Below are 576,716 nucleotides of genomic sequence, written 5' to 3'. Positions count from 1 at the left end.
TAATTATATGATTATATTCACTTTCTGCTTCATAACTTTTATTTAGATTTTAAAATCTACGTTTAATTAATACATTTCATTTTCTACATGTTTTAGGCACACAGTAAAATTGAGCAGAAAGTACAGTTTCCACATAACCCATCCCCCAACACACATCCAGCCCTTTCCACCACCAATATGTCACACTATGTTTTGTTACAACTGATGAAGTAATATTGATGCCTCATCTTCAACCAAAGTCCATAGTTTACATTACAGTTCGCTCTTTGTGACCAAAGCTCACAGTTTACATATGGTTCACTCTTTGTGTTGTATAGTCTGTGGGCTTTGACAGATCTATAATGACATGTAGCTACCCTTACAGTGTCATTCAATATAGTTTCATTGGCTTAAAAATCCTGTGTTCCATCTATTAATCCCTCCTTCCGTCTTCCCAAAACCCTGGCAAACACTGATCTTTTTACTGTCTGCATAATTTTACCTCTTCCAGAATGTCTTATAATTGGAATCACACAGTCTGTAGCCTTTTCAAATTAGCTTCTTGCACTTAGTAATATGCCTTTATGCTTCCTCCATGTCTTTTTTGTGGCTTAATAGCTCTTTTTCTTTTTCAAGTGCTCAATACTATTCCACTGTATGAATATACTACAGTTTATTTATCCATTCACCTATTGAAGGACACCCTGGTGGCTTCTAAGTTTTGGCAATGATGAATAAAGCTGCTATAAACTTTTGTGCACAGGTTTTTGTGTGGACCTAAGTTTTCAATTCATTTGGGAAAATATCAAGAATGATTGCAGAACAATATGATAAAAGTGTGTTTAGTTTTGTAAGAAACTGCCAAACTGTTTTCCAAAGTGGCCGAACCATTTTACGTTTTCACCAGCAACGAAGGAGGGTTCCTGTTGCTCTACCATTTGGTACTATCCGTGTTTTGGATATTAACCATCCTAATAGGTATGTAGCCATATCTCCTTGTTGTTTTAATTTGCAATTCCCTAATGATGAATACTGCAGATCAATTCAAATAATCATTCCTTCTTACAATGTTGTGAGGGAAGGTTGGCATTCTTACCACTTCTACTTGGAAGTAGAGGACTAAGAGACTCAGAAAGCTTCCTGATTTGTTTACAACCTTTATAGGTAGGGAATGATAAATCACAATTAGACTTCTCAGCTAATGGAGGCTTCATTGTTGAACTACCAAGGGTTGCTCCCTCTGTTTGATGGGGACAAGAAACTTTCCCAACATTCTGAGTGGTGACTATGTTTGGCTATGCCTGTGTCATACAGAAAAAAAGCGGCATTTGGTAAATTACCACCTGAACCGAAAGTCACCAAGCAGTACACACCGGTTGCCAGAAGCACATCAGTCTGGGCAGAACCACTCTGGCTCATTTTCAGGCAAATCTCGTTTCCCTGATCTGAGAAACGAAAGCAAAAAAGCCTCCAGACGAAAACCAAAAACCAAAACACACAACACACATCACACCAAGTCCCTCCCACAAGAAACACCATTTAGAGCAGACCCTCACAGCATTGCAAACAGCATTTTTCTGGCAGACTTGTTTTCCTCTTATGCATTTCAGCTATGAATGCTAAATTCTTGTCCTCCAGAACAACAGAATTTCCTAAACATTATTTTCAGTACTAAACTCTGAATTCCTTGGTTACTCATCAGCTCTGATCCTGGGCTTTGAGCTCAGGATGGTCGGGTTGAAGGGCACAGCAAACCACCATGGCATACGCGTAGCTGTGTAACAAACTTGCACATTCCGCACATGTATCCCAGAACTTAAAGTATAATAATTTTTTTAAAAATCCAACAGATGTAAAAGAAAAAAGTATCTTCAAATTAGCTAAGTTATAAAATATGACACACATTGTAATTCCCTGCTCACGTATAATGAAAACTCTTCAAGAAGGGAAATTAGGATGGAAACTTTTGAAATAAAGAAATTTTAAAAATGAACGTGTTTCCATAGGGCAGAATTTTTCCTAGACTTTTGAGTTGTACCATTTCCAGTCACTCGATAGGATTGAATTTGCAGTTTAGGATGTACAGACTAGAAGATATGCCAGTCTGGGAAGGTACTTAGTTATCAGAGGATGTGAAATTTAGGCAGTGGTGGTGGGGGAGGGGAGATAGTTAGATTCCTTTGGAGCTTAACAAAATTTCTGCTTATTCAATAAAGCATTTTTCAATAAAGTCCTAACATTCCAAACATACATTTTTGGCACTGCTCTAAGATTATCAGCCAGCTTTCTTTTTATTGCTTTACCATATTGAAGAATTAAGTAACATCAGAATTGGCAAAATGAAAATGTGAAGGAGGTTTTCCAAAGCCAAAGTAAGACACAAAGAAAAGGGTAAGATTGTGGGAAATGAGAACAAGAGGGAAAGAAACCTTGTGTGGAATTTGGAGCAAAATCCTCCTTTTCTTTCTCATGTTGAATTGCAACTTTTAGGATTGCCGCCTCCTTAGTAATGATGAGCATGTTCATGGCCTTAGGCTCTGCCAACATTAGCCAATGAATTCTCCGACAACCATCAAGGAAGTCCTGGTTCGCTATTTTTTCCAAGAGAAATATGTCAGTCTACATCAGGGAATATCAGTGATTCTATATGACCAGAAGTCACAGGCCGTGTGTTTCTTTGGGGTTCTGTGCTCTATTGGAACACATAAGTCACATTTTCACTGGGTGTATTTAACAGTTAGAAGGCTTTGGGTTGTAACAGAATATCCATCTAAAGGTGACTTAAACAAATCAACAGGCTCATGGTCCCAGGGTTGTTGTAGTGGCTCAGTGATGTCATTACAAACTCAAGATTTTTCTCCCCTTCCATCTTGTCAATGCTACCATGGTGCCTTTGATCCTCAAGTTTGTCATCTCATGATCACAAAATAATTGCCACAGTATGAAATATCACACTTTCCCCAGTGTGTCAAAGAGAGAGAAAGGATAGCCAGAAAAACAAACAAGCAAGCAAGGAAACAAACAAACAAACAGAAAACACAACTCTCCTCCCACATTTCTCTCCTTTTATCCTAAAAGGAAAATATTTCCTAGCATCCTCCAAGCCAGAAATGGCCAGAACTGAGTCACGTAGCCAATTCTAGGTGCAAGATAAGGCTGGAAAACTAGATGCCTATTTGGAATTTTAAGTTTTATAGGCCAGGTGCAGTGGTTCATGCCTGTAATTCCAGCACTTTGGGAGGCTGAGGCGGGAGAATGATTTGAGGTCAGGAGTTCAAGACCAGCCTGGCCAACATGGTGAAACCCGTGTCTACTAAAAATACAAAAATTATCTGGGCATGGGGGGCACACACCTGTAATCACAGTTACTTGGGAGGCTGAGGTGGGAGAATCACTTGAAGCTGGGAGGCAGAGGTTGCAGTGAGCCAAGATTGTGCTACTGCACTCCAGCCTGGGCAACAGATCAAGAGCTCATCTCAAAAGTTTTATCATGAGAAGTGGGCTATGCTAGGGAGGAAGGGATAAGAGAATGGAGTAGTCAATGTTGTATAGACAACCACTGCCACAAGTTCAGAAAGACTGCTGAGTACCAACAGGAAAAATCCTTCCTGAAGCAAATGATATTTAGTGTTCATATTGGAATTTAGGACTGTCCCCCAACCGAAGCATTCATAGTTGAAGAAAGGGTCAGCTAAAATCCTATAATGAAAAAAGTCCACAATCTCTGATCTGATTGCTTTTGTAATCTTAATGCAGGAAATCATAGCACTGGTTATACAATGAAAGATTAACTTTTTGTACCATGGGGCTGGTATTGCTATTCCTCTTGTTGCCTGTCTCCCATAGTTCTGTTTCTTAATTCTTCTAGTCCCAGATGGGATTCACTCTATAAAACTTAGCTCCCGTTGATTCCCTGGGGCCCGAATGCTTTTCACTGAACCATTAGAGATGAATATTTTTATGAAATTTCCCATGGAGAGATGGCGGTTGAGAACCCACCCAGCCCAATAAAATCTGCCATCCCTTCTTCCAGGGCCTTCAATCATCACCAAGCTCAGAATACTGCAGCTCAGAAGCACAGTTTATTTGTATGTTTAAGGTAAAAAGAGTATTTTGAAATAGCCAGGACTTCAAGACTGGATTCATCCTTGTTCAAGAGTCTCAACTAATTAAGATGATCTTACTTTACTTGTTCTATTCTTTTTATTTGCTTGAACAATGTGTTTGTTGAGAATTTTAAATGCTAGGAATGCAAATATTCTTAGCTCTCATAAAATGATATTCTCTTAATAAAAGAACAGAGGGATCACCCACAAAACAAAATACTTAGTCTAGGTTCAACTTGAAGAATTGAAAATATTTGTGTTATCTTGGTTTTCAATAGGAGTTGACCTGTGGAATCAAATCGCTATTCGTCAGGGCTAATATCCCCACCTCCTGTTTAGCCAGAATCAGATGTACCAGAGAAAAGGAAAAGGAAAATAAAGAGGGAAAGTCAAGCCTATTGCACCTGGCCCATTGTGTAATATCCCACGCTGGATTGCGAGGTGGGAATTCCTTTTTGCCCCTCCTTCCACATGTGATCAATTTACGTCCTGGAACATGAGACTTCATTTCCTTGTATCTTTTTTGTTCTAGCTCACATATCTTTAAATTTTAGTCACGCTCATAAAATTATCTAATCTTTCCTCAAATCCAACTCTACCCTGCCTCAGCAGCTCCTTGTGGTAGTAAATGTCACAGGTTGACATTGCCGGTGGGTTGAATAGAAGTGGGTTGATTTGCACCTCTCTTTCTTCTATTTATGTTTTCTACCTTCCAGGTGCAATGAACGTGTCCTGTTCTTATTTAGGATAAGTTCAAAAATAAATGCAACTAAAAAAAAAAGCTCCTGGGGCCGGGCATGGTGGCTAACACATGCCTGTAATCCTAGCACTTTGGGAGGCTGAGGTGGGCAGATCATGAGGTCAAGAGATCGAGACCATCATGGCCAACATGGTGAAACCCTGTCTCTACTAAAAATACAAAAAATTAGCTGACTATGGTGGCATGTGCTTGTAATCCCAGCTACTCGGGAGGCTGAGGTGGGAGAATGGTGTGAACTCAGGAGGCAGAGGTTGCAGTGAGCCAAGATCATGCCACTGCACTGCAGCCTGGGTGACAGGGCAGAGACTCTGTCTCAAAAAAAAAAAAAAAAAAAAAATCTCCTGGAAGTCTCATTTGATCTTGGTTACATGAGCTTATTAGAGAATTTTGTTGTTCCCAACATTAGCTGAGAAATGGACTCTAAGAAGTGAATAAACTAAAGTGGAACCAGGGTGCAATGGAGAACGAGAGCTGTTATCTAGAAAACCTTTCTCTGGCATGTTTCAGCATACTGCTCCTGACAATGGCTCCATCATCAAAGCATTCTGTGGTCAGATGTATGGGATATGCTGCGTAGGCTCCCTATGAGCCTCCAAATTTTAAGTTAAAGGCTCTGAGAACTTGGCAGTAAGTAGAAAACTCCTGGTCACATTTGTTTAACCCAGTGGTTCCCAAAGTCATTTGGCCTTGGAACTCTATTTCTTGGGACATTTATTAGCTGCTGGTGAAACCAATGTTCAAAAAAATACTCCCTGGACAATTTAGGCAAAACATCTTTTCTATAAATAATTTAGTCATTAGTCACTCTTATAGTATTTATGCCTAAAGGCAAAGAGTATAGTATTTGGAGTCAGAAAATCTTAGTTCTAGCTTAGGTCAAACAATGTAACAACTCTAAGGCCAGTTTCTTAAATTGTGACACAAAGATAGACTCATCAAGGTTTCTTAGAGAACTGAATAAGGTAGGGAAGCAAATGGTTTGGGAGAACAGTAAAATATTAGGCAAATTTAAAAAATTATATTCTATTTGTTTGACACTTAAAATATGTTATTTTGAATTCTTTTACCATTTGTATAATTTTCTGTTGTTAGTTGGGATAGGGTTACTGTAAGAATAAATAGATCTCAAATCTCAATGCCTTTATGTAATAAGAGTCTTATCTTTCTCACTGACCCTGTTCATTTCAGATGTTTCTCTTCAGATAATTCTCTTGAGTGGTTCCTCTCTAAACAGAAACTCAGGGACCCAGGTTCTTTCCATCTTGTGGCTCTACCATATTGTGGCTTCAAGTTCAACCTGGCACTATCCAGCCAGCAGACAGCAGGGGAAGCAAGAATTGATAGAGGAATATGTAAAACAATTTGGGGCCTGGAAGTGGTGCACACATCTGCTTCCATTTTGCTTGTCAGAACCAGTCATGTAACCCTTCCTCAGGGCAAGAGGCCTTGGTATTCCTATGTTCCAGGAGGAAATGAAATAGCTGCGTAAACACAAAGCATCGCCTCAGGCACAGGGCCTAATTCCCAACCAGTCTATAAGCCCCTCCATTCCTAACATGAGAACCTTAGCTCCCAATTAATGTTAATAATGAAACAAGTTAAGCAAGTTTTTCTTTTTGCATTGTTTACAATGACCTCAATCAGTTAACTTTTGGGAGGAAGAGCTTCCAAGCCACTATGCACAATTACAGAGAAAATATAGGGAAGATACTCCCGTGGAAATGCAGTCTGATGAGGGAGAGAGAACCCACATAAATATATCTAAACACCAACTACAGTCTCTGCCAAATATTTGAAACCAACTGCAGCTGTGCAGAGGAAACATAAATCTGTAGAGAGTGAAAAAGGAAATAAAGGAAGTGGATAAGCTGGAGGTCTGAATTAATTGGAGCCAGAAGGAGATCATCTGAGAAGGCTAAACTTTATCCAGTATTTTTCAACAGCATGTAATTTTCCTAATTATAAAAGGTACAAAATTTAGGATGCACAGAAAAATACAAAACATTTTTAAAATCTTCATAATCCCAGTACCCATCTAAACTCCATATACCTTTCCTCTGTTGAGATAATTATAATCTACTTTTTGATATAGGTTCTTCAAATCTCTTTTCTATGCATATACATTCCCCCCCAAATATGCTGCTCTGCAGGTTTTATTTTTTTTTAATACTCACTAATACAATCTTGATATTTCCCAACATTCAGAACATGACTTTTAATTGGTGGCATAGTCAACCATGGTTGGGCATAAATTGTTTCTTTTTACTTTTATGAAAATGGTATATAAACATCTCTTCACAACCATCTTTGTACATATCTCTGATTTTCTGTGCTCCAAAAGTATTGTAATCATGGAGACTAACATTTGTTGAATATTATAATGTGTTTACTCTGAACTAAGTTCTTCATATGCAATATCTTATTTAGTTCTCAGAACAACTGTTATACCAGTACTATTAATATTGTATTCACATTCTAGGTGAGGAAACAGTGATTTAGGGAGGTTACATAGCTTGCCCAACATGATACAGCTAGTAAATGGAATAAGTGGGATTTGAACCAGAACTGACTGACTTCAGAATCCAAGTTCCATCCACTGTAGAATACTCCACCGCAGGAGCCCACTTAAATTCTCACTAGCAGATTAACCTCCAGGGAAAGTTGACAGAGTAATGGATATGGCTCAAGATGGGGCATGTATAATCAGGAAGAATGGTTTATGTGATACTTAGAGAAGAGAGTGGGTAGAGTTTTATGAGGGATATTAACTTTTGCCAGGTTGAAGTTAAAAAATATGAGCTAGTATGTCTAGAGTGGTAAAATCATTTCAAATGAGGGTCTCCAAGCCAAAGTTCAGGAGTGTTTAAAAATTATTTAAAGAGACAATGGGAGTGCCTGTCCAGTTGTATAAAAGGGAGTGATGTCAAAACAACGCTTGAAAAAGATGTACTTTGTTTCATTCTTTGATTTAGGAAACTGGCCTTTACCTTGTGGAACGAGATAAGATCCAAGTTTCAGAGGCCTTTGGGGAGACCTTTTGTCATAATTTTCCTCCAGCCTGACATGTTCTCTGTGGGAATGCAACTCTCTTTACAGTAGCTGTAGAATTTGAAGAGAGCCTGAAGGGCATGACCTTGGATGCCTCTTCCATTTCTAGTCTCCATGCGCAGCCACTTCCCCAAGTGCATTCCAAATCCCAGATGGAGTCAGGGTATGAGCGATTGCTGACAAGAGATAAGAATGTTGACCAGAGAATGTTAGGGCAGAGTATAGCATGGCTGTTATGAGCCCAAGTTCTATCCCCACACTACCTGGGTTCACATGGTGGCGCCAACACTTAGTAGCCATGTGACTTCGGACAAATTACATATCCTTTCTGTGTCTTAGTTTCCTCATCTACACAATGGGATAATAATAATAATACTAATGCCTAATTTATAGAGTCATTGTGAAGATTAAATGAGTTACAATGAGTCATAAATGCTAGCTATTATTATCTCTGCAGGGTAAAGGGTAATTGCCAGATAATTTTTGCAGTTAGTCCTATATCCCAGCTCTCGAAACACTGTAGGTCTTCCATAGATGTGTATGGATTCAAACTGAGAGTCTAATTCTTAAATCAGGTAACTCATGTCCCTAAGTAACAACCTATGTTTATTACATATCCTAAACATAAGTTCACAGAGTACCTGCTAAAACTTTCCTTTTCTCTTCTGAACTTTCTAGAGGTCATCACTACCACTTTGTGAACAACACAAATAAGTCTCAGAGCAATATCTCTTCCTATCTCCTTTCTTGTGTGTGCCTCAGTTTCCTCATTTCCTCATTGTTCACTGCTAAGTTAATTTCTGCATGCACATACATGCACACAATTTTAACTTCTTTTCTCTTTTCCTTTTTTCCCATTTCTTGCCTTATTTTCCTCATAGTGGTGGAAGTTGAACATGGGCCAAGGCTTTTCTCTCTGTTTCCCCCTTTAGTCATAAGTAAGCAGATGAAATTAAGTATCTATTTTTAGAGTTTCCAAAGTACCTCAAAACCTTCTACAGAAATGACATAAAAGTCTCCAACTGCTATCTCAAGTATCTATAATTGAAGGGTTTTCCTGATGTCAGCATCTAAAACAGTCTCTAAATCAATCAGTTACTTTTGAGCCAGTTAACTAATAATAACAAAATTAAAATAATAATTTTGAAGTCCACAATAGGCTGCTACACTATGGGTTAAATAGCACTTAAATGGAGGCCTGGGAACTAACTCCTATGCGTAGCATTGTTTTTATGGGAAAATACACTCCGAATTCCAGACAACTCATTTATCCACTAACTTTTGGAATATGACCCTTTAGTAAGTTGGAGACTGCTAAAAATACCAAATATTTTGGTGAATTTTTTATCAATGCATCAAAAATACATTCTTATGTTTTATCTTAATAGATTGAAGCAAATTCTAGACTACTTTTCCATAAGAATTGCTTTCCTGACCTCAGAAGCATAATTGAAAGAGGGCTTGTGGATTTTCTGCAAAGAAAGGACCTGGCTATTTTAATTAGCTTAATGTATGTAAGATCAATTATTTTGAGACAGTAGACAAACAAAATCATTCATAAGGTTGGCAGGTTTACGCAAATGATTTCACAAGGGTAAATCATTTTCAGGTTACATAGGACAGATGTGTTCAGTGTATGTGAGAATGTTTGAAAAATATTTTGGACTCTTTTCAAAGGCCTACACTACATGTGGAATTAACTGGAATTGGTTTCTTTAATTATTTCTTTCTTACCCACACAATAATGATGGGTTCCTACTTACAGGGTGATGTGACATTTACATGCCTACAAGTTTCCTTTCCTTTTGACCATTTTTAAAAAGATGCAGTATTTTTCCTTCAACATTAGAAGCTGGGTCCCCTGCAAGGCCTTACGCAAGAGACTGAGAGTTGAGGAAATACGTTTATGGTGGATGGGCTGTTTGAAACTCATTTTAGCTAAAACAGAAAAACTGCAGCTTGTGGAGTGGCAAGGGCCCAGAATTGGCCAGAAGTCATGAGTTTTGGCTCTAACTCCTCAATTGAGGGGCTTTGAGCAAGTCACTCACCTCAGAGCCTCATTATTTTTATCTACACAATCAGGGGTTTGGCATCTATGACTTGAAATTCCTTTCCAGCACTATGTTTTGTTTCTGTGGTTGGTAACAATGTAAGAATTTTGGGGGACGCATTCTTCCAAACTCTTGTCTTTCCACTCACATCATTTCGGTAGAGAGCTGACTGCCAATATCACAATAACTTTTTTTTTTCGATTCACAGCAACTTGAAAATGTGTTTTTAAAAATGGCAAGTTTGGTGTCTGTGAATAACAACTGATATTTTCCAAAGTTTTTCCTTCCTTCCTTCCTACCTTCCTTCCTTCCTTCCTTCCTTCCTTCCTTCCTCCCTCCCTTCCCTTCCCTCCCTCCTTCCCTTCTTTGAAAGCCTTTTAAGAGGTGAACACAACAGTTTTGGCCTGGAACACAGCTCTGTGGGTCAGGATCTAATGAAGGGAAATCCCCGATGTGCTGGAACCTTACAGCTCCAGGAACCGGCCATTTATGAAAACTGAAGTACCGCTGGAGTGAGCAAAGAAGCCACTTGTGATTCCAGCCAATTGTCCCCAGTCCAGACCATTCAGAGGAAAGAGTCCTGCCGGTCTTCCGCATCCAGTTGCCAAAACCCAGGAGGTGCGACACCTGCTTAGGAAACCCATAGTGCATGGGGAAATGACCGCTGAGGGGGCCAAGCTTTCCCTTTTGCATTGGCAAAACTGTTGCTTTCTAACCTTTTAATACCCTTTCTCCGGATTCTGAGAATCTGACTATTTAAAGATTGCTTTCATACATTTAGTTTCTGCCCCACCCCACCACGGCCACTTTAGGTTTCTTAACTTTTAAAACTTATGATAAATGAGGGTGGGACTAGGTGGGGAATGGGGTATATGGGAGGGCTGGGAGGATTGGGAGAGATGGAGTAGGGGATGGAAGATAAGGGTAGGGTGGAGCAGGAAGGGAAGGGTGGAGAGGAAGGAATGAAAAAATGAATAACCCAGTGAAGCAAATGAATGGAGCAGCAGCCAAATAAGCACACAAAACAAGTATTTATTGACCGTCTATCACTTGCTAGGTGTTGTGATAGGCAGCAGGCAAATAGCTATGAGCCACGCAGCCAGGAGGGCGGATATTAAACAAATAATTAAACGAATACTTTAACAGTACACTGTGACACAATTGCCATGAAGAAATATAAGGGGCCCTCGACCTAGTCCAGGAGGTGAGGAGGACGATGTTCAAGCTGGATTATTTCCATGCCATTTTCCAAATTGAAATCTCAAAGTAAATTATATGGCAATATGATGTATGTTTTTTCCAAGTGAAACCCAAGCACACATCCTGCTCTGCCCCACCCTCCACCCCCACACGGGAAGCTCCCTCCCTCGTCTCGGGATCAGCCTGGGTGTTCTGTGGTTCTGACGCCATCCTGAGAGCTCCACTGCCACGCTTCTTCCCCTGCCTCCCAAGTTCGATGTGGAGCGCCACCTAGAGTTTGGCTGACACATTCCCTTAACCGTAGGGTACAAGGATACTTTGAAATCTAGGATATTTGCTAAGTTTTGAAAATTGAATAAATAAATAATCCATTGGAAAAAAAATGAATAACGAGTGAATGAGCAAAGCAGCAGGCAAATATACAAACAGGACAAACACTTACATTCACTGTCATTGGCATCCAGAGCGCATTCAAAAGACTCCAAGTTTTCTAAAAAGAATGGCTTTCTCTAGGCGCTTTCCAAGATTTGTTTTGCAAAGCTGCCAAGGAGAATACTAGACAATGAATCGGAAGTAGCAAGTCTCACGGTGATATCCAAAGTGTTTTTCATCCAAACCTCAGAGCAGGAAGGTTCCAGGAAGATGCCTAAGTCAAATTAAGATGTTAAGTCAAATTTACCTCGTTCTAATAACTACCCAATAATTTATTGAACAGTCTATATTACTGAAATACCTATGGCATTAAGATAGAACCAACTGTTGTGATTTATGGAGTAGGCTAACATTGCAGCTGTTAAGGAAATGAAAAAATGTATGGGATCCGTCATTTTTAAATCACCTTAAAATAAGATATCCAGCTCTGTTACCACATTCCAATTAGTCTTACAAGAAAAGCCAAGCACAGTTACATTTCAAAAATGTTACTGCATATGTAAAGATACAGAAGGAACTTATCTTTCTCTCTTACATTAGACTTATCTTTCTCTACCAAAAACTTGCCCCAGAGAAAAACATATTCAGGTAAAGAAAAGTCATATCCATCCCCTCCATTCATTAATTTCATTTAACCGACATTTATCAATCATCTCCACTGGTACTATAGAGATATTAGGACATCCTGCTTCATGATCTAGTTGGAGTAGATAGCAGATGCCAAAAAAGTGGACATGACAAGACTATGCTATTTCTAAATGCTGTCTAGAAATAAGGAGTAGCACAAGGTGTCAAGAGCACTGCTGAGAGGCTCCTGACCAATTTAGAGCAGTCGGAGAAGGCTTCTCCTGGATTACAGTGCTGTGTCTTCAGGTATCAACTTCCCAGAAGGCTAAGTTAAACAAAAGAAACTTACAAACCCCAAAGGGTGAAGACATCACTTCTACTGAAAACTTTTCCATCTGAGATATAGTTATCTGGGCCAAAAGACAGGAACATAATGAAAATGAATACTTCTGGAATATAAGATCCAGGAGTATTGAAACCATTTTGATCTTGCCTGCCCTGTAGAGCTATCACTTTCCATATTGTCCAGCATAAAATAGGTATTCAATAAAGATTTGTTGAAAGCTGGACAAATGCTGAACAGAAACCCCAATATGCATAGTAAAAAAACAAATCAGTAGATGTAGATTTCAGTCATCTGTAGTTTAGTGACAGATGGTTTATCCACATGTTTTCTGAAAAGTCTTCAATGGTTATTTTATACTCCACCAAATTTCAGTGCGTCTGCCTGTTTTTAAGTTGCTTACCTCAATCCAATTCCTTTCTGTGCCTCCAAATGTGTTTCCTCCTGATCTTCAACATGACCTGCCTTTGCCATTCATGTTGGTTTGTTTATGGTCCCACCAACACTATGTGCATTCCTATTTGCAACAATTCACTGTTTTGATTTCCCTCACCTAGCTGCTTCCTTCTCTCCTCTTCTCCTCCTTCCTTCCCCCAGATATATGGAAATTCTCCCCATTCTTCAAGAACCATCTTGAGCTCAAAATGCTTTCTCTGACTAATCCATTCTCTCTCTCAAATTTGTATAAACTCTACAGTCTATGCCACATTAATGAACCTTCATTACATAACCCTCTTACATCATTCATTTTTAAGGATGTTAGTCTTATTTTCTTAACTAAACCCTAAACTCCTAAAGGTTATGGTTCTTGCCTTATTCTTCATCTATTTCAAATACCCACTTGGCTGGCAAAGAGATTCTGAATGAGGCAGTGGTGGAAGATAAGAGTGGAAGAAAAACTGGGTCTAAATCGTGGAAAACCTTGAATGCTGGATCAAAAGATTGTCATTAGCCTTAAGGCAGAAATAAGATTGTGTTCCTCCATCCATGTCAGTCGAAGAAAGGCAAGCCTTTCCAAAAAACATCCTTCTCCATAGTTACTTCACCATTATGGTCAAGTACCAGTCACCAGTTATAAAGACAAAATATGGAGAAGGAAAAATTTAGTAAATACCTTCTCTGAGTTTTCAGCATCTTGATTTCCATGTTTCATAGAGTTTTCTGAAAGTGACTGTGTGTGTTAGGTAAGTAGTTAACCAAATATTCTGCACTTAATTTCTCTGGTCTCCATTATTTCAAAAGATTGGGTCTGCTGGTCTCCATGAGATTTCAGAGATCTGTGTTCCACCCAAGGTGCGGAGAGAGTTGACAGGGCTGGTGATTCTGCTCTTGACAGAAATGGGCAGAGCAAGTGTCTAGGTCATTTGGGAGAAGTGATAAAATAATTAAAAATAAAATTAAATAATGGGCTAATAGAATTGTTTGTTTAATGAACTGTTCTCAAAGGAGGTGAAAATTTCAGTAAGAACTTAAATAAAAAGGAAATTTTAAAACTTCAAAAGTAAATGCTTTTGGTAAAAACCCTCTTCTGTGTGGAGCAATGCCATAAACCAAAACTGCATCTTTGAATCCAGATAATTTAAATGAGCAAAACCTAAAAAAACATGTATTTACCAATTATCTGGTTTTTGCATTCAATCATTCAGGCTGAAAGAGCAATGTTTCCTTTTTCCTCTAAAATGTGGGATTTTTTTTTCCTAGACTAGCTTAATAACTATGTCAGTAAGCCATCAAACCTCATTATTTATATTATAGATTCTGTAATTACAAATTTACCTACTCACAAAAATGTATTTGTAATTCTAAAATTTTTGCATTTTTGTGTTTTTTATTGATGATTTTACTGTTCTAAATGGCCCCCAAATGTCTGGTATTCCTAAGTGCAAGAAGGCTGTGATGCACTTTATGAAGAAAATATGTGCATTAGATAAGCTATGTTCAGGCATGAGTTATGGTGGTGTGTTGGCCATGAGTTCAATGTTAATGAATCAACAGTATGTATTAAATAAGGTGTCTTTAAACAGAAACACACACAAAGCAAAGTTATGCACTGATTGGCAGAAAAAAATGTGATCAGCATCTTGCAGGAACTTAACCCTGTCTTTTCTGTAGGAGCAGTGGTTCAGTATTCACTAATTCAGCGTTCATGATAACTTTATAGAACACAGCTTCTGTGAATAGCAAAAAGTTGCCTGCATATGAATTAAAAAGTTCCACAATTCATTTCCCATGATCAGGACTAAGCATTTGGCAAACATTCCACACTAATGTAATGTAGTGCCAGCGCCTTCAGTTTTGATGTCAAACAGATTTGGAGTTGAATCTCAGATCATCTAGTCACTAACTGAGAGACTTTATACAAATCTCTTTACCTTTCTAAGGCTACATTTCAAGGTTATTAAGATAATTAAATAGAACGATGTGTATAATGCCTAGCATGTAGTAAGTCCTTGCTAGTGTTGCCACTGATTGTTCTACTTTATCTTTCAAGTAGTACAATCTCCACCTCAATGGCTCATGATATTATAAGGATGAGAATGACTTTTGGTTGACAGTATTCTTCCCTTGCAGTGGGCTCACAGAGTCGTTCTTACATAGAATTGTATGTTGAGAGCCAGACAGGAAGCTGGAAAACCAATTTTCAAGTTTCCTGCTTATGGTTTCAAGCTACTCCCAGGCAATTTTGGCCTCAAAGGGAAATCTCTAAAATTTAATCATGCTTTTATCACTGGGAAAATTCACCTCCAGTTAGCATTTGCCCTTTACCTCGTTATTCTAAAAGAATGATGACTCCTCCCCAGCCTTGAGTTCTATTTGCAAAGCACCTCTTATCTCGTCTTACCTCCATCATGAGTAGTCACCAGGAAAGGAAAGGAAAACCCATCCCACCTCACTTGCTTTTCAGAAAGTTACCATTCTATCATTTTTTAAAACCTTGCATTCTCCTCTCTTACCTTGTACAATGAACTACCATTTCTTGTTGGAGGTGAGGAGAGGAGATTAAGTAGACCCTCAGAACAAGGAGAAATATCACATATAGTCCCAGAATCTTTACTGATTGAACATTACTGGGGATATTAATCATGAGGGCTTATTTTCCAAAGAACATCAGAGCACATCTGGAAATTAAATAAAAATAATAGGAGGGTTCAAATCAACAGACATTTTCCAGAGAACTCCTCAGGACAATTAATAAGATGCTGCCCACAGAGGCACAGAGAAATGTTGATTCTGTTGTGCCTAAGCAAGCCCTAAAAAATAAATATCAAAATCCACCTCAAGTAGTTTGATTTTTATGAACTGTCCTCTCTTGAGGAGCTCCACATACAGAACTGGAATCTGCCTTCTTTGTGTTTGTTTCATTTGATTTGTTTTTGCCCACATTGAATGGATAGGTGGCTATTTCTAAGAGATCTTTTTGACAGTACAAACTTATGACAGCCTAAGTTAGGCTGAGCCCCAAGGAAGGAGACTATTTGTTTGGGGAGGCAAGGAAGTGAAGACCACATCCCTTGTGAGAAATACTCTAATTAGGTGAATCTCGTCAAAGATCCAAAGTCAAAATTGAGTCTGGACTAGGCTTTCCCATGACAAGAGGGAGGAATTTATTTGGAGATCTGCTTTGTTAGCAAGATGTTTGTTAGACAGCACAAAGGCAGAGAAAGGAAGTGACTTCAACCTCTTCCTTATCTGTAAAAAGCAATGATTACTCCCTGTGGTTGGGTACAGCCTGCCTTTCAAGGACCGTGGAGTTGGGCCAAATCAAGGCAAGAGTAGGAAAAGAGCCAAGTCTGGACTCTGTAGCCCCTTTGCTCCTCTCCTCCTCCTTTGCTGTGTGTCCTCATCCTGCTGCCCTCCAGATACCCAAGAACCTCTGACAGCTTACCAAATGCTCTGGGTCCCCCAGCCCTCTTTGAGCAACTTAACCTGGGTCTTATGAGTTGAATTGATTCTCGCAAAATTCCCATGTTGAAGTCTTAACCCCCAGTACCTCAGCATGTCACCTTATTTTGGATATAGGGTTTTTGTAGAGGTCATCAAGTTAAAATGAAATCATTAGGATTGGCCCTAATCCAATATGACTTGTGTCCTTATAAAAATTAGAAGCAGAAACATATACAGGGTTCAGAACACCAATGTAAACACGAAGACAGCTATCAACAAGTCAAGAAGAGAACCTTGGAACAGATATTTCCTTCACTACACTCAGAAGGAACCAACTCTGCTAATACCTTGACTCAGACTTCTAACCTCTAGAACCGTGAAACACTAAATTTCTATTGTGTAAGCCACTCAGTTGGTGGTCCTTTGTTATGGCAACCCTGACCAACTATTATAGTACTGAGCTACATGGCTCTTTTTGCTGTGCATCTTGTTTCCAAAGTGTGAAGTTCCAACTTAAGGGAGCCTTGGAATTCTTGCCAGCTCGCTAAGATTTATATAGTCATGTAATCCTTAATTTAGAGCCATGTAAATATGCCATGAGAATAACACATATAGATTGCTTAATGATTGTCCTTTGCATTGCTTTCTAGATTTAACTCTCTCTCTCTCCTCCTCCTCTCTCTCTCTCTTTCTCTCTCTCTCTCTTTCTCCTCACTCTATTCTAGCTGTACTGAGTACAGATCTGCTCATTTTCTGGAAGGAAACCTGTCCTCTCACCACAGAACCTTTGCATATGCTGTTCTCTCTTCCTTAAAATACCCCCACATATGCCAAGTTCTGGCCAAATGCCACTTATACCTAGTCACAAAGATGTGCTAAGTTGCCACATCTTTGGAGAAGTTGTTGCTGAACTCTGCCAAGATTTAGCTAGACGCCCTTCCTATGTGACCACACAGCACCATGTCTCACTTTTTTTATATCAACCAAGAATCTTTGTTGATCACCTCTTTGCTTGGTTACTTCACCTGTTAGACCAGGGGAGGGGCTATTCTATCTTTAATCTCATGTTTGCAGCACCTGGCTCAGTGGGTATCATGAAATTCATTTTCACACATTACAATAATGCATCGAAACTTTTTGTTCTTATGAATTTTCTTTTCTTTTTTTTTTGTTTTTTTATGGAGTCTCGCTCTGTTGCCCAGGCTGGAGTGCAGTGGCACAATCTCGGCTCACTGCAACCTCCACTTCCCAGGTTCAAGTGATTCTCATGCCTCAGCCTCAAGAGTAACTGGGATTACAGACACCACCACGTCTGTCTAATTTTTGTTTATTTAGTGGAGACGAGGTTTCACCATGTTGGCCTGGCTGGTCTTGAACTCCTGGCGTTAAGTGATCCACCCACCTTGGCCTTCCAAAGTGCTGGGATTACAGCTGTGAGCCACCATGCCCAGCAAATTTTCTTAATCAATGGATATGAAATGACTATATTGGGAAATCTCAGATTTTTTACTTTGAAAAGTGGTCCCCATCCTCAAAGGTTTGGAAACTATTGCTGTAACACAGAAGTCCCATAGATACAGTCTAAGGGCCTAATCCAGCCTGCAGAAGGGTTGGTTTAGCCAGCCCAAGACTGCAGGTGTCTCTGGAGATGATCACCTCTCCCTGGGTGGTGTGGGCTCTGCAGGCACCGCAGGCATCCCATCCCCCCTTTCTTGCACTCACCCCTTTGCTCATCAGTGCTACCTGTCTGGACCCTGAGCACTGGTTCTTTAAAAACCTTTCCCTCTTTGCCCCCGGTTTTTCATCAGAATTTACTTTCCTGATGGTCTCCTTCCCCAAATGTGTTAATCTGATTCTAAACAAAGGTTAAATTGGCTGTCTTTTTTAGAGAAAACTCATGTTTTATCCAGATCTGTGAGGGGGATTATTAGAGGTACATGTGGGCAGGTAATTTGTTTTTCTATAACCCTACAAAACAAAACTCTCAAAGGAAGGTTAACTGGTTACTCTTAGAGTTTCACCTTGTCTTGTAGAAAGTATACAAGGCCTGAAAACAAATACCTAACTTTGACCAATCTTTGCTCTCCTTCCCTGGGACCTGCTGGAGACACTAACAAGCAGAGGAACACTCAAATCCCGGGGAAGCTGAAGGGAGGGAAGTGCGGGGGATGGGGGAGAAGTAGGGAGTGGGGGGAAAGGGGGGAAGTGGGGGGTGGGCGGGAAGTGGGTTGTAGGGGGGCACTGCAGCAAGGGCCATATAATTCCTGGTCAGAATTGTCCATCTCTAGGCAACAGGGCATCAAATCATTGACAGTGACCTATGAAATACTGCTTTATTAATGTTCTTTCTTATCTGTAAACAGCTTCAGAAAGGGAAAAAGGTAGTTTCCTATTGGAACATATTCCGATCACTCTGAGTTCATGCTACGTTAGGGTTTAAATAGATCGAATTGCTTGGTGGATTTATTTTGGAGACTCTCAAGAAAAAAGCAATGTACTATGTAGCTCAGGCTGACAACCAGGACGTGATGATACAGTGCCCTTCCAAGTGGAAGTCCCCACAAGAAGAATCTGTCTGCTTATGGATGAATTCTCTCTTTTGTTCTCCTTACCCCACCCCCCCGCCCCACTCCCCACTCCCCTTCCAGATAAGCTTCCCAGAGGGACACCTTTAGTGTTCTCTGAAAGCTCCAGTTCAAATGCCAAGTACAGCTTCCCTCTCTCTCTTTTTAAAAATATCCTCTCACTTTTTTAAAATCCCTTTTATGATCCTGTTTTCGAGGCTGACACAGCCTGTTTTCTGTCCATAGTTACCCTTTCTTTCCTCCCCTTTTGCCAGTTTTTAGTCCAATATGCCGATTGTCCTACACTTCCATGACTTCAGACCTTAAACATTTCAACCAACAGTGGAGAATTCTGTAGGGCACTTTCTGAAAAACTCAGTCTATAATCTCCTCCCTTCCCCCATCCAGCTCACTGGGGCAGTGATTTCCTCAAAGAATTCCAACAAATTAGTTAGGCACGACTCCCCTTCCTGAAATGATGTTAGCTGTCTTTAATCAAGCTTGCTTTTCCAACTGTTCCCCATTTGATACCTTAAAGTAGTTACAGAGTTTTTCCCTCTAACTAAAGCTACACTGACCAGCTTATCCTGTTACTCCCAGCATACCCACAAATATTGATAATATTTTGAAGAGAGGCTGTGGGTAATGAAGAGGGAAAGACTTCTTTAAGTCTTTTAACTTATCCTATTCTCTTCATAGACAGAGATTTTTTAAGCCCAAAGGTAAATGTTTAAAATCAGAATCCCAGAGAAAGGCATCTTAAAATGAGCCCTGGTGCTTTAAAAAATGTTAGTACTTCTTCTATACATTTGAACAAATGTTTAAAGTAAGACCATCTTAATTGTTTTTAATGCCAATGGCATGAAGTTCCTACACTAATCATGCCTGGTATTTACTTGGTGTTTGCAGTGCCAAATCTCAACTTCTGAAGTCTAGAGGCTGAGTTATAAATACCCACCATTAGATAGCCATAAAATATTTGCCTGAAGGCTTTGATAGTTTAAAGCTTTCCAATATACATATATGCAGATATGTATATTCTTATAGATAAGTATATTTTAAGATACATATGTATCTTCACAACGCCTCATGTGTGGTCATGATATCCATCACATAAACTTCTGCATTTTCCAAACCCTGGGATACAATTTCAAACCATATATAAACTGACTTTATACTGCACACATGCACTGCACTGGGCCCTACCACGCAGATGGCATCATTGTTTCTGTCTGTTTCATGGTCCAAATCCAGGAGAGGGTCTCAAGAAAAAGACCTCTTAGGACCAGGCTTCCAACTTGAAACTCTCCATGGGAATTTCCAGAATAACTCTGATACTTCAAGGGGGAAAAAAGTGAAGAAGGACTGAAAACCAGAACCAAAACCAAACAAAAGGAGCAGCATTAAAATGTTATGTGATGAAGTGGGATGCTGTAAAGTTTTTATTATGACTTGTTTGGAAAGAGCTTGCCTAACAAATGCAGTCATCCTTTATTCAAATGCACAGCAATAAAAATTTTTATAGTCCACTATCACATGCCATAATGTGTACGAAATGGCTAAGCCCAATCAGATCTTGGAAAAGAATGTTTTCTTTGCTCCTCTAGGAAAGTTTGCCTTGTAAAATAAAAAAAGTGAAGGAAGAAAGAAACTTCTACAGAGTTATGGGGATGGGGAATTGTCTGGAAATTATATCAATTGAGGAATGAGTACAGAGATGGGATCCATCTCTTTACCTGGAAAAGAGAAAACTAATGAGGGAAATGAGAACTGTCTTCACATATTTTAAGGGAAATTACATAGAAGAGTTATTAATTATAGAGTTATGATGTGAACTTATAAAGGACAGAACTAGGGCCAACGGGTAAACATTGGGGTGAAGGAACAGAGGTAGACTTGACTCTATAATAAAGAACCTTCTGACATGATAGCTTCTCAACAAAGGAACGATCTGCATTGAAAATTACTGAGTTCTCCATGCCTAGGTCAATTACCATCCAATTGTTACACATGCACGGGATTCTTGCAACAGGTGGACTCTGAATGAGCTGGCCTCTATGATACCACCCATGTCTAGATGTCTATGAGTCTAAGATCTGCTTAAAATTCCAAGTTAGTAATTGGAGACATTTCAGATCTCCTGTGAATCAGTGTGCATCTGAATAGGATTTTCATTAAAAACAAATTAAAATTTAGAAATCCGTTCTTATTGTCTAGTGTTCCTTAAGAAGAAAGGCATTTATTTTTTAAAGTAGGAAATATCAGAAGCAAAAGCTTTTGAAAGTCTCGAGTTTGGAGCACAGGGTTTTTCTGTTGCTTATTCATATAACCCGTGTTGTCAAATGTTTTAAGGTTGGGAGTCACAGTATGTCGAAAGGTTGTGGGGAAATTGCAAAAGGTTTGAAGAAATAAGAGCTCTCAGAATCTGAACAGAAATTTGATGCATTAGTAGATGCTTTTCCTTCCACAGGATCACCTCCGATTCCCATTTTTCCAGATCACAGATCTGCCAAAGGCCCCTTTTTCTTTGACACCAGCCTTTCTTCATGTTCACTTTCTATGCCTCCTAGGTCTGTTCTTGTCTCCCTTACCGTATTCTCCTTCTGAAGTAAAACAAAGGAAAGCTATTCCTACAGCTCTCCCCTTACTGGGAGAGACCAAACAGGCTCTCTGAAGGGATAAAGGGCAAGAAAGTCAGAGAATTACTGAACTAGTCTCATTATCTCACTCTTTATTTATTGTCAAACTTGCCAAAACATTGCCCAGGAACAGATTTCCTGCCCCATTATTTAAGTTGATTCTCTCTTTCTTCTACTCTCTTGCCAGACTTACTTCATGATATGAGAGATGGAAGAGGCAGTGTAATAAGACCAGGATGAATTTCATCCTTATTAAGTACCTCTCATTCCTCAGAGTCCCCAAAGGCCTGGCAATCTATATTTCATGCCCTTCTCCTTCACTGCAGAAAGCTGGCCTCAACGCCGTGAAGGGGATGCCCAATGAAAGAAAAGGTAAGATCTGTTCAAGTCTGACAATCACTTCCATTACGCATGCATGTTTCCATGACACTTGTATATTGGTCAGTGTTACTCGGTTTATAGAGGAGGGAAAGGAGTGTATCAGTAAATGGTATTTCCACACACCTCCCTCTCTTTACTTACCTTCTTTTTGGGTTTCCTTTTCGGGTTCTGAATTTTCCCTCTCACATAGAATTCTTCTTGTTTAGTTCCATCAGAATCCCTTTCAGATGAAAGGGATTGTCTATGAAGACAGCATCCATTTTACAATGCACAAAGCAAGAGGCACACAGTGAAGTTTTCCTTTAAGTTTTTCATTAAATAGAAACACACTATAGAATAAAAATGTTAAATATGAACAGCACATGACCCTACCTTAAAGGAAAATATATCTTATTTACCAAGTGGAGGAAAGAGGGACATAGTAACTACACCAGTCTAACCACTATCCATGAAAACATTAAAATAACTGATACATAAAGTATGTGCTTTATAGGTATCACCTATTTTACATTTATTTTATTTTATTTATTTATTTATTTATTGAGACAGAGTCTCACTCTGTTGCCCAGTCTAGAGTGCAGTGGCATGATCTCAGTTCACTGCAAACTCTGCCTCCCTGGTTCAAGCAATTCTCATGCCTCAGCCTCCTGAGTAGCTGGGATACGGGAGTGTGCCACCATGCCCAGCTACTTTTTTGTATTTTTAGTAGAGACAGGGTTTCACCATGTTGGCCAGGCTGATCTCGAACTCCTGACCTCAGGTGATCTGCCCACCTCTGTCTCCCAAAGTGTTGGGATCACGGGTGTGAGCCACTGCACCCGGCCTGTTTTTTCATTTAATATCTCATTTATTTCTCACGGCCATAGTACTTTTATCATGATAGAGAAAAACAAAACTTAGAGAGATGAAACAATATTTGTCCAAGTTCATGCCAATTCTTTAAGTGATTTGAGTGCACATGATTTTGACTCAAGAATCTATTCTCGGAACCACCATTTCTCGTTCTTTCTCCCATATTTTTTCAAGGGCGAATATGAGAAAGGCCATTTCGACTTTGAGCAGATTCTTCTACCTGTGTCTATCGCAGATTTGGGTAAATGCAACTGTTCTCTCATTCTGGCCCTTGGGTGAACCCCCAGGCATTTGGAGCTCCTCATTACAGGGTGACTCCTGGCCTTCGACATCTTCATCCAAGCTTTACTCCATTTTCACTGCTCTTCTCAGGCCAGACATCTCTGAAGGGTCTGTGATTGAACTTGGGAGTGGTGGGGGTGGGGACAGCACAGTGCAAGCATACACTTCTCACTGAAAGGGCAGCTGTCCACTGAGTTCACACAGTAACTTGAGTAGGTGTGTTACTTAATACGCCACAAGAAAATGCCCACCCTGAGATTCAAAAATTGTGGATTTAATAGGCCTCCTGCTGCTGCTCGGCTGCCTTCCAAAGGCCTGCTGAATTGCTTCCTCTGCAAGCAGGACCTTCTGTCAGAGACTCTGGGGGGACTGTGGTTGTGGATCTGTGGTGAGAGGTGACAGGTGGTCACTCTGCAATTGTGGGATGTTAAATGGATACTAAAATCTTTTTTCCAAAGGGTGACTAGAGACTAGGTAAAGAAAGAATGACTGTTTTTTACTGTGCTCCCAAGTTTCTGTGCCTCTGGAGAAGGTGTGCTGGCTCCTGCCCAGCTTTCCACACTCGGAGACCTAAATCCTCCCAAGACTCATTCTGGGAAGATCTTGGCATGAGGACACACTGGCTATGCTGGGCTTTCCCAGAGGTTTGCTTAGCTGGGGCCGTCACCCAACTAAGCCTCCCCACCAGCGTCAAGGAGGTGGCTCCTAAAAGAGCACAACTACCACTTTTGCAGAGGATCTTGACTTTTTTCCCCCTCAAGAATAGCAAGGAGCTACTACAAATGACCTCAGACATGGTAATTTAAGAGGCAATAGGCCTTTTTATTTTTGACCCAAGGCAGAACAAACTTCATTTAATGACTAGGAGTTTTTTACAGCTTACCAAATAAATTCGTCCCCATTATGGAACAGTGGAAAGTGGGAAGTTCCTCAGTCCACAGGAAGGGCTTGGTACATGAACTCTAAGAATCCAAACGTGCTCTCAAATGGGATGAATTGAATCCAATTCATCTCCTAGAGACAGGGGATGGGCCATTTTTGGAAGCACTGTTTGTTGTAGAGAAGTGAGAAATGTTTTGAGAGTCCAACTAAGATATGTGTCATATGTTTTATATCAATGGCTATGTTTTGTTTTGTTTTGTTCTTTTTAAATCAGGTTTCTGTTGTTGAAACTTTTCTAGAAGTATCTGCTCCTTAGGCCTGAGCTGTATTTCTTTCTTACTTCTCTGGTCTGTCAGGGTATTCCTGGGAGACTGTGCAACTTTTCCTAAAACCAGGAATTCATTGTGTGGATTCTCTTTTTCAAATACTTTTTTTAAAGACTGAAGCCAGGCTCAGCCCCTTATCTTTGGAATTAGCATCTATTAGCACTACTCTGTCACGGTACACAAATGTCACTCTCTTTGGTTGTCCAATAGACATCAGAACTTCTTACCCATATTTGAAGACTTCCATGCTTTAGGATCCTTGGTGGAAGCTCATGTTATCAACTAGTACAGAAGCTAAAAATGCTGCATACATACTTGTTGTTTCCCAAATTTCTCTAGAGCTAGGCACGAGCATGTGACCCAGGTCCCCCAGTAATATGTATCCATTGCAGACTTGGAATCTAGAAGTCATGTTGCAAGAAGCTCGCATTGCAAGGAAGACTCTGGTAGTGGCGGCAGCTGCCCATAGAATCTAGGGATCATAAGCAGCTGTGATGTCCTCATCAGAACAGTTCTGTGATTTGATTCTGAGCATTGTTCCTGGCTATAGAGTTCAGAATCTTCTCTAAGGCACCTGGCAATTCCACAAGCTACTCAAAAGCCTTTTAAGAGCTGGATGTAGTGGCTCATGCCTGTAATCCTAGCACTTTGGGAGGCTGAGGCAGGAGGATTGCTCGAGCCCAAGGGTTCAAGACCAGCCTAAGCAGCATAGTGAGATCCAACTCTACAGTAAATTTAAAAATTAGTGAGGTGTGGGGGTGTGTGCTTGTAGTTCCAGCTACTTGGGAGGCTGAGGAAGGGGGATCACTTGAGCCCAGGAGTTTGAGGCTGCAGTGAGCTATGATTGCACTACTGCATTCCAGCCTGGGTGATGGAATGAGACTGTGTCTCAAAAAAAAGTGGAGGCCTTTTAATAATTTTTTTCTTTAGAATGACTGCTGTTTACAACTAAAAATCTTCACTTAAAATAGTAGAAATAAGTTTTAAATAGGTAGAAGTTCCAATTTTTTAAATAACAAAATCATCTTCAATTCTAAAACTGTACACTAATATGGCTCAGTCTTCGAACTTTATAAAGAGTGCATTATGATTATAAATACACATATATTTACATATTCATGCAGAAATATGTATAGAAACATAAACATGTACACACGTGTATGTGTGTGTGCATGTCCAAGTCACACAATTCAATATGTCACATTAGAATTGGAAGCCAGTGGCCTCCAATGCCAAACTTTAAATTCTCTTCTGTGGTTATTAGGCCACCCGCCTTCTCCATAGTCAATTGCTTTCTGTTCACTCCCTCTTTATTGAAAGAATGTACTTTATTTTTACCAAGCTGAACAGCGTTCTCCTCCTTTCCCAACCAATTTCAGCTGAGCTAATCACTGACACAAAGTGAACTAAGACCAGCACAGGCTATTCACCCACACCAGCCATGGGGTAGCATTCATTTTGAAGCAGAAACACTAAACATTAAGTGAAATGTGCAGTTGTTAAAAGGGAAGTGTGTACCGTATACCCTCAGGAACATGTGCTGTACTTGTTAAGGAAATCTGGAGGCTCTGAAAACCTTGTTCACAAAGCACACATGCTTTTCTGCAACAAGAAGTCTAATAATGCAGAGAAAACTGAAGGAAACTTCCCTGGAATCTCCACGTAACTAAGTGCTTTCCAAAGCTCTTAGCCAAAACATGAGAATGTTTTCAAAGTTTGCCCCCTTATAGATTATAGCATTTAATCTTCACAGTGACTCTGGAGGGCGAACTAAGGCAGGCACTACTACCTCCACCTTAAAGATGGAGAAACCAAGGCCAAGGTCAACAGTAAGCTAATGGCTCAGCCAGGACTAAACCTATGCATTTCTGGGTCCTAATTCATTGCTTTTCCCCCTTCACCATGCCATTTCTCCATGTTTCAGGGTGGTTTTCTTGTTTCCTTCTTTTGGATGGAGCTGTGTGTGAGAGTGTGTGTGTGTGTGTGTGTGTATTTATATTTGTATAAATACATATTTATATTATACATTTTAATATTTTGCTAAAATATATAAATGTACAAAATATATAAAATACTATATGATGAAGGACTGTCAGTCAAAGGTAAAGATCAAGAAATTGCTTATGTGTTCATCTTCAGAAAAGAGTGAGTAACTAGTGGCCTTTAGATGAGCCAATTGCAAGCCTGGGCTCATCTTTGACATCTCCCGCTTCCCTCCATAATGACCGTCCTTGCTCCTCTTGCCCAAGGTATCCCCGTTCATTCTCCATTGTTCAGCTTAAACATATCTCCTCCTGGGAAGCCTCCTCTGATTCCCCTGTTTAGGGCAAGGTCCTTTCATTATATGTGCTCTTAATAGTGTATTCCTTTCTCACTTTTTCATTCATTGCATATGAGTTAGTATAACTATCTCTTTTTTGAAACAAGGTTTTACTCTGTTGCCCAGGCTGGAGTGCAGTGGCACCATCATGGTTCGCTGTTGCATCTACTTCCTGGGCTCAGGTGATTCTCCCATCTCAGCTTCCCAGGCACTGCAGACATGTACCACCACGTCCAGCTACTTTTTTAAAAAATTAATTTTTGTAGAGACAGGGTTTTGGCATGTTGCCCAGGCTGGTCTTGAATTCCTGGGCCTAAGTGATCTGCCTGCCTTAGCTTCCCAAATTGCTGGGATTACAGGCATGAGCCACTGCGCTTGGCTGACTACCTCTTTAGTATCTGTTTTTGCGTATCATTATATCCCAGAACCTAGCCCAGACACAGAGTGGGTTCTCAGTCAATCTTTGCTGACGGATGGCATGAGAGCATAGGAGGAGGCACTCATCCACAGTAGGTGGCTCTCCTCAGTCAGTGCAGTGCAGCAGGTAAGATGGGTTCTGTATTCAGAATACCTGAGTTTGAATCCTGGCTCTGAGACCTCCTGGCTGTGTGACTAAGCAAGTTGCCTAAACTCTCTGTATTCAGTGGCCTCATCCAATAAAATGGTGATAATATAATTACTTACCACACAGAGTTATTTGAGAACCAAATGAGCTTATATATGTAAAGTACTTAGAACATTGCCTGTCATGTAATAGATGTTTACTAAATATTAACAGTGATTACTTTTCATAACTAGGTGGAGAAAATGAGCGAGGTTAAAGGCAGGTTTATAGGTTCAGTGGTGGGAAAGATAGAGACTTCTTTCTTCTGGCCAAATAGGAACAAGATTGACAGAAAGTTTGAGTGTCAGAGAGAAGAGAGTGATTCAATTGAGGCTGCCGCACAGAAATCCTGAATATGTCAGTTCTGTCATGGAACTGCCTCTCGCCACTTTTCCAGGCCTTCAATTTAGGCTCTCAAAGCCAGCTTGCCCCCACACAGGGTGAGCAATCAGAGAAGTTTTGCTAATTCTCAGGAGTTGAAAGGTCAAAAGCCTAATGCATCTAGTACCTCAGAGCAATAACCTAGTCTGCAACATCAAGGCCTGAAAGTTTAATGTGAATTTGGAATGCACCAGATGCACAATTAGGAAATAGCTTTTGTATTCTGGAATCTGTCCCCTTTGCAGTAGTTCTTAGTTTCTTGAAGTTCTGAGATTTTATTGTATCCTTGGAGTGATCAACTCTGTTTCCTTAATGTGTGCGATGGCAGACATCGATCTGTTGGGACAGTTGACCTAACCTGTCACTGGGTGATGGATGTTTTCCTATTGCTCTGCTGAAGAGCATTAAGTTAAAGCCTTTACTTTAGCTCCACAGATAGTTGAGACAACAGATGGCTTTTTTTTTTTTTTTTTTCAATTCTGAGGAATTGCTGCAATAGGAGGTTCAGAAGAGTGGCGTCCATTTGTTGATGGCTTAAAATAGACTAGGCCAATAAAGAACTATTAGTGTTATGTATTCCAGGGAGGATAGTAGCTAATGAGAGTGGAGTTGGAGGAAAGGAGGGAAAACTTGGTCCGGTTGCCTTGCTGACCTCACAGGATGCAGTAAATTTAGGGTGCAATGTAGATGAGGGGAGCTAGAGGAGTTTTGAAGCAGTCAAGTTCTATCTATAATGCTCACACATTTAATCTTTCTGGAGACCAAAGTGTCTCTTAATCAAACAAATACAACTAGAAGACAGACAATGCAAATCCATCCTCGAAAACTACTGGTATACTTCAATGAATACTTTAAAAATACTGGAACCTGTATTTTTTTTAATGACAGTTTGGAGGTATACAGACTAGATTGAAATCATTTGTCCCATTTTATGAGATTTCTATACTCAGATGAGGCCTTCAAATTATCTTGAAGCAAGCAAACTAGGGTATCTTTGATAGATGTATAGTTTGCTTTTGATCATTTAGAGGACTCAAACATTCACCATGAGAAGAAGTATTCTGTTTCAGGTTGGGCATGGTGGCTCATGTCTGTAATCCCAGCACTTTGGTAGGCTGAGGCAGTCAGATCACCTGAGGTCAGGAGTTTGAGACCAGCCTGGCCAACATGCTGAGACCCTGTCTTTACTAAAAATACAAAATTTAACTGGGTGTGGTGGTGCTTGTAATCCCAGCTACTCAGGAGACTGAGGCAGGAGAATTGCTTGAACCCAGGAGGCGGAGGTTGCAATGAGCTGAGATTGTGCCACTGCACTCCAGCCTGGGCAACAGAGACACTCTGTCTCAAAAAAAAAAAAAAAAAAGAAGAATTCTGCTTTACATAATACTAGAATATTAATGAACTCATGAGATTATTGGCCATATGCTGACTAACTGAAAGCAGTCATTGTTCAGAGCTATAACCTCATGGAAGGAATGAAAAGTCTAGTTAGAATTGCATTGTAGAAATCTTGCTGCCATCTTGACAGTTTAGGAACTTCTCAGATGGCAAGTTGCAGAATGGTCTCAAGCAAAATGTGCCCATTGATTGAATGGGATTTGGGATTTCTAATGTCTCATAAAAGACAGTGGAACTAGCTTATGACACATATTAGAAATTAAAGAGACAGCTTCTTACAAAATGCTCTCAACCACATGCACGTAGAGAGCCCTTACTAATCCCCAGGGTAGGAATTGCAGACTGTAATATCTCTAGCCTACCCAGCTGTACCAGCCATCCTCCAGTGGCAGAGAATTACTCTATAATCCGCTCACAGATTAAGGATGTAAAGTGTAAAGGCTTTTAGCAGATGCTTTGGATCTTGAAGGCATATGTTGTTTATACTTCTTTTAAGGAAATCTCCAAAACTACTGTAGAATTTCAAATTATCTGGCATTTGGGAATTTCAGTTATCTTTTTTCATGTGAAAGTAGAACCAAGAGGTGGGTCATAAAAATACAGCCCACTGCAAGATGGTCAGCAGTATACACAGTAGAACTTGAATTCACTTAACATGCATGCAAGGTGAGGCAAGATCATCTGTGGATGACAATAAGGGATGCCAACTCCATGCGTGGTGTCTTAGTAGGCAAAGTAACACTTCACGTCTTTTCTATCAAAGAACTTAGCCTTCAAGATAAAACACCACCATAACAGTGAATGCTGCTGGAAGGATGTGGTGAATGTGTTCTTTGGTTTTATGCCTAGAATGCGGTAGGCACCCTGGTCAACACCTGAGATACAAAAAACTTCATGGAGTGAATGTCCAAAAATTGATTCCCATTTAAACAGCCTGGATTTCGAGAACTACAATACATCCTCCCTCCTAGTCTCCAAAAAATTTAAGGTTCACAAGAGGAAACAATGGTCATTCTATTTAGATTTAGTCATTGTAGTCACTCACCAGAAATCTAGAAATACACCTTTTCTTCTCCTGAGGTAAATGGAAAGATTTGCATATCTATTTAAGCAAAAGGAATCAGTTACATTTTTGGTTGCAATGAGCAGAAAGAGATTCTGGTTAACCTAAGCAGAGGAAGGGATTTAATGGAAAGACATGGGGAAGCTGAATGAATTCAGGAAAGATTTAAACCAGTACTCAGAGGATATGAACCAGGAAGTCTTCAGAGGCCTACACAGCAGGAACAAATGGTGCATATGGTCAGAAGATCTTCAATAGAATATACGTTTTTCTTTTGAGACAGGGTCTCACTTTGCGGCCCAGGCTGGAGTGCAGTGGTGCAAACACAGCTCTGCAGCCTCGACCTCCCAGGCTCAAGCGATTCACCCACCTCAGTCTCCTAAGTAGCTGGGACTACAGGCGTGTGCCACCACACCAGGCTAATTGTTTTTTTTTTTTTTTTTTTTGTAGAGGCAGGGTTTTGCCAAGTTGCCTAAGCTAGTCTCCAACTCCTAGGCTCAAGCGATCCACCCACCCCGTCTCCCAAAGTGCTGGGATTTCAGGTGTGAGCCACTATACCCGGTTGAATAATTTTTTTTTTTTTTTGGTCCAACTCTTTAATACTTGCTTGTAAAACTGAAAAGGAAGATGCTCCCTGAAGATAGCAGATCAAATAATAGAAGTTTTTGTTGGTGGTTGTTTTTTTAATAATGGCCAATCAGCCCCACACTTGATGTAAACTGAAGGCTGGGAGAGAACTTTATTTTCAATGAACGTTCGCATAGACCAAACATGAAAACAAGTCCTCGACTTCAATTTCTGTTAAACCATAAAATAAAGACCAGAATTTTAGGTTCACAAGAGGATTGTAGATTTTTTAAATTATAGATTTTAAAAATCTACAACCATATTTATTTGCAGCTGGGAACTCCTTTCTGGGATGTCTTCCTGCCTAGTTAATGCACTTCTTCCACATGGTAAAGGCCAATGGGAGAACCTATTAGCTCTGCTTGGCTCTTGGAAGTCCAGATTTACTGGAGCCTTTGAGAAAGCTTAATATATAATAACCCTATTCCTTGCTAAGTTTTGAAGCAATTGAGAAATAAGACAAAATAGCAAATGAAGGCAAAAGTTCCTCCCTGTTTCATGACGAAGGTGATTTAGGAGATTGCAGCTTGAATCTGTGGGGGTAAGCTCTTAATATTGAGCAGGGTGTCCTTTCCCCACTTTATTTATTTATTTACTTTTTTGCTTTGTCAAAGATCAGTTGACTTAAGTATTTGGCTTTATTTCTGGGTTCTCTATTCTGCTCCATTGGTCCATATTTCTGTTTTTTTTTTTTTTTTTTTTTTTTTTTTTTTTTTTTTTTTTTTGAGACGGAGTCTAGCTCTGTCTGTCGCCCAGGCTGGAGTGCAGTGGCGCAATCTCGGCTCACTGCAACCTCTGCCTCCCGGGTTCCAGCCATTCTCCTGCCTCAGCTCCCTGAGTAGCTGGGACTACAGGCTCCCACCACTGCACCTGGCTAATTTTTTGTATTTTTAATAGAGACGGAGTTTCACCATGTTAGCCAGGATGGTATATGTCTGTTTTTATATTGGTGCCATGCTGTTTTGGTGATTCTGGCCTTATAGTATAGTTTGAAGTTGGGTAATGTAATGCTTCCAGATTTGTTCTTTCTGCTTAGTCTTGCTTTGGCTATGTGGGCTCCTTTTCAGTTTCATATGAATTTTAGGATTGTTTTATCTAGTTCTGTGAAGAAGTATTTTGATGGAAATTGCATTAAATTTGTAGATTGCTTTTGGCAGTATGGTCATTTTCACAATATTGATTCTACCCATCCATGAGCATGAGATGTGTTTCCATTTGTTTGTTTTGTCTATGATTTCTTTCAGCAGTGTTTGTAGTTTTCTTTGCAGAGGTCTTTCACCTCCTTGCTTAAGTTTACCTTAAAGTAATAAAAGCCATCTATGACAAACTCACAGCCAACATTAATACTGATGGAGAAAAGTTAAAAGTATTCCCCCTGAGAACTGGAACAAGACAAGGATGACCACTTTCACCACTTCAGTTCATCATACTACTGGAAGTCCTAGCCAGAGCAATAAGACAAGAGAAAGAAATAAAGGGCATTCAAATTGGTAAAGAGGAAGTCAAATTGTCACTGTTTGGTGATGACATGATCATATACCCAGAAAACCCTAAAGACTCATCCAAAAAGCTCCTAGAACTGGTAAATGAATTCAGCAAAGTATCAAGATGCAAAATTAATGTACGCAAATCAGTAACCCTGCTATACACTAAGAGCGACCAAGCTGAGAATCAAATCAATAACTCAACCCCTTTTGTAACAACTGAAAAAAAAAAAACCTTTGGTTTTTCTATTTTTAATCTGTCTCAATCCAATTTGCAAGCAACCAACAAGCATTATCTGTCTATATAGGGCTCCTTAATACTTTTTAATAATTTATTTTATTGTTTTTTAAAAACAGCTTTATTGAGATATAAATATGAATGGTAAACTGGTAGAATTTGTACAATTTGACAAATGTGTAAGTCCATGAAACCATTGCCACAACCATGATAGTGAACATCAATTGAAGGATGAATGATCAATATTTCCCCCCTGCCTTTTTGTAATCCCTCCTTCCTATTCTTCCTACCCACTCCTCCCAGGCAATCACTAACCCACTTTCTATTACAATAGATGTATTTACTTAGTACTTTTTTTGGTTTAGCTTCTTTCACTCTGAATAATTATTTTGAGATTTATCTCAAAATCATTGTGGGTAAAAATAATTCATTCCTTTAAATTACTATCATTTCATACAATAGATATAGCACAATATGTTTGTACATTTGCTTATTTATGGACATTTGATTGTCTCAAATAAAGCAGCTATGAACATTCATATATGGGTCCTTGTATGCACGTATGCTTTCTTTTCTCTTGAGTAAATATCTAGGAGTACAATGTTTGGATAATATAGGAGGTTTATATTGAACTTTTAAAGACATTGCCAAACTATTTTCCAAATTGGTAATAACAATAATATATGAGGGTTCCAGTTCCTCCATATCTTCATTACTTGATGTGGTTAGTCTTTTTAAATTTTAGTTTTTCTAACTGGTCAACAGTGGCATCTCACTGTGGTTTTAATGTTCATTTTCTTAACAAAATGTGTCTACTCGCCATTCATATACAGGTTGAATATACCTTATCCAAAATGCTTGGGATCAGAAGTGTTTTGTATTTCAGATTTTTTTAAAAATTCTAGAATATTTGCATATACATAATAAGATACTTTGGGGATGGAACACAAGTCTAAACATGAAATTTATTTATGTTTCATATACACTTTATACACATAGCCCAAAGGTAATTTTATATAATATTTTAAATAATTTCATGCATGCATCACATGAGGTCAGGTGTGGAATAGTTGTACTCAAAAAGTTTCAAATTTAGGAGCATTTCAAATTTCAGACTTTCAGGTTAGGGATGCTTAACCTGGATCTTCTTTGGGGAAGAATCTGCTCAAATATGTCTCCCATTTTTTTAAAGTGAATTTTTAATTGGGTTGTTTGGTTTTTATGATTGAGTTTTGAGAGTTTAAAAAATACATTCTGGAATATAAATCCATTATGAGATAAATGCTTTACAAATATTTTCTCCCATTTGGTGGTTTCTGCCTTAATTAATGTCTTTCAAAGAGCATAGGTTTTAATGTTGATATTTTTAATGGCTCATCATTTCATGTTTTTCTTTTGTGTATCATGCATTTTATGTTGTATCTAAAATACCTTTATGTCTTATATCTTTATAGTATGAGGTTTACATTTAGGTCTATGATCCATTTTGAGTCAATTTCTTTATACAACTATAGGTATTGATCCAAGTTCTCTATTATTTTGCAAAAGTTTTTCAGCATCATTTATTAAAAGATTATTCTTTCTCCCTTGAATTGTCTTTGTACCTTTGTTGAATATTACTTGTCCATATGTGTGGTACCCATATATCCATTGGTTGTCATATGTGTGGATCTGTTTCTGCACTGCCTATTCTGTTCCAATGATTTATTTGTCCATATTTACACTAATGCCAAAGTGTCCTGATTACCTTCATAATAAGTCTATATAAACACTTTATAACAACTCTTTATAATAAAATAGTATAAGTCCTCTGATCTCGTTTTTCTTTATTCAAGATGATTTGGCTATTCTAATTTCTTTGCATTTTGATATGAATTTTAGTATCAGTACCAAAAACAAAGCCTAAGATTTTATTTAGTATTGCACTGAAGCTACAGATAAATTTGGGTAGAATTGGCATCTTAATAATATTAAACCTTAAGGCCCATGAACAGGGTATATCTCTCCATCGTTTAGGTCATAGTTCATTTTCCTCAGCAATATTTTATAATTTTCATGTACAAGTCTTGTCCATCTTTTTTCAGATTTATTCCTAATTATTTTATATTTTAATGCTGTCTCCAATATTGGGTTGGTCCAAAAGTAATTGTGGCTTTTACCATTACTTTTAATGTATTTAATAGTATTTTTTACATTTCCATTTCCAAGTTCTAATATGTAGAAATACAATTGATTTTGGCATTGATCCTGTACTCTTCAAACTTGCTAAATTCACTTATTGGTTCTAGGGGTTATTGTAGATTCCATCAAATTTCCTACATAAACAATCATGCACTCTGCAAATAGAAACAATTTTGCTTTATCTTTCCTAACTTAAGTGCAGTTTTTTGCCTTATTGCTCTAATTAAACCTCTAGCACAGTGTTGAATAGTAGTACATCTTTTTCTTCCCTAATTTAGGAGAAAATCTTTGTATTTTTCACTGTTAAGTATTATGTTTCCTCTAGGTTTTTCTTAGATACCCTTTATCAGATTGAGTGGAAGTTCTATTTCTGGTTCGCTGAGAGTTTTTTTTTTTTTAATTAAGAACACATGTTTGATTTTGTCAAATGCTCTTTCTGCATCTGTCTTAGTCTGTTTTTCTGCTGCTGTAAGAGAATACCACAGACGAGATATTTTGCATAGAAAAAAATGTATTTCTTAAAGTTCTGGAGAGTGAGAATTCCAAGATTAAGGGGCTGCATCTGGTGACAGCCTTCTTGCTCCATAATAATATGGCAAAAAGATCACATGGTGTGAGAAAGTACTGGCTTAGATCTCTCTTCCCTTTCTTATAAAGCCACTAATTATTCCATGGGCATCCCACCCTCATGACCTCATCTAATCCTAATTACCTCACAAAGACTCCACCTCTGAATAGCATTGATATATAAGTTTGGGTGTTAACTTTTCAACACATGAACTTTTGGGGGGGTACATTCACATCGCAGCAGCATCTATTCAGATAATGATATAGTTTTTATTTTTTCATGTGTTAATAGGATATACTACTTTCAATGATTTTTAATAGTAAGCCAAACTTTCATTCCCAAAATAAACCTCACTTGGTCAGGATGTATTATCCTTTTCATATACTCTTGGATTCAATTTTCTAAAATATTGAATTTCTGTGTCTATGTTCATGAGGAATACAGTTCTGTTATTTTCTAATCATATAATGTTTTTGTTTGGTTTTGGTATCAGGATAATAGTAACCTCACAAAATAAGATGGGAAGGATTTCATTCTCTTCAATTTTCTGTAAGAGTTTGTGTAAGATTAGTATTATTTGTTCCCTAAATATTTGGTAGAATTCATTAGTGATGCCATCTAAGCCTGAAATGTTTTATATTAAGGAAATATAAGTTCAATTTTTAATAAGTATAAAGCTAATCAAGCTATCCAGTTCTTCTTTTGTGCACTTTGACAGTTTGTATCTTTTTTATGTCATATACTTCATAGCACATTGCTATAATTTTGTTTAAATAGTCAAATATATTTTAAGAATTTAAATTTAAGAACACAAATCTAGTATAGTTTTCCATAGTTCCCATTTATGGTTCTCCTTGTTTTTATAAGTAGATTCAGATTTTCATCTGGTACCATTTTTCTTCTACTTGAAGGACTTCTTTTAACATTTCTTGTATTGAGGTGCTATTGGTGATCAATTATTTCAGCTTTTGTATGACTGAAAGAGTTTTTATTTCACTGACTATAGATGATAGTTGTTATTTTTCCTTCTAAATATGTTGATCCACTCTCTTTCGCTTGCATAGTTTCAGATGAGAAATTTTCTGGCTTTCATATCTTTGTTCCTCTTATGTAACACATGTTCTTTCTCTGGTTACTTTTAAGATTTTCTATTTATCACTGATTTGGAGAAATTTGATTATTATATTCCTTGGTGTGGTTTTCTTTATATTTCTTGTAATTAGAGTTCTTTGGAGTTGTTGGATCTGTGGGTTTATAGATTTCAGCAAATTTGGAAATTTCCAGCTATATAATGTCAATATTTTTTTGCCTTCCCCCCTACTGTTTTACATGTATATTATTACGTGTATATTAATGATGTAATATAATGTATGATGTAGTGTAATGTATGCTACATGTACATTAATGAGTCTCTTATTACATTATATTAGCCTGATGAAATTTGTCTCACAACTACTGAAGCTCTTATAATTATCTTAAAATACTTTTTTTTCTCTCTGTGTTTTGTCTTGAGTAGCTTCTGCTGATGTTTTCAAGTTTACTAATCTTTTCTTCTGTAACATTTTAACTGCTATAAATGCCATCTAGTGAATTTTTCATCTCAGACATTATAGTTTTTAGCTCTCATTGTTTGATTTGTTTTGTATTTTTATAACATATTCTATATCTTTTTTTAGCTTTTGGAATACTGTTAAATTAACTTTTCAAATGTCTGTGTCTAATAATGCTAACGTCTGTGTCAGTTCTGGGTAGGTTTCAATTGATTGATTATTCTCTTCATTATGGGTCTCATTTTTTCTGCTTCTTAGAATGTCTGGCACTCTTTTATTGGATGCCAGACACTGTGAATTTCACCTTGTTGGGTCCTGGATATTTTTGTGTAGCTATAAATATTCATGAGCTTTGTTCTGGGATATAGTTAAGTTCCCTGGAAACATTTTGATCCTTTTGAGTCTTTTTAAGATTTGTTAGGCTGGACCACGGCAGCACTTAGTCTTGGTAACTTATTCCTTAGTACTGAGACGGGACCTTTCTAACTACTCTGTCCAGCGTTCCATAAATTACGAGATTTTTCAGTCTGGCTATTGAGAACAGACCCCATTCCCAGCCCTTTGTGACTGCAGAATACTTTTTATCTAATAGTTTCTCCAGCTTTGGATCATCTTCTCACATACGTGCTTTAATCAGCACTCTGCTGAATACTCAAAGGGAATCCTCTAAGGATCTCCAGAATTATTCTCTTCTGTATCCCAACTACTCCATCCTACACACTCTAGCTACCTTGGCAGTTGTTTGAGTCAGAGAGCTAAATCTGATCCCTGTTATTCCATCTTGGTCACAAGTAGAAGTCAATCAATTATTATTAAATGAAATTTACAGAAAATTGGCAAGATATGTACAAAAACTCCCATATCTCCTTACCCAAAGTTCCCAATTATTAACATTTTACCCCTTTCCTCCATTTCTCTCTCTCTCGCAACATTTACATTATTCTGTTATAAACCACTTAAGCAGTAATTGCAGACCTGATGATTAATCACTCCCCGTTCCTCCAGTGTGTATTTCTCCAAAACAAATACATTCTCCTACATAACCACCTTACAACCCTCCAAATTAAGAAGTCAACATTGATACAACACTACTATCTAATTAACAGAACACTCTCAAATTTTTCCAACAGTCCCAATAATATCTCTTTATTTTCTTGTGCAGGAGTCTACCCAGGATCATGCATTGCATTTAATTGTCATAGATTTTTAAATCTTCTTCATTCTGGAACAGTTCTTCAATCTTTCTATCTCTTCATTCTGTAGATATTCCTCTACCTAAGTATATCTGATGATTCCTCATGTCCAGAATCAGGCCATTATTACTTTGCAGGAATGCTCTGATGCTGTACTTTACTTGGGCTATCACATCAAAAGACACATGAGGTCAAGCTCTCCCTCCACCAGTGAACAGCAGTTCACTGGATCAAATTGACGTCTAATAAGTTTCTCCATCATAAACTCGATGTTTTTCCTCTTGATAAGTATTTGGCAGGGAAATACTTTGATACTATGCCAATATTCAGTTCCCAATCAAACCTCCACCTTCCACACTCAACATTATTGATGGCTAACATTGAATTTCATGGAACCTGGTTTTAACCCATATGCACTTAGTTTTCCAAAGGCTTCAGCAACTATGATCAGCTGTTCCAGCTGTAACAGTCCTAATCTCCATTGTAGACCAATATTTTTTTAATTCCATATTTTAGAGAAGCAGTTATATCCATCTAACCATCCATCAATCCAACCATTCATCCATATATAATTTGTTCACTCATTCATTCATTAAATAAAAATTGTTGATACATCTGCCATGTGCCGGGCACTGGAAATATAAAAAAAATAAGATGTCTGGGTGTGGTAGCTCACACCTATAATCCCAGAACTTTGGGAGGCCGAGGCTGGCAGATTACCTGAGGTCAGGAGTTCGAGACCAGCCTGGCCAACATGGTGAAACCCTGTCTCTACTAAAAATACAAAAATTAGCCAGGCATGGTGGCAGGCACCTATAATTCCAACTACTCAGGAGTCTGAGGCAGGAGAATCACTTGAACTCGGGGGGTGGAGGTTGTAGTGAGCCAAGATGGTACTCTTCACTCCAGCCTGGGGAAAAAAGCAAGACAAAAAAAAAAAAAAAAAAAAAAAACAACCTTAAGATACACTGATTGTACCTAATGCGGTCCTAGTTTTAGTAAGGAAAAATGGCATGTCAACAAATAATTACAATTTAATGTGATTACCACAATATTATAATGCATTATAAAATATATGGAGTATCAAAAAAAGCTTTATTAGCATATAAAAGGTTTCCTAAAGAGGTAATATTGGAGCTAGGTTCTTTAAGGTAAGTTCTTTGTCTTTGGGTGGAAGTGAGGGGAGGGTAAGGATGTTTGACATGGGAGCAAGAGGGAGGGCAACAAGAAGGTAAGAGAAGAGAGACTGGTGGTGGGGAGGGAGAAACAGAATGGAAAAATGTAGGTGGGCCAGTTTGGTGTGGAACAAATTGTTTTGATCATGCTTAGTAGTCCAGTTTTTATTCACTAGAGGTTCTCACTAAAAGTACAGATTCCTGGGACTCATCCTGAAGTTATTGAGTTAGAATCCCTAAGGAGGATCTGGGAATCTGTATTTTAACAAGCATCTCAAGTTTATGAATCACTGCCATAAGCCAAAGAATATTTCAAATGCTTTAAAACAAAAGTGAAATAATCAGGTTTGTGTTTTTAAAAGCTCACAAAGGGACTTGTGGAGGATGACTTCAAAAGGGAGGCAGGTAGACACAACCATCTGTGTCCTCAGTCCGAGTACTCTACCAGTTACTGGCAACACACAGACTTCCAAATCCTATCTTTTCTGGAGCTTAAGTGATCTTAGCTGAATTTAAGACATTTGTGGAGAGGATTTGATCCAAGCCACCAGCACTGTGTCTTGTGTTTCTGAATTGCTCAGGCTGTAAGGATGATCCAGACCACTAAGATGCTCCAAAGTAGATTGTTAGAAGACACTAGCCATCAAGATCTGCCAAGAGTCTCATTGTTGAACATGTTCAACAGTTGAAGTCTATGTTCAATAAGAGGAATTGTGGTGAATATGGTTGATGGGCACTCAATACCTATTCTACCCTCCTTTTAGTGCAGTGGCTTTTAAACTTTTTAAAGAACTCAACCCACTGTAAGAAAAACATCTGATATTGCAATCCAGTATACACATATGTGTACTACAAAATAATACTTGTGCTTACTGAGTTGATGACTTCTGATATTTTCTATTCTGTTCTATTTTGTTTCTTTTAATGTTCTCATGATCTGCTAATGATGGGTTCTGATCTCAAATTTGAAAGCCATTGCTGTGATATACAATGAAGACTACTTTTTCTCACACACTTCATCTAAAGTCCCATATGTTTTTAGACTTTGCAAACCAAATATCCTCATATTGCTTTTGCCATTTTTGCTGGCAGGTGTGTTATAAGGGTGTTTGGTCTTCTTGGCAATGTCAGCAGAGATTTGATTGCTAGCATAGGTACCTTGCATGGGCATTCAAGAGAAAGGCAATGGACATCCATTTTTGCTAGTGCAGTTTGTGTCAGGAATAGAATGGTTCTGGAGTATGTAGCATTAGTGGCTTCATAATCCTGGTACCTTTTAATCAAGAGGGTCTCTGATTGCAGTGGCTTTGTGATCAAGGCAGTGGCAATATGGTGCTGGAGCCTGAGGAGCCCTGATCCTAGAGTGGCAGCAGCACCCTTGGTGTCCAGTACTGTGTGTAGCTGGGCAGGGCAAAGGAAGGTAAGCAAAAGGTCACTCTATAGGCTGTGTTGTCTCTTCTTCCAAGAATTCTTTATGCCACTTAAAATCTTAAAATCTTAAAATCACTTAAAAGCAGGTAGTAAATTGCTACCTGCCTAAATGAGCTAGAGAGTATTCTGTTCTCTGCAACAGAACCCTACATACAGAATAACCAGTCCTGCTGAATTACCAATGAAGTAACAGCCGAGGGGGCTCAGGACTTGCCTAAGCCTTTATTTATCAGAACTTATCTGGGTCTAGCCACAAAAATGAAGGAAGGACAACTATGTCTAACAGCATGGGTCAATCTTAGAACCATAAGGTAGAACAAAAATAGCAAAACACACAGTATATGGTTCTGTTTATATAAGGTTTTTTCTAAAACATGCAAATTAAACTATATTGATTGCATAGTGATAGATCTAAAAAGAAAAGTTTAACATTGATATGGTTTGGCTGTGTTCCCTACCCACAATCTCATCTTGAATTTTAATCCCCATAATCCCCACATGTCAAGGGAGAGACCAGGTGGAGGTAATTGAATCATGGGGGTGGTTTCCCCCATGTGTTCTTGTAATAGTGAATGAGTCCTCAGGGGATCTGATGGTTTTATGTGTTTGGCAAGTTCCTCCTTTGCCCATTCTTCTCTCTCCTGCTGCCTTGTGAAGAATGACATGCTTGCTTCCCCTTCCACCATGATTTTAAGTTTCCTGAGACCTTCCCAGCCATGAACTGTGCCATTGAACTGTGAGTCCATTAAACCTCTTTCCTTTATAAATTACCCAGTCTCAGGTAGTATCTTTATAACAATGTGAGAATGGACTAATGCAGCCATAAAAGTCAGGATATGGGGCATGAGATTGGTAAGGGTCGTGGAAAGACTTCAGAGATGACTATGTTCTATTCTTGACCTAAATGGTCATTTCACAGTAGCTTGGTTTATGTACTTTTCTGTATGTGATTTCTGTTTTACATTCTCTGTCACACACACAAAAGATTAAAAACTACAACAAAACCTAAAAATTTTAATTTGGATTCATACAACTTTGGAATTAAAAAATAATTTATGATCATCTGGTTCATCTACTCACCAGGTGTTTGACTCTTCCTACAGCCTTTGCATGGATGATTGTCTGTCCTCTGTTGGGCCCCTTCTGAAGAGTTGGAGTTGGGTAAATGTCACTCATGAGAGCAGGAACACAACCAGACAAACCACAACTGAGCCCTGTAGCTTTGTTTTCATGTAACTATGACTGTCCACTCTCTTCTTCCTTCAACCCCCTGCTGTCAGGTCACTGCAGACGGTATTTAAAGAACTCAAAATGATCACAAATCTATTATTAAACCTTAGTACCCTAAGAATATAACTTCTCTCATCCTGAACCTTAGGTTATAGAACTTTTTTTCATTTGGCAGGAGGATATCTATTTGTTATTTTTTGTTGTTTCTTACAAGATGCAAGTAAGAAATGATTAATATCATAGCAGAAAAAGAGATCCAAAACACATGGGTTATCTTCAAATATAAATCACTTTCTTTTTCAAATGGGCTGATAAGGTTTAGGGAAAGGTATTGGGAAAATAGAAATGAGGGGTGGGGTGAAAGAATACCCTACTTTTTGTGTATCCTCCTTTCATGATATTTTAGAGCTCTCCAGAATGACTTGAATTTAGTAAGGGACAAGTGGTCTAGATCTAAAAGTTCATACAACAGAGGAAAATTTGCAAACTGCAGCTCTGCTTCTCCAGTTTTCAAAGAAAGAAAAGGTTGGTTTTTTTCTGGGACTAATGTTGGTAAGATTAAATGTTAATGCTTGGAACATTTTCCGGTAAAATGTGCTGTGTAAACTTCAAATAATACACTTGTTTTGCAGGTTAAACTTTTTGTTTTTAAAGAAACATAGCATTTCAGGAGAACTTTTCCAAAAACTGTTTACTTTTTCCTGATGCTTCTTAATATTTGAAATATTTTTCTGCTAATTAGAGATTCCCAAATAAGTGGCATGATACATAAGGATAATGTATATTGTGTTTGTCCAGTAAATATTTGCTGAATGAATCACAATGAACAAATGAATAAATGCATAAAAGAATAAGTAACCATGTGGAACTAGGTGGTTCTTTTTGAAATATACAAAAGTTACTTATTTTTATGGGGATGATTTCTGAGAATTACAGGTAATGATTTGATTATAACAAAAGACAAAACTAAGTAAGTAGAGCTGACTTTCTACTCCACGCAGAAAAATGAAAGTTGAAAAATGAAGAAATTATCTGGATAGTTCAGACAAAAAACTCACTATAGAGGGAGCGAGGTCCTTTTTCATGGCCCAGATTCATTTGAGCCATCCAATAACATGACCCACTATAGTGGAATTTGGCATTAAGCAGGCTTGTTTTGGCTCCCGTCCAGTGGGGTTTAGTTACTGAATTCCTTAAAGGACATTGTTCAAACATGGTCTCCCATGTAACTCGGTTCTAAGGCGTGAGCTGCAAGAACCCTGACATCACCATGCGACTCCAGGTCATTATTTCATTGGATCAAATTATTCAGAAAAACACTATCATTCCAGTTTACCTTTCTGGGTTAGACAAACATAAAATGAATTGCCCAAGATTTGCTGCATAACAATTACATGAAAATACCTAAAAGCTTTGCCTGCAAGGTATATTAGTAAATATGATCCTGATTCCTGGATTCTGCAAATAGAAGCAAATTGGTATCTGCTAATTCTTCACTCACCACACCTGCCTTCTATAATCTTGGTTTCTCTGAATGTATATTTGGTTACTGAAATAATTGTGTTGATTTGATGAATGATAGAAATCATAACAATTAAATTGCCTACCACTCCAACTGTCATTCATGACTCTAACTTGCTCTCTGAACTCTTGTTTACCAATTCAAGAAAATACAAGGATGTTTTGCAGAGGGTGTAAGCATGTTGCAGAAATAGCAATGACGGTCTTTTTCTTGCTTCCTCAGGACTGCCACAGCTTTGTTGGCCATGCCTGAGCAAAGTTTTTTATAAAATGACCTGGGACTGGGCATTCTGCCCATGCTCACACCTGGCAAATCGTAGCCTCCCCTCCTTGGGAACTCGGATGCACACTGAGTTCCCGTTTTCTTTGACTGCAGAACAGACAAGGACCAGCTGGTTAGTGCTGACAGGGTTCACACTACTGATGGGAACACTACTTAAGTGTTCTGCATTTGCTCATTATTTATCAATGGGGAGATATTTTTCTGGAGAAAAGCAAGTCCTTTGTCTTCTATAGAGTGGAAAGTGTATTATTCCGATGGGAGATGACCTAGGAAGGAAAAGTTGATCATTCATTTCCCATGTGTAAAGTCCCAAGTGTAATTCCCCATGTGTGAGTTTTTATTTTAAAGATTTGAGTTCTAATATAAGAAATGAATTGTGGCCCTAGAAATACCAGATACTTAACTTTTTTCTGTAGCAATATAATTTTTAATAGCCAAGTATGTCATTTTTCATATACCAGGTTGCTTTTATCACCAATTTGAAGCATATATGATTGTTATAAGTATTATTAATTACTTGTATATAACTTTATACTGAAAATAACTTCTGACATCGTTGGCCTCAAGACATCCAATAATGCCATGCCATGTTTAGTGTGTGAGTATAGAGAGAACACGTTCCTGTGTGGGTGTGCAAACCTCATTTGAGTCTGGGGACTCTGAGACATAGAAAAGTGGAGAATCAGGCACTTAGCTGATGAAGGGGTAGGGAAAGAACCTCTAATGCCTGTCCTGTTCTCTCCTCAATATTCCACCTATTTTCCAATATTATGTGGGACAACATAGAAAGAAATTAAAAATAAAAATTTCTACACCTTTACCTGAAATTTGAAATTCCCAAGCTTTTATCCTTTCCTTCCTACAACTCTTCCATTTTTTCTTTACCTCTCCTTCTCTGTCTCCACCTCCTCCTCCTCTTCTCTTCTCCTCTTATTTTGCTCTTTTTAGTCTTGTTAGATCAAATATCAGGTTCTCTTTTGTCTTTATTGCTCTGTTTAACATTGAATATTCATATTCATCCAAGTAAGCTCATTTTTGCATGTTTCCCAACCAAGAAACTAACAGAACATAAAAGAAATGTAACTGATACTAAGCTATTGTCCTTGAAACAGATCTCATTACAATTATATGTAAGAGATATTTAAAAATAGCTCTAAACCAGGAGGCATATTTATGGTCTTCTGAAGATGAATAGACTTATTTATAGGTGAAGAGTCATTCTGTAAGATAAGCTAAAATTAATCATACTGCTGAATTTTCAAAGAGGTTAGAGTCCAAATTAAATATAGAAGGGCAAACCAGTTTCTTCCTCTTATGTATTTTAATGAAGACTAGAGAGGCTGGAGAAATATTTATATTCTTTTATTCATATTTTCAGGATTGCCTCATGTCTCAATTTTCCTCCCCCAAATCTCCCCTTTAAGTGAGGGGACTTCAAAGTGAATATGGAGATTCTCAACTCCTCATATCTTTTTGTTTAAAAGGGAAGAATTAATGGGGCTGAAAATTTAAAACAACAGATGTACTAAAAGTGTGATTACTGCTGTGAATAAGACATATGGGGGAGTCCCACTCCCTGTGGTTGAGGGCTGTGGTGGAGGTCTGATTCCATCCCAGAGGAGCTGAACATCAAGCCGCCACTAGGAAAGGACCGCTGATTTCCCTCAGCGTGAAGAAGATAAGGAGCCATTGCTGTCTAAACGTAGCTATCTAGCTGCTTGTGGTTAACAGGAGACCCTGCTAAGAATTTGGGGTAATTCAGTTAAAAATGACTATTGGAATGTGCTGTGTGGTAAGGGAGAAAATCTACTTCCAAATGACTTGCCACATGACTCTGATGGAATTCAAGGGCAGAGAGGAACCAACTCTTCTAGACTTCTCCGCCGACGGCAACATGGTGAAGTGAGCTGCACTGCAGAATCCGGGGTCACAACAGTTCCAGTTGTGCTTAAATGCTATCTCTTCCATTCTGGCCCCAGATATTTTTTTTCTGTCTCTCGACAGAGCTACATAGCTGAGTCATGACGCCTCGAGTGAGAAAACAGCGTCTTCAGACAGTGGCTGAGATAAGAAAAAAAGTGAAGTAGAGTCCCCAGCACAGTGGTGTGTATGTTGATATCACTGAGTTATGGACTATTTCCTTTTAGCCAGTTTCAAAAGATGACTTTCTCCATATGCAATTAATTCCACATATAACTACAAGAAACTGCATATTTCAGAACAGTTGTGTCATCAGTATGAATGTTTAAACAAGCTCTGTGGTCTCTTTCCCACAAACTGATTTAACATGTATATAAAGAGGCTTTGGAATGAGCACTTTACATTTGCTTCTCAAACTTCAGCGTCTGTTTTCAGTAAATATTGAAGATGAAACTTGCCTCATTCATGCCTGGAGCTCGGGCCGGTTACAACTAAGGAATGCGGTTCCTGGGTTTCTCGTGAATAAAATTCTCCTGTTGTGAACCTAGCCTTTCTCAGGCCATGTCAACAGCAAAACAACAGAATGGATGTGGAATACAGCACTTGTGGTCAATCTGTTGAGCTGGCTACAGATTATCCTAATTAATATCCCAACAGTGGGAGTAACACAGACCCACGTTCAAATTCTGCCTCTATTATTTATAGGTGGAGTGCCCATATATTTGAGTTTGCCCAGGGTGGTTTCAGCTCACTCTTACTGCTCTGGTGTAATTATTGTTAGCAATTCCTTCCTATTTCACATGTGTCCCAGTTTGAGCTATAATACATATGCTCACTCTACTCATAGCAACACCCTGCTGAGGTCTCTGTGTCCTTGCTTTTTACGGGTACAGCAGTATGTGTTGGGGTTCTATTCTAGAGACCAATTTCATATGACAAAGTCATCAAAACTGATTATAAAATAACTTAATTAAAACACAACTACATATGTGGTATAACAATTTATTGAAATATTAAGATATGGTTTTTCTCCCCACACATCTTTTTCCTTCTTTGCTGATTTCAAGTAGGAACCAGTTCCTTGTATGCTCCTTTGCCTCAGGGACTTTTTGCAGGATGGAAGGGGGAACCCCTGAAGTCCTCTGTGACTATTTTTGTCTTTTGTAAAAGCCTCAGACCCTTGAAGAGATAATGTTAAGTGCCCCCTACTCCAAAGAAGAGAGGCAAAGGCACTGGAGGGCAAAGTGAGGAGAGAGAAGCTCTTCTGCCTAACAGGGTAGAGGAGGAAGGCTGCAGACCCCTCTAAGAAAGCAAGCAGAAGAGGTGCTAACTAAACCCATCAGTTTTAGGATCAGCTTTACAATTTGCAAGGCCCAATGCAAAATGAAACTGTGGAACCTTTTGGTCAAATTTCAGGACTTCAACAGAAGAGCACTAAAACAAGCTCAGGGTTTTTCTGAGCAGGGGACCCTGTGAGACTACCTATGTCACTTGTGCATAAAGCTAGCCCTGCCCAGAGGAGATGGTCCTCAGGGCGTCTAGAGGGAGGCACTTTCCTCAAAGCCTTCTAACCACAGACTGGCACCACCAAAATTCAGGGCACACTGTGGGCTTCACAGTGGGATGCCAGTGATACCTTGAAAAATTGGAGGTTAGAGCTCCTTCCTCAATTGTCCTCATCCCGAGCAAGCTTTCCAGGTAGTGGTATGGTTTTGGGAAGGAGAGGGGGCCCCCAAAAGGATGAGGTAGATGTTTTTACCATCTTTGAAGGATGGAGGCTGAGAGTCAGAAAATTAAATTGATTTAAAGAAATGAGGAAATTGATATGTTTTGAACACTTCAGTTTGTAGACTAAAATTTATTCAACGTATGCTTTTATAAATATTTAAGTACATAAAACCAAATGTTTAATATAAGATCCACATTGTAAATATTCCTTTGAGAGTATTTTTCTGCATGGACTGGAATGACTGAACTTCTTAAAATATAAGTGCATGAAAGGGAAGGAAAGATGCCTGCTTTTTCTTCACTGCTGCAAGGACTTTTGATCTCCATTTAAAATTCAGATTGTCACAAACATTTTTCTTGTCCATTTCATGTGCAAAAATGCTCTAAGAGTCATTGAATGGTAGATTCTGTGAGATGAGAAATTTCCATGGCTTTGGTAACTGATTATAAATATGGGCATCTCATTTAGGAAGGAGTAAATGTTTTTTTAAAAGTCACAATTCTCTGTAATAGTATGATATTTGAGCAAGTTCCTTAACCTGCTATATAGCATTATTATCTGTAAAATGAGGATCATACCTCTTGGGTTGTTGTCAGGACTAATGAGGTGACATACACTGTACCTGGCATACTAAATGGTGGATCCAGGACATGACTCTGCCATGTTAGTCATATAATGGGGACCCAATTTCTAGTTTGTGGTTACTTCAGGCTGCTTCTTCTTCTCCCTCTTCTTCTTCCTCTTCCTCCTCCTCTTCCTCCTCCTCTTCTTCTTCTTCCTCCTCCTCCTCCTCCTCCTCCTCCTCTTCGGTTGTAAGAGAACCCCCAACCACCATGAAGTGCTGGATTTTTTTTGTTTTAACATTAAGGTAAATTGCCTTGTCTACAAAAGGACAAGGTAGCGCCAATCTCCTCAGATGCCCATGGACCATGGAACAGATTATTTCATGCTGCTGTCAGTCACTCTTGGCCTTGGGCAGACATTGAATCATTGGGGATTAGAATCAAAAAGGACCAGAGAATCATTGCCTTCACTGGTCTTCGAAGTGCATAGCTGGGAAGGGCTCTGTGGAGGTGATTTAGGGACTTTCTAGGGAGCCCAAGGGGCCCTCTAGCATATGTGGTCCCAGACACCTACTTCCCATTTTGCCAGAGGAAACTCCAACAGTATCTGTTTTATATATTGGCCATCTAAGTCAGATTTTAACAAAAGGGCTCTGCAGCCATGAACATTTGAAAATCATGGATCTGGTCCAACCTTGTAATTTTAGAGTTGACGAAATTTCGAAGTAGAAGACTAAGTGTCTTAACCAACATCACATAACTAGTTAGTGGCAGAGCCAGGAGTAACCCAAGGTCAACTCCCAGTCCTGAACAGTTTTCCTTCTAGCAGGCTGCCTCTTGCTGAAAGATGAAGCTAAAATCGCAGATGTTGCAGGGTCAAGATTAACACCTTGCAAATCAGATGTACAAAAACAGTAGCTTATTTATTTTCTATAACTGATTTAATCTTGCTCTGAAGCTCTCATTTCTACAGATGGTGGAAATAAACTTGCTAAGTTACAGTCTCTTCCAGGGTGAAAAAAAGGGGAAGAGGGCTTACTTTACTCAATTTGATGCTGAAACTCCCTATCAGAGTCTATTCTCTACTTTCTATAGGTCTCCCCTTCCGTCCTTCTTCCCAAAACGATGTCTAGATAATGGAAAAGTTATGGATCTGTTACTGGAAAGGGGTGTCAATCCAGACCCCAAGATAAGGTTCTTGGACCTCTGGGCAAGAGAGAATTCAGGGTGAGTCCATACAGTAAAGTGAAAGCAAGTTTATTAAGAAAGTGAAGGAACAAAAGAATGGCTACTCTATAGCCAGAGCAGTGGTATAAGCGGCTCAATTGAGTATACTTATAGTTATTTCTCGATTATTTGTAAACAAGGGGTGGATTATTCATGAGTTTTCCAGGAAAGGGTCAGAGATTTCCCGAAACTGAAGGTCCCTCCCCTTTTTAGATTATGTAGGATAAATTCCGAATGTTACCATGGCATTCGTAAACTGTCCTGGTGCTGGTGAGAGTGTCTTTTAGCAAGCTAGTGCATTATAATTAATGTATAATGAATAATGAAGATGACCAGAGGTCACTTTCATCGCCATTTTGGTTTTGGTGGGATTTGACTGGCTTCTTTACCACATCCTGTTTTATCAGCAGGGTCTTTGTGACCAGTGTCTTATGCCAACCTCCTATCTCATCCTGTGACTAAGAATGCCTGACCTCCTGTGAATGCAGCCCAGTAGGTCTCAGCCTTATTTTACCCAGCCCCTATTCAAGATGGAGTTACTCTGGTTCAAATGCCTCTGTCATGTTCTCATGGAGGCAGGAGGAGGGCTGTATAAACTTGCAGGTTGTGTTTCTCTGCAGGTTGCTGCTGCTGTGCAGCTGAGGTACAACCCCTCTCGTTCTCTGGATATCAGCCTCTGTTCTCCCTACATGCGCTGTGTAAGTGTCTGCAGCTGGTGTAATTTGTGGTCTGTTCTCTCAGCATGGGCAATCTATGGTGATAGCTCCCATGGAGCTAGGCCATCTCTCCCTGGGAAAATTCTAGCCAGGGTACTGGTGCCATGGGAAGGCCATCTTCAGAACAGAACTGGCTGCTCTTTAGGGAAGCTTCTCTTTATCAGGCACCTAAACGACTGAAAATTAACTAGAATGCTATACATTCTTTCCTTAACATTTTCTTGAAGTAGAAAATTAAAAGCAGACACGTAATTATTTTGAAAAGTAAGTCTTCCTGTTAAAGACAGCAGAGTAAAACCACTTACGCCATTCCCCTTTCCAAAAATCCAATGAAAACAATAAATGGAACAAAAATAGAAGGAAAAAAAATCTCCCCATCATGAATGAAATGAGGAAACAGCTATAATCCCAAACCACAAACTCTGAAGGATACCTGCCACATATTGTGAGCATGGATGAAGATAAGGGAGACCCTTAATGCTGACAAATGCTTCTTTGAATCTCAAACAGGATATATATTTATCTAAAATTAAGTGAAGTAAGCTAGAAAAGTCAAGCCAATTGTTCCTTGATTAGAGAGAAGGGCATGAATAAGACCAGGGGAGAACAGAGACTGTCCTTAGACATATACTGAGTTTGGGATGCTACAGATTATTCTCTTTCTCCTTTGTACTTTTCTGAAATTTTTGAGTTTTTTTTTTCATAAATACTTTTTGCTGAAATAATAGTCATTCTAATAATCAGTAAAAGCTAAACAACCACCCTCCACCCCCACCAAAAAAAATAACAACTGGTTTTGTTAACTCTGCAAAAGGGTTAAAGGATAATAGCTACACTGGAAATCTTAGAGAAGGACAGCCTTTATTATAAAACCCTAATAGGCTATAGAGTATAAAAAGATAAATCAGACCAGATTCTGGAAGAAGGGGGAAGAATAAATTGAAGTCCAAATTGTTCTGCATTTAAATATGGGCTCAAGTAGTAGGACTTGACTGAGTTTATTACTCCCAACAGTCAAACAGAAAGAGAAGGAGCGAGGAAACCGAGAAACAGTGGAATTAGGCTGGGAGTGGAGGAAGTACTAGAACTTGGGTTGGCAGAATTCATCTTTGTAGTTCAAGAAGTCTGAAGTTTTACAGTTATTTGCATCACCTGGATAGAAGACTTTCTTGGCTTTCTAAGCTTTCTGTCACATCCATAAAGATCTTGTTTTAATTTACTTGTTTGTTTACTTTATTTCTTTATTTCATGAGGCTGAATAGAAATGAAGGAAACCAAAGGAATGATACAGTACTTGTGGGTAGGAAATGACAACAGAAGTCTGAGCTCTGAATCAGAGCTAATTAGGGAAGCCATGAGCTCCTCCCATCTTCACCCCCAACCTACCCCTTCCCTGTTCCAAACTCCTTCCCTACACCTGCAAAGGGGTTTGAGCCACTTGAATCTGCACTTCAGCTGACCTCTAGATTAACTGCACTATAAGCTTTAGGTTGGGAAGGAGAAGGACAGAGCTGTTTTGACTGAGTCCAGGTAAAGGTCATTGCAAGGAGCAGGGAAGAAGAGGCAGTGCAGGGAGATCAACATGGCTTCTGTTCACAGGTGACCACTCTCCATTTGAGGCCACCTGTATCCTATCTACCCACCCACTCTCACCATTTCTAGACCACTTCTCTTCGCCCAGTTCATCAATCAGAAGTAAAAACAAACAAACAAATCCAACAGGTGAGAAAGAGGATAACACAATGATTCTTAATGGTATTTGGAGACCTTCAAGGTCTCAGTCCTTGCTAACACACCTGAGCAATGTTTTACGTCCAGAACACACTCCTTCTCATTTTGAGGTCTTTGTTCTGAAAAATCTTCTGTCTTAAATAGTAAGGGTAATGCTAATTGTTAAAAAAAAAAAAAAAAAAAAAAAAAAACTATTGCTACTCAAAGCCCAAAGCTCAAAGACAAGCTGTCTCCCAGTACCCACTCCCAATTATACAAACGTAAAGAAAAAAATGGGATAACCAAGATTTTGTTTTAAACTTTCAGTTTAAAACATAGACTCAGCATTCCTGAATGAGTAGCAAATAGCAAACCTTGCTGAATAGGGATAGCAATGACACTTACTTGGTTGGTGATTCTAGAAGCTGCTCTCTGGGATGATCTTCTTGTTAATGATCCCCTATGGATTCATCTTTGATGGGCAATAAAGAATTGCTTTCTTGAGGGACACACAGCTTCTGCAGACCTCTTCATGCTAGTGTGGGTCTAGAGGCCTGGAATTTGTTTTAAAAATAAAAATTATAGGCTATTTTCAGGCAGGCTTGAGGTGTCTTTGACAATGTGGTTTCCTAAAAATCTTAGTTGGCTTCTGTTCTATTTGCTTCCTATCAATTGTATGTGTGTAGACACAGTCAAAGATGCTGTGTCCACAGTCTTTAAACCTGAAGATTCTTGCCCCTTTACTTCCAACATCACTGATCTATCCTTTTCTAGTTCTTCTTCAACGGCTACTTCTTTGAGACAATTTGAAATCGTAGCTTCTCATGGGGAAACACTCCCCTGAACCGGAACTTTTTTAATAGGTTCAAGGTTTCTTGCAGAGAATCCTTAAATAATGGGAGAAAGTCCAGTGGGCATGCCTTGCAAAATAATAACAATAATGATAACAATAATAATGGGAGAAGGACTTCAGGTCTTTCTGGTTAAGGTTGCTACTTTGAAGTCATTATTTCTGCTGCTTTGGTGCAGATAAAGAAGCAGTTGGCTTTGTCAGTGTTTCAATGCTCCACGTCATGGAGCTTCTCTCCATATTGGGTTGTGGCCACAGTCAAATAGCACCTGCCTTAGGAAGGCAGCACTGGAATGTTGTACCATATGTAGTACTTTGTACATAACAAAATACACTTTGCCTTCTGTCTTCCTGCCTGCATTGAGCCCAATTCTGCATTTTTTATTCTTATAGATTTTAGATTGACCTTACTTTCATGGACCAAATTTATTAGTCTCTTTTCTTTCTTCCTTTTTTCCCCCTTTAGTTGCAAACTATAGAAACCATTTGGGTTGGTTTGAGCATAAAAGGAAATTACTGAGAGTTATTAGGAGCTCGGTGATTCATTGGGAGGTCTGGCAAAAAAAGAAGCTCAAGGCTAAGCTCATAGGAACACAGCCTGGCATCTCACCCAGAAGAGGATTGATGAGGATTCTACTGCCTCCACAGTTCCTGCCATCATCTTCATCTGCACCATAGATGCTCAGAACCCAGTCTGTGTCCACATGTTGCTGACTTCCTAATCAGAGCTTCATGTGGGTGTATTTGGTTGGTAGAACATAGGTCCCAGACCTAATCCCTGGGAGCTGCAAGGGATGCCGGGAATTTCTGCCCTGGAAAAATAAAACTCACAATGTGGGAAACAAAGAAAATGTACAGCAGGGGTTTAACAGAATGACAGGTATCTACTAAAGAGAACATTGATGAAAAAAAATTTTTTTTTAATAATAAAAAGCACAGCAATTTTCCCTTTAGAGCCCCAGAAAGATTCAGGCCTTAGAGGCACTAAGTACTATAGAAAATGAGGCTGAAGCATGGGGCTGAAACTTGGTTTGGCTGAAGGTCTGCAGAAGGTGGAGCAGTTTAACCTCTAGGTTCCCTCATCCACCCCCATGCAGCCAGACAATTATCCCTCCACCCTTCTCTTTTCCTCCCCTCTTCGTTTAGGAAACTAGAAGTTTATTCTCTGGAGAAGTTCCAGGCTCAGTGACACCAGGTCAAGGTGCTGAACCGACAACAATTAGATTAAGTTAAAATCTGCTTGATAAGTGTACAAGTAATCTATTCTCAAAACCTAAGAGATGTCTTCAGTTATCTCTAACTATATGCCAGCAGTAGGCCTTCTAGGAAACTGTACTATGATTCTAGGAAACTTGGTTGTGGGCTGGGGAAGGACAATAAAGAGGATTGTATGATCATCTGCTTCTGTTACTGGAAAGGGGTCCCGATCCAGACCCCAAGAGAGGGTTCTTGGATCTTGTGCAAGAAAGAATTCAGGAGTCCATAAAGTGAAAGCAAGTTTATTAGAGAAGTGAAGAAACAAAAAGATGGCTATTCCATAGACAGAGCAGCACTGAGGGCTGCTGGATGGCCATTTTTATGGTTATTTCTTGATCATATGCTAAACAAGGGGTAGATTATTCATATGCTTTCTGGAAAAGGGGAGGTTCCCAAAACTGAGGGTTCCTCCCCTTTCTAGACCATATAGGGTAACTTGGATGTTGCTATGGCATTTGTAAACTGTCATGGCACTGGTGGGAATGTTTATTAGCCTGCTAATGCATCATAAATAACGTATAATGAGCAATGAGGATGACCAGAGGTCACTTTCGTCACCATCTTGGTTTTGGCCGGCTTCTTTATGGCATCCTGTTTTATCACCAGGGTCTTTATGACATGTATCTTGTGATACCAATCCTGCTGACCTCCTATCTCATCCTGTGACTAAGAATGTCTAACCTCCTGGGAATGCAGCCCAGCAGGTCTCGTTCTCATTTTTACCCAGCCCCTACTCAAGATGGAGTCGCTCTGGTTTGAACGCCTCTGACATTTCCACTCTCAAGGAATGGTGTTTTTATTCTCTTCTCCCCAAAATGTACTTGTGGTCGTTCCCACTGTTCCATTCCACAGCATTTTAGGAGGTTCTCAAGAGTGTCCTAAACAAGCAGAGGAGAATGGTAAGCCTTACCCAGTCCTAGTTTAAGAAATGAGTGAAATGAGGTCTGAGTTATTTCACAGGTGAGCTAGACATCCTCGAAATAAAGAGCCAGAGTATCAGGCAAATCATCTAACAGCTAAAATGAGCGTACTTCTATTCCTAACTAAAGTTTATATTCCCGTGGTACAGTTGGCTTTCCCAGGCTCTCGGCGTCCATGCTGTCTCGGCGCTATCTCGCAGCCTGACGCCACGCGCCATCTGCTGGCCTTGAGCTGTATAGCTCTAGAGTAACTTCAGAGGCCACGAGGGAACAAAGAGCACTCGCCTCCTTCAAGGGAGCTCCCACAGGCCCTCCGTTTGCTTCAAGTGTAGGACTGAGCAAGTCCAGACCACTACCTTAACAGGTATGAGGAAAATGAAGACTCTCCTATTTTGGCACGTATCTCAAAATTGTCATCATTCACTCAAAGTTCATAACCACAGAGACCTTCCTACTTATTTTCTCAGGTGTTTTGAAGTTTTGACATGGGAAGAAAATAGCGCTTCTAAAAACATAAACTAGACTAATTCAGAGTGCTCTAATTTTGACACCGACCCTACTCTCAAAGCACATGGCATCTTCTTTAAGGAGTTGTGAATCTTAGATTCTATACCAGCCTAAGTGTTGCTAGACTGCATTCCATCAACTATCTTACCTGGCTTCCAGTCTTTGTTCCCAATTGTTTATAAACCAACCAACCAACCAATAAAAGATTATCTCACAACGCACACACCCATATTTGATCTAATAATCCAGTAAAATGAGTGCCAGAAAAATAATACAAATATCCTTATATATTAAGAAATACGTTTAAACTAGTCTGGCCACTATTTGCAAGTTGTAGCACCAAATGCAAAAACAAAACCAAAAACGTACAAATAATGTTTTCATGGCTCCTATAGTCAATCTACATGCAAGGGCCTGGAATTCCAAAAGCCAAGCCCATCAGTCTGGAATGGAGAAAATGTCTGAGTCTTGCTCAGTCAAGTCACACGTGCACATTGGCTGCTGTGAAACCAAAATAACCAATTGATTCTTTCTCTTACATTTTGTACAGTGGAATAAGAGCTATTAATTTATTAAGCAATTGGCTTGGAACCTTCCCTGACCACTCTTTGCAAAGAGAGAGAGGTCTGGAAGACTTGTGGGGAGTGAGGAAGTGATGGTACCTGATATTTTCCAATTTTCTGCAGGTCATTGATGGAAACTTTGACCAGTATCTTTGTTCCTCCCTCAACATATGGCCATCCTAAAAGTTAAGGCATAGATTTCAAATTCTCGAGTCAGTTTTTGTATTTAGGTCTCCAAGTACAGAGAGAAACTGGCAGACAGGGTTGGAGAAGTATTGAGAACTAATTCGGATACCCTGAAAGCTGAGTTCTAGACCCAGTGTTGCCAGCAATGAGCCAAGAGACCTTTCATGAGTTAATTTACCTTTCCATGTTTCAATTTTCTCATTTTCTAATTCCTGCCCTTATTCCCTTCTCGCCACTCCGAGCCCCTTCCCCTTTCCTGACTGGGTAATAGGACAGGGAGCCGGAGAGGGTCTGTGAAGCTTCCTCCTTAACGTCCTAGAGTAATGGGTCTCAGTCTTCACTGCACAGTCAAGTCCCATGGTGCGTTTTTCAAACTTACATACCTGGCCCTTCCCTCTGCTGAATTCTGGTCTGCCCATAATTGCTCCCTCCTTTCTCTTTGTTTTCCTTTCTCCCTTCCTTGTTTCCTTTTCTATACCTTTCTGTCTCTGTTAGAACTTCCTTTTCCTGGTATCTAGCCAATCTCCTCATCCTGTTTTACTTTACTGTCCTAAGATGCTGTCTTCTCATGCCTATGTGTACTTTCTTTAAAAAAAAAAAATGTTTAAAAATCATTGTGTGTTTGAGTGGCTGGGCTCACTGAAAAAATGTTGGAATATATTGTAAAGCACATAATGATGATGATGATGATGATGAGCTATGGTTTATTGAGCACTCTCTTTTTGCCAGGCAATGTTGAAAGTCACTTCACATGTATTCGTTCATGTAACACTGTGTCAACCCCATGAGGTAGGGACTATTATTATTTCTATCTTGCAGGTAATGAAACTGAGGCACAGAGAAGTAACATAAAAACAAAAGCTAAAAATTACCGATAATGCCATGCTGAGAATTCAAAACCACCCAGCATCCCTATTTCTGAATGAATGGTATGCCTCTTCCTTCATGCATACATTTATTCATTCAAAAACCACTTATGCCACAACTCTGCATTGCCCTGGGGCCAGTTGTGGGGATCAAAGGACCCTTTCCAATAACTGCATTTGAAATGTGGCCTTTTGTCACTGAAGGCAGAAGGAACTTCTGGTCAGTGGAAGGAGAACTAAGATAAAATTCACCACTATCCTACATCCCTACTCCCATATCCAGCCATATGACAGAAATTCAAAAAAGAACTCAAGCTCTTGCCAAGAATGGGCTGTCCAGTGATGGCAGCAACTGTAACACACACACACACACACACACACACACTGCATGTTTAATATCATGGAAAAATGCTTATGACGTATTAAAGGAGAAAAGAAGTCAACAAGTCAGAAGGTGCAGTATAACAGCAGACATTATAAAAAGGCCCAGGATCAGGGGGTGGGGAAGTGCAGGGGCAAATGTATCGAAAAATAATTTTTTAAAAAAATGAGTGATTCTGCCTAAGGAAAGTTGATAGATTTTCTTTTTTTTTTTTTAAATTACCTGAATTTCTGCAGTGAAGATGCATTACTCATGTGTTTAGGAAAAAATAGTTAATCATGTTATCTTGTAAAAAATGTTGCACAAATTGTTTAAGAGTTAATGTCAACAAATTATATTCAGGTGAAATTCAGAGTTTCTGATTATATTTTAAAAGGGAAGAAAACTAATATTTATTGGCTAAGCTTATTTTTTTTTTTTTTTTTTTTTTTTTTTTTTTTTGAGACAGTCTCACTTAGTCACCCAGGCTGGAATACAGGGGCATGATCTTGGCTCACTGCAACCTCCACCTCCTGGGCTCAAGCGATTCTTCTGCCTCAGCCTCCTGAGTAACTGGGATTACAGGCACCCACCACTAAGATCAGCTAATTTTTTTGTATTAAATATTTTTAGTAGAGACAGCGTTTCCCTATGCTGGCCAGGCTGGTCTCGAAATCGTGACTTCAAGTGATCTGACCACCTGGCCTCCTAAAGTGCTGGAATTACAGGCGTGAGCCACCCCACCCAACCTGACTAAGCATTTTCTCCTGCATTAATTTTATGCAAGTTTCAGGGCAATCTTGTTCAATTGTTTCGGGGACAGCAAGTAATGTGCCCAAGGTCACTTGCCTGAAAAGGGTCAGAATGCCCAATTCCAGCCAACTCCCAAACTCAGACTCTGTTCTCCAGACCAACAGTGTTTCACCATTTTATTTTCTAATCTGAGCATAATATGCTTTCATCTGTAACAGTGGCTTTTTAAAGTAATAATGGAGGCTAAAGGGTGTGGAGGGAGGCAGGAGGTACATCTAAGGGTCAGCCGAAGGCCCCCAGGTGATCCAGATCTGCTTACTCTGCCCCCAGCCTCTCCAAGAGTGTAGTATCATCAGAGTACTGATGGCCTGCAAGTTTGACAACTTGATTTCCAGGGTACTGAGAAGGCCCATCATGCCAGCAAAATACCTCCCCAGAGACACCCTTTGGCTCAAGGTTCTTTGTGCAAATGTGTATGAACATAAAAATGCCTTAAACCACATCACTCCTGAATATAAATAAGTTTGTCAACTTATCTCTCAAGTAGTAAAGAGAATGACTATTGAACATCCAGAGGAAGACAGATACCACGAAAGGCAAGAAGGACATTGAAAAGCTACTAGAATCTACATGTCCTTCTTCACGGTCCTGCCAATGGCTGGACTTGATTATAATATTTAGGTTTCGATGTTTATATCCTGTCAAGGGAAAGTAGAATATCACATTCTATCAAGTCACTTGAAAAGAACCACTGATTTACAACTCCAAGGCACTAACAGTGTGTTTGATTTAAAGGAGTGTGTCTATGTAACTGGAATAAACACACCACACTCCAGAAAGTCTGCAGATAGCTTCTCTCTGAGTAAATGGCAGAGAAGAACTAAGACATGTTTATATTCCTTCCCTTCCCTAAGGGTTATCAGGGCCTTTTTCATCACGTTGGATGGAAAACAAATGATCAAAAGATGGATGACCCCACATCCTTTCCATATCTCCTTCTTGGTATGCCAAAAGTCTTTCCAGCAATGCAGGGCAAGCTAATTATTTTCTTCTAATCAATCAGCTATTTTAATGATGTGTGACACTCCAGATCTATCAGTACCATTAAGATAATGCCTGTTCTGTTAGGCAGCAGCCAGTTTATAGACAACTCACTAGCCAACCTGGACCTTTGAAAACTCTAAACTCATGTTCATCTGGGTATATACTCCAAGGCCTCAAAGGAAAATCAGACCCGCAGGCAGTATCTGGGCGGCTGTGACTCAAGGATTATTACTAAATGCAGGACTGCTCCAAAGGCCTCCCTCAGAATTTGAAGTTCCCACAGGTTCCACTGAATTTTTTCTTGGCCTTCAGGAGAAGTAGTTGTTTTTATTATTTTTTCAATTTATCCCTGAGCATAGGTAGGCGTTGCCTTCCATTCCACAGAACCTCAGAAACTGTTGTCCGAACAGTTGCTTTTCAGCAGCGTGCAAAGAGATAGAAAGATCTGGAATGTTGCTGGGGTATCCCAGTCCTCTCCTTGGGAAGAGGGATGAAATGGACAGGAGAACATGAGGGTCCTTGGGAAGCAGGTCAAGAGAGATAATGTTAAAAAAAAAAAAAAAAAAGTTGGGAAGTCTGGCAGAAATGTGGACCTAAGTTAATTAAAAGACATTCAGTTGTGATGCTCATATTGCCTTCAAAGACGAAGAGCTTTCCTCTTGGACTCTGTGCCTGGCGGGGAACAGTGCCTCATTTTCAAGGGCCCGAGTTCCCAACCATGGGGGAAACAGAATCCAGTGGTGGCCACTGGGGGAAGGAAGCGTGGTGAAAATGGACCTGGCAGGCTGTATGCCGCTGCTGCTCCTCCTTCTCCTCCTCCTCACTTTCTCTGCTGCTTGAGCACCTCTAACTGTCCCATACGATCAGCTGGTGAGCTCACAGGTCTCTGTCTCACTGGCTGACAGTGGCCCTGATGAAATGTTTCACCTGAAGACTTCACATCCCTCTCCCATTAGGCAGTAATTGCACTAGGGCCGTAGGGAGGGGGGCACTGGTCTGCTCGGCCACCACTGGAAGCAGCTTTTGTTCCGGATGGTTTCAGCTTGAAAATCTGCCCGAAGAATGCTTTCCTTTCAAAGGATTGGGAAACCCTATTTCGGCCTGGGTACAAGCTGCCTTCACTTCTGAGTGGGGCAGGCAGTGGGGAGGGAGCATCCCATCCTTCCTGTTCATAGACCATCCTTTGTTCAGCAAGAGGAACCAAGGGCAGACATCGCCGCCAAGGAGTGGCCAGCTTTCCCTGGGCCCTTCTCTATGACATATATAAAATCTGTAGGCTCCCCATGCATGTGTATATCATGTGAATATCATATTCTGCACTAGGGCTAAAGATGGAAAGAGGAATAAGATAAGCTTTTTGTCCTCAGAGAATTCACAATGAAAGGGAAGGAGTACAGGAAGATACACACATAATTACAAAACAGAGGTCTATGTGATAGTGTGAAGACACAAAAAAGAGAATATAAGAGAAGCTTTCACAGAAGGAGAAAGGGTGGTGTTGGTTCTGGAAGTGGAATGAGTAGGAATTTGGAGATCAGCCAAGGGTAAAAGGGAGCCCAGATAGAAGCAACTGCATGTGGAAAAGTAGGGAGGCGTGAGGAAGTTATGCCCTATGCAATCACCCCTGCTCTCTGTAAGAAAAATTAAGGAGAAAGTCAAACTTGTATATATTCCTTTAATATTTCTTTACATCATCCTAAGTTTCAAGTGCAAGGGTGTGGTGAGTAACCATAGATTTATCCTACCTGGATCTTGCAGTTTATTCCAAGAGACAGACAAACAAATAAACAGGTGCATGCATTACAGCTCAGGACAGGTGCTTTGAAGTAGGCAACCGGAGTTCTGTAATAGATAACAGAGGAGGATTTGCCCAAGTCAGGATGCTAGTGAGGCCTCTTGGAGTCGAGGGGAAGAATCAGCCATTGAAGAGCCTTCCAGTCTAAAGAAACAGCCTATGCTATGGTCCTGAGGCAGAAAGAAGTTTGGAAAATTTGAGGGAATAAGAAAAGGCCAGTGTGGATGGAGGTATAGGGAAAGAGGTTACATATAGGAGATGCCTTTGATGAGATGTTAGGGACCAGATCATGAAGGGACTTCTAGGTCAAGGCAAAGGGTCTGGGGTTTCTTCCAAGTGCAAAAAGAAGACATGGAATAGTTTTAAACAGGAAAGAGACATAATCTGAACTTATCTGGAAAAAAAAAAAAAAAAACTGCTGGCTTTTGTATGGAGAATGCATTTGAGGAAACCTAGAGAAAAATTAGATCAATAAAGAGGACTTTGCCTGTACCTCAGGTGGCTCCGCCAAAGGTAGCAGCAGTGGAAATTGAAGAAATGAATGGGTTTATGATATTAATTTGTCATTCTGGTTCTGTTTCTGGTGTCACAATACTTTCTCTTTTTTGGATGTCATAATTTAAACCCCTCAGAGAATAACACATCACTTACCTTTATTCTTCTACAGTAACAAGTACTTGACATGTGTCCTTGGTCTAGAAAAGAAGGAGGAGCCACAGATGGCTGAGGTGAAGGCTCCAGCTCAATGGCCTGTCATTACAAAAGGCTCTTGGAGCTTCTGATCTTCTTTGCCTGTCTCTATGCCCAACTCTGTCTAGAGTGTGCACCTCGGCATGGTTTTAAAAAACAGCATGGAGAAAGAGAAGTTGAGGTCAGTCTTTCTCCTCCAATCACAAAGTATCCATTAAAAGCCATTCCCTCCATAGAACCTTTTCTTGCTTCCTGAGATGGCATAGAGGATTCTCCTGGGACCAGCTTGCTCCAGGCATTTCTGCAGGTGGTCAGAGCTGGACTGGACTGTTACATTGTCTTCTCTCCATCCTTGACCTTGAAGCCTTTCAGATTATCCTCCGAGCACTGCTCCAAAAGCCCAAGAGTGCATACAGAAGGGAATCAAAAACGCTCAGGGTCGTTTATAATGTATAATCTAGCGCCTTCAAAAACTCTCGAGGGAAGCCTCAGTCATCTTCAGGTTCCTAACTCACTCCTAAGAAAGTCTCCACACAACCTCCCCTTTTGATAAATATAAAGATTTAATTTATGTCATGTGCTTTTTGATCCAACTTCATTAATCTTTCATTATACTTTGCAATAAATGGAAGACAATTGTGCGTGTGTATGTATGTGTGATCTTCAGTATACAGAAAACATTAGCGGTTATAAAGCACTTTCCCATACATTTTCTCATTTAGTCCTTGCTACAACCCCATTTTACAGATTAAAAAATGACTCTTAGAGAGACAAAATTATTTGGTTATCGGCATACAACTTATAAATTCCAAGAAAGTAGAGGCTGTGTCTGCATTGTTCTTCATTATATCTCCAGAGTCTGGTACAGTGTCTGACACATAGTAGACATTTGATAAGTATTTGTTGAGATAATTAATTAATGAATTAATGATGCCTGACACATCTGGGATTAAAATTTTTAATTCTAACCTCTCTATCCACCATGTATTTATTCCCTCTGATAAAACAGTGGGTCTACCTACAGAACTCAGAATAAATGAATTATTCAACTCTGTCTTGTTTTTTAGAAACATTTTTGTGTTATACACATCAAATCCATGCCCTGTATTAGTAACTCTACCCATTTAGTAATTTGTAGATTGAACAAGGCCAGGCAGAGAGGAATTCCCAGCCCATGGGTGTCTCACTGTGCTCTGGCTCCATGTCCCTTTGTGGCTCTATACATCCCTTCTCTCAACTCCAAACCGAAAAATATGCCTGTGTGCTCACACAGTTTTCAACACCATTTTATGGAGTGCACAGTCAGACTCCCTGCATAAGTTCAGGATTGTCTTTGGGGGCTTTTATTGCCAAAAGTGGTGTTTTAATGCATAGTAAGAGGCCAGGTTCAGTGGCTTATGTCTATAATCCCAGTGCTTTGGGAGGCCAAGGTGGGAAGATTACTTGAGCCCAGGAGTTTGAGACCAGCTTGGGCAACATAGTGAGACCTGTCTCTACAAAAAAAAAAAAAAAAAATAGCTGGGCATGGTGATGTACACCTACAGTCCCAGCTTCTCGGGAGGCTGAGGCAGGAGGATCACTTGAGCCCAGGAGATCAAGGCTGCAGTGAACTGTGATCACACCACAGCTCTCCAGCCTTAATGACAGAATGAGACTTTGTCTCAAAAAAAAAAAGAAAACATAGTAAGGGCCTCTGATAAACTATATGTCACCATAATGTTCATAGCCATTGCTAGGTTTCCAAAAGGAAGAAAGAAAGGAAGGAGAGACGGATTCACAAAAAGTGGTGCTCTTCATTGCATCAATAGGGGAACAGACAGGTCACCCTTCTACTCAAGAAACCTCAGAGCAGCCTGCTGCTTAGTTGACTAGTTTTTTCATTTATTTCTGTAGAATGAGAGAAGGTTGATTGTACATTAAATCCTTGCTGACCTGTGGCTAGGAGCTGAGTAGGCTGACACATCTCATCAAGTCTTGGTTATTCATGTAAATATGATCTACTTAATGATTGATTTATCCTCAGAGAATTTTGAGTCCCAGGCCATTTTTTTCTTGCCCCTTTCCTCCACTAATATTCTTGGTAAATAAAAATAGAGTGGTTTTATAAACACTCTTTTAATAAACCCCAGAAACTGAGCCAAGACTAGCATCTACAATCCCACTTTCGGGAACAGGCCCCCTTTCCTCAGATCATTATTCCTTGTGAAAATACCACATTCAGTTAAACAGACTTGCTGGTGTGGTCAAATAAAATGGTAAAACACAAAATAAAAAACCTTTTGTATGCAGGAATGAATGAAGTAAAATAATTCTCCTGCCAGCTCAAATACATCTAAACATCTCTGGAGTTCCATGACCTTCAAAATAAAAATGAATTTGTGAAGATTAGCAGTGACAGCCATGGGAAGGAGAGAAGGATAGCAGAGCCCAGCCAAGCCTTTAATGAGGAAAAAAGAATTCAACCATTGAGAAGTCAGAGGCCCCAAATCCTGCATATAGCAACTGAATATAATATAAGCTTCCCATATCCTGCTTGTTACCACTGTGCCCTCACTTTAGAAAGGCCATATTTCTAAAACAGAATGAAAATCTTATGCTATCCATATATAAAACATATTTTTCAAATTATGAAAGAAAATATATGACACATATATAACATAATAAAATACATTTAACAAAATTATGTATATTAAAATATGTGTTAATATATACCTATATATAGGACGCATATATAACCTAATAAAATATATTTAACAAAATTATATCTATTAAAATATATGTTAACATATGCCTATATATATAATATATTAACAAAAAAGTTTAATATGTAGGCAAGCTGAAAGTAAGATTATGATGGCAAACATATATTTAATGCTTGCTATGTGTCAGGCACCATCCTCAGTATTTTGCCTATATTAACTTATTTGATCCCCACAACTCCATGAGAAAGTTATTGTCACAGTTTTATAGCTGAGAAAACTAAGGCATGGAGAGATTCAGCAACTTCCCCAAAGTTATACAGCTAGTAAGTGGCAGAGCTGTTTATTTTAATTCCAAGTGGTCAGAATCTAGATTCTACGCTTTTAATCATTACTCAAAGAGCTCAAAACGGAAGTTGAAAATAAAATTTCTTACAGACATGTTGGAAGTGGAATACTCCTAGGGCTTAGGGAAGTATCAGCTATGCAGGACTTATGTTGAAAGCACTATGTGTGCTGTAAAGCTAGATCCTAAATTCTGCCTAAATCTAGGTGCTGGGAAGTTCTGTCTTGATAAAACACTAGGAAAACTCTATCCACCAGGTCAGGTATGTGGAACTGCAGAAGAGGGGAAAGTCACTTATGAGAAACAGAAACCCCAAGACCACCCTGTCCAATGGCAGGTTCCAAATTAATGCTACCTATATAATACAAGAATGAGAAATTAACATAAAAACTGGTCCACAAGCAAACTTTGTACCTCTTCAAAGAGATGCCCCCTATGAAAAATAACTCTCCCTGAAGATGAGCTCACAAGTACATAATAAACTTCCATGAAAGACTGAGCAAATGCACAAGAATAGAAATAGTTGAGAAATCTGAAAGAGATTTTTAATATGCATTTAAAAAATATTCATGAGAAAAAGAAAGAAATGTGCAAAAGTTCTTGGAAAAAAAAGTGAGAATTTTTTTTTAATGGCAAATATAGGTTCTAGTAATGAAAAATGTAGTCACTAAAAATACTTTAGAGCCTGAATATATGAGTGAAACAGCAAAGTGACCTCCTAACATTTACCTCTAATTTACTAATTTTCCCTCAGGGAAACAATTTTCAAAAAGATAAAGACATTAAGCATATAAAAGAGAAGATAAAAAGACATGGAGATACAATGAACAACCCAACATGTGGGCAAGAGGTATTATTTGACGACAATGGTAGAAATATTTTCAAAATTAAAGAAAATTATAAATCCTTAAGTTGAAAAAGAACATGGAATCCAAAAATGATAATTAAGCACAAATCTGAACCTAAACACATATCATTGAAACTACACTACATGAAAATAAAGATAAATTTATCAGAAAGAAAAGACAAATTACCTTTAAAGCAAAGATAATTAGATTATTAACAGATGACTTCTCATAAGCAACAATGGATTCCAGAAGACAATGGAATAATATCTTCTCTGTGCTTATGGGATACGATTATTATTTTAGCTTTTTATATCCTGTTAAAGTTTCACTCTTAAATGATACAAAAATAAAGATACGTTCAGACTTCCAAAAACTAAAAATGTTTACTACTAAGGCCTTCATGGAAAGAAATACCAAAGGATATACTTTAGCAGGAGCAAAATTTAACCCAGAACCAACAAACGAAGTGCAAGAAGCATTGATGAAAAAAGAAACATATGGAGAAATTTAGGTTAGTATTGTTGGTGGAAATGCAATGCCCTATCGGCAATAATACAGATGAGGGAGAGTCACTTTGGTATTAAGAAGTCCTGAGGTACTTGTCTAATTCAGAGGAAAACTTCACTGACAAACTTCACACTGAAAATTATGTCATAAATGTAATGGTAAAATACACTAATTGAATGCAATAGTATTTTCTAGTCTGTTAACCAATCATTTCTGAATCCCTTGAGATATTTTTTAAAAATATGGATTTCCAGTCCCCCTAGATGGTTCTCATTAAGTGTATTTTGAGTAGGCCTCTGCTTCTGTATTTTTTACTCCACACCCCACACCCACTAATTTTGCTGAACAGTCATTGTTGACAGACGAGGTCAGTGGGGCACACCATCTGGGTTCTTCCTCCTTGGGTCTCCAAGATGGAGGGGCAAGCTGTAAGCCAGAACACACTGTAGAAACCAGTGTGCCATAAGGAGAAGCTCCCTGGGCAAGTGTCCTGAGTTTGAAATGGGGAAGGTCTCTTTATTCTCCCTGGCATGTAATGTTTTTTCAGGTGATAGGTTTAAGGAGGTAATTTAGTAGATCCCAATAATCGGAAACAAATTATTTTGAAGTGACGATTTAAATTGGGTATTGGCAGGAATTAAATATTTAGGCATAATGAGTATAATTGAGTATCAGGAAGTGTTTTTTACAATGATGTAATAACTGTTGGCATTCTGTGTGTAATAGCAGGAAGGTTTAAGTGTTTGAAGTGTTTGAACAGCCACTGCTTGTGAGAAAGTGCTTTTAGAAAACATGTAAAAGTTATTAGCTCCCTTTTTAGCCTTGAAAATACAGCTTGGGTCTGACTAAAATTTGATGTCACTTCCCGGATCCTTGAGTAAAAGTCTCATGACCTATTTATGAAGAATTTCAACTGGTGGGGCCCAACTTCCCCAAACTCAGCAATAGATGCCCTACATATGAAGAGGCATGCAAGGCCTATATGAAAAGCAAATCCACCTCTTTTTTTATACTGGTATACTGAATTTGGGAGATTTTTTTTTTAAGTGTGTAGTGTGTTATATTAAAACCCTCCCTCTTTATTTGAAGACCTCGGAGTATGGAGCAGTTGGGATTTAGAAACCATGACCTTTACCTATAGGGTTGAGCATACCTAGTGTTGGATTAGAGAAGAATGATCCCTCAGTTCTTCCCATTGTAGGCAACCCTAAAAAAGCAAAGTCCTGCCAATTCAACCACAATGTATTGCTATTACTACTGTGAGTGTTTCTGCTCTCATTAGACTCTGAACACCTCAAGAGTGGGAGATTGGTCTTGTTAATCAGAGAAGCTCCAGATCTAGCCTAGTACCTGGCACATGGTGAGTACCCAATAAATTTATGTTTTTGAGTGAGAGTGAATGAATGAAGCCCCGGGGTCAATGTGCTTATTGTTATCTCAGAAAAAAAAAAAAAAATTTATTTCCTCTCCTCTTTAATAATCCTCTGCCCTATGTAGCTTGGGCTAGCTCAGGACTTGGTTCATACAGATCTGTGCTTTCCAATATGGTAGCCATATTTGGCTATTTATATTTAAATGAATTAAAATTAAATAAAATTTCAGTTCCTCATCACACTAAACACAGTTTAACGGCTAATAGCCACATATAACTAATGGCTACTGTATCCAACGGCACAGCTATAGAACTATGCAAAAGGTCTATTAGATAGGGCTAGTAGAACTCCTAACTGAAACCCCTAGAGCTCTTCAGCCATCTCTGAATCTACCAGTTATTAATTTTATGACTGGGTGAACCACTCAATTTCATATGCACAAGCTGTTCCCTCTGCCTGAAGCACTCTTCCCTCCTGTGGTATCCTAGTTAATTACTTATCATCTTTTAAGTCTCAGCCCAATCATTATATCCTCAGCTAGGTCAAGGCCTTTCATAGTACCTTGTCCAATTCCTTGTCAAGGTTGACATTTTATTTATTTTTATGTGACTACTTGATTAATATCTGTCTCTCGGGCCAAATTGTTAGACTTGGAAGGACAGGAGCACGTCTGGTTTTGTCCAGAATGGTATCTCCAGTGCCTAGCAGAGTAAGTGGCATGTAGTGAAGGCACAATATTTATTGTAGAAATCAATGAATAAGCCATCACTGTCTTTACCACAGCCACTGCAAGTGATTGATGCTCTGCTGGACTGATGCTCAGCTGAGACACTCAGGTAAGGCCACATATTTTTCACTGGATCATCCTTTCAATTGCTCTCAATGTTCATTACCTTTCCTTTTTGCTTATGTTAAATATTCCCAACAGCACTCCTGCTGGTTCACCAGCATGGTTAAGACTTTCAAAGTGAATAAATTGACTGTGCCAATTGAACATTCACAAAGTTGGAGATGAGCACAGCATTCCATTTAGGCTTTGAAATAGGCACTATTAACCTTTATATACAGAAGCCACTCATCCAAACTCTTCATCAAGTCAGAAACCTGATACTGATACCTTGAATGGTTTTCTGGAAACTCCCTACTTCCAGGGTTTAACATCCAGCCCCACTCTCAGGATTATGTATGGGAAGTTAGAAAACATATACGTCAATGCTCAAAAATTCTATTAATAGCCACATTTCTTCCAAGTGCCCCAGAGGTTTGCAACTGTCTGAGCATTCCTGAACATCATCCTAAGTCTCTTGTTTTAATGGAAACTAGAGGAAATGGGGATAGTTCCAGCTGAATGTCCCCTGAAGTGCTCAGGTCTGCACATACCACAACCACTGAGTACAGGCAGACCAAAACAGCAACAGAAAGGGCCGCCTACTTGAGCTCCTGTGAGCCTTCACGTCTGAGTTCATGTAGCTCTCACTCAGAAACGGAAGTGGAAAACCAAATAAAGTCAACTCCATGGAGGTCCTGGGGACTTAACACTGAGCAGCCACACGAATACCAGAGTGATGCATCATGATTCATGTTATTACAATAAATGCCTAAGAAAGAAATAAGGATTTGGCACTTAGTATAAAGCATTGGCAAGACAGCTCAAAGTTTTCTGCCTGCTGTAAAGTATAGCCTGGGACATTTTCATTCATTGAGCAATATGCATTAGCAATGTTATCTATGGTAGTAAAGGAGTTACTCATAAAGCTTTATTAAGTGATGTCAAGACTCCTTCCTCCCCGTGTTCTTTTCTTCTCTGGGAGAGGCTTTAGAAAAGACATTAAGTTTTTATTTCTTTTCCCAGTGTGTCTACACCAGCCTGATATTAGAGGATGAAACACATAGCTAAAGGATTAACAATCTAGAAATCACCTTTCCCAAAGTGACTCAGTTTGGGAAAGAAGTGCTGGGAAAAGCAAAACAGGTACTCTCTTGATTTAATTCTGTTCCTATTTACAGAATAGGCTCTATAAAGGACAGAAACAAGTCATATCAGAGAGCATTCTTTACAGCAAACATTTAGGGAATAATGGGGAAAAAAACAGACTCCAGCTGGTTCTCTAGGTCTTCACGAGCATGGGAAAGGGTGTGATGCCTCACCAGAAAAGGGTTTTTTTTTCTCACTTAGAAAAACGAAATAATTAAACTTGCATCTCCATGGTGGCTCAGCTGGCTGGTGGTGGTCCAGCAAACACATCCATGCTGGTTCACTTTGTGATGGACACATCATTGCTGGCAAATCAACTGTGTGATGACTTGTGTCACTCTTCAAGGTGGCTGAAATACATAGGGAAGGTGTAGGCTATTTATCTTATACACAGAGTGAACACCTCTCTGATGGATGGCCTTATGGTATGGATTCTTGGTTTAGAATCAAAGACTTGAAAGGGATCTTGGGAAAAATTCGCCTTCTTTTCTCCCTGCTAATGTGAGAGTTGCCTAGACAGCATCTCCCACAGTTTTGCAGATCTACATTCTCAATCAACAGGAGTCAGAGGAGAGATCAAGGAGAAGAGGAACACATTTGGAGAGCAATGACTGTCCAGAGCAAAGAAAGGCCTTCCACCTTCTCTCCCCAGGGTTCCCCACTTCCTCACTGTCTCGCCTGCCTTTAGGTTTTTGCATATGGGATTCTTTCTAATTAAGACCCACTCCACCTCCAATTCATCAACATCCTTGCCTGGCTAATTCCTACTTTCCTTGTAGGCCATCCCTTCTGCCAAGAAGCCCTCTCTGACTTTGCAAGATTAGTTCAGGCGCTGCCACTCCTCTGGCTCCTCCCACTAGGGTGACCAACTGTCTGTCTGCTTGGGACAGAGGGACTTCCTGGAATGTGGGCTTTTAGTGTTAAAATCAAGATAGTCCTGGACAAATCAGAACAGTCACCCCACCTCCCGTGCTCCCTGTGCTTACCTTCCTCAGACTTAGTATCTGCCAGTTTGCTTTTAGCACTGTAGACTGTCACTTTCCTGAGGGCAAGGATGGTGCCATTCATCTCTGTTATCCTGCTAGCAAAGGTCTAACACATGAACAAGTAACCAAAAGCCACAACTGCAATAGCTCCTCAGTGCTAGATAAATGAATGAGTGAATGTAAAATCCACATCTTTTTTTCCAAGAGGTCTCTCATTCCTGCTTCTTGCCTTTGCGGTCCTTCCTTAAATGCAGGCATGGTTCCTAAGATGTGCTGCGGTACCTCCCCAGCCAGCACCTAGAACAGCTCATGTGTGCTTGCCAGAGGCTCCTGCATACAAATAAGGCACTCTTCTTCCCTGCTCCCACTCATCATTTACCCTTAGTTACTAGTATAAGACTAAGGCCTAGGAAACATTTTTATTATTGCTCATTTCTTTGGCTACCATTAATTGAGAGTGTATGTGTCAAGGACTATGCTAGGTCCTGTCATTCATTTTTAGATATACCATTTTCCAAATAAGGACTCTGTAGCTCAGAGACATTAAACAAGTTGCTTAAGGTCCCAGTGTAATGGAACATACGGTTACAGGTGACCGGGGCTAGAACCCAAGCCAAAAACGTGACTCCAAGCTTATGCTTTTAGCCACTATCCTCTGTGGCCAGATGCTTCCTGTAGCGTTGTGGGGAGTCAGTCTAGGGAAGACTTTGCTGTCCAGTCCACAGCACGGTAAATTGAGGCAAGGGAAACACAGGGCCTGTTTCTTCATCCCTTGCCCATTACTCAGACTGAGCTTGGCCCCTTTTGGTTGAAAGGAAGCATGGTTCAGAAGAGTGTACCGGCCGGGCGCGGTGGCTCACGCCTGTAATCCCAGCACTTTGAGAGGCCGAGGCGAGCGGATCACAAGGTAAGGGATCAAAACCATCCTGGCTAACACGGTGAAACCCCGTCTCTACTAAAAATGCAAAAATATTAGCCGGGCGAGGTGGCGGGCGCCTGTAGTCCCAGCTACTCGGGAGCCTGAGGCAGGAGAATGGCGTGAACCCGGGAGGCGGAGCTTGCAGTGAGCTGAGATCCGGCCACTGCACTCCAGCCTGGGTGACAGAGCGAGACTCCGTCTCAAAAAAAAAAAAAAAAAAAAAAAAGAAGAAGAAGAATGAACTTCAGGGAAGCCTGACACAGAGGTCTTTTGAGAGAACTGAATAAACAGCTGATAAAACAGGAAGGCTCTCAACCCTTTTATCTGATGATAACTGCGAAGCTGTGATGGAGCGAGGGTATTCCTCCTGTTCAAGGTAGCAAAGTCAGACAGTGGCACCGACAGGCCTGCAGCCCTAATCCCCTGACTTCCTGCCCATGTTTTCCCCCTACCTTCTACCCCCATTCTACGACTATAAAAAACACACAAGGCTCTCTTTACCACATTCCTCAGGTTTTAAAGCCACTGCTCCCGCTGTCCTGCCTCTCCACTCCTAATGCTTTTTTCTTTCTTTTTAACATTTGAGGAAGAAAATGTTATGGCTAACTGCATTTGAATTCCACAATGTCACTGTAACATGTAATAAATACCTTTTATTATTTATTACCAAAATGCTTAGGGGCTGTGGAAGACTAAAGGCTATTCTGTTCTTTCTGATGCAGCTCTAACAAGTTTATTCCAGTTACTTGGGGGAGGGGGCACAGCGGGCTCAGTAATTTAATCTTCTCAATGCCACAGGCCATGTCTCCGTGATTTTGCTAGAATTGTATGTGACTGGAAGATTTGTTTTAGCTCCATCTTTGCAGCCTTGAGGATGGCAGATTCTCAAAAACACCCTATCCAGCCCAGCAGCACCACTGAATGAGCAAGGGGGGAACCCAATGAGCAAGAGTCTGGGTCGCTCCAGAATCTACAGCAATCAGACAATTCCGTTTCAGGGTAAGGGCTGCAGAAAGCACTGCACATTCAGAGTTACCCGGGCAAACTAACTTTGGCGATATTTTTGGCACTTTTAAAAACTGTGGCTAAAACGACCCAGAGACTATGAGCCCTCCACATCCCGCTCCCATAGCCTTTCATACCTGCAACCCAGGAATTTTACTTGCACTAAAAAGGCATCTTCCAAGAGGACCTATGAACTTAAAACAAATGCTGTTTAATTTGCCATTCATTAGGGGTGTATCTGGATTGATTTATTGCGCCCTTCTGACCCTATGTCTTTGGAACAGCATTCCTTCACGATTACACAGGGAAAGGACCCAGGCAGGACTTCCAAGGATAAGCGTAGAAGGCCACAATGATACTTCAGATTGCTGTGTATCGGGTAGCCCGAAGGAAATGCTTCGCCCAATTCAACGTAGAATGCACATGAGCCAAAAACTGTTTATAAATTTTTTGACCCAGGTTTCTCGAGCCTTTCCTAAGGGATGTGGCCAGTACAGACCACTATTATCCAGATTATGGGCTTTTGAGTACTTCCACATTCAGGATATTCTGAGAATGTCTAACCACACACAATTGATCACAGAAATTGCAATCCCTTTTGATCCCGAGGAAGGAGGAAGTGAGCTCTTCCTGGTAACTACCCAGCAGCAGCAGAGAGAGGAGGGGGAGGGAAAGAGAGAGAGAATGAGAGAGAGAGAGAGAGAGAGACAGAGAGAGAGAGAGAGAAAGGCGTGGTGGGGGGGTGGTGTGGTGGTGTGGGGAGGGAGAAATGCACCAGGGAGAAAATAAATTTCTACTGGCAGCTCAATAGGCCAGTGGTAATCAGAAAATGAGAAAAACCTTGTAAAGCTCTCAGACGAGCCAGGCTACAACAATTGCCCTTTAGAAATGAGATCAACGGCCTCTCTTGTGGGTGGCACAAGTATAATTACAGCAATTAAGAGAAAAGACTACAGTCTTTTTTTTTTTTTTTTTTTTTTTTTTTTTTTTGCTCTTAATGTATAAACAAGCAATTCCGGCACTTGTAAGCCAAAAAGAATTGGTACATGGCTTAATTCTATCTACTACTGTGACTCTCCTTGCTTTAACTGGCTTCCAGGAAAATTTCATGAGCCTTTGTGGTAGTGGTTTAGTTAAATACACACATTTACCTGGAGGCAGGCTGTGGGAGGAGAGCAGAGTGCTTTCACTGACTATCCAACTCCCTGCAGACCAGTTAGCCCCCAGGCTGCCCAACCAGAGTCCGTGAGGCTGGGAGGAGAGGGACTCTGGCTGAGGGTCTGTGCTCCTATACTTCCCGTGATGCCTTGAATACTGTGTCCCCTTTGGAGCAGCCATAATTTCATGTGACCTCTACTTCCTGCATTCCTCTCCCAGTCTCCCTTCCTCCTACCCCTAAATGGCATGTGTTGGGGTGTCTAGCAAGCATCCAACTCTTGTTCTGTTTTCCCACTGAAGCCCAATGGCCATAGAAGAAGTAAAGAGGAGTCTGAAGCAGTGGATGAGCTGGAAAGTTTCTCATTTTCTGTGGTTGGGGGCTACTAGGAAGCCCCTCTCAGCACCAGCCTCCTCACCCAGTGGCTGACATTCTACTATTTGTGAGTGGCTGGCTTCCCTAAGGACTGCTTAGGATTTATTGGTGCAGTTAAATAAATGAATCCCTGGCTATCCACCATGGAACTCAGCTACATGGAACTGCTGCTGTGAAAAGAGCTTGATTGCAAATCAAGGCCTGCAAATTCTCTAGAGGATGACTTCTGACCTCTCCCTGAAGAATTTGGTGCATGCTTCATATAGCTGTAACTCAGATCATCCTAAACATAGTCTCTGCACATAGTGACAATCCATCCAGCTATTTTCTCATGATGCAATAACAGACCGGCAGACAGAAATTTAATTTTATTGATAGAAATTTGTATCTTTGGTTTAAGAATTGCCTTACATTGCACTTTTGAAATGCAAATGTTTTTGCTTTCCTATTTTGGCACCCATGAAAAATAAGAGGAACTTTTCTCAAGATGAGGCTGATAGGGGAAATGTCACTGGCTAGGTTGGAAGACCTGAGTCCCTCCCATCATCTCTGTAGGGAACCAAGAAGCTGCCTGTGTGGGCTTTCTCACCATCTTGTACTCCTAGGGCAACACTCTCTTGCTTATCCAGGTTGTCTTCCTTACTGAATTTTTACAGGAAGCTCTCACTACTCCCTCATACTTTCACAGAGCTCACCTAATGGTCCTCTTGATGATTCAAAAGAGGTTAGAGCTGGTCGGGAACAGCTGGTATAGGCTGGTGAACAGAGTGATTCCTGGCCAGCTCTCTGGGATGAGTTGAGGGCCAAATCAGTAAGGCCTACCAGAAGGTTCAGCAGGGAGGGGCTTTGTAGAAGCCTTTCTCTCCACACTGGGCCATTTATCAATGCTACTGAAAGCCTGGGCTAACCCAGGGTAAGGGGCTGAGCTAGCATTTCAGAGGAAAGAGAAACCAGAGGTCCAGTAGGAACTGGGAGTCACCCAGTGCAAGAGAATTATGGTGGTTTTCCCTCTATACCCTCCATGAATGCTTAGGTGGCACTGTGGCCCACCAGCTCATTCTGGCCCACTTCACAGTTGTCACCAATCTTCAAAGATGACTCAATATGGTAGTAGATGGGGTAGGGGGAGTTGAAGAGTATGGGCTCCACATGCTTCCAACTGCCCCATCCTAAGCTCCTACCCTATTCCTTCTATCTTTTCTGGCTGGCCTCACCCTCAAACTCTTCTGCCATTCAGACCCTTTTCGCTTCATAATTTTTGCTTGGCATCATTTGATTGAGAAGTCTTAATGTCTTTGGTTATTCAATGTCCTTTCTCCATACAACCTTCCTAGGTCTATGATCTTGGAAAGGTCCTTAACCTTTCTCTGCATTTGTAAATGGTGCTAATTACGCAACTTCCTTTGTTGGGTTGCTGTGGAGTTAAACTAAGAATATGAAATGAAATTATACACATATGTATATATACATATATATATTTTTTAATTTTTATTTATCTATTTTTTGAGAAAAAGTCTCACTCTGTCACCCAGGCTGGAGTGCAGTGGTATGATCTCAGCTCACTGCAACCTCTGCCTTCTGGGTTCAACTGATTCTCCTGCCTCAGCCTCCCGAGTAGCTGGGATTACAGGGCATGTCACCACAGCTGGCTAATTTTTGTATTTTTGGCGGAGATGGGATTTTGCCATGTTGTTCAGACTAGTCTCAAACTCCTGACCCCAAGTGACCCATCCACTTCGGCTCCCCAAAGTGCTGGGATTACAATTGTGAGCCACTGCGCCCAGCCTAATATATATATCTTTAATAGCTACTCAATACCTAACTGCTATTAGAAGTATTAGAATTAATCTTAACAAACACTGTACTATGTCTTTTTTTTGTTTCCTCTGAAAATAACACATTTGTGTAAAGGTGCCAAAGATGTGCCCAAGGACTATCCTTTTCTTTAAAATTTATTTAGCAGCCAGGTGTGATGGTTCATGCCTGTAATCCCAGCACTTTGGGAGGCCTTGATTTATGTCAGGCACCACCTGTAGGAATTACAATCTAAGCCATTCACTTAAGTTTCTAGCTGACTGCTGCCATTCACTTAGCACAAAATGCAACAGAGAAGATTACAGGAATGCATCGCCAGAGACTGCTCATGTAGACGGTGACAGAGCTAGCATAGGGGAATGCATTTCTGACGATGGTTCCACCAAGTAGTAGCAAGAAAAAGAGATGGAAATAACAGAAGAAAGGCAGCAGAAAATTGCAGAAAAGACTTAGAAAAATGTGTGGAGAGTGGCTTTAGAGGGGGTTGGGATCTTGGAAACCATATGCATGACTGTCCTGCAGGACTGGCCCTGGGGGCCCTGGGTTAGGTATTGAGTAGCTGGTGAGGAATGTAAAAGCTGAATGGAAGGACTCTGCCTTTGGAACTTGCTCTGAGACCTGGTGTGGAGTTTGGTGACCCCTAGAACACAGGATAAGCTTTTGGCTTCAAGTCAACCTGCACTTCATTGGGCAGAGGAATACTTAATACTAAGTGACAAGACAAAGCTATTTAGTGTCAGATTTTTGCCAGATCTTTCCATCTTGAAGCTTAAATTCAAGCCAGGGCCAGAAAGAAAGACTCGCTGTCGGGTAAATGTGGCTCAATGAGGGAGTGGGAGGTTGGGAGTTTCACCACTGATTCACCATGGGACAATGAACCTCTTGGAGAGCCTATTAATGATGACAAAGCTAGAGAGAAAAATCTTTAGCACCCATTAAAAGCATGGCCATTCCAAATGGTTTATGACAATCTTTCTGGGAAAATAATGTACAATTGAAATAACATGAGAATCAATGGGAAAATGCGTAAGTACACAAGACTCCCCTCCATCCCCAACACCCTATAATGTCATATCACATCACAGAAAAGAAAATAGAAAGAAAAATGTGTCTCTGGAGAGTTTAACAAATCTCAAGCCTATTTGTCCCAGGACAAAAATGTTTACATTGTATATCCAAAGTGCCATATTAGGAAATTGCTTTTCTGCAAGGTTTTTCTCAAATGGGTAATGAGCAAATGGAACCAAAATGATTAGGAAAAAAAAAAATTATTTCTGTGGTTCTTCAAAGCTTTTTTACAACTCTCAGTTCCCATCTCAATGTGCAGGCAAGGGTAGGGTGGCTGAATAATGCTTGCTCTTTATGGGAAAAAGAAGGCAGGAATGGTCCTGGGACTCTAGTGATATCTGTGGAAGGGTTCCAGCCCCTCTGAGGAAAAATCAAGCCACCCAGCAGGGGGACATGCAGGGAGAATGAGGCCTTTTGACCCTGGCCTAAATAAGTTGACTGGCAGAGAACTGGCCAAGGTCCTGGGTCCCCGCTCAGTGAGAAGCTCTACTCAGCACACAGAACTTTCCAATGAATATCTCAATGGCCAGCAGTGTAAATGCTGAGAAGGCTCTCTGGGGCGCTTTGCTGGGTTTGAATTTCAACTCTACCACACATTAGCTGCATTGCCTCAGGTGACTTACTAAACCTCAGTTTACTCAAATGTGAAATGGAGATAACGAGCCAAACGCGGTTGCTCATGCCTGTAATCCCAGCACTTTGGGAGGCCAAAGACGGTGGATCACATGAGCTCAAGAGTTCGTGACCAGCCTGGGCGACATGGTGCCTCATCTCTACTAAAAATACAAAAATTAGCCGGGTGTCATGGTGTACGCCTGTAGTCCCAGCTACTGGGGTTGCTGAGGAAGGAGAATCACTTGAACCCGGGAGCTGGAGGCTACAGTAAGCCGATGTCATACCACTGCACTCCAGCTTAGGTGACAGAGTAAGACCCTGTCTCAAAAAAAAAAAAAAAAAAAAAAAAAAAAAGGAGATAATGGTGCCTACCATTAACACAGTTAATAAGTATGAAGCACTTATCACTAGCACTTATAACAATGACTTGCCCATAATAAGTGCTCCATAAATGTTAACTCTTCTTGCTATTTTTATTAGCTTGGGTTGCCATAACAAAATACCATAGACTCAGTGGCTTAGACAACAGATATTTATTTTCTTACAGTTCTGGAGGCTGGAAGTCCCAGATAAAGGTGTTGACAAATTTAATTCTTGGTGAGGGCTTCCTGGCTGGCAGACAGACATCATCTCAGCTATGTTCCTTGTTGTGTTTGTGCCCAGACAGAGTGATCTCGCTCTTCCTATGAGGACACTAATCCTATTGGATCAGGGTCCCACCCCTTATGACTTCATTTTGTCGTAATTATTTCCTTAAAGTTCCCATCTCTAAATACAGCCACATTCGAGATTAAACCTTATTTCAGTATATGAATTTTGGAAGGACACAACATTTAATAACTGATATTATTTTTATTATTGAGATTAGTATTATTCTTACAAAAGTGTACTTGTCCTGTCTTCAAAGATGTCCCAAAGTATATGTTTAAAAATCTTGGGTTAGGTGAGCCCATTGCAGAACTCTGTAGTAGGTAAAGAGGGCTTCTGCACTCCCTGCATTGAACCAAGTTCAATTAGCCATCAGAGACCCTTGACCAGACTGTCAAATATCTTTAAGCTTCTAATGGCCCAGGATGTTCCCTCCTGCCTGCGTACAAAACCAACAACTACTGCCACACACAAACACACCTCAGTCTCTGAGGCCTTTGGTTTATTCCCACTCCTGATCTTACTGACTATGGGATACAAGGGATTAGGAAACTTGTCTTTGTGGGACATCCCACATTACTGTGGCTAAAGGCTTCTGCATGTACAGACATCTCCTACCTTTTAGGCCTCAACAAGACAGAGGGCAAGGACTGGTCTACCTCATGGCTCTCAGGCTCCATGCTGTATGGAGCATGTTTATGGCTGCTTTCTCCGGGCTTAGCAATTTCTCCCCTGATTAATAGAGAATACATCTGGAAGGTCAGGGCCAAACTCCTTAGCATCCCAAGATCCTTTACAGTCAAGTCTCTGCTTAAGTTCTTCTGGTTCATTCCCCACTAGTCCTCCCCACAGACATGCCTTGCTCCTCTACACTCACGACACTTTGCATGCTGTGCTGCTTATCCAGAAGGCTTTTCCCATACTCCTCTTCCTGGCAAGTTCTACTTAAAAGCCACATCTTTGGTGGACTTTCCTACACTTCGTTTGGTAGAGTTAGATGTGTGCTTTGCTCCCATAACACTTATTATTAACCTGTGTGACCATCTTCCCAATCAGATCACTTCTTGATGCTGTGTTCAAATCCCTACCATAAAAACTGTGAATGTAATAGATGCTTGCTAGGGATGAATTCTTTTAAATTAGCTTTTAAATTCTGGAGAAGCTCCCGGCTTTTGTGAATGGTGCCCACTGGAGGTGTATGGTACTCAGCCTGTGTGGCCATTTGCAGTAGCTCATGGGGTGAGGCTTTCCTGATACCTACAATGATGCAGGCAGTACCCATGCTTTCTGTAAGCGAGATCTCTGCAGACAACATGCAACCCTTTCATGACAACATTTTAGCTCTCACTTTTAAGTGGCATGACATTTTAATGACTATAGGCTTAATTCTGCCAAATTAGGTTTATTCTCTTTCTCTGTTAAGCATTTCATTTTGAAAGTCTTCTGCTCACTCATTGACTTATTCCAATTCCAAGTAACTTTCCCCTACACTCTCCACCTTTTGTGAGTACAGGGAGAATTTTTCCTTTATAAATGAGTATGTACCTTGATTATTCATTCATGCGCTAGTGAGTCGCAAATGAATTAAGTTTGATCAGGTGAATCTATTGCTACTTTGACTTCATTCATTCATTTAGAAAACCCAAATACATCTATGCTGGGGACTGGGCCAGAGATGAAGACATCTTCTCCCTGCCCTGAAGATGTTCACTGCCGATGATTTTCCTTCTGGCTGCCTAGTCCCTCCATTCCCTCAGGGCAGCTGGCTCACCAGTTCCTAGATCTGGGAGGGAATCTATTTCAGCATTAGCAAAGGGAGATATCTCGTCAGAAGGAACTCTCAGGAGCATGGTATTTTTACCTTACGGTGGACTGATTCCCTGTTTACAGAAGCAGCACTGAGCTGCAGTCAATTGCAGTGTTTTCTGATGAAAAAGAGAACATATAAGTCAGAGGAACAGAAATGTTAGGGATAATCAAGCCATAATTGTGCTCAGCCTCTGGTCCCCTTTAGGGAGACCAAGTATCTCTCTTCAAGCTGAAAGCTCCTAGTACAGTGCAGACCATGATGCCTTTTGGGAGAAACACTGATGAAATCACCCAATGCAAGGTGCCCAGCCAGCATTCCAGTCATTGTTGCTGCCTAACAAATCAGCCCAAAGCTTGGTGGTTTAAAAGTTGTTACACTCTCTCTCTAGGTTCTACGCTCAGCTAGATGGTTCTCACACAGGCTTTCTCATGCAGTTCCATGGCTGCTAAAGCTGGAGTCATCTCAAAACCTTTTTCACTCATAGGTCTTGGGTTGATGCTGGCTATTGGCTGAGACCCCAACTGGGGGTGTCAGCTGAGCACCTACACATGGCCTGTCCATGTGGCCAGGGCTTCCTCAGAGCTTAGTGGCTGAGTTCCAAGAGGGAGCATCTCATGAGGACCAGGTGGAAGCTGGATCACCTTTTATGACTCAAACTCAACATTCACATAGAGTCACCCCTACCACATGCTATTAGTCAGCCAGATTCAAGGGGAGGATATATAGACCTCCTTCATGGGAGCAATCAAAGAATTTGTAGACATTTTTAAACCACCGAAGTTAAGCAGAGGAAATCATTAAGATATCATGGAATGACTATGACCAAATGAGGAATTTGTGTCTCATTGGTAAAATAAAACCAAAACACACTCTTGGAACAGAGGTTGCAGATTTTAATGTGTTACATCTGTTGCCCTAAATGCTAGAAAGTTCGGACAATGGCATGACTACTGGCCTGGAAAGTAGATTGTTTTCATTCCAACGCCACTGTTTGCATTTACTATTATTAGTTGAACTTGGGCAAGTTACTTAACAGCTACGAATCTCAATTTCTTTATCTCTATGATGAGGATAATAATACTGTCTATTTTGTGTGGGTGTGTGGGTCATGGATATTTATAAGAAAGCAATGAGATAAAGAATTCAAAAAAACGTTGAAAACGATGATTTCTAATTAATATAAGAAATCTAAAATGTTTTAGGAATTTTATTCTTACTCTTCCTAGGCCTTGGTCTTTAAAAAAAAAAAAAAAGTCTGTGATAATGACGTGTTGGAATAGGTTAGTTTCTCAGACTTGGTGATATAAGGACACATTTCAAGGGAAGAATAACTTTAATAGACTCCTGAAAATACATCTGTGGGCCCTGAAGACTCCATGGATCCTAGTTGGACAAACAGTGACTTAAGGAACTAAAGTCTTATGACTTGAAATGTCTCTCAATTGTAAATCATTAGGGCAAACAAGAGGATCTTTTTTTTTCCTTTATAACCAGTAAAATACGTTTTAGATTATAATCAAAATGAAAACCACAAAATTAAAAGACAATTACTCTAGAGCTCTGTGACCCTGGAGAATATGTCTGTGAACCTGGACCAGATGATATTTCAGATGCTGTCCATTTTGCTGCATAAGTCTGTGGTTTTGTAGGGTGATTCACAGAGCTGGCTTTTCCACTAAGACATAAATTCCTGGAGAGAAAGGATGTGTCCCAGAACTCTTTGAATCTTTCAAGGCATTTTGCATATAAGATGTTCTCAGTAATTTTTGATTGAAAGGAAATACAAATGGAGAATGGCAATGAAAATAATAAATAGGGTAATATATGGACATTTAAATTCCATCTTTCTCCCAAGCTAGTGCTTTAATATTGGCCCCACCCCCAATCCAGCTCTTCAGTGGAGAATGCCAGCAACCTTGCTCTGAATTGGCTGTTTCAGGATCTATAAGGCTGGCACAACCCATTACTGGCAAAAACCGCAATTACTTTTGCACCAACCTAATAATTCACTCAATGATAGTGTGTTGCATCCAATCCAGTTGACACTAGTAGAAAGTGCTTTAAACAAAACTGATTGGAGGGAGAATTCAAAACACAAAATCTTGCTCTTGGCCATCAGGTCCTGCATGATCTGGGCTCTCTCTGTCTCTTGAGCCCCACCTGAACCCACTTTGCCTCACCTCTGCTGTTCCCTCTGTCCAGAACCATTTCCCCAAGCTCTTTGCTTGCATATTTCCTATCTATCTACCAGGCGTCTGTTTCAATGTCTCTTCCTTGCATCCTGAGCTCCTCAATCTAAGCGAGAACCCCTATTGTATGTTGTCCCTCTTGGAACCCTATATCTTTCATTTACAAGCACTTATTTATATTAGTTTTGGTGTTTGTTCAATTTCTATCTTCCCCACTAGACTGTAATCTTCATGAGGGCAGGAATGAAGTCTATTTTGCTCATGATTGTCTTCCTAACAGGTACTAGTATAGTACCTGGCATAAAACAGGCATCTAAATGAATATTTGGTGAATGCATATGTGAAACAACAAAAGAGGAAATTTTTAAAGCATTGTATGTTTGTGCAGCACTGTGTTAGTCAAAAGAAATCGGTAAGTTTCTCAGTCTTTTGAAGGAAAAGAAAAAAACTTCTCTAAAACTAGGATTTCTCTTTTAAAACCAGCAGTCCAGCCTCTGTTGCCTGTCAAGCAAGGCTGTGTAGGCCAGATTGATTCAAACCAGATCTACTTCCAGGCCCTGCTTCACACCGTTTCCAATAGGATATGAATCAGACAAGATACCATCAACCAAGCATTCAGTCAGGAAACAGGGCCCTGGTCAGCCTTTTCGGGTGACCTGCCTTACACGGCCAGGATCCAGCTCTAGTGACAGCATCCATTATAATGCTGAGGAATGAGAACACACTGAAACCTCACAAAATGTGCTTTGGAGCCAGGCGGCCGGCAGCCACGGGAAGTGTGCTAAGTGTGGAAATTCCTTCAAGCTTTTCAAGCAACTCAAAGTCATAAGCTAAGGAGAGACTTCAAAACTCCAAAGAGAAATTCCACTTTCCTTTTCCTCAGCTCCGGTCTTTCCATTCCAAACACGAGTCCTGCTGGTTTGAGCCACTTCATGAATGTGGGATTGTTAGGGTCGTTCCAGAGACTTGCCACTATTTTTCTTAGGTAAAAAAAAAAAAAAAAAAAAAAAAAAGGAAAAAAGAAAAATTGGCATACATGTTCTCTTTCATTTGCCCTGAAGAAATCAATATCCCAGTCTGGGGTTACCAGCTGTGGTTCACATATACCCTGAGGCACAGCTGCTTTATTTTATAGCTGCCGACATTCTTCTCTAGAGCTCCCAACCCTCTCTCTGGTCCAAGCTCAAAGATGGGCTTATTATGTAGTCAGTGCTTTGACGAGGTCCTTCCTTATGAGCGGTTACAAGGACTTACCGTAAGAACCCAATTCCCACCTCTCACCTCCACTCACTTTTCCCTGTCTGCCCTGAAGCCATTCTAAAGAGGCAGAATGCTATCTATTTTGCTTTAAAAATTCAAGGAAATTAAATGTTGTTTCATTACTGCCTCCACCAATTGCTAACTATGGGTTTGGAGAGAAGTTCTTTTCTCTCAAGGCCTCAATTTCTTTACCATAAAATGGAAATAGTCATTGCATATACTTCATAGGGCTGTCATAAGATAAAAAGCCATGCTGCAAGAAAAGCGCTCAGCACAATATGGTAGAATAAAGACAGTCACCAATTCTTTTTTGCCTCTTTCATTGAGGGGTAAAGTCTAATTTCTCTCCCTTTGATTATGGACTCATCTTGGTGACTTGCCTGATATGTAGATGTGGTGCAATTGATATTCTGAGACAGCCAAGGTTAGGTCCTAAGAAACCTTCTAGCTTCTGCCCAGTCGATTGGAATCCTCATTCTGAGGAAGCCAGCTGCCACGTGAGAAGTCCAGCTACCCAGAGACCACTGTGCTGGAGAAGCCCCAGTTAGCCACATGGACAGGCAGTGTGGAGAAAGAAAGGAGGCTGGCTTTTCCAGCTCTTCCAGCCCAGCACTGGACATATCAAGGAAGAACGTTCATTTCAGTTCCAGAAGATATACCTTGCAGAAGAATCAAGGAGCCCAGGAAACATTCAGAACCAAGGCCCCAGGCACATGGTCCTAAGGAAGCCATCCCAGCCATCTCCAGACATTCAAGTCACCCAGCTGAGGCCCCAGTCAATGTGGAGCAGGGACAACAGTTCTGAAGCTGTCCCTGTAGTGCCCTGCCCAAATTTCTTACCCACTTAGTGTAGTTTCATGTCACTGAGTTTTGGAGTGGTTTGTTATGCAACAATAGAAAGCTGGAACATACAGTAAACCAAGTGGTCATTATTACTTAATAAAAATATTATTATCAGCATTTGTGGAAGATGTCACGAATGCTCCATTAAATTCCCAGCTTTGCTAACTGCAAGGCACAAGCTTGTTGAGGGCATGTGGGGTCAGGAGGATTATAAAGCCACAGAAGATCTCAGGGTTCCGCACTGGGCTTGGCATTCCATAGATGCTCAATAAAACACCATTCTTTCACAAATGGGTATCATTGATCATGAATTTAAAATGTCATTATTTCATGAATGAGTGATAGACATCGTTTATCTTGATACGGTTTGTATCTGTGTCCCCACCCAACTCTTATAGTGAAATATAATCCCCAAAGTTGGTAGGAGGTGATTGGATCATGTGGGTGGTTTCTCATAGTTTAACACCATCCCTCCTTGGTGGTGGTGTCACGATAGTGAGTTCTTATGAGATCTTGTTATTTTAAAGTGTGTGGTACCACCCCAGTCTCTCTTTTGCTCCTGCTCTGGCCATGTGAAGTGCTGGCTCTCCCTTTACCTTCTGCCATGATTGTAAGTTTCCTGAGGCCTTCCCAGAAGCCAAACAGATATCAGCATCATGTTTCCTGTACAGCCTGCAGAACCGTGAGCCAATTAAATATCTTTTCTTTATAAATTACCCAGTTTCAGGTATTTCTTTATAGCAGTGAGAGAACAGACACATCATTTTGGAATATCAATTTTACTTCAAGATTATTTTTTCTATCTACCAGATTTTATAATGCAGTAGAATATAAAAGTCTTTAAGATAAAACACGAGACGGCCAAAAATTACCTGGTAGGTTGGCCATTCAGGTTCTGAAGCTGCTCTGTATGGTTATGATTTCCCTCTCCCCTACCATTGGGAGTAGCTATGTAATTTATTCATTTAATAAATAGTTGATTGCTTCCTCTGTGCCAGACACTATTGTGAATGCTAGAGACAGAGTAGTGAGCAAACAAAAAGTACCTGTCTCTTAGAGTTAGCATTCTAGATGTGGGAGATAATGAACAACAACAAAAAAATCAGGTAAGTGTGTGATTTTGAGTGCTCTGGCTGGCGAAACACAGAGCAAGGGGAGAAGGACACAAAGTGCTAAGAAGGGGTAAGGATTTGCTGTTGTTAAAGGATGGAGAGCAAAACCCTCCTAGGTAAGATGACATTTGCGCAGAGACTAAGGAGGCCTGGGAGTGAGTCATGAGTGAAGTGGGTGCAGAGCACAGGGCACAGCACTGTGAAGCCTATGCAGGGAACAGGCAGAGGATAGACAAGGGAGCACTGTGCCTGTAGTCATAAGCGTCTCAGGGAGGTACAGGGAAAGAAGGCCAGAGAAGTGGTTGGGCTGGGAACAGGTCTTAGAACCCCTTATTATGGGCCATTGTAGACTTTGGCTTTATTTAGATAGAAGTGGGGATCTACTGGAGGGTTCTCAGTGGAGAAACAGTATAAACTGATTTTCATTTTAAGGGAGTCCCTCTGGCTGCTGGGTGGAGAATAAGCTGGTGGGAGTTGGGCAAGTGCAGAAAGAAGGAGAGAGGTTGGGAAGCTATTGCTGTTGGGAAGCTGATGGAAGGGATGGTGACTTGATGAGGAAAAAGCTGAGGAACAAAGCTCTGGAAAATAAGACCCCCCACTCTGCCTCTGAGTGTGGCGAAACCAAAGGAGGAATCTCCATCTCTGCAGTGCCCGCCTCCTTGGAGTCTTACCTAAAATTAGAAAAGCAGCAACAGTGTAGACATTTCTGATCCCGCGGTGGGTCCACCAGAAGTAAGTCATACATGCATGCATGATTTCAGCACTCCTGATTCTCACCATCTTTGAGGGAGATACTGGCATAATTGACTTTTATTCATAGCCAGTCAAGCACTGTTCACATGCCAGGGAGGACAGCTCCTTTCAACGGCATCCCAGGAGGCTCCATTACTTCCAACCATGTAACTATCATTCAAAACGTGTTGGCCATGCATCCTCTTTTGAAATTGCCCTCAGGACTTGCATGTAAGCCTCAAAAGGAAACCAGTCACATTGCTGTATAAAAGGCACTTCCCTTTTATTTTTTTAGAAGAAAATAAAAAATATTGTCAGGGAAATTAGGGCAAAAACTAGTAGTACCTTCATTTTCCTAAGATACTTCGACAATGCAAAAGTAACAGCCAACATTTATTGAGCATTTACTATGTACCAAGCACTCTTCTAATTGTCTTACATGAATCAACTCATTTAAACCTCTTTACAACCCAATGAAGTAGGTCCTATTATTGCCCCCATTTTATTTTTTAATTTTTAATTGAATTTGATTTGATTCGAAGTTCCGGGATACATGTGTAGGACATGCAGGTTGGTTACATAGGTAAACGTGCACCATGGTGGTTTGTTGCACGGATCTACCCATCACCTAGGTATTAAGCCCCATATGCATTAGCTATTTATCTTGATGCTCTCCCTTCCCCACCCCCCACACCCTGCCCCCCACAGACCCCAGTGTGTGTTGCTCCCCCTCCCTGAATGATGCCTTTTTTGACTCAACAGGATTCTACAGTTTTGTCACTCATCTCTCTTCTGAGACGCAGCTCCTTTTGGCTTTTTAATGTTTCCATTTGCTGCAGAAGCTTTCTCCTCTGTTTTTCATTTTAGCATATCCATACATATTTTTAGATTTTTGAAAGTTTCAAAAAATTGAGGTATTTATCTCCCTAGCACCTAGTACAGTACCTAGCATAAAACAGGCATCTAAACAAATTCCTGGTGAATACATGAAACAAGCGAACAGGGTTTTTTTTTTTTTGCAGCACTACGCTAGCTTTTACAAATTAAGTTGAATCATCTGGACAAATTCTGGGATAACTGGCTGTCCAGAAAGGGAAGAGAGAAGATAGAGCTAGTGGGAAATGTGGTACAGACAGATGAAAAGGAAGCATCCTGAACTCTCTGTCCCCTTGGGCCTGTGGTAAAATGCAGTCTCACTTAACGCTAAGAACAAATTAATTGACTCCCTCCTGCTGGTTGGGGTTTAGCCGGAGAGAGAGTAAAGAAAGAAAGAATGGTAGGATTGTCATTTCTGACCGGTGGTTAGATGGACAGGCTGTTCCGAAGGCCTAGCTTCAGTGCCTAGTAACAGTTACCTACCAAAGGGGCTGCTTGGAGGCATGTCAATGGTGGCAGCACCAGTGACTCAACCATGCAGGCACAGGGCTGGTAGAACAGGGCATAGGGTGTTTTGGTTCTCTATCCTTACATCACAAGCTACTCCAAAACTCAGTGACTTAAAACAGCCATATGTTGCTTCTCATGTTTTCAGAGGCCTGCTAGACTCAACTGGGTGGCTCTTACTTGGGGTCTCTGATGCTGGAGTTATCTGACAGCTCAACGGACTGGACATGCAAGATGGCTCATTCACATGGCTACAACTGATACAGGCTGTTGTCTGTAAGTTCAGCTGGGGGCTGTCAACTGGAGGGCTTCCTTCTGGCCCCTTGCCAAGTCTTAAGTTTTTCATAATTTGGTGGCTGGGTTCCTAGGAGAAGTATCAAGATTGAGTGATCCAAGATACAGGAAGTAGAAGCTGCTAGTCCTCTTAAAGGAAAGGCAAAGAATTGTCCCTTTTGCTACACAATGTCCCTTTTGCTATATTCTATTGGTCAAAACAATCACAGGTCAATTCAGATTTTAGCAGATGGAAGATAGACTTCACTTCTTAATTGAGGTGGGGCAGGGGGCAGTGGAAAGAGCATAGAGCACAGAGGGAGGGAAGAAATTGATGCCAGCCTGCTTTGAAGACAAACTACCACATGGATTGTCTCCAGAAAGTACCACCTTGATTCAGTGAGGGTCCCACTGAATGGACTGAAACTGACTGTCGGAAAATGGAATAGTTATGAAGAAAATTTAATACATAAATTTAAATAAACCCCTTTAAAAAAAAAAATCTCAATTCTGCCCTCTCTCCTTCCCAGTGTTGCTCCCCACTCCCCAAACATACACCTGGAGGCAGAATGAGGTAGGTCAGAATTCCAGCAAACCAGCTGGTGGAGCTGAGCTGGAAGTAATGGACTTATGTCATTGTCTTATCATTTGACTATTCCCTCCGGCTGGTATAGCCTGGATAATCACTTGCTGCACATAAGAATTCAGACTTAAAGGACTACAATTTACCATCATCAAGGCAATTCAAAAGAATGTACTGTAGGTTTGAAGACAATTTCCAGAGAGACATGCATTCTCGGAATGTTTTCAGTAATGGCAAAATCATTGGAATAAGGGGTTGAACTCCTCCCTGGGGGACCATGCTCATTAAGATGTATGTGCTCAGGACTGTTAAAATTCCAACTCATTACCTAATAGTTGTACCTTATGCACTTGGATACCTCTGAAAATGCTTCTGGCCCTTCCATTTCAGTCATAACAACCAACTGACAGTCTCCTATACCTTTGAGAGGCCTTAACAGAATATTGCTTTAGCAAACTTATAAAGAAAAAGGAAAAATACTCAAGATGTAAGTACTATTGATAATCCTTTCTGTTCATTTTCTTTGAAGTAATCTAGGATATATGAAGAATGAATTCTTCCCAGCCTTGGGGTCAGTGCTCAAGTCTTCATTCATTCTTTTCTCTCATTAATTTGAACATTCCATCCGTGAAAAAAGATAATTCAATATCAAGAACAATTCCAGAGCCGAAGCCAATAGTGTCTTGGAGGCAATGTCAACCAACATTCATTAATAACTAACATTTGTTCTTCAGGCTCTAACCCAAGCATCCCTTCCACTGGATGCTTCCTCTAATCCCTCTTTCCTGTGGTGGAGTCAAATCATTCCCACCACCATGCTTCCTTTCCTCTTCTATGAAATCATTTAACTCTTCCCCCACCCCCAACTTCTTTATCCCTACATTTTGAGCAGCTTGAGGTCAGGGACTATATTGCATTTATCTTTGATGCCAAGCTGGGGCTACAGTCATAAAGGCTCAACTAGGGATTGAGGACCCATTTCCAAAATGTCACGTTCATATGACTGCCGAGTTGATACTGAATGCTGGCAGAAGGCCTCAGGTCCTCAACAAATCGACTCCTCCATAGACTGCTTGAGTGTCCTCACAGCATGGCAGCTGGCTTTTCCCAAAGTGAGTAGTGTAAAAACAAGGCAAGCGTCACAAAGTCTTTTATGACCTAGCCTCGGAAGTTTTTTTCATCATTTCTGAGATATCATATTGGTGACATCCCTGTTCAGTGTGGGAACAGACTATGCAAGGAAAGACTCTTTGTGGACTAATTTGGAGGCTAGACACCAAAGGTGGCATAATTTTCAAGAGCCATTTATGGTAAAAGTTTGTTAGCTGAACAGACAAGGTTCCTGCTTTTATAGAGCTCATGTTCAAGGTGAGAGGAGACAAAAACAATGAAGCAAATTAGTTGAGAATTTCATCCAGTGTTGAATGTTGTAAAGAAAACTAAGCAGGTAAGGTGAGGTGAACAAGGGTACTGTTCTCTAGTGGATGGTCAGGGAAGGCCTCTCGGGGAAGGTGACATGAATTAGGATATGAATGAAGAGAAAAGGTTAGTCCTGCAAAGATCCAGGAAAGAGTGTCCCAGACAGGAGGAAGAAGAGCCAAGATCCTGAGGCAGGAGCATGTATGATGTATTCAAGGAATGGGCAAAGTAGCAGGTTAAGCATGGAAGAAAGTAGAAGGAAACAAAGTCAGGGGTGTGGCAGGGGCCAGAACAAAGAAACTTGTAGGACAGAGTAAAGAATTTGGATTGTATTCTAAGCATATTGAGAAGCCATTTGAGAGTGTTAAGCAGGTAAATAACATGATCTGATTTACATTTTCATTCGCTCTTTGAGAGAGAGATCCTTTATGAGGCAATTGCAGTAACTCTACAAGATGTTAGTCTGCACTAGGACTGCAGCAGAAGTGATGGGAAAGGTGGTAAAATCAGCACATATTTTATGCTGGGTTCCTAGAAGCGTCCCAAGATTGATCCAGGAAGTAGAAGCTGCCAGTCCTCTTAAAGGAAAGGCACAGAATTGGTACAATGTATCTTTTGCTATATTCTGTTGGTCAAAGCAATCACAGGTCAGTCCAGATTTTAGCAGACGGAAGACAGACTTTACTTCTTAATGGGGGGGTAGTGGGGTGTGGAAAGAGCATAGAGGATGGTTGCGACAGAGAAGAATCAATGATAAATCTACAGTTTTTAATTTGACAAATAGGATGGTGCTGCCATTTACAAAATGGGAAAGACTGGTAGATTATCAAGTTTTGAGAGGGGAAAATCAAGAATTCTCTTTTGGACATGTTGATTGGAGGTGCCTATAGGTTATCCAGGTGAAGTCAAGTAAGATGTAAGATAGATCTGTATAGACAACAGAGGATGTAATCTAAGCCTGGTGTGCATCTTCATGTGCACAAATTAAGAGAAATCTTGGTTGTATGATTTCAGAAGAGAAAGAGTGCATATTCCCACTGGGCATATTATGAAGGATTCATGGAGGAGGTGGTGGCATTGGGGCTACCATTTCAAAGGGAATTTGCCAGTGGGAATCATGGAGGAAAGTTTAAAGACCACAGGAACAATTTGCAGGGAAGTAAGAAGACCAGTTAGGAGACTGTTACAGTAGTGGATTTGAGGATTGATAATGGAAGGGACAGTGATGGACAGCTAGAATGAAAAGGAAAACATACATTCCATGCACCTTACATAGGCAGTTGAAAATAACATGAAAGTTGACTAAGCTGGAAAGAAGAGGGAAGAATCAAAGAAGACTAAAGCTTTGAAGTGAAGAACAGTGTTATGATAGGGAGATGATTTGGGGTTTTGTCTGTGGAGGGAAGGGATGAGGAGAAGCGGCTGGGGAAAATGAGGAGTCTACAATGCCCGCAAGATACCTAAGTGGAAATGCCTACTTTGGCTACTCCAAAAACAGGTTTGGAAATACAAGCTAGGGCTTTTGCTACCTGAAAATGTTCCTGAAGGTTAGAGGAAAAGACTTAGTTAAGAGAGGAAGAGAGGAAGAATAGAACTTCCCCAGGCTAGTTCAGGTGGGCAGGGCCAGTCACTCAACTCCGTAGACCACAGGCAGCTCTCAAGGCTGATCCTTTTGGCTCTCTACTCCCTGGGACTCATGACTCACTTATTCTCTCTTAGAACATAGAAGGTGCTCAATACTGAATACATTTCTGTGAGAAGTGACTATCATTCCACAACTGCAACTGACACTGGAGTCCCCTGTGTTCTGCTGTGGCTTCTACCATTGTCACTCCTGAAGCTGGGCATCTCCTTGCTACTCCTGGAGACCCCAGCATTACCCTTTGCACTCCTTGGAGGTTTCTCCTTCTATCATTGCTGCTTCTCACAGGGTGTATGGATTCTCTCTGAGCTGCTTCCCGCTGCCTGGTTGGGGGTGAAGATGTTAGCTGTTTAGTTTAGACTCTAACTCTCTCTCATCTTTTGTGGTTTGTTACTTGTCCTACTCCTCTATGCACTGGGCATGTGGGGGCAGGAACGGGGCTCCACAAGTTTAAGTTGAAGGAGAGAGGCCTAATGTCATGCTGGGCACACTGGGCACCTTGGTCCCTCCCCAGATACATTAAAATGAGGCATGTGCATTAAATGTGTATGTTTGGGTGGGGAAGATTTATCCTTAGCAACCCCACACATTTCTCTTATTTACATAAAAATGAAAAAGAAAATGCTTTAGCAGGAAACTATCCCTCAGTGTCAAAAGACACTAGAGTGAATAAGGCAAATTCATGGAACATTTTACTTTAGGGAGATGGTCTGGGCATAAAGTTATTGCAGCCCCTGCCTCAGACATGGGTTAGCTCCTCAACAGACATGACTTGTTATAATGTAGTATCTGTCACAGTATGACTTGATTTGCCCCTGGGAAAGTGACTGGACTGTCACATCACACCCTACAAGTTAAAACTGCTCATGTTTCTTGGTTCTGACCCAGGGCCAATGACGCCTTCCTTTTCGGCGATGTCCAGATGGGAGTTTGAGGGATTGTTCCATCCTTTCTCATGAATTCCCATGTCAGTTTCCTCAGGGGACAAAGCGAAGGCTTCATATGAGTTGCTGTTTAGGTTCTAGTCCCCAAGCATGTCCCGCTCCTCATTTTTCTTCCTGTTGGACTGCTGTGCAGTCCGTCTACTGTAAGCCTTATCAGACAACCCATCTCTTTTTTCAGTTCTGCAGAACAACTTGTCCTCCTCTCCAACAGCATCTGAGCATTCAAATCAGGGGGGCAAAAATGTATCTTTCCCATTTTTGTTTTGAGACATCAGGGACCTGCATTCTTTAGTGAATTCTCCTGCATCTTGCATGACCAAGTCCTCACTGGTAAGCTCCACTTTCTGCTTTTCCTCAGGCCTCACAACTCTTGCTCCCTCTCCTGTAATCAAAGGTTAATCTCCAGTTCTCTGGAAAAGAAAAACGCCATCTTTCCCTGCTCACCACTCTGTGTTAAGGTTCTGAGCAGAGTTGGGCCGGATTCCATCCACAATAAAGGGAGATGGAGGAACCCTGTATTAGTTTGCTAGAATGGCCGTAACAAAGTACAACCAACCGGGTGACCTAAACAACCGAAACTTATTTCACACAGTTCTGGAAGCTGGAAGTCTGAGTTCAAGATGTTGGCAAGGTGGGTTCCTTCTGAAGGCTGTGAAGGAAGGATCTGTTTCAGGACTCTTTTTTTGGCTTGTGGATGGCCGTCTTCTCTCTTCACATTGTCTTCCCTCTGTCTATGCCTCTGTGTCCAAATTTCTACTCCTCATAAGGGCACTAGTCACACTGGATTAGGGCCCACCCTAATGGGCCCTAAACCCTTACTTTAACTTAATTACCTTTTTAAAGGCAATTACAAATACAGCTACATTGTGAGATACTAGGGGTTAAGATCTCAGCAGATGAATTTTTTGTAAGGGGATGGGAAGGGGCACAATTCATGCATTACAGATCCACATTAGACTCTCGAGGCTGGATCTGGGGCCAGGCTGAGCCCTGGTTGAGAAACAACTCCATCTCCGAAGCCTACAATTCATGGCCCTGCTGCTCTCCTGCTGCCATAGCAACCTCTTGCACCCACTTGCCTGTCCAGGAGTTGCCTTCCCACTGGGAAAAGCTCATGACATTTGTGCTTCTTTCAACTCTGAAAGGTGGATTATGTCTCAAATCCCTGGGATAATTACTGCTCCTTCACAGTCATTGGAGGAAGAGGTAAAAGAGGAGAGAAAAAGCCCATCAAAGGGCATGGTGTCACATCTCTTCTGGGCCATTCTTTCCTTTTTACTTACTCATTGGACTACACTGAAGACAGGGGGTGAGAGCATGTGGCATGTGCCTTTTGCCGGAGTTCAAATCCCCTTCCTTAATGAAGCCATCCCTGTCTATTTCCCACCCACTCTCCCACCCTGGCTGAAAAACCCACTTTCTCCTCTGGATTCTTGCATTCCTTATACATGTGTTTACTTGAACACTGACCATATCACTATGATGATTTACGTATCTGTCTATCAGTGTACACCTTGTCTGTGAGAAGAACTATCTCTGTGTCCCTGGCATCAAGCACCCATGACACGGGTGACACCATGACATTTATCCAATGTTGAATGACTAAGAGTGAACAATGGTCCACGTATCTAAGAAGATGTTAGTACTAATACAGTACAGCCATGGTGGAAAGCCCAGTCACTGTGCGTGTAACTTCAGGTCCTCCAAGAAGCAGACACCAAGACAGGGATTTGGACACATAAGAGGTTTACTGAGGGAAGTGTATGTGGGAGAGAAAAGGTTGAAGGGAAGATGAGCAGAAAACACAGGGAGAGGGAGGGGAGGACAGAAAGGTAACAAGGTAGGAGAAAGTTGCAGGCTGTAGCACAATTTCCAGGAACTGCTGCCAGGCTGACGGGAAGTCTTTGAGCTAAAGTCGCTGCTGGAGGAGTCCTTGCTCTCTTAGGGATTGAATGAGCTTGTGTTGGCATCCATACCATGCTCTGTCAATGGCCTGGAGCAGCCCACAGGAAGCATGGCCTTGGGTCAAGCAGAGTAACATGGTGAGAATGTGGATGTGGACTTAGAGCTTGGCAGCTGGGGTCATCAGCCAGCTACTCTCCATCACTCTCCCTGAAGCAAGGGGTCTGAGTGGCACCATTTCATGGCAGCCACAGTACAAAATAGTAATAATAGCAATAATTAATAATAATAATTAGCACTTACCAATATGATGCTATGTGTTTTCTATGCATGATCTCATCACTGCTCACAACAACACTAAGAGGTAACCCATTTGACAGATAAGGAAATGGAGGCATGAAGGTTCTTCCCTCAAGAACCCTCTCCACTGAGCTGGCCAGAACCCAGTTGGCATCCATATCATTCAACTCTCTGATGCCAGGAACAAACAGGGGATGGCAAACGCCTACTGCCAGCCTCAGCCTGCCGCCAGCAGCAACTCAGTGGCTCTGTTAGCCTCTGGACTCACACCACCCTTCTGTGGCTCAGCGTAGGCCTGAGCCTGTGCCTACATTCTCGTCCACATTTTGTGCGGTCCTCTGAAATGTGCCTTCTGAGGTCTGCCGATAGGGAGAGCGCGCACTACTGCCTGCGCTAACAGGATTGAGCTTTATGTGACAGGAAGACTAATATCGGCCCTGAGCCATGTGCTGCTGGAGAGGAGTGTGGATGCTCTTTGTTAAGCTCCCGGGGTCTGGAAGGAAGCAGCTATGCTCTTGTTTAATTCCATATGAGCAGCTTTTTTATTTTTACAAATAGTCCTCTTGCTGTTAGGGAGTGAGTGAGCGACATAAATCATCATCATGTCTTTAGCAGCCAGGATTTCTTGGGCATGGTCCTCATTAAAGTCTTTAGTTGCTGGGTTCCTGGAGACCTTCCTTTGATACCTAAAAACATCAAACTGAAAAGGCCATGGTGAAAAGGAGGAGGAGGAGGAAAAAGGGGGTGGAGAGGAGGGGGCAGAAGCTCATGAGGACCCCAGAATTGCTATTGGGAAACAGCAAGGCAAAACTAGGATTATTATTCACAGCTACAAAAAAAAAAAAAAATTCAGGAGCAGAAGCAGCAGGAGCTATAAAACTGTCCTGCTGAACAGAATCCAATATGCTGGGACAAAGAGAGAAAGCGGCCTAGGCCAGGCGGGAAGGGTGGCTTCTTTCGGTGATTCACAAAAAAGGAAAAGTTCTCTGAGCCTTTCCCTCCCCAGACCTCAGCCCAGCAGGCCCCAGCCGTCAATGAACTAACCTTTTCCTAAGGCCTTGTCTCCCTGCTGGGCGGGAATCCAATCCCCGGGCAAAGGTCACTGAAAATACCATCACGCTGTTGGCAGTGGCTGTTCATTCACAAAATGAGCCCCTTTGTGATAAAAGCGGGGAGAGCAGACCCAGGGCTTGTGTGCATTCCAAGCCGATGGAGGAGAGCTGCCAACGCGCTCGTCAGTGGGAGCCCAGCAGCACATGCGGCTCACTTTACACGATTGATGTGGCCCTGCAGAACCATGTACATTGAATTCCTATAAATCAAATCACATTTTAAATGCACCAGGGGAGCCGGCCATTTAAAGGAACCCTGCAGTGAATCTTTTTGAAAAGTGAAAAATCACTGCTGAATTGATCTATTTTGCCACGAAGTAACAAATATTTACTGAGTGCTTATAACGTACCATGCAAAGCACTAGGCGCGGTGAGCATTTCTTAAAATGGGATGTCCCTGAGCCAGGGAAGAGCCCTTGGAGAGGGTTGTTTTGGGTTTTGGTTAAACTAGGATGAGCTAAGTACAGAAGCAGGAGGAGAGACTCCAGCTGGAGCCATATCCTCATGTCACGGCTAAAGGATCCACCAGTTGGTCTCCCTCTGGGTAACCAGGCAATATTTCTCATTCATGATGACAAGCAATGCTTAGTGTCTTTTTAAGATCTGAAGGAGGTTATGGCCAGAGGCCCAGGGGAAAGGCCAGGCCCTCCTATCAGGGCATACAACCTGAGTCAGTGTCTGAATCAATATCCACCAGTACTGGCAATCATCTCTTTCTGTGGTTCTTTCCAGGAAACTCACTGCCAAGCTTATTCCTTCTTGGCTCCTATGTATTGTTGGTATATGTAGAAGGAGATTTGTATATAACTTGAGTTAAATCATATCTGCAAGACATATATGTAAGTTGTAGCCTCTAACATTTGGGAAATGCGTCATGCTTGAAAACACTTTCAAAAGAGACCGTAAGATAATTGAGGCTGTGGAAAAACAAAACCAAACAAAAACATTTTCCTGGATTGAACCTGGGGATGAGAACACAGACTCAGATGTGAGACTGCCAGCACTGGAATCCCAGATCTATCATGTTGTTATATGACCTCAAGCAAGTTATTTATCAGCTTCATATTTTGGTTTGCTTACCTGTAAGATGGGGATATATAATAGAACCTACCTCAGAACATATTTGTAAGGATTAAATCTAAAGTGATTTTACATCTAAAGGCTTAGTACGTGCTCAATAAATGTTCATTATCATGACGTTGTAGTTCACTTAAAAAGTAAAACCCTAGGCTTATGTTGCATAGTTTTAGAGGCTGACTGTATGGTAGGAGCTGGTTGTCAATTGGATGAAGCATCATAAAGGAGGGACAATATGTGCACTAAAGTATTGTCATTGTTGGACTTCATATGTCTCCAGAGGAAAATGAACTCTGCAATCCAAGCAGTGTTTTTGCAGACACTATTTAGAGAAGCATCTTTGGCATTTAGAATGGAAAAGGGATCTTTTAAAAAGATCACCTGGTCTAAACTCTTAACTTTATAATGAGGAAAAACAAAACAAAACAAAATCCAGAAGTAAGAGATTTAGCCAGGGTATACATCTTGGCTAAAATAATAATAATAATAATAATGTCTATGACCTTCCAATCCAAGATGCTTCCTGGTTTTAAAAAGGTTTTCTCCAAAGCTAGAATAAGATGCAATGTGCTTCATCAGATCACCTTACTTTCCTTTGGTAAGTAGCTAGGTTATAAGCAGAAACTGTCAACAATCCCTCTAGATATAATTGGGGGGCATGACAGGGAATAATATACTGTCTCCAGGAAGAGAGAGACAATAGACAGGTAACAGGTTTCATGATAGGGTTCTTGTTTTTAGGGGTAAAAGTTTGTCTCAAAGTTCTAAGGAGAACTTTGATGGTGACAGTCCTCATCTGACAAAATCGGTAAAGAATACAATGAGATGTTGGTGTGCCGCTGACACAGTGTTAGTGTTTCCCACACATGGAGGAAACTTGTCGCTGGACAAACGTAGATAACATTCAAGGGACCACCCCACCCAGCCAGGAATCAGAGCAGGACAGCCGGCAACAGCACACCAGTTCTACTCACATGAACCATTACAGAGGGGGGATTGTTACTACTCAACCTGAACCTCTTACCATGAGCAGAGAAGATTTAGTGGCAATAAATCCACATTGGCCAAGCAATTGTGGATTTACCATGAACAGAAAGAATTTTTTTTTTTAACCTATAGCAACTCTGTAGGCTGCACATGCTCCCCAGATGCTGTCTCCTTCAATGTTCTTTATTAAAACAGAATGTACTGAGATAATGTCTCTTGGAAACCTCTCAGGCAAAGCACAGATCCCAGGGAATTCCCAGAGACCTTCCCTTGCATCTGGGTGGAATCCACAGTGCCTTCAGGAATCTCCTTTCCTCTCCAGGTCTTCTAAAACATGTCATCCCCAGCACTGAAGCAGAGACTTGAGCTCATTTATAACCAATGACAAGATCATCTCTGGGCTGGGGCTCCCACCCACATTTTCTTCCAGAGCATGCCTCCATCTGAATGTCTTTCTCATCCAACGCCCCATGAGCTCCATTGGAAAAGTGTCCCAGCTACATTTAACTGTGCTTGAAAGTTAAAGCCACAGCATTCAAGGTACAGTCAGCCCTCCACATTTATGTGTTCCCTATCTGCAGATTCAACCAATTGCAGATAGAAAATATTCAGAAACAAAAAAGCAAAACAGTAAAAAATACAAATAAAAACAATATAGCACAACAATTACTTTACATAGTATTCATGAGATGATTTAACGTATATGGGAGGATGTGCATAAGGATATGGAAATAGTGCACCATTTTGTATCTGGGACTTGAACATCTACAGAGTTTGGTATCTGCAGGGGGTCCTGGAACCAATCCTCTGCAGATAGTGAGAGGCAACTGTATACACTGAATTGAACAGTAGACAAAATGATGTCTCCAGTCAAAATAGAAAAAAATAAGGCTTGGACAACCCAGCCCCAGGCCAGATAAAATCAGAATACAGATGCCAACATGAATAGTTAGATTGGCAAAAAGTGCAGTTCAAAAGTATACGTGAGGGCCGGGCGCAGTGGCTCAAGCCTGTAATCCCAGCAATTTGGGAGGCCGAGACGGGCAGATCACGAGGTCGGGAGATTGAGACCATCCTGGCTAACGTGGTGAAACCCCGTCTCTACTAAAAAATACAAAAAAACTAGCCGGGCGAGGTGGCGGGTGCCTGTAGTCCCAGCTACTCGGGAGGCTGAGGCAGGAGAATGGTGTAAACCCAGGAGGCGGAGCTTGCAGTGAGCTGAGATCTGGCCACTGCACTCCAGCCTGGGCAACAGAGCGAGACTCCGTCTCAAAAAAAAAAAAACAAAACAAAAGTATACGTGATAAAAATTCAAAGGCAGTTGGAAATGCTGCAGAAGGCAAGGAAGAAAGCAGTGCGTCTCCTCTTGTGGGGGCCACTAGGAGGTGACCAGCATAAGAGTTGAGACAGCATGAGAGTTGAGACAGAGAAATAACTGAACTGAGTTTATCTCCCTCTGCAGAATAACCCACGTGGGAAGCTTGAAAAGGGAGAAGAGGCTGAGGGAAGCAGCTATGTATTGGACAGATGTGCTGTGTCAGGGAGACACTGTTAAATAGTTAAAAATGTGGCTGTGAAATTCCTAGGGTTGATATTCAAAGAATGAAAGAATGAAAATCATAGGCCAAGCTGCAGAGGTGTATGTCTGACTGTGGTACTAGCAGGAAGCAGGAGAGCAAGTCTTGCTGAGGTGCCCAGAGGAATCCTAACTTCTCACAGAAGCATGAATGTCCATGGATTGAATGCCAAACTCTACACCTGAAGAAAACCAGACCCTACAGTGGAAGGCCACATGGCAATTCTCTATGTTTTTGCCTTTGTCTCCACCCTGCCCTCTGGAAAGTCAATGAGCACACTGGACAAGTGACCAGGGACTCGGTGCCTCCTTGGAGAAGACAGTGACCCAGTGGGGAAAAACAAATGATAAGGCTCTCAAATCCTGAGAAGGGGCTTTGATGTCAAACGGATGGATGCAATGCAGGGAGGCAATGAAAATGAGGAGAAAGTCTGGAAACATCAGTGGACCACAAGCTTTTGAAAAGTAAAGGTAGTGTCTTCCTCATTTTCATATACCTCTGCCACGCCTGGCTTTCCTGCTTTGCGAGGAGCTGCTAAATCTAATGTCATGGAGGGACACTGTGCATGGGTCTTGTCTAGGGTTGGAAGTTATTTTTGCACTTACCAGTTAGTGGCTTCAGGCAAGTCTGTTTGAATCTGTGTTTCAACTTTCTCATCTGCAAAGTAAAAACCACGTCCACTGCACAGAGTTGTGGTGGGGATGATAAGTAAAGACTTTTATTTAGAGTGTTGGCACATTGCCTGGCACAGATAAAACTTGCCATCATCTTTGTCTTCATCATTGCCATCTTCCTCCTAGTTCTCCCTCAAGCCCATTATGGATATGTGTTTCAGGCAGGAACTGATATTTCCATCCATGAAGGGGGGCAAGCAATGTCTTCCACCTATTCCGTATGTAACAACGGCAATAATGACTAAGTACCTGTGTGTCTGCTCTGCTGAGTTCTAGAAGGAACTCCTCCCAGACTGCTAATGTGTGAAATTGCCACCCCATCTCCCCACTCTTACCTTGCCTTCTCTCCGTGCAGTGTTCTGTGTAGCTGCCTGGGAACCCCGCCCCTCAGGTCTACACCAACCAGGACAGGCAGAGAAGGCGAAGGAAAGAAAGAGCGGGAAAGCACCAAAAAGGATAATCCCCAACACCAGCCTTTTCCACCCTCGTGGCAGAGCCTCTCACCTCTATAGCCCAGGCTTCAGCTTCCCTCCTGGCCCCTTCATTCCGACATACCCCACCCACTCCTTCGAGGAGACACCAGGAAGACATTAGAGTCTGGATTTTCCCCAACCAGCCTTGTAGGTGACTTCAGGCCTTCATGTCTCCGTAGTGCTGTTATTATCTCTAGGGGAGTAATTCTCCTCGCCTAGGTGGTCTAAGGGAAAAAGGAGGAAACGGGGTGAAGGGGACAGCTTCTTATGCCTTGCCTGTTTCCCGTTTTTGTTAGAGATACAGACCCTTAGAAAGCCTCCCTGTGCTCAGGGAGGTGAGAATATGAGACTAACTTCTATTTCCACTACTCTCAGAGTGGGGCGAGGCCACATCGAGGATGCCTGTCCGAAGCAACATGTGGAGGCTGTGTAAAGAGGAGCAGGCAGTTCATTCCTTGTGGATCTGAGGGGAAAGGGGAGCCGAAGGCTAGGGCTGAGCAGGGGATTCGCATTAACGAGGTTCTCCTCACCCCTCCCGATCAGCTTTGTCCCATTGGCGTTCTTACCCAAATCCCTCAGAGTCCGGGCTTGTGGCTCCTGAGCTGACAGAGCCCCTAGGCTGACTGTGCCACTAGAAACATCACGAAATCAGAGAGGAAGTGCTTGTCTTGCTGTCTGGGCCAAGGCTGGAAGGCAGCGTAGGGCTGGGGAGGAGGGAGTATGTGCCACCTTCTGCCCAGGCTGAACTCAGGAAGGTATTTGCCAAGGCGATGCTGGGAGTCATGGTAATGATACCATTGATACCAAAGCGATGCTGGGAGTCATAGCCCAGATCCTGAGAGCACCAGCCTGGAAACCCAGTCTTGCTTGACATAGCCCATGCTCTTGAGATCAAAGAAAACCCAGAAATCTGTGAGAGGCCATGTTTTCTATCCTGTTGATTCTAGCAACTTAATCAGATGGAGAGGAGGACCAATCCACAGAGTTTTGGGAAAACAAAGACTCAAGGGAGAAATGCGTCTTATAAAAGAGTTTGACATAACCACGGTTATACTTCCAAGAATCTCTCGTAAGTCAATAATCAGAAATGCATAAAAATGGATATAAAAGATGATCCACAGACCATTATCTGAAGAGAGAAAAACTGGAAGGACCTAGTTTATCAATGGCACAGGATCAAGTAAGTCTTGGTATGTTCAAACAATGAGGCTTTATTCAGTCAATCTGCAGAAAAATGTTTAATAACACAGATAAATGCCTAGAATGTATTAATAAAAAGTAGGATACAAAGCTATATGTTTAGTATGATCTCAATTACATAAATATTTACACATAAAAGACCAGAAAAAAATACAGGAAAACATTCACAATGATTTTCTCTGGGGCATATAGATTAGGACTGATTTTTTTTCATCTTTATATGTTCCTGCATTTTAAGATTTCCTATGATTAACACATTTAATTTTTCTGATTATAAATGTGTTTTAATTTCTAATTAAATAATGATAACTTTTTTTTAAAAGAGAGAAAATTCCCTTTTTGATGACCAAATGGGGCTTCATTATTTCTTCCCTCAACAACCAATCTGCCAAGAAAACAGGGGCAAGTCATTGAACTCCCTCTGTAAAAATAAACAGCATTGGCTTTAAATTTTGTAACTTAATTACTTTTAAGGTCTGTATCTGAGTTCTGCTGTCATGAGAAAACCCCATGATTTCCACCCCCTACAAAGAGTTAGCACTGAGGTCATTTCTAAACCTCCTTCATCCAGGTACTTAGACTGCTGAGGTCATGTGAATATTAATATTTATCTGAAGTTATGTGATTTCCAGGGAAAGTGCTAAAAGCACCTCCACAACCTTGAGAAACTCCCTTTGGGCAGCAGGACAGCCTCAGTCAGTAAACAGCATGCTCTTCAGGAAACCAGCAGTTCCAGAACCCTGAAGGACCCCAGCATTGGTAACAACAGCAGACACTGTTCGTGCTTCTTTTTTCAATCTGAAAGGACCAAGATTGTTATTATTTTTAAATACCTGTCTCCTCTCTTTGTCCTGGCCCTCCTTAGGGCCACCTCACCTACCTCCTTCCAATGTGGTACCAGTAAAATATAGATCTCCAGATAAATTTGAGTTTCAGATGAACAGTGAGTAAAATTTTTGGTGTAAGTATATCTCAAACATTGCTTGGGACATACTAAAACTTATTCACTGATTATTTAAATTCAGGTTTAGCTGGTGTCCTGTATTTTATTTGCTCAACCTGGTAAGCTTCCTCCCCGACAACCTCCCACCCCCATGCCACTCTGGTCATTCTCTAATGCTGAGAAATCACAAGAATAAAAGTAAAACCCTTAAGGAAACCAACCAGTTGCCTTAGAAACAAAAGAAGAAATAAAAAGCCCTTTGCTAATCAGGATTTCCCATGACTAGGTATTCAAAACTGTAGACTTCAAGAAGAGGGAGAAATAAATTCTCATTGGGTCCTTTCTAACAGCTGAAATTATCATTAATATTATTTTGAAAAAAAAAAAAGAGTTAGAACCACTCTTGACAACAACATTAAATAGTGTTGTGGTCCAAGCTGGCACATTTTGGATTGCTTTGAATTAATTATTCTTTTATCAGAGCTGCTTCCCAGCTTAGGGTTTAGGAATAACCAGTTCTTGCTCACCTGTGTTGCTAAGTGCTAATGAGTCTGCACATGTATTTCTGCCACAGGACTGACAACAGCCATCCCAGACCACTGATGAGTTTTCTTGGAAAATAGGTAGGCCTGTTCCTGATAAATACCATTGTTGTTGTTCTTGTTATTGTTAATAATGACATTTTTATCACCTCATGTATGTAAGGCTGTAACAGATCTTCCAGTTACTCTGCACCAAATACACTGAGTTCTTTATAAGTTTTCACTGGGCTCAAGAGACTGAACAACATCACCCAGCTATCCTTCTGCCTCTGAAAAGACTGCGTTCAAGTCATGCCAGCATGACTCGAGTCTCCTCAGCTGTGAAATAAGGTCATGGTGAGGATGACATGAGTTAATGTATGTAAAGTTCTTAGGACAGTGCCTGGCACAAAGATGAGGTCCACAAGGGTTAGTGATTATTAATATTATCCTTTTACATACTCTTATAGATTGTCTCAACGTTTCCAGAAAACAATACATCAAAAATCTTAAAGCTGTTCTTACCATTTGACACAATTATTTATAATTTTGAGAAATCTACCCTAAGAAAATAATTGGAGATGCAGTCACACAAATAGGTACAAAGAAATTCACCACATGATGTTATTTTTTTTTTATGGCCAGACACTGGTAGCAGCCTAGAGTTTAACACCAGGGAATTATCAAATAAACAGTGGTCTATCAATATGACAGACTATTTGCACAGAGGTGAAATACCATGTTTTTAAGGAATACTTATTTAATGTCATGGGAAATAATTAGAATTAACTAGAAAAAAGGATAATAAAAATAGTTTTGTTTCATCCCACAACCTGCAGTGACAGACCCTGGTTTTGACTACAAGACAAGAGCTATTAGCTATGTCTTTGCTTTTTAGATTGAGTTATACTCAAGATAAGGGGCAGAATCCTTGGCAAATTACATATGTGTATTCTGTTTAATGGAGCAGACAGGAGAAGCACAGATGACTACAAGGTCATTAACACATTCACAAGTCCAAGAAAGGTAACAAGTCAAATGGTGTAGAGAGATGGCTAATGGATTTTCCCCGATGCACTGCTCCAATTCAATGAGAATCATTGCTCGCTCGATGTGCTCAAAGTGACTCTGAGACTCTGTCCCTGTTCATGAGAAAACGCACTGTGTTCAATTAGTGATGCCTGCTGTGGACTCAGAAAAGTGTGCTGGCAACAGGTACAATGTATATTTGCCATCCCTGACACTAATGATAATGGCAGCTAAGGTATCAAAGAAAGGTGAATTTATCCAAGAAAGATCTCAAGGAAGATTCCAGATTCTTCATGAAACTAGTCTAGAATCTTTAATTGTAAGTATATAACATGTCACACTGAACATGAGCAAATTATTGATTAGATTAGGAAGAAAAGCTGGAGACCACATAGGTTAGCCTGGAGACAGAGAACAGGTGTATAGAACACATCATTCACCACGTTTGTCGGGAAGTCATGAAAAGCCAGCATTTGGGGAAATCTTTGTCAGGACCAAGGAGAGTGCTGGTAGCAGGAGTCAAGACAAGGACAATCGAACTTTATCTCTTTTAATAATCTCAATTCCTTCATATGGTAGAAAATGTGGTCCTTATTTTACCAAGAGGAAACCAAGGCTCAAAGATTTTAGGGTCAACAGCTAGAAATTTGCAGAGCTCTCCTTAATCACAGGTATGTCAGATGACAATGACTGGAGTTTTTTCTAAGCCCCCACCCACTTCTCTCTGACAATAAGGCACGGCCCACTACCCCTGGATTATGGAAGGATTTTGCCATAGTCTAAAATCCAAGGCAGAAACCAGATATCTAAATATTCTTAGCTTGACTATTTCTCTAATTTGCTCTCATCACTATATTTTCTTATCAATGTTATCTGATTTGGCTAAATCAATTAATGATCAATTAATAAGTTTTTAATAGCCACTGAGATAAACAGTGATCTCACTGAATCTTCACAACCATCCCAGACAGAATGCCTAAGAGCACAATGATGGTGGAGAATACCCGGTTTTGTCCAGCAGGGTGGGAGATGAGGTGTGTACTGAGAAGGTCAGAGAGAATCCTCCATGCCCACAGGTACTAAACAAGCCCCGGGTAGACCTGCGACCTGGCCCAGCTCTAGCTTCTCTCAGCATGGACTCAGCAGCAGGGTTGCCAAAGGCCAAATCAGATTCAGTAAACACAGACTTCTGCGAAGCAAGTGCTCTTGCTTTCACTCAGTGTCAGCTGGGAGCTGCGTGTGCGTTGAGTACTAAAAAGTTCTGCAGAGAGGCCAAGTGCAGAAATCTGTGCCTGAGATTTTCTACTTTTACAAGAAGAATGAGCATATGGGGCGCTCAGCCAAGGTCAACCTGGAATTGGAAGGCTGAGCCCAGGCTCAGAGGAGCCAGAGCCAAGGTGGAAAGCTCCAGGCGCTGGGAGGGCAGGGACAGGGGGCTGGAGTAGAAGGCCAAGTGCAGGAATGTTTATTGAAAAGAACCCAGCCCTCACACCTCAGGGATTTGGGAACTGGCCGTCTGCACTTGAGAGTCCTGCCAAATGAGTTCAGCCATTTCCACTTCATAAAGGTCTTGGTGCAAAAACGAATGGCAAACCCAGCCATGAATGTGATTTCTAAAAGAAGGTTATTGAAAAAAAATCATCTGCTTTTTCAACCCTCTCTTCTGGTGGTCAGGAGGAGGAAAGAGGAGGGAGAAAAGTCTCTGGACACTTGCAAACATACCCATCAGATTCCACAAACTACTATGCAGAACAAGGGAGTGTCATATCTTCTAAGATTTCTCACCAGAAGGAAAAGGCTAAAATCTGAGCCTAAATGAACCTGAGTATGCATCTGGTTGCCAGGAGAGAGCAGTAGGGATAGGAAAAAGGAAGAGCCATCCCTTTGTGAGCCCAAAACAACATGACCCCCAATTGCCCCCGGGTGACAGAACTTCAAGGTTTACATTAGACAAGCAGCTCGAGGAAGAGACATACTGATTACATATCTAATTTGCTGTCACTATCTTCATGACATCACATATGTCACTGTGGTTTTCCAGATTACTCTCGACCCTGTAGAGTAAAGAACTATTTTCCCTGATGACTCAGTTTGAATTTTTTGTTGGCAGGGGTTTCATTTCCTTACTTCCTGTCGGTCTCACTTCTTAGATCTTTGTTGGGGTCTTTGGTGCCTCCCAAACCCCCAATCTACAGGAACTTTTTCCAGACTGCAGAATCTTCTGGCATTTCTCCCTACTGATCACTCAAAATGATATAAAGCCTCACCAAATGATCTGGCATTGCTGCTTCTGGAGATAGCTCTAGCCCAGCTCCCCACACCCCAACCCCTTGATCTTTTTCACTGTGTTCAAAACTAGGCTAAAGTGAAGTCATCACAACTGCTCTTTCAAGCTTAAGGAATTTGATAAATGAAGTTGTGTGGGGTCCTGGCAGGCAATATGCTTGAACAGAGCACAGTGATCATCTGCGGACCACTCTTTATCCCTTTATTGTAGACATGTATTCAAGTTCAAATTGCTTTGTTAAACCTTTTTGTGTGTCTCTCTTTTTATATTTCAGCTTTATACAATTATTTCCAAATCTTCCAAACTGACAGTGAGGGAGAGTAATTTGAAAGGACTGCTCAACTCACATCATTTGAAGATTTGCACCATAGCTGCATTTTTCCAATTTCCTGGCATCTATTCTGCTCTCCTGGACTTTTCAAAAACAATTGTAAGTGGATGAATAAATATAATAACTGATTCCATTGATACTCTTGGACCATCCTTTGGACTTTCTTCTTTTGGACATTTTACAGTTTAAAATGTATTTAGCATCTATCGATGTTTCCAAAAGAAGGACTCAAAGTACACACTGTCAAAGATCTCATGGATCTAATTAAGGATAGGGAACATGTACAGAGTCATACGATGTCTCTACACAGAGGGGATAATTCCTGAAAGAAAGAAGAAAGTTAGCAAATTCCTTAATCACCCTTATGATTATGACTATGCAATTGAATTTGTCTACTTCATCAGCTTTGGGAATAAAATAAGGCCGTACACTTTTCAGTTTTTCAAAGAAAATGTCCTGTCTTGCTATCAAGAGAGCAAATTTTCTTTTTCCCTCCCTGGGATCCTTTCCCCTCTTGTGATAAATACAAGCACTAATGGTAGGTCTGATCCTAACTGTCCCAGAGAATTCAGTTTAATCAGCAGAGGAGATTTCAGCTCCTGTACTGTGAGCGGCATCTTCTGGCCCGGCGACATCCCTGGCGGGCCAGCAGCTTTGCTGCACTCAGTGCCTCAGACATGCATTGTCAACTCCAGTGGAACTGGAGCTGGGTTTTGACACTACCTGCAAAAGGTCTGCGGACTCAGGTTCTTCCTTTATAAGCCAAAACCCCTTTCCTTCTGCCATCAGAAATGCTTCTTCTTTGGATTGGATTTTCACTGAATTAACAGGTTAATTTGGGGAGAATTGATATCTTTTCATGTTGAGTCTTCCCATCAAAGAACATAAGCTTCTGACTTTATTCAGGATTTCTAGCATGTCCTTTAGTAAAGTATTATAATTTTCTTCATATAGGCCTTACCTATTTATTGATAGATTTGTTGCTATGTACTTTAGAGTTTTTGTTCCTTCTGCGAATAGGGCCTTACTTTCCTTTATTTTCTAATTGAGCATCACTATATACCCCAGATAGCATATATATGACTACCTTGATGAACTATTTTCCTGGCTCTAAAGGTTTTTTCACTTGCACTTCCTGTGTTTTCCAGATGGACAGTGTGCTATTTCAAATAAGCATACATTTCTATTTCTTATATTGTTGTAATGGTTAGGACCTTCACCATGTTGCATGATAGCTGATATCATTGTCTTATTTTCACTTTAGCAATCTGCTTTAGTATTTCACCAGTACACATATTTTTTATTGTGGTTTTATTTTAGCTACCCTTTATGGAGTTTGAGAGAGAGAGAGAGAGAGAGAGAAAAGTCTTTTTAATCCCGAGTTTGCTAAGATTTCTTATTACAAAAGATGTTGCATTTTATCAAATGCAAAATCTCATGAAACACAGGGCTTTCACAACAACTCTTGGTAATTCAGAATAAAGCTCATTTTGACCACAGTTTTTTATGCTTTTGCAACCTTTCCAAAATAACTGATATCACAGCAAAATATCAAAATATCTGTAAATAAATGTACTTCTTGGAAAAAATGGACCTTTTTCTTGTCATGATGGAATTCTATTTTTAGAGTTTTTAGTGGGGCATGATAAATAAGGAGTGTCACTTATTTTTCTAGATGACATCCATAACAATAAAATAATACAAAAATATCAAAATTGTGAGTACTAAAACCCTTATAAATATCATTGCATACTCTGATGAAGAGAAGGGCACTTCAAATCCTGCCTCTATAAAGCTAATCAATTCCCCTCAATCTGGGTGTTAAAATACTTTTTCCCTTCACAATATAATTTGTCTCTCTCCAACTCCTAACTCCTCAGACCTAGTCTCAGAAAAAGGACCAGCCTGAAAGAAAGATTGTAGTTCTCCTCCATACCCAGGAATCATACTTCACTTAAAACAAATAGTTGGTAAAACTGCAGACCCAACAGGGATGGAACACTCAACAGCTTTGCCTTTCATGTGGAGAAGAGGGAAATAGGCTGTTGTAGAATGGGGACCAATATTAGCCGATGTCTGGAAATGTCAAAACGATTAGCATGAAATACTAAACTCATGTGAAATCAGGGCTCTAATGGTGTAACTCCTGAATGCTCTCTGTACCATATTGCACACCAGGATTAAGAAAACAGTCCTTGAGTGTTTCACAATAGTGCCCTCTTCACAGCTGACCTTGTGTGCTTTCCAAAGTCCTTAATTCTGCCACTTTCAGCATCCCTGTCTCTGCGGATTTACGATGTGTCACCAATATTATTACTTTCCCTGTTTCCACCCCTTCCACCCCAAATATCGTAGGCATTGTAAGTAACACATTTCCACAGAAGGGTGCTGAAAAGTCAAGAAGCAGAATTTCTCAGCAAGAAGAGCTGTAGGTAAAGGGGCTCCTCCTCACCCTCTGGTTGGCACTCAGGAGGCTTTGTAGACTATGGGGAAAAATGGAATAGAGTGAACAAAGACATCCCAAGGGCAACAAAGACAGTTAAGGGAGGAGATTCCCTGCCCGCCATTTCCCAGCATGGTGAGTACCAACCAGCCCTGACAGCAAGAGAACTCTTTGAACTTTGTACATGTGATTCCCTTAGCAAGCAAACCAGCACCCTAACTTCTGGGACTCTGGGATACCTGGTAGCATGGAAAAGGATTTGTTCATCTGTGCCATCACCAAATCAACCTGTACAGTGGACAACCAGCCAGTCCTTCTAGTCCACCATCACCTTTGTGAGAAGTCAAAAACTGACTGATTATGAAATGATTTCCATGACAAATTTCCATTGATCCTTTTGGGAAAGAACTGCTATTACCATTCTTATCTCTCTCTGATTATATAAATGTGGGGCTCTTTTTACTCTCTGGGTATAAAATAAGTACTTTTTGACTGACTGATTATTCCTCCCTTGCTGATAATGCAAAGTAGAAGTAGGTCAAATGACTGCTGGGCTAATATCCTGCTGTAACCTGATAGATAATCTCAACCAGAAACCCTCCCAATTCTGCATCAGGTTGTGGCCCTTGTGGTGGATGCTAGGGTGCCCAAACTAGATCACCACCCGCTTCAGGACCAAGGCTTTCAGTCCCTCTGCTTCCAGGAGCGTTGGTTGCAACATCTCACAGCTGCGTTTCTAAGAATTGCCTTCTGCTGAAGGAAGCTGCCTTGTCCAAGACTGCAATGTCTCACTGGGGCCAGCTCATATCCAATGCCTGGCCAATGGGGTGGGTACAAAAATCTGGCTTCCTTACCTCTATGGGGACAAGTCTGAGGGGCCAGTTCAGTTCCAGAATTCCCCATGAGATCCACTAAGGCCTCTGGTGCAAAATGTGTTATAATGCAGATTCTCCCTTTGCCCCATTCTGCTTCTTTCACTTGCTCACAGATATTGGTCCTGCAACTGCATGTAAATTTCCATCTCAGAATCCCTTTTCAGGGAACTAAGCATAAACCCCTTCCTCCTCCTGTTGTTTGGTTTCCAATTTCCTGTCTGTTACTCCTTCTTCATATAACAGATATCTCTATCTATACATACATATATATTTTGTGTGTGTTTGCATTGCAGGAGTTGCAGGGGCATATAGATCCCTTTCACATTTAGTCAATATCCAGTCCAATCAGGGACTGTTTCCAATGATAAAAATCTGACTGAGATGGCTTAACAGAAGGGCTCACAGACTGGGAAAGTGCAAGAAGTAGTCTGACTTTAGCAGCAGTTTGATCAGGCATTCAAATGATGTCACTGTGACTTATTTCTGTCTCTCTATTTCTTAGTCTGTCACTGCCCTGTTGGCTGAATTCTGAAAGAGCCTGTATCAATTAGCTATTATCACAATGATGCTGCCTAACCAGCAACCACAAAGTATCAGAGGCATTCAACAATGAACATATCTTTCCCATACATCTGCCAGACAGCTGATGTCAACTGGGCTTACTCAACCCTGTGGGAGGGCTGCACAGTGAGACTCTGAGTGGCTCTGCTTCACATGAGGCTCTTGCTAAGCTTGGCTCCTCAAGGTTGGTTGGGAATTCATCTTAAGGTCTGGCTGAGAGGGCAGGAGCTACCCTGAGAGACTCTTCTCATAACCGCTGTAGAAGCATAAAGAGCAAGCCCAACGGCACCAGCACATTTCACGCCTCTGCTGCATTACATCTGCTGACATCTCATTGGCCAAGGCAAGTTATATGGACGAGCCCAAATTTAGGGACTACTCAGATAGCAAGTCACATGGCCAAGCTCAACATCAGGGCAGTCAAGAGGAAGTGGGTGGGGGGAAGAAGGTAAGATATGTAAACAATCATCAGACCTAACAGAGTCCTTTTCCCATTTCAGTCCCAAAAGACACAACGTCCTCAGCATTTACCTCTTCCCAACTTCAGGTCCGAGGAGATGAATGCCTGTCTCAAGCCCCAGCCAGAGTCTCCTTGCTCCTCACTCGCCCTGGTGCATCCTCAGCCTTCCCTGCACCAATCACTGTGACAAACAGGATCACAGGCACTGACTCAGGCACTGACTCCCCAGGCACTGACCAGAGCTGGGGAGGTGGATCACCTCATTCAGATCGCATGGGTTAAATTCCACAGACGAATCTGAACACAGTTACCAGAATGACAGTCAACGCATCTTGGGCTACAAGAAACCACAAGGGTCCACAGTAGAGACCTCATTCTGCCTGCCCCCAACCCTCAGTTCCCCTTCTCCGAATGCTGGGGCTGTTTCTCATTGGCTTGTGTTCATAACACTTCCATTCTTCCCTCGGGGTCTGCCCAGGAGAGCCTTGTTGGGACTCTGGGCGCCTGGGCTCAGCCTCCCTCGTGCTTGCCTCTCAGGTTGCCCTCCTCAAATACTCCCCAAATTTCTCTTTCTCTTAGCTTTCTTTCTCCAGATGGCCAATCTCAGGGCACAGATTTCTCTATGGGTCCCTACCCTGGCTCTGCCCCCTAGAGTCAGAGAGCTCGCTGACATCAACCGTCTCTTCCCTGCATCATCTTGACACCTCTGTCTCCAGCTCTGGCCCAGGACTGGGTTGCCATCTCCAGGCACACTCCAGCCTCCCTGACACCCAGGTCTCTGGACTCTTGGCTGCCCTGGGGCCTTGTCCAGGTCTGTTGTATGGGAGAGAGATTTATTTCCTTGACGTTTTAGGGTGGGAAAAGACTTGCTTCCTGGAGATGTGCCAAGAAGGAGGCGACCCACCCAGGAAACAAACAAGAACCTTTTCTCTGTAGTTTTCCCTGCTTCCCCATGTCAAGCACTCCCTGCTCCCCCTGAGTAAAAGGAAAGCTGTCAGGATCAAAGACCTGTATTTGTGATAAACTGCTGCTGGCTGGACTCGAACAGGAAGGACTGTAAGCACTTTAACTCTTTGTTACCCACTGTGTGCTGGCTGCACTCATAAGACTTCTGAAGTCACGTTTCAATAAATGAAACATCTTTTTATAAGCAGAGAGCCATGCCAACTGGAAGGTTTGAAAGAATGATTAAGGACTCCAAGGGCAACAAACTCCGCCTTGGAGTATTTCTTGATGTCCTCTGTTGCTTTATAATAGATGATCTAACATATTTGCCCCAGAAGAGAGAAAAGACTAAGAACATGGGTCCTGGAGGCACTCCTTAGCTAGGAGATCTTAACTAAGCCACTAGACTCTCTCTACCTCTGTTTCTTCATCTGTAAGTTGGAGCTAAGAATTATAGGGCTCATGTGTAGTTGGGAGGAAAAAGTGAGATACTTTATATGACACATTTACCCCAGTGTCTGGCATATAATACAAAAGTGTCATTAGCTTTCACTGTGGTTATCATCATTACCATTTTCATTATTCCAAAGGAGGAGAGTGGGCAACACCAGGCTTGTTCCCTCCCTTCAAAGGCAAAAGTGACAAGATGTGCCCAGCATAATCAGGAATTACACAGGCTCAGAGCCCAGGGTCTTTCAGCTTCTGTTACATTAGCATGTGACAGGAGCTTTGCTGTGCCTCCCAAGACAACAAAATGTCATCATTTTCCAAGGGAAAAATGCGTTATAGCCTAAGATTACTAAGCAATCATGCAGATGGAACTGGGAGGAAGACTACACCATGGATCATTCCCAGACCTCTTGTTCCCTAATTACTTTCTAAGGACTCTGGTTTCATGATACAGCCATGAACAAGAGGGGTTTGCAATTGAATGGAAGAGATAAATACCATAGATACATTGCTAACTCTATGTCTGCTGTGAGGCTACACAAATATAAATCAACACTCTGGAAGGATTTTGCAACTCTGCAGTTGCTTATGGGTACTTGAAATTCTTCATTGCAGAACCCATTTTACATTACTGCGAACTCAGGGCAGAGTTAAATAGTTGAGAAAGCACCCAGTGCTTTTGAAATTCTAAATTGTTCCATTAAATTCTAAATAAGGATAACATGAAACTTTGGTAGTTTAGCCCTGGCAACTTCCAAGACATTTCACTTCTTGTCAAATACATGTTATTAATTTACTTCCATGGGGTTCCAGCCATTAAACGTTTCTGATACCACCACCATCATTCAGTCTCTGGGTCTGGAACCGTTACGAACCATAACACAGCAAATGAGGACAGCCACAATGTCTGAGGAAACCACAGTGAACCACATGTCACTTGTGGCTATTTTCCTAGAGCCAAATTAAGGAGAAACGGGATGGTTTCAAGAAGCAGACTGTTAAATTTATGGAGTGAAAAAATATCTTACTTTTAATTATAGTCTAGACTGCCTATCTTGGCAACCATCTCCCCCAACAGAGAGTAATTTGCTGAATGTGGGGTCAGTAAGACAGCAACAAATGAGAGACCACTTGTCTTAGCACACTGTGGGAAACCCACTTCCTCTCCATTTGCTGAAAAAGCCAAATAGATAGAAAATTAATGAAGGACAAAATATTGAGATAAGACTCTTATCTAGAAATCCAGTAGAAATGGCAAAATGGCAATGATAGTACTTCAGATTCTTTACTTATTCCTATGATATTTATTTTTATTTATTTAACTTTAATTTTAAGTTCAGGGGTACAAGTGCAGGTTTGTTACTTACTTGTGGGGGTTTGTTGTACAGATTATTTCATCACCCAGATATTAAGCCTAGTAAGTCCCTATAATATTTGTGTGAAAGTGAGAACTGCCATCATGACTGGACTTAAAATATTGTCAACTGGAATAACATTCTTCGTTGATTGTAAGGAAACCACTATACCTAAGATCCTCCAATTCTCTCTTGCACGAATGAGTTTTAAAATGTTAGAGCATAAAGGGGGTTGATCTATTCAAAGAATTCTGGCAGAAAGTCAGATTCAAAAAACATTAGACACTTCGGCTTTGAGAAAAGTAGGCATCAATGAAGAGGGAAGAGGGAATTGAGAAGTAACACAGCTACCAAGAGAGTCTTTCCTCACTAAAAGGCAGAAGGAGGAAGAGGAAACAGAAAACAAGAAGAAAAAGAGAAATGGGAGGGGCAAAGGAAGAAGAGAGGTGATGAGGAAGGAGAAAACAAGGATTCAAACAGACTAATGAAACCAAAAAGCACCTTTTAAAAATTAATTAATTAATTGAATTGACAAATTATAATTGTATATATTTATGGGGTATAATGTGATGTTTTGATATATATAAAATTGTAGAAAGACTAAATCATAACTATTTAACATATCTATCACCATGACACCTTATCATTTTCTTGTGGTGAGAACATTTAACATCTATTCCATTAACAATTTTGAAATATATCATTATTATAAACATGGTCACCATGCTGTACGGTAGATCTCTCTAAAATGTATTCTTTCTATCTGAAACTTTGTACCCTCCGACCAGCCTCTCCCCTTTTCCCATACCTCCCCAACCCAGCGCCTCTATGAACCACCATTCTACAGTCTGTCTCTGTGAGATCAACTCTTTTAGATTCTACATATAAGTGAAATCATACAGTATTTGTCTTTTTGTGCATAGATTACTTCACTTAACATAATGCCTTCCAGGGTCATCCATGTTGTAAATGGCAGGGTTTCCTTCTTTTTAAAGGCAGTATAGTATTCCATTGTGTATATATTCCACATTTTCTTCTTTTATTCATCCATCATCCATTAATGAACACTTGGGTTGCTTCCATATCTTGGCGATTTTGAATAATGTTGAAATGAACATGGAAGTGCAGATATCTCTTCAACGTATTGATTTCAATTCCTTTGGGTATGTACCCACACAAAGCACTTTATGTTAATCCATTTTCTTCGATTGTGAAGTTTTTCCTGTTGCCACTAAAACAGCCTCTCACAAAGAAAGACCCATCATTTAGAGAGAACAAAATGAGTAGTAATTTACAATTCAAGGAGAATTGAAGGAACATTGATTCGATACCTGCCAGACAGCCTATCAATGCCACAGTGGCAAAAGATAAGACATCTGATAAGACCCAAAGCTCTTCATTGGTTACATGGACCCTAAGTGAAAGAGAGCTGTAGTCAGACCTGGCACTAACTTTTTGCAGGCCCTGAAGCAAGATAGAGGCACTTATACCTTATAAATAAATATTTTAAAGTTTTAAATCAAGCTCACAGACTTTTACATAAAACATTTTTTCTGTTTCACAAATTTATTTCCATAACGTTTGACAAATACTGCTTCATAAGAACAAAATTTTAAAATATGGATAAATATATGTTTTTTAATGATGAAAAATCAGTACAATAGCAAAAGAGTAAATTTTTTTATTATTGGTCAGGTATGAGTATTCTATTGATGGCCAATGATGTTCAGGTGCGTAATAAAATGAAAACATACATAATTCATAATTTATTATGTATGAATTTCATAAAATTGATGGTCTTTACCTTTAAGTAAAGTCTATGTTCAGTTGATGGTAATGATATGAAGGATTAAAATATAAGTAAAATCATGTTCAACATATAGAAAATTTGGACTTTTTCATCAAAATGTATATTAAAGTAAATGTTAAATATAATTCAAATTATTTTTAATTTATAAATTGAAAAGTTGTCACCATTAACACTCAACATTATCTCTTAAATTTAAAAAGCAAAATATAAATTATAATTGATAATAAAGTTTTAAATCATACTTATTTGAGAAAAGCTGAGTTTTTATCTAACTTTTTGAAAATCTTTTTAAAAGCAATTTTCTTAAGCCAGGTGCAATGGCACACACCTGTAATCCCAGCTACTTGGGAAACTGAGTCAGGAGGATCACATAAGCCCAGGATTTGAGGACTGCAGTACCTTATGATTGTGCTTGTGCAGAGCCACTGCACTCCAGCCTGGACAACATAGTGAGATTCCATCTCTAAAAAATCCAAAAAATTTTTAAAAACCCTTTATTGAGGTATAAATGACATACAAAAACTGCACATATGTAATATATACAATTGGATGAGCTCAGACATATGCACATGCCCAGGAAATCATCACCATAATCAAGGCAATAAACATATTCATCACCTTTAAAAATTTCCTTGTGCCCTTTTATTCATTTTTTATTTTGCTTATTTTTTGTTTTTGTGGTAAGAACACTTCATGTGAGGTCTACATTCTTAACATATTTTAAGTACACAGTATGGTATTGTTAACTGTGGGCACTATGCTTACAGCAGATCTTTAGAACTCATTTATCTTGTATAACTGAAACTTTATACCCATTAAACAACTCCCCATTCCCCACCTCCACTCCCTATCCCTGGCAATCACCATTCTATTGTCTGCTTCTATGAACTTGATTGTTTTAGATACCTCATATCAGTGGGATCATGCAGTCTTTGTCCTTTTGTGACTGGCTTATTTTACTTAGCATAATGCCCTCCAGGTTCATTGACATTGTTGCACATGGCAGGATTTCCCTTTGAATGATATTCTATTTATGTATATACCATACTTTGTTTATCCATTCATTCACTGATAGACATTTAGGCTGCTTCTGTGTCTTTGCTACTGTGAATAATGCTGCAATAAACATGGGAGTTCAGATGGTTGTTTCAATTAGTTTAGATATATACCCAGAATTGGGATTGCTGGATCATATGGTAGTTCTATGTTTAATTTTTTTAGAAACCCCCATAGTGTTTTCCATAGGGGCTATATCATTTTGTGTTCCACCAACAGGGCACAAGGGTTCCAATTTGTCCACATCCTCATCAACACTTGTTATCTGTTGTTTTGTCTTGTTTGATCATGGCCATGCTGAGAGGTGCGGGGTGATCTCTCATTGTGGTTTTGATTGGCAATTATCTGAGGGTGAGTGATGTTGAGTAACTTTTTGAAAATCTTAATTAACCTTATTCAACACTTTTCTAAAAGTAAAATTAATTTTATTAATTTTATTAGCTAAAACCAATTTTAACTAATACAGTATCAATTAATTGCCAATGTAAAGAATTAGTGTTTTGTGCATTTCAAGTCAAGACATAACACATACAAATTCAACAGAAATATGCATTGTTTAATGGCATAAAATATTCCTCAGCCACCATGCATAATTGTTGTGAATACACAAAAACTTACAAGCACTTGTGGAACCATCTTTTGGGACACAAAATGAGGCAAGTAAATGGACCCTCAGGGCTACGAAAATGACTTTTCATTAGTCATAATCAATAGATTATAAATACATAATCTATTGCATTCATGCCAAGAAAGAAGGATTTGACAAGTTAGTGAAAACTGTGTTCTCCCTAACCTAGGTGCCACTGCCTCAATCCTTCCTTCATTCAGATGTAGTGTCAACTTCAATCTCAGAAGTAGAAGGAACCACAGACCTTCACAGCATTTGAACCATCAGTCATTGTTCACAACAAAGGGCAAAAATATGGAGAATCCATTTCCTGGGTCCTGAACAAGTCATGAGAACAGAATTTGTTTGGGGTGACAGGTCATATTGTCAAATACTTGGTATCAGATTCCAAGAGAGCAAAGTGCACAGTTATTTGTGATATGTTGGGGCTTCCAAAGCCCAGAGCAGGACCATCTTGCCTGGGTATAAGGAAGGTACAAGTTGTGGTTCAAGTTCAAGGCAAAACAAAGGAAATTTAAGTCAGATTGTAAAATTGTATATGCTCTATCTATTCTTTTATAGTTCTTTAGACTTCATTTTTACCTATATATTTTTCCCTACATAATTCTTACAGTGAATAGTTAATACATGAAATTATGACCACTCAGCATGGAACCTTGGGCCAGTCACTTTTTCCTCTGTTTTCTCATCTGTACATGGAGACAGATGAACTAACTATATAATTTCTCTCTTAAAATTACTAGCTTTTGAGTTGCTATCTTCTTGCTTAATAAGAAGGAATTTTTAGTGAAGGAATAGCAAGGGACTGTAAAGTCAGTGAGACCTCATTAGCTCTGTGATTTGCAGCAAGTTATCTCGTCTTTCTGGACCTCAGATTTCATAAAATAGAGAAATTTATGACTGCCTTAGAGGGTAGTGCTCAGGACTAAATGAATTAATATGTACTAAGTGCCAAGCAGAGTGCCGTATGCACCGGCAATGTATAGCAAAACTCACATTTGGAAGAGACAGCAAGAAGAAATATGTGCAAGTGTTTATGTATGTGTGCATGATGTGTGCATGCCTGCACATACACATTTATTGGAAACATTGAGGACATAGAGCATGGGATCTGGGGTGGGAGTGGTGGGGAGTGGATTGGAACTCATGGAGCTAAATAAGAAATTGCTGATTGCAGAATTTCATTTTGTATTTAGAGAAAATCCCTCTAGAAATTATGGGAGGAGCATCTATGTTTCTGAGTAAACATTTTTTATTGAAGTGTAACATGAACACAGAAAAGTTAACAATTCATAAGCATGCAGTTCAAAACATTTTCACTGAGTGAGCACACCTGTCTCAGTCCATTTTGTGCTGCTCTAAGAGAATACCACAGACTGGGTAATTTAGAATGAATAGAAATTTATTGGCTCACATTTCTGGAGGCCAGGAAGTCCAAGATCGAGGGGCAGCATCTGGTGAGGTCTTTCTTGCTACACTATGCCAACATGGGATGACAAAGAGGGTAGGGAGAGAGAAAGGGATTTAACTCACTCTTTTTTTTTTTTTTTTTTAATTTGAGACACAGTCTCACTCTGTTGCCCAGGCTGGAGTGAAATGATGCAATGATGGATCACTGCAACTTCTGCCCCTGGGCTCAAGGGCTCCTTCTACCTCAGCCTCCCAAGTATCTGGGACTACAGGTACATGCCATGATGCCCAGATGATTTTTGTATTTTTTTGTAGAGATTGGGTTTTGTTATGTTGCCCAGAGCTCAAGCAATCCACCCACCTTGGCCTCCCAAAGTGCTGGGATTACAGGCGCGAGCCATGGTGCAGAGCCACTCCTTTTTAATAACAAAACATGCCCTAAACAACAGGATTAATTCATTCATGAGGGTGAAGCCCTCATGGCCTAAATCACTTCTCATTCAGCTACACCTTCCAACACTGTTGCATTGTGGGTGACGTTTCTAATGAACACTTTTGTGGCATCATTTAAACCGCAGCAACACCCATGCAACCAGCATCTAATAAAAAAATAGAACATTTTCAGTACTTACACAGGCTCCCCTTGAGACCCCTCCTACCTAGTCACTAACCACTGCAACAGCCCATGTGAAAGGTAACCTCTGATCTGGTTTCTACCTCAAAGATTACTTAGCTGATTTTTGAACCTTATATAAGGGAATTGTATAGTATGCACTCTTTTGTGCTTGGCCTGTTTCTCTGAATACTATGTTTGTGAGGTTTATCCATGTTGTTGTGTACAGTTGTAGCTTTTTAATGCTTAGTACTGTATAGTATTTCAGTGTATGAATATATCTCTATTATATTTCTCTATATAATTATATATAATATACAAATATATAACATGGAGATATATAATAGAGAGATTCACACACTGAAACATACATATCTCTATATCTCATTCCTCTCTTGTGGCTAGAAACATTTTAGTATACATCTTTCGGTGAATATGCTTGGGGTACACCTAACAGTGTAGTTGAGTTATAGGGTATGCATGTATTCAACTATTACAGATACTGCTGAACAGTTTTCCAAAGTGGCTACTGCTTTACACTCCCACTAGCAGCACAGGGAAGTTCAAGGACCTAATTTTAAGATTCTGACTGAGAAAAGGACCCTACACATTTGCTTCTTGTGCTGTTGGTTTGGTGTTGAATTATAAGTGACTTTTCTTTCATTTCTCCATTTTGGCTCTCTATGCCATGTGAAAACACACAAAGCCCTCCCTACAAACCTTCCCACATCCTCTGGTGCAGTGTTTGCCATAGAGTGTGTTTGTGGCAGTGGACAGGGGAGGAGGTTCACTCTCCACTTTCCTAAAGTTGAAAGTCCTCTTTGGTGACTGTATTAGTCCATTTTCATGCTGTGTTAATCTGGTGGCCTGTATTAGTCCATTTTCATGCTGCTGATAAAGACATACCTAAGAATGGGTAATTTATAAAGAAAAAGAGGTTTAATGGACTCACAGTTCTACACAGCTGGGGAGCCCTCACAATCATGGCAGAAGGCAAAAGGAACATCTTTTTCAGATAAACAAACAAACAAACAGAGGATTTGCCTTCAAAAGACATTGACCAAAGAAACTTCTAAAGAATGAATGAACTTCAGGACTAAGAAAATGATCTCAAAAGAGACATTTAAAAAACAGAAGAGAATTGTGAGCAAAGAAATTAGCAAACATGTAGGCAAGCTGTCATTATCTTTATGTATAGTCAGTATAATAGTGTTTATTTTGTGAGAGGGGAAAAAAGTAAAAGAACTAAAAGTGTATTACAAAAATATCCAAGTTGAGAGGAGGATGCTCAATGCTAAAGTACACTAACTTTGTTGAGTTGATCCAGATATTGAAAAACCCAGATATTGTTAAGTTCACTACACATGATAAATTCCAATGGCAACATTTTAAAAAGAGAGGTTATGACTTTCTAACTAGTAGAACAAAATAAGTGAAAAAGTAAAGAAAATCGATTTTTCCAAAAGCATTGCAAAAGCAGAAAAACCTAAAGCACAAAGTAATATAGTTTAAACAAATTCAAATATACCAACGGTCCTAATATTTATACTATATTAACTCAAAAGAGATTGTGAAAATGGATTTTAAAAAAGAACAGTCCCCCTACCTACTATTTAAAAGAGACTCGCCAAAATATAAACTAATGGCAAGATTTAATGTAAAAGGTATATTAAAAAAATATATGCCAACCTCTATCTTTGTTTATGGGTTGGAAGAATTAATATTGTTAAAATGTCTATACCACCTGATATGGTTTGGCTCTGTGTCCCCACCCAAATCTCACATTGAATTATGATCTTCAGTGTTGGAGGAGGGGCCTGCAGGAGGTGATTGGATTATGGGGGTGGATATCCCCCTTGCTGTTGCATGGTAGTGAGTGAGTTCTCATGAGGTCTGGTTGTTTAAATGTGTAGTGCTTCTCCCCTTCACTCTCTCTCTCTCTCCTACTCTGCCATGTGAAGATTGTGCCCACTTCCCCTTCACTTTCTGCTATGATTATAAGTTCCCTGAGGCATCCCAGCCATGCCTCCTGTACAGCCTGCAGAACTGTGAGTCAATTAAACCTCTTTTCTTCATAAATTACCCAGTCTCAAGTAGTTCTTTATAACAGTGTGAGAATGGACTAATACAGAAAATTGGTACCAGAAGAGGGTATTGCTATAAAGATACCTGAAAATGTGGAAGCAACTCTGCAACTGGGTAATAGGTAGAGATTAGAATAGTTTGGAGGGCTTAGAAGAATACAGGAAGATGTAGGAAAGTTAGGAATTTCTTAGAGACTTATTGAATAGTTTTGACCAAAATACTGATAGTGAGATGGACAATGAAGTCCAGGCTGAGGTGGTCTCAGGTGGAAATGAGGAACTTATTGGGAACCAAAGTAAAGGTCACTCTTGTTATGCTTTAGCAAAGAAACTGGTGGCATTGTGCCCCTGCTCTAGAGATCCCTGGAACTTTGAACTAGAGAGAGATTATTTATGGTATCTGGTGGGAGAAATTTCTAAGCAGAAAAGTGGTCAAGATGGGTCTGGCTGCTTCTAAAAGCCTATACTCATTTGCATAAGCAAAAAATTAAAAATGACCTGAAACTAGAACTTGTATTTAAAAGGTAAACAGAGCATAGAAGTTTGGAAAATTTGCAACCCAACCATGCAGTGGAAAAGGAAAACCAGTTTTCTGGGGAGGAATTCAAGGCTGCAGAAATTTGCATGAGTAAAGAAGAGCTGAATGTTATTAGCCAAGACAATGAAGGAAATGCCTCTGTGGTATTTCCAATATCTTCATGGCAGCCCCTGCCATCACAGGCCTGGAGACCCAGGAGGGAAAAATGGTTTAATGGGCCGGGCTCCAGGCCCTGCTGTTCTGTGCAGCCTCGGGACATGGTGTCCTATGTCCCAGCTGCTACAGCTCCAGCTGTGGCTAAAAGGGGCCAAAGTATGGCTCAGGTTGTTGCTTTAGAGAGTGCAAGCCCCAAGCCTTTGTGGCTTCCACATGGTCTTGGATCTGTAAATGTGCAGAAGGCAAGAGTTGAGGTTTGGGAGCCTTTGCCTAGATTTCAGAGAATGTATGGAAATGGCTGGATGTCCAAGCCGAAGTCTACTGCAGGGTTGGAGCCCTCATGGTAAACCTCTACTAGGGCACAGCAGAGGGGAAATGCGGGGTTGAAGCTACCACACAGAATCTCCACTGGGGCACTACCTAGTGGATCTGTGAAAAGAGAGCCAGCATCCTGAGACCCCAGAACGGTAGATCCACTGACAGCTTGCACCATGCAACTGGAAAAGCCACAGGTACTCAATGCCAGCCCATGAAAGCAGCTGTGAGGACTGTAACCTGTAGAACCACAGGGTCAGAGCTGCCCAAGGCCTTGGGAGCCCACCCTTGCATCAGTGTCTCCTGAATGTGAGACATTGAGTCAAAGAAGATTATTTTGGAGCTTTAAGATTTAATGACGTCCCCACTAGGTTTCAGACTTGCATAGGGCCAGTAGCCCCTTTGTTTTGGCCAATTCCTCCCTTTTAGAATGAGAACATTTACCCAATGCTTGTACCCCCATTGTATTTTGGAAGTAACTAACTTGCTTTTGATTTTACAGGCTCATAGACAGAAGGGACTTGCCTTGTCTCAGATGAGACTTTGGACTTGGACTTTTGAGTTAATGCCAGAATGAGTTAAGACTTTGGGAAGGCATGATTGTGTTTTGAAATGTGAGAAGGACATGAGATTTGGGAGGAACCAAGAACACAATGATATGGTTTGGCTCTATGTCTCCTCCCAAATCTCATACTGAGTTATGATCTTCAGTGTTGGAGGAGGGGCCTGCTGTGAGGTGTTTGGATCATGGGGGCAGATTTCCCCCTTGTTATTATCATGATAGTGAGTGAGTTCCCGTGAGATCTAGTTGTTTAAAAGTGTGTAGTACTTCCCCTTCACTCTCTCTCTCCTGTTCCACCATGTAAAGATTGTGCCTGCTTCCTCTTCACCTTCTGCCATGATTATAAGTTTTCTGAGGCCTCCCAGGCTGTATTAGTCCATTTTCACATGGCTATAGAGAAATACCTGAGACTGGGTGGTTTATGAAGGAAAGAGGTTTAACTGACTCACAGTTCCAGAGGCTTAACCAGAAGCATGGCTAGGAGGCCTCAGGAAACTTACAATCATGGCAGAAGGGGAAGGGGAAGCAAGCACATCTCATATGCCACCGAGAGAGAGAGTGCAGGGGAAACTACCATTTATAAAACCATTAGATTGCATGAAAATTCACTCACTTTCATGAGAACAGCATGGGGGAACCACCCCCATGATCCAGTCACTTCCCACCAGGTCCCTTGCTTGACACCTGGGGACTACAGTTCAAATTACAATTCAAGATGAGATTTCACTGGGGACACAGAGCCAAACCATATCACCAGCCATACCTCCAGTATAGCCTGTGGAACTGTGAATCAATTAAACCTCTTTTCTTCAAAAATTAGTCTCAGGTAGTTCTTTATAGCAGTGTGAGAATGAACTAATACACCACCCAAAGTGATCTATGGATTGAATGTAATTCCTATCAAAATTCCAATGGCATATTTCACAGTAATACGAAAAATTCTAAAATTTGTATGAACCAAAAAGGCCCTGAATAGCCAAACCAATTGTGTGGGTGAGCATGCCTGTTCTCCCACCATCAAAATCTGTTCCTGGTCAAATGTCAAAAAGTAATTTATACTGAGATATAATTAGTCTTGAGTGACAGCCCATCTCCTTAATGGCTTACTATTTTAACAGAGATCAAAACAGAATACTGTTAATAGTAGTAGCTCATTTGTTAAGAATTTATCATCATCTTCTTTTGGAACAATAATACAAGATAGGGTATATTAATGTTTCTATTTTATAGTTGAGGAAACCAAAGCCCAGAGAGCTTACATAACATATTTAAGATCTCCCAGCTAGGCAAGAGGGGAACCCAGGGGCCCAACCACAGAATCTGTGTATTTGCCATGCAGGATACAGTCCTGTGAAATTTCAGCACACTGAATTCTGCTCCACCTACAGCAGCCCCGGGAGGGTGAGCAAGTTAGAGCAGGATCTGCACAATACTGTACCATGCTGCCTTGCCATGGAAAAGCAGAAGCTAGAATGGTGGAATTTCAGGCAGCAGCCAGTTGGTAAAGATTTCATTCTGGGGAAAGAGCTTCTGTAAGACCCTGGAATTATCCTGGAGGCTGTCCCCATATTGACTCTTCCTTTGGCTTCACTGGGTAGCAATTGAGCCCCAGTGTTCAGCGATAGTTCACAAAGGACTCTGGGCTCACACACGCACTGGCCTAACTCAGCAGAACTTCTCTGCAGATGAACCCAACAACCTCACTGATGGGATTACAGGAGAAGCTCCTTTGGGTCTGCAGTCTGAAGTTCCAGGGAATGCAACCTACAACCCACACTTACACCCAGCTCCAACCCCTAGTAAAGACCATTTACCATCCTCTGAAATACCCTCCCTCCCACCCAAATCTCTCCCATTTGCTTAGGCTCTACTTCCAGATATGCCTTTTCCAGGAACCCTTGATCACTTCTTCAAATAAGGTTCAGGTCTCTGCTCCAACGTCGTCCCCCTGAGAAAGGCCTTTCCCAACTACCACCCTGGAGTAGCCCCTCCAATTACTCTCCATCTTACCAGCATGACTTATTTTTTCAATGCCACTTTTATCTATCTAAAATTACCAAAGCAGTATCTTGAGTAAAAAGAATAATAAAGCTGGAAGCATCACATTACTTGATTTCAAAATACACTACAAAGCTATTGTAATAAAAGCAGCATGGTACTTGCATAAAAACAGACATACAGACCAATGGGACAGAATAGAGAGCCCAGTAATAAATTCACACATTTACTATCAATTGGTTTTTCACAAAGGTGTCAAGAACACAAAGCCTCTTCAGTTAATGATGTTGGGAAAACTGGATATCCACAAGCCCAAGAAGGAAACTGGACTCTTATCAGACACCATATTTTAAAAATCAACTCAAAATTGGCCAGGCACCGTGGCTCTTACCTCTAATCCCAGCATTTTGAGAGGCTGAGGTGGGTAGATCACTTGAGGCCAGGAGTTGGAGACCAGCCCAGCCAACACAGTGAAACCCCATATTTACTAAAAATAGAAAAAATTAGCTGGGCCTAGTGGCACACACCTGTAATCACAGCTATTTGGGAGGCTGAGGCATGAGAATTGCTTGAACCCAGGAGGTGGAGGTTGCAGTCAGCCAAGATCATACCATTGCACTCCAGCCTGGGTAACAGAGTGAGATTGTCTCAAAAAAAAAAAAAAAAAGTCAAAATGAATTAAAGACTTAAACAAAAACTCAAAATATGAAGTTATTCAAAGAAAACATAAGGAAAAAGCTTCTTGAGATTGGTCTGGGCAATTGTTTTTTTGGATATGACCCAAAAAGCATAGGCAACAAAAGCAAAAACAGACACATGAGATTGCATCAAACTGAAAGGCTTCTCCACAGCTAAGGAAACAGTCAACATAGTCAAGAGACAACCTACAGAATGGGAGAAAATATTTGCAAACCATACATCTGATAAGGGTTAATATCCAAAATATATAAGGAACTCAACAGTAAGAAAGCAAATAACCCAGATAAAAATTGGACGAATAATCTGAATAGACATTTCTTAAAAGAAGACATACAAATGGCCAACAGGTGTGTGAGGAAATGCTCAACATCACTAATTATCAGAGAAATGCAAATTAAAACAAGATACTACCTCACGCCTATTAGAATGACTACTATAAAAAAGATTAAAGCTAAGTGTTGGCAAGGACGTGAAGAAAAGGGAACCATTGCATACTATTAGTGGAAATGTAAATTAGTACAGCTATTACAGAAAATAATATAGAAATTCCTAAAAAAATTAAAACCGGAACTACCATATGATCCAGCAAACCCACTGCTGAGTATATATTCAAAGAAAATAGAATCAGTGTATCAAAGAGATACTTGGACTCCTATGTTCAACGCAGCATTAGTCACATTTGCCAAAGTGTGGAACCAACCTAAATGTCCATCGATGAATGAAGAATGAAGAAAATGTGGTATATAAAACGCTGTCATTTGCAATAACATGGATGAACCTAAAGGACATTATGCTAAGTGAACTAATTCAGGCACAGAAAGGCAAATACTGCATTATCTCACTTATATCTGTAATCTAAAAATACTGAACATAAAAGCAGAGATTAGAATGGTGGTTGCCACGGGCTGAGGGGTAGGAATGAGGAGATTTGTTCAAAGGATACAAAGTTTCAGTTAGACAGGATGAATAGTTTCTAGAGGTCTATTGTATAGATGATGACTATAGTTAGTTAGTTATGTGTTGTATACTTAAAAATTGCTGAGAGGAGATCTTAAATGTTCTTACCACACACACAAAATAAGTATATGAGATGATGGATATGGTAAACAGGTTCATTTAATTATTTCACAATGTGTGTGTATATATATATATTACATTGTATATCATAAATATACACAATTTTTATTTGTAAATTATACTTTGATAAAGTTGGGGGAAAGATGACAGATAGATATGATAGATGATAGAGACAGCTAGTTTAGATAGACAGATAGATATAGATAGATAGACAGATACATACATACATATATATCAGCGTGTGAAAGCAGGAATTGCTACATTTTTTACCAAAGAAAATAAATACCATCCTAATTTCCAGGACCTGTGACTATGTTACCTTACATGGCAAAATGATAGGATTAGTGCCTTATAAAAGGGTTGGAGGGAACTAGGTAGGCCCCTTTTTGCCCTTCTGCTCTTCTACTATAGAAGAACACAGCATATCTAGAAAGCATCCAGCAAAGACATTTGACTATAATGCCTATGCTCTTAAATGGAGGTCTCCAAACTTCTTGATCCTACACCTCCATAAATGAAAAATGTTAGCATGTCTACCTAATATGTACATTCACTTTTAAATTATGTATGTTCACTGCTATAGTAATATAGTATTCAATTCTAAAATACATGCAAAGTGAACAATTTTAAAAGATGAGAAAAAAATTTAAAACATGAATTTTAAAATAATTTTAATGTTATTTAAGATGGCATAAAGATGTTTACCTTTACTGAAATAAGATGTTAATAATATCTTTAATGACAGCAGTGTGATTTGACTACATCATTATTTTTTAAAACCTGGGTTTAAGAATTTGTGAAACAGTGTTTAAAGGTCTGGATCTAAATTCAATTTATCTTAATATTTGCGGAAGTGGTTGACATAGCTGAAAACTGCATTCTACAACAATGTCCCACATGGAAAGGTGCATGTCAGGCTTGCTTACAGATCATGATACTCATTTTTTAATCTCAAACGCTGGTGTACAGTGGTATCTGTGGAATTTTGACCAGCAGGTCTTCATATTCTCAGATGTCAATGAGTATGACTAACAATTATTCAAATAGAAAGAAAATATTCACATATTTTTAAAATACTTAAAAAATTTTCAAATGCCATTGAACAGCGTTAAAAACAGGTTTTAAAATTCTGATCTCAAGTTTTTTGAGCATGCAGTTATGAAAGATTCTTTAAGGTAAGACACAAACATGAGATTCTTTAAGGTAAGACACAAACATCTTTTTCTTCAATAAAAATCACACAATGGAAGCAGTTCCAAACATTCATTTTCAAAATGCTTTCTCCAGACCTGATTTTCTTAAAAAAATAAAATAAAAAATAAAATAAAATAAAAAAAAGAGCAGCAGCAATTATGCATTGTTGACATGGCATTTTTACCTGAAAGAATGGATTGAGTGTATTTTTCAAAGATAATTTTTAAATAGGATACTACGGGCAGACAATTGTCATCACAGAAAATGTTGGAAAATTTAAACTTTTTAAATTTAAATTTTAAATTTTAACTTGGAACTCATTTTTATGATTGTTAACCCTTTCATGAAATAGACCCAGTAAGTATAAAATATTTTCTTGGAACTCTTAAAAAGAACTCATCTTGATGAATGATAACCCTTCCATGAAATAGCTGGCAAGTATAAAATATTTTCATAGATATTATTTATCTCACTGCAAGGTATTATAAAGATTTGACTGTATTTCCATGACCTATGTTTCTAAAATTAACCACACACAGTAGCACTTCTGGCTTCAGTCCCTCAGCTGAGCATTTGTCTACAAGTAAATAATGCATTGGGTGACTTTCACATGCAGCACTCTTTCCAGAACCTTCTCGTGGAATCTAGAAACTGTGGAATCAGGAATCTTGTGGAATCTGGAATCTCATGGAACATTCTTTTCCCCAACACTCCAGCCAAAGCAGCCACCTCACTGGTGTTCACACCTAACAGAGTTTGCCATAAAGCATTATGTTTATTAAATTGATTATTTCCATCTTTTCTTTTTTGGCTCACACAAAAAAGTTATGCATTATTGAAACAAATGCAGCAAATACCATAAGCCAAGATGTGCTAGAAACATCTACTCTTAATGCAACTGCAAAGGAAATCTCTGCACTATGTAATTTGTTTGAATACTTGCTTTTTCACATCTTCACCATGCTGTGTCTGCATCTTCCAATTGCATTTACTTTCAATAAATACATTTTAGTTTGTGACTATTGTGATAATTTATTATACAAAGTGGAGATATCACTGTCACATCCAACTAAAATAGAGTCAAGAGGCCTTGAAAAAAACATGCAGGTGACAAGGGGACCACTTAAATCGAAACAACTTGCTGTGACTTCAAGACTTGTTTGTTTGTTTCTTTCTTTCTTTTCCTTTCTTTCTTGCTTTTCCTTGTCTCTTTCTTTCTCTTTCTTTTTCTTTCTTTCTTTCCTTCCTTCCCACCTTTTTCTTTCTTTTTTCCTCTTCCTTTCTCTTTCTTTCTTTTCTTTCTTTCTTTTCTTTCTTTCTTTCTTTTCTTTTTCTTTCTTTCTTTCTTTCTTTCTTTCTTTCTTTCTTTCTCTTTCTTTCTTTCTCTCTCTCTCTCTCTTTCTTTTTCTTTCTTTCTTTTCTTTTTTTTTTCTGACAGGGTCTCTCTCTGTTGCCCAGGCTGAAGTGCAGTGGCACAATCACTGCTCAATGCAGCCTTAACCTGCCAGGCTCAAGTGATCCTCTCACCTCAGCCTCACCTGTAGCTGGGACTTCAGGTGCATGCTATCATTCCCAGCTAATTTTTTAATTCTTTAATTTTTTTTTTGAGACATGGTGTCTCACTGTGCTGCCCACGCTGGTCTTGAACTCTTGGCTTCAAACGATTCTACTATCTCAGCCTCCCAAAGTGCTGGAATTACAGGCATGAGCCACCACACCAGGCCAAGATTAGTTTTACTGAGGTAGTAACTGTCACCACTGACCAACCAGAGCTCCCCAGCTCAGGCATAGCCACAAGTGTTAACAAACTTTCTTTCAAGACAATTTATGTAGTTTTTCTCTCTCCCAACAAAAGCCCAAACTTCTCCTTTGTTCTTTGGACACACCAGGGACCACCCCAGTCTGTTGAGTGTGCCCTGACTTGTAATTCTGTTCTTTGAATATTCACAAATAACACCTTTTGCTTGGGAATGCATCCCTCCATTTTTATTTGATATTGACACTGTCTTCTTTCCAGATTATGGTAGTTACTGTCCCTGGGGCAGGAAAAGCAGTTGCAGAGAGACCATCTTTTCTATGCCTGGGTGAATGGTCATATCCTTTCTACTTTTGGATCCACTTCCAACACTTCACCCTTTGCTCTTTCAATGTTGTGAAATATCTCCAAGAGGTGCTCTACGGAGACGTTTTATTTTCTTTTGACAGTGTCACTTCTTCTGAGGCATTTTTATCCTTTCCATCACCTCCACTTTCCTCATTAATGTCAATAAGTTTGCCTTCACTATATTCTCTGGCTGCAAACCTAGAGTGTCTCAAAGGATGGCAGTGTGGACATCCATGATTCCCTGTTTCTTCTATAACGCCATTTATGTTAGATTCTATTTCACTTCCAGCATTATCGCTTTTCATTTCTTTGCTGCATTTTCTTATTTGTTAATACCTTATGAAGTTTTTCACAGTTAATCTACTGTGATAATTGAAATTTGAGCTGTGTTGCTGGTAGACTAGTATTATTTAATGAAGCTGTAACTAAAATTTGTGCATAATGGAATCATGCAAAGTGATGACTACCTATACTGTCAAAGCTTATTTTATTTAATTTTTCTTATTTTAGATAAACATTTTTATAATTAGTTTTAAAGTTTTCCCTACCTCCCAATACAATGTCATGTGTATTTGTGCTATTCTGGGCTTCTAACATGAACTTAAAGAGCTAAACAACAGAGGTAATCATGATAACTCCAAGACATAAGTTACATTTTAATAGGGCCCCTAAATACATAAGTACTGTGGGAATTTACACAGGGTCTGTTGGATGACATCCTTACCCCAACTACTGAGTCTTGGTTCCCATATCACTCTCTCTTCATAGGTAAACTATGAAACTACTTCTTTCATTGACTCTCTAGTTAAGCTTTTATCTTCTGACATTGTCTTAGTTATTTGTGTTGCTTTAACAAAACACTTGAGACTGGGTAAGTTATAAAGAACAGAAATTTATTTCTCACCGTTCTAGAGTCTGGAGGTCCAAGATCAAGGCACCAGCAGGTTTCGCTTGTATTGAGGACCCAATCGTTGCTTCCAAGATGGCACCTTGTTGCTGTGTCCTTTAGATGGGTTGAATGCTGTGTTCTTCTATAGTAGAAGAGCAGAAGGGCAAAAAGGGGCCTACCTAGTTCCCTCCAACCCTTTTATAAGGCACTAATCCTATCATTTTGCCATGTAAGGTAACATAGTCACAGGTCCTGGAAATTAGGATGGTATTTATTTTCTTTGGTAAAAAATGTAGCAATTCCTGCTTTCACATGCTACAGTGTGTCTGCACTACATCCTGCAGTGGATTCCAGGTACCCAGATTTATAATTTCAAAAGGTCACTGACTGCATTGTGGAGGCTAGGAGGAGGGGAGAGAGCCTGGAGACAGGAAGCCAGTTTGGCAATGCTGCAGAGGTCCAGATAAGCTCTGCCCTGAGCAGAGGGAGTAGACCAGAGGTGTAAGCAGGTAGGAAGGACCTGACAGAGTCTGCTTTCTTCTTAGGTGTGGGATGCACAAATGGAAGAAATGGCACTGAAGCCTCTCCCTAAGCTCTTCCTCCTCCTCCTCTTCCTTTGGTTGTCTCTCTCTTTCTGTATATATACGTACAAGGTATGCCTGTAGGTATGTATGTGTGTGTGTATATATAAGTATATGTGTCCATAGACAAACACACATACATATATACACATATACATATAAATACACACACATACATACATACAGGCATACCTTGAAGATATTCTATGTGTTCAGTTACTGATCATGGCAATAAAGTAAACATTTCAGTAAAGCAAGTCACACAAATTTTTTGGTTTCCCAGTACATATAAAAGTTATTTTTATACTATTGTGTAGTCTAGTAAGCCTACAATAGCATTATGTCTAAACATTGTACAAACCTTACTTAAAAATACTTTATTGCTAAAAAATGCTAATGATCATCTGAGCCTTTTTTTGCTGGTGGAGGGTCTTACTTCAATGTTGATGGCTGCTGACTGACTGGGGTGGTCGTAGCTAAAGGTGGGAGTAGCCATGGCAATTTCTGAAAATAAGACAGTGGTGAAGTTTGCTGCACTGATTGACTCCTCCTTTCATGAACAATGTCTCTGTAGCATGCAATGCTGTTTGACAGCATTTTACTCATAGTACAACTTCTTTCAAAATTGGAGTCAGTACTCTCAAACCCCACTGCCGCTTTACCAACTAAGTTTATGTAATATTCTTTTGTTGGTGGTGTCGTCTTAGTATTTTTAATTTTTGCTCTTTTCCCATTTATATACTTCCTTGTAAAAGTTCATGTAATGTTCTAAGTCCTATATTGCAATTTCAACAACATTCACAGCCTCATCCCCGGGAGTAGATACCATCTCAAGGAACCACTTTTCACGCTGGATGCAGTGGATCAGGCCAGTAATCCCAGCCCTTTGGGAGGCAAGGCGGGAGGGTAGCTTGAGCCCAGAAGTTTGAGACCAGCCTGGGCAACATAGCAAGAGCCTGTCTCAAAAAAAGAATAATAATAACTTTCTTTGCTCATTTCTAAGAAGCAACTCCTCCTCTGTTCAAGCTTTATCATGAGATTGTAGCAATTCAGTCACATCTTCAGATTTCACTTCTAATTCTAGTTTTATTGCTATTTCCACCACCCACCACCACAGTAATCTGCAGTTACTTCCTCCACTGAAGTCTTGAACCCCTTAAAATCATCCATGAAGGTTGAAATCAACTTCTTTCAAATTCTTGTTAATGTTGACATTTTAACCTTCTCTCATGAGTCATGAATATTCTTAATGGCATCTTGAATGGTGAATCTTTTCCAGAAGATTTTCAATTTACTTTGCCCAGATCCACCAGAGGAATCACCATCTATGTCAGCTACAGCCCTACATAATGTATTTCTTTTTTTTTTTTTTTTTTTTTTGAGACGGAGTCTCGCTGTGTCTCCCAGGCTGGAGTGCAGTGGCGTGATCTCGGCTCACTGCAAGCTCCGCCTCCCGGGTTCACGCCATTCTCCTGCCTCAGCTTCTTAAATAAAAAGACTTAAAACTTTCCCCCTTGATCCACAGACTTCAGAGTGGATGTTGTATTAGCAGGCATGAAAACAACATTCACCTCCCTGTACATCTCCATCAGAGCTCTTGGGTAACCAGGTACACTGTCAGTAAGCAGAACTATTTTGACAGAAATCATTTTTCTGAGTAGTAGATCTCAACTGCAGACTTAAACTACTCTGTAAACCATGCTGTAAAGAGATATACTGTTATCCAGGCTTTGTTGTTTCATTTATGGAAAACAGTCAGAGTAGTTTCAGCATAATTCTTCAGGGCCCTAGGATTTTCAGAATGATAAATGAGCATTGGCTTCAGTTTAAAGCCACCGGCTACAGTAGACCCCAACAAGAAAGTCAGCCTGTCCTTTGAAGCTTTGAAGCCAGGCATTCACTTCTCTCTAGTGACGAAAGTCCTAGGTAGCATCATCTTCCAATAGAAGGCTGCTTCATTTACACTGAAAGTCTTTTTTGGTGTAGCCACTTTCATCAATTCCCTTGGCTGGATCTTCTGGATAACTTGCAGCTTCCCCATCACACTTGAAGCTTCGCCTTGCACTTTTACATTATAGCACTGTTATATTACACCTGGCACTCAAACCTTATGAACTAGCCTCTGCTAGCTTCGAACTTTTCTTTTGTGGCTTCCTCACCTCTCTCAGCCTTAATATAATTGAAGAGAGTCAGGGCCTTGCTCTGGATTAGGCTTTGGCTTAAGGGAATGTTGTGGCTGGTTTGATCTTCTCTCCAGATGACTCAAACTTTCTCTGTATCAGCAATAAAGCTGTTTTGCTTCTTATCATTCATGCATTCCCTGGAGTAGCACTTTTAATTTCCTACAAGAGCTTTTTCTTTGCATTCACAACTTGGTTAACTGTTTGGTGCAAGAGAATTAGCTTTAAGCCTGTCTTGGCTTTCGACCTACCTTCTGCACTAAACACTAAACTTAATCATTTCTAGCTTTTGATTTAAAGTGAGAGACATGTGACTCTTCCTTTCACTTGGACACCTAGAGGGCATTGTAGGGTTATTCACTGGCCTAGTTTCAATATTGTTGTGTCTCAAGAAACAGGGAGGCACCAGGAGAGGGAGACAAAAAAAATAACTGGTTATTGGAGCAGTCACAAAACATACATTTATTAAGTTTGCCATATATATAGGCTCAGTTGGTGGTGCCCCAAAACAATTATGAGAGTAACATCAAAGATTATTAAATGACAGATTGCCATAACAGATGTAATAATAATCATTAAAAAGTTTGAAATATAGCAAGAATCACCAAAATGTGACACAGAGACATGAAGTGAGCACATTTTGCTGGAAAAATGGCACCAAAAACCTGCTTAATGCAGGGTTGCAGTAAACCTTTAATTTGTAAAAAAAAAAAAAAAAAAAAAAAAAAAAGTACTACATGAGGAGCACAATAAAGTGAAGCACAGTAAGATGAAGTGTATCTGGATATATACACACACACACATATATACATATATATGTATATGTGTATATATATGTCTTAAAAAGGAGGGGGGAAGCAAATGCAGAAAAGCATCTTATGAGACGATCCTAGACAACCACTACTTATCAAAATAATTAGTTCATCCCTTTTCTAGGGGAGGATAATTCATGCTTCTCCCAGTTAGTTTTCATTACATTTAATTCACACTTCTGCATAACCCTATGCAACATGCCAGTGTTATGCATAATTAGCTGCATGTCTGTTTTTCCAGCTAATTGCATGATGCAGGGAGTCTCACTCAGTTTGGGGTTTCCTGTGCCAAGCATGCTACGTGGTACCCTAGTACGTGCTCAATAAATCATGCTGAATGGATGAACTCCATATACTAGAGGGATAGGCTGGAAACAGAGACGGTAGTTGGTTTTGTTTGCAATTTTGGTTGTTGTTGTTCTTTGTTTTGTTTTGATGCTGTTGGTTGGTAAGGTAAAGTTTGTGATAGTACCTAGCAGGGTAAAGATTCAGCATTTGTAAAATTTTGACATGATCTGCAATCCACATTAGAATTCTGGGATTTGGTAGTGAGGAAAAAACACTGAGGAGATTTGAAGAGATCTCTGTTTCTTCCCTAAAGGCCTTTTCCCTAAGGGCATAAATAGAAGTGTTGGGCATAAAGAATCAGGAACCCCACTGGCCATGTGTGGGGAAAAGGCCCCTCCTATGTAATTGGATGTAAAAAAAGAAAATCTCTCTTAGACAGGCACAGGGTTTTGGCTGAAGTTCAGCGAAATACCTATTCTAAGCTGAATTTGGGTATAGCCCTAATAATTACAGTTACTCTTTAGAGAAAGAGCCCAAGAGGTTTACCTGGAGATTTTTTCCAGATGTAAGCAGGTATGCGAGAAGCGCAGTAATGAAGATGTAAACCGGATGAGGCCATTTTGTGCCCCATAGTCTTTCCTCCAATCGCTCGAATGCTAGGAGATGTTCCCCAGCAATCATAAGGATGATGCAACACAGCCGTCTAACAAACACCAGATGCCTGAGTAGCCTTTTAAGCTCTGGTGTTAAAGAGAAGGGGGGAAAAACCCCAAGTTCGAATGCCTCTGCAGTTATCAATCTGTCATGAATTGTAATCAAACAGAAACAAACCTCTTTATTCCATCAGTTCCTGGGATAGGTCCATCATGTGTGCTGCAGACAGGTTCTGAGTGTGGTGAGAGCCCTCACAAACCTGTCCTCCTCCTTCACCCTCCCATGGTAGAGTCTGACTTAGCGACACTGGTAAAGGTGCCCTACCCCCACCACCTGGGCTTTATATCTTTTTGGATGAGAAAGGATGAGCTGGATCAGCTATGCCAGAAACTGAATATTTTGGTTAAATGCATCTTTAGTATCACCTCTATTCTTTCCTTTTTCCGTATGAATCCCGAATAGGACTTTCTTTTGCTGTGGTAGTTAAAATTATCAGGAGTCTTTGGGAGGCCGAGGCGGGCGGATCACAAGGTCAGGAGATCGAGACCACAGTGAAACCCTGTCTCTACTAAAAATACAAAAAAAAAAAAAAAAAAATTAGCCGGGCGCGGTGGCGGGCGCCTGTAGTCCCAGCTACTCAGGAGGCTGAGGCAGGAGAATGGCGGGGACCCGGGAGGCGGAGCTTGCAGTGAGCCGAGATCGCGCCACTGCACTCCAGCCTGGGCAACAGCGTGAGACTCCGTCTCAAAAAAAAAAAAAAAAATTATCAGGAGTGTTACTTGGGTGATGGATGCACTAAAATCTGAGAATTTGCCACTATAGAATTCATCCGTGTTACCAAAAACCACTTGTATCCCAAAAGCTATTGAAGTAAAAAAATTGTTTTAATTTAAAAAAACAATTATTAGGAGTGTTAAAGTTAGCCCTTTGAAGAAAAATATGAAACTCTCTGTCACCAAAGTGTAAGAAAATCAAGACGTACAAAGGCTTAATTAGGCCTCTCTGAAATAACACAGTCTACAATGCAGAATGTATCTTGGAAGTGTGAATTGCAGTTAACTTGAAACAAATAAGAAATGCTATCTACATTTTCCCCCAGGTTCAAACTCACCACAACTGAACACTATCCAAGCAGCCAGTGTCGTACATGGGAGGCAGCCCAGAGTGGAGCTAGGGGCTCAGTGTTTGAAGTCACAGGAACTTGGATTTCAATTTTAGCTTGGCCATGGACTAGCTATGTAATTGTCTTAACTGTTTTGAGCTGTTAGCACCATCATGTGTAAAATGAGGATAAGACTACCTACCGCACAGTAGAAATAATTGATCAAGTGCCTGACTTATTGACAGAGGTTATTCAATCCACAGTATCATTAAGGTAAAAAGAAATCCTGTGGTGGGATTGAAGGCCTTGGAAATAAAGTTCAGGCAACTGCAACTTAACAATTATGACTCTCTCCTGGGCTGTCTTTATATATATAACCTCTTTTACTTTGCTTTCTAGTTATTTACACTTCTATACCTTGCCCATGTCAGGGCTGTGCTGAACTAAGCACTTATTAATTATTGATCAACTTGCCCTTCTGCTTATTCCAGAAAATTTGTCTGGTTCCAGTCTCACCTGCATGATAATTAGGGTGAGTGAGTATATGTTTACTGGGAATAGCAGGGTAGACATTGCAGGGAGGAGAGTTGAAAACCTTGAAATAAGAATGAGGCTCCTTGGCCAGACATGGTGGCTCATACCTGTAATCTTGGCACTGTGGGAGGCTGAGGTGAATGGATCACATGAGGTCAGGGGTTCAAGATCAGCCTGGACAAGATGGTGAAACCCCATCTCTACTAAAAATACAAAAATTAGCCAGGCATGGTTGCCTACCTGTAATGCCAGCTACTTGGGAGGCTGAGGTGGGAGGATCGCTTGAACCTGGGAGGCAGAGTTTGCAGTGAGCCAAGATCATGCCACTGCACTCCAGCCTGGGCAACAGAGCAGTGAGACTACAAAAAAGAAAAAAGAAGGAGAGAGACAGAAAGAGAGAAAGAGAGAAAGAGAGAAAGAGAGAAAGAAAGAAAGAAAGAAAGAAAGAAAGAAAGAAAGAAAGAAAGAAAGAAAGAAAGAAAAGAAAGAAAAGAAAGAAAGAAAAAGAAAGAAAAAGAAAGAAAGAAAGAGAGAGAGAGACTTCCTGGCATCTGTAATCTGACAAGTTGGTATGGCTTTTTAATCAACTAAAACTTAGGAAAATCTCATGTGGGCTAGGAATCCGATTTGGTTCCCAAATTTCAGGTCACCATGGTTTTATTTCATGAGGGTTCCATAAAAGCTCCTTACATCCACAGGACAGCCTTTCAGGTGTTTTGGGCAAGGGGTGTCAGAGCTGCCTCATAAAGAGCTTACAGTCATTTTCAGGCCAATTCCTCCTAGACTGGCCCACAAGACTGACTTCTGGGAGTAAGTGGATGGGAAGCATTCTTGCCAGAATATTCTTCTATGGCAGAGGGCTTTTTCAGGTAAAAAATCATCAAAATATGGTGAAATTTCAATCTGCTGTGCAAAGCACAATGAGCTCTGGTTTGAAACCTGTATGGGGTGCTAGTAAGCTTGTCCCAAACACAGTTTTTAAATTCAACCTTTTTTGAATGCCAGTATCTTCCAAAAGTCATTTTGTTGTTAAGATCTGGGTAACAATAACAGTTTTCTGATAAAAAAGAGTTGAAGATTTCAGTACATGGCACCTTTGAAGAAATCTCTTAAATGGTTAAAAAACGTGATGATAATGTTGAAAGGAAGCACAAGAGAATGGAAGAGATGGGAAAGGTGATATGTAAATTTATACACTGAGGTCTGCTCTCTAATTCTCGGAATTACTGTGATGAACCCTGCCATGGATATCCTGTGGTCTAGAAAGGCACTGGGAAGCACCATTGGGCAGGCCAGGCTCAGTCCAGAAATGCACATAGGAATTAAGGTGGTGCTAGTGAATGAAGACAGGCTAGTCCTCCAGGACAAGACAAATGGGCAGTGAGGAACGAGAAGAGCTAAAAGGTATGACATTTTGGAAAAACTATCCACCACCCCTATAGAAAGAAAAGGGTGGCAGCCATCTCCTCCTCGGCATCATGGCCGCCCTCAGACCCCTTGTGAAGCCCAAGATCGTCCAAAAAAGAACCAAGAAGTTTATCCGGCACCAGTCAGACCGCTATGTCAAAATTAAGCGTAACTGGTGGAAACCCAGAGGCATTGACAACAGGGTTCGTAGACGATTCAAGGGCCAGATCTTGATGCCCAACATTGGTTATGGGAGCAACAAAAAAACAAAGCACATGCTGCCCAGTGGCTTCCGGAAGTTCCTGGTCCACAACGTCAAGGAGCTGGAAGTGCTGCCCACATGCAACAAACCTTACTGTGCTGAGATCACTCACAATGTTTTCTCCAAGAACCGCAAAGCCATCGTGGAAAGAGCTGCCCAGCTGGCCATCAGAGTCACCAACCCCAATGCCAGGCTGCACAGTGAGAAAATGAGTAGACAGCTCGTGTGCATGTTTTCTGTTTAAATAAATGTAAAAACTGCCAAAAAAAAAAAAAAAAGCCATTTTCGAGGGTCAGATATAAATGCCTTTAAAATTAATACTAATTGAAGTTTTCTCCCTAAAAGTTCCAAGGCGGTGGTTCTCAAATTTGAATAAACACAAGAATCGCATGGAGGGCTTTCTAAAATGCAGATTGCTAAGGCCCCAGCCCAGAATTTCTGATTAAGGAAGCCCAAGATGAGGCCTGGAAACTTGTATTTCTGGCAAGTTCCCAGGTGATGCTGATGCCTCAGTGTCTGAGGACTACACTATGAAAAGCAGTGCTCTAAGGCACACTACATAAAGTTGCTGGCCTGTGAATTTTAAGATCCCAGGAATATGACTTAAAGAATTGGCTGAAGAACAAAAGTCTTCATCACCTCACTTCTGCCTCCTAAAGTAAATAAATCAACAAAACAAAACAACTCAACATTTCAACAACAAATAATATAATACCAAAACTCATCTGTAGAGATGGCTTTTATCAGTGAAATCATCTGTAAGCAGTGGAAAGCTCCTAATATACTTCCCTGGAGACCAATCCTCGACGATAGTATAAGTTTCCTGTCAAATTTTTTAACAGAAGCCAAGGCATCAGCGTGGTATCATTCCTGCATTTTTACCCGCAGAGTTTTCATGGTGGAACTCCCAAATCCATGTTTTAAGCAAAGAAACATACACAAGCTACTGAAGATTTTGCTGAGGTGAGGTGAAGGTTGAGTAATTCTGCAAATGTTTCCCTTTCCTCCAGTCTTTCAGATCCCTGGAGGCCTCTCCCAGGGCTTGTGGTATGGAGAGTTGGACCTGACCCTACTGTGAGAAACCCAACTTTCAAAAACTGCATCAGATGAAAGGCTCTCTATACAGACTACAGACTTGTCAGCTGGTTAAGGAGGCAAACAGAACAGTCTGCTACGAACTCTAGTCCATGTATCTCTGCTGAAAATAAAAGGAGTCTTTAGGAATCAAAGAAGAAAAGATTTTTATAAAGAAATTTTATTGCATAATTCTTGTATACAATAAACATAGGAAAAGGGTTTTTAATGAAAATTCATGTCATTTTTCAAAAGTTTTGAACTGTCTGGAGAAAAATTATTACAAAGCTATCTAAGGCAAAAATAATATTTAACCTTCAAAACAAAAGATAATCCCTGTTACCATTTTTTTTTTATTTAAAGCAAGACTTTTAAACATAATTAATACGGAGAAGTTTTCAAATTGCTATGTCATTTGCATTAAGAATTTAAATGCATCTAAGAAGTGAAGAGTATAAACACATGGGAATGTTCTCTAATACAACAGATATTGCTTTCTTCAGATCCATTCTGTTTGAACGTAGGGCTGTACTTTTTGCATTTTCTAATGGTACAGTAAGAGCTGGAGTGCAGAGAGGGAAAGTCCCATGCACTTCCTATGTTAAATGGCATAACTCCCACAGATCACATACACCTCGCCATATTGACTCAGTTCATTGCACTCCATATCCTGCAAAAATAAATCTAGTGCTTGACAGCTGACATTATTGCTCACTGACGTTTTAGTAATATATTTCTTTCACGTAAGACAGAAATATACTGAAATTTGATACCACTTAAACCCAAAAGCAATCTGGAATTAAACCACATGCATACATCCCACTTTTTTTCAATAGATGTTGCGTTTTTCTTAAAGTTGATCCTGGAAAATGTGGTAAAAGAAAAACTGGCTTTCCTTGAAACAAAGACTAAGGATTAGAAAAAGAAGGGCTTTTTTTGAGTGAAATGTTAAGCCCTGCAACATAAATGAAGGAACAATGACAATCCAGTCTCTGTGGAGAGGCAAGAGGCCTCTGATTGATCCTCCTTGTCTCCCTCAACACTGCGGCCCACATCCCACGGACCCCAGGGGAGGCTATCCCACAGAGCTGGAGCAGCCCAGAGGTGCTGTGTGTGCCTCTGAAGGATGGGCTGCAGGCTGTGGCAAAGCCCGAAGAGACCTATTTCTTTGGCCACCCCAACATGGAATCCTGGGGTCACTGGGAAATACTAGGGCTTTCTCTGTGAGGTTGGGAAAGACTTCCAGGATGGTCTGGACACTGATGGCTGAGGTCTGGTCTTAAATTTTACACCTCATTTCTAGAAAGACGTGAAGTGTACGAATTCCCGAGTGAATCTAGGGCCTCGGGTGAAATGTCTTGGAATCTGAGGGAGCATCTGGATGCTCAGATGGAAACCTCTTATCGGAGCATCCAGATAAGATCAGGGCTCATCTGGAATCAAGCGTACATTACTATAAAGAGTCTACCGGGATGTCAGGCTTCTTAGAAAGGTGCCTGTAGAGAGAGACATGGAGGAATGTGGACATGGCCACAGTGACACTGTTTGTCACAGCTTTTCATTCTAATTTCTTCTTGTTTCTTTAAAATTGTCAAATGTCCCTCTTCTTTTTTTGTCTTAGTGCTTACAAGGAAAGCTGTCAGTCTTCATAAGCTTTCAAAGAGTTACAAAAATACATACATATTTTAAACTACAATTCAAGATTAGCATCCAAAGCTACAAACACGATGTACAATCATCACACACCATACCTTCACACCTGGCTACAGCACTGTTGACTTATATCACCGTTGTTTATACTTGTGAAAACTTTATTGTGCACAGTGACATCCATTCCACCAGACTTAATGTTATAAAGCAACTGAGCAGAGCTTCTCAAAGTAAAACTAGCTGTGTTGCTACAAAGAAAAATTCTGGCTCTTGGCCCAACTGTTTCCATACCAATCAGCTAAGTCAGCCTCCTCTCTGCTTCTTTCCATTTCAAATGCCTGGGCTTTGGCCTTTGAGGCAATTAGAACCAGATCAGTTCAATTTTACAACACTGATCTCAACTGTATAGCAATATAGTGAATTTGCCCTGAGAGTATCAATACATTTTACAAATACTATGAGTCCCAGTTTATACATGAAGAAATAGGCACAGAGAGGCTAAATGGCTTGTCCCTTGTCACACAGAAGATTATGTTGAGTATGAAACTTGAGCTTCCGTTTTAGCTTTCCATGTGAATCCCCATGTCTCTCCAGAGGTCACCTGGAGCTCCGTGCACAAGGAACCCCCCCTTGGATTCTGTTTGTTACTTGTAGTGTCCTGTCAGTTTTTCTGCCCAGCACTGAATTTTTCAGTACTCAAGACTTCATCCTTGATCTTCTCTGCTCTCTCTCATTCCTGCTGCCTTGATGACGTGTGTTGCCCCTAATATTTTATTTTACACAGTGGAATTTACCAAAATGCCCTTCCAGCTGCAGCTGCTTTTAGGTGTGGAGAGAAGGACTTATAAAAAGGTGATGGACAGGCGTTCTTCTTTTTGAATTTTACACCAAGTGGGGCCCAATATTTTACAGTTGTTTTACATTCCAATGCTGCTTTCTTTTTCTTTTCTTTTCTTTTTTTTTTTTTTCTTTTTGTCAGAATCTCACTCTGTTGCCCAGGCTGGAGTGCAGTGGGGGGGGGGGGGGGGGGGGGGGGGGGGGGGGGGGGGGGGGGGGGGGGGGGGGGGGGGGGGGGGGGGGGGGGGGGGGGGGGGGGGGGGGGGGGGGGGGGGGGGGGGGGGGGGGGGGGGGGGGGGGGGGGGGGGGGGGGGGGGGGGGGGGGGGGGGGGGGGGGGGGGGGGGGGGGGGGGGGGGGGGGGGGGGGGGGGGGGGGGGGGGGGGGGGGGGGGGGGGGGGGGGGGGGGGGGGGGGGGGGGGGGGGGGGGGGGGGGGGGGGGGGGGGGGGGGGGGGGGGGGGGGGGGGGGGGGGGGGGGGGGGGGGGGGGGGGGGGGGGGGGGGGGGGGGGGGGGGGGGGGGGGGGGGGGGGGGGGGGGGGGGGGGGGGGGGGGGGGGGGGGGGGGGGGGGGGGGGGGGGGGGGGGGGGGGGGGGGGGGGGGGGGGGGGGGGGGGGGGGGGGGGGGGGGGGGGGGGGGGGGGGGGGGGGGGGGGGGGGGGGGGGGGGGGGGGGGGGGGGGGGGGGGGGGGGGGGGGGGGGGGGGGGGGGGGGGGGGGGGGGGGGGGGGGGGGGGGGGGGGGGGGGGGGGGGGGGGGGGGGGGGGGGGGGGGGGGGGGGGGGGGGGGGGGGGGGGGGGGGGGGGGGGGGGGGGGGGGGGGGGGGGGGGGGGGGGGGGGGGGGGGGGGGGGGGGGGGGGGGGGGGGGGGGGGGGGGGGGGGGGGGGGGGGGGGGGGGGGGGGGGGGGGGGGGGGGGGGGGGGGGGGGGGGGGGGGGGGGGGGGGGGGGGGGGGGGGGGGGGGGGGGGGGGGGGGGGGGGGGGGGGGGGGGGGGGGGGGGGGGGGGGGGGGGGGGGGGGGGGGGGGGGGGGGGGGGGGGGGGGGGGGGGGGGGGGGGGGGGGGGGGGGGGGGGGGGGGGGGGGGGGGGGGGGGGGGGGGGGGGGGGGGGGGGGGGGGGGGGGGGGGGGGGGGGGGGGGGGGGGGGGGGGGGGGGGGGGGGGGGGGGGGGGGGGGGGGGGGGGGGGGGGGGGGGGGGGGGGGGGGGGGGGGGGGGGGGGGGGGGGGGGGGGGGGGGGGGGGGGGGGGGGGGGGGGGGGGGGGGGGGGGGGGGGGGGGGGGGGGGGGGGGGGGGGGGGGGGGGGGGGGGGGGGGGGGGGGGGGGGGGGGGGGGGGGGGGGGGGGGGGGGGGGGGGGGGGGGGGGGGGGGGGGGGGGGGGGGGGGGGGGGGGGGGGGGGGGGGGGGGGGGGGGGGGGGGGGGGGGGGGGGGGGGGGGGGGGGGGGGGGGGGGGGGGGGGGGGGGGGGGGGGGGGGGGGGGGGGGGGGGGGGGGGGGGGGGGGGGGGGGGGGGGGGGGGGGGGGGGGGGGGGGGGGGGGGGGGGGGGGGGGGGGGGGGGGGGGGGGGGGGGGGGGGGGGGGGGGGGGGGGGGGGGGGGGGGGGGGGGGGGGGGGGGGGGGGGGGGGGGGGGGGGGGGGGGGGGGGGGGGGGGGGGGGGGGGGGGGGGGGGGGGGGGGGGGGGGGGGGGGGGGGGGGGGGGGGGGGGGGGGGGGGGGGGGGGGGGGGGGGGGGGGGGGGGGGGGGGGGGGGGGGGGGGGGGGGGGGGGGGGGGGGGGGGGGGGGGGGGGGGGGGGGGGGGGGGGGGGGGGGGGGGGGGGGGGGGGGGGGGGGGGGGGGGGGGGGGGGGGGGGGGGGGGGGGGGGGGGGGGGGGGGGGGGGGGGGGGGGGGGGGGGGGGGGGGGGGGGGGGGGGGGGGGGGGGGGGGGGGGGGGGGGGGGGGGGGGGGGGGGGGGGGGGGGGGGGGGGGGGGGGGGGGGGGGGGGGGGGGGGGGGGGGGGGGGGGGGGGGGGGGGGGGGGGGGGGGGGGGGGGGGGGGGGGGGGGGGGGGGGGGGGGGGGGGGGGGGGGGGGGGGGGGGGGGGGGGGGGGGGGGGGGGGGGGGGGGGGGGGGGGGGGGGGGGGGGGGGGGGGGGGGGGGGGGGGGGGGGGGGGGGGGGGGGGGGGGGGGGGGGGGGGGGGGGGGGGGGGGGGGGGGGGGGGGGGGGGGGGGGGGGGGGGGGGGGGGGGGGGGGGGGGGGGGGGGGGGGGGGGGGGGGGGGGGGGGGGGGGGGGGGGGGGGGGGGGGGGGGGGGGGGGGGGGGGGGGGGGGGGGGGGGGGGGGGGGGGGGGGGGGGGGGGGGGGGGGGGGGGGGGGGGGGGGGGGGGGGGGGGGGGGGGGGGGGGGGGGGGGGGGGGGGGGGGGGGGGGGGGGGGGGGGGGGGGGGGGGGGGGGGGGGGGGGGGGGGGGGGGGGGGGGGGGGGGGGGGGGGGGGGGGGGGGGGGGGGGGGGGGGGGGGGGGGGGGGGGGGGGGGGGGGGGGGGGGGGGGGGGGGGGGGGGGGGGGGGGGGGGGGGGGGGGGGGGGGGGGGGGGGGGGGGGGGGGGGGGGGGGGGGGGGGGGGGGGGGGGGGGGGGGGGGGGGGGGGGGGGGGGGGGGGGGGGGGGGGGGGGGGGGGGGGGGGGGGGGGGGGGGGGGGGGGGGGGGGGGGGGGGGGGGGGGGGGGGGGGGGGGGGGGGGGGGGGGGGGGGGGGGGGGGGGGGGGGGGGGGGGGGGGGGGGGGGGGGGGGGGGGGGGGGGGGGGGGGGGGGGGGGGGGGGGGGGGGGGGGGGGGGGGGGGGGGGGGGGGGGGGGGGGGGGGGGGGGGGGGGGGGGGGGGGGGGGGGGGGGGGGGGGGGGGGGGGGGGGGGGGGGGGGGGGGGGGGGGGGGGGGGGGGGGGGGGGGGGGGGGGGGGGGGGGGGGGGGGGGGGGGGGGGGGGGGGGGGGGGGGGGGGGGGGGGGGGGGGGGGGGGGGGGGGGGGGGGGGGGGGGGGGGGGGGGGGGGGGGGGGGGGGGGGGGGGGGGGGGGGGGGGGGGGGGGGGGGGGGGGGGGGGGGGGGGGGGGGGGGGGGGGGGGGGGGGGGGGGGGGGGGGGGGGGGGGGGGGGGGGGGGGGGGGGGGGGGGGGGGGGGGGGGGGGGGGGGGGGGGGGGGGGGGGGGGGGGGGGGGGGGGGGGGGGGGGGGGGGGGGGGGGGGGGGGGGGGGGGGGGGGGGGGGGGGGGGGGGGGGGGGGGGGGGGGGGGGGGGGGGGGGGGGGGGGGGGGGGGGGGGGGGGGGGGGGGGGGGGGGGGGGGGGGGGGGGGGGGGGGGGGGGGGGGGGGGGGGGGGGGGGGGGGGGGGGGGGGGGGGGGGGGGGGGGGGTGTGATCTCAGCTCACTGCAACCTCCGCCTCCTGGGTTCAAGCAATTCTCCTGACTCAGCCTCCAGAGTAGCTGGGACTACACACATGTGCCACCATGCCCAGCTAGTTTTTGTATTATTATTACTATTATTTTTGAGACAGAGTCTCACATTGTCGCCCAGGCTGGAGTGCAGTGGTGCAATCTCGGCTCACTGTAAGCTCCACCTCCTGGGTTCACGCCATTCTCCTGCCTCAGCCTCCCGAGTAGCTGGGACTACAGGCGCTCGCCACCTCGCCCGGCTAATTTTTTGTATTTTTAGTACAAACGGGGTTTCACCGTGTTAGTCAGGATGGTCTCGATCTCCTGACCTCGTGATCTGCCCGCCTCAGCCTCCCAAAGTGCTGGGATTATAGGTGTGAGCCATTGCACCGGGCCTCCAATGCTTTCGATGGAAAATAAAATAAAATAAAGGCCTAACAGTGAGGTAATGTTTACTTCTCTGCCACAACACTCAGTATGCCCCTTCAGATCTGGCAACAATTTAACATAAGGAAAAACTTTAGACCTTCACACCCTTTTAGCGAGGAAAAAAAAAAAATGACCTTAGCTCAAACTTTCCACAAAGCTGAGCAGTCTCATTAAGACATCACTCCATCCCTATCTTAGGTGGGTCTGTGCAAAAGCCTCAAGGCCATGTGTCTTGCAGGTCTCCATGCCCTGCACTGCCCAGCTCTGGTCTCTACACTGCAGAGAAGATCTCTATTTTCACATTTGAAGACCATGAACCCTCTGCTTCTGAATCAAAGGGGGAAAAACTGCAAAAGAAGCCATGTGCTCAAAGAAAAGAATGCCAAAGGGTATAAGTGGCTTGTGAAGAAGTTTCACAAAGCTGTCTCCATTTGCTAAAGCTATAAACTGTTATTGATCTAGTCAATAGCAAAATACATGGATGGCCAGGGCTTCTGTTTAAGCAAAAGAAGAAAAAATATCAATAGCACAAAACTGCCCTTATAGTTTTTGAAAAAATATATCTATTAAGATAAACAATTTTGATTTTTTCAATAAGCTGTGCATTAAGTACACTTTGTTTCCATCACTCTCATTACTCTAGAGCTCCGCTTTGTCCACCTGGGCTGGGCTGGCGACCCCACTGCCTCCCTCGGCGGCGTCACTGCTATCCGCAGGTGTGAAAGACAAGGCAGCCGAATTTATGCAGTATCTTTTCCCAGTTGGACGAGGCCCATCATCAAAAATGTGCCCAAGGTGAGCACCACACTGCAAGAGAAGAACAAAACATCAGGGAAAAGCATGTACAAAGCAGGCTTTGAGAGGAATTCACATTAAGCAGTTTAAATGGATGACCAGCCTGTAGAGAAATGAAGGAAACCATCGTGGATGATTTCTAATCCGCCTGTCAATAGCCGCAAAGATGGTTTCTGGCAGGCTTTGTGCCACATGCTGAGAATAAAAAACACCAGAATTGTGCATATCAGAAATCGTTTAAGAGCCACTGTATTTTTTGATCTGTGAAGTCTCTCAGCCGGCTGAAAAATGACTGCAGTAATTTTATGAATCAAGTTGACCCTTGATCTTCCCTTGTAAGAAACATGGCAGAATGAAATCTTTCCCCCTGGCATTACTTTTGGCTTTGGATGGGTGGGTTTCAGATATGCAGAAGTCCACTGAAAAGATACTGTTTAACTGGCCATGACAGAGGTGATGTTTGCTTTCATGGGCAGTAAAACTTAACATCAGACAAGCATTGGGTGTTCTTGGAACTCAGCGAAGCAATGGCAAGGCTCAATGGATTTATGTCACAGTCACCAGGGCTGCAAATGTAGCAAAAGGAAACATCTCTAGCGTACACAATTGTTTTTTTCCTGGCTTCCAATAAGTAGAGTGTCATGTTGGCTTCTTTATCCAAATGAACTATAATATAAAGAAAAGGAATAAGCTGTTTAGCTAAAATCAAGTTTACTGACTATTCAAAAAGCTGGGGAAGAAGAGACATAAGGTCTAGACAGAGGCAGAAGGAGCATCATGTTGGTGTTTGAGAGAAATCCAGCCCAGAGAAAGTTTCTCCAAAAAGGCTGGCTCAGTGAATACCCCTACACTAACTGCGTTGATGCTGGGTTCAGCTCCAGGAAATGAAGGTACATGTCACACTTAGATATCTACTACCCTCTTCCAGCAGGGACAGGGTGAAGGAAATGGAGACACTGGTGCACCATATTCAAGCAGGTTGTGAAAATCCATCATTTATCATGGAACAAAGAAGCCAAAGCCTGGGGTAAATGACTTCCATTCATTCACTTATTAATGGAGTGCCTGCTATATGCCAGGCACTGTTGTACACTCTGGAGTACAGGCAACAATACCTGGCCTCATAGAGCTTACATTCTAGTGGGAGAGACAAACAGTACACAAGAAAACAAGTGAACTATAAAGCATGGAAGGTAGAAAGCAATGCTAAGGGAGGAAAAAAGGAAGGTGATATGAAATGTTAGGGTGGTGAGAAGAGGCCTACCTGGGGTGACTTTGGAATAAGGATCTGGAGGAAGTGTATCTCTAGGGGAGGGCATTTTGAGGACAGGGAAGAGTCATGATTTAGGTAAGAGTATGAGAGAAAAAGCATATCAATGATTCGTTAATTCTCACTGTGCTGGTTTGGTGTATAAAACACTTACAAGTTTCAAGGGAAGAGTATGAATTGACAAGGGACTGGGGCTGAGATACCAAATGGAGATGAAGAGAGAAAAATGAGGGAAGGCGCTCATTACAATGAAAAGCACTAGAATCTTAGTTTCGCTGTTGAACATGCTAAGCTCAATTCTCAAGCGTTCCCTAGTTATTAATAAATAGCAGAAATAGCAACTTTGACTGTATGGCACTTCCATGTTAAAAGTGCATTCTCATTTCACTGCCAGCAAACTCTGTCAGTTTATTAAAGAGCTAAAAATGAACCCTGAACTGATTTGATCTATTGCCTAGAAAATATGAAACAGGCCTAAAAAACAAATCTTGTATTATTTTACCACATTCTATGCAGGTTTAGGTAATATCAAGGCTGACAGCTCAGATTGCTTTTCCTTTCTATAAACAATTGATGCCAAATTTTTAGGCATCCACAGCTAAGATGAACCAGTAAAAATACATATGCTTGCCCAATGGACACAGGAAAACACCCCTTTCTGGCTGCCAAAATAGTCAAGGTGCCGTCCAACGGGAACTAGTGCTCTCGGTGACCAGTGTGTGTGCACAATTACTGATCTCAGATGCAGCTCCAGCACTTGGAACACTTGGCAGTTAAGAGATGAAGTTTTCATATACCTACAAGCCTTAGGGGTGTGTGTGTGTGTGTGTGTGTGTGTGTGTGTGTTTTAATGAGAGAATGCAGCTATCTGGGAAAAATAAGTGATATTGCCTTTGCTAATAATCTCTTGAGCATCTTTAGAAAATATTTCTATTTATTCTACACCAAAAATAAAGCATAGTAAGGATATATTTGAAGGTGTTTAAGAATAAGTTATACGGTCTTAATTTCCCAAATCATATTTTAAAAATCCAAATTATAGTAATTGAATCTGTTGAATTGGGTTTTCAACCTATAGTTTCATTTGCTAATCTGGAACTAGCATTCTGGTTAAATAGAAAGGAAAACACTGATTCTAGGTGTGTCCCTAATACAAGGCAAAAGAAAAAGGAGAAGTGAGGAAGAGAAATTATAGTTAGAAAAAGACAATGAAAACCATTTGCTAACAAATATATGGGTTGAGGATGGAGGTAGAAAAATCCTCAGAAACAGATTGAGTCCCCTGAAAATGATAGTTATGGCTTCATTATACTTGCCACAGGGTGCTCTGGAAGACTCACAGCAACCTTAAGTTACTGAGGGAGTAGCATCATCTCAAAACATAGAAAGGTGTTCATCCGTATCTGTGGCACCACATACATGCCCACCCCACTGCCAACAAAGCCATTTGTCTGAGGGAAGCCTAACCATGCAGTACCATTCGTGCCTCCTCCCAGGTAAACCTAGTCTCCCAGAAAGGACTGTTACCTGGTTTCTTTGAAAAGTGCACAAGCCTTAAAGGCTCCTTCCTGAGAGGATGCGCATGGAGCCCATTCTTTGCAGCTTCTAGTCCTGGGAAAGCTGGGAGGATAAATGGTAGTTGCCAGAGATGCATTGTTTCTTTTAGCTGCCTGCAAGCTCTGCCTCCCAGGCCCCAGCCAACTGGCAATGTGTTAAGGTCTCTCAGCACAATTGGTTGTAACTGAAATAAACTGGTTGCCCGATGAAGAAATCGCTGAGACCTGCTGTTAATGATTTATTTCAGGATAGAATCTTTAGTGTGCATTTTGAACGTTATTTTTAATGGTTATGTGTTTCTTTATTTCTCAGGTAAATGTACCTGAATATTCTGGTCTTCATTCTGAAGAGCATCAGATGATTGTTTAAAAGAAAAAATTTGAATTCTCACAAGAATCCTTTGTCACCTAAACCTCCTACTCAGAAACGCTGGCAGCTGAAGAATCTGCAGAGAACCAAGGGAAAGGACCCCCCTAAAATAAGTGTTTGAGCATCAAATTTAACATAATTCCTTAAAATCTGACTGCAGCTCTCAATTGTATACATAAGAAACACAAATAGTGTATTCAACACAGTTACATTTTTCTGCACTGATGTATTTCCCACTGTCTTAGAGGTTTTTCTCCTAGCTATTCCTAGGATGTTCAGGCTTTATTATTGTCATTTTCTCTTAAGTGTTTGATCTATGAAATGAAGCATTTTCAAAGCAGGGCTTTTACACTTGGGCACATGGGGCAGGATGGGAAGTTTTAAGAAAAGCAATTTACTTTGCCAGTAGTATTCTATTTTCTCCCAGTGTTATTGAAGACACTTGTGTGTAAGTGGGGGCTTTTTTCCTCTGTGCTTGTGATATTAATCTTTTGCCAAGGAAATGACTGTGAAGTCACCAGTTTAGCATTATGATTTTACTGAAAGATCAAGAAAAAGAGAGTTGGGCTGTGAGTTTGAAGCCCTATTGTAACATATGTGTATCTTTAATCATCAGCAATATGTGAGTTGTCATCTGTAGAAGATTAATAAGGTTTGGGGTTTTTACCAAAAACTACTTAACTTTTGAAAAATACTTTCTATTGGTGTATATTTACCTTTCTGTTGATTTCGCTGACTTAAAACAAATTAATAATGATCTTAAACAAACTTAAGGGACTACACCATAGACTCAAGCAGTAATAGCAGAACTCATAAATAGACTCCAACACGGGCACTTTCAGAGATCTGATGGTTTCTGCAAAGAATATTACAAAAAGTTAAGTGATTTATTAGTCTCCCATTTGCTCCAGATGTAGAATTTTGATCTGAAGAGGGACGAATTCCCCAAGTATTCTAGAAGGAACTTACTTCACTGAACTACAGGTTAAACTGTGGAAATCTTACCTCTTTGCACTGAATTTAAACTCCTGACAAAGTGTTGCTTAACAGGCTGGGGTTGGAGGATTAGGGAGAGGCTGTCAAATAATTATTCATAGTAGTCAGTGAAACTGGAATAGAAGCGATGTATTTTATCACTAGTTGAAAATATAAATTAAATTAAGGAAAATTCTTTATGGCTGAAAATTGTTACAAAATGGCTGCAGCTGGAGGGAAAATACATGTGCCCACCAAAGTGAGTAAATTTAAGATGAAGATCCTCTTTGGAAGAGATAACTGAAATGTAATTCCTCAATTCAGTAGGTGGAATAACAAAAGAGAACAAATACAATTGCAACCAAAATCAGAATATAACAGGGTACCCATAGGCAGCAATTATAATGAAGACAGTGAAGAATCTCTCCCACCCTTGCTTGTTTTCAGTGCTGTCAATGCAAAGATTAGGCAGTGTGCTATTTCCTACACAACAATTCTTTTAGAAGAACCTCACTGCAAGACTTGTAGAAAAATTAGTGACAGGACTGAACCAATCTTAACTCTCTCAGTAAAAATTTACTAAAAACATTATCTGAGAAGCCACTGGACACACGGACAAACCTCTTTACAATGTACTGTAAAGAGGTGGTAGGGATATTGGCTCCCAATGAGTCTACAATTCCTATGCAAATATGAAGCCTAATTCACTGCATGCATGGTGTCATCCCTACCACAATTTTTTTTAAAAAAAGAATCCTAAGCACTAAAGTGAGAATTAGGTAGGAACCAAAAGAACAATGAAATATTGCCATACTGCCAAACTGCTGATCAGGTTGAGTCGATTTACGTTTTGTCCATGAAAGCTCAGTTCATTTGTAGAAGTTGGCAGTTAAAGGTTCTTTGTATTTAGATATTCCATCTTTACCAAAAGGAGAGAAATACACCACATAACATATCCAACAGAAAATGTCTACAACACACTAAAAGCATCTAATAGATTTTTTATAACACAAAACATATTGAGGCAATTCAGTCCAGAGAAAAGATAAGCCACATAAATAAAAAATACAACAATAATTTTAGAAAGAGAGCAAACCAGGTAAGTTTCCCACATTATCTCACCAGCAAAAATAATAATAAAAAATAATAAAATAAAACCCTTAAAAAATGGGAGAAGTTGGCTGCATAAATGTCTTCTTTTGAGAAGTGTTTGTTCATATCCTTCACCTACTTTTTGATGGGTTTGTTTTTTATCTTGTAAATTTGTTTAAGTTCTTTGTAGATTCTGAATATTAGCCCTTTGTCAGATGGATAGATTGCAAAAATTTTTTCCCATTCAGTTGGTTGCCTGTTCACTCTGATCATAGTTTCTTTTGCTGTGCAAAAGCTCTTTACCTCAATTAGATCCCATTTGTCAATTACACCATGGAATACTATGCAGCCATAAAAAAGGAAGAGTTCATGTCCTTTGCAGGGACATGGATGAAGCTGGAAGCCATCATTCTCAGCAAACTAACACAGGAACGGAAAACCAAACACCACATGTTCTCACTCCTAAGTGGGAGTTGAACAATGAGAACACATGGACACAGTGAGGGGAACATCACACACCAGGGCCTGTCGGGGGATTGGGGGCTAGGGGAGGGATAGCATTAGGAGAAATACCTCATGTAGATGACGGGTTGATGGGTGCAGCAAACCACCATGGCACGTGTATACCTATGTAACAAATCTGCACGTTCTGCACGTTTCCCAGAACTTAAAGCATAATAAAAAATAATAAAATAAAATAAACGGGAGAAGTTCTGAGCAAGAGAAGAGACTACATGAACTGAAAAACTATAAGGTTAAAAAAGATAAAGAGATAATGAAAAAATAGTGCTAAAATGAGAAACTAGGAAGTAAAATACAAGTGAGTGTTCTAGCATGGGAACTATTAAATCTTTTATTTTATCAAGTCAAGGTAAAAAAAGATGCTTAGAAAAAGGAAAATTAAAAAAAAAAGAAAATTGTAAAACAAAAGGAAAGTAAATGTGCATGGAACACACAAATAAAAGACAGAGAAATTGAAATGAAAGATACCCAGTCCACTTGAATTCAGTATGCTGTTTTTGTGCTTAGGTGGCAGACACCCCCTCCTCCATCCACAAGGGCAAGTGTGTGGCACACATACTATTCGTTAGTGCTGGAACCTCATTCTCTCCTACGTGGAACTTACTTTACTCCAAAGTATGTATTTTCATACATGCCTTAGCAGAACAAATTCCTCTCCCTCTTTTCTTTAAATTTAAGAGTTCTATTTAAGAAAGGGTCAAACACTTTCTAAATATGAGAAGTGAAGGTTGTGGAAAAAGAAGTCAAAAGGGAGCAGGTCTGTAATGGTTCATCATACAACTGTTAGGAAAGAACAGGAACAGTCACCTTGGGCTTTAACTGCGGGGTCAACAGCTATGCTTGGTTTAGCTTGACTTCTTTTAGGAATGTTGCCTAATTTTGGCATTGTTTGTGGGTTTCATTTCTCTTTGGTCACTGTAGGATATCTTAATAATGATCTTTCCTAGACTATTACTGATGTTATCTCTGTGACTGGCACAGAGAAAGAAAGAAGTTTATTCCAACAGTGAATTATAAGAATTTGTCACAAAGAGATTGGAGAGTAGGGTCATAAGGAAAGTTAATATCTTATGCTTCATTTTTCTGTGGCTTTTAAATTTAGTTTTCATAAGATTCAATGTTTGAAAATGGGTTCTGAGTGAAAACGAGAAAAAAACGATCATGTAACAGCATTTGTAGCTTGAAAAGGAAAAGAAACAATGATAAGTCTTAAAAGAGGTTTACTAAATACTGTGTACCTAAGTTACAAATTAATGTGAGCCATCCTACTTATAGTTTACCTTTTTGTAACAGTTATAAAATCATCGATCAAATTTAATTGAATTTAAAGTAAATTGCAGGTTGGGCACGGTGGCTCATGCCTGTAGTCCCAGCACTTTGGGAGGCTGAGGCGAGTGGATCACTTGAGCTCGGGAGTTCAAGACCAGCTGGGCAACATGGTGAAACCCCGTCTCTACCAAAATTACAAAAAGTTATCCGGGTGTGGTGGTGCGTACCTGTGATCCCAGCTACTTGGGAGGTTGAGGTGAGAGGATTGCTTGAGCTCAGCAGGTGGAGGGTGCCGTGAGCCAAGATTGTGCCACTGCACTCCAGCCTGGGCGACAGAGTGAAACCCCATTTCAAAAACAAACAAAAAACAAACAAAAAAATCCCCAAAACTAAATTGCATTAAGCCAACTGCTGGAAGATCATGGGATTTTTAAATTTTAATGACTCTTTTCAAGCTGTCTATCTATCTGGGCACCATAAAGAGCTCTGGAGAGTACCCTAATTCAAGTCTCAGCTCCGCCACTTAAATCCACATAAACTGACCCAAGTTTAATTGTTCTCTTTGTGCGTCAGTTTCCTCAACTGTAACATAACAGAGAAAAAAAAGTACCTACCTCAGAAGGTTATTGTGAGCATTAACCAGAGGAGCTTTTAAAAATGCTGCTCCCCACACTAAACCCGTCCAATTACATTAGACCCTCTGTGGGTGAAACCCAGCACTAGAAAGTTCCACTATCACCATCAGAGACTCCATTCCGAGAAACAAGAGTGAGCTGAAAATGTGATTCAGATAAAATATGAAGTCTAATTTTCAAGGGAGAGAGTAGTCCTCACACTTGGAGGACAGGAAACTTGCCAGTCTTTTTTTTTTTAAATAAAAACAAAAATTCATCAGACGGTTAGGTTCAAACCAATCTCCCTCCCTACTTGGTAGTAAATATGCCACCTACTCCCTAAAAATCTTGTGCCTGGTGGAGGGGGTTAAAGAAAAATGGATAAAGGGCAGGTAAAGAATGCTGAGGGAGGCCCATATGGAAATCACTTTGCTATTACAGCTGCCTGATCATGCCCCTGTACCTCTGATATGTCCAACAGATTCCCCAACAAAATACCCTGTGGGGTCAATAACTTTCAATGCCACAATATTGCAAACTTTACATTTCACTTATTTAAAGCAGATTAAAAGAACAAGACTGACTTCCATAGAATACGCAGCTGCTCTTATTCCATGTAGATGGAGATTCTATGTCTCTGTGTTTAAGCACAAAATACCCACAAGTTCAAGTATCTCGATTGTGGGTGTCAGATTAACTATTTTTGCCTCCTCCTCAAGACATGCTCATTTGTTTCCTTAGAGCCAGCATTAATTTGGTTAGAGCAGATGGACAGAACTAATTAGAAAATTATTGGAAATGAGGATGTCTGTATATGAGGAGAAGCAAAAAAGGAATTACCTTATCTCATATAGCTGACCTACCACTGAACTTTCACTTCCCACAGCCTCTCTTCAACCACCTTCCTCACACCCACATAAAAAAAGCCATTTCTGAGTCTTCCTTGATTGTCTTTGGATCACTGCCATTAGAGGCATTCTGACTGAACAGTGGGTACACAGAACTGCAAGGAGAGGGAGATTATAAAAAATATCAGGTTATACAAAGCCACATAATGAATCTTCATATGCCCCAGGAACAGCCCACTCTTCACTTTACCGAGCCAATTGAAGATGATTTTTTCCTACCACTGATTTTGTTTAATAGTGGTGAAGCCAGTAACTGGCTTTTACTTTATTTTATTTTATTTTATTTATTTGACATGGTCTTGCTCTGTTCCCCAGGCTGGAGTTTTATTTATTTATTTATTTGACAGGGTCTTGCTCTGTTGCCCAAGTTGGGGTACAGTGCACGATCACAGCTCACTGCAGCCTCCTGGGCTCCAGCGATTCTCCTGCCTCAGTCCCCTGAGTAGCTAGAACTACAGGCATATGCTACCATGCTCTGCTAAGTTTTAAAATATTTTCTGTAGAGACGAGGTCTCACTATGTTGCCCGGACTGGTCTTGAACTCCTGGCCTCAAGTGATCCTCCCCACTCGTCCCTCTCGAAGTGTGGGATTACAGGCATGAGCTATCATGCCGGCCTTAACATTCCACTAGACTTGCTAAACACCTGAACATAGGCATCCCTTGGACTTCATATAGACTTCGTCAAGCTTGTCTGTCCTTCTTGTGACCAGTCACTTGGCCTTAGTTGCTATATTTAGCATAACCAGGAGTCCTGAAAGTGTTTGCAATGCAAAGGGAGCAGCGTATTGGATTTTCAGAAAGGATGAACTCACCTGAGAGCAGCTTGTTTCCACCCTGTGCATCCCATAGGAAAAGTCATCTGTGAATGTGATTGCCTCAGAACCGATCACATCGTGGAATGAAGGCCAACCTGGGGCACAGCAGGCACAAGAACCAAAGCAGAGACGAGAGTTACATAGCCTTGGGTTAGAATGCATTTTAAAGAATACTAAGCAAATAATGAAAATCCTTAGTGTATGTTTAACATTTCAACCTGAAAAAAAGAAAGGTCAAAAGCTGAAGGAAAATATATTTTACAAGAGTACAGTAATTTTTTAACCCCTTCCTCACATTCAGATTACAGTTGCATTGGGGTCTGGTGCTTCATGAGACATTCTTAGACCATCCAATAGTTTTCTAAAGCATCCTTGAACTTAGAAGGTTCTCTCTCACCACTCTTTCTCTTGTCTTCAGAGTCACTGGGCATGGCCCTGAAGCACTAAGAATCTTCCATTATGATGTTTTCCAAAACACAATTAGTTGGTCTGGCTGTTAACTTTTCAACTACTCCATGTCTCCTTAGAAAGCAAGCTTTTTCAGTACTTAGTTTAGATAGTTAAAATATTTTTTTAAAAAAACAACTATCCTGTTATCACCATCCTCATCTAATTTCCTGGAACAAGGGCTATCTGGAAATCGTAGCATCTATCTACTTTTATGGGCAAGAAGCTTGTTCACTTCACAGGCGACTCATAGAGCATCAGTCCTCAGACATCTCTGGGTAGCACCTTGTCTCAAAGAGCATCTAGTTCCAATTTTTATTTGTTCTAGTGATTTTAAAAATATATGCACACTTTAAGAAACTTGATGGTAAATGGATCATAAGATTGTACAAATGTTTTGAGTGTACAGTCAGGTTTTATTGTTTTTACGTTTTTATGGCATGTTTTTATGTTTTCCCAAAATATGTCTGGAGTTACTGAGCTGAAGCCTGAATCCCCAAAATGATGAAAGAGGGGCGATATTGCTGAAGTGCTGGTGCATTTTTTTTTTCTTTTTCACAAGTCAAATTTACTTCTGCAGAAAGGAAGAAGCTTGTTAAGAACCTGGTGCTTTGTGGTAATACATCTATTGAAAGAAAACAGAATGCAAACTTCAACAACATGATTTGCAGTTTCAAACAAAACAAATCAGATTAGGCCAAATCCCCCAAGCTCCCTCATCTCCCACAGTGCAAGAGTATAGTATTGATAGTCAGTGCTAGATTTAACACCGAGAGTTTTAACACTTTCCAATTCCTTGATTTGAGCTCAAAATTGCTACAAAGCACCAGGAAAACCTTAACTTTCCAGGCTATACCCTTTCACAAAAATTAATTATGCTGAGACATACTAGTATTCTTAAGAAAATGAGTATCTTCCCATTTTCTAAATTCTAAAGAGAATTTCAATATATTCCAGGCTATAATATTTGGTTCACAATGGTTACTTGACACATTTAGGGGTTCTTCTTTGTTAATAATAGAAGTGCCAATTGCTAGTGAAAACAGGTTTAATGGTGATATTTGAGGACATTGAAAAATAAAGTCATTTATCTATGAAAAGAAAGAAAACGTTCTGTATTTTCCTTTTTAACCTTCAAGGGCATAACTCATTTAATTGCAATTTAAGGCAACTAATATTATGGGAGGGACACACTTGATTTAGTAGTAAACAGGCAAACAGGTTTAGGAGTTTCGTTGTTGTGTTAAATTTACTATAAAGCTACCTTACCCCAGCACCACATAGTCCTATTCCTAGAATTCAAAATAGGTATAGAGAAATAGATATACACACATATATTTTTCCTTTATGCTACATTGCATCTTATATTTATTTACCTTGTTCTAGACATCACCCTGGATTTGTAATTTATTTTCATGCCTTCCTCCCTAACTAGTTAGTGAACACCTTGAAGGCAGAGTCTAACCTCATTGACCTGAGTATTCTTATTGCCTAACACAGTGTCCAGTACAAAGGCACAACTCAAATGTTTCTTAAACTGATTTCCAGTTAGCCTTAAATAAGCAAATGAGATCAACAATTACAGCACATCAGAGAGTTCCACAAGAAAGAGAAAGAATAAAATCATACTGCTTACAGACTAAATTAGGAAATGTCAATGCTAGTTTCTCACTGCAGTACCCAACTTGGCTCAATCACTGTAATTAAGCCTCTTTATGTAGGGGAGAGGTTTACTTCTTGTGTATTTAGGAGAGGAGAAACATGAAGTTCATATAGTTCACTCATTTTACAAGGTTTTGGAGGTGGGAGGGAGGAGAAAGATAAGTTATTTGCCAAGGTTACACAGGCAGTAAGTAGCAAAACCAAAACTAGGATATGAATACTCTGACTTTAGGACTCTCTTCTCATGTTCTACTTTCTTCCTCAATTTTTTCTACCTGAATTAGATATGCACAGGATTTTCCAGAAAACTATATTCAAGAATAGAGCAGGATGAGGGAGGTTGAAACAGAGTGCAGGTCTCAAAAGATTTCAGTGTTTCTGGGAAACTGTTGATGCTTGAATAGTTTGTTGTTTACCACGGCATTATTTAAACATTAGAAGAGACACTCAAAAAATAAAAATAAATAAAGATATTTCAAAACTCCCGAAAACTCACAATCTCCCTTTGCCCTGTAGAAGAGATGGCAGTTTTCAAAATGGAATATTCAATATGTCAACCCAAATCTTGATTAGTGGAGATGGACAGGAAAAACCACGCTGGAGACTGTAACTCCCTGTGGTGGAACACACATTTCAAAAGAGAATCATGACTAACTTGGCCAATAAGGTTAACAAAGGAGAATGCTGAGTTGCTTTGCTAGACTTCTCAGAAAAAGTGACATTCTATAAAAGAGTACATCAGAAAGGTAAGTACTTAATGACAATCAAACTAAGAAGGACCTTCCCACAATAATAAATTGTCTTATGGCAGGGAAGCCACAGTGATGACAGCACTTTGAAAACGGAATTCCCTCATCATATGAAAGTATTTAAAGAAGGAACTCTTCACTGCTGTAAAAATCCTCAAAGGAAACCTTGCCCCCACTCCTAATAATAAGGAAAGTGCTTCAAAGGGTGATAGGCAAAGACTGAAGCAATCTGCGTCTTGTTGAGAAAATTATCTTGAGCAAAAGGGTGGGGGAAGGGAAGTGTGTTTATGTCAGTTTTGACATTAAAGAAAGATAATCCATCCTCCTTTCTCTAGGATTTTCCTTTTGGTCTTCCAACAAAACATTATTTGTTTTGGATGCATTCCATGCACTTTTTAAAAGAAAAGTCATGTGAAAACCTGTATAAGCAGTGTCAGTTCACCCCACCCCCAATACATCCCTTAGTTTCTATTTGATGAGACTGGATTAGGCTTATTATAATTTCATTTCAAATAATATAAACTGTACATTTTAGATATTAGCCTATTATTATCAAGCTTATTATTAGCCCTTATTTTCAATAAATAGTTTCACCCCTCAAAGAATTCCCATCTCTAGATAGCAAATAAATATATGTAGTACAACTGAAGCAGGCAGGTTGAAATATGGCAGTTCTGCCTCAATTTTATTCACCTATCAGGCCACACTCATCTGCAGATATAATATCATACTACTCATATCATGTGAAGCAACTCCAGAATATGCTCATCTTCGTCTCAAATATAAGAGCAAGTGATCCAGATTAGTTGTTTTAGCTTCTTTGGTTGGTGCTTGCTATATCATCTACACTAGAATGGATTTTTTTAGATTGCAGTATAAATAATTATTCCCCCTCCAACCCATAATTGAATAATGGCATAGCTCTCCAGTAGTATTCTGTTGACAAATTCTAAATGCTTCATGCCAACTGCCTCATAAGGAAAACTTTCTTAGCTCTCCATCCCAATCAATCCCACCTTCTTTAAACAAATCTGTGAAACATGTTGTTAAAGTTAGCAACAGAGTGTAAACAAGTTGAAGCCAATTCTATCTGTATCATGTCTAGAAAATGTGGCCCTCATTGTCCTATTCTTAATTTAACAAGAACTGCTATTCAGCTTCCACTTCCCCTAATCCTTCCCCACCCTAAAATAAAAATTAGAAACCTTGGTAGTCAGCTACATGACTCATCTGTAGAACCTAGCAGAAACTACTCATGAATGAGAACTTATTGAATTGAAAGGTAATTACACATGTTTTGTTATTTTCAAATGTAAAGTAAGTTTGAACACAATGAATCCCACTGGGTTTGGGCGATGATTCAATAATGATGATACATATTTTAGCACAGTTTTGATGAGACAAGCTGGAGGTATAGGTCCTTATTTGTGTGTGTATCAGTCCTCACAGCTCTCTAATTCCAGGCCATATTTCAAAATTTGTAGTATTCGGATTATTTGTAGCTGGAATCTGCTAACCTTACTGATCACAATTTACCTTATCACCTAACTCAAAATAAATAATCCAACTCTCTGTGTAGTCCCCCTGCTAACAAGAATTGTTTGAAGCTTACAGCCCTGACTCTTGCCAAATTATTTAATATTCACTTGAACTGATGCTTCAAGTATAACTTGTATCTCACTTAAAAACTGATTCTTTATTCCCCTTCAAAGACCCATTTGGTTGCAATATAGTCTTCCAAAAATTTAAGTGGTAATCAACCAAATATGTGCATGTGGTAGAAAATCAAACAAGATGGATCATAATGAAACATTCCCTGTCAGTTTCGCCATATCCACAGGAAACCATGATAAATAGATTTTCTGTTTAATTCTTTAAAAATATGCTTATGCTGCTGTCTCTTGATTATTTCATTTTAAACCTGTGCTGTCCAATACAGTAGTTATCAGTCATGTCATTGTTTAAATTTGAATTAATTAAATTTAAATAAAATTACATTTCCTCAGTCACACTAGCCACATTTCAAGTTCTCAACAGCTACAAGTAGCTAATGGTGACCATATTAGACAGCACAGATATACATATAGAATATTCCCACCAAGATTTCCACAGACATAGAACATTTCCATCATTGCACAGTGACGTTTTAGACATTATGAATTGATTTCTTCTTATGAAAGATTAAGATTTAGCATTCTTACCTACATAATCTCCCCTCCATTCCCCTTTCCAATCTTTTAATACTTAGGTTATTTTTAATTTCTTGAAAACCTCATTGGGTAATGTCTGCCTCTTGAACTAGAATGTAAGTAAAAATAAAAGCAGAGAGTTTGTTTCATTTACCACTGCATTGGCAACAAACTAAAAAAGTGCCTGCTACATAAAAGGTGTTCCAAAAAAACTATCTCATAAATGAACAACCAAATGCATGAATATCTAGCTTAAGTAGATATTTAGTAGCTTAAGATAACAGCATTCGGCTCCCCACTCTCATCTTCCTTGGCACCCTCATCTTCCCTCCACCTATCCTTTGCCCCATTCCAAAGACCAACCATAATTAAGTCTTCCGTGCTTTTCTATAGATTCTAAGAGTTGAAAATTAAGCAACATTATTTGTATTATTCTGTCAAATCCTTACTGCAACAAGCAATCCTAGGAGACCAAAAATTAAATTAATTTTCCATTTTTTCACAGCAACACTTGTTAAAAGGCATGCCATGCTTCTTTTTATTTTTGTTTGGATTATGACTTTATTACACAACTGTACAAACTTCTGTATTCAAAGTTTTACTTTTTGAGTTTTTAATTACAAACATTTCAAGCATATGCAAAAGTATACAAATAATAGACTAGGTGTCCACAATTTAACAGATGTTCACTGCCCAGGTTTCACAGATATTACCTTGTTTTCTATATTGGCTTCAGGTTTCTTTCTTCCCCTCTTTCTCCAACAATTACAGCAGATCTGCCTCTAACCTTATTCCCTACTCTTATGCCTCCTGGTACTCCAAAGACAATTACTTACCTACCATTCCCACACTGATTTTGATTCATCTTCTACATATGTCTATATCCAGAAACAATATATACTGTTTTAAATGTTTAGAATTTTATATAAATGGCATTGAATTGTAGGTATTTTTTTGACAACTTATTTTTTCACATTATTGTTGATCTCTGGCTTTCTTGGTAACCATATCATCTTATTTTATAAACAAAGTATCTTTTCAAATATTCCTGAGAATATTAACTAGAGAGTTGTTTTATTTTAGTTTTTCTATGATTCTCTAAAATATCTCTGCTCCTTCTGGGGCAATTCTTCTCCTTATCTTGATTTTTAAATTTCAAGTTCTTGGTTTCCTTCATATGTCTTTGGTGATCTTTGATCAACAGTTCCTATTTAAACATGGAGGCAAGGTCAGTTATCCTACACATCTGATGGAGGTTTTCTCTGCTATTAGATGTAGTATGGGTCTGTATCCTTAGCCAGCCTTTCCTCTGAATATAAAAGCTGCCTGGGAACTCCAGGACTGCTGTCGTCAGTTGCTGATGGACAAGGTTTCATCCTGGGGTTCCCTGAATACCTCAATGGGGAATGGTTTACTCTGGAATATCAACACCTCAATAGCAGCCCCAATTATCCCAGACAGGCTGTTTAATATCTTAAGAGAGCAGTCTTCCAGGCTTGTTTTCTTGTAGGTAACTAATGATCTGTCATTCTAAATACAAAGATAACGAAAATATAAAACTAGTCTAGTTGTTCTTTAGACTTTCAGTTAAGCATCTTGTTGTCAGGCCCCCATTTTGCTCTTGCAAATTGAAGAATTGAGTTCCGAGCCTTTTTGTAATTCTGCTGGGCATCTGCAACAACTCTTGTACATATTTTGGGCTGCAGCTTTCTTTAATCGGTCATACCCATTAATGCATTTCCACCCATTTTTTTATTTCTTGGGAAAACTTTGAGCTTCCTTTTCTACTCAAGGCTCCCTAACCCACTCCAATTCTCTTTGCAATGGATTTCTTCTACTTTTACTCCTTCTACTCTTCCTCTTCTTTTTCTTACTCTCATTTTGAAAGAGGTCTCTTGTGAGAGAGGGGAAACAAACATGTATGCTCAGTTTATCATCTTGAATAAGAAGGTAAGATTTTTTTTAAATAAACTGCAGACATTAGTCTCTTGATCTAATATTTTATTTGAAGAAGCAACAAATTTGAGGCATCGTAATTTTTCTACTAACTACAATTACATTTTAAAAGCCTTAATGATAAAAATACCAAAATCAGTGTAAGTTTTAGCAGCTTTAACTGGCTCAGATTTCACTCTGTGGCTAAAAATGGATTATGGGTTAGCTGTATGAGATTAACACAAACTTTTATGACAACTGCAATGGCATCTGAGTTAGAATCAGTAGGTTAGGATGGTCTCTTCATTGCCTAGTTCAGTGGAAAGGAATTTCTTAGACCACTTTTCAAGTTTATATTTGCTTGGTATTGTTTGAGAATTTCTTGTATTTCTTCCCTCCTGCCATTGCAAATATAAAGACATGTCCCCCTTTATGCTGATGACATGATTTCATTACTTCAAACAAACAGTAGTGTCAAGAAGCAAACTAGTTCAGTTCAGACAGAGTAAATATGACTAAAAGAAAATCACTGGTTTTGGCAAACATTCTCCCATGCTTCATTCAGCTTTATTAAGAGGTATCTGAAATAAAAAATGATACTTAAAATATTTATCTTGGCCAGGCACGGTGACTCACACCTGTAATCCCAGCACTTTGGGAGGCTGAGGCAGGTGGATCACCTGAGGTCAGGAGTTCAAGACCAGCCTGGCCAACATGGTGAAACCCATCTCTACTAAAAATACAGAAATTAGCCGGGCGTGGTGGTACATGCCTGTAGTCCCAGCTGCTCTGCAGGCTGAGGTGGGAGAATCACTTGAACCTGGCGGGTGGAGGTTGCAGTGAGCCGAGATCGTGTCACTGCACTCCAGTCTGGGCAACAGAGTGAGACTCTGTTTCAAAAAACAAAAACCAAAATATATCTATATATCTTGAAAAGTAGGGAATTTAGAATATACATAAAATTAGCATAAACCTATAGACTCTAAAAATTCATGCAGATAAAAATGCAAATAAAATTTAAATGCAACGTACTATTCAAAAATTAACTTTATTTTGGTTAACAGGTTGCCCTGCTTTCTCATCTAGTTGTCCAGGAACTCAGTAGTTGTAAATGGTGGTGGCACTGTTGCCAGGGGCATTCTGGATAAAATGATGATTGGGGTCCACCTGAAGGCTTTTAAGCAGCCTAGTAACATGATCAAATTTGTATTTTAGAAAAATGGTTCTGAAAGCAGGCTGGAGGGATTCGGGATAAGAGGGAACATGGAAACGTGTACATCAGATGAGAGACTATACTGGAACAGAAATAATGAAGCTTTAACGGGACTGGGAAGTAGGAGAGAGTTTACAGAGCAATCAAGAGAGCAAAATTTACTGATTTTGGCGACTGCAGTACATGTAGGGCAGTGAAGAAGGGCAGGATCACATTATTACTAGGTTTCCAGCTTGTGTAACTAGCTGAATCATGCTAGAGATACATTTTCACAGAGAAAATAACAAAATCAGTTTCTTGTGGATCTAGGAGACAAAGGAATATGTGGGCTCAGAAATGAGAGCCAAGCTCTAGATGCAGATTGGAAAGTCATCAAAACATAAAAGACAGTAAGGTCCTGGATAAAGATATGTAGGAGGGATGAATATAAAGGGAGAGGAGAACCAGACAGGTATTTAAATGTTGAGCAAAAGAATAAGAGTCAGTAGAGGAAAAGAAAAGAGAGCATTTCAAGAAATAGGAAGAGGACAAGGGAATCAGGACAGAGTCTGAAAAAAGAGAAAATTGCTTAAGGATAGAGGACAGACAGCAGTCACATAATCTACAGAAAGGACAAGTTAAGTAAGACCTGAGAGACACTGCAGATTTCAACAATGAGTATTAGATTGGAAAGCATAGTGAAGAAGAGACAGTGAACAGAGACTACTCTTTTACAGCTCGCAGGGAAGGAAGGCTACAGGAAGAACACAATGAGGTTTATTTTAAGATATTTGGAATCAAGGTCCCTATCACTCATCTGATGTTTCTGTGTTTTCTGAAGTGTTCAAATGTCACAATATTACTTTCCTAATGGAATTTTTGCAATAAAATTAGTGACATAAAAATATTTAGACCTGTTAAAAAAATCTTAAGCATTACTTAAATGCTCCAAAGGATACTGAACAGAAGCCATATTTGAAGGAAGAATACAAGAATATTTTATTTTTATATTTTTTAAATTTGTTTGTTGTTCCTAATATCTTGTGGTCCACCAAACTGAGAGTCATGGCTGTAATGCTTTAAATGACCATTGTAATCTGTTTTGTTTTTTGACACAAAGTAGGTGCTCAGTCAATATGTCTGGAGAAATTAATCCAGAGCTTTCATTCTAGGTCAGGCTCCCAGGTCAAACATGTTTGCAGCACCCAGTAGTACTTTTTTTTCAAGCCATGTATAATGGTTTGCAATTATTTACTTATATGGGTAATTTTTGATTGATGTTTGCTTCTTTCACTAAGTACTATGAGACCATGATTACTTCATTAACTACTACAACGTCAACACCAAGCTCATGGAAATATTTCTTAAATGAATTATAAAGAAAATATCACATATTTCATTATTTACATTCTATTTACAATATTTGACTTAATTAAAAGATAATAACTTCCCACTTAGAGCAGTCAAAATTACAGAGACAGAAAGTAGAATGATAGTTGCCAGGGGATGGTGGGAAGATGGAAAGGGGCATTATTATTTAGGGGTCCAGAGTTTCTGTTTTATAGGATGAAAAGAGTTCTGAAATTGGAAGGTGGCGATGGTTGCACAACAATGTGAATGTATTTCATACCACTGAACTGTACACTGAAAAACAGTTAACATATTAATTTTCTTATGTGTATTTCACCACAATAAAAAATCAGAGAAAAAAAAATGATGATGACTAACTATAAGCCAGGATAGAGAACTCTCCCCAGGAACTGAATCAGTGAGCTCCTTGATCTTGGACTTCCCAGCCTCCAGAACTCAGAGAAATAAATTTATTCTGTTTAAGCATGCACACACAAGAAGAATCCCTTAGCCTGAATATGACTATCACTGGGTCAACTGAAAATAAATTTTTTTAACTAGGCAAACAATTTCTACTGTTTTACTTTAGATTTTTTTTATAAATATCAAATTTATCATGTTTACTTTTCCTACCTATCAAAAATAGTGCACTTCTTCAAAAAATGATTAACTAGTTCAGATGTACAAACCGTGTAGCCTTATCACCCATAATCATTTCAGGCATTTGAATCTATTTAAGGACAATATGACTAAGACTGTCAAGAACATTGAGGTGTCCCTGGGCACTGTGAACATCTGGTATCTATTCTCTTTGGAGATTAATAATGTAGCTGTACTGCAGTAAGCTTTACTAATTCCTTTGAGCCCTGCACAACATTTTTAAATGGTTCCAAACACACAGGATCTCTAATTGGTATGGATTTCATCCACAGTTTTCTTGCAATCTCAAAATATCTCAGCAACTCCTAAGCAGGAATTGACAGGGGCCAGCTTCCCTATTTCCCTTTGTGAAGGCAGCTATTAATAATATTTTTTCAGGTTCAATAAAATTACTGAACTCAAACCATTTCAACCAAAAACCTGGAGAGGGAGACTTTATTTTCCCTGGCCTGAACACTGTCTCTTGCTACTTTAAATCACAGTTAATGTTTTTAAAAATATATCTTACACATAAGTCAGTTGTAGACCTTCAGCATCAAAGGACCTGAGCCACATCACATGTAACAGCCTGATCTTTAGCCATAATTTCTAAATGCCATTAAAAAATGTCTCTCAAAATGGTTTTAAATTTAGTGTTGACCTAGTAACCTTGATCCAAAAACATTCAACTTTAGATGATTATTTTATTTTGCTTCCAAAAGCTCTTCAGTCCAGTGAGGCATCCATTAGGAAGCTTCACAAGGAGTTTGAAGTTTGCTTAGAATTTATTAGCTACATCAGACAGGAAGATGGTGATGTGGGTTGCTTGCTGAGCAAAGATTATTTACTGTGCTTAACTGCCCTTAAAAATACAAAGTGAGATATAGGATGGGGAAATTCAAAGAAATACAGATTCTACTCTCAGCAACATGCAATTCAGACTAAAAATGAAATAATGATCCATTCAACTGCAGTCCTGAATTAGGGCTATTCACTACAAAGCATTATTTGGGACTCTAAGACAAACTATTACTTACATTTTTTGGTTGGGTACTTATCAAAAATGTCAGAGTAATTCCTCTCATAAATATATGTACCTGATGAAAATGTAAGATTACTTCTGAGGGGCAGTTAAGTCTCAACATTCTTTCCCTTATCTAAACTTTCTCCTGACATTTTTCTCTAACTGAAACCTCTCCAACTTCTGAATAGGCTTTAGATCTTTATTCTAGTATATATATTTTAAATACTACAACCTGAATTTCCTTGTTTTCATAAATCTTCTATGATCATTCACTGATCTACAACACCTTTTTATGATATATCAAAACTTAGTCCACCTACTAAAATTTAAATTCTGAAAACCATTCTTGAAAATACTGTTTTCAACTATCTTTAGAAACAGAAGAGATTGCTCAGAAAAGCTATTAAGAACAAATATTTTAGGACAAAATAATTACTTAGAATTGTTTACATGACAATGGTGTTTTGCCTTTGTGGCAGGCAGACGCATGGCAAAATTGAAGCAATTTAGAAAATACTGTATGTTCCCTAATATATTAATTTTAAAAAATAGATTACATCGAAAAGGCATGAAGGAACCTACATCGAACCAAAGCATATTCTATTACCACCCCTTCTTTTTAAAATCCTTTAGGGAAATCTTTGCCGACCTCCAATGCTCTACTTTGTCACATACGTATCACTTTCCAATATACCGTAACTGTTTATTATGCTTTTTGTCTCCTTTATTTTCCCAGCTAGAATGTAAGCTCCAGGAAGGGAAAGATAATTGTTTTGTTCCCAGTGTATTCCAAACTCCTCAAATGCATTTTGGTTGAATGAATTTTCTATATACATTCCTGTTACCCTGGAAATCTGGAATTTAAAGACAATACTAGCTTTGGTTTTAAAATACACAGATACAAGTCTTTGTAACAGAATTAGTTATAGAGTCTCCAGGTAATCTATTAATATTTATTGAAGAGTTTGGCACCTGATGACAGTCTTCTCTAAATCCCAAACAACTGCCTACATTCTAGGAAACCTCAATGAAAGTAACCTACTTATCACTCCTCATATTGACAGCTCTAGGAGTACCTCAGAGAACTAAACTAAGTTCATAGAGCCAGGGTCCTGCAACAAGACCTTTAGGTACCAGGCACCCTTGCAATCTGACGGTTTCAATGGCTTTGCAACTGACCACTGACAAGCTTAAAGTGCGTTAAAATTAGATGTCATCACATGAAGAGTGTTGAATCTCAGATGGATAAATTTGGCAAAGACACTATGGTACTGTAGTCATATTTTAATGTGTCCACTGGACCTCTGTTATCAAAAAAAAAAAAATGAAATTCAATAAAGGTCCAAGCATACCCATAATATAATCCATGACCCACACTTTGACATATTATTTTGTCAGTTGTGCAGTAATATTTAAGTCTCACTCCACTAAATGGTAAATTATTAATAGGCAAAAGATATAGCCCCTTAGTACTCAGTAGGCCCTAAATAGATAACTTGTTAAATAAGTGAGCCAACCTGGGGCTGAAGAAAATATTAACAAAAATTGTGAAAATGATATTACAATCAATCAATTTCTATATTTCAGATATTTGTAATAAACATCACCTCACAAGTATTTATTACTACTTATGTCACTAGACCAGAGTAACCATAGGTTACTATTTCTTGGTAGTATACTGTGGGCACCTATGAGATCTCTTTGATCTTATCTAGTTTGGGTGGCACGAAAGTTTGGAAGCCTTAGTCAGTATCCACAAACATAAAGCACTGTAGTACTATTATAGCATTATATAGTCTTTTGATATTTGGCTTCCTTTTAGTGTTTAAAAAATTACAAAAGTCTCAGGAAGGTATTATTAAATTTTTATGCATTGTTATTTGTAATGGCTGTTTCACACAATTTTTACCTCTCAATTAATCTCAACTTTTTGCTTAGTCCCTGATGCTTCCCTTGGTTTCTGGCCTCCAAGATACCTTAATGTTATTATGCATTGTTGCTTTTTAAAAATCTTATATGCATATTTATTAACCACATATAAATGCATAATTGTGAACATATCATACACATCTTAAGTACAAACTTTATTATCTTTTTTCTTGGTCCTTTTCCTCATCTTATAGAAAACCTATGTTAACAACCTAAAGAGGGTTCTACCACATTTTTGTTCATGTTTGTATAGCCATACAAATAATAGACATCTACATATACATAAATGTAAATGTTCTAGTAGCTGCATAATATTCCACTGTGCAACTCTCTCCTGAATGACTGTGTTTCCAACTGTTTTTTCTCTATGAAACACAGGGCAATGACATCCTTGCATACATGGTCTTACATCCGGTGGAATTTTCTATCATCATGGGACAAATTCTTAGGCCAAAGGGTAAATGCTAGGACAAAGAGTATTTTGCATTTAATAGATATTTCTAGATAGCTTTCCAAAACTAATACAGTTAAATACTCTTTTCTCCATGCCCTCAGCAACAATAGGTGTTGTAGTTTTTATAAATTTCCAGTAAATTATTACCAGTAGCTAATTTAAACAAAATTTGTATTTCATTGACTATGTGTAAGGTAGACAGCTCTTAATGTTGGCGATTTGAATTTGCTCTTCTGGAACTTGCATCTTCATATTCTTTGTCCATTTTCTATTGGGTTAGTTGCTGTTTTCTTCTTAACTGATTAACAGTTCTTTATAAATTATAGATATTAATTACTAACATCTGCATTATAATTATTCTTCTATATCTATTGTTTCTGTATTTGACTTTGCTTTTGATTATTTTATTCAAATATGCCTGTCCCTTTCTTTTGCGGTTTCTGGGCTACCAGCCTTGGTTAAAAAGAGTTCCTGCCCCTGAACTATACACACGGTATCCTATATTTTCACATAGGATGTTTGTTTTGCATTCAGATCTTAATCAGGAATTTCACTAAGTATACGCTATAATATTATACTTTTATTTTCTTCTAAACAGAATACCAGTTGGGCTATCAACAAATTTTAAATTGTTCATTTTTGACTAAGTTGAAATACCATGTTTATAAACTGTTGTTTACACTGTTATCTACAAGTCTGCTCTACTAATCTATTTGTCTATCCCTATGCCAATGTAAGTTTATTATGGTGGCTTTATAGACTGGTCTTATATCAGGAAAGGCAAGTATCTACTACTGTATTTCTTTTTCATAAATATCATAAATATTTCTGCTCTAGGTTTTTTTCTTTAATCAGGTTTATTATGAGTTAATCTATTTTTTTGATCTTTCAAAGAACCAACTTTGGATTCTTTGTTCTTTCTACTCTTGTTTGATGTTTTGTTTCATTAGTTTTAGCTTTTATCTTTATTCCCATCTTCCTAGCATTTTATTGTTCTTTTTATAAAGTTCCTTTATTTTTCACTTTTTTCTATCATAATGAAGGTATTCAAGATTACAACATTTCCTTTAAGTTTAATGTTCATTGTATCCCATAGAGTTAGGTATTTATCTCTAGTTTTATTGGATTATTATAAAAATACAGCCCATACAAAATCTCTAGTTTCTAAAATTCAAGATTTTCCTTGTAGTCACACACATGACATATCATCTTTTAATGTTCCATGAGAATATAAAATTATATTTTTTATTTGAAAGATGTTTTTTATTTGAAAGATATTTCATCTATAAAAAAAGTTGATTGTACTATTTGGTTATCCTCTATCCTTATTTAGTTTGACTACACATATATCTCAATCTGACAGAGAGATCAAAGTTATCCACTATAACTGTGTATTTTTAAATCAAGTTTTCTTTCATTTCTAAGGTTCTGATTCATATATTTATTATTTATGTTAATTTATTCCTATAGGTTTATGATTGCTCTGTACTGTTCATGGATAGTACCTTTTTATTGTCATATAATTCCCCTTTACCTTCTGCACTTTTTAGCTTAATTTTCACTCTGCCTGATATTAATATTGCCATTCTGCTTTCTGTTTTGTTTGCCTTGGCCTAGTATATTTTAACCACAAAGCTTTCTTTATACTTTGTTTGCTTCTTGTAAGTAGCAAATAACTAGAACTTAACCCAATCTCTGACAATCTGTCTTGTAATGGGAGAATTCAGTTCATTCATATTTGACTTAACAAGAGACATACCTATTTTCCTTTCATTTTTCCTTATATTTATCCATTTTATGTTGTGCTTGTCCCCCTTTTTCTGCTACTCAGATGAGATTCCTATTCATTCCATTCTTGTCCATTATTACATCATTTTCCTTTTTGTATGTGTATGCTTATAAACAAAGAATTATCTGCTGTTATTGGAAAATCAGGTACCATTTCCTCCATAAAGACCCATTGTCTTCCATATCAAGATGCTATATCCTCCCTTTTCTGCTTCCCTTTCCTCCCACCCAAGTAAAATAAAGCCTTTGGAAAACTCTCATTTTCCTCCACTCTGCCTTCCTCTCCTGTAGACGTTATCTATAGATGTTATCCAGCTATCTTTCTATTTTCCAGGATTGCAAATGAGAAACTTAATGCTAACCTGACACTTCTATTGTAAATTTGGAAGCTTATAAGATTTTGTGTTTATCCTTAAAGTTTGGGAATATCATCTTACTAGGCTTTACCTTGCTCATTAATCGTATGTAGAATTTAGTGAGCCTATTCAGTCTGTAGATTTGAGTTGCTCTATAGGTCTCCCAAAAAAGTTTCGATTATTTGCATGTTAAGCCTCCTGGATCTATCTTCCAAGTCTCTTAATTTTTCTTTCATGATTTATACCTCTTTGTGTTTTTGCTCTGTGCTTTGAGATATTTCTTCCAATTGATCTTCTAGGCAACGAATTTTGGTCTCAGCAGTGGCTTCCTTCAACTCACCTACTAAATTGTTAAGGTGGGAAATCATGATCTTTTCAAATCTCCAAAACACTTTTTGGGGACTAGACATGAATTCCCTTAATTGTATCAGAAAGAATTTTTCAGCTGCAAACAAACAAACAAACAAACAAACAAAAAACCCACAAATAAAAGTGCCTTATGCAATAAAGGAATTATTGTTTCACATAACAAGGAGTCTATATTCCAGTGGTTCCATGTTGGTCAAGTCAGCGGCATAATTACCTCATCAGGGCCCATGTCTGCCCTCCTCACAATGTCAGTGATATCCGCCTCATGGTCACACAATGGCTACAGTAATTCCAGACACCACAGGCAGATAAAACAACATCTAGTGAAAAAGGGAGCACTTCAGCCAGTGTGTCTCTTTTTGTTAGTGAGCAAAACCTTTAGCAAAAACTCCCAGAAGATTTTCCCTCAGATCCAACTGACCGGGAATGGAGCATCTGTCCAACTGAAATCAACCACTGACAAGGGAAATGGAATTTTATGATTGGCTTAGATCAATTATTATTTATCTGGGGAATATTCACTTCTGTCCTGAGCAAAAGAGATAAGTATAATTGGATTAGGCAAACAGTGTCATGACAACTGGCTTTTTTTTTTTTTTTTCTTGGTTTAGTTGTCGTCTGTCTACTGTAGGTGTTGTTTTATTGGATATGTGTGTATTTGCTCAGACTGATCCTGTCTCGCTGCAGGACTCCCTTAGATATGTTTTCATTTTTCTTTTTTTGTCCCACTTGGGATCAGGCCTGGTTGTTAATATAATCCAAAAACTAGTAGTCCTACGGATAGTGAAAATCCAGACACAGATGAACTACCAGATCTTGCTGAGAGAATAAGAGGATAAAGAATAAGAAAAAGCCTCCTGTATCCAAAATTCCTGTTATGAAGAGTGATGCAGCTCAGATGTTTAGCCGCTTCTTAGTCTCTGGGAATAAGAAAGCTGGGTACACTTAGAAGTGACTATGCCTACCTCTACTCTTGAAGTCCATAAATCTTCTTAAGTCAAACTCCCTCCTTGATCTGTCACATTCAAAATCCCGCCATCATGCTTTGTGATGCTGCTCTCTGGTCCCTTAGTCTACAGGGCAAAAACTTTACCCAAGTTGTCCATACCAAAATTACTGTCACTATTTAGCTCAAGAGGTTCAGAAAGACTGGAATAGAAAGTATAAGGCCACACACAGGACCATCTCCATTGAATATTATTGTTATTATTTGTGATGTTATGCTAAGTGCTTTACATTTATTGTTGCATATATTGTGTACTCATCCTATTTATTCCCATTATACAAGTAAAGAAACTGGGGTTTAGAGATTATTATGTACCTTTCACAAGGGCACTTTACTGTGCACCATTAAGTGAAGTTGGCATGTAAATCCAAGATTATTTCCAAAATTCTTTCTTCTAAATCCTACACCAAACAATTTCTGTGGCAGCTCAGAGAGTTGACAAGTTGAGACAGTCTATTACAGAATATAACTAGTGATGAACAGAAATAAAATATTAAGAAGCTAGAAACATTTCTGAAAGCTAGAAAAGTTCACATTCTACCAGATGATTAATGATTTTTGTAAATTTTCTTCTCAATAAACAATATTATATAATGAAATCCTGAGTTGCTTAATGTTCAGTAAATTAAAAAAACTCTAGAAATGATGAAATGATGCTATAACATCCACATCAGCGTTTCTTGAATTTTTGTTGTTGCTCCAGACCCTTTGGAAGTCTGGCAAAGCTTTCAGGAAAATGTTTCTAAATGTATGAGAACAAATACATGGGATTACAATGAAAAAATGATCTTTAAGTACTGCTATCAAAATACTGAAAAAAACAAATGTGTTATATAGTAAAAATGTGCTTCTTTATTAACACATTACATAACAAGCTTTAATGGTGGATCTACTAATTATCGTAAGTTGGAAGTAGTAATGAGTGTAAACGTTATTTTGAGAAATCTGTGATGACTGTATTATGATATGAAAATATCTGTGATTTCTAATGGTGACAAAGTCATAGGTACTTCTGTGGGTTATCTATAACATATATCATAATTGAAGGAAATTGTGATTAGCGAGAATAAAATACGGATTTTTTTCCCATCCTAATTCATGGACCTTCTGAGTTTAATTCAAGGACCCCAGGTTAAGAACTCCTTATCTAAAGCCTATGCCTGAATATTCCAGGGACACTATATTGAAACCTCATTCCTACCTGGGCTGAACTATCATGACTTTTCCTAGAATATAATCATTTTTCACCATGTAACTTTTCTAAGTAGGATGTATTAAGTGGAAAAAGCATGGAAGATACAGTTTTATTTAAACACACATACATAAGCTAGGTTCAAATCATAGCTCTGCCATTTGCTATCTGTGTCTGTGAAATCTCTGACAAGTAACTTAACCTCACTGAGCCTCAATTTATTCTTATATAATCTTCTTCTTATATAATCTAAAATTAAAACTATACTTCCTAGAATTATTGGTGATTATTGAAAAACCAGACAAAATATCTGGACTTTCCCTAGAAAAAAATAAATACATAAACCAAGCTTCAGGGTTCACAGACCTTGGTTTACTAACTCCAGCCTTATCTTTTATTGCTACTTTGATAAATTCCTTTCTTATGAGAAATGAATGTCAAGACCTTTACCTTTCAGAGTAGAAGAAATGCTGCCTCCAAGTCTATCAACTCTAGAAATCTCCACAAACTGTTATCCAAATCTTTCAAAGTGCTTTATAGAAAATATAACCTGAATCTGGGTTATATACTGGTTATATATCTAGGTTATATATCATTTTTTCAGTGTAGTGTAACATTATACTGGTATGAATATGAATAAACAGGTGTACAAGTATTAAGAAACTTGATGTACTACTCTTTGTTCAAAATCAATATTGCTCAGACTATAACTCTGACAAAGTATTATGACCAAATCTGAATTTAACATCATGAGAAATATGTGGAGACGCTGGCAAAGATTCAGAAAAAAATATCACATATATAATAAAAGCATTAAAAACATCCCTGTACAAATGGCTAAATAAACTAGCAACTAGGATTATGTAGCCTGGCAAAGAAAATACTAAAGAGTAAACTCAAAACAGTCTTGAAACATATGAAAAACATTTTAAAATATAGATTTGATCTTGGCCAAAAGATAGAAAAGCAACACAAAAAATTTTAAACAAGGTGTAATGAGTCAGAAAGAGATATTTACTGCCTTTTATATAACAAAAGAAATGGGCTTCAAATTACAAATCAGGGACTTGACTTACATATATTTTTCTGTCTCTTAATTATGGCATCACAACTCTTTGAGTTACCGATATTCAAAGTATATCTGTGGTACTCCTATATCCACTTAGTCATTAAGTGCTATGGAGCCTACCTCTAATTTCCATCCCTTCCTCTCCATTCCACAGCCACCATCAAAATTTGGAGCCTCACCATTTTCTGTCTAGATAACATCTAACTGGTCTCCCAGACACAAGGTTCTCACTGCCTAAATCGATCCCGGCTCTACTATGCATGAACTATGAAATTTCTGGCAAGATACTTAGGATGTGATTTACTCATCTGTGATTTTACAAAGCTGTTATGAGGACAAAATGATATAATTATATCAGTGCATCTAAAATAGCTAATCACCACACAAATGTAAGGAATTTATATGATAGTAACCTCCAGACGGAAACGATCTTCAACAGCCTCCTATTTGCTATCTCATTAATGGAAGGAAAATAGAGTATTTTGAGGAGATCTTTATTGTTGCATCAATATGCCAAGGTCCTTCCCACCTTCTTCCTTCATTCATGTTCCTTCACTGGACTGGAATTTTTACATCTCCAAATCCCAACGTTCATTAATATCTTGTTCAAGTCCCATCTGTCCACTGAAGCTTTCCGTAACTATTCTACACTATTTCTGAATGGCGATGACACCTATCAACACCTATTATACAATAAAACTTACTTGGTGATAGTTCATATTATTCTCTGTTGTCTTACCATGTTGGACTTATCTTCCCAACTAGATATTAAACTGCCTGCACCCTGGGTAGACAACATGATCTAACGTATATACTAGAACAGAGGTAGAAGGGTAGATCCCAGCCAAATCCTATAGGAGACAGACACCAGAGTTGGGGCAGAATGATCAAAGGAGGAATGCCAATTCCAAAGGAGCTGGACTGAAATTAGGGGCTAGAATCAAGAGCCTGAAATCAAATGTAGACATAGATGTGTAGGTCTAGCTCCCAGGTGTGGATACAAAGCAGACAGTAAGATTCTACTTGTCTAATTTTCAAAAACAAAAAACAAAACAAAAAAAAAACATGGAGAAAGGACAGACCCCACACACTATATAAGGAGTCCTTAAGCCAAAAGATTCCATAAAAGACTGCTGCAAGAGTAATTTGTTCATTTAGAAAAGTAGGCACCTCAAAGTGCAAAGACTCTCTACCACTGAGGATTTCAAAAGAATATGCCACGATCTTTGAAAATAAAGGAAGTGATCAAGTACTCCCTGCAGATCAGGTGGTCCAGACAACCTGAAATGCCACATCTATTGAGGCACCAGAGATATACAAGTGGAATGGGTCATCTGTTGTTGGGCTGCAGGATAGGAAGCTAAGAGAGAATCTTGGAGACATGCAAAATACAAACCCAAATAGCAACCCTGGGGTAGGGAGCAGTGTAGAGACTTCAAGATTTCCATAAGCGGAAACTAAATGTAACAAAATGAACTTTTGAAAAGACAAATATTTTCTCAGTCCTGAAAGCTAGGAAAGCTATCAATATCATACAACAACCTTGGAGAAAGGCCATCACAGTGAAGCAGGAGGGTGATGAAATTCAGAAAAGGCAGAGTGATAGTTTCCAGGTCTGTGGGCCACAGTGTAAAGTATCTCCCTCACACCATTCTGTGCATGATGGTGTGAGGTACTGCAGAAGACTGAGATCAGAAGAACTACTGAAATTTAACATTAGAAAATTCTGGTTGCACTGAATACCATGGACAATTACAATTTTTTTTTTTTTTTTTAATTCTAAGAGGAATTTGGAGAAAAAAGATGAAGTTTTTTTCTGGAAGTTTTTTTTTTTTTTAATTAAGAAAATAGTTTTATTTTTTATTTCTTTTTAAATTTATTTATTATTATTATACTTTAAGTTGTAGGGTACATGTGCATAACGTGCAGGTTTGTTACATATCTATACTTGTGCCATGTTGGTGTGCTGCACCCATCAACTCGTCATTTACATCAGGTATAACTCCTAATGCAATCCCTCCCCCCTCCCCCCTCCCCATGATAGGCCCCGGTGTGTGATGTTCCCCTTCCTGAGTCCAAGTGATCTCATTGTTCAGTTCCCACCTATGAGTGAGAACATGCGGTGTTTGGTTTTCTGTTCTTGTGATAGTTTGCTAAGAATGATGGTTTCCAGCTGCATCCATGTCCCTACAAAGGACACAAACTCATCCTTTTTGATGGCTGCATAGTATTCCATGGTGTATTTGTGCAACATTTTCTTAATCCAATCTGTCACTGATGGACATTTGGGTTGATTCCAAGTCTTTGCTATTGTGAATAGTGCTGCAATAAACATATGTGTGCATGTGTCTTTATAGCAGCATGATTTATAATCCTTTGGGTATATACCCAGTAATGGGATGGCTGGGTCATATGGTACATCTAGTTCTAGATCCTTGAGGAATCGCCATACTGTTTTCCATAATGGTTGAACTAGTTTACAATCCCACCAACAGTGTAAAAGTGTTCCTATTTCTCCACATCCTCTCCAGCACCTGTTGTTTCCTGACTTTTTAACGATCGCCATTCTAACTGGTGTGAGATGGTATCTCATTGTGGTTTTGATTTGCATATCTCTGATGGCCAGTGATGATGAGCATTTTTTCATGTGTCTGTTGGCTGTATGAATGTCTTCTTTTGAGAAATGTCTGTTCATATCCTTTGCCCACTTTTTGATGGGGTTGTTTGTTTTTTTCTTGTAAATTTGTTTGAGTTCTTTGTAGGTTCTGGATATGAGCCCTTTGTCAGATGAGTAGATTGCAAAAATTTTCTCCCATTCTGTAGGTTGCCTGTTCACTCTGATGGTAGTTTCTTTTGCTGTGCAGAAGCTCTTTAGTTTAATGAGATCCCATTTGTCAATTTTGGCTTTTGCTGCCGTTGCTTTTGGTGTTTTAGACATGAAGTCTTTGCCCATGCCTATGTCCTGAATGGTACTGCCTAGGTTTTCCTCTAGGATTTTTATGGTATTAGGTCTAACATTTAAGTCTCTAATCCATCTTGAATTAATTTTCGTATAAGGAGTAAGGAAAGGATCCAGTTTCAGCTTTCTACTTATGGCCAGCCAATTTTCCCAGCACCATTTATTAAATAGGGAATCCTTTCCCCATTTCTTGTTTCTCTCAGGTTTGTCAAAGATCAGATGGCTGTAGATGTGTGGTATTATTTCTGAGGACTCTGTTCTGTTCCATTGGTCTATATCTCTGTTTTGGTACCAGTACCATGCTGTTTTGGTTACTGTAGCCTTGTAGTATAGTTTGAAGTCAGGTAGCGTGATGCCTCCAGCTTTGTTCTTTTGACTTAGGATTGTCTTGGAGATGCGGGCTCTTTTTTGGTTCCATATGAACTTTAAAGCAGTTTTTTCCAATTCTGTGAAGAAACTCATTGGTAGCTTGATGGGGATGGCATTGAATCTATAAATTACCTTGGGCAGTATGGCCATTTTCACGACATTGATTCTTCCTATCCATGAGCATGGTATGTTCTTCCATTTGTTTGTGTCCTCTTTGATTTCACTGAGCAGTGGTTTGTAGTTCTTCTTGAAGAGGTCCTTTACATCCCTTGTAAGTTGGATTCCTAGGTATTTTATTCTCTTTGAAGCAATTGTGAATGGAAGTTCATTCATGATTTGGCTCTCTGTTTGTCTGTTACTGGTGTATAAGAATGCTTGTGATTTTTGCACATTAATTTTGTATCCTGAGACTTTGCTGAAGTTGCTTATCAGCTTAAGGAGATTTTGGGCTGAGACAATGGGGTTTTCTAAATATACAATCATGTCATCTGCAAACAGGGACAATTTGACTTCTTCTTTTCCTAACTGAATACCCTTGATTTCTTTCTCTTGCCTAATTGCCCTAGCCAGAACTTCCAACACTATGTTGAATAGGAGTGGTGAGAGAGGGCATCCCTGTCTTGTGCCAGTTTTCAAAGGGAATTTTTCCAGTTTTTGCCCATTCAGTATGATATTGGCTGTGGGTTTGTCATAAATAGCTGTTATTATTTTGAGGTACGTTCCATCAATACCCAATTTATTGAGCGTTTTTAGCATGAAGGGCCGTTGAATATTTTCAAAAGCCTTTTCTGCATCTATTGAGATAATCATGTGGTTCTTGTCTTTGGTTCTGTTTATATGCTGGATTATGTTTATTGATTTGCGAATGTTGAACCAGCCTTGCATCCCAGGGATGAAGCCCACTTGATCATGGTGGATAAGCTTTTTGATTTGTTGCTGAATCCGGTTTGCCAGTATTTTATTGAGGATTTTTGCATCGATGTTCATCAGGGATATTGGTCTAAAATTCTCTTTTTTTGTTGTGTCTCTGCCAGGCTTTGGTATCAGGATGATGTTGGCCTCATAAAATGAGTTAGGGAGGATTCCCTCTTTTTCTATTGATTGGAATAGTTTCAGAAGGAATGGTACCAACTCCTCCTTGTACCTCTGGTAGAATTCAGCTGTGAATCCATCTGGTCCTGGACTTTTTTTGGTTGGTAGGCTATTAATTATTGCCTCAATTTCAGAGCCTGCTATTGGTCTATTCAGGGATTCAACTTCTTCCTGGGTTAGTTTTGGAAGAGTGTAAGTGTCCAGGAAATTATCCATTTCTTCTAGATTTTCCAGTTTATTTGTGTAGAGGTGTTTATAGTATTCTCTGATGGTAGTTTGTATTTCTGTGGGGTTGGTGGTGATATCCCCTTTATCATTTTTAATTGCATCGATTTGATTCTTCTCTCTTTTCTTCTTTATTAGTATTGCTAGTGGTCTGTCAATTTTGTTGATCTTTTCAAAAAACCAACTCCTGGATTCATTGATTTTTTGGAGAGTTTTTTGTGTCTCTATCTCCTTCAGTTCTGCTCTGATCTTAGTTATTTCTTGCCTTCTGCTAGCTTTCGAATGTGTTTGCTCTTGCTTCTCTAGTTCTTTTAATTGCGATGTTAGAGTATCAATTTTAGATCTTTCCTGCTTTCTCTTGTGGGCATTTAGTGCTATAAATTTCCCTCTACACACTGCTTTAAATGTGTCCCAGAGATTCTGGTATGTTGTATCTTTGTTCTCATTGGTTTCAAAGAACATCTTTATTTCTGCCTTCATTTTGTTATGTACCCAGTAGTCATTCAGGAGCAGGTTGTTCAGTTTCCATGTAGTTGAGCGGTTTTGATTGAGTTTCTTAGTCCTGAGTTCTAGTTTGATTGCACTGTGGTCTGAGAGACAGTTTGTTACAATTTCTGTTCTTGTACATTTGCTGAGGAGTGCTTTACTTCCAATTACGTGGTCGATTTTGGAGTAAGTACGATGTGGTGCTGAGAAGAATGTATATTCTGTTGATTTGGGGTGGAGAGTTCTATAGATGTCTATTAGGTCTGCTTGCTGCAGAGTTGAGTTCAATTCCTGGATATCCTTGTTAACTTTCTGTCTCGTTGATCTGTCTAATGTTGAGAGTGGAGTGTTGAAGTCTCCCATTATTATTGTATGGGAGTCTAAGTCTCTTTGTAAGTCTCTAAGGACTTGCTTTATGAATCTGGGTGCTCCTGTATTGGGTGCATATATATTTAGGATAGTTAGCTCTTCCTGTTGAATTGATCCCTTTACCATTATGTAATGGCCTTCTTTGTCTCTTTTGATCTTTGATGGTTTAAAGTCTGTTTTATCAGAGACTAGTATTGCAACCCCCGCTTTTTTTTGTTCTCCATTTGCTTGGTAAGTCTTCCTCCATCCCTTTATTTTGAGCCTATGTATGTCTTTGCATGTGAGATGGGTTTCCTGAATACAGCAGACTGATGGGTCTTGACTCTTTATCCAGTTTGCCAGCCTGTGTCTTTTAATTGGAGCATTTAGTCCATTTACATTTAAGGTTAAGATTGTTATGTGTGAACTTGATCCTGCCATTATGATATTAACTGGTTATTTTGCTCGTTAGTTGATGCAGTTTCTTCCTAGCCTTGATGGTCTTTACATTTTGGCATGTTTTTGCAATGGCTGGTACCGGTTGTTCCTTTCCATGTTTAGTGCTTCCTTCAGGGTCTCTTGTAAGGCAGGCCTAGTGGTGACAAAATCTCTAAGCATTTGCTTATCTGTAAAGGATTTTATTTCTCCTTCACTTATGAAACTTAGTTTGGCTGGATATGAAATTCTGGGTTGAAAATTCTTTTCTTTAAGAATGTTGAATATTGGCCCCCACTCTCTTCTGGCTTGGAGAGTTTCTGCCGAGAGATCTGCTGTTAGTCTGATGGGCTTCCCTTTGTGGGTAACCCGACCTTTCTCTCTGGCTGCCCTTAAGATTTTTTCCTTCATTTCAACTTTGGTGAATCTGGCAATTATGTGTCTTGGAGTTGCTCTTCTCGAGGAGTATCTTTGTGGCGTTCTCTGTATTTCCTGGATTTGAATGTTGGCCTGCCCTACTAGGTTGGGGGGAGTTCTCCTGGATGATATCCTGAAGAGTGTTTTCCAACTTGGTTCCATTTTCCCCCTCACTTTCAGGCACCCCAATCAGACGTAGATTTGGTCTTTTTACATAATCCCATACTTCTTGCAGGCTTTGTTCATTTCTTTTTCTTCTTTTTTCTTTTGGTTTCTCTTCTCGCTTCATTTCATTCATTTGATCCTCAATCACAGATACTCTTTCTTCCAGTTGATCAAGTCGGTTACTGAAGCTTGTGCATTTGTCACGTATTTCTCGTGTCATGGTTTTCATCTCTTTCATTTCGTTTATGACCTTCTCTGCATTAATTACTCTAGCCATCAATTCTTCCACTTTTTTTTCAAGATTTTTAGTTTCTTTGCACTGGGTACGTAATTCCTCCTTTAGCTCTGAGAAATTTGATGGACTGAAGCCTTCTTCTCTCATCTCGTCAAAGTCATTCTCCGTCCAGCTTTGATCCGTTGCTGGCGATGAGCTGTGCTCCTTTGCCGGGGGAGATGCGCTCTTATTTTTTGAATTTCCAGCTTTTCTGCCCTGCTTTTTCCCCATCTTTGTGGTTTTATCTGCCTCTGGTCTTTGATGATGGTGATGTACTGATGGGGTTTTGGTGTAGGTGTCCTTCCTGTTTGATAGCTTTCCTTCTAACAGTCAGGACCCTCAGCTGTAGGTCTGTTGGAGATTGCTTGAGGTCCACTCCAGACCCTGTTTGCCTGGGTATCAGCAGCAGAGGCTGCAGAAGATAGAATATTTCTGAACAGCGAGTGTACCTGTCTGATTCTTGCTTTGGAAGCTTCCTCTCAGGGGTGTACTCCACCCTGTGAGGTGTGGGGTGTCAGACTGCCCCTAGTGGGGGATGTCTCCCAGTTAGGCTACTCAGGGGTCAGGGACCCACTTGAGCAGGGAGTCTGTCCCTTCTCAGATCTCAACCTCCGTGTTGGGAGATCCACTGCTCTCTTCAAAGCTGTCAGACAGAGTCGTTTGCGTCTGCAGAGGTTTCGGCTGCGTTTGTTATTGCCCTGTCCCCAGAGGTGGAGTCTACAGAGACAGGCAGGTTTCCTTGAGCTGCTGTGAGCTCCACCCAGTTCGAACTTCCCAGCAGCTTTGTTTACCTACTTAAGCCTCAGCAATGGCTGGCGCCCCTCCCCCAGCCTCACTGCTGCCTTGCTGGTAGATCACAGACTGCTGTGCTAGCAATGAGGGAGGCTCCGTGGGTGTGGGACCCTCCTGGCCAGGTATGGGATATGATCTCCTGGTGTGCCTGTTTGCTTAAAGCGCAGTATTGGGGTGGGAGTTACCCGATTTTCCAGGTGTTGTGTGTCTCAGTTCCCCTGGCTAGGAAAAGGGATTCCCTTCCCCCTTGTGCTTCCCATGTGAGGCAATGCCTCGCCCTGCTTCAGCTCTCGCTGGTCGGGCTGCAGCAGCTGACCAGCACCGATCGTCCGGCACTCCCCAGTGAGATGAACCCAGTACCTCAGTTGAAAATGCAGAAATCACCGGTCTTCTGTGTCGCTCGCGCTGGGAGTTGGAGACTGGAGCTGTTCCTATTCAGCCATCTTGCTCCGCCCCCCCTTTTCTGGAAGTTTTATCCCAGAAATCAGAAAAAGAAATCAAACCACAAATACTTCACACTCTAAAGAAAATTTAAAAGAATATGACTCCATAAGAAATTTTAAAGAAAGATAAATGCATAACAGAAGAAACTAAAATGAAAAGTAGTTGGCAGAGTCAAGGAAAAAATATTTCAGAAATAAGAAATGCATGGGAAATATCAAAGAGCAGAATTGACACAGAAGAAAATTGAAGTAGTACTTTAAGTAGTAGCTCAAGAAAACAGAATACAGAAGAAAATAGACAAATGAAAGCAACTATATAAAAAGATGATGTATTTTGAAGGGCAGACAACCAAAGATGAAGACTTTGAAGCAGAAAACAAAATAAGTAAAAGACAAAAAAAATTTCCTAAGTTAAAACAAAAGAGATATTTCCTACAATGAAGAGCTTAATCTGTATATCACAAGGGTTCAAGGTATTCTGGTAAACTTTAGTATGTACCATGAAAACAGAATTACATTGAGGAAATTACTTAGCATTAAAGATACAAACTCCTATGAGCATCCAGGCAGAAAAATCAGTTGCCCACAGGAAAATAATTGTAACTCTGTTTGCTTATTTCATTCAAGGGTCATCCAAGAAGTTCTATTTTTAAAAAGTAGTTTGATGTTCTATTTTAATTTAGTTTGATATATTGTTCCTATCCCTCCATTTTTAACTTTTGTGTTATTGTGCTTTGAGTGTCCTTTTCAGATAGGGTGCTCCTTTAAAGAAATTTGATTCTTTAAACCAGGTATCTATCTATCTCTTAAAGGGAAAGTTTATCCCTAATATTTATATAAAAATGGACCTACTTCATCTCAACTCTGTCATCTTATTTTCTGATTTTATATGTCATTGTGATTTCCCTTTTCCTTAAATTCCTTCCTTAACTGAAGATACACTAGACTTTTTCTCTGGTGAGTTGGAAAACATATATACTATTTTTATTTTTAGGATTACCTTCAATAATTCAAATACATTATACGTTCACTTGTATCAATTATATATTATCAACAGCATCTATAGAAAACCTTGTGTGTAAGAAGAGAAAATCAGGACACATTTACCTACCGTCACACCATTCTTTCCTAATTCTACTGTTTTGGTTGGTATAATCTGGAATTTTTGACCCAAGTTATTATTTGTGAAACGATCCATTTTAACCTGATATATCTATGCTTCGAAAAATCCTATTTGACTTTGTATTTTGTGGGGATTCTATATATAAAACAATCATTTAAACTTAATTCTATGTTTATTGTTTCAATGCTCATAAATATGCTTATATCCTACAATTTCCCCATAATGGAGCTCTTTATTTTGGCTCATTTCTCAGCTGTGTGGAATATTACATTAAGTAATTTTTTTAAGAAAGGTATGTAAACAGTGTGCTTCCTAAATCGCTTACATCTAAGAATATGCCCCGTTCTTTGATAAAGGAATAAGTTTGACAGGATATAGAATTTAGGCACTACAATTTTCTCTTTCTCAAAACAAAAGCCAAATTGTTTCATTGTCTTTTGCTGAATAAGGCTGAAAAGATGTCTGAAACATAGCTGATTTTTTGTTCCCTCAGAGGTTTTTTTTTTTATTTTTTCTGTTCACAAGCTTAAAAATGTATTTTTGTGAGTTTTGCTTCTTGGAATTCAAAAATTTCAGCAGAGTATATCTAGGTGCTGCTATTTTTTCACTAATTTTCACAGACACATAGTAAATGTGTCTCTAAAACTTGAAATTCCTATCTCTCTTCATGTATGTCTTATTATTGTTTCCTTTATTCTTCTGTTTTTCTGTTTTCTTCTTGAAGGATATCAATTTTCCTCTTAGTTAGATCCTTGTTTTCTATAGACCACATCTATCATCTTATTGCTGAAAATTTCCCAATCATTTTCCTTTTCCTCTGCGTTACAGAACAGTTGTTCAAGTGGTTCTCCACATCATTAACTATATATTTAGTAGGTTCAATTTGGTTCTTCACTGCTTCTAGTGAGGTTTCCAATTCTGCTATAGGATTGTTAGTTTCTCTCCAGGATTTTCTTGATTCTATCAGCTCTGTTATATCTTAGCCTGTGATCACATTTCATCTTTCATCCCTTTCATAGAATTTTAAAAATCTTTTCTTGAGAGTGCAAATATTTTTTCAGTAATAAATATTTTTAACATGCATATTTTCCCCCACGTGCTTTGTTATTTTCACTTGCTTATACTGCAGAATATTTTGTAGGTCCCATGTTTGTTTGTTTTTTTCCCACATCAATGGGAAGAAGTATACTTAGGCCTGCTATTGGCCCCAAATTAATACGAGTGTATTTCCCTTGTATACTTTATTGCCCACCTATATACTGTTAGAAGTACTAACATCTACGTACTGTTATATGTGCACCTATGTACTGGTATATGGAGGGCTAGAAATTTGACTAATTTAATTTTATACTACCAGTTTGGTGATCTAGTACATTGAGGGAAATAACTGAAAGCAAGTGCTGCAGGTTGTCCTCATTGGGGTATTTGTCTCTGTATACCTTTCAGTGTGTTTAGCAAATCGTTTATGCCAAGGGTCATTTTTCCACATCCAATTTACTCTCTGACCTGGCCTTGTTCGTGATGAGACTGTGTCTAGGGTCCATATGATTGCTAGCTACTGTCTGGCCCAGCAGGCAAAGTTCCAAATGCTTACCTCTTCCTATGTTGTGTAATGGTAATTGCCTTTAGACATCTTCATTCAGTTGCTTCTCAATGTAATTGTTCCACAGTGTTTAAAGGATTTCCCAAACAGAAAGTTCCTCATGTGTCCCATGGACCAACCGGGCCTCTAGCTGTCAACCCTCTAACTTGAGAAGTATTTATTTGTGTTCTGATGGGAACACTCTAACTTACAATTATACCACTTTCTCATGAAGAAGGATAAATTTTCCCTTAATATCTTCTATCACATTCTAGTCTACTTTATCTGGCAGAAATTCTCAATTTGAAAAATGTTTTACATTCCTTTATTTTAATTGAAAATTGGAAGAGACGAATGATGTCTTTTCATTTTGCCATTGTGCTTCAAAGTCTAATTTCTCTCTTTTAAATCTCTAGGTATAGGTTGGGCATAGTAGTTCACGCCTACAATCCTAGTGCTTTGGGAGGCTGAGACAGGAGGATCACTTGATCCTCACCTCAAGACCAAGAGTTCAAGACCTGCCTAGGCAACACAGTGAGACCCTGGCTCTACAAAAAAAAAAATAAATAAATAAAAATAAACCAACAGAAATAAATAAAAATCTCTAGTTATGATGGTTTTAGAAAATTCTTATATAGAACTTAAAAATACATATTATTAAATAAAAATGAAGGTAAATAACATTAGATAACATATAAAATGTATAAACATTATTATTATGGTAAAATATACATAACAAAAAGTTCACCATTTTAGCTATTTTTAGGTGTACAGTTCAATGGCACTATATATATATTCACACTGTTGTGCAAGTATTATCACCATCCATCTCCAGAACTTTTTTATCTTCTCAAACTGATTATTGGAATCCATTAAATAATAACTCTCCAGATCCCCTCCCTCCAGTCTGGTAACCACCATTCTACTTTCTCTCTATATAAATTTGACTATTCTAGGTACCTTATTTAAGTGAAATTATAAAACATTCATCCTTTTGTTTCTGGTTTATTTCACCTGGCATCATGTTTTCATTGTTTATCAATGTGGTGGCATGTATCAGAATTTAAATCATTTTTAAGACTGAATAATATTTCATTGTATTATACACAATTTTGTTTATCCATTCATTCATCAATGGATATTTGAGTTGTTTCTACCTTTTGGTTATTATGAATAATGCTGCTATAAACACCGGAGAAAAAATACTTGTTTGAGTCTCTGCTTTCAATTCTTTTGGATATATAACTACAAGTGAAATTGCTGCATTGTATGGTAATTCTATGTTTAATTTTTTGAGGAACTGACATATGGTTTTCACATTGAGTGTACCATTTTACATTCCCACTAGTAACGTATAAGATGCCAATTTTTCCACATCCTCTCCAACACTTATTATTTTGTTTTTTAATAATAGCTATTCTAAGAGACTCAGAATATATTTTTAATGAGTCACTGTCAAATTCACAAATCCCTTTATCTCAAATTTATACAAAAAAGGATTAGGGGTATAGTATTTGTCGGACAAAGATCTTTTCCACTGTATAAAAATGCTCACATTGGCTATCTAACATGTGACCCCCAGCATCATTAGCAACATACTCAAAGCAATTAAGCCAACAGGTACAGATCTCTGACTGGTACAGATCTGTCTCTAACTGCTTTAAGAACTAACTACTCTAACTGATGGAAAAAACAACTGTAAAAAAAATGCTGCAAATGGAGATGGCGGGGGATGGGGAGACAGGCTGCAATGCCGGATATCTTTGTTCCTATCTTCATCTGCTAAAAAGGTGAGTAAATCCATTTACCTTAGTCAGGATTAGAAGAGCTAGGAGGGGATATAGATAAAGAAGGAAATTAATTGCTTTGTCAGCTTGTGTTAACATATATATATTTAAACCCCCATTTCAATTCTCTTATTTTGTTGTGGAACCATCAAACTTTTCCCCCATTTTAAAATTTTGGAATCCATTCATCTTTCCTTACCACAAAACAGTCCTGTGCCAGAATCTGGTTCTTTTCTCAAGGGTCTAACATTTCAGCTTGTTATAAACAGCATATGGATATAGATTATGTAATGATAATGTGTGCTACATTCCAAGGACTTACATTTTCTGCATATATGTGAATAGCAAGTAATTTTGCATTGATTTTTTCTACTCTCAAAATAATACACTAATCAACCAACTAAAACATTAACTTGGTATATTCCTTTGTGGTTTATAGACAGAACCCCTTCTTTTATTGATTTTAAAGTTTTAAAAAGTTATGTGTTGAAGGAGCCATAATACAAATAATACATAACCACCTCGCTTTTGGGGTAAAATTTTAGATTTGTTCTTAAAGAAACCAAAAATACTGAAGTCTAGTGAAAGATTTCCCAGTAACCAACTTCTGAACAATTTGTTAGTGTCAATATTCTACTAGCCTTATATCTTTTGTTTGTCCATGCTGGTTGAATGTAGCCAAAGAGCACATCCAGACTTAGCACATCCGTTGTGCATACTCAGCTACTGCCATTTATAAACAGAAGAGTTAGGCATTATCTTTTAAAACACACAAAGACATGCACATGCAGACGAAGCTCTGTACGTAAGCGGAATGTGTATCATAATAATCACTAAGAATTTCTTAAACTCACATGTCAAAAAGTATCATGTTCACTTCCTAGGATTTTTCAAATAGGAACACACGATGGTTCTGGCTTTTCACTATAACCTGACTTTCACCTTCTTCAAAAAGAACTTTAAAAAAAAAACAAGAAGAAAAAAGTAAAAGGATATCCGAAGACATTTCTCATCAATAGCTATATGGTCCAGTATATTTGTAATTCTATCCCATTTTCCTTTATACCAAGTGAGTGATGAAAACCTGATGGGAAAGGCAAGCAACATACTAACATTAAATCGCTGGGATGTACTCACAGAAATAGACAAAAATGGCCCTAAGTAGGTGCAAAAAAAAAAAATAATGCTGAAAATTGTATAGGCAGCAAGTGAAAACATCTCTGTCATGAGAGGAGGAGGTTAAAAAGTTTAAGAAAATTTCTGAATAAAATTACTAAGACTAAAGCAATGAAAGGGATTAATTTTTCAATTTTCTTGAAAAACAGGAGTCAACCTGTGACCTGGCTCCCCAGGTATTACATGCAGGCCTCAGGAATACAGTTATTTAGGAAGTAACTGTTTCAAGGAGTCCAGCTAAAACTACAAAGACATGAAATTCCAATCAGACACCGGAAATTCTTTGGGGAATAAAAGAATTTTATGACTCATAAAATGAAAATCTCCTGAATACTCACTAATCTAATGAAGTATTGTCACTAGGAAAGGAGTTTGATGAATTTATGTGTTATGTAGGCAAATTTTAAGCAAAACAAGAAACTGAATAAACTTGAGCTTGTATTCATTTTTAAGTTTTCCTCTCAGGGTAAAACTAACTTTAAGGGCACCAGACTTTCCTGTATGAAATGGCATTCTATAGGATGTCACATTTTTAACTTCTAGGATTCTAAGCAAAATTCCATATCCATTTTCAAAAAATAGAACAGGTCAGCTTGGGAGTAGGTCCAGGATTCAAATGTGGGTCATTTTGAAGGTTCTTAGTCTTCAAATTTAATACGATTTGAAAGAAGCTATAAGAGTTGAAGGTAAAGGCTTAAGACAGATGCCAACGTAATAAGAAAGAAGGAGGTCAAGTTTTTCCTGAGGAAATTAACAAACAACAAAAACTAGAGATACCATCATTTTCTTGACTTTCAGATAATGCTTTAAGCATAGGAGAAAATCAACACCAAGGAGCCTACCCTGACCTTACTACTTTTTCCATTTATTTTTAACTTAATTCCAATTCAAAATTTTGCCTGTTCTATATGAAATTCTTTTCTAGTAACAGGCTGTAAAAATAGAGCAAGGAATGAAAGCCCTCTGTTTAATCTTTCCCAGGGACAAACAGGGTATGCTGTACAATATGTATTATAACCATGCGTTAGATTGCAAATTACTCTTATTTAGTCTAGTGCTTAGCTTCACCTCTGAAATATCAGTCTGCATCCTTCTATTTTGGTTTGATTCTATAGTCCACTTAAAACAGTAAATGTTTACATTAAAAGGACAAAAGAATGTGTGATGTATTTTAACTGTCAAAAGTGTTGTGAACAGCAGCAGCTGGAAGAAGAATGTGTCATCCACTTCGCTGTTACCCTGAAGCCTTTTAGATTCTTCAAACCAGACTTATATCCTTCAGTGCTCAGGAAAGAAGGAAGGAACAAGGAAAGAAGGAAGGAAGGAAAGCAGGCAATTCAATTGTCATCTCTGAAAAAAAAAATGTAGTAAAATTTCTAGAATTTACATGTGATCTTTGCATTGGATTCTACACTAACTTTCTGCTAGTGCAGGGACTGAACTGGTCACTGGAAATGGAGCTCTTCTTTCATTATTTTAGGTTCCTGGATCATACTGAGACAAAAACCAGAAGCAAATGAAACGAGATCGATCTAGGGCTTTGCTTAGACGTCTGTATGAACTGTGCGTATCCAGTTCCTCTGCAATCATCATTCACATCATCCTGAATTCATTATGATATAGCTGTTGTTAAAGGCCACCTGGTAAGAGCAAACACTGAAAACAAGTTGCTTCCTTTAATGTTTCCAGATCTGGTAAAATTCCACTAATAATACTGAAGAGAGAAATGTATGACACTCTTACTCTTATTGCAGTGGGCCCAGTGGGAACATGGCTGGAGAGTAATGAAGCCTAAGGCTAGGTTGGAGGATAAGGACAATATATGCAGAATTTGATTTCAGGCTTGACACATTCCGTGCAAGAAATATTTGAAGGTGGACAAAAGCCTGCATGATCCAACTCCTGCCTACCTTTCCAAACACATCTCAAACCACTCTTCCCCTTGTGCTTTGACCACACTGGTCTTCTTTTGGTTCCCACACATATCAAATACTTGCTTTCTTTTCTGCTTTGAACACTCCCTCAAGCTCTTTCTGTGGTTGTATTCTCATCCTTCCAGCCTTGGCTCAGACATCACCTCCTCAATGAGGCTTTCCCTGAAATGCCTATTTAAATGAGTGTCTCCCTCCAACCACCATCTTCATTCCCTATCTTGGGATCAATGATATCAAAGGATAAAATAGATCCTTTCTATTTCCTGTATGGTTCCTATCAAATATCATCCCATTTATTTGTTTCCTTGATTAGTAATTCATTAATAGCAGGAGTCCTGTCTGTTTGCCAATGTATCTCCTGTCCCTAAAGTGGTAGATATTGACTAAATGGATGTGTTTAAAACTATACTAGAGGCCAAGGGTAAAACAACAGGAAACCATACAGTCCCACCCTCAAAAAAATTACAAAGACAGTGGAGACCGGTAAGTAATCATAATACACTAAGACAGCTGTTTTACAAGGGGCATATAATTCTAGTGGAAAGAAACCTCATGTCTCTCTTATGGGGAAAAAATGTATATTCCAAGGGAGGACGCTCTGTATGTAGGGGCACAGAAACAACAACAGCACAATGCATTCTGGGGAATTAGTTTGGCGTTTTCTAAAATACCAATTGCTAAAGATGGGGGTAGGGAGTAGAGAAATTGAACATAGACAGAGAAAGGTCCAGGTCATGAAAGCCTTTGATTGCATACAAAGCGAGTGATATTTCATCCCACAGTCAATTAGAAGCCTTGGAAAAACTCTGAGCAGAGGGGTTACATGATCAGATTTGCTAGTGCCAATAATGTCGTACTCCTCTTTGTAAACTTATTTTAAAAATTCACTCAATTAGGGAAGGCCCTGAGTTTACACTGTACCATATACATTCAGTGCCCAGTCCATTAGAGCTGGTGTTGAATTGGTATTTAAAAGAATGAATGAATAATAGGGATGTAACCACAATGGCAGAGTAGGAGATATCAGCCTTCTCCCTTTAGCACCCCCCAAAATAAACATAGGCAGCTATCTACAAACAAAATACTCCCAGAGAGTCCCCAAGATCCTATTAAAGATTTTGCAACAATACAGTGGAGCAAAAAAATATATACACACAGAAAATAAATAACTGGTAAGATCAGTATACCTGAGATGCCAGGATATTGCCCAGAACAAAGAATAGCAGAGGCTGTCTGTATCAGCCATGTGGTGAAAACCACCATGGTCCTCAGCAGCCTGCTCTGCAGATGACAACAATATCTTTTGCGACTAAAATAACAAACCATTATTCTTCATAGAGAACCCCAGAGAGGAAGACACAGCTATACACACCTCTCCAACCCAAGAAGTGGCCACTGTTGAGCTGCTTTGGGAAAGGAGCTACCAACTCTCCAAATCCAATATGTGCCTCAACTCTGGACACCTCTTGAATCTTTACATTCTAGACCTGGTTTCTGTGGCTGCATTGGGTTTGTCCACATTTCAGACACTGGAGCATTTCAGATACTGGAGCTTATTAGCAAGCTAATTTGTACTCCAGGACCTAGAGTTAAGCTCTTGCTGTGCATGGCTGCACTCCAGGGACCAGCTCAACCACCACAGAGAGTGAGGCCCTGCTCTGACTCCAAAACCACTGTAACTGCACACATTTGTGCTCTAGTTTTTGATTTCCCAGCTACTTTACAAGAATCTGAGTCTTACATTCTGTTATCAATGTGGCAGTGAGAGGGCCTGTACACTGGACACCAGTGCCATTACACCCCAGATTCCAGAGCCATATTCCCTCCCTGTGTGCCTGTGCTTCAGGTCTCAGCTCCATGGCTGCTCCATGGGCACCACCCATCAGACACTAGTGCCACACCAAACTGTGAGTAGGCCTGCAAGCCGAATCCAGTGCCAATAGAAATACCCTCAGCCACGACTTCCTCAGTGGAAGAAAAAGAGATCAGGAGGCCCTTAGCTGCCATTATAGAAAACTCAGAAACCCTCACTGCCACTGTGGACAACCCTCACTGCCACTGCCACTGTAGACACAGAAAACCCAGAAACCCTCACTGCCACTGTGGCATCAGCTGCTGAGTATCACTGCAGTCTTATTCAACATTGACCTCAGCTGACAGAGCTACAGAGACATACACAGCTGCACCTTCACTGGTACTAGAATTGCTACATACCCCACCCAGCAAGTTCCCTGGAAGCTCCAGATAAAAGAAGGTCTTTCCACAGCAAAGCTAGCCCATAAAATCTAGAAGAGATGACTGTTCCACCAAATGTGCAAATATTAACATAAGGCAACAAGAAACATAAAAAGCCAGGCAGACATACCACTACCAAGAGAACACAATAATTTCCCAGTAGGTGACCCTAAAGAAGCAGAGATACGCAAACTGCCTGACAAAGAATTCAAAACAATTGTTTTAGGGAAGCACAGCAAACTTAGTATAATATAGAGAAACAATTCCATAAGATTAGGAAAACACTGTAAGATAAGAAATTTAACAAAGATCAAAATTATATTTAAAAAAGAAATTAGGGAGCTGAAAAATACAAGGAATGAAATTTAAAACCCAATAGAGAAGTAAAAACAACAGAACTGATTAAGCAGAAGAAAGAATCTGTGAACTCGAAGACAAGTTATTTTACAAAAATACAGTCAGAGAGAAAAAAAGAAAAAGAATGAAAAGGAATAAAAGTTTAAGGGATTTATCAGATAGCATCAGAAGAGTAAATATTCATGTTACAGGATTTTGGGGAGAATAAAGAGACAAAGAGCCAGAAAGCTTTATTTAAAGAAATAATAGCAGAAAACTTTCCAAATCTAGGGAAAGATACAAATATCCAGGTATAGGAAGGTAATAAATATCATCAATCAGATGAAATCCAAGTAAGACTACAGCAAGACATACTATAATCAAACTGTCAAAAATTAAAGACAGAGAGAATTCTGAAAACAGCCAGAGGAAAGAAGCAATCACATTTAAGGGAGTTCCAATAAGGCTAGCAGTATACTTCTCAGCAGGAACCTTACAGGCCAGGAAAGAGTGAGGGTGATGTAAGTGCAAGGGGAGGAGGGGACTGCCAACCAAGAATGCCCACGAAACCTGTCCTTCAGAAGTAAAGAAGAGATAAACACTTTCCTAGATAAGCAAAAGCTAAGTGAGTTCAACATCACCATATCATCTTAAAAGAAATGCTAAAGGAAATACTTTAAACTTAAAAAACAGACAAAAAATAGTAACATAAAAACATTACAGGCTGGGCACAGTGGCTTGCACCTGTAATCCCAACACTTTGGGAAGCTGAAGGGGGCAGATTGCTTGTGGTCAGGAGTTCGAGACCAGCTTGGTCAACATGGTGAAATCCCCTCTCTACTAAAAATACAAAAAATTAGCCAGGCGTGGTGGCACACGCCTGTGGTCCCAGCTACTCAGGAGGCTGAGGCAGGAGAATTGCTTGAACCTGGGAGGTGGAGGTTGCAGTGAACCAAGATCACACCACTGCACTTCAGCCTGGGCAACAGAGCAAGACTCCATCTCCAAAAACAAAAACAAAAACAAAAATTACAGTATGAAACTCACAGATAAAAGTAAGTACACCCTCAAATTCAGAATACTTTTATTCTGTAATCATTTATATGGAAATCATTTATATTTTTAGTATGAAAGTTAAAACAAAAAAACTATTAAAAATAATAGCTACAATAATTTGCTGAGGGATATACAAAAAAAAGATGTAAACTGTAACAGCAAAAGTATAAAGTGTGAGAGAAGTGTGGAGCAAAAGTGTAGGATTTTGTAATACAGTCAAAGTTAACTTGTTATGAGCTTAAAATAGCCCACTATGACTATGTTTTATATGTCTCATAATAGTCATAAAACAAAAACTACAGTAGATATACAAAAGGTAGAGAGCAAGAAATCAAAAATACCACTAGAGAAAATGATCTACTTACAAAGGAAAGTCATAAAAGAGAAAGGAAAAAGTGAATTTTCAAAACAACCAGAAAACAATTTTTTAATGCCAGTAATGAGGCCTTAACTATCAATAATTACCTTGAATGTAAAGGAACTAACTTCTCCAATCAAAAGGCAGATTGGCTAAAGGAATAAAAACTCAAGACCCAACTATATTCTGCCTACAAGAGACTTATTTCACCTACAAAAACACACATAAATTGAGAATAAAAGGATGGAAAAAGATATTCCATGTAAATAGAAACCAAGAGAGTATGTGTAGCTATACTTACATCAGATAAAATGGATTAAAAGTCAAAAACTGTAAAATGAGACAAAGAAGGCCATTATATAATGATAAAGCAGTCAAACTTCAAGAGCATATAACTATCATAAATATATATATGTATAAAACCAAAACCAGACAACTTAAATATATATATATAGATAGATAGATAGAGAGAGAGAGAGAGAGAGCAAATATTGATACAAATAAAGGGAGAGATAGAATATAATAGAATAATAACAAAGAGTTTCAATATTTCTGCTTTCAATAGTGGACAGATCATCCAGACAGAAAGTCAATAAGGAAACACTGGACTTGAACTACACTTTATACCAAACAGACCTAACAGACATGTACAAAACATTCTATCCAACAGCAGCAGAATACATATTCTCTTTGAGCACCAGTGGAACATTCTCCAGGACAGATCATATGTTAGGCCACAAAACATAACTTAACAAATTTAAGAAAATTTAAGAAATTTAAGATAATTTAAGAAAATAACAAATTTAAGAAAACTGCAATTGTATCAGGCATCTTTTCCAACCACTATAATATGAAACCAAAAATCAATAATAGGAGGAACTTCAGAAAATTCACACATGTGAGGAAGTTAAACAGCATGCTCTTAAACAAACAAAAGGTCAAACAAAAAATTAAAAGGAAAATGTAAAAATATCTCAAAATAAACAAAAATAGAAATACAAGATCCTGACACAGGATGCAGCAAAATCAGTTCTAAGAGGAAAGTTTACAGCAATAACTGCCTCCATCAAAAAAAGAAGATCTCAAATAAACAGCCTAACATTACATCTCAAGGAACTAGAAAAAGAACAAACTAGGCAAAAAGCAGGAAGAAAAGAATAATAAAAATCAGAGCAGAAAAAAATAGAAAATAGACAAAAAAGAAAACTTCAATGAAACCAAGTTGGTTTTTTAAAAAGATAAAACAAGATCAACAAACCCTTAGGTAGATTGGGGGGGGAAAAAAAGACAACAAAATCAGAAACAAAAAAGGAGATATTACACAAATATCACACAAATACAAATGATCATGAGTCTACTATGAACAGTTACATGCCAAAAAATTGGATGACCTAGAAGAAATGAATAAATTCTGAGACACATACAGCATACTAAGACTAAATCATGAAGTAAAAGAAAATGTGAAGAGACCAATAACAAGGAAGGATATTGAATCAGTAATAAAATATCTCCCATCAAATGAAATCCCAGGATCTGATTGGTTCACTACTGAATTCTACCAAACTTTTAAAGAAGTACTAATACCAATCCTTCTCAAACTCTTCCAAAAAATTGAAGAGGTGGGAATACTTTTAAACATATTTATGAGGCCAGCATTACTCTGATACCAAAGCCAGACAAGATATTAAAGAAGAGAAATTATAGGCCAATATCCCTGATGAATATAGATACAAAAATTCTAAACAAAATATTAGAAAACTAAATTCAACAACACATTAAAAGAATGATTCATCATGACCAAGTGAGATTTGAAGGCACAAGGATGGTTCAACATAACCAAAACAATAATATGATACACCACATTAACAGAATGAAGGACAAGAACCATAAGATCATCTCAACAGAAGTAGAAAAGGCATTGAAAAAAATTCAACATCCTTTCATGATAAAAGCTCTCAACAAATTAGGTATAGTAGGAATGTGTCTCAACACAATAAAGGCCATATTTGACAAGCTTACAGCTAAAATCATACTCAAAAGTGAAAAGTTCTCTCTATGACCTGAAACAAGACAAGGGTGCCTACTCTTACCACTTCTATTCAACATTGTACCAGAAGTCCCAGTCAGAGCAATTAGGCAAAAAGATGAAAAATAAAATACACCTGAATTGGAAAGGCAGAAGTTAAACTGTCCCTGTGTGCAGATGAAATAATCCTTTATATAGAAAATCCACCAGGCATGGTGGCTCATGCCTGTAATCCCAGCACTTTGGGAGGCCGAGGCAGGTGGATCACCTGAGGTCAGGAGTTTGAGACAAGCCTAGTCAACACGGTGAAACCCCATCTCTACTAAAAATAAAAAATTAGGCATGGTGGCACATGCCTGTAATCCCAGCTACTCAGGAGGCTGAGGCAAGAGAATCACTTGAACCCAGGTGGTGGAGGTTGCAGTGAGCCAAGATTGCACCACTGTACTCCAGCCTGGGCAACAAGAGTGAGACTCCATCTCAAAAGAAAAAAAGAAAAGAAAACCCTAAAGATGCCACCAAAAACCTGTTAGAACTAATAAATTCAGTAAAGTGGGTGGACACAAAATCAACATACAAAACTCAGTTACATTTCTATACACTAATAATGAACCACTCAAAAAAAGAAAACAAGAGAACTATCCCACTTACAATAACATAAATAAAATAAAATACTTAGAAATAAATTTAACAAGGAGGTGAAAGATCTGTACCCTGAAAACTATAAAAAATTGATTTAAAAAATTGAAGAAACAAATAAACAGAAAGATATCCTATGTTCATGGATTAAAAGAATTAATATTGTTAAAATGTTCATACTACCCATAGCCATCTACAGACTTAATGTAAGCATCATCAAAATTCCAGTAATAATTTAATTATACATTTTAAAATACCTAAAAGAGTATAACTGGGTTTTTTATAACACAAAGGAAAATGCATGAGGTGATGGATACCCTATTTACCCTGATGTGATTATTACACATTTTATGCCTATATCAAAATATCCCATATACCCCATAAATATATACATATACTATGTACTCACAAAAATTTAAATTTAAACATTTTCAGGTCCTAAATATCTTTGTTAATTTTCTACCTTAATTATCTGTCTAATACTGACAATGAAGTGCTGAAGTCTTACCCTACTATTGTGTGGGAGTCTAAGTCTCTTTATAGGTCTCTAAAGACTTGCTTTATGAATCTGGGTCCTCCTGGGTTGGGGACATATATATTTAGAATAGTTAGGTCTTCTTATTGAATTGAGCCCTTTGCCATTATGTAATGCCCTTCTTTGTCTTTTCTGATCTTTGTTGGTTTAAAGTTTGTTTTGTCTAAAAATAGGATTGCAACCCCTGCTTTTTTCTGATTTCCATTTGCTTGGTAGGTTTTTCACCATCCCTTTATTTTGAGCCTATGCATGTCATTGCATGTGATATGGGTCTTTTGAAGAAAGCATACCACTGGGTCTTGTTTCTTTATCCAGCTTGCCATTCTATGCCTTTTAAATGGGGCATTTAGCCTGTTTACATTCAATGTTAGTGTTGACATGTATGGATTTGATCCTGTCATTGTGTTGTTAACTGCTTATTATGCCAACTTGTTTGTGTGGTTGCCCTGTAGTGTCACTAGTCTGTGTACTTAAAGGTGTTTTTGCATCAGCTGGTAATGGTCTTTCCTTTTCATATTTAGTGCTCCTTTCAAGATCTCTTTTAAGGCATATCTGGAGGTAAAAAACTCCCTCGGCATTTGCTTCTCTGAAAAAGATATTATTTCTCCTTCATCGAAGAAGCTTAGTTTGGCTGGATATAAAATTAAACGTAAAACCCAAAACTATAAAAAACCTGGAAGACAACCTAGGCAATACACAGAAACTGAAACTGTCAAAACTTTCATGATGAAGATGCCAAATTCAATCACAACAAAAGCAAAAACTGACAAAAGAGATCTAATTAAACTTAAAGAGCTTCTGCACAGCAAAAGAACCCATCAACAGAGTAAACAGATAACCTACAGAGTGGGAGAAAATATCTGCAAACTATGCATCTGACAAAGGCCCAATAGCCAGCATCTGTGAGAAACTTAAACAAATTTACAAGAAAAAAACAACCAACCACATTAAAAAGTGGGCAAAGGATATGAACAGACACTTTTCAAAAGAAGACATGCATGTGGTCAACAAGCATGAAAAAAAGGTCAATAGTGCTGATCATTAGAGAAATGCAAACCAAAACCACAATGAGATACCACCTCACATGAGTCAGAAAGGCCACTACTTAAAAGTTAAAATATAACAGGTGCTGGCAAGGTTGCAGGAAAAAAGGAATGCTTATACACTGTTGGTGAGAGTGTAAAAGAGTTCAACCATTATGGAAAGCAGCGTGGCAATGCCTTAAAGAGCTAAAAATGGAACTACCATTACACCCAGCAGTTTCACTACTGAGTATATACCCAAAGGAATATAAATCATGCTGCCATAAAGACACATGCATGCTAATGTTCACTGCAGCACTATTCACAATAGCAAGGACATTGAATCAACCTAAATGCCCATCAATGGCAGACTGGATAAAGAAAATGTGGCACATATATACCATGAAATACTATGAAGTCATAAAAGAACAAGATCATGTCATATGCAGAAACATGGATGGAGCTGGAGGCCATTATCCTTTGCACACAAGAACAGAAAACCAAATACTGCATGTTCTCACTTATAAGTGGGAGCTAAATGATGAGAACACAAGGACACAAAGAAAGAAACAACAGACACTGGGACCTACTTGAGGGAGCAGGGTGGGAGGAGGGAAAGGATCAGGAAAAAAATCACTATTGGGCACTAGGCTTAGTACCTGGGTGACAAAATACTCTGTAAAACAAGCCTCTGCAACATGAGTTTACCTATATAACAAACCTTCACATGCACCCCCAAACCTAAAAGTTTTTTAAAAAAATTAAAAATTTAAAACAATAATAAAGATTTTTAAAAATTCCAGTGACATATTAAACAGAAATAGAAAAAAAAAAATCTTAAAATTTGCACAAAACCACAAATGACTCCCATATAGCCAGACCAATCATAAGGAAAAAAAAAAAAAAAAAAAAAAAGCTGAAGGCATCACATTACCAGATTTTAAAAATCTGCTATAAAGCTATAGTAAACCAAACAGCATGGTACTGGCATAAAAACAGACACATAGACCAATGGAATAAAATAGAGAGTTCATAAATAAAGCTACAAGTTTATGCTCAATTTATTTTTGAAAAAGATGCCAAGAACACACAATGAGGAAAGGATATTCTCTTCAATGGTGCTGAGAAAACTAGATATACACATTCAGAAAAATAAAATTAGAGCCTCATCTCACACCACACAAAACTTAAGGTTATCAGCAAAGCCTGAGTCCTCTCTTCTCACTCTCCTCCCCAGACAACATGAGCTTCACCACGGGCTCCACCTTGCGCACCAACTACCCATCCCTGGGCTCCACCCAGGTGCACAGCTATGGCGCCCAGCCGGTCAGCAGCACAACCAATGTCTATGCAGCTACTGGGGGCTCTGATTTCCGGATCTCTGTGTCCCGCTCCAGCAGTTTCCCAGGCTGCTTGGGGTCCAGGGGCCTGGCCACAGGGATGACCAGGGGTCTGGCAGGAATGGGAGGCATCCAGAATGAGGAGACCATACAAAGCCTGAAGACCATCTGGCCTCCTACCTGGACAGAGTGAGGAGCCCAGAGACTGAAAACTGGAAGGTGGAGAGTAAAATCTGGGAGCACCCAGAAAAGACAGGACCCCAGGTCAGAGACTGGGTTCATTACTTCAAGACCATCAAGGACCTGAGGGCTCAGATCTTCGCAAATACTGTGGATAGTGTCCACATCGTTCTGCAGATCGACAATACCCATCTTGTTGCTGATGACTTTAGAGTCAAGTATGACACAGAGCTGGCCATGTGCCAGTCTGTGGAGAGCGACATCTATGGGTTCTGCAAGGTCACTGATGACACCAATGTCACTTGGCTGCAGCTGAAGACAGAGATGGAGACTCTCAAGGAGGAGCTGCTCTTAATGAAGAAGAACCATGAAGAGGAAGTAAAAGGTCTACAAGCCCAGATTATCAGCTCTGGGTTGATCGTGGAGGTAGATGTCCCCAAATCTCAGGACCTTGTGCAAGATCATGGCAGACATCTTGACCCAATATGATGAGCTGGCTGGAAGAACCGAGAAGGGCTGGACAAATACTGGTCTCAGCAGATTAAGGAGAGCACCACAGTGGTCACGCAGTTGGCCAAGGTTGGAGTTGGCCAAGGTTGGAGCTGTTGAGATGACACTCTCAACGGATGAGCTGTAACATACAGTCCAGTCCTTGGAGATTGACCTGGACTCCATAAGAAATCTGAAGGCCAGCTTGGAGAACAGCCTGAGGGAGGTGGAGGCCCGGTACACCCTGCAGATGGAGCAACTCAACAGGATCCTGCTGCACTTGGAGTAGGAGCTGACACAGACCCAGGCAGAGGGACAGTGCCAGGCCCAGGAGTAGGAGGCCCTGCTGAACATCGAGGTCAAGCTGGAGGCTGAGATTACCACCTACCACCGCCTGCTGGAAGACATCAAGGACTTCAATCTTCATGATGCCTTGGACAGCAGTAACTCCATGCAAACCATCCAAAAGACTACCACCTGCCAGATAATGGATGGCAAAGTGGTGTCCGAGACCAATGACACCAAAGTTCTGAGACATTCAGCCAGCAGAAGCAGGGTACTCTTTGGGGAGCAGGAGGCCAATAAAAAGTTCAGAGGTTAAAAAAAAATCAGCTCAAAATGGATTAAAGATGTAAAAATAAGATCTGAAACTGCAAAACTACTAGAACAAAACAGGGAAAAGCTCCATGACATTGGTCTGGGCAATAATATTTTTGGATATAACTCCAAAAACACAAGCAACAAAGGCAAAAATAGACAAATAGCATTATATCAACTAAAAAGTTTCTGCACAGCAAAGGAAACAACAGAGTAAAGAGACAACCTACAGGATAGAAGAAAATCTTTGCAAACCTCACATCTGATAAGAGTGTAATATACAAAATATAACAAAAGGAACTCCAACAAGTCAATAATAAGAAAACAAATAACCCAATTTAAAAATGGGCAAAGGACTTGATAGATAACTTCCCGAAACCCTGTCTCTACGAAAAATACAAAAATTAGCTGGGTGTGGTGACTTGTGCCCGTAACAGAGGCTGAGGGAGGAGAATCACTTGAACCTGGGAGGTGGAGGTTGCAGTGAGCCAGGATCGTGCCATTGCACTCCAGCCTGGGCAACAAGAGCAAAACTCCATCCCAAGATCCAGTGAAGATATGGAGAAAAGGGAACCCTTGTACATGTTAGTGAGAATGTAAATTAGTACAGCCATTATGATAAAAAATTGAAGACAGATATACCCTATGATCCAGCAACGCACTACTGAGTATATATCCAAAGGAAATGAAATCAGTTTGTTGAGATATCTGCACTCCCATGTTTACTGCAGCATTATTCACAATAACTAATATGTGAGAATCAACCTAAATGTCCATCAGTAGATGAATGGATAGAGAATGTAGTATATAATCACACAAGGAAATGCTATTCATCCTTTATAAAGAAGAAAATCCTGTCATTTGAACAACTTGGAAGAACCTGAAGGATGTTATGTTAATTAAAACAAGCCAGGCACAGAAAGACAAATACCACATGATCTGACTTATATATGGAATCTAATAAAGTTGAATTTATAAAAACAGAGGAGAATGGTGGTTACCAAGGGTAAGGGAAAGGAGTTTGGGGAGATGTTGGTCAAAGACATAAAATTTCGGTTAGGAGAAATAAGTTCAAGAGACCTATTGTACATCATGGTGACTACAGTAAATAACAACCTATTGTATGTTTGAGAATTGCTAAGAGAGTAGATTTTAAGTATTTTCACCAAAAATAAGTATGTGAGGTAATGCATATGTTAAAAATAGCTTGATTTAGCCATTCCACAACATATATCTTTATCAAGACACCAGTTGTATACCATAATTATATACGATTTTTACTTGTCAGTTAAAAAAGGAAATTGACAAAAGAAAATAATCTATTTTAATCTATTATCTTCTTATTAGCACAGTAAAGGTTAGAGATAGAGTCCTCAAGGACTATTTCTCATTTTCCTGCCTGCTAATGTCATTAATTCCCTTAATGAGGGGCAAACACCAATTAGACTAAATATTATAGGACAAATATCTGAAGCAGAGGTAAAATACTGATTACAATTCATAATAAAAATGAATAAACCATGATCTTATAGTTGAACAAATGTGTCTTGATTTGGAAAGTAGTAAAGAGGGTCTTCTAGAATCAGAAAGTAAACTAGAATCTATTAAAAAGGATACAGTACTTTTCATTTTATTAAAGAAAGAGGTGCATTGTGTCTGTAGTGCTTGTGTTGTCTGAGCAGGGGATAAAATGGATCATATATGTGACTTTACCAATATAAACCAAGATGTACTGAAACCCAAGCAGGGCCAAAATAGAAAGAGAATCCAAGGCTACACACTATAGAGTTGGCAATGGAAGGGGGCTACTGTAGGCCTTCAGATTTCCCCACCACTACATGTTCCTATCACAAGTGTCACAAAGGATAATATGGTTACATGCTAAGTAACAACAATCAGGTCAACTATGGACTGCATATATGATGGTGGTACTGTAATATTATAATGGAGCTGAAAAATTCCTATCACCTAGTGACATCTTAGCCATTGTAACATCTTAGTGCAATGCATTACCTTTTCTATGTTTAGATATGTTCAGATACATAAATACTTACCAGTTACAACTGCCTACAGTGTTCAGTACAGTAACATGTGCAGGTTTGTAGCCTAAAAGCAACAGGCTATACCACAGAGCCTAGGTGTGTAGTAGGCTATCCCACCTAGGTTTGTATACACTCTCCAATGTTCACACAATGACAAAATCACCTAATGACAGACTTCTTCAAATGTATTCCCATCATTAAGCAACACATCTATACATTGTTACATGGGATCACAAAGAGTCCTGCAATACCTAATGGACAGGTGTTTTTCAAATTCCAGGACTCTGTTTAGAACGAGGAGATAGAATCACAACCAGGGTAAGTCTTCCTGTGTTCTGAGTGGTGGAGAAGAGATGTATGTACACAGGCAAGAATGATACGGAGCTAGAAATTAATGGGGAATATTTCACCAGGTGTTGATTTAGAAAAGGGAAAAAACAAAGGCAAAGTTGTACCAAAGGACTGGCTTCCTTTAAGATGTATCCAAGTTGACTAAGACAACAAGCAAACCATTTGTAAGATGCCTCTGGGCTGCTTCATGCCTTATCCTCTGTAACTGTTGACCCACTTTCTATATATAGTGAACTTTGTCCACCTCCCTAGAGACCCCATCTTCCCCAAGCACACACACAAATAGTGTCAGTATTTGACTTGGCATTGCTCTCTGGACTTTGAACTGGTGGCCAGGGACGCAATCCTTAGGTGTTAGTCTTAGAGTTTGCAAACCACAACTTGGCACTATAAGCCTGCCAGGGGCAGAAGTGAGGGTTAAATCCATCAGTCTTTTAAGGTCATGCAGGGCAGCTGATCTAGGATGGGGTTGGTAAACTCTTCCAGGGACTATTCAGTCTACCTTTCTTGTGGCGTAATTTTTGGACCAGAAAACAGAAGAGAATCACTCCCTTGACACAATGGTAGAAGCATATTGAGTACACAACCTTGTATTTTACCAGTTCAACAAATGCTTATTCCAATTTCCCTAAATTCTCTTGTAAGACCAGCAGAAATTTCAATCTTGTACCTCAGGACCTACACAGTCTGAAACAGTGTTGATCAGGACCCTGACCCAGGTGCTATCTATGGGATATATGAATCTGTCCTTCCTGTAGGTTGCTAGCTACAAACTTCAAAAGTCCATGGCCTTCTATCAAACATCTCTCAAAACTCCAGACAGCCATCTGAGGCTGCTGTCAGAACAGGCTGGACAGACTGTAGATCAGTTTTCTCATAGCTCATGGAAAGAAGTTCCTCTCTTGAGAAACCAGGAAATTCAGTAAAATTGCATTGACCTCACTTAGAAGCAGAGGGGTTTGGTCAAATTATAAAGCATCCTAAAGAGTATGAGCTTACCACTTTTGCTTGGAAGATACTGTGGTCTTGAATTTCCTCCTATCTCACAGCTACTCCCTCCCTGTATCCTTTGCTGGTTCCTCCTCTTTCCCCAACTTCTAAATATTGCAGTGCTCCCAGGCTGACTCTGATCCTGCCCTCTAACGAAAGCCATTCCCCAGTGGTTATCTTAGTCACTCTCAGGGCTTTGTATATCACCTGTACATCTTACCACTCTCAAATTTTTATCTCTAGTTTTCTCTTCTAAACTCCAACACTTACATAGCATTTCCATGGGGATGACTCATAGGCATGTCTAACTTAACATGTTCAAAACTGAATTACTGATTTCCCTCACCACTCCCCCAGGCCCCAACTGAACTTATTCTACCTGAAATCTTCCTCATTTTAATTGCTGCAACTTCATCTTTCTGGTTGCTGAGGCCAGAAACCTTGAGGTTTTCCTCGACTCCTTTCTCACACAACTCATTTCCTATTGGGAAATACTATTGGCTCCATGTTTAAATTACAGTCACGTGTTGCTTAGTGATGGGGATGTGTTCTGAGAAATGTGCTGTTAGTCTATTTTGTTGTCATATAAACATCACACAGTAAATTTACATAAACATAGACGGTATACCTGCTACACACCTCGACTACATGCTATCACTCATTGCTCCTAGACTACAAACCTGCACAGCATGTTGCTGTACTGAATACGGTAGGTGATTGTAGCACAATCCTAAGTATTTGTGTATCTAAACATATCTAAACATAGAAAAAGTAAAGCAAAAATACGGTATTATAATCTTATGGGACCACCATTGTTATATGTGGTCCAGTCATTGACTGAAATGTGATTATGAGATGCATGACTGTGTATCTGGAAATCTACCATACCTCATTCCTATAGCTGCTACCATCTGATGTGAGCCACCATTTTCCCCATGCCGTATTACTGTAACAGCCTTCTAATTATTCTCTCTGCTTTCACCTGTGGCTCTCTACAGCCTATTCTGTATATAACAGCCAAAGTGAGCTTTTAAAGATAGAAGTCATACCATGTCACTCCTCTATTCAAAACCATCTGGTGGTTTCCTGTTTTACTCAGAGTAAAATCCAATGTGTTCACAGTGGCCTAAAATGTCCTACAGGACCTGATCTTCATTTCCTCTCTGACCTCCTGCTACCCTTCTCCACCTCACTCAACTACAGCAATACTGGCCTGCTTCTCTGTTCTTCTTAAAAACCAGGTATACATTTATCATAAGGCCTTTGTACCATTTTCCCCTAGGATATCTGCATTGTCAGCTTCCCTTTCTTCTGCATATATTTACTTAGATGTCTTCTCCCTGAGACCTACTCTGACCTATTGAAACTGTGACTGTACCCCTGTCTTCCCTAGCATTTCCAATCCCCCTTACTCTGCTGGGTTATTTTTTTTTAATAGCAGTTACCTCCTAATATATTATAAAGTGTAGACATTTAGTACGCATTTCTTTAATTGTCTGTCTGCCTCCCGCACCCAACTAGAATTTAAGATCCACAAGGGCGGAGGTTTTTGTCTGTTTTGTTTACTAATGTACATTAAGCACGAATAACAGTGATTGTCACATAGTAAAGCACTGAAAAAATATTCAGGATTACTGAACGAGGGATGAAATTAATCTATGAAGAAAGACTAGAGTTCATGGAGCAAAAGAAGAGAATAAGCTAAAACAGGAACAAGAACATCTCAGAGCCAAAGAACAGTACTAAAAAGTTATCCCAAGTTATACCCTCCTTTACTGAGGGCTATCAGGAAACAACTAACCAGGCATTCGCTTTTATCATAGGAGGTCAGGCAACCAAGCAAAGAAGGATGCTGACCTCAAGAGTATTTGTGATAAAGCACCTACTATCTGCTAGATATTCATAGAGTTAGCATAAAGATGATGGAAGTAAATATCTTAGCCTTTCCACATAAGAGATATATGCCACTAAACACTGGTAGCTTAAGCCTGCCTTTTATCTCAGTCAGGAGATGGTTTCATCTTAATACCTTATGTACATTCTGACCTTTTAGCAATTTGAAGAGACACTGTTGACATAGGGCAAGCACTAATTACCAAGAGGTGAGTGTAGGATCTCTTAAGAACAACTGATATGGTTTGGCTCTGTGTCTGCATCCAAATCTCATCCTGAATTGTAATCACCATAATCCCCATGTGTCAAGGGAGGGATGAGATGGAGGAAACTGAATCATGGGGGCAATTTCCCCCATGCTGTTCTCATGATAGCAAGTGAGTTCTCAGAGATCTGATGGTTTTATAAGGTACTCCTCTCCCCTCACTCAGCACTTCTCCTTCCTGCCACCTTGTGAAGAAAGTGCCTTGCTTCCCCTTTACCTTCCTCTATGATTGAAGGTTCCTGAGGCCTCCCCAGCCATGATAAACTGTGAGTCAATTAAACCTCTTTCCTTTATAAATTACCCAGTTTTGGACAGTTCTTTATAGCAGTATGAGAATGGACTAATAGAACAACTTACCATAGAGATTGCAAACCATATACCTCTCAAAGAGTGGGAAAGAAAATTACTACGTTGGTGTAAAAGTAATCGCATTTTTGCCATTCTTTCAATGGCAAAAACCACAACTACTTTTGCACCAACCTAACAGTATTATCCAGGGGGTACAATGATCCATGTAATTACACAGAGCTAGCTGTATTTTTAATATGTTGTTTAATAAGAAAGTTGTTTAATAATGAGATTGGAAACATCATTTTCAATCTTAACTATTGAGCCCAAGTTAATTATGATGGTCTTGAGTTCCTTTGAATACAGCACACAATTTGAAAGTCTGCAACAGGCATGTGGCATGACACTTCCTGAAGGGGACAGGTGAAGGAGAAATAAAGTAACTACTTATTCCTCTACTAGGGCCATAAGATGGGAATATACGTAACACTGCAAGTACTAGTGTGGTTGTTCTTGCACATTTTCAGTGAAAGCAACCTTAATTGTTTTTAGTAGCTTCAGTGTCTAATAAGATGGCTCTTGTTTAAAGGAAATCTGCCAAGTTATTAAATAGGAAAATCTTGAACTGGCTTAACCATGTAAAGAAATAACTGTGAAATTAAAAATAAAGTTAAAATAAAAAGGGCTTGAAATTGAGTGAAAACATGACTATAGTCAAAGGAAGTGTGGTCTCATGAACACAGCCCTGGATTCTTCAACAGGTTCTCCCACATGAGACTTTGAGTAAGCCATGTGCTGCCTTTCTAAGTTTATTATTTGTAAAATGAGAGTGTTGGACTACATGATCTTTTATGTTCCCTTTTCAAGCACTAGCATTCTGTTCCTGTAAAAACAAATAATGAAAAATCACATCCTATGTTTTTATATACATATAAATCTATATATTAAATAAATTTATATGTAAAACATAAGTATATAATATAAATTTATAGTCCTATTACATATATTATATTTTAGTATATTAAATATAAATATACTGTATATATATTATAAATCTAGCTTACTTCTGCATTAATATACTGAGTAGCAATACAACAGTGATTCTATCATACTTCTATTTCATCAATGACCAATTTTTTTTGCCTTCTATAAGGCATGAATGATTGAATGCCTGAAAACTACAAACAGCTTATAAAAGAATTTCATGAGGATTTAACCATTTGCTAATCTAATGATCATAAAGATATGGTGATTACTGCAAGTTTTTCAAAGGTAAAAGAGTACAAATTTTACATTCATTTCTACATGTGAGGTTTTAAAAAGGAGATCTGAGTATAATGGGTAGCATATGTACAAAAGTTGCACTGGTGGTCATAGGAAGGACATATTTTATTCAACCACAGAATAGACAGATATGTAAAACATATAAAAAGTAACAACACAAGTAAGACTTCCCCATGGAAGGCTCACATTCCCATTCCTCTTAACTTTTGGAAGAGAAAAATGTCACTAATCAAAAAAAGAAGTGAGATCTTCATGGCATATTCAGAGCTAGAAACACCCATTTATTCACTTGATGTATCTCCTACTTCAATAATTGCCACTGTTATGTAAGTAGGAAAAAGCAACTTAGCAAAATTATACACTGTATCTGAAAACAGGCCTCTATTTACTGAGCTTTATTTACATATTTGAAAAGTATACTTAAATGAAAACCAACACAAAGAGTATTCAACACATTCCCAAGACATTAAACAAAAAGAGAAGAAGATTATGTATTAAATATGCTACCCCATAAAAGGGGTGGGGGTGGGGGAGTTTCACAGAGGGAAAGGTACATGTGAAAAGGCCAGAGAGGGCAACAAATATAACTTATATATTCATTAATTTCACATCATTCCCTTTATTTCTGCTTTGGTCACTGTTTAAAAAAAATACAAACAGTAACAGCCAGAAATGATTGTTTACTAAATTATGACAGATACTATGCTAAACCTTTTAAGTAATCTCTCTCAACAACCCCATGAAGTTGGCACTATTGTTTTATATCAGTTTTAGCAAGAGCTAAAAGTTATTAAGCAATTTCCCAAGATTACACAATGAGCAAGTGGCTGAGCTGGGGTTTCTTTTTTGAGACAGAGTCTCACTCTGTCATCCAGGCTGGAGTGTAGCAGTGCGATCTCAGCTCACTGCAGCCTCAGCCTCCTAGGTTCCAGCAATCCTCCCACCTCAGCCCCCCAAATAGTTGTGACTGCAGGTGCACACCACCACACTCAGCTAATTTTTGTATTTTTTTGTAGAGACAGTGTTTCGCTGGCCTCAAGTGATCTGCCTGCCTCGGCCTCCCAAAGTGCTGGAATTACAGGCATGAGCCACCATACCTGGCCTGTGCTGGAGTTTCAATACAAAGTCCATGCACCTAATGATTTCCCTAACAAAATGCCAACAAGCATTGATCTGGTGCCAAACAGAAAGCAACATAAATAAATCTAAAAACATATCAACCAGATAAAATAAGATGATCTAATAGCCTTAATATATAAAGCGATCTTACAAAGCAATAAAGTATATAGATACTCCAATACAAAAATAGACAAATGACACAAACTGGCAATACACGAAATAAAAAAGTTGCATAATTACGTTATAAAATTTAAACTCAATAATTAAATAATGCAATTAAAACATAAATGGCAAACTACGTTTCAAATACAACATGCCAGATAACATAAAGAATGAAAATATTCAATATGAAAAAAGAGGGAATGGAAAAATTGAAACACCCATAAAATTCAGATGGAAGTTAAATCAGCACAAATTTTCTGGAAAGCAATTTGGTAATAATTACCAAAAGTGTTTATAACAAGACATGGAAGTTCTCATTACCACTCCTGTTCTGATTCTAAGCATTCTGTTTCTTAAAAATCAGAATATAAAGCTCAAGTAGATGACTTACTAAGAAACAGCAATGATAAATAAAACTAATAAAAGTTATTTTATACTAAATCTAGATAACTCTTGATAATATGGCTTTGAAGTATAATGTAACACACAAAAAGGATTTTATAGATGGATGAGGTATTTTGTTAAGAAAAAAATTACTAATAATCTGGAAGCAAATTCTCAATTATTCTAAAGCATCTGAAAAGGCAAAAGAGAGGAAAAGGTAAAATTATACAGTCATAATGCCACATAATGACATTTCAGTCAACAACTGGAACCACATATACAGCAGTGGTCCCCTAAGATTATAATGCCACATTTTGACTCTACTTTTTCTATGTTGAGATATGTTTAGATACACAAATACTTAACACTGTGCTACAACTGCCTACAGTATTCAATACAGTAATATGATATACAGATTTGTAGCCTAGGAGCAATAGACTATATTATATAGCCTAAGTGTGTAGTAGGCTACACCATCTATGTTTATGTGTGTATATATATACACACACACACATATATACACACACACATACAGGTATATCCTTACAGTTACTATTAATGGGTACATATATTTTATATATAGATATATAGGTATTTTATATATAAAAAATATGTTACTGTAATTAACAGATTGCTGGAGGTTCAGCAAGTTTAAGAGTTTAAAACTCCAGAGAGGTCCACTTTTGGAAGGAGCGGATACACTTTCTTTTTTTTTCTTTTTTTTTTTTTTTGAGGCGGAGTCTCGTTCTGTCTCCCAGGCTGGAGTGCAGTGGCCCAATCTCGGCTCACTGCAAGCTCCGCCTCCCGGGTTCACGCCATTCTCTTGCCTCAGCCTCCCGAGTAGCTGGGACTACAGGCGCCTGCCACCTCGCCCGGCTAATTTTTTGTATTTTTAGTAGAGACGGGGTTTCACCGTGTTAGCCAAGTTGGTCTCGATCTCCTGACCTCGTGATCCGCCCACCTCGGTTTTACCTCTAGAAGCCCTACCAGGTTGTCACAGTGAAGATCAGAGAAAAGTCCCCTTGTGATTCCAGCAGGGGGAAGAGGAAAGTAGCCATTTTAAAATACACCCAGATGACTGTGTTATGTTTAACAAGGCCTGCCCTCATGGAAAGTATTTTACCATAGCCGAATCAATTTGTCATATACTAGCGCCTAATCAAACTGGGAGAAAGAAAATACCCAACTCCAGCCCACTCCAGCCTTCTATGTTGGGGAAGGGAAATAACCAATCTTGGCCCTTTCTAGCTTTGTTGTCTCATCAAATGGGGAAGGGTGAGACAGAAGTCACAGCCCAAGGGCGCAGGCTCACTGAAAGTCGGAGACCTAATTATGGGTCTATAGAATGCACTACCCCTTCCCATATCTTACCACAAGATCAGAAGAGCTCCTGTATAATAACAAAAGGTTACAACCAAAATAACTACACATCTCAAACCATATTTAAGAAGCCTCTAGCCACAGATACAGTAAATGCAGTCTACCTCCTAGTCAGATAAACATGAAACTTCACACTAAAGGCCTACTATCTCAGTTCCTTTTATCCAGTATATCACATCCAGCTTTCACAAAAAAATGATAAGGCCGGTGGCTCACACCTGTAATCCCAGCACTTTGGGAGGCCGAGGTGGGTGGATCACAAGGTCAGGAGTTCGAGACCAGCCTGGCCAATATGGTGAAACCTCATCTCGACTAAAAATACAAAAATTAGCTGGGCATAGTGGCAGGCACCTGTAATCCTAGCTACTTGGGAGGCTGAGTCAGGAGAATTGCTTCAACCCAGGAGGTGGATATTGCAGTGAGCTGAGATCGCACCACTGCACTCCAGCCTGGGCGACAGAGTAAGACACCATCTCAAAAAAAAAAGAAAAAGAAAAAAGGTATACTAAAAGACAAAAGCACATTTTGAAGAGATAGAGCAAGCTTCAGAATCAGACTCAGATAGGGCAGAGATTTTCTAATAATCAGACCCGGAATTTAAAACAACTATAGTTAACATGCTCTAATGGAAAAAAAAACAAGCAACATTGCAAGAAAAGGTGATAATGTAAGCAGAGCAATGGAAACTCTAAGAAAGAATCAAAGAAAAAATGCCAGAAATCAAAAGTACTATAGCAAAAATGAAGAGTCCTTTTTATGGGCTCATCAACAGACTGGACACAACTGAGGAAAGAATCTGGGAGTTTAAAGAAAGGTCAATAGAAGCCTCCAAAACAATAAATGCAAAGGGAAAAAAATGAAAAAGACAGAACAGAATATCTAAGAACTATGGGATAATTTTAAAGGGGTGTCACATTTGTTTAATAGGAATAGCAGAAGGAGAAGACAAAAAGGAACAGAGAAAATGTTTAAAGTAATAATGGCTGATGATTTTCCAAAATTAATGACAGATACCAAACCATATATCCAGGAAGCTCAGAGAAGACCAAGAAGGATAAATATCAAAAAAATCTATGTCTAGCAATACGATATTCAAATTGCAGAAATCAAAGACAGATAAATTTTTGAAAAAAGTTAGAAGGGAAAAAACACTTTACCTACAGCAGGAACAAGGGTAAGAATTATGTCAGACTTCTCCTCAAAAACCATACAATGAAGAGAGCACAGTGAAATATTTAAAGTGTTAAAAGAAAAAAAACACCACCAGGACAGAATACTGTACCCTGAAATATTTTAAATTGAGAAAAAAAGTGAGAAAGTAATAAAGACTTTCTTAGACAAAAAAAAAAAAATGAGGTTTTTCAAAACCATTTATTGAAAAGACTGTCCTTTCCCCATTGTGTGTTTTTGGCATCTATGACAAAAGTCAATATACTATAAATGCATAGATTTAGTTCTGGACTCTTTACACTGCTCCATTGGTCTATGTGTCCGTTTTTATGCTAGTACTATGATGTATTGATTAGTATAGTGTCTTAACCCATTCCCACTGCTATAACAAAATATCTTAGACCAGATAATTTTATAAAGAACAGAAATTTATTTCTCACAGTTCTGGAGGCTGGAAAATCCGAGATCAAGGCACTGGTAGATTCAATTTCTAATGAACGCTGGCTCTCTTTGCTTCCAAGATAATGCCTTGGGTGCCAGGTCCTCACATAGTGGAATACAAAAAGGCAAAATGGGCCTAGCTAGTTCCCTCTAATTCTTGTATAAGGCACTAATCCTACACTTGAAGGCAGAGCTTCCTAAATGACCCCAACTCTTTTTTTTTTTTTTTTTTGAGACGGAGTCTCGCTCTGTCGCCCGGACTGGAGTGCAGTGGCCCCATCTCAGCTCACTGCAAGCTCCGCTTCCCGAAATGACCCCAACTCTTAACATAGTGGCATTGGGGATTAAGTTTCAACATAAATATTGGGGAGGACACATTCAAACCATAGCATAGATGTGTAGTAAATTTTGAAACCAGGTGGTGTGATGCTGCAATCTTTGTTCCTTTTGCTCAAGATTGCTTTGGTTATTCAGGGTCTCTTGTACTTCCATACAAATTTTAACGTTATTTTTTCTATTTCTGTGAAAAATGTTATTTGGATTTCGAAAGAGATTGCATTGACTCTGTAGACAGTTTTGGGTATGTGGACATTTTAACAATATTAATTTTTCCAACCCTTGAACATAGGATATTTTTCCATCTAATTGTTCTTCAATTCCTTTCATGAACGTCTTATAGTTTTCAGTGTACAGACCTTTCACTTCTTTGGTTAAATTTATTCCTAAGTATTTTGGCTTTTTAGTAGCTATGGTAAATGGGATAGTTTTCTTGATTTCTTTTTTGGATAGTTTGTTGCTAGATTATAGCTATGTGGCAGAATGAAACTGGACTCATCTCACACCATATGCAAAAACTAACTCAGATTAGGTTAAAGACTTAAATGTAAAACTTGAAACTGTAAAACTACTTGAACAAAACACAGGGAGAAAGCTCGATGACACTTGTCTGGACAGTGTATTTTGGATATGACTCCAAAAACACAGGCAACAAAAGAAAAATTTAAAAATGGGATCACATCAAACTAAAAAGCTCCTGCACAGAAAAGAAAGCAATCAACAGCGTGAAGAGACAACCTACAGAACAAGAGAAAATATTTATGAACTTTTTATCTGATAAGAAGTTAATATCCAGTATACATAAAAAACTCAAACTCGATAATAAGAAAATAAATAACCCAATTTAAAAATGAGCAAAAGACATGAATAGATATTTCTCAAATGAAGACATACAAATGACCAACAAATATATGAAAAAAATGCTCAACATCACTAATTAACAGGAAAATGCAAACCCAAACCACAATGAGATATCATCTCATACCTGCTAGGATGGCTATTATCAAAAAGGTGAGAGTTAAAAAGTGTTGGTAAGAATGTGGAGAGAAGGGAACACAGTATACTGTTGGTGGGAATGACCTTACAGAAAACAGTATTGAGGTTCCCCTAAAAATAAAAAACAACTACCATATGATCCAGAAATCCCACTACCGGGGTACACATCCAAAAAACATGAAGTCGGTATATTGAAGAGATAGCTGCGCCTCTAGGTGCACTACAGCATTACTCATAATAGCCAAGATATGGAATGGATATCTCTGTCTTTCAATGAATGACTGGATAAGGAATATATGATATATATACACATATATTATATATAGTATATGTATATACAGTATATGCTGGATATGACTCCAAAACCACAGGCAACAAAAGAAAAATTTAAAAATGGGATCACATCAAACTAAAAAGCTCCTGCACAGAAAAGAAAGCAATCAACAGCATGAATATATATAGTATAGGTATATACAGTATATACCTATACTATATATAATATACATAATATATGTGTGTATATATGTATATATACATATACTATATATAAATACATATATGTATATATACATATACTATATATAATATATAATATATAATACATATGCTGAATAGTATTCTATCATATATATGTACATATATAATAGAATATATGATTGAATATATATGCCAAATAGTATTCTATCATATATATGTACATAAATGATAGAGTATATATGATAGAATATATGTATACATATACTTATACATATATTCATATATATGTACATATATACATACATATATATGATAGAACACTATTAGGCATATACATATATATATGATAGAATACTATTCGGCCTTAAAAAAGAAAGAAACTGTCAATAGAGACAGCAACATAGACAAAGCTAGAGGACATTATGTAAACAGGAACAGAAAGACAAATACTGCATGCTCTCACTCATATGTGGAATCTTAAAAAGTTGAATTTATAGAAGTTAAGTAGGCCAGGTGTGGTGGCTCATGCCTGTAATCCCTGTATTTTGGGAGGCTGAGGCAGGTGGATCACTTGAGGTCATGAGTTCAAGAATAGCCTGGTCAACATGATGAAACTCGTCTCTACTAAAAATACAAAAGAATTAGCCAGGCATGGTGGCACACACCTGTAATCCCAGCAACTTGAGAGGCTGAAGCAGGTGAATTGCTTCAACCCAGGAGGCTTTCAGTGAGCCAAGATTGCACCACTGCACTCCAGCCTGGGCAACAGAGCGAGACTCTGTCTAAAAAAACAAAAAGTTGAGTAGAATGGTAGTTATCAGGGGCTGGTAGTCAGGGCTTGGGAGGAATTGGGGAAATGTTGGGCAAAGTACACAAAATTTCAGCTATACAGAAATAAGTTATAGAGCTCTATTGTGCAACATGAAGACAATAATTAATAACAAGGTATTGTATACTTGAGGAAATTGCAAAGAGTAGATTTTAAGTGTTCTCACTGCAAATAATTAGTATGTATATATTAATTAGCTTCACTTTGTCATTCCACAATGTATACATATTTCAAAACATCATGCTGTACAGCACATAGAAAAAAAAATTTTTAATTGAAGGAATTTGTTGCCACTAACTTGACTTGCAAGAAATGTTAAAAGAAGTTCTTCAGAGAAAAGGAAAATGATATAAATCAGAAACTCAGATCTATGTAAACAAAGAGCATTAGGAGAAATAAATGTAGGTAAGAAATTTTTTTCTTTTCTTATTCTATCTAATGGATAGCAGTTTGTTCATAATAGTAATAGTAAATACAAGTAAATCACTCGCATTCAGTGTTTAAAACTTACTGATGAGTGAAATGAATGACTGCAATGACCAAAGGGATGAGAGGAAATATTTGGGAATATTCTGCCATAAGGCATTTTGTTACCCACAAAGTGGTATGGTGCTATCTGAAAGTGGGTTTGGATTAGTTGTAAATGTATATTGCAAACTCCAGGGCAACCACTAAAATAGTTAACAAGAGTTGGGCACAGTGGCACACCTATAGTCCCAGCTATTTGAAAAGGTGAAGCAAGAAAATAACTTGAGCACAGGAATCTGAGATTGTAGTGCGCTATGATTGTACCTATGAATAGCACCTGCCCTCAGTCTGGGCAACATGGTGAAACTCCATCTCTAAAAAAGAAAAAGAGGTGGCTGGCAAGATGACCAAACATGAGCAGCTCCGATTTGCAGCTTCCAGCGAGATCAATGCAGAAGGCAGGTGATTTCTGCATTTCCAGCTGAGGTACCTGGCTCATCTCATTGGGACCAGTTAGACTGTGGGTGCAGCCCACAGAGGGTGAGCTGAAGCAGGGTAGGGTGTCACTTCACCCAGAAAGCAGAAGGGGTCAGGGAACTCCATACGCTAGGCAAGGGAAGCCGTGAGGGACTGTGCCATGAGGAATGCTGCACTCTGGCCCAGATACTATGCATTTCCCATGGTTTTTGCAACCCACAGACCAGGAGATTCCCTCAGGTACCTATACCACCAGGGCCCTGGGTTTTAAGAACAAAACTGGGTGGCCATTTGGGTAGACACAGAGCTGCTGCAGGAGTTTTTTTTCATACCCCAGTGGCACCTGGAACACAAGTGAGACAGACCGTTCTCTCCCCTGGAAAGTGGGCTGAAGCCAGGGAGTCAAGAGGTCTAGCTCAGTGGATCCCACCCCCATGGAGTCCAGCAAGCTAAGATCCACTGGCTCGAAATTCTCACTGCCAGCACAGCAGTCTGAAGTCAAACTGGGAAGCTTGAACTTGGTGGGGGGAAGGGCGTCCACCATTACTGAGGCTTGAGTAGGCAGTCTTCCCCTCACGGTGTAAACAAAGCCTCCAGAAAGTTCAAACTTGGCAGAGCCCACCGCAACTTGGCAAAGCCACTGTAGCCAGACTGCCTGTCTAGATTCCTCCTCTCTGGGCAGGGAATCTGTGAAAGAAAGGCAGCAGCCCCAGTCAGGGGATTACAGATAAAACTCCCATCCCCCTGGGACAAAGCATCTGGGGGAAGGAGCAGCTGTGGGCACAGCTTCAGCAGACTTAAACATTCCTGCCTGCCAGCTCTGAAGAGAGCAGCAGATCTCCCAGAACAGTGCTCAAGTTCTGCAAGGGACAGATTGCCTCCTCAAGCGAGTCCCTGAACTCCCTGTCTCCTGTCTGGGACACACGTCTCAGCAGAGGTCGACAGATACCTCATGCAGGAGAGCTCCACCTGGCATTTGGCAGGTGCCCCTTTGGGATGAAGCTTCCAGAGCAAGGAACAGGCAGCAATCTTTGCTGTTCTGCAGCCTCCGCTGATGATACCCAGGCAAACAGGGTCTGGAGTCTGGAGTGGACCTCCAGAAAACTCCAGCAGACTTGCAGCAGAGAAGCCTGAATGTTAGAAGAAAAACTAACAAACAGGGAGCAATAGCGTCAACATCAACAAAAAGGATGTCCACACAAAACTCCATCTGAAGTTCACCAACATCAAAGACCAAAGGTAGATAAATCCATGAAGATGGGGACAAACCAGTGCAAAAAGGCTAAAAATTCCAAAAGCCAGAATTCCTCTTCTCCTCCAAAGGATCACAACTTTTTGCCAGCAAGAAAACAAAATTGATGGAGAATGAGTTTGATGAATTGACAGAAGTAGGCTTCAGAAGGTGGGTAATAATAAACTCCTCTGAGCTAAAGGAGGACGTTCTAACCCAGTGCAAGGAAGCTAAGAACCTTGAAAAAAGGTTACAGGAACTGCTAACTAGAATAACCAGTTTAGAGAAGAACATAAGTAACCTGATGGAGCTGAAAAACACAGCACAAGAACTTCGTGAAGCATCCACAAGTATCAATAGCCAAATCGATCAAGTGGAAGAAAAGATATCAGTGATTGAAGATCAACTTAATGAAAGAAAGTGTGAAGACAAGATTAGAGACAAAAGAGTGAAAAGGAGTAAACAAAGCCTCCAAGAAATATGGGACTATATGAAAAGACCAAACCTACGTTTGATTGGTGTACCCGAAAGTGATGGGGAGAATGGAACTAAGTCGGAAAACACTCTTCAGGAAAATATCCAGGAGAACTCCCCCAACCTAGCAAGCCAGGCCAACATTCAAATTCAGGAAATACAGAGAACACCACAAAGATACTCCTCGAGAAGAGCAACTCCAAGACACATAATCATCAGATTCACCAAGGTTGAAATGAAGGAAAAAATGTTAAGGGCAGCCAGAGAGAAAGGTCAGGTTACTCACAAAGGGAAGGCCATCAGACTAACAGCAGATCTCTCTGCAGAAACCCTACAAGCCAGAAGAGAGTGGGGGCCAATATTCAATATTCTTAAAGAAAAGAATTTTACACCGAGAATTTCATATCCAGCCAAACTAAGCTTCATAAGCAAAGGAGAAATAAAATCCTTTACAGACAAGCAAATTTGGAGAGATTTTGTCACCACCAGGCTTGCCTTACAAGACCTCCTGAAGGAAGCACTAAATACGGAAAGGAAAAACTGGTACCAGTCACTGCAAAAACACACCAAATTGCAAAGACCATCAATACTATGAAGAAACTGCATCAACTAATGGGCAAAATAACCAGTTAGCATCATAATGACAGGATCAAATACACACATAAAAATATTAACTTTACATGTAAATGGGTTAAATGCCCCCAATTAAAAGACACAGACTAGCAAATTGGATAAAGAGTTAAGACTCATCAGTGTGCTGTATTCAGGAGACCTATCTCACGTTCAAAGACACACATAAGCTCAAAATAAAAGGATGGAGGAATATTCACCAAGCAAATGGAAGGCAAAAAAAAGCAGGGTTGCAATCCTCCTCTCTGATAAAACAGACTTTAAACCAACAAAGATCAAAAGACACATAGAAGGGCATTACATAATCGTAAAGGAATCAATGCAACAAGAAGAGCTAACTATCCTAAATATATATGTACCAAATACAGGAGCACCCAGCTTCATAAGCAAGTTCTTAGAGACCTACAAAGAGACTTAGACTCCATACAATAATAGTGGGAGAGTTTAACACCCCACTGCCAATATTAGACAGATCCATGAGACAGAAAATTAACAAGGATATTCGGGACTTGAACTCAGCTCTGGACCAAGTGGACCTACTAGACATCTACAGAACTATCCACCCCAAATCAACAGAATATACAATCTTCTCAGCACCTCATCACACTTATTCTGAAATTGACCACATAATTGGAAGTAAAACACTCCTCAGCAAATGCAAAAGAGCAGAAATCATAACAAACAGTCTCTCAGACCACAGTGTAATCAAATTAGAACTCAGGATTAATAAACTCACAACCACACAACTACATGGAAACTGAACAACCTGCTCCTGAATGACTACTGGATAAATAATGAAATTCAGGCAGAAATAAAGAAGTTCTTTGAAACCAAAGACAACAAAGACACAGTGTACCAGAATCTCTGGGACCCAACTAAAGCAGTGTTTAGAAGGAAATTTATAGCACTAAATGCCCACAGGAGAAAGCAGGAAAGATCTAAAATCGACACCCTAACATCACAATTAAAGGAACTAGTGAAGCAAGAGCGAACAAATTCAGAAGCTAGCGGACGACAAGAAATAACTAAAATCAGAGCAGAACTGAAGGAGATAGAGACACAGAAAACCTATCAAAAAAATCAATGAATCCAGGAGCTGGTTTTTGGAAAAGAATAACAAAATAGATACACCACTAGCCTGATTAATATGAAGAAAATAGAGAAGAATCAAATAGACACAATAAAAAATGATAAAGGGAATATCATCACTGATCCCACAGAAATACAAACTACCATCAGAGAATACTATAAACACCACTACACAAATAAACTAGAAAATCTATAAGAAATGCATAATATTTTAGGATTTATTTTTTAGATGGAGTCTCACTCTGTCACCCAGGCTGGAGTGCAGTGGTGTGATTTTGGCTCACTGCAACCTCTGCCTCCCAGATTCAAGCAATTCTCCTGCCTCAGCCTCCTGAGTAACTGGGAGTACAGTTGCTCTCCACTATGCCTGGCTAATTTTGTATTTTTAGTAGTGACAGGGTTTCACCATGTTGGTCAGGCTGGTCACAAACTCCTGACCTCGAGTGATCCACATGCCTCAGCCTCCCAAAGTACTGGGATTACAGGTGTGAGCCACCATGCCCAGCCAGGATTTTCTATATACAAGATCACATCATCTGCAAATAGAGACAGTTTTACTCACTCCTTTCCAATCTGAGTGCCTTTTATTTCTTTTATTTTTTCCATTTTCTGTTCTTTCTTTTTTCTCTTTTGGCCTAATTGGCTAGAACCACCAGCATAATGCTGAATAGAAATGGTGAAAATAGACATCTTTGTTTTAGGGAAAGCATTTTGCCTTTTCACCATTAAATATGGCATTAGCTGTGGGTTTTCACATACGTCCTTTATCGAGTTAGGAAGTTTTCTTCTATTCCTAGTTTATTGAGTGTGTTTATTATGAAAGGTTGTCAGGTTTTTGTCAAATACTTTTTCTGTGTCTACTGATACAATCACCTTTATTCTTTTGGTGTATCGGGGGAACCAGCCCCCGATACTTCAACGTATGTTCTTTTGTATTGTCCCTAAGTGTCGGCCAGTCTGAGAAATATAGGGAAAGAGTACAAAAGAGAAAAATTTTAAAGCTGGGTGTCCGGGGAGACATTACATGTCAGCAGATTCCGTGATGCCCCCCAAGTCACAAAACCAGCAAGTTTTTATTATGGATTTCAAAAGGGAGGGGGTGTACAAACAGGGTGTGGGTCACAGAGATCACATGCTTCAAAAGACAATAAAATATCACATGGCAAATGGGGGCAGAGCGAGATCACAGGACCAGGGTGAAATTAAAATTACTGATGAAGTTTCATGTCCCACTGGGCATGCATTGTCATTGATAACATCTTATCAGGAGAAAGGATTTGAGAGCAGATAACCAGTCTGACTAAAATTTGCTAGGCAGGAATTTCCTCATCCTAATAGGCCTGGGGGTGCTACATCCCTTATCTACAACCATATAAGATAGATATTCCTAGAGCGGCCATTTTAGGGACTTCCCCCTAGGAATGCAATCTCTTTCTCAGGGCTGTTCCTTGCTGAGAAAAGAATACAGTGATATTTCTCCTATTTGCTTTTGTAAGAAGAGAAATATGACTCTGTTCTGTCTGGCCCCTCAGGCAGTCAGGCCCAGTGATTATCTCCTTTGTTCCCTGAACATTGCTGTTATCCTGTTCTTTTTTCAAGGTGCCCAGATTTCATATTGTTTAAACACATATGCTTTACGAACAATCTGTGCAGTTAACACAATCATCACAGGGTCCTGAGGCAACACACATCCTCAGCTTATGAAGATGATGGGATTAAGAGATTAAAGTAAAGACAGGCACAGGAAATCACAAGAGTATTGATTGGGGAAGTGATATATGTCCATGAAATTTTCACAATTTATGTTCAGAGATTGTAGTAAAGACAGGCGTAGGAAATTATAAAAGTATTAATTTGGGGAACTAATAAATGTCCATGAAATCTTCACAATGTATGTTCTTCTGTCACAGCTTCAGCAGGTCCCTCCATCTGGGGTCCCTGACTTCCCACAACATTGGTGTAGCATATTACATTAATAGACTGTTCAATGTCAAACCAACCTTGCATTCCTAAGATAAATCACACTTGGTTATGTTTTTTATGTTGCTGTATTTGGTTTACCAGTATTTCATTGAGGATTTTGTGTATGTATTCATAAAAGACATTGATCTATAGTTTTCTTTCCTTGTGATCACTGTCTGGATTTCATCAGGGTCATAGTGACCCTTTAGAAAGAGTTGGGATGTCTTCCCTCCTCCTCCGTTTTTTGGAAGAGTTGTGAATAATTGGCATTAATTCTTCTTTAAATATTTCATAGAATTTATCAGTGAACTGATCCTGGCTGGGACTTGTTTTTGTGGGTAGTTTTTTGAGCACCAATTTAATCTCTTTACTTGTCTATTCAGTTACAAGTATATCCTATTTCTCAAGTCAATTTCAGTAGTTTCTGTCTTTCTAAGAATTTGTTCATTTTATCTAAGCCACCTAATGTGTTGGCATTTGCTTGAATATTTTAATTGAATGTGTTAGTTTTATTTTTTATTATGTAAGTAATACATAATGATATCCTCAATTCTAAAATTTCAAGCAAAAAATGTTTTAAGTAAAATAAAATTAAAATTCAAGCATAAAGAAGTCTTTAATATTTATATACAAGCATATAGAAGCATCTAATTCATACACATGCATACATACAAACATATGTTTTATCTAAATGGTTTCATATTCCATATATAATTCTGTAACTAGATAATCTTTCCACCAGTCTATATATTCCTACTTAGTCAGAGTATAGAGTAATTTACCTTACTTATTTATAAATGCCTTGTATTCAAATGTATTTTAAAACCATGAAGGCATATTATGGATAAATATTTAGTGGCATCACTATTTAGCAGGTTACAAAGCAATATACTCAAGATAAATTCATTTTTATTAAAAAAATTTTTAAAGAATCATTTTTTTTTTTTTGAGACAGAGTCTCGCTCTGTCGACCAGGCTGGAGTGCAGTGGCCGGATCTCAGCTCACTGCAAGCTCCGCCTCCCGGGTTTATGCCATTTCCTGCCTCAGCCTCCCGAGTAGCTGGGACTACAGGCGCCCGCCACCACGCCTGGCTAGTTTTTTGTATTTTTTTAGTAGAGACGGGGTTTCACCGTGTTAGCCAGGATGGTCTCAATCTCCTGACCTCGTGATCCGCCCATCTAAAGAATCTCTTTAAAGAATTCTTTTTAAAGAATCTAGAAGTACACACATCCATACACACACATCAACAATAACACTGAGTCATAGGATTATGGGAGATTTTCTGTATTTTATAATATTTCTATTATATGTATACATGTGTGTATGTATATCCTTTATAAACAGGTAAATACACACACACACACACACACACACACACAAAACAAGAATAGCAAACAGAAACCATAAAAGAAGATGGTAGGCTTTTTTTTTTTTTTTTTTTTTTTGAGACAGAGTCTCGCTCTGTCACCTAGGCTGGAGTGCAATGGCATGAACTCGGCCCACCACAAGCTCTGCCTCCCAGGTTCATGCCATTCTCCTGCCTCAGCCTCCGGAGTAGCTGGGACTGCAGGCACCCGCCACCATGCCCAGCTAATTTTTTGTATTTTTAGTAGAGACAGGGTTTCACTGTGTTAGCCAGGCCTAGATCTCCTGACCTCGTGATCCACCCACCTTGGCCTCCCAAAGTGCTGAGATTACAGGTGTGAGCCACCACGCCAGCTGGCATTTTTTAAAGCACCTCCCTTATAATAAAATGAAAGGTTGAAATTCTTCAATTTGAAAATAAATATTCTCATAATGGGTAAAAAATAAAAATAAAAATTCAGCTATATTTCTAAGAGGCACATATAAATGAAGTGACAAATATGGTCAAATATAAGACAATAAACATAAGGAAAGTAGAGATAATACAATAACTACTAAACAAAAAAAATCAATTCCAAAAAAGTGACAAAAATAAAAAAGAATATTTTCAATAGAAAGTAATAATTCACAAGATATAACACTAAAGAATTTTTATTTACTATAGAGCAGTAAACTATATACAACAAAAACTATTAGAAATACTAAGAAACTTTGTAATCCTCAAATATTGTGGGAGCTGTTAATGTACATCTTTCAATACAAAAAATAAAGGTAAAAAATGAGGAAGAAAATATGAATAATATAATTAACAAGCCTTACTGAATAATAGAACTCTTTTTGTGCATTTACAACTACAATTAGTTCCAGAGCAACAAGTCAACAAAAGGGAGCATGAAATGGAAGAAACAGAACACACTCTTGAGGAATCTTGGAGAAAGTAGTACTGAAGAAGTCAAAATGTCAGCCAAATTTACAGGCTCGCAGCTAGTTGGCTGAGATTCAGGGGCAACATTCTGGATCTTAGAAAGTGAGTCTGACTTGAGAGGATCACAGTTCTTGGCAGGTTCCTGACAACAATGACTGAGAAACAGTAACCAAGCAAGAAGGAATGGATCAGGGTACCAAAGATATTACTTGGGAATCATACAAAAGACCAGCTGTATGAATTGAGACACAGTCAATAAAGGACTAGTCATAAATTGTGCCCTAATGCTGAACTATAATATATGGGATTAGAGCTAGTTAAATCCATTCATTCTTCATTCCTTGATTCACTCTTTTATTCAAGCAAATATTCACTGAATTTCCATTAATAATCAAGAAGTATGCTGGATGCAGAGGTAAAATGGTAGAAAAAATAGACACCCACTATTTCTACCCCTGTGTAATTTATTACTATTTCTAAGGCTGACCCCTCCTTCTACATGAACTTAGAATAATCTAGGGAGCTTTTAAAACAATGCCAGTGCCTGGGCTCCAACTGCAGATACTTTGAGTTGATTGATCTAGGATGGGCCCAGTCACCTCTGTTTTCAAAAAATTCCTCACATAATTTTTATGTGTGGCTAAGATTCAGAAAAACTGTTCTAAAAGCAATTTGACCTGGTAAGCAAATTTAGGGTTTGGCTTAAATTGAGTGTAAATACTAACAATTCCAGGTGCACATAATAGTACTAGTGTAGCAGGAAAATCAGGCAGGCCCTTTAGAGTTTTATCATTCAAGGAACTCTACTTTGGAAGTCTTCAATTATCCTCTTCTCCCCTCCATCTGTGGACCCCTAGGATACTCTCCCATTTTCTTTTAGCACTTGGCTCCAATTTTCTCTTTCTAATCCAACTTTTCATGATCCTCTATAACTTCAACAATTATATTGATAACTCTTCCAGCACTCGGGCTTCTTCTTTAAGCATATTATAAATTAAAAAATATTTAGTGAACTAGCATTAAAATCTAATTTTTCTGTTATGTTGTTTCCATAGTAAAATATATTCTAAGTTCAAAACAACCAACTTACAAATGAACTTTTGAAAAACAAGCTATTCACCTTTTTGAGAATATTCTGCTTATCACATACTGGCCATTATTTGATATGACAGTATTACTTGTATGAATATAAATTATGAACAAAAAACAGAGCCAAGGGACCCACATGGTAAATTTCAGCCTACATCTGTAAAGTCAGAAATTAAAAGTCTACAACCAGAACCACATATCCTGGATATCTCTATTTAACCAACAACAGCAGCTTCTTGCCTCTGAAGAGAAATACTCTCCTGTCACTAATCACTTTCTCACATTTTCTGGGGAAGGAGCCAACTCATCTTTATTTTTAACTAAAGGCTGTTTGGCTGTTAGTCTTACATTCAGTGAAAATATTATGAGACAATCTACCCAGTATTGATGTGAACCTACCTCCTCTCAGCTTGAGACGATCGGTTCCTTTGTTTCCAGTTGGTTCTCTTCCTTCTCCTTTAATGCTTCCACCCATCATTCACTGAAGAGTTCCTCTTTTCCCTCGTCTAACATTTTGTGCAGGTCAACATGTTCCTATTGTTCAAATGCTTGATGGAAAACCCTATGCAAATCACATTCCCTTTCCTTTTCATCATGAACATCAATACTACATAAAAGAAAATTTAAAAACAACTGGAACATACTGAAGGCTTATGGACATACAAACACCATTTCACAAAAACTCCTACTCTATTCTTTTGCCAAAGGCAAAGACAGTGGGGGTAGAAGGATTAGGAAATAATATATATACCTTTTATATTTCTGAATACAATACATGTTCTTGTAAATTAAACTAGAAAATCATAGAAAACTATAAAAAAGATAACAAATCGGCTGCAATCTTATCACAATGAAATAACTACAATTAAAATCCAAAAGGAATTTGGATTTTTTCCATGTAGAGAGTATGGTACCTTGCCTGCCTCTGTTATTGGACATTTAGGCTGTTAAAGGCTTTTTTGCCACAATAAATAATGTTCTATGAACATTCTATCACATTTATCTCTGAATATTTTCTTCATAAAGTCTCCCAAAGTGGAATTACTGGGTTAAACAATTACCAAATTGCTTTTCAGAAAGATTGCATCAATTTATGTTCTCACTAGTAATATTTGGGAGTAAACATTTCCCCATAGTCTTAAAGCCCTAATTTTTGAGTAAATATTCTTACAGTCGATGCAATTTGCATTTCTGTGAGTAATAGTGAGGTTAAACTTTTGCAAATGCTTACTGGTCTTTAGTAATTCTTCAGTTTTCCTTTTTTTTTTTTATTAGGTTATTCCTATGAATAAAATAAAAAACAAACAGCATAGTGTACTGAGAATCTTAATTCCAGTGGAAAGAAGAGATAAGAGTTAAAAGAGGACAAAGCGGGGTTTTATTTGATTTTCTTTTTAAGACAGTATGACTTGAGTTTATCTTAGGCTGTGGGGAAGAAGTAAGCAGAATTAAAGACCTTCAGGAATTAAGAGTAAATGACTGATGGAGTAACATCCCATAGGAGAGAGTTGAGGGGACTACTTTGAACTAGAAAAAAGGACATCTCTTCCTCCAAGCATACAGAAAGGAGATTCAGTGTGGATATAAATGTTTGTTAGTTTCGGGAAAGAAAAGCTCAAGCTTCATAGCGTTAAATTTCTCTATGAAATAGGAGGCAAGATGATCGTTCAAAAAGAAAATGGTGGTAGAAAAGGGGATTTGAGAAAAGTGATAAAGACACTGAAGGATTGCAGAATAGTGCCAAGAGGCAACCTGAAATTGAAGACCATAAATCTTTAGTGGCAATTATCCCATAATTATACTCTTTCCTCCAGCAGGGCCATGCAGCCTGTGTGAAGGAGCTACAACTGAAAGCAGATGGTTGAGGATTTTTCCAGGGAATTTAACATAAGGAAAACAAATCCAGGACCCACAGGGCACTGGCAAAAGTGACAAAATGGTCACCATAGAGTCTAGGATGGATGGGGAGGGAAGTAAAGTGACAAAGTATACAACAGACTGGGAAGAAAGGGAGGGGTCAGGACATGGAGGTTGAAGACACTCAGTTGCTGATTGGACGGTCCACATGGTCACTGAAATCACATGTGAGGATAGCAAGAATTAGAGTGGAAAACTAAAGTCCTCAATAAATGAAGGGCATTACCAGGGAGCTAATAAATCACAGCAATGATGAAAGTTAATAAGTGGCTGTATAAGGAGTTCTTATATGAGAAAGGAAAAGTGAGGTTCTGAAGGAGGTAATGAAGAGTTATTGCCTCCATTCTTGCAGCTGCAAGAGGAACCTTGGGAGAGAAATAAGTCTCAACTTAAAAAAATGAAGAAAACATTTTGTGAAGAGATTTGAGGATAAAAAAGAATGCATTTACAATGGAATCACAGCTCCAAAGAGCACAGTAGAAATGACTGTGAGGATAGTAAGAAAGAATCATGGATAAGAAGCTATGGGGTAATATAAGGGCAGGAGAGAGGAATACCATAGGATGGTTATGTACAGTTGGAGGATGAGACTCCTGCAGAGCACATTTTGCTGGATACTCCACACAATGCTGATTAATTTACCCATAACAATGAAGACATGCAAAAGGGCATGGTTCCAGATATGTCATTAACATCATTATTTACGAGGAGGAAGAAGCCATCCCTTAAGAGCTCATGGATTAATAAACAAGGTAGAAGAAAAGAGGGGGGCATATTTGTACCAGTGCTTACTTGGTTTTTGATCACAATACTCAAATTAAAAAGCTTTTTTTTCTCTTTTCTTCTCTTCTTCTTTTCTTTTGACAGGGTCTCACTCCGTCACCCAGGCTAGAGTGCAGCGTACAATCATGGCTCACTCCAGCCTCGACCTCCCTGGGCTCAGGTGATCCTCCCACCTCAGTCTTCTGAGTAACTGGGACTACAGGCACCCACCACCATGCTTGCCTAATTTTTGTATTTTCTTGGAGAGACAGGGTCTCACTATGTTGCCTAGGCTGGTCTCGAACTCCTGGGCTCAAGCCATCTGCCCACCTCAGGCCCCCAAAAGTGCTAGGATTACAGGCATAAGCCACTGCTCCTGGCTTCTTTTCTTTTATAAAAGTGCCTGCATTAAAAGCTGCTCAATTTAGTTGAATTACACAAGTGGATTTAGATAAAATAATCATTAATTTATCAAACTATTTCAAGAACCATTTTGAGATAACACTGAAACACAGTCCCATCTGATAAAATGGTGTACTCTGGGCAGTGCACAAGGAACCTGGTGGAAGAAACAAGTGGGAGCTGAACTCCAGCGCCTGTTCCCCTCACTCCCAGGGCTGTGTACCTGCCTTGACCCACAGGAGTCATTTAGCTGCAGTGTGGGCGGGGGTGTGGGGATGGGAAGGTGAGGACCCTTTTTCTCATTCATTGGCCCAAGCACATCATCATTTTCTAGTGGATACAAAAGCACTGTAGAGAATAACAGAGACCCTTCCTAAATATACAAATAATCCTGGGGAATGTACTGTCAGTCTTAACACATTTTTTAAAAACTTGTTAAATATGTGAACTAATGTTTCTGGATTTCTTCAACCACAGTGAATGCTAATATTTTCCTGAAGAAATAGAAAGATTATAGAATTATTAGTTTCTTTCTTAGTCTGTGTAACTAAAATTGATGATTCCATTTAGAACTCAGTCACATTCAAAAACACTTTCATCATATTTTTACACTTTTTGGTGTGAAGAACAATTTTCTTAGTATAAACCCAAAGTAAATACCATAAAAGAAAGAAAAGACTGACATATACTAACTACAATTATGTTTTATTTTTGTAGGAAAAAAAATCAAGCAACAAACTGGGAAAATATTTCCAGCTTTATGTTTTATCAGCAGCAGCATCACTAATGTATACCAAGCAAAGTGCATATACATATGTATTTAACTATATGTTATTTTATTTAATTCTCATAACATTGAGGTAGGCATTATAATTATAAATATTGTTTGACAAATGAAGAAACTGAAGCTCAGAGAGTTTATATTACTTGCCCCAAATTACACAGTGCTTAAAAGACAGAGTCAGGATCCAAATGATGGTCTGTCTGACTCAAGCCCTGTTCTTATTTCCAGCCTCACCAAAGAAACAAAAGTTAATAAGCAATTCACAAAGGAAGTATAAACAGTCGATGTACATAAGAATAAAAATATTCAACATCCCTAGTGATCAAAAATGCAAGTTAATGAGAGTCTACTTTTTACCTATCACATAGGCAAAGAAAATACAGATAGAAATATTCAGAGCTGGAAAGAAAAAAGATAATAGTAACACTCAGAGACTGTCAGTGTGTCCAAGGGGAAAAAAAAATTACCACGCACAGTGGTGAGAGCAGAAATTGGAACAATTTTTCTGGAAGGCTATTTCACAGTAAAACTTAAAAGTCATAAAAATGTGTAGACTAGCCATTATTTTCATAGATTTTATATTTATTTATTCATGTTGCTAATTTTTTTAGTTCCCCTTGTTCATTGCCTTTCATTCTCAAACTATATTCTTTGTTGTGTTAAATTTACTCCCTCAGTGCTTTTAAAATGAGATACTGCTGTTGAACTGTAATCCTGTCACCCATTAGCTCTACAATAGCCTTACATAAATAAACTCAGAATTGAAATAATGAGGTAAGACCAAGAAGTATCAGGATATATAGTCTATATTAAAGGTACATGTATCTGTGTAACCAATAATTCTACTCTTTCACTGATGACAAAACTGACATGAAAGGTCTTTGCTACATTTGTCTTTGTAAACTACAAAAACAAACTAAAATCCTGTCATCCTTTGAATTGCTCTATTGTTGTTTTTTTTTTTTTTTTGAGACGGAGTCTCACGCTGTTGCCCAGGCTGGAGTGCAGTGGTGCGATCTCGGCTCACTGCAAGCTCCGCCTCCTGGGTTCCCGCCATTCTCCTGCCTCAGCCTCCTGAGTAGCTGGGACTACAGGCGCCCGCCACCGCGCCCGGCTAATTTTTTTGTATTTTTAGTAGAGACGGGGTTTCACTGTGGTCTCGATCTCCTGACCTTGTGATCCGCCCGCCTCGGCCTCCCAAAGTGCTGGGATTACAGGCTTGAGCCACCGCGCCCGGCCGCTCTATTGTTGTTAACTAAGTATCCAAAAATAGTAATACTATTCAAAAATTGATGCAATGTGTATTCTGATTTAATCAAAGATGATACTATTTCTTTAAAATTCAATTTGTATGTATTTAATTTAAAAATACTACTCTTGAAGAAAAAAAGGAACTATCAAGCCCAAATTTAAGCTACAACATGAAAAGATGCACATCTTAATATTCTAAACCAGATATCTACTTAATATGTTTCTTCTCAATACTGGATATTTATTGCATAGAAAAGATGTCTAGGAAGTATTTGTTTAAGTGTATTTTTAACCGTATGATGCCTAACAAATTCCTTCTTTTCTCCAAGAGAAAAACTTTAGAAAATGAGTTATAAACTAAATTCAAATCATACTTATGAAAAAGTTTATCATTCAAAAGAAAAAAGATTCCACCCTTAATGGAAGCAACATAAAGATCCCAGAATCATGTAAGTTCTCTTTACCAACTACTCTTAAAGAAAAAATGTGTAATGGTGTGTCTTCTGCCTCTAATCTTTTCTGATACCATAAGAGGTGTAAATAAGCAGTCTACATATAAAATAACCCAGATATTTGCTATCTAGAACCATTTCTGAAAGAATAGCCAAAGAAGAACAGAAGCACAATGAAAAATAAGTCTAAAAAAGGTAAAGATAGGACACAAGAAGCAGTAATGAGTAAATAAATAGGTAAAATTAAACAGTTAAGTTTAAACGGGAGTTAACAATGATGCTGTAACGCTTAATAGCATTCTTAAAAAATGATTCTTAAGTAACTAGAGGCATAATGGGAAACATGCAGGCATCAGAGACAAAAGTGTACTAAAGTTCTCATACTGAAATAAAGGAAGGAAGTTATAGATATTAATTAATTCACAATACCAACAGAAAAAATATCAGGTTAAATATGTTTGTTAGAATTAGATGGTAAACAGAACAAACAGAAACAGTATGTTTAATTTACAACTAGAAGTTTTCTTAAAAGGGCAAAACTTTAATCCAACTAAAGGAAAGAAAAAGACCACAAGGAGGCATAATAAAGAGGAAACAAGATGGCAGAAGTAACACCAAATATATTAGTTTTCACAATAAATATAAGTAAGCAAATGTAAGCAAATAAAATTAATTCATTTTAATTTTTTTAGTGCTGGGGATAAATATAATAGAAAAATTTAACAGGGCCTCTGTCCGAAAAGAATTCACAACATAGCAGGTTAAAGAAAGCTATTTTATTTAATTTTGTGGGGGTTTAAATTTAGAAATAATGAAAATTAGAAGCAGATATAATTAAGAGAAAGTAATACATTCTCTTTCCCGTACTGGAATTATAAATTCATATATATGGCTTTCCAGAAAATTGTGCTATAAGCAAAGATTAGCTTCAGATTTCTGTCAGAAATCAATACAAGTTTTCCTAACTATGAAAATAGGAATGAATAAATATGCAAATAGTAATGAAAATTAAGAAGTGCTGTAACAATGTCGGGTGGCATTGAAGTGATTCCCCTAAGCAGAAACAATCAGAAAAATGTATCCAATTTTTAAAGGGATTTAATACCAGTTCATATAATATGCCACATATTTTTGCTTTGGTCTTATCCATCTTCCTCCTTCTCCCACCAAATAAAACCCATATCACTATCCTTTCAGAGACAGGCTGATGTATTTGTTTAAGATGAATGGTATCTTTAGACAAAACAGACTTCCTTCCATTTGCTATTTTATGTAGTATTTACACATAACCTCAGTGAAGGAGAAAAATGAGGGATTAAAAAGACTTCCTCTAGGTAAATATGACAGAGATTGAATACACATCATTATCTTTGGATAAAAAAGACAGAGCCACTAGAGTCAATGGGCAAAACTCCAACATTAATACTCATACTTGCCACCTATTTATGCACATAGAAAACATTTATAGTTAAACTTTCTAAAATGGCCTGTTTCCAAATGATGAAGATCTGCCTAGTTGTAAGGATAAATTTTTAAAAATTACACACTGACTGAAGTGTTACCCTGTCTAATTGAAAACATAATCTTAGATCTTTTATGTTAAACCTAGTAAATATTAACACTTTAATGAATTTATTTAAGAATAACACAAAAGCTATATTTCAGTTAAAATTTGCTTTAAATTTATGCTATTTTTGGCTAAAAAGAAGGCACAATTTGATAAGGTAAAACACAACTTCAAGAGGATTATGAATGATATATTTTTCCTATAATATTTTACTAGTTGTAAATTTTAGGGTAGAAACTTAAGATAGAGGTCATTAAAAACAGAATGTGAAAATATTTTAATCTTCTTCAGTCATTAATCATGTCATTTGTACCAGATTGCCCTGCTAAGTTATTTGAAACAGATTAAAACGTTTTCTAAACCACAGCTTTCCTGTTTTTGATCATCCTATATAAAGCCATCGTGTTGACTCTTATTAACAAATGTAGATAACAGATAAATATAGAAACTTTCATCTTTTTGTTACATAGACACATTACTTGTATGGTGACACATAATAGATATCAAAATTCATATGAATTTGGAAATATCTTTCAAAAAAAATCATTCCAAAAGAGGAAAATTATTAAATCTACCAGTAAGTAGAATAAAGTAGAAAAGGAAGTTCCTACCAATCTTTTTATAAAAAACATAATGTCCTTTGAATTTCTACAAAGCAAATTAAAGTACTTTGAAAATGCATAAAATATTATTTCTTTTAAACTGGTTACAAAATAGGGATTACATTTCATCACATTTAAGAATATAATCTGTCTTTAAACATTTCCCTCAAAATATACAGTCATGTATAGTAAATAATAAAGCTGATTGTTATCGAGCATCATATCTCTACATTTAAAATAATTTGGCCAGGGGCGGTGGCTTGCGCCTGTAATCCCAACACTTTGGGAGGCCGAGGCGGGTGGATCACCTGAGATCAGGAGTTCTAGACCAGCCCGGCCAACATGGTGAAACCCCATCTCTACAAAAATACAAAAACTAGCCAGGTGTGGTGGCACATGCCTATAATCCCAGCTACTTGGGAGCTGAGGCAGGAGAATCACTTGAACCAGGGAGGCAGGAGGTTGGGGTGAGCCGAGATCATGCTACTGCACTCTAGCCCCAGCAACAGAACAAGACTCCATCTCAAAAAAAAAAAAAAAAAAATTTTTTACTAACAACGCATCTTTGTTCATTTATATGATTTCCTACTTTAGATAAAAATATCAATTTATCATTATTTTATTGTTACCCATACCACCAAGAAATTTACAAATACTAAAATATTGTGAACAGTAAATAGCTGTTGAATCAATACTTAAATTAATGGCATAATTAAAGTGACACTGTGATCTGGGATTAATTTTTCCTTAAGTATGTGTAGGCACGCAAGCAAAAAATAATCAAGTCTCCCCTGGCCTTGTTAACTACAAAATAAACAGGCTTCAGAAAGAGGCAATCTTCTTTCATACTTGTCACAATCATGAAAGACTATCCTACCATTAGTATATTTCTATGCCAAGAGTTATTTCTGCTAGATACTAAATTATTCTACAAACTTTACAGCTAGCTTGTTCAAGGCAATGTACAAAACTCAGAGTGTGTGATCAACAAACATTTGTGAAATTAAACATGGGTAAATTAAAATTACAAACTGATGAAATCACATTCATTTTGACATTAAAATTTCCTTTTTGATTTGTACATTTGGTCATAAAAATGTATATCATTTTAACAAAAAAATGTAAATATAGTTCTATGAAGTTGCTTCCATATTTGACATAACTATATTTGCTATTTATAAAATTCTTAAATTGCATAAAATGCATACTAATTTTACAAAGAAAATTTTGGAAAAAAATTATATTTCATCATAAATAAATTAACCTGATTTTAAAACGTTTAGGAGGAAATTTTTAGGCATATACATATCCATATATATACACACATATGCATGTATATATACACATGTGTGTGGGGGGGGTGTGTGTATAACATATATGCTGGAAACTACAGGCAATTCTAAGTTCTAGATATGTAATATTCTTCTACAAGCCTGAAAAAATAAAACCATATAGCTATAAAAAATAAATATATTAGTACATTACTTAAAACAACAAAATAAGCCCCAACAAATCTTCTAATAAATCAGTAAAAGCCACATATCATCACAATATTTCAAGGAATACTGCTAACTAAACAGGTGGTCATGATGAAAAAAAATTGAATAAATTCCTATGTAGTATGATTGAAAAAGCAAATATGTAGATAAAAAGTGGTATCTGCCAGGTGCGGTGGCTCATGCTTGTAATCCCAGCACTTTGGGAGGCTGAGGCAGGCAGATCATGAGGTCAGGAGATCTAGACCATCCTAATATGGTGAAACCCCATCTCTACTAAAAATACAAAAACTTAGCCAGGCACGGTGGCGGGTGCCTATAGTCCCAGCTACTCAAGAAGCTGAGGCAGGAGAATGGCGTGAACCTGGGAGGTGGAGCGTGCAGTGAGCCAAGATCGTGTCATTGCACTCCAGCCTGGGCAACAGAGCGAGACTCCATCTCAAAATAAATAAAAAAGTGATATGAAACAAGCAACAAAATACAAGAAACTTAAACAGATTCCCAAAAATGTAATTCTATTGTATAAATTTAAATGAATTTTAATGTCACTTTCATTCACACTGTAAAAATGTATTTTACTATTAGTATATAACAACATGGGGAAAATAATTTTAATAGACTATTCTAACATAGAAATAAATTCAAATCTAGGATAAAACTCCAAAGTCTATTTTTGATTGACTGGGGAGACTGAGGGTTACTATTTTTGGTAGAAAAACCACGGATAGGCCATACAACTTGAATCTTTACATTGTTGTTTTGTGTCCCTACGTTCTGCCACAAAATATTTTTGTTGTCATTAAATTTTCTTGTCTTTTTTACCTCTCACCATCTACATATAGCCTTCCATTCACAATGTGAATGATTTAGATGCAAGGTAATATATAGACACATTTTATGAAAACAGGGTGATATTTGTTAGCAGCAAATACTCCACATTGGTTGGAAATGGCAAAACAACATTACTCCATATGGCATTCATTCACTTATCACTTATTCAACAAACATTATTACATGCTATTGTGTGAAAATACAGTGTCAATTATACATCTTAAATATGTATCAATTAAGTATGTCTTTAATATTAACAAAAACAAAAGTACAACTAGAATAGAAGGTTACTAATTTACAACATCAAATACAATATAGGCCATATGGCCATTTAAGTTCTTAATTAAGGAATAACGTTTGAATATCTAAAACATAGATATTGAAAATTCACTAAGACTAGTGATCATTAAGCAAAAATTTACTTTAAATCTGTTAATTTTTCATTCCTATCCTGGGAAATTAATGAAAAATCAAAAGAACCTCTTATAAAATGTTCTTAGCATAGTTCTACAACACAAAAGACTCGATGAAAAATGTATTGAGACATAAGAAGAACTAGAATCTGTGCCAAGATGGCCAAATAGGAACAGCTCCAGCCTCCAGCTCCCAGCGTGAGCGACACAGAAGACGGGTGATTTCTGCATTTCCAACTGAGGTACCAGGTTCATCTCACTGGGGCGTGTCAGACAGTGGGGGCAGGACAGTGGGTGCAGCCCAATGAGCAAGAGCCAAAGCAAGGCGAGGCATCGCCTCACCTGGGAAGCTCAGGAGGAAAGGAATTCCATTTCCTAGTCAAGGGAAACCGTGACACACAACACCTGGAAAATCAGGTCACTCCCACCCTAATGCTATGCTTAACCAAGGGTCTTAGCAAACAGTACACCAGAAGATTATATCCTGTGCCTGGCTCGGAGGGTCCCACGCCCACAGAGCCTCCCTCATTGTTAGCACAGCAGTCTGAGATCTAACTGTGAGGTGGCAGCAAGGCTGGGGGAGGGGCACCTGCCATTGCTGAGGCTTAAGTAGGTAAACAAAGCAGCCAGGAAGCTCGACTGGGTGGAGTCCACCGAAGCTCAAGGAGGCCTGCCTGCCTCTGTAGACTCCACCTCTGGGGACAGGACATAGCAAACCAAAAGGCAGCAGAAACCTCTGCAGATGTAAATGTCCCTGTCTGACAGCTTTGAAGAGAGTAGTGGTTTTCCCAGCACGGAGTTTGAGATCTGAGAATGGACAGATTGTCTGCTCAAGTGGGTCCCTGACCCCCGAGTAGCCAAACTGGGAGACATCCCCCACTAGGGGCACACTGACACCTCACACCTCACACAGCCGGGTACACTTCTGAGACAAAGCTTCCAGAGGAACGATCAGAAAGCAACATTTGCTGTTCAGCAATATTCACTCTTCTGCAGCCTCCGCTGCTTATACCCAGGCAAACAGCATCTGAAGTAGACCTCGGGCAAACTCCAACAGACCTGCAGCTGAGGGTCCTGACTATTAAAAGGAAAAACACCAAACAGAAAAGACATCCACACTAAAACTCCATCTGTATGTCACCATCATCAAACACCAAAGGCAGATAAAACCACAAAGATGAGGAAAAAGCAGTACAGAAAAGCTGGAAATTCTAAAAATCAGAGTGCCTCTCCCCCTCCAAAGGAACGCAGCTCCTCGCCAGCAATGGAACAAAGCTGGACAGAGAATGACTTTGACAAGTTGAGAGAAGAAGACTTCAGACAATCAAACTTCTCTGAGATAAAGGAGGAATTACAAACCCAGCACAAAGAAACCAAAAACCTTGAAAAAAGATTTGACAAATGGCTAACTAGAATAACCAATGCACAGAAGTCCATAAACAAACTGATAGAGATGAAAACCATGACACGAGAATTACGTGATAAATGCACAAGCTTCAGTAACTGACTCGATCAACTGGAAGAAAGGGTATCAGTGATTGAAGATCAAATGAATGACACAAAGTGAGAAGAGAAGTTTAGAGAAAAAAGAGTAAAAAGAAATGAACAAAGCCTCCAAGAAACATGGGACTATGTGAAAAGACCAAATCTATATCTGATTGGTGTACCTGAAAGTGACAGAGAGAATGGAACCAAGTTGGAAAACACTTTGCAGGATATTATCCAGGAGAACTTCCCCAACCTAGCAAGGCAGGCCAACATTCAAATTCAGGAAATACAGAGAATGCCACAAAGATACTCCTGGAGAAGAGCAACTCCAAGACACATAATTGTCAGATTCACCAAAGTTGAAATGACAGAAAAAATGTTAAGGCCAGCCAGAGAAAAAGGTCAGGTTACCCACAAAGGGAAGCCCATCAGACTAACAGCAGATCTCTTGGCAGAAACTCTCCAAGCCAGAAGAGAGTGGGGGCCAATATTCAACATTCTTAAAGAAAAGAATTTTCAACCCAGAATTTCATATCCAGCCAAACTAAGTTTCAGAAGTGAAGGAGAAATAAAATCCTTTACAGACAAGCAAATGCTTAGAGATTTTGTCACCACCAGGCCTGCCCTACAAGAGATCCTGAAGGAAGCACTAAACATGGAAAGGAACAACCGGTACCAGCCATTGCAAAAACATGCCAAAATGTAAAGACCATCGATGCTAGGAAGAAACTGCATCAACTAACGAGCAAAATAACCAGCTAATATCACAATGACAGGATCAAGTTCACACATAACAATATTAACCTTAAATGTAAATGGACTAAACGATCCAATTAAAAGACACAGACTGGCAAATTTGATAAAGAGTCAAGACCCATCAGTTTGCTGTATTCAGGAGATCCATCTCACATGCAGAGACACACATAGGCTCAAAATAAAGGGATGGAGGAAGATCTACCAAGCAAATGGAGAACAAAAAAAAGCAGGAGTTGCAATCCTAGTCTCTAATAAAACAGACTTTAAACCATCAAAGATCAAAAGAAACAAAGCAGGCCATTACATAATGGTAAAGGGATCAATTCAACAGGAAGAGCTAACTATCCTAAATATATATACGCCCAATACAGAAGCACCCAGATTCATAAAGCAAGACTTTAGAGACTTACAAAGAGACTTAGACTCCCATACAATAATAATGGGAGACTTCAACATTAGACAGATCAACAAGACAGAAAGTTAACAAGGATATCCAGGAATTGAACTCAACTCTGCACCAAGCAGACCTAATAGACATCTACAGAACTCTCCACCCCAAATCAACAGAATATACATTCTTCTCAGCACCGCATCACACTTATTCCAAAATAGTCCAGGACAAGATGGATTCACAGTCAAATTCTATCAGAGGTACAAAGAGGAACTGGTACCATTCCTTCTGAAATTATTCCAATCAATAGAAAAAGAGGGAATCCTCCCTAACTCATTTTATGAGGCCAACATCATCCTGATACCAAAGCCTGGCAGAGACACAACAAAACAGAGAATTTTAGACCAATATCCCTGATGAACATCAATGCAAAAATCCTCAAGAAAATACTGGGAAACTGAATCCAGCAGCACATCAAAAAGCTTACCCACCATGATCACGTGGGCTTCACCCCTTGAATGCAAGGCTGGTTCAACATATGCAAATCAATAAACATAATCCACCATATAAACAGAACCAAAGACAAAAACCACATGATTATCTCAATAGATGCAGAAAAGGCCTTTGACAAAATTTTACAGCCCTTCATGATAAAAACTCTTAATAAATTCAGTATTGATGGAACATATCTCAAAATAATAAGAGCTATTTATGACAAACCCGCAGCCAATATCATACTGAATGGACAAAAACTGGAAGCATTCCCCCTTGAACACTGGCACAAGACAGGGATACCCTCTCTCACCACTCCTATTCAACATAGTGTTGGAAGTTCTGGCCAGGGCAATCAGGCATGAGAAAGAAATAAAGGCTACTCAATTAGGAAAAGAGGAAGTCAAATTGTCCCTGTTGCAGATGACATGATTGTATATTTAGAAAACCCCATTGTCTCAGCCCAAAATCTCCTTAAGCTGATAAGCAACTTCAGCAAAGTCTCAGGATACAAAATCAATGTGCAAAAGTCACAAGCATTCTTATACACCAATAACAGAGAGCCAAATCATGAGTGAACTCCCATTCACAATTGCTTCAAAGAGAATAAAATACCTTGGAATCCAACTTACAAGGGATGTGAAGGACCTCTTCAAGGAGAACTACAAACCACTGCTCAATGAAATAAAAGAGGACACAAACAAATGGAAGAACATTCCATGCTCATGGACAGGAAGAATCAATATCGTGAAAATGGCCATACTGCCCAAGGTAATTTATAGATTCAATGCCATCCCCATCAAGCTACCAATGACTTTCTTCACAGAATTGGAAAAAACTGCTTTAAAGTTCATATAAAACCAAAAAAGAGTCACATTGCCTAGACAGTCCTAAACCAAAAGAACAAAGTTGGAGGCATCATGCTACCTGACTTCAAACTATACTACAAGGCTACAGTAACCAAAACAGCATGGTACTGGTACCAAAACAGAGACATAGACCAGTGGAACAGAACAGAGTCCTCAGAAATAATACCACACATCTACAACCATCTGATCTTTGACAAACCTGACACAAACAAGAAATGGGGAAAGGATTCCCTATTTAATAAATGGTGCTGGGAAAACTGGCTAGCCATAAGTAGAAAGCTGAAACTGGATCCCTTCCTTCCTTACACCTTATACAAAAATTAATTCAAGATGGATTAGAGACTTAAATGTTAGACCTAAAACCATAAAAACCCTAGAAGAAAACCAAGGCAATACCATTCAGGACATAGGCATGGGCAAGAACTTCATGTCTAAAACACCAAAAGCAGTGGCAACAAAAGCCAAAATTGACAAATGGGATCTAATTAAAGAGCTCTGCACAGCAAAAGAAACTACCATCAGAGTGAACAGGCAACCTACAGAATGGGAGAAAACTTTTGCAATCTACTCATCTGACAAAGGGCTCATATCCAGAACTTACAAAGAACTCAAACAAATTTAAAGAAAAAAACAACCCCATCAAAAAGTGGGCAAAGGATATGAACAGACATTTCTCAAAAGAAGACATTTATGCAGCCAACAGACACATGAAAAAATGCTCATCATCACTGGCCATCAGAGAAATGCAAATCAAAACCACAATGAGATACCATCTCACACCAGTTAGAATGGCGATCGTTAAAAAGTCAGGAAACAACAGGTGCTGGAGAGGATGTGGAGAAATAGGAACACTTTTTCACTGTTGGTGGGACTGTAAACTAGTTCAACCATTGTGGAAAACATTGTGGCGATTCCTCAAGGATCTAGAACTAGAAATACCATTTGACCCAGCCATCCCATTACTGGGGATATACCCAAAGGATTATAAATCATGCTGCTATAAAGACACATGCACACGTATGTTTACTGCGGCACTATTCACAATAGCAAAGACTTGGAACCAACCCAAATGTCCATCAATGACAGACTGGATTAAGAAAATGTGGCACATATACACCATGGAATACTATGCAGCCATAAAAAAGGATGAGTCCCTGTCCTTTGTAGAGACATGGATGCAGCTGGAAACCATCATCCTCAGCAAACTATTGCAAGAACAGAAAACCAAACACTGTATGTTCTCACTCATAGGTGGGAACTGAACAATGAGAACACTTGGACACAAGAAGGGGAACATTACACACCGGGGCCTGTCATGAGGTTGGGGGAGTGGGGAAGGATAGCATTAGGAGATATACCTAACATAAATGACGAGTTAATGGGTGCAGCACACCAACATGGCACATGTATACATATGTAACAAACCTGCATGTTGTGCACATGTACCCTAGAACTTAAAGTATAATAATAAAAAAAAAGAACTGAAAAGTCATTATCATTTTAAAGGATTTTTACTAAAATATTTTGATACTATAAGCAAATAACTGATAGTTTTACTAAATTTGTACATGTTCCTTAATAAATAAAATATTTTCATAGTGGAACAAGATGTTAAAAATCTTAAGCCTGCAAACAAGTAATGTGCTATAGCAAAATTTTCTACACGTTGCAGTTGAATGTAGCTTATTTCTACCCAGGAATGAGCAAGATATGTCAATTATAATGAAGAGCCAAATAATCCTTGTTCTACTGCCCAAAGAAGGTGACCATGATCACCAATTCATTCCAATTTATAAATATCTATCAATATAAGGTAAGTACTTTCACCTCCTGTCAAAACCATAGTAAACTGTATTAATTGAATTACGTTAATTTTGGTCTATGTTAAAAATAAAGCCCTAGTCTAAAACAAATTATTATAAATTCTCTAGAACCAGTTAACTCTTCCTCTATCATTTCTTTGCAACAAATCCTTCATGAGTATCTTTCTCAGCAGAGAATTTAAAGCTAGGGGATTAAATGCATGTTATTTTAATTAAAATTCTTACAGTACCTTCAAAATCCATTTCTCAACAGACTACTGAATCTGAGTAACTATTTGGAGGGGGAGAAAATTTCTACAACTACATGTGACTGTGTGAGCAAGTATGTCATGTGGGAATAGGGTATATGACTAAAAATGCATAAACTATTGTTTTCATCCCATCAACTCATATTCTAGGTTTTTATACTGCATATTGGTTAAGACTCTGGAATCGGACTACTTAGGATCAAATCCCAGTTCTGTCACTTACTAGCTATGTGACCTTGGGCAAATATCTAAACTTCCTCTGCTTTGGTCTATTCATTTATAAGAGGGGAATAATAATGCATGGTCTATACAAATTACATGAGTTAATATTAAACACTTAGTACAGTGTGCATATTACATATTAGGCAGAAAATCAATTTTGTAATTGTTTTGTTGTCATTGTCATTGTTATTATTAGCCACAGAGTTAAGTACCAATTCTTTTTCTTACTGAGACAGGGTCTCGCTCTGTCACCTAAGCTGGAGTACAGTGGCGCGATCTTGGCTCACTGCAGCCTCTGCCTCCTGTGTTCAAGCAGTTCTCACGCCTCAGCTTCCCAAGTAGTTGGGATTACAGGGGTGCACCACCATACCCGGCTAATTTTTGAATTTTTAGTAGAGATGTGTTTTCACCTTGTTGGCCAGGCTGTTTCAATATCCTGAAGCTCAGGTGATCCACCTGCCTTGGCCAAGCCTGTGGTCTCTAATAGACTCCCAACTATATCAGAACCCCCCAACAAAAATATTCCAGTTCTGGCAAGTTGGATTACTTACTGTTCCTCAAATACATTTAGCAACTACGTCTCTGTGCCTGATCTTAAGGGGCCCTCTATTTAAAATTATCTCCCTCTTTATTTATATCTATCCATATTCTACCCTTGACTATTTCAGTTCTACCTCCACCATGCAACTGCCCCGATCAATCACCATACTCTAAAGTAATTCACGTCTTCTAAATTATTCTAGGACTCCATTGCTGAGACCATTCAAATTACCCTGAAGCTACAAATATCTTCATGCGTGTACATTTCATCTCTTTAATTAGATTATAAGCTCCACAAATGTAGAGACTATCTCATACTCATACATCCTCCACCATGTCTTGGAGTAAGTGCTCTACATGCACACGCAAATTGACCGACTGATCATGACTGACCACTGAGTCAAAGTAAAAATGCCTACATGCTGGTTCAATATATTAATAATGGTCTTGTGGGCCTGAGAATATTAGAAACCAAGACTGCTCAGTAAACACAACTGCATCAATGGTAGCCAAACTTGGAGCAAAATATACTTCCCAATTTATACTACTCAGCTATAACTATTGATATGTACAAATAACATGAATAAATCTTAAAAACATGATATGGAGCAAAAGCCACCATATGAAAAAGAGTATATACCATATAATTCTATTTTATATGAAATTCAAGAACAGGGAAATCTTATCTGTGGTGACTGAAGTCAGAAGAGTGGTTACCTCTGATGAGTGGGGACTGACGAAAGAAAGATATAAGGGAATATAACAGGTGGAAATGTTCTATATTTTGATCTATATACTGACCTTGTTCTATATGTTAATTTAAGTATACTGACATGGTTTATTAAACCACTGAAATTTTAATATTTACTTCAATAAGGTAGGAAACATTTAAACTGTAAATTGTCAGCTCTACAATCGCTTCCAAGGTCTGCTCTGTGAATTTGGAAACAAGGTCTTAGGCAACGAATTTGCAGTATATTGTCCAGGTCCAACAGCAAGGCTATCTTTTATATAGATGGATGGGTAGATGGTGGATAGGTAGATGGTGGATGGGTAGATGGATGGATGGATGAATGGATGAATGAAGTTGTGGCCAATTAAATTTATGTCATAAAAGGTCTCACTAGCCAGGACCATCCCTATTTGGAGACAGACAATTGTTAACTTAAACCATAAAACTACACATTCAATTTGTTTTCTTTGTTCTTAGTCTGTACTCAACAGCAATTCTCCATTTTGATTCAACTTGTCAAAGATATTTAGCTTTAGGCTGATATGTTACAGTAAGGAAATTTCAGTCCCAACATTAATGATTTATGTTGGTAAACTGATCAAGTGAATTTTTATTGTGATTTTGTGTCTCATGTAGCTGGATTACTTACAAAAAAAGAAAACACTGATCATGCAGATGTAAGTATTCTCACTCATGTGAAAATTACATTTTTCATTATAAAGAAATACAGTGGCATTCTGGCTTCATCCATCAGTCTTCTGGGTTTGTCCATGTGAGTCCACCCCTGAGAGATAGTGAAACATCTAGGTTTCTGAGCCTGAAAGTTAATAGCCAGATACTATACACAAAAAATTCACCAAGGCAATTAATGCTACTTTTTGTGTGTGGCCAGCAACATTTTTAATGGCCTACTAATGGCCACATTGCAAACCATATACAAATCTGTACTACATTTTATATTTTCAAGGTGTTTTATAATCATATCATTATGTGCTTGCATATTTGGGCTTGCCCTCTTATCTTCTACCATCATTGACAAGCATAGAACAGACCTGGACCCAACCTGCAACTAGCATGTGCCAGCCAACACCCAACCAACCCATAGACATATAAGCATGAATCAATGATGATTGTTTTAAATCACCACTTTCTGAGGTGACCTATTATACTGCATTATTGTGATACTCTCTAGCTTATCTAGGCTTGGTGACTATATAGAACATAGTATTCTATTTTTCTATAATCCTTGGTTTAAAGGATCCTTCAGGTTAGATAATGTAATTCCTAGCCATTCATTCAATCATTTATCCAAAAAAAAAAATCTAGGGATATTTGCCACTAGATAATAATTATAAGCAAATAACTTTTTGCCAAGTACTAGTCGAAGCACTGAGCTAGTCAAGGTAAGTAACATTAGCTGCTATAATAAGTGATAGAAAAATCTCAGTGGCTTATCATAAAAAAATTATTTCATAATACATGAAGTCCAATGAAGATAATCTAGGATGAATGGCTCTCCTGCGTGGATCTCCTCCAAGTATGATGTATGGATCCAAACTCTTTCCACACTGTGATGGCATCATGTTCAGCATGTAACTATGAGTTAACCTCAGAAGAGGAAAAGTGATATAAGGAAAGCATATTGACTACTTAATCCCCTTAACCTAAAAATGACATACATACCACTGTAAGAATTAGTTACATGTCTCCACATAGATGCAAAGAGCTTGGAAATTGTCAACTCTGGCCCAGTAGCCACTTCCCAGCAACAACTCAACACTATAAAAGGGGAGAATAAATCTTCCATAGTTAGTTATCTCTATTACTATTAAAGAACAAAAATTTCCAACCTCATGGAATTTTTATTTATTGAGTAATTATCTCATATAAGACATCAAGACTGTAGACCAGGCACAGTGGCTTACGCCTATAATCCCAGCACTTTGGGAGGCCGAGGCAGATGGATCCCTTGAGATACGGAGTTTGAGACCAGCCTGGCCAACATGGTGAAACCTCATCGCTACTAAAAATACAAAAATTAGTCAGGCATGGTTGCAGAGGGGTGGGGGGCGGGGCCCCTGTAATCCCAGCTACTGGGGAGGCTGAGGCAGGAGAATCACTTGAGCCCAGGAGGCAGGGAGCCAAGATCGTGCCACTGTACTCCAGCCTGGGCGACAGAACAAGACTCTGTCTCAAAAAAAAAAAAAAAAAAATTAAAAAAAAGACATCAAGGCTATAAAGGTAAATGAGACATGGCTTTTGCCTTTAAGAAATTCACAGACTTGGAAAGAGAGAAAAGATCCACACAAATAATTTCTGCAGATGATAAGTGCTACAAGAGCCAGCATTTGCACAGAGAAACAGATGGCTGACTCCTGGGAAGGTGTCAAGGAAGGTTACATTTAATTGATATAGTAATGTTTGAGGTGAGCATTAAAAGGTAAATAGAACCTTGCCAAACAGATGGAGTAGTCGGGGAAGATCTTAAGTGGAGAAAACAAACATTTGAATCATATAAAGTCTCAGAGCCTCCTTCCTTATAAAGCTATGGGATATGTGGGAGGAGGAGAGCACTGGTATTTACAGATGGTAATTGCAGCAACTTCTTGCCTCACATATGAGTTTGGAATAACATGTTTCCTCTTTACAGCAGCCTTCATTTCTTTTCTTTTTTTTTTTTTTTAAATACTTTAAGTTCTGGGACACATGCAGGTTTGTTACATAGGTATACACGTGCTGCACCCATCAACCCATCTTCTACATTAGGTATTTCTCCTAATGCTATCCCTCCCCAGACCCTCTATGCCCTGACGGGCCCGGGTGTGTGATGTTCCCCTCCCTGTGTCCATGTGTTCTCATTGTTCAACTCCCACTTATGAGTGAGAACATGCAGTGTTGGTTTTCTGTTCCTGTGTTAGTTTAGCAGCCTTCATTTATATGAGCATTGCTCTGCAGTAATGTTCTCTACAAGGAGACAAGTGTAATACACGCCCCAAGTAAATTGGCTGCCACCAGATTTATGGAGTATGTGGAGCTGACAACACAGGGATGGTGATATCTAAAGAAGCAGAATTCAGGTTAAAAAAAAATGACAAACTCATTCCTTTCACCGTCCTTCTCAGAAAAAATAAAAACCAAATAAATAATGATACAAAGGATTAATTATCATGAATCAGGTTGATCTAATTAAATGTGCATTGAAGCCTTTACATTGCAGAGAATATAGTTTTCCAACAAAAAAGCCACAAAAATTAAATACATGGAAGGCCAAAATTAAAACTTTAATAAGTACTCAATAATAGACTTTTTAAATAGTAGGGCCAAATTCTTTGACTACCAAACAATAAAACTGAAAAACATTAATAAAAGTAGAACGTAGAAAATTTGGAAATTAAAAAAAAAAAACACTTCCCTAAATAACTATCATGTTCAAAAGAAAATCAAAACTGCATTTATTTAAAATATAATATTGGGCTGGGCACAGTGGCTCATGCCTAATCCTAGTGCTCTGGGAGACTGAGGCAGGAGGATTGCTTGAAGCCAGGAGTTTGAGACCAGCCTGGACAACATGGCAAGATCCAGTGTCTACAAATTTTTTTTTTTAAATCGGCCCGGTATGGTGGTGTGCACCTGTATTCCCTACTACTTGGGAGACTGAGGTAGGAGGTCACTTGAGCCCAGGAGTTCAAAGTTATGGTGAGCTATGATTGTGCCACAGCACTCCAGCCTGGGCAACAGAGAGAGACCCTGCCTCTAAAAAAATAATAAAAATAAGTAAAATATTAAAACTATAGGATTCAGCTAAAGCTCCAATGAAGGAAATTCAGTTTTTAAATGCTCTAGTTCTAAGAAAAAATACAAAATGTAAGTATGTGACATAATGGTACATATGAAATCTGAGAAAATCAATAGGAAATTATTAGAAAGAGAGACTTACATCTATCTGACCCAAACCTCTGCACTTAGCCACTATGCCTCTCTGCTTCCTGGTCAAGTTAGTTTATAAAAGGGGATGAAGAGCCATGTCCCCTCTACTTGCTTCTATTCAATCAAGAAAGATTGCCATAGGCCGGGCGCAGTGGTTCATGCCTGTAATCCCAGCACTTTGGGAGGCCGAGGCAGGCAGATCACGAGGTCAGAAGATCGAGACCATCCTGGCTAACACAGTGAAATCCCATCTCTACTAAAAATACAAAAAAAAATTAGCGTGTCATGGTGGCAGGCGCCTGTAGTCCCAGCTACTCGAGAAGCTAAGGCAGGAGAATGGCATGAACCCGGAAGGCGGAGCTTGCATTGAGCTGAGATCATGCCACTGCACTCCAGCCTGGGTGACAGAGCAAGACTCTGTCTCAAAAAAAATACAAAAAGATTGCTATGGGGAAGGTTGCCTGATTTTTCAGGCTAACCTTGAACAGGATCCTGTAAAAGAAATAAACAAAAACAAAGAATAGAACCATATTCACAAATATTTGTCAGTGTGTTCTCTTCTAAGTTGATTTTTTAAAAAATGATGATCAAATGGAAAATGTCGCTCCTTATTTAAAACTCTAGAAAAATTACACCCTACCCATTAGCATTATTAGGCTGTTCTCTTAAGTCTGTAGAAAACAGAATGATATCGCTTGAATAAAGTAACGAAAGGTGAATTTGTCTAAATCTAAAATAAATTGGCTTATGTTTGAATATCAAGAGGTCTCTGACTCACCATTTAGATTTAAGTTTTAGTCTTGTTAGGCCTCCTCAGTTAAGTATGCAGGTAAGTTCATGTGAATTTGTATAATGGACCATGGACCAACCAACCAGTGTAAGATTCCATGACAGAAGGACTTGTATCCATCCTGTTCACAGCTATAACCTCAACATCTGGCATATGGTATGCCCAATAAATATATATTGAATGAATGAATAGATGAATAGTCAATATTTTTCTTATTTCCGCTGATAAATGATGCCTAAATGCAGATTTCAATATTCTTATATAAATATTTATATTTTATTTCCTTGTTCATCAATGTTATGAGTTTAAAATAAGAAATTTAAAATGAAGAAATTGAACTGTATGGCTAAAAAGTATTGTCAACATATTCTCATGCTTACAAGAACTGAAAATATCTTATTAATAGCTCTTGAGGAAGGTTTACTATGTTAGGCAAATTCTCTCATTTGTTAATAAGCTTTCAAAACTCTATTTCCACTACTTTTAAATTCCTCATTTCCCTTCAACTTAGTGACTACCTTAACAGCCCCACTCTATTTTTCCCCGCACTTACGTTTTTGCCTCAAGTTTTAAGTGATTATGTTCTTTGATTTCCTTACCCTGGTGTAGATTCCTTTTTAACTACAGATCCTAAAAGCGACACTAGCTGCTTTTTGTTCCTTTGATTCCACCCCCACCCCCTCCTTCAGCATAATTATATTCTGTTGTGCCTTTTATAATCATGTCTTTTAGGCTCTCCTAACCTTCTACACTCTCGGCTTTATTTAATAGTGAGCTCCCTCCTCAACTCTGCACACTAAACCATGCTCATTAGGTTTCTTAATCCTCCATAATTTGCTTTCATGAAATCTTATACCTTTGAGTTGCTGTGTTCTATGAGCCCATTTCCTTCGTATAGCTATTCCAAGCAGCCCAGAATCAACAAGCACTAAACATAAGCTTATTCACTTTCTCAGCCAACATGACTCCATAGAAAAAAAAAAAAAATCTTTGTTTTGAATGTTTATGGACCATGAATCTATACCATTTAACTTGGTACTTCATTTTCTCACCCAAACATTGCCTGATAAGGTTAGGAACACAGAATTACAGTACAAGCTGTCCTTAACATCCAGTTATTAACTTATAAATAAGTTAATAAGATAAGGTTAACTTATAAATAAGTTAGATTATTCTTGGTCAGAAAGCTATTCTACTTTATTGGAACAGAAATAACAATATCCTGATGTTATATTAGTGACTAGTAAATTCCACCTATATCCTTATACCCAGAACTCAGAAGAGAAAAACATCTTTTTTCAGTTATTTTGCAAGAGCTGTGCTTTTCCAAATGGGTTGATTTTGAAAGACAAGCACGTTCTTGAAATTTGGCGACAGAGCCAACTCTTGGTCTTTTCACCCTCATCCTTCACTTTTTCTTCTATCCTACTCATTACTAGTTCATTACCCTTTGCCAATGGGTATGTACAGAGGGCCAAGAGAACATATATTCTGGATTTTTTAAAAACTTCCCAGAGACTTTGGTTTTTGAAAGTATACGTTAGCAGTGGATTGAAAGAGTTAACGAAATTTCCAAAGGTGCCTAGCTTATTTAAACAAAGTTTACACTTCAATCCTGTGCATGTTAACTTGTGATCCTCCCTATCCAGATGACAGAAAGCAAAGCCAGTAAGTTCTTTTATTTAATTGGTTTGCATCCACACAGTGACCTCCAGGGCTCTGTTTATATAGCCTATCATGCAATATGCTCCACAGTTCTCTGCCTCTTTCAAAAGCTTGTTTCTCCTGAGATTTGATATATGGCTTTCATGTTTAATCACTACATTAAACTCAATGCTCTGCTTCCTCCAGCATCAACTAACTTCCCTTCTTGGGAGGTGGGGAGAAGAGTATAGCTTCTTGCTACTTCTGAACATAAAAGGAAGTCTGTTTTACTCTATTAGTAAAATCACCAACTCCACATAATCCTAGGCAAGCCAACATTAGTACATCAACTAGGAAAAGGTATAAAATGGAAACCTTAAAACTCCTTTTAAAAAGTAAGCTGACTGTTCTCAATTGGCAAAGCCAAAAACTTTAGGTGATTGAGTTATAAATCAACAGAAAAGGTTTCTAATCAGTATATTACTCAGTACATAGAGACCACAGCTAAATGGCAGCTGACATTTTAACTCAATTAATTTTGAGAATAGAAAATTTCTGGAGTTCTCAGGTCAGAATTAAGTCAGGGCCTCTGCCTTCTGGTTGAAGGTTTTCTTAACTATACAATTCACCATAAATAGGACTTTCAAAGAGTCTTCAACTGGATATGGACATGAAAATGCCACAATCCTTTACACAATCATGTGTATGTGACTCAAATTTCTAAAATAGATGAAAACCTCAAAACTTTGACTCCTTTTAATAAATCAAGACCATCTATAATTTCCAGATTGTAAAAATCACATGAAATGTATATATTTTGCTTTAAAATATTTCAAGCAAAAAAAAAAAAAAAGTTAAAACAAATTCAGCAAAGAATTAACAAAAGTAACATTTAGATGATGACTATATAGGTGCTAATCACACTATACTTTCTACTTTTATACATGGTTGAAATTTTTTCATTATAAAAAATTGTGAACTTAAAAAGCACAAGAGGTTGTTTGAGGATTTGCATTTGTAAAAAAAAAACAAAGATGTGATTCTGATCAGAAAAAATTTAAATCAATTTCTAGGAAAATAATCATTTGGTATACAATCAACAAATGAAACTTTTTACCATGTGCTGACAATGAAAACTTTCCTTCCTTTCTCCTGAATCTCACTCCACAGCATAAAACTTATTTACATAAACTAAAAATGTTGTGCAGTAAGCTCTGCATAAGTTGGGTACTCTCCTTGATATACTTTGTGTGTGGGGGCGGGGGAGGTATGTGGGTGTATGTGTATACACACACACACATATAATTTAACTTTGAAATCCTTTCCATTATGGCTACTCACTGACCATGGTATTTATTTTTTATGGGTTTTTTTTTCTTAGTAAGATTGGCATATTCCTTCATTTAAAAATCTTACTTTGTCACAGCTGTATACAACATTAGACAGACATAGTTTACTTTCTGTATTTGATGAACAATACAGAATCTGAACCCATGAAAGTCACACATTTAATTGTTCCAATATGCTACCTTATTTCATTTTTTTTTTTTAAGATGGAGTCTCGCTCTTGTCGCCCAGGCTGGAGTGCAGTGGCAAGATCTCGGCTCACCGCAAGCTCCGCCTCCTGGACTCAAGTGATTCTCCTGCCTCAGCCTCCTGAGTAGTTGGGACTACAGGCACGTGCCACCACGTCCAGCTAATTATTTTTGTATTTTTGGTAGAGACGGGGTTTCACTGTGTTAGCCAGGATGGTCTCAATCTCCTGACCTTGCAATCCACCTGCCTCTGCCTCCCAAAGTGCTGGGGATTACAGGCGTGAGCCACTGTGCCCGGCCCTGTGCTACCTTATTTCTAACCAAAATTTTAGAATTTATGTTATAGGATGCCAAAGAATATATTTCTAACTTCCTTTGTCATGATTCTTTCAGTCATAAGCTAAAAGGAGCTTATAAAAAAAAATTCCGTTTCTTAATTTGAAAACATCTGAATTCTTTCCACAACATATTTAAGTTTAAAATTAAAAGAATAAATAAACTTTTAATCAGTATTCCCCTATAAGACTTTTCAGAGTACAGAACTTTGTAGTTTTCAAAGACATGCAGATGTTGTCCATGATAGATATTTTTTTTAAATAAGAACTTGAAAAAAAAATAAGTCATGCACAAAATCTTTGGTCACAAGAGTGAAAGGTGTGTGCCTGTACAGATGTTATAACTATTTTCATGATAAATACTTACTTTCACTACAGGAATTTAGCAACACACTTTAATTTGGATTTGAAAACTTAACATAAATTGTCTGACTTTGACAATAGCTGCCTGATATTTCAGTTTTGTACACTACTTCCAGGTTCTACCTTAGAAATGAACCTAGTGGACTTATTCATTTTTAAAAGCTATATTCCAGACCCTGTACCCTAAAACCAGTGTCTGACTTGATATTCAGGGAATTACATCAGATCATAATCAAGTGGGTTCTTAATAAATATTTGGTGACTGGCAGGGAAAAAAAGACATGTAATTTTTATGTAAAAATGCACTTTCCATCTACTTCATTCATTTATTTTTAATTATAAAGATTTTAACTGTTAAAAAATGAAAAAGATTTTTTGTCTCATTTTGAGCCATTTGTGAATCAAGGAGTCAAACAGTTGATACAACGCCATCCCACCTTTAGTCTCTATATAGTCAATGTTTTCAACCAAAAATGTTTATCTTATACTATCATTCATACATCTGATTCAGAGGTGCAGAAGACACAGGATACAAAGATTTCTGGAGTTCTCAAACTGGGTAAATTTGTTAACTCAAATGTACAGACTTTGTAGTTAATGAGTCTCACCAAATTCACAAAACTATACAATAAAAGACAAAGCTTACAAAGAAGAAAAAGTGTGTTATCCCCTTAACACTACTATCAAAAAGAATATATAGCACTTGTTCCTTTGTGAACATAATAAGTAAAAACATTTTTCAAGTTACAATATAGTGAAACTCAAACCAGAGTAAAAATGTTACTTTTAAATTCAACAAGTTATATATTTTTCTGTAAATTATTTTCTCCTGGAATTCAAAAATTAATGTTTATTTTTTTGTTAGTCTACCAAAGGGCACACATAATTCCTTTGTAGGAGACATGAGGCAATTTTTGTGCTTTAATTGTAAATGCCATCAGAAACTGTGAAGCACATAAATCTCAGCAAGTGACATAATGACATAGTCAAACCTGAGAATTATATAGCTACATTCATGCTTAATGAAAAGAAAATGTCTAATGAGGCTGATATGCCACTGCTTGTGAGAATGTAAATTTTGTCATAATAGATTCAAAATAATGGCTTAAGGTGACCTTCATTTTCTATCACCCATCTAGCAATGAAATTTTTTTTAGAGAAAATAAGCTAGTAAGCCATAGACAAATTTCTATTTCTATTAGCTTGAACTCTCTATAGTTTGCTGAATTAAATGCATCTATCTCCCACATTTGGTGACAACTTAAAGAGAATTTTCAAATTACTCAGGATGCTTTGTCCACTGAGAAAATAATAATCTACTTTGAGCAATTAGCATGTATAACCCCCACCTCTGCTTTTAAAATGAAACTCTGCAGATATAGGGCATGTAATGCTTATTGTAGAGCTATGAAGACTCCAAAGTGAACATCTCAAATTATGATTTGAAGCAGTCAATAGCCCTGCTTTGAGGTGGGACTCACGTTTTGAAAAAACACTGCCCAGTCTGTTTAAAATCAAAATGTTTCTTGATCTGATTAATTACTCCCCAGAGAATAATGTAAATAAAATATATTCAAAATAGCATTATTAATGTAAACATACCTGAACCGGAGTCAAATTTGGTTTCTGAGCTGCAAAGAGAAAGAAAGTTTTTACAATATAAAAACTGTTGTAAAAGAACAGTTATTTCATGGGGAAGGGAGCTGTGGTTGGGAGGGGAGGTCATAGTTACATTTTTCAGTGTATATTTCTAAAATATAAATATATATATGTATTGTAACCATTTTAAATGCATGCATTACCCTAGGCCCTCTAAATATGCAAATATCAATACAGATAGCACAATATGGAAAAGATACTAACGTTTTAAATTTGTTTTTGGGTGAAACAGGATAAAATATGTTTTTTTAAAAGGCACCTGACCTTTACAGATTAACTTGTTTCAGTAAGTTAATAAAGCAATACAAAACCAAATTCATAATTATTCTCTTTATTATTCAAGGTTTTAGAAATTATTCAACACCAAGTAACTTTTCACTAAATTCTTTGGACACAGCAAATGAACCTAGTAACCCCATACATTTAATAATAAGAAGAAAAAATTCTGAGCTCTTGTGGGAACATCATGTTTCAGATATTGGTTAATACTGGTTGTAAATTCAGAAGCCTTTGAAGCTCTCAGTTTGGCTGTGGGAAAACTTCTGTTAGGTAATTACTCTCAAGATGCTGCTGATGTGCTGTCAAGCAGAATTAACCCTATGACTAGGCCTATCTACACAAGCTACTATAAAACAGCATTGTCTATATCTAGCTCTCAAACCAATTAGTGGGCATGCTGCCGTCGGATTTATATCACACATCAACAATCAATAGTATATATGTTCACAGCTGCCACAGCAAGATATAAGAACCGACCAGCAGGAGTCCTGTTAAAGGATGTTACATTGACAGAGAAGATTTTTTTTTTCCTGGAGAAATGTAGTTAACTAAGTGGGAAAGGAGATCTCTTTGAAATTATGCCAGGGTACCAAGCATTTTTGGAAGCGGTGGCTTTCTGTACCTAAATTAGCCTCAAGAAAAGTTATCAAAGGGGAAAAGGGAAGGATAAGCAAGAAGTTTCCTTGGTCACAAACAATGATTTTCTGAAGTCCTCCCAAACAAAGTTTCAGCTGATACTCATAATTGTATGATTGTGTGTGTGTGTATATATATATAAAATATATACACATACGTGTGTAATATGTAATACACACATATACATGTACATGTAAAATTGCATCCATGGTTATCAATCAGCACCGCCGTAATCCTGATGCACATTTTCCCTAAGTCCTGGCCCTACCATAGTCCTCATCTCAACCCTTCTCTTCCATGTCCCTGCCTTCTATTTCAGGTACAAACCCATTTTCATATTTTGCCCTCTCTCCAATTCTGCAAAGCCTTGTCTCATGCCTCCTCTGTGTTTCCACCATCTCTTAGCACAACTCTAACAACACTTGCCACATGTTATCTTGCTGGTTTCCTTGTCTATCTCCCCCACTCAACTACAGCCATGCCTTATATAACCTCTGTAGCCACAACACCTAAATTGGGACTAGAGTTTGTGTTCAAATGTCTGTTAAGATAATATTTTGCATCTATGCATGCCCTTTCTCCTTCTTAACTGTATAGAAGCCAGAGGTGTTCTTCCTTCTGCTTAAGCTTCCCTCCTTCTGGGTCCTAAAATGCATCTCTCATCTCCCTTGAAACCATGCTGTATCAATTACTCCTTTTCTCTGCCTTATTTGCAATATCTGGTTCTCCACAGGTTCCTCTTCCCTTCATCATGTAAGTGCTCCAGAATTGTTTTTAAAGGACTCCTTCAAATCTGTGCCTTGCTTTGTTATCCCTCTTTTGTCTGGCTTTACAATCAAATTGAAATGTAAAAAAGATGTATAGACTATATCCTGTATCATCTATCTCCCTTTCCTAATCTCCCAACATATTCAATCCTTGAACCAGTGTGATCTGCCTTTGCTAAGGTTTATCGGAAGCTTCCCAATGTTAAATGCACAAGCCGTGTCACCGTCCTTCCTTTACTAAACCTCTCTCTTTCATCGGACATACTGCCCACTTCCTTCCAGTGTGTCTGTCACTTCCCTTCCTCCTCCTGTCCCTTAAGTATTAGTGAGCACCAGAGTTCAGCCCTCAGGCCACCTGAAACACTGTTCCCACTCTCTAGGGTACACATGTGTCTCAAAATCACCACAGGAGTTTGCTCACCTGCAGGCTCCCAGGACTTCTCCTGGTGATTCTGATTTAGTAGGTGGAGCCTAGAAATTCCCATCTTAATAAACTGTCCAAATGAAGACATTTACTTGACCATATCTTGACCCATATATCCAAATAATAAACAAAATACTACCTGAATGTCACACTGTGGCCTTAAATGGCACACATCAGAAATGATGGCATTATTCTAGATTTCTTCTGCACCCCCAATATCTAATTAGCCATCAAGACCTGTGGATTCTACATCCTTCCCCTCCTCTCTATCTTCACTTTCACCATCTTTAGGCCTTTCCTTGGCTGAATAACCTCATAACCAGTGTCCTCCTTCCCTTCAGATCCACCAATAGTGAGCAAGAAGCTTTTCTCTGGCCTTCCTCTGCCTGTGCTCTTTTCCACCAGCCAAGGAGTTCTCTTTTCCACCTGAAGCTCTGATTACCAGGGTCACCATCATTCTCTACCCAAATGGCTGTAAGCTGCTTCTCTGACCTACATGGGCCCCTTCTTCAGGTCAGGTAGTACTACTAGCATGTGTGTACCTCCAGTCCAAGAAGTGGCCAAAAGTTGTCAGCTGAATGAAAGAGCTTGAACCTGAGGGCTGGAGGGACCCCTTGGCCCTAAAAGAATGGAAAAAAGGTGTGCCATAGAAAGCAGGTGCTAGCTGTCTCACTACCCCTTCACATTCCTGCTCAAAGAACTCTTAATGCAAACCCTCCTGTGAGGGTGAGTGGCTGAGAGCACCTGGGGGCCAGAGGTTGCCCTTGGACTGGATTGGCATGAACTAGATCACTTTGGAACTCAATGCCTTTGGGTATAGAAGGAGCAACGGGTGGGGGCCCAGAGCCTCTGGCAGAAATGAAAGAGCCCCTCCCCACGAAAAGAGCAAGAGAAAGGAGGTATTTATCTACAGATTCCATGGCCACTGGAAGAGAAAGCTGAGTGAGCCTTCCCTCCCCTCCTCCAGCTTGGCCCAGTTACCACTGCCCTGGCATTTCCTAGGGTAAATTCATAGTCTTTTGGTGGAAGACAAAATTAATTTTAAATTTGCACTACTCTCAGTTATTTGGTATCATTTTTCATTATAAGATATATGTGTCAAGGTAGGTTGGTGTATCCTTTTCTAACATTTTTTTGCCTTGAGTTTTAAATATTTAGCTATACTGTATGTATCTATGCTACCATTTGTCCTTTTGCCCAGGCCTTGCAAATGTTAGGGCCTAGTAATAAGTCATCGTGTAAAAACATAGGCATTACTATGGGTTGTGGACAAAAAGGTTTGAAAGCCACTGACCTGGGGACATTAAGTCCCCACTCCTCTGCATGGTGTATAAAGAGTCCTCCACCATCCAGCTCTCTGATCCATCTCTAACTCACACTTTGTATGCATCACTCCCATCAGATGAAACTACTGCCATATTATTTCTTAATAATCAAGGCTCACGTGAATCATGTTGGCATCCCGCCTGCCCCCATCGCCTCACAGGCTCCTTGCTTCCCCCTCAGTTACCCCACAGTGGGGGCCTGGCACAGCACTCCCCACATGGTGTGGCACTGACACTAAGCTGAGTGAGGTGCACACTGGGTCTCATGCATCTTCATGCTCCCAACACTGAATGCAGCACCTGACACTTAAGAGTTATTTAAAATGTGTAGTATAAATTAACACAAGAACAAATGAATCTGTATATTAATAGAAGGCCAAAAACAAGATAAATGATTAAAATGTCTATAAAATACCTAATTTTGAGATACAAAAAAAAATCATGTCCGAACACTTTTATTCCTCAGATTGTCTTATCTCCTCTAGGCATAGCTGGTCAATACATAAAATATACACGTAAAGTGCAGAGAAAACATCTTCACAAACCAATTAGTGGCCTTGGGTATCAATTAAAAAAAATCTTCAGAATTCTCAGACACAGTACTGAACATTCAAAAGAATACAGCTACTCTTTTTTATAATTAAAACATGATAATAGAAGTTAAAATTGTCAGTATGGGGATAGGGAAAATTGGTCCTTTGTTGTTCTAAGTTAATTCAGATTCCTATTAGATTTTACATACAGACTTAAACACAGAGAGATACAAAGTACTCCTTTATCATCCTATGAATGATGATCATCTCGACTTTTAAATCCCCTTTGAGAAAGGAAGTGAAATATGGATAAGGACGAATATATGGCAAGTGTAAAAAAAGAATACATATCTAATACAGATTGTACAAGAAAAGAAAAGAAGGATGGTCATTCATTCCAAACATATTTTTACGTGTTTATTTTTAGTAGTATACTATGCTAGATGGTAGGGATACAAAATTGCATAAAATAGGATACAAAATTGCATAAAATATGCATAAATATAATTGTGTCTCCACAGACACCCATTTTACCCCGAATTATATACTCATTTCTAAGTTCAAAACTATTCAACCACTTCTTTTGGCAACTGCCAAAAGATGGTGATTACAGCACAGAATGTTACTGCCTTCCAATATTCATCCTCCCCTTTTTAATTTTAGAAAATCTCTGAGTTTTAAGTGGTCACACAGACAATATTTCCACATTATTTCCCAACTGTCTTGTTGCTAGTTGTACCCACATGACTAAGTTCTTGCCAAAAGGATGCAAGCAAAAGCGAGGTGATAACATCTGAGTTATTCCCTTATACAGAAGGAATGTACCCTTCCTGTCTTTCTGTTCCTTGCCACTGGCTGGAATGTTAATGTAATTCCAGGAGCTGAAGTAGCCATTCTTAGATCATGAGGGGAAAACTGATATTAGAATAGTAAAGCAATAAGATAGAAGGCACCTATAGAACTGCCATATGAATCTCCAACTGTTATTTTGTTTTGTGTGTGTGTGTGTTCGTTCGTTTGTTTAAGACAGAATCTCACTCTGTTGCCCAGGAGCATGCTATCAGCTCAATGCAACCTCCACCTCCCGGGTTCAAGCAATTCTCCTGCCTCAGTCTCCCAAGTAGCTGGGATTACAGACATGTGCCACCACACCCAGCTAATTTTTCTGTTTTTAGTAGAGATGGGGTTTCATCATGTTGGCCAGGTTGGTCTTGAACTCCTGACCTCAAGTGATCCGCCTGCCTCAGCCTCCCAAAGTGCTGGGATTACAGGTGTGAGCCACCACACCTGGCCCCAAGCTGTTTTTTTTTTTTTAAGCCACCATTATTTTGGAGTCTTGTCAGAACAGTTGAGTCTGTATCCTATCTACCATAGCAATATTGCCACATTTTACAAGATTTAAATAACAACTTCCAAATTTTTAAACCTGAAAATGAACGTTTCAAGAATTGTAAGCCAGAAAGGGTAGACACTAGGAGAATTCAAGTATCGTGTATACTACTTAAATAATTAAATTATGTAATATATGCACTCTTTTGATAATAGAGTTGCAAATTTTCAAAAGAGGTCACTTTTAGTCATTGGTCAGAGCTGTATACTCCTGGACAAATTTATAAAACTACCATTTTATCCTTACAGAGAATAGCCCAGTGTCCACAAAAGTTCTATGTGTATTGAAGCCAAAAGATATTTTATTTTATTTTATTGTCTCTCTTGGGAAATCCACAAAAATCTCAGAGAACATTGCTTTTCATTTAATGTTCAACTGTATCAAAAATTTTAAAATGGGAATCATATAAGTATCAAGTGCAGAAATTAGCATCACAGAAGGTATCAGAGAAGTGAGGGTGTTGTTCTTAATGTTTTTAACTGATATCAACCAAAGATTCTAGCTGCAGGCAACTGTTAGCGGGAAGGAGCATGGGTGACAGCCTGATTTTTGCCTATAAGCACATTATATATGGCAACTTCACAGCAAGGATTTTGTAAAACAATCCAAGTCAAATAATCTGTCCTGTTGTCCCCTCAACACAAGGAAATTTTTCAAAAATTCCAGTATTTCAGCGTCCTACTTGTAGACCTACAAGGTCTACCAATGTCTTCTACCCCCAGAAGTAATTCAAAGGCCTTCACCGACCAACGACTGGTGAGAACAGCAGTGAATATTTATATGCCCTTGTAATTTACATAAACACAGTATGCTTCATCTGCGTGGAATGCTTCCTCCTCCCTCCCCTACTCTACTATACCTTAACCCCTTTGCCTACCTAACTTCTGAAACTCTCCACATCTTAGTCTAATTATCAATTATTTGAAGAAGAGTGGGCAGGCTCGATTAAATCCCTTTCATTTCATAGCACCAGTCATTCCTTTGCACTCATCAAAGTTGTAATTGTACATTTGTGCATAATAATTATTTGATCATATTAAAGGAGTTCACTAATAGTGGCGACACTATTAATTGCCTACCTAACAACCTGTCTTAATAACAGTATTCCCATTTTGAAGAGTGCTAAAAAATGTGCACTCCCCAGGGATGAATCATGATTGGACTAAGCCAATCATGGCAACCCTATTTGTTGTCAGTGACTGGTACAAGGAGAAGCACTTAGTCCAGTCCTGAGCAGTGAGAGGAAAGGTAAAGTCTGCTGGTGATGTTTCTCAGAAAGGTTTTTTTCTGCATGAAAAGGAGAAAGATGACTTAGGGAGAAGGCCCTTTTTCTATTCTTTCCCTCTTTCCTGCCTTTGAAAATACCACATAAGGATATGCCACTTAGAACTGATATAGCAATCATGCAGCCCTGAGAGGAACACCAAGATAATCACAGAAATCCCAGCTCACAACTCTGATATCATTTCTATTCCAAACCTGCCTTTCTCTAGAGTCCTCACTGAGTTAGATAGAAGGGTGTGGCATTGCCAGTCCACTTTTACTTGGGTATTTCTATCCTTTTAACCCAACATATTAACTGACATTGTTACAGCAGCTGTAGGTTATGAGTTACCTCCTTACTGTGTTTAAAATTTAGGCATCTATGTTACATTTCCATAATAATGATTTAAATAAAAGGTGCCCATTCATTGTATGGTTAATTTTTTAAAAAACTGAAAAAAATAGAATTTTAAAACCCAGAAATTTAGAAATCAGGATAATCATGAGTAAAAGAGCAGCAAGAATTCAGTCAAGCCACTTTGAAAACATGATACAATTACAACTATTATGACAAATCATGTGGTTTAACAAAATATAGTATTATACATCTTTTAACTTTCATGTGAAAATGAGATTTATGGTTGCTTGGTTAAGATATATCACTAAATTAAATCATGCCAAAGTCTTAAGATTTGCCAGTATCAAGAAGGAATAAATCATGTTCCAAGAAGAAGTCTAAATTCATTACAAAATATTAATATCTGGGAGAACAAATTGAGACATAAAAATGACTCAAAGAAACTAAAAGAGCAAAAGGTATATAAAAATACACTTAGAAGCTGTGGGCCACATTCATTTTTTCCACAAATTGACTTTTAAGGAAGCAGGCTCCATGTAGGCATCGGAGGTACACACGGTAAGCAAACAGGTCTATTTCTTGTCCATATTCACGTAACAGTTGTGGGAAAAGAGCCAACAGAGACCAACAGAACAAGTCAAGTCCCAGCTCTCCCACTTTCCACCCTATGCAACTTTAGAGAAGTCAATGACGATTTTAAGTCTTACCATCTATAAAACAGGTAACACATTCACCTTTAAGAACGTTTGTGTGGATTAAATGAGATGATACCATAAAGTACCCAGGTGGTCCTGACACATATTAGAAGTTGAGTAAAAGGTAGCTTTCATCGAAACAATGATACTAAGTGAAGTTTACCTATGGCCACAAGCACAACTAGTAATATCATACTCGTGGTACAAATACCAGTAAAGCTAAGTTGTTGTTGTTTTTTTTTAAAGCACTACATTATAAAAGAAAGAATTATTACTTTGGTTAAGATCTTATGTGAGGTGAAACTTCAATATGGATGCCAAAATGATGTAGAAAAACAATAAGAGAATAGTTATAAAAATAGCTGAAGAAATTGGAAATGTTTAAAAGGGAAGGCTAATGGAAAATAATATAAATGACCTGATTATGCAATATGGAAAGGCAATCTTATTTGTTCTTAAAACACAAATAAAACATTCTCCCACTAAAACAGTGGCACAATGCACTTGAGAGCATAGTGCAGCGAGAATCAGAAGACCTGGATTCTAGGTCAGAAACCTGGACAAATCATTTAACTTGTGAACTCCATTCTTCTCATTAGTGAAATGAGGTTACTGAAGTGAGTCAATGTTGCCCGACACAAGCTATCCCATTAAAAAGGTAAATTACCTATTTTTTTTCCCCCTGCATTCCCAGGAATGAAGAAAGGGGAAAACAGAGAAAAGCGAACAGAGGAAAAAGTAAGCGTGAAGGGACAAAAAGGTGCATCTGTAGAACTCAAGCCTGCAGATAGAGAATGCTGACAAAATAAATAATTTGTAAGGCCATTTTTGGCTCCCAGCTTCTACAATTCTTCCCTAGGCCTTGTTGATATTCACCTTCTCTGAATTCCTGTCTATGTGATTTATGTTTCCTCTAAAATAATGTAATTGTTTCTTGTGTGTATTTATATCTCCACAGAGAATGAGGCTTTTTAAAGTCAAGGCCCTTTATCTATTGAGAATAAATTCAAAATGCTAAGAAAATAACATTAAAGAGAACAGAGTACACCTTCATGTTACTGGATGAATTATGTTCCCCCAAAATTCATATGTTGGGGGTTGATATTTTAACCCCTAATATCTCAGAATGTGACTGTATTTGGAAAAAACATTTTAAAAGAGTTAATCAAGTTAAAATATCATCCAGGGGGACCCTAATCCAATGTGACTGGTGACCTTATGAAAAGAGGAAATTAAGACAGACACACAAGGAGGCAAGGCCAGGGAAGACACAGGGAGAAGATAACCATCTACAAGCCAACGAGAGAGACCTCAGAAGACATCAGACCTGGTGACATCTTGATCTTGGACTTCTCCCCTCCAGAACTGTGAGACAATAAAATTTTGTCAAGTCTCCCAGTCTGTGATACTTTGTTATGGCAGTCCTAGCAAACTCATACATTTCACTTCTTCTACAGTGAGCCACTTAGCAACCCCAAACCTCCAATAAAAGCCAAAAACCTAGAAGTTAGCCAAATCAAACAAAACATATACAGTTCTTCCATACTTTAACTCGTTTTACAAAATGTGTTTTACTTCCCTACTCTTCATCACTATTTTCAAACATATTCTGCCAAAGTGCTTAACCTGCATTTTGGCCATTGGGCAGCTGCTTCTGCAAATTACTGGAGACCACCAGTAGCATGCCAGAAGATTTTAATCAATGGGATCTTTGTCTGTTCATATCACTTTGTGACAATTTCCAATGCATTTATTTGTTTGTGTGTTTGTTTCTTGGTCTTGTCTTTCAAGATTGGTGGTGTGTACACACTTGCCATGTGTTCTCTGGGGGATGAAGCAGATTAGGAGTTAGTAAAATTTACCAGTTTCATACATAATATTTATTCTCTTATATTCCCCAGAAATTTTCATTTCTGCCTTAGGTTGTAATCAGGAATAGAACAATAGAAGTTATGGCTAGCGGGTTAGTTCTAGACACAATTACTGACAGATTCTAAAAGTTTAGAGCTGTAAAAATCTCAGACAAGAGCAATACCGAGTTGACTAGCACTTTGGACACTTCGATAGCCTCTGAGGACATAAATGTGGATGAGATGATAAAGGAGGAGCATCCTTTTCACTTTACAGAACTCTGTAGAGTTATTTAGAAGGCAAAGAGAGTCCTATGTAGCTCATTAGGGCCTAAATGCAACATTGTTATATAACTCAATTTATTACATATAATGATAGCTATAAGTCATAAAATTAATCATTACATTATTCTTTTTAGTAAGGAAGGTAATACTATTTAGACAATACTACATTAAAAATCATTAGTTAATAATTTGGGGGTTAAAATTAGGAACAGGGGAGGGGGAAGAAGAAAGAAAAAGGCAGGGTGATGGGAGGCCAATGCATCCAGGAAGGGAGAATGAGAGAGAGAATGGTAAGAGATAAAGTTATAGAAGTAGGTAAGGATAGACCACAACTTTAAATGCCATTGTAAGGAGTTGCGATTTTGAAAGATATAAGGATAACCCATCACAAGTTGCAATATAATTTAAATGTACTTAAATCTTCACCCTGCTATGTGAAGAATGAACTACAGTGGGACAAAAGCCAAAGCAGAGAGGCCACCTACCATCCAGATTTTGGTTTCCAACACTACTCTCTAATAAAGAAAACCAGGACTCCTTGAAGAAATGGCTGATTCTAGGACTACGGCAGGAAATATACAAGATAAGCCTGGATCATCAAGAAGTGCCAAAAAGTAAGAAGCACTCAAAAACACAATAAAAAAAATATACCCCACATTGATGGGAATATATCAAAGGGACACAAGAGCCAACTGAAAGAGCTCTCAATGGCCAAACCTGGAACAATATGAGCAACAAAAATAAATAAAGTAGTATTGATTATAACTCAAAAGTATAAAATTAATATCCATGAGTCTATACTGATATAAATAATTATTGATTAAATAAAGAAAAGACTTGAGCCCAGGAGTTCAAGACCAGCCTGGGCAACACAATGAGACCCCCCTTCTCTACATGGGCATGGTGGTGCACACTTGTAGTTCCAGGTACTCAGGGGGTTAAGGTGGGAGGATCACTACAGTCCATGAGTTTGAGGTTGCAGTGAGCTATGATCACGCCATTGCACTCTAGTCTGAGTGACAGAGTAATATCCTGCCTCTAAAAAACAAAAATAATAATAAATGAAAGTAAAAGAGAAAAAATAGACAACTCTCGCTTGCAGAAGAATTCCAAATAATTTATGTAGAGATACTCTGCCCTCAAGGATGGGGAACATAAATCCCTACTCTTTTTTAAGTATAAGCTATGTGTAGTGACTTTCTTCCTAAGAATACAGTAGGAAAAGGAGGAGAAAAAAGTATGTTTACAGTGGAGAAACCTAACAAACACTACCTCAGCCACGTGGTCAAGGTCAATATCAAAAGTGATGACATGTTGTTCGCATATACCTTTAATATGAAGTGATGAAAATGGTACTTAACCTCTGTGATCTTCCTCCAAAAACCCCATAACCCCAGTCGAGTTATGAGAAAAATACCAGACAAATTCCGGCAGAAGAGCATCCTGCAAATACCTGATCATGACTCCTCAAACCTGCCAAGGTCATCAAAAATAAGAAAAGTCTGAGAAACTGTCACAGCCAAGAGAAGACTAAGGAGACAGAAGGACTAAATGTGTGGTATCCTGGATAGAATCCTGGAACAGAAAAAGGACATTAGGTAAAAACTAAGAAAGTCTGAAAAAAATGGGCTTTAATTAATAATTATGTACCAATATTCATTTATAATTATAACAAATATACCACACTAATATAAGATGTCAATAGGAGAAACAGTGTGAGAGAATATATGCGAACTCTCTGAATTATCTCAATTTTTCTGTAAATAGAAAACTGTTCTAAAAAATGAAGTCTATTTTTAAAAAGCCAAAGAAGATAGGCTCATAATAATTCAGGTCAAAGAGGGTAAAGATGATGGTGGCTTAGACTAGAGCAGTAGCAATGGGTATGAAGAGGAGTCAGACTCAGAATATATTTTGAAGGTGCATAGAGCAAAATGCATTGGTAGACTAGATATGGGAGGTGAGGGAAATAATAGTTAAAGATGACTGAGAGGCTCTTCGTTCCAGTAACTCAGTGGATAATGAGTAGTATCTTCATTTAGTATATGGGGAAGAAATGAAGGAGGAGTAAGTTTTGTTCCTTTGGAGTCATTTGCCACCTCAATTTGTTCCTTATTCCTGGTTTATTCTCGTGAGCTACTAGGATCAATAAGAAAACTTCAAGCTGCATGGTCCCACACAGGATATTAGATTCATATAATTTTCTTGTTTTTTAAAAAATCATAAGGATACTAAAAGCCCACTTTATAATAGAATAGTATATAATTGCCTTGAAAAGAGATAGAATAAAATGTTTCTTGACCTAACTTGGGGACAGAAAATCAGTACTAAACCACTTGTTCCCTGGGCCCAAATCAATAATTCAAGAACACGTATGATTATCTGAATTACATTAACCTTTTGAAAAGCACAATTGAAGAATGTGGAAATCTATACTTTTAAGTTCTCCAGATAATCCTGAGAACCACTAACCTGGATGTTCTTTTAAAGCTAAGAAAATCTCACCTATTTAAAATAGAGCATTCTATCTTTCTAATTACTCCAAAGTAACTTTTTGCCTAATGAGGAAGTGAAATATGTCCCCTCACCAAAATCCCACAAATCACCACTAAAGAACTTACTCATGTAACCAAGTACCACCAGCTCCCCAATAAACTATGGAAATTTTTTTTTTAAAGTCCCCTCACATCGTATAAACTTTCACATTGAAAAGTTTTTAAACAGCACTGTTATAAAGTTGTCTTTGTGAGAAGCAATGAACTAAGCACCAAACAAGTGAAAATCCATCAGAAAAAGACCCAGGCCCAGGGCAAAAAATAATACATTTGCTACTTTCTTAGTGAACTTATTAAAACTATTATTTTATTTTACAGCTATTGTCTCTGCACACACGAATCAAATTATAAAACCTTAGATTCCATTGATTACTCAGTCAGGGCCAACAGACCACCTAAAATGATTCATCACTAAAAAGATAAATTTCCTGTGGTCAGTAAAATTATACTATAGTAAGCCCCCAAGCAAAACTAATAAGAAAGACAAATATTCAATATCAAGAACCCTTCCTTCAAATCTGGAAACCACGAAAAGAAGTTCACTGGAAGGTCTAAACATTCATTAAGTCATAGTCAGTCAAGAGCATTTATGGAGTGCTCACTATGTGCAAAGCACTCTATTTAAAGGAAGAGGTCTTGCTTAAAGTATCCATAATTCAGCCCATAAAGCCCTTTATAGTGTAAGATCAACAGTTTGAACCTCAATGAAGAGCAAATGGATAGCTCGTTCATACTGAAAGATGCAGGTGTATTTGGTCAGTCAGTGCTGCTGGATATTCTTAAGTTCAATGGGTCTTTGCAGTCTGTGTAAATTCAGACTTCTGGGTGGTCTTCCAGAGCAATCTCAAAGAGGGCATACCACAGAGGTACTGGAGTTAATTTATGCTTATGCAGACTATGAGTCATGCAACTGCCATTAACACTATATACTTAAGTGAGTACATAGAAGTAAAATGTGCAAATCTCCAGCAGCATAAAGTAAGCTTCCTTAGAACAAAAAAAAATTGCAACTAGAATGACCACTGAAAAACAAATCAAGACACGAATGAACAAAAGTGTAGGTTGTTTCAAGTGCAATGCAACATAATGAAGATGAAATATAAACAGCAGAAGGAATCATGGTCAGCCAACTTATGATTATGAAATACAGTACTGATAAACCAAATGGAGTTAGTTATCTGGTTTGACCTTAATGGAGTCTCAGTCTCCTTTGTCTACTTACTGGTGGTGATAAGCAGCAGCAACATGTTCGAATAGAGAAAATAACAGCATCACTAATGAGAACAGCCATGTATTGAACTCCTACTCTAGGCAAGCATACTTGACACTAATACACAAGCAAAGAAACTAGTTAATCCAAAAAACGGAATACTAAAAACTAATCTCATAGATGGACAATTATTAATCAAAAAAATCTAACACAATTATTCATCTAAAAAATTTCCTATCCCCCAGAAGGAGAAAAAGTAAACTCCTTTTCTAAACTTTATTCTACCTGTTCTTTAATCTCTTTCCCTCATTTCTAGCACCTTAAATTCATCTCTCTGTACACCTTTCTTCAATTTATTCAAAAAACTAAAATTTTTCCTTGAATCCACTTTCCCTCCTATTATAAGGAGTTAGTTTTACCACTCCTACTCTAACTATAGTAGCATAACTATAATGACTACATTTTCCGGGATAATTCCAATTTTAAATATTTTAATACGTTGTCTCCATTTCAGCTTGTGGTTTGAAAACATGAGATTGCATCCTAACATCTTCAAAATCTTACTTTCACTACTACTTCTACTAAAATTGCCTTTTCTAAATTTTCTAATATTGCCAACTCAAATGACTGGTTCTTATTCTCGTGAGTCTCTGCAGCATTTCACTGCCTTATTCAACCCTTCCATGAAACTTACACTCTAACTTTGGCCTTTGTAGTAAACTTAAATATCCTTATCTACTTTAGCATTTCCACGTGTGTTATCAGGAACATTAGCTTCAAAACATTTCCTCAATTAAAAAAATGTTCTGTGTTGAAAAAATTTTGAAAGTGCTACATATATTTTACTCCTGGAGCTCTACAATGAACATTAGTGTGTTGTAGGCTCCATGAGTTTTATGATAAAGCAACTATTTATTTTAATTCGGTGTTTCCCAATGAGCCATCTTTTATTTCCCTAGTCCATGGCACTCATTTTTGTCACAGAACACAATATTAACATGTCCTGGAACTAGCATTATGTAGATGTAATGGTCTGATGAAACAAATATTCAATGGAACACACTTTGGGGAAGACTCATATGCCTGAAATTTTATGTTCAAATCTCAAATATATCAGGCTTCCAAAACTGAATTCATCATCTTCCTTTCCAAACTAGGTTTTAAACATCAAATTAATCTTTAGGAATAGCTTTTCACCAATCTCACATTCAGACAGTTGATAAATCTTTTCAGCTCTCCATGCCTGTTGTTTGTACTGTTTGTTGCATGACCTCTGACATCACTGTAAGGCAGGGCTTCCTTAACCTTCACCTGGACTCATGGGAACCAAGCATAAGAACTATGGGAGAGTTTAAAAAGAAAATTCTGGAATCCACCATAATCTTTTACATCAGAACTTTGAGGAGAGGCTTGGAAGGTATGGTTCTAATGGACAGTGAGGTTTGCAAACTACTGAAGTAGACCCTGACAGCTCTACGACTTTTCCCCTTGAGCTAAGCCTTTTCAGTTCTCTCCATTGTCATTTCAAAGTGACATGGTTTTGAGTCTCCTTAGCATCAGTTGCTCTTCTCTGAATGTAGCTTTTTGCCCAATGGGGAAGTAAAAAAAGTCCCTTCACACTGTATAAACTTCCACACCGAAAAGCTTTTAAGCATTACTGTTACAAAGCTGTCTTGGTGGGAAGCACTGAACTAAGCACCAACAGGTAAAAATCTAGAAAAAGACCCCGTTCTGGGCAAAAAAATAATACACATACCACTTTATGTCTATAAATCTTTTAAAGCGAGGGTCTCATATTGAACCACACAGTGCTCTGGATATAGGCTGGCCACTTGGTAAGCTATTAAAACTATCAATTATCCATTGTCTCCTGAGTTTCTCTAGATCTCTTTCTACTCTAAATAAGCAAAATCGCTCTCTTCCCCATCCCATCCCTGCAGCAAATTATTACTAGTTATCATCAACACCAATCGGCAATAACCAGAACTAACCCAGAATATGACCATAAACAGAATATGATGCAGTAAACAAACAAACCTTACCAGAATTTTAAAGGAATACTCACCTAATAGATCTCCAGTCTCTATTCCAATAAGCAGCATGCCTCCTTTTCACTGATGAACCTTTGTTCTGAAAACTGCTATGTATACCAATCCTTACACTGTTTAATATCAATGCTTCACATGTACAGTGTTTTTTCCACTTACAAAACATTTCAACATTATTTACTTAATCCTCTCAAAAGTTCTTGTGACAAGGGTATTATCCTCATGTTACAAACGAGGAAATTAAGGCTCATAGAGGTTAAGTAGCTTATTCAAAGTCACACACAGTAAAGTGGGGAAAGTTGTGACTTTAACTTCACATGTATTGCACCTAATCATAGCTTTTTCCACTTTAAAATCCAAGTATAGTCATTGGCCATCATCAGAAAATTAGCACCAATTAACACCAGAGTGTGATAGCTACCAGATGGTGAATTACTCAGCAAAAAGAAGAATCAGCCAGAATACAGGGAAGCATTATAACATAATAGTGAGCTGGGGAAGGGTGCCTTAGGGGCCAGACAGACATGAATCTGTGTCCTAGCTCCATCTCTTACTACCCGTGTTACCTTGAGCATATTACATACCTTTTGTGAGCTTTGATTTTCTATTTAAGTCATAAAAAATAAAGGAGACAATTTTCTTTAAAGTGCTTAGCAAAATGCACGGTAAGTTATCAACCAATGGTGGCTTTAAAATATTCTCAATGTTAAAATATTCAAACATGATAAACAGTTAATAAAATCAATCCGTTTGAAAATAAATGCAGATCTAACTTTGGTGTCCCGCCCTTCATCGATTGCCTCTAGGCTTCTGAGAATAGGACAGTGTTAAGTGCTACAGGAACATGGAAGATAGTCATGAGGAGGGAGAAAATTTGAAACCAGAAGGTTTGAGCAGTTTAAGCTTCCGGTGGCTACCTTTCATTAGGATGTCATCACCATTAACAGTCACTTAGGGATAAAAAAGAAAAGAAGCAGCAACAACCTAGAAGAGATGGCAGTGGGCAAAGTATCTACCACGAATGTGAGTAGATGGGCAACATGGATTTTGGCCTTTAAAAATAAATGTAGAATTACATTCTAATTCATTCCTTCAAATTATTATTGGGAAAAGATAAATTTTGTAATAGAGAGATGATGTGTTTAAAGTCAGTTTTTAAAATAAATTGTTCAGTGTTTGTAACACATTGAACAAAGGTAGTATTAAAATATTAGTGTCTTTCTGATACCCTATAAATACTTGCTAATTTTAAAAAAACTTAAAAGTACAGATTTTGAAAATCACCTATAATTGCACCATCCAGAGACAACTACTGTTAACATTTGGTACAAAACCTTTTAAACTATTTCATATGCATATATTTATAGGTATGCATATTTTATAAATATGGGATCATATGTTAATACTCTTTTAGACTTATAAATGTATTTTAAATCTCTTTCCAGATAATTAAATTTTCTTTTGCACTATTATTTGAAATGTCAGATATATTTTCACCATATGGCTTATTTACATAGACCCCTATTTTGGACATTGAAATTATTTTTTGCTACATAAGAAGAATGATTAAGAACATTCTTGTAGCTATATCTTTATGCATAAAAATGATTCTTGGAATAAGTTCCTAGAAGTGTAATTGCTAGACCTATGGCATGCAGAATTCTAAGACTTTTAAATAATTTATTACACTGCTATCCAGAAAGGCACTACCAATTCACACTCTACCCTGCAGTAGAAAGTGTTAATTTCCTATGCTCTGATCAATACTTAATTTGACAATTTGGAAATCTTCACTAATTTGGTAGGTGAAAAATTATTCATCCTTTTACCTCATTTTTTATTATTAATAGGTGAAAGATTTTTCCTAAGTTTGTGGATCATATGTATTTCTCATTCTGAAAAGTATCTGTTTATATCTTCTGCCCATTTTTCTGATGTTTGTCTTTCTCAGTTGATTTTGATATGAATCTTTTGTCCATCAAATGGGTTGGGTTGCATATGTATTTCCCAGTTTGCTTTTTGGTCATTGCTGGGTTTTTTTGTCTGTCTGTCTGTTTGTTTACAATATACTCTCTGGTGTTTATGAGCTCTAGAAATGTAAAATATTTAGTAGTCCAATCCAATGTCTTTTACCTTTTTATTTCTGCTTTGGGAATCTTGTTTAGAAAGGCCTATATCACCCCAATGTTATACAAGTTCCCACTTACATTTTCCCCTAGGACTTGTTTTGTCATAGTGTTGAGTGGTGAGAGACAACAGAAAAAAACACTTTGGTTTTTCTTCTATACCCTTACAAATGGCTTTTTAGATTTGATGAAACATAGTATTAATTTATACTAAGAGGTTTTTTAATTAAAGAATACATTTTGAATGTGTATAAAAATCTCTTATGAGTACATATTAAAATGATTATAGTTTTCCTAAGATGTCCCAGTATTGAATCATTTGTACATCCCTGAAATAAACCTTACCTTGTCATGACATGTTACTTACTCAACATATTGCTATATTCCTTTTACTAACATTTTATTTAAGATTCGTACATCTATTTTCTTTTTTATTTTTAATTTTTGTGGATCTATAGCAGGTATATACTTATGGGTTACCTAAGATATTTTGATACCAGTATACAATGCATAATTACCACATCGGGGTCATTACTGCAAGCATTTATCCTTTGTTTCAAGCAATCCAATTATACTCTTTTAGTTTTTTTTTAATGTACAATTATTTTTTGCTACAGTCTCCCTGCTGTGCTAGTAAATACTAGGTCTCACTCAGTTTTTCAATTTTTTGTTCTTTATAACTATTTTTTGTACCGTTTAACCATCCTCCCTTTCCCCCAACTGTTTCAGCCTCTGGTAACCATCCTTCTACTCTCTCTCTCCATGAGTTCAACAGTTTTAATTTTTAGCACCCACAGATACGTGAGAACATGTGATGTTTGTCTTTCTGTGTCGGGCTTATTTTACTTCACATAATGAACTCCAGTTCCATCCATGTTGTTGCAGATAACTGAATCTCATTTTTATGCCTGAATACTACTCCATTGTGTATATGTATCACATTTTCTTTATCTGTTCATCTGTGATGGACACTTAGGTTGCTTCCAAATCTTGGCTGTTGTGATCAGTGCTGCAATAAAATGTGAGTGCATTTTATTTTCATAAATCAGATTGCTCTGTAGTTTTTCTTTGATTGAATACCTTTTATTCAGATGTTGGTTTTAGGGGTACTTTACATTTGTCAATAAGTTGATAAGAGTTATTCTGTTTTCTTTAATTGACACAGTTTATAATAGCATAGGAATAATTTATTTTTGTGATAACTCAATTTCTTCTGAGGCTGCTGGTCTATTCAGGTCTTGTAACTCTTTCCGAGTCAAATTTTGTATCTTATTTTTTTTTAGAAAATTACCCATCTCACTGAGATTTTTAATTTATTATACTTGGATTATACATAGTATTCTCTTACATTAAAATAGTTTTTTTCATCTCTTTGGTTTTAGCTTATTCTCATTTCTAGTGTTTTATATTCTTCCTCCTTTCTTTCTTAACAGAAATGGTCTAACTTGACATAAATGGTCAACTTTATCAGTCTTTTCAGAGATCAATCTCTTGAATTTATTTAACAGTTCTACATTTTTTATTTTTCATGTTAATTTATCTGGATGTTTTTAAGATTTTCTCCTTGCCTTTGATTTTCAGCAGTATGATAACAAGATATGGTTATTCATCCGGTTTCAGATTTCAAGCACTTTCTCAATCTGTAACTTGATGTTTCTTTCTAAGCTTGACAGTTTGAGAAAATTCTTGGTAATTATCCCTTCAAATATTGCTTCCTTCCCATCTTCTTTTCCCTCCCTTTCTGTGGCTCTAATTATATCCATGTTATAACTGAAACATATTTCTTATCTATATTTTTTTCTTGCTCTCCTAGCTTCAGTCTGGATATTTTCTACTAACCTGTTTTTTGCTGTTGCTGTCTGCCAGTCCTACTTTCTTGTGTGTTTAATATGCTGTTAAATTCATCTATTGTGTTTATACTTTCAGTTATTGCATTTTTCAGCCTTAAAACTACTTAATTTTTTACAACAGAGTCCAGCTTTCTGGTGAAATTCTCCATCTTGTCATCTATGATATATTAATCACAGTTATATTAAAGCCTAACTTAAATATCTGTATATCTGGGCCATGTATAGACCTGTTGGTTTTGTCAATTTATTTCCCTTGATCCTGTACTTTGGTATGCCTGGTAATTTTTTATGAATGCCAGGCTTTGTGCATGAAAAATTGCACTCCAGATAATTTAATCTTCTTGCAGAGAGGGTTCATCCTCTGATAGCTCTCTGATAGCCAGCTAGATTGGGGAAAGGAGGTGGAAGATCACCTTAATCTATTTGGGGACTGAGCTGACTTGAGGTTGGATTGCAGGTTTTGTTAAGTTTGGTCTACCTTTTGTTTGCCCCCATTACAGTGGTGTGCTGAAGCTTGGGAGAACCTATTGTTATCATTTAAAGAACCTGTTGAGCTAGTTGCTAAACATAGCCATTATTAAAAATAAATTATGTACATTTATAATTAAATGAATTATATTAAAAACAAAGATAATAAATATTCAAAATTCATCACTTCCCAGTTATTTAACTACATTATTTACAACTGTCATATCTGTATTACAGAAATACTATGTAACGGTGTTACCAAACATCTCTTCCCAACCCCACATTTAGTGATGTCATATTTGTACTTGAAATAGCCCACAGTGGAAGTATTTGCACCACAGAAATCAGAAAATACTAAAAGTCAGTGTTTGATTTATTATTTGTTGATTTACAGCTAGATTTACCATTCTGTTGGTTGTCTAGCTCAGTTGCTCTCAACAAGAGACAATTTTGTCCCAGGGAATATTTGAGAATGTCTGGAGGAATTTGTGTTTGTCACAACTGCGGAAGAAGTGGGGACAATGCTACTGGCATCTAGTGGAAGGTCAGAGATGCTACTAAACATCCTACAATGCATAGGGCAGCTCCCCGCCACAAAGAATTGTCCATCCCAAAATGTAAATAGAGCTGAGGTTGAGAAACACCTGTCTATTCATATGTCTGCTTCTTAGTAGTATGTCTCTGTCTGGAATGTCTGGAAGCTGTTTTTTTTTTGTTTTGTTTTTTTGGGTTTTTTTTTTTGAGACAGAGTCTTCCTCTGTCGCCAGGCTGGAGTCAAGTGGCACACTCTTGACTCACTGCAACCACCTCCCAGGTTCAAGCAATTCTCCTGCTTCAGCCTCCCGAGTAGCTGGGACTGCAGGTGCATGCCGCCACACCTGGCTAGTTTCTTCTCTATTTTAGTAGAGACAGGGTTTCACCATGTTGTCCAGGCTGGTCTCGAACTCCTGAGCTCAGGCAATCTGCCTACCTCAGCCTTCCAAAGTGCTAGAATTACAGGCATGAGACAGCGCGCCCAGCTTGGAATCTTTACCTCTCTTCTCATGCCTAGAATTGGCAAACGCCTGGAGGAAAAAGGTGGACATTTTATCCCATTTTCTTTTATTGATTTTGTTGTTATTTTTCCAGCATTTTGAGATGAAGATTTAGTTTCATTATTTTTAACCTTCCTTATATTTGATAATAAAAAGGCTTGACTATGAATTTTTCTTTTAATTTAGTTTTGGGTGGTTGACCCTATTTTTTGTGACTTTTTGGTCTATGTACTGTTTTGTTGTTAAAGATTGTAGCCATAGACATCGTCATCACTCCCTTAGGTGAGACAGGTAGAACTCTACAGATGCAAGCAATGCTATTGTTGTAATAAGCAGCTACTGAAAGTAAGTTCCAGGAGTAGTATATTAAAAACAAAGATAATAAATATTCAAAATTCATCACTTCCCAATTATTTAACTACATTAGACTACATTATTTACAACTGTCATATCTGTATTACAGAAATACTGTGTAATGGTGTTACCAAACATCACTTCCCAATCCCACATTTAGTGACGTCATATCTGCACTTGAAATAGCCCACAGCAGAAGCATTTGTACCACAGAAACCAGAAAATACAAAAAAAAATTATTCAGAAAACATGGTAGGGGATTAATAATTATGGGAATCCATTACCAAGTATCTATCTACATTTCCACCATTTTAGTGTCAACTTGAATCATTTTATTCTGCTGTTATTCTTATCAGGATTATATTGCATTTATTTAACAAATAGTCAAGTACCTAGGATTTGCAAAATCCAATGCCCATGTAATGGAGTAGAGGTGGGGACTACAAAAGTCCTACATCATAACCTATTATCTCAAAAAGTTTATAGTTTTGTTGGCGAGAGAGATTTGCAAATGATGAATGTATTAAAACTCTCAGTTACTCATGTAAGTCACACAATTTGGAGAATTTAAAATCTACACTAAAATGTTTTTAAATTATTAAACAGAAACCAGAAACATTTTGGATGAGATGGATCACTGTGTCAAATAATATATTATAAAATATGCAATAATGTTGACATCAAAAGCCAATTATACTGACTTATTTTGAGAACTTAAGATTTGCATGCTGTTTATGGCTTATTGTGTACATTTATTTAAAGGGGCAGTTTTTACAAATCTTACTTTATACTTCCATCTTTATATCTTTTCTAGCATGTTTCTGTGATCCTTTCCTTTGATATGATAGGGTTATGAATTAGAAAGAGTTGATGTTAGTCTCATTATTTAACAGTTGAGAAAAATGAGATAGAACATTAAAATAACTTGCCTATGGTTATGCAACAAATCTGTATTGAAACTTTTTTTTTTTTTTTTTTTGAGATGTAGTCTCACTCTGTCACCAGGCTGGAGTGCAGTGATGTGATCTCAGCTCACTGCAATCTCTGCCTCCCAGGTTCAAGTGATTCCCCTGCCTCAGCCTCCCAAGTAGCTGGGACTATAGGCATGCACCACCATGCCCAGCTGATTTTTGTAATTTTAGTAGAGACGAGGTTTCACCATGTTGGTCAGGATGGTCTTGATCTCTTGACCTCATGATCCACCCGCCTCAGCCTCCCAAAGTGCTGAGATTATAGGCGTGAGCCACCGCGCCCGGCCTGTGCTAAAACTTTTGAGACACCATGTTTCCAACTGGTGAGCTGGATGGCTTCTATCTTTGTTTGACAATGTCATGTGATGGGTTCTTTATTCACGTGTAAAACATACTGAAGACATCTATCTGATTAAAATTTGTGCAATTCTCAATAACTATTTTTCAATAAAAGAATTATTCATTTACAAAAAAAGCTTTGTGAATTATCTCAGAAGTACTTGCTAAAACTTGTACATGATTTTTTATAAACTGCCTTTAAGTAATTTCAAAGTTTGTAAACTGGAATAATATTAATTTTCTGACTCATGTTTATCAAACAAGATAAATGTACATGAATTACAGTTAAAAGTTTTCTCTATTATGTTTCCCAGTTTATTCTAACTATCCATTCTAATTCACTGTGAAAAATATAATCCATTTGGAAAATTAACTAAAGAACTAAGATTGTTATTTAGGTTATACGAGGCAAGGTAAGATTGTTCTTCCCTCACTTTCCTTTCCCCAAATAATACACACACACACCTTCACACACCTAGGTATTTTATATGTATGTATTGCTTCAGTTCTTTTCCATGTGTATATAACTTTTAAAAAAGAAAAATGCAGTTATAATTATCTTTGTATAGTGTTATACTTTGAATCATGCCTTGCGATAGTTTTCTAGTTTCTCAAATGGAGTTGTTCTTTCCTTTTCTTATGCCATGCTTTTAATGTTCTTTTCTTTCTTCTAAAGTCATGCTTTGGCTATGTTTTTACTCCCTGTCTCAAGTAAGTTCTTTTTTTCCAATCCAGCTGTGGTCTTTCTCTGAGTTTTCAGTTGAGTTGAAGATGGAAAAGTAACTGTCTCTATTACAAATACTTTTCCTAAAAATCATTGTATGGGGACAAGCCAGGAAGGGTCAGTGGGCTGAGAGAAGTCAATTTTATATTCTCTTCAAAATAATATATTACTTACTCAGCTATAACACAACTTTAAGTAAGCCACCACTCAGAACTCTAGTTTATTTCAGAACAGTTTCTTTATACTGGAAAGCTTTCTTTATTAAAGGATTTTGAATAAGGTGAGAGGCAATTCAAATCTTTTAAAATTCAAGTAAAATGTACTTTGTTAGAAGTTAAGAAACATTTTCTGGAATTATGAGCAATTTCCAGCTAGAGTTTCACAAAAAGAAAGCCTAAGTTAAATTTATGTTACTCTCCCTAACAGAATTCCACAGTGACTGAAATGGTTGGTAAATATCATAAACAGAGTTTTAAAAGGGTTCAGGAGACAGGATTTGAATGGAGAGGAAAATGGGAAAACTCTATCTTCTCATTGTGCTCTTACATCCTCCCCCACCACACATACATACACACAAAATTGCATCACAGAGGGAAACGTTCATGTTGAAAGTGTCTTTTAGTGGTGAATGGAATAGGATGCATGGAGTAGCACAGTTGAGTGAATTGTGTGTGGCACTGGACTGGAATTTCCTCAGTGAAAGGGCATATGTTCTTAAAGGGCTGAAAAATGGCTTAAATTTTCTGGTAGCCTAAAATAAAATTGCACAGGAGGCTCATGTGAAATGTAGCATGTGTGAACAGTCTTGCAGCAGAGTTCCATTTGAAATGTAGCAACACAGCTGGAGCTGTGACTCATCACACTAATATCCACTGTTAACAGACAGACTCTGTCTAATAAAGCCTGTACTTTCTCACATTGTAAGGATTTTTTAGGCTGCTGTGATAGTATGATATGTTCCCCAAACTTGCACAGGTCACTCGTATTTAACATTTGTTGAATACCTGGCATATCCGAGGCATTTTTCTGCATTTAGTTTTTACACCTGTTTGGTGTTATTTACCCCATTTTACAGGTGATGAATCTGAGATCACACATCTGGCCTAATATTCAGCAGGCACCACTAGCTGCTGTTAGCCAGTGCCTGTTCTGATTGTTTGATGAAGATGAAGGGACACAGAAATTTCCAATAGTAAGACAGACATTTACAATAGTTCGTGTCAGTTGGCATCAACCTTCTCAAAAAATGTAGAGAGAGGATTTAAAAAAAAAAAAAAAAAAAAAAAGACAGTGAAAATTTGGAATGCAGCTATTTGAGAAAATGTGACAGGGAGTCAATAAGTGAAAATAAAATGACCTCCCAGTTTCAATTACTAAAATCTTGCCCATAAATCCAGCTGCTGCCCTAGCTCCCAGATGTTGAATGGCCTGATGACTTCCTGAACATTGGCTCCATTTGCCTGTCAGGATTCCAAGGGACTTCCCTAAGGATAGATAATAACCTGCCTGAAACTGAGTCCTTCTTGACGACCTGCCATGATGGATCTCATTACATTTGTGCTAGCCCTTCCCACATTGAGACACTTTTCAATTTTCAACTTAAGTACTTAAATACTATGACAAACAGATTTTTCAAACAATTGAGAGATGTATGTATGTGAGTGTGTGCATGTTTGTTTGTGGTCCATTTGTTCCAATGATGCTAAGCGAAATAACCAAGAGTGATTAAAATGAAATATTAAAATTTCATTCTACTATAATTCTTTAACTTACTTCTTTTTTAAATGTTTGAGTGCTACTATTGCAAATCCATTTGTATACTGGCTGTGTGATCTTCACAAGTTACTTATCCTCTCTCAGTTTCCTCATCTATAAAATGTGTTGTTGTGAAAATTAAATGAGTTCATATACATGAAGCACTAAGAACCACGCCTGGCATATGGTAAGTGCTGTATAAGTGTTAGCTATTGTTTTAGCATTATTATCATTATCATTAGTGAATCTATAGAAAATGAGCTATTCAGTGCAAGGCCTGCTGAATAAGTGTATACAAAATATTAAAATGTCCTATGTGGTTCTTCAAGGTCTCAAACAAAATTATCAGAAGCTGATTGGACATGCATAGTGTTGAAGTTTATCAGCTAACAAGGAAAAAGAAGAGTTCCCACTGACGCTGTTAATTAACATCCCTATTTCCTCCTTTTTTCACTCCCAGAATCTATCTTCTGCACTGTTATGGCTTACATCTCATTTTCATCATGCTATTACCTTATTCAAAATTTCTTCACTATCTATCTAACAAAGTTCAGATATGCATGTGATCAACAACTAAGTATTTGGTGATCACTATGTAGCCAGGGGCTATAAATACACATATGACTGAGGTATGGCCTTGCCATTGTGAAATTCACTCCTAGAGGGCAGACAAGCACATAGGCAGATAATTATAAAACAAAGTAGAAATTGCAATGATGGAAGTGCATTCAAAGTGCTATGGAGCAGAGATGAGGGATACCCAAGTTCACACTAGAAGGATCAGATAGGGCTTTATGGAGGAAAATATTCCAAGGCTTAAAAGATTTCTAGTAGGAATTTAGATGCCTTCTCTGGCATCCAAGGACTTCCTTAATTGGTCCCCTGTAACTCCCCAGCCATATCTCCCATTACTCCCAACATAACCCACCTGCCCACTCCTATTGGACTAGTGTTCCATGTCCTTGGAAAATCCACTTTTGATCCTGTCTCTGATACCTCTTTTCATATGGCATTCTCTACTAGGCATCCTCCACCTGGGAAAAACTGAACCCCTCTCTTGGCCTGGTAAAGTGTGTTCTCATCTCTTCCATGAAATCTTGCCTGACTGTGATGTAGTCATATTCCTTCCTATTATATATAAACGCACTTCACACAGGCACATTCAGAGAGACACTAGCATTATTTTGTCATATTTTATAATGGTTTGTTGTGTTTTTCTTACTATGCCAAAAAAGTAAGTATGTTGAGGAAAAAAAAATTTCATAAATTTATTTTATTTATTCTACAATACCTAGGAAAGTGTCAACCAAAGCAAAATATAAATGGTCAAAAATACTTTCTGAATTATTTTCCCAGTGCTTTCTTTGGTTTATCTAATGTGCAATAAATTCACTTTATGAAGTTTTAAAAGTTCAAATAACCAGAGGAGAAAACATTCTTACTTCTGTCAGTTAATTTACTAACTGAAAGTCAGTAGTACTATATGAGAAATAAACTAGCTTGGTAAAATTTGTGAATGTGAAGAAAATGTGAACCATGGAATAAATTATACATTTGGTTTATAAGAAGGTTGTGAATGAGGTTCTTGTACTTGGTAAGCAGCAAGAAAGCAGTATATTGTTCAGAGAGGGAATGTATTTAGAGTACAAGTTTGAAAATGAAATGAGAATAATTGAATAGCCTTTTTTGTGAGGAAGTAAAATACACACAGCAGTCAAGTAAATGATGAGGATTATGCTCGTATGTGCATGGACACACACATATACTTTAAGTGTGAATAAAATAACAGAAATAGCAGTGGGGGAAATTATCTTTTCATAATGATTAGATACTTCATATTCAGCACTGTTCTTATTTCTTCTCTTTTATCTATTTCCCTCCCACTATTATTTGTCATATGGTTCTTCTAGTTAATTTGTTCTGTCTGGTTTTCTACCCTCACTCCTTTCTAACAAATAGAAACTCCACACACACACATACACACACACATACCCCTCAATTGTTTCCTACACTTTTGTTCAAAGCATAAAACCAATTACCTACAGGGCCCCTGATAGTGACAACATTAATTTACCACACTAGTGAGTGGTTTTGAAACTTTTGCTCATGAACCCCTAAAATACTTTTGATATAAAAAAATAGACTTTTTGTGCCAGTTATCAAATAAAGTTAGAGCCTCTCACCTCTAAACCCATCTTCTTTGCCTGCTCTGCTAAAATGGGGCTGGGCCCTTTAAATATCTTTTTCTTTGTCAGCCAGCATGATGTTTAACTTTGCCAGCTGAGGGCACAGGAGGCAGACTCTAGGAGGAAAAGGCCTTTCCTTTCTGGTTTCGGGATGCTTGCTTAATAAGCTTCTCCAGTGCTTGCAGCATCTTTCACATCCAGATCCCACAGCCCATGCAGTTTCTCTGCTTGCAGGCTTTTGCAATGAGGGCAGCTTCTCTAGTGCCAGACTCCTGTTACATGACTGGATTCTCCTGCACCCATCTCCTCCCGTGTATGCAGCTTTTCCTGCAACCAACTCCTGCAGAGCACACAGCTCCTTCTGCCTCCAGCTTAGGTAGCATACTCTGCTTCCCAGCTACATGAGTGGCTTCTTCAGTGCCAAGTGCTGCTCTCTGTGCACAGCGATGAGCAGCAGCCAGAGGCCAGCAGCTTCCCCTGGCACTCCACTCAGATGGTTTGGTAGTGGAGCGTCTCCACTGAGACACCCTGCAAACTGCTTTCCCCAGCTTCCCAGAGGGTAAATTTCCAGCAAATTTCAGATTTCAGGAAAGCTCCAGCAAGTTGCACCATCATGGCACCATAACAACTTCTCTGATGTTTAGTGGCTACAGCCATGCCCTCTTCAACAAGATTTAGTCCTCAGCCCTGTGTGTACGGAGGGGTGCAGAGGATTTCTTTGGCTGTCTATCTCAGTCCTAGGAGTCATGATTGTTTCTTATATCTGCTATTTCTGTATTCTTTAGAATTTCTCTTCATTTCTTACTACCCAACCCCTTATTACCACAATCCTCTCTTACAGTTCATAATTCTGTAAACCTTACTGTTCAAAATACTGTGTATTCTGTGTCCTGACTGGGTGCTGACTGATACATGCTTCCTCGTACATTTTTTTTTTTTTTTTTTTTTTTTTTTTTTTTTTTTTTTTTTTTGAGAGGGAGTCTTGCTCTGTCGCCCAGGCTGGAGTGCAGTGGCACCATCTCAGCTCACTGCAAGCTCCACCTCCCGAGTTTATGCCATTCTCCTGCCTCAGCCTCCCGAGTAGCTGGGACTACAGGCAACAGCCACCGTGCCCGGCTAATTTTTTTGTATTTTTCGTAGAGATGGGGTTTCACCGTGTTAGCCAAGATGGTCTCCATCTCCTGACCTCGTGATCCGCCCGCCTCGGCCTCCCAAAGTGCTGGGATTACAGGCGTGAGCCACCACGCCCAGCTCATACATTTTAAATTAAGTTAAAATGTCTTATCAGAAATTCTTTAAATTGCAGAAGATTAATTTTCTGGTGTTTTGTGTATTTTATACATACTTAAAATGTAGATTTGTCAAAACCTTAGAGATACATATTTAGATCACTGAGCAGATGAAGTCCTCCATATAATCTACAAAGCCAGTCCTCACTGTCAAATGAATCAACCAAATCAGATGTATTCCGTGTCTGAAAAAACGACTTCCATTTATTTCATTTTTGTTCGTTTGAAAAAAGATATGAGGTCGGGCGCGGTGGCTCAAGCCTGTAATCCCAGCACTTCGGGAGGCCGAGACGGGTGGATCACGAGGTCAGGAGATCGAGACCATCCTGGCTAACACGGTGAAACCCCGTCTCTACTAAAAAAATACAAAAAACTAGCCGGGTGAGTTGGCGGGCGCCTGTAATCCCAGCTACTCGGGAGGCTGAGGCAGGAGAATGGCGTAAACCCGGGAAGCGGAGCTTGCAGTGAGCTGAGATTCAGCCACTGTACTCCAGCCCGGGCGACAGAGCGAGACTCCGTCTCAAAAAAAAAAAAAAAAAAAAAAATGAATACATGTACTCATGGAAGCCTTCTCACTTAAGTAGGCTAGTAGAAAATGAATGGACAGACAGCAGATGGAGAGACAGACAAGCAGGCAGACAGGGAGGTGGACTGTGCTGTGCCAGGAGCCTTGCCAAGGTGAAATATTACTTCACTTTTTTTTTTTTTTTGACACGGAGTCTCCCTCTGTCACCCAGGCTGGAGTGCAGTGGCGCCATCTCAGCTCACTGCAAGCTCCGCCTCCCGGGTTCACGCCATTCTCCTGCCTCAGCCTCCCGAGTAGCTGGGACTACAGGCGCCCGCCACCACGCCCGGCTAACTTTTTATATTTTTTAGTAGAGACAGGGTTTCATCGTGTTAGCCAGGAGGGTCTCGATCTCCTGACCTCATGATCCGCCCGCCTTGGCCTCCCAAAGTGCTGGGATTACAGGCGTGAGCCACCGCGCCCGGCCCCCATTTCACTATTTTTTAGCAACACCTTTTGAACCTTGCTTTCAATGAGTCTCTTTAAAGTTCCCGAACTGTCATTTTGTTTGATGCCCTGGAGATTGTACCCCAGGGCAATACGTGGTAAGATCTGGGCTGGGTGAAAGATATGTCATCTTTTGTGAAGTGGGAGAAGGGTGTTCATGATAGAGGAAATAGGAGGAAGACCAGCCAACCACAGACATTCAGACATATCAGTTTCAGGAAAATGCACATACAGAAGTTGGCACTAGACCAATGAGCTACTCGACTACATTCTCCAGTGAAGGATACAGCAAGGAATTTTTTCCCAAAATAGACAAGAAAACAAGTAAAAAGAAGCAAACAATTAAAATTAGAAAAAAGTAGAATAAAAGTATTAAATCACATTCCTTATAAATGTGGAAAATAAAAGTTCTCCTTGTAAGTATAGAAGTAGATGAAATAGAGGCAATATCACATCAAATGTGAAACCTGACTCTCACTAGCATCTATGTTTGGATAAGAGTCTTGCTTTTAGGATTTGTGACTCAAAAATCTCACATGGGTTAAATCGTTCATTTACAGTGGTTCTGTTTCTTATTTAAAACAGTAAGTTTTCTTTAGATCCCATACTTTAGTGAATCACATGATAGGGAAGGGGATGGAGAATCTGAATCAAAAAGTAAAGGGGATGTGGCCAATTTTTACCATTTGGGATATTAACAAGTTTAACGTGGCTCAGCAAAAACTATCTTAAGTGTTATATCAACTATTATGACACAAGCTAAAGGTGTTGAAATATTATATAAGGAGTGTGTTTTCTGAGAGGAAATGGGTGACAATTTGAAGGGTCGGTTTTTTAACAGGAGGAATACATAAGAATTCAGAACAGATTCTCAACCAATGCTAATGTTCAATAAGGTTTGTGCAATGTAAGAAACGTTTTAAATCTTTTTTTTTTTTTTTAATTTCAAGGAAACCACTGTTTCCTGTTATTTCTGGAAAATCGGTAAATGCGGCTTTTTTAAAAGAAAAACACTTATGGAGAGATATTAAATGTGTTTTAGCTATAAGTATCAGATCTTTGTTTATTTATTTCCCTAAGAAACTCTGTAATTCTGTTTTAAATAAATGACATTTACTTTTTTTTTTTTTTTTTTTTGAGACGGGATCTTATTCTGTCACCCAGGCTTGAGTGCAGTGGCGCAGTCTTGGCTGACTGCAACCTTCGCCTCTCGGGCTCAAGTGATTCTCCTGCCTCAGCCTCCTGAGTAGCTGGGACTACAGGCACACACCACCACGCCTGGCTAATTTTTGTATTTTTAGTAGAGATGAGGTTTCACCATGTTGGCCAGGCTAATTTTGAACTCCTGACCTCAAGTCATGCACCCACCTTGGCCTCCCAAAGTGCTGGGATTACAGGCCTGGGCCACCATACCTGGCCAATGACATTTACTCCCAATTAAGGTTTCTGCCTTTTTATTCCCCCAAGTCAGCAACCCATGGGAAGCATAGGGCTTCTAGAATTTTCTCCCCCTAGATAAATAAATTTTCAGTAAAGATTTTCCTTTCTTGAATAACATCCATAATCTCCAGAATATACTACCTGAATGAACTATTTTAGTCAGAAAGTCCAGTGTGCTGCCTATTTTATGGTAAACTGTTGGGATCTTTAAAATAAAGATTTTGAAACTATGCAAAAACTGTTAACCTCATATTACATAATTTGCTTACCTATGTAAAGGTATGTTCCCATGTTACATTCAATACAGGTATTTCCCTTCATTGCAAAAGTATAATCTACTTGGTGGATATTATTCAATATGAAGGATATACATGAAGAACTTTTCATTATGTTCCAATAAATATTTAAGGCCATCATTTGAAGGTTTGAAAAATCAGTAAATGCATAAACATTTCTATGCTTGCCAAAATATCTTTCATAGCTCTGCTTAGCACCATGGTTATTAATATGAACAAGTTAATGTTGGGTATTTTAAAGATCCAAGTAGTACAAAATCAGCCAGTCTGTCACACTGGTAATTTACCATGAAATCAATAATTACTTTTATTTCGTTGGGGGTAAATGGTAATAGAAAAACAAACAGAAGAAAATTCAGCAATGGAAAGATTCTAAGACGAACAAGCAATAACTAGTTTGCTGCCGTCTGTGATGTAGCCATACCTATAGGTTTTCAACATACTTACTTAAACAATGGAGTTCCACAAACAACACATTTATATATTCCAGGATCTTTGTGATGTGTGTACTCTCCTTCAAAGGCACTGATAAATAATAAACAGATCATTGAAAAAATTAAAGTTAGCATTATTTCTTACAGAATGTATTTGCTTAAAATATATTTCTCTAACAAATCTTTCAAGGGCTTTTTGTCCTAGAATGAAAACAAACAAAACATATGGAAATCTGAACTTTACTAATACATTTCAAATCTATATAATAAAATGTGCATATAACTACTACAAACTAGTGCAGGTTACATAAAAAAAAAAAAGCCATCTAGTTACGTAATGCTTAGAAAAAGATTTTTTTTCTATTAAAAAAAAGCCTGTAGTTTAGATTCACAGAAGGAACATTACATAAGATTTTGCTACTTTACAGGGTGCAAGAGTATATACCAGAAAATGCAGAAGAGTCCAAGACTTCAAGTGGAAGGAGTCTTATTTTTTGGTTTGAAAAGGAATATTGCAGCTTTAAGGGAATATTTTTCTAAGTTAACAATCTTAAAGGCTAGGAGGTCATTCAGCTAATACAAATCAGCTGTGCTAGCCCAACAAAAAGTCTATGTGCTCTGCAGCTTGTTTTTATTATCCTTTCACCCTCTTTATGAGGTCCAATTTTTTTATAAACAGAATTTTTAAGAATGACCTAATCTCTGGTTGTTTGTGTGCATTAAATCATTTTGCTAGTCATGTACACAACAGAATGGATAGAAATCCTCGCAAGCTGAGACTAAAGTCCACTGCTAGCTCATTGTATGCTAAGGGTGGACTCCGTCAGAGATTCAACATTTGGTAAATTCAGTAAACAGTAGATACTGTGGCAGGAAGAGAGTGTTGCCTGTTAACAGGGATCCCATGTGTAGTAGAGAGCTCTTTCAGTTCATGAATGAAAACAAGAAGTTACATCATTAATAAATTTGGATCAGAGGTAAGCTACGGTCTTACGCCAAGCTCCACGGTATAAATTAGACAACAAAGTCGTTGGACCTTGGCAAGTTACCTTTGAGCTGGAATCAGCTGAGAGAGGCTTTATTCACTAAAAACAGTCTTGGAAGTGAACAAATTCTTTTTTTCAGGACTTAGGGCGAACTTCCAAGGACCAAAGCCATGTGAGGGCAGTTATTGAAAATTTTTGACATTCCAACCACAAATGAGCCAATAAATACTTTCTCCACATGTGCTTCAAAAAGAAATTGGAGTGGGGTAGAAAAGAACTAAATTATGCTACCTTCTTTTTGCAGCCAAAATGTCTATACTTACAATGGCCACCTTCAAAATTTCAGCATCCTGGCATAGTGCCAAGTCCCTCATGGTTTTGCTTACTGTGATGTCTTCCCAAAAAATGTACCTAAATCGCTATTACTTCCACACATTTTGTAGTAAACTAAAAACAGGCCCTTAACAAAAGCCTTGTGACTTTATATCAGATATGGAGTGTTCATTAAATGGAGAAAAGAACAAATAAAACTTAGTCTTAACCTAAACAATACCATTTTAACCTTTTCAAGGATACTAATTTGTAGACTTTAGCAAGTATAGAATGCTTTAAATTAATTGGCAAGGAAGAGGATTGCGGGGTCGGGGGGAGAAGAAATCTAGCTCTTATTTAATGACTTTTTATTAAAGCTCACCTTACCTTTCGGTCCCTTTCTCCTGAGTGACATGGTACTGCAGGGGTGTTAGCCGCTTCCTCAGTTCCTGCTGGGAAAAGACCACCTTACAGTTCTTTTTATCCCTACATGACCCTGAAAAGAGAGAGGATATGGGAGAAGAAGGCTTTTTAGCTTGAATCCTAAATAATTGCTTTGGCTGGCCGCCACAGTGCAGCTTCTGCAGTCACTTGTCAATGACCAGACCAGTCTCTAATGCACTGGAAATGCTTACCTGAACTGCAGCTGATTATTTCTCTAAGTTTAAAAAGAATGTTTCTTAAGATTCAGATTATTCCACTGGAGCAGTGACAATATGCTATAGCCAAAGTCTCTAGCATGTGATACTAAAAACTCATTGATCATTCACAAGATACATGCTTTATATCTCCCAGTATCCTGAAATCCTTTTTGTTCCAAATAAATTCAAAACATAATTTACAAACATTTACACTGTATATATAAAATGATGGGCATATTAAGTTAAACCATAAGTCTGCAATAATTTTGCAACTTAGTAGAATAGCCTGAAACCATCAAAATTCAATTTCCATTGTGGATGATTTAACTACCATCCTATTTTATGAGCTCTAAAAATATTTTTTTCTACGACCAGGAATTACTGTTCTCCATGATTGCATCAGAAACTTCACTAGATTCTGTATACTCCTTCAAAGTATAAAGATTCTGTATATCTCATCAAAGACTGTATCTTACCATATTAAATGGGCAGCAAGAAACTTTCGATAAACTATAGGAGAAGGCACTTTCACTAATGCAGATTCAAGAAGTTCCAAAGAAAGAGTGGGAAAAATAGAAAAGGAGAAAGACAAAGGAAAAAGGAAACGTGAATATGATTTTTAGAAACCTACATTTTCTTTTTGCAAAGTACATCTAGGAAGACTTCACTGATTAACTGTATTTGAATGGTGAAATAATTCTAACGTGATTCTGATAACAATGGCAGCTTTTATTTCAACCTATACAGCCTGCAGTAAAATGTTCAGACAACACCTGTTTATATGTAGTATTTTATTTTACATGAGCAAATGACTGAAAAGAAATATAACTCCAGGACAGGGTAGCCATTACTCACTGCAATAAAATTGCTTTTCTTTGCCATCCATCACAGTGGGAAAGAAGCCTGCAGATGGTCCTAAATGTAGAGAGTTTTTGCCATGTTTTGAAATTACTACAAGAAAGCTTGCTTAGTTTCCCAAATAGTAAACGCAACTTCTTTTGAAATATAAAGAAATATGATTTAGGAGTGGAAATGCTTCCCGCTTTTTTAACTTTCAAGGTACCTAATGTCATAGTATGAGATCACTGACCTTAAACTAGGAAAACATTATCTAGCCAGTTACCCTGACTGTGGGGTTGAAGAAGGATATCAGCTTGCAGAATCAGGGCCACCAAGAGAGAGTGACTGATTCTCCACAAGAGAAAATGGAGGCAGCAAAAGAGCAAGACAGAGCCAAAGAGCAAGATACACCTTGGAGTGGGCCTGCAGGTTGTCAGACAGCACCTCTGCTGACCCTCCACAAGTACTTCGGCCCTTCCCTGGCCTGGAAAGATCCACAGGCACAGCAGGCATGTCACTCCTGGCATGTTGATCTCTCATCTCACTGGACCCTGTCTTATCCTACACTTTATCCAAATACCTACTACTTGTATTTTTACTGTTATCAACGGGTTAGGTGGAAATGTTTCCCTGAAAAATGTCTGTCCTATCAGAACAAGCCTCTCAATAGCTTGAATGCAAAGTGGCCCTTTCTTAAATAATCAGTCAACAGCGATAGGTGAGTTTCTGCTCAATTCAGTACAGACTTCTTAAAAATGATTTTATTTTCATTTATTTGTTGGAAGGGTTGTATCTTAGTTAATAGTGTCACAAAATCATTAACTGCAAACTTAACATGACAAAATGACTTGGTTAAAATTATTCTTTTCAATGTCATAAATAATTAAAATATGTACAATTAAAATCAAACAATTCTATCCAAAATATTTTTGTTAATATATGTTCATTCATACAAAAAGACCAATTGTGTTCCCAAAGTTGAGAGAACTAAGCTACCCATCTGTATGTCATTTAGTACAAGAGAAGCAACTGCAGGTTTAAATTACATGGTATTGGATTGCAATTTCCTAACATTGGATGCTTTTCTGCTTTTTTACCTTGAGTCATTTACTAAGGAGTGTTCATAAAAAGTAGCTTAAAACACAGATGCTTGCAAATCGTTTAGGCAAAGATGTTTCTCTCTTTTTCATTCTCCCTCTCTCATGAATCTCTCTTTTCTGAAGAAAGAGAATAAAACTGTTGGTCAGTATTGATGAACCATGTCAAGTATTTGTACAAGAAAAAAAGGTAAAATTGAAAACATCTGATTGAAGTAAATAATACAAACATAAAAGCTTTACTAGTGAATGAAGGGTATTGAAGAGACTTTATTTCATAGATTAGAAATTACTTTTGATCTAAACATTCTTAAAAACAGATTGTTTTCCACTATGAAACATCTCATTAACTGTGCTACAGAGACCTCGTTTTAATGGCAAGCCTTGAAAGAGTGCTGCTGTACTCCTTCGTTAGTCTCCGTCTTATTTGGGAGGAGAATAAAGATTTCATTCCAGCTTTCTTTGTTTGTCTTTCAAGAACCACTAAAGCAGTATTCACACAAATTTTGTAGGAATGTGCCCTATGTCATAGCCTACAAATTATTTGGTTTTGGTGCACTTAAAGGTCACCTTCCAAATTAGCAAAATTTTTCTACATCCTGGCTTTTCAACCTTAAGTATAAATATTGTTTCCTAACTGTAAGTGAGGTTTTTCCTTTAAGAAATACTAGTGATTATTTAAAGTTGTCAACTTTTGTACGTTTTCACTCTTTGGTTATACCATATTCTCAAAATAATTAGGTTTTTTAAGTATATCTAATACCGAAAGGAAATATATGTAGACTAGAAACAACCATTGTGATTTTACATTAAACAATTCAATGAGAAGTTAGATTTTAATAAGTGTCTTGCCACATCATTTAATAATAATTTACTTCCTGGACAACTTAAAGCTATACCATTACATTAGCCTTTCTACCATCAGAATCAAATATTGGCATATATAAACACAGAAAAGCTTCACTTTTGTCTCCGATTTCCCTTCTCCCTATCAGACTCACTTTTCTAAAGTCATATGGTGCCACTGTCAATCTTGAAAAAATCATTTCATTTTGAAATTCTAGAGTAATTCATTGGATGGTTTCCCTTTACTATCTTCACTCAGGTACTGTAATTTTCTTATTACACAGGGTAATTTAACATTAGTATTCTATGACATCTGTTCAATGACCTCTAAATTGGCTTAGAAGTATGTTTGGGAAATATTTTTCCCTATATTTAAACGTTTAATAGTGTCTTTTGAAGGCACAAGTGAGTGTGTGTGCATACACATGTAACAAAAGTACATATTTGAGGAGATAATATTGCCATTTTTGTATCTAATCATAATACTGTTCCCTACAGAGTAACTTTGGGATAGATCAGATCCATCGTGAAGCCAGTCCAAGGATATTTTATTTATTAAAATATGCCCAAAGTCTCTTTTTATATCGAGGCTTGTCCTGTGTTGTTGCCTCAAGGCCAGTATTGTTTCGAGGCCCCAGTATGAAGCTCTTGCTATTAGTACAAATAAACATACGGCAAGAGTTTGCTTTCTGGCTCTACCTGCTTCCCAGCCACGTGACCTGAAGCAAGTCACCTTCGTTATGGGTTGCTACCCTCAAAGATCTGCTGTAAGGATCACAGCCATTAGCACTTACTTCATTTTGATTACAGTGAATTCTGAGGTTAAAATTGTATTTTAAAAGATGGCCAGGTCCAGTATTTAGTGTGCAGCAATTTTTTATTGGTAATTCTTTTTCTATAATAATTCCCTGGGAACAGTATTTTCCTCACACCTTATCTTTTTTTTTAAATGATTAAAGTAGGAAATGAAGAAAGAAAATAAAAAAGAAAATAAAGTTGGAGTTCTTCTACATGCCAGGCACATGTCTAGGCACTTTCACATAAATACATTTAATCCTCTCAATAATTCTAGAAAGTGACTGTCATGCCCATTTTACAGATACAGAAACTAAGGCTTGGAGAGGTTATAACATACCTTATTAAGGACAAACAGAAAGTAGACATATCAAACCCAGGGCTGTCTAACTGCAAAACCCATAGTTGCTATATTTTCTTTCTTTCTTTCTTTCTTTTTTTTTTTTTTGAGATGGAGTCTCACTCTGTCACCCAGGCTGGAGTCCAGTGGTGTGATCTCAGCTCACTGCAACCTCTGCATTTCAGATTCAAGCGATTCTCCTGCCTCAGCCTCAGCCTCCAGAGTAGCTGGGATTACAGACGCCCACCACCACACCTGGCTAATTTTTGTATTTTTGGTAGAGATTGGGTTTCAACATAATGGCCAGGTTGGTCTCAAACTCCTGACCTCAGGTGATCTGCCCGCCTCGGCCTCCCAAAGGGCTGGGATTATAGGCGTGAGCCACTGCACCCAGCCAATCATCATATTTTCTGTCAGGAAAAATTATGTAACAACTTTTTTCTTTCTTCTCTAACTATACAATAACTTTCAGCTTAAAAATTAACAAAATAATAAGGGGCAAAAAGTAACAATCACCTCAGTACATTAGAAAAGTTACATTCCTCTATTAGCCAATGTCTCTTTTCCCTGTATTTACTCCTTCAACATAGGGTCAGTGACAAGTTTCATACAGGATTTTCACAAAGTCTATAAAACGTTGAAAGGCTTTTTAACTTCCTGTTAAGAAGTAAATTAGATCTGTTACCTAAATCTTAGAGTACTTTCAAGTCATAAATTTTACATTTCGATGTGAAAAATCAAAACAAAACCTAAGGATCCCATAACTTTAATTTTGGTTCTAGGATCAGAAAAAAATGAAACTATTAAATATTTTCCCAAGATAATAAATGAATAAGAGATAAGAATATCTTGTTTTGCTTTGAGTTTAGTAGGTTAAAACAGTAAAGTTCATGTTGAAATATCTTGCTGCTTTATTTAAAGGTGGTATACTTTATTTTTCACTGTAAATTTGGCTGGTTATTAGTTTGTCACTGGAAAACTGAGCAAATTTTTACTTCAGGCATAGTATAGTGTTAGAATTTCTAAATAATTGGCCATTTGGAAAAGCCAAACCTAGTACATTTTTAGAATAAAATGTAAAATATATACCATAACTATCATTTTTTGTTTGCATTCTAGTAATTCAATAAAGGCTTTAAGATAAAACTAAAAAGCATGGGGGAAGAAAAGCTCTATATTTGTAGAACCATACCCAATTCTGATTTTTCTCTCAAAGTAGACATATAAAGGAAAAACATTCCTGAGATTAACATACAAACTCATATGTCAGGACACTTTTGCTTCAGTCCTCTGGTTTCCACAAAACTAGAGCTGCAGGGTTTACTCTGAGGACCACTGATACAAGATTTTTTTCTTAAATTGTTTGCCTAAGTCATCAAAAATGTTGAGTGTTTATACAGTGCCAGACTCTATGCTAAGTAAGATATATTCATTAGTTCACTAATTATTTATTGAGAACCTATTATCTGCTGGCATTATTCTAAGTACTTAGGATATACCAGAGAACAAAATAAAGTTCTACTTTCCTGGAGCTCCCATTCCAGCAGGAGCAAGGGAAGACAGACAAACTACAATGAAAACAAGTAAGTAAATTACATAGTCTCTTAGAAGGTGGTAAGTATTCAGGAAGGAAAAAGGAAAACTAGAGGACTGGGAGTGAAAGGAATAAGGATTATAATCTTAAATACAGTGGTCAAGGAAGTCTCACTGAGGTGATATTTGAGCAAAGCCTCTCCTCTCCTGAAGGAGAGGAAGGTGTCTGTGCTGATCTCTGAAGGAATAGCTTTCCGAACACATGGCAGAAACGACCAATGCAAGAGATGTAAACACTAACAAGTTCATATTCCAGTGGCAGAGACAGAGACAGGTAACCTCAGTGCAAGTGCTAAAACCTGAATATGAATAGATAAGCAACAATTTAAATATATAAGGAATATGCTTTTAAACCAGGAAGTTTACAACTACATATCTTAATACAGACATTGTTTAGCATTACATTTTTACTTCCAAGAGAAAGTTTTGTGAATATCCATTTAGCAAAGTGCTACCCTCAAAATAGCTCTTGGAAAGTATTTTTCTGGCTGAACTTTCAATGTATGATCAGAGTGCAAGTTCTGCTAATTTGCTTTGTCTACTTAAAGCCATCCTCTTTACACTATAGGTCATCATTCTCAACTTGGAGTCATATGTAAGAGGATACTCGATGGCTGTTTCTGGTGATGAATATTGGATGAGCCTGGAGAGCAAAAAACTCTTCGACCAGACAATGCTGTTGCCCTTCTGAAACACTCCAATAACCCTCCCCTTCAGAGTAATCTTCTGGCCCTGGCAGGAAACGTCCATAACCAAAGAAAGTATAAAATTAGTACCTGTTCTATTTTTTAAAAACATTCTTAATTTTTACATTTTGTTTCAGTTTAATTTCATCTGTTCTCCGAGCCCTAAATATAACACACACAAAAATAAACCTATGAATTCTAGGACTCAGAAAAAAAAATTGTTTCTTCTTAAGGTAAAGAGTTATTCTTTCCTATATGTAAGAAAAATCATATCTTTATCTGTCATAATAATATTCACATTTAATGCCTTCTTGCTGTTTTACTATTACTTCACATAAGACAATTCCACAAGATCAGTTTCAATTATATTCCATAGACGTATGCACAGAGTTCTAATTAACATCAATGGACATTATAAGCATGCAACATACCATTGTAAACTTCTTGAATTAAGCAAGACCATATGTTTTAGTGGTGCATACTTGAATGATAAAAATGGCCTTCAGTATCGTTCTCATACTGAAGGTTTGAATAAATACACTCAGAAGATGTTGTCAAGCAAGTTTTCCTTCCAAGGCTACACATCCTGATAAATTCACCTCTATTAGCACTTTTAGTATTAGTGTATTTACTCTGCAAGGTACTGCTTAAATGGGCAAATACAGTATTATGCAATTATTCTCAAACATCTTCATTCATTTCTGCTTTATTTTCCCAAACACATTGCAAATTCTTTGAAGATAAAAACTGTTGAGCCTAATATTAATTTATACTTTCTACAACTATTTATTAAACATCTACAGTGAATCAGGAACTGTCATGAGCACTGGAAAGTTAAAAATAAATAAGGTGGTGTTCCTGCTCTAGGAGAACACATATTTTAGCAGGAAAGATAAGACAAACAATCTATACAATGTGCAGTCTTACAGTAAAGGTATGTGCAAAGTTTTGTGTAAAGAGAGTCAACAAAAAGGATGTTAACACTTTAAAATTTTCCCACCTAGATTTAATCATATCTGCTTATAAATGAAATATAGAAAACTCAAATAACTAATAGCAACAGCATTCACAGGGTGCCAGAAAAGATCCAAATAGAAAACTACATCTAGACATCCCAATAGATATAATATGATCAAATGTGTACAAGTCAAGGTGGTTATTACCCTATCCTGATGAAAAGTATGCAGTCTTTCATGTAAGAGTAGCAGCTAATTTAACAAACAAACAAACAAAAATCCGGATAAAATGTAGGTTCAGATTTGAAAAGGGAGAAATTGGGGAACTGAGAAGTAACGCAGTTTTAAAATTAAGGGGGAAAACGTGCAAACACTTTCTTACTGTAAGTCAAGGGGAGTAAATGTATTTTTCACAGTACTGAAAGATTATTAATGTGAATTAAAATTCTAACCTTAACAGTAAAATCTCATTCATGAAGCTACATTATTTTCTTGATGGGAAACAATAGAGGTTTAGCACTACATTCATCCTGATGAAACATCCATTAATAATCCACCCGAATGAATGACAGAAGCCACATTTTACTTTTCTATCTTTCATTTGTATTATAAATTTTTAATTGTTGAATTCATGTGTATTTTATTAGCATTATTTAAGCACATAAAAAAACTAAAGAGTATCTTATCAACTCTTCAAAATTTAATGCAAATACTGAGAGCAACAATTTTTTGTGTTAATGTGGACCATAAAGCCTAGAGTTTAGGGAAATATTTTTTAAATGTCTTGATCCAAAGGGCTTTTTCTTGCTTGCAAGGCATATAAATAAGAAGAGAATTTTTAAAGTCTCTGCCATCATCAAGTGACAACAGTGGAAGAGAAAGTCACTTAACTTCAATTCTATCTGATTGCATGTGAAATGTCTGACAAACTTGGAGTTCCCTGTTTTTAATTTTTTTTCCAGTATGGGTCTTCACTAGAACGTCATAGCCCATAAAAAAAATTAAAAACAGACAGGCTCATTTCCATTCTACATTTCACATGCAATCAAAAAGATTTGCAAAAAATAGCTCGCTCTCTCATCCTCCTTCTCCCCTTGGGGAGCACCAACTGCTAGGGAGATGAGCGGTAACCACCCACAAAAAGGAAGGAAAGGAGCCTTCTCTTAGATTATCATGCAGAATTTTATTTAAATATAACATTGAGTATACTTCACCAGAAACAAAATAAAATATATATTGTCAAAAACTCAGCTTTGCAAATTTCCAAAATTACGTTACCACCCAAATCAAATTTCAAATATAAATTAATTAAGCATAAGGCCTAGAAAACAAGTCTTCAATTGCCACTCAACAAACAGCTAAATCTGAATCTATACATTCCAGAAAAATCTGAGGAATTCTGGAGAAAAAAAAAATCCACTTTATTTTTTCACTCAGATTTATCAAGAAAAGCCATGTTTTCCCCTGACATAGGAAGACATTATTCAATATCTTCTTGAGAGACAGTGCTCATACATATTTTAGTCATCTTTGCATCCCCAGCACCTAGTAATGTGGTTGAGAAAAAGGAAGGACTAAAAGGGTATATGTTGTATTTAAACACTCAATTCTTCACTTTAATTATTGCTGCTTCAATCTTCTTTCTAACAGATGTTTTCTAAATAATGACTTTGGCTATGTTTCTTATAAATTAGTTTAAGAACAGCAACAATAACATTTGCTTAATAAATCAGTGAAATTTTAAACATAAATAACGACAGTAAAAAAATTAATTCAGTAATTCAGATTACTACTCTGAATCCTATGTTACCTCTCTAGGGTTTCATATTCAAATCTCTTATTGTAACTAATATTTTATTAATTCTCTGGATTTAAGATTATAAGATTACCTGGTCCAGCATTCCCCAAAATGCATTCTCTAAAATACTGGCTCTGAAAAAAAATGCTAACATGCTATTTCTCTTGCAGAGTGAGAAGGGAAAGGTTCCACTGTCAAATCAAATTAGGTAAATCTAGGTGACATGGGATTCTTGAAGACCTTCTCAGAGATTTTCTTATGCTGATGTGCACTATTAAATATGTGGTCATTTGATACACCATTATTTTCTGCTCCACTAGAAAAGGGGGGAGAAAGTGGCCAAACTATAATACATTCTTGTCACAATGATTTTTAAGCTGTGTCCAGATTGCCAAGATGGTAGAATGTAAAAGCAGTGCATCTTAGAATTTATGCAATAGGGTAGTATGCAGGGTTGGTTCTCAATTTGATGATGAGATCCATTTTACAAGGGAAAGTCAGTAGAATTAGTGTTCCTTGGATTATAATCTGGGAAATGATGAATTTCTAGTCCAAAGCCCTCAAAAGGAAATAGAGCCCAAAAGAGTTACTACTCATAGTTGCATACCTGGTTAATGACAGCCAGGTTCTCTTGTCTGCAGCTTTCCTCCTCTAGTTTATTTGTCCATTCTGTTTCTCTCTTGAACTCATGCTTGGTTGCACTTTACCATACCTATCTATTGCTAACCCATGTGCCCACAGTCCACTCCTACTCCCATCTTCTCATCCTCCACTCCTACCACCTCCCACTAATTACATCTACACATTCCTTCAATATCCTTCAGAGGAACTGGCATTGCTTGAAATCCTATTCCGAGAATTCAGTCTGCCATTCTGGGAGGAAAGAAGCACAATGCTTCTCACTTCTTCTACTCCCTGCCTCCATGGTAAAACAAAAGAGAAAGTGTTCACACAGAATCGTAAAACCTTCAAGTATATAACTCCTTTCATCCTATAGATAATAAAATTTGAACCTGAGGTGGCCATCTTTCTCACCAGAATGTAGATCCCTGAAGAGCAGAGATCACATTACTTGTAATGTGACATTATTTTGATATATAAGATGATGTTACTTATTAACAAGCATTCATTCATTCAACAAATATTTACTGAACACCTTTTATGTGACAGAAACAATTGTAGTTGCTGAATTGTAACAGTGAACTAGACAGACAAAAATCTCTGCCTTTCCAGAGCTTACTTTGCAGGAACCAAGGACTTTCCATAACTGAAATAGATTTTGCCTGATCAAACCCATCACATTTCCCGGACTTTTTGGCGTCCTCCCTTACACCCCCATCTTTTTTCCCCCAATTTCTTCTCCCTTACAACAAGGCATTTAAACTGCACAGAACAAACTTTTGGAAAATGTCAGCTAATATATAATATAATATAACAACCCTCACCTGAAGGTCATATCTAATTATAAAAGATTTGACAAGAATGTTACAAAATCCTCAGTTTACAGATGCAGAATAGGAATAAAAGGTACAAAACAAAGATTCCTGGGGCCAGAAAGCAAGTTGGTGGTAGAAACAAACTAGTAAATACAGATCAAGTGTCTAATCTCTTTCTTCATCAATACCAATAATATGATGAGAAGCTCTGAAATTTGCTGTGATATTATCTAAAATTTGCAGAAGGAAGATTAAAATATTAATCAAGTGGAATATAGTATAAACAGTTTTATCTTTCTGCGCCAACATGTACTTCTGCAACAAAACAAAATCTTAGAAAGCTATAGTTATAGGATTCTGAACTTTCTTTGCTTACCTCAAATTCAAATACTCTAATGATACAAATTAACATTCCGTTCCTTCCTTGCAATTATGTGGCTCAATATAATAAATACATCTATTACTGAAAGAAATGCTTATCATATAAGTTAATATATAAATTTAAACTCTATAAAAGTATATCTCTTATTAACCATCTAAATAACTGATATCTTTTGTCGTTTCATGGGGTATTTTTTTTTTTTTTTTTTTTTTTTTTTTTTTTTTTTGAGATGGAGACAAGAGTCTCACCCTGTAGCCCAGGCTGGAGTACAATGATGCAATCTCGGCTCACTGCAACCCTGCCTCCTGGGCTCAAGCAATTCTCCTGCTTCAGCCTCCTAGGTAGCTGGGATTACAGGCACCCACCACCACGCCTGGCTAATTTTTGTATTTTTAGTGGAGACGGGGTTTCACCATGTTGGCCAGGCTGGTCTCGAACTCCTGGCCTCTAGTGATCTGCCCACCTCTGCTTCCCAAAGTACTGGGATTACAGGCGTGACCACCGCGCCAGGCCTCAAGGTGTATTTTTTATAACATGCATTTTTAAATATCTAACACAAGCGTAAATATACTAAATGTTTTAAAAAATAAAAAAATAGGAAATTGAAATAAATGGAATGAGGATTTTAAATTTTCAAGTAAATAGTTGATTTCAAATGCAAAGGCACAAAAGGTAATTTCAGATAATTTATCATTGCATCTTAATACAATCTATTTTTAAAAATGTTAAATTTGTATTCTCTTACAGCTCTTTCTTTTAAAGAGTGTACCTAGCAGACGCAATTATGAGAAATTCAATCTCTAAATGAAATGCTTAGGATGAAATTGTAAACTAGGAAAGGATGATAGTAAAAATTCATCAAATATCTATCCACAATATTAGCGAATCTGTGAACTGTTATTCATGGCTCATTCCTTCATTAAACTTGTGTCTGTTGAGAGCAAGAGCTCATAAATCCTTCTACAATCTGTTACATAACATTATTGTGAATATGTTTAGACAAATAAGCATCTAATTACCTATATGATTCCTCCAAAGTCCATATTGTCTAGATATTCTAACCCTGTAGAATTATCATTTGTTTTCAGAATTTATGTTTTACACACTTTACAGTCATTGTTAACTAATGAATTTCTCAAACGAAACTAAGATTTAATTTTCTTGTTCATGCCTATTTAAACTCTCCCGTTACTAGGTGTTATGTATTTTATAATTCTTAAGGTATATAAAGAATGTATTCCATATTTAACAGAAAATCAAGAGAATCCACACTTAACAAACCATATGCCCAACATCTTATTCATACAGTCTTATTGTTGTATAACAATTTAGCTTTAACTAATATGCATTGTCCACAGATAATTAAAAATTCGTCTGGTAATTAGATGCTGCACAGCAACTTTTCAACATTAAAACATTTATTATAGAGCTACGAAAACAGTTTGTTTTAGAAAAATACAGCTGCATCAGAGTACTCATTAATCAACATTTTAAATATAATTTTTCTTAGTTTTCTAAAATATTTTCATTCATGCAAAAATTGATTCATGCTTAACAGTCAACATGTTAAACTAATAACGGTTTCAAGATTCTATAAAAATTCAAAACACAGCAAAACAAAATGTGAAATTTTCTTTAATTCTTGGGTGGTCTGCTGAAGAAAATTTAGCTGCACATAAAACCATAAATGACTGTTAAATCAGCTATTTGGATACAAGATAAGTTAATTTATGAAAGCTTGTTTCAGTTTATAGAAAGTCTACACATGAAAGACAATTTCAATGAAATGGTCAAGCATAAGGGAGTTGGAATCCTATTGAAAATGGAAAAAGGTTTTGTGCTCTACAAATATTGTTTGAACATAATATAAGCAGAAAAATTTGTGGTTTATAAATCCATATGTTCTTAACTGGCTATTCCTTATACACTTTTGTTTAAGTTTTCACAATGCACCTACGTGCTAATATCAATAATCATTCATGCTATGAAAGAATGTAAACCTAGTGCCATCTACTGGAAAAAGTGGATACCATTTAATCAATTAATTGCAAATTATTTTGTGAATTACGGGTTGAAATTTGTAGGTCCTTTTTTTTTATTTCTTTAAAAAAAATCCTCTCCACAGCATTTTAATACAATCAAAGAAGTTAGGTAAGATAAAGTTAGGTCAGATGTCGGGTAAGAATGGTGAAATTGGAGAACTAAGGGCATTAATCTGAACAAAAGGGAGAGAATTCCTTTCCTTTAGGGACACCAGTACTGAAATCAGAAACACTGCGTTCTGATGAGTTTTATGTTGGGTTCATGTGCATCTTTTAGAACAGAGGTTCTGGACATGCGGTCAAAGAGCCCCCTTGAAGAGTTTCAGAAGATCTAACAAAAAATTTCTTGAAATTATATGAAAACATGTGTAGATGCATATATGTCTTTTCTGGAAAAGAAGGTCGTAACTTTTATCAAAGCATTATGTAGGTGGTCCATATTTTTTATGACCCAAAAAAGGTTCTGAAGAACTAATATAGAATGTCAATGCATTCAGTAAGTGAACAGCACACTGACGATTCTGATTATCTTTTAAGTACATCAGTTCTATTAATGAAATATTGCCAGCTCAAATTGAATAAGTACTTGCTACTTATGGATGTGGCTTTAATGTGCATCTGTAGTATTTCCTCTTTAGAAATGGAGACTTTAAAACACAATAAACAATAATCTGCTGCAAAGAAGTGATCAAAAGGGCCAGAGTTCTTAAGTCTTATGCTAAGTATAATACATCCTTATTCACTGCCTCAAACAGCTTACTACCAAAACTCAAACTGTTTGCAAGAAAAGGTAAAAGCAATTCTGGATAATATGCATTGAATCTGTTGCCACTTTTGTTATTTGTTTAGCCACAATGCGATTTATACTTATGGCATCCCCTATATTGTACTAATGCAATAAAGTGAGAAAAAAATTGTTAGACAATAAATTCAAAAGTAAACCAAACTATGAACTTTACTTTTAATCTTCCCATATAAAGGAGTTTCAAATAAATTTGTACTCTCTTACAGCTATGACTTCACCTCCACATAAACATTCCAAATGTTTATTGATTCATTTAACAAATATTTATTAAGTGCCAGGCACTGTGTTAAGCTCTGGAGCCATAAGCCGCTGATTCATAGAGTTCTAGTTATACAGATGATAGTCAATGACTTTCTAACACCATTTGCAAAATATCTCTAAGACTTCTAATTGCTACATTAGAAAACTATGATATATTTATAAGCTACAGCCATGTAACTCTTCAATTCATGGAAACTATTAAATATGCCACTAACGTCAAGTAAGAATCACAACCACAAATTATATGTATGATGGTAGAAAAAAAGTATAATTTATCACTCTAATTAGTACTATTTAGACAAATTTTATTTATTTCACCCTCACTTGGCTGAAAGCTATCATGATATCTAGTATAAGCTACAATTACACTTAATTTTTATCTAGCATTAAAACTATGTATAAAATTGTGCTTCCTGATTCCTCCTCAGATAATGCTTCAGTCTTGATTAAGAGGCAAGGAATTCTAATGTTCAAACATGGAAACTGTCCTACCACCACAAGTCAGCAGACTTCTCTGTAAGTTCCCAGTATTAGTTAGTATTGAGTTTTAAGATCTGATTAACCTAAAGTCAAAAGTAAAAACAAGTGACAGTTAATAAAATCACAGAATTTAAGAACTAAATATATTATCTAACTTTAATTCCTCGTAAAGATGAAGAGACTGTGATCAGGAGAAGTTTATTGATTTGTTCAAGGTCATGCAAGTTAAGGACGGAGCTTTGGTTAGAGTTTTCTAACTCCTAATCCAGTGTTCTTTTAATACATAAAAGAAACTGTTGTAAGAAATTAAGAAGAAATTCTGAGAGAGAAAAATTACCTTTAATTACAAACAAGAGTGAACCATAACTCAGATGCACTTAATAAGATCTAAATTAAAATTATACTTTATTAAAAAATAAGAAGTAAAGAAAGTCAAAGCTAAAAATAATAGATCGCTCTTTTGGGATATAGCCTTCATGCAGGTCAATCCAGTTATAATCAACTTTAAGAGCCTGCTCCAATTATATTTTAGTCCTGGAATTATTTCATATTGAATAATACTCAAAATTAGTAGGGTACTGGCTGGGGAACAGACATCTTTTTGATTTACAGAGATTTCTGTTGTAATGGGTTTTGACCAGCAACAGTATATTAAAGCAAGACTTCAAACTTTCACCTTCACTTCCTGTATTTCCAGTTTTGGCCTCTTCTTTTCCCTACCTGTACAAAGTAATAGGGACTAGAATTCCCATTTCAATTTCATCTTTATTTTTCAAAATTTAAACAGTTTGTTTCATTATTGTTGAAGTTAACTTCTTCAACATTTCTATATATCTAAGAGCAAAATCCTGTTAGAGAAATTGATGATGATAAAGATTTTGCTAAATACAAGTTATAAAATATGTAGACACCGGAAGACTGACTTTCATAACACTTTAAAAACTAGGGGTGCTTGAATGGTCAAGAAATTATGGAATACTATTCTAGCCAATTCAATTTTCAAATTAAAATGGGTTTACAAGCCCTAGATAAGAAAGATGAGAGTTTATTTTGGCTTTTACCAGTACTGGGTAGTAAGAATAAAATAAATCTGTTGTATATTTATAGGACTTGAATTCTGGTTCAGCAGGGTGTATAAGTAAAATAAACAGATCAGAACAACAGATCAAGATGGTTATTTCTCCAACATAAAGTGTATTTGTGAGTCCCATGAAAGTAAAAAAAATAGTTAAATGAAACATAGGACATGTTTAAAAGTTTGAAAAGTCTGTTGTATTGGAAAAACATAAACCTGTATTAATACAGATACATGAATTTCCATATTGAACATAGTGAAGACATATATGGTGTTTACTAAATGCCGGCCACATGTTTAAGCACTTTTCACATCCCAATTTATTTAATTCTCACAGCAACCCTTTCAGATTGGTACTATTATTATCCCCATTTTACAAACAAGAAAGCTAAGGCACACAGCTAGTTAGTGGCAAAGTCAGATTTTAAACTCAGTCTGACCCCAGACAGAATTAGTGTGCTTAAGCACTGCACCACAATGGTTAACTTCTTAAAAACGATTTGCTTTGGTGAATTTATCTTTGAATCATTTTGTCGTCAAAACTTAAAGATACTTATATTTCAATTAAACAATCTCATTATGAAACCCTTTAATCCATGACCGTCATTTATTGAAGAATATACTATTAATTAATGTGGTTTCTATAAACATTTAGCCTCCTCTATATTTGGCAAACCCATATTACAAGAACTATGCTGGGTACTTTTACACACTGGAGCTTTTTCCAGAGGAAAACATCATTATGTATCATCTAAATAACCTCCATAGTCTACCTGTAACACGTACTGTAGAGCATTGAAAAGGTTCTGCATAGCACAAGTAACTAGTGGTTGAGGTTCTCCCTCAAGATCATATACAATTCTACAGACAAACCTTGTCAGTTCTACAGCCTGAATCTCTCCCAATTACAATCTTCCTTTTCAACTCTATTGTAACGGCCACAGCACTTCACATCTCCTTACAGCCTCAGACTCCTCCAGTACTCTTTACGGTGGCAGTGCAGGGGGATGTGGGCCCAGGAGGCATACTGAGAAGAGTGATTGGGGCCTCTATACATTAAGCTTCATTAGCCCCTCATGTCACCATAAACAGACTTAAAATCTACTTTTAAAAAAGTGTATTTGCTATATAAATATGGCTGCAAGACAAATACCTTACTCCTTCTAATCAGGTTGCCAACCCAGCCTCTCTCACAGAAACATCTGAAAAACCAGCTCTGACCTCCTACCATACTAAATCAATAATCTTTGTAAAATGCAAATGAAGTCATGTCATTCCTGTTCATCTCTCCAAGACTTAAATTCCTTAGAACATCATATAAAGTGCTTCATGATTTGGCTGCCTTTCCTTCCTTACCTCTTCTATTTGCCCTTGTACATCCAAACCAGCCATATGAATAACTGTATTTCTCTGAACATGCCTTGCTCTTTCAGGCCTTCATGTTTTCCCATGCTACTCCTTTTGTTAGAAACAGCCTCCCCACCACCCTGCTTAGAAACCAGGCTAACTGTGCTCCCAGTATGAGATTCAGCTCAAGCACCATATCCTCCATAAAGCCCTCCTTAAACTTCAGAGATCTTCCCTTCCTTCCAACATTTCTTCTCCTAAAGACAAGATCTAGGATCAACCTCCTCTGAATTACCTTAACACACCAAGTATAAATGCCTCTAGTCTAGTCAGGTCAACATATGATTCAACAGTCCTCACATAGTTCCATTTCCATCTTGTACTTGTTGAAAAACATCAGCTTTACCTTATTTATCACTGTATCCTCACTGCTTAACACAATGCCTGGCACATATAGTTAACATTTAATGAGTTGGAATGAAATTCTCTATACAATGTAGTGATAGATATTTACACTAATGGAAAAATGTAAATAATATTGATAATCATACTCACAGAAGTAAAATATTTAGCCATTGCGGTTTTCATAATAAAATTAAAATACTAAGCTTATGATACAGGCGCATAAAAAATTTTGGACTTTCATGCCTCACTTATTTAAATTCTTAAAATCACACTGTTAGAAAGTGCAGTGGTTCTAATTTAAGAACCCACTGATGCATGCTATATTAGTTCTGTTTATTTGGTCATTGTTAAGTAGAACTTTTTTTCTTTTTAACTACAATAAATTGGTAACTTAATTATGCTAACGTTGTTCATTTTCATTTTTTCCTAAAGGAACGACCACATGTGGAATGAAAAGCATTTTCATTATCCTTTAACAAGATGAATGTCCTATTTTGTGTGATTTGGGGCAGTTTCTTACTCAGACTGCCAGCCTCTTATGAACGTTATGATTTGCAGATGTGTAGTGTGCATTAAAGAACAAGAAGATATCATGAAATATTAGTGACAATTATACACTGGGCAAGGAAACTGGACAATGTTCCAAGGGTTGTAAGGATTGTGGAAATGAATGTTACTCAAAGTAGAGTGGTGATTTATAACCAATTTCCGTCTTCAAATTAGGGCCCAAGTAAAAGAAAATGAAATTTAGCAAAGCATGATGGTGTATCATTTCCTGCAGCAGAAACACCCAGTTGGCCCTGTGCCTTCACTATGTACAGTACAACAAGCAGCAACCTGAGGGAAGCCCACAGGCTCGAAGGGCTACTGGCTGGCTCTTTGTCACCAAATGCAGCAGGTTGAATGCAGACATCACTGTGATATCTTCACCAACAAAACGAGAAGCAAAGAACAGGGGCAAGAGCTGAGTAGGAGAAAAAACAAAAACAAAAACAAAAAACAAATTAAAACATCACAAATATTAAACACATTAATTGCACAACTGATGGTTACAGTTTTATCTGGAACTGAACACATGCACATATTGCTAATAAATTTCAAATGCCTATTTTTCAGCCGGTGAGCTTACTTTCAATCTAGCTTTATTTGTATCTTAGAAATAAAATACACACTACAAGATAGCAGTGTAATCTGTAAACACAGTTTGCAAGAGGTTGAGAAAAGAGAGGAAGTTTAAAAACAGTTGAAAGGAATTCGCATTTACTGAGTTCATACCATGTGACAGGAACTGTCTGGAGCCTAATATACACGTCGTATCATTTAATTCTTACAATAAACCGAGGAGGTAGGTTTTATGCCCCAATACATATGTGAAGAAACTGTGACTCAAAAGCCCAAGGGCACAAAGCAAATAATCAGTGGAAAAAGGACTAGAAAACCCTGTTATATCTGACTGCAAAGCCATGTTCCTTCCTTACACCATGCTGCCTTCTTCCAGCAATTACTGGCAAATCTCCCTCCCTGGAGAAGACTATAAAATAATAAGATTAAGAGACATATTTTGTTAGAATTTCATTTTATGAAATAGAGACCCAGAAAACCTATGGACAATTAACACTTTCAAAACAGCGTTAAGTTTGAATAAAGCATGGCAAATATGAATTTTCATTTAATTATATGATTTATAATTTCTAGGTCAATTCTGTGAATAATATTCATGATTTAGTCATTTTAAAAGTGTAAAATTGTTTTTTAATGTCTTTGGAAATGAATTATGTGGAAGAATCTAAAAATTGTGTAGATATTAAACTTTAGAGAAAAGTTCAATTCTTAGAATTTTCTTAAAAATTTTGTACAATATTTCAATTGGTAAAGATTAACTTTAAATGGAAATGGAAAATACTAGATCAATAAACTTCACATATGTTATTTCAAATTAGTATTTTAAGTGACTTTAACCATTAAATGCCCAAAAATTAATACAAAATTAATGTCTTGTTCATTTCCTGACCACTTCCCCTGCTCCCCACCCCCAAAAAAAGTCTGTTCCGGACTCTTCTGACCTCCTTGAAGAACAAACATATAATAAACAGTAATATATTTTACTAAATCACTCTGGAGTATATCTGACAGAAATCTGCTTGTATTAACATGCCTGAACTCTGACTTCCCCAAACTAAACTCACTACAAGACTAAAACATTTTTGTGTTACTAACTGGAGACAAAGGGGAGGGAAAAGGAAGGTAAGTATCACAATGCACAGCCCGAAAGAACCATTAAACATAAATAAACATGTCATTTTCACGAGTGACTGCAGAGCAGGGAAAAGAGAGCACTCCTTTGGAGCAGACTACCGACTAATAAAAGATCAAAGGTCTATAACTCACATCACTATAAATAAAAATGTATTTTTTCCTTGTGACCCTTCTCTGTGAGGAATAAAGTGCACACAGTAAATGTAATTACTTAGCAAAGCTGCAGTCTCACTGTGCTTCCACAGCTGACCATAAAACGTCTTCCTATTCTGTTTCATCAACTCCTGTACCAGGCAGCCTGGGCGCCTACCAACCACTGTGGCCATCTGGCTTATGTCAAAGCCAGCGCACAGGAAGAGAGGCAGTGATGTCACTCTGCAGGTCAGGGAAAGAACAAAGATGCATTCTACAATTAAAAACTGAGGGCCACAAATACCGGGAGCCCTCCAGCATGATATGACTGTGTGATTTAATATTCTGACTGCGTTGCCTGTATTTCTACCCAAATAGCCAGGGCTCCATCTAGTGGCAAATTAGTTTTGCCCAGTTTTTTGAAAATAGAAGACCCAGAAAGTACAACATTAGCACTAACAAAGTGGGGCAACTAAAATGACTGCTTTTAGAGCACTCTAGTCTTTCTATACTGAAGAATGCAAAAAGCACAATTTGTCACACTGTTCTCTATTTTCTAAACCTAAAAGAATGCATTTCATAGGTTAGGATTTGATATTATCCGAATTATTTTAACGCCTGCATGGATAGTAGAAAAGGATTGAACTTTGTAAAATGCATGCAAATTGGTATTACTCATAAACCACTCTGAAAATGTGTAGCTGAGACATAAAGTGAAAAACAGTTCTAAAGAATGGATGTGTGCATCTGGATGCCTTGGTTATATCAAACTAATATGCTTATACTTCCATAGAACAAAAGAATCATAGTTAATATGGCTCTAACATGTATTTTTATGCTGAAATGGTTTAACAAAATTATTTTTAGCTCATGTTTTCCACCTAATTAATGTTTGCAGTAAATAAAACAAAACACTTTAACAAACAGATCTAAAGTACATATGTTTGCATGAAAGATGGGACATCACAATGGATGTGTGTGATCCACGGACACAGACTGTCTGGGTTTGAATGCTGGTCATGCCCATAACCAATTCAGTGACCTTGGACAACTTGCTTACTCTCTCGGGGCCTCAGCTTCCTCACTTATAAGATAATGATTAAATAAGTTAATTGGTAAAAAGTGCTTGGTACAACTCCTGGGACATAGTATATGCTCAGGAAATGTTAGCTATTATTATTTATGCCAAATATTTACTACAGTTTTAACTGCATTAATTAGAAAATTGTAACAGTCCATTTATGTCCACCCCTTCTTAGAGGTAGCAAGCTATTCTCCAAAGAATCCTATTTAGGTCAGAAAATCACTACTTGATAGATTTCCACAGTAAATTACTCTAATGAAAACAATAGAACAGAGAAATCCTAAAGATAACAGTTGACTGTGCACACAGCATGTGCCATGTACTACTCTAAGCATTTCACATTTATTAGCCCTTTTAATCCCCACAACCTAATGAGGTATATACTATCATTTTCCCTTTTTTAGACACAGAGACTGAGGCATAGGGAGGTTAAGTAAATGACCTAAGGTCTTACACTTAGTAAGGGACAAGGACTTTAAGTAATTGGGTAATCTAATTGATACATGTGAACTCAGGCCATTTACCTCCAATGCCAGTACTCTTGACCACTACACAACTGGCAATGAAAAGCTTTACAATGCACCAACCAACTCTAGATACTCTGATTCCATGTTCCCCTACTAGGTAGCATGATAAACATGTAATAAGGAAACTTAATTCAAGATTACTTGATGGCCAGGCAAGGTGGCTTATGCCTGTAATCCCAGCATTCTGGGAGGCTGAGGCGGGCAGGGAGTTCCAGACCAACCTGACCAACATGGCGAAACTAAAAGTACAAAAGATTAACCAGGCATGGTGGTGGGTGCCTGTAATCTCAGCTACTCAGGAGGCTGAGGCAGGAGAATCGCTTGAACCTGGGAGGCAGAGATTGCAGTGAGCTGAGATTGTTCACTGCACTCCAGCCTGGGTGACAGAGAAAGACCCTGTCTCAAAAAAAAAGAAAAAGAAGAAGAAAAAGAAAAAAGAAGAAGATTACTTGAAGATTCTCTCCCTTGACATTCTCAGATTTCTAGACTTGATCTTTCTAGTTCCACCACATGCAACTTCAACTGCTTTCACCTTCCAATTTTTTCTCTAAGTTCCTTGGATATACCTTTAGAATCTGTAAAGCTAACTCTATGTTAATCTACCAAAACTTCAATATGCTGATAATGTACTTTTGAGGACCAAACAAACTAACAGCTACTTCCACTCTCAGACCCCCAAACTGAAGTTTCAGTTTGGCAGCTTTTAACCATTTGTATTTCCTGAACTGTCTGAGTGAAGGCCATTACCAGAAACAATCCTAGTCCAGAAAGAAGCAAACGCTTAGCATTAAACACCCTGTAGGAATCAGGATTGAGCAAGGATCACCAGAAAATCCATAATTCTCCAAGTTTATTCTCAACTTCCTCACTTTTGCATTGCCTTTTATTCAATTACCTACATGGATGAACAACATTTACAGATAATCCATCCACTTCGGCCTCCCAAAGTGCTGGGATTACAGGCGTGAGCCACCATACCCGACCTAATCAACATGTCATTTTTAAAAGCCAGACAAGATGTCTCATGAATCTTCCTAATCTCCCCAAATATCTGGTAGATAATTTTGAAAATAGTGGGCATTTAAAAATACTGACTGCACAATGCCTAGTGAGCAGTATCACATTATGTGTTAAGAACAGAATTAGATTCCGTAATTGTCTATAATTTCCTGCTTAAAACATTTTGATGATTCCCCCTTGTATATCACAGGGTTCTCCAAACCATGTTCTGAGAAATGTAAGACAGCCCTTCAAACAAGTTTAGTAGTCAAATAGTTGTGGAAATGCTAACCAATATAAAGGGTCTGAGAAGTCTTCAGTAGATATGCCTGCTTAACTTTGTCTCAATTGGTGCCTCTGAAATGTTTCTGATCATACAAAACCCCTTTCTGTCCTATCACCCAACCCCTAGAACACATTCTGGTAAATCCTTCTGATAAAGCCCAAATTCCTAAACAAAGTTTCTAAAGTATCTAAAGTTCTACATTCAGCTACTGCTGAACTCTTCAGCCTTTTCCCTTGCCATACCTCCAGAACCCACTGCACCCCACACTCCTACCATACTAACATGGTGGTAATTTTCCTGATAGGTCAGCTGTTTCCTATTTCCACCTCCATGTCTTCATTCCAGATCCTTACTATCTTTGCCACCACTTACAACCTCCACCATTCCTAACTCCTCCAATTCTAGTCCCCAGTATAGTACCAAATATGCTATCATACCCCCATAACAATTTTCAGGGTACTGATTTGCTTAGATCTCTCCCTCTTCTAGATTATAAACTCCTTAACGACAGTGACAGTGTCTTTCATCCCTGCATCCCAGTACCTGGCACATAACAGTCATTCATTTATTGAGTGAAAGACTACGAAAATGACTGATTATATGTTCAGGATATGACTATATTGTTCAGGATCATCATTTCCAATGCTGCTGTCTCTGCCATCTCAACTGCTAATAATGCTTAAAGGTAATAATTTGAATTAAAATATATTATACAATTATTAGTTCCTATGAAGATGTGGGAAGTTGCAAATGTAACCTGACTTGAAATCCAAAAATAATTTAAATGCCCTATTTTGGTCAAAAATCTCTACTTCTTCATCTCCCCCGTGAATTCTAACATCCAAAAATTTGATTAAAGTTAATTGGCTAGGGTTTTGTTTTAGGCTTATCTTTTTTCCCTTTTACTTTTTTCCCTGTAGTTGAACAATAATCTTCCAAAAAGAGATGGTATAAAAAGTAATCTAGAGAACTCACAAAGCTGATAATTAGTTCCAGAATAAGTGAGCTGATGGTACTAGGGGTTTTAAAGTGTCAAACCTAAAGGTCGAATCCCTTCCCAATAAATGCCAAAGGAATGTCCACATCAGTGGTTTTTCACAAGCTAGTAAAATGCTCCCCTCCACCACACCCAGAACTGTAGGAGCCAACAGTTTGGAGTTTTGTTAAATAATGACCAAAAAAAGTCTCAAAACCCTAATCTCACCATAATATCAGAAAAGAAAGATTATACTGACACCAAGAACTAAGAAAGCGATCTCAAGATAAAAAACATCCTTTTAAGTAGAATATGTTTAGTTTTGTGGGGGAGAATTTTCATTGTTGCTATTTTTTAATGTTATTATGAACAGAAGAAAATTCATCACGGGAACCACTAATCTATATAATATAGTTCTATAAAAACATCTTTGTTTTTATCAACCCAGTGCCTAGCAGTTTATGCTCAACTAGTGTTTGTTGAGTGAACTGATCAATCATTTAGCTACTGCTTGAAATCCATAGCTCATTGGCTAGAATTTGACATTCCTTTTGTTAAACAGAGATCCTTTTGTGATTGTATTTGTTTTAAGAAACAACAGAATCCTAGCTATTCAGAATGTTTAGTCGATCTTTCAAGTGATTTTAAGAGATAATTTTTTTAACTTACTCAATTCATCTATATAAATTCCTACTACATGGAAAACAATGTATCAGGTGCTGATGAACATGCAAAGATGTAAGACATAGTCTGTGCTGTTAAAAAACATATTAGCTTAAGTGGGAACATATGACATAAGCTAAATGAGTTAACAGGGGTAGAAATCAAGTGTTATGGAATTTCAGAGGAAAGAGAATTGCTTCCAGCTTTAGGAGAGGGAGTGAGTGGCAGGGACATACGGGAGTTTAGAACCAAAGAGAAGTTGTATGAAGGAAGACTTTCTATTTGTATTCTTTCATCTCTATATCTTTAGGGTTACCCATTCTTAAGCTTTTGGATCTCAGGATTCCTTACACTCCCCAAAATTATCAAGGACTCCAAATACCTTTTGTTCACATGATTATAAATATTAATATTTACTTATTAAAAATTACAACTAAGAAACTTTTTACTATTTGCTTACTCCATTAAAAGCAAATAAAAAATAACTTACAAAATGACTATTCTTAAAATAGTAAAACTTTAGCTTAACCCGAAAGCTTAAATAAATACATTTATAAAAATGACATTTATAATGAAAATCAACTATATTACCAAAAATAAAAATATATGTATAATGGAAAGAGTTCTATATTTTCGTAAATTTCTTTTTATTATCTAGCTTAATAGAAAACAACTGAATTCTCATCTCTGCTTCTGCAATCGATGTGTTGTGATATGTTGTTTTGGTTGAAGTACATAAGTGAAGAAAATCTAGATTCATACAAATAAGTAGCTGGAAAGGGGAGGAGTATTTTAATAACCCTTTCAGATAATTGTATATTTTATTCTTTGTTATCACACCGAAGATCAACAAATGGTAGTCTGAAACCATATCAATGAACTTCTCATCCTGTTACATTAAAACCCATTGGTCTATCTTGCATTTTGAATGGACCTTCTAATCTTGCATGATTTTGTAACATCCTGCACTGCTCCTTTGGAAAATATTGGTTCACCGAGTTACACAGATCTTTCGTATGTTGAAACATTTCATAACATGATATCAAAACACCATACTCATTAATATCATCACTGATTTCATCAGAAAAGTTTTTAAATATTGAGAAGCTGTCAAGCTCACAGTAGGAGATGCAAGTTTTCCAAAATTTCCATGTAGATTTTATCTATTCTTACAACTTCAACCATCACTTCTTGATAGATGAATACAAAGGTCTAGCACCAACTTTGAACTAAGCTCTAATGCTTTATCTTCTAACATCTACTAGGTAATATCAACTTGCATTTGCACAGTATGTTATTATTTACAAGGCATTTTCATATATATTATGATAAAGTCTTTTAACCTTATAATAAAGGCTTTAGTCTCCCTGTATATTGTTATTGAATATTTGCATGTATACATCTATGATGAGATTATTAACAATAATCATTTTTGAGCACCTGTACTGTGTATATGTGTATGTGTGTGTGTATATATATATGTGTAACCTCATTTAATCCTCATATCAACCCTGAGCTAGGCACTCCTATATGTAGTAGTCATTATTACTCTGTACACAGTAATTCTGGCTCTCCATCTTCCAGGCATATGGTAGGAATGCACTTTCTGGCCCCCTTGTGGTTGGGTGGGAACATGTAGCTGGCTAGCTCTGGGCAATAAATTGTGAGCAGAAATGATTATGTGTATTGCTTCCAAGCCAGAGCACTTAACTGTTGGTGCGAGACCCTCCAGAGCTTTCTTTCCCTCTGCAGCAGGGACCAGCAATGTTCTATAATTAGATCGTGGCTGCTCCATTAGTCGTGATCCTGGGATAAGGAGATATGGAGCAGAGCTCCCATCTGGACCACAGTGAACACATAGTACAAACAAGAACTAAACTTTCCGCATTTCAAGTCATTGAATTTGGGGGCTATTTGTTCCAATAGAAACTGAAGTTTAGAGAATTACCTGCTTGAGGTTATATGGTCAGTAAATTATGGAGCCAGAATTTTAACTAAACTTTAATCTCTTCTACTACATTCCAAACTCCTCAAGGGCAGAGGCCCTTGTGCCCCCAGATTGATGTCCTTGTTTTAGAAAACAACAGACTCTGTAAGGATGAGAAGTCTAATGCCAAGAACTGTGAGACCACTTCCAAAAGTCCGTAGTTTCTCTCTCATTAGTCATCCCTTCTATCCTAAATATCTCAAAGAGATACTTAATTTAGTCAGAAGATGCGGCTGCCCTCTCATATTCAAACATTAAAGGCCAGGAGACAGCTACTTTACTTCGATCACTCAGAGCTCACAAACTTGTCTCAACACCAAAAACTAAAGATTTTCCTCAGCTGCAAAAGTGACTGAGTAGCTTCTGGTCACAATAAAATGACAATGTGAAAATCTTATTTCCTGAAGCAACTGAAAGTTTCTTGGACACTAAGCACATTCACTGTAGTTTTCTTAGTGATCTAACAAGTCAATGCCTAAATCCACACCTTATAGATAGAATGTTTGATTTAAAATCAATCAACAAATACAAGGAAAATCAATCCATTTGCCATGATGATAGAAAAATGTCTGTTTCTTCCAATAGCTGAGATCATGATCCCAGAACTAAAGAGAAAGAACCACATTAATAGCTCACATTGTGACCGGGAAGTAATCAATGTGTACATAGTCATAACAATATAAGCTTTTAGAGACAACCTATGGACAAATATTTGACTGTGATTTCAGAACAGACTGTGAGCATTAGCAGCTTCATATTGTGAAACAAAAAGTATACAGCAACGAAATGTAAAGAAGGCTGGACAGAAAGGCGGAGGAAAGATTCAGGGTATCAGTGTCCTCTCTTATAAAGTAGAGGGTTAGAAGACACCAACTAGACTGGGAAACGCTAACTGACCCCTAGAATCCATGCTTCCTTCTTCTTATTAGCAATAGAACCCCCTGAAATTTTAACTGAACATACAGCCTCATTTCTCAGCTTCCTTTGCAGGTAGATGTGAACATGATACTAAGTTGTGGAAAAACGGAATGTAATTCAGTATCATGTATGATTTTTCAGGTCATCTCCTTTAAAGACAAAGTCACTTGCTTTGGATTTCCTCTTCCCTCCTGAGAAATGGCAACAACTGCATCAGTACGCTTGAACCCTGAGAAGGAAGGCACTTGAGGAAGACAAACCTAACAGGTCATGAGGCAAAGCTATTCACCAGCCCAACCTTGGACTAGTATATGAAAGGGAAACTTCTACTTTCGGTAAGTTGCTCCACTTGTAATCTCTTTGTCAGAGCAGCTTAGCCTGTAAGTCTAACAATGGTACACAAAAAGGTGAAGAGATAGCAGATAAATACTTATATTCTGTAACTGGTTATTATCTGAAACTGATGCACCAATAAATAGCACTATAACTATATTAACCAAAATTATGAAAGTAACTAGTAGAATAATGATTTTAAAATATGACTTCAGAGGAGTGAGACAGAAATAGAAAGAGGTGGAGTTGTAGGCAGGTTTTTTCACCTTAGTTCCCCTGTACCAAGAGCCATGTGCAGGTTTTTTATAAAAATAAAGCTTATACATAAAAAAAGATCCAGTGTCTCAATAGACCATTTTATCTAAAGAAAAATCCTGCTAATGCAAGCCAACTAAATCCTATGCCTGAGACTATAAACTACAGTATCTATATCACTAAAAGACTATTTTTAGTGAGCTAAATATAAGCCTTAAAAATACAGATCCTTAAATCATATTTCATATATTTTAAGTCAGAACTTTGCCACCCATTCATGGAATAAAAAGTTTTAGCACTGGAAATTACAAGTAAATATCTGTTCTTGTATCTGAATTTTTGTATCCCTCCCCATAAGTTTATATACTGTTGCAGAAAATAGAAAATTATTAAATAAAATTATAATGATGGCTTGCATCTGATGTAGCAGATAAAAGAGAAGTTTTATGAAAATTGACTCCTTATATTCCACTAAAAAGTATATTTAATGACTTCTATCAGCTATCCTTTGACATCATGTTGGGCTTAGGAGGGAGGAAAAGTCCTGAATGAGATCATAAAGTAGAAGAAATTAAATATTTTGCAAAATTTCCACTTTGTCCTATACTATTTTTCTTCATGAATTTTAGGTGATTAAAAGATGTTTTTCAAAGAATCTGAGTGTTCCACATGTACTTCAAACTGCTTATTATATCCCAAACTCAAATCATGTATTACTTTCTTTCTTCATTAATTAATCTGTCTGTATTTCCTTGTTAGAAAGTAGTTCCTTCAGCAGGGTGTGGTGGCTCATGCCTTTAATCCCAGCACTTTGGGAGGCCAAGGCGGGAGGATGGCTTGAGCTCAGGAGTTTGAGACCACTCTGGGCAAAATGGTGAAACCCTGTTTCTACCAAAAAGACAAAAATTAGCCAGGCATGGTGGCATGCACCTGTGGTCCCAGCTACTCGGAAGGCTGAGGTGGGAGGATTGCTTGAACCCAGGAGATCAAGGCTGCAGTGAGCCAAGATTGGGCCACTGCACTTCAGCCTGTGTGACAGTGAGGCCCTGACTCAAAAGAAAAAAAAAAAAATAGTAGACCCATCTATCCAGGCACTAAAACCTCAAACCTGGGAGTCACCCTCAATTCCTTTCTACTGTAACCATTCATATCCAAACAATATTAAGTACTGTCAATTTTTTTCCAAGATACTGCTCAAATACATCCCTTTCATCTCCCATCTACAATAAGTAATGGCCTCTTATTGGTCTTTCTGCCTTCAATCTAATTCCCCTCACATTCACCCTCCATACTACTGCAAAATGCTGTGTACTAGAGCTGACCATGCCATAAACCTGCATAACATGCTTCCATGGCTCATTAGAACCTACAGGGGAAATAAATCCAACCAATGTATCCTGATATTAAAGACCTATCAGGTTCGTTTCTTTCCCTATGTATAGAACCTCAATCCTCAACACTCTCCAGTACACTACATGCTTCATGAACTTTCTTGTCCCTTACTTTAGTTCTATGACTTCACACAATGATGCCTAACCCTTAGTAGGCATTCAGTAAATATCTGTCAAATAAATATAATGTTCTGATGATAGCCAACCATTTATAGTTTCCTATATAGTCTTGTCTACCCTCACCATATGACCCACATCCTCCATCTCATATGCAGAATGGACTCTTTTTTAAATTTTTACTTTAAGTTCCGGGGTACATGTGCAGGATGTACAGGTTTATTACACAGGTAAACGTGTGTCATGGTGGTTTGCTGCACCTATCAGTCCATCACCTAGGTATTAAGTCCAGCATGCATTAGCTATTTTTCCTAATGCTCTCCCTCCCCCTACCCCATCCTCCAACAGGCCCCATTGTGTGTTGCCTCCCTCCCTGTGCCCATGTGTTTTCATTGTTCAGCCCCCACTTATAAGTGAGAACATGTGGTGTTTGGTTTTCCATTCCTGCATTAGTTTGCTGAGGATAATGGCTTCCAGCTCCATCCATGTCCCTGTGAAGGACATCATCTTGTTCCTTTTTATGGCTGCATAGTACTCCATTATTTTTTAACCTTCAAACACAGTTTAGGTATCATCTCTTCTGGGCAGAATATTATTTACAAATCATTTATATTTATGATATACTTAGAAATCATTTATTTCACAATTGTCCCCCACTTCCTTCTCCCTATCACTTCCATGGGAAAATTAATCAGCTCTTCCTCTACGCTACTCCCTACTTCAGGGTCTCTATTATTGCAGTTTGAAGTTTAGGTTTATAAATCTGCTTCTCTTTTAAACTCCTTGAGAGTAGTCAGTGGCCTTTCATCTCTGTAAAATAAAGGCTCAATAAATGTTTCAATATCATTGAACAAATGGCACTTCCTGTTTTCCTTCATCTTTGCGCATAGTGTCCTAGTTCCCAGGGACTAGAGTATCCTGTATTGCTGTCTAGGCAGTGCAGAATACAGGAAAGAGTCCAAACTGGTTCAAATTCCTGACTCTATCATTTAACCAGCTGATATATTTTAAGCAATTTAGTTACTGTCTAAGATCGTCAGCTTCCTATGGATCTCTATAGATCCTGTTTCCTCACTTGTATAATGTGGATCATAACATGTACTTCATTAAGTTTTGGAAGAGTTAAATGAGAGAACGTTTTTGAAAGCATCTAGAAGCATGCTTAGTGAGTTTTACTTCCCTTATGGAGATTGAAAAGTAAGAAGAGGTTTAAAAGAGAGAAAGAGAATGGATGTGTGGCTGTGGCACATGTACGCATGTGTGAGTGCTGGAGGGTTTAATTAATTTATTTTTGCACAGGGAAAGAATGAGGTGATTGCCTAACATACAACTCAACTAAGATTACTTTTTCCATTTCAACAATTATGTTTTAGTGACTGTCAGAGAAATCATTATATTTGACAAAAAAGAAATTTCAAATTTTGTGACCAACTATTTCAGCGAATCATGTAGAGTGATCCAACTCTGTGTACGCATGAAACAAATACACTAATAAAACAAGTATTTGACAAAATAAACAGTTGGTCAACTCCAATGTGAATAGCACAATAGAAATTATAAAACATTTATTGCAATTCAACTAAAACTGCCAATATCGCTCACTCTCATTCAAAAACAAATCTGTTCTAGGGCTTATAACTAATTGTGCCTTGTGACCCTGAGAATTATCTATGACATTACAGGTCTTGAATTCCTAGCAATAACCTTGTGACTGATGTAATTTATCACCTGAATTTATGGTAAATTCCTTTTTCCTAGGTTGTTCTTCTGTATAGAATGCTAGCAACTTTTTATATTCCATAATTAAAATATTTGCTTTTAGGTTATTCTATATAGGAATTTTACAGCCTCCCAATTATGCTTCTTTGTAATCCTCTTATCAATTAAATGTTGTTTTGCAAGGCAGAGTTAACATGTTATATAATAGTGTTTAGTTTCCTCAGATAACAGAAGGGCTCAGGAAATAAGCAGGCATATATCTTTCCCTATCAAAAAACAGGGAGACATCAACTCAAAAATATACTCTAGCCAAATGATGTATGAATCAAATATCCTTAAGGATAGTTAAATTAACATATAAAAGTTGTGGTGGTAGTCACTGAATGCAGTAAATGTCATATGATTTAATGAAAAAGATAAAAACAACCCTTAAAAGGGAGAATGTATAATACAAAATCATATAGAATGTCAACTATTCAACAATAGTCATGTGTATCTACAGGCCCCACTCTAGCTAACAAAGGCAGGGCAGAGAAAAAGACAAGAATCCTGAGTTCTCCTGCAGAAAAGAGTCAAATGCTACCGCATTTTTTTATTTTTTCAATTTAATAATTAGGTAAGGCTCAATGATGTCTTTAGACACTTTTTCAAGGTCATAGGACCTAAAATAATCCCTATGAAAGATAAAAGTGAATAAAACATGGAAGGTCAGGCACAGTGGCTCACGCCTGTAATCCCAGCACTTTGGCAGTTGAGGCAGGAGGATCACTTAAGGCCAGGAGTGCAAAACCAGCCTGGGCAACATAGTGCCATCTCGTCTGCATATAATTTTTTTTAAAAGGTAACCAGATGTGGTAGGCATGCCTATAGTCCCAGCTATTTAATACTTGGGAGACTGGTGGGAGGATCACTTGAGCCCAGGAGTTCAAGGCCACAGGGAGCCGTGATCGCACCACTGCATCCCTGCCTGGGCAACAGAGACTTTGTCTCAAAACAAAACAAAACAAAAATCCCCACAGAAACCACATGGCAAAAGATTGAAAACCTAGGGGGAAAAAAATCACAAAAAGAGCATAAAACTATAGTACAAAGAGTGTCATCAAATATGTCCATAACATAAAATATAAATGATTTAAATGTGCCTATTAAAAACAATGTCTCTCATATAAAGTTACAAAACAAAACAAAACAAAATGCCTAGAAGGAGTTTTTTTAAAGCAAAGAGAGAAGGAAATTGCTCACACATGCATGTGCATACACGCACAAGGACAAAGGTGGCAATAAAATAAATACCTTTCAAAAAGAGCTCACCCATGTTTTTCCTCAATCAGATTTCCACCAGTTCCCATTAAAATGATAAGTATAAAAACAGGGGAAAACCTACATCAGCACTGGAAACTAAAAGAATAAACCCACTTTGAAAAACTGCTGCTATCAGGCAGAGAGGCTGTATTGAAAAAAAGGCCAATTCCTAACTCATCTCATGCACAAATATTGTTACTGCAAGTTAGTGAGATTCAGCAGATTCCCAGTGGGGTTCTAAATAGGAGGAAAGGCAGAGGGCAGGTAGGCAATGAGGTATGGAGAGCTTAAAACTGTCACAGTATCTATCTGGATCCAACAGAAAACACTAACAAGCACTTCTGACATTGGAAGCCACATGAAACAAGGGTTCTGTGGTAATGCTCATGCCTAGATTTCAAAGGATTTGGGAAGCACTGCCATGCTGCCTCTTGAAAAAGACAACCTGAGAAATACTGGGGGCACTGCCTGGAAATCCTGGATAGCACTCCAGTCAGAAAAAAGAAACTTCAACCCCAGAACAGTATCTCCTCACTAGAGCCGCCTTCAGTCTGATGCTGCTTCCCTCCTGTCTACCTGAAGGTTGCAGGAGACCTCTGAAAGTAAACCTACAGAAAACTGAAACTTTTCTGTTCTCCTCTTTTGTCACACTGGAAGATTAAGACAAACACACCAACCCAGCTAGAAGGCCTCTCCTTCCCCAAACTGGGCACACCCATGCTGCATTTATTCCTCACTCTATTTAACAAACAGATGCTGGGGAGAAAGTGAGAAACAAGATGCCATGGTCCCTGCCACCACGAAGCTCATTTCTTAGTGAAGCAAAATACATGAACCAGTGCAGTAAGGATCACAGAGAAGCAGAGTGGGGAAGATCCTATACAACAGAGGGATGTACTCTAGTTGGGGGGCATGAGAAAGCCTTCCTGGGAAGTAACATTTAAACTAAGAATAAAGGCTAAGACTGTTGCCCAGATTAAGAATAAGGAAAGAAGTATTTCAGACAGAGGAAAAGACGAGCAGTAGCCCTGAGATAAGAGTGTAGCTCATTGAAGATTGGGAAAGAAGAGCAGTGTGGTGGAGGTGTCAGTGAGGAACAGGGGAGGAAATCATGAGGCTGACAGATGCAAACCTTGGAAGCCAGTATAAGAATTTGGAACTTCATCCTAAAAAGAAAGGGAAGTAAGTGAAGGAGAACAACATAATCAGATCTACAAAATAAAAAGATAAACATGACTGAAAGGTGGAAAATGGATGGGAGTGGTGTAAGAACAAAGGTGGTGAGACACTTTTAGGAGACCACTGCAGAAATCTAGGCAAAGATATGACACAGGCCATGAGATCAATAAAAAAAATTTAAGAGGACTCCAATTCTGGCTCAAGTAACTGGGCAAATAGCAGTACCATTTACTTAGCTAGGTAACAAGGTGGGGAGGCTTAAGTTCAGGCAAAAAAAAGTTCAGCTTGTGATGTGTTTATTGTATCTAAGGCACAGCCATTTAAATGGAGATGATATAGAGGCAAATGAATACATGGAATTCTGCTTTTACCTTTTACTTTTCTCATTTAGTACACATTCTTAGACAATCTTATTTATTCCATGGCTTTAGTTCTGTCTGTATATTGAAGTTTCTTTTTTCTGATTGGAGTGCTATCCAGGATTTCCAGGCAATGCCCCCAGTATTTCTCAGGTTGGCTGTCTTTTTCAAGAGGCAGCATGACAGTGCTTCCCAAATCCTTTGAAAGCTAGAAGAGCACCACACTACTCTTCTTTCCCAATCTTCAATGAGTTACACTCTTACCTCAGGGTTACTGCTCATATTTTCCTCTGTCTGCTCAGGAATGAGAACTGGGCTGAGTGGTAGATGGGGAGAGCTGATTATATACAGACAGAACTAAAGCCATGGAATAAATAAGACTGTCTAAGAAAGTATACTAAATGAGAAAAGTAAATGTCAGAGCCCTAAGGAACTTCAACATTCAGAATTGAGTTGAAGGAGAAAGAACTAGCGAAGAAGATCAAGAAGGAGCAGAGACCAGAAAAAGGAGAGGTCAAGGAAAGTGTTGTCCCAGAATGATGATGATGATGATGATGATGATGACAATGACGATGCTAGTTAACACTTACTGGGAATTAACTCTGTGAATTACTGTGCTAAGTAATTAACATATATCCTCCCATTTAATGACTACAATAACCTATGTGGTAGATACAATATTATCTCCATTCTATAAGTGACAAAACTGAGGCACAGATAACTAATTTGCCTAAAATCATATATCTAACAATAACAGTTAGAAACCAAGAGAAAAGACAATTTCTAGAAGGAGTTGGTGGTCAGTGTATCAAATAACCTGAAGTCGGGAAGACAGGGACCAAATTGACCTCACTGGGCTCAATGATATGAACACCATTAGTGGCTTCATCCAAAACTGTTTCAATGGAATAGTATAGATGATTCTTCTCTTTTCCTTAGACTTTATATCCAATCAGCAAGGTCTCAGTTCTGCCACCACCACTGTGGTCCAAACCATTATCAATTCCTATCTGAACCACTGAAGTAGGCCTAAATGGTTTATTGCCTCCACTCTTGGCCCCCACAATCCATTCAACACAAGTCAGCTGGAGTGATTATTTTAAAATGCAGATCAAATCTTGCCACTGCCTACCTAAAATCCTCTAATGGCTTCCATCACACAGAATACTATCTAAACTCCTCATAATGATCTAAAAGCCCCATATAATCTGGTCTTCTTCTTTGCCCTAAACTCTAACCATGCTCTCTCCTGCTCCTACCACAAAATAGTCTACTTACTCTTTCTACAACATGCCATGCTGGTTCCAAACTGTGAAGGAAAGACCCTGAGAATGAGGTCCTGTGTTTCTCTGGTCCATACTGTAACCTCAGGTTAGACAAGTTAGTGCCTGACATGTAACAGGACTCAATACATATTTTTGGATGGATAGCAGATAAACAGAGACAGCAAGGATGTAAGCAACTTGTAAAACAGATTGATCGTGGGGTGGGGGCAGGTTTGAACAGCCTTTTTGCTTTTAAGATGAGAGATATTTAAACATGTTTAAATAAGGGATATTAAGAAATTACCCAAGAGCTTGGAAAAACTAAGACATCAAAAAAGCCACAGAAGCTGGGTGTGGAAGCCAAGAGAAAAGACCTGTAATGCCAGCACTTTGGGAGGCCGAGGTGGGCGGATCACCTGAGGTCAAGAGTTCAAGACCACCCTGCCCAACATGAAGAAAGCTCATCTCTTCTAAAAATACAAAGATTAGGCAGGCATGGTGGCAGGCACCTGTAATCCCAGCTACTCGGGAGGCTGCGGTAGGAGAATCACTTGAACCTGGGAGGCAGAGGTTGCAGCGAGCCGAGATCGTGCCACTGCACTCCAGCCTGGGTGACAAGAGTGAGACTCTATCTCAAAAAAAAAAAAAAAAAAGCCACAGAATATAAGAAAAAAGAAAATTAGCTACCTTAGGAAAAAATTAAAGCTGTAGAAGAAAATTGTGGTACATCTCTGCCAGTGTTTCTTCTTCTGTAATCTGAGGGGTCTGGGTAAAATCAGTAGTTTCCAATCACTATCAAAAACTTTCTGTATTTTCCCTCATGATCTCCCTTGGTTACTTCATACTGAAAAGGAGTTCTGATTAGCAATTATATATGTCTGATTTTAAAATATTCATTACTTAACAAATGCAACTTACTTGAAAAAGTCAAAGCTCAGGAAGATTAAGTGATTCATCTAAGGTCATATCAATATTTTTCAAAAGAGGAAGGCATTGTCCAAATATGAAGAAACTAGTCCGAACACACACAGGAAAACAATGGAATCAATTCCAAACCACAGACCAAAAGTGAAAAACTGAAATATTTTAGAAGGATAATAAATAAGGCATACTTTCCCCCCCTCAGTTAGGAAAAAGAAAAGAAATAGTGAATCCCAGAGAATTTTTAAAAGACCTGTAGAACAAAATCACGGAAAATTACATTGTGTCATGGCTTTGAGCAACTGGTGTTGTACAGTAGAACCCATCTGAACATCACACTAGGGCCGTTCTCTTTTGAATGTCACAGAAATGTTTAAGTATCTTAAAAAGTTAAATGGGAAAAAGCATAATTAAAAGAAAAGGCTACATAGGAGTCAAAGTAATGTAATGATTACAAACATGGACTGTGAAGCCAGACTGCCAGATTAAATCACAGTCATACAAATTACTGAACACTCTTGCCTCAGTCCTTAACCTTAATATATGATTTATCATGATGATATTGTACTTCCTTGATAAAACTGTAATAAATAAATATTTAGAATAGTGCCTGACACATAGCACATATCTGTATGTCAGTAGTTGCTATTATTATCACTGTTATCATCACTATTATTATTATTTTTAAATATATAGATAATGAAGCTAGAAAGCAATACGAGAAAATACAAATTTGATTCCATAGGAAAACACAAGAATCCTAATGGATAAATGACCAAGGAGCATAAATAAATTAAAAAGTAGAAAAACATATGGACAATAAAAGAAATGCTAAGTTTTAGAAAGATGAGTTATATACACCAATATAGATAATATAAACATAATTTTGTGGGGGATAAAGAAAACATGGTACACATACATCACAGAATACTACATAGCCATAAAAAATGTGATCATGGCTTTTGAACATAGATGGAACTGGAGACCATAATCCTAAACAAATTAATGCAGGAAAAGAAAACCAGATGCCACATGTTCTAAGTGGGAGCTAAACATCGAGTACACATGGATATAAAGAAGGGAACAATCGACACTGGGGCCTATTTGAGGGTGGAAGGAGGGGTGAGGATTGAAAAATTACCTATACCATACTGATTACCTGGGTGACAAAATTATCTGCACACCAAACTCCCACGACATGCACTTTACCCATGTAACAAACCTGCACATGTATCCCTTGAACCTAAAATACAATTTACAAAGAAAAAAAAATGTAGGTCACAGAGGATACACAGCAGATGATAACTTTTTTTTTTTTTTTTTTTGAGACAGAATCTCATTCTGTCACCCAGGCTGGAGTGCAATGGCACGATCTTGGCTCGCTGCAACCTCCGCCTCCCAGTTCAAGCAATTCTCCTGCCTCAGCCTCCCGAGTAGCTGGGACTACAGGCATGTGCTACCGTGCCGGCTAACTTTTGTATTTTTAGTAGAGACGTGGTTTTGCCATGTTAGCCAGGCTAGCCTCGAACTCCTGACCTCAGGTGATCCCCCCCCACCTCGGCCTCCCAAAGTGCTGGGATTACAGGTGTGAGCCACCACACCTGGCCAATAACATTTATATAATATTCTAACACATGCAAAACTGAACAATATGATATAGAGACATACATCTATGATAAAATTATAAAGAAAGCAAGAGTTTATCAGTTATTTGTGTTCAACGATAATCACAAAATATAGGACTGTGGGTACTTCTGAATAGAGGAAATGTGTGTCTCACAGGCATCTTCACATTCCATTTCTGAAGCCAGATGAGGGTACACAGATTTTTAAAAAATATTTGTTATACCTTATATAGACACTATATATTCTTTTTTGTGTATAAAATATTCTCTCATAAAAAAGACAAATCTTATAAGTAAATTTTACAGGCAAGAGAAGACACTTTTTAAAATCATCAAATTAGCCAAGTTTTTTTCTTTAAAACTCACAGTGAAGTTTTTTTAAGAATAAGACCAGATTAACTAACCTTAAGAGTTAAATACATTTAATAGGGTAATCAGAGACAAATTCTGACGGTAATATATCCTGCTAAATGAGGACTTTTCTCATCTGAAATCTATTGTCAAGCATAAATAAGCAATTCCCAGCTGCATATTTAGAAAGACATAATTTCTAGGGCTTAATACCATTACTCCAGATGGGATATTTAATATGATGCTTCTGATACATTGTAATCTATTCTTTAAATACTAAATCTTTAAAAGGGTTATGTAACTTTGCCAATAGATCAAATTACTGGGCACACTGGGCTAGGACACAAGATCTTAGATGCAGTGTAACATTTATAGTGAATTGCACAAGATAGTCAACTTGAACAAAATATTTAAAAAGAAGACATAACTTTGTATACTGTATTAAATATATTTTTCCATTAAAACTTATGAAAAGTTGGAGACTTTAAAATAATCCATAAATTACAGAATCTTTTTTTGGAGGAGGGGGCGGGGGATGGAGTCTCACTCGGTTGCCAGGCTGGAGTGCAGTGGCATGATCTTGGCTCACTGCAACCTATGCCTCCAGGGTTCAAGTGATTCTCCTGCCTCAGCCTCCTGAGTAGCTAGGACTACAGGCGCACACTACCACGCCCAGCTAATTCTTGTATTTTTAGTAGAGACAGGGTTTCACCATGTTGGTCAGGATGGTCTCAATCTCTTGACCTCAGGTGATCCGCCCGGCTCGGCCTCCCGAAGTACTGGGATTACAGGCATGAGCCACCATGCCCAGCCTACAGAATCTTAAAGCAACATCAGGTATTACCCAGTCTAATTCATTCATTTTGCAGATATGAAAACTGAAGCACAAGAAGTTTAAACGACTCAGGCAAGAACAGGGCTAGAAAAACCTAGTTTTCCAATTCACTGTCTAATGTTCTTTTCATAATACCACACTGACTCCCCTGCAACATGAACACGTACACAAGGATGCAAATATGCAGACGAGCCTACAATTTTTCAAGTGGCTCTGCATGCAGGTAAACATGCTCTGCCCTCAACCCTCCTCTTCTTGGTCCCCTAAGACGATCTGACTAGAAGGCATATTCGCACCCCACGAAATCAGAAACAAGGGGGACTACAGTGCACTTTTTCCTTTTTGCTCTCAATTACTGAGACCAGAGTTGCAAAACAACTTCTCACCCATTGCCCTATCTAATCTGGACTGTTACAGGAAGATACGAGCTTATCTTTCCCTAGCTACACACCACTAATCTAAGATAAAATAAGTATTCACCTATAATAGGCCCTATAGTTCTCTCTCAACCCCAACCAAACTCAGGTTCTCTGACAATCAAACACAATAAAAACAAAAAAAAATGTACTGGGTGTGGAGGCTCATGCTTATAATCCCAGCACTTTGGGAGACCAAGGCAGGAGGACTGCTTAAGTCCAGGATTTCAAGACCTACCTGGGCAACATAGGGAGACCCTATCTCTACATAATTTTTTTTTTAATTAGCCAGCATGGTGACACAAGTCTGTAGTCCCAGCTACTCGGGAGGCTGAGGTGGGAGGATCACTTGAGCCCAGGAGGTCAAGGCTGCAGTGTGCAGTGAGCTATGATCCTGCCTGGGATCATGGCACTCCAGCCACGGCAGCAGTGGGAGACCCTGTCTCCAAAAAAAAAGAGAGAGAAATGAAAGAACAAACATAAAATTTAGGGCTATCTAATTTATACAAGGACTGTCCTGAGTTGTTTTTCAGTTTTTGGTTTTGCTTTTTTTTTTTCTTTTTGAGAAGGGGTCTTGCTCTGTCACCCAGAATGGAGTACAGTGATGCAATCATAGCTCACTGCAGCCTCGAACTCCTGGGCTCAACCAATTCTCCCACCTCAGCCTCCAGAGGAGCTGGGACCACAGGTGCGTGCCACCACACCTTGCTAATTTCTTTTTTTAATTTTTAGTAGAGGCAAGGTCTTGCTATGTTGCTCAGGCTGGTCTCGAACTCCTGGTCTCAAGTGCCTCCTTCCTTGCTTCCCAAAGTGGTGGAATTACAGGCATGAACTACAGTGCCTGGCCTTGAGTTTTGTTTTTTTGTTTTTGTTTTTAATAGATTCTACAATGTTGCACGGGCTTATTTTCAATAATGCCTTAAGTCTTACATATGTACTGAAAGATGTTTTTGTCTTTAAATAAAATAAGTGACCCAAGAAACCATAAGGATTTGTCATGTAATTTATAGTAACAGAAGACATGTTATGGCTATAACGGAGATGGGTAGGTGTATACTCACATGCAAATCAACTAAATTTCACTTTAAAATAGCACTGTAGTCCTAACAACAATGCTCATTTACCTAAAAATATAATTTTTAAAAAGTATTTATTTATTGTAATTGACTTCTAATCCCTGAGACGATTTAAAAGTCCAGTCTTAGTATAAAGTACATTGTCTGGCATAACATACACAAATGCTATTGTAAGAGGATTCTGAGGAGTTTCCCTGTCATTCCAAAATTTCCGCTGTGACTCAAATTTTCAAATAGAAGTTTCCCCTATACCCCACATTCTAAAGTAAGACGACAATGAGCTACTCAAAGTTGAGACCAGAACTTCCCTGAGAATATCCATAAAGCAAGAAATCAAGTGTCCATAGACTCTATAAGTCATAATTTCCACATGTATACTTTCCAAATATATGACAATGTTTTTATATTTACAAGAACTTATTTCAAAGTTTTATAGTAGCTTTTGTTGTTACGTATTTTCTCAGTCAACAGATACTAAAAACATAATTACTACCACATGGAAGGGTTCCCATTATTTTTAAAGACTTGGAAATTACTCAATACTATATACTGTATGTAAATATGTCACTTTAGACAAATGTTATGAACAATACACTATTTTTATAAACCTAGAATCAGGATACACCATTCACCTGGAAGCTAGACCCTGAGAAAATACTTCCTGGCTTTTGGGGGATTTTTGTTTGTTTTCTGAGACAGGGTCTCACTCTGTTGCCCAGGCTGGAGTGCAGTGGTACGATCTTGGCTCACTGCAACCTCTGCTTCCTGGGCTCAAGCAATCCTCCCACCTCAGTCTCCTGAGTAGCTGGGACTACAGGCATGCAACACAATGCCCAGCTAATTTTTGTAGTTTTTGTAGAGATGGGTCTCACTATGCTGCCCGGGCTGGTCTCAAACTCCTGGACTCAAGTGATTCACTTGCCTCAGCCTCCCAAAGCGCTGGGATTAAAGGCATGAGCCACCAAACCCAGCTGAAAACACTTCCTATACCAGCATTCTTTCTCTATTTCACCTATATTCATCTCCGCATTTTTTTTTTTACACTGCCATGTTTTTCTTTATTCCTGCTCAGTACAGATTGGTGGGCATTTCTGGTTGCACAGCCAAAACCATCTCTTCTTTTCTGGATAACAGAATTCCAAACTGTTTGGGAGATACGGTGCACAACCCCAGGATATTTACTAGTGATTGTTCCGAGAGTGAGGGGAAATTAGATATATGGAGAGTCTGATGGGAGTATCTGGAAAAGGTTTCTTTTCCTTGTCAGAGAGCCATTTAAGAAGAAACCCATTTTGCCCAGGCCCTTTCTTTATGCTTTGTGTGGCAGCCATCTTGAAGCCACGCTGGGATTCATTGCCAGCAATCTGAGGATAGCTGAGAGAAAAGATGGGAGAAGTCTGGATCTTTGATAAAAATGCTTAATGGCTGCACCAACACCAGCACTTCTTACCTCTAGACTTCTGATTAGGTGAGATAGTAATTGCGAGTGTTGCTTAAACTGGTTTTAGTTAGAATATTTCATTCTTCCAGTGGCAGGCCTTCTCACTGATAGATGTGGTATTCGGTACCATCTTTGGTTTTTGGAGAAGGCAGAAATTTCATTTCAGTAGACTTGTGTTGGAATGTAGCAAGAGAGAACTGGGTCAGGAGGGTGTGGGTATTCTGAAGCATTCAGATGGGGAAAAGGTCTGCAGGTGCATCTCCGCATTTTATAAAACTCTTTAATCTGTGTGAATAAAGCCCTCTCATAAAATAAATTCTCTCAACTTTCCTTTAGGAAAGTATCAATAAATCGCCCTGAGGTTTCCAAATCAGCACACAACTGGGTAAGCCAATCATACCAATGCCCAGTAACAATGCTGCTCCAGGCTACCACGGCCAAGTGTCAGATATCACGGCACAGTGACCGGAGTGGCCAACTCAAGTAAGTGTACAGGAACCTTGCAGTCAACACTTGAAGAGATAAGGCAAGCAAAGAATTCTGTAAAAAAGAGGGCAGTATGTGATTTATCATTATTTCTCACTTTAGGAAGTTATCAATAATTATTTTATGGATAAGAACCTGACCACGGCCACAAAAAGTGACCATAAAGGACCCCAAAAAAGTATAAAGAATATTCCATCTGGTGGAAATCATATCTTCTTCACATTCTGTCCAGTCTTGGGGAAGAAGAGGGAGGAACGAGGAGGAGTGTGAGACAGAATGTGTGTTCAAACTGGTGATGATGAAGACATTTAGGAGTTAGTCCTTTATCTGCAGAAAGATAAGAAGCCACTGAGGAAGGGTTAAGCAAGGAAGGAAGGGAAATGATTTTGTAATTCAGAAAAGTCATTGTGGATGCAGTATTCTTTGTCCAACATTTCCCATGTATTATCTCTCAAGTTAGTAAATGTGATGTCCCCTCAACAAGGAAAGCTCGTGAACAGAACGCCATATACAGACTCGGCATCTTTTAAAGTCAGATCAAATTCTCTCTTCTCTATGATGCTTTTCCTATACCCTTCCTTTTACTCCAGCTAACAAATGCTCTCTTCTTCTCTTTATTTTTAACTCTCGTTACTCATACATGTTTTATTTCCAGCCTTGATCTCTCCCTCCAAGTTCCAGTTTCACACTTCGGATTCTACTACACATCTCCACAGGAATATCCTACCAGCACCTCAAAAGCAAGAGATCTAGAACAAAACTTATTTTTACCTCCACCCACAAACCTGCTGAGATCACATTCTCTCCATCACCCAGGCTTATATGTCACCTTTTATTCATCCCTTTCTTTGCCAATATCCAACCGCTTATTTCTATCCAATGTACTTTAGCAACACTTCTACTGCAGTGCTGCTACTCTCGTTAGGTCTTCATTCCTTAAGAGAAACTCTCAAAACACTTCTTTATTGGTCCTATGACTTATTTCCCAATTCAATTCATTCTCTAAACTAGTAGATTATATAACTCATCATTCACCTTTGATTATGACATTTCAAGGATCAAAAATGTCAGTCTCATAACTTACTAACCCAATCCAAGTTCCCTAACAGCATTAAAAGCCTTCCACTTAATTTTCCATATTTGTACTTTATTGTCCCATTATCCCTCTTTATACATGCTCATTTTCCTCTACACCTGTCCTCTCTATCTGATTTGATAAATTTTGGGTGCTCCACAAAAGCTGATTTCTTTCCATATGAGTTGCTGTCCTCTCCTTCCCCCTGCCATCTCAGTTACAGGAAAGCATCCTATCATTTGTATATTCTGTCTTCATACAGGAAATTAAGAGTATTCATGGAAAAGCCTGTAAAATCTAGGAAACAGACAAGTATTAAGAAAGAAGAGCAGAGTGACTGAACTCCAATTTCAAAAGAAGAAGACAGCAGCAAGCAGGATACCATAAAAGCATCAGAGTATTTGAAAAAGTCAGAATTATTATACCTGGAACAATGGATGCTGAGAGCCTATCAGAATTCTTCTAGCTGAGTGCAGTGGCTCATGCCTGTAATCCTAGCACTTTGGGAGGCTGAGGCTTGGAGATCGCTTGAGGTCAGGAGTTTAAGACCAGCCCGGCCAACATGGTGAAACCCCATTTCTACAAAAAAATACAACAATTAACTGGGCATGGTGGCAGGTGCCTGTAGGCCCAGCTACTCAGAAGGCTGGGGTGGGAGAATCACCTGATTCCAGGGAGTTCGAGGCTGCAGTGAGCCATGAGTGTGCCACTGCACTCCAGTCTGGGTGATAGAGTGAGATCCTATCTCAAAAAAAAAAAAAAAAGGAAGAAAGAAAACATTCTAGGTGATTCACTGACATATGGAATTTATAGTTTAGTGAAGATGAATATATATGGACTTAACTACAACACAAGATAGTAAAACTTGTACTCCAACCATGGTCCAAAATGCCTTAGAAGCACAAGGAAATTACAAATTCTGTGGCAAGAGGAAAATGTCACAAACTACCATCTGAGAGGCCTGAAGGACTTCAACCTGTTCTGATAGAGAAGAGGTCCAGGCAGTAGGAAAAGCCTAAAGGAAAGGAAGAGGCAGAAAATGTTATATATGTGTGAGAAATAGGAAAACAACTGATTAATTCTTGGTCCCTAAACTATTACTATTTCAAATATCTCTACCACTTATATAGTTTTAATGAACTTATCCTAAAGAGCCAATGGAGGTCAGCATTTTATTCAGTGAATTCCTGAAAATATGCAGATGATTATTAGCAGAGTGAATTAGTTGTTATCAAAGAAAATGTTCACAATTCATTTTGAGGACTATAACCTCATAACATAAAATGGAAAAATGCAAAATCAAACCATCTATATGGTTGTACTATGTACACCAGATAACTCTAGAATTAGAAGAGACTTTAGGGAAAATCTAGGTCAACCATGTGACCTAAACTGTGTCTATCAGGTTCTACCTCCCAGGAATTTAGGATCAAGGCTCAATAATATAGTTCCTCCTTATGAAGGGACACATAAATACTCAGGAGCTGCTGAGCAGCCACATCTAACCATGAAGAAAAAAAAAGGAAAAAAAAAAAACACGAGCAAAGAAAGAACAGTGAAGCAAACAAAGACTAGAGACAGGGAACGTTCTAGATTTTCCAGTCCCTGATCTCAGGCCCTAAATGAGGTCTGCCTGCATTTGACTTCCAATAGTTTTCCAACAAATTCCTTTCTTCCTTTTTGCTAAAACTAGTTCATTTCTGTTACTTGCAACAGAAGCTTAACTAAGGCAATAACCAAAATCTTTCATAAAGTCAATTGTTTGATGAATTACTGATCTTTTCTGTACTTTCCTTTTTTGTACTTCCCTTAAAGCCATAAATATGACTTCAGCATACTCTACAGACAAATATACGAACAGGGATGAGGGACTGTGCTGAGCAATTTTTTTTTCTTTCTTTCTGAGACAGAGTTTTGCTCTTGTCACCCAAGATGGAGTGCAGTGGCATGATCTTGGCTCACTGCAACCTCCGCCTCCCCGGTTCAAGTGATTCTCCTGCCTCAGCTTCCTGAGTAGCTGGGATGACAGGTGTCCGCCACCACGCCCAGCTAATTTTTGTATTTTTCATAGAGACAGGGTTTCACCATGTTGGCTAGGCTGGTCTCGAACTCCTGACCTCAGGTGATCCACCTGCCTCGGCCTCTCAAAGTGCTGGGATTACAGGCATGAGCCGCCACACCCAGCCTGTGCTGAGCATTTTAAAAGGAAAGTCCATCATGGCCAGGAAAGAGAAAATACAGAATATTCAAAGTAAATCCTTGATATACAGCAATAAGAAATGCTAACGGCTGGCAAATTAAATAGCTGATTACCCTCCCATCCAAATTCAATTTAATCTGCTAAATCAGATAGGTAGATCCAACTCAATCTTCTCTGAGGTAAGATCCAAAGGTGATAACCCATTATAGGCTATTTCATCTGGAATGCTTACAGATAACTAGCCTTCCCAACCACGGGAATGTCTGGGTGCTCTCTGGCAGTATCCCTAACTCAGACCTAAATAACAAAACTGAATATTAAACTGTCTTAAGGCCTGGGCTTAACTATCCCCGAAAAGCAGTTAGGCATTTACCCTATGACATAATCAGCACTTTCCGCTATTAGATGAGGAAGAAAAAGTAATAGACGCTTAACAGGGAATCTGTCCAGGTATGTATGTATCTTTGTGCATGTTCCAGGTGTTCACACAATCCTGAGACAGATCTGGACTATCCAAAGCTGGACCACACCCATCACATTTGGCTATGGTAGACCAGTTTGACATGTATAGCAAGTCACAGGCTGACAATCAGAAGTTTGAACCACATGTAGTAGGTGGCTCTGCAGAGTTATATAAACAAAAACAATATTATAGGATCTTGGAGTTAGAAGAGACAGGGAAACTGTCCAACTTAATAATTTTACCAAGAAGCTAAACATGGGAATCAGATTCATCAACCAAATCCATAACTATGATAAATTAATTACACAGGTACAGAAAAATTAGAGGGATTGTGACCAGATTATGACAGAATCAAAAATGCAGTGGTGTGATCACGGCTCACTACAGTCTTGATCTCCCCGGCCCAAGCAATCCTCCCACTTCGGCTTCCCAAGTAGCTGAGACCACAGGAGTGAGCCACTATGCCCAGCTAATATTTTTTAAATTTTTGTAGAGACAGGGTCTCCCTATGTTGCCCAGGCTGGTCTGCAACTCCTGGGTTCAAGCAATCCTCCTGGACTGGTCTCCCACAGTGCTGGATTACAGGCATGAGCCACTACACGTGGCCTTAAAATCTATTTTTAATTAATAAGTGGCATATGTATTAGAAAAACTGATGAATCTTACTGTTGGGATAGTCTTTGGATATTCTTTTGAGTTGAGCAAAACAGTAAGGATTTCTGACTTAATGGATTACCATCTTAGTTAAAATACTGGAACAAGCACTTTTAAAAATAAAAAGCAATGTGTTGATTCAAAATCTCAATTACATTGTATGCTGCAAACTTGCCAGACAGTTTAGGCACTGTGACAAAATTCTAGATGGCAAAGAGCTACTTATCTTAATATAAAAATTTCCAGATATTTGTATACGACCCTAATATAAGTCATCAGAAATTAGACTGATATGTCAGCTGGGACCAAAATTAAAAGAATATATGTTTAAATGGCTCAAATATAAACTTGGTGTTCGAAATTACTGGCAAGGGGCCAGTACAGTGGATTTTGGTCTTCGAAGGCCAGTTCACCACAAGTATTAGATAAGCCAACACATCACTGAGGAAAAAGAAAGCATACATGTATTTCCTGGCAATAAAATCCACTCTTCGCTATCCAGCACAGTATTTTTTAGAAATCCATTGATAAAATGTGAAATTAGAACCTGTTGTATTTCCCAAGAAGTGCCATTAAAGTTACTTCTAAAATACGAATCTATAAAAAGCAGGGGTTTTTTGAAAAACAATACTATGCAGAAACAAATTTGAAACCGATATCACTGCTCAAGTTACTATTTACAAATTGCAAATTTAATAAAGTTAAATATTGTAAATATCTGTCATTAATCTGAACTGACAATTTTATAAGTTATATGAACCCTGAAGATTTTTTATAGACAAAATTGTCTTTGAAAATCGATTTTGCCACCAGCGCTGCAAATGAAAAAATGAAGAGATAAACCAGAGAGTACTGAAAATAATCTATGCTTCACAGAGTCAGGTTTCAACTAATTTATGAGTCCTAGTTTGCCATATCTTATTTGACAATTTAGTCTATTGGTAGCAAAAACAAAAGCAAGCTGAAATCTCCTAAGTAATCTCAGCTCTAAGGAATTATAATTTATGTTCTTCCATTCCAGATAAAATTAAGAAGCAAGAAGCTTTGACGACTACTCATCACAAATGTAAAAGTCCATGCAATTTCCCATTTACCTTTATCCCTACCTTTGTACTTTCAAATAACTGCTTTTTAAAATAATAATCTGATATTAAATTCCCCCCTAGTATTTTCCACATGATTCAAGAAGATTATCTTATGAAATCTTACTGTAACGACTTCAGAACTGCCACTTCCGATAGCTATTAGCCCTAAACCAAATAAGGCAGGAACAGCACTTTTCATTCATATAGTTTGACTTGAAATAGTCCAGTGTAAAACTTCAAAAATAGACTTGGATGCCATTTTCTGCTTAAAAACAAAACAAAACTGATACCTGGCAAACTAGGGGTTCTGTTCGATTTTGGCCTGTGAAATGCCAGCCGAGCCCGCGGTAGTCTGGCCCAGCAGCGGGGTAGCAGCGCACTGAGGGTGGGCGGGCAGCGGGTGCGCTCCCGGGTGCGCCCCTCCCTGCCGCCTGCCCGGCGCCCCTGTCCTCCCCGAGGCGCGCGGCGAAAAGCGCAGGCCTGGCGGGCGGGTTCCCACGCCCCGGGCCCGTTATCCGAGCGGCAACCCTGGCAGGGCCGACGCACGGAGCAGAGGGCTCCGGGATGGACCCCTCCCCTGCCTCCCGCGGGCTGCCCCGCCAGAACCCTCTCTCGGGGGCCCGCGCGGGGCGAGAGGCTCCCGCGGGTTCAGGTTCGCTCCCGGGACAGGATAAGGTGTCAGTGAGGCTGCCAGACGCCTCCCGTCGGCGGGTGTGGGGGAAGCCAGCCCTGACCTCCTTCCGTTCGGCCCCTCACCGCTGGCGCGGGGCGCAACCCTTCTGCTCCCCTTCTCGGCTGAGGCAGGGGCTGTCTCCGCAGGCAGCCGAGGGGGCGCAGCAGGCGCGGAATGGAATCCGGGCTCGGGGTCACACCCTAACGTGGCAGGGTCGGGATGGGAGGGGTGAGGCAAGGAGGGGAAGAGAGGGGAGGGGAGCCCGAACTTACCGGACTGCGCACTTCCCAGAGCCGCGGGCAGGCAGAGGCAGAGGCAGAGCGAGAGGGGGCGCGGGAGGGTCCGCCGCGGGCTCATGGAAAGGCCAGGCAGCCGCCGCCGCTGTCCGAACCTCGCTCCCTCCCTCCCAGGCTCCGGGCGACGGACGGGGCGGCAGGAGGCATGACGGGAAATTCCTGGGCACGGGCAGCCGAGTCCAAATATGAGCATAGGAGACGAGCGAGGGAGGACCACGGAGCGCGCCGGCCGCGGACGGGGCCCGCTGCCCGGGGCTCTGCGGCCGCCAACTCCCTCCTCCTCTGCCCTGTCCTCTTCCTTCTCCTCCTCCTCCTCCTCCTCCTCCTCCTCCTCCTCCTCCTCCTCCTCCTCCTCCTCTGCGCCGTCCTCCTTCTCCTCCTCCCCCTCTTCCTCCTTCCCACGGTTGCCGGCCGCCCTCTGCAAGGGGGCATCCCTTTCCAACTCGGGACCTCAGAGCACAGCCGAGCGCCCACCTGGCGTGTTCCACCTGAGACCGCTGAAGGAGTGGGAAACAGACAAACCAACACGAAGAGACCGGACAGCGAGCCAGGGACTTGTGGGAAGACGTGTCAGGAGTTGAGAGCGTTGGTGGTGAGGGGATAAAAAGTTGTGGGAGAGTGAGGTAGGAGCAGCGCTGCCAGTTAGTTACTTGGCCATCCTATATATACCGAACAAGCACTCACTATAATACGCGTTCCAGGTGAGCTGGCCCTCTCTAGCAGAGGAGGGTGAGTGTGTGTGTGTTCTTGGCCAAAATTGCAAAGGGGCTCGTCCCAAACTTATATTTGAACACCATATATGGAGCCCAGGCAGGCTGGCTGAACAATAGTTTTTCACAACAAAATGCTTAAGTTTACACTGGTGTTTCTATCCACGTGGCTCCAATCTCTATTCATGTCCACCCCCCAACCCCCTCCACACACTTGTTTTGTATTTACCGTAACTTGTCTAAAATGCAATGCTCTAATTCATTCAGAAGGTGCCACCTCTGATGAACAAAACTTCAGTCCTATGTGTTTAATTACAGGCCCAAGCCTGTAATTGCCTGAGTTTTCCTTGGCACTGATAACTCCTTGGGTAATCAAGTCCAAATGGCCCTTAACTTTTCAAGACAACATAATTATGTCTTAATTACTATATTTTTTCCCTGAAACTAATGGGACAGGACCTGGAGATATAGGGTGTTAAGTAGTTACGAACATTTTAAGATGCTAGATGATACAGAAATGATTTATTGATCCAAAATACTTAAGGGGTAAATGTCAAACAGATTTAGAGTGTGGATTATTTCATCATGAACCAAAGTGATGGTAATTTGTACATCACACTATTTGTTTGAAAATGCTATATTTGAAAATCAAAAACCTTGTTTCAAATCAAACTCAATTCTGGCAAAGTATTAAAACACATACACCAAAAAACAGTCCATTGCAAGTGGCTCACCTCAAAACATCTGGCACTGAAAAAAACCACATCCTGTGAATTAAATATAGCAGGTGGGCAAATGTCATCCTTAATGCATTGGCAATTATAATGGGACTAAGGGTAGATGACCCAGATAAAGTAATGGTGAATAAATTGTAATGCAACGAATACAGAATTTAAATGACACATAAAATGACTAATTAGGAAGCTAGAACCTAGGTAGTTGGAAATACTGAAGAAACTCTTCAGTATTCCCTCCGTTTCCTCTTTTTTTATAGCCTTGTGTTACATAAGTGTCTGTTTTTCTACTTCCCCCACAACACCTTGCAAAGTTCTTTGCCCGTAGTCCAAATGTTTGTTTAAAAACAAAAATAAAATGGACACAGCCATTTGTAGAAAGGAATATAGGAGCTCCCTAAGTGTAAAACATATTCCAAAGGCTTGCAATAATTATGGCTATATTTAAAATATTTTAGTGAAGAATCTTACATACAAAAATATAAAATTATAAATAATTATAAATAATACAATATCATTACAACCTAATTCATGTTAGTAAAAATACAGAGTTCATTGTATCAACATAGCTGACATCACTGTCAGCAATGCCAACTGCTAAAGGCTTGAATAAATATGCTAAGCGTGGCAGAAAAGAACAAAAGTTACTAAGTGCGTGATAAGAGCTAGACTGTGCTAGATGTTTTTTATACCTGATATCTCATTTAATCCTTACAAATATATCTGAGATTATTTTTATCCCTATTTTACAGCTAAGGAGGCTGAGCCATAGATAAGTAATATGCTACCAGGAAGAGGTGAAGTAGTATTAGAATTAAATCCTCATTCTAAGTGTATATATATTTTACCATACTAATCAGTCTTATTTTCTCTACATTAAAAAAAAAAGTGACGTTCAAAAACTGTATTCGTTGGGCTCTTGTGGTTTTAAGTAACTGGTATGCACTCAGGTTACCTCAAGTAACCGAGGTAAAGAATACATGTGGAAATAAGACCAGAGGCTTACCTGGCGTGTCAGATCATCCTTTGTGGGCATGGTGGGTGGGGCCTGTGCCTTTGATAGCTAGGGAAACAGGAAAGGTACCACCCCCTTGCCCACATTCCTATGAGTTTTGTAGTTTAACCATTGATACTTTAATCATATATTTTACAATGCTTTTTAAATGTCTTCTTTATTATAGCCTTAATAACAATCATGTTACCATATTCCGTTCAACATTGATTTTAAGCAAAAGACCCAGAGGAGGTAGCTGCTTCTGGCTGCTTCCTGCACCATCCCTCCCCCAACCCAGTGGTGTGCTGGTAAACATTTAACAACCAGATCTGGATGAAAGGGGTAGGGGCCCTTATCTACAGCATTAACCAATTCACATGGTACAAATACTCCCACCAACCAGATGTCTCTGAAGGCAGGGTTGGGAAGGGATCCACACAACCAGTTTTCGGGGCCATAGAGCCAGCTCTGGCATACCACAGCTGCAACTCATGAAATGTCTTCAGAACACAGAATAATTCAAGTTGCATAACCACAGCTCTTTGTCTCTCTGCCTGTGTTTCCACTTCTGTTCCCACAGCCAGGTGCCAACTCTCTCCATACATCTCATAAACAAATGCCCCGCGGGGGAGAATCTGATTCTATCACCATTCTTATATTGAGTCTGTCTTATAAGCCACTGAGCAGCCTATAGAATGGCCGCCCCCGATCCAGGTGCTAGTTCTTCAGTTGTGGCTAAGATGGAAAGGTCATATGCCAACAGAACATGGCCGCCCATCCTAAAGGCCTGTGTTGCTGTCTTTTTATAGGGCTGTGCTTGGGGCAGCCTCTTTCAAAAAGAATAGGTGAACATGACAGGCATCTAAGCTGTAACCTCCCCAAGGTGCTATTCTCAGCTCTTTAATAAAATCTCCTCAGACACTGCACAAAGCCTTGGGACAGCCCCCACTTCACATACCCCAAGAAACGTCTTAGGTGGATGCCAACAACTGCAAAACAAGTGCCACTGTTCTAAACCAATTAATGCTCAATTGGACAGTAACAGTAATACCTCTTGGGGGATGTAATTCTTCAAACTACACTCAATACAAACTCCCCAAATTCTGTTTTCCTATAGTGGGAAGTGGGAAGTACTCTCACCCCTGAGAAAACTGTGTTATACTGATAGAAGCATGCCTCCTGCCTCAATGCACTGAAGGCAAGTGGGAACAGGGTTGAGAACTATTCTCAACAATGTGGGGGACACACCATGAGTACTGACTGGCTAAGGGAGACGCCTGAATTTTTCTCTCAGATTCTGAAAAATGATCTCCATTGCCATGACACCGTCCAGCCCCCAGTCACCAAGTGCGTTAAAATAATAAGCACTCACTACCAGCAAATCAGGTAGGACTCATAAAGCAGAGAGAGAAGACCAAATTAAAGTGACCATTTTCCTTCTTTTCACAGTAAAGTGATTTGCCTGCATCTCCAATGATGGTATTTTCTGTTTGACACAGTCGAAGCTATCCCTTTCGTTGATAAATTCTGGAGAAAGTTGAAGTCTATACTCCCGTGATTGATGTGCTGCCTGACTCTGCCAGATTTTGCTTTGGATATGCTGCAGTAAGTAATAAATATTTAACAAGATTTTCCGTATTATAGAGAATTAAGTAATCGTCTGTAGACCAACAAAGCTGCTTGGCTTTTGGCAAGGTTTTATAACATAAAGCGGAATAGGCAAAAATCAACTACACACACAGAGAATAGGGCAAGGGGAAGAATTAACTTTTTAAGTGGTACAGAAGCATTCACTCAGTCTCTGTTCCTAAGTGCTTCTTGTATTGCCAGCATCTCACCCTATGGGTATGTATGTCCAATTCTAAAGGTGTGTATTTTTCAAACAACTTGGCCCTAACTGCAGATCAGTTCTTTTATCTATTGTTCAGCCAAAATGGCTACAATCTGGTCCAGTGGTAGAGGAAACTCTAGTTGTGTTAGGTTTTCTGGGAAATGGCATGTTGTTTTCCAAAATGATGACTCAAGGGATTTTCACCCTGCAAGCTGCTGTTACAGCTCAACGGCCACATAAGAGTCAGGACCACTCAGGAGTCAGGGACTTGGGCTTTGGTATCAGATACATCTATCCAAGTGTGGCTTCTACTATGAAAGCTTTGGGACAATGGGCAAGTAACTTCTCTAAAGCCTTGATACTTGTGTCTATAAAATGGAACAGTGAAGGTACCTACCACATACGGTGCTTAGCACTTAACCCCGTGCTAGCGCATGGTAAGTCCTTAATACATATCAATATAGTACTAATATTAATTTTTGTTATTGCTTCCCGACTTTCAATCACTACAAAGTCATTCTTTGCCTTTAAAGCCTTATCTGATATGATTTTCCTCTGTCTTAAATGAGTCATGACTCAGTTTCTCTTCACAGCTCAGAATCCTGCATTTGTATTCATAATTACTTCTTAAAGAAATCTGTTCAGATTTAGTAATCTCTTCAACATATTTTTCTTCAAAATTTCTTTTTATATTTACATCTAAAGTTACTAACAGTAATTATTTTTATAATTTTAAAAATTTTTTAACTCCTTCAAAGCAATAATATTAGAAGACTACACACACATTTAATGATTATTCAAACTATTTTGTGAAAACCACTTTAAGAATTGCCGTCAAAATATATGATGCAATTTTTAAAATATCTTCAACAAGGGAAATCATCTTTGCAGTCATTCATTCATTCACTCAAATATCAACCAAATATTTGCTATGTGCTAAATAGACAATAAACAAGATAAATCAGTAAAATATTTAGTAAGTTAAAGAGTAGTAACTACTGATAAGATAAATAAGGCAGAAAACATTGCTAAAAGTGCTGGGGAAGTGACAATAATGACCTGAAAGAAGAAAGCAAGCCATTCAAATATCTGGGAGAGGAGGGAACAGCAAGCAAAAGGCTGCACCCAAGGTGAAAGCAGGCCTGCTCCGTAGGAGGCCCATCCTGGAGGCCAGGTTAGGAAGTAGATGGTAAAAAGGGTAGTGAGGAGATGGGGAGAGCATTAGGAGCTGTGGTCTGGGAGGCAATCTTGTAGGATCTTATGGGTCATTATAAAGACTTAGGTTTTTATGGTGAGATGGGAGGCTATCACAGCGTTTTCAGTGGAGCAGTTACATTACCTGACTCACATTTTAAGAATAACTCTGGCTATTCTGATAAGGCATGTACAGACCTTGTTAGGAGGTCTTGAAATAACGCAGGTGAGACAGGAGGTGATTTGGAGTAGAGAATATTCAGTGGTGGTGGTGGAAAGTGATTAAATTGCAGATATATTTGGAAGGAGAGGCCCATTAGATTTGCTGACAGACCCAATGTGGAATGTGAAAGAAGAAGGAAAACTTAGAAGTTTAAATTAAAAATTTTAAAATGTGATATATAAGTACATGCTGACAGAAAGTCACTTTGGAAAGCAATAGGAGTCATCATAATTTCTTGGGTGGAAGAGAGCTTAATAAAAGTAGCTTCTAGCCAGGTGTGGTGGCTCATGCCTATAATCCCAGCACCCTGACAGGCCAAGGCACGAGGATCACTTGAGTAGTTTGAGACCAGCCTGGTCAACACAGGGAGACCCCATCTCTACAAAAAAAAAAAAAAATTAATTAGCCAGGTGTGGTGGCATGTGCCTGTAATCCCAGCTACTAGGGAGGCTAAAGTGGGAGGACCACTTGAGCTTGGGATGTCAAGGCTGCTGTGAGCCATGATTGCACCACTGAACTCCAACCCAGGTGACAGAAAGACTCTGTCAAATGAAAAAAAAAGAAAGAAAGAGAGAGAGAGAGGAAGAAAGAAAGAAAGAAAGAAAAGAAAGAGAGAGAGAAGAGAGACAAGAAAGAGAGAGAAGAAAGAAAATAAAGGAAAGAAAGAAAAAAGAAAGAAAGAAAAGAAAGAAAGAGAAAGAAAGAAAGAAAGAAGGAAAGAAAGAAAGAAAGAAAGAAAGAAAGAAAGAAAGAAAGAAAGAAAGAAAGAAAGAAAGAAAGAAAGAAAGAAAGAAAGAAGAGGAGGAGCAGGAGGGAAGGAGGGAAGGAAGGAATGGAAGGAAGGGAAGGAAGGAAAGGAAGGAAGGAAGGAAAGGAAGGAAGGAAGGAGAAAGAGAGAGAAAGAGAAAAGAAAGAAAACAATTCTAAAAAGTGGGCTGTGGGGAAGATCGGAAGAAGAGTAATGTTGGGAAGCTCACCCAGGCTAGTATTGCAGATACCCAGACTTGAGATGATGAGGACCCCTAGACTAAATGGTAGCAGTGAAACTCAAGATGAACAAGGAGATATGGTAGGAATAAAGTTGTCGGATAAAATACAGAGTACCCAGATACATTTGAATTTTAGATAAAAATCAAAAACATTTTTTAGTATAAGTATTGCATGGGGCAAACTTACACTAAAACATTATTCATGGTTTACCAGAAACTCAAGTTTAACTGGGCATTCCATATTTTTATTTGCTAAACCTGGCAGCCCTAGTGAGAAACTGATAAACTCACTCCCACCCCGCAAGTCCCCATATTTCAGTCAGAGGCAAATTCTGAAACAAACAAAAAACTTGTGTAATGTGACCAGTGTGAAATGGAGAGAAATTCATTGTTAGTCCAGCTCTCTTGAAAATCTTGAAGAGATCAGTAAAGATGTCAATTTTCTTTACAGATCTGTTTATTTTCCAGCCAGGGCATGAGCCTTATTAATATTGTGGCTACACTCTATTCTCAATACAGGTTTGATACTATGCTGTATAATCTATATGAATGTGTATATGTGTGCACATGTGCACGTTTAGTGTATGGGTTGATTAGCAAAGGAATTGTAGGGTCAGAGTTCCTGCTGGAGGGAATATTGAATAGGAAACATGGATTGGAGGACCCACAGTCAGCTCACCCATCATCCCCCAGTGTACACACACGAACACACACACAAACACACACACACACACACACACACACACAGGCAGGGATATTTTTCCCAATGTGGTCCTCACAGGCCAAACCTGTGGCCTTATGTGATTGGACAGTGTATGGTATGGATGGGAAGGAAGAAGGGCTCAGACTATAAGGCTCCTTTCAGTGGAGGAGTAGGGACAGTTGAAAGATTCAAAGAAGGGGATCCATTTGGAGTCATAACTTGAACCTAGAGGCAGGTCAACAGAAGCATTCAGGAAGGTGACTGTGTGAAACCATAAGACCCTTGGGTGATGCAAGGGGAAATTCAAAGTAGAACTGCAAAACTTTTACCCTTGTCTCTCCTACTTTGTAATTCCATTCTGGAATTGCCTTAGCGGGGCCTGGCATCTAATTTTGTGGAGACTGAAAGGTCAAAGCAGCAAGGAGAAGAGGTATGGTTTCCAACCACTTGTAGATACAGGGAAAGACTGTGATTCACAATTGATGATTGACAGTAACCAAGAATAGCCCACAGTAAAGCTAGAGGCCACAAAAGGCCTGCAGTCCACATCCCTGGGGAGTATTATTTCTTATCTTTCCTGGGTTTTTTTCTTTTTCTTGGCAGGGTCTGGCTCTGTTACCCAGGCTGGAGTGCAGTGGCATGATCATGGCTCACAGCAACCTCCATCTCCCAGGCTCAAGGGATCCTCCCACCTCAGCCTCCCAAGTAGCTGGGCCCTCAGGCGCATGCCACCATGCCCGGCTAATTTTTTTTTTTTTTTTTGGTAGAGATGGAGTTTTACCATGTTGCCCAGGCTGGTCTCAAACTTCTGGGCTCAAGCGATCCTCCTGCTTCGGCCTCCCAAAGTGCTGGGATTATACCAATTGTGAGCCACTGTGCCTGCCCTGTTGAGGGTATTTTGGAGAAGACAAGTGGAAGAGAAAGTAAAGCCAACCTTCATGACTGGCTTGTGGCCTAATGAGAGCTGGCCCTGAGCAAAAGTGAGCCATGCTAACTTTTGGACATGTGGATAGTAGAGATATAGGGGAAAACTTGGCAGGACTTTGATACTGACTGAATTCTCAAGAGTAATAAAGAGATTTGTAAAGGAAGTGAGAGTCTGCCTCCTTTTGTGACTCCTCAAAGGGTAAAGGATACTTAATACATGCTGGTGACTGACCCTTTATAGTGGTAGAGGGAATGATTAAAGTGTAATTTATATGTTTCAACTCTCATAGAGAAAACAAATAGACCAAATAAACCATCAGCCACTTATCTTTTCATGATAACATAAAATGAAATAAAAATAAGAAACCTTCTAGAAACCATTTATACTCTGTTCCCAGTGATAACAGTTACAAGAACAAGTAAAATTGGCTCATGTTAATGAAAATATGTAACTGTATCACAACCAAAGCTCTGAAAAATTCAAGACATTTAATGGAAAGAGACCCAGAAGAGACATTTACTACAGTATCTGAAGTAAAAGCAAGGCATTAAAGCAATCAAAACATCTTCCAAATGAATCAAATGGAAGTCAGCTAATTTCATGTTACTTCATATCAATAAGGAAAAATATATTGGAAACTCCGTGTATTAAGTAAGCATTGATATTAGCAACATGAATGAAATAGTTCTAAACTATTTCCAACTTTGCCTCTAAAATTCCTTTGGCCTGATGGCATAACGTATTATTTCCTGTTCTTCTACTCTGTGGGAAGTAACACACCCATTTCAATCTTTGTCACTCTTTTTCCTATATCAACATTCATGGGAAGAATTATTTGGAGCTGCTCTGATGATCCTCCCTAGGTTGAGACCTCAAATCATATCCAGAAACTGTATGGCAGTGAGTCTCAAACTTAAAAATCAGAATTACTTCGAGAGTTCGTTAATATCCTGGGGTCTTTCCCAGACACAGTGATTCAGCAAGTCTGGTGAAAGGTTCAGGAATCTGCATATCTAACAAATACTCCAGGTAATTCTAAGACAGGTTGTCCATAGATCATTCTTTGAAACACTCTGGTTTAGAGTAACTGTAATAATTTTCATGTCTGCTTCCCAATGGGGATGAGGGCATAAGTTTTAATCTCTCTTTTCTGTAAGGCCCATAACAGGGGTAAGAAAGATTAATAGGAAAATACATGAGTGTATATATGACACAGCTTTCATGACCTTTCTGAAATACATGGCTTATTCATAATCCAACTAATCAGAAAAATCAAATAAGTAGAATTTTCAGTTTTATTCTACAATAAGTGAGGTTCATTATGAAATGAGGCGCTGTAAGTTTCTGAATTGTTTCCTAACTCATCAAAGATTAAATTAAGCTGCTTATAGTTTTTAGTGCTGTGAATTTTTTGAAATTATCTTTTAATTCAGTTATAACTGTAATATTAAATTTACCAGGACACATTTTTAATAATTATTCCAGGAAAATAGGAATTAACTATATCAATCTAATACTAGAATATGATATATTTTATTATACCAAAATATAGTACAAATTTTTTCTGAACACAATGAAAATAGTATGCCTTCTCTAAACATTTTTAATTACACAGAGAATATTTCTTCAACCAGTATCTATGTATGAAAAGGTTCTGTTTTATAGCTAAGTTGTGTTTTGAGTACATTGTGCTGTCCTTCGGAAACACCAAGAAAAGCAATTTTGATTTTTTGATGTTATTAAAGCATAGTAGAATGTGAAAATGATAAATTTTTATACAATTAGAGTTTTATTTAGATATAATACCATGTAATTTTTGAAAATGTGCTTTTATTTCAACGTTATGTATTAAAATGTGGCTAATATTAAATGTGAAATAATGTAGAATTCATAATAATAAATAAATAACAGAGTAAGTGGCCAATCAACGAGGTTCATGGCTAGTTCGTTGGGTCTGCAAACGGGATTCAACAACCCACATGGTGGCTTATGCAAATAATCGCTCTTGCTCTCTACTTCTCTCTTGTTTATATTGCTCCCTATTATTTTCTAGGGATGTCCGCCATACAATCGAGCCATATTGTTACAAGATGTAATCACATGAATTAATTTTTAAGACTCCTATGGTTAAAGATTATACTAGCTTATATGTTTAGAGGGACATTAAGGAACATTTTAATAACACAGGACTAATTGTAGACAGTCAATTTCAAGATTTAATATCTTCTATTGGAATGCACAGACTGGTCATTGCAGTCAGATTGACACCTCTGTACTGAGTGACACTACCCTAGTTCCAGTGATAATAATTCTTCAACACTGCCATACGTGGTATCCGATCTCAATGTTATTCACATTGAGAAACAAGTTACATTTTGATTTTTGCCTTTTTGAAGCAGAAGCACCAAGCATAAAAGAAAGACATTATGAACACAATAGCTGAGGAAAACAATAAGATGAATCATTTAGCAAAGATGAAAGACAAGGTATATAATTTCAAAGCAAATGAAAAGGATATAGTAGTTTCAAAAGAACAAAAACAGTTAATGAAAAGCAACAAGTTTCAGAAATAAAGGAAAACATCAAAACTTCTGGGCATTCAAAACTGCACTCAAAAGGGATATACCAGAAAATTCACCACTAATGTGATGTTTGCTGTGGGTTTTTTCGTAAATATCTTTTATCAGATTTAGGAAGTTCCCTTCTACTACCAGTTTGCTAAGAATTACTTTTACAAAAAGATATACGAATATTGGATGTTGTCAGATGCTTTTACTATATCTATTTGAGACGATCATATTATTTATTTCATTTGTTAGTGTGACAAATTATACTGATTTTCTTTTCTTTTTCTTTTTCTTTTTCTTTTTTCTTTTTTTTTTTTTTTTTTTTTTTTTTTTTGAGATGGAGTCTTGCTCTGTCACCCGCGATCTCAGCTCACTGCAACCTTCACCTCTTGAGTTCAAGAGATTCTCTTGCCTCAGCCTCCCAAGTAGCTGGGATTACAGGCACTCGCCATCACACCAAGCTAACTTTTTTTGTATTTTTAGTAGAGATGGGGTTTCACCATGTTGGCCAGGCTGGCCTCAGACTACTAACCTCAGGTGATCTGCTCGCCTTGGCTTCCCAAAGTGCTGGGATTACAGGTGTGAGCCGCCATGCCCCGCCAGATTTTCTAATGTCAAACTGCATTCCTGGAATAAATCCAACTTGGCCATGATGTGTAATTCTCACTCTATTTGCTGAATTTGGTTTGTTGACTAATTTGGTTTGTTTGGGATTTTTGCTATTTTCTTTATTCAGTGAGATTGGCCTTTGAATTTTCCCTTTTTGTCTTGTATTTGCATCAAGATTATGCCAGTCAGGAGTGCACCCCTTTTTTCTATTTGCTGGAATGGGGAATATGTCATTTCAAAAGGAAGCACTGAAGAGAGAATACATTTTCACAAGTCTTATGTGTGAGCATCGTTAAGGGGCATCACAATGAAGAACAGCAAAGGGATGTTAAAAATAAGTCATATTATCAAGTTGTTGCTCTCACAGACCAGTTTAGAAATAGTAACAGTGATATTACATGGCAGTCATTTTGCATTATTTCACTGAGTTCTCTTGATAACACCATTATTACTGTTTTAAAAATGAAGAAACAATCTATTTACATAACTTGCCTAAGGTCACACCACCATCAGTATGTGTCAAAGCTGAAATCTAAGCATGGTTCTGATTCTAGAGACAATGCTCCTAAGCACTTATCCCTCTTTTCCCTGCCCCTCCTGCCACCCTGTCTCTCAATGGAAGGATTGGGTGTGTTTCAGAAGTCCTTTCCTATGTCTGCTAACAATAACAACTCATGGCAGGCAAAATAAACATAGCCCTTTTCCGAAGTGCTGAAGTTATAAAAATTCTCATTGTCTGAGATTAATTGCCAAAGGTTGGCAGTAATTCGAAATATATTAGCAGAGGAGATTAAATTTTACAAACAGAATAAAGACAATTATGAGAATCTCAATTAAGGTAAACATTTAAATATGTAATAAATATTCATGGTAAATTTTGTAAAATACGTATGTAATCCAACAGATTGGTCTCCACTGCTAAATTTTTGAGCATTTCTTTCCAATTGTGTGTAGAGAATACACTCAATTTATTTTAAACATATAATTTTTCACCTTTTAACAACTCTAATGTAGAAATAATACATTTCAGAATCAATGATATCTTAAAATTGTTGTCAAAATTACAAATAAGAAAAGTGCTGCCTACCTGCATTAAGGTTCATTTCTGCCAGGGGGATGGATGTTTTCTTCTTCCTGGAGGGAACTATGAACTGTGAGCACTTTATTTATTTTTTTTTTTAAGTTTTTAAATTTTTTTCAGAGCAGGAGTGAAAGTTTATTAAAAAGTTTTAGAACAGTAAGGAAAGGAAAGAAATGAAGGAAAGGAAGTACACTTGGAAGAGGGCCAAGCAGGCAACTTGAGATACCAGCCAGGTACACACCTTGACCTCTTGACTTGGGGTTTTAAATGTTGGCATACTTCCGGAATCTTTTGTTACTTCTCCCCACTCCTGAGATCTTGGTGGGAAGCTGCTGATCAGTTTCAGGTGCTTTTCTTTTGCTTTTTGCTTTTTTTTTTTTTTTTTTTTTTTTGAGATAGAGTCTCATTCTGTTTTCCAGGCTGGAGTACAGTGGTAGTATCTCAGCTCACTGCAACCTCCACCTCCCGGGTTCAAGTGATTCTGCCTCAGCCTCCCGAGTAGCTGAGATTACAGCCGTGTGCCATCATGCCCAGCTATTTTTTTTATTTCTTAGTGCAGATGGGGTTTCACCATAGTGGCCGGGCTGGTCTCAAACTCCTGACCTCAGATGATCCGCCCACCTTGGCTTCTCAAAGTGCTGGGATTACAGGTGTGAGCCACTGAGCCTGGCCTCAGGTGTTTTCTATCTATTAGAAAACTGCCTTTCCCTGGCAGTTATTACTTATTACTTTAACAATTATTCCTTTGAGAAATAGTTAACAACCACCTGACCATCACCTAATGGTCACCCAACACTCCTGGCCTATGTGGCGGGGAGAACCCTCTCCTGCCCTGCTCATACCTACCAGCTACCTACTGAAACAATCTTTCCTGATGAGTCAAAAGTTTTCCACATCATTGAACACCATTTCCCTCTGAAAACACTTCCTTATCTTTCTACCTCACTAGCTCCTCTAGCTTAGCCTCATTTGCTGGCTCTTCCTCCTTCTCCCATCTTGAAATGTTGGAATACTCAATACTCTCCTCTGCTTTGTCTGCCCTCATTTCCTTGGTTGATCTCATCCAGTTATGTGGCTTTAAGTTCCATCTGTACACAGTGATTCCCAAGTGTATAACTCTATCCTCGTCTCATCCTTTGAGCAACGGCTTTCTGCTCTACGGCTCCTCTTGGATGTCTAACAGATATCTCAAACTTAATATACCCAAAACCTACTCTTTTTTTTTTGTTTGTTTTTTGAGACAAGTTCTCTGTCACCCAGGTTGGAGTGCAGTGGATGATGCAACCACAGCTTGCTCCTGTGAGCACTTTAAATTTTCTTTTTGCTTAAGCTTTTCAGATGATGCTGGTAGTAGCAGTTGAAACCACAATCTGAACAAGGACTGGTTGGTTTCTTTGCGGTTCCCTTCTAGAGACAAGTCTACTTCTCATTTACCCTGACACTACCTTTATGCTAGGGTCTTCTACTACAATCTACACCTTGAATGTCATTTTTGTTGTTGTTTTCTTTCTTAAGGTCCAGAGAAAATAATGGTGCCTCTTACAACTGACAGTGTCTTATATGAAATATATTTGAGGCCAGGTGCAGTGGCTTATACCTGTAATCCCAATGATTTGGGAGGCTGAGGTGGGAGGGTAGCTTGAGGCCAGGAATTCAGACCAGCCTGAGCAATGCGGCAAGATCCTGTCTCTACAAAAATAAATTTTTAATTAGCTTGGCATGGTGGACATGCCTGTAGTCCTAGCTACTTGGCAGGCTGTTTGAGCTCTGGAATTTGAGGCAACAGTGAGCTATCCTGGAGCCACTGTACTCCAGCCTGGGTGACCAAATGAGACCTTATCTCTCTACATATAAAAAAAAAATTATATATATATGAATGATATAATGTATATGTAACTTAAGCAGTTGATAGACACTATTTTCCACATCTTAAATAATCTTCAAAGGCACTATTTTGATGATTTTCCAGAATTCCATATGATAATCTGTTATTTACTTATTACCATATCTGTAGATTTAGTTGCTTTTAATTTTTAGTCACAATATAAAGAAAGTTGTGATGAAAATCATTTTCATCTATCTTCATGTTATCTCTGGTAATTTCTTCAGAATAGACTCCTAAAAATTAAAATATAAGGTCAAAGGGTATGAACGTTAAAATTTTTTTTGTTACATATTGCCAAATTGACCTTCAGAAATGCTCATCGCGTTACGCAACAACCAACCGTATGTAAAGGGCCTATTTTCCCTAAACTGAAGTCAAATTTATCCAGTTTCCTATAAAAAACACCTTCTCAATTGTTCTTTAATTTGCCTTTATTTCTGTGGCTGAATGTTTTATGTATTTATTGGCCATTTGCAGTTGTTCATTTGTGGCTCATCTCCTGATGTCATTTGACTACTTTTCATTGAGATATTGGTCTTTCTATGTTAGAATATTTTTTCATAATATTTTTGCAATGGGCCGGGCGCGGTGGCTCACGCCTGTAATCCTAGCACTTTGGGAGGCCGAGGTGGGCAGATCATGAGGTCAGGAGATCGAGACCATCCTGGCTAACATGGTGAAACCCCGTCGCTACTAAAAATACAAAAAATTATAGTCTAGGGTGGTGGCCGGCGCCTGTAGTCCCAGCTACTTGGAAGGCTGAGGCAGGAGAATGGCGTAAACCCGGGAGGCGGAGCTTGCAGTGAGCGGAGATCACGCCACTGTACTCCAGCCTGGGCCACGGAACGAGACTCTGTCTCAAAAAATTAAATTAAATTAAATTAAATTAAATTAAATTAAATTTCAATTATTATTCAGCATTAGGTAAAAATATAGACAAACCTGACAAAAACAAGCAATGGATAAAGGATTCTCTATTTAATAAATGGTGCTGGGAAAACTGGCTAGCCATATGCAGAAAATTGAAACTGGATCTCTTCCTTATGCCTTATATAAAAATTAAGTCAAGATGGATTAAAGACTTAAATGTAAAACTCCAAACTATAAAAACCCTAGAAGAAAATCTAGGCAATGTCATTCAGGACACAAACAAGAGCAAAGATTTCATGACGAAAATGTCAAAAGCAATTGCAACAAAAGCGAAAATTGACAAATGGGATCTAATTAAACTAAGAGCTTCTGAACAGCAAAAGAAACTATAGTCAGCACGAACAGACAACCTACAGAATGGGAAACAACTTTTAGTACAACCAAACATGTAACATTTTTCTTTATCATCTCTTGATCTCTGTGCTTAGACCTATATCAAATGTTTTCCTCTAATTTTTCTTTTGCTTATTTTATGACTATTTCTCAAGTCTTTATTTCTACTGGAACTTACCTGGGTATATGTAGAGGAGTATTAACAAATAAAAGTTGCAAAAGTTTGTTACTAATATACATATCATATTAATGATATACAGTCTAATACGAAAATAGAATCGAAGTGATTAAGAGTCAGAAAAAAATCTAACTTGCTTCCTCATCCATTCTCTGCTGAAATCTGTGATACTCTTCCCTAAACCAAATGACTGTGTTTGCCTAATGGTATTATTCATGTTCTCCTTGTTCCCAGCTAATTGCTTAGAACAGTGCTTTCCCACCTTGTTTTAAACTTTAATGGCACTCAAAGAAAAGGATAATAATTGTACCATGCATTGGTTCAATAAAGGAAGCTGCTTACAACCTGCTGGAGGCAACTAGGCCTTGAGCTCCACTATCCCAAGTCCTGCCACCACTCTAAAGCTAATATTTGGGCAAATCTGTAACGCATTCATGGCATACCAGTTGGGACATTGTGTTCCAGAATAGTTCTGTTACTTACATGTTCCTAATAGGATCCCTGTTTCACTGATATGTTACTGGGTTCTGTTAATCAAATGCTGGTAGTGGTATAGAAGAGCCCAGTGGAGATTATCAAACAAAATGAGAATCCTGAATAAAATAAGCATCAGGAAACCATTGTCCTTTTGTCCATTTGTCCTGTAAGGAGAGAAGCCTGCTAAGGAGAAGAGCCTGAATTTCAAGAATACAACTAAATATTTGTTGTATTATTGGGACATAGGAAATCTTTGTGAAAGATATCCTCTGTCAGTCAAGTTTGTATGAGGAAATTGAGTGACTCTCCGTGTGGAAGTATCAATTCATTAAGATCTTCTAAGTTATTACAAGCCAAAGAGCCTGTGCCTCTTCTAAGGAAACAGTTGCCGGAGCCATAGGCCCTGGCAATAGTAACATTAGGGCTCTAACTTTCCTCTTAATTTTTTTTTTTTTTTTTTTTTTTTTTACTTTTATTGAATGATTCACTTTTCTCACTAATTTTAAAAGCCACCTTTATCATATACTAAATTCTTACATACTAGAGTATCTTCATAATTCAAGTGTTTATCAACTATATAACCTCACATGGAGGTTATATGGTTATTTGTGGAATTACAACATAAAATACTCTCTTACAAAAGTGCCCTTTAAAAAGTCAGTGCCTCCTTGCATATCCTTGTCTGCTTCACAGTATGATCTATTTCTGCCCATTATATTAATGTCTATGTCAGTGTCTTGCAGATTGTCATTAAAAACACAATATAAGTTCAATGAAACTCCACTAAAAAGTGAACTAGCAAACTTCTCAAAATTTGGAGGATTTCACAAAGTCAATAAAAATGACTTAAAACTGCTCAAATTACAAGCATTACCAGAAATGTATCAGGGTCTGTCCAGTTAGCAATTAAAAAAAAGTTGGAAATGATAAAAAACAATGACAAGGAAGTCAGACACAGTGGCTCAGGCCTGTAATCCCAGCACTTTGAGCAGCTGTGGTGGGTGGATCACTTAAGCCCAGGAATCCGAGACAAGCCTGGGCAACGTGGAGAGACCTCGTCTCTAAAAAAATAAAAAAACTTAGCCATGCATGATGGCACACATTTGTGGTCCCAGCTACTCAGGAGGCTGAGGTAAGAGGATTGCTTGAGCCCAGGAGACAGAGGTTGCAGTGAGCCAAGATCACACCACTGCACTACAGCCTGATCGACAGAGCAAAACCGTCTCAAAAACAAACAAACAACAACAAAAATGACCACAGGAAGAGCCCGTTTTCAAAATGAAGCCTGGGATATTATGCAAAATGATTCTTTGATTATAGAGCAGAAATCAAACATAAACTGAAAATTATCGTTTCATGATTTCAAATAATTTGTCAAAATGCCAGCTGGCTTTTTTGCAATAATTGAAGCATATCCCACCAAAATTATTAGGAAATTGAAGGATCCAGAATAGTCAACACGATCTTGACAAAGAAAAACAAAGTTGAAGGACTCACACTTCTTGATTTAAAAACTTGCTAGAAAGCTACAGTAATCAAGACAGTGTGGTATTAGCATAAGGATGGACATATAAATCAATAAAATATAATTGAGATTCCAGAAATAAACCTTCACATTTACAATCAGTAGATTTTTGACAAGGGTGACAAGACAATTCAGTTGGGTAAGGAACAGTCTTTTCAACAGATAGCTCAGTGCTGGGATATCTCATGGGATGTCACAAATGGATACCCACATACAGAAAAATGAAGTTGGACTACTACCTCACACAATATTAAAAAATTAACTCAAAATGGATCAAAGTCCTAAATGTAAAAGGAAAAGCAATAGAACTTTTAGAAGAAAACATAGGTGTAAATCATTATAACCTTGGATTAGGCAATGGTTTCTTAAATACTCAAACCACAAGCAACAACAAAAAATAAATTGGACTTTATCAAAATTTAAAACATTTGTCCTATAAAAGACATCATCAAGCGAGTAAAGAGCCCACAAATAAGAGAAAATATTTGTACATCGAAATCTGATAGGGGACTTGTGATCTACAACATTTAAAGAACTCTTACAACACAGTAATGAAGGCTATACCCCAATTAAAAATGGGCAAATGATCTGAATAGGTATTTCTCCAAAGAAGATATATAAATGCCAATATGCACATAAAACATGCCCAACATCACAAGCCAGCAGGGAAAATGCAAATCAAAGCAACACTAAGACACCATTTCATACCAACTAGGATGGTTTTAAAAAAGATCATCAGTATTGAAGAGTGTGAGAAGAAACTGGAACCTTCATACACTGCTGGTGAGAATGTAAAATGGTACAGCTGCTTTGGAAAACAGCCTGACAGTTCCTCAAAATGTTAATCATAGAGTTACCATATGACTTGTGGGTTGCCACAACCTTCACTTCCACTCCTACTTATACCCAAGATAAATGAAAACCTGTATCTATTTGAGAACTAGTATATGAATGGTCATACCACCATTCTTCATAATAACCAAAAAGTGGCAATAACCCAAATGTTCATCAACTAACAACACATAAATAAAATATGGTGTATCTATACATATTATTCAGCTATAAAAAGCAATAAAGTACTGATACATGCTACAACATGGATGAACCCTGACATTACTCTAAGTGAAAGAAGTTGGCCACAAGGGACCACATATTGTATGATTACGTTTATATGAAATGTTCAGAATAGGAAAATATGAGGACACAGAAAGATTAGTTGTTGCCTAGGAATGTGAGGGTTAAGAGGATTGGGAGTGATGGTTAAGAGGTGTAAAGTTTCTTGGGGTGATGATAATATTCTAAAACTGATTGTGGTGCTGGTTACACAATTCTGTGAATACACTAAAAACTACTAAGTTATACACTTTAAATGGATGAACTGTATGATACGTGACTTATATCTCAATAAAGTTGAGATAAATACACCTAATATATCTCATAAAGACAAATTTTTAAAATTCTATTTATGAGTTGATTAAACCCAGCTGAACATAAAATTAGTGTACTCACAAATGGATGTGAAGAAGTTTCTCAGTATGTTGTACAGAAAGACAAAGAGATGGAAAATATGAAAGAGGGACTAAAAAAATGGAGTGATGATGGAGTAAGGAAGTCTAACAACTAACTCCCCTTACTAACTCTACAGAGCCCCTTGTAGGAGCAGTGCATCCCCAAAACCATCTCTCTGTATTTCATTATCACCCTTTAATCAACCTTTGTGCCCATATGCATACTAAGGTGTTTTTTTTTAAAAACTATCATCCAAACTTGTGATCAAAAACCAAATGCTGCAAGAATCTTTTCCACAAATCTATGTCGAAATTTCAAGCTAATGGCCACAGCTTTTTTTTTTTTTTTTTTTTTGAGACAGAGTCTTGCTCTGTCACCGAGGCTGTAGTGCAGTTGCACAATCATAGCTTACTGCACCCTCTATCTCCCGGGCTCAAGTGATCCTCCTGCTTCAGCCTCCCAGATAGCTGAGACTACAGAAACACGCCACCATGCCCGGTTAATTTTTTTCTTTTTTAAGTAGAGACAAGGTCTCACTATGTTCCCCAAGCTGATCTTGAACTCCTGAGCTCAAGTGATCCTCCTGCCTCAGTCTCCCAAAGTGTTCAGATTACAAGCATGAGCCACTGTACGAAGCCAGTCCACAACTCTTAGGAGGAAGACTAATTTCGCATTCAGAAAGAGACTAATTTCACCTACAGTGCAAAAGAGGTAGGAAAAAAGGAAAAGAAAACTACAGATGAGACAAATAAAAAATAAACAGCAAAATGACAGACTGAAACTTAACCAATGAATAATCACATTAAATGTTAAATGTAAATGCTGTATATACTCCAATTAAAAGGCAGAGATTGAGTGATTATCAGACCAGATCTTTTAAAAGGATCTAATTAAATACTGCCTACAAGAAACATAGTTTAAATATAAAGATATGAATAAGTTTAAAATAAATGAAAAAAAGATATACCCTTCTACCACTTATCAAAAGAAAGCTAGAGTGGCTATCTTAATATCAAAGTAGATTTCAGAGCAGAGAATATTATCCGGGATAAAGATCACTTCCATAAAGGAGTCAAAACACAGAGAATATAATAACCCTGATTATTTATATACATAATAAGAGAGCTTTGCAATACATGCAGCAAAACCGTCAGAACTGCAAGAAACAGGCAAATTCCCAATTATAGTTAGAGATTTCAATAATCCTTCTCAATAATTATCAGGTAGATGAAAAATTAGTAAGAATACAGAAGACTTGAATAATACTATCAAACAACTTCATCAAATTTACATTTATAAAACAGCCCACCAAATAACAGCAGAAAGCACTCTTTTTCAAGTACACATAGAATTTTTATGGAAAGTTTGTGTTGTGGACCATAAAGTAAGTCTCAGCCTTAAAAGGATTCAAATCATTCAATGGATGCTAAAGGAATAAAATTAGAAATCAAAAGTGTAAGTAAAGTTACCTGGAAAATCCTCGAGTATCAGGAAACTAAATAACACATTCCTAAATAACCCAGGGGGCAAAGAAGAACTCAAAAGGGAATTAGAATGTATTCTGGACTGAATGCAAATGAAAATACAACACATCAAAATCTGTGGGATTCTGCTAAAGCACTACTTAAGAAGAAATTAGGTCCCTGAAAGTTATATTGAACTCCCTAGAATCAAAACACAAACTTAATCTTAGATGCAGAGTAACAGAATAAAGTGTATGGGTTGATTCAAAAAATATATACTGAGCACCTAATTTCAGCCAGACACTATTTGGGGACCTAAAAATCAAGCAAACACCACAAAAATAAGACTCCCTATTCTTATGGGGATTGATATTGTAGCAAGGGATATAGGTAACAAACATATAAGATACTTTCAGATATTAATAAGAAAATAAAACAGCAATTTAAAAGAGAAAGGCCAGAGAAGATCTCTATGAAGAGATGTGAGCTGAAACCTGAATAAGGAGGAGCAGGCCATTCAAAGATCTGGTCCCAGGGAAATAATGTTACAGGCAGAGATCAGCAAGTGTGAAGGCCCTGTAGATAGGAAGTATACAGGAGACATAGAAAACCAGTGTGGCTGGAGAAAGTTAAGTGAAGGAGGCATAATAGGATAATTATCAGTAAAGCCAGAGAGCAACATCAGAAAAGGCAGAATCAAGTAAAAGTTAGGTATATAGAAGACAGGCAAGCAGTTTAGTTCGACTGGAGCACAGGTAGATGGATGAGGACTGGGATTTGGCTAGAAAGGTACAGGTTGGTTTAGACTTGTACTCATGGTAGCCACTGTCTACATGTGGCTATTGGCTACATGTGGGTAGTACAACTGAAGGACTCAAGTTTTAATTTGATTAATTCAAATTAATTTAAATTTGAATTTAAATTTTAAAACTTTTAAGTATTTGGGAAGAACTTGGGTATGTGAATCTACTGTTTCAACTGTAGATTTTATGATATCTCAATATAGATCAAGTATTTCCAATTAAAATGTCAAATCTGGATTAAGATAGGCTGTAAATAAAGTTGCCCACTGTATAGGTTTTAGCACTTAAGTCATATATCCCAGGGTCACCTTAGCTATAATATATACTCCAGATTTTTGAAGTATGTAAAATAACATTTTTAAAGACAGGTTCAGATAATTTGAATATATAAGGTTAAACATACTAAAATTAATTTTACCCATTTTATACTTTTTTTAGTGTGGCCATTAGAAAACTATTAATTACACAACTGACATATTTCTTTGAAATAGCACCTGTCTAGATAAAGGCAGGCCTTGAAATCCAACTTGAATTTCACTATTATTTAGTAGGAAATAGTCACTGAGATTTCAAAATTCCACATTAGTGTTTTTTTTTTTTTTTTTTTGTCAAGAGAAGTATGGCAACATTTGGAACTATAAAAATAGTACTGCCCTTTAAAAGCTGTATTTTTAAATCACTTCAACAAAATGAAGTCACCAAAAAAACAAAAAAGAAGAAAAAGAAAAAGGTTTTCAGGCCAAATTACTTGATTACAGTTACACAGGCTGTCTAACATAAAGCCTCAAACAAATTTCTAGTTTTGAGTGTAAGATAAACCATTTAAGAACAGTTCAAAACTGTTCTTAACAGTTGACAAAAGTCAACTTTAGCATGTATTCCTTCTTTTGACAGCCGCAGGTTTCTAGACCTATACAAAATCTCATTTTTCTACAAACTAGGAAAATTTATAATCAATATCAAACAATCACAGACAATGGCAGAACATTTTAAAAGTTAATTCTGTTTTGCGGAGAGGAGAGATTCTCAAAGACAGTCCCCTTTTGCCCTTCCTCCAACAATGTTCTGCAGTAGACAAAGAGAAGTCAGAGGGATCATTTTGCCTTATTTTGTCAATTATAGGACATCTTATCTAGCACCATAACTGGCTTCCTGCTCCCCTCCTCTAGTGCAGTCAGCCCTGTGTATCCACAAGCTCTAAATCTGTGGATTAAACAAACTGCAGACAGAAAATATTCAAAAAAAAGTAAATAATAAAAATACAGTATAACAACTATTTAGATAGCAATAACACGGTATTAGGTATTAAAAATAATCTAGAGATGATTTAAAGTACATGGAAGGGTATGAGTAGACTGAATGCAAATATTATGCCATTTTATATATATGGGATTTGAGCATCTGTGGATTTTAGTGTCCACAGGGGTCCTGAAACCAATCCCCTGCAGATACCATGGGACAATTGTAATCTATAATTTGGGGAATGTCATCACCAGCCAACCAGCTACCCAAACCAGAAATGTGATGGTCATATTAGATTACACTTTAACTTCACATCATTGAAACACTTTCTCAAATTCTACCTTCTTAATTTAGTTCAAATTTTCCTTTCTACTTCACCCCATTCCCAATCCCCATCTAAGGGCCACACAGGTAAGTATGGCAGAAATGGGATTAACCATTTGGACTCGCTAGGTCATCTAACCCAAGGTCATGGTTCTAACTCCCAAATTGTACCTCCCTCAGACAGTTCTCAAAATATCTCAGAAATGTAGATCCCCCTTCACTTGCTAGAAACAACCACCTAAATGTTTTGTAGGCAGGTCAAACTCAACATAGCCAAAACCCCAATTTATCATTTTTCCTATCCAATCTGTTCCTTAAAATGTTGGGATTTTAGATTTCCCATGCTAAATAATTAGATACCAGTTTCTCTCTCAATAATTAATCAAGTCTTTCCCATTTTCTTATTCTTCAAATCTTTTCTCTATTTTTCATGTCAATAAATCCATATCATCCATTTCTCACCTAAACTCCCCTTAATATCCAACATCCAATCTTCATGTGACCTACAAAGACTTCCATGGTGTAACCATTGCCTACCCCTCTTATCTATTTATGTCCTTAAGCTTAGTGATTCAGTCATAAGAAACTGCTTACGGTTTTGTTTTTTGGTTTCGAGTGAGTCTTGCTCACCAAGGCTGGAGTGAAGTAGTGTGATCTTGGCTCACTGCAACCTCCACCTCCCACATTCAAGCAATTCTCATGCCTGAACCTCCTGAGTAGCTGGGACTACAGGTGCGTGCCACCATGCCTGGCTAATTTTTTTTTTTTTTTGTATTTGTAGTAGAGACGGGGTTTCACCATGTCGGCCAGGCTGGTCTTGAAATCCTGGCCTCAAGTTATCCGCCCACCTCGGCCTCCCAAAGTGCTAAGATTATAGGCCTGTACCACTGTGCCCAGCTGATTTATTTTATTTAGATATGGGGTCTCATTCTGTCACTCAAGCTGGACGCAGTGGCATGATCATAGCTTACTGCAGCATCGAACTTGTGGGCTCAAGCAACCCTCCCACCTCAGCCTCCCAAGTAGATGGGGACTAGGAAGTGTGAGCCACCACGCCCAGCTAACTCTTTTTCTCATTTAGAGATGGGTCTAAATGTTGCCCAAGGCTAGTCTTAAACTCCTGGCCTCAAGTGATCCTCCCGTCTCAGCCCCTCAACTAGTTGGGATTACACACATGAGCCAACACACCCAGTTCTGCTTTTAGTTTGTGCATAAACTGGGTTGTTTCTCATCAATATTTGTTCATGTGCTCTCTATACCTATATTGCCCTCTTTCCAGTTTCAGGAGCATTCTCAGGTCTCCAGTGTCTACCCATGAAAGAAAAAGTAAATCTGAGTTACACAGGCTCTGCTGGTTTTAAAATCTAAGAATCAATAAAATGTGTCTATCCTGTTACCCCTAGTAGAGGTTCTCAGGCATAGAAAACCACCATGAGAATGCATTTCTAGTCATAAAGTTTAACCAATGGGGCTTAAAGGTCAAGAGCATTCTGGACATTCAGTTTATTTAAAGCACAACTCTGGTTCCTAATCATCTCAGTTCTTAAGTATCTGTTCTTCCGCATCCTTCCCAAAAGAGTGATTGCCAAAATTCTGCTTGATTTAGCACCCTGTATGAGTCAGCTGGAAAAAGTGACTTGCCAAGGTAACTCTAGGGGAAAAAAAAGGCAAAAATGCCATGGAGGGGACTTACAATAATGTGATGTCAAGAGGAGCAGGGAGGAAGAACTGCAAGATAAATCTTATTAAAGGAAATGTTCTGGGCACACGACACATCAAAACACAGTTCACTTGGAAATCATAACTTACCATTCAAACTGTGAATACAAGGAAAATATAACAAAATCCAACATCAGCCTTCAATATTCACAAGATATTCATGAATCTACATGAGTATTGATTTTATAATTACACAGATCACATTGCTTTTCATGAGCTCACCACAGTAACAGAAGGGAAATTTTATCATTGTATCTATAGTAATTGTATACTAACTATAATTAATTGTATCTATACTAATTAAGAGTGTTCAACTGAATGAAAATAGGGCTCAGTTGTTGCCTCACCTGCCCTGAAGTCTTCTCTCTATATTAAGATGCATAAGGTGCCTTTCTTTACTCGCAGAATTCCTCTGCCTGTTTCGCTCTCACTGTATTGTCCACATTATCTTTTATCTGCTCTGTGTTCGTCCTCTAGACTGTGACCATCTTGAGGACTGGGTCATGTGTTTTTCATCTTTGTATCCCTAACGCGTAATAGTACTTGGTATTTGTTAGTAATCAATAAGTGTACCACATGACTGACTAATCTAGTCTTCTTTTTACTTAACATATCAAAAAGTCTAAACCAATGCTAAAGTAACTAACTAGCCTATGAACTGTTTGTTAATAGTTTATAATGCAATAGAATTCAAGCCAGAATGTTAAAAGAAAAAGAAATGCTTCCTTTTAAAGAAAGTCTTGCTTGAAAAAGTATCTAGCAGAACTAATGCTTTGTGATGCAGCTGATTGACATTCTTGCCCCATTTTGGTTCAAATACTTGAAAGTTGGATGAAGACATTTTCATGAGAAAAACTAAAATGCTAAGGGGATGGGTAGTTAAAATTAACTTTATGGTCTTCATTCATCTTTATAAGCACAAATATTCATAGACTGTCAAACTGATTTAAACTAAAGACACCTATTTTCAAGGGTAAAAAATAAATACAGACACAGGGCACTTAAAAAGTTTTTAAAAAGCCAAGACACATAAAAAAAAAACTAATAAATTTTTAATTAGAATTTTTTCCTTTTTTTTAACAGGACAAGTAACAGATTACATCAAACTTCAGAACTTCTCAAATACCTAGTTATTATACACATTCCCATCTGTCTTGCAGGGAGGGATCTTGGTCGGCTTAACAGTTTCAGGTAAAATAAGTTGCATAATAGTATATATTACAATAATAAATGTACAATGTTTACATGAAATATGTTTTAGAAGCAAGAAAAAGATGCATCTGCATCAAAGGCGACCTTTTAAAATGCCACAACTATTTTTTACATTCACTCTTGCAACAGGTTACAAGATGGGGGTCACTAAACTCAGATAAATCACTAAGATGCACATAAAATACAGGAAGATTGGTTACTTTATATATTATATATATTTATATTTTCACACGTTAGCATCTGAGACATAAACTGAGAATTTAAAATTTATTCTCTTCAGATAACAAATCATTTTTTATTCTTCATAAACAAGGTGCCCACAAAAGCACATAGGTAAGGCACAATAGGGCTTTCTGTTACAGAATAGTGTGCATCATGTTTACTTAGCCAGAAAACGTGCATTATCTGTGCAAGTTCATGCTGCAAACCCAACGCATACAATAAAACGAAAAGGAAACTGAGCTTTAAATAAAACCAAAATTGGTACAATTCCAGCTGCTTCACATATTCATTTGGACTGACAATTATATATCAACAGGTTATTTTAAAAAAGCCAATTGTAGATTACAAGTAAAATTTACTCAGCAACTATTTTTATCTGAAATCATAAACAGTAATAAAGTAAGTTTACTGAAACAAACTAAATACTGAGGCACAAAGCAACGGTCAATCGTGCATTTACTATACTGCAAACTTTCATGACCCAAAATTGCAAGTATAATTTGTCAAATACACATTCTGCTGCAACAATGTGCCCTGCTTTAAACTTGACATACAACAGAGGCACTAACATATCATTAAATTATAAATAGATTGGGAAAATGACTTAATCCCAATGGTACTATGTCACAGCCCTGGTATCTATAATAAATACAGCTTTTCACAAAATATTTTTCCAATATCTGCCAATTTCTTCTTTATTGCTCACATAAATTTAAATCTATTACAACTGGTATCAGAACTTTCACACAAAATCATACTCAGACATTTTTATATAAAACCTATAAAAGATATTTTAAACTTGTATCTAATACTTCCAGGTGTTTGGCTGTTTGATCTATGCAAAAGTACAGCCATATGTGTATATCTGTGTGTGTGTATATATACACATCTATATATATACACACACATATACACATACATATATACACACACATTAGATTATGAATAAAATAGAAAGCTTATTTTACTGCTTTAATGCAGACATCTTCACAAAACAAGACTACTTTCACCACCACCAGCATTTATACATATATACAAAGCCAGTTTAAGTACATATACATCCACTTACACATATTTGTAACCACTAAGCCCAAATTAATTTTCCCATATTCCAGCTGTAGCAAATGAATCACTTATAAGCAACAGAAACCTAAGGTTAAATTGGGAAATCAACAGTTTTACCACATTAGCCTGTAGGAACTATGCAGGTGACTGCATACAAAAATTCACAACATTAGTTCACAAGAAAGTATGGGACTACAAGAAGCCTTTTCATCATGCTTTTGTGTGGTTATCCAAACACTTCTTGGTGCAAAAATACAACCACCACATCTGAAAATGCTTAATAAAGTCAATGTTCCTCATGCAAAACTTTAAATGCATTGGCTTAACTGAGCTCCAAAAACTGAATGAAATAATTATCCTACCTACTCAGCATTGCTGCCTCACTGCTAAATCCCTTTGGAACCTTAAGACTTCTGGAACGTTCAGAGATGTATTCATCAATAAAAATATTACATACAAAAAGCACTTAAAAAGGAAGACAAAAAGCCAAACAGGAATTTTCCTATTGTAAGTAACAGTCTTAGAAATGGAAGGAAATCTTTTCAGGAACTTCCTTGAGAATTGGTCAGGCCAGTCCGAAGACGAAGATGAGACATAGAGTTCATATGTTTATTTGATGGCTTCAATGGAGTGTTGGAAGTGAGAGCCTGGGGAAAGCGATGGTGGTATCTATCTAGACGTAAATATTTTACTGTAACCAATTTCCCTGTTGTAAGATAAAAATAATATTTTAGATCAGTAAAACTGTTTAATATTTGTAGAAAATTAACTGTGGTAAAAGACATATGAGCACAAAACATAACTAAAGTCATCTAAAATTATTACTCAAAAAAATGCTAACCTAAATTCTTTTACTTGAAATCTGGTATAGTTTAAAATTAAACTATAACTATCTTTTCAAAATGTTTATAATACTCAAATTTCTTACCATCAAACCAAGAGCCATGCAATGCTTTAAAAGCCTTTCCAGCATATTCTGGAGACAGACATTTAACATATACACAACCCTGGGATATTAAAAAAGAAAGAAAATAGTCTTAGTTTAATAGCAACAAATCCAAAACATGAAATTCAATACTAAAAGTTACTTTACCTCACGTGAATTTTTGTCTACTGCAATGTGAACAATGCCATCATTATCACTGCATTTTTCTAAAATTGCTTCTTGAATTGCCAAATGCCACTGATCCCCTATTTCCCTAAAAGTTAATGAAAACAAAAATCAACAACCATATTCCTACTCGGTAAAAATTCTTCATTGTCTCTTACAACATATATATACTACTAGAATTGGGATAGTTTTAAAACCACATATGATTTTAATTGGTATTAAGTAAATGTCTGTTGACTAACAGGAGGTGGATTTAAAAATAATAATTCAGAAGTCTCAGCCCTCCTCTCACTTTCCAGTAAAAGAGTGCAGAGAACTGGCCGGGTATGGTGGTTCATGCCCGTAACCCCAGCACTTTGGGAGGCCGAGGCAGGCAGATCACGAGTTCAGATTGAGACCATCCTGGCTAACATGGTGAAATTCCGTCTCTACTAAAAATACAAAAAAAAAAAAAAAAAAAAATAGCCGGGCGTGGTGGTGGGCACCTGTAGTCCCAGCTACTTGGGAGGCTGAGGCAGGAGAATGGCGTGAACCCAGGAGGTGGAGCTTGCAGTGAGCCTAGATCATGCCACTGCACTCCAGCCTGGGCGACAGAGTGAGATTCTGTCTCAAAAAAAAAAAAAAAAAAGGAGTGCAGAGAGCTGAGGCAATAAAAGACTAGCCCACCGCTGCAGAAAAAATGGATTGGGTCATTCCTACGTTTAAAAATCCTGTGTACTTACAATTATTTCTGTTTTCTTTCTAGTGTTAATAAGTACTTTAAATGAGTTGTGAACTTATTAAAGTTGTAAAAGTTAAATGTTATTTATTTTGAGACAGGGTCTTGCTTTGTCACCCAGGCTGGAGTACAGTGGCGTGATCTTGGCTAACTGCAACATCTGCCTCCCAGGCTCAAGCCATCCTCCCACCTCAGCCTCCCAAATAGCTGGGACTATAGGCGCATACCACCAATCCTGGCTAATTTCTTTTGTATTTTTTGTAGAGACAGGGTTTTGCCATGTTGCCCAGGCTGGTCTCAAACTCCTGAGCTCAAGTGATCCACCCACCTCGGCCTCCTTTGCAAAGCACTGGGATTATAGGTGGGAGCCACTGTGCCCGGCCGAATGTTATTTTCTTTAATTGTAATGATATGTTCAAATTTCTAAAGAAAAATCTTAGTAAATACTATATTTGAGCTTCTCTTTTCCAAAATAATGATACAGGACTAACATTTTGTACAGTCACCTCACTATAACGACAGTTCTAAGGTTTTTCTGCTGTAGTAATGGACATTTGTCTTGCTTGTGAGACAAAGATGGTGGGAGAGAGAGGAAAGTGACTTCACTTTAAATCACAAATTTTCACCTTAGGTAATAAAATAGTGGACTTGTGAGTTCCTAAGATACGAGGTGAGATTTCCAACAGAGGTATCATCATACTGCTAATTGTTTCTATCTCTGCAAAATTAGAGGCGGTGTCTCTGTGTGTGTGTGTGTGTACGTGCGCGTGCAAACAGGTGTGCATACTGCTTCCTCACATTTCCAATTCCTCACAAATTCCAAATAAGCTGTCACTTATTTGGAATTTCATCAATGAGTGATGAGACTCTGGGGGTATTTTATACATACTGTAATTACCACTGCCGGGACTTTTAAAACAAAAAGAATTTGATCTGTAATATCACTCCACTGTCGAGACTTTTAAACAGAATTTGATCTGTAATATCACTGCATAGATAAGCAGTACCCTCAGGAAGCTAACTGTAAGAATTATTACAGCTTATATATGAAATACTATGAATTCTAAGGTAGTCACTTTTGACTGTGCTATTCTCTGGAAGCATGTTGTTTGAATTATAAAGTGAGAAGTTCTTCAAATATTACATTGACAAGTGGAGACAGGACTTTGTAGAGAAGCAGGTGTATACATCTTTACAGGAAACGTTTTACAATTTGAGATTTGAAATTTTTAAGAAGCAGTGATTTTTTCATCTATATTTTCTACTGAGGCAAAAATATTGACAGTCATGTATAATGACATGAGTCATTAATTTGCCTCAAGCATTTATCTATTTATCTGTTATGGGGATTCATAGGGAATACAAAGATTTATAAAAGTGTTACAAATCTTTATACATTAGTGTCCTTTGGCCAAATCTTTGCTTGGAATTTAATGAAAGAGAAAAACATAACGTTTCTGTAGTAGAGATTCAGAAGAAAAACATTATCAATTACAGACACACCATTATAAGAATATCATGCATTTTCCAGCCAAATATTCAGAATAAGAGTTACATGTACCCCTGATCATAATACTTACATAACGGGATCAAACATATTCCGAATCTTTAGACACGGTGTCAAACTATTTGGCGGTGAATTTCTTCTATCTAAATGAAATGCTACAAAAAACAAGTTAGATTTACTATTTGTCATTGATCCAATTTGTTGAAAGGTATTCACTTATTCAGTTCATTCGAAAAATATTCACTGCATGCTTTTACTAGGAGCCAGACCCCTGGTTAGATGTTAAGGTGAATAAGACAGATAGTCATTGCTATCAAAGAGTTTACAGTTTAATGGGAGAGACAGATGATAAAGTGTCATGCAAGAAAGTACCACTGTGATTATTAAGTCCTAAGAAAGGAAAGTATAGACAGCTTTTTAAAAGTAACTTAACCTCATATGAGAAAATAAAAGTTCCCTGAAAAAGTGACATTTATGTGGGAACTGAAGAGTAAAAATTAGCAGGGTGAAAAGAAGTGTGTAAAGGAAAATTTCAAGCAGAGGTGACTGCTTGTACACAGCTCCTGGGGCAAGAAGGAGCAAATGTGGCTGGAGTAGTAAGAATAGAAAGATAAATCTACAGAAGATGTCAGATTATTTAAGATGATGTAGGCTACAAAAAAGTATTTGGGCATTATCGTAAGAGTAATAGACAGCCACTCAAGTGTTTTTAAGGAGAAGAGCATGAGATCTGTCTTTTAAAACTACAAATTTTAAAATACATTGTTATGTGGAGACTCAGGTAAAAGCAGAAGTGAATGCAAGGTGACCAGTTAGAAGGTTATTATTATATTATAGTTGTCTAAGAAGGAGAGGATAATGATGTGGGTAAGACAGGCCAACAGTGCAGGTGACAAGTGGATAGAATCAGGGCATATTATGAAGTAGACATGACATGACCTGTTGAAAGACTGGACAAAGAGGGATAAAGGAGAGATTAAGAATTACCCCTAAGTTTATGCAGAATCAACTCGGAAAAGGTATCATTAACTAGACTAGGAACACTGGAGAGATCAGGCTGGTGTACATGTTGAATCTGTGGTGCCCACCTCCTAGTAGAGAAATATATAGTTGGGTACAAAAATCTGAAAACCAGACTTCATTCAAAATAAAAAATTGGGGAGTTATCCCAATATGGTAAATTAAGTCACAGCAAGATGATCATCTAGGAAGAGATGGCACAGTGGGAAAAAAAAGATGGCCTTGAGAAACTCTAACACCTAGAGGTGAAGAAAAAGAGGATAATCTAGAAAAGGACTGAAGAAAAGTCTGAGGTAGGAGGAAAAAAAAAAAAAAGAAGAAGAAAGTGGCATCCCCAAATCCCAATGAAGAAAGTTTCAAGGAGGGCTGAACTGTCAAACACTGTTAAGAGGTCAAGTAAAATAAGGAATTCTCTATTTTCAGTTTATAGGGAAACTGAAATGCATGCATCATTTAGAGGAAATAGTATAATCGTTGGCAACATCAAAGCATCATTTTTTAATTTAAGTTCTGGGATGTATGTACAGGACATGTAGATTTGTTACACAGGTAAACGTGTGACATAGTGGTTTGCTGCACCCATCAACTCAAACCCATCACCCAGGTATTAAGCCCTGGATGCTTTAGTTTTATACCCTGACAGAGCATCACTTTTACGCCATGTTTAAAGAAGCCTCTTTTTCAAGCTTTTTCAAAGCGAAATTTAATGGGAGAATAAAAAAGGAATGACTGGACTTTGTATTGCATGTCCAAAACAACTTACTTACCTTTTCCACAAATACTGTGTTTAGCAAATATTGACATACTTTTATAGGAAAAAGTCATAATCTTCTGATGCACTGTTTTCTGCTTTTCTGTGTAGCAAAGGTTTGGGTACATATGGCAGCCAATCTTCAAAACCCCCTACAAACTTATCCCTTCCTTATTTATACATGTTTTTGAAACTATGTAGGCATTAAGAAAAATATAGAAAGATACCCACAAAAGTTACTTGGCAGGACGGATATATAAATAGAAAGGTCTTAGTAAGAGGAGGCAGGCAAAAATTGGAAAAAAAAAGAGCAGTTAAAAAGTTATAACTTCACTTATATACATACAAGTTATATATATTATACTGTATATATAACATAAATTATGTGTTATTTACATAAAGAAATTAGATGAAAAGAATGCAGTTAATATATATAATACTAAGTTGCTTTAAGTGAAATAGGCAAGATTCAAGGAATATTCATCTTTATTAAAGATAAACCATTTATGTTTGCATTAGCAAGGACAAAAGTGTGGAAGGATACTTAAGAAGCTAACACTGATTCCTTCTATGAAATGGAACCAGAAAGACAGCTTTGCCTTCATACATCTTTGAATTGTACTGTTTCACTTAACACATTTTTGTCATTTTGAAAAATTGGAAGAATATTACTTTTTTGATGTTTACAAATACATACCTTGACCTTGCCATACTTTAGAAGGTATAACTAATATTTTGTCACAGGATGCAGAAGGCTGGATCCACCGCCAAACCAGAAAATCTGCACCACCTATTCTTCGTGTTTCCGTGCGAACTCTAGACTCATTAGCAGCAAGGAAGTCAACAGCTCTATCCCAGACTTTCTTCATTTTTTTCCTATCAAGTGGACAAAATGGCAAATTTACTATCATCTTGGCTTATGTCATCTTTTTGAAATATTAGTATCTGAGGTAATGTTAACTCTAGCTGTTCTTACCACTACTCATGGAGTTTGTTCAAAGAAGATTTAGATGCCTATACCTCATCTCAGATTCACTGAGTTTCAATTTCCAGAGCTAGAGCACAACATCTGTATTTTTTTTCCCCCAAAGCTCCACTGGCGATTATGTGCTGCTAGGGTCAAGATGCTGCTTCAGGATATGGAATTATCTATTATTTTCAAAAAGTTGTATTTAGTTTTTACTTTAAAATCTTCATTAATAATAAAATTAGTACTTAATAAACATTAGTAAAACACCAGCCACTGGCTATCATCTATTTCTTTATCAATATGAAATTAAAGGAAATAAGATGGAGACTAACAACAAAGAATCAAGAATGCCTAGGAATGAGAATGACTTAGAAATCCAGGTGTCACTCAAAATCAGGAGAATAATAGAAGAGAATTTAGAAAGAGAGTATAAAGTACAAACAAAACAAAACCTGTGCAGTAAGTCAGTCTAGTTGAGAAGGGTCACAGCTCTCAATATGATTTTCAATACTGCAGAAAGCACCCATATTTTCTGATTTACTTGAACTCATAATGCTTTGAACACACCTGTCATGAGGCTGTATTAAGGAATCGCGTACATGTGGAATAGGCATGTAAGGCTGTAAATCTTTGTTTTCCTGGCAGGCTTCATTATGACTTCGTAAAACATCTAAAAATAAATAAAATTTACAAAGGAATCAATAACTTGACATAATGTTGTAGTTTAATCACACAATGACTCTTGCAGAAATACCTGAGATTCTTAGAAATAGTTGAGATTCTTAGAAATACCATACCTATAATCTTCACCACCATATCATACATCTGCCTTGTTTCTTCCTCTTCTTTTGTCCATCGATATTTCATGTAACGCAGAACGACACAAACCATCACTACACCTGTAATATTAATATACTTTGTGTTTTAAAAATTGTGGTCAATATCACTCAATAATATTGCAGTGATTATTTTAACTGCCACAATGGAATGAATCTTCAAGACAGATGGCTGAATTAGCTATACGATTAAAACTACATAAAAAAATTTAATACTGAACATTTTCCAAAGTTTCACTTCTAGAAAAAAGCATTTCTTCCATTACCTTGACAAGTGAACATTTAAATTCTAACTACTATTTAAAAAAAAGTAAATATAACTATGTTTCACAAACTTTTTTCCTTTGCAGCATAAAATGACTAGAAAAGTGAATCTCGTAAGACTAAACATACTAAATCTTATAAAAATCATCTTAAAAAAGAAAATGAATTTTTCTTTTGTTGTTGTTGTTTTTGAGATAGGGTCTTGCTCTGTCATCCAGGCTGGAGGGCAGGGGTACAATCATGGCTAACTGCAGCCTCCAACTCCTGGGCTCAAGAAATCCTCCTACCTCAGCTTCCCAAGTAGCTGGGACTACAGGCACATGCCACTATGCCTGTCTAATTTTCAAAATTTTTTGTAGAGGTAGGGTCTCACTATGTTACCCAGGCTGGTCTTAAATTCCTGAGTGCAAGTAATCCTCCTGCCTCAGTCTCCCAAAGTGCTGCGATTACAGGTGTGAGCCACTAAAGCTGGCCAAAATGAATTATTTTTAAAGAAGAAAGAAATAATAAAAAAAAAACCTATCACCTAAATCCCTATTATCAATTTAAAAATGATAAAAATTTTAATTTAGGTAAATGACATTTTAAAAACTAAACATAATTTTAATAAACTTAATTTATAACACTATTATTTAAAAATAAGCTCAATTTTTATATTTTTCAATTCTACTTTCTAAAGTAGATTTCTATGTATACACTGACCACACTTGTTTTTTTTGTGACAGTCTTATGACAAAGTTTTATTCCTACCTCTCCTTATATTACTGTTTTCTAAGCCCTTAGAATGATCCTGACATTATTTTTATTATATTTAGAGAAGACATCTAGCTGTGACTTATGTGGCAATAATCACAAAAATGAATTCTCAACTCTGGCATTTAGTGAAATACACACAAAAATTCAGACTGCAATTTATCTCCTTTCTTACCTTTACAACTTACCTAAGCATAACAACAATAATCTGTGAGTTACAGTAACAAAAGCACGTCGAAAACGACACCAAAAAGACATCAGTGGTCTTGTGGACTGTAAAAACTGCACATCAGTTATATTTGTCAATTCTTCCTCAGGGCCAAAACCAACACACCTATGTAAAAATAAGTAAGGTAGAATTTAAAGTCAAAATCACTTCTCCCAGTACAAAATGGTCAAAGTGGAAATCAGATCCTTTACCTTATTCCAACATCTTTTCCATTTTCTAAGATCCACTGCAATGAAGTGTTAAATATACCTTCATATTCAGGACCTAAATCCTAACAACAAAAATAGAGAAAAATAACTATTCTTAATCTACATTCGACTCTCTGTAAGGTATCCCTTATAACACACTCTATATAACATTTTATTTTAACTACATAACATAAAATATTCATTACTGAAAATTTAAAAAGAATGAGAAAAAAGAAAAAAAAAGCATTTTCCCACTACTCCAATATAATCAGTGTGAATATTTTGCTTTTTTTGTTTTTAATTTTACATATTTGGGAACTGAGTCTCTCTCACTCAGGCTGGAGTGCAGTGGAACAATCTTGGCTCACTGCAGCCTCTGCCTCCTAGGTTCAAGCGATTCTCCTGCCTCAGCCTCCCAAGTAGTTGGGATTACAAGCATCAGCTACCAGGCAGGGCTAATTTTTTTTTTTTCTTTTCGTACTTTTGGAGAGACGAAGTTTCACCATGTTGGCCAGGTTGGACTTAAACTCCTGACCTCAAGTGATCCGCCAGCCTTGGACTCCCAAAGTGCTGGGACTACAAGCATGAGCCACTGCGCCGGGCTTGGAAGTTCTTTATTATCATTAGTTTATCAGTGCCATCATAAGAGTGAATTCACCACTTTTTAAAATGCAATACTATTTACAAATGAACAAAGAAATGGCAAACTCTTCCAGATACGGATGTTTCACAGACATATTCTCAACACATAAAAGCAGTAAGCCTATAAACTAAAGAAAAACTGACTGGGTTACCAATTATAAGATTTGAGCATTCAAGTAAAAAGTAGAATTTTGAAAAACTAGCATTCATCTTTGTGATCTGGACAACTTCACAATATTTGAAGACCTTTCCAATGAGATTTGTGTAACATTCACAAATGCAGTTTTTTGATATGGAATAATGAAATGTGACCAATGCATTTGAAAAATTCTGATTTTTATAAAAACCAATCACGCATATAACATCATGCATAGGTAAAAGATCCATTCAAAGTACAAAATAAACAAAAGGATTTTATGAGACGAGAGTACAAAAAGTTCACTGATACAGTTTGACATTCCACATTGCAACTAACATTTAAGAAACTACTACTTATAGAGGTTTGGTATCATATCAAAGAAGAGTATCTATCTACAATTATCTGAAAAGGCAACTAAAATACTTTCCAATGTTTTGACTACATATCAATGTGAGGCTGGATTTTAATGACGTACTTTAACTAAAACATCATGACAGGTTGAATACAGAAGCAGATAAGAATCCAGTCTCCTTTTATTAAGCTACAAATTTAAGAGATTTATAAAATATATAACAATGCCACTGTTCTCATTGAATGTTTTCATTCTGGAAAAGTCACTTTTCATAAAAATACATTATGTTAACATATAATAGATTCATTTTTCTTATTCTAAATACATAAATTTTTTTCAGTTTTAATTTTTAATATAAACATGTATTTGTAATACATATGTACCATTAGAAAGTAAATATATCTTTCTAATATAAACAAAAACATATAAAAATATATCTCCCACAAACAAAAGCCAGAGAGTCCTCAGTAATTACAGGGAACCAGAAAGTTTAAGAACTGCTCTGTGTGGGTAGAGTATTTTTAAATTAAAATAGTAAAAATAAATGTGGTATCATACTACACATACTATTGTTCTATTTGCTTTTTTTAATGGAACAAAATATTGTGTCAATGTCAGTATACATAGAAAAAATCCTATTTTTTCAACAAAATAGTATACCATTGTATGATTATTCTACACTTTTAATCAACCCCTTATTAATGAACATTTAGAGTATATCCAATTTTTAAAATTTATCAAATATAATACTGCTATAAACACCTTTACCATGTGCCAAGTACTATTTTAGAAACTAGAGGTGCAGCATAAACAACACAGTGAAAATTCCCTATGTTCATGGAGTTTGTATTATTAGTATGTCTTTATGTCCTTTTTAACCAAAAAATGAATTTATTTATTTTTTTTTTTCTGAGACGGAGTCTCACTCTGTCAACCAGGCTGGAGTGCAGTGGTGCGATCTTGCTTCACTGCAACCTCTATCTCCAGGGCTCAAGCAGAGTCTTGTGCCTCAGTCTCCCAGGTAACTGGGCTATTACAGGCATGTGCCACCACACCCAGCTAATCACTGTATTTTTAGTAGTAGCAGAGACAGGGTTTCGCCCTGTCGGCCCGGCTGGTCTCAAACTGCTGGCCTCAAGTGATCTGCCTGCCTCGGCCTCCCAAAGTGCTGAGATTACAGGCATGAGCCATCGTGCCTGGCTCATAGAGGAAAAAATGAATTTCTAAACACAGAAATAAAAAGTCATTACAATCTCTCTTAAAAAGAGATTCTTCTAAGAAGTGCCCTATTGTATTTTATCAACAAATTCTTCAGCAGCATTGGAAATTGTAAGGTTTTCATTTGATCAGTATAGTTTACTTCCTAATATAAAACTGATCAGTTATTCTAATGTATCAAATTTGCAAATGTAATACAAAGTTTTATAAAGCAGAACTAATCTTGTTAGGCATCGTTACATGAAACTACTATTGGGATTTTTAAGATCATGAAGATAACTATAGGCCATCTGTCTTTTTAAGCTTGGGTGTTTATTATAGCATTTACAAATATCAAAAAAATTGCAGACAATGTATTTAATGATTGAAAAAAGGTTTATATATGAGATCATTTCAATGGATATTATGAACTTAGAAATAATCATGATGAGAGCTAAATAGCTATCTGCTTAAAAAAAATAAAACTACGTTTAATTTATATATATATAGTCATACCTCAGTATTCATGGAGGATTGGTTCCAGGATGCCCCATGGATACCAAAATCCACAGATGTTCAAGTTCCTGACATAAAATTGCATAGTATTTGCATATAACCTATGCACATCATTCTTATACTTTAAATCATTTCTAGATTACTTATAACACCTAATGTAACGTAAATGAATATAGACAGTTGTATTTTTTAAATCTGTATTTTTTCCATTGTATTTTTTTTTCTTTTTATTCCCAAAAAGATTTTTGATCCACGGTTGGTTAAATCCGTGGGTGCAAAACCCATGTACACGTAGCGCCAATTGTATTTATAATTATAAAAATATATGTACTCATATGAGTAGCATAAGAATGAGGATACAAGTGATTTTTATTCGCTTTAATATTGTATTAAAATATGCAATAAAGTTGCACAAAAGAATTTCAGGCAATTAGTTTCAATTACTACTAGAAATCACTTTGTGTATAAATGAAAATCTACAAAGCAAGATTAATATAGGTTATCAGTGCAGCTGAAGACAGCATTATTGCATTTAGTTTTCTTTGTAATGTTGTCACTACCATACATTTTTAAAAAGGATTTTGTGTTCATTTGGTTCTTCAAAGACACAGATGTCACATAGTACCCTTGAAATGCATGCATATATTAAAAATGAATGAAATAAATGTTGTATTTACTTGTACTTATATACATGCTGTTCAGCTTGTATTACTATGATTTGCCTAGTATCATGGCATGCTTTGCATTACTACATATACTACTGGACAAGTTTAATCTAGTCTTCGAAGACTAGACTATAAACATAAGTTTCAGATAACATAAAAACAAACTCCCAAGGTTATTAGTTGCAAATTTTAAATATAAAAATTTTAGGAGGCTGACATAATAAATATTACTGTTCTCATCAAATATCCCTTAAAAATTAACAAGGACACCCACAGATCTAAAAAGTTAAGTACGAGGAGGAATGAAGGCCTTAAACCTCTTAGTTACAAAATAACAAGGGTAAGAAAAGACGATCTGTTGTTAATTTTCCCTTTTTCTGTTTTCCTTTCCCTTGTTAATGTCACTTGACATCCACTCACTATCTGGAATACAACGAAACCACGGAATGTTCATTTTATGGGTACACATTCTCAATAAACAATTGATTATTTAAAACCTCATTAAGGATTTAATAGGCTGTTGAGGTCTAAAATATGCCATTATTTCCACAAATATATATATATAGCATTCTACAGTATTAGAAAATGGAATTTTTATAAAAGCAAAAATTGAATTATTTGCTTGTGCCAAATAGTTGATGCTAATACTGTAGCATACATAGCATATACCTGATTTTAACAGTTTAAACTGTTTTATTATTCACTTTTTGTAGCCACCTGGTAAGCTGTGGGTACGGCAGGGGTTGGTCAACTTTTTCTTTTTTCCGTGAAGGGCCAGAGAGTAAACGCTTTAAGCTGTGCAGCCATATAAATTTCTTTCTTTTTTAAAACCAAGCTTTAAAACTGTTGTAAAACCACAGCTCACAAGCCATACAAAAACAGGCAGGCTGGATCTGGCCCATAAGCCATGGCTTGCTAACCTCTGAGGTAAGGCATTCCAGCATCATAAAACAAACATTTTCCAATAACTGATGACAAAAATCAGGAGGAAACTAAGTTTTTAATTTTTAAGGCACAACTTTTATTACTATTGTTTATTACTATTTACTTATAGGCAAGAGCTCAGTCAGTATACCACTGACTGCTTCATGTAAATCTTTCTAAATTCGAAGTATATTTTCCCAAATCTTAAATCTAACACATGTGTGTACTCACACATACCCCCATGACCTCTCCCAAATGTTATTTTCAAAATAATGGGTCAAAAATGTGTAAACCCACATCAGATGCTCTGAACTTGGACTACAGTTTCCAAGTACAAAAATAATATTGTTTCATTAAATAAGGCAACAAAACTTTAGTTAGTAAGAAGGGAAAAAGGCACTGGTATAGGCAGAAATCAAGCAAAGACTAAAAACCTACTATGGATAATTTATGAAACTGATAATTTACATAGTAATAGCTATGCAGCTTTCCAGCTGGTGAATATTCTAGTGAACTGTGAGATGATATACACTATACATCAGATGGCACCTTTTAAACTTAATTAAAATATAACACACAAAAATCCACAATGCTGAATAGGATATCACTCCTGATTCAGTAAGAATTGTATGATCTTTCACCTGCTAGAATAACAGAAAAAAACATAGTCTTTAGAACCAAGTGGACCCAGGATCAGATGCTGGCTCCATTATAGATTAGCTATATGTACAACCTTAAATGGGACAAGTGAAAATATGCCACCTATTCAGATGTATCTACTTTGACCACCTTTTCCAATCCTAACCCTTAATAGCATCAGTTCACTGCCCACTCAATAGCTGGAGCTAAGGATTATGAATCCACTCCATCCATCTAAGAGGCAGAACAATATATAGAAAAGAGCAAGTACTCTGGTTCTATTCCCAGTTCCATCACATAGTAGCTGGATACTCTAGTTATTAGCCCCTCTATGGTTTAGTTTCTTTATGAAATTGGTCTAATACCATCTATCTTGTTGGATCATTCTGAAATTAGAATTAACATATAGAAAGTACCACATTGTACTTTATAAACTTTAATTATTATCATAAAATTTCCCCCTCACTCCACTTCTCAGAACACTCATTTTTCCACACAGGTTTTATTAACAGTAATTAGCATTCTAGGCCATAAAAGTCTATCCAGCCCCATAATTTGACACATTTGCAGCTGTCTACTTTCCTATTTTCTTCACAAATCTTAAACATATTCATTGTGTTAAAGGTTAAGCAGGTTTTGAAAGCAACCTAGGAACGTAACCCCCATTCATTACATCATTCCATAAAAAGTTTGATACAAAGTTACTACCGTTTAACTTAAAAACCAACCATGTATTTTCATGGAAATATAAACTATGTATTTCTTAAATGTTCCACCAGAGGGACCTCTTAACTTTTCACAAATTAAAATAAGCTTTCAATATCAAAAATGAGTTTTTTAAAAAGCTCAAGAGCAGCACTGGAGTAGTTAGAAAAATAGTGTTTAAATTATTTAAATTAGTTATTAAGTTTATTAAATTTCCTTTGAAGAAGAAAATTGGATAAAGTAAGAATTAAACATAAATAAATTCAAGAAAACAAAAAACATGTTACTGAGGCTTATTCACTCATTTTCTCCATCAAACATTTACTACACTTATTGTGCTTAAAATGTACTAGAAGTTGTGAAAAAATTAGCTTATACCTGTAGGGACTCTACACATTCTTTGCTTTATTTATTCCTCAATCTAAAAATTAAATGTGTTGCTGGTGAAACTACAGTGCAAATATATGAAAATATGTAATAGATCTCTTTTTCCATAAGCAGAAGCCCCTCCACATAGATATTATAATCCTTGTTTGTTACACCTTTGTAAAGAGTTTCCTCCATATTTATGCCAGAATATGGACAAAATAAAATAAAATAAAGGCTAGATTGTGCTAAAGCAGTTATTCCAAATTGGGAAGTAATAGAGCAACATATATCAAAAGCACTTTTAAAAGTTCATGCTGTTTGAACAAGTAATTTCCTTTTTAGGATTATTTCCTAAGAAATATTAGAAAATTACTATATGCAAAGATTAGAGTGATTTCATAATATTGAAAAACCACAAACCAATAAAATAAAATCATATAATGAAATATTCAATGATAGAAAACATTTTCAAAAATCGTTCAGTGGTTTTTGAAATACACACAATAATTTCAAGGGAAAGACACATGAATATTTATAGTATAAAATATTTATAATAAAGTAATATTAGCTTTAGAAAAAAAAAATTATTTCTTTATTTTTGAGACAGGATCTCACTCTGTCAACCAGGCTGGAGTGCAGTGGTACAATCAAGGTAATCCTCCCACCTCAGCCTCCTGAGGAGCTGGGACAACAGACGGTCTACAGAGTCATGTGCCACCACACCTAGCTATTAAATTTTTTTTTTTTCGTAGAAACAAGATCCCACTCTGTTCCCCAGTCTAGTGTGCAACACTTGGGCTCACATGATCCTCCTGCCTTGGCCTCCCAAAGTGCTGAGATTATAGGTGTGAGCCACGGTGACTACCCGGTATTACTTAATTTTACGTTGAAAAAATAAGCATTATTAAAAATAGTACTTTAAGACTTTTATATAGACCTTAAAGCTATATTTTTTGGGGGAAAAAACCCTGTTTAAAGCTCTCTCTGTTTTGCTTTTGGCAGTACAAACTGCGTCTATGGTGATGACAAACCACAGCAGGTTTTATAGCATTTGAAAAACATGAAAAATGAGATTCCAAAAAGAAAAGGTAACAAAAACACACAAACATAAGCCTAACTACATAAAAAGAGTATTAACATTTTACATAAAATAATTCTTTAAGAATGAAATTAAATTAATCCACAATCTTGTAAAAATATGCAACAGAAATTCTAATAAATAAGACAAAATCGAATATGAAACATAAAATAACTCAAGACATAAAAATATTCTAAAGGCTACAGAGTTCACTGGAGAAAAAGCATTTAATATAATTTAACATCTCTTCATGATAACTCTCAACGAACTAGGTACTGAAGGACACAATAAAGGCCATATATGGCAAACCCACAGCCAACAGCATACTGAACGAGAAAAAGCTGAAAGCTTTCCCTATAGGAAATGGAATAAGACAACAGTGCCCATTCTCACCACTCTTATTTACATAGTATTGGAAGTCCTAGCCAGAGCAATTAGGTAAGAAAAACAAATAAAGGGCGTCCAAACTGGAAAGGAGAAAAATTGTCCCTATGTGCAGATGACATGATGTTAATGTAGAAAACCCTAAAAGTTCCACCAAAAACCTCTTAGAACTGATAAACAAATTAAATAAACTTGCAGGCAGAAAATCAATGCTCAAAATCAGTAACATATACCAACAAAAAACTAGCAGAGAAAGAAATCAAGAGAGCAGTTCTACTCACAATAGCTACAAAAAAAAGTAAATGAATAAAATACTTACAATTTAATCAAGAAGGTAAAAGATATCTAAGAAAAACCACAAAACACCAATAAAAAAGACATCCCATGTTCACAATTAGAAGATTATGAAAACAACTACACTACCAAAAATAATCTATAGATTCAATGCAATTCCTATCACAATACCACTGACATTCTTCACATAAGTAGAAGAAAACAATTCTAAAGTTCATATGGAACTATGAACAGTCAAAGCAATCCTGAGCAAAAAGAACAAAGCTGGATGCATCACACTATAAAACCTCAAAATATACTACAAAGCTATAGTAAGCAAAACAGCATGGTACTGGCATAAAAGCAGACACATAGACCATCGGAACAGAATAAAGACCCCAGAAATAAATCTACATATTTACAGCCAACTGATTTTTGACATAGGTGCCAAGACCATTCACTGGGGAGAGGACAGTCTCTTCACTAAACAGTGCTGTGAAAACAGGCAGAATGAAACCAGCCTCCTTATTTCTCACCATACACAAAAACCAACTCAAAATGGATTAAATAATTTAAGACCTAAAATTATGAAAGTACTAAAAGATAATACAGGAGGAATGCTTCAGGACATTAGTCTGGACAAAGGTTTTTATGGAGAAGACACAAATGCAAAAATAAATGGGGTTATAGCAAAATAAAAGATTCTGCACAGCAAAGGCAGCAACAGAGTGAAGAGACGACTAGTAGAATGGGAGACGTTTGCAAACTATTCATCTGACAAGGGAATGATATCCAGAACACACAAGGAACTCAATGGGCAAATGAGCTTAACAGACATCTCTTAAGACATACAAACAACCAACAGGTATATGAAAAAATGCCCAACATACTAATCATCAAGGAAATGCAAATCAAAACCACAATGAGATATTCACTCACCCCAGTTAGAATTGCTAGCATCAAAAAGACAAAAAATAACAAATGCTGGCGAGGACAGAGAAAGGGGAACTCTTATCCACTGTTGGTGGAAAAGTACAGTACAGCCATTGTAGACAATAGTATGGTGGATCCACAAAAAATTAAAAATAGAACTACCATATGATCCAGCAATCTCACTACTGGGTATATATCCAAAGGAAAGGAAATCAGTAAGTGAAAGAGGTATCTGTACTCTCATTTATTGCCACATTATTAACAACAATATGGAATCAACCTAAGTGCTCATTAACAGATGAATAAATAAAATGTGGTATATATACAATGGAATACTATTCAGTCATAATAAAGAACAAAATTATGTGATTCACAGCAACACAGATGCACTTGAAGAACATTACGTTAAGTGAAATAAGCCAATCACAGAAAGACAAATACCGTATGTTCTCACTTGCGGAAGACAAGTGAGTTAGAAGTCCAAGTTAAGGACTACTAAGAACTTGGCTTATTTTACCTTTGGGGAAGCTAAAAAGTTGATCTCAGGGAGCGAGAAGACAATAGTGGTTACTAGAGGCTAGAAAGTGGCAAAGTGGCAGGAGGAGGGGGTGTAGCCAGAGGTTGGTTAAACAAAATTATAACCAGGTAGGAGGAATAAATTCTAGTGTTCTACAACACTGCAAGGCAACTATAATTAACAACAACTTATTACATATTTTCAAATAGCTAAAAGAGCGATTTTTGAATGTTCCCAACACAAAGAAATTATAAATATTTGAGGTGATGGCTATGCTAATTACCCCACTGGATCATTACACATTGTATACATGTATCAAAATATCACACTATACCCCATAAATATGTACAATTATGTTAATTAAAAATAATAAAAGTGGCTGGGTGCAGTGGCTCACACCTGTAATCCCAGCACTTTGGGATGCCAAGGCGGGTGGATCACGAGGTCAGGAGATCGAGACCATCCTGGCTAACACGGTGAAACCCTGTCTCCACTAAAAATACAAAAAAAATTAGCCAGGTGTGGTGGCGGGCACCTGTAGTCCCAGCTACTCGGGAGGCTGAGGCAGGAAAATGGCGTGAACCCCGAAGGCGGAGCTTGCAGTGAGCTGAGATCGCGCCACTGCAATCCAGCCTGAGCGACAGAGCGAGACTCCATTTCAAAAAATAAGAAGAAGAAGAAGAGGAAGAAAACAAAAAAAGTTACAGTTCATTAATAACTTTTTTTTTTAAGTAGATATAAGCAGTTTCCAACTTAACTCATGAAAGGGTGCTTCCAGTAACTTCTTTGCTGCCAGTCTCTAGTAGAACTAATCTTATACTCTACTGCTGCCTGGCTTAGACTTTGACTTACCCCAACCCCACGCCTGTGCCCCTTCTTTTTAACATGTACTATTACTGATCCACAGCTACAAGAAAATGGTTGGGAGAAGTGAAAAAGAGGTTAATAATTCTACACTAATCCCTCCTCTTCTTCAGTTCTACCTTAATTACTAGTCAGGTCCTATCTTGTCCCCAGTCTCTATCCCATTTCTTCAGTCCTTCTAACACAATACAGTCAGTCCTTTTATCCATGGGTTCCACATCCATGGATTGAAATACTGAATAGAGTCAATATAGTCTATCATGAATCAAAAATATTTGGGAAAAAAACAGATGATCATGTCTACATTAAACTTATACAGTCCTTTTTTTTTTTTTTTTTTTTCCTTATTATACCCTAAACCAGGGTGTCCAATCTTTTGGCTTCCCTTGGCCCCATTGGAAGAATTGTCTTGGGCCACATATAAAATACATTAACAATAGCTGATGAGCCAAAAAAAAAAATTGCAAAAATTCTCATGTTTTAAGAAAGTTTACAAATTTGTGTTAGGCCGCATTCAAAGCCGTCCTGGGCTGCGAGTTGAACAAGTTTGCCCTAAATGATACAGTATAATAATAACTATTTACATACCATTTACATTGTATTATCAGTAATCTAGAGAAGATTTAAGGTGTACAGCAGGATATGCATAGGTTATACATAAATACTACAGTATTTTATATAAAGGACTTGAGCATCTACAAATTTTTGTGGCCATGGGGTCCTGGAAGTAATCCCCAGATACCAAGGAAGAATTAATTATATTTAATATGCCTTAAGAGTCTCAGGATTCTTCTGTAAAGCAAATGAAACTTGCTCCAGGAATTTATGACCAATCATAACACAGATCTGTGGTATTACCTCTCAGAGATCAAATCTCAGAGGTTTAACTACATAACAAAAAGAAAATAGGAAAGAAACACTGAATGGGATAAGACAGTCCTACTATTAGAAGTAAAAACCCATTCAATTATTTTATAAGGAACAGTTTGCTTGCTTTGGATTCCCACTATGCCTTTCTTCACGGAATATTTTATTCTATGTCTCCTTTAGCCTCCTCAATCCAATCCCTTTTCTTGCCTGCACCCTGACATTCGTCCATCCTATAACACTGAGCCCTATAATCATAACTCCTTCTTAGTCAAGATCTTTTTGAATTCTGATTCTTTAACTGTCTAGTCTATTAGCTATTACACTATCCATAAATTTTACTGTCATTAATGCTCTCATCTAGGTCAAAATTGAAAATAAAGACAATAAACAACCTTAAGCAAAATTTCTGTGGCATGTTATTAGAGATTACTCGCTAGAGTGGCACTGATTTAATTAGAAAACACAGAAACTGAGTTTATTGGGAAGCTACTATAATCATCAGGCACTGAGCTAGGCATTTTACATACTCAAGCCTCCCAACAACTTTGACAGGTATTAACAGCAGTCCCACACTCACAAAGAAACGGGTTCAGAAAAGTTAAAGAGACTTTACCAAAATGCAATAGCTTCTACTGGCAGTGCCAGAATTTGACTCCAGATATAATCTCATTATTAAACTGTCTTAGGATCTTTTTGGTACCTACATATAAGTCATGCATTAAGTTAAAAACTCAGTCAATATTTCTCTTTGTTGACGAGCGTATCACAGGAGATTATTACCAAAACTTTGCTGAAAGCCTTAAAACATATACTACATTTTTAAATTTTAAAAAGTGGAGGAGTGACATCAGCAAGATGGCAGAATAGGAAGCCCCAGACCCTCCTTCCCTCAATGAGACACTGATTCAACAAAAATACATGGACCAATTCCATTTAAGAAAAATCCAGCAATTAGTTAAAAGGTTCCTGCACCTAGGCAAGCACAAAACCACCTGTATCAAAGCTGTTATGAAAATTCATGTCACTCACTTCCCAGACACTCCCATCACCCTACAGGGCAGTGCAATAGAGAGGAAACTGCCAACTCATGGCTTCCCCCTCAGAAGGAAAACAGAAGACTAGAATATACATCTAATGGTCTAACTTTTGGAGGCAACTGGTTTCTGTCGTGTCTGAATCTAATAGTTCAAAGATACCAAGTTAAGGACTACTAAGAACAAAGGCAACAGCACTCACTCACCATTGTCCCTACCCCCAGCTCGGCATAAGAAAGTTGAGAAAAACCCCAACTCCTGGCTTCTCCCTGAGGAAGAAAAAAGTTAGACATGCATCCAAAGTTCTGACTTCACAGGGGCAGGGAGCGTTGCCTGGCTGTCTTCTGCCTCACCTGATTCAAAATGCTGACAGGACTCAGTATACTCTTGACACCTGGGGGCCCCTAAGAAGAAAAAGGAGCTGGGCCAGGCACAGTGGCTCACGCCTGTAATCCCTGCACTTTGGGAGGCCGGGGAGAGTGGATCACAAGTTCAGGAGATCGAGACCATCCTAGCTAACATGGTGAAACCCCATCTCCACTAAAAATACAAAAAATTAGCCGGGCATGGTGGCGGGCACCTGTAGTTCCAGCTACTTGGGAAGCTGAGGCAGGAGAATCGCTTGAACCAGGGAGGCAGAGGTTGTAGTGAGCTGAGATCATGCCACTGCACTCCAGCCTGGGCAACAGACCGAGACTCTGTCTCAAAACAAACAAACAAAAGAGTTGGATAGCTTATGGCAGCTCCAGATAATCTACAGACACCAGGGATAATCTACAGATACCAGGGATCAAAAGATTACAAGCTATGAGGAAATAAAACAGCAAAATTTCTCTAATTGGAAATTCACACACAAAAATCCAGAGAGGACACAACCACAACCACAGAAAAGATATGTAAGAAACCCAGAATCTCTACACAGACATATTGGTAAAAGACTTTCCCTGCACAAAGTCTACAAAGGTGGCTGGGTTTTTTTTTTTTTTTCTGTTGTTGTTAAATGCATGAATCCCAACACAAAGTAACAAGGCACATGAAGAACCACAAAAACATGGTCAAAGAAACAAAATACACTTCCAAAACATATCCTAAAGAAGTAGAAGTCTAAGGATTACATGACAAATAATTCAAAAAAAGCCATCATAAAGATACTCAACAAGATCAGGAAAACAATGCATGAACCAAGTAAGAATATCAACAAAGAGACAGAAAGTATTTTTAAAACCCAGAAATTTTGGAGCTAAAGAATAACTGAATTTAAGAATTCATTAGAGGGGTTCAAGAGCAGACTGTATCAAACAGAAGAAAGAATCAGCAAACTCAAAGAAGGTAATTTGGAATTATTCTGTCAGATAAGCAAAATGAAGAAAGGATAAAGACAAGAAAGTCTAAAGAACTTAATGTGACACCATTAAGCCAACCAATATAAGCAATATAAGTAACATAGAACTTTCAGAAAGACAAGAAAGAAACAGGCAAAAAAAAAAAAAACAAAAAAAAAAAAAACAAACAAAAAAAAACCCATGTATTTGAGGCCCAAAACTCCCCAAACCTGGAAAATGGGCATTCAGACTCAAGGAAGCCAATGAATCCTAATGAGGATAAACCAAAATAAGTCCATATTGAGACATGTTATGTTCAGATTGTTGAAACCCAAGGAGAGGAAAGCAGCCAAGATGCAAGCTACTCATTACATACAAGGGAGTCCCCAAAAGACTTTACAAGGCAGAAGAGAGTGAAATAACATATTCAAAGTAATGAAAGAAAACAACTGCCAACCAAGAATACTGTGTGTGTGGGCGAGGGGGTCAGGGGAGTAGTATATCATACTATTAAAAATGGCATACAATGTGAGACTTATGAATTGTTTATTTCTGGAATTTTCCATTTAATATTTGCAGACCATAGTTGACTGGGGGTTACTGAAACTGTGAAAAGCAAAACCATGGATAAAGGGGACTACTACGCATCCAGAAAAACCACCCTTCAAAAATGAAGAAATAAAGACTTTTTCAGAATAAAAGCCAAGGGAGTTAATCATCACTAGAATTGCTTCATAAGAAATGCTAAACTGAGTGCCAAGTTAAATGAAAGGATGCTACCTAGCAATGCAAAAGCATATGAAAATATAAAGCTTGCTGATAAAGGTAAATATATAGACAAAATCAGAATATGTAACACTGTAATGGTGGTATGTAAATCACTTAATTGTGATATACAATTTAAAAGACAAACGTGTAAAAAACTTTATAAAAATATGTTGATGATACACAATATGCAAAGATGTAATCTGTGACATCAATAATATAAAGAATGAAGAGAGATATAAGTAGAGACTTTCCATGTGACTAAAGTTAAGGTGTTATCAGGTTAAAATATCATTGTGAATATAAGATGATTTATATAAGCCCCAATAGTAACCACAAATGCCTACAAAAGACACAAAAAAGAAAATGAGAAAGAGACCACAGCTTGTCACTACAAAAACAAACAAACAAAAAAAGACACACAAAAGAGTAAGACATGAAAAAGGGGACAAAAAAAGCTATAATACAGAGAGAAAATATTTAATAAAAAAGGCAATATAAGTCCTTCCCTATTACTAATTACTTTAAATGTAAATGGACTAAACTCCCAAATCAAAACACACTGAGTGGCTGAATGAATTAAAAAAAAAAACCTCCAATTTTATCATGTATACACCTTAGATTTAAGCACACACACAGGCTGGCAGCCAAAAGATGAAAAAAGATATTCTATGCAGATAATAACTAAAAAAGAGTAGGGGTAGTCATACTTATATTAGACAAATTGTTGACTTAAAGGCAACATGGTGAGATCCTGTCTCTACAAAAAGTTTGAAAATTAGCTGGGTGTGGTGGCACGTGTCTGTAGCCCCAGCTACTTGGGAAGCTGAGGTAGGAGGATCACTTGAGCCCAGGAGTTTGAGATTGCAGTAAGCTATGATCTCACCACTGCACTCAAGGCTGCGTGACAGGCCTAGACTCTGTCTCAAAAAAAAAAAAAATCATCACATGAGACAAGGAAGGACATTCATTATATAAATGACAAAGGGGTCAATTCATCTGAAAGATTTAACAATTCTAAACATATATGTATCCCACATTAGAGTACTTGATTATATGAAGCAAACAATGACAAAAGTGAAGGGAGAAATTACAGCAACACAATAGGATGTTTCAATACCCCTCTTTCAATAATGAATAGAAGATCAATAAGGGAGCAGAAGACTTGAACAATGATTATAGATCAAATGGATCTAACAGAAATATACAGAAAATTCCATCCAACAGGAGTAGAATACACATTCTTATCAAGTGCACATGGAACATTCTCCAAATTAGATCATATATTAGGCCACAAAAATTTTAACATATTAAAGACGACCAAAATCCTACCAAGTATCTTTTCACACCACAATGAAATGAAACTAAAAATCAAGAGCAGAGAAAAACTGAGAAATTCACAAATATATGTAAATTAAACAACATTCTCCTAGAACAAGCATTGGGTAAAAGCAGGAATCAAAAGAAAAATTATAAATTTATTAAGATTAAAAAAATAAAAAACACAACCTAACAAAATTTATGAGAAGCAGTAAAAGCAATACCAAGAGAGAGGTTTACAGTGGTAAGACTATGTTTAAAAAAAAAAAAAAACTCAAATGAGAAATCTAACTTTACATCTCAAAGAACTAAAAAAAGAACATACTAAGCCTAAGGTTAGCAGAAGGAAGGAAATAGTAATAAAGATTGGAGCAAAAATAAATAGAGAATTTAATGAATCAACAAAACTGAGAGTTGGTTTTTCGAAAAGATCAAAATTGACAAACCCTTAACTAGACTCAGAAAAAAATCAGAATTCATTTCTGAGTTTATTATCTATTTTATTAAAGAAGAATTAATGCCAATCCTATTCAAATTCTTCCGAAAAATTGAAAAGGAGGAAACACTTCCAAACTCATTTTATGAGGCCAGCATTACTCTGACACCAAAGCCAGACAATGATACTATAAGAAAATTACAGACTAAAATCCCTGAGATACAAAAATCCTCAAAAAACCCTAGCAAACTGAATTCAAAAGCACATGAAAAGGATCACACACCAGGATCATATACCTCAGACACAAAGATAGTTCAATATACAAAAATCAAAATTGAGTATGCCACATTAATAGAACAAAGGATTAAAATCACATGACCATCTCAATAGATTCAGAAAAAGCATTTGATAAAATTCAATATCCTTTCATGATAAAACCATTTAATAAAGAGGAATAGAAGGAAATTATCTCAACACATTAAAGGTCATACATGGAAATCCTTAGCTAATATCATACTCAATGGTGACAAACTGAAAGATTTTCCTGGCCAGGCACCGTGGCTAACGCTTACAATCTCAGCACTTTGGGAGGCTGAGGTGGGTGGATCACCTGAGGTCAGGAGTTCAAGACCAGCTTGGCCAACATGGTGAAACCCCATCTCTACTAAAAATACAAAAAAATTAGCCAGGTGTGGTGGCACACACCTGTAATCCCAGCTACTCAGGAAGCTGAGACGCATGAATCACTTGAGCCCAGGAGGTGGAGGTTGTAGTGAGCAGAGATCATGCCACTGCACTCCAGCCTGGGCGACAGAGTGAGACTCTGTCTCAAAAAAAAAAAAAAGATTTTCCTGTAAGATCAGGAAGAAGGCCAGGGTGGCTATTTTTCCCATCTCTATCTGTCATAGCACTAGATATCCTAGCCAGAGCACTTAGACAAGAAAAAGAAATAAAAGACATCCAAATTAGAAGGAAGTAAATTTATCTCTCTAAACAGGTGACATAATCTTATACATAGAAAGCCCTAAAGATTCCACCAAAAAAATCTTGTTAGTTGGCTGGGTGCAGTGGCTCATGCCTGTAATCCCAGCACTTTGGGAGGCCAAGGCAGGAGGATAACTTGAGTCAAGGAGTTTGAGACCAGTCTGGGCAACACAGTAAGACCCCTGTCTCTACTAAAAAAAAAAAAAAAAATACATACATATATATATATATATATATAATTAGAATAAATAAAGTCAGCTAAGTTGGAAGATATAAAATCAATATACAAAAATCAGTTACATTTCTATACACTAACAACAATCAATCTGAAAAGGAAGTTAAGAAAATAATCCCATTTACAAAAGCATCAGAAAGATTTAGATATTTAGGAATAAACTTTACCAGGGAGGTGAAAGACTTATACACTGAAAACTACAAAAAAAAAGCTGACTGAAATAAAAGACACAAATAAATAGAAAGACATCTCATGTTTGTGAATTGTAAGACTTAATATTACTCAAATTACTATACTACCCAAAGCAATACAGCAATACAAAATCCCAAAAGCGTTTTTTGCAGAAATAGAAGACTCCTAATATCCATATGGAACCACAAAGGCCTCATGCTGACTTTAAAACATATGACAAAACTGCAGTAATCCAAACAGTATAGTACTAGCATAAAAACAGACATAAATGGACCAGTGGAACAAAATAGAGAACCAGAAATAAAGCCACTGATGTATGATCCAACAGTCTTCTACAAGGGTGCCAGACTACGCAATGGAGAAATGACAATCTCTTCAATACATGGTGCTAGGAAAACTGGATTTCCACATGCAAAAGAATCAAACTGGACCTTTATCTTACACCATACACAAAAATCAACTCCAAATGGATTAAAGACTTACATGTAATACCTGAAACTATAGAACTCCTTGAAGAAAACATAGAAGAAAAGCTTCTTGATGTTGATACAGGCAATAATTTCTTGGACATGACACCAAAAGCAAAAATAGAAAAATGTGCAGTAAAAGAAACAGTGAAAGAGTGAAAAAGTAACCTATGGAATGGGAGAAAATATTTGCAAACCATGTATCTGACAAGCGGTTAATATGCAAAATGCATAAGAAACCCCTACAATTCAGTAACAAAATAACCGAATTTAAAAATCAGCAAAGAACTTGAACAGCACTTCTCCAAAGAAGATATACAAATGGTCAACAGACAGGGTATTACATATATGTTGTATATATGCTATATGTACACACAGATGTATATGTATATAAATGGTATATGAAAAGATGTTCAACATCAGTAATCATCAGGGAAACATAAATCGAAAATACAGTGCGCTATAAGGCAAATAAATGGTAAGGATGTGGAGAAACTGGAATCCTACTATACTATTGGAGGGAATGTAAAATGGTACAGTCAGTATGAAAACAGTGTGGAGGTTCCTCAAAAAATAAAAAGTTGAACTACCATATTATCTATCAATCCCACTTCTAGGTATTTGTCTAACAGAATTAAAAGTAAAGTCTCAAAGAAGTATTTGCATTGCCATGTTCATTGATGAATTATTCACAATAGCCAAGAGGTGGAAACAATCTAAAAGCCCATCAACATGACTGGATAAAGAAAATATGTGTATACATACAATGAAATGCTACTCAGCCTTAAAAAATGAAGGAAATACTGTCATGTTACAATATGGATGAAATTTGAAGACATTATGCTAGGAGAAATAAGCCAGTTACAGGACAAAAATTGCAGGATTCAACTTATATGAGGTATCTGTTAATCACACTGATGGAGGCAGAAAGTAAAATGGTGGTTGCCAGGGATATGGGGCAGAGGAAAATGGGGACCTGCCATGCAATGAGTATAGAGTTTCAGTCATACAAGATGAAGAAGTTCTAGAGATTTGCCATACAAGAATGCACATATAGTTGTACTGTATACTTAAAAATATGTTAATAGATTTCATGTTATGTATTTTTTACCACAATTTTAACAAGAGAATGGGAGGCATGAAATTTGTATGGCATGACTTGTCCACATTCAAATGCCAGCCACCTTCCAGGGATCAACATTTCCATTTGCAAGAACTCATATCTTTATGAAATTATCTTTATGGAACTGGACTGACAACAAGCTTTCCTATATGGTTTTCAAATTCCACTTTCCACTTCTGAGAAATCAGAATGACATTTATCCATCTTTAATCTTCTAGTACCTTTCCTTTCATTAAGATTTTCCAGAAATTATTTACAGTAATTGAGAAAATTGAACAGCAAGTTCTCTTAGTATTCTGAGAAGAAACTGATCTGGGACAGAAGATTTTAAATAAATGGTTAGATGTTTACCTGCTTTCTTACATGCTACTACTCACCTATCTCAATTTCCCTCTGACCAATGTTTCTTTGTACCCTTTCCAAATTAATATGCATTCTCTCATAGAGAATGTTCTAAAACAAACTAAAAAAAATTGAACAGGTGGCTCACGCCTGCAATCCCAGCACTTTGGGAGGCCGAGGCATGCGGATCACCTGAGGCCAGTAGTTTGAGACCAGACTGGCCAACATAGTGAAACCCCATCTCTACTAAAAATACAAAAAACATTAGCTGGGTGAGGTGGTGGGTGCCTGTAATCCCAGCTAACTTGGGAGGCTGAGGCAGGAGAATCGCTTGAACCCAGGTTGTGAACGTTGCAGTGGGTCGACATCAGCCATTGCACTCCAGCCTGGGGAACAAGAATGAAACTCTGTCTCACAAAAAAAAAAAAAAAGTTGCACAATTTCACCTTCTCATAACTGCTCATATTACACCAAACAGTAGGTCCAAGCTTTTAACAGTACAATTAAAATAATCAAATATATGATTCTTACAAGTAGCAATGATTTATATAATTTTTTAAAATATAGCTATTAAAATTCTAATTTCACTGCTTACTTTTAAATACGCAGCTGCCTCTTGAACAGAAAGCGTTCTTTGACTAGAACTGCCACATTCATGATCTCCTGGAAAGATTAGCATATCATTAATTTTGAATCAGTACTCTCTTAAACACAAGAAAACAAACAATTAATTCAAATATTTTATATATTATACAATTATAGGTTATATTATTATAATCAGTAAACAAAGAACATGAACAATATTATTTATACTTTCTAGAAGCGATTCCAGTAAGAATATAAACAAAGAAATTCCAGTAAGAATATAAACAAACAACTACCCTTACATTAACCACAACTTTTAAATGCATTTCAGTCCAAACGGGAACATATCTTTTTCTTATAGTCCCAACTAAATTGTAAGCTGTTATAGGAACTATGTCACACTGATGCCTATCCACAGATCTTGGCACACAAGACGCCCTCCAGAAATATGTATTATTCCTAAAAGGGAAAAAATTCAGCAAATTCATTGTGCTAACTTATTTTACGCATCTATTCTTAAAGCTAATCATTTAAAGGTTCAAGTAAGTTTGAATTTATTAATGAATTAAAGTATGTGCATTTTCAGAGTATAACTAATCCTATCTTTAGCAAGGGGTGTACATGCCTTAAAAATTGTTATAACATAGCCAGGTGTGGTGGTGTGCATCTGTAGTCCCAATTACTCAGGAAGCAGAGGCGAGAAGACAGCTTGACTCCAGGAATTTGAAGCTGCAGTAAGCTGTGATCACCCTACTTCACTTCAGCCTGAGTGACAGAAAAGATCTTGTCTCAAAAAAATCTTAAAAAAAAAATTGTTATAACAGATCAACAGGGAAATCAGGTACAAGTTTCCACCTATGATCTGGTTTCTACAAAGGGATGTGCTACATATAAATCACTGGAAAACTACATTTATCTTTTATTTTAATTGTTGATAAGAAGAGAATTCAGAGCTTTTTCTTTAGACTGTAAGCGGTTATTAGAAATAAATTATCCTCATATTGAACTCCAATTGTCACGTTTTCCCTTCCCTGTGTCTTTCAAGTAGTTTTGTTAACATGAAAGTAGAATAATTGAAGTAAAATCCTTGGCAAATGTTTCTAAAATATAAGTTGCCATGTTCTTATTTCAGTTTTGTTCAAGTAATTATTTTAATATCAGTAGCTATAAAAAGGGGAGAAGTACCTGTTAAATGAACAAGTCTTGAAAGTTTATTAGTGTATCCTCAGAGATGTAGATCCCATAGATTTAGAGCAGAGGTCTGCAAATTACAGCCCATGGGTCAAATCTGGCCTACTGCTGGTTTTTATAAAGGAAGTTTTATTGGAATACAGCCAAGCTCATTCACTTATGTAGTATTTATGGCTGCTTTCATGGTATAACATAACTGAGTGGTTATGACAGAGGCAAACTAATCTACAAAGCCTAAAATATCCACTATCTGGCCCTTCACAGAAAAAAAGCTTGCTGACCCTTACTCAAGGGGAAGGAATCTTATCTTTAAAAGCACACCAGATTATGCTGATTTAGCTGGCCATTAACCATACTTGATAAAACAATGCTACAGAGATACCTGTAGAAGCCTGTGTTAGCAATATCCCTGGCTAGCACAACTAGCATATACTTAACCTATCTCTGAGTGCTACAGTATAGCAAATAAATGTCATTAGCTTGCAGTGTGTGAATGACAATCAAAGCAAAGAAAGCTTTTGGCAAAATAATACAGAATTAAAAGCTTAAAAAATTGACCAGAATTAAGCACCTAATGGACAAAACAAAGATAGATGAGAGAATGGGAAACTGTCAGGATCCTAAATACTTCCATTCAACCAGAAAAGTTCCACATTTACCTATAGGCTGCTACCAATAATCTGGTTTACACAAAAGATCTGCTACATAGAAAAGTTTGAAAACTGTATTTTTCTTTTCTTATGACTGCTTACAAGAATCCAAGTCTCTTCTTTCAGATTATATGTAAAATAAAAATTTAAAAAGAACTAAAAAAAGGCAATAGATAAGCTGCTACTGCAGTTTATATGTGCTAAACTTGATACCAATTCATCTATAATAAATTATTCCAATTTCAGACAAGCTCACTACCTTAGAGCTCTCAAAGAATTGCTACGAGCAGAATACGAGGAAAATGCAATGAATCAGGAGAGAAAACTGCAGGAGAATAAATTTACTTTATCCAACAGAATGATACCTATACAACAAATAAAAGAAAATCTGCATTTGTATATTTAATCCAATATTTTAGTTAATTCATTGCTTACCTAATTCCTCTGATACTTAAACTTTCAGGATTTTTTGTTACTATTAATGCAATAAAGAATTTTATCAACTTTATAACTATATAATATATATAAATATGTATATATATATATAACCTCTAATACAGATGGAAGACAGGAAAAAAGCCTTGATTAAATACACATGTAAAAATCAAAAATCACTTTGTATAGGTAATAAAAACTTCTAAAGAAAAATATTCCACAAATATAACACTGGACTTGGAAAAAGATTTTCTACTAATAACATGCTACATACATTTTTCAAAACATTTTTAGCAACTACAAAAGTTAAAACAATTACCTGCAAGCTGTGCCAATCGATCATGAAGCTTATACAATGTGTTCATCATAAGAATTTTTTCATTTTCCTAAAATTAAAAGAAGTTATTATGAAATACCCAATTCCAAGAAAAAAAATACACCAAATAATTCTTATTCAAAAAGAAAAAGCAGTAAAATTTAAAATCATAGAAGCCACACAATCTGAAAGGCAAATTCATATTTAAGTAATGGGCACCATATTTTTAAGAAACCTTAATCTAAGACTCTATTGCTCTAAATATTTCACTTTCTGGAGAATGATTTAAAAATTGGCATAAAGTTAGTGCTAAAAAAGGTCTCACAGACAATAAACTCCATCAATCACCAAAGCAATGTTCCCAACCCCCTCTACACAATGTATTCTTATGTAAACTGCTCATATGAGACTGTTTTCTTCATCAAGGCTGCCCCCCTTCATGTCTTGTTTTAATCTAACTCAACCACATAAAACTAAGGGAATGAGGTGCCCCTGTATAAACTTATGAACCATTAAAATGAAACAAACATTCAACAAACATCTACTAGGAGTTAAGAACTGTTCTCTCAGCAAAGCGAGAGTCCCAGTGAACAAGATGGTTCCTGTTCTCAAGGGCAAAAGACATATTAAAAACTGTAAAGTAAAACAGAAGATTCTCTTCCCTCCTCCTTCTGTAAATACAGAGGAAGGGAGGGAGGGAAGAGAATCTATTGAACAGAATATTTGAGTTTGGTTTCAAAGGAAAAAATAACAGATCAGCATTCTAGGCAATCGGAAAGACCCTTAGCAAGGGCATGAAGGTATGAAAGCATTAGTTATATTTCTTACATAACCAGTAGCCTAGTTTGATTCTGCAAACTACTAGAAAAGTTGTTTAGTATTAACTACCAGACAGCCTTGGATAGGAACACAGAGAGTTTGACTTCATTCTGAAAATTTAGCAGGAGAGTAAAACAGACTTGTACATCAGGAATACTATCCGGCCAGAATGTAGAATGTATAGACTGGCCTGGAAGCAGAAATAATTGTATAAAGACTCTAGATAGAGAATTATTGCAATGGTACAGCCTAAGCACCTGCCAAGTAGTCTAAAGCAACAAGACCCCCAATTTAAGAGCAATTACGATCAAGAGGGACTCATATAAATGATGGAGGAGGGTAGGTTGGGGAAGGGGTAATAGCTTATTGCACTATCTAAAATAAATCCATGATTCATCAGGGGGCTCTGTCTTTATTATTTTCTGTCTTCCTGAAGTTTCCAACAAAACAGATTTACTGGATGAACAGATTATGGAGCAAATTGAAGCAAGATATAAAAGGCTGGAAAAATAACATTTATATGTCTAATAACATGCAACCTCATCCACTTATTTTGTGGTGTATGTTCAGGGACAGAAGAGAACATGTTTGCACACTATGGGTGGCATGCTTTTGTCACTGCAGATTTAATCAGTTATACTAAGAAGAAAACTCATCAAAAGTGCCAAGATCCTACCACCAGAATAGCTGGTTTTATGTCAGATGGTTGACTGAGATAAGTTACTTATTCATTCAGTTTACTACTTGCCTTCCTATATATATATACACACACACATACATATACACACATATATATATATAGCCTCAACTTTATCTTATTCAGATTCTGAATCAAGCCAGTCCTTACCTTCACATAAGAACAAAAATTCAAACTGCAAAAATTAGATATCAAAAAGTAAGAGTAGGCCAGGTGCGGTGGCTCACATCTGTAATCCCAGCACTTTGGGAGGCTGAAGCGGGTGGATCATGAGGTCAAGAGATCGAGACCAGCCTGGCCAAGATGGTAAAACCCCGTCTCTACTAAAAATACAAAAAACTAGCTGAGCGTGGTGGCATGCACCTGTAGTCCCAGCTACTCAGGAGGCTGAGACAGAAGAATCACTTGAACCTGGGAGGCGGAGGTTGCAGTGAGCGGAGATCAGGCCACCGTACTCCAGTCTGGTGACAGAGCGAGACTCCGTCTCAAAAAAAAAAAAAAAAGTAAGAGCAGGGGCTGAAACTCAGGATTCTGAAATCTAAGCATTTTGATACATTAAACCACAAAATCATTTTTAATAAATAACTTCAACATAACAGGATGAGTAGGTGTTCCAATGATAGTGTAGCTTATGGATTGTGACACATAAAACCAAGGTGAATCTAGTTAAATTTTGGGATTAAAGTAACAGAAAGTTTCTTTCTTTTTGTTTTATATGTCCTATCATACCCTTCCTCACTCCCCTTTCAAAAACAAAACAAAATTTAAACATTTGGCATCTGTCTTCTGATTACATCTTTAATAAACATAAGAGGGACCTGGGAATAAACTTTAGCTTTTGATTCACAGATATTACACAGGACTAGATAAGTACAAGCAACAACACTTAACCAGATGGAACTGATCTCATACTGGATAACACACACACTGTTAAATTCTCATACAAATAACGTAAGAACTCAGAAAGCTCAACTATAGTTTTTTACAAGAATTATCGTTCCAATGAAAATTTATTTAAGGCCGGGTGCAGTGGCTCACACCTGAAATCCCAATAGTTTCAGAGGTTGAGCCAGGAGGACTGCTTGAGCTCAGGAATTTGAGACCAGCCTGGGCAATGTGGCAAAACCCCATCTCTACAAAACAATGCAAAATTTAGCTGGGTGTGGTGGTGTGCACCTGTAGCCCCAGCTCCTTGGGAGACTGAGGTGGGAGGATAACTTGAGCCCAGAAGGTTGAGGCTGCAGTGAGTCGTGATCATGCCACGGCACTCCAGCCTGGGTGATAAAAATGAGACCTTGTCTCAAAAAATAAATAAATAAACAAACAAACAGAGAGTTTAAATGACCATGTATATACTAGAAGGGCCTTAACTGCTATCCAAATGGCCAACTAAATTATAATCTAAATAGGTGTTTATGATATATATATATACACACACATACTATTTACTATCTATCTATCTATCTATCTATCTATCTATCTATCTTTACAGTCTTGCTTTGTCACTCAGGCTGTAGTAGAGTGCAGTGGCATGATGATATATGTTGTTAAGTGAATGAATACATTTTGAGAAAGAAATAGAAAGGTTTTGGTTCAATTATCTTTAGTACAAGTACACTAAACTAGCAGTAAATCTGAAAAGTATACAAATCAACTTTTAAACTTACTTATTGGTTTACAGTTTGATTATACTCTTCTTCCACTTTGACTGCTTTTCAGATTGTCTCCTAATATTTCAGCTTAATGTCTAACTACTGGCTTCCCTAATCATTCTGCAAACTAGTTAAAGTTCCACAAGTAAATACATAAAATAAGCTTTCGAATAATCTTTCATTAAATAAAGGCAATTTTATAATTTGAATTAGCTACTTTATAATTGTCTGTTTTAGTAAGGGCCAGATTATTGTTTTTCATTTTAGAGGGAGAAAAATCCATAGGGTGACTCTATCCAATTTTCTCATATATTATCACCATTAAATATTTCCCTCTTTAACCCTCAGCCAATTTTCTCTTCAAGGATATTTTTAACTGTTTGCATTATGTCTTTGATTAAATAATAATGAATTTTGACACTTGTGATATGGTTTGGCTCTGTGTCCCCACCCAAATCTTACCTTGAATTTTAATAATTCCCACGTGTTTTGGGAGGTAGTGGTGAAAGGTAACTGAATCATGCATGGGGTGGCTTTTTTCCCCATGCTATTCTCATGATGAATAGTGAGTAAGTCTCACGAGATCCAATGGTTTTATAAAGAGGAGTTGTCCTGCATATACTCTGTTGCCTGCCACCAGGTAAGATATGACTTTTACCTTCTGCCATGATTGTGAGGCCTCCCCAGCTGAACTGTGAGTCAATTAAACCTCTTTCCTTTATAAATTACCCAGTCTCGGTAAATCTTTATTAGCAGCGTGAGAACAGACTAATACAACTTGGCAAGGGGCCCTGTACAGAATGAGCATTTAATATAAGTAAACAGCCACTATCTTCATTATAATTATTACTATTATTCAGAAGTTCAGAACTTCAGTTTCCTCCTTGGGGAAAATTAAACAGAAAAAATAGTCTTCTATTTCCAATGTTCAGTAAGTATACTGTACCAAATTTAAATTATGACACTGTAGCACTGTTACACTTAATAATGCAACTGAAAAAGCCAACTTTGTTTTAAACAATTATCACCACAATAGAATATTACTAATCATTTCAGAGTTCCACTTTAACAACAGAAAGTAATATTCTATGGATGTGATTACACATTATTACACATCCTTCAGTACAACAAATAATGTTTTCTATGCAAGTCTACATAACAGTTCCTATAATTAAAAATTAACAACTAATTACGAGCTTAAACATCTTAATCTCCGAAGTCCCTGTAATGATGGGTAAGTGAAAAATATTTTTACATAAATAAGATTTAGGTTAAAATTAGTATTATAGCACTCTTTAAAAAATTAAAGAAATAGCCTGAAGGACATGCTGTCTTTCTAAGTCCTTTTGATGGTCGAATAGGCATGCCAATATGCAGAAGATCCAAAGAGATAAAATGAGGGCAAAACGGACAAAAACTGCTAAGGTATCCAACAACTACAGGCAATAGGTATACTTTTAAGTGTAAGATAAGATCCACTGATGATATGCCACTCCCATTTTACTTGGCAGTTGTCTTTTACAGTAAAGCGATAAACAGTTCAGCTCTTAAGAGAAAATCTGTGTCTGATTTAATTATACTACAGTTAAGGAACACTCAGAATAAGAAAGCCTATTGTTTTAGACTAAAATAACCCTAAAATTACTATTTTTTACTTGATAAAACCTATTGTTTTAGACTAAAATAACTTTAAAATTACTTTTTTTAGTTGATAGTATTCTAATGCTTTTATCATATAAAACATGACATGAAATTATCAGTACTATGATCATTTACTTACTTGTATTTTTCCAAATGTTTCACCAAAGGGGTTTTCTACTATCAAGGAAAGAAAAAAAGAGAAGTATTAGCATCACTTAAGAATTAAAATCCCCCAAACAAACTCTCTGAAATGCCAGCATGTACTTTGCTAAAACTGGATATAAATATGCAAACCAAATGTAAACAAACTGGTGATAATAATGGTTGGGGAAGTAATTTTTCAGACTTACACTTATCATTCTCACTCTGAATTAGTGGTTTTTCTCATAATCACTGAGATCAGGTGCTCTGGTGTCACAGAAGCTGAGTTCAAGTCCCAGCTCCACCTCTACCACTTATTAGTAATGTCTCCTTGAACTAACATCTAATTAGCTACTCTAAATTGTAGTTTCTTCTTTAAAGGAGTATGGATAACAATGATACCTACCTCATACAGTTGTTGTCAGAATTAAATGAGATAAACAAGATAAAATGTTTGACACAGTGTCAAGCACTTAATATGCACTCAATACACACTATTCATTATTATTACTGTTAATGACTATATCATTTGTTTCCACCTTAACTTGATTTCACTTCAAAATATAGAGTAAGAAGCAGTTAACTACTGAAAGAAATCTATAAGATGCTTTAAAACTGAATAATTCATTTAGAATTCTGACTTCTAATGATTTTTTTAAATCCACCTTCCTAATCCTTGCTAACATCTGAAAAAGTGGCAAGAAAAAAAAAATACAGATCGAAGTAACTAAGCATTAAGTCTCAGTATTAAACAATTCCAAATGCCCAATAAAATATTACATAATAAGGAAAGGATTTACCACTTTCTATCCAACCCCTATGCCCCTCCTTCACCTCTAAATTAAGATACAAAAATGTTTATGGCTGAATATGTAGCACCTCTCAGGGTTTTTATTCAGAATCTTCTCCTTATCATTTTGTTTATTTTAATATCACATACAAAAATATTCAAAGCTTTCAGATACCTGTAAACTTTTATATTTTATATAGACTATATATCTGTATACTCCAGGTTACGACTAAGACTAACTGATCTCACAAAGTAGTTCACACTGACCAGGTTTCCTTTCTGAGATGCTTTTCTATTTTTATTTGAGAAAACAGGAAGTCCCATAGGAACCAGGAACTGCCTGATTCTAAGAAAGTTCATGTGAGACCAGCTTAACAAGGTACAATAAAAGAGCAAGGAAAAAAAAATGTATCCTGTTATCATCATAAGGGATCTTGCTAATGGATTTTTAAACGATGTTTCTCTATACATCAAAGGATTTTAATGTTGGGAAAGAAAAAGTTTTGAAAGATATTACAGAAAATCAAAAGTACTCAAAAGGGGAATATGGAGAAGAAATAATATAGCTTCAAGATTAAACAAAATGTTAATGATCAGAACACATGGACTAAAAAGATACCCTTTTTAATAATACTAATTTTTCAATGTAAACATTGAACAGCTATATTTAGCTCAATATAGTACCAAAAAAATGCCTTATCATTTGGCCAAATGACAATAAATTAGCCAAACAATACGAAGTGTAAGAAGTATTTGCTCTTTATAAGAACAATTCTTAAAAATATAAGTGTGCAGTTCCAAAAAGAAGTTTTAATGTCTATGAAGAAAAGCCATGCTAGTATTGCTTTTTTGATTATATGCAAAATTACTTTTTGTTAAGACTATCAAATGGAAAATCAGCTCTCTGAGTAGCTCCATAAAAGCGTAACTGTAAATTATGAATGTTCACCAGACTGCTCTACTGTGGGCTTCTCAAGACAGGGAGTGTGTTATACACATGTGCATGCCCAGAACCAAGCATAGTACTAGACACACAGTTAGTGCTTGAAAAATGCTGGTAGTGCTATCTAGGCACTCTTCTTTATTTCACTTTGTGCTTTAACACTGAAGCAAAAGTGTTAAATTCTGCAGGAAGCTGGAGGAGGGTATGTTCTGAGCTACTAAGAAGGGAGAGGGATAGGATAACACAGAAAGCTGAAGAGGAGGAAAACAATTTTGCTGAAAATATTGCTCTGCTCCTAGTATCCTTCTAGATTTCTGCCTCTTGCCTTGTAGTCTAAAATACCTGGAGTATAACATACCTAAAAAAGCCAAGAGTATACTTTCCGCCCAACAAAACTTCCGTTAAATTTTTTTTCCCAAAATGCTCATGATAATCGCCACCTATTAAATGAACAGAGACCTATTAACAACAGCAGAAGTAAAACATGTCATTGGGGTTAAGTTTTTACAGGAAAACACCACCCCAAAACAGCAACTCTAACAAATTAAAAGCCCTCAAAGTTTTCAAAGTATCTTTACACATTTTTTTCCTTTCCCCAAATCATTTCAGTATTTCTAAAAACATACCAATATCTTCTATCACATTCAAATTACCTAGTCTTTAATGGAAACAACACATACTGTTACCCCTAGTGAAAATATGTAATACCCTATCCCAATTAGGTAACTGAAGAGAAGAAACCTTGTTTCAAAAGCATCCCACAGCAAAAATTTGCCACTTCATTCATTATTCAGTCAACTAGGGAGAGAAAACTAGGGAGGGACCTGAGAGTGAATTACAGCTCTTATCTCTTATCCTAGAGCAATGATATAATGACGAGATGGTACTTCAAAATTTACTCTTTCATCCCCTAAAGGCAAAGCCTTGAAGCCATTTTTGATCTGTTGTCCTCCTTTAACCCTACACTCCCAACAGTCTCTCTCACTATTGCTTTTTTGGACCTTTCTTCTTCAATACTTTAATTCAGATTATTTCAAGCCTCAAATATACCAAACTTTTCTTTGTAAATGTCCTTAATATTTTGACTTCTTTTCCCTTTAAACTATCCTAATAACTGTAAAAATCAAATTCCTTAAATGTTTCATTAGAACCCTCAAAATTTTCCAATGGTTTCTAATCACACTTTGTTGCAAGGAACGAATTCTTACCTTGTGATAATTGCTTATAAGACACACAATGCTTCTCCTCCAAATCCCTCCCTCCACACCCCAACAATTCCAAAAATGTTACTAGTTTTACTGGTCTTTTCTCAAATGTAAACAGGTTTCCATCCTCTTACATAGAAATAAAATTTATCATCTGTTATGAATTCTCAGATAAAAAGGAAAAACTTGCGAACACATCTATACTTTTATAAACTTCAAAGTATATGCTTTCCTAGCTTAAGAGTCCCAAGCATATGCAGAATAAATGATATGCTACTTATGACTCAGGAAAACAGGCAACAGTACATCCAGGATGCTTTCCTACGCTTTCTTCGGGTCAACACAGCCAGCTTCAGTCTGCTATGACAATTTTTTGTTCTGTATACATGGAACCACTGTCAATTATAGCACACAAAAATATTCTCTCAGAAGACTGAGCATTTGATCTTCCTGGTCTTCTTTAAGCCTGAATGTTTTCTCCATTCTGCTTTGAAGGTTCAGTTTGCAGCTATGCTACAACCATGAAGGATGCCTAATCACTGCAGTTTATCGTGACCTCCCTCTCAGAACCCCCCTTCTCAGAATCTCAGTAATTTACTACCTTTCATCATGATTTCAATATTTGGTGTTCAACTCCTCACCCCCAACCCCAACAAGACTGCAATATCGCCACGTATCTCAATGCCTTTGCAGATGCTGGGTACTATGCACATGCTGAACAAATAGAAACTTGAGGGTATACTACAGTCTCCGAGATGAGTAGTTTCGTCAATGCCAGCAAAGTACTAGCCTTGATCACTACAACCCTCTTCTCTGAATAAAATGGAAATTATGTTTATTGAGTTCCTAATACGCACCAGGAATAATGCTGCTGCCATGTACTCAAGAGGTACCTCATTTCATCCTCGTAACACTACCATTCAGAGTAGATATTAGCCCCATTTTTGCAGACAGAAATATTGAGACATGTTGAGGTTAAGTTGCTTCCTTGAGGTAAACAGTTTAATAAGTTGGGATTCAAAAATAAGCAACTCAAACCTATTTATGTCTGACTCCAAAGCCTACCTAACTCTCATCATAGAAATAACTATAGAAAATAAAACATTGGTTTTATATAAAGAAAGCATGCTCTAAAACTTTCCAATTTTGAATCATTAATTTGGTTATTTATATAATGCATCAAAAATGACAAAAATGGGGATATGGGAGGAAAACACTGCTGTTGAAAAATATATTTTCTCTTAGATGAGGAAAAAATTCTCTTCAAAACAGATTCTCCAATTGTAGTCTAGGGAAGTATTTTCCATGATATATAAAAATATAAAGTATTCCGTGACTTCCATGGACAGAATTATTCACTCTCCTTCTCTCTGAGGCCATGGCACTCTGTTCATATGACTACTACAGAGTGTACCACATGGCATCAGTTTAAAAAAATTATAATTTCTGATTTAGTACCATACTACATCTAAACGATATTTTCATTTGGCTTCATCTTGCAACATAAAATATTCACAAACATATAAAGTGCCTACTATGTCCAGGTATTATGCTAGTTACAAGAGATTTAAAAATAAATACATATAAGCCCTGTCCTCAGACATTCAGTCCTAGAGGGCAGCAATTCTACAGACAGGAGTTTTAAAGGCAGTCTCTAAAACTCCATGACCTTAAGGCTAGTGTGACCTTAAGGACAGTTTCAATAAAGTCATCTAGGCAGTTATATTCAGATGCCTGAATGTGCAGTTATCTCTCTGTATTACATCTTTATGTAAACAGACATTCAAATTCTCAAATCCCATCTTCTAGCATTAATGGTGTCAGCACCGCATAATTTTATGTGAAGAAAGCAAAGGGGTTGTGGGTGAGGGGGAACATTTCCAACAGCTGCAAAACATTGCACCTGTGTGGCAAACAGTTCTGCATTTCACTATTATCCAGACCAATCTAAAAATGGACAGGATGAACAAGACAGGACATGTTTTTGTAACACAGCATTTTGCCCATTTGTTTTCTGAAAGTTCTCTAATTGTTTCATGGCTTTATTAAATAGATGGTCATTCTAGATGACAAGAACAGTTCACTTGATGTATACTTAACATATGAATATTGAGTTTACGTAATCAAAATAGGAAAAGTTTTATGGACAAAATTATCTATTACTGTCTTCCATAAAACTTGCCTAAGGTAAACTCTTGTACCACCACCCTTGTATTCATTAATAACCTTTCAATTGTAATCCCACCTATTGATCTGAATTTCGATATACAAACCTAGATGGGGATAATCAGATATAGAGAAGGGAAAGGGCAAGAACACAAAAGCTTCTCCACTTCTGCCTTCTGCTCTCCTACAGAACTCCCAATTTTCACCTGTCCTTGTTTGAGAGGCAAAAATCCCATGCTGTTTTCAAACAAACTATGCTTAAAAATAACAAAGTACACACTGATTTTGTAAAAAAAAAAAAAAAAAAAAAAAAAAAAAAAAAACTTTAAACATTGCTATCAAAGTACTAAGAATATAAAGAAAACTGAAAACAATGTGTCTAAGGAAGTAAAAGGTCAAAACTCAGAGTCAAATTTTCCATTATCCTTATTACTTAGCTGGTTCTTAGTCTTTATATATGATAAAAAAAATTATGGTCTCTTTCAATCTTGTAATCATCTGAAAGTCTCACACTTGCTCAACATAAAAATGAAGATTCTTGGGGTGGGGGGGGAACTGATATCAGACTGATATGGTTAGGCTCTGTGTCCCCATCTAAATCTAATCTCAAATTGTAATCCTCATGTGTTGAGGGAGGGATCTGGTGGGAGGTGATTGGATCATGGAGGCAGTTTCCCCCATGCTGTTCTTGTGATAGTGACTTCTCATGAGATCAGATGGTTTTATAAGCGGCTCTTCCCCATCTGCATTGTCTCTCTCCTGCCACCTCCTGAAAAAGGTACTTGCTTCTGCTTCTCCTTCTGCCATTATTGCAAATTTCCTGAGGCCTTCCTAGCCTTGCAGAACTGTGAGTCAATTAAACCTCTTTCCTTTATAAATTACCCAGTCTTGGGTATTTCTTTATAGCAGTGTGAGAATGGACTAATACAGAGACTATAACTGAAATTACTTATATTTACTCAAGCACTAATTCCACATGATAATTGTACCCTCAGTTTGAGATCTCTGTAACAAAAGCTGTAAGAAAGACTTCTAACCACAGGCTTTTCAACAAGTCTTTATGAAGTATATTCTGGCAAGGTGTGCAGAAAAAGGAATGCTTTTACACTATTAGTGGGAGTGTAAATTAGTTCAACCACTGTGGAAGACAGTGTGACGATTCCTCAAAGATCTAGAGGTAGAAATATCATTTGACCCACCAATCAATTACTGAATATACCCAAAGGAATAGAAATCGTTCTATTATAAAGATACATGCACACATATGTTCACTGCAGCACTATTTGCAAGAGCAAAGACATGGAATCAACCTAAATGCCCATCAATGAGAGACTGGATAAAGAAAATGTGGTACATATACACCATGCAATACTATCAGCCATAAAAAGGAACAAGATCATGTCCTTTGCAAGGACATGTATGGAGCTGGAGGCCATTATTCTCAGCAAACTAACACGAGAACAGAAAACCAAATACTCTATGTTCTCACTTATAAGTTGGAGCTGAAAGATGAGAACACACAGGCACGTGGAAGGGAAAGACCCATACTGGGACCTGTCAGAGGGCTGGGTGGGGTGAGGGAGAGCATTAGGAAGAATAGCTAATAGATACTGGCCTTAATACCTGGGTTGACAGAATGATCGGCGCAGCAGATCACCATGGCACACATTTATGTAACAAACCTGTGCATCCTGCACACATACCCCTGAAATTAAAAAAAATAAAAATGAAGAAAAAAAAGTGGCAGTTTCTTAGAAGCTACTGATGACATTAACTCTTACTTTGAACATCAATAGTTCAAATGCACTAATTAAAACATGAGTGTGGATAACAAAACAAGACCCAAGTATAAGTTGTCTGTAAGAAATCCACCTCAAATGTAAAGACACATGTAGATTAAAAGTAAAAATACGGAGAAAGTTATACCATGCTAACACTGATAAAATAAAGTAAGAGTAGCTGTATTAATTTCAGATACTGCAAACTTCAGGGCAAGGAAAGTTACCAGTGACAAAGAAGAGCATTACATAATGATAAAGGGGTCAATTCTCTAAGAAGATACAACAGTACCTAACGTTTATGTACCTAACAAAAAAGTACCAAAATATGTGAGGCAAAAACTGACAGAAATGAAAGGAAAAAAAGAGGAATCCACTAACATAGAGACTTCAACACTGCTGTACCAGAAATGGTCAGATCCAGCAGGCAGAAAGTCAGTAAGCATAGGTGAACTCAACAAATCATTAATCACCTGGATATAATGAACAAAAGACTACTTCATCAAACAACAACAGAATACACAGTCTTCTCAAGCTTACATGGAATGTTCACCGAGACAGACCACATTCTGGGCCATAAAACATGCCATAACAAATTTAAAACAGAAGTCATACAATGACTGCTCTCACACTGCAACTAAATTAAACAAGAAATCAACGGAAAGATAGCTGCAAAAATCCTAAAATACTTGGGGATTAAACAACACATTTCTAAATAACATATGGGTTTACAAAGAAATCTTGAGACACTTTAAAATATTTTGAACTAAATGAAAACAAAATATACCAAAATTTGTGGGACATGGCAAAAGCAGTGCTTAGAAGGAAATTTATTAATGTCTAGTGTTCCATTATTGGAACACTAAGCATGTGGGAGTTATTAATACCCTACTGCACAAGATCATCGCCAAGGCCTGATTGCTAAAATTCAAAAAATTGCAACCTAAGGCATAAATGACTTAATGAATGCATAAATTAGGAAAGAAAGACCTAATATCATTTATAAGCTTCCACCTTGGAAAATCAGGAAGAGAGTAAATTAAATCCAAAATAAACATAAGAAAGAGTAAGAATTAGAGCAGAAATCAATGAAATTAAAAAACAAGAAATCTACAGAGAAAAATCAATGAAACCAGAAGCCGGTTCCTTGAAAATGTTAATGAAATTAACAAGCGTTTAGGCAGGCTAGCTAAGAAAAAGAGAGAGGAAACCAATTACTAGTATCAGAAATAAAAGAGGACATTACTATGGATCCCACGGATATTAAAAGGATAACAAAAGAATATTGTGAACAACTCTATGCCCACAAATTTGACAACCTTGATGAAACACACCAATTCCTCGAAAAACACAATCTGTCAAAACTCACAGAAGACACAATCTGAATAGGACTATACCTATTAAACAGAATCAGTAAGTAATAACCTTCCAAAATAGAAAGCACCAGGCCAGATGGAGAATTCTTCCAAAGATTTAAGGAAAAACTTATTCCACTTCTCTACAATATCTTTCAGAAGACAGAAACAGATATGAGTTCAGCATTACCCTAATACCAAAACTAGACAAAGACATTACAAGAAAATTTCAGAACAATATCTCTCATGAACACAGATGCAAAAGTCTTCAACAAATAGCAAATTCCACAGTATAACAATATATTACAACCAAGTGGGATTTATTGCAGCTGTGCAATCTGAAAATAAATTAATGCAGTCCATATCAAGAGGCTAAAGAAAAAAAAATTACATGATCTTATCAACAAATGCAGAAAAAGCATCTGACAAAAGGTCAATACCCAGCCAGGCATAGTGGCTCACGCCTGTAATCCCAGCACTTTGGGAGGCCAAGGCAGCTGGATCACCTGAGGTCAGGAGTTCGAGACCAGCCTGGCCAACATGGTGAAATCCCATCTCTACTAAAAAGACAAAATTAGCCAGGTGTGGCGGCACACGCTTGTAATCCCAACTACTCGGGTGGCTGAAGCAGGAGAATTGCTTGAACCTGGAAGGCCGAAGTTGCAGTGAGCTGAGATTGCACCATTGCACTCCAGCCTGGGCAACAAGAGCAAAACTCCATCTCAACAAAAAAAAAAAAAAAAAAAAAAAGTTCAATACCCACGCATCAAAAAAAAAAGACAAAAAAACTCTCAGTAAAATAAACTAGGAATACAAGGGAATTTCCTCAACTTGATAAAGAATATTAATTTAAAACAAAATTAAAACAAAAATAGAAACACCTACAGTTTACACCATGCTTAATGGTGAGAAACTCAAAGCATTCCCATTAAGATGAGCAATGAAGCAAGGATGTTTTGTCTTCTCTCACCACTGCACTGCAACATCATACTAGAAGTCCTAGCTAATGCAATCAGAAGAGAAAGAAAAAGTACAGAGGTTGAAAGAAGAAATAAAACTTTGTTCACAGATAATATGACAATATATGTAGAAAATCTGAAAGAACTGACCAAAAAAACTCCTGGAACTAACAAGCAACCATAGCAAGGTTGCAAGATGCAAGGTTAATAGACAAATTCAACTACTTTGCTATATGCCTGCAAGGAACAAGTGGAATTTAAAATTTAAAACACAATAATGTTTACATTAGCATCCTCCCAAAATGAAATAGGTAAATCTAACAAAACATGTACAAGATCTACATGAGCAAAACTATAAGACTCTGATCAAAGACATCAAAAAGAACTAATTAAACCGAAAGATAGTTCATGTCCATGGATAAGAAAGCTCAGTATTTTCTAGATGTCAGTTCTTCTCAACTTGATCTGTAAACTCAATGCAATACCAATCAAAATCCCAGCAGATTATTTTGGGGATACTGTTAAACTGATTCTAAGGTTTATACGGTAAGGCAACAGACCCAGAATAAACAACAAAATATTGAAGAACAAAGGTGGGAGACTGACAGTGTCTGACTTCAAGACTTACTCTAAAGCTACAATAATCTAGATAGTGTGGTATTGGTAAAAGAACAGACAAAAAGATCAGTGAAACAGAATAGAGAGCCCAGAAATAGACCCACATAAATACAGTCAACCGATCTTTGATAAAGGAACAAAGGCAATACAATGGAGCAAAGATAGTTTTTCAACAAATAATTCTGGAACACCTGGATACTCACATGCAAAAAATTTAATCTAGACACAGATCTTATACCCTTCCCAAAAATTAAGTCAAAATGGATCGCACACCTACATATCAAACACAAAACTACAAAACTCCTAGAAGATAAAAGATAAAAGAGAATCTAGATGACCTAGGGTTTAGCAATGACATTTTAGATACAACACCAAACACATAATCCATGAAAGAAATAAGCTGACATTCACATTAAAAAATTTCTGCTCTATAAAAGACACTGTTAAGAGAATAAAAAGAGAAGCCATAGACTGTCAGGAAATATTTGCAAGACATATTTGATAAAGTACTGCTATCCAAAATATATGAAAAAAATTCAGGAAAACAAATTCTATTAAAAAATGGGCCAAAGAACTTAACAGACATCTCACAAAAGAAGGTATACAAAAAAGATGATCTACATCATATGTCATCAGGGAAATACAAATTAAAATAATGAGAAACCAGGCCAAGGCGGGCAAATCACGAGGTCAGGAGATCGAGACCATCCTGGCTAACACGGTGAAACCCCATCTCTACTAAAAAATTCAAAATAATATTAGCCGGGCGTGGTGGCGGGCGCCTGTAGTCCCAGCTACTTGGGAGGCAGAGGCAGGAGAATGGCACGAACCCGGGAGGCGGAGCTTGCAGTGAGCCGAGTTCACGCCACCGCACTCCAGCCTGGGTGACAGAGCGAGACTCCGTCTCAAATAAAAAAAAAAAAAAAAAGAGATATCACTACATACCTATCAGAATGGCCAAAAACAAGAACAATGACATCATAAATGCAGTGAGGATGTAGAACTATTACTGGTGGAGGGTCTTGACTACGAGTCATCCTGGTTCTTGGTGTTTTGAACAAAGAATTGGACAAAACACACAAAGCAACAAAAGAATGAAGCAACGAAAGCACAGATTTATTGAAACAAAAGTACACTCTACAGAATGGGAGCAGGCTCGAGCAAGTGGCTCAAGGGTGCTGGTTACAGAATTTTCTGGGGTATAAATACCCACTAGAGGTTTCCCACTGGTCACTTGGTTACACCCTATGTAAATGAAGTAGTGGCTCACTACCAGTCTGATTGATGGTGGAAGGTGACCAATCAGAGGCTTAAGTCACAAAGTTACACCCTTATGCAAATGAAGACTAGGCCAGTGATCAGTCTGATTGGTTCCTGGAGGGGAACAATCAAAAGTACTTTCCATTTCTCATCTGCAATGCAGAAGGTGGCAGAGGGGCTGGGGGTACAGGGGTTTCAAAGGGTGTAGCCTCTGTTCCTTTGTTACTTGGGTGTGGAAAGTTGGGGTTTTCCTTTTGATTCAGTTCTAGGAAGTCAGTGTGAGTCAGTCTTAGGTTCCCTGCCTCCAGACGCTACTCTCCTGCCTGAGAACTCTCATTCATTACTGGTAGGAATGCAAAATGGTATAGCCACTTCGGAAGACAATTTGTTGGTTTCTTACAAAACTAAATGTAATCTTCCCACATGATCCATTAATCATGCTCTTTGGTATTTACCCAAAGGAGGTGACAACTTTATGTCCACAAAAAAAACTTGCACATGGATGTTTATAGCAGCTTTATTCATAATTCAATCTAAACTCTTTATAAATTGAAAACTGAAAAAGAAAAGTTCCCTCTCTTTTGCAAATACCTAGAAGATTCATTGTAATGTAACAGTTTTTTTGGTTTTAGAATGATGTTTAATATAGCCTTATTTTTAGAAATTCATAAAATTTACATTAGAAATAAGATTTTATTTTTACTAAAACAATGTCAGAAACAGCATATTGAAAAATAGCTAAAATGTAAGATCTTAGTGTCTAGAAATTTTAAAAATGTGGCTGCAAATATTCATAAATTATTTTCTAAAATGCTTAACCTATTGAATTGGAGGTGATTCATCCATCAATGATTTCGTAAGTCTGGTTTCATTTATTTAAATAAAATATTACTAAATTAGAAAGTTAGATCATTACAAATCCAGAAAATACCAAAATAGACATTTTTAAGACTTTAATGACAGTCTACTCCTTCCAAAGATGAATTCTGATATCTTTATAGAGCATCCACAACTCAAAAAATATTGTTTGATAGAATTATTCTTCCTGAATCTGACTAGCAACTAAAATTGAAGTCCTCATTCAAAGAAAGTTTAATCTAAGAGAAGACTCTTAGATGTTAAGTAAGTATCAACAATTTACTCTAAGATAAACTACAAAGTTAATAATGAATTCCCTGCTTCACCCCTCCCACAAAGACACAAACTAAGTCCCGGCTCAAAACTCCAGAGGGAAACAGTTAAGGTGCTGCCTCTATCTAATTTGTCAGCTAAAGACACCCCTGTAAGGCCGGGCGCGGTGGCTCAAGCCTGTAATCCCAGCACTTTGGGAGGCCGAGGCGGGCGGATCACAAGGTCAGGAGATCGAGACCACAGTGAAACCCCGTCTCTACTAAAAATACAAAAAATTAGCCGGGCGCAGTGGCGGGCGCCTGTAGTCCCAGCTACTCAGGAGGCTGAGGCAGGAGAATGGCAGAAACCCGGGAGGCGGAGCTTGCAGTGAGCCGAGATCGCGCCACTGCACTCCAGCCTGGGCAACAGCGTGAGACTCCGTCTCAAAAAAAAAAAAAAAAAAAAAAAAAGACACCCCTGTAGTTTACCACAATGTTGGGAAGAAAGGTAGTGGTGATAGCCCTCTGTATCCATGTGTTCTGCATTCAAGGACTCAACCAACTTGAGATCAAAGATATGTGGGGGGAAAAAAACAAAACAATAAATGCTAACAATATAACTACAAAATAATACAAATTTTAAAAACAACACAGTATAACAACCATTTACATAGCATTTACATCATATTAGGTTTTATAAATAATCTAAAGATGATTTAAAGTAACAGGAAGATGTGCATGGGTTATATGCAAATTCTACACAATTTTATATGAGGGACTTGAGCATCTGTGGATTTTAGTATCTGTGGGGGTTCTGGAACCAATCCCCCATGGATACCGAGGGATTAATATACAAGGGGATCAGATTCAAATAAAGACAAAGCAATATGTCTACTTAAATTATGGGAGCTTAATCTTACTATATTGCTCAAGGTAGAAAAGTTTGACTGACCTACCTCTTAGGAGTTTCAACAGATCTCTTCCTGAAAACTACTTTTGTACATATGACACTTAAATAATTATGCTACTGCCTACTGCACGGTGACAAGTGAACAGAAAAACAAAAGCAAGTCAACTTGTAAAGGTTAGATACAAATCTATAAATAATACAAAGCATCAGTGCAATAGTTAACTTGGCACCCAAAGTAATTTATGCTAATGAATACTATAATTTATTAAACATGGTGACAGCTCACTGTAGGAAGAAATTTTAAATATTAACTGTTACACACTGGAGACTATAACAGTTCCTCTAAATTTACATTAAAAGATACAAGTAAAACTTTATTATAACAAAGTCAATTCTGAAGGAATTGTGCTAAACAAGAGTCTGGAGATCCAAAAGGGATTTGTGATGCACTGGAGATGTGCAATGCAATAAAGTAATACGAATTTCACGTACAATTAAATACAACAGGTCTTCCACTTTGTAACATTCAAAATTACAATGCATGTACTTAACATCTTCAACGCTTATCTCCAGTTGTAGTTTTGAGTGGCACAAAAACAATATGCAAATAAGAAAACTGGAGACAGCAAATGCACAGAGGAATAAAGTAAGTAAGACTTAAATAATAATAGTTTCCCCTCCATTCACTGAATGGGAATAAAGAGCAGAGGTATGATAAAAAAGGAAAAGGGCATTATACATACAGACAACATATAGAGGTGGAAGTATGACCAGAACGAACATACAAACTAAATTTGAAGAAGTTCCCATCATTGACTTTATAAGAAATGTGCTTAAAAATGATATATATGTTTGGATTTTACCTCTGGAAGAAAACAGACACAGATGAAAAGTCATTTAGGAAACAGAGACACTTAAGTATGTCATCAAGTCAAAAACAAAACTGCTTGGTAAAATAACAATTTAAGCAGTTATAATATGTGGTAAAGTAGGCTAAAGACTTTTTTGTTGATTATAATATATGGAACCTTAAGAGTAAAAACCATGCTTCCCCATGAATACAATGGACAGAATGTTCAGCATATACTGTAGTCATATCAGATTCTCACTTAACATCTACTCTAACTTCTACAACTTCTACTTGTAGTGGAGTGAGAGAATATACACGAATATGTGTGAGTGAATGCTAAAAAAATGATACCTACAATTTCCCACAACCATTCTACTTGGCTATTACACGTGCTTCAGCCACATCTTGAGATGGGAAATATGACTACTATTAAATCAGAAAGAAGCCATTAGATTGAGCTCTGTAAAATGGAACTCCTACGTTAAGCAAACCAAAACCCAATTCAATGTAAACAGGATAATGAAACGTAACCTCAACCAATCAGAAACCATCAACTAACCTCTAGCTAGGATCTTGCCACTCTAACCAAATAAATTTTCTTCATCTTACTTCTGTGTTTAGGCTATAAAAGTTCACTGCCCACATGCTTCAGAGTAGAACTCTCTCAACCTCTTCTGGTTCTGAGTGCTGCCCAATTCATAATTCATTCTTCGCTGAAATAAACTCTATTAAATTTCTTTTGTCTAAAGTTTTTCTTTTAATAGTTCTAGTGTTAGAAATAAGGGTCTGAAGGAGATCCCACCAACGATAACCCACAGAAGCAATGAGTAACCCCACTGAGCCCCTTGAGTTCATGGCTTTTTGCTGCACATTTGGAGGTCACCATGGTAGGTCCCTCTCAGGATACAAGCTTCACTACTTGTTTTGAGTTCTCTTGACTATGAGCATTTCTGATCCAGACTGGGCCTGTAAGTCATGACAGAGACTATATTGGTCTAGCAGGAGGCCCAATATAGTCTTATATAAGGTAAGTTAGGTAAGTTTGAGAAGGCAGCGAATCATGGGTTCATCTGCAGGCAAGAAGTCTAGAACTCTGCCATCTGGAACGTCAGCCAATTTTATGTTTAAGAACTAAGGGCTCAGAACCTGTGATTTTTTAGAGAAATGAGTGAACCTTACCAAAAGTAACTCAAGAGTTCCAGTGGCCACAGTGATAAAACTTAATTTGCAAGGCACATTAGAAAAAAAGGATCCAAAATACCTCAGAAACAACAGAGTTCTGTTTGGGGTTTTTTTGGTGTGCAGAGGCTTCTAAAAGACTCAAAAATTGCCTCTCTCAAAGACCCCCTACAAAAGGCAAATGAAAAGCTTAAGCAGTTGATTTTTTTTTTAAATTACATGTTGACTGACTTAACTCTGATCGCACCTCCCCACCCCATCCTCTGCCTCCCCACCCCATCCTTATTTAGCTAAAAAGCTAAATAAGCTTTTAGCTCAGTTATTTTCCCTACCCAAAGATGAAAAGAAAGCTAGACAAATGTTTTATAAAGTTAGGCCTACACATCAACCAGGTCTGTATCTTTAACCACCTTTATGCCTTGGTCAAAATCTTGAGCTCAGATCAAGCAAAGGTTTCTCTGTCCCAAAGGAAAACCCCCAGAAATTTGCTGAGGAATTCAGAATTCTCACTGGAGCACAAGATCCAGGACTTCTTGATCCTTCTAGCCAAATTAGTCTCCAAAATATGCCTTACTGGCATAAGGACTATTTTTAACCAGTTATTTTTAGACCGTTTTGTAAGGGAAATTTACATCTATAAAAGAAATCTCCCATTTGTCTCTCTACACCAGAGAGAGAAGTAGGACTGAATCACTAGAAATTCTTACAATGGAGAAGACAATGACTTAAACCTATATAACTAGCTTTACCTAAGCATTTAAGAAGCTTTTCCTGGTCATCTTGTTGTAACTGGGGCTTTACCTACAACCTTCTTTCCTTGTTTCAGTAAATGACAGTACTGAAGCCTGAAGCCTTAGCTCTGTGCCTTTGAGATATAAATGCTCTACCTAGTCTAACCTAAGAGCCATCCCTTTAGACATGTAAATTTAGGGAAGATGACTCATCAGAAGAGGAAAACGGGGGTACAACTATTTGGAAATTGGCAAATAAAAAATCTTCAGTCTTTTCATAAACATCAGTAAGAAGCGTAGCCATCTGGCCAGAGACACAATTTGAAACTAGCTATTTTTTTAATAAACAAGTGAGTTCTGTATTTAGACGTCGCACATGACTAAAATTTTAAAATGAGAGCTATATGATCTGTTTACTTCTGCCTATATATTTATGTACATGTGTTATATTTGTGTGATATTTTTCTACCTCCGGATGGTATTGCCAAAGACAATTTATAAAAGAGCTCTATTTAATCGGCTTAAAGAAAAACAAGTGCTTATGTAAATTAAGTATAGCTGGTCCACCATATCCACAGGTTCTGCATCTGCAGATTCAACCAGCCATGGGTCAAAAATACAGTGTTTGCAGGTTGGAGAACCCAAGAATGAAACCACCTTTGCAAAAATTGTAACGGTAAGAAAATTATGACATTGAAAGGGATCTGATCTTACCAACTCCCATCTTGCCTTTAACCTCCAAACTGTCCTTAGTCATTCCTGGGGCTTGGGCCAAGCTAATTTTGGGAGAAATTTAGATTACAATTCAATAATTTAGATTATAATAATTTAATAATTATTTTATAATTATAATTAAGATTATAGTTTAAATAATAACCATTCTCCAAAACGAAACTGCCTATGTAAAACTAATGAAAGACCACAAATTAGGAGGATGAGAGAAGCCCGAATTCTGCTAAGGTACAGACATCAATTACCAGCCATTATCCTGGAGATCACAAGATTTACAACTCCCCCAATTACTTCTACATCAGTATTGTAGAGCCTAAGACTGCCCTTTTGAGATGTCCTTTAAAGCTTTTATGTTTCTGACCACCAACAGCTCCATCCAGACCCATGACTCTTGATTCAACAGGTCCTGTGGCCCCTACCTAGAAGCAGACTCAGCACACAGGGACCATTTCCACACCGCTATGACTGCATCCACAACCAATTAACAGCACTCATTCCCTTGTCCACCAAACTATCCTTGAAAAACCCTAGCCTCCAAATTTTTAGGGAGGTGGATTTGAAAAGTAATAAAACTCCAGTCTCCCATTCAGCTGGCTCTCCATGAATTAAACTCTGTCTCTGTTGCAATTCCCCTGTCTTGATAAATCAGCTCTATCTGGGCAACAAGCAAAACGAACCCAATATTGTTGGTTTAATAAAAACAGCTGTGTCTTCTCAGTTACCAGCTTTAAGCATAATACGAGCATAACATTTTATTTTACCTGCTTTTACTCGTCAAATAAGTTTGTTATCTTTACTAGATGTTTAAGATTATAGAACTATGGGTTCAACCTAAGAACAAATGTGCAAGTGAAAGTGCAGTGTCCAGTTTCCAAGTGCCTTGTTACAGTAGGTAGCTAGTCAAGTATGAGCAAGGCAGGAGAGGCCCCCTCCCCCAAAACACACACACACACGCCAGTTATGTTAGGTGACCATCAGGTGATGGCCAAGCAGTTGTTAATTGTCTCTCTAAAACAATAATTAGTTGCAGCCAGCGCCAGGGATAGGCAGTCTACCAATAAACAGAAACACCTGAAACTGGTGATCAGCAGCTTTCCAATAAGATCTCAGGACTTGGGCGAGCGGGCTCCAGCATATGCATTAAGAAGCAACATGGAGGATTTTAACTGATATATGACCTTTCAGGGACATGTGAGTGATAACGGAAAAACACCTCAAATGAGCATGCATACAACTCCAATAAACACATTGCATATGCTGGCCCCTTCCAAGTGCTAGCAGGCCACTGCACATAAAAACAGCCCACCCCAAGGGAAGAATCATGGGAAAAGGGATGCAAGACCCCGGAAGCATGCCACCATATAAAACCCCAAGTCAAAAGCTCAAACCGCACACTTAATCTCTCAAGTCACCCACTTGGCCCTCTTCCAAGTGTACTTTACTTCCTTTCATTCCTGCTTCAAAGCTTTAACTCCTGTTCTAAAACTTGCCTCCATCTCTCCTTCTGCCTTATGCCTCTCAGTCGAATTCTTTCTTCTGAGGAGGCAAGAACGGAGGTTGCTGCAGATCCACATGAATTCGCCGACAGTAACATACTTTGGTGCCATGTCTCTGATACGTTCTGCTGCTAACAGCAACATGTATAAAACAGCACAGCAGTAAAACAAACAAACAAAAAAAACAGGTATTTAACTTTTTTAAGATTCTTGCTTTCATGATGACTGCCTAACATGCACATGCTGTAAAAATAGCTAACAAGGAAATAACTTGATAATGGCTAGCTTTGTTTTATGTTATAATACATCTACTTAAAACCAGTTTCCAAAATCTCTGGTAACTTACACCATTGGAGTTTTGCTAAGTTAAAAATAATAAGGGAAACAACTCTGTATGGAGGAAAGTAAGACATGTTTTTGGTTAAAAAAAAAAAAGCTATTAAGGTATAAAAGATGTGTTTCTGTTAAGGGAAAAAGTAATTTCCATCCTAAAGAAGAATGACTGGTTGTTCGCAATGGGAAGGAAGAAGGGTATAGGGCAAAACTGAATGCATACGAGAAAACTGCAGACATGTAGAAAAGCAATCGTGAAAAAGGAATTTTATGTGTGGTCAAAGTGGCTAGAAGGTGAATGAATTTTATATTTAAAAGTTATTTTAAAAATGATGAACCTTAATATCAAAAGTACAGTGGTAACAAAGTTTTCTTAAAGTATTGGTCTGTTTTTGCTTTATTAGGTCTTTGCTTAAGAAAACTGAATTCTCCTAAAAGAGCTAAGGTGCTTTTTTTTTTTTTTTTTTTTAGCAACTATGTAACTTCCTGTATTTGCCTCTTAATTATCACTCTGACTAAATCAGTAGGTATTATTTCAAGTGATCTGTGATCTATTTTAATCAAGTATTTTAAACCTTTGATATTTTTGACAAACTTTCCCAAAATTCTATTCCATTATTCCGTCTTTTTCTTTTTTTTTTTTTTTTGAGATGGAGTCTGGCTCTGTTGCCCAGGCTGGAATGCAATGGTGCGATTTCGGTTCACTACAACCTCCATCTCCCAGGTTTGAGCGATTTTCCTGCCACAGCCTCCTGAGTAACTTGGACTACAGGCGTGCAACACCATGTCCAGCTAATTTTTGTAATTTTAGTAGAGACAGGGTTTCACCACATTGATCAGGCTGCTTCCTGCCTCAGCAAACATCTGTCTGCCTCGGCCTCCCGAAGTGCTGGGATTACACGTGTGAGCCACCACTCCCGGCCTCCATTAGGTCTTTTTTACCTCAAACTAACTTTGATAGTTTCCAGGGGATTCCTAGAATATCTCAAAAGAATCTGTTCTCTCTCCTCATAAAAAGGGAGATGTTAAACTAATTAGCCTTAGTTTAAAGGTTAATTATGCTAAATTTACATGATAAGCACTGTCAAACAAGTAATGATGTTTAACTTTCCTTCAGTTATATTTGCCTGGGTATGTTACTGAGTGTTCTAGAAACGGTATGGAATTCCTACAAATCTGATATGTCCTGTTACGATGTTACCAGTCATAATTTTGATTTTTATGTTAAAATACTGATGTCACAAAAAATAAAATTTCCTTGTCAATTGAATAATAAATTCTTATCATAGCCATTTTAACTCCCGTCATCCACAGAGTTAATTTTTACTCTGACGCTTTCCTGAAAGCTTTTGCAAGCAACTATACTCCTAAAGTGTTTCATCTTCAAGGAGATTCATGGAAAAGACTCTGAATAAGTACAAGTTTCTTATAACTGTAAGATTATATCGTTGGTCTGGCTAAGAGTTTCCACAACACTGATGAAGAAACTGGTTCATAAAATTGTTAACCTGACATCAAGCAGAACAGGAATTACATGAGACTGAACGACTAATGAAGAAAAATTATAGGTTTTTTTATGGCCTTTTTGTTTAAAACATTGCTGATTCTGCAATGTTGTGCTTTGCATATTTAAGGAAACTTTTCTCTTAAGCGATCTCTACAACTTTCAATAATTTGGTAAAGTATAACTTTGTGAATGAAGATGAAACACCTTTTCTCAACTATCTGATCCCTCCAGAATTCAGAAACTATAAGCAACTATTTCTATTTTTATGGCAATACAGTGTAAACGAAAAAGTAACTGAGACAAGTCTCAATCAATTTTGAAAGTTTATTTTGCCAAGGTTAAGGATTGCCCATGACACACACTCAGGAGGTCCTGTTAACATGTGCCCACGGTGGTTGGGGTACAGCTTGCTTTTATACATTTTAGAGAGACATAATACATCAATTGAAACATAAGATTTATACTGGCTGGATCTGGAAGACGGGGAAAACTCAAAGCAGGGCTTCCAGGTCATAGGTAGATTTAAACATTTTCTGATTGGCAATTGGTTGAAAGAGTTATGACATATAGAAAGGAAGCGGTTGCAGAGACCTAGGTTTTTATCATGCAGATGAAGCCTCCAAGTAGCAGGCTTTAGAGAAAATAGACTGTATATGTTTCTTATCAGACCTAGAGTCTGTGTTGACGTTAATACTGGAGAGGTATAAATGAGGCACATCCAACCCCAACTTAAATGAGGCATGTTCAACCCCCACTTCCCATCATGGCCTGAAGCAGTCTTTTGGGTTAAATGTTAGGGTTCCCTGGCCAAGGAGGAAGTCCATTCAGATAGTTGCAGGGGACCTTCAAATTTTATTTTTGGTTTGCAGTAAATTACTTGCGAAAGTTCAATAAAAATCTGTTCTCTTTGTAACAAGTTATAACTGGAAACACTGGTTATAATACCAAGGCTTTTAGCTGGAAAGTCCTATTTGAAAATGTGCGTAGAGCTGGATATGGCCAGTTTTAAAGAACTAAGGTTTACTTTATGAAGCCATGAAAGCCCCTTGGAAAAAAACTGGTGCAGCATGAGGCTTTAAGGGTTTCCTGGCCTTAAGGGTTGCATAAGGCAGGCCCAGTAACTTTAAAAATATTTTGAAGACCTTGAGAAGAGAGGAATTCATCCAAATCTATAGGTAGTGCAGGCAAAGTCTACTGGTAAGTCTTTGGCATGGCTTCATAGCCTAGAGAGGCTTTTAAAGTCTAATCTGAGATGCCTTTAAAATTTCCAGCAAAGCAGATTTAGACAGCCTATATGGTCCATCACTACTCTTGCTGCACGTATGTGAATAACCAAGCCGAGTTTAATGAGACTAGACCTATTATGCAAACAAATTAGCCTTATTGTGATTATCTTTGATAGAAATGGGAGCAGCTGTAGAGAGAAAAATTAGGTTTCAGTAGAAAACTACAGGGCACCCTTGTGCATATCAGATTCTAGTCCTGTTCATTGTCCTTGACATCATACCTATAAACTTCTTGGTTTCTGATGCCCTACAGGCGGGTATTGGGCAACACTCATCCCTGCTGATGAATGGGCCACTCAGGGAGTTTACCAAAATGCCCAATGCCATAACCAGAAACATTCAAACTGCAAACCAGGAAAATATGCTTTGAGCTCAAATCGAGAAACCTTGACCAACTGCCCTCTGAACACAGAGAGTGAGTTTATGGTTTGTTCTAGCCATCAACCTTTTTATTTTACTTGGTTCTGTGCATGGAGGCCTTGGCTAAAGAGCATACACCAGTCCTTTGATGACAGTAGTCCCTCCTCCCTCTTTATGGCAGTTTCACTTTCTGCAGTTTCAGTTACCCCTGGTCAACCATGGACCAAAAACAGATGAGTACAGTAAAATAAGATATTCTGAGAGAGACCACATTCACATAACTTTTATCAGTATATTGTTACAATTCTTCTACCATTGGTTATTGTTTTTAATCTCTTAACTGTGCCTAATTTATAAATTAAACTTTATCATAGGTATGTATTATAGGAAAAACATAGTATATATAGGATTTGGTAGTATCCAGTTTCAGGCATCCACTGTGGGAGTAATGGGGGTCTTGAAACATATTTCCTGTGGGTAAGAAAGAACTACTATTATCCTCCTGATAGTGCCCATTGTCATCTTCCTGATGCACTGTATTCTTTCTAGTGTCTTAAATGAATGTTTGCAGCCACCAGCAATATGCCAAATGGTCTCACCGCAATTAGAAAAACAAAAATAAGATGAACCAAAAAAAGGAATATTGCTTCCATGAGCCTGCCATCATGACTTATGTATTCCATACTGAGACCAAGTAAGTCTGCTATAATGGTGACAGAAAGTGTCATCAATGCTCAAAGTTTTAGTCAAGCACTCAAGATTGAGAGGCTGACAAAAGGAGAGAATTGTTAAAGCAAGTAAGGAGGAAGCCATTAGCCTGAAGATTTTCTCTGTGAACAGAACTCCTCTGTAAGCAAACCAAAACCCAATCCCGTGTAAACAGTAAAACAAAACTTAAGCATACCCAATCAGAAACCACCAACTAACTTCTAACAAGGGCCTTTCCACTTAAGTTTTGTCTTACTTGCACATTCAGCCTATAAAAGCTCACTGACCATCACTGCTTTGGAGAGGAGTTCTCTGGACCCCTTCTGGTTCTGAGTGTTGCCCAATTCATAAATCATCCTTTGCTCAAATAAACTGTTTAATTTATTTTGCGTAAAGTTTTTCTTTTAACACTAGGCTACCTCTCCCCGCCTTCAGCTGCTCTCAGTTTCCATGTAGCTTACATAGTGTACTTCAACCCCTGAGTATGATTTTAATGTTTAAAATGTTTAATGGTCCCTAATCCTTTATCCAATATTAACAGAGTCTTAATACTACACTGGAGGGGGGAAAAAATTGGCCTTTTTTAGAGACCCTATTGTAGACTCTAAATGTTGAATTTTGCTTTATTCTCTGATTTCAAAAACCTGACTTCAAAAAACTTGATTCATAAAATCTGAATCTGCCAGAAAACAGCTTTCTGGACGAAGTCAGTAAGATTGATCCTTAATACCATTTTAAATAAACACTGAAGGCATCTTCAAATTCCAGATTAGGACTAAATTCAAACTGATTTTCCTACATACCATTTCTATTTGTTAAGGTCTCTTCAACAAATATTTACTGAGTAACCAAAAACCAGGTGCTAGGGAATACAAAGATGAGAACTCAGAATCTTCCCTAGAGCTGCTGGTAGTACAGTGACTTACTACCTTGGAGGACAGAGATCCTTTTGAGAATTTAATAAAATTTATGAACCCTTTCCCTGCAAAAATGCATGCATATTCAAATATGTACATATAATTTCAAGGAGTTACTGCTTACCTGGAGTCCATTTATCTCTTCCTTAAGATTGATGGACCACTGTTTTAAGAACTCCTGGTCTAGTAGAATGTGAGACTTTTTTTTTTTTTTAAAGGGGGGAAGTGGGAATAATTCCAAGGGAAATCTAAAAAACAAATACATGAAATAATACAAAATTGTGCAGATAGTACAGTATAGGGACAAAGATCCCATAGTGGGAGTCAGATTATCTGTACTCAAATCAGTTCTGCCACTTACTGACTTTGGATGAGTTTCTTAACCTCCCTAGACCTCAATTTCAAGAATTAAGTGAAATAATCCAAGAAAAACTTAGCACAGCACTGAGAGACAGAGGCACACACACAAGCACAGACCTGGAATCCCTTGAACTGAATTGTTAATGTCTCTACAGTTGAAGTCTACATACATCCTCATAGTAAACACTCACTTTCTTAAAACTGTCCTTATAACCAAAAGAGCCCAACTAAAACATTATCTCCCTCAAACCCCTGAAGTAGCTAAAGTAGCTAATATGGCTTAAAGTAGCTAATGGCTTCTAAAACCCTTTTAAACCCTAAGATTATCGTATATAGCAAAACCATTGGTTTCATCTGCTTTTATTTATTCAGTGTATCCTCCCTTCCTGCAGAACAAGGATTAGCAAAAATAAATGAAAAGTATGGCAACAACCCTGTAATAAACTGGTAAAGCTGATTGTGTTAGAACATATATAAAAGGCCTTACAAATTAAAGCACAAGTAACTTATTTATATTCATATCATGTCTGTCCTAGCCAGCATATGGTCTTAGCAGAATTTTGACTTGCCACTTTAAGTTGTTTTTTTCTTCCAAATTTCCAAACATACTACTATAGCCTATTTAATCTTGCTTTTTAAACATCAAAACCCATACACCATGCTTATATATTTTCACTTAACTACTGTGTTTGTACTATGGTTCTTTATCACTACACACGTACTGATGTAACACCAGTGTCTTTTATTATTTTAACCCTTGAAGAATTTATTAGCCAAAAGGAATTTTAAAGAAAACAGAAGGTGTCAGCAAAAAAAACAAAAAACAAAAAACAATCTAAACCAATCTTGCAGAGTATTATATTCCTATTTTTTTAAATGCATTTGGATTGATATTCTTCCCAAAACAAAATTCAGGAAAAGATCCTCCTAAATCATCCTAGTTTCTCTCATTTCCTAACTCAAATATTAGAATTTTTTAAAAGGTACTGAATATTTTCAAAGTCACTGAGTAATATTTTTATCCTTTTTCCTTCTTAGATAAGATGGCATTAATATAATTTATAGCTATTTTGTATTAAGTTCAACCTTGTACAATTTTTTAAAAATTAAAGAATTTAAGTAAAATACAAATTTTCTTTTAAGTAATGCTTGCTCCATAAGTTATATCATTTAGATGAGTAAGTATCTCTTCATAATAAAAAGCAATGGGCGAAATTAAAAAAAAAAAAAAATCTGAGGCAAGGAACACTAGCTCCAAAGTTTATGACTTACAATCTTAAGCAAGTTACCCTCTCTGGGACTCTTAGTTCCTCAATGTAAAATGGGATGTTTTGTAACCATGCCCAGCAGCATGGAGAGAGATAGACTCATGTATCTTAGATAGATTAATAAGTCATCTTTTCCCAATCCTAGCATGAAATAAAAAATAGCACGTTTATAAAATAACATAATATTCTGCAAATCCAACCTTCATCTGTCTCTACCACAGAGCTACTGGGATAAAATTACAGTTCTTAGGAAGATAGACTTCAAGGCAAGGCTCCCCAAGTCTTTTATAATGCCTGAATTTTTCACTTACTGCCAAAAATGTTTTACCAATCAAGGATATTAATAGAATCTGAGTTAATCAAGATCTTGTACAATCACCTGTGAGATTAACGGGTTACCAGCTGGTAAGTCAGTCATTTCAACACCACAACTGATTCTCTGACATTCAATATGAATGTCTTGAAAATAAATGCTATATATATTATATATAAAATTTATATAAAATCTCCTTGTAACATTCTTTAAGTAATGATTCTCCACTCTTAAAGCAAAAGGACCTCTTCATTTATATCAAGATATTCAGATTCCCCATAACGGTACTTTTGATATCCACTTATTAAGAAAATATGACCAAATTCTACCATGCATACAATATTTTATATTTTAATCACAGCAGTATTGAAATACCATTGAAAAACAATAGCACAGTATGAAATGTAAATTATTTATTAGGTCTTCAGACAAACTTTATAATGGGCACAGTTCCCAAAATGTTCTCAGTCCACAGTTGAAAACTACTGCCATAAATTCTAACAGAAAATGTAGAATTGTAGGCAATCCAGCTACTACACATTTAAGGATAAAGAACAATTTAGAGAGGCAGGGCTAAACTCTTGATTCCATATTGGCTCAATCCTCACTAAAGATAATCACATTACCAAATTTTATCATAAAATCATACAATTTTTATGAACAGGGCTCCGCAATATTATATTATGAATTCATTCAATCAAACGGCTTACCCTAACATTTAAAGTAGATGACTGCCAGGCTTGGTGGTGTGTGCCTGTAGACCCAGCTGCTCAGGAAGCTGAGGTGGGAGGATTACTTGAGCCCAAGGCCCAAGTAATTACTTGAGGCCAGCCTGGGCAACATAGCAAGACACGTCTCTTTCAAAAAGAAAATAAAGTTTCTGAATTGAGGGAATAAGGGAAGTTGGGACTTAATAAAGAGAGAAAGGAGAAGAGGATATGTGAAAGAGGAAAACAGTATGTACAATGGTTAGTGGATGAGCTTTCAACTCATGTTGCTAAGGTTTTTACCCAACAACATAACTCCATAACTCCTCTCCCTGCCCTATAAACTTGGACAAAGTGATTAACCTAATCCTCAGATTCCTCATTAATGATGGAAAACTAGCCCCTACCTCATAAAACTCTTAAAAACTAAATGAGATACAAAGGAGCATAAAATGTTTACTTGCCAAGCACTCAACAAGTAAACCTATTTCATACAGAAAATGTTGAAGTTATTGAGTACTTAGAAGTTATTGAACCTTTTAAAGTTATTGAGCCAAGATCATATTAAAACAGCAGAAAGCTTAGGCCAGTATAAGTTGGAAAACAACAAAGTATAAGAGAAAACATTAAAAGCCAAAAATAAACTTTCTTTCTCCTCCAACTCTCACAGAACACAATCCATTGCTCTGATTCCCTAAACTTAAACCAATAGTATATTAATGCTAAAATAGGATGTGGTTTTAAATAGGCTTCTGTGGGCTAGCCCAGGAACTTAAAACCAGTGTAGTAAAACATGCTCCAAGTTCAAACAATTGTTTTACACACAATCTGGAAGACAACATATTCAAAAATCAGGGACTGCCTATTTTTCCTTTTGAAATGAAAAAGCTTGTCTTTGTGAGAAAATATTCTCTAGGAATCCAAATGTAATTCAAAGAAATTATTCAAATTAAATAGAACAAGGTGCTAAGTATTAATCCACTATATAACATCCTGTAAAATAACTGAAAAAATATTTACAATTCAAAGAGCATGATAAGAACTTCTCAATTCTTTCTCAGAATGAAGTACTGAAACCCTCAGAAAACTTCTTCATCCAGACATAAGTTTTACTAGACATTAGTTTTCACTTTTGCCAATACAAGCTGAGTTTTCCCTTATCTGTCGCCACGGTCCTGTAATAGACTCAAAGAGCCATCTCTCCATTCTACATGTTTCAAGAATTGTAGAAAGCGGTTTAATGAATGGGAAATGGGGAATGAGTATAAAGGAACATTCTCAATAAGTAACATGAGTAAGGACTTAAAAGACATCACTTCCACTCTAAGCTAAGACGTCCTTTGTGCCTAAAAATAAGGAGAAATTAAATCACAAGTCACTGGCTGAGCAGTGCCAGAACTATAGCTCACTCACCTACCTGCCCAAACCCTAAGTGGCAGTGCTTTAAAACAGCGCAACAGAAACAGAAAACAGGACAGGGGTTTTAGGGTCAGATTTAGCTTTAAATCCTGCTCCTCTACAGACTACCTGTTTAATCTTAGGCAAATTAATATCTCCATACCTCACTGTCTATGTCTAAAATGATAACAAAACTGACATCATAGAGTCATTACAAAGATCTACTGAAAATACTATAGAGAACACTATGCATGGCACATTACAAACATTCAAAAACTGACAGTCATCAGGTCTCATTAAACCAATAATGTAACTCCATAACTCAGAACGGTCCAGACTTGCCTAGTCTGAATCGAGATACACCATGAGTGCAAAATACGTATCGGATTCTAAAGCCTTAATTCAAAAAAGAGCATAAAATATTTCATCAATAACTTTTGTATTGATTATAAAACAGTATGTACAATGGTTAGTGGATGAGCTTTCAAGTCATGTTGCTAAGGTTTTTACCCAACGACATAACTCCATAACTCCTCTCCCTGCCCTATAAACTTGGACAAAGTGATTAACCTAATCCTCAGATTCCTCATTAATGATGGAAAATTAATGATGTCAAAATAATATTCTAGGTATACCAGATTAAATAAAATTAAATAAAATAAATTATTAAAATTAATCTCAACTTTTTTATGTTTTAATGTGGCTACTGTGTCTGGACGGTTCTGGTCTAAACCATCACCGATAACAGTTTCAAATGCAAAATGGGATGGAAATTTCATTATGTGCTTCATATGACTTATCTAAGAGACTGAAGATCCTAATGTACTTTAAATACCTTCTAATTTAAGTAGCATTAATATTCACCTATTGCGCATTCATGGGGACACACGTCATCTTCCCACTTTGATAATAACAGTACTCATGGTATCTTACAAACTAGCTGAAGAACAGCATGTGACAAGTCACCCTTCTGTACCAACTGTATGCATTGTCTGTTCTTCACATAATATTAACAGAATCTTACTCTAAGACCCATCCTCATTCTTAAAAAATGTTTTTCTGTCTCAAATTCAGTACTACATTTTGGATTAAAGCAATGTATCCCATCTCTGACTTTCCTATCAGCAAATCTACCTTTTAGTGAATAGCAAGGCTACAATCCAGTTTCAAGTTGTGTCATCACCTGTTTAATATAGCTGCAAAAAAAAAAAAAAAACACATTATTTTTCAGTCCTGGAGATAAGGAAGGCACTAATTATGTAATGTGAAAAGATACTCCCTTTTATCTGCTCAAATGGCTTGAGAGAAAGGTTTAAAAATACTGATAAGGACTATAAATTTAGCCAACTCTATTACTTATTAACATTACTGACTGGACATGTCATAGTGCTGAACATGTGTTACTTAAACTACTATAGATGTTAAGTCCTAACTTATAATATTAAAATTACAGTTACGTATCACTCCAAATTTCTCCAAAGCATTTCTACAGACATTATCACAGCAGTTCCCTACAAAAATCACTGGCTGGAAATAAAGTTGATTTTACCATACCCTCATTTAACAGACACAAAAAACAAGGCCCAGAGGTTATATGTATCTTGCTTGCCCAAATAAAGCTTGCAGCTAACAATAAGATAAAGTATAAAAAAATTCTACTGCTGCCTGGTAGTTAATACTGTGAACTCTAAAGTTAGATCTTGGGTTCAAATGCTGGCTCCAACACGTAGTAGCTGTGGGACCTTGGACAAATCACTTGTAACCTTATTCCCTCTATCTTTCCATTTTCTCACAGACATAGTATGAGTAGTTACCCGCATGAAAATTAAAATAAAATGCTCACACACACTGAAAATTCTCAATAAATGTTTGCTCTTATCACCTAAGGCTTTAAAATCTGAAAGAAGGGACATTTAGAGATGAAATTTTTAAAAAACCAAAATAACACTGCTGTCAAAAGGATAAGAATATTTCTAGAACATCATGAACCATAATCATAAATGTTCAGATTTTATAACATTTTCATTTTTGGCAAATTCATTCTTCATGTCTCTTCCTTTTTTGAAAATTACTCCTAAAAACCTGCAAGAAATAATAAAACCTACATTTATTAAAATTGTGTGGTTTTAAAGGTAGAATTCCCAATTGAGAAAATGGTAATACAGAAAAGGTGAAAGGAATGATCAACACACATTACTTCAATTATCCAACTATTTCTTTTGTGTACATATCCACTGTGGTAAGCTTTACCAGATGGTATACTCGAATTTACAGAAACTAATTTTTAAAGTATGTTTCCTAAGTCACAATATATAAAAATCTGATATATTGTTGCATGGTAACAAAATCCCAATCTGAAGGCTAGCTAGTGTAGAAATATTTAGGAGAAAGGAGAGAATGCCAGCCAAAGTGTGGGGAGAGTGTCACTCCCATAGTTCTAAAAAGTATGATATATACTTATCTTCTGGTATTACCTGGTACATAGTATAGGTGCTCAATAAATAATCTGAGTGAATGGGTGATTGAATGAATAAATGAGTAGGAGAAACTTAATGTTTCTTCAAATGAACTAAATCAAACAAGAAAGCATTTGTGATCCCATGGGAGATACACTTATAAACCAAGGAAGTCATTAATAAGGCTGACCAAGGTTCCAAGTCATAGCTCAGAGGCTAGAAGTAGATATTCCAAGATTCCCCTCACCTCCTAATTAATTTCAACAATCCTCTTCATATGCTTTGAAAATTTTACCTTGGTGAACTCCTACAGAGCAAAAGCATCCTTTGTAAGTATAGCGTGCTTTCAGGAATTAGCCATAGTGAGCAAATTTTGTGTGTGTGTGTGTGTGTGTGTGTGTGTCTGTGCGTGCGCGCGCGCGTGTGTGTACATACTCAGATATATATGAGCTAACTGAAAAACAAAATTAATTTTCTGCTATGTGCTAAAATACTCATTTGCTACTAAAGGGTTTTTTCTATTCATGTCACATTCAGGGCAGGACAGCAATTGCTGGTGCATACTTACTACCCAATTAGTTCAGGAGAGCTGAACTAAACTCTTGCATAGTTTTACAACCAAGCCTTGTTTTTAAACTTTAGCTTGTCATTTGATAGTAACATAGCTGTAAAGATGAATTCAGAAGTCATCTTGCAAAAGCATTTTAAGTAAAAAGGTGTGCAAAAGCACAAAGCAATAAATCTGCTACCCAGGAAAAATTAAGTGGTATAATTTTAAACTATACCTCGAAATAAAAGAAAATCAAGACATATGAAAAGTAATTCATGATGGCTTCCATATGATAGATGCATTATTCTATTTTTAGAGATTACCTGTTACAATAATTTTTATAACCTTTTTGAAGAGCTAATTTCCTTAGAAATATATTTTTTAAATAATCACATTAAATGTGCAAAATAAATTATTACGATCTAACTTTTCTTCCTGATCAACTCTTGTTTAAAAAAATTTTGGTAGTATTGTTAATAAATAATATTATTAACTATATATATATGATATAATGTATAAACTGATGCAGTTTAAACCACAGATTATTAAAACAGTGAAATCCAAAGGTTACTGGTCAAATATACTGCTACTGGTTCACTTTAAAATCTATGTTGAGGCCGGGCACTGTGGCGCACACCTGCAATCCCAGCACTTTGAGAGGCCAAGGCGGGTGGATTACTTGAGGTCAGGAGTTTAAGACCAGCCTGGCCAACATGGTGAAACCTCATCTTGACTAAAAAATACAAAAATTAGCTGGGCATGGTCCCATGTGCCTGTAATCCCAGACACTTGGGAGGTGGAAGCAGGAAAATCACTTGAACCTGGGTGGTGGAGGCTGCAGTGAGCAGATACTGCACCACTGCACTCCAGCCTGGGCGACAGAGCGAGACCCTGTCTCCAAAAAAATAAAAAATAAATAAAATCTATGTTAAAAATAAATTCTAAATATGAAAATCAAAATCCAAAGTTATAAGCAAATAACCGTCATAACAATTTCCACAATTAATATTAAGCTATGTTCCCAAATTAAATGGCAGCAATTTTTAGTGTATAATCAATACAAGATTAAAATACATTTTTTAAAAAAACGTTATTTTAAGTTCTGGGACACATGTGCAGGATGTGCAGGTTTGTTACACAGGTAAACATGTGCCATGGCGGTTTGCTGCACCTATCAACCCATCACCTACGTATTAAGCCCAGCATGCATTAGCTATTTTTCCTGATATTCTCCCCACCCTTAGAATATATCTTTATTCTAATTTAGATTATATCATTAGTAATAAAATTTTCACAAAGAAGTTAGTAGTACTTATTAACTAACAAGTATATTTTGGAGGAGAGTTCCAACAGTTTAAGGTGTCTTTCTCTTTTAAACAACTTATAAACTATATAATTATCTTTGCACTGAGGATAGAAATTTCCTTTTATTTATATAATGTATTTTTCAGATAGGTAAAGTTAATACTGAATAACCAATGAGCAAGGAGAAGCAAGCTTTAAGAACTTCCCAACTCTTAGGAATCATGAAAATAATTTTTTAAAGTGTCCCTGAAATTATCAAACACATCCTTTCCATTAAAACGAATATGAGTATAAAAGGAAAATACAAAGTTTATTTAAAAGGAGCAAAAAAGGGGGAACAAATGTACGAAAAGGTCTTTATATCCTAAAAATGAACAATGGAAAGAACAAGTTGTAAGTGGTAATACAAATCAAAAGATCACTTTCCCTACCAGTTTTGAGACTGTGCAAATATTTTAAAAATTAGAAACAGTTTTCATATTGTATTATTGTTCTATGTATTACATATTATAGTTTGTATTATGGCAGATGCCCCCTCCCCTTTAATTAATCTAAAACCTTAAGGATAAAAAGTTCCATGTGATTCATAATTGTTGGATGAATACCACTTTTCCTAAAGTTGTTAGGTTTCATAGATTATTCCTGGCACTTCTAGGATTTTATGAATCTATACTCTTCACAGTTTTCTAATAACAATAATAGTAGAGAACATATATCAAGTCCTTATTTATACATATTAAAAGGCAATCTAGAAGAACGGTTAAGAGCCACTATCTGAGTTCAACTACTGCTGCTTCACTTACTAGCTACAAGACCCTAGGTGAGTTACTTCTCAGTTACTTCTCCATTTACTTATAAAATGGGATAAGTACCTACCTCATAAGGATTAAATAATAATTGTTTAGCTCAGTGCCTGGTACACAGTTAATGCTACATAAGGGTTAGTTATTATTATTACTATGTGCCATGTATAAGTTTTACTTTACACACGTTACTTCAATAATTCTCATTTAACCTATTTTCCAGATGAGGATACTGAAGTTTACAACAGCTAAGCAACTTGCCTTAGTAAAAAAAAACCTAGCAAGTGGAAGCGCCAATACTGACATCTAGGTTCTCTGATAGCTATGCCAATGTATCCTCAAACTAGTCTCCGTGGATATATCTGTAGAGATTCACAAGTTTTTCCTCTGATTATTTTTAATTTTAAATCATTCTAGGGAAAATTTTCAAATGAAAAACATCTTCATAGAGTAGACTTTAATTTCTGAAATCATCAAACTGGTATACGCAAATCCCTGGCATTCATGGGAATATTCTCATAGATCTAGGATTTTTTTTTTTTTTTTTTTTTTTTTACAAAGCAGTCAACTCGTAAAACTTCAAACATAACACAGAGCTTTCATTCTTCAAGAATGAGAGAATAGGCCAGCCACTATGGCTGACACCTGTAATCCCAGCACTTTAGGAGGCGAAGGTAAGAGGATCGCTTGAGCCCAGGAGTTCAAGACCAGCCAGGACAACAAAGTGAGACCCTATCTCAACAAAAAATACAAAAAATTACCAAGTGTGGTGGTGCAGAGCTATAGTCCCAGCTACTCAGGAGGCTGAGCTGTGAGGATTGCTTGAGTCCTGGGAGGTTGAGGCTGCAGTGACCCATGATCACACCACTGCAATCCAACCTGGGTGACACAGCAAGACCCTGTCTCATGTTGGGAAAAAAAAAAGAATGAGAGCAACAACTATTTTTCAAAATGCTTATTCCCCATATTCATTTTAGATACCAAGTTCGGTTGGGACCTTTTGGCTAGTCTAAAAAGTAAAAGTATTTTTTAAACGACAATGACATAAAACATGTTACCTCTTTGTAACAACCGGTCTTGGTTTTAAAGAAAACAACAACACATTAAAAGAACAAACAAACATTTAAAAGTATTCCTTTAGTAAACAGTACTAGTACTCACATTCAGCACCAGTCTCTCATCTTCACTCCAATTCTGTATCTACAAGAGCCTTCAAGAATTTTTCACTTGAACAACTCAAATAATAAGTCCTAAGTAAACTCATTTTCCCTAGACCACTTTTCCCCAAACAAGATCCCTCTTCAACATCTCTAATTCCTCCAATGACATTAACATTCTCACAGTCATCCAGGTTCATGGCCAGAATAATCTTTGACTCCTATCTCTACTTTATTCTCTATATTCAAAACCATATGTCTTTCTTCAAATGAATTATGTCGTTCAGAGGCCCAACTCCATTCCCACTTATCAACCTCCTTCAGGTTTCATCACCCTACTCCTTCCCTCCAATCCTATCACTATCTACACCATCACCTGTTTATCCTTCTTAAAAGACCAATTCGATCATGCTTGTCCTCTGCTTTATAACCTCTATGAACTCCATTACTCAACCTACAGAATAAAATCCAAATGTTGAATTTAGAGCTTCTGATCATATAAGACCAATCATTTCAGAATTTACAGTGAATTCTCCCCTTTTATACAAGTGTGTCACCACATAATATCCCGTATGTTTCTTAGCCATTTCCTATTACTGTTATTAGTGGTGTGGAGGCTTCTACAGAAATAAGATTTCTTTTACATATCCTTACAAGACACTAAGTAGATAACCAATTACTGAGTTAGATATTATGAGTTAACAGTGCATATATACTGGGTACCTGATATGTGATCATTTATTCAACAGATATTTGCTAAATAATGAATCTGTGCTGAAGATACTAATGTGACTACCATCTACTAACAGATTTCCACGTGCCAGACAACACTAGTTTAGATGCATTATCTCACTTAATACAAGTCATCCTGAGACAGTATTATCAATCTCATTTTTAGTATGAGGCAATTATATCTCTAGTATAGTCTACTTTAAAAGTAGAGCCAAAATCAGAACTGAGTAAAAAGTCTGTACTCTTTAACACTGTATTCTACTCCTATAGAAAGATTACTCTAAAGAGAGGAGCTGTAATCTATTTGGCATGATGGACACACAAATATAATACTTTGCCCTAAATACTATGAAGGATGCATTAATGTCTTATTTGAGCACAAAATGATGGGCCAAACCCTAGGGTAAAAAGACAGAGAGTCAGAGATGTCTGGAGATGACATATTTAAGAATGAATCACAGTTACACAATAAAGAAACAACATTCCCAAAAAAGGGGATAACTTGTGCAAAGGTAGAAAAGCACAAATTTCATTACTTAGAGAACATCAAGTAGTTCAGTTTTCTAGAAAGTAAGTGTGATAAGGGGGACTGGTAGAAAGGGCAAGTATAGTCAGATCTTGAACAGTTTAGCCAAGGAGTTTAGATTCTGGCCAATAACTAACAGAAAGCCATTGTGTAATTTTAAACAAGAGGGGATGATCACATTTGTGCTTTAGAACTACTGCTCTGTACTGACAAACGGACTGGAAGAGCTAAAGCCTAGAAGCAGGGACACCATTTTAGGTTACTAAAAGAGTTCAGCCAAGAGACTAACCTAGAACAGTGGCGAGGAACAGAAAAAGACTGATTCAAAAGATACACAGGAAACAGAACTACAGGACTTGGTAACCAATTAGGTTGGGGGTTTGGAGGAAGGTGAGGGAAAGGAAAGAATCTAGATAAATCCAAGGTTTCTCTCTTGAGCTCTGTCTGGGTGGATGGAAGCACCATTAACTAAAACAGGGAAGAGGAGCAAAAACAAGATAAATATAAGGAAAATGTCAGATGGTATTGGTACATACTTCTAGTATACCCAAAACATGTCTAGTAAACAAATAGGTATACCTAGATCTCAGGAGAAATCCAAGGTAAAAATACAAAACGAAGATAATGGCCAGGAGAGTGAATGAAACTTCCTAGAGAAATGTGTACAATAGGAGACAGCCAAAGATCAAGCTGTGGAGACCACCAATATTTAAAACAGGCAGACAGGAGTATGAAAACTAAGAGAGAGTAGTGATACAGAAGCTTAGAAAGGAGAAAGTTTCATGAAGAAGGGAGCTGTCAATGCACTAAACATACCAAAGAGATGAGGATTTGAAAATTGAGTAACTGGTGACTTGAAGAAGAGAGGTAGCAGAGGAATGGCTGGTGAAGAAAGCTAAACTAGACAGGGTTGAGTGAATGGCAGGGAAGAAAATAGAGGTAGAAAGTTTGAGAAGAGAGTAACAACTAGAGAAGAAAAGAGCATTGAAGAGCAACATTTTTAGAATGATAGAGATTTTAGCATTTTTATACAATGAGAAAGGGACTAGTGGAAAATGAGATTTTAAAGTTATACCTCTGTACTTAAAATTAGTATATGGAAAAGTTACCCATAATACAATGTTAAGTGAAAAAACAAGTTGCAGAACATGTATGCTATAATGTCACTTAAAATTCTGACTCCTTTCAACGCCCCTCAAGGTGTTTAGGTCTTTACGATCTGGCCCATACCTACCTCTAACTTCACAGCATGCCATTTTCCCCTTCATTCATTATGTCCCAGCAACACTGGCCATTCTTTTTGGTCCTTCAACACACAAGGCTGTTCTCGCCTCAGGAATCCTGCACTTGCTGTTACTTCTGCCAGAATGCTCTTCTCCTGATCAAAGGCTAGTTCCTTCAAGTCATTCATATCTCAGTTCAAACATCCTTCCTCAGAGAAGTCTGCCTACCTTTATGTAATATTGCATATCTCTTCACCTCAGCCCCAAAAAGTTACCAGCAATACCTTGTGTTAGCAACTACCATTATCTGAAATTCTTATTTACTTGTCCATTCCCCTCCTAGAAGTGTAAGCTCTGTAACAGAGATTTCATCTTCCACATATGCAACATATTGTTCGCCACATATCCCTGCTGCTTAAAATAGTACCGGGCACATAGTAGACACTCTGTTTTTGAATGAAAATCTGTACGCACACACATATACACACACACACACAGATGTATTTACATGAAAAATATTAAGGAAGGTCAGAAAGGATCTTAATACTTGAACTTATTTATATGGGGGCAGCATGAGGCTAGGAAGAGAGGCATACAATAACCATTCACTGTTTCCTTCATCTCTATTCAAACTTTCTGTAGAAGTCATGTCTTTTGTAACTGAAAAAAAAAAATTAATAATGATCATATGAGCCTAGGACAGTTGATCTACTCTGCTTCTCTATTTTCGTTTGGTGGGCTATAATGATTTAATCGCCTGTGGAACAAGTGACTACTCTGACTGCAGGTTGATCCTTGAGTTGTTTTGGTATGGCAGTTCAAAGTTAGAATCTTAAACCTTGGAGCTGGAAAGAGCTTAGGGATCATCTAATCCAACCCCCTAGTTTTATAGATGAGGAAGAAGAGACTTAGAGCAATTCAATTAATAAAAAATAGGGTATTGATGAAAAAGTTTCAAAGACTATATTATTAAGAACAATTTAAAAGACTAATCTATTATATGTTATATGTAATTTAAAGAACTAATAAAAGCCTCCTAAAAGTTACTCTCACATATAACCTACAATCTTCTGGTGAAAACTATTGCTCAAAGTACAAGGATTTCCCTAAGCATATTATTTGACCAACGAACTCCACGGTTAAAGCATCATAATATAACAAAGGATATCGAATACGTGTGTGTGTGTGTGTGTGTGTATACATATATATATGGAGTGAAAATATTATTCACTCTTGATACCCTAACACTGTTAGGTGTGCAGACTAACTGAAGTTAGGCACTTCTTTCCACAGGGTAGACATACAATATGTCAAGTATATCATACATTAAGGATTCATCATACTTTGATTCAAATTTCTGTATTAATTTCTATAATGTGTATTTAATGGGATAAAAACCAAATGTTAAACAGGTAAGAAATGCACTACTATATCATTTATAGAAATGTCTTAACTATTTCTCTCTCTAGTTTACCAGGAATACAACAAATTTTGTCTAAACTTCTGAATAATACCACCTTATGCTTAAAACACTGTCTCACTTGACCCTCACAACCCCACAGACAGCAGATATTGTTATTTCCATTTAGTATATAAAATGAGGCTCAGAGATTAAGGAGCTTGACCACAGTCATTCAGACAAGTCCTAGAACCTAGATCCTCTACTTCTTTGTTCTTTCCAACACCCAGATTACTTCACATTTACCATTTACTAAAATGTAAATATAATTTCCTTCCTTCCTTATCCGTGAAGGTGAAGAGTACCAAAATCCTAGCATTCCTATCCTATTCTACCTGAACTTTTAGTACATCACATTAGTCATTCATCTTAATACTGATGAGAAAGATGTGAAAGTCACCTTAACTGAGAATTGTGCTTATCAATAATTCTGTATGAAATCCTACCAAACAGTCAATTACTTTTTTTTTTTTTTTTTTTTGAGATGGAGTCTTGCTCAGTAGCCCAGGCTGGAGTGCAGTGGCGCGATCGCCCACCACCACACCCGACTAATTTTTTTTTGTATTTTTAGTAGAGATGGGGTTTCACCATGTTAGCCAGGATGGTCTCGATCTCCTGACCTCGTGATCCACCCTCCTCGGCCTCCCAAAGTGCTAGGATTACAAGCGTGAGCCACCGTGCACAGCCGTCAATTACTTTCTTAATCATAATAAAGGTACCCACTTATTTAGAAAGTTCTCTACAAACAATACCCAAAACTGTTAAAATGGTCTTTATAGTTGGAAATAAAATCTGAAACCAAATCTTAGCCTTACTACTAACTGTTCAACACTCAGTGCATTTCTTAACTTAGTATCATCCTCATCCAAAAAATGAGGATAATACCACCTGCTTCTGTGAGATGCTGGGAAGATGAAATGGTACAATAGATGTAAAACAATTAGCTCTTAGAAAATGGCCAGATCTGCTAACATGGTGAAACTCCGTCTCTAAAAAATACAAAAAAGAAATTAGCCAGGCCTGGTGGCACGTGCATATAGTCCCAGCTACTAGGGAGGCCGAGGCAGGAGAATCGTTTGAACCCGGGAGGCGGAGGTTGCAGTGACCAGAGATCGTGCCACTGCACTCCAGCCTGGCGACAGAGAGAGACTGTCTCAAAAAAAAAAAGAAAAAGGCCAGATCTTATAGCTGTTAGAGACACAGATGCAGATAGCTACTGCTGATAGGTAATGTCATTTAATTTATGTGAACTTTTACTAGTTGAACTTCTAGTGTGCCCTTATTTTTTTTCTCCCCAATATTTGGGGCAGGACACAATACACTCATGCTCCCAGGGAACAAATTAAAGTGAGAGCTGAATTTCATTCTTGTTCTAACCCCTGTAATTAAGCAATAGAGTAATAATCTATTATTTGACTGTCTTGGAATTGGCTATATCAAAGCTTACACTATTTTGACTCCTATTCTTTATCTGAGTTGGCTAAATGCAGCTTTCACTCTATTCTGAAATAAAACTAATAAGCCAACTTTATGAATACAAATAAAAATACGGTGAATTCATCTTGGGTGAAAATAGGAAGGCTTCAGGGGGAATGCAGAGAGAGACCTAACACTGAGAAATTATGTATTCAGAAGTCCATTTTGTACTAATTTACTTTCTCTTTTAATCTTCACAAACATCATTCTAGTCAATAGAGGCCTCATTTTATAGATTAGGAAAGTTCAGAAGCTTTAACTCTTACTCTCTCCCTTTTGCTCAAGGTGCTTAACCACTTTAACCTACAAGAAGGCTCTCTTGCTCAACTCAAGGTCCTTCCTCTTACAATCTGCTCAGAATGGTCTCCTGTTTCTCAACAAGGCTGTCTCCTGCTTCAGGTCTCACCTCAAACAGTACCTCCTCCGTTCAATCTAAAGCAGTGTACACCTACGTCAGTGTAGTGTGGTAAGTTTTTTTTAAAAAAGGAAAAAAAAATAAAGTTGTGTACTTCAATTACTCATCTTTATTTCCTTCGCAGAACACAAAATGGTCTGCATTCATCTTCTTTTTGTGTTTAAGGGCAGAAATACTTTGATAATGACAATGAACACACCTACCTACAGTCATTTAGCAAGTAAATAACAGGACCTGGAAACCAGTCCAAGGAAATCTGACTGCAAGCTCCTGCACTGCCCTACCACTACTTTTTGTACAGATGACAGGGAAAGTGCTTTGGGCTGGGAAAAAAATTAAGAGGTGTGCCTTGCTGCTTTTTTATATTCATTCACTATTAAGAAATTATACATATAGTTAATACGACAAAATATTTAACCCGAATTTATGCATACAGTTAATACTACAAATAATTCGAATTTCAAGAGCCACTACATTGCCTACTAGAATCACAACTCAATTTGAAAAAACACTACATTTATAATGTGCCTTATCCTAATACTTCAAATTTGTTGAGTGATTGGCATCTGCGCAAATATTTAGGGCTAAAAGAAAACTGTCACATATACAAATGAGTTTTACTAACAAGCTTATAATATTCTTTTAAAAATTGTTTTGAATTTCACAATACATCATGCAGAAAACTTAACACCAGTCATATGATATCATTTCGATAATGGTGTTCTTTCTTAAAGAAAGATGACACATGCACTGACTGTTGCGTCTTTGCTGTCAAACCATGTTCTTGCAGGTAAGTCAGTTCATGTAAAACGCTAAGCGCGGCTAAAGCGGACCACTAACAACATTCCCTTTGTTACCTTACCCACAGGATTTAATACTTACTGCTGAGTTCTCCATCCTCAGATACTCCTGTCCCTCTCATTCCTAGGTATGTCAGTCCCAGTATTAGGAAAAATAAGCAGGCAGCAGTTAAGAGAAACATCGACAAGTAGTGGGCACTGAAACTCCCTGTTGGGGACATCTCCTCCCGTTTAAATTGCTGGAGAAGTTCCTCTTCGGGTTCGGAAAGCTTCGGTTTGTTGTATGTGTTTTTCAGGTAGGTATGATTGGAGCCCGTATGATTGGCGTGGTTGATCCTGAGTGAACTAGCGGCGGCCACCGCCGCACTGGGAGGGAGGCTGTTAGAATAAATCCTGGGAGAGTCCACATTGAAGGCCCCACCGCCAATATGATTATTGGTTTTCAGAAGGGAGCCTGTTGACGAATCCAAGGTTGAGTCCATGTCAGTAAGTGGCGGGGGCAGGAGTGGGGTCAGTTTCTTAGCGTTAACACGGTATCTAGGAACCGGGCTGGAGTCCACTTGATCACACCCTCCTCCCTGCTCCGCCGCCTCTTCGAGGTTTCGGCTCCTGTCTAGACTCCCGGCAGCCGCCGCCCTGTCATTCATCGCGTGTCCTCCCCCTCCCTGAACTGAAGTCTCCAGCCTGCCGCCGGCCGATTTAGCAGTCAGCGGGGAGAGAGGCTTACTATGGGTTCGTCTGGGCCGATGCCGGGAAACGGAGTCGTCCTTTAATACCTGTCTGCTGGAGGCCACGTCGTCGTCGTCCTCTTCCTCTGAGTCCGAATAGTTTTCCCGGCAGCTGTAGGGGACAAGCCGGCTGCCATTCACGGTCCGGCTCGCCCAGAGCGGCTCCTCGGCCTCCGGGTCCCTCTCCTCACCGTCCTCTCCCTCCCCTTCCTCGTCCTCCACTGCTCCATCTTTCCCCGGCGGGGTCTGCAGGTCGGGGCCCGCCGGCCTCCTGGCCCCCCACCACGAGTGGGGCTTCCTTCGCTCGGCAGAGTTGCTGTTAGTCACCTCGCTGGCGGCCAGGGGCGCCGGCGGCGCTTTGAGCCCGCGGTACTGGAGCGAAGCCCGGTCTTTCCTCCCGCCGCCGCCGGCCTGGTCCCGGGGACTGGCCTCCACGTCCGACTCGTCCGAGCTGAAGCCCAGCAGCACTTTGCTGCCAGCCGTGGGGGCGGCGGAGGCGCCCCCGGGCCCTCCCAGGAGGTTCTCCGAGCCGGAGGCCGAGATTCGGCACAGGCCCCCAGGAGTCCGTAAGTAGGAGAGGTCGCCCGCGACTGGCCGGACCCCCATCCCCGCGGCTGCTGCCGCCGCTGGTCCCGCGGCTACGACCGTGGCGGCTGCCGTGTTATTGTTATTACTGTTCCGCGTCTTGTTGCCGCGGCCCCCCGACCGGTGCTGTTGCTGCTCTTCCTCTCGAAGCTTCTTCAGCTTCTTGAGGTAGACCGGGCGGGTGCTCTCCGTCACTGGTCCGGGAGACAGGCCGTAACGGCGGAGCTGAGAGAAAAGCTCCTCATCCGAGAGCTGCTGAGGTGCCGAAGCCGCTGCCGCCGCCATTTTCTCTCCAGGGTGTTTTACAAGCTCCGCGCTACCGGAAGTGACGCGCCGCCCTAGACCCTGAACTAGACCGCGCGGCGTCGCCCTCCCAGCGCCGCGGGCGTCTCGGCCAATGGGAGGCGCGGGAGGAGCTCACCTGAGCGGGAAACAGCCACCTGAGCAGCGCGCGGCTCCCACGGCGGAGACTGTTTCTACTCTCTCACCTTGAGGTGTCGGCGCATTCTCCCCGCTCTTCTCTGTCTCATCTCCAGCTGTTCTCCGCCCTGCCCTTCCAAGCGCCGTTCCCAGGAGCTGTCTCTTACTAAACCACACCTTGACCTCTCCTTCCTAGGTTCCTGCCACCGGGCAGTAATAATTGAAATTACCTTTAAGTTCATGGCATAAGTTTTCTTTACATCTGGATTCCCACTGCCAAGGAAGCCTAGACCTACTGAAAGAAATTCTGCTGGCCAGACTAGATTGGCAGCTTTCCCGTCTGACTTCAGGTTGTCTATTTTCAGTTCGTCTTTCGCTTGACTTACCAAAAAAAAAAAAAAATTGACTTTCTCTCACTGCTCTTGAGAAGCCTCACCTCTCCCATTCTGAGAAGATACAGAGTACACCAATCACAATACAATTTTCTTCTAGCGTAATGGCTGTTCATATTCATTAGTTAATTGTAAGATATTATCTTATTTTTTCCTTTTTTGAAACCTAATGACTTCCCTACGTGAGCACTTTTGAAAGTGAAAGCTTATCTGCTTCATTTTAAGACTCTCAAAGACAACACATGATCCTATTTATTTCCTTCTTAGCACCTTTCCAACCAATTTTATTTATTAGTTATTAATAAATATTTGTATTTATTTTCAAAATTAGTTATTGTCCTATCCTTTTGGACTGTAATAAGCTCCATGTGTGGAGGAACCTTGCTTCTGTTACGATACTAGTAGAAGCTCAATAAATATTTGTTGAATTAATTAAAGAATTGCAAACAAAGGATAGTATGAGATGAATATTTTGAAATAAGACTAGTGCCAGGTGAGGTGGAGAAACCTTCACACAAAGTCAAAAAAACAAGGACGAGACCTGGAAACCCAACTCTCCCATTTACAGACTAGGAAATGAATCCCAGAGAGGTGAAATATGCCCAGTGTGGTGAAGATCTTTTCCCATTTTCCCATTTCCCCAAACCTTGGCAGACAGACAATTCTTTAGTACTTCAATCCTAGTAGCTACAAAATACTACAATAATTTTTTGTTGTTGAATGAGCTATTTTACCTATTACGTTACATTATACACCTGTACAGAAAAATGTTAGTCAAAAGCATAGATACCGCCGGGCACGGTGGCTCACCCCTGTAATCCCAGCACTTTGGGAGACCGACGGGGGGGTGCGGATCACGAGGTCAGGAGTTTGAGACCAGCCTGGCTAACATGGTGAAACCCCGTCTCTACTAAAAATACAAAAAAGAAAAGAAAAGCCGGGCGTGGTGACAGGCGCCTGTAATCTCAGCTACTCCGGAGGCTGAGGCAGGAGAATTGCTTGAACCCGGGAAGGTGGAGGTTGCAATGAGCCGAGATCGCGCCACTGCACTCCAGCCTGGGCAACAAGAACCAGACTCCGTCTCAAAAAAAAAAAAAAAAAAAAAAAAAAAAAAGCGTAGATACTAGCTTTTAAATAACCAGAATCAAACAACAGAATAATACCTCAATTTTTCACTTTTCCTAGCAAAAGGTTGCCATCTTCTCAAAAAAAACTTTTCTGTGGAGGACACTTCCTCACTTCCTTGTCCTTTATCATTGAGACTTTAAGATTTACAAATGTTCCTGAATCTATGACCGTTACACACTTATAAGAGAGTTTTGAATGGTAAATTATAATGGCTATGATGATGATGACCTGGGCTTTATTGCCATAATTATCTGGGTGGCAACTAAAATTATTATAAACTTAGCGGACTTGTGTCTCCATGTGGCAGAGTGCTTAAGCTGTGAACTTTGGAGTTAGACAAAACTATATATGGACCCAGCCCTTTCTTACTTTCATTCTTGGTTCAACATTTGCTTTATGCCATACTGGCTCCTCTGATAGGAATCATAGAGCTCTGTTGGTTCAGCCTCTGATTTTCCTGAACCTTTAAATGACCTCCTATAAGGACTGTTGAACCATTTATGTTTCTGCCTGTGGCTTTGGACAAGTTAATTCATCTTTCCAAGCTTTAGCTTCTGTACAAACAGAAGAGGGATGATAAAAATTCCTCAGAAGGCTATTTTAAAGAGTAAATAAAACTATATATCTGCATAATGCCTAGCACCATACGTAACACACAGTGTGCACTCAACAAATGTTAGTCAATATATAAAGCTAAGTATTGTGTGCAGCCATTTCGGTAGCATGGCCCCTAAGAACGCTATGTAATAGCAATTAAAGAAAATGCTACTCCATAGACAAAAATGGAAATGGTCAAACTTCCCTCAAGGCATTAAGTAATTCCAATGAAGAGTTAATGAAGATGGGCCGGGTGCGGTGGCCCATGCCTGTAATCCCAGCACTTTGGGACGCCAAGGTGGGCGGATCACCTGAGGTCAGGAGTTTGAGACCAACCTGGGCAACATGGTGAAATCCCATCTCTACCAAAAAGTTACAAAAATGGCATGATGGCGGTCGCCTGTAATCCCAGCTACTCCGGAGGCTGAGGCAGGAGAATGTCTTGAACCCGAGAGGCAGAGTTTGCAGTGAGCCGAGATAGCACCGCCGCACTCCAGCCTGGACGCCAGAGGGAGACTCCGCCCCCCTCAAAAAAAAGAAATACAAAAAAAAAAAAAAAAAAAAAAAAAAGCCACGTGTGGTGGCGCATGCCTGTAATTCCAGCTACTCAGGAGGCTGAGGCAGGAGAATCGCTTGAACCCAGGAGGCAGAGGTTGCAGTGAGCCGAGATCGTGCCACTGCACTCCAGCCTGCATGATGGAGCAAGACTCAGTCTAACAAAAAAAAAAAAAAACTTTTAAATGTGGAGGATATTGCCTGCCCTACCTGGCAGACAATTCAATCAATATTTGTTGAGAATGATGAATGAACACTGTATGTGAAAATGTTGTTCAAATATGTTGTTTACAGGTTATTATTATCAGATATTAATAATAATGACAACTATGATTGATATGCTACTTTATACTTTTCAAAGAATTTTCCTATACATGACTTTGTTTGATCTACAAGAAACCTTTCCACTCTGAAGATACTGAGAGCGTGATTTATTTCATGGAACTATATGGGTTTATAATTACCCTTTGTTTGGTGTTTGAGAAGACCCAACACTTTTTCAGGAGAACCTTCACTACCTCAACACTGTCACTGCTCACTTCCAACATTCTCCTCATTTGCCAGTGGATCTTGCTCCTGCTTCCAGACTGGCTAACACTTAAAGTATGAGGCTCTATTCTTGACTACACCCGAATACTTGACAGGCAGTGCAATGTCAAACTCAGTCCCGCTCCATAACTTCCAAAAATCTGAGGAAAACATTTATGATGGATTCTGGTCCAACTCTTCTTTGAGGTGTTTTTATTTCTGCATTAAGCCTCCTTATGAAAGACCAATGTAGCTTGGGCCACACTACTAACACGCTATTCCTCCTACTCTCTTTCCCTACCCACCCTGTTCCCAATAGAATACCTTTCACCATGTCACCCATTTAACCTTGACATCAGTTTATATTGAAGAATGATATGAACACAACATTTCGTTCAAATAAAGATATTGCTGAGAGTTCATTTCCTTAAAGAATGTCCTGTCTGGTCTCATTATTAGAAATGGTTGTATATTTCCAGAGCAATTCACTTGTTTTAATTTTTACTGAAATGACATTCATAAAATATAACATTAATTGTTTTATTTTATTTTATTTTTGAGACAAAGTCTTGCTGTGTCTCCCAAGCTGGAGTGCAGTGGTGCTATCTCAGCTCACTGCAACCTCTGCTTCCTGGGTTCGAGCAATTTTCCTGCCTCAGCCTCCCAAGTGGCTGAGACTGCAGGTACACACCACCATGCCTGGCTAATTTTTGTATTTTTAGTAGATACAGGGTTTTGCTATGTTGGCCAGGCTGGTCTCAAACTCCTGACCTCAGGTGATCCACCTGCCTCGGCCTTCCAAAGTGCTGGGATTACAGACGTGAGCCACTGCACCCGGCAACATTAATCATTTTAAAGTATACAATTAATGGCATTTAGTACATTCATAATGTTGCACAACCATCAACTCTATCTAGTCCCAAAACATTTTCATCACCCACAAAGTAAACCCGGAACTCATTAAGCAGCCACTTCCTATTTTCCTCTCTCCCCAGCCCCTGACAAATACTAATATACTTCTTGTCTTTAGGGACTTAACTAGTCTGGCTATTTCATGTAAATGGGATCATACATTACATGACCTCTTGTTTCTAGCTCCTTTCACTTGTTTTCGAGGATCATATGTGTTGCAGCATGTATCAGTACTTCATTTCTTTTTATGACTGAATAATATATTTCATTGCATGAATATGCCATATTTTATTTATCCATTCATCCATTGATGAACATTTTGGTTGTTTCCACCTTTGGTTATTGTGAATAATGCTACTATGAACATTGGTGTATAAGTATCTGTTTGAATAGCTGTTTTCATTTTTTTTTAGGTATGTACTTCAAAGTGGAATTGCAGATTATATGGTAATTCTATGTTGAACTTTTTGAGGAATCACAAGACTACTAATTTGTTTTTAACTTTATGAATGTGTTCAAGCAAATAAGGAAGCCATTAGGCCTGTGAGGTGCCTCACACCTATAATCCAAGCACTTTGGGAAGCCGAGGAGGGATCACTTGGGGTTAGGAGTTTGAGACCAGCCTGGCCAACATGGTAAAACCCATCTCTACTAAAAATTCAAAAATTAGCCGGGTGTGGTGGCTCGTGCCTGTAATCCCAGCTACTCGGAGAGCTGAGGCAGGAGAATCACTTGAACTCAGAAGGCGGAGGGTGCATGAGCTGAGGTCGCACTACTGCACTCCAGCCTGGGTGACAGAGCAAGACTGAGTCTCAAAACAAAAAAGAAAAAACAAGAAGGAGGCCATTAGCCTAAGGTTGTCTCTGCACCTAAAACTCTTATATAAGCAAACTGAAACTGAAGTGGAAGCAGTTCTTGTAATTAACTTAAAAAAAAAAAACCCACCAGCTTTAGCCAATCACAAACAGCCAATCAGCTGATTGGATACATAACTAGAGACTTCCTATCAGACCATACCCAAATAAGGCCAATGCATAGCTGTAGCTAATTGGGTAATTTCTGTACTTTGTTTCCGTGTCATGGCAAACAAAAAAAAAAAAGAAAAGAAGAAAGAAACACCTCCCTGCTTTGGCTGCTAGAGTGGAGCCCATAAACTCTTTTTGGTTTTGATACTTCCCAATTCATTAATCATTATTTTCCTTAAACTCTGTCAAATTTATTTTGTCTTAAGTTTTCCTTTTAACAGATGGACACTGTCTGGTGACTTGCCATGTTTCCCCCTTTGAGATGACAGCTAAGAAGTTTATACTCAAATTTGCAATCCAATCAGAGCAAGTGTATAGGACTATGTAGCCTATATTTTATACATTAACCTTCTTGCTGAGTCCATCTAAATTTCTTAACTTTATTTTTGTGTGTCTCATTTTAAAATATTTTTATTTTATTTTATTTTGGTCAAGCATGGTGGCAGATGCCTGTTATCCCAACCCTTTGGGAGGCTAATCACTTGAGCTCAGGAGTTCAAGACCAGCCTGGGCAGTGTAGCAAGACCCCATCTCCACAAAAAGTTAAATAAAATAAAACTTAGCCAGGCATGGTTGTGTGCACCAGAGTCCCAGCTACTTGGGAGGCTGAAGCAGGAGGATCGCTTGAGCCCTGGAATTCAAGGCTGCAGGGAGCTGTGGTTTCACCACTACACTCCATCCTGGGCGAGAGAGCAAGAGCTGTCTCTGAGATAAAAGAAAGAAAGAAAAGAAAACCAAAAAAAAACTTTAAGATGTTTTTAATGTTTACGTTATCTTCCTAATATGCACCTTTTTAGCTGCCTGAAATCATTTAATTTATATCATTTTATATAATTCATCTGACAATCCAATGGGTAGGTTTTCTTAGTCTTTATCTTCTACAGATGAAAAAACTGATGGCTGGCAAAGTTACTTGACTCAAGTCTCAATAGACAAATGAGAAACTGAAACCCAGGACCTCTGAGTCCAAATTCCTTGTTCTTTCTACGATACCATACCAACCTTGAATACCTTAATTGAGTCATACAGTTATATGGTGGTAAAAATAAACTTAGTTCCCTCTTTTCTTATCTACCCTAAAGAGGAAGGTGTCTGTAATGGGGTGAAGGAGAGGACAAAGGCTTTTAGAATTAATCTGTTGCTTTGTTTTGTTGCTACATGTAACAACTGGAAAGAAAACTTAAAAATACAAAACTGATTATATCACTTACCATTTTAGCAGATCAAATAAGTAACACAATATTATATTGATGTTATCACTTCACTCTGTTGCCCAGGTTGGAGTGCAGTGGCACAATCTCAGCTCACTGCAAGCTCTGCCTCCCAGGTTCACGCTATTCTCCTGCCTCAGCCTCCTGAGTGGCTGGGGACTATAGACGCCCATCACTACGCCTGGCTAATTTTTTTGTATTTTTAGTAGAGACGGGGTTTCACCGTATTAGCCAGGATGGTCTTGATCTCCTGACCTTGTGATCCATCCACCCCGGCCTCCCAAAGTGCTGGGATTACAGGCGAGAGCCACCGTGCCCGGCCAATGCTATCACTTCTGTTAAAATGCCTCTAGGATGTGTTCACTAGTTTTGATCTACAAAGTTCCTGATATTTATTTTTCTTTTTAATTGCTCAACACTAACACTGCTTATAAGGAAGAAACCAGAACAAACAGGCTGAAAATACAACACGGTATTGAGAAATGTTGGATAAAATTTTTATCCTATGTTACTGTAAGAATTAGCCAAGAAAGTTTTGTAGTGAGAGCATCTGCTTTATTTTTCTATATATAACTCAGACAGGTGGGGAATTGTCATAGGATTCAAGTAAACAACATATGTATGCGATGATTGATAATTATATTCTACTCTAACTATGCAAGTGAGTGAATTGCCTAAATTGCTAACTAAAAGTCATGGAAAAACATTTCACTTTAATACATGATGGACAAGGGTCTGAAAATTTGGAGGTTTGGGTTCTATTCCCAGTTCTACAATTGTAGTAATATTTTACATTTTTATTTTGCCTCATAGTCTATAAAATTCTTTTATTGTCTCATTTGATCTTTAACCAGGATAGAAGCCTCTATCATTTGTCCTTTGTGAAAGCTAGCACGGACTGAAATTCAAAATCACTCTAGGTTCTCTGACCCGTAAGTCCACTGTTCTTTCTAACCCACCATGCTGTCCCATACACTGCATGAAATGAGTCATTTAATCTTTTAGCTTTCAGTTTCTTCATGTCTAAAATGAGTAAAGCTACTGTACCATTTAGATCCCTTCCAAATCCAAAACTTTCTGAGAGTACTTTCTTATAGTACTTATTATTGTACTTTTTATTATAGTTATACACTTGCTTTATCTTGCCCCTTAGACTCTACATTCCTTGAGATAAGGGTCTATACCTTTTTGAAATTTGCATCCCTCCCGTCTCCTAGCTTATTGTCTTATGCACAGTATTCTGTACAAATGTGTTGCCTGAATAGTAAAGAGATACCACATGTAACAAAATGGCATTAGGAAGACTTTGAGTTACACACCAAGAAATACATTTGGAGTAGGCCTCCTGTAGGATTATCTAAAAATAAGAGAAAGATATGAGTCTACAAATTAAGCGTGAAATTTAAGGAATACACCTGCAAAGAGGATCATGGTCCAGGGTTCTCTAGAGGTTTGGTTTCATTAAGCAGCAGAAAGCATTTTAATACCAATGTTTTCCTGTCCCACATCATATGAGCAGTGGTGTAAACAAAGAGGTCTGAGCACCTCCGTTTATGAGTATGCATTCTTGTTAACAGAAACCTTTCTTTAAATGTCATCTTATTTGTTATAAGAGAAGTTCATATGAAACAGGCATCAAGAATCACCAGGTTTTGGTTTAATAAGACTTTTAAACTTTGATTTATTTATCCCTTGATGTTTCTTGTCTGTTCTTCCCAGAAGCTTAAGCCTTCTTAAAGGAGAAAGGGGACAGAAGGGGAGAGGGCCGACGTTAGTTTTTGTTGATGGACTAGAAAGCATCCTTTTCCATTGCCCGTGGCTGAAACCTGCTCCTGACCTCTGCTGCTTGACCCTAAATAAGAGAATTTTCTGCCCATCCATACAAGAGGAATGTTTCCGAGTGTCATATATCCTTTCCTTGTTCATTTGACCCTAAAGAACAGGTTTACAATAAATGGCAATGGTCATTGGGCTCCTCCTTTCTGGTACACAGCCTGGAACTTCTCTCCTAACAATAAATGGGGGCAATCTTAGCCTCACCTTATTTGTTTCCCCTCTCTCGGAGTCACTATCCTTTGTTGCTCATTGTCTTGAAACTTGTTTCAGGCTACAGAGTAAATCCAGTCCCTCTTATTCCATTTTGACAGGAAGCAGAAATCCCAGTACATGGGGGTTTAATGTACTAATCTCCCTACTTTTTTACGTGTTTGAGATTTCCCAAAATAAGCTGTAAAAAAAAGGTAGAAACAAGATGCCTGGTAGTGCAGAAGGTTTTTGAAGCAAAACAAAGGTGTGTAATGGGAATTTTATTTGGTTCTATTATGTGAGATATAAATTATCTTTTGTGACCCCCTAAGAAGTCTACAGTATGGTCTATATAACTAATTTTTTTGTTTTGACTTTCAAAACATTAAGAGTAATATCATTATATGTCTCCATTACCACCCCCTCAGTTAACAACCATTCATTTTGTAGTATGATTTTGGTATTTATCATTAATAAGGATCATCTCTTTCCTCTCTCTCTCTTTCCCCCTTTCAGTCTCTCTCTCTCTCTCTCTCTTTCTTTCTCTCTCTCTGTCTCTCTGTCTTGTGCACACACACACACACACAATATGTATATAAAATGTTTTGATATCACATTTTATATATACAGTTTTCTGCAACTTATATTGTCGCTCAATATTTTGTGAGATTTAGCCATATATAACTCTAGTTCAGTTGTTTTCACTGTATTAAATCAATGAATAGCATGTTTACTTTTACCTTCCCCTGTATATTTTGTCTAAGTATTTGGTTAAGACTATCTGGTTCGTTTATTCATTTGTTCAACAAATATCTACTGAGTACTTACTTTGTGCCAAACATTGTTCTAGGTGATGGGGATACAACAATGAACAAAATAGACATCCTAGATCTTACATTTTAGCTGAAGAAGATAGATATTAAGTAAATAATATGTAATATGTCAGAAATAGGTGCTAAGGTGAAAAATGAGGGAAGGTAAAATAGGATACAGAGTGAAGGCTTCAGGCAAATGATGCTATTTTATTTGGGTGATTAGGAAGACCCTTCTGATCAGGTGATATTTGAGCAGTCATCTGAAGAGAGTGAGGGAGTAAGCCAGGTGGATATCTAAGGGAGAAGGGAATGGCAGGGGCAAAACCCCAGTGTGGGAATATGCAAGATGGGATTATTCTTAGAACAGAAAGGAGGGCAATATCACTGGTATAGGATGGGAAATGGGGCACTAGCCATAGGAGATAAGATCAGATCAGTGGTGGAGGAGAAGTGTAGATCTTGTAGGGCCTTTTAAGCCATGATAAGGACTTTGAGTTTCACTCTGAATAAGATGGCAAGCCTTTGTAGGGGTGGGTAGGGGTTGAGGACTGGAGCAATGTGATATAGTTTACATATTGTTTCCAAAGTAGACCTGTTGTTTCCAAAGTAGACTTTAGAAAAGGAAAGAGAAAAGCAAAGAGACAAGTTAGAAAGCTATTGCAACAATCTAGGTTGAAAATATTATGATTTGCAGCAGGATGGTAGTGAGAGGAAGTGAGAAGTATTGGGATTCTGAGTGTATTTTAAAGGACTTCCTTACAAATTAGATTGTGAATGTGAGAGAAAGGAATCAAGAATGATTCCAAGGCTTTTGGGCTGAGCATCCAGAAGAACGAAGTTGCTATTTACTGAGATATAGCAGCCTGGTGTACAGTAAGTCTTTAGAGAACTCAGGGGATTCATTTGAATATGATTTTTGGGGCTTTCAAGAAAAGGAATTTGGGAAAAATGTATACATGAGCTTGGAGTTCAAGAGGGAACCTCTGGGCTAAAGTCATAAATGCGTGTCAGCAGCAGAGAGATGAAATTTAAAGCCATGGAAATTAGCAGGATAGAAAAAAGAAAAAGTCTGATAACTGATCCCAGAAGTACTCCAACATTTAGAGATGGAGGAGATGAGAAAGAGCCTGCACAGGAGGCTGAGAACAAGATGGCAGTGAGATGGAGGAAAAGCAAGAGAGTGATACCTAGAAGCTGCTAAGCTAAGTTCCCGAAGACTCTCCTCAATCATATACTCTCCTTATGGATAATGGACACTCTGTACAAAGACCTAAGGGTGGTGATTCTCAACAAGTTAAGGAACACAAATATATGTCTATAAGAAGTAATAAACAAAATTTTAAAAATAGCTGCATTACCATAGTGGGGTTATAAATATTTATTTTAATTGTCAAATATTTAATCATGTCTTGTTTTCAATAAAAATATGCTTCATAAAACTGGAATTAATATCCCAAGTTGTCATTCTTTTCTATTGCTCATATTAACTTAGGTTCTTTTCTTAGCATTTGGATTTGTTTGCATAAAAGTTCAAGTGGTACATTTTTTTCTAAAGGAAAGAAAAATAATTGATTGCTACTGTCTACATCTTTTAAATTTCATATTAAAAGGCTGTTTTTATTCAAGCAGGATGTATTATTGTTATTAAAGTCTTTAGTACCATAGGTGGTGACCTGAGCTATAAAACTTATATTCAGTGAGTAAAAAATTCTTTCTAGTTTAGCACAAGTGGTTGTTTGAATTACTTGAACTAAACCTTGTTGGTTTCATTTTGGTATTTTAGGACTCCTTGAAAACCCTTTTGCTCATATAAGGATGGCAGCACTGCTCCTATTTGAAATGCAGCCTAAATATTATATCATAAATAAAATAATCATAAACATCACTAGAGATGTACCTTGATAAAGTTAAATGGGCAAATAAGATTTATGTGATTCTTGAGTGTGGGCCAGCATGACAGATTTTTAAAAATTCAGGGAGCTGAGAGGCATCTTAAAAAGTATGTAGATAAATCCTATTATTTTTTAGGTTAAGGAAATAAAGCCTATCAGGTTGTGTTATTTGTCCAACATTACTCAACTAGTTAGTGAGAAAATTGGGGTTAGAACCCAGGTATCCTAAATTCCAGACCGTTTCTCTATACTGTTGAACTATGCTTTAATGAAAAAAAGTAGCAGAATAAGAGGAGCTAGTCTGATTATAACTCAATTTAGGGTCTCTGGTCATTTTTCTTGTTTTATATCAATACTCCTTTGGCACTTCTATGATGTCGCTGAACTTTAAAATAACCCTATTCAATAGTAGATGCAAGTTATCAACATTCACATTTTATACAGGTGATGAAATTGAAAAATAGAGTTTAATTTCCTTCTGCAACATCACAAAGCTAGTAGATGGGATAGTACTCAGGCCTTCTGAATCCTATTTAACTTTTCTTTCTACAATTACAATATTTTTCAATTTTCAACACTTTGGGAGGCCGAGGCGGGTGGATCACCTGAGGTCAGAAGTTCGAGACCAGCCTGACCAACATGATGAAACCCCATCTCTACCAAAAATACAAAATTAGCCAGGCGTGGTGGCACGTGCCTGTAATGCCAGCTACGTGGGAGGCTGAGGCAGGAGAATCACTTGAACCTGGGAAGCAGAGGTTACAGTGAGCAGAGATCGCGCCATTGCACTCCAGCCTGGGCAACAAGAGCGAAACTCCGTCTCAAAAAAAAGATAACCTCGGCTATAAAATAAGAACAACAACAACAACAACAAACTTTCGTGTTACATGACAGTTGGAAGATAGGAAGGAAAAGTTGATGAGAAAATGTAATGGCTGAAAAAATAGTAACAACTAACAGTGTTGCCATAGTAGCAAAACTGAGCAATTAAAGGCATTGATGCAAATTTCTGTGAACAAAAATAATTGAATTCCATGAAAGAAGATAATTTTTTGGTCAGTCCTTCCATAATTTCAAAACACCAACTGCCTAAGTGCAAGGGTAAGTAGATTTGAATTAACATCAGTTGCTGAGTGAAGATGCAGGAATTTTCATTAACTAGAAACAGAATGTGATCCAATGTTATGACACAGCTTCCAAAAAAGCTAATGCAATCCTAGACTGCAGTGATAGAGGTATGTTTGGAGTAAACTTTGCTGGTTATACAAAAGTTGAGGCCAGGCAGGGTAGCTCACAGTTGTAATCCCAAGTGCATTTGGGGAGGCTGAGGCAGGAGGATTTCTTGAGCCCAGGAGTTCAAGACCACCCTAGGCAACATGGTGAAACCCTGTCTCTACAAACAATTTTTAAAAATTAACAAAATAATTAGTTGGGTGTGGTGACAGAAACCTTGTGCCCAGCTACTTGGAAGGCTGAAGTGGGAGGATCGCATTGAGCCTAGGAGGTTGAGGTTGTAGTGAGCCATGATTGCACCACTGCACTCTAGCCTGGGTGACAGAGCAAAACCCTGTCCTCCAACCAAAAAAATAAAAGTACTATGTTCCCATCTTGTTGCCACATTTTAAAGACACTCAAAAACTAAAATTCATATAGAGGAGGATGACCAGAATGGAAGTCTGGGAGCCATTTCCCAAGATCGATGTTTGCCAACTCAACCCACAGGTTGTGTTGCAGCACAGCCTGTTCTGAAGCTGTTGTTCTGGTTCCTGCTAACTAGGATAGTGCTTTCTTTTCTTGTAATGGAGACTCTGGCACACCTGTCTCCCCAAAGGCTTAATTTCTTCTCCCTAAACTAACTGTTTATCTCTGCCTCTGCTGATCTGCTGATTACTGTCTACTGAGGCCATTGTCGAATGTCTGTCCCTACCATGTGTATCAGGCAGGGTTCAATGCTGGAAAGAGAAACCATCTGAAGTATTTAAAACAGATTTAATACAGGGTGTTAAGTCATTATAAAATCCCTGGAAGGGCTGAAAGAGTGGGTTTCAAGCTGAGCTCCAGGAGTGATTCACTGAACACCATGAAACTGACCTCCTAGAGGAGTTACCTGCTCTGCCATAATTCGGGAAGGTTGGTATTCGAGAATCTGCCATAGAGCTATTAAAGTTGAAACAAAACAAAACAAACAAAACACTGTAGCTGTAATTCAGAGCTCAAGAAGCTGATGCCACTGCCACTGCGACTTCCTCTTAATAGCTCTGAAACTGGAGATCAGACACTGCATAAAACCCCCACATTTCTATAACCATGTTTACCATTAGTAAATAGTCAAAAGCAGAAGTAAGGAGACTTCCTGTTTAGGACCACTTTTCCAAATGTGTGTAGGTGTATTGAATTGGTGTAATCTAACCAAATGTGGAACCCTGGTGGCAAGGAAGTCAAGGAAATTTGCTATTTTGCTTTCCATCTACTTCAGTACAGAAAGTCACACTCAGAGAAAGTGAAAATAAATACCAAGTCATTTGTAAAATAGGAATGAAAAGAAAGAAAAAAGAAAAGAAGATTCGGCCTCAAGCAATCCTCCCATCTCAACCTCATAAGTGACTGGGACCAGAGGTGCTCACCACCACACACAACTAATTTTTATTTTTAATCTCTTACAGGGATGAGGTCTCACTACGCTACCCAGGTTAGTCTGAGCTCAAGTGATCCTCCTGCCTTGGCCTCCCAGTGTGCTGGGATTATAGGCATAAGCCACTGTGCCTAGCAAAAGATTTCTTAGATCCTGCATATTTTCAAAGATTCAAAGGGCTTTGGAGTCAGGTAGACTTTATCTCTGCCACTGATGATGTGTATGCTTTTAGTATAATAACTTTTTAACTCTAAATCACAGTGATACGGTTTGGATCTGTGTTCCTGCCCAAATCTCATGTGGAAATGTAATCCCCACTGTTAGAGGTGTGGCCTAGTGGGAAGTGATTGGATCATGAGGGGGATTTCTCAGGAATAGTTTAGCACCATCCCCCTTGGTGCTGCTCTAGTGAGTGAGTTCTCATGAGATCTGGTTGTTTTAAAGTGTGTGGCACCTCCCTGCTCACTCTCTTGCTCCTGCTCCAACTATGTAAAACGTGCTGACTTTGCCTTCATCTTCCACATGATTGTGAGTTTCCTGAGGCCTCCTCAAAAGCAGAAGCCACCATGCTGCTTGTACAGACAGCAGAACCATGAGCCAATTAAACCACTTTTCTTTATAAATTACCCAGTCTCAGGTTTTGTTTGTTTGTTTTGTTTTTGATTTTGTTTTGATGGAGTCTCACTCTGTTGCCCAAGCTGGAGTGCAATGATGTGATCTTGGCTCACTGCAACCTCCGTCTCCCAGGTTCAAGCAATTCTCCTGAATCAGCCTCTCGAGTATCTGGGACTACAGGCACATGAAACCACGACTGGCTAATTTTTTTGTATTTTTAGTAGAGACAAGGTTTGGCCATGTTGGTCAGACTGGTCTCGAACTCCTGACTTCAGGTGATCCATCCACCTCGGTCTCCCAAAGTGTTGGGGTTACATGAGTGAGCCACCGTGCCCAGCCAGGTATTTCTTTATAGCAGTGCTACAAGAGACTAACACACCCAGTTTCTTTAGTAAGGCTTTTTGTAAAGATTAAATGAAATATTATATGTACAGTGTTTAGCACACTACTCATTGCATATTATATACCCACTAAATATAGCTATTAATATAAACAAAAATGGCTGTCACATTCTTGGACTTTGGTAAGATTTTCCTGGATTCTAGCCCAATTTTACAATTTTCTAGCATCCCAAGTGAATAATGGATAGGTAGAAAGCTAAAGCTGAGGCTTGCATTTTCTTAAGGCTGGAGTCCTTAAAACTTTGGTCATCAAAGAAAAAGTGAGAAGTTGCATGTAATTTGTATGTAAAACTAAAAACTTCTGCTCTTCGAAATTGGCATCACCTCTGTTCTTTTGCTTCAGATGATGCCTGCTCTTTAAGTTACATGTAAAGCTAAAAACTTCTGCTCTTGGAAAACCATCTTTAATAAAATGAAAAAGCAAACCACAGATGGAGAAAATATTTGTAACACAACTGATAAAGAACTAATATATTACACTCTTATAACTAAATAATAGGCAGGCAAAAAATTAAAAATTTTAATTTGTAGTATTTGAACAGACTTTTCTCATGAGAAGATATACAAATGGTCAATAAGCATATGGTAGTATGCTTAACCACTAGTTATTATAATAAAGCAAATTAAAACACAATAAAACTACACACCTACAAAAATGTCTAAAATTTTAAGAAGTGATGATATCCAGTGTTGGCCAAGATGTGGAGAAGTCAGTACTTTCATCCATCACTGGTAGGACTGTAAAATGGTACATCCACTTTGGATAACATTTTGGAAGTTTCTTATAAAGCTAAACATATACTTACCTTATAAACCTAGCAATTCCACTCCTGGGTATTTGCCCAAGACAAATGAAACCACATGTCCACACAAAGGCTTACATATGAATTTTAATAGCAGCTTTATTCATAATAGCAAAAATTGAAAAAATATCAACAAGTGCATATATAAACAAATTTTAGTGGAACTACATATGAACTACTCAGTAATGATAAGGAATAAAGTACTGATACATACCAATCTGGACACATTTCAGAAGCATTGTTTAGGTAAAGAAGCTCAAAACAAAAGAATACACACTATATGACTCTATTCACATAAAATTTTGAAACAGAAAAAATTAATCCATAGCAAAAGAAGGCAGAATGTTGCCTTTGGTGAAGGGTGGAGAAATTGACAGTAAAGGGATGTGAGTGAACTCTTTGGGTTGATGAAATTTATCTTAATCGGGGTAGTATTTACATGCTTTTGAAAAATAATCACCTAACAGTACACTTCAGTGGCTGTATCTTATATGTAAATGACATTCTAATAAAGTTTATTTAAACTGTAAAACTCAAACTCCATAGTACATGTGCCTCTGATCATGAAACCAATTCCATTTTATATTTTCCCCAGGAGCATATAACCATATCTTGTTTTTTCTACACTGATAACAATTGCTTGGCCTCCCAAAGTGCTGGATTTACAGGCATGAACCACCATGGCTGGCCAGGTTATTTGATAGATCACTTAAATATTTCTCCTAATATAATTAATTGTGGAAAGAAAACATAAATAGGATTCAGAATGTCTGAGTACTATCCCATCTACCAGCTTTGTGATGTTGCAGGAGTAAATTAAACTCTATTTATCATTTTCATCACCTGTATAAAATAAGAATGTTGATAACTTGCATCTACTATTGAATAGGGTTGTTTTAAAGTTCAATGAAATCATAGAAGGGCCAAAGGAGTAACAACCCTGGAGATGATAAATCATTTAGATATTTTTTCCATTTGGTATGCAAAAAGAGTTCTGTAATGGACACATTACCTAAATATCAGTGAATTGCCTGAAGTACTAACTTTTAAAGGAGGAAGCAAACAAAGAGAAACTAACATTAGACTAACAAGGAACAACAAGAGAGGTACCCACAGGAGTAAAGGGAGTAACCTTTCTAACTCCTCTTGGGTCTTTTTCTCTTTGTCTCTCTCTCTCTCTCTAGCCTTACAGTATTGGGATTTTATTTAGTAAGTAGTTCATTGTAATATGTTGTTGTTGTTTCTTGTTTGTTTGGTTTTGATCCTGTGAACACCATCATAGAGAAAATTAACCATGCAGCAGGGAGTAGGATAGATTGGAAAGAGACCCTAGTGGTAATGACTTAGCTAGCCTACTTAGAGTAGGAAGAGATCAAATGAACTAACATGGCATAAGTAATGGAAAGGAGGGAAATGATGCTGATGAAAAAACTATTAAAGGATCCGTAAACGATTATGATGGTCAAAATAAAGGAGATACCAAAAATAGCTCCGAAAGTTTTGATGCAGAGAGAGGAAAGAGACTGAAAGCATACCAGTATTCAAAGTACTTTAAAATTAAGATGCAATCTGCTTTCCTAGATTTATGTTCCATTATTTTCTTATATCTACTCAGACTGTACGGTATGGTAGTTGACAGTTGTTATTATTGTGTCTGTATTAACAAAGGCAACATTTCTTTTTTTTTTTTTCCAAAGGCAACATTTCTAAGTAACCATATGCAATAGCAAAGTATTTCTAAATAACTGTATGCAACAGGCAACCTCTGGCACTTCATCAAATGTTCAGAAAGACTTCTATTCATATGCCACAGCTGTTTCTGTGGTCTGGTTTTCTTGCAAAGTACATGTTTCCTTCAGGTCTACCACCATAAAAATGGTGTATGCTTCTCTTGTATTATTCAGAGACATATTTAGCTAGTTCATTCTCCAAGCAAAGATTCACTTATAGAAATAGCCTTTCTTTACTTAAACAAGTCTGTATTTTATATAGTCTGTTTCAGAGACCTTGTTTATGCTTTCGGAATCATTCCTTTTTTCAGATTTATTGAGGTATCCTTGACAAGTAAAAATTGTACATATTTAGGATATAAAACTTGAGGTTTTGAAAGAGATATATACAGTGAAATGATTACCACAATCAAGCAAATTAACATATCCATCACCTCACATAGTTATCATTTTCTTTCCTTTTTTTTCTGTGGATTGAGAACATGTAAGATCTACCCTCAGAAAATTCAATTATACAATGTGGTACTGTTAACTGGAGTCACATTGTTGTGAATTAGGTCTCCAGAACTTATTCATCTTGCATAATTGAACCTTTGTACCATTTGACAGGCATCTCCCCATTTCTCCCATTTTCTAGCCCATGGTAACGACCACTCTACTCTCTGCTTCTATGAGTTCAGATTTTCTAGATTTCACATGAGTGAGATCATGAACTATTAGTCTTGCTGTACCTGGCTTATTTCACTTAGCATAATCTCCTCCAGGTTTATTCACATTTTCTAAAATAGCAGCATTTCCTTTTTTAAAAGGCTAAATAATACCCCCATTTTGTGTTTATGTGATATATATATATATATCTGTAATCTGATATGTATATATATTTTGCTGAATATATATATATCAGCAAAAATGTCACCATACTGTTTTCAGTAATTGTTGTACCAATTTACTTTCCACCAACAGCATACAAGGGTTTCCTTTTCTCCACATTCTTGCCCACACATATCTTTTGTCTTTCTGGTAATAGTCATTCTAACAGGTGTAAGGTGATATCTCATTGTGGTTTTGATTTGTATTTCTTTGATAATTAATGATGTTGAGTATTTTTTCATATACATGTTTGCCATTTTTGTGTCTTCTTGTGAGGAATGTCTATTCAAGTCTTTTGCCCATTTTAAAATCAGGTTATTTGTTGCTTTTGCTATTAAGTTCTTTGAGTTCATTCTATATTTTAGATATTGGCCTTTTATCAGATATATGGTTTGCAAATATTTTCTCCCATTTCATAGATTGTCTTTTTACTGTTTTGATTGTTTCTTTTGCAGTGCGGAAGCTTTTTGTTTGATGCAATCTTGTCTATTGTTGCTTGTGCTGCCTGTATTTTTGGTGTTATATCCAAAAAATAATTGCCCAGACCATTATCAAGAAGATTTTCCCGTATGTTTTATTTAGCAGTTGTGTAGTTTCAGGTCTTATGTTTAAATATGTAATTCATTTTGAGTTGATTTTTGTTCACAGTATGAGATAAGGGTCCAATTTCATTCTTCTGCATATGGATATCTAGTTTTTCCCACACCGTGTATTGGAGAGACAATCATTTATCTTTGCTTTGCCTTAAATGATACAGTCTCTGTTAAACTCGACAAATATTTTTTGAGTGCTAATTCGTGAAATATGCTACTCTAAGAATGGCCTACAAAAATTTAAAGTATAGGTAGGGCAAAGCCCTTTATAAATCTTATAATTAGGTACATGATTAAGATTTTTAAAAATCCTGAAAATCTGTAATTTAAAGCAAAAATATTTTCATCACTACAAGAGACACACAAAATGCTATAGTGACTCATAGAAGAGGCAAATCATATGTGCTGTGTGAACCAAGGCTTTTTGACAAGAGTGGTTTTTAAGAAGGTCCTGGAAGGGTGGGTAGGATTTTAATAGGCAAAGATGCTTCAAGAAAGCTTTCTGGGCAGAAGGAATATCAAGGATAAATATCATGCCATTAAGAAAGTGTTTGGTGTTTTCAGGAAAGTAGCAGCGTGTCATTTTGACTGATGCATGTTGTCCATAAAGCAGGAAGTGGATGATGTAGTTTAGACCCATGTCAGTAAAAAGCCTGGAGTGGTGGCCTGAGTGGTTTGGACTTACATTCAAAGCAAGGAGCCAGTTTGGTAGTATATAGCAAATGTATGATTAGCACTATGTTTGAGGAGGATTAACATGCAAAAATAGTAAAAGGGAGAAGAAATCGAAAAATAAGGAGGAAATTTGGGAGTCTTACTTGATATTAGACTAAAAAAATACATTGAGAGGAGGCAGCCATAAAGGGAAAGATGGATAGAAGTGGCATTTTTGTAAGTTTTTGCAGGGCTTAGCAATATATTGAAGGAGAGGGAAGAAGGCAAACATTAAATCAGCAACTGCTTGATATAGACACTGGGCTCAACTGCCATGCTGAGGGCAAGTTGAAAGGGGCAGCAAAGATGTCTCCAACATTTCAGATGAGTAAAAGGAAAGAATGCTTGTTTTGTGAATGGAAATTGGGAAGTTAGGAGATAGTCTAGTTTGGATATGTTGATCTTGATGTTCTGGTGGAACATTTAAGTAGTAATCTGTAGTGGAAATGGAAAATAAAACAAGGGAGCTCCTGAGCAGAGTCAAGGTAGATTTTTCATCCAGGCAGTAGTGATAGTAAAAGCTGAAGCTTAGGTCACTCTAAGAGACCTTGTCGAGAAAGAAGAATGGCTCTGTGCAGAATGACAGTAATATTGATACTCTTCATCATCATTGCAGACATTACTGAGTGATTAGTATGTGCCGGGCACCATACCAAACAGTTTAAATGCATTAATTATTGCCATAAATACATTGGAAGCTATCATTATGACTAATTCATTACTAATATAGAACGTAAAAGATAAATTTTGTAGAAACAAAAGCCTAAATGATTTCAAGATGAGAAGTACTGAGGAGGGGGCTATAGAAGGAATATGGAAAGAGCACTAAAGTGTAATGTCTTCTTTAGAGCATGTTCATTCACTTCAACTATTGATTATAAAAATAGAAATTCAATATGTATCAAAAATTTGGAGGGGATATACTCTGTCCCCTAATCACTGCAAAAAAATGGAGTAAAAAAATAAGTGACCATGAAGATGTAATAGGTAGCATTCTTTATGGTCTAACAGGTTTTTTAACTGTTAGAAATACAGAAATAATCACAAATCCACAATCACGGTGGAAACTATCAATAAACCCTCTTATAAACTTATATATCAAGTAAATAAAAATAAACAAGGATTTAAATAACATGATTTAAAAGTGTGAACATATATAGACACAAACACATAGATGATTATAGATGAGTATTGTTTTCAAATGTCTATGGGACATTATCAAATAAATGGATTTTGGATTAGAAGAACTAACTAAGATGATTTCAACAAAATCTAAGCAATAGAACTCACAATGTCACATTTTCTAATCATGTAATAAAAAGAATGCAACAAAAGGATAGACAAAATTTTTAAATAACTCTTGATTAAAGAGGGAATTTAAGCTGAAATTATAGATAACACTGCCCAAATTGCTCTATAGATTTATTGCAATCTTTGTGAAAATTCCAGTGGCTTTTGTGCAAAAATTGACAAGCTAACCCTATGGAAATGCAAGGGACTCAGAATAGCTAAAACAACATTGAAAAAGCCAAAAGTGGAGGACTCACACTTCCCAATTTCAAAGCTCACTACAATGCTACAGTAATCAAGACTGCAGTGCTGGCATAAGGATAGACACATAGGCCAATGCAGTGGAATCACGAGCCCAGAAATAAACCTAAAGTTGTATGGCCAATTAATCTTCGACACAGTGCCAAAATCATTCTGTGAGGAAAAAATAATCTCTTCAATGAATGGGGTTTGGATGACTGAATATCCACATGCAAGAGAATGAAGTTGAATTCCTGTTGCACAATATATACAAAAAAAGTTAACTCCAAATGGATCAAAGACCTAAACATAAGATCTAAAACTGTAAAACTCCTGTACAAAACCAAAAGTATAAATCTTCATGACTTTAGACAGTATGTCCTTATACATTACATCAAAAACACAAATAAGAGAAAGAAATAAATTGGACTTAATAAAAATTAAAATCTTTGTGTTTTGAAGGATACTATCAAGGAAGTAAAAAAACCCACAGAATGAGAGAAAATATCTGCAAATTATATGTCTGATGAGAATATATATATGATATATATACATATACACATATATATGCACATACTGTGTATGTACGCACACACATATTGCTTGTGGAAATGGAAAATGGTAGAGTCATTTTTGAAAATAGTTTGGCAAGTCTTCAGAAAATTAAACATAGGATACCAGTGCAATCACTCAAAATCACAACATTTATTTATAGAACTTGACAAACCGGTCGGGCGTGGGGGCTCATGCCTCTAATCACAGCACTTTGGGAGGCTGAGGAGGGTGGATCACTTGAGGTCAGGAGTTCCAGACCAGCCTGGCCAACATGGTGAAACCCCGTCTCTATTAAAACATAAAAATTAGCCGGGCATGGTGGTGGACGCCTGTAATCCCAGCTACTCGGGAGGCTGAGGTGAGAGAATTGCTTGAACCCAGGAGGCGGAGGTTGCAGTGAGCTGAGATCGCACAACTGTACTCCAGCCTGGGTGACTAAGCAAGACTCCTTCTCAAAAAAAGAAAAGAACAGAAAAATAAAAAAGAACTTGACAAGCTAATTCTAAATATCCTTTTAAGTATTGATAAAGGCCAGGTTGAAGGAAGTGGCTTACGTGTACGGTAACTGAGACTCAGAACAAGGCGTGCTTACCCACCCACCCCCAGCATCCCAGGCACATCTGGAAAACCAAGTTCTCCTCACAACGATCCCAGTGCTATAAAATGCCAATGTCATAATGCAGCGGACCAAAATGTATTTCCTGTAAAAAGAAAAAAAGAGACAACTGAACTGTGTATGCCTGTTTCTTCTGTTTCTTACCCTAAACTCACTAAGCAGAGAAGTCACTCCATCTTCCCTGGGGAAGTTTGAGGCCAGGAGCTGTACAAACAGGCTGAGGAGTGTTTAGGAAAAATCTTTCTCATAAAAACCAGAGGACTGTAGAAGATGCAAGAGTGTATAATTTATGTTACCATTGACAGATGTGCCAGCCACTACAAGTTGCCTTTGCAGTTTCCATTCTCTCCTTTTTTTTGGTAACAGAATTATAACTTGGGGGTGTCAGTGTGCTCTGCTTGGCCTCCACTGCGACTATGGGTGGCTGTATGATGTACTTCTTAACAATGAAATGTAAAACAGAAGCCTGCCAGTGATTCCTAGAAAGTTTTACTTTCTTAATTAAGATGCCATCCCTTCTGCTTTGTTTCTCCCTTCTTTTTTCTGCCTGGAACACAGAAGTGATGTCTGAAGCTAAAGCATCCATCTTGTAACCAGAATGAGAGCCACATGCCAAGGATGGTAAAACAGAAATAGAAAAGTACCCTGAAGACATTCTTAAGCTGCTACATCAGCCCTACTATGTCTTTTGCATGGAGCGCACTATTAATTCATACCAAGGGACAATACTTTTTCTATTGAATGCTTTCAGCTTTGAATTATATTTGCCTTCTATATCTGTCTGGTTTGTATTTACAAATTATTTTATTTTAATCTTTTTGTAATCTTTTATTTTAGATGCCTTTCTTTAAATAACTAGATTTCATTTTCCATTCCAATCTGAGTCTTTGACTTTTTGCTAAAAGAATTAAGCTCATTTACATTTACAATCATAATTCTTCCATTTGCGTAGTATATGGTTGCAAGATGTAGACACTTATCTCAAATTAGCTTAGGCAAAATGGAAATTCACTGGCTCCTACACGAGTGCAGCTAGAGACCCATTGAACCAGACACTTAATACCACCAGTATTCTCTTACTCGGCCTCCCTTCTTTGCTTCTCTCTGATTAGTTTTCTCCACATACACTACGTCAGACATCTCTCGGCTTTATCTCTTGCCTCCCCGCAGACCCAGTTGAACAAACCCTGAAGAAGGAGCGTGATGGTCACAGTTTGTGCCAGGTGTCTATATGCCTCTGTGCTGTACCAGTTTATAGGGCCAGATGGCAAGTGGGTGAGGAAGATGAGGTTCTATGATTGACTCAGCTTAAGTTAGAGGGTCACTTCTAGATTATCTAGACTGGGGAAATAAGATCATCTAAAAACCACATTATCTCCATTTGGAGTCTATGATTCCAGTGGGAATGGGGGAATGGAGTGCTTTTCCCAGAAAAATGCAGAGGTGCAGGGCAGAAAAATCAGTAAACGGCCATTTTAATTGTTACAGAAATAAAATGTCTTATTTTATACTTCTTAAGTTTTAATCTCTTTCCTCTTCTTAGGTATGGACTATTAATTTGCTCTTTTTCTCTGCAATAATTGAGAAAGAAGCATCCTCTTTCCATTAAACCATTCTTAGGCCATTAGCATCTAATTATTAAAATCAAGGACAAGGTAAGAACTTGAGTTTTCTGAGAAACATTTCACCCAGAGCTTTGTCTCCCTTTGTGAAGTTCCTCCTTTCTCTCCTGTGTTTTTGTTTTTCTCTTTCATTTAAAATGTAGTCATAAACTGCATAATTGTCTTTGTACTAAATAGTATAAATAATATGTTCCAAGTAGCTTTATTTCACATTTATAGACCATTTGTATAAATTCAATTTATCTCTGTATATTTAACTAATCTTATTGATCACTTACGCCACTTTTTTTTCTTGAATCTAAATTTTGATTAATATCTTGGGGTCCTACAGTAGGCATTCAGGATATTTATTTGGGAAGACAATCTGGTTTCTGAGTCCTTGGATACCTGAAAATGCCACCCTATTACTTCCCTGTGTGATAATAAATGACCTAGGTAACTAAGAATAAGTAGAACTTTGATAACTTTAGTTACTGAGTCATGGTCACTGTGGCCATGAGTAAATGTTCAGGAAGAAAGGTTGTCATATTTCAATCCTACTTCACAGGTAGGTAAGAAGGATAATTTTGTTTCTTAACAAATCTGACTCTATCTTTTATTTTGCCTTATGTTCATAAACAATTTCTCTCATTTCATATATTTTCCTGGTTAGTTTGGTGGGAATTCAGAAGAGAATTTTTATTGTGTTCTTATCACCATTTTAGGCAAAAGTTCTGTGATTCTATAGCCAGGCCTGGCAGCTTTTGAGTATGAGCAAAGAAAATATTCAGTGGAGATTTCCTATGCTTGAAGACTGGCAAACAGGCTATGCCACAGAGTCCAGGTCAATGTTCAAACAAGTGTTCTACTAACAAGGCTTGCCATAGGGTCATACTGGGTAGGAAGGCAAATGGGTTGCAGTGGGTAGGTAGGTGTTCTGAAAGAACAGAGAAAAGTAAAGAACTAGAGTTTATTATTTGTACAAATAGTAGGTTTGGTGGGCATGAAAGAATGGGATAATTAGAATATCAGGATGCTGTAATGAAGACAGAAAATATCAGAATTGGAACTATCGTCACATTTTAGTTGCTCATATCCCTCAATTTGATATTCCATTTTTTCCTACATTCAAATTTTATCTGAACCCTTCAGTCAATATCAGCTTGATGCCATTAGTCCGCTATTGTATCATCTCTCTGCTGTACAATTTTTCTTTATCATTTTATCTCTGGACCACACCAATGTTGTACTGCACATTTTCTTTTCATAAGCTAGATTCCTAAGCAGCCTTTCCAGTCTTCTTTATGAAAACTCACCATAATTAAGAGTCAGGGTATTCTGAGTTTCCCTTCTAAGAATAATGCCACCTCTGTTTTAACCATCAGCTCTGGTTTTTGAATATTCATTTTCAATGTAACCAATATTCCAAAACTTTTGTAATTATGCCTATGCAGTGAGAACAATGTGTATATCTGTTCTGAATTGGAGAAGAATTAAAAGGACAGACTAATGTTAACTCTGACTTAGTAAACACATACGTGCCATTATGCATGCCACAGAGATTTAGACTCTAATTAAAAAGCTTTTCATGATTCCTTGATTACATAATTGAGCTTTATAATTTACATTCTACTATATCCTCTGCAAAAGATTTTATGAACTGCTTAATTGTTATTATGATATAGCCCAGACTCCAACTCTGGTGTTTTCATTCCAAGTTGCATTTTTCCTACTATTCCACATTGCATCCTTGTGTCTTATGTTTCTTCCTAGAGTGTCAATTTTTTGAGGGCAGGCTCACAGTAAATATTTGTGGATTACATTTGTCTGAATCCATGTGTTAAAAAGGGTCATATAGAAAATGGTTGGACATAAGGAATTAATTCCATTGCTAGAATAGAATTCTGACTCTTTTCTATTTAAGCATATTTATAGTTTATGTAAAATGTGGTATTCATGCTGATACCAGTTGGAAATAAAAGAGAAAAAAATTTAAGTAGGAATTATACTTTTGGTTCAAAATATTCAATCAGAAAAATACAAATATACCAGCAAAGCAAATCTTCCTTCAATAAACTGTGTCTGTAGTCATTGTCAAGTAAACTACACTTTCTTTCCAATTTCACCTCAATTTAAACCTTATACAAGCATATCAACACATAATTACAAAATTGGGAATGTTCTCTAAGTGTAGTTTTATATCTTATTCTCATTTAAACATTTCATCATGAGTATTCCACACATTAGTCAGTATGGTTATGTAATTAGTCACTCATAAGTGTATAATATTCTAAGTTTCCCCTGTTGTTGAACGTATACCTTGTTTCTAATATTTTTGCTATTGCAAATTATGCTGAAAAAAAAATCCTTACACTTGAGTCTGTGTCTTCATCTTTGATTATTTCCCCAGGACAAATTTCTATGAAAGCCAGGGTTTTAGCAGGAAACTAATGGCAATGTTCAAAGTGTTCAATTCAAGAGAATTAAATGAAGGGACTGATTACAAGAGGTGTGGACAGGATTATAAGGGAATCAACAAGGAATGGTGAAACATTCAGGGATTGTCAAAGAAGTCCTTATCTGCACCGAGATCTGAAGGAGAAAAGGGAGGCTATAGGGTCACTGGAACACAGAGAAAGTCTCAGCTGAGGAATAGAGACTGTCCCAGGAGAACTGTGGCTTTACTGCTGTGCTTCTCCAAATGTAGTGTTGTGATCAGCAGCATCAGAAATATCTGGAACCTGTTGAAAATGCAAATTCCTGGGCCCTGTCTCCATCCTACTGAGTTAGGAAAAAAGCCCCAAGATGATTCCGATGCACTCAAGTTTGAGAAGGACTGGCTTAGAGGAATGATGCCACTCACAAAACTACAGCTGCAAGGAGGGAGCAGTTGGGGGGAATAATAACTCCCAAATCTCCTTTGTTCCCTCTGAGCTCCTTTAAGTGTTTTTATTGTCTAAACCCTACTAGAAGCTAGAGAGCAAGGAAGCTTGTGAAGCTAATCTATACAAGACATAGAGTAGGACAAAGAGGTGGTGGAATAGAGACGTGGATGAGGCAAAACAATTACCAGCCCAATCCCTAAATGCAGAGTTACTGGATCAAACAATGTAAACATTTTAAAACCTTTTAATAAATATTAGTAAATCATTTTTCAAAAAGAGCTCATGACTAAACGCTTTCATCAGCAGTGGCTAAGACTACCAGTCTATTGGAATTCTTGCTAACTTTGAATATGATTTTTTTTTAAAGCCTGCTCCAGTTTTGTAAATTAAAAATGGTATCACAGTCTTGTTTCAATTTGCATTTCTTCATTTGAAATGAGATTACTTTTGGTGGGGGGGCACCCAAGATGGCTGAATAGGAATAGCTCCAGCCTCCAGCTCCCAGCGTGAGTGACACAGAAGACAGGTGATTCCTGCATTTTCAACTGAGGTACCGGGTTCATCTCACTGAGGAGTGCCAGACAATCAGTGCTGGTCAGCTGGTGCAGCCCGACCAGCTAGAGCGGAAGCAGGGCGAGGCATTGCCTCACCTGGGAAGCGCAAGGGGGAAGGGAATTCCTTTTCCTAGCCAAGGGAAATTGAGACACACAACACCTGGAAAATCGGGTAATTCCCACCCTAATACTGCTCTTTACCAAGGGTCTTAGCAAACGGCACACCAGGAGATTATATCCCACACCTGGCTCAGAGGGTCCCATGCCCACAGAGCCTCCCTCATTGCTAGCACAGCAGTCTGAGATCTAACTGCAAGGTGGCAGCGAAGCTAGGAGAGGGGCGCCCGCCATTGCTGAGGCTTAAGTAGGTAAACAAAGCCACCAGGAAGCTCGAATTGGGTGGAGCCCAGCACAGCTCAAGGAGGCCTGCCTGCCTCTGTAGACTCCACCTCCGGGGACGGGCATAGCTAAACAAAAACCAGCAGAAACCTCTGCAGATGTAAAAGTCCCTGTCTGACAGCTTTGAAGAGAGAAGTGGTTCTCCCAGCACGGAGGTTGAGATCTGAGAACGGACAGACTGCCTGACCCCTGAGTAGCCTAACTGGGAGACATCCCCACTAGGTGCAGACCAACACCTCACACCTCACACAGCTGGCTACACCCCTGAGACGAAGCTTCCAGAGCAAGAATCAGACAGCAACACTCACTGTTCAGCAATATTCTATCTTCTGCAACCTCCGCTACTGATACCCAGGCAAACAGGGTCTGGAGTGGACCTCAAGCAAACTCCAACAGACCTGCAGCTGAGGGTCCTATCTGTTAGAAGGAAAACTAACAAATAGAAAGGACACCCACAACAAACCTTATCAGTACATCGCCATCATCAAAGACCAAAGGCAGATAAAACCACAAAGATGGGGAAAAAGCAGTGCAGAAAAGCTGGAAATTCAAAAAATCAGAGCACATATCCCCCTCCAAAGGAATGCACCTCATCGCCAGCAACGGAACAAAGCTGGACAGAGAATTACTTTGATGAGTTGAGAGAAGAAGGCTTCAGTCAATCAAACTTCTCAGAGCTAAAGGAGGAACCACGGATCCAGTGTAAAGAAACTAAAAACCTTGAAAAAAGAATGGCTGAATGGATAACTAGAATAATCAATGCAGAGAAGACCTTAAAAGAACTGATAGACATGAAAATCATGACACAAGAACTACGTGACAAATGCACAAGCTTCAGTAACTGACTTGATCAACTGGAAGAAAGACTATCAGTGATTGAAGATCAAATGAATGAAATGAAGTGAGAAGAGAAGTGTAGAGAAAAAAGAGTAAAAAGAAATGAACAAAGCCCCCAAGAAATATGGGATTATGTGAAAAGACCAAATCTACGTCTGACTGGTGTGCCTGAAAGTGACGGGGAAAATAGAACCAAGATGGAAAACACTCTGCAGGATATCGTCCAGGAGAACTTCCCCCACCAAGTAAGGCAGGACAACATTCAAATTCAGGAAATACAGAGAATGCCACAAAGAGGCTCCTCGAGAAGAGCAACTCCAACACACATAATTGTCAGGTTTACCAAAGTTGAAAGGAAGGAAAAAATGTTAAGGGCAGCCAGAGAGAAAGGTTGGGTTACTCACAAAGGGAAGCCCATCAGACTAACAGCAGATCTCTCGGCAGAAACTCTCCAAGCCAGAAGAGAGTGGGGGCCAATATTCAATATACTCAAAGAAAAGAATTTTCAACCCAGAATTTCATATCCAGCCAAACTAAGTTTCAGAAGTGAAGGAGAAATAAAATCCTTTACAGATAGGCAAATGCTTAGAGATTTTGTCACCACCAGGCCTGCCCTACAAGAGATCCTGAAGGAAGCACTAAATATGGAAAGGAATAACCAGTACCAGCCATTGCAAAAGCATGCCAAAATGTAAAGTCCATCGATGCTAGGAAGAAACTGCATCAACTAATGAGCAAAATAACCAGCTAATATCATAATGACAGGATCAAGTTCACATATAACAATATTAACCTTAAATTTAAATGGAATAAATGGTCCAATTAAAAGACACAGACTGGCAAACTGGATAAAGAGTCAAGACCCATCAGTTTGCTGCATTCAGGAGACCCATCTCACATGAAGAGACACACACAGGCTCAAAATAAAGCAATGGAGGAAGATCTACCAAGCAAATGGAAAACAAAAAAAAAGCAGGGATTGCAATCCTAGTCTCTGATAAAACAGACTTTAAACCATCAAAGATCAAAAGAGACAAAGAAGTCCATTACATAATGGTAAAGGGATCAATTCATCAGGAAGAGCTAACTATCCTAAATATGTATGCACCCAATACAGGAGCACCCAGATTCATAAAGCAAGTCCTTAGAGACCTACAAAGAGACTTAGACTCCCATACAATAATAATGGGAGACTTTAACACCCCACTGTCAACATTTGACAGATCAAAGAGACAGAAAGTTAGCAAGGATATCCAGGAATTGAACTCAACTCTGCACCAAGTGGACCTAATAGACATCTACAAAACTCTCCACCCCACATCAACAGAATATACATTCTTCTCAGCACCACATCACACTTATTCCAAAATTGACCACATAATTGGAAGTAAAACACTCCTCAGCAAATGTAAAAGAACAGAGATTATAACAAACTGTCTCTCAGACCACAGTGCAATCAAACTAGAACTCAGGACTAAGAAACTTAATCAAAACCACTCAACTACACGGAAACTGAACAACCTGCTCCTGAATGGCTACTGGGTACATAACAAAATGAAGGCAGAAATAAAGATGTTCTTTGAAACCAATGAGAACAAAGGTACAACGTACCAGAATCTCTGGGACACATTTAAAGCAGTGTGTAGAGGGAAATTTATAGCACTAAATGCCCACAAGAGAAAACAGGAAAGATCTAAAATTGACACCCTAACATCACAATTAAAAGAACTAGAGAAGCAAGAGCAAACACATTCAAAAGCTAGCAGAAGGCAAGAAATAACTAAGATCAGAGCAGAATTGAAGGAGATAGAGACACAAAAAAACCCTCCAAAAAATCAATGAATCCAGGAGCTGGTTTTTTGAAAAGATCAACAAAATTGATAGACTGCTAGCAACACTAATGAAGAAGAAAAGAGAGAAGAATCAAATAGATGCAATAAAAAATGATAAAGGGGATATCACCACCGACCCCACAGAAATACAAACTACCATCAGAGAATACTATAAACACTGCTACACAAATAAACTGGAAAACCTAGAAGAAAAGGATAATTTCCTGGACATTTACACTCTCCCAAGATTAAACCAGGAAGAAATTGAATCCCTGAATAGACCAATAGCAGGCTCTGAAATTGAGGCAATAATTAATAGCCTACCAACCAAAAAAAAGTCCAGGACCACACGAATTCACAGCCGAATTCTACCAGAGGTACAAGGAGGAGCTGGTACCATTCCTTCTGAAACTATTCCAATCAATAGAAAAAGAGGGAATCCTCCCTAACTCATTTTATGAGGCCAACATCATCCTGATACCAAAGCCTGACAGAGATACAACAAAAAAAGAGAATTTTAGACCAATATCCCTAATGAACATCGATGCAAAAATCCTCGATAAAATACTGGCAAACCGAATCCAGCAGCACATCAAAAAGCTCATCCACCATGATCAAATGGGCTTCATCCCTGGGATGCAAGGCTGGTTCAACATATGCAAAGCAATAAATGTAATCTAGCATATAAACACAACCAAAGACAAAAACCACATGATTATCTCAAAAGATGCAGAAAAGGCCTTTTACGAAATTCAACAGCCCTTCATGCTAAAAACTCTCAACAAATTTGGTATTGATGGAACATATCTCAAAATAATAAGAGCTATTTATGACAAACTCACAGCCAATATCATACTGAATGGGCAACAACTGGAAGCATTCCCTTTGAAAACTGCACAAGACAGGGATGCCCTCTCTCACCACTCCTATTCAACATAGTGTTGGAAGTTCTGGCTAGGGCAGTCAGGCAAGAGAAAGAAATAAAGGGTATTCAGTTAGGAAAAGAAGAAGTCAGATTGTGCCTGTATGCAGATGACATGATTGTATATTTAGAAAACCCCATCGTCTCAGCCCAAAATCTCCTTAACCTGATAAGCAACTTCAGCGAAGTCTCAGGATATAAAATCAATGTGCAAAAATCACAAGCATTCTTATACACCAGTAACAGACAGAGAGTCAAATCATGAATGAACTCCCATTCACAATAGCTTCAAAGAGAATAAAATACCTTGGAATCCAGCTTACAAGGGATGTAAAGGACCTCTTCAAGAAGAACTACAAACCACTGCTCAGTGAAATAAAAGAGGACACAACAAATGGAAGAACATACCATGCTCACGGATAGGAAGAATCAATACTGTGAAAATGGCCATACTGCCCAAGGTAATTTATAGATTCAATGCCATTCCCATTAAGCTACCAATGACTTTCTTCACAGAATTGGAAAAAACTGCTTTAAAATTCACATGGAACCAAAAAAGAGCCCACAATGCCAAGACAATCCTAAGCCAAAAGAACAAAGCTGGAGGCATCACGCTACCTGACTTCAAACTATACTACAAGGCTACAGTAACCAAAACAGCATGGTACTAGTACCAAAACAGAGATATAGACCAATGGAACAGAACAGAGCCCTCAGAAATAATACCACACATCTACAGCCATCTGATCTTTGACAAACCTGACAAAAACAAGAAATGGGGAAAGGATTCCCTATTTAATAAATGGTGCTGGGAAAATTGGCTAGCCGTAAGTATAAAGCTGAAACTGGATCCTTTCCTTACTCCTTATACAAAAATTAATTCAAGATGGATCAGAGACTTAAATGTTAGACCTAAAACCATAAAAACCCTAGAAGAAAACCTAGGTAATACCATTCAGGACATAGGCATGGGCAAGGACTTCATGTCTAAAACACCAAAAGCAATGGCAACAAAAGCCAAAATTGACAAATGGAATCTAATTAAACTAAAGAGCTTCTGCACAGCAAAAGAAACTACCATCAGAGTGAACAGGCAACCTACAGAATGGGAGGAAATTTTTGCAATCTACTCATCTGACAAGGGACTAATATCCAGATCCTACAAAGAACTCAAACAAATTTACAAGAAAAAAACAAACACCACCATCAAAAAGTGGGCAAAGGACATGAACAGACACTTCTCAAAAGAAGACATTCATACAGCCAACAGACACATGAAAAAATGCTCATCATTACTTGCCATCAGAGAAATGCAAATCAAAACCACAATGAGATACCATCTCACACCAGTGAGGATGGCAATCATTAAAAAATCAGGAAGCAATAGGTACTGGAGAGGATGTGGAGAAATAGGAACACTTTTACACTGTTGGTGGGACTGTAAACTAGTTCAACCATTGTGGAAAACAGTGTGGTGATTCCTCAAGGATCTAGAACTAGAAATACCATTTGACCCAGCCATCCCATCACTGGGGATATATCCAAAGGATTATAAATCATGCTGCTATAAAAACACATGCAGCATACGTTTATTGCAGCACTATTCACAATAGCAAAGAATTGGAATCAACCCAAATGTCCATCAGTGACAGACTGGATTAAGAAAATGTGGCACATATGCACCATGGAATACTATGCAGCCATAAAAAAGGATGATTTCGTGTCCTTTGTAGGGACATGGATGCAGATGGAAACCATCACTCTCAGCAAACTATTGCAAGAACAGAAAACTAAACACCGCATGTTCTCACTTATAGGTGGGAATTGAACAATATCACTTGGACACAGGAAGGAGAACATCACACACCGGGGCCTATTGTGGGGAAGGGGGAGTGGGGAGGGATAGCATTAGGAGATATACCTAATGTAAATGACAAGTTAATGGGTGCAGCACACCAACATGGCACATGTATACATATGTAACAAACTTGCACGTTGTGCACATGTACCCTAGAACTTAAAGTATAATAATAAAAAAAAGAAATGAGATTACTTTTTAAACATATACTTATTACCATTTGTACTCTTCCTGGGTATTATGTATTTTTGTCCTTTGCTTATTTTGCCATAAGGATGCCTTTTTTTTTTTAATTTGGAAAAGCTCTTTATCAATAATAATGGCATTTCTTTTCTGCCATGTTTATTGCAGGCATTTTTCACAGTATGTCATCATTTGTCTTTTATTTTGTATATATGGAAATTTTACCTAGCGCTACTTATTAATCTTATTCTTAGTGATATATTCTTTTGCTTGCTCAGCCTTGTCTTCTTTAAAAACTGCTTCTTTGACCATGATGATGATTGATAACTTGGCTTCTGAATTAGTTTCCTATTGCTCTTGTAACAAATTGCCACACAATTGGTGTCTTAAAATAACACATTTATTGTTTTATGGTTCTGGAACTCAGAAGTCCAAAATGGGTCTCACAATTAAATTAAATTAAATAGGTCCATAATTAAAGTGTAGGCAGAACTGCATTCCATCTGGAGGCTCTAGAGAAGAAACTGTTTCCTTGCCCTTTCCAGTTTCTAGAGGCTGTCTGCATTCCCTGACTTGTGATCCTTTCCTTTATCTTTAAAGTTCATCACCTCAGTCTCTGCTTCTGATGTCACATCTCCTTCTCTAACTCTGTTGCTGCCATTTTCCAGTTACAAGTACCCTTGTAATGATATTGGGCACACAAGGATAATCTCACCATCTATATACTTAACTTAATCACATCTGCAGACCCTTTTGCCATATGAAGTAACACATCCACAGGTTTCAGATTAGGATGTTGACATATTTGGGGACCACAGTTCCCACCACCCCATCCTAGCCTCCTGCCCAGCATAGTTCATTGTAGAAACTCACATAGAAACACTACTCTTACTCTCCATCAGGTCCTATTTTCCAAGCACTCTTTCCAGGTTGACATCATCCTGTGTTCAGAACCCTTTTATCATCCCCTTTCTTTTTAAAAATACGCACACAATCTTAAACTCTCTTGTTGACTATGATCATTTTCTCCCTAGCCCAAAAAGCAGTTTCTTTGACCAAATTCCCCATATTAATAGCCCATTTTATTTCAGACATATTATTCGGCTAGATCTCATTTAGCCAAATGTCTACAGCTAATTTATTTGTGAAGCTAAATACCTTCCAAATATTACGGTATCTCTTCTGCTTATATGATAACTTCCAATATCTATCACGTTTAAAGCACAAACCTCATTTTTAGGAGTCCATCATATCCAAAATTCAGGATTTAAGAAGTAAATCCCTATTCATGGGAATGAATATTTGCTCTTTCATTCACCAGCACCGTGCTTAGTATTGAGATACAAAAAACAGGACAGCATCTTTTCCCTTAAGGTCAAGAGAAAAACAGGGTTCCAATCATTTTTATTGTATTTTTAAAAATTGAAAACAAAATCAAAAGTTCACACATTTCTTTTTTAATATGTAAGTTCACTGAGAACTTGGATTCCAAGTATTTTGTATGTATTTGTATGTGTACGTTTCTAGATGCACTATGTATTCTGAAAAGAGAATATATTATAATATAGTAAGACATGGATTCAAGTGTTGGCTCACCATCTATTTGCTCCATTAGCATATATGAGTAATTTAGCTCTTTGAGCCTTAGTTTCCATATTTGTAAAATGTGGGTGATAATGCCTACCTCACCAGGACTTTGTAAGAATTAAATGACACAACATATGTCTGAATGCCCCTTAAAATTCATGTGTTGAAACTGAATTGCCAGTGTGATAGCATTAAGTGGTGGGGCTTTTAGGAGGTGATTAGGTCCTGATAGCACTGCCTTCATGAATGGATTAGTGCCCTTATGAAAGGGCCCGAAGGAACTAGCTAGCTCCCTTTTGTCCATTTTGTTCTCTACCATAAGACACAGTGTTCAGGGCACCTACTTGGAAGCAGGGAGCTGCCCTCACCAGACACCAAATCTGCTGGCACCTTGACCTTAGAATTGCCAGCCTCCGGAACTGTGAGAAATAAATTCCTGTTCTTTATAAATCACCCAGTCTCAGGTATTTTGGAATGGCAGATTAAATGGATTAACACAATATGTAAAGCACTTAGAATAGCCTGGCATATAGTAAATCCTCAAATGTGTGGGCAGGGTTGGAATTTAAAGTAGGAGTTGTTTCTTCATATTACAGAGTGATAAAGAACACATACTCTGGAATCAAAGTACCTGGTTTAAAATCCCAGCTCTACCATTTACTAGCTGTGTGACTATAAAATGAGGATAATAATAACTCCCACCTCATGGGGTTGTCATATAGGTTATATGACTTATATACTTAACACATGTAGAATGCTTAAAAGAGTGCCTGTTTACCTGGCAAATGCTATATAACTGTAGGCTATAATTATATATCTCCCTAAATTTATAGTTCCTCAAAATAGAGCATTACAGTTATATTTGTTATATAAACCAAACTTACAATTTCTCAACATAAGGTATTTCAGCTTCTGTTACAATGTGATATAATGAAAAGATCAGTGTCTTTTTATTTATAAACAAAGCTGAATAAGATGAGCCGGTATCTTTTCCTGTGAAATGGCAATACTAATGTCTACCAAACCCAGGGCTTTTTTTTTTTTCTTATCATCAGCAAATTAAGAAATACAGGTATCACAGACCATCTAGGTTTGAACTCTAATTACTAGATATTTTACCTTGAGGAAGTCACTTAACCTCTTTCTTTCTCTTCTTTGTATATAGTTTTTAAAAATAGAGACAGAGGCCGGGCGCGGTGGCTCAAGCCTGTAATCCCAGCACTTTGGGAGGCCGAGGCGGGCGGATCACAAGGTCAGGAGATCGAGACCACAGTGAAACCCCGTCTCTACTAAAAATACAAAAAATTAGCTGGGCGCGGTGGCGGGCGCCTGTAGTCCCAGCTACTCAGGAGGCTGAGGCAGGAGAATGGCGGGAACCCGGGAGGCGGAGCTTGCAGTGAGCCGAGATCACGCCACTGCACTCCAGCCTGGGCAACAGCGTGAGACTCCGTCTCAAAAAATAAATAAATAAATAAAAATTAAAAAAAAATAAAAAATAGAGACAGGATCTTGCTTTTTTACCCAGGCTAGAATGTAGTGGCACAATCATGCACTGTAACTTTGAACGCTTGGGTTCAAGTGATTTTCCTGCCTCAGCCTCCTGAGTAGCTAGGACTAAGGCACACACCACTACGCCTGGCTAATTTTTTTTAAGGCAGTGTTTTTGAGCCATGGGGTCTTGCTATATTGTCCAGGCTGGTTTTGAACTCCTAGGCTCAAGTGATCCTCCTATCTTGGCCTCCCAAAGTGTGAGGATTGCAGGCATGATCAACTGCACCCAGCCTTTATGCATAACCAGTTTTAACAGAGAAAAATTAATTCTATGTTTGGCTACCATAATTCTTCTTAAAGTGGAGGAGAGCTCTTTTTATTTAGGAAATTATCTTAACAAAGAGTTGTAAGTGCAAGTAGTGCCTAACAGTATGTATCGGAAGGAAAAATTTTAACTAAAGAGAAGGCTAAACTGTACTCAATGAAGAAGTAAACAGAAATTAGGGATGAGGGAGAACACGGGAGAGAGAAGAGAAGAAACGAGAAGCAAATGACCACAACTGAAGCCTGGAGCCTGTGTGAAAAGAAAGCCAGTTTTAATTAAGGTGAACCAATAGAGAACGTTTAGGAAAAAGAAGTCTGATATTCAAGTCTATTTTTGCACTCCCTTAATGTAAACATCTTTCTCTTCTTCCCCAAGACTTCACCGAAGTGTGATACATCTGTACTCATATGTAAGGGGGTGAGTGGTGAATCCAAGCTTGAATGTGTGGTCTACCCCACATTCACTTCCTCCTGATGGTGGTGTGGAGCCAAGAGCATCATATGAAAATAACAATAGATTTGGAACTGCAGATGGCAATGAGCAGCGAAATGCATGGTGGTCCAGAAAAGTATCTCTTCTATAGTAACGTGAGGTGACTGGAGAAGGACGGAGACTGAGAACAAAATTACAAATATCTACTTCCTAGTGTTGTGGTAAAGATTGCTGTGAAATGGCTCATGCTATTTTCCTATAGAGGGTGTTGTTTTTTTTGTTTGCTCTAAATTCATTCAACAAATAGGCAATTGTGTGCCAAATAAGTGGCAGGCATTGTCCTAGGTCCTGAGAATATAGTTGTGAACAGAACAGACAAAGCCCCGCTTAGACCACTTAGTTTTGGGGAGTGGGAAGATGTGGCAATTACAGACACACAGAGAGAAATAGTAAACAAATGCATAAATAAAAGGTATAATAAATCAGATGGTGACAAGTGCTGCCAATCAAAATAAAGCAGGACAGGGAGATTAGGGAGTATCAGAGCATGGTGGGAGGAGGGTACGGTTTAAAAAGCAGAGACAGGGAACCCTCAATGCAAAGATGAATTTGAGCAAAGACCTGAAAGAAATGAGGGAGCAAGACTTGTGATTGGGAGAATTGTAGGTAGAGGGATTAGTTGAGGCCAAGGCCTTGATCTGGGAGTATGCCCAGCATGTTGGAAGATCCTTGAGGAGCCAGTGTGGCTAGAGAGAAATGGGTTGTGGGGAAAGTTGTAGGAGAAGAGGTTTTGGGAGATGGAGGGATGGGGGAAGATTGTATGTGTTGGATAAAGCTTGATGGGTACAGGATAGAGGTTCTGAACCCTGACTGCACATTTGAATCCACCTGGAGAACCCCCAACTTGATGCAACCAATCCTGACTTCACTGGGTTGAAATAGGACCTAAACTTCGGCAGGTTTTAAAAGGGCCCTAGGTAATTCTAATATGCAGCCAGGATTGAGAACCACGAATGTGAGTAATGTAAGCAACTGGCAGGCTCTTTCCTGGGAGGGAAAGGAAGCTCTTGGAAAGTTTTGAGCAGAGGTGTGCAATGTTGTGTTCTGACTTAGACATTAAGATGATCCCTGGCTGGAAAATGTATGCAATCAAGTTATATCCAATGTATCTTTTAAAACATTTAAAAAATCCTTGTCAAAACAAATCAGGGAATAAATTAAAACAAAGCTATGTTCCTGTTCATGAAAGTGCTTGGCACATGATATTTGCTAAATAAATGTTAATGAATTACCATATCAAAGGGCTTTGTATGGTTTCATGAAAATATACAATGTTAAAATTACTGTGTAACAAAAAATGCTGTGTGTCTGAGGCAGTATATTTGGTATAATTGTGTTTAATATTATCCTTCAGTTTCTGATGGAAATTTGAGTGAAAACTAGTGAACTAGAAAAGAAAATACATATAGACATATTTTGTTTCTGACTTCTGAATATGAGAATAGCTTAGGTGCTTATCTACAAAACCTTGCTGAGATTGAAAATAAAATAATACCTATCTGTGATAAACTGTATGAAATTATTGTAAGAATAAAAAATAATAGAGAGAAAGGAAGTTAAATGATAAAATCCTTTCAATACTGGGCTAAATGTTATTTATAACACTTGTGATGTGTTTTATTGTCATGTAAATTATATGCCTTTTTATCAAATTGCTTTTCTTTTTTGTGAAAAAAGAAAGAAAAACATTATGTTAATAACAAAAAGCATTCTTTTCTGTTCTGTATTATTTGAAAAAATAGCTATAAAATATGAGTTCCAAACAGTGTTTCAATAAGTAGTAATTCTAGGAACTCTATAAAACTAAAATCCACCACTGTTTTCCAGAACTTAATACCCACATTCACCAGGAGAATTATTAACCCCCCCAATGCCCCTAAGTGTCATTATTTCAAAAATGTGTGTATTCTAATCATTATAAGAGAAATTAGAGTAATAAAGGAAAAAAAGGTTGGTGTCTATAATATAAGGCTGCTAATGCACAAATAGTAAAGCTATTTTTGTCTCAAAATGGGTGACCAAAATAAGTGATGAGTATATTCAGTGCAAACAGACATACACACACACACACACGCACACACACACACACACACACAAGAGTCTTGTTTGATTGTCTTAACACATTTCTCACTTCTCAATTTTATTATTATATTATAAAAAATCTCAACAATAAACAAAAGTAGATAGAACAGTATCATGAACTGTCCTTTATCAGTCACCCAGCTTCAACAATTTTTCCACTAATATTTGTAGTCCTGAAGTTGATTTTGTCTGATATTAAGAAATCCACTCCAATTTTCTTATAAATAGTGTTTTCTTGTTATATGTTTTTTTCTATCCTTTTACTTTTAACCTATGTTAGTCTTCATATTTAAAATACTGGTTTTTGTAGACAGCATCATTGAGTCTTCCTTTTAAAAATCCTGACAATCTCTGCTTTTTAAATGGGGGTGTTTGGACATTTATAGTTCCTGTAATTAATAACATGGTTACCTTTAAATCTACTATTTGGCTATTTGTTTTCTGTTTGCCACATCTGTTCTATGTCCCTTTTTTCCTTGTTTTAGACTAATTGACTATGTTTTAGTATTCCATTTAATCTGTAAGAGTAGCTTATTGGCTACACTTCTTTGGTTATTTATTTATTTATTTATTTTTGATACTTTACCTAGGATTTTTTTTTTAATGGAGTCTCACTCTGTTGCCCAGCCTGGAGTGCAATGGCGCAATCTCAGCTCACTGCAATCTCTGCCTCCCGGGTACAAGCGATTCTCCTGCCTCAGCCTCCTGGGTAGCTGGGATTACAGGTGCTCGCCCCCATGCCCGGCTAATTTTTTATATTTTTAGTGGAGATGGGCTTGCACCATGTTGGCCAGGCTGGTCTTGAACTCCTAACCTCAGGTGATCCACCTGCCTTGGCCTCCCAAAGTACTGGGATTACAGGTATGAGCCACCAAGCCTGGTCTTTTCTAGAATTTATAATCTTCAACTTTAACTTAACACATTCACCTTCAAATAATATTGTACTACTTCAAATATAATAACCTTCCAATAGATATTTCTATTTCCACCCTCTCATTCTTTGTGCTCTTGTTGTCATAGCCTTTATTTTTATGTATTATGAATTTCACAATACATTGTTATTATCTTTGCTTTAAAAAGTCAATTCTTTTTCAAGGAAATTTTAAAAAGAGAAAATATTATTTTATATTTATCCACATATTTAGCACTTCTGATTTCTCTCTGGTTTTAATTTTCCTTCAGCCTGAGACGTCCTTTTGTATTTCTTGAAATGAAGTTCTTCTGGTGATAATTTTTTTCAATGTCTGTTTGAAAATTTTTTATTTCATATTAATTTATCAAAGGACATTATCATTGAATGTAGAATTCTAGATTGACTTCTTTTTGTTCTTTTGGCACTGTAAAATTCATTCTTTTCTAGCAGATATTTTTAAGTTTATTTCCCTGTAAGTAATGTGTCTTTTATTCTCTGCCTGCTTTTGAGATTCTTCTCTTTTTATCACTTGTTTTTAGCAGTTTAAGATGTGCTTTGGTATAGTTTTTTGGGGAGTTATCTTGCTTGCAATTTGTTGAGCTTCTTGGATCTATGAGTTTATAGTTTTCATCTAATTTGGAGATATTTCAGAAATTATCTTTCCAAATATACTTTTTCTGCCTTCCTGCCCTCCCTTTTCTCAGAAATTCAAATACATTTGTGAAAGTCTGCATAATATTATTCCACATATCGCTGAGGCCCTATTTTTTCTTTTTTCCTTCTATATGCTTCAGTTTGGATAATTTCTAATGCTATGCCTTCAAGTTTATTGATCTTTTCTTCTATAGTATCTAATCTATTCTTAAACCCGTCTGATTAATTTTTTCATTTCAGATATTGCATTTTTCAGTGTAAAAGTTCCAATTGTATTATTTTTATATGTGTCATCTCTCTCCTCATTATATTCATATTTTCCTTTACATTTTTTTTTCTTTTTTTCAGTTGGAGTCTTGCTCTGTCACCCAGGCTGGAGTGCAGTGGTGCAATCTCGGCTCACTACAACCTCTGCCTCCTGGGTTCAAGCGATTCTCAGCCTCCCAAGTAGCTGGGATTACAGGTGTGCACCGCCATGCCCAGATAATTTTTGTATTTTTAGTGGAGACGGGGTTTCGCCATATTGACCAGGCTGGTCTTGAACTCCTGACCTCAGGTGATCCGCCTGCCTCAGCCTCCCAAAGTGCTGGGATTACAGGTGTGAGCCACCGTGCCCGGCCTCCTTTAAATTTTTGAGTATATTTTAAATAGGTGTTTTAAAGTCCTTATCTGTGAATTTCATTATTGCTGTCATTTCTTGGTGTTTTTCTATTGATTCATTTGTCCTGTACTTTTTCCTGCTTCTTCACATGCCTATTAATACTTTTTTGTATATTGATTTTAGTATGCAAATTTTAGGCTTTAAATGTCTGCATTTAAAATTTTCTTTTCTTTTACTTGGATTTTAATTATGTAAATAAATAGCAACATGAGAATGAGGAGTTCTAAGGCTTGTTCATTATCTCTAGGTGAAAGGATTTCAGATTAGTTTGCTTGTAGGACAGCATCACTCAAGATAACAGAGGCCTAATATAGATTTTCCTGAAGAAGAATGCAAATTTAATACATTCAATACTGACTTCTCTGCCATTTTTCTGTAGAAGCCCTGGTTTATTGTAAGGAGATTCCAATGCTTACCTGTAACTGATTAAAATGGGCAAAGCATGGCATTTTCTTCTTATTTATAGGTGAATTCTCATTTCCTAGCTTTTGAAAGTGCTCCTTCCATGTATCTTCTATGACTATGTATCTTTGTCAACCCCAATCATATAATCTCTCCCCGCTGACCTGGGCAAACACAATGGCTTGTTGTGGATGATAGATAGAGGCAGCTAATGCTGTGAAACCAGGTGGATACACCAGCTTCTTTATGTTTGAACCTGTCTGTAGCCAAAAGGAGTCCAACAAGGCCAGCAAAATTATAGCACCAAGTCTTGGAAAAAAACCCAGAGGATACATTTTGGAGATATTCATAGCTGTCTAATCCCCTCAAAACCAAACTTTGCATCTTGGGCTTAGTCTGGGAGTATGTTTCCTGACATCAACTTGTATGTGGCTCACGATAATGTCGGAGCTGAGAGATGCTTTCTTCCAGCTGGGTTCTTAACTCCTCCACATATTTATATTGACCCTTGGGAACTAAGTAGAATGAAAGCTCATCAGCCTTCATGGGATTTTTGGGAGGTAAGTCCTTTTTTGGAGCTGCATAGACTTTAAAGGTGAGCAAGCTCAGGCTAGCTGGCCCCATGGACCTCTGAATTGGCCTTGGGCATGTTTTTGGCACCAATGGCTCCAGAAGAAAATTTTTCTTTAAAGTGTTTGAATTTTGTTTTGAAGGGAGTTAGTTTACCTGTAGATTATCTTTATTCTTTTAAATCTTTTTGGAAAGCTTCGTCAGGGTGGGTCTAGGGAACCCTTTACTCTAGAGCTAGTTTAACCCTACCATTAAAGGATTATCCTTCTGGAGTCTCTAACAAGTGCCCCAGGTGTTCAATAAGGTTTTTTCACTTTGGTTGGTTGGAACTCAAATGTCTCCTAGTTCTTTTTTTTTTTTTTTTTTTTTTTTTTTCCTGAGGCAGAGTCTCGCTCTGTTGCCCGGGCTGGAGTGCAGTGGCGCGATCTCAGCTCACTGCAAGCTCCGCCCCCCGGGTTCACGCCATTCTCCTGCCTCAGCCTCCCAAGTAGCTGGGACTACAGGTGCCCGCCACCACACCCAGCTAATTTTTGTGTTTTTAGTTGAGACAGGGTTTTGCCGTGTTAGCCAGGATGGTCCCGATCTCCTGACCTCATAATCCGCTTGCCTTGGCCTCCCAAAGTGCTGGGATTACAGGCTTGAGCCACCGTGCCCGGCCCAAATGTCTCCGACTTCTGTGGGTGCTCTGGGAATTTTTCAGTTTATAGCTTTCCAGTGGTTCTTTAAAAAGCATTGTGAAGTTTCCCCTTAAAAATGTTCAGAAGTCTGTGAGTCCTACACAGACTCCTTGAGCCCTTCTTTCCTTCCTTCCTCGCTTCCTTCCTTTCCTTCCTCCCTTTCTCTCTCGCTTCCTTCCCCCGTCTTTCTCCTCCCTTCCTATCTTCCTTCCTCCCTTCCTTCCTCCCCTCCTCTTTTCCTTCCTCCCTCCCTCCCTCTCTTCCTTCTTACCTCCCTTCCTCTCTTTCTTTCTTACTTCCTTTCTCCCTTCTTGCTTCCTTCCTCCCTTCCTTCCTTTATTTTTCTATCTTTTCTTCTTTCTCTCCTTCTTCCCTTCCTTCCTTATTCCCTTCCTTCCTTCTTCCCTTATTCCCTTCCTCCCTTCCTTTCTTTCTTCTCCATTCCTTCCTTTCTCTCTCTCTTTCTTTTATTTCCCTTTCTTTCTTTCCTTCCTTCCTTCATTCCTTCCTTCCACAGCTCTATTCTCTAAGTTCTTTGCTCTACAAATTACAATTGCCTCAGCCTCCCCACTCCCCGTCCCCTCAGATAGTCCAATTTTCTAGTTGTTTGCAATAGGAGGACAAGTCCAGTACCAGTTATTCCATCATAACTAGCAGGAGAAGTTTCAGTTTATATTTATCTTATTGAGTATTCACGGACAATCTTATTTCATCTATACTTCTACCCCACTCACCCCCCTGCTAGATGGAAACTACCAATTTTAAATTGATGGTGGACAGGATGATTGCAAACTCAGTCATGAGTAGCTGAAGTAGGATACCTCTTGAAGGCTATGTGCCACAGATACTGCAATGTGCAATGTGGGCATGAAGAACTCTGATCCTGCCTTCAAATCCATGATTCAGTTTACAATCCATAAAGATACATTTTGTTTATTATTTCTAAAATATTTGAATTCACACTCAATTCCAGTGTCAATTGCTATGAAGCAAATTTATTAAACGAATATTTATTTGGTTCTTCTTTTAGAAAGCCAAACATACTGAATTTGAATTACAGGTTCTTAGCATAGGTACCAATTAATAGTCATCTAAATGTTATATTCTTGCTAGTTACTCATGTGGCTTAATTGGTTGAATAGCTGTTTGGCAAGTCAATTTAAAGAGCTATTAATTCATCATTGTGACACCTATTATTTGGATATTATCCAAATTAAGACATTTTATTAGCTAATGTTCCTCCCTTAACTATTTTAATTGCCTGCAATAAGTGAACTAAACATTTCTACATGTTAAAATTTCCCAAAGCAGTTTTAGAAGGCTACAGAATATACTATAAATGGCAAAAAGCATTAAACACCCTAGCCAAAACACTGACCTATTGTAAACACCTGATAAAAACACAAGAGACTTGTATATTCTGTCAATAGAAGTGACATTACAGTACACTTTTCTTCTAGGAATGTGAATGCTAATGTTATTAAGAAAATTGCTTTTTCTTTTTCTTTTTTTTTTCCTACTTTCTTAGTAAACTCAGGTGGCACTATAATATGAGTAATGGTATTTTATTTTACGTTAGAGGGGTAATGCTGGCAATGAATGGAAAAACTTAAGAACTCACAGTATTCTTCCACTTTAGCACAAAACTAGTATGGCAATATAGTATAATAAAAAGATCACTAGAATTTTTCATTCTAACTGCCAATACATTGATGGCTTTGGTTGAAATATAGTTCATTCATTACTATGAATTCAATAAAAAAAGATTTTTTTCTCCACATAGCTGACACTAGTCACAGGAGAATGAAATTGGCCCGGACGGGAATAAAGTAGTTCATTCACTAGAGATGTGAACTGTTTCTGGAGGCAGGAATGTCATCATGGGTTTCAAAGGCATAATTCAGTGGTTTTTAACATGAGACTCAATGCCACCATTTTGGTTTTTTTATTTTCTGGATTTTATTTCTGTTTATCCTCCAGTTTTTAAAATTATTTAAATTTATTTTAAAATTTATATACAATAAAACTCACTTTTTTATTGGTGTCTATAATGTTTGACAACTGCAAGTAGTCATGTAATTACCACAATAGTCAAGATTCACAGCAGTTAACATTGACTTCCCCCAAAAAAATTCCTTCATGCTACTCCTATGTAATCAAACCCTCCCCCAAACCTTTAGTCCCTGATAACCATTGATGTCTTCCCCATTCTGTTGATTTTCTAGAATGTCACATAAATGGAATCATAGAGTATATAGACTTTACAGGATGAGCCAAAGCTGCCTTTTTATAACAGATATTCTGCTCTTATCTCTTTATAATCTTCAAATAGAATCCGTAAATAATATTTATCTACTTTGACAAATATAAATACAAAAAATCAATATACTACTCTAACATAAATAAAAGAAGCAAAAATTCAATTAATAAAATAACAGGTATTCACAATGAAAATGGTTGAGCACAAGTGAAGTAATGAAATGCTTACATCTACTTTGATGGAAAAGTTTTCATTTTAAGGGACGTAACAAGATCAGAAGCTGTTCTGCATTAAAAAATACAGGAAAATAAAAAGAAAAAAACAGAGGTGTGATGATGTGATTTTTATGAAATATGAACAATTCTTGGTAAGGATCAGAACAAAACCAAGTAGGATTTTACTTTCTTACTTTTCAGAGAATCTTATTATCCACAAGAGTTGTAGTTCTGGAAAATTTAGTGTACATGTCTGTAATCCCAGCTTCTTTGCTGAAGCAGGAGAATTGCTTGAATCCAGGAGGCGGAGGTTGCAGTGAGATGGCACCATTGCACTCCAGCTTGGGCATCATAGCGAAACTCTGTCTCAGAAAAAAAAAAAAAAAAAAGGTGTGTTTTTTAATGTAAAATGCAGTTAGGTTTCTAGCGTTCGGCTATGTATGAATAGGTTTTTCATCTACACGAATCTCCACTGGGGCAATCAAAAAATGTATAGACTTGGGACAATTCCAGTATGGTCTTATCTCAAGCATAGCAGGACATCTACCATCCCTGGCTTATACCTGTAAGAGCCCAAAGTACTCTCCAGTCTCAACAACCAAAAAATTTCTAAAATTCTTCCTGGTGGGCTACAGTTGAGACCCACTGGCCAAGATGAAGTATCTCTTTTGCCATCTAGTAATCTCATGCCGGATAATCATCCTGGATTAATGTTCGCCAATCTCCTGATTACCAGTTGAATTTCTCAGGTAAGTTCACACTAGGAAAGGAATATCTTGAAGTGCTACTTTCGTGTTCTAGTCTCTAGAAATAGATTTCCCATATTGCATATTGTATTGTTTATATTTATTTATTTTCTCTAAACTATAATGTTTTGACAGCTTAAAAATGTTTCTTATTGTAGAGAGACTGCTCCTCCTGGGGCCAAGATAATTCATAGAAATAGCAAAAAGAACATGCCTTTGATATGCAAACCAACCATTTCAGAGCCACACCTCGTCTTTGTTACCCTTACATCCTAGGAAGAAATATTCTTTTCCTTTAATCATTGCAGGGCTAGGTACCAGGCAGCTAAGGACTATCCTTAAAGTTTGGAGCCTCCTGAAATTATTCAAACAGCCAATCCTAGGCTGTTTGCCCTGCCTTGCCTCTCCCATGGAAGCTCCAATAAAGGCCATAGCCTAGGCTCTCCCTCACATGTGACCTTGTGTGGCTTGCTGAGCCTCCTGTTTCTGAGTCCTGTGAGTACAATAAATTTTGTTTTCCTGAGCTTCTCTTGTGTCTCATCTTGTAACTGCCACTGACTGACCACACATAAAGACACAAAATAGAGATTAATAAATAATCATTTTTGTTTATACCAGTTCTGAGTATTTTTTAGCCTGAAACAATCTCTGTCGTCCTGATCAACTTGGAAGTTAATAAGACTAGATTCATCTGCACAAAACTAACTTCTTAGTGTTAACTCTGCCAAGGTATTGTCCCCTCATTAGGTCTTCCTTTCATAATTAGCTGATCTCTCTTGAAATGTTGAAGATTTCCTTTTAAAATTCTGTAATTACATATTTTCTAAGAAGAAGGTTATCACTGGCACAAATGCTCTTCAGTATTTATCTGAATGAAGCCAGTCACACAATCTGGTTATTGTTTGATTTCCCATACATGGAAAGGAAATGTATCATGTTCAGATGGTCCAGGGCAAAATGCCTCAGCAAACTTGAGTATTCTCAAGAATGACTGCAAGACACAGAATTCAACACCTTTTTTTTTTCTTTTCTTGAGACAGAGTTTCACTCTTGCCCAGGGCTGGAGTGCAATGGTGTGATCTCGGTTCACTGCAACCTCCGCCTCCCGGGTTCAAGCAATTCTTCTGCCTCAGCCTCCCGAGTAGCCGAGATTACAGGCATGCGCCACCATACCTGGCTAATTCTGTATTTTTAGTAGAGAGGGGGGTTTTCCTTGTTGGTCAGGCTGGTCTCGAACTCCCAACCTCAAGTGATCCACCTGCCTTGGTTTCCCAAAGTGCTGGGATTAGTGAGCCACCACACCTGGCTGAATTCAACTCTTATTTAAAAATAAAATTACAGTTCAATACTCTGAATAGTATAAATGCAAAAATCTTAGACAAAATATTAGCAAACTGATTTTGACAGCACATTAAAAGACTCATATGCCATGATAAAGTGGGATTGTCAGTAATCAATAAGGCAACTTTCACAATATATAAGGTCTTTGGTAAAAAGTTTTTTAATTATAAAGATTTTTCTTTTAGCGTATGGAAAGGGTTTTTAGAGTTACATTGCTTTATTTAAGATTCTAGTTGGTGCTGCTAAGGTTGATGAACCTAGACCTGTGCCCCCATTGTCTATCACAAAGGCAGAGCAAATGCCTTTCTATTTGCAATATACAAAACTTTCTATTGCAATCTCCAAAAGGCAGAACAAACACCTCTTGGGAATAAGTTATGTGGGTCCATACAAATGAGTGATGAATGTCACAGGCATTTATATTATCAGAACAACCTGAGATAGAGTAAATTTTCACAGACTGCCTATAGTAATTTGAAAGAAACTAGTACCTTTCAAGACGGCACCAACCAAACACTGAATTAACTTTCTCAATATATATTTAACAGACACTCATGAAGCGTGTATTATATTTCAGGGTACTTTGAAGCCAGAAGTGAATCTGAGCTGAAGTAAATAATCAAATAATGAGTCCTCAAATACATACTCAACTGAAGGTTAGGAGGTGAGAGGGGAAGTGGAAGAAGTCTTGATTACACAGTTTGTGTTCTTTCAATGACACTACATTGACTCCCAAATGGTATTAAGAGCCCAAAGAGAAGGTGAAATTCTGTAGACTATAATATGTTGTAAACAAGGCTCCAGAGAGGATTCAGTTCCTTGGTATTCTTGGAAAAATGAGAGAGGTCTTTGTAAGCCTTGACTTTATCAAATTTATTGATAGCTGACCTTTAATAATGCTCTGGCAGACTCCAAAACAATCATCATTTGTGGGGAAACATGAAATTTAGATTCCCTCTCTCTGAAAAAAAATTAAATTTTTTTTAAACAAAGTGAAGTAGTTTTACTTTCTCTTCTTTATACATGCTGAATGTAAAAGATTTAGATATTACAATTAAACAACATAAAGAAACAAGTGAAAATCTCAAGTAACGTAACTATTCAAAGTTAATCACTGTTTGTCAACAAATTAGATAACCTAGAAGAAATAAATAAATTCCTAGATACGTACAACCTATAAAAATGTAATCGTGAAGATTGGAAAATCTGAACAGACCAATAATGACTAAGAGGATTAAATGGGTAATTAAAAACCTTCCAGTGAAGAAAAGCCTGGAATCAGATGGCATCACTAGTGAATTCTCCCAAACCTTTAAAGAAACATTAATCCCAATCCTTCTCAAACCCTTTCAAAAAATTGAAGAAAACACTTCCAAAATTATTTTATGGGGTCAGTGTTCTCTTGATTCCAAAGCCAAAGACATACAAAAAAAAAAAAAAAGACATGCCAATGTTTCTGAAGAATATAGATGCAAAACTCCTCAACAAAATACTAACAAATAAAACGTAATAGGACACTGACAGGATCATATACCATAATCAAATGAGTTGTTTCCCTGGATGCAAGGATTGTTTAACATATTCAAATCAATACATGTAATACACCACATACACAGAAAGAAGGATAACAGTTGCATGATTAACTCAGTTGATTTAGAGAAAGCATTTGATAAAATTCAACATGCTTTCATAAAGATGAGTGACAAACTATGAATAGAAGCCATATACTTCAACATAGTAAAGGCCATATATGACAAGCCCACAGCTAACATCATACACAGGGGTGACAAAGTGAAAGCTTTTCCTCTAAGATCAGAAACATGACAAGGATGCTCACTCTTGCCACTTTTATTTAACATAGAAGTCTTAGCCAGAGCAATTAGGCAAAAATAAATAAATAGAATCCAAATTGGAAAAAAAGGAATAAAATTTCCCTGTTTACAGATGACATAATCTTATACATAAAAACCCTAACGACACCACACATGGGAAAAATAAAAAACAACAAACAAACAAAAAAAAACTCTTGAAGCTAATAAATGAAGCTGTAAAATTGCAGGATACAAATTCAACAAACAAAAGTCAGGTCCATTTCTATACATTAATCACAAACCACCCTAAAAGGAAATCAAGAAGACAATCCCAATGACAATAGCATCAAATGGAAAAAAATACTTAGGAATACACTTAATAAAGGGGATGAAAGACTTGTGCACTGAAAACTACAAAGCATTGATGAAAGAAATTAAAGCAGACACAAATAATTGAACATCCTATGTTCATGGATTAAAAGACATAATCTTGTTAAAAATGTACATATTACCCAAAGTGATCTACAGATTCAATGCTACTTCTACCTAAATCTTGTTGTCATTTTTTTACAAAAATTGTTTTAAATTATAAAACTCATACTCATCCACAAGGAACCCAAACAGTTAAAGAGATCTTGAGAAAGAAGAACAAAGCTGGAGTTATCACACTTTCTTATTTTAAAATATATGCTAAAGCTACAGTAATTAAAACAGTATGGTATTGTCATAAGGACAGACATACTGACCAATGGAACTTAATATAGAGGCCAGAAATAAACCCATGCCTATACTGCCAATGATCTTCAACAAAATGTCAAGAAAACACTATGGGGAAAGAGTAATCTCTTCAACAAACAATGCTGGCAAAGCTGTATATCCACATAAAAAAAATGAAATTGGACTCTTACTTTATGTTATACACAAACATCAACTCAAAATGGATTAAATATAAAACTTCTACTCAGGAGGCTGAGGCAGGAGAATCACTTGAACCTGGGAGGTGGAGGTTGCAGTGAGCCGAGGTCGCACCACTGCTCTCCAGCCCGGGCAACAGAGCGAGACTCCATCTCAAAAAAATAAATAAATAAAAATAAAAAATAAAATGAAATAATATATATGTAAAACTTAAATATGAAACCTAAAAAGGTAAAACATAGAAAATAGACTTAAACATAAGATGAGAAACTGTAAAACTCCTAGAAGAAAACATAAGAAAAAGCCTTCTTTATATTAGTCTTGGTAATGATTTCTTGGATCTGACCCCAAAAGCACAGACAACAAAATTAAAAATAGACACGTGGGATTTCATCAAACTAAAAATCTTCTGTACAGTGAAGGAAACAACCAACAGAGTGAAAAGAAAACCTATGGAATGAGGGAAAATATTTGAAAACCATAAATCTGATTAGAGGTTAATATCTAAAATACATAAGGAACTCATACAACTCAGTAACAAAAATACCAATAACCCAATTTAAAAATGAGCAAAGGACTTGAACAGACATTTCTCCAAAGAAGACATACAAATGGTCAGCAGGTATATGAAAGATGTTCAACATCATTAATCATCAAGGAAATGCAAATCAAAACCACAATGAGATATAACCTCATACCTCTTAGAATGACTGTTATTTAAAAAACACACAAGTATTGTCAGGGAAGTGGAGAAATTGGAAACCATGTACACTGTAGGTGGGAATGTAAAATGGTGCAGTCATTCTGGAAAACAGTACGAAAGTTCCTTTAAAAATTAAAAATAGAACTACCATGTGATTCAGCACTTCTGCTTCTGAGTATATATCTAAAAGAGTTGAAAACAGGACTTCTGGGATTGTTGTTGTTGCCGTTGTTGTTTTTATTTTATTTTATTTATTAATTTTTTGAGGCGGAGTCTCGCTCTGTCGCCCAGGCTGGAGTGCAGTGGCGAGATCCCGGCTCACTGCAAGCTCCGCCTCCCGGGTTCAGGCCATTCTCCTGCCTCTGCCTCCCGAGTAGCTGGGACTACAGGCACCCGCCATCATGCCTGGACGATTTTTTGTATTTTTAGTAGAGACGGGGTTTCACCATGTTAGCCAGGATGGTCTCCATCTCCTGACCTCGTGATCCGCCCACCTCAGCCTCCCAAAGTGCTGGAATTTCAGGTATGAGCCACCGCGCCTGGCCTACTGTTGTTGTTTTTAAAAGATACCTGCACTTCCTTGTTCTTTGTGGCATTATTCACAATAGCCAAGATATGGAAACAACACTAGTGCCCATTAACAGATGAATGGATAAAGAAAATGTTGTATATATTTAATATATACAGTAGAATATTATTCCGCCTTAAAAAGGAAGAAAATCCTATCATTTGTGATAACATGAATAAACGTGGAGGACATTATGCCAAGTAAAATCACCCAATCACAGAAGGACAAATACCATGTGATTCCACTTACATGAAGGTATCTATGATAGTCAAACTCACAGAAGCAAAAAATACAATAGTGGTTTCCGGGGCAGGGGAATGGAGAAAATGGGGAGTTGTTCAATGGGTATAAAGTTCCAGTTATGCTAGATGAATACGTTCTAGAGCTCTACTGTACAACATAGTGCCTGTACAGTATTGTGCGCTTCTAAATTTGTTGAGGGTGTATCTTAACAATTATATTAAGTGTCCTTACCACACATATACATACACAAAACAAAAACAGAAACGAAAACAAAGGAATAGAAGGAAACTTTGGGAGATGCTGTATATGTCCATTGCCTTAATTGTGGTGATAATATCACAAGTATTTCCATATGTCCAAACACTTTAAATTGTACACATTAAATATGTACAGCTTTTTGTATATCAATTATTTCTCAATAAAGCTATTTTTAAAAGAAAATTATTTTCCTTTGGGTAAATACCCAATAGTGGGATTCCTGGATCAAATGGTAGATCTACTTTTAGTTCTTTGAGAAATCTCCACACTGTTTTCCGTAGAGGTCGCACTAATTTACGTTGTCACCAACAATGTTATAAGCATTCCTTTTTCATGCATTCACACTAACATCTATTGTTTTCTGTGTGTCAACAAATTTAATTAAACACCATTTTAACCTGCAATATTGCATTTCATTGTATATCTTAATTTTGATGAACATTGTTTCTTTTACAAATTTTAAAAATTTATTTAAAGTCACATATAGATCAGTTTTATTTTTACATACTCAAGTACTCAACATACAAATAAAAAAAAATCATCACATGCAGTATTCAAGCTTTTATCCAGAACTATGGTTCTTTATCATGAAGTACATGTGCTATTAACAAAGGCACTAGAGAAGTAAGATATAGTCAAAATGGAGGAGTAGATGGATGAGATCCTCCTGGAAGGTCTGTCTGATTTTGCTGGTTGTATAAGTAAGACCAAACCTCTTATTTTGTCTACATTACCCAGATAATTTGTACTTGGATCTGGATAATTTGGAAGAAAAATTAGGGAGGGGAGTCTAACTTAGTAACTCACGTTGGTCAAAACATTCATCAGCTAACTACAAAATATTAATATCTACTTTCCTAAAGTGAATCAAGAAATATCCAGCTTGGCCTTGCAGTTAGCTTTTATTCGTGAAAGATCTGCCCAGATCTTGATAAGAATCCTACCTATCTTCCTTCCTTCCTTATCGGGCTAATTTTCCAATGCTGCTCAGGGTATAAGAGTTCTTTGGTAGGCAATTTGTTTATTTGTTGTTTGTTCTATTATGAGCTAAATCAAGGGACTTGGTATAGTCTTTGATGGTTTAAATCTTAATTCCTGGCAATTAGAAAGACAATTTCTCCTTTCTTGATGATAATAATGTCTCATAAATAAAGCTTTTTAAAAAAAATTCTTTTGTCAAAATTTGTTATAAAATATTCTCAAGTCTCCTATTTCCAGTGTCAGACAACATTTCTCATTGAGGTCCCCACAGGACCAAGAGAGCTGTAACCAAAAGACTCATCTGATGAGACCTTATCTAAATTATATGATAAAGTTTAAAGCATTTTTCATCTACTAATAACTTACTGTTAATTACTTTTGAAGCTTAATTTTAAAATAAAGCAAGTGCCTATATGTTGAAGATTTTTAAAGATAATCATTTTCTTTAAAAATTTTCTCTTTTTAAAAAATTTGGCAAGAATTGCCTTATATTAGGGATTTTAACCCAACATTTTCCCCTGAGGACATCATGTATCCATTTATGTTGTTTCTTTAATTCTTTAATGTTGTTTAATTAATCCTTTAACATTTTCCTGCTGGAATCACTGAGTATATCTATGCCTACACCAATAACTATATTTATATAACTGTATCTATGTAAATAGAGGTATCTATATAGATATGTACTATATCCAGGTAAATAGATATAGATATATAGATATGCACATATACAGAAACCACATAAAAGGCAAACATAGATGACAGACTATCTTTTATGTGGCTTCTGGCTTTAATATTTTTGTTTAGAAAGATTGCCAAATGCTTACCTAAATTTGTTCCTAGAAGGTTTATAGACCACATTTTCAATATTTTTTCCCACATAATATACGAACTAGATGTTTTCACCACACCCCTCAGCTTTTTGCCATTCCTTAGCCTCATCAGACACAGAAAATCTCAGGGAAAGAAGAAATGAGGGTTCCTTTGTGGCAGTGGCAGTCACGTTCCTATTGACACCAAAACAACTCTGTCAAAAGGATGGGTGAATATGGTGTGCCCACTCCCGCTCCAGGCAAAATAGCCTCATCAAAGCAATATGTCAGAATTGTCTCATTTCATTACTTGAGGCTTATTCTGAATTAATTTCCTTTATAGAGGACTTCTATTACTCATGGAATTTTTTAGTGCTTCAAGTGTCTGTGTTCTAAGATGTCTGTGTCTGTGATAACTTTCTGAATGTAGGAATGGGTAGAAAGCTAGAACTTAGAATAGAAAGAAATCAGTATATTTCAAGTATATTCATATTCCTAGCGGTGGAATTATTGAGTCAAAGGATATATGGATGTTGAATTTTTATGGATATCGGGAAATAGAGCATTGTTCTCCAAAAAAGATGAATCAATTTATACTCTCACCAATAATATATTAGATTATCTGATTCCTATATTCTTGATAATATTTATGTGTATTTACTTTTTAATTTGTTTAATTTTATATTTATCAGTATTTTATATTTGGGCAATCAGTAAAACAAAACAACATTTCTCTTTCATTATGAATGAAGTATCTTTTTGTCTTTCTGTTTCTGTTAATCATCTATATCCTTGTCCATTGTTCTACTGGATGGCATACTTTTCCCTTTGTCATGTTTTTGCAGATATTTTCCCTAGTATTTTGTTTGTGATGGGTTTTCCTACATAGCTTTTTAAAACTTTTTTCAGGTCAAATTTATACATCTTTTTTTTTTTTTTTTTTTTTTTTTTTTTTTTTTTTTTTGAGACATAATCTTGCTCTGTTGCCCAGGCTGGAGTGTAGCAAGTGATCATAGCTCACTGCAGCCTTAAATTTCTGGGCTCAAGAGATCCTCCCACCCCAGCCTCCCAAGAGCTAGAACTACATGCCCATGCCACCACACCTGGCTATTTTTAAAACTTTTTTGTGGAGATGGGGGTCTCACTATGTTGCCCAGGCTGGTCCCAAACTCCTGAGCTCAAGCAATACTCCCACTTCAGCCTCCTAAAGTGCTGGGATTACAGGCATGAGCCCCTGCGCCTGGCCAAATTTATATATCTTTAAAAAAATAGTTTTTGTCTTCCTTAGAATGGCCTTCCCCATTCTAAACTTACAAGTACATTTGCCCATGTTTTCTTCTAGCCCATTCATGATTTTTTCTAATTTTAATAAATGTTTTATTAAACTATAACATGCATATAGAAAAGTACATCAATCGTAAGTGGACAACTTACTGAATTTTCACAAAAGAAACATTCTGATGTAGCCAAGATTCAAATCAAGAAACAAAACATTATTAGTACCACTGAAGCCTCTTTTATGTCCTTTCCAATCATTACCACTCTTCAAAGGTTATTACTATCTTGATTTCTAATATCATAAGTTAGTTTCTCATATTTTTGAATTTTTAAAATATGGAATCATATTTAAAACCAAAGTATGTACATTTTGGCTTTTTTAACTCAACATGATGTTTTCAAGAGTCATTAATGTTGTAATTATTAGGATGGGGCAAAAGTAATTGCGACTTTTTACCATTGCTTTTAATCACAAAAACTAATACAATTTGTTATTCTTATTGCTATGTAATATTTCATTTATAAATATGTAATAATTTCTTTATCCATTCCACTGTCAATAGATATTTGGATTGTGTCCATTTTGGTGCCATTATAAACAGGGATTTTATAAACATGTGTTTGGATGACTATGTATATATATACACACACACACATATATTTATGTATGACTTTGGATGACTATATATATATATATATAGAGAGAGAGAGAGAGAGAGAGAGAGAGACGTCTTTTTTTGTTGGGCTTATACCTGAGAGTATAATTGCTGGGTTCAGCTTTAGTACTTCTTTTCAGTTTTCCAAAATGGTTGTACCAATTTACATTACTACCAGCAGTATATAAGTTTTGTTTGCTTCATATGCTCACTAACCTTCATATCCTCATTAACCTCATATATTCTTTCTATTTCATTTTAACCATTCTGATGGGTCTGAAGAGGTTTCTCACTGTAGTTTTAATTCACATTTCTCTGATGGCTAATGAAGTTGCCATTTTTAATGTATTAATTGGTATTTAGGTATGTTCTTTGTTCAAGCCTTTGACCATTTTTCTACTGGACTCTCTTTTCTCTTGTAGGTTTGTGGAAATTCTTTATATGATCTGGATAAGAGTCTCATACATCCACATATCTTCTCCCATTCTATGGCTTGTCTTTTCACTCTCAATACTGTCTTTTGATAACAGGTTCTTAATTTTAATACAGTTCAATTTACCATTTTTTCTTCCTGATGAAACACTATTTTAAAAAATTTCTTTGAAAGGGGTTTAATTAAATATAGTGGACATCCAATAAACTGCACATATTTAAAGTGTATATTTTGTTAAACTTTTGGGAGTGATAGGTAGTATCTATTATCTTTATTGTGGTGATAGATTCATGGTTGAATATCTGTCAGAACATCAATTTTAATAGTTCAATAATACTTCTTCCTATGAAGATACTCTAATTTACTTTCTCATTCCTCCACTATTGGGCAATGAAATTGTTTTCCCTTTCTTCCTTATCATATATAAAAAAAAACCTTCATTAAATGTCATAAGGATAAAACAGCATGGATGAACAAAAAAGAACGGATATGGTTTTTGAAAGACAAGATATACTAGGTTGCTTGGCAATGCCATCATGTGAAGAAAGAAGGGCAAGAATGTCACATAGGATGATGAGGAATGCTCCAGTCATGCTGTGCTTCAGTAATGAGCTGTCATGTGTTGTGATGTGCAGTTCTTAAGTGGTAAAGTGTGCAAGCCGCATAGCAAGAGGTGCTAACCTAGGTGTTGACAGTTGCCTACTTCAGGAGAAACCGACTGAAACAGGCATAAAACAACCTTTTTCTCTTCTTAAAAATGGTTTTCAATTACAAAAGCATCGGCTCATTTTATTATGAATCAGAAAAATATTTGTGCATAAATGGAAAATCATTCCCTATCCGTGTTCCTACTTCCTATAGGTAACCACTGGAAATATTTTGTTATATAAACTTTCAGATATTATAGAATAGACAGACAGTTATAGTCTATCCATAGTTATGTATAGCTATTATATATAGTTGTATAAGAAGAGAGTTTTTTAAGCATAATCCTCGCCAACTTGCCCTTTTCATTTACTATCTTGTGTCTTCCTCTCCACAGCAGTGTAGTAGAGGGGTATCTGCTCCTTCCTTCTCCAAGACACAGCTCAGGGTGCAGCTGATATGCCCCAGTCTCAGTCCCAATGCCTGCAATCACCAAGATAGTTCTGGCAACTTGCCTGGGTGAGTGAATGGCTGGACACTGACAAGACCTACCCCTAGAGCAGTGTTTGCCCTGGTTCCCACACAACTGCACTTCCAAGATGAGCACTGGCTTCAGCCCCCTCAGATACCGTCGTCTTCCCTGTTCCTCCAGGTCTCCAGGACACGCATGGCAAACTCAAGAGCCTATAGAAGCCTAGATGGTAAAGTAAAAGAGCAAAGCATGCTAGGTGGAAAAGTAGTGCAACTGTAAGGACTGGGTGCACTAGCCCTGTTTGAAGGGCAGCCACTACTCACACCATCTGATTCTTTGTCAGAAGGGAATATTGTCAGATCTCTACATTTTCAAGAGAAGCCAGAAATCAAATTTTTAATTAAAAAATCTGCTTTTCAAATGTCAGCAGCAAAGATTTTTTAAACATACTCAAGTCTTGATTTTTAATTTTTAAAATAAGCTTTATATTTTAGAACAGTTTTAGATTTACAGCAAAAATGGCAAAGATAGTACAGAGAGTTTCCATATACCCCACACCCAACTTTCCCTGTTACTAACATTCTACATTAGAATGGTACATTTGTCACAATTAATGAGCTAATATCGATACAGTGTTAGTAGTAGTTGACTGACATTTCCTTAGCTTTACCTAATGTCCTTTTTCTATTCCTGGATCCTGTCCAGGATAGCACATTACATTTGGTAGTCATGTGTCTTTAGGTTCCTCTTAGCTACGAGTTTCTCAGACTTCCCTTTTTTATTCACTGACAGTTTTGAGGCATACTGATCAGAATTTTGTAGAATGTCCCTCAGTTGGGTTTTTCTGATATTTTTGTTGTGACTAGACTGGGGTTATGGGTTTTCAGGAGCAAGATCACAGAGATAAAGTACCATTCTCATCACATTGTATCAAGGGCACATACTATCCACATGACTCATCACTGTTGATGCTCTTGATCACCTAGTTGAAGTAGTGTTTGTCAGCTTTGTTACTTTCCCCGCTTTCCACACTGCACGCTATAAAAGGAAGTCACTCTGCACATCCCACACTTCAGGAGTGAGGAGTTACGCCTCGCCTCTTTGAGGACAGCAACCCTAAACAAATTATTTAGAATTGTCCTCAGCACAATCTTCCATAACCAGGTCCTACCTACATTTTGGGCTTTATCCCCAGGTGCTCCCTCCCCCTCCCATTCCAGGCTCATCATACTACAGGGTCAGCACCTGCAGATCCTGCATGGTGCCATTCTTTCTCATGTCTCTTGCTCTCACTATTGCCATTGTCTATGCATGGGTGTTCCTTATCTTTCCCCCTTGCATGATAACTCCCCTTTGACCCTTTGACCTTCAAGACTGCTCAAGTATGCTCTACTCTAGAAAGTGTTCCCAGAACCCAGTCTGCCTCGAGGGATTTTCCTCAGTCCCAAAATACCCTGTGCATTTTCCCACCATGACATTCATTCCTCCCTATTGTTTATTCTCAACACACTCTCTTGTTAGATTGAGAGTTCTTTGAGAGCAGGACTGTCTTCTCACTTACCTTTCTATCCCCTGTGCTTATATAGGGCATACATCAGACACTGGGTAAATATATTTTGAATGAATGAATGAATGAACAAATGTACAGAATTCTAGATACAAGATTTCTTCTATGAATTTCCAGTCTTTCTGCCTTATCAACAATCACCACATTCTGCCTTGTATTACATCTGTTTAGGTGCTTGTCTTACTTATTTTAGTAGCTCTATTGCACTTTGAAGGCTATGATCATGTTTTATTTGTACTATAATTTCCAGGTCAATGTCTTACACATAATAGGTGTTTAATAAATCTTTGTTGAATAAGCAAATGAGTTAATGAACAAATAAATGAAGCTGCCTGCACACATAATTGGTGAGAGGGAATCGCACAAGGAAAGGAAGCATAATGAACTGGAAAATAAATGGCACAATTTTCAAATGAAATGAAGTTGACTTGCCAAGCACATTATTTCCAAATTTTTATCATATGCTAGTAAATATTGTCACGTGTTTGTTTAAAGAAATTTAAAAACTTAATTCTTAATGAAATAGCTATATTAACTGCTCCTTAACAACAGAAAGGAGAGTCAAGCCTGCTTCATCTCTTAGAGATGGACCTCCCGACAAAAAGATCCATGCTGCTACTCTTAAAAATTGCTGTTGTATAACACAACATATGTTCCTTCCTCTCCTTTAATAACCAAATGAGCTTATATCAAAAAATTTTTAAATAGCATTTTTCTTTATCTATCTCTAATAGAATATTGTTTTTCTAAGTGTCCTCTGCTGGAGGGAAGTAAACAGAAAATAACCATTCTGGAAGGAAAAAAATGTGCTTATAGCAAGATAGATTGCCATTGTTATCAACACCAAATTCAACTGCTGCAGAAGAATTTCACTTAGAGGAAACCAAATTAGGAGAGAATTGAGTTCCTCTTTTTCTTGCACCAAAAAATAAATTGTATGAGTACTTCTCAATTAGTATTTAATTAGGAAAACCTGTAGAGGGCGTCCTTGCACCAAGAGCCATGGAGGTTTGCGCAGAACTAGGAAAAAAATGTTAAATTAAAACCACACGCTCCAAGTCAAAGAAAATGCCTATTGTGCTGTGAAATTATTATCTTTACCTGGGTGACACTGGCATTACAACGTTAAAGTGTTTTAAAAGTAGCCTAATGTTCATACATTATATACATGAATATTCACAGAAATAAAAAATAATGAAATGTTGGAAAACAGGTAAATATTTTTATTTTAAAGGAAGAATGACTGCAAAGCTTTGAATGCAAACAGACTTAATTATGATTTATTTATCATTATGAGGTATAAGTTACTAAGAGAATGGGCTTTGAAGTCAGAGTGTCTGGGATTTGAACCCTTACTCTCATTTACCAGCTGGATATCCACAGTCAACTTACTGGACTTTTTGAGCCCTCTTTCCTCATCAGTAAAATGAGAATAATAGTAGTACCTACTTAAGAGTTGTGAGGAGTAAGCAAGCACTTAAAATAAAAGTACTTTAAAAATTAATACACTGCAAGTTCAAATCGGTCATAGACTTCTTATCTAATTCCTTTTTTCCTTTTTTTTCTATTGGTTGGTTGTATAGCTGTAAATATTTCCTTATTGGAAATCTATATTCTTAGAACCTAACACTGATTTAACTTGATGCCTGCACATGTCCAGCTTCTCTTCTGTTGTTTCTGTTTGTTTTTCCCTCTTGAGGCATCTGCTACTCTACAAAGGACTGATTGAAACACCACGCCCAGCCTCAGACATTTGATCCTTGAGGCATTTGTCACAGCATCGGGTACTAAAGAACAAAGACCAGTAAATGAACCTTTTCTGAGTCCGAAGACTTTCTAAGTTTTTTTTTTTAATTAAAAACAAAACAAACAAACAAAAAAAAAAACCCTTTTGCTTCCGTTTTCTTTGCACATCCAAGGAATTAGGCAGGAGGCAAAAATAAGTTCTTTCTGTTGGGCCAGGTGGATAGGTTATGCTGCAGACCACTGCCGGCCAAGCATGCTTCTCACAGACGAGGCCAGAGCCTTGGTTTTGCCCCCATGCACCTGTGAATTCGGCAATTTTTAAAAAATATATTATTTTATTTATTGATTGATATTTTTTTTGAGACGGAGTCTAGCTCTGTCGCCCAGGCTGGAGTGCAGGGCACGATCTTGGCTCACCGCAACCTCCACCTCCTGGTTCAAGCGATTCTCCTGCCTCAGCCTCCCGAGCAGCTGGGATTACAGGTCACCGCCACCACGCCCACCTAATTTTTGCATTTTTAGTAGAGACGGGGTTTCACCACTTTGGCCAGGCTGGTCTCGAACTCCTGACCTCCGGCGATCCGCCCGCCTTGGCCTCCCAAAGTGCTGGGATTACAGGCGTGAGCCGGGCCGAATTCAGCAACTTCTAAAAAATATCAGCAAACGTGAAGATATCCACGACGTTAGTGGAGCCCTACCCCGCAGGGTCGTGTACAGCTATCATCCAGGGCCCAGGGCACTCTTCGGGCACTGCCGCGTTATCAGGGAGACAGACGGGCCTCCCCAACTGCTGGGTGTCGGGCAAGTAGCAGCTGAACGCCCTGCCCCTCGAGCCAAGACCAGCGCCTGCGATCAGACCACCGGACAGTGGAGCCTCGAGTTTTAGCTGCTTGGGAACGCGCAAAGTGTCAGCCAATCGCAGAACAGAGCGCATAGGGTTGGCGGAGAGAGGAATCCTGCCGGCTGAAAGGGAGACGATGGGCAATTTGCGCCTTCAGTCAGCGCGGGAGGAGGAACAGGAGTCATCACCCTCTTCACCATCACCATCATCAGCGCTCAGTCAAGCCCAGCATTGTCCGCTTTCTCCATTTCCCTCCCCCGAAGCCTCCCTTGGCCCGAGGCAAGTGACGTCCCAGGGGTCTCTGAGTGCCCTTCTCCGGGTTCGCCAGCCCTACACGCCCACTCCGCGTGCGCTCCACTGGGCTCACCGCGCTGTGAACGCTGACTCGGGGGTCCCGCGCGGCCCCGCCCCCGGGGGACCCCACAGCGCCCCCAAGTGGCGGCCGCCCGGGCTTTGCAGGCACCACTCGCTCGCACCTCGCTTGCGCCAGCCCTTCCCGCTCTTCTGTTCTCGCTCTATTTGCCCCGCTGACTGCCGGCCTCGCCAGCTTTGCCAGTCTTACGTCTCTGCCACCCCCACTCCCGCCCGCGCCCCATCTTCTTGCACGGCTCACGCCCCGCTGGTTCCCCCCCGCCTCCCCCGTCCTGCCTGCCCCCTCCTCCTCCTGCTCTCGCAGGCTCCTTGGCACCCAGGCTGGGAAGCGACGCTCCCAGCCGTCTAAGCGGGAACAGCTCTGGCTGAGGGAGCTGCAGCGCAGCTGAGGATCTGACGGCCTCAGGTTGCGTAGGTGCGGCACAAGGAGTTTCCCCCGCAGCAAGGAGGTCCTGAGCAGCATGGCCCGGAGGAGCGCCTTCGCTGCCGCCGCTCTCTGGCTCTGGAGCATCCTCCTGTGCCTGCTGGCACTGCGGGCGGAGGCCGGGCAGCCGCGGGAGGAGAGCCTGTACCTGTGGATCGATGCTCACCAGGCGAGAGTACTCATAGGTAAGGCCCCCGCGTCCAGCGCCTTCCCCTGCCTGTGTCCTCTCTCCACTCTTCAAGAAGGAGGGATACCTGCATTTCGTGTGTTTTAAAACTTAATTTCCATAAAAGAGTGTTCCCACCTTTTAATTAGAGATTTTCCATCTGAAAGCTTATAAACTTCTGTTTTAAGAAACCAAAGCTGATCTAGTGTTCTGATCGTGCTGTTGTTAATTTTTATAGCCCTGCGTTTTTAGATGCACCCAGCATTTGTTTGCATCGGTTAACTCCATGTCCATCCCTTTTCCCTGAAAGCATGGGTCTGTTGACATCATTCTCATCATCCACGGAGGACAATTAATCTTAGTAGCGCTGATGGTACCGAAGGCAGATGCCTTGTGAACAAAAATGACCCATACTAATTATTTAGTTTTCTTTTTGCTTGAAACTTCTGATTTAGATGATTTCAAGTCTACCTGATTTGATCGTTGTATTATTTTAAAAACCAGGATTTGAAGAAGATATCCTGATTGTTTCAGAGGGGAAAATGGCACCTTTTACACATGATTTCAGAAAAGCGCAACAGAGAATGCCAGCTATTCCTGTCAATATCCATTCCATGAATTTTACCTGGCAAGCTGCAGGGCAGGTAAGTTCTGAGAAAATTACCCTTTAATATTTCCACTGCCTTATGGCAGGTGGAAATAGTACTGTACAGTATGTAGCCTGGCACATTTTACAGTTATTAAGAGAAATTTCTCATCTGATTGCCAAAGCAAACAAAGAATTAATTTCCATTTATTTCAAGTTGCCATATAAATTAATGATTTTCAAAAAAAAAGAGTAAGCCATGTGCCTAAGCCCACTATTCTGATAAGACTCAGTGTCCTGAGGCTGCTGGAAATATAAAGATCTCCAATACCAACATCACTGTGTTTCTGTAATCATTGACATTAAAATTTAACATACTTAAAAGACTCTTTTCCCATAGTAGTTTCTAATCATTTGTGACATTCTTTATACTTTACAACAAATTTTAAAGTCTATAAGTATTTCTGACACTGTGCACTTTTAAAAAGCCAGTATGTTGAATGTTATTCACTGGAATATGAATGTTGCATATTTCTGGTAGAAGTTAGATCCATAAGGTGTCATGTAAGAAAGTTGTAAAATATTGCAGCCTATGTTTTCAAGTTACCATTTTAAATGCTTTCATATGGAAAAGAAAACTGCAATCTATTTTTTATGAAGAAGCATTCCTTTTATTCCTTAGCACATTAGCATCTTTTATATGTTACTTTTTGTTCATTTTATGGCTTCTAATTTTAGAAAGAAAGAATAAAATGCTTATGTGAATTTAATTTCTTTTGTACAATTGGAGAATTTACTTTAGAGGACAAATGGTAAGTAATAAATTCTTTAGCTTATTAGTTGGTAAAATGTGTCTACTATGAAAATCATTATAATTATAATTAAAACCACATTTTGAGGTCTTTTTATTCTAAAGTTCCTTAAATGATTATTTTCAAGAAGAATGTGATACAGAAAACACTTCATAAAAAAATAACTATTTTGAATTGAGAAACCACTTTGTTTCCCTCTAATTACCTGTTATGGTATAGACATGACCATTTTAGCTGTCTTTTTCCCCTCAAGTCTGTTATCTTTTTCTTCTTCTTCTGAAATAGATCAAATCTAGGCCCTTCAACACTTCCATTGCTATGTGGTTAAAAAAAAATTGAGGTTTTGGATTCATTGAGGTTTATAACAGGAAAGTCATCTGCTGTTAATACCCCCATTTTGCAGATAGGGTCATTGAGGTTTTTATTGCTCTATAGGGAAATTATTCCTTTCCTCCCTACAAGTCCCTCTTCATAGATACTTTATAAACAATTAAGTGGGGAATATTGTGAAATCAGTAATAAACCAATGAATGGCCTTTCATTATCTCCTTTTCAGCTGAATCTGTTTACTTGTGGTCGACCACTCATCAGATGGTCATTAACTAAATGGCCAATTAATTCTATATTTCTGAAAAGACATTTTTTAACCTATACCTTTATGGGTTCATAAGAACTACTAAAAGGTAGCTTGAACTGCACCCCTCCAGCTGAAAGGATTTGGTAACTGGTTAACTGTAGGAGAAGCAGAAAGTGCCAATAGCTCTCTCTCGCTCTCTCTCTCTCTCTCCCCCTACCCCCGTCCCTCTCTCCCTCCCTCCCTCCTCTCTCTATCTCTTTCTCACTTATGTTTGCTGAAGAATAGAATTGGAAGCAAAGGCTTAAATTCCATGTTGCTTCCCCTATTGCTTAATAGTATAATGCTTGTGTGCAAATATTGGCATATTGGTGAGTACAAAATGGACTGACATGTCATACAATCTTGGGAATATGTCCTGTAGGGGATTAGGGAGGAGAGTGGAACTGGCATGAAGATGAAGTTTGTAATATTTTTTTCTCCTGCTTGAGTGTTGCTCACCTATGTGGATGATCTAATGATGCAAGACAATGTTAGCACCTCAATTAAGCTACCTTTCTCTCTCTACTCATTCGGCTTTGAATAGGTTACCACAACTTACTACATAAAATCTGCTTTCTGAGGAAAATGTGGGAAGGGGGAATAATCTACACAATACCAAGCAGCAAGATGCTTTAAAATATTATTTTTTTATTTTTAATATCATTTAAGTATGGCTAATTTTGCTCACTAAAGTTATGTGATCCCAGCACCATCATTTTTGAAATGCACAGAAATTCTGAAGATGGGAAAAATGACTTCAATACCAATTAAGTATTTTGAAACATCTATGGCTAAAGCCAAACCACATCAAAACATTTACATGGAAAATGAAAATTTCATTTCATTATCTGATTATTTCATCCAAATGATATCAAATGTTTAGGCATTTCAGCAATACATAAACAAAACACATAGCTGATTAATGAAGTTTTAAATTTTATATTTAAGTGTTTTAGCAACATGTGGACAACATTAAAATAACCTCAGGATTGAAGACCTTACAGAAGCAGTAAGGTGTTACTTACTTCCAATAAATTATTGGTCCAGTAATGAAGGGTCTCCAACCTCTGGGCCACAGACCAGTGCTGGTCCATGGCCTGTTGGGAACTGGGCTACACAGCAGGAGGTGAGTGGCAGGCGAGTGACTGAAGCTTTGTCTGTATTGACAGATGATCCCCATCACTCGCCTTACTGACTAAGCTCCGCCTCCTGTCAGATCCGCAGCAGCATAAGATTCTCAAAGGATTGTGAACCCCATTGTGAACTGCACATGCGAGGGATCTAGGCTGCACACTCCTTGTAAGAATCTCATGCCTGATGATCTGTCACTGTCTCCCATCACCTCCAGATGGGACCGTCTAGTTGCAGGAAAACAAGCTTAGGGCTCCCACTGATTATACATGATGGTGAGTTGTATGCTTATTTTATTACATATTACAATGTAATAATAAAAGAAATAAAGTGCATGATAAATATGATGTGCTTGAAGCATCCAGAAATTATTCCTCCACCTCCTGGTCCATGGAAAAAATGTCTTCTGCAAAACCAGCCCCTGGGGCCCAAAAGATGGGGGACCATTACAGTAACCCAAAGTGTTCTTGGGCCACTAAAAATGCATCTCATGTTCCACTTCCAACAAATGCAAATAAAAATTACAGTGAAATTCATTTCCCCACATCAACTTGGTCAGATCTTTTAGAAGTGGTTTTAGTATGTGGAGAACAGTGCATTATCATATGCTGCTGATGTGCATGTTAATTTTTTTGCAGGGCTGTTAGACTCTGATGGCAAAAGGCAGGATATAGACTTTTTGACTGGACAATTTTACATCCAGAGATTCATGCCAAGGAAATAAGCACAGACATAAATAAAAATTTAGGTCCAAGAGTGTTCCTCATCATGATGTTTATAAAAATTAAAAAATAGATACAACTTAGGGTCCAGCAATAGTGGCAGAAGAATAAAATGAAGCAGTTATAAGGATATTCTAGACATCCATTTGGGGCCATGGGAAGATTCTCATGCAAATTAAGTAGTTTATAAAAGTGGTCCCCAACCATTTTGGCACCAAAGTCTGGTTTCACGGAAGACAATTTTATTTTTTTATTTTTTTATTTCTTTTTTTGAGACAGAGTCTCGCTGTGTCGCCCAGGCTGGAGTGCAGTGGGGTGATCTTGGCTCACTGCAACCTCTGCCTCCCAGGTTCAAGCGATTCTCCTGCCTCAGCCTCCTGAGTAGCTGGGATTACAGGCACGTGCCACCACGCCCAGCTGATTTTTGTATTTTTAGTAGAAACGGGGTTTCACCATGTTGGCCAGGCTGGTCTCGAACTCCTGACCTTGTGATCCACCCACCTCGGCTTCCCAAAAGTGCTGGAATTACAGGCGTGAGCCACCACGCCTGGCAGAAGACAATTTTTCTATGAACCGGGGAAGGGTGATGGTTTCAGGATGATTCAAGTGCATCACATTGATAGTGCACTTTATTTCTATTATTACTACATTGTAATATATAATGAAATAATTATACAACTCACCATAATGTGGGATCAGTGGGAGCCCTGAGTTGTTTTCCTGCAACTAGATGGTTCCATCTGAGGGTGATGAGAAACAGTGACAGATGACCAGGCATTAGATTCTCATAAAAGGTGCATAACCTAGATCCCTTACATGTGCAGTTCACAACAGGGTTCACAGTTCTATGGGAACCTAATGCCACTGCCGATCTAACAGGAGGCAGAGCTCAGGAGGTAATGCAAGCGATGGGGAACAGTCACCCACTGCTCACCTCCTGCTTTGCGGCCTGGTTCCTAACAGGCCATGGACCGGCATTGATATGTGGCCCAAGGGTTGGGGACCCCTGGTCTATAATATAGTGTATTCTGTTTGATTCCATTACAAAATAAGTTGGCAGACATAGAAAAAATCATTCGCTCAACATCTGATCTTGCAAGATGTAAATACCAGTTACATCTTCATCTATTATGTTTTGGTTTTTCTACAATGAATTCATTTATAATTTTAAAAAATATTTTACATCAAATGTGTATAAAAAGTGTGTGAGTTTAAAATTGTATGATATTTTGTATTATAAATAATTTATTATCTGGTATCATTTTTACACTGCTTATCACTCAACAAAATGATAACACCAATGACTGTCATGGGTCATCGTAACTATGGAGACCAAAGAATTTATTAATGCTCATCAGATTCTCATCAATTTCTTTTGAGGTCTGCCCAAATCTTTCTTGCCTGAAATCATTTTTCCTGAATTCTCCCTCTCCCTGCAATTCCCATTTTTCATGGACAACTTTGTCTCCATTTAACCTGATACTCATTTTCTGACATGCCTCTTCTCAAGGCTTTTAGATGAGAGAAGAATTTCTACTGCAAAAGCTTAGCCTTAATGGATTTTTAGTAATTACGGGAAAATACTCTTTATCCTTGTATAAAGCTTTTCAATAGATGATATTTTTCAATGAGGCATGCTTTATTCTTTTTCTCTAAATTTGAGACAGGCAGGGGCCATGAGCAATAATTTTAGTTTTTCTAAATAAGGCACTAATTAAACATTTTATTTGGAAAATAACCCTTTCTAAGCCCAATGACTTTCAAGTAAAAATTTAATGAGAAGTTTTGTTAGACAAATCAGAATCAAACATTAGGATACCACTGCTGATTTCCATGTGAACCAATTTGGTGTAAGACCAAAATGTTTTTATTTAGGTAGGTTATATAAATAGATCTTTACTTACAAGGGTCTCATAAACTTGATCTTGATAACTATAATATGTTCTATCACCTGCCTAAGTATGCTAAGGTACTATGAATCTAGTACTTAGTTAACAACAGGGCATCTCTTTTGATGTTGCTTTTGTTTTGTTTTATTTTGTTTCATTTTGTTTTAGCAGTGACAGTGGATTTATGCTGAGCCATCTGTACTAGCTTTCCAACCTCCTTGTGACCAAGGGCCTGGATTTCTAAGATAGATGGCAAGGGTTGGAGTGAAATTGGTGTCTATGGAATAGAAATTCTCTGAGTGATGATAATCAACCAATATTAATTTCAAACCTACCACCTGGATTGCTAGGCAAGCTCTAGACATCTGTACCAACAGGTCCAGATCTTAAAGTGAGCTTTTTCTAGTGTATAGTGTGCAGAATTCTTATAACCACTAAAAGTCAGTGGGGTAGCTTCATTTTTCTGAATCTACAGATGTTTAAAAACAAAACTGAAGTGTTGCTGTGGATACAGGAGAAGAACAGGAGAATTTTGTCTGCTGCCCTGGGGATGTGGGAGGTCATGTGTATATTGTATAATAACTGGCTTTATGGAGTTAAACTGCAGGAATGTGTTTGTTTTTATGTATAACCACCGAAAATAGAAAATATTAGATATGCTGAAGAGACAGCGTATCAAGTGAAACATTTTCCTACATGTAAAGTTTGTTACAAATGAGTTAGTGACACTAGCCTAGCTCCCTATCAATTTAAAAAAACTTCTTGAATTATTGAAAACTGTCAGAAGTAACAACAATAATAATTTAAAAATCAAATACAACAAAGGCTTAAGAACTTTGTCTGGATACTGGTATCTTTGTGAATGATTCCAGTCAGTATCATCCAAATTCAGCTTTAAAGTGAGAAAAGCACCATTGGAAAAAAGGGAAAACAGAAACAGGCCATTTATCTGACAATGGACTCACATAATTGCTAATTTTATAAAAAACAGAATCATCCTACTGATCTGTTTCTGTAATATAGTGTTTGATATGATGTAACACTGGTCCCATTACATTGGCTACAGTTTGCAATCTCAAGTTTCCCATTGGACTGGAGTTAGAGACTTATATTAAAAGTATTTTTTTCCCCTTTCTTTCTCCCTTTGACATAAACCAAAAAAATAAAAAATAGGGTAAATTTTAATTCAAGAATTCCCCCTCCAACTTCAAAGGAACTGTCAAACACCCTTAAACACTTCTTTCCAACCCTGCAGTTATGGTAACACTTATTATCACAGAACTCCCTTAATGTGTACTGTCTACATTTTTTCCTAATAGAGTTATGATTGTTTTGGTAGTTACGACCCAAGTGGTTTCATACCTTTGCACTCCAGGGGTTTGCCATCATACCTTAGTAGTGGTTTTATGTCACCAAATAGAGGAAATGCCTCATTTTCTGACCCCTGTTCCATGGTTTCAAAGTGGGAATGTGAATATGTTTACATACTGTGGGCATGATTTTTTTTCAGGAGGTACTCATATCAAAAGCACAACTTTAAACCTTTAATGTTTAGATTCTGCTATGCTGTGGTATTTTGCATTGTGGTGTTGTAGACATGCCACTAGGGATCAAAGAGTAATTCTGCAGAAAGCCCATTTCATTTAGCAAAGCAGGCATGTGCCAGCCATCTGTTGTATCTGCTGATAGAAAACAGCAGTAAGTTTCTCAAACTTTTGCCAGAAGGAAAAAAGGCCTTTATTGCTTAAAGGAGATGAGTTACAAGGTACCTTGTAAGCCACATCTGGTTTGATGGCAATTTACATGGCATATATGTAAACTCTGCTATGTCTTCCTTTCACGGTGGTGTAAAAGCATGTAAACAAACCCTCCACTGGCACCCTCCCTATTTATTCCTGATTCTAAATGGCTTGCACAAATAAAATCTTTGAAATTGTTGTGGTGAAGCAGAAAGGTATGATATCCAATAAAGCATTTTGTTTTGGATCGAACTGATTTAACTTAATTGTCCCTGATGAATAAGATGGGTGTGGTTAGGGAAAAACTTTGAGGACTTAGTTCAGCGAAAATATCCCTTATCCTGTTGCCGGACCTCTGGAGGAGGCCTTGTCAGTTCAGGGATTCTTTTACTGCAGTAATTTAGCCAATTCCGTAAAGTTACATGTGAGTAACTTGCTTACATTCCTATAGAACTTTGGTGGATGGCAAGTTGTTCTCCCGTGCAGCCTTTCTCTCCGACTCAAGCACTTAATCAACAAATACAGAGCTAGGTGCAGAGCATACAAAGAGAAATAAACCCAGTACCTGCCCTCTAGGAGCTTGTACTCTAGAAAACAAATATTAATCTCACTCATCCAAATGAGGTTAGGAAGTACAGGATTGGCTGGGGGGCCAAAGGAAGCCACTCTTCTTCCTGCCAGGGGAAGGAAGGGAGCCGGGGCCACTTCGCTGAGCTCACTGAGCAGGTGATGTTTGAATTAATCCCAAAGGATGAGTCCCATCAACAAGGGAGGAAAATGCCTTCCCAGGGGAGATCTCAGGCTGTCCTAATGCTTAGAGGTCTTAGAGGGGAAAACATATTCTAGGTGATCTTAAGGGGCTTTGTATCTCATCTGAAAAGTAATGGAAGCCCAGTGAAGGGAGGTCAGGGCCAAATAATGGAGAGAGAGTCTCGGGGAAGAGAAGTAGAAGATAGAAACAACTCAGGGAAGTTTCTCTCTTCTTGGCTTTGGATAGAGTAGACGCAACATCTTGCAAATTTGTATTGAGTAAATTGTTGAGTATGTGTTGGGTCGGCAACAGTTTTTCCACAACCCTCATTTAGCTCTTCTTTCTTAATAAACTTTCAAAAGAGTTGCAATGATTAGTCTCACCTCTCAGCTCCAGGATGGGGTGTGTGTGTGTGTGTGTGTGTGTGTGTGTGTGTGTGTGTGAGATTAGAGCCTGGAACTATAAAAAAATTATTTTTGTGTGTACATAGAACGAAAACTAATTTCATTTTTTAATGGAGTCTAGAACTTTGAACATAACATAAAAGGGAGCTTAAATAAGGAAAATAATATGTTAATTGGAAAAAGAATTGACTTAGCATCTATTCTCAACTTCTACACTGCCTTTTTAAGTACCAGGAAAAGTACAAGAGAAGTATAGAAATTAAAGTTGGCAAGTGATCCTTAAGTTTACAAAATGAGAAGCTGAACACTGGAAACGGATTTATTTAAAATAAGCCTGCATCTTCAAATATTTGATTTCCTTTTAAAACTTACTATTAGCACAAACTCTAAAGTCACAGGACAATTACTGTCCTTCCCTGTTTTTCTCAGCTAGACATATGGATGTCTGTCCTTCTGAACTGTACATTTTTTCTTCTTTTTGGATTTTTTAGATGAATGTGATGAAAGAATCTTGGAAATTGTTAGGCATCTTTTGAAACCCATTCACCTGAATAAAATCTCACAGGGCAGCTGTGTGTTGTAGGTCTGGGACAAAGGGACAGTGGCAGGAGGGTAAGTTCCTAAAGCTGGCAGCATGAGAAAGGAGATGAATGTAGTTTGCTTAGCTGCCCTGGGCCAGAACACAAATCATGCCCTGGGGGTAAAACATGATTAAGAACTAGTTCTCTGCTCTTGAGAAAATTAGAAGCTAACTGGAGAAACAGATATATAAGCATATCCTCTTAACGATTCCTGCAAAGTGATGTTGTAGAAGTACTGAAGTACTCCCAGGGGATGATGTGGGCATAGAGGAGAAGTAACTCCAGAGCTGAGTCTCACTATTGAGTTAGCCAAGCAAAAATGTGGAAGAGGGGATGGTTTTTAGGGAAAGGAAACAGCTTGAGGCAAGGCATAAAGACCAGAAATAGAGTTTTCTGGGGGAACTGGTACTTTGGTGTGGTTGGAGTGTCCAGTACAAGGTAGGAAGTGGAGAGGTAATCAGGGCTATCTTCTAGAGGTGTTTGTCCATCATGTGAAGGCATCTGGGACTTTAGTCTATAAGCAGTGGCAGGTCAGATAATGAAAAATTAGAAAGCAGTGGAAAATGGGGTTGGAGATACATGTTTAGATTATCCCGTCACAGAGTGGAGGGTAGTTTTGAGGGTAGCTCAACTGTAAGGAGAGAAATCTGGGATTGAGAGGAGATCAGGGTTGAAGAGGAGGAAAAAACAGGTTGGAGAAATATTTAGAAGATAAAAATCTGAAAATCTTGGTGCCAGAAATAAGGAGTGCCTCATTTCCTCTGCTCTGGTTCACTGACTTGGCAATAGCCCTGTTAGCTATCCTGTCTCCCAACCCCAAGCTCACCTTTCCTGCCTCAGGGCCTTTGCACGTGAAGCTTTCTCTGCCTAGAATGCACTCCCTTCAGATTTCTGCAGGGCTTGCTCCCTGGCTTCCCCTATGTCTCTGATTAAATGTCACTCCTCTGAGAGGCTTCCCCTGACTCCCCTCTCTAATAAAACAGCCACCATTCCTTCCATCACTCTGAGTCTCCTACTCTACTGTATATTTCTTCATGGCTCTTAGAATAATGGTAATACTTGATTATAATAGGTTTTAATTGATTAACTCATCCATTCAATGTAAGGACAAGGGCTTGGTCCTGTTCATCATATATCTCCAGGTCCTGGAACAGCTCCTGGCACATAGTAGGCAGCTGATAATTATTTGTTGACTGAATGAATAAGCGAGGTAGGTCTCATTATGATTCCCATTGGACAGATAAGGCAACTGAGGCACAGAGGACCAGGGTCACACAACTAGTAAGTGTCAGAGCTGGGATTTAAACCTGGGCAGCCAGGATCCAGAGCCCTTGCTCTGACAAGTGCGAAATAAATGTATGAACACAGAGCTCCTAGTTTTAGGTTTAATGCACCTAGTTTGGGCTGGGGGTTTAATGCACCTAGTTTGGGCTGGGGGAGTAGAGGAAGGCTTCACCGAGGAGACATGTAACAGTGGAACTGGAGCTCAAAGGATGTTCGTGAAGTTGTTTAATGAGCTGAGATGGGAGGAAGGCACAGGGAGAAAGGCTATCACAAGCAGGGGCAACAGAGTTGTGAAAGTGCATTCTGGGAAATGTTAATGAGGCTGGGACTTGGTGTGTGGAAAGGAGAACATTGGGGGCTGGGGGTAGGGGAGAGATGATGACATGAGGCTGGACATGTGGTCAGGGCCAGATGGAGAAACACTGTGGAAAGGTCACTTATCCCATTTGGGCCCCAACACTTTTATGTATAAGAAAAGCTATTTGGATTATCTCTAAACTTTCAAATTCTAAAATGTTATGATTCTATCTCTGAACTAAAACATCTGCAGTCATTTAACATTAATAGTAATATATTTCTACAAATGCACGATCTGTCTTCAGATTTTCAGAAATCGAAGCATAAAGATTCTCTTCTCCAAAATTGTATTATTTGTTGCCAAATTTTAAAAGATTCACCTCCGAATACCCTTTGTGTATCCTATTACTGTCATTAGTTACATGGTATATACTCTGGGCCAGGCACTCTTCTGAGTGCTTTACAGATCACCTCTCAGTGAATCTTCATAGTAACCTGAGACAGGCATTTCTTATTATCCCCAATTTGTAGACCAGGAAACAAGAGAAGAAGGAAATTAAGTTACTTGCCCAAGATCACATAGGTAAGAACACTTACCTATTTATATACACTACATATTTATATATTTCAGAGACTTTCCTCAGATCTGCTCTGACAACTTTTGGAATATCTTCTCATTCCAAAAAACAACAATTCAAAGAACATTTTTCAGTGCTTACTATGTCCTTGGTCCTAAGAATACGAGTTTTAACTGATCTAACTGGCTTCAGGAAGTCACCAGCTGGAGAGAAGACTGTGGCATCATTAAGGCAATCATAGTAACTTATGTATGTATATGGGAACCCAACCAAAGGGGCAAGTGGGAGCTGAAATCCAGCCCACACCTCACTTCTCAAGTTTGGATACAGAGCTGCCTCTGTCCAGAGGGGGAACTTCCACCTAATTTGTAGAGAGACTTCATATAGGTCATAATGCCCTAAGAAAGATGCTATGGGAATATAAAGCTGAGGATTTTGCTCCTGATTAGGTAAATTTGCAATTACTTACCTGCTGGAGAAGACATCACCAAGGAGGTAACAGCAGACCTGAGTCGTGAAAGATGTTTAGTAGGCAGAGTGGCCAAGGCAGGTGGGGTTGAGGTGAGCACTTTAAGTATAATGAATAACCCATAGGGAAGTACATATAACTGAGAATCATTGTTGTAATTGGAAAATGACAATTATTTAGAACAGTAGGTTTTATGGAACAGAACTGAGGAATATGGGTCTAAGAAATAAGTTTGGGAAAGATTATGACAACTTAGGTATGCCACAGTTGACTTTGTCTTATAGATAATCAGAGTCATTGAATGCTTAAAAGTAGATAATAATGTTGTATCTGAATTCACAGAATTAGCTGGTCTTTGCAAGGGAAAAAGTAAGAGTAAATGAAACAGAGTTACTACAGGAGCAATAGAAGGGACAAGTTAGCACTTCAGAGTATAAATGTAAGGTAGGACTCTCTAAATGTAAGCCTATTGACTGGTAAAGTCCAGGGATATTCAACAGTTCTGTCTATGAGTGGTAACATTGGTGACAGATGGAGGTAGATGATGGGATGCTTGACTAAGGACAAAGAGCCAATTAGGAAATTATCTGAGATACCACGAAAGGTGAGGAGCACCTGAACTAAGGCAGGCAGTGGAGAGGGAGGGAAAGTGCAATCAACAGGACTTATTGAGCATAGGTGTTAATGGAAATGAGGGAATAGAGGATGGCTCTGAGACTGTTGCATGGATAATGATGTCGTAACTAAGAAATCAATTACTACAGCAAAGGCAGAACAGTTTGGGCTGCAAACACACGGGGATCCATTTGGAAATTCCTGGATACATATTTCCTACTGAACATTCAGATTGCAAAGTGTAGTAGACAATTGAAAAAAAATTGACTCTGAAGCTAAGACATGAAGTGGAGAATAGAAACATTGATTTTGAAGAGTGAATCCTCCTCCTCCTTCTCATCCTCCCTATCACCCTTCCTTCTTGTGACCTCCACTCAGTAAATATTTATTCAGGTCCTATCTAATACCAAAGCTTAGGTTGAACACGAACAAGACTAATGTAAATTGGATATGATGCTTGCCCTCAAAGGGATCACAATCTAATGTAGAAACAGATATTACCCATCTAACAATACAATATTAAACGTATTATAATTGCAGTATGAACAAGGTGCAATGAAAGTACTGAGAAAGGAGCGTTAACTCAGCTGGGGGAGGAGTGCATTATCTGCATAGGCTTCCTGGTGTTCTTCAGAGCATACCCTGAGACTGTCAAACTAAGATACTAACAAGTGGAACAACTTTTGCTCTGCTTAACTTTATGGCTTTTATGTATTTGAGATAATTGGGCCTAATATAGTCTGTCTTCCACTTGCCATTAATTCTTTGGAGATGAATATGACAAATGTCACTATACCACCAGGTGACAGAGCAAGTCAGCTCTTCCACATGAAACATCTGGAACAACCCTTGAGGAAACTTGTTTGTGGGAGCTGAAGACAGGCCCAAATAAATGTATATTTTAGGGCTTATTAGGATGCTTGTTTCCAAGGGCTATTTCAGTATCAATAATGGATGCACCACTGGGAGAATTCACATCTGAAGCCAAGTCCAGGTAGGAAATCTCCTACTTTATTTTTTTTATTTTTTTATTTTTTAGATGGAGTCTCGCTCTGTTGCCCAAGCTGGGATGCAATGGCGCTGTCTCAGCTCACTGCAACCTGTGTCTCCTGGGTTCAAGCGATTCTTTCACTTCAGCCTCCTGAGTAGCTGGGTTTACAGGAGCCACCATGCCCAGCTAATTTTTGTATTTTTAGTAGAGACAGGGTTTCAGCATGTTGACCAGGCTGGTCTTGAACTCCTGACCTCAGTAATTAGTCCACCTTGGCCTCCCAAAGTGCTGGGATTACAGGCATGAGCCACTGTGCCAGGCCAGGACATCTCCTACTTTAGACAATAACCAGATGGATCCCAATAGACATGTAGAATTACTTTGATTCCTGCATGTTTGAAGCACGTTGAAGCAATCAATATTTTCATTCGCAGTTAGAACTCAATTAGGATTTGAGGTTGTATTTATATTGCTGTCACTTACAGCAGTAACCAGCAGATGGCAATGTAAAAGTTACTTTATGGAATTTTTCATCTCAACATTTTTTTTTAAGCCCGCAGGTGCTCTCTGTATAACAGAAGCCCATTTGTGATCTTTATCTCACTCATTTCAATAGACCATTACTATATTCAGTAGGTTGGAAAATAAAGTTTCCCAAATTTATTGCCACTGATACACTTAAAACTCATCAAAAGTTAGAACTTACCCTCATTAAAAATGTGAATGATTCATTACATACTGATTACATATTCTTTTTCTTTTAAGTAATTGCTCAAATTTAGGCAGAAATCAAGTTTTGAGTTATCTCTCCATGTTCATCCAATTTCTTCTTTGCCTTCTCTGGCTGTATCTTTAGAAGACATAGAAGAGCAGAATTGGAAGAGATTCCAGAGCTCATCTAACTCAGTGAGCTCAATCTTTCTCCAAAGTATCAATGAACTGTGGTCTCTCAGCCTCTAGTTGAACATGCCCAGTGGCAGGGAGCTCATTAAGGTGGGCTTTAAAAAATATTTTTGGGATGGGCGCAATGGCTCATGCCTATAATCCCAACACTTTGGGAGGCCGAGACAGGTGGATCACCTGAGGTCAAGAGTTCAAGACCAGCCTGGACAACATGGTGAAACCCCATCTCTACTAAAAATACAAAAATTAGCCAGGTGTGGTAGCGAGCACCTGTAATCCCAGCTACTTGGGAGACTGAGGCAGGATAATCATGTGAAACTAGGGGGCAGAGGTTGCAATGAGCCGAGGCACATCACTGCATTCCAGCCTGGGTAACAAGAGTGAAACTCCATCTCAAAAAAAATAATAATAATATATATATGTGTGTGTGTGTGTGTGTGTGTGTGTTAAATCACATGAGTTAAATATATATATGTTAAATCACATGAGTTAACTAATCATGAGTTATATAATCATATATATGTGTATATATATGATTCTGTTAATCTTAGAAAGTTGTTTTTGTAATGAGTCCAAATCTGTCTTCCCAGTATAACTTGAATATCCCTGGATTCTACCAGTCTGTGGGCTTACTTTTGGAGATTCCTACCTTGCATTTGTACTCTGAAGTGCTGACCTGTCCTTATTGCTCGTGTAGGGGTTCTGTTTCATTTACTCATACTTTTTCCCTTGCAAAGACCAGCTAATTCTGTGAGTCCTTGGAAGAGTTCCACACACACCATCCTGAATGGAGATATCCTGACCCATGGTGCCACTGGTGAGAAGTCTGCTTCTCAGATCTGAGTGCAATCTGTCCATCCTTCTTAAGCTGTAAACACGCAAGGGTCAAGCTGGCCTGTATTCTCTATAGGACTTATGGCCTCAGAACAGCTTGGTGTCCTGTGCAGAAATGGAGAAGAGTCTACCCCTTTCCTTCATTTGGCATTGAACTTTGTCACTTGTTACCTAAAGCAGTGCAATGGTTTAGGTGTAGTTTGTCCCTGCAAAAAACCCTCTTGAAGTTTAATTGCCAGTGTGGTGGTGTTGGGAGGTGGGGCCCGGTGGGAGGTGTTTGGGTCATGGGGGCAGATCCCTCATGAATCTATTGGTACCGGCGTCACAGTAGTGGGTGAGTGCTTGCTCTTGTGAGACTGGATTAGTTTCCATGAAACTGGGTTCTTAGAAAGTGGGTCAAGCGTTCTCAGCTACACCCTGGTGCACTAGTCCAAGCCCCCACAAAATCCCTCATTTCCCTTAGTCGGCACGCACCTGCTTGCTTTCTGCTTCTCCGCCATGTTGTGACACAACACAAGGCCTTCACCAGAAGTCAAGCAGATGCTAGTGCCATGCTCTTGGACTTTCCAGCTACCACAATCAAGAGCTAAATAAACTCTTTTAAAATTACCCAGCCTATTCTGTTATAGCAACACAAAACAGACTAATACAGGCAACATGGCTTAATACCCTGATCCCAGTGAAATACACCAATGTTAATTTTCTTCAGCCCATGTCCCTGTAGAAATCAGGCCTGGTCCTTAGGGCCAGGCCTTAGAATCTTTTAGTACAAATGTGTACTTCTAACTTCCTTCCCCCTTATTTCCTAGGCAACTGCATAAACGAACTCCCCATTAGTGGGTCCTTGGCATCTCATGCATGCCAGTGGGTGCCACAGACTACCAGAGACACAGCTGAACCCAAAATCCCAATTGGAGCTCTACTTCTATTATCCTGGTCACATCAGTAATTCCTGGTCTTGGTCCTCTCCTTGTCCTCTGGAGTCACTGGAGTATGTTTTAATCCCTTTCTTATTTGAAATCAGACCATAGGCATTTCAGACCACTCCCATCCCCTTTAAATCATCTTTTCTTTATGATAAACACCCCCAATTTCTTCAGCTACTTCATATATTCAGCTTTGCGTTTCTTACGCCCTGACTCCTAAATACTTATCAAAAGTATAAAATTGTCACAGATGGACTTTACTGGTCTTTTACTCTTTATGCTCTAATGAGAAAAGAGTTGATCGCTAGAATGAGAAATTTACTCACTTACAGAATGTTAAAATCATATTTTGGTCTGTAAACCTTGTATTATGAACCAAACAAGAAGAAGGGGTGGTGGGGTGGAAGGAGGAGGAGTAGCAGAAGAAAATAGAGGAAAATGGTTAATGCTTATTAGGTATTGCTCATGTGCCAGTCATTGTGCTTATTACTTTTTATCATTATTTAATTTAATTCTCACAGCCCTATGAGATAAGCACTACTGATATTCTCATTTTACAAAAATGACAACTTGATCACAAAAAGGTTAAATAACTTGCCTGAGGTCACACAGCTAGTAGGCAGTAGAGCCGAGGTGTACACTCAGGTAGTCTGACTGCAGAATCCATGATGAATTGCAATTTGAGCTCTTTGAAATCAGAATATTTCTGAATCTTCATCTGTATTATTTAGACATTCTGTTGCGTACATATGAAGGGTATCCTGCTGTGTGCTGTGGAGGGTGAGTTTAAATAAAGACCCTGACCAAGAAGAGTTTATACTTTTAGAGGAAGTTAAAATAGAGTGACTTTAGTAAGTATTGGTTGCACTTGCTTGAAATTGTCTTTTTTAATAGGTCAAAATGCTTGAATTTTATGTGATTTAACCTAATAATAAGAACCGGCATATATTGGACATTTACTGTCTGTCAGCTACTCTTCTAAGGTAATTTACATGGATTATCTCATTTATCACTGGGACCAATTCTATGAACTAAAGGCACTCATTTTTTTGGTGGTGGGGTGGAGTCTTGCTGTGTCACCCAGGCTGGATTACAGTGGCATGAACATGGCTTACTGCAGCCTCAACCTCCTGGGCTCAAGCGATCCTTCCACCTCAGCCTCCCAGGTAGCTGGGACTACAGGTATGCACCACCATGCCCAGTTTTTAAAAACTTTTGTGTAGAGACAGGGTGCCACCAAGTCACCCGGGCTTGAAGCTACTATTTTTATTTCCATTAAACACATGAGAAGTTAGAGCCACAAGGAAATTAAGCAACTTTCCCAAGGTCACACCTTAGTCACCTGCAGAGCCTGGGTTTGAACTCTAGTACTCAAATGCCAAGATACATGTACATACGTGTATATTATTTTACCTCTGTATTACACAGGGGTAGGCCTACCTGTCCACTCAAATCAATTTTTAAAAACGTAGTTTCATTTATAGAGTCCTATATATATCAAATCATCATATCCAAGATCTAGTTCAGAAGCCAAATAGAGCAAAATCCAGACTGGCTGAATATTTTTGATTCCCAAAGTTTGAACATTTATGTGGTTTCTCAGTTATCTGCAGGCTTGAGTTTAGAGTTTATTGCATGTCCAATATTGTCTAGAATTTGAGGAAGCATTCACTCATAAACTGAGAGATGAAGTGTAAATTGGTACAGCTCTCCTGAATTGAAGACGTTGTTCTATTATTCTGCTAACAGTAATGATACCTTTCATGTACTTAATCATTTAAAACATGCTTTTGGCCACACACGGTGGCTCACGCCTGTAATCCCAGCACTTTGGGAGGCCAAGGCAGGCGGATCACAAGGTCAGGAGATCAAGACCATCCTGGCTAACATGGTGAAACCCTGTCTCTACTAAAAATGCAAAAAATTAGCCAGGCGGGGTGGCAGGCACCTGTAGTCCCAGCTACTCGGGAGGCCGAGGCAGGAGAATGGTGTGAACCCAGGAGGCAGAGCTTGCAGTGAGCAGAGATGGCACCACTGCACTCCAGCCTGGGCAACTGAGCGAGACTCCGTCTCAAAAAAAAAAAAAAAAGCTTTCATTTATTTTATCTCGTTAAGTTCATTCAGTCCTCCTAAAAACAGGAAAAATCATGCATTAGTGAAACTTTAGATAACTAAATATGAGGAATAACTGATAATTTATAGTAAGTGGCCTTTAGCCAAAAGTAAAATAATTGAAACCTGATCTTTAATATTTGTGCATTTTTCTATAATGCACAAAAGATTTGTGTGTTTGTGATTTAGAGAAAGGCTTTTGCCTTTCAATAGAAATATATGAGGGCCCAGTCAATAAATACTATTCGAATTATAAGGAAACATTTTGAGTGGAAAATATAAGTGGATTTCCATTTCATTACATAGTAAGCATAGACATACTTACCCATCATCTATTTTTGTACTCGATATTTTAGATATTTTTTGCCATCCATTCTTTCAGAAACTCTATATATTCAAGGCTTTTCTCAAATGGTATTTACTTGGTTGTAGATAGTTGTCCACCCAATATGAAACACTGCAAGCTAAGAGATGTGATTGAAACTACCCTTTTGGGTAGGACAGAGGGCCAGGTCTAGGGCACAGCAAGCAAGGCACTCAGGGTGCTTGTATGAGCCTAGGAATGAGTGCCTCCATAAATTCACACCTGGGGACCTTGCCTGCCTAGTCCAAGGCCCTGAACTGAACATACTGGCAAAACATCACATGTGATGTTAATTTTATGTGTCAACTTGACTGGGCCTTGGGATGCCCAATTTGGTCACATACATTATTCTGTGTGTGTCTTTGAGGGAGTTTCTGTTTCTGGATGAGGTTAACATTTGAATCCATAGACTGAATAAAGTAGATTGCCCTCCCTAATGTGGGTGGGCCTCCAACAATCAATTGAAGGCCTGAGTAGAACTAAAAGGCTGCCCCTCCTGTGGGGAGAGAACTCCTCCTGTTTGACTGCCTTCCAGCTGAAACACTGACTTTTAAGGACCATCAGACTGGAACTACACCATGGGCTTTCCTGGGACTCCAGCTTGCCAAATGAAGATCATGAGACTTGTCAGCCTCCATAATTATGTGAGCCTATTTCCTTATAAGAAATCTCTGTATATAAATAACTCCTATTGGTTCTGTTTCTCTGGAGAACTTTGACCAGTATACCATGTATTCTGTCTTAACTGCCCACCAGTGAGAGAAGTTACTATCAAAGAGAAGCAAAAGGCAGCACAGGTTAAATCTTGATCAACTAAACTCTTAAGGGCCTCAGTTTCTTCAAGTACTAAAGGAAATAATTAAATTACTCGTTACAATGGCAGCAAAATGCAGTTGCATAATGTGTACAAAATTCTTGACACATGGTAGACAATGAAAAAGTAGGGTCTTTTCTTCCCTTTGTAATAATGAGCTGTTAGTGCTAGGTGAAAGTCATTCGGTCAAAGAAAGCTGGTCCGCCTGATCCCAAGCTGGGGGATATGCTGGCAAGATGCCCAGATGCCCCTCTAAGTGAATGGTGTTCCACTCTCTGGACTCAGAGTGTCACATTGAGCTGACCTCAGGAGACCTGTCCCAGACCAGCTCCCACACCAGCTATCTGAGTCCTCAGACAAGTATTTCACTTTTGTCCTCATTGGTAAATTATAGGGTTTTTTTTTTTTCCAGTTCTAAAATGTCTGTGATTTATGATTGGTCACTATCATTTCTGCATTGTTCTTAGTTTTGCATTTGAATTTAAATCACAGTAAGAAAAATAGCATGGACAATACAATTACTTGTAACAAAAATAGAGCAAATTTTGAGAGAATTAACTTTTCAAAATACTGTTTGCCAGATTAATGTTAATAAAATTTCTTAAATTCATTTTAGGCAGTTTTTGTCTGGTTTCTCTATTAGCTTGATTTCAGTGTCTTCAATTTGACTAATAAACAGACTTTAGGAGTTATACTCTGAGGCCGGTAGACAGAATTAATTACTAATTACTATTACTGTATTACTAGTGCTTATACTGTAAGACCTCCTCAAATGGTAGCTTCTTTCTAGATATTCATGACATTTATTCCTGGCTTGGCTCTTTACAAACAACTGAGAAATTGACTCTGAGATTTAGTCTCTCTGTTACAAATTGAGGTTTTTATATTGCTAGTTGTCTTTGTAGTAATTATAACTTGCAAAACATTTTACTCATCAAGAACATAAACTGGACTTCATTAAAGTTTGTAGTACTTAATTTCCTGGATATAACTATTTCTTTATATGAATCCTGACTGAGTTTTAAGTTCATTACATTTTTCCATCATAAATTAGCACACCCTTAAAAATATTTGGAAAATACCGAAAAGGAGAAAGAAGAATGGGAAAAGAGCATTCATATATCGTTAATTCGCCTAAGAAGATTTGTGTCCTTTTTGTTTGTTTTTTGCTTAAGGGCAGTAGGGTAGTTTCCCATGTTATTACATACTCTGTAAACATGGTTTTTTTAAGTGGCTACACAATATTTTGTGGTATTTTATTATTTCGTTTTTGTAGAGATGGGATCTCACTATGTTGCCCAAGCTAGTCTTGAACTCCTGGGCTCAAGTGATCCTTCCACCTCAGCCTCCCAAAGCGCTGGCATTACAGGTGTGAGCCACCATGCCTGGCCCTATTCTGTGGTTTATTTAAACATTCTATTTAAATTTTACATATATATATATGTGTATATATTTTACTATTACAATTAACACTGTGAAGAACAACTTGATGCATAAAGCTTTTTCTGTTTTAGGATGTCTGCCATAAGACTGAGTTCCAGAAGCGGAATTTCTGAGTCAAATTGCCAATTATTCTATGGGCTCTTGGCACATACATTATTGCTGAATGGCTCGTAATGACTACTCCATACTTCCAGCAGAATTATTCAAGAATCTCTTTTTCAGTATGCTTTTGTTGCTTTTTAAAAATCCTCCAAATGAAGCTTTCCAAGTAGTAATGATAATTGTTGATTTGTGCCTACATTTTTGTTCAGTTAGGACTAGTTTTTCTCAGTAGGAATTTTATACTGTAGGGGGCAGTGGGGGATCAGTAAGTGGTAGGTGAGTGATCCTCCTCCCTTTTCATCAGGGCTGTTAAGGTCCCTCAAGTTTAGAGGCTTTGCATGGGGATGACTATAACTGTGAACACGGGACCCATCAGATGGATACTACATTATAAATTGTACTTCTAGCCTACAAATACAAAACTAGTAGGTAATTCCTAAAAAATAAACCAAGTAATTCCTTTTGAACATAATAAGGAAGCATATTTTCTACTACTTTTAAATGAAGGAGTAAAATATTTTTATGAGTTTCTTTGTATGCTTCATATACATGTACACATGCGTTTATTCATAAATATTTTAAAATGACAGAGTTTGGAACATTTATTTTTGTAGAAATGCTTTAACATTTTTTTAATATTAAGCAATTTATTCTCCCAATGCTCAGAGGTGTTATTTCCTCAATTTTCTTAAGGACAAAATAGAGTGGGATTAACAAGTGGATCAACGTCAAAACAAAGAGTTATTGTCATTACTGGCTGGAAAATAGGACTTTTTAAGAGAAAGAATGGGCTGGGCGCGGTGGCTCAAGCCTGTAATCCCAGCACTTTGGGAGGCCGAGACGGGTGGATCACGAGGTCAGGAGATCGAGACCATCCTGGCTAACCTGGTGAAACCCCGTCTCTACTAAGAAATACAAAAAACTAGCCGGGCGAGGTGGCGGGTGCCTGTAGTCCCAGCTACTCGGGAGGCTGAGGCCGGAGAATGGCGTGAACCCGGGAGGCGGAGCTTGCAGTGAGCTGAGATCCGGCCACTGCACTCCAGCCTGGGCTACAGAGCGAGACTCCGTCTCAAAAAAAAAAAAAAAAAAAAGAGAAAGAATGTGTGTACTACATTGCTTAAAAATGAGGAAACTGAGCTAACAAATACATTCTTATGGGTGCTTGTAAAAGAAAAGGCAAATTAACTTGCTAATCAGTGCTCCCAGAGCTGTATATCAAAGTGGAAGAAGAGGAAAGAGTAGATACAGGAGAGTCTTTGGAGAAAGTACCCAGGCAGCCAAAGAGCTGGCTTCACTTGAACCAGCCGTCTTGATATCTGAGTAAATACTCTGTTTCAGGCTTTGAAGTGTCTGTTAACTTCTGCTAAATTTGCTCTCTATGGAATAAAACAGTTCAAGGTGGCGGGTAGGGGAGAACGGGAGCCTGGTAGTCATACACAAATTATTGTTTATAGACTGCTGGCCTCTCTGCTGCAGAGCATCTTCTGTAGCCACTTCAAAGGCAGGAGCATCACGTGGCTTATTTGAGCAAAATCTGCTGCGGTGAACATGCGGCAAACAGGAGGGAAATGGGCAGATCTGATGGAGGGAAATGGGCAGATCTGATGGAGGGAAATCATTCTGAACCATTCCCATTGGCTCACTCTAAGTAATCTCATAAATTGGCTATCAAAAGATGTCTATACATTTTGAAAACATCAGGAATTGATAAAGGCAAAGATATGTCTCCAAAGAGATGTATGCACCAAATTTCTAGGTTTGCATGTGTTTCCGAGAAGATTGCTTATTAGATCTTAGGTCACTGAGAGCACAGAACAATTATGCTGGGACTTTAAGACCTAAGTCTACTTTGAGCTCATCAATTCTCTACCTAGGTATGTACGCAGAATGAGCTATATTCTCTTCCCAAATGCTCAGGACTCTATATTAATATAATCTTAGAAGAAATTGCTAAGGGCTTCCTTAGAATTCTGAACTTTTAGAAGGGAGGGAATATTAAAGATTAGTTCAACCACCTCACTTTTCAGATGAGGAAACCAAGGACTAGAAATGATGACCGACTTCTCAGAAGGAGTTAGCAACAGAGCTAGCTAAAGGGCACATGTTTTTTGACAACCAGGGCAGAGTTTTTCACTGTACTTCAGTCTTAGGATACAACATCACCATATCACACTCCTATAAAATGTGGAGAGAAAAAGTTACCTACAGTTTTTCTCTGGAATGGAGTATGGGGAAGGCCATTGATCTGTTTTTGTGTTGTCCAGTACACACACACACACACACACACACACACACACACACACACACACAGAGACTTTAATGTTCAATTCTGAGGCAGTAGCTGAGAGGGCTAGTTGCAGGCTTACTTGGTGACTCAGTTCTGGCCATGATCCATTTTGCCCAGCACAGTGCCCAGGACATGGTAGGTATTGAACAATAGCAAAATGGAAGTAGTTTGTGTGGGGGCCATATGGTATCATGGAAAGCATGCTGAGCCAGTCCTGACTGGTTGGGCTTTGGAAATGTAAATTAACCTACCTGGTCCTCCACTTCCCCATATGATCTCTTAGAATTTTTCCAGCTCTAAAGTAGTATAAGTGTTGTGATCTGCTATTTTCCCTTAGAAGGGCTTTGTGAAGACTGGCCTGTTTACAAAGCTCTCTGAGATTCCTTATTATGGACATTCCAACAGCATCAAAAGGAACTACAGATACAGATTTTTCAAACAGAGTTGAAAAGTGTTTAACAGTCAGATAATATATATGTTTAAAAATAGTACTATTTTTACATGACTTTGAAAAATTGGCCTGACCCTATGTTAACCTATTTCTAAAAGTCTGTGTCCATAAATTGACTTACTTTATCCACTGCCTCTGGAGCAGGAAAGACATTATGCTAGCACAACATGTACTAACCCTGATGTGCTGTTGTCCTTCTCTTAATTTGTTTTATAACTTTGGCTCCTTCTTGGAGATGAGTTCTTTTCACCAGAATCTGCCAATCCTAGAATTAAAACTCCTCTCTTCCTCACTTCTTCCATTTAGTAAACATGTTTTTCCTCTATGATACTATAACATTTTGAATTTTATTTTCCTCTAATCATATCACACAAGTGATATGATACAATCAAAGAAAATTAAGGGAAAACACCAAAGACAGAAATACATAAAAGACAATGCTAAGGTAATTATAAAAATGGCAACAGAAAGAGTTCTGTGGAAAGATTTACTCTCTGGGCAGGAGATAATTTAGAAATAAATGTTGAGGAAGGACTTGATTTTTTGAAACAAAGTGATTTTGGAGGGATCAGGAAAAGTAACATAGACTAGTATGAATCAATGATAAGACTTGGGAGTGGGAAAAGTAGGAAAAAGAAGTAGGCAACGTGAGCACCTTCATATTTGTATACATTTTGTATACATTTCTATACATTTTGAAAACATCAGGAATTGATAAAGGCAAAGATATGTCTCTATCATATCTTTTGTCAAAGTCACTAACAAGAGTATCTAATAGATTGGTTTCTGAGACTAACCTGAATAAAATACCACGCAATGTGTCCACCAGGCTGATACAGGTTTTTGCTTTGGGTGTGGCTCTTAAGTCTATTGTTTAGCCATCCCCTAGAATGGTAGAGGCTAGATTTCCCATTTTGTAACTATGGAGGTAGATATCTCTGTTGTTTCCTGTCCTCCCTTTTGAGCAAAGACATCAATTTAATATGGCATGGCTTGCATCTTGTGACTCTATGTTGGTATCTAGGTTGTTCATCTAGCCATTAATAAAGCCATGAAAACAAATATTGATACTGACTGGTGTATAATTCTCAGAGCTGTTCTTTTTTTTTTTTCTAAGGTGAATAAAAGAGGCCCAGTTTTCAGAGCTCTTAGTGTCCATACATCCACACAAATCATCAACCAGATTACATCAGCCTTGCTGATTTGGATACCTCGAGTTTTTTTCTATTGATCTGTTTCTTTCTTTTTTTTTTTTTTTTAAGTTCTGGGATACATGTGCAGAATGTGCAGGTTTGTTACATAGGTATATGTGTGCCACGCTGGTTTGCTGCACCTATCAACCTGTCATCTAGGTTTTAAGTCCCACATGCATTAGGTGTTTCTCCTAATGTTCTCCCTCCCCTTGCCCTCCACCACTGACAGGCCCCAGTGTCTGTTGTTCTCCTCCCTGTGTCCATGTGTTCTCATTGTTCAACTGCCATTTATGAATGAGAACATGTGTTGTTTGGGTTTCTGTTCCTGTGTTAGTTTGCTAAGAATGATGGATTCCAGCTTCATCCATGTCCCTGCAAAGGACATGATCTCATTCTTTTTTATGGCTGCATAGCATTCTATGGTGTATACATGCCACATTTTCTTTATCCAGTCTATCATTGATGGGCATTTGAGTTGGCTACAAGTCTTTGCTATTGTAAACAGTGCTGCAATAAACACACGTGTGTGTGTGTGTCTTTATAATAGAATGATTTATTATACTTTGGATATATACCCAGTAATGGGATTGCTGGGTCAAATGGTATTTCTGGTTCTAGATCCTTGAGAAATTGCCGCACTGTCTTCCACAATGGTTGAACTAATTTACACTCCCACCAACAGTGTAAAAGCATTCCTATTTCTCCACATCCTCACCAGCATCTGTTGTTTCTAGACTTTTTAATGATTGCCATTCTAACTGGCATGAGATGGTATCTCCTTGTGGTTTTGATTTGCATTTCTCTAATGATCAGTGATAATGAGCTTATTTTTATGTATTTGTTGGCCGCACTTATGTCTTCTTTTGAGAAGTGTCTGTTCATATCCTTTGCCCACTTTTTGATGGGGTTGTTTGTTTCTTGTAAATTTGTTTAAGTTCCTTGTAGATTCTGGATATTAGACCTTTGTCAGTTGGGTAGATTGCAAACATTTTCTCCCATTCTGTAGGTCGCTTGTTCATTCTGATGATAGATTCTTTTGCTGTGCAGAAGCTCTTTAGTTTATTTAGATCCCATTTGTCAATTTTGGCTTTTGTTGAAATTGCTTTTGGTGTTTTAGTCATGAAGTCTTTGCCCATGCCTATGTCCTGAATGGTATGCTTAGGTTTTCTTCCAGGGTTTTTATGATTTTGGGTTTTACATTTAAGTATTTAATCCATCTTTAATTAAGTTTTGAAAAATATGGAATGTTTCACGAATTTGCATGTCATCCTGGCACAGGGGCCATGCTAACCTTCTCTGTATCGTTTCAATTTTAGTATATGTGCTGCCGAAGTGAGCAAAATCTGTTTCTTTTCTTTTCTTCTTTATGTAGCCTATTTCCTTCTATTACAACTGGAGTCCTAATAAGCTCACTGATATTTTCTTTAGTTATACTGAAGATATTCAAAAACCTGATCTCTCTCCCCTTTGCTGTTACTGGTCTTTGATCATCCTTTTTTTGTGTGCAAGACATTTGAAATTACCTTTACAAAATAAACTGGACTATTGAAAATAGACTGATAGATCGTTATCATCTCTGCCTCTAGGAATTATAATCAAATAGAGGAGATATGGGGCCAAATATCATATTTTTAATACAAATGAGTACAATGAATGCATTGTGAGTCAGTATTTCTAATTTGAAAGCTACTAACATAGTTACAAGAGGAAAAGTTCTCTATAGTGGCAATAGAGCCACAAGGATTGCTTGAGCATGCTATTTTGAACTAGAGAATCTAGAGACCTACAAATTTGCTCAGACCTGGCTTTGGCAACTTTCAAATATGTTCCAAAATAAAGAAAAATTCAAGCTGGGCACTATGGCTCACACCTGTAATCCTAGTAGTTTGGGAGACCCGAGGCAGGAGGATTGCTTTAGCCTAGGAGTTCAAGACCAGCCTAGGCAACATAGTAAGACCCTGCCTCTACCAAAAAACAAACAAACAAAAAAAAAAAATTAGCCTGATGTGGTGGCATGCACCTGTAGTCCCAGCTACTGCAGAGGTTGAGGTGGGAGGATGGATTGAGCCCAGGAGATGGAGGCTGCAGTGAGTCAAAATTGCACCACTGCATTTTAGCCCGGGTGACAGAGAAAGACCTTGTTAAAAAAAAAAAAAAAAAAAAAAAGAAGAAGAAGAAGAAGGAGGAGGAGGAGGAGGAGGAGGAGGAGAATCCATGATAACAGGTAACAAAATTGACTAAGGTGATGATAGAGTGGGGAATGGGAGGGAAGTTAGTAATAGTTATTGAGAAGGAAGAAGCCAAGACACAAAAATAACTCCTTTGATGTGTGCCCTCTTCATTTATTGCATTTGGCTTTACATATTCATCTCTCTTTAAAGATCTCATGTTTAGTACAAAAAGATGGGACTAATCTTTCCTTGGATATCTTTTATTCTGTCATTAAGTGCTCCTTCAATTCACACTTCTTTGTTGCCCCCTTAGATAGATCAGAAAATTCTGTTGGTTTTGTTTTTTTCATGCTTACTGCCCTTCCTCCCAAAGTGAAGGCAATCAAGCTACGCTAAACACCCACCTTTCTAATTTGCTAATAATGCAATTTCACTTAATGAGAAAGAGAAAGCAAATATAAATCCTAGATAATGTGGTTAATGACATAATGGCTTCCCAGGCATTTGGGATCTTCACATGAGAGCATGTCTTTGCTAAATGAATATATTTTCACTCATATTTTAACAATGATTTGTTGGAAGTCTTTTTTTTCCCCCCGATATATTTTTCAAAGCACACAAGCCATGTGATTAGGTTAAAAAGTTACTGTCTTTGATTAAATTGCTTTCCGCAAATGACAGTTTATTGGATCTGGGAGAAATATTTGTCCTTTCAGACTTTCCAAAAATCCTGCCCTTTAGGTACTACACCCACGCTTAGGGGTTTGAAGAGTTCAAGGCTGACAGTAGCTGTGAAAAGTTTCATAGTCTTTTAAGAAAGTTCAGCGACTATGTTTGGGAAAGAGATATGTATATTATGCAGAACTGTTAGCTAATGCAGAGATTGTAACATATGGAATTCATAAAGGTCCAATTACAGAACCATCACTGTTTGCCATGGTTTTAACTTATGTAAGTTATTGATTATACTTTCATGAGATCATAATCAAAAGGTTATTCTTTGGTAATTGTGTGTTAGAAGAGCTTTATCCTGAACTTCAAAGCCATCCTCTGAGCCTCAAGAACAAAGGCTTAGAAGTTTGAACCGGGGCCAGAATCAGTCTGTATGAGTTAACGATGTTCCAGACCATCCAGGAGCCGAATCCACCTATCCACGTGTGGGAACTCTCATCACATCAGATCAACAGTCATCACTAAAAGATGACAGTTGATTCAACTTTAATGTGTCTATGTGTGTGTATGTATATTTTTAATGAATCAACTTGACTAACTATAGTGTCTGCTCTCATTTGTCATATAATCATTTATTTTGACTGTAAAATACTGTCATATGCTGTGCTTTCAGAAGAGAGTGATTACCATTAAATAGGTATGCATCTAGGAACAGGAATTGCAAGTACTCAAAATTTGCAGAAACCAACTCTTAGAAGTGGAAAAGCTAAGGTGTAACTTAATATAGGTAAAAAGCAATGAAGGAGGGTTCAGGTGTGTCCTAATATTCTGGCATGTGTTAAGCAGGCAAAAAACAAACAAAAAAAAAACAGACTGTGAGTTTGGCTAACGTTACAAATGGCAGATCTGCTGCCCCTCTTTTACTCTTAACATCCTTACATAAATTATTACACCAAAGCAGCAAAATGCCATCATGTGTAATCAGACAGAGCGATCTTTACTCTCTCTCACAGCGGCTCCTGCAAACCTATCACTAGGCTACTTTCTCTCTGGGTCTTTGGATGGATGCTCAGGCAGATCCTGGGATTTCTGTAGTCAGCCTGAGATAATAAAATGTCCTCTGATTACTTTAGTGCTAAGATGATTCTCATGGCAGTAATTAAAATCTCCTGTGTGGTAGTTAAAATTCTGACCTTTATTTAAAGTTAAGATTCTCCTCTCCCTTAGCTGCAGCGTGGTTGTTTGCAACATGGTAGACCCTTCTCAGTAGGGTCTAGTTCCTCCAGGAGCGGGATCATGGACAAGAGAGATCAGAGGTAAGAGGCAGACAGGAGTTGACGTCACCTACAGAGTTTCCTCTGGCCCCAGAGGATGTTTAAAACTGATCTTGTTATTATGGGCGCTTTCCTGGGTTCCTCCTCTGGGATTTCCAGACAGCTTTGCGTGGGTTAAGGCATTGCTTCCCCTTGAGCTGCATGCTCGTAACCATGGTACCCATCTGCTCTGGTACAGTCACACTGGCCTCTTCGCTATTTTCATGAATGTGCCAGGTACGCTGCTACCTGAAGGACTTGGCACTAAGCATTCCCTCTGCTCTTCCCCCAGATATCTGCATAGCTTGCCCTCTCACTTGATTCCAGTCTCTAGTAAAACATCCCAGCCCAGCAGTCTTCTGAGTCTGTCCTCTCTGAAACAGCAATCCCCTACCATGCATATATATATATATGTTCTGGGATACATGTGCAGAACTTGCAGGTTTGTTACATAGGTATACACGTGCCATGGTGATTTGCTGCACCCATCAACCCGTCGTCTACATTAGGTTTCTCCTAATGCTATCCCTCCTCTAGCCCCCCACCCCACAACAAGCCCCAGTGTGTGATGTTCCCCTCCCTGTGTTCTCGTTGTTCAACTCCCACTTATAAGTGAGAACATGTGGTGTTTGGTTTCCTGTTCCTGTGTTAGTTTGCTGAGAATGATGGTTTCCAGCTTCATCCATGTCCCTGCAAAGGACATGAACTCATTCTTTTTTATAGCTGCATAGTATTCCACGGTGTATATGTGCCACATTTTATTCTCTATCATCTTTCTCTACTGAAGTCTTCCACATAGTGCCCGTCATTACTTGATATATTATATGTTAATTTAAATATTTATTTAAAAATTATGTGTCTCCTCTTCTTTATCACATCAGAAGTAGGCTCCATGAGGGCCAAGGGTTTTTACTTCTTTTGTTGACTGCTGCATCCCTAGTGCCTAGAGCAGAACCTGGCACATGGTATAAACTCAGTAAATATTTACTGGGTGAATGAATGAAAGAAGGCATGAACGTGGAAAGATCAGCCAGATATAATGATTTTCTCTTCTGTGTGTATCTCAATTTGGAAAAGATTTTGTTCTTAATTGATTGGAATTAATTTACTTTTAAACCTTTGATCAGAGCTATTGGTTGAAATGGATTCCTAGGGTAAAAGGCAAGACTTATGAAAATCAAACTTACTTTTGGAAATATAAACATAGTAGAATTTAATCACAATACCATTTTACCTAGTCTGTGATTTCTCTTTATTCAAACTGTAATACAGGAAATTGGTTATATAGGATACAATATTGAATTTAATTTAAACAGAAGCAGATACTCTTATTAGCTAAGTTCAGGCAAATAGCATTATTATCAGAGATTCTCAAAGGTAGGGAATAAGACTTCTTTTGTAGTTTCGCCTTGTATAATACTGGGAAATACATGGAGATTTCCTTGTATAATACTGAGAATAATATATGTAATGTATAATATATATTATATATGGAATATATACACAATATATAAAATACTTGTCTTGCATAATTCTGGAAAATATATGGAGATTTCCTCTCCATGTATTTCTTTTTTTCATTCCTTCAAATTTGTATTAAAGAAACTAGGTTTTTGCCCCATAGAGTTTTCCATAGTCTGGATTTTACTGATTACATCTTTGTGGTGTAGTTTAACTTGTTTCTCTACCCTTTAAATTTCCTGCAAATTAATAATTTGATAAGACATTTCTAATTTATTTTAAAGTTAAAGAAATAAGATAATTCCAACTTTGCCTGTATGTGCTAACTTGAACTAGAAAAGGAAGGTTGTTTGGGACTATTTTTACCGTCCCTTCTTTCATTCTGAACCTTACTCCCTATACCCACAATGCATTACAGAGACCCTCCGTTGATCACACCCCTCCAGCTCCCATCACCCAGGAATCTCCAAGCTGCTTTTTCCTATGGGTATTGCCACTGTCTAGGGACTCCTGCTACCACACTGCACCAATAAGGGACTTTATATTGATCCTGTGTATAGTAACTAGCATTTGTTGACTGCTTACAATGTGCCAACATTTGCACCTACTTTACATGCATTATTTGATCCTCACAACAGCACTGCAAAGTAGCCACTGGCTTCCTTGGGTTCCTCAAGCTTGCCAGAGTCCTCCCAGAGCTTATGCAACTGATCTTTCCTCTGCTTAAAAAGCTGCCCCTCCTTCACCTGTTTAAAATCTGCTCACTGAGCAGATCTCAGTTCTGCCATCCTTTCTCAAGCAAGCTGTTCCTGACCCCCAAGTTAAGCCAAAGTACACATTCTCAAAGAACCCCGTGTACTTCTCTGAAGCCCTTTATCACAGTCTTAATTTTTTACTTACTTGATTAATGGTCAGCTCCCTTCCAGCCTGCAAGCTCCATAAGGACAAATACTAGGTCTGTTTTGACTCAGCTTGGCATCTCAGGCACTCATAATGCCTTACGCCTGGCACATGCCATACATATGTGTTGAATGAATGTGAGGCTAAGCCTGTATGCAAGGCCAGCTAGTAAATAGTAGAGTTAGAATTCAAGCCAAGCTGGTCTCACTCTAGCCCAGATTTCACCCACATTCTCCGCAGGCTCGTGGCCATTGTTATTTGGACTGTTGACTTTCTCCCTTCAAGACTCAGCTCTGGACCAACTTAGTCTCCCTTGTTGACTCCTTTTCCCATTTCCCGCTGACTGCTGACTGGGACCCAATGCCTTGGCAGAAATTTCGTGACTTGAATGGACATGGTAAAAAGTGACTTACCTATTTTTTAGACTATACTAACTTAACCCAATGTTCGCATTCATTTTTTAGAAACAGTTTTTGAGCCACAAAAAATAGATTAGTCACTGTGGATTCAAATAGGAAGAGAAAAATTCCCTTCCAATGAGGAGAGTTTAATTGGGATAGGGGCCAAGGAGAAGAGACAAGAAAACAGATTTTTACTATAAGTACAATAGTAAAGATGAAGAAAAGGGAAAGAAGCATCTGTAGCAAGGGAAGTTTTACCAAAGAGATGACATCTCATTCCAGCTTAGAGAGGTAAGTCAAAATTTGTTTTGTGGACGAGTGCAGGGAGTGGACACTCCAGGCATAGAGTATGAAATAAGATTCGTGACAGAGGCTAATGGCTCAGTTAACTTGAAGTTTGCTATGGCCAGATCAAAGACTTGTGAGGCAGGATGTGGGAGAAGAGGCTGGTGGGCAGAGCTGGAGAGAAAGTTGTAGCCAAAGTCTTCATTGTAATAAGAAACCATTAAGGGTGTTAAGTAGGAGCAGTGATATATTCCAGTTGGCATTTAAGAAGAAAAATTGGATGATGGTGCCGATTGAGGGGATTGAGGGAATAAATCTGGAGAGCATGAGGTACCAGGGAGGTAGGTTAGGGCACAGGACCATGAGGGAGAAATGTCTGAATTTTGGTTGTAACATTGGAAAGGAAAAGACAGGAATAAAGCTGAGAAATCAATGAAAATTTGTGGAGGTAGGTGGTAAGAAAGAAGTTTGGAGTCTAGAAAAACCGCCAAGTTTATGTCTTGGGTAATAGGTATATTATGCTTTCTTAAGGAATACTAATGAACAGCCTCATTGGGAAGATAATGAGTTAGTCCATTATCTTTCCAATGTTAAGTCCGAAAGGAGATGTCTGGTAGACAGTTGTCAGTATGAATCTAGAGATTAGGAGAAGGGTGAAAACTGGAGATAAAAAACTTGGAGGCTAATGAAATGTAGGTGTAATTTGAAGTCATAGAAGTAGATAAGATGCCCCCAAGAAGAGAGCATAAGCCAGAAGAGCAGACAAGTAGTTGTTTCCTGGGAACATCAACATTTAAGACAATGGTTCTTAACTTTTTTGAGTCAGATTCTTTTGAGAATGTGATGAAAGCTACAGTCGGCCCCCCCCCAGAAAGATATTCATATGCATATGAACATCAAAGCTATGGGTTCTCTAAGGATGCATAGACCCACATTCAGAACTTTCTTTTTTTTTGAGGTGCAATTATAGAGAGAAGAGCATGAGAAGGTGACTAGAGAAAGTGACTGGAGAAGAAGGAAAACTCAGAGAGAGTTGTTATGTATACATCAAAAAAGAAGAGAAGGAGAAGTTAATTGTCATTAAAAATTTTCATAGATGACAGGAGAGAGAAAGGTGGGAAAGGGCTCATTGGACAACAGCTTGGAGGTCATCAGTAACCTTTTATGAGAAATTTTAATAGTGACTGGGGCAAAAACCATACTGTAGTAAAGACTGATGGGCAAGAAAACTGAGGCCGTGGTTATTGACTTTTAAAAGCATGATAATGATGGTGGAGACAGGGTTTTTAATCTTTTCATCACCTACATGAGCACAAGTGGCATAAATAATGGGGCCAGAGGATATGGAAAGGAACCAGGATTGGATATGGATAGACTATTTGTAGATAGATGGGGGGAATGTTGAGAGGATTCGTATATAGTAATCTCTGTTTTCTTTGTGGATATTGACATCAGTTGAGAGAAGATAGCAGGAATGGGACAGCATACCTGAGGGGAAACTATGAAACTGTCGTGTGTACGAGAAGGGAAAGACTAGTGATGTTTACAAGAATTTCTTGGGGATTAGGAGGACAATTGAAGTTGGCCACATAGATTTAGTTAGTCCTTGGATTATGGCTTGTCATCATCAGTACTCCTCAGGAAATTTTCAATTCTGCCTTAGTTTCTCTTTTTCTTAAACAGAATGAATAATGCATGTATGAGTAACAACTTTTAAATAGCAAATGACTAGAAGAGCTTAAAAGAAGATTAAAAGAGCCAAGTATGTTCTACCTTCTAGGCAATGACTTTTTCTAAAGTGTAAAATAAAATTTATCGAATACATGACTGTTCTTAAAATCTTCTTTCGTAAGACTAGTTTTGGACCTTGAAAATCAGTAACCAAGAGGTTACAGACTTTTTTTTCTGTTTGACTCTTAGGTAGGAACTCATTAGGATATCTTGTAACATAGTATTCTGAAATATGCAATTGCAATTACTTGAACAAAAATTTCAAATTAAGGCACTTCTCATAACCTTTATGAAAATATCTAATGCATTTTTTCAAAACATTAAGCTAAGGGGGAAAGTCTGTGGTTTTTTTTCCTCCTTTTAAAATCAAATAAGTTAATACTGTCCATGTGGATTCAATGAAAAAATACTAAAGAATTTAAGAAAACTACCTAGAGCTAAACTAAGAAAAATATGACCTAATTTTAAATATTTTGGAAGTCACCACTGAATATATCTCCTGATATTTCAGTTTTAAAATTTTGACTTTTACTTTTTACCAATAGAATGAAGTAAATATACACCCCTTGAGGTAACTATGCATTTTAAAGAACTGTGAAAGAAATGGAACATTAATTTTGCCTCTTTGAGCTACTTATATGTGCTACTCAAGTTTTTATGTACACTTTGTAAATATCATTCTGTCCTAAAAATTTTGATTTGCTGAAATATATCACCATGTGAAATGCATGAAGGAGAGAACAAGGGAATGAGATATTGATGAAGAACAAATGTACTGCATGAGGTGTGAAGGTAATTGCTCAGGGTTTTTTGTTTTGTTTTGTTTTGTTTTATCCCCCCAAGATGGAGTCTCGCTCTGTCACCCAGGCTGGGGTGCAGTGGCACAATTTTGGCTCACAGAAACCTCTGCCTCCCAGGTTTAAGCAATTCTCCTGCCTCAGCCTCCAGAGTAGCTGCGATTACAGGTGTGCACCACCATGCCCAGCTAATTTTTTTAAATTATTATTTTTAGTAGAGATGAGGTTTCATTATGTTGGGCAGGCTGGTCTTGAACTCTTGACCTCATGATCCACCACCTTGGCCTCCTAAAGCACTGGGATTACAGGTGTGAGCCACCACGCCCAGACAATTGCTCAGATTTTAAAAAATTATTAGTAAAGAAATAGCTCTTAGCACAGTTCTCTTTTCCCTTCATACAGATGAATACCCAATGACTGCTTCTGAAGCTTTAAGAAAAGAAATATTCAAATGTAAGCCTTGAGATGAGATGGGAAAAAAAAAAAAAAAAACCACAAGGAAAGAGATTATTTTTCCCTTTCCAGAACTGTCTCCCTCTCCCTTCTTCTTCCAAGTACCTGCACACACACTGCTGCTTTCTGGGCACCTCTATGCCCTGGAATCATCATCTTGCCTTAGCATCTAACAGAAATGTGTCGTTTTGTTCTCAAGTTTCTCCACAGTTTCTTTTTCCACACCTCCTGTTTAGACTGTCCCTGGTCTCCACTGTGTCAGCCACACTACTTGTAATGACATTTTCTTTCCTCAGTCCCTTATCTTGCCCCCCTTAGTTGCCTAATGCTTCCTTCCTCCCCATGCCCAATTTTTAGGTTGGCATCGACCCAGGATTTTGCTACTGCTTGAGTTGGAGCAGGCTTACTGTGAGGAGGAGGCACTTGTCCTGGAAGTTTCAGGGGAACAGAAGTTTTCAGAAGCCCCACTGCTGCCTACACAACCCTTTCCATTATAAATTTTGGCAAACCAGTGAAAGCAGTGTGCTGAACAGGGCAAAATTTGGTTTAAATTCTACTTCATATTTATACTAATACCTTTTTTTTTTTTTCAATTTTTAGATGAGCTGAAAAAAGTGTTTTCCATTTCCCAATGCTTTGCTTTTCTACTTTTCTGTCATCCCTTCCTCAAAAAATATAAATAAAAAACCTTAACTGTTGGTTTTATTTAATACAAAATAGCAGTATAGCCCTCTGTTGCTTCTCTATCTTTAGACATCTTGAAAGAGAGTGACTAGCCAACGATTTGTCAGATAGCCAGGTCTGTTTGTGGTTTGCATGAGCAGTGGTGATTCCAAACCCTAGGAGGAAAAAATGGAAAATGTCTTAGAAATTTCAGATTCATGTGAAGCCAAACTGTGATCTCCTGCCAGTTTTAGTTTACAAAACTCTCATAGTCCTGGATATGTTTATTTGAACTTCAAGTTTTAATATCACCATTATATTCCAATAACTTCACTCCGTCAGTCCAGCCCACTGGCTGGGGTCTAGTCTAGTGTATATAAAAACAATGACTAGAACAGAAGAAGTTGGCTAACCGAGATTTTCTCTTTAAGCAATGTTTCTTCCATTGCCTGTTTAAGCCACGATCGGTAAAATAAATAGCAGCTCTGCATGAGAAGGCGCTTTCCCTTTTCCTTTCTGAAACAAGTTCTTCTAAGCGCTAGTTTCAAAAGGAGGCAGGGAAAAATAGTCATTGTTGATACAGGTTGAGCATTCCTAATCCAAAATCTGAAATTCTCCAAAATCTGAAATTTTTTGATGGCCATGATGACACCACAAGTGGAAAATTCCACACCTGACTTTGTGTGACTAATCGCAAAATTATTTAAAGTATTATATACAACTACCTTCAGCCTGTAAGGTGTATATGAAAGTTGATGAATTCTGTGTTTAGACTTGGGTCTCATCCCCAAGATATCTTATTATATATATTCAAATATTCCAAAATTTGAAAAAAAATCTAAAATCCAAAACACTTCCGGTCCCAAGAATTTGGAAAAGGGATATTCAATCTGTATTTCACAGTTTCCCAGTGATAGCGCAATTACATCCTGTAATTTATAGAAGGCAAAATGACTGGAAACCCAAGAGAGAAATATAAACCAGAAGAGCCTTGGGCAAAGTCTTGTGTCAGAACAGGACCTCATTTACATTGTCTCCTTACATTCTTTCTGGGAGCCTCATTGCCAAAGCTTTGTGCCAGAACCAGCATAAAACAGTTATAAACTATACACAGATCAGGTAGATAACAAATGTCAGTGTTTGATTATTCTTTTTTCAAAAGTGTTCTGTATTCTCAATTGTGGGCTGTAATGGCTGACCACACAGAAAAGTAAGAGAGAGGTTTTTGGCCCATAAAAGTAACTAAGCAATTGCCAAAACAGAAAAGCTGCTGCCTGTTGCTAGAATCAGAGGCTAATGCCATTTTACCACAACAATGTGTTCTGGAACGCACCGGGGTTACACTTCTGGATGCTTCTCAGTAGGCCATTCATTCACTTATTCAGCAAATATTTTTCAAATGCCTTGCTGTGCACAATGTTGAGTGAGTCTCCAGTAGACCATTGGAAAAAATATGTAGTCCCATTCTTAGCCACAAGGAATCCAGCATTTAGATGAGAATACAAGATATAAACATATGAAAAGTTTAATAATAATGCATAGTGGTAGATGTTTAAGGGCCAAGCTGGTTTAAGTCCTGTTGAAGGTCAGTAGAGGTTAAATCACTGGAATATAGGCATGGCTATGGTATCACTTCAGGCCAGTGAGCTCCAGAAGATGATCCCTGTTGGGGAGTAGTGAGAGATAAAAAGACAAAGGAACCAGGCTGTGGAGACACGTAACAGGCTGAAGGCTTTATCCCAGCCATAAGCAGGGACAGGAAAGGATTGTAACATGGCAAAAGTGGTGGTTTAATTTGATGTATTGGCCACTTTTAAATAGAAAGGCAAAAAGAATATTTCAAAGAATGTTATAATAATGCCAATATGAGGAAATAAATGCTGGATTCAGGTGGAAGTGGTGGGGATGAAAGGAAGGTACAGAATCATAAGATATAAAAGAAGAAAAGATAAGATTTTGGTGTATTTCTGTGGGGACATGAGATAGAGGTAAGAAACAGCAATAACCCTGAGATTCAGTATCTGTTAATTGAAACAATAACAAGACTGTTGGCAGCTAGAAAGAAATCAAGTGGGGCTGGGCACAGTGACTCATGCCTGTAATCCCAGCTACTTGGAAGGGTGAGGTAGGAGGATGGCTTGAGCCCAGGAGGTTGAGGCTACAGTGAGCCATGATTGTGCTACTGCATCCCAGCCTGGGCAACAGAGTGAGTGAGATGCAAAAAAAAAAAAAAAAGAAAAGAAAAGAAAAGGAGAGGAGAGGAGAAGCAAAAGGGGAAAGGGAAAAGAGGAAAGGGAAAAGGGAAAAGGAAAAAGAAAAGAGAAATCAAGTGGGGAAGCTGATTTTGGAAGATAATGAAGCAGGCTCCAAGAACGTGAGCATGGGCACGAGGCAGATGGCAAGAAGAGTCTGCGCTTTGGAAGGAGGATGTGAATGGTTCATGTTGAGCATCACTGTCTATAGGGAAATGGTTCAGTCTATGAAAATACCTGAGTTTCATAACAATATAAAAAGAGTCTTAGTGATTGTATATGCTTATGAGCTGAGAGGAGAGTCAATGAGGAAACGCAGGAAAATCAAGTAGTGGTTTGAGAATCAGAAGAGTGTCACAGAGTCCAAGGATAGTGAACTTTGAGTTTGAAGGATGAAATTTTGCAGAGGTAACAAGAATAATTCTGAGGAAGAATGTGAGATCTGGCAATTTTTGCTCTAGATGTTCAGATTATTTTAATCATTGGGCATGCTTATTCATTTTGTTTGGGTCTTTAACATTGAACTGTTTTCCTTCCATGCTGATTTTAGATTTTTTCTGGCCCTTCACATACAGTGTAGGATCTATTTTGTATCTCTTTAGTACCTCTCATACCCAGTGAATCTGCTAATCTGAATTCACTTGTATGCTATAATAATAATAGGCTGTTGTGATAATTAAATAAAGTAACTGCAGTATAATAAACATTCAACAAAAATTATTTGAAAATTTTCAAACCTTACGGCTTCTGTGTGTTTTGTATCTATAAATGCCTGAAGCCTTCTTTAGAACAAAGATGATAACTTCATTGTTTTAACGTTCTTCCATGAGCACTTAGGCCAGCATCATGATATATGGGTTAAAAGAGGTTTGAAGACCTATGTTTTATGAAAGATCTTTGATTCTTAACTCAGAGGCTCCTACAATTATTGTGCTTATTAGATTAAGTGCATGCCATAAACATAGAACTTCAAAGGTAGAAGAGAAATATTGGATTCTCTTCATTCCTCGCAATGGTTAATGCAATTCTCTGCTTCCTTTCTCTATGTCTACCCCAAAAGAAGTGCCAGAAAAAAGGCCTTATGAGTTGTCCCATTTTGCTGTTTAAATGATGTCTTCATCTCATCTGGAAGGAACAATCCTAATATTCAGCCAAGTCAATTGGAAGCAAGTTAAATGACCTCCAGCACTCCTCTCTTGATAATATTTGGGTGTCTTTTATGCTTCTCCATGAAAAGAAAATTTACTGCATGGCAAACCAGGCCAGTGAATTATTCTCCTGAATAGACCCATTCTTTGTTTGAATACAAAGCAACCTTTTCATGTGTTTCCCAGATAATCACTCTGTTTGCCTTTACCTGAGTTTACTCTAGTGTCATTTAATAGAACAAAATGTATTTTTTCCTAATAGAGGTTTTAGACTCTCCAATATACCAATTCTCTATTACTGTTCATGCTCTGAGTTCCTTTTATCTAAATAATAAATCTACAATTTGTGGAAATTGTTCCCGAACTTTAAAGCTAGTTCTCTGTTCTCTTTGGCATAGAATTTGGATTTTATTTGCTCTCAAGTTTTTCCAATGCAGAGATTTGAGTCTAAGAATATTTATATTATAAATAAAGTAGAAACAGAAAGTCCTGTCTAGAAGTTAGAGTACGGCATAAATATATTGTTCATCAGCCATTTATTGTGGCTTTTAATTTAAGCCCTTAGGTTAAATGAAGGATATATTTACTGTGTAGTTCATAATACTATATTTGTAGAAATATTTTTACAGTATTGATGGTTTCAGATTTCTTTACAATGGCAAAGTAAAACTTTGAAAGAAGTTAGTGTCAACATCAGAGATAAAAGGTTAATTTCTAAATGGTTTTCAAGTTCAAATTTTTCTTTTTTCTTTTCTTTTTTTGATCTTAAAACTTTCCAGTGTAAAGTTAGAATTTTTAAAGAGGCAATGAAAACCACAGACAAAATCTTTTTTAAGAAATGTACCAAGTATCCAGGAAATTACATGTTTCACAGATTCATGCACCGTTAGTTATCATCATCAGCAAGAAAGAAAACGATTTACTCTAGTAACTGCCTTTTGCTGATAAGATCCAGGAAAGAAACCAGTTCCTGCCTTATGATAGTCTTATTAGAATAAGACAAATGTTTACTGATTCTCAAAGAAATAAAAGGGACACCTTTGTGTAAAGTTTGTTATTGATTAGATCAGAGTATTGGGTGTCCAGGGAAATCTATTAAGCCTAGCTGCATCATGTGGAGCAGTCGTGCCACTGCTCATTATCAACTCTCTGATGCTACGTTTAACAGATTCCATGCTTCTCAGCCTACCTTCTGTGGCCATACCTGAAGGTTCTGTAAAGTTATGTTTCTGGCCTCCGAATGAAATTTTTTCAGTTCCATATTCTTTGAACATCATCAACATTTTTTGAAAGAAGGAGACATTCAGAAGCTATTTTATGCGAATTGCTGTTTCCTTGAAGCACACTTTCAAGGAGACGTGCAAGAGATTTAAATAAAATTGTTGTATAAACACAGCCATGTTAAATAGATGTTCAAGAAGAATATTTTATCTATGATCAGAGAATTATGGAAAAAGAATCATCAGCCACATAACTGAAAGGAGGGTACATGATTAATGCTGTTTTTTAAAATAAATGCACTTATTTCACTAAAAGATATAAATTCACATATAGAAAATCTGAAAAAGAGAGAAAAGGAAAAAAATCACCATCAATTCTACACAATCATTGTTTTAATCTGGGTGTCTAGTTTCTATTAAAAGTTTATTTTTAGTTAAATTATATTTATTAAAAGTATTATAGTTTTACAAATGTAATTTTAAAATATATCACACATAGGAAGGTTTATTTAATTTATAATGTGACAAAGCTCAAAGATATAATTATGGGGTAGTAAATGATAACTTATATGGTATTTGACCTTTTCATTTCAAAGTTTTTGCATTCTATCTATTCAGTTCTTTTCCAACATTATATGTACTGTTAATAAAGTGTTTAGAATGTTTTGGCACATGGTGTGCGTTACACCCATGTTTATTGTGTGATTGTTGTTACTGTACTTAGTAATATAAATAATTCAAATGTTATTCATTATAAAGGCATCTATCACTAATCCTTTCATAGTGCCAAATAAAATACATTTTAGAACAATGTGTTAAATGATACTTATTATCTAGTAAAGTGTAGAGGGAAGTGCAGGTGGTAGAAGTCATTTAAAACACCTGGATTCATGAAAACGAATCCACTTTTAATAGTCATTGGTTTTTCCTGCAGGGAGAGGCATACTGTTCTCTCTTTCAAAGGAATTCATTCCAAATTGAATCACCTTTCGTGACAACACTCCCTTCATCAGACTTCTTATAAACCTCTGCCTTCCCTTAAACAGGGGAAGAATTTTCTGCCTTATGACCCTTTATTCTGAGGGCCATCCTAGTGAATCAATTTTATAAATTAATTTACACAATGTTGTTACCCACCTAGGGAACTGTTCACAGTGGTGTTCTGGAACCTTGACCACAACTCACAGGAGGGGATGCAGTGGGAATTTGGTCCATGAAGGTGCTCCTTTCGGCCTGGTGAAACCAGGAAGTATTTCTCAATTCACTTCAAGTATAGGCAAGTTCCCACAGGATCTGAGACTACCCCTTGGCATTATTATCCTCATATGAAGTCCTTAATGCCTGCTGCATGTGATACTGTGATTTAAAAGAGCAAATTGTTTGAATGTCTACCATGTATCTCTTAATATCTTCATGTTGTAAAGTAAATTTTATATTGCTTATAGGGTCATATTCTTTTTTAACCTCCTTCTGGTTCATGTTAATGTAATTTCTTTAATTAATGGATAGAATGCAAAAATTAATTAATATATTTAATTAATTACATTAATGTAGTCCTGGGTGTGGAACTGAATGGATAGAATGCAAAAAATTAATTAATTAATTAAATTCATTACATTAAATTAATGTAATTCTGGATGTCTCTACAAGTAACTGCAGAACCATTCAACTTACCTAACTCTCATGTTAGCATTGGTGCTATTTATTGATTGTTCTTTATTTCCAAGCAAGAACATATTGTTACCATCACAACCCGCCCCCTTCTTTTTTTTTGAGACAGAGTCTCACTCTGTCACCCAGGCTGGAGTGCAGTGGCATGTTCTCAGCTCGTGACAACCTCTGCCTCCCAGGTTCAAGCTGGAAGCTGATAACTGAGGGAGGAGACTTATGAAAACAATATTGATAATAATAATAACAATCTCTAATGCTTATAAATTTGTGTAATGTTGGCATTATTTCTTCCTTAATGTTTGTGAGAATTTACCAGGGAAGCCATTTGACCCTGGAATTTTTCTTGTTGGAGGGGTTTACAATTTTGAATATAATTTCCCTAACAGACATAAGGCTATTCAAACTTTCTATTTCGTGTCAGATTTGTTCATTTGTGTTTCTCAAGGAGTTCATTTTATCAAAGTCATTGAATTTATTGGTGTAACATTGACAGCAATATGTTTTCTTGCTTAAATGTCTATAGCATCTCTAGTGATGCCTCTCTTTCACTTTTTTTTTTTTTTTTTTTTTTTTTTGAGACAGAGTCTTGCTCTGTTGCCCAGGCTGGAGCGCAGTGGTGCTATCTTGGCCCACTGCAGCCTCCACCTCCTGGGTTCAAGCAATTCTCCTGCCTCAGCCTCCCAAGTAGCTGGGACTACAGGCACCCACCACCACGCCCAGCTAATTTTTGTATTTTTAGTAGAGATGGGTTTTCACCATGTTGGCCAGGCTGATCTCGAACTCCTGACCTCAAGTGATCCACCTGCCTCAGCCTCCCAAAGTGCTGGGATTATAGGCATGAGCTGCCAAGCCTGGCCTTCACAAACCCTTTTAATAATCCAGTTGGGAATCCATTAAGCATTAAAGCTCTATAGTGAGATTATGCATCATTACTTTCAATATTCATGGCCATTTGAGTAGCAGGAATCATTTTCTCAACTAGACTTAGTGGGTAAATGAACATGTTTACAATGTAAAGGTTTATGGCTCTGTTATCTTATTGTGATGGTGGTTTTTGCATTTTTTGGCTTTTCTCTCCATAATAAATTGAGACATTAAATACAAATCTTTCAAAGGGAATGAGAGTAAAAAATAAAAGTTAACAGCAATATCATGAAATTTGGGACTTCATTACAACTCTCCAAATTCTGATCAAAAGACTCACTTTAGAACTTAGAATTAGGAGTATTAAAGAATGGCTAAAATAGCTGAGATGGACTTTAGTCAATAACTGGTTTGACATCACTTATTTCCCTAAGAGAATCTGTTTTCTCATTCTTTTATAAAGACAGCAATTAATATCATTTAAGTTAAAAGTTTACTGGGCGGACATGGTAGCTAACACCTGTAACCCCAGCACTTTGGGAGGCCAAGGCAGGCAGATCACTTGAGGTCAGGAGTTCGAGACAGACCCTGGCAACATGGTGAAACCCAATCTCTACTAAAAATACAAAAATTAGCCGGGCGTGGTGGCGTATGCCTGTAATCCCAGCTACTCAGGAGGCTGAGGCAGGAGACTCGCTTGAACCTGGGAGGCAGAGGTTGCAGTGAGCTGAGACTGCACCACTGCACTCCAGCCTGGGCAACAGAGCAAGACTCTGTCTCAAAAAACAAACAAACAAACAAAAACCCCAAAAAACAGACTGACTATTGTGACTATTTTTAATGTTTTTAAAGATCACTTCTCTCCAGAGTCTAACACAGAAGGGTGCGTTGTGCCTACCCAGTATCTTGGATGCCGTGTGCTCCAGAGTTCCTGTAATGAAAATTATCTCTGCCCCATCATATGGACAATGAATTCAGTGGTGCCTTCTCCCTCTCTGTGGTTTCCATGTTACTAACTGTCAGTGCCTTTTTCTGTAGGCAGAATACTTCTATGAATTCCTGTCCTTGCGCTCCCTGGATAAAGGCATCATGGCAGATCCAACCATCAATGTCCCTCTGCTGGGAACAGTGCCTCACAAGGCATCAGGTGGGTGGTCTTTGCCTGAAGCAAGGTTTACACTTAAAATGTAATGATGATGAGAATATTTAAGATGCAAATGTCCTACCATCAGAGAGGTTATGAGATGTTTTCCTAAAGAGATCTGTTGATTTTAGGACAGTTCAGTTGTTATTCTGTGGGCAAAGGATTAAGATGGGAGTGAAGAAATTATGGTTATATAATTTTCTAAAAATTCAGAATAGCCCCAGCCCAGCCCACACTAAGTTCATAAATGATTCAAGACATTTTTAAAGAAAAAAAAAAAGAAGAAATAAACACATCTAGTGAGATATATTTGGCCAATGTATGGATTAATGAGATACACAAAAATGTGGCAAAGATACAAAGTAAGTGATTGGAGGGCAGATGGGGTAAGTCAAGAAAATTCCCCAAAAGTTAGCATTGTACTCAATTAGAATTTGAAGGAGAGAGGAGACGTGGAAAAATGGGAGAAAGGCGTTCAACATTTCTAGTCTAATCATCCTTCTTTGCTAAGAAAATAATAGTATGTGATATTTGTTTCAAACTTTTCAGCTTACAGGAGACCCACTCTTGCGCTATCTAATTTGAATACTAGCAGTGAGTCAAATCCAGAATTGCAGCTCCATTTTCTAAATTAAAAAATTAAGACTTAGGAGATTTGACTGGCTTGCCCAAAGTCAAATATTAGGATAGTAATAAGCAGTAGAGTTGAGACTAGAGCCCAGAATTTCTGACTTTTACAAATATGTAGAGATCACAAGTCACCTTGTGTTAACATCCTAATGTAGTTCCTTCTAATCTTTTTTCTCTGAATTTTTACATACTTGCGATAATACATATTTGGTTTTGCATCATGATTTTTTGTTTCTGCTTTTAACCTTTTAACATAACCATTTCCTATGTCATTATGGATTTTTTCAAAAGTTGTTTTTAATGATCTTACAATATTCTATTTTATGGATATACCATAATTTGTATACCCATTCCCTTATTACTTGTTAATGACATTGTTTTTAGAGTTTGAATATAGAAATATCACAATTTTTTTAAACTAATGGATGGTAACTTCCATGCACATAGGAGCCCTAATTTTTGTTCACTGTGGCTCCACCCCAGGGCCCAGCACAGAGCAGGTATTCAGAAAGTAATTGTTGGGTTAATGTGCATACCAAAATCCTGGTGCTTATCTCATTATTTTGTTAAAATTGATTCCTAAAAGTTGAATTATTGTGTCAAAGGATAGGAACTATGAGCTTTTTAAAGATTCTTAAAACAAATTGCCAAAATGCCAAATTACTTTCCATAAAGGTTATCATACCCGTTTTTACCCTGGTTAAGCAATAGGGAGAATGCTTGGCTTACTGTAATCTCATCAACATAGGTTATTGATCACATTAACTACTTCAGTGGCTAATAAAGTAAAAAGTCGGGCCGGGTGTGGTGACTCACACCTATAATCCCAACACTTTCGGGGGCTGAGGGAGGAGGCTTGCTTGTGCCCAGGAATTCAAGACCAGCCTGGGCAACATAGTGAGACTCTGTCTCTACAAAAAATTTTAAAAATTAGCCAGGTATGATGGCACATGCCCATAGTCCCAGACACTCAAGAGGCTGAGGCAGGAGGGTTGTTTGAGCTGGGGAGTGAGATATGATCATACCAAGGCATTCCAGCCCGGGCAACAGAGCAAAAAAAAAAAAAAAAAAAAAAAAAGTCAGTCTCAAAAAAGATAAAAGAAAGAAAAAGTAAAAAGTCATTTATCACAGTCTTCTTTTGGTATTTTTTATTCCTATTAAGGAAAAAAAAATTTTCTTGTATCTATTAAAGCATGAAAAATGTGTACCATGCTCATTTTTATATTGAGATAATAGTGTTCTTCCTACTGATCTGCAAAGCTTGTTGTGTATTAGGTATATTTACCACTTATTGCATATTTTTCAATTTAACATTTATATTTTATGTTATTTTGGAGGAGAATATGCAGAGGCTTTAAAATCCTATGTGGTCAAACCTATCTTTTCCTTTGCAATTTTTTGCACTGCATGTATGTTTTGGTACTAATTCCTATTTCAGAAAGCAGTTAAGTGATAACTTACATATGCATCTAGCATTTTATAAAAATTTATTTTTGGATTATGAAATAAGGCTCTAAACTGAATTATTTTTGAGTCATTAACTTTTCTGACATGAGAAGTTGAATTGATTCAAGATATACTGTTTACTTCACGTTAAGTTTTTCTACACATAGGGTATGTTTAGAGATTACTCTTTATTTTACTATTGTGATAGTTGTAGTTTATAGTGTTTTAAAATCATCAATGGCATACTCTCTCTTTTTAAAAAAAATTTAGTCTTATTCTTCTAGAGGAACATGAAAATAAATTTTGTCAGATGACTAATACAAATCCCCTTCAGAACTAATTTAAGTCTCTAAAGTAACCAGAAGATCAGGTACTTTTACAATGGGCATTTTCAGATTACAGTTATCTGCCACTTCCAGTGGATCTTCCTTGTTGCATTCCACTGCCATAAGAGTGGGAGACTAAATAAACAGAGTTTCTCTAATTTCCCAATCTAAGTGCCATCATGGGTGTAGACAGGAGGAGTATAACTTCAGTTTCTCTTTGATCATCACAGTGCTGCAGGTGTGACCAACAGCCCCCCTAGAGGATCTGTTTCTGACCTAGATGTGTTTGGGTTCTGGGTGAAGATTTATTCACCTGAGATGTGTAGCCCCAAGGACATGAGTATCTATTCCAGAGATCTGGATACGCTGATTCCACTCAGATGGCATTGGTAGGGCTTTATTACTTTGTGGAGAAAACAAAGGCACTCCAGCCACCAAATTCTTGGAATACGGTCATCACTCAATCTCATGTCATGTCACATGGTGTTCCTTTTTAGTCGAAAATAATTTTCTTTTCTTTTTTTTTTTTTTTGAGACAGAGTGCCCCTCTGTCACCCAGGCTTGAGTGCAGTGGTGTGGGTCTCAGCTCACCGCAACCTCCACCTCCTGAGTTCAAGTGATTTTTCTGCCTCAGCCTCCTGAGTAGCTGGGATTACAGGAACACGCCACCATGCCTGGCTGATTTTTGTATTTTTAGTAGAGACTGGGTTTCACCATGTTGCCAGGGTCTGTCTCGAACTCCTGACCTCAAGTGATCTGCCTGCCTTGGCCTCCCAAAGTGTTGGGATTACAGGCATGAGCCAGCACCTGGCTAAAGATAATTTTCTATAAAATTCTTCTTGCTCTTTTGTTTTGTTTTAGAAGCAGTCAGAATAAAATAAGTACATAACATCTCTCAATTTCTATTTTATATATTTTTTCTGATTAATAAAGGAATATAAGCTCATCATGGCCCATTAAAAATACATTAATTCCCAGTTATACCTACCTGCTCAGCTTCTGGTAAATCTTGCGTCTTTGAATTTCTAATTTAATGCTCGTATCCTAAGTGCTTTTTTCACTTTTTGTGTCTAGTTAAAAAAAAAAAAAAATTACTGAAATTCTACTTCTTAGGAAATTGACACATAAGATTTTGAACATATGATGTGAGGATATTTTAATAGATCATGTTTAGATAGAACATAATTTTCTAATACTTTGGGTTCTTTATAAATAATAAATGTAGAGGGAAAAGTGGGTAACACTTTGGTCAACCTGAAACTAAAAACAACAAGCCTTCTTTGGGAACCAGGAGATATGTACACATGTGTCCATGTGTGCAAACGGACTTGCACACACACACACATCCTCTGCATATACAACTCCCTCACCCCACCACCCCCTTACACACACAGTCTTTTAGAAGCAGATGTAGGATTTGTTTGTAGAAATGCAGGTGCAAGAAGTTTATGGGAACCTTAGACCATTGCAGGGCAGTTACTCATTAGCCTCATTAGCTCAGTCCCTCTAGTAGGAGAAGTGAAGGTACCTTGCATTATTAAAAAGTAACCAAATCAGTGTGTCTTTGCTCTTAAGCATCCAGGTAGCATTCATTATTCTACAGGGCTATTTTATACCCCCAAGCTGCTAAACTGTTCTTTTATCCTACAGACTCCTATATGCCTAAACACTACATGAAAAAAGAAAACTCTTGATCTTTAACAGTTATGAAGTGCCTGCCTTCTGGCATCAGAAGAGAACAAAAACAGGAAATACAAACTGCAGGGTGGTTCAGTAAAATTACTGAGTTGTATAACAAAAAACAGTTTCATGAAGCCAAGACTTTGCCTCTTTGAACACTCTCTTGGTCTGACCATGAAACCAACAGAGCAGTGGTGTTTCTCAACTAGGACTTTTAGGAATCCAATGTCTACACTGTATTAAATAGATGCCCATGCTGGAGAGACCATCTTCTTATAGGTGACCCCAGTTCTTAGCAGAATGTGAAGCCCAGAGTTTGTGCTAAGTATTTGGTAAGAGAATGAATGGCTGGCAGGGCAGCTTGAAGGACTGATGAATATTTACGTTGTATATTTCTAGTGATGTAGCGGTTCATGATCATATGGTGTGGAGGATGGGCTCTTGCCTGCCTTTCTCATCTCTTGCCTTGTTGTAAGGACAGGGACTCAACTGACTGGAGGCTGAGGCTATCTGAGCACCATGCCCATCTGTATGTGGGAGCAGTATGCAATCAGAACAAATTTGCTGCTTTCTTCTGTGGAAGAGTTAGTTGATGTGCAATCAATGGCATATCAGTCTGTACTTCAATGCTGTGAGTTATATTCAATCTGCTTTAGTTTTTCTGGGTTGTTTTAATTCACCTCGTTTAGATTATACAACCTATTCTGCACTGGAATTCACAACCAGCCTAACTTCATCTAGCGTTTGGGAACAGTGGCTCTTTACTCATATGCCTATTGTTGCAAAAGTACATGACTTTCACGTTCCTGTTATTCCTTGGAAGCAAAGAGTCTCTGCTTTTTCTGCCTTTGATGTCTCTTTTTCTCTGTGCATCTGTTTTTCTGAGTGCTGTTGCTAGTATTTTATTCTCTACAACTCCCACCGTATATGGGAATTTCTGTTTCTGTGTATTTGTGCAGGTATGTGCATGTGTGGAAGTGCAAGTGTGTGCCTATGCACATGAGATATATGGTTGTGTCTACCATAACATATATCACATCTGTTGGTACCTAGTTTGTGACAGATAATATGCTAGATGCCGAGATTACAATAACAAGATATAGTTCTTGTTTTTGAGAATTCTCATCCTTAGCAAAGAATGCAAACTGTAATTAAATCATTACACCACAATGAAATAATATATAGGTGTTTGTAAAATATATAAATGTAATTATACAGGCAAGGGGTGTTAGGAAAGGCTAAAGAAAGCAAGTACTATTTAATTTTGGCCTTGAAAGTTGAGTGGGAGGACAGAAAACACAAGAACATTCCAAGCACCTGGGTGTGCAGTCAGGAAATTGTGGAGTGCACCACACATTTGGGGAACTGAGAGAAATAGTTTGGGCAGAGCACAGGGTTGACAAAAGGCAATTACTGGAGATGCAGCTAACTACAGTCAGATTTGGTTTTTTAAAGCAAAATTCTTTGAAAACTTTAAAAAGGTGTTCAATTATAAATATTATTACCTAAATGGTCTTATAGGTAAAGTTTATATAAACAGAAAGGAAGACAAATGGGTTTGCACAAGAAGAAATAAAATTTTTACTTTGTATTTTAAAATTGAAGAGTGGGCAAGTGTAATGGTTTGATTTATCACATCTTTCTGTAATTTATTCTTTTACATTAAAAGTTAATTGTTGATCTGGCACAAGATATCCTCAGTGAAAAAAATAGTAATTCATTGAAATTATAAGCTAGGCACCTCCTAATTTCTAAACTTTATTTCCTAGTTCTTTACAAATCATTCTGCCATAGGGTTCAGATCATAAATGTGCTTACATGCCTTCTATTTCCAAAGAGGTAGAAATGTGCAGGTAAAACTTATCTACCTGGGCTGATGGGATTTTTAATGTGTTCATTTTTAACTTGAAGCTGAATTTGAGGGCTGGAATTATTATGCACAAATAAAATTAGCAAAAATTGTAAGCCTAGAGTATACTAGGTCTTTAAAAAATGTAAGAAGGAAAATATTTCATATCAGTTATAACAGTAATTGAATATAACTTTAGTAAAATAATTTTTAGGGATATCATTTCTTTTAGTTTACTAAGAAAATGAAGATACTGCATCTTTAGTTATCTGCCAAAATTGCTTGCAGTTTTTCTATTTTAAAACTTTCATTAGCTTTTGCAACCTCGTTTTTGTTCCCTGCGATAGTGGAAAGCCGTATCTTCTAGCATCACCACAGGCCTGGGAACTCTGTGAACATGTCCTTACTTTAATTGACTTAAAGGTTATGTTAGCAAACCACACACTGTTCTTTCTTTCCTTTTTTTTTTTTTTTTTTAATGGAGTCTTGCTCTGTTGCCCAGGCTGGAGTGCAGTGGCTCTATCTTGGCTCGCTGCAACCTCTGTCTCCTGGGTTCAAGTGATTCTCATGCCTCAGCCTCCCAATAGCTGGGATTATGGATATATGCCAACATACCGGCGATTTTTTTATTTTTAGTAGACACAGGTTTCACCATGTTGGCCAGGCTGGTCTCCAACTCCTGATCTCAAGTGATGCACCCCACGTTGGCCTCCCAAAGTGCTGGGATTACAGGGGTGAGCCACTGCACCCGGCCGCAAACCACACACTTTTATATGAGCACTCCAAACCCTCTAGAAGCATCCCTGACAACTGACAATGGGAGCTTGTGAACATGTAGTCATAATTTAACCAGATTTGTAAACGGTCTTTTAGCACATCTGAAGATGTGGAAGAACTAATAATTGTTCTTAACTAAATTTCCTACAAACTTAATAAGACAGTTTTTGATATTTAATATCCAAGGTATGTTTTGAAATTTGATAATGCTGGCAAGCAGAAATGAAAATGAGTTTACTGGTAAGCATCTTCTCTTCCATACCAAGATTCTGGAAGCCAAAATACAACTGAAGGGCCTTTTTAAAAGAATCAGGTGGGCTGCAAAGAGAGGCTGAATGTGGTTCAGATAAAAGATATACCTGGAAAAGAATAAAGTTTGGATGATGGCGTGCAGTGAGGAAGATTCTAAAAGTTCTATCTTTAAGTCTCCGTTCAGGTTTTTCCATCTTTTTATGCCTCAAAGCAATTATTGGCCTACCTGTCCATGTAAAAGAGTCATAAGAAGAGTAAAGTTTTATAATTGAACAAAGTATAAGTACAAACAATTTAAGGAACTTACTTGTCAATTCCTTTGCTACTTTCTGAAGTAGAAATCTCCATTCATAAATGTTTTGTAAATTGGCATTTTTATATGTGGGATTTTCTTAAGCCAAGGTTTTCAATAGGGACAATTTTACTTTAGAACTTTAGACACAAATTTTTTGTTTTTTCTTTTTATTTCTGTTAAAATATCCGTGTTCCTTTTTCATCGTAACGATTTGCAATGTTAAAATCTCAAGTTTCAGGGGAGCTGGAAATGGAAGTCCATGTAATTTTGAGTATGGCATAGCAATGAACACTGACAATGCCAGAGCTGTAAGAGGAGTTTTGGGTTGCCAAAAGCACGCTAGGAAACTGTATGACCAGCTTGTGTGCAATGCTTTACAGAAAAGGGCAGACCAGTTTCCAGCCCATTTATTCCTATAAACCTAGGGAGAAAGTTTATTGACACTCTAAAAGGAAAAGATTCGTCTTAGCTTGATATGGTTTCTGCACAAGCTTGGCAGAAACCATAACCTGCCATGCAGAAATAAAATGAAGCAAAAAATATACCCATTAGCAATATTTCTTTATATTCACAAGGAAGAACAAGTCTGGTGGATCTCCTAGATCAGTCTTACCCAGTGGATATGTTATCATAACCTAGTGGATGTTGGAAATATACATAATCAGCTTCTCAGCAAATGGTTGTGTCTGATTTGCCCCATTTTCGCCCAGTGACTTGTGGGTATCCCACAATGGGTGTCCTCCTTCCCTCTTTGTACAGCAATGTCTTCAGTTCCCAATCCCTGCTTTGTGACTTCATTGTCAACACTTGCACAAGCCAAGTGTAGACTCACAAGAAAGAGAAACTTCTCTTTAGGAACATAAACTATTAGATATAACCCTATTCATGAGATTATTTCATCACATCAAACTCTCTTCTAGATGCCTGAGATATGGACACTTCTTATTAACAAACAGCCTGATAAAATATTAACTTCATTAACTCAGTCCAATGATTGGCCTCTAGTCTGAGTCATAAAATATTTTCAAAGAAGATATTTTGTCACCGTCACATACACATAGTAAACATAAACCAGTGGGGTATTGCTCATCGGGCTTTATTTAGGAGATATGAAATGCTTATTTCTAGCCCTTTTTGGATTATATGGAGGTTGACGAAGATGCCACAAAGTTTCTTCCCCCAATCAACCACTTTTTACTTATTTTTGTCTTTTTGTTCTTCCCATGCTACACTGATGTATAATTAGCCACTTTATGATTCTTGTTTCCATCTTTAATTTCCAGGGAAAATATTTAAGATAGTACAAGTTTAGACTATGAACAGAATATCCCCAATTCCATATTAATGAGGTAAAAATTAATGAGAGTCATTCACTCTTTCTTCACCTCACATGATGCCCAACTTAATGCTCAAAATACAGTTCCTACTCCAGTGGAGATACAAGGAAATCCACAACATGTGAACATTTTTGCTTTGTCCTTTGACTGTCTTCCCAAGATTTCTGTAAAACTAGAATCAACTAGATTAACTGTTTCCCCATACTTTCTCTTTGTTTTCTTTTAGTTGTTCAAGTTGGTTTCCCATGTCTTGGAAAACAGGATGGGGTGGCAGCATTTGAAGTGAATGTGATTGTTATGAATTCTGAAGGCAACACCATTCTCCAGACACCTCAAAATGCTATCTTCTTTAAAACATGTCAGCAAGGTAAGCACTGATGGTGATTCAAGAGAAGACATGTTGTAAGGGCTTTAGGTGTGACTTGGGCCAAATATTTATATCTATACACACATACACACACACACGGTTTTTTGGATGATGGCTGTATAACTACAGCAACGGAAGGAGGAGATGATAAGCACAGGATTTAGCAACAGTACTAAGAAAGACTTTCTCTAACTTTGACCCCACTTTTAATATTAGGAATAGGAACCTTTTCAAAACACCTTTTCTTCCTCCCTCTCCACTCCTCCAACACAGTTGTTGGGAGTCCCAGTATATCTTACCTGTCGTCATGAATTTCCCCCCCCTTTCTTGCTCTGTTTGCTCACGGCAAGGTGGCTTGTCATTACCATCACTTCCCACTTGTCAAAGACAACAGTAATATAACCCCTAACGAAAGCCTGATGCTGCTCACATCCATGGAGGACAGGGTGCCACCTCATGCCAGTGATTCCTACCAGGTCAAGGCCTCACTCAGTACCTCCCCACCACACCCCAGAAGCCCATTTAAACATAAAGGCCCAGGCTCCTCTCGCATCTGCATACAAGCTTTTCTAGCTCAGAATTTAAGCTCTGGAGCCTTTCAGTGCTCTAAAGATGCACCTATAAGTCATCTTACCCTCTGAAAGGGGAAAGGCAATACCATTCATTCAATTGCAGTGTGAATTTAACAAGGTACAGTAGATCCGTAGGAGGAGATGAAGGCAGAATAAAATTTGCCTTACCTTCTTCCATGAGCCCCCTACTATTGGAAGTAAGAGAGGCAAAATCTTACTCTGCAGCAGCTTTAGTGAAATCCAAGTGATATCGAGGGAATGAGTTGGAAGTACTGGTATTTGATCAATTATGATTAATTGGTGGGCTAGAACAGAAATGAACACTACTGTCTCATGCTGGCTGTGATTCACCCAACATGATTTCAAGGGTGTCCATATAAGCTTTGTTTCTCTCTGGTGAAGCTGAGTGCCCAGGCGGGTGCCGAAATGGAGGCTTTTGTAATGAAAGACGTATCTGCGAGTGTCCTGATGGGTTCCACGGACCTCACTGTGAGAAAGGTAAGACACAGAGCCGACTTCCCTTGCTCCCTTCCTAATGAACATGGATGTCATGCAGGAGCCCCATGTGGATTTTTAACACCTGAAATTATTTTTCTGGTCACAGGGGCAGAAAACTTTGGCACAATGCCTCCACTTTTTGTGGCCATTCGTGGCCATCTCCCCCAACTCGTACCACTTCACAAATACAGCCACCGTACTTTGGCATAATCTTATGATAATTTTGAGGGTTTTTTTCTCCACTTAAGTTGGGTTTAAAAAGCTAGTATCACCACTGATCTGAAATTATTCCAATTAAAAGTAGCTTGATTCACAACGAATAATATATCTGACTTATGATGTTACAAGGCAAAAAAGTGGGTGAAAAGAATTTGTGTAGCAAGTACATCAATTTCAGGGAAATTAATTTTTAAAAATATATGAAAAAAGATAAGCATGGAAATGAATATTAATTATAAGATGTTTAAATACTAAGAGCTTATCTGACTAGAGTAAGCAAAATATTTTTCATCTTCAAGAAATAAGAATATCCTATGAGAGATAGTTAAAAAATAATTTTAAAATAAGTAAGAAAGAATATTTTCTTATTTTTCTTCTTTGCATTTATCTTGGAATTAGAAGATTAAGGAAATGGGGCAGACTGAACATATTTAACAGTTTTAAGAAGACTACATCTTAGTCAAATGATTCTGGGGAAAATTTATTCAGGTATTCAAATGGAACCAATCCAAAAGTCATCTCTAAGAAATTGGCTGAGAAATTGAAAAATAGCCTAATTTATACCACAAAAATAATATTAATATAGCAAACTTGTGTCTCTGAAGAGTAATCATTTTAGAGTCAACCACAAAGCTTGAAAATGTAGACCTGTTGTATTATTGACATTTCAAAATGGTCCTGCTCCAAAATACCATTTGGCCTTAATCAGGGTTCTCTCTCCCTATAAGCCCTTTGCACCCCACGGTGTATGAATGGTGGACTTTGTGTGACTCCTGGTTTCTGCATCTGCCCACCTGGATTCTATGGAGTGAACTGTGACAAAGGTAACAGTTTCTTTGTAAGAACAAAGTTATTTTTACTTTAAAAATGTTTGATTAGAATGAGTTACTTTATATGTCCTCACTCTTCATAACAGCTCTGTAAATAGAGTGTATGGCTTAGGGTAAAGATGGCTGCTACAGTAACTGAAATCCCAATTTTAGTGTAGCGTAATAGCAAAAGTTTATTTTCATTCACAGAATGCTCCAGTGCATTTTACCTGGTCAGTGGGCAGGGCAGCTCTTCTTCATGAAGTGACTCAGGAGCCCAGGCACCCTCTATCTGTGGTCCTGCCTAGAACTTTGGAACTCTCTAGATCCAGCCAATAGGCAGAGAAGGATTGAAGTAAGCACTGCTAAAAATAAGTAAATTAATTAAAAAATTTAAAGCCCTGGCCCAGAAGTTACCCACAAAACTTCCACACCTATTCCATAGGTAGGAATTAGCCTCATGGCCCTACCTGGATTCAGGCAGAAGAAATGTTGCCCCTGGCTGGACAGCTGTCTCCCACTGACATCTCATGTTATGTGAGCGGAGTGCAAATTTTTGTGAACAATTAGCTGGTCTATGCCACATGAAATTTTGGTATGTCCTAAATCGGTTTTGTGGGTGAACTTCCAAGGCTAAAATTAAACAACCTGCTATATATTGCCTAACCTAGAAGTTTACTGACTCCTGATTCAATACTTTGCTCACAAATCACATCCCAGAGAGATCGGGTTCTTCCTTCTCAACACTGCAGCCACACAGCCAGATTTTACTCTTAGTAAGTGTATTCAAACTTGGCCCTAAAATTGCTGAATGATTCATACTCTTTACAAGATACTTGTTTATTTTGCCCAGTTCACATCTTTTAAGTGGAAAAAAATAAAGACTATGCTGTGAAATTTGTATATTTAATAAAGTTATCTTTGTGTTAAAAATGCTAAGTGTATAAATAGAGCATTGTTTTTTGTCAATAAACATATAAGTTAAGATGGAATAATAAATTTTATTCTTGAAAAGTGTCTCTTTAGTGATCACTCAGTTAGTACCAAATAAGATTGCCATGAGCAGTTTTTTGTTGTTGTTTTTTTTTTTTAAAGGAAAGAGCCTTCAGTATGAGTCAGAATAATTTATGGTTGTTTACTCTTTTATGATGATACAGTTATGTGATTTTACTCTGAACATCTTTTGAGATATGTAAAGTATTATCCATCTCATCCTAGATAAGCAAAGTGAGGTTTATGGAACTTGAGTCGGTTGACCCAAATTCATATCCTGCACTGTACCATGTTGCCACCCAGGCTACCTAATTCAGCCCTCGATTCTTCCACAAGTGACTCTGAACCTGGGCAGGCAACTTGATCTCTGTGTGGACCATGCTTTTTCTATCTCTAGACTTGGAATTAAGCCACTGACCCTCCTGTCCCTCACCCCTGAGCTATATATAATAACTATATTGAGATAATATGTGAAAGCATTTCTGCCTTTTTAAAAGTGGTCTTTTAAAACTACAGTATTGGATTAAAAAACCTTTTTTAATGTGTTTTCATAAAGAGTAAGCACTATTTACTCTAATAAGAATTAACAGCCAGTGAGTAAAATTCATTACCGTGAATCTTTTTGTCTAAATTTAGCATTCAGTATCTCTGCTATTTTAAAACTGGGCATTCTAGAGCAGAATTAAACTCTTATGACCTCAAAACTATTAATAAATAACACAAATCCTCCAGAGATTTAGTTGAAAAACTCATATATTCACAAGAGACCTTCTTACGTAGGTGTGGCCATTGTTGGTGTGGTTTGCAAAATGGAGTGTCAATTGCAGTGTTTTTCTAGTGCTGTGGTGTCACAAACACCACATGGTCACTGTTAAAGTAATATATCTATCTATATTCCAGTATATATTATATTTTATAATATTTTATCTTTCAAATGAAAGATTTTCCTACTCATCAGACTCCAGTAACTTCTTTATTCTTTTATAAAGTCTGTTGAAATTCCACTTGGTCTCACTGGAGATCTGGGAATACTAAAAAAATTTTTTTTCTACCTCAACAAAACGTGCTTTTATTCTCCAGGAAGGAATGTGTGGAGGCTCTGGAAAAATGATTTAATTACTACTGTGGAGCTAGACCTCAGCACTATCTATTTGAACAAATATTAAAGAATAACTTTCATTGGCCCTTGGGACATCACAACCTTTAGGACCTAAGGAGTTTAGCATTGGCCAGTGGGGCCTCAGCCCCAGAGAAACATACTTCATGTCTCTAGCTGCTTGTTTTTCTAATCAAGAATCATTGAACAACAGAAATGTAGAGAAACTTGCTCATGACAATACAATAGCATACAAGTACTAAGAGTGTGGCCAAGTTATATAACAACTTTGCCGAATTCTACCATTGCATTCTACACATCAGTAATTGGGCAGTGCCCATGGGACACGGGCCAAGTGGGCACTGATCCCAAAGTTTTTCAGGGCACTGATCTCATCGTTCCCTTTTATCTCCAAGAGAAACAGAAGTGAGGAGACAGGGCACATTTACAAAAACAACTGTCCAGCCTTAGCAATACTGCAGCAAAGAGGAGGCCCCAAGAGCTGGTTCTCCTAAATCCTAAATCCCATACCAAAATACTACAACTCCCTTCCACGTTAAGAGGCTTGATTTTTTTGTGACCTGTGTGGGCAATGTAGCGAGACTCCATCTGTACAAAAAAATTTCAAAACTTAAGTAGGCATGGTAGTGTACACCTTTACTCCCAGTCATCTGGGAGGCTGAGGCAGGAAGATCCCTTAAGCCCAGGGGTTTAAGGCTGCAGTGAGCTATGATTGTGCCACTGTACTCCAGCCTGGGAGACAGAGCAAGACCCTGTCTCTTTCAAAAAACAAACAAACCAAAAAAAAAAAAAGAGTTTTGATTTTCCAAAGTGAGTACAGCACTGCCTTCAACTGGGAGATCTTTGTGATTTTAAACACAATTTATCATCTAAGAAGCATGATATTCATAGAACATTTTACTTGGTGGACTTTTTTTCCACAAAGAAAACATACACTTAGAACTTTTGGATTTCTTTTCTGATTTTCCTACTGGAAGCTTACTTTAGCTTTTGTTCATCTATAGCGAATTTTGGCCAATTTTATATGGGACAAGAACAAATAGGTCATATAACTGGAATTGCTAAAAATCCAAGCTCTCATTTTAATTTCCTTTATAGAATGAGCCAACTTGTCTATTTTTAGATATTTCCTCTCCTCCTCTCCCCATTTATCCATCCTCTCTCTATTTTAGGTGCTAGTGAGCAGTGAAATTCCAGAAATTGACACTGTGAGAGAAGGTTTAGGATGAATCACAAAGTGTGATTACTACCTGGATAATCTGGTTATTGGGCTCCCACTATGATACAGCCAACTTCATTGTCGTCTGGTCCATGCTGTGGCCACACTCCTACCTATGGCATCTCACCTGGGCCCACATTCTTTTTCTGAATACAGTTACTCTTTTCTCCAAAAGTCATAAAAGTCTATTTTTTTAAACAATCCCATTAAGATAAACCTTTGTTCATCTTATCCTGAAAGAAAGTAGCTTTTTTTCTTTGTCAGGTCCTGATATTTATGACTTCTCTTTTATCTATTCCAAAGTAAGTCTTCTCCTTTTTACTCTTCCTTTATCCTCCAATCTGATGTTTACAAAAAAAACATCCTTAGGTTTATACCATTCTTCTTCTTTTAAGGGCATAGATGTGTATAAAAAAATTTAAAAAGCTAATTTTTTACTGTGCCTTTCTTCACTGAGATGGAAACTCCTACGGGTGGGTAGTATATGATGTGTGTGGTCTCCTATTATGTTCTGGAGTCTGCACATAGGCAAGCAATTGGTTACAATTTTTATATTTGTAAAGCAGCTTATTTCTTTAAGTCAGGAAATGGACAGGCAGCAGATGCCTAAAAATAGTACCTCACTTTAAGTGAAATTTGTGTTAGACTTAACCTACCGTCTAATGCAACACCCCTGTTGCTCATTCTAACAGCAAATTGCTCAACCACCTGCTTTAACGGAGGGACCTGTTTCTACCCTGGAAAATGTATTTGCCCTCCAGGACTAGAGGGAGAGCAATGTGAAATAAGTGAGTATTAACTTTCTACCTTCTTTTGACTTAGGGAGAGCTTATAACCCCTTCATTTTATCAAGAAGGAGTCAGAAGCCCAGAGAGAATGAATAGATTGTCTAAGGTCTTAGGCCAGTGGTTTCTTTTTGCTAGATTCAGCTGCCATGCATTTTGGCTGAAGGTGGGGCAGAGTGACACAGCTCACCTCACAGGACTCAGAAGAAATGATCTCTGACTCGGTTATGTCTGGATTTGGATTATTCAGCATGTTGCATTGTTCTCTGCTAGTCATTTTGTCCTCTCCTCATTATGTGGAACCCAGAGGTTCAGACTGGAAATGTAGATCAGAGCTCTGGGACAGCTGGGATCTGTTTACCTACCTACCTGTTTCCCCTGCCGCTCACTGCCAGATGTCCTAGACTGAGCCTAACAACCCATCTAAGAGAAAAAGGTAGACTCAAGAAAAAGGAGGAAAAAAAGGCACATAGCAATAATAAAAGAATGAAATAATAGCACACACGGCAACATGAATGAACCACACAGATACTAAGTGAAAGTAACCAGACACAAAAAATTACCTCCTGCATGATCCCATCTTTTTGAAGTTCAAGCTAATAGGTGAAACTAATGGATGACGGTGGAAACAAGAATCACAGCTGGAGCAAAAGGAACTTTATGGAATGCTAAGTATCTTGATTGGTGAAGTGTCACACATCTGTTTATGTAAATAAAAATATCTGAACTGTAAACTTAAGATTGGTGCACATTATGCCTTTACTATATATTTGTCAGACTTCAATACACAAAAGTTAAAAACATAAGTGTTGAAATGTGGTAGTTTATCATCGTTTTCGGAATCAATATTCCAGTATTCCAATTGCTTGTCCAGGCTCTGCCACTGACCAGCCATGTAGCTCTCAGCAAGTCATGTAGCCTTCTCTTTAACCCGGAAATGAGGTAACTCCCTCCTAGATTGCCTTACAATCCAGAAGAACAGATAGCACCAAAGCACATGCTCAAGAAAGAGCAAAAGGAAGGTCAGCCTGTCCACTAAGGGTCCTGTGTCCCTGCCTTTCTTGATGTGTTGGTTGAGGGAAACTTGGTCTGTGTTTCATTTCCAGCTGTATCTGTAAAACACCACTGTTTGGTATAGCCAAACAGTGTGTACAGTAGTGTATATAGTAGTGTATTGTAGATTGAAAGTTGAATAAGACTAAGTTCCTGTTTGAACTTTCAACCTCTAATTTATTTGTGGGTTTTTGTACTTTAATGAGTAGTGGATGAAGTAACCATTTTTTATAGGGTTCAAATGAAATACCTCTAAAGTTTCCGTAGAGCATGCAATTAATTGTCTGGGTGTGGTTTCTATTCTTATTAATTACTCTTCCCAGATAAAGATATCTCTGAATTAACTCCCCTCAATTTTCCCCTGTACTTACTTCAGACTCTGCACACTTACTTGGTTCATGGTTATGAATCTTTGTTCATAAACTCATTTTCCTTCATGTAAATATGCCCTTTCATGTCCTTAGGTTTATGAATCTTCTGTTGGCAGAGACAATGTTCTGTATTCTTGGTTTTTTGTTTTGTTTTTTTCTAACTGCATCAAAAAATGTGGGTCTTTGAAAGCTCCTGATTCACCCTACTGCAAGTTTTATCCAAAACCTCTGCGGAAGTTTCCTGTTTCTATCATGGCAACCACATTACCAGGAAAATATGGAAATGGGTCTTGAGTTGAAAAGTGCCTCTAAAGGTATAGAAACAAAAAAGTATAGTTGAATTATGTATTCTTTTTTTTTTTTTTTTTTTTTTTTTTTTTTTTTTTTTTTTTTTTGAGACGGAGTCTCGCTCTGTCACCCAGGCTGGAGTGCAATGGCCAGATCTCAGCTCACTGCAAGCTCCGCCCCCCAGGTTTACACCGTTCTCCTGCCTCAGCCTCCTGAGTAGCTGGTACTACAGGCGCCCGCCACCTTGCCCGGCTAGTTTTTTGTATTTTTTAGTAGAGACGGGGTTTGACCTTGTTAGCCAGGATGGTCTCCATCTCCTGACCTCGTGATCCACCCGTCTCGGCCTCCCAAAGTGCTGGGATTACAGGCTTGAGCCACTGCGCCCAGCCCCTGTATTCTTATTTTTAATTAAGATATAAGTCACAATCATATAAAATTCAACATTTTAAAATGTACCATTCAGGTTATTCACAAGATTATGTAGCCATCACCTCTATCAAATTCCAGAACATGTTATCATCCCCAAAAGAAAGTCTGTACCTATTAGCAGTCACTCCCTCTTCCCCTCTCCCACCAGACCCTGGCAACCAATAAGCTACTTTCTGTCTCTAGACTTGCTTATTCTTAACATTTCACATAAATGGAATCATACAAGATGTGGCATTTCTTGTATGGCTTCTTTCACCTGGGTTCATTCTAATGTTTTCAATGCTCACTCATGGTGTAGCATATATCAGTGCATTATTCCTTTTTATTGCCAAATAATATTTCATTTTATGGATTTACTACATTTTGTTTATTTATCAGTTGTTGGACATTTGGGTTGTTTCCACTTTGGGGCTATTATGAATAATATTGCTATGAAAATCTGTGTGTGAGATGTTTGTGTGGACGTTTCCATTTCTTCAGAATATTTACCTGGGGGTGGAATTGCTGAGTCACATGGTAACAACTTTTTTGAGGAACTACCAGACTGTTTTCCAAACATTTCCAAAATGTTGCGTCATTTTACATTCCCACCAGCAGTATATGAGGGTTCCAGTTTCTCCACATCCTCACCAGCACTCATTGCTGGCTGTATTTGTTTGTTTGTTTTGTTTTTTAATGAAATGTATATTCTGATGTCATATTTATTTTCATTTCTCCTGACCTCTATCAAGAATGATACCATCTCACCTGGCGCAGTGGCTCATGCCTATAATCTCAGCACTTTGAGAGGCTGAGGCAGGCGGATCACCTGAGGTCAGGAGTTAGAGACCAGTCTGGCCAACATGACAAAACCCCATCTCTACTAAAAACACAACAATTAGCCAGGTGTGGTGACAGGCGCCTGTAGTACTAGCTACTCAGGAGACTGAGGCAAAAGAATCACTTGAACCGTGGAGGCAGAGGTTGCAGTGAGCCAAGGCTGAGCCACTGCACTCTAGCCTAGGAGACAAGAGCAAAACTCCATCTTAAAAAAAAAAAAAGAAGAAGAATGATACCATCTCAAACTTCATTCTGAGTTGATTGTGAGATGTGCTTGTAGGTTAACAAAATTATAATTAGAGGTATCTGGATGGATGATATGTACATTCATCTTGTTATCTAAGACTCATGGATTTCCCAAGAATCTTTAATGAACCTTCAGTTAAAAAGACTACCCAAATTATTTATAATCCTTTTCTACTGCAAAGATTATTAGAAAAGAATTAGAAAAGGATTTTAAAAATAACTGAGTGGGTTCTTCTTATAAAAGTTCTCAATATAAAATGTTCTCTGTTAAAAATTTTTAGAATATTGGAGGAAACAGTTAAAAATCACCTACCATCCTAAAACCCAGAGTTAACAATTGTTGGCACTTAAAAACCCTTTTATCTTTTTTCTTCATTAAACTGTCATGAATTTAAGTTATCCTACAATTGCATAGGTGGAGGAAATCTAACGTCTTTATTTTGTCAATACCTTATTTCATTGTTCTTACAAGGACTCATCCATTGGTTACAGTAAAAATGCCAACAGCCTAAACTTAGTCAAATCTGTTTGTCTTCAGGCAGGGCTTAGTCTGTCTCTCTCTCTCTCTCTGTCTCTGTCTCTCTCTCTCTCTCTCTCTCTCTCTCTCTCGATGGAGTCTAGCTCTGTCACCCAGGCTGGAGTGCAGTGGCACCATCTTGGCTCTCTGCAACCTCCGCCTTCCAGGTTCAAGCGATTCTCCTCCCACAGCCTCCCGAGTAGCTGGGATTACAGGTGCCTGCCACCACGCCTGACTAATTTTTTTATGTTTTTAGCAGAGACAGGATTTCACCATATTGGCCAGGCTGGTCTTGAACTCCTGGCCTCCAGTGATCTGCTCACCTCAGCCTTCCAAAGTTCTGGGATTACAGGCGTGAGCCACCATGCCCAGCTAGGGCTTAGTCTCTTAAGTAAAAATGTGCCATCTCCCAGGCTGAATCAGTTTTCCACTATTTAATGGGTAGAATTTGGTTGCAAAATATTTTCAGGAAAAAGAAGTTCATATTAAAGATGTTTCCAGTATTCTGAATTTTAAAACAATCAGATCTTCATGAATTTTGGCTCTTACAGTCTTTGAACTAGTAATGGCTTTCAAATGTCTAATATCTCCTGCAGTCACGTTTCTGTTGTGTGATAGCCAGGAGAGAATGTCCTCCTTCCTGACTGCGGTGAATCTAAGGGTCCTCACTTCCCTGTTGCCATGAAAACAAAAAACCTCTTGAAGTCAATGAAAGGATTCTCTCCACCAATCATTTTCTGTGTTATCCCAGTTACCAACTTCACCCCTCATAGAGGAGGAGAAAATTCGGGCCCACCAAGTAGTTCACATATGAGTACTCTGTGTTTTCTGCCATATAATTATCATCCCATACCTTGCTCGCTTGAAAAAACCTGGTGCATTGCAGAGTACTGTGATATGACCCAATTTTGTGTATATGTTGGAGTCAGGTATTTCTTTGATGCAAATGGAAATTTGGAGTTAGATATTCCTTCTTCTGGGTGAGAGTTGAGATCTTAACTAAACAGTAAATGGTATTCTTGTATTCAAACCTGGCCAAAAAAAAAAAAAAAGAGGATCCTCTTTTGGTCAATGAAGAGGTGATATTCTGTTATTAAGTTTGTTTTAATAACTGTTTCTGGAACACCTCTATGCAGAAAAACCTCAATGTCTAACAGCATTCCAGGTTTGTGAGAGACCCTAACATCCCAATATTGTTATGTCTATATTGTCTCTACAATGACTAAATACTGCTTTGGTCTACTCATATATGAAGAAAGTCCTTTTAGGTAAATAAAAAAATAAAATGTTTTTAGTAGAATGATTTTCATAAAGAATTTACTTCTTGCTTGTCACGAATAGTACTTGTCAGTAAAATATATAGGGGTTGACTTCCTTCACAGCTTTCTTTGGCAATAAAAAGAAGGGCTTAGAGAGTGAAAGGCAGGTTGGTTTAGGATAAATTTTCATTAGTTCTCCTTATGTACCCAGAAGCCTTTGTAATGAGTGTTCTGCTGAAGTGAATAAAAAGAAAAGAAAAAGAACAACAAAAGCAATCCAAACTCCTCCACTACCAAAATCTATGGGCTACTTGCTGTCTTCAAAACATCTTATGCCAGGCATAGGATGTGGTTTCAGCTCTAGGTAAAAAGTACCTTATCTTCCACTTCTTCAAAAGCTAGGACTTAGGATAGCAAATAATAGATTGCAGAGGGAGAATAGCCTCTGGAGAAAGAAGTGAGAAATTTATTACATGATTTTTACACCTAGGGCCTTACTCCAGCTCTAAAATTCTGTGATTCAAAGATCTGTGAAAAGCATTCGTAATACTCATTGGGCAAAGAGAAAAAAGAAATTACGAAGTATCATTATGGACCTAGGACGTTCCAGGAAAATGCACTGCTGTGATATTGGGCACCTTTTGTGTCACATCTCACAGCCTCTTGGCCAGCCTTGCACGCCAGCCATTGCCACTGCACCTCGACTTAGCGGCCCCATACTCCTGCTTTCCACCCACAAACACACTTTTGTGTTGCCTTTCCCTCCTTCCGTTTCACCCCTCCCATTCCCCCATTCCTGTTTCCTACAATCACTTCCCCAAATAAACTAGCTGCATGCAGGTCCTGCTTTCTGGGGAATCCTAGGCAAAGACTGTCATCAGGTACAGGTATAGAGTCACTTTCAAAAAAAGTGACATTCAAAAATCAAAACTCGGCCACGCATGGTGGCTCATGCCTGTAATCCCATCATTTTGGGAGGTTGAGGTAGGAGGATCACTTGAGGTCAGGAGTTCGAGACCAGCTTGGCCAACAAGGTGAAACCCCGTCTCTATTAAAAATACAAAAATTAGCCAGGCATGGTGCCACATGTCTGTGTTCCCAGCAACCCTGGAGGATGAGGCAGAGAATCACTTGAACCTAGGAGGCGGAGGATGCAGTGAGCCAAGGTCCCGCCACTATACTCCAGCCTGGGCAAAATAGCAAGATTCCATCTCAAAAAGAACCAAAAAACAAAAACCAATACCCAGAGAAAAGATTATTAAAAGGGCCCTTTATGTCATAACTTTTAGTAAAGTATATCTTAGCAAGTATTTATGAGTCAGTTAAAAGATTATTCTGTTTATTAAAAAGCAATTGGATTGAGCATGGTGGCTTGTGCTTATAATCCCAGCACTTTGGGAGGCCAAGGCGGGCAGATCACTTGAGGTCAGGAGATGGAGACTAACCTGACCAACAGGATGAAACCCCGTCTTTACTTAAAAAAAATATATATATATACAGCATTTTGGCAACACATTTATAATCCAAAAGTGTAAGTTAAAACTATTATCCTATCTGTTCCAAAAACAAAACTCAAACAAAATAAAAGCCAGAGTAGATCTGAAATAAATGAAAATTGCCATTTAAAAGCATTTATCCTCTCAAAGCCTTGTAATTCCTCTGAAAAATGTAATTACCTCTGAATGAAGCACCAGGTACCTTGTTTAGTTGCATTCTTCTCTTTTTCAGGCAAATGCCCACAACCCTGTCGAAATGGAGGTAAATGCATTGGTAAAAGCAAATGTAAGTGTTCCAAAGGTTACCAGGGAGACCTCTGTTCAAAGCGTAAGTACCCCATACACATTGCCAGTGTGGGCTACGGGGTCATTAAACTAGCAGGAGTCTCTCACTGCATACTTCTGTGCCTACTGCATGTTGCCCGGGCATCACAGTTAACCTTTCTTCACTGACATATATGCTTCCTTATGTAGACCAGAGGCGTTGTATGAAATCTGTGCATGTAAAAAAAATGGATACTCACACATGCAACTGAATGTTTTAACTATAAGGTAGTTTCTTTGTTTTGTTTTTTGAGACGGAGTCTCACTCTGTCACCCAGGCTGGAGTGCAGTGGCGCAATCTAGGACCATTGCAACCTCCGCCTCCCAGATTTAATTGATTCTCCTGCCTCAGCCTCCTGAATAGCTGGGACTACAGGTGCCTGCCACCACACCCAGCCAATCTTTGTATTTTTTCAGTAGAGATGGGGTTTCACCATCTTGGCCAGGTTGGTCCTGAACTCCTGACCTCGTGATCCACCTGCCTCGGCCTCCCGAAGTGTTAGGATTACAGGCGTGAGCCACAGCACCCAGCCAGGTGTTTTCTTAAGGAAAATAAACTTCCATGATCCAGCAGTTTCAAAATCCTACTGAACGTCTTTTGCAAATGAAAAATATCATGCTTAAAGATCATTCTCAGGACTTTACAAAAAGTCCAAAACCAACTTATGGCTGGAGATTGACTTAGGAAAAAAAATTAGAGGATGAAGCCAAAACTAACACGTTCTAAAGAATTGCAAGGAAAGCAACTATGTAACTCTGTTGAAAAAGGAAAGCTCAGGAAATACTCTTTTTATTTCCTTTGATTCTAGCTGTCTGCGAGCCTGGCTGTGGTGCACATGGAACCTGCCATGAACCCAACAAATGCCAGTGTCAAGAAGGTTGGCATGGAAGACACTGCAATAAAAGTGAGTGGGAGAAATAAAAAGTTGTAAACAAGGAAAAAAATAAAAATAAAAGTGAGTGGGAGACCAGAAGAAGAGCCAGCCTTTTCACTTCTGTTTCTTGACTTCAAAGGCTAACAGTCAACCTATAACTCAGCCCTGCTTTCCATTTCATTAAAAGCAGCTTCTCTGCCTCTTCTCCCCCACACTTCTCCACCTCTTTAAACTTTAGAGTCTAAGCTTTAGTGTGTAAAGAGTAATGCATCTTTGTAAAATATCACATCTGTAAAATATCATAAATATTTTCTAGGCTAAATTAGTAATACAGATTGATTTGGGGTAATACAGTATGTTAACTATGAAAGAAATGACATATGAAATTAAGATTTTTAAATCAAATGTGGAATCAGTATCTCCTTGCCTCTGATTTTATAATTCATGATTTGTCAAGTATCATTATAAAACATGAAGCATTTTGCTTCTTAAAATATTTAAATCGTATTGGTAATAGCAAGTAAATGAGTTCTTTTGAGGGAAAGAAAAGGTTTATAAAGTTGTCTGTGGGAGAGATGTTATAATGGAGTTACATTTTTTCAAAATTTACTACCAAAAATGAGCTAGCTATGTAGATAAACAGCTGGCCTCTTTTAGACACACAATGAAACTTGCTAAATGCGTTCAGTATTGTTGTGGTCTCTCCTGTGCTAAGCATGAATCCGAGCACTGGGGACACACCAGTACACAGACAGAAAAGGCCCTGCCTTGTGGAGTGGAGGGACAGTCAATTAGCAAATTACCAAAACAACACAGTTTCAGCATTTCTGGCAGCTAGAACTCAGTCTCCTAAGCTTGGGCCCACTGTCCACTTTAGTTTGAAAAAAGGAAGACATCAGTCACACACCATACTCTTCAAAAACATGATTCCTAGCTGGGAGTGGTGGCGCATGCCTGTAGTCCCAGCTACTTGGGAGACTGAGGCAAAAGGATTTCTTGAATCCAGGAGTTTGAGATCAGCCTGGGCAACATAGCAAGACCCTGTCTCTAAAATTAAATAAATAAATTAATTAATTAATTAAAAAAAGCAAATTCACAAAATTCCAGGTTGTGTCTACCATATTATGTCACCAAAGTAATGGATACAAGTTGAACAAATCACTCACATGTCAGATGTTTTCCTAGACCAGTAGTCTCCAAAGGTTGGTGAATGCAACCCAGTGAGTGTTGAAATTATCCACTGGGGTGCTAAAAGAATATACTAGTTTTTAAATATTTTTTATATTTTAAATTTGATTTATATATATAAATATACATTTAATATACTTATGGTCATCTTTCTAATTTCTAAGTTTTGCTTATATTTTACAATGTTCATATTGTATTAGTTTAATGTAGCTATAATATAATGTATAGATAATGTATCTATAACAGATGTAGTTGTACATCTGTTTACTTTAAGGTAGGTTGGTGTCTGGTCTAGGTTACATGTATTAGTCTGTTCTTGCACTGCTATGAAGAACTTCCAGACACTGAGTAACCTATAAAGGAAAGAGGTTTGACTCACACTTCCATATGGCTAGGGAGGCCTCAGGAAACTTACAATCATGGCAGAAGGCAAACGGAGACAGGTACCTTCTTCATAAGGTGGAAGGAGAGAGAATGACCATAGAAGGAACTTGCCAAACACTTATAAAACTATCAGATCTCGTGAAAACTCACTCACTATCAGGAGAACAGCATAGGGGAACCATCCCCATGATTCAATTGCCTCCACCTGGTGTCTCCCTTGACACATGGGGATTATGGGGATTACAATTCAAGATGAGATTTGGTGGGGGCACAGCTGAACCATATCACTACACTAAGCCATTGATTTGATGCTTTTTCTCCATTGAATTAACTGGATGGTTGATTAAATTGGCTTCAGGTGGACACAGTTTAATAAGCAGTGCAGCTCCTCAGGAAAGTCGCTTCTCACACAGTGGGAATGGTTGAATGGTATCCCTCCTAGGACATACTGATAAGGAGATCTTCTTTGGACTAAAAGACCTGTAGGAGACTCAATATTTCTAGCGCCATTTTGGAAAAGAGTAAACCGAAGCCCTTATGCCACCCTCAACTGGAGACAAACCCTGAGGCTAGTCTCAGAATCAAAATAACTTTCAAAAATCCTCACACCTAGATCAGACCACACATCCCAGGACTTAGTTACAAAGGTCTTCTAAGACTCACTTCCGGGTCCCAGTGATCCCCACAAGTGATGAAGAGGGGAGAACAAGGGCACTGTTACTTCTGATGTACCCAGTCATTCTTCTAAAGGGAAGGCAAGTTAGGGGCCCTCGTGTAGTAGATGAGCCCTCCTGACAGGTCTGCCAGCCTCCAAATAGCACCCCCACTTGGAGATTATGCTGCTGAAAGCTTCTGCCATCAGTGTGCCTCCTTCAAATCCAAGCATTGCATGCCAAGAAGATGACCTGGTGCTTGATTCAAATGCAAATGTGTTTTCCAGGAGAAGTCACCCAGCCATTTTGTACATTAGCTAAAATAATTGAACTGAAAGAAGGGGGTTTATTTTGATTAGAGGGAGGTCAAGGAAGCTCTGAGGCATAGAGTTCTGCTAAGAACATACTTCCAGTGGGATGACACGTTGGGAGGTCCAGGGACCCAGGCATCATGGTGAGGAGGAGGATACTGGAGACAGACGTCCCTGCATAGGCTCACCCTCACCAACAGGGAAGTTTGGGCTTCATGGGTCACAGGCCAAGCAGCATGGTAGGGATTTACTCCAGTTCATTGGTGGCTCAGGTTCTGACCACTCCAAGAGCTACTAGACTACATATTGACAATTCAAAGAAACACATTCAGGAAAAAATTATTCTGTTCTCGGTAGCTGCGTAATGGCACGTTTGCATTTAAAAACACAAGGAACAAATAAATGCTGATTTAACTTTGATGCACAAGAAGATGGAGGCAGATTTTTACAATGTAATTTGCTGCCTTGGATCAGTTTTAGGAAATGAGAAATGAGTCACTACCCCCGAGCATCACCCCAAGTAGGAAGAAGGGAGGTCTGAAGTTGTGTAACTCAGTACATTCCATTTACAACCCAGGTGGAAACAGATAGATGACCACCTTGACCAAAACACAAATCTCCATTGATAAGGAAGAGTCAGTTCAAATCTTAACCTTTTCCTTAACACGTATAATGGAAGTCCTTAATTTTTACAAAATTCCTGTCTTATAAGTGCAATAAGCCACACCCAATCATGTGATCTTTATGAAGAGTAGGGTCGTCATATTGAACTGGATCAATATCAGCTAGGTTAGGTTTGCAGTGCAGTGAAAAGGATCAATGACCAAATCTGTAGCCGCATTCAAAATTTCAGTGCTAGATCCTTACCAGCCTTTGGATGGAGACTATCCTTCCGGTCACATTCACCCAGATCTTGCATCAAGAGTTTCTGCATGGCGAGAATATATAGAGAATAAGAAATCCAACAGAAACCTGGTTTCATGGAGTTAGTAAAATGGGTTGCTCTTAACAGAGATCTCTTCAGTCAGGTAGCTTTTTGTGGTCATTGTGGTTTTTCACTCTGGGTTGAAAAGGCAAAAATGGATTTCATTTGAATGGTTAGTAATGAATCTGAAGAGCCTGGTTTTGTAGTTTCTTTCCTTTTAAGCTGTGAATAATTTTGCAGGGTATGGAGCCAGCCTCATACATGCCCTGAGGCCAGCAGGCGCCCAGCTCAGGCAGCACACGCCTTCACTTAAAAAGGCCGAGGAGCGGCGGGATCCACCTGAATCCAATTACATCTGGTGAACTCCGACATCTGAAACGTTTTAAGTTACACCAAGTTCATAGCCTTTGTTAACCTTTCATGTGTTGAATGTTCAAATAATGTTCATTACACTTAAGAATACTGGCCTGAATTTTATTAGCTTCATTATAAATCACTGAGCTGATATTTACTCTTCCTTTTAAGTTTTCTAAGTACGTCTGTAGCATGATGGTATAGATTTTCTTGTTTCAGTGCTTTGGGACAGATTTTATATTATGTCATTTGATCAGGTTAAGATTTTCAGTGTGTAGTTGGCAGATATTTTCAAAATCACAATGCATTTATGGTGTCTGGGGGCAGGGGAACATTCGAAAGGTTAAATTGGGCAAAAATGTGTAAGTCACAAGAATTTGGATGGAGCCATTAATAATGTTGAAGTTACAGCATTTCAGATTTTATTGTCAGATATTTAGATGTTTGTCACATTTTTTAAAAATCGCTCTTAACTTTTAAACTCTCAATACAGTATATTTTGACCTTACCATTATTCCAGAGATTGAGTATTAAAAAAAAAAAAACATTACACTGTGGTAGTGGCATTTAAACAATATAATATATTCTAAACACAATGAAATAGGGAATATAATGTATGAACTTTTTGCATTGGCTTGAAGCAATATAATATATTGTAAACAAAACACAGCTCTTACATAATAAACATTTTATACTGTTTGTATGTATAAAATAAAGGTGCTGCTTTAGTTTTCTGAGTGTTGCACGGAGGTGATCTTTGCACATGCTGTCTTATGAAAATAAAGTTGGTTGCAATTTAGTGGTAGTTAATATTTCCAGTATCATAAAGAAACAAAGCTATTCCTTTGTCTACCCCTGACTTAGCTCTTCAGTGTCAGCCCTCCCTCCCAGCTCTCTAACTGTACTCCAGCCACGCCATACTGCTCTCTGTTGTCACCACCTGCAACGCTATTTATGTCAGGTCTCAGCTTGTTATTTCTTTCAAGAATATTTCACATTCTCACTAAGTAGAATGTGTTAAATATCCCTTGAGTGGAAGACTTTCTCAAGGGTCAGAATGTTATAAATGAAAAGTGCTCCCATGTATTAAAAAACCTATTGGCACCATGATTTGAGAGAACCTAGCAAAAAAACAAACAGCCCTATTAGTTCCCAAGTATAGTACATGGGTTATCTTACAATTCTATGAGGCAAGTTATCATTATGCCCTTTTACAGATCAGAAACTGAGGCTTGGAGACAGTAAGATCTCACGTGACAGGGACGGGGTTTGAATCTGTGTCATCTGACTCCAAAGTGTAACACTATGCTGCTCTCCCTCCTTCCTTTTTCTCAGCAGACACAATAGAACACAAAGCTCCACAAATCCTAGAGAGCAGCTTTCCAGCCTATGTTATTCTGATTCTCCCAAGGGAATGTGGACTTAACTTCATAGACAGTCTAATGTCTACAGATTCTCTTCCACTAGGGTGTGGCATTATCAGTTGTGTGATGTAGAGAGGTGACTTGATGACCAGAAGGGATCAAGGGAAAGGCTTTGGCTGAGGGAATGCATCTTTTGATGCAGTGCAGGACCACAGCAACCTCTCCTCTAACTGGGAGAGCCTGGCCTGTCAGCCTGTGATCACACAGACTTGGCAAAGCAGGCTAGGAACCAGGGAACCAACATTGGGATCCCACTATGGGAACAAGTCATTTGTCTAAAGCTCTTAAGTAAGTAAAAATCCAAATCTGTGATAATGAAGATTAAGATGGTGGCAGAAAGTCAAGTTTGGCGAGAGGATAATAATCATAGCTAAGGTATATAGTACTTACTTTGTTCTAAGCACTTTAGTTATATTAACTAACAGATTAATAATAGAATGGTAGGGAAGTTAGTCTGAAACAAAGGGGCTAACTGCAGTAATCTTGGTTGGTCATCTCTGAACCATTTGAATTGCACATTTCATTAGACATTTTTGAGCACACTGTCCTATATATGACCACTATTTATTAACATGGATAACTGCACTAATATATGCATTATAAAGCCAGAAATGTTAAAGGGAATAGAAAAAATTAGAAATATAGAAAAATAGAAATATATATAGAAATATATATTATATAGAAAAATATAGAAAAAT

At 38.3% G+C, this 576,716-nt stretch overlaps 5 protein-coding genes, 1 long non-coding RNA gene, 1 other non-coding gene and 1 pseudogene across 10 annotated transcripts; 3 read left to right on the top strand and 5 right to left on the bottom strand.

Annotated features, from left to right (window-relative positions):
- The first annotated feature begins 137,944 nt into the window (after positions 1-137,944).
- On the top strand, positions 137,945-138,425 carry LOC126931627 (60S ribosomal protein L32-like). The gene has a single exon (XM_050750007.1). The coding sequence runs from the start codon at positions 137,991-137,993 to the stop codon at positions 138,423-138,425; it is 435 nt and encodes a 144-aa protein (XP_050605964.1). The 5' UTR covers positions 137,945-137,990.
- A 5,546-nt stretch (positions 138,426-143,971) lies between these two features.
- On the bottom strand, positions 143,972-146,193 carry LOC126931626 (basic proline-rich protein-like; the record flags this gene model as incomplete). Its single annotated transcript, XM_050750006.1, has 2 exons — positions 146,172-146,193; positions 143,972-145,179 (listed from the first exon to the last, which is right to left on the bottom strand). Coding segments are annotated over exons 1-2 (1,230 nt in total), but the record flags the coding sequence as incomplete, so codon positions are not given.
- On the bottom strand, positions 146,125-336,537 carry MSRB3 (methionine sulfoxide reductase B3). 4 transcript variants are annotated; one of them, XM_050748617.1, is made up of 7 exons: positions 336,267-336,347; positions 305,783-305,909; positions 287,508-287,616; positions 285,836-285,913; positions 253,870-253,898; positions 155,744-155,841; positions 146,125-146,365 (listed from the first exon to the last, which is right to left on the bottom strand). In XM_050748617.1, exons 2-7 carry the CDS (start codon positions 305,856-305,858, stop codon positions 146,198-146,200), a joined length of 558 nt encoding a protein of 185 aa, XP_050604574.1. In that variant the 5' UTR covers positions 305,859-305,909; positions 336,267-336,347; the 3' UTR covers positions 146,125-146,197. The 4 variants fall into 4 exon arrangements, with proteins under 4 accessions (XP_050604574.1, XP_050604572.1, XP_050604571.1 ...); XM_050748615.1 differs by lacking the exon at positions 336,267-336,347 and adding an exon at positions 335,612-335,678; XM_050748614.1 differs by lacking the exon at positions 305,783-305,909 and having other exon boundaries at positions 336,267-336,537.
- On the top strand, positions 336,464-362,401 carry LOC126931000 (uncharacterized). The gene is made up of 3 exons (XR_007717759.1): positions 336,464-336,991; positions 340,178-340,333; positions 362,325-362,401. It is a non-coding gene; the product is annotated as an uncharacterized LOC126931000 (long non-coding RNA).
- Positions 362,277-441,303, bottom strand: LEMD3 (LEM domain containing 3). Its single transcript, XM_050748612.1, has 13 exons — positions 439,724-441,303; positions 399,500-399,537; positions 394,555-394,621; positions 391,970-392,037; positions 372,091-372,170; positions 371,859-372,004; positions 370,615-370,716; positions 370,385-370,487; positions 369,545-369,723; positions 367,150-367,231; positions 364,834-364,939; positions 364,669-364,747; positions 362,277-364,446 (listed from the first exon to the last, which is right to left on the bottom strand). Exons 1-13 carry the CDS (start codon positions 441,237-441,239, stop codon positions 364,283-364,285), a joined length of 2,730 nt encoding a protein of 909 aa, XP_050604569.1. The 5' UTR covers positions 441,240-441,303; the 3' UTR covers positions 362,277-364,282.
- A 41,791-nt stretch (positions 441,304-483,094) lies between these two features.
- Positions 483,095-485,337, bottom strand: LOC126931625 (MICOS complex subunit MIC26-like; annotated as a pseudogene).
- An 18,264-nt stretch (positions 485,338-503,601) lies between these two features.
- On the top strand, positions 503,602-575,331 carry WIF1 (WNT inhibitory factor 1). Its single transcript, XM_050748613.1, has 10 exons — positions 503,602-503,910; positions 504,396-504,535; positions 547,826-547,934; positions 556,750-556,890; positions 557,865-557,960; positions 558,908-559,003; positions 563,010-563,105; positions 569,813-569,908; positions 570,714-570,809; positions 574,481-575,331. The coding sequence occupies exons 1-10, from the start codon at positions 503,763-503,765 to the stop codon at positions 574,600-574,602; spliced, it is 1,140 nt and encodes a 379-aa protein (XP_050604570.1). The 5' UTR covers positions 503,602-503,762; the 3' UTR covers positions 574,603-575,331.
- On the bottom strand, positions 530,019-530,125 carry LOC126931962 (U6 spliceosomal RNA). The gene has a single exon (XR_007718057.1). It is a non-coding gene; the product is annotated as a U6 spliceosomal RNA (small nuclear RNA).
- Positions 575,332-576,716: the final 1,385 nt, after the last annotated feature.

This window comes from Macaca thibetana, chromosome 11 (genome assembly GCF_024542745.1).
Source record: "Macaca thibetana thibetana isolate TM-01 chromosome 11, ASM2454274v1, whole genome shotgun sequence".
Classification (NCBI taxonomy): domain Eukaryota; kingdom Metazoa; phylum Chordata; class Mammalia; order Primates; family Cercopithecidae; genus Macaca; species Macaca thibetana.
This window is presented reverse-complemented; position numbering and strand designations above follow the sequence as displayed.

Coding starts and splice junctions, on each gene's coding strand:
- LEMD3 (XM_050748612.1), bottom strand. CDS start 441,239: ATGGCGGCGGCAGCGGCTTCGGCACCTCAGCAGCTCTCGGATGAGGAG. Junction 394,622..399,499: donor AAACATTTGGAAAAATACAA/GTAAGTAAATGA, acceptor TTTTAATTTTAG/GAAAATGAAAAAATTCTTAT. Junction 369,724..370,384: donor TTAATACAGCCTCATGACAG/GTGTGTTCAAAG, acceptor TCCACTTGATAG/GAAAAAAATGAAGAAAGTCT.
- WIF1 (XM_050748613.1), top strand. CDS start 503,763: ATGGCCCGGAGGAGCGCCTTCGCTGCCGCCGCTCTCTGGCTCTGGAGC. Junction 556,891..557,864: donor CTTTAAAACATGTCAGCAAG/GTAAGCACTGAT, acceptor TCTCTGGTGAAG/CTGAGTGCCCAGGCGGGTGC. Junction 563,106..569,812: donor GGGAGAGCAATGTGAAATAA/GTGAGTATTAAC, acceptor TCTCTTTTTCAG/GCAAATGCCCACAACCCTGT.
- LOC126931627 (XM_050750007.1), top strand. CDS start 137,991: ATGGCCGCCCTCAGACCCCTTGTGAAGCCCAAGATCGTCCAAAAAAGA.
- MSRB3 (XM_050748614.1), bottom strand. CDS start 336,483: ATGCTCATATTTGGACTCGGCTGCCCGTGCCCAGGAATTTCCCGTCAT. Junction 287,617..336,266: donor TCTGGGAAGTGCGCAGTCCG/GTAAGTTCGGGC, acceptor CTCTCTTTTCAG/GGTCATGTAGGGATAAAAAG. Junction 285,914..287,507: donor CAGGAGAAAGGGACCGAAAG/GTAAGGTGAGCT, acceptor ATTATTTATCAG/TGCCTTTGAAGGAGAGTACA.